Source organism: Oryctolagus cuniculus, chromosome 10 (assembly GCF_964237555.1).
Source record: "Oryctolagus cuniculus chromosome 10, mOryCun1.1, whole genome shotgun sequence".
In the NCBI taxonomy this organism is placed as follows: Eukaryota; Metazoa; Chordata; class Mammalia; order Lagomorpha; family Leporidae; genus Oryctolagus; species Oryctolagus cuniculus.
The window spans coordinates 19,959,147-20,401,387 of record NC_091441.1 but is presented as its reverse complement, the minus strand read 5'-3'; the positions used below and the strand labels follow the sequence as shown (position 1 = coordinate 20,401,387).

Genomic DNA, 442,241 nt, shown 5'->3' with positions numbered 1-442,241 from the left:
CGGCCGGTGCACCATGCTGATTCCGATGGCAGGAGCCCAGGAGCCAGGTGCTTTTCCTGGTCTCCCATGGGGTGCAGGGCCCAAGCACCTGGGCCATCCTCCACTGCACTCCCTGGCCACAGCAGAGAGCTGGCCTGGAAGAGGGGCAACCGGGACAGAATCTGGCGCCCCGACCGGGACTAGAACCCGGTGTGCCGGCGCCACTAGGCGGAGGATTAGCCTAGTGAGCCGTGGCGCCGGCCTAAACTGTTGTTTTTAAGGTGAACAAATCTCCAAATGCATTGCTGAACTGTAAAGATGAATACTCCAGAGAAGAGCATTTCACAAAAGAATTTCTTGCACTCGATAAAGAAATTATGGGATATGTACACCATGGAATACTACACAGCAGTAAAAAATGAAATTCTGTCATTTGCAACAAAATGGATGAAACTGGATATCATACTTAGTGAAATAAGCCAGTCCTCAAAGGACAAACGCCATTTGTTCTCCCTGATCTGTGATAACTAATAGAGCACCCAATAGGTAATCTACAGAAGTGAAATGAACACTTCAGGGATGCAATGACTTTGAACAGCCCTTGTCTCAACTGTTGAGGAACAGTTTTTTTTTTTTTCATACAATTTGTAGAACTTTTTACTTAGTATAGCGTAAACTGTATGTGTATAAAGTTAATTGAAAATAGATCTTAGTAAAAAATAAAAATGAGACTAGGAGAGGGAGGAGAAGAGGGCTGGCAGTGTGGGTGGGAGGGCAGGTACGATGCAAAGAATTGCTATCTTCCTAAAGTTGTATTTATGAAAAAAAAATTGTTATACATTCAAAAAATGTAAAAAAAGGAACTTCTTGCAAGTTTCATTAAGAAAATCAGCGTGGTTGTAAATATTACCTATTGCAGCCTTCCTTATGGAACTCCTTGTTATTCACACGACGAGCCACACATTAAGATTCAGAAGCTAAACAGAGAACACAGCATATGGCTGACAAAAGGCAGTACCCACTGCAAGATTTTTCAGAGCAAGTTTCCAGCAGACACGCTGTCCTGCTAGCAGCTCCAAAAGCCTTAAAATAGCAGGCAGGCTGGGGCCGCCGTTTGGTGCAGTGGTTACAACACTGGTGAGGTCGCCCACATTCCGCATCAGAGTGCCTAGGTAAGCCCCCGGCTCTGCCCCTGAGTCCAGCTTCCTGATAACATGGACCCTGGGAGGGAGCAGATGAGGGTTTAAGTTACTGGATCCTTGCCACCCCCATGGGAGACCTCAATTGAGTTTAGTGCTCCTGGCTTCCTCCTGGCCCAGCTGTTGTGGGCATTTGGGGGGGGGGAGGAGCAGCGAATGAGCAGACTGGGAGAGCTCTTTGTCTGAAGGTGCATCCTTTCTCATTCTCTCTCTGCCTTTTAATAAATAAATAAAGGCATCCTCAGGGCCAGCAAGCCAGTGGGGCAGGTCTTCCCTCTGCCCAGGCTCTGCAGGGTGGGAGGTCGCCAGCCTCTCCCCACTTGGCCGAAGTCTCCATGGGGATAACTCCAGGGCCAGCTGACACTTGTCAAAACGTCACTGATCAGTGCTTAGGAGGAAGAGATTTCCAGCCTTTCTTCTTGGTGGGGGAGTGAATAAATCAGTAAGCGAATCAGCCTGCTGACTATGGGCTAAAAAATCAAGATATTCTGTCTCTCTTCTCCCATTTCTCATTAGATGTTGACATCACGCAAGGGCACGTGAGGGTGTGCATGTACACACACACACACAATGTGTGGCCCTGGGAGAGACTGAGCTGTCAGCTACTTCTCTGCCAGTCACAAACTGTAGAATTCAGAGAACCGCCGGTGCCGCGGCTCAGTAGGCTAATCCTCCGCCTTGCGGCGCCAGCACACTGGGTTCTAGTCCTGGTCAGGGCGCCGGATTCTGTCCCGGTTGCTCCTCTTCCAGGCCAGCTCTCTGCTGTGGCCAGGGAGTGCAGTGGAGGATGGCCCAAGTACTTGGGCCCTGCACCCCATGGGAGACCAGAATAAGTACCTGGCTCCTGCCATCGGATCAGCGCGGTGAGCCGGACGCGGCGGCCATTGGAGGGTGAACCAACGGCAAAAGGAAGACCTTTCTCTCTGTCTCTCTCACTGTCCACTCTGCCTGTCAAAAAAAAAAAAAAAAAAAAAAAAAAAAAAAGAATTGAGAGAACCTCCTTACATAGGAGCCTGGGGTTCCTGCTTTTGTAAAATGAGGGGGTGGAATGAGATGATCGCTGGGGACCCTCCCAGCTCGATTCGCCCACACAGGTTCAAACTCTGCCCACACCTGCATAAAGTGTCTCTAGAGGGGATTTGTCCTGGAACCCACAGCACCCCACTGAGGAATTGTCACCCTCCCGCTGGGGGCCAACTGGCTGTCACTCTTGGGAGTCTCTCTTGGCATATTCATAGCACCTATACCACCTTGTCCAGCGGCCTGTGCTTCATCTCTAAGTGCAGTTAAAGTAATTAGAGCAGTTAGCAGGTGGTCACCAAGGAAGAAGGCATGGGCATTTTCCTGGGGGAATTTTTTGCTGAGAGATTTAAGAGGCTGACACCTGTGAAAGAATGTTCTTGCTGAAATTCCTCAGTCAGGGAACTGACATACTTCCCTAGAGTTTCCCAGAATTCTTACAGATGCCAAAAGGAAACTCACTAAGCAAGGAAGGATGGCTACATCCTTACTGAAATAAAGTGGCTCATGCAAAGGTAGACATCTCCCCACTATTACAGCTATCCATGGCTGCACACACAGCTGAGCCAAGAAGTATCGGCATCCGACAGCAATCATTTTATTACATGTCCCAGCTATGCTGGTCAGGCTAGGTGATCATGCCTTTCCACGCATATTGGGCAAGTAATTTAGCAACCGCTGGATGGACTGGCCTAGAAGGTCCAAGTTGGCTTCTTTTGTGTGTCTCTTGCCTTGTTGGGGTGGCAGTGAGACAGGATAGAAGTTGGACTCATTAAATCAAGTCCCTTCGAAGATAGTTGAAGAAAAAAAGTGGAGAGTATACAATCTCAGGGAAGAGATAGGGGGAAAACTTCAGAGGAAACTCCACACAAATTAGAGGGACAAGCAAGGTGTGCATGCATAGAACTTAGGTCCCTGGCAGCCAAGAGCCTCAGCACCAGCTTTGGAGAGTGAGGTGAGACTGGTCTGCAGCAACCAAGCCACTGGCTATAAATCTGCAGGAAGAGCCTGCTGTGAGTTCAGCTTGGAGCCCAGTGGGAGACAGTGTACATGCCAACCTAGAGCTTAAAAAGAAGAAAATGGGCACATTTCTCCCCCCAACCCAGACACCCGGCACAGGAGTCCTGTAACCAGCTGAGAAGGGGTGGGCACCACTTTGGACATACGTAACAGCCACACCAGCTGTGTCCACGTGCCCAGCAACTAGCTGAGAGGACACACCTGAGTCTAGCCATAAGCACTGACGAGGGGCTTGGTGCTTCTTGGTGGTTCTTGTGGCAGCGCAGGAGAATATTGCAACTACTGGGGCACCTGGGCATTGGTCTCCTTGGAGGAGAAGAGGTGAGCATAAGACTACACTAACAGAGCAGATCAAACCCTCCTCTCTGATAAAAAAAAAAAAAAAAAAAAAAAAAGAGAGAGAGAGAGAGAGAGAGATTTTCCATGCCCAACTTGGGTGTTACCTTGGATATTCCCCTCACCCTAGAGTCTAAAGAGTGCTCCAGGGCCACACCCAGCACACCCCTCTGGATATTTACTGAAAGAGCAGACACTCCACTAAGCCACAGAGGCATGGTCCGAAGATAAAAGCTATCACAGAAAAAAAAAAAAGAATTACCTCCACAAATGCCTAAGAATAAACACAGCAATTTCAGAAACAAGCATAAAGCATAAGGAAGACAACATGATGCCTCCAAAGGAACACAACAACATTTCAATACTAGAATGTGAAGATGAAGAGATTGAAGAAATCCTGGAGACAGAATTCAAAAACTTGATTGTAGGATTACTTATAAGTAATTAGAAGTAAATCCGTGAATTAAAGAAATCCATACATGACATGAATGAAAATTTTTCCCATGAAATTGGGAAAAATTTATACCGCAATGGTATAAAGCTAGAAATCAACAACTCAAAAATCTCTAGAACATATGTAAACACATGGAGACTGAACAATGTGTTCATGAATGAATAATGGGTCATAGAAGAAATCAAAAGAAAAATCAAAAAAATTCTGGAAACAAATGAAGGTGATGATACATCATACCAAAACCTATGAGATACAGCAAAAGCAGTGTGAGGAGGGAAGTTCATAGCAATCAGTGCCTACATGAAGAAACTAGAAAGGCACCAAATAAAGGAACTATCAATGCAGCTCAAAGACCTAGAATATCAACAATAAACCAAACCCAAAACTAGCAGGATGAAAGAAATTATTAAATTAGAGAAGAAATAAATAAAATTTAAACAAAAAAATACATTAAAAATCATTGAAATAAAAAGCTGGTTTATTGAAAAAAAATAAACAAAATTGACACACCATTGGCCCAACTAACCAAGAAAGTAGAGAGAAGAATCAACTTAATAAAATTAGAGATGAAAAAGGAAATGTAACAATAGACACCACAGACATAAAAAGAATCATCAGAAATTACTACAAAGAGCTGAATGCCAACAAACCCGGAAACCTAAAATGGATAGATTCCTGAACACATATAACCCACCTAAATTGAGCCATGGAGACATATAAAACCTAAACAGACCCATAACCAAGACAGAAATTGAGTCAATAATGAAGACCCTCCCAACAAAGGAAAGCCCAGGACTGGATGGATTCACTGCTGAATTCTACCAGACATTTAAAGAACAACTAACTCCACTTCTTCTCAAGCTATTCAAAACAACTGAAAGGGAGGGAATTCTCTCAAATTCTTTATATTAAGCCAGCATCACCTTAATTCCTAAACCTGAAAAAGATGCAACAGAGAAAGCAAATACAGACTAATTTCCCTGATGAATACAGATGCAAAAATCCTCAACAAAATACTGCTAATTGAATCCAACAACACATCAGAAAGATCATTCACCCAGGCGAAAAGTTGGAAGCATTTCCATCAAGACCTAGAACAAAACAAGGATGCCCACTCTCACCATTGCTATTCAATATATTCCTGGAATTTTTAGCCAGAGCCATTAGGCAACAAAAACAAAGGGATACAAATTGGGAAGAAGGACATCATACTATCCCTATTTGCAGATGACGTGATCCTTTATATATGGGATCCAAAAACTCCACTTAGAGACTACAGGAACTTGTAGAAGAGTTTGTTAAAGTAGCAGGATATAAAGTAAACACACAAAATCAACAGCCTTTGTATTCACAGATAATGCCATGGCTGAGAAAGAACTTCTAAGATCAATCCTATCCACAATAGCTCCAAAAAAAAAAGAAAATACCTTGGAATAAATTTAACCAAGGATGCCAAAAATTTCTATGATGAGAATTATAAAACATTAAGAAAGTAGAAGAAGATACAAAAAAAAAAATGGAAAAATATTCCATGTTGATTGATTGGAAGAATCAATATCATCAAAATGTCCATACTACTGAAAGCAATCTACAGATTGAATGCAATACCAATCAAAATACCAAGGAGATTCTTCTTAGATCTAGAAAAAATTATGCTAAAATACATATGAGAACATAAGAGACTCTGAATAGCTAAAGTAATCTTATACAACAAAAACAAAGCCAGAAGCACCACAATACCAGATTTCAAGACATACTATGGGGTGGTTATAATCAAAACATTCTGGTACTGGCAAAATAGATGGATAGACCAATGGAACAGAATAGAAATGCTAGAAATCAACCCATGCACTTATAACCAACTTATATTTGGCAAGGGAGCTAAAATCAATCCCTGGAACAAGGATGGTCTCTTCAACAAATGGTGCTGGGAAAACTGGATCTCCACAGCCAGAAGTATGAAGCAAGACCCCTATCTTACACCTTACACAAAAGTCCACTGAAAATGGATCAAAGACCAAATCTATAACCCAATACCATCAAATTATTAGAAAACATTAGGGAAACCCTGCAAGGCATTGGCATAGGCAAAGAGTTCTTGGAAAATACTCCAGAAGCATAAACAATCAAAGCCAAAATTGACAAATGGGAGTACATCAAGCTGAAAAGCTTCTGCACTACAAAGGAAACACTCAGCAAAGTGAAGAGGCAACCGACAGAATAGGAGAAATTATTTGCAAACTATGCAACCAATAAAGGATTAATAGCCATAATATAGAAAGAACTCAATGGCTGGCGCCGCGGCTTAATAGGGTAATCTTCCACCTGCGGTGCCAGCACCCCAGGTTCTAGTCCCGGTCGGGGTACCAGATTCTGTCCCAGTTGCTTCTCTTCCTGTCCAGCTCTCTGCTCTGGCCTGGGAGTGCAGTGGAGGATGGCCCAAGTCCTTGGGCCCTGCACCCCATGGGAGACCAGAAGCACCTGGCTCCTGGCTTCTGATCAGCACAGTGTGCCAGCTGAAGCGGCCATTGGGGGGTGAACCAGCAGATGGAAGACCTTTCTCTCTGTCTCTCTCTCTCTCTCACTGTCCACTCTGCCTGTAAAAAAAAAAAAAAAAAGAATTCAAGAAACCCAACAGCAACAAAAAACCCAGTTAAGAAATGGGCAAAGTAATTAAACGGGCATTTTTCAAAAGAGGAAATCCAAATGTCCAACAGACACTTGAGAAATGCTCAGGATCACTAGCCATCAGGGAAGTGCAAATCAAAACCACAGTAAGGTTTCTCCTTATTCCAGTTAGAATGGCTTTCATATAGAAATCAACAAACAACAAATGTTTGTGAGGATATGGGGAAAAAGGTACCCTAATCCACTGTTGGTGGGAATATAAACTGGTCCAGCCACTGTGGAAGACAGTATGGAGATACCTCAGAAAGCTCAATATAGACCTACCATCTGACCCAGCCATCCCATTCCTGGGAATTTACTGAAGGGAAATAAAATCAGTGTATGAAGGAGTCATCTATACCCCTATGTTTATTGCAGCTCAATTCACAGTAGCAAAGATATCGAATCAACACAAATGTTATCAGCTGAAGACTGGATAATGAAACTATGGGATATGGATACCATGGAATATTACACATCAGTAAAAAAAAAAGAAAAGAAAAGAAATCCTGCTGATTGCAGCAAAATGAGTGCAACTGGAAAACATTATACTTAGTGAAATAAGCCAGTCTCAAAATGATAAATACCACATATTCTCACTTCTCTGTGTTAACTAACAGAGCACCTAAAACGTAATCTATGGAAATGAAATTGACACTTTCAGATTCGATGACTTTGAACAGCCCTTGTCTCAACTGTTGAGTAATAGGCTTTTTTCATACTATTTGTTGAACTCTTTAATCTCATGTGTATGAAGCTAATTGATAATTGATCTTAGTAAAAAAAAAATAAGGATGGGAATAGGAGGAGGAGGAGGAGGACGACATGTGGGAAGGTGGGTAGGGTGGGAAGAATCACTATGTTCCTAAAGTTGCATTTATGAAATGCATGAAGTATACATATAAATCAAGTCCCTTCTGACCTGACATTATTCATCTTTGACTCCAAACCAAACAGGGACAAGAAGCATTTGGATCTTAATTGCAAAAGACTCCTACTGTCCTGTTCGAGACCTCCCCTACCCGGCCCGCATGAGTGCCCAGAGTAGTCGAGTACAATTGACAGATGACTTTCCTGGGGTGGTGTTAGTGAGAATCACCGCCATATAGAATGTGCTGTGTGTGGGGAGGGCTGGGGGGTAGAGGGAAGCAACTCCACCCATGTATAACCTCAAGGTGGGTGCAAACTGAGCTAGAGACCCGGAGGGCATGGCCATGCCTCCCCACCCTAGGGAAAGCCCCTGATCAGTTCCTGTGGAAGAGCCAGTTGGCAGAACCTCTTCCCACAGTGCTGTCTCCCTGAGTAAGAGAATAAGCCTCCAATAAGCCTCCTCTGGGTTGCATGTTGTTTCCTTGTCAATTTCTATTTACAAATGAGCCAAAGAGCCCTGTGTGTATCTCAGTAGGAAACCTGGGCTTCCTGGAGCCCTTTCTCAGCACCTGACGCAGGACCTCTCTCCCAGGGGAGCCTGGGGGCGGAGCTCAACTTCTTACTCAACTGCTTGGGCTCCCACTGGGAGTACTCCAAGAGGTCAGGTGGAGGGCAAAGCTTCTTATGACCTCACTGAGGAGGTTCCAGAATATCAATGCCTTCAGTGGGTGAGGAAACTCACTAAGGCCACACTAGGTTCAGGGGTGACACTTAGTTTCCATCTCTCGGTGGGAAGACTGCCAGAGACTCAGTCATCTTCGATCTACAACACCCATCCCACCCCTAAAAAGGAAATGGCCCATGTGGAACCCGGGAGGTCTTTAGCTAGGTTTCATTCTGTCAAACCCTGTGGTCCATTTTCTCTTTGCTCCTGGAACCAACCTCTTTCTCCTCATTTTTCATTCTTTTATTAGTAATAAGTAGCATGATGTTTATCCTAGTCCACGTGGGCTGTTACAACAAACATAGTATTCAGTGGGGAGCTGACACAGCAGACATTTGCTCCTCACAGTTCCGGGGCTTGGAAAGTTCAAGATCAAGGTGCTAACAAATCAGGTATCTGGTGAGGGCTTCCTGCCGGGTTGGTGCCCTGCTGTGACTCAGAGAGAGGTCACCTCTCTGCTGTCTCTTCTTCCAGGGCACTAACCCTACCACCAAGAATTCCACCATCGTGACCCTTCCCAGGGCCCTCCCTCCTAACAACGTCACTTTGGAGATTAGGTTTGATCACGAATGCTGTGGAGACACATTCAGTCTACAGAAGGGTTCCTCTAAGTCACAAAGGAACACGCTTTCATTTGGAGAAAACCGAAAAATACAATATACAGAAGAGCATGCCTCATACTGCTCCAATCTGGAGATAACCACAAATAACATAGCTTCCCATTCTTTCTGCCATGTATGCATACTTCAGTTTGTAGTTTATGTTATATTTAGCTCATGACTTACTTTTTAAATCAACAACTCAAATGTATTTTCTTAAGTGGCCAAATACATTTTGAAAACATTATTTTGAATGTCCACATATATTCCATCACATGGAGGGCCATAATTTATTTATTAATCTCCCTGTTGTAGTACATTTATGTAGTTTTTCCAGTTTTGACTTTGATAAGTACTATTCTAAATATTTTTATAAATCAAACTGTCCAGTTTAAAAAAAAACTGTCTACATTTTTTTTGTGTGATTTCTTTAAGGGAGATGCTAATATATGGAATTACTGACATGAACTTCTTACTTTGAAATTCTCCCTTCTATTGACTTTTAGGTCACTTTTCCCTCCAGAACCCCGTTATCTCTTAGATAATTACCTGCTAAGCAGAGCCTATGACTTTTCTTCTGCATATGGCTGGTTAACAAAGCAATGGGACCAAGTAAGAGGGGCTCAGAGAGCTGAAAATTCCAGAAAAAAAAAGCAAAAAGATTGCTTTCAAATAGAAAAAGTGAATTTCTAAGAAACCCAAAAGAAATAAACTCAAAATTTTTTACAGACTACTAAAATGTTCAATAAAATGGCTGGTTATGAGCACCACCTCGCAATTTCTGAGTGAGGCATAAGAAGAAAACATAATAAAAATGAAATGTTCGTCAAAACAGGCAAAAGTATAAAATGCATGTTAGTTCACCTAAAGCAATTGTGGAATAATAAATACCATGTTCTTTGAAGAGAGGAAATGCAGTAAAGGTGATAATGTCCTCAGTTATAAGTCACTTTTATACCATTCTAATTAAAATTCCAGTAGCCTGCTTTACAGAACTTAGTATAATAAACCTAAAATTCACTTGGAAAAGTACAGAGAATACTGATAAAAAGAACAGAGAGAGACAACTAGTTTTCCCTGAAAGTCAATTTCATTATAATGCCACAGTCATTGAAATAGGCAAAATAGTATTTTGGGGATATGCTCTCAAAAATAGGCATAGATCAACACAACAAAAAAGAAATGGAACAGGTGCTAATGTACCACAAGTTAATACATGAGAAACCAAGCAAAACAAATGACCAGACAATAGAGCCATTATTCTTACAATAGTCTTGATGTGGCTGGATATCAGTCGGAAGATTCATTTGAACCCACACTTCGCATTAGAGATAGCAAAGAAGTAGATGCTTTAACTTAAAGACTGAAAAAAATAGAAGATGGAAAAAGATCATTACAAAGAGATTAGTAAGTATTTTCCAAACAGTAAAGTGTTTGCAAAGAAAAGGACATTTTAAAAATTATTTGTTAATTTGGGAGGTAGAGAAAGACAGAGATAGACGCACAGAGAGAAGACTTGTATCTGTTGGGTTACTCTTGAAGTGACCACACTGACCAACTTTGGGCAGTCAAAGCTAGAAGCCAAGAACTCAGTCCAGATCTCCCACTTGGATGGCAGGGGCCCAACTACTTGAGCCATCATTGTTGCTCCCTGGGGTCTCCATTAGCAAGAAGCTAATGTCAGGAGCTCGAACTGGGTACCAGACCCAGGCTGTGTAAAGCGGAATGTAGGTGTCTTAACCTCTAGGCCAAAAGCCCACTCCAAAAAGGACAATTTTAACCTTCTTGGAAGCTCAGGGATATAATAGCCCACTTTTCGTTATTTCAGGAAAATACCTGAGGCAGTCTACTTTATAAAGAAAGGAGGTTTGCTTGGCTCCCAGTTTCGGAGGTTCAAGGGCATAGCCCTGGCATTGGCTCAGCTCTGGTGAGCTCCCTCTTGGCTGCATCACACCACGGCGGGAGCATACATGTCTCTTTCCTTCTGCTTACAGAGCCACAGGATTCAATCATGGGCCTCCATCCTAACGGTCTTAATCTGATCTTCCCAAGGACTTCACCTCTAGACTCAATAATTATATTAATTTTGCACTCTTGATATTTCACTCTGGGAATTAACTGTCAGCATGAAGCCTTGGGAGACACTCAAACTAAGTCCAAACCATAGCAAGAAGAGAAGCCTTGTATATGTCACCTTTAAGCCAAGGAAATTGTTATTTCCTGGCCTGGAAAGATTTGGATGTTGTCACCCCTCTGGGACCCAGGGAGTGTAAGTGCTTCCAGGTGGGTGGGCCATACAAAGAAGGGTGGTGGGGCAACCTGGCCAGTTCAGGAACAAGCACCTGAAACATGTCAGGGACCAGTTTAGTGTTCAAGGCTTTGTGTTTTAAGAAAAATGAGGCTGGCACCACAACTCACTAGGCTAATCCTCTGCCTGCAGCGCCGGCACTCCGGGTTCTAGTCCCGGTTGGGGTGCCGGATTCTGTCCCGGTTGCCCCTCTTCCAGTCCAGCGTGCCGCCGGAGCAGCCACTGGGGGGTGAACCAACGGAAAAGGAAGACCTTTCTCTCTGTCTCTCTCTCTCTCACTGTCCACTCTGCCTGTCAAAAAAAAAAAAAAAAAAAAAAAAAAAAAAAAAAAAAAAAAAAAAAGATAAATGACTACCATCCTGGGAAAGGTAGGGAGGCAAAGAGGTGTGAGAGCAGCCTTTCTCAGGGGGTGGAGAGCAACGGAGGGATCGATCTGCGGGCCAGAGACACAGGGCCTTGGAGGAAAACTGTGCAACTGGATTTCAGGGTTGGAATGTCTGTGCCTATCCTCATAGGAGCTTGAGCTTGCAGGGTTGACCTTGAACCTCAGGATCCACTCTGGTGGGAGCGCTCTGGATGGAAGAGAGCTGACCACCAGGCACCAGGACTGTCAGGGAAGCCACATATTTACTGGTTATCTTCCTGGAGAGTTTGAGGTCTGCTGAGATCCTAGCTGGATAGTCCACAAGCTGATACCAGTAATAATCTTGTGCCTACAATAAGGCAGAACATCAACCTTTACCTCTTTCTTTTCTGGTTTGAAGAGGGAGAGAACAGTGGAGAAATCCACCTTATACCAAATCTCAATAGATATCTTCAAGATACAACAGATTCACTGTATGAGAATGTTCACAATATGAGAACAGCACATAGTTTAGCAGACTCACATTTATGGATCTGACGTCTTCTCTCTTGTAAGATAATTATTTATTTATTGGAAAGGCAGAGTGACAGCGACAGAGAGGGAGAGACAGAAGTGGAGCTTCCCTCTGCTGGCTCACCTCCCAAATGTTCACAGAAGCCAGGGCTGGGCCAGGCCAATGGCAAAAGCTAGGAATTCCAGCCAGGTCTCTTATATGGATGGAAGGAGCCCAAATATTTGGGCCATCATCCACTGCCTCCAAGGTACATTAGCAGGAAGCCGCATTGGAAGCACAGAGTAACCAGGGCTTGAATCAGAACCCTTGATATGGAATGTGGGCGTCCTGAGTGGTGGCTGAACCTGGTGTGCCACAATGCCTGCCCCCAGATATGTTCTTACCACTGTATATGTACAATATGTTTTTATGAGGGCATTTTATTTTAAATACACACAGGAGAACTAGCTATATAGGGCAACCCTGTGGTGAAACCATTTGTTAAGCAAATAGTCACTTCCTGAATAAATTTGTCTCCAAATCTGGATTTTCATCTTCTATAGCAGATTTGCCTGAAGGGAGATCTCTCTACAATTTTGTTCTCTGTTCAAATTAGAATTCATCTGTATCCATGTAACCTTTACAAGATTAATTCCATAACAAGTCAGCATATGTTCCAACAGTCCAGTTCCATCAATAACACTAGCTCATTTTGGTGCCTTTTATCTATACTTAGAAAATATAGACCTCTGTCCTAGGTCAGCTCCACAACAAACTAAGGGTTAACTATTTGAGTTCAAGTCCATCTCTCCTTGCTGTGTCCCGAGCAGCTTCTCCCACCTCTCTGGGTCTTGGTTTTCCAGTCTATATAATGCAGCTAAGAATGGCATCCACCTCCTGAAACTGCTGACAGCTGAAAGCAGAACTGAACCCAGCATCTAGAACAAAATAAAGTGTCTGTGTGCTGCACAGGGCAGTAAGGATACACATCGTGGGTGGAATCTTAGAGTTGAACTCGCTTGAGCTGCTTGTGGTTAGATAATATTTTACCACTTGTAAAAGCATGCCCACAAGCCCGAGCTCATCAGATTCCTAAACAGTGCTGTGAGAACGTGGGCAGACATTAGCATCTCCATTACATGGGCAAGACAACCAGGCTTAGGGTGGCAGCTAGGGTCAAATGCTAGGATATTTCGCAGCTGGAACTTAACACACGTCATTCCACGATTCGCTTACGCAACTTTGAGAGCCCACTCTCTGTTGCCTATCATGCTAATTATAGGGGTAGAAAGATGAGCGAGGCCAGGTTAGTGGGAGAAGTAACAGGTTCCTATGGCAAAGCTACACAAAGGTAAGCCTGACATAATACAAACAGCCTGGTTCTGGAAGCTACCTGTCCTGTGTCTGAATACTGGCTCCAACACCAAGTAGGGTGTAACGTAGGTGAGGCTGCTAATATCCCACCGCTTCAGATGGCAGACCCAAAGTTTACCTGGGGTTTGACCATGTAAAAACAATTTTGTGCCAGCGCTGTGGCTCACTAGGCTAATCTTCCGCCTTGCGGCGCCGGCACACCGGGTTCTAGTCCCGGTCGGGGTGCCGGATTCTGTCCCGGTTGCCCCTCTTCCAGGCCAGCTCTCTGCTGTGGCCTGGGAAGGCAGTGGAGGATGGCCCAAGTGCTTGGGCCCTGCACCCCATGGGAGACCAGGAGAAGTACCTGGCTCCTGCCATCGGATCAGCGCGGTGTGCCAGCCACAGCGCACCAGCTGCAGCGGCCATTGGAGGGTGAACCAACGGCAAAGGAAGACCTTTCTCTCTGTCTCTCTCTCTCTCACTGTCCACTCTGTCAAAAAAAAAAAATTTTTTTTTTTGCTTGATGATATGCAAAAGGACTTTAGGGGAATTCCTTGGTGGATTCTCATGGTCCAGGATGGAGTCGTCAGCACAGCAGGCCTTGATCACTGGTTGTCTCAGTAGTGAGATCCAGTTCTCGAGGATGTCTTAACAATTAGCCACCCCCATGAAGTCTGAGGGTAACTCCCACACTAACTCATGATTAATGCTGAGAAAGGGACACACACCTGAAAATACTCGGGTCATCCTGAACAGTAAGTGGTGCCCCAGGGGCCGACGAACTCAGGCAGTTGAAATGTCTTGGGAATTGAATGCTTAACAGCACTGCAGTAAACACGCGGCTCTCCCCACAGGACAGTTGCTTCCCAGCGGTCCTGACCGTGGCCTTTAACGGAAGCATGCTTTCTTGGGATAATGCTAGATTCAGACCGCCACGGTATCCACACTTTTCTTGATGTTGCTTGCTCTGTGCTCCACATTGGCACGTGTCCCTTCTGATTGACACATTCTTTTAGCTTTGTCACTGTGTTGGCACCACCACTGTGATCTCATCCACTGAGTATTTTATAGATGCAAGAACAAAGACAGCCTCCCACACATTTTTAATTGGAACCACTGCCTCTTCCACAAGGAAGCTCCTCGGGTGTTTGTGAAAATAGGCTGTCTGACCATACATCTTTGCCCATGACCATGCAAAGCAATGGAAACACCAATCCAAATCCATACATGGAGACGGATGGTAGACAAACATGGTCCAAACTCCCACAGCTGGGAGGGGAGGGGGCGGGTTGTGACAGTAGGAACAGAGAGTTTGCAGATACCACTGCTGGGCCAGGGAAGGTGACATGTTAATATGTATTTGAATCTCCTTTCACATATATATGAATCCCTCAACCATAGCATACGGTTGGGATAGAAAAGTGTGATATCTCACTTTACCCATCACAGGGGTCCTAATTGACACTCTTATTTAAAAAAGAAAGAAAGAAAGAAAAGTGAAAAGCAGAACAGGTTTATGTAGGCCAAGTTTTCCATGACATGGGAGTCTTCAGAAATGAAGACACAGCCCCCGAGACCCTGAGAAAACTGTCTGTTGTTATGCTTTTGTTTGGTGAGGAACGAGCCCTGTAGACACGCGATTGGACGGAAGGGAATTCTCTATGGGAAACAGACTGGGCGAGGAACCCAGCAAGGCCTCGCTGTTCAGATTCTCTGAGTCTCTCTTGGAGCGTGGCTTCCTCCCACAGTCAGGGCGGGACTGCTCTGGAGTAAGGGCCACAAAATCTACAACCAGGCAATGGACGTCAGAGAATTTCTTTATGGCCAGCTGATGGGGGAAGGTTAGAGCATATTTCTGGGTTTTATAACCGGCCTGGGGGAGAGAGGCTTTAGTTTCTATGGTTGACTTTGTGGGAGAAGGGGAAGCAGGACAAAGAAGGGTGGGAGGCAGAAAGCGACTTTCCTTCTGAGACCCTTCCGACGCCCCTGGGCCCCGAGTGCTCCGCATGCCGCATGCCGAAGCACCGTGTTTCGAGGCATTGTTTTCTGACCACCAGAGCTATCTGTTAGCTCCCACTGCTCCATGTAGGAAACTGGGTATGCTCAAGACAATATCCAATGTACTGATTAAGAATACCAGCTCCAGTATTTTCCTCCTATTGGAAGTCACTTGTTTTGGGTGTGCAGTTTGGACTCGGGCCTTAGCAGGTACGGTCCTATCCTTACAAGGCTGTGCAAATGGCCTCACCTTCCTCTTCACAGCGAGTTCCCCGGGTGCCTCCTTCTTCCAGGCTTACATGCTGGCCTAGCTCACTGACAAGTCTGAGGAGAGAGACCTCAGGGTTCCTCTCGCTCTCACTTTCAGCAGGGCATTGCATACATACCTTAGCAGCAGACTGGACGAATGCTCCGTTCAAACACGTGCTGAGTGGTTTTAATTTGTGGAAAGAAAATGTTACTTGGAAAACTAAAGTTCTTAATGCTCTGCAGTATTTTTACACTGTGGCGAGGCTCAGAGTGCTGGAGAAAGCACAAGACCAGAAGTCCAGCCCTGTGATTAGTAATTCATTTGCTGGAGTGCATGCGGGAGCTAATGCATTCCCTGGTTCTGCGGTCCAGGTGCTCAGCTCTGCCAGCGATGATTTGGAAGCACTTCTGAGCTGAGCGTCATGTGGGCTGCTACAGGGTGGCAGAGAGGTCACCCTCCCACTGTAGCTGCCCGGGCAGCTGGGATGGTGGCTCCTTCTATCACTTCGTTAAAGCAGATGTTCAAGTGTAGCTGATGACCGGGTGCTCTGTAGTCCAGTCCTGCTGAACGCCTAAGGGAACACTTGAAGAGACCAGTGAGCACTCTCAGTGCACTGCTAATGGCTTGGGAAAGCAGCAGAAGATGACCCAAGTGTTTGGGTCCCTGCCACCCACGTAGGAGGCCCAGATGAAGCTCTTGGCTCCTAGTTTCAGCCTGGCTCAATCCTGGCCATTGCGGCTACCTGAGGAATGAACTTGGAAGATATCTCTCCCTCTTTGTCTTTCTCTCTCTGCATGTGTGTGTGTGTGTGTGTGTGTCCTCTCTCTCTGTAATGCTTTCAAATAAAAATAAAATAAAATAAAACTCAGCTTGTTTAAGCCCCAATCTCATTTTTTTTTTTGACAGGCAGAGTTAGTGAGAGAGAGAGACAGAGAGAAAGGTCTTCTTTCCGTTGGTTCACTCCCCAAATGGCCACCATGGCCGGCGCTGCACTGATTGGAAGCCAGGAGCCAGGTGCCTCCCCCTGGTCTCCCATGCAGGTGCAGGACCCAAGCACTTGGGCCATCCTCCACTGCCTTCCCGGGCCACAGCAGAGAGCTAGACTGGAAGAGGAGCAACCAGGACAGAACCGGCGCCCCAACCGGGACTAGAACCTGGGGTGCCGGTGCCGCAGGCAGAGGATTAGCCCAATGAGCCGCAGCACCGGCCAAGCCCAATCTTATACTATCTAAAGGTCACAGGGGGTCACAGCCATAGCATTGGGCAGAACATAATGACCACTCTTTAAAATGTCTTGTGTGTTCTAGCATATTCTATGCCAGACAACAGAAACAAACCTTCTACAGTGGGAAACACCAACACTTAAGTAAATATACAAGTAGATTAATCAGACAATCTGTCAATCATCAAAATGTATTCAATGTCTCTTCAATTGTCATGCTATTAGACAAGAACAATGCTATAATCTACCTATGTTGGATACATAGGTATACAATGAATACTGTTCATTAATTATAACATAAATTGGTGACTAATCAAAAAATCTATTAATCATTCAATTGGAATTGCATCATATGGTGTCCTCTCATAGTTGAGGTTCCCCTCTTTTTTTTTTTTTTTTTTGACAGGCAGAGTGGACAGTGAGAGAGAGACAGAGAGAGAAAGGTCTTCCTTTGCCGTTGGTTCACCCTCCAATGGCCACCGCTGCAGCTGGCGCACCGCGCTGATCCGATGGCAGGAGCCAGGAGCCAGGTGCTTTTCCTGGTCTCCCATGGGGTGCAGGGCCCAAGCACCTGGGCCATCCTCCACTGCACTCCCTGGCCATAGCAGAGAGCTGGCCTGGAAGAGGGGCAACCGGGACAGAATCCGGCGCCCCAACCGGGACTAGAACCCGGTGTGCCGGCACCGCAAGGTGGAGGATTAGCCTATTGAGCCACGGCGCCGGCCTGAGGTTCCCCTCTTTTAAGTATTTTGCCAAGGTTGGTGCTGAAATGAGCCTTAGAACACATGAGTTAATACTACGGAGAACTAGCAAGATGTCTTGTATGAGAAGACCAACAGAGTTTCAGATTAACCTTTGAACAGCATTTGCTGCAAAGGTGGTTATGACAGTCAGGGTTTGAAACAATGGTCATGTGGATGAGGGTTATGGCAGTGACATTGATGAGGAATGGCCAGACTTAGGATTTACCTTGAGGAGCTGAGAAAAGGGGCCTTGCTGATGGGTTAGATAGAGGATATAGGAGGAAAAGAGAACAAAAGATGATTCTTTTACTGCCTGTGGTACTTGAAAGATGGTTAGGCAAGATGAGAAAGACTCGGAAAGAAATGGTTTGGAGGTAGGTGTGTGGAGCAGAGGGTAGAGGGAGCAAAGGAAAGTTAATTGTCTTGCTCATGGTAAGTTGAGATTTCTTGGTCTTAGTTCCTAGAAACCTATTTTTGAGACACAAGTTTGAATGCAATGATTTATTTGGGAGGTGATTGAAAGGGACACAAGAGGGAGATAAGACAAGGAAGAGAAAGTAGCCAATAGGATGGACTTTAGCAAGCAAGTAAGCAGCGTGCAGACCATTGGAGCCTAATACCCCAGGGACCTCTGAAAATGGTTCAGTGTGACCCTCAGAGCGGTTGCTCCAAAGGTGAGAATGTTGGAGTATTTGTCAATGAGCTCATCAGTGCTCCTGGGGTTGCTGATCCCTTGCCACTGTAAACAGGACCACCACAGGTTCCAAACGACAGAGGCAGTGCTCGGGCAGAGAGGCGGGTACTGGCACAGAGAAGTCGCTGGTGGGCACTGAAACGGCAAGGGCTGAGGGGTCTGGGTGGGAGAGAGGAGTTTGAGGGTCAAGGCCTGGTCAGAACACCAGTTAACATCAGGGGAAGCATCAGTAATCAAGGAGACCAATGGCAAGGGTTCAGTCTGGGATCACAGAGCAGCAAGGGAGGCAGCGATTGGATCAAAGCTAACCCCTTAGACAGAGCTTACTGACCCTGACACACAGAAGGCCTGGAGTCAACACTTACAGAGCCTCGCTCCAGTTCCACAATCTCAGGGGACTGATCGGGGTTTAGTGGATCAGCAAAGGATGTCAGAGCTGCTTCTGTGGGGAACTTGGTCTAAAAACTCATCAGGTGTCTTTCCAAGGTTGTCCCAGACGTGGAATCCTGTAAGTGTTCTTCTCAAACAAATGCAGAAACTGAGGTGGGAGAAAGATAGGGGTCTTTAACGGCTTGGTGGCATCCCCTGCGTGAGAACACTGCACGCATAGAAGTTCATGTCAGTAAGTTTTCTACTAAGGGGATTGAATATATTATCAATATTCATGAAAAATGATTTTGAAAGAAATATGAATAACAAAACATCTCAAACCCTAACGGTCATGTTACCCAAAGTTCTTTGCTTCTACATCATGTTAATTCCATGTCATTTTTCCTATGACAGTCCAGCACAAGTTCTCTGGCAATGGTAATTACTCCATTACTTGAGATCCTAATTAATTAGACTCTTCTGTCAAATGTAATCATCTGTTTATTTTAAATAGATTCTCTTCTCTTACTTAAAGCCACAAGTAAAGGGAAGCGTTGGAATTTTCCTCCAAGAATAGAAGAGTTTAACTTCTCAATGTTTCCTTTCCTAACCTCAAGTCATCCTAGCTTCTGAGCCAGTGACTGTTTTCAAGGCATGGGATTTTTTAACCCCACTCTACCTCTCACCAAAAGTTAAAGCTTTGTATGTAAATCTGATCAGAAAATATATACTAAATTATTGTGAATTATAGTAACCTCACCGTGCTATGTAGCACCAGGAACTCAATCCTTCTAATTGTGTGGTGCTTTTTTTTGAAGATTTTATTTATTTATTTGAGAGGTAGAGTTACAGACAGAGAGACAAAGAGAAAGGTCTCCCATCTGCTGGTTCACTCCCTAAATGGTTCCAACGGAGCTAAGCTGATCCGAGGTTAGGAGCCAGGAGCTTCTTCCGGGTCTTCCACATGGGTGCAGGGGCCCAAGTGCCTGGGCAGTCTTCCACTGCTGTCCCAGGCCATAGCAGAGAGCTGGATTGGAAGAGAAGCAGCCAGGACTTGAACCGGCACTCGTAAGGGATGCTGGTGCCACAGGCAGAGGCTTAGCCTACTGCGCCACAGCACTGGCCCCTCTAACTGTATTTTGGTTCCTATCACTCTACCTCTGTCGGTGCTCCCTCCTGCCTCCACATTCCCATCCTCTAGCCATCACAATTCTACATTCAGGTCAATTGTTTTAGCAGTATTTGTCTTTCTGTGTCTGGTTTATCTCACTTAACATAATCCTTCATTTCCAACCATTTTGTGGCAAATGGGAAAATGCAAAAAAAAATTTTTGGCTTAATATTCCATTGTTTATATTGCTTACATTTTCTTCATCCATTCATCTGTTGGTGGACACTTTGGTTAATTCCATATGTTGAGTGTTGTGAACAGTAATGCAATAAACATGGTGTTGCAAGTATATCTTTGTTACAATGATTTCATTTCCTTTGATATATACCCAACAGTGGGATGGCTAGATCATATAGTAGATCTATTTTTAGTTTTCTAAGGAATTTTCATACTGCTTTCCTTCATGGCTATACTAATCACATTGCCATAACAGTATATGAGTTCTCCATTCTAAGTGGGGAGTGGTGATGTCTCATTGTGGTTTTGATTTGCATTTCCCTAAAGGCTAGTGATACTGAGCATTTTTTTCATGTATTTATTGGTTATGCATATTTCTCCTGTTGAGAAGTGTCTATTCGGATCCTTTGCCTGTTTCTTAACTGGATTAGTCATTTTGTTGTTGTTGTTGAGTTTTTTGAATTTCTTCTTTATCCTGGATATGCATCCTTTGTCAGATGAATAGCTTGCAAATGTTTTCTCCCATTTTGTTGATTGTCGTTTCATTCTGTTGATTATTTTTCTCTGCTGTGCAGAAGCTTCTGAGTTTGACGTAACCACATTTGGTTTTCTTTGGTTTTGTTTTTGTTTCAAGTGCTTTTGAGGTCTTATCCAAAAATTGTTTGAAGACACCGATGTCTTGAAGTGTTTCTCCTATGTTTTCTTCTAGCAACTTCAGGCCTGACAGTTATGTCTGTGATCCATCATGAGCTGATTTTTGTATATGGTGAGAAATAGAGCTGTAGCATCATTCTTCTATGTGTGCATATCCAGTTTTGCCAGCATAATGTACTGAAGAGATTGTTCTTTCTCAAATACATGTTCTTGGCCACCTTTGTCAAAAGTCAGTTGGCTCTGTGTAGTAGATTATTTTCTGGGTTCTCTTTTCTATTCCATTGGTATATATTCCTACTGTTAGCACAGTGGGGTGACTATAGTTTACAACCTATTATAAATTTTCTGAGCAAATAGAAGAGAGATGGTCAAAACTCCAATTATAAAATAAGGAGAGAGAAATGTTAATTATCCTTCTTTGAAATTTAAGCAGGATCAGAAATTCTTTTGAAGAGCAAAATTAAGGCAAACAATCATAAACTGTATACATCTATTGAAATGTCACACTGTACCCCATAAATATGTACAACCATAGGCATTAGTCAGAAACCCTTTCAACATTTAAGGAGGTGGAAATGCTAACTAACCTGGCTTGATCTCCACAAATGGAATACATCAATTTAGTTATCACACAGTACCCCATAAATATGTATAACTAAAGTAAAAGAAAAATAATAAATAAATATAAAACACTGATAACCAAACTATGAAGCTAGTTATATGTGGTATGATTTTAAATTCACTAATGTAAGGTTGTAAAACTCATTGGACTTTGAAAGGAACATAAACAGTCTTCAGTCCTGGAGGTATTCTTTGAACACCTCCTTGGCATTTGGATAGCTGCTCTTTCCCTCTCGGCTCCGATTCCCGCTCTTAGCAATCTCCATGGTCCTCCAGGTTGGCTAGGCTTACCTTTGCTCTTTAAAAGCATTTCTGACCCTGCTCAAAAACACTCCATCATTCTGGTTCTCAGTTAATTCCCAGTAAGCTCTAAACCCTGGTCTGTCTGCCACTTCTCAAGGGAATGGGGTAGGCTAGAAACATTTTGCTTTCCTTATCCCCATTTTATAAAATCTTTCACACCAAGAATTTTTCTTTGTTCATTTTCTCTCTCTCCTTTTAAAGTAGCTCTTCAAGCATCAGCCAGGCTGCTCGTTTTGATTGAATCATCCCAAACCAGCTTCCACTAACCATCCTTTTGCTTTTATATCAAATTACCCACACTTAAACTACAATACTGAATAATGAGATAGAAAATCATTACCCTGCCCTCTGATTCTTGGAGTGGTTAATGTTTTTCCTGGAATGGACCTTATTAATATTTAAATTTTGTCCTCATTTCTTTATAAACCAGAATCACAGATTTTGCTCAAATAAAGATCACCCAGTGAGTGAATCATGCTATAGAACAGAATAATTCAGGATACTCAGAAAAGTCAGAAAGGGGACAAAGCTTTGCAGATCACGCCTGTGCCTGTGACTCCCGCTGTTCGGCTCCATGTTTGTGTCCAGCACACCATATGCCACATAGCCAGCTAAAGGGCACAGTGGCACCTGCCCACAAGGGCCACGTGCCAAGAAACGTATCCTAGTCAGTTGTCTGCCTCCTGATTGGGGGAGAGGACAGGATAATCTCAAATTTGTCTTCCAAGCTCTTCTCCTAATCCAGGAAAGAAAGACTGGATGTAGTCGGTATGGGTGTTCAGTTGTTACTGCCTGATCTGGAGATGGGGTTTATACTTGATCAGAGGAACCACGCCAGGAAGTTGGGACATTGTGCCAAAGGCAGGGGAAAGCCACTCAAGGCTTTAAGTAGAAAAGAGCAACGGTCAGATTTGCATTAGAGAAGTCCATAGAGAATATATTAGGGAGGCATAAGCTTTGGAGTCAGAGAAGGCAGTCAGAACTCTGTTTCAGGCTAGAAAAGTGGCGCTCTGTTTTAGATGAGCTGTAGAAGGTTCGGGGAGAGTGAGTCAACCATAAGGATATTTAGGAGATAGGGATTGACTGATTCACCGTGGTAAGAACAGGGCCAAAGAGGATGTGTTTGTTTTTAGATCAGATCAAAGGTAGGTGGGTGTGTCAGTTACTGCGTAGGAAATATAAAGAATGAGCAGTTTACTTGTGGAGAAGAGAGAAGAGGAATTCAGCTTTGAACATAATTGATCTTGAGGTGCTTACAAATGACCCCCAAAAAAGCATCCCATAGACAACTGGAGATAGGAAGCCTGGAGCCCCGGGGCGGGGTGGGGGGGGTCTGGGCTTAGAAACATACACCCATCCCTATCCCTGTGTACACAGTAGCGGAAGCCAGGTGAGTGAGCACCCCCAGGGGTGGGACTGAACCCAAGGAAGTCCAACCTTGAAGACTTGGATGGACAAAGAACAGACTGAAAAGAGGTCATCAGGGGGAGTTCAGGGGCAAAGTAAAAGTGTGTGTTGTTCCCCAGGTGAGTCCCGAGGACAATCTGCTAAGCAAGCAAGCCAAACACAAGAGGGAAAAACACGAGATGATTCGGCTTACAGTCACGTAAAGGTCCGAGAAGTGAAATTCACAGGGACAGAAAGTAGGATGGTGGTTACTGCGGCCCAGGGGAGGCAGATGTGGGACGTGGGGTGCGGTGGGAATAGAATTCAGTTTAGCAAGAGCAAAGAAGGTGGTGATGGCCGCCCAGCGGTGTGCATGTATTTCACGTCGCTGAACCATGCACATAGCATAGCTAAACTAATGCTAAGTTTGGTCTAAAATTGCCTCCCAACATTTTAAGTTTGGCCTAAAAATTTCGGTGAATTGTAACCCTAACTGATATGAAAACAGACTGTGAACTGCTGTTGTAGTGAGGCACTGAGTTGCAGCCAACTGTTTAAACATATTCAGACAGCTGAGAGCCAGAATGGTTCAGGCTGTCTGTACACGCACTTAGGTTTTCTGTACGTCACTTCCTCTTCCTGGGCTGTGAATATAACCTGCTCGTGTAGTGCAGGCGCTTCTGAACCATTTCTGGGCTGGACTGCAGCCTAATTCCAGAATCACAAATAAAGCCAATTAATATATGCAAAACTAGATTTGTTGGAATTTTGTCTTTTGACAATGGAAAATTTTATGCTATGTGTATTTTGCCAATTATTTTTTTAAAGCATGGGTTGTCATGGAAGTCAGGAGATCAGAGCATTTAGGGAGGAAGGGTGTAGTCAACAGGTAAACATGCCAAAACACCAAGCATGATTAGGACTGTGGGATGCTAATTCAGTTTAGCAATAAAGTGACCACTGACATCCTCTGAAGAGGTCGTTTTGGGGGTGTGGTGGGGCAAAAGTCAGATTTCTGTGGGCTACAGTAGAGGGCTGCCAGTCAAGACTGCATTATCAGCTCAAGTATTAAGACTTTCCTCTTTGCTGCAATAGAACACCAACAAATAAGTAATAAGACATATTACAACAGAAAAGCAACTGAAAATAAATAAACAAGTTGCTCGGGGCCAGCATCGTAGAGTAACTGGTAAAGCCCCCACCAGGGATGCTAGCATCCCATATGGATGCTGGCTCAAGTCCCAGCTGCTCCACTTCTGATCTAGCTCCCTGCTAATGGCCTGGGAAAGCAGCAGAAGATGGCCAAAGTGCTTGGGGTCCTGTTGTGCACGTGAGAGACTTGAGAGAAGCTCCTAGCTACTGGCTTTGACCTGGCCCAGCCCTGACCCTTGCAGTCATCTGGGGAATGAACAAGCAGATGGATCTCTCTCGATCTCTTTCTCTCCCCTCCCCCCTTCTCTCTATCTATCCCTCTCCTTCTCTCTGTAACTCTGACTTTCAAATAAAAATATATAAATCTTTAAAAAAAAAAACTGACAGAAACAGCATGAACACTTTTGCTGAAATAAAACCAAGTTACAAAGGACTTGGTGACTACTGATATTCTCAGTAGCATTTGAGGACAGAAATTCCGTGTTGCCAATGAAGACTTGAGTTTGGATTAGGCCAGTGGTGAAGGCAATTGTGAAAATAGGGCGTGGGGACAAATAAGACAGAGACAAAAATTCCAAAGTATCTGGGAAAAAAATTACATAAGCCATCCAACAAAATCAACAGTCAAGACAAATTCATTCCAGCCGATTGTAGTAATAAAGTATATTTCAAAATAAGTATTTTTAGGACCCATGGGGTGATAAGTGAAGAAATTGTGTAACTAATAGAAATAGTAGGAGACAATTACAGGGAATAATGGAGGAAGAATAACCAAGAGGAAATATTTGCAGAAGCAATGGCTAAGAATATTTCCTAACTGCAAATATGTTCTAAGTTCAAAAATATTCTCCCCCTACCGGAAGGTTAAATAAAAATAAAAGCAAGCCGGAAATAACACAATGAAGCAAAATATAAATTCCAGAGAGAAAATCTTAGAAGCTACCAGAGAGAAAAACTAGTCAGCTTACCTAAAAAGGAATAAGAAGCAAACAGCCCCAGACCTCTCATCAGCACTACTAGAAGCTAGAAGACCATGCAGTAACATCTTCCCCACGGCAATGGTTGCATAAAGTGTTGTTCAAGCCATTTTTCAAGAAAATGACGGCAAAATTGAGGTACACGAAACTTACTATCCACTTTGGCAAGGAACAATGTGAACCCAAAAGAACTGTGTGGGATGCAACAAAAAACTCTGAGCACCAAGATCAAAAAAAATAATTCAGAAATATCATTGTTTAAAAATGATCTTTTAGTTTCTAAAAAAGAATTAAAACTCTAGAAACAATTACTGATATGTATGGGAAGATTCATAACAGCTTCATTCACAATGGCCAACAACTGGAAAGAAGGCCAAAGCACTTCAACAGGCAAACAGATAAATGATCGGTGAGAAATGCACATGATGAAATGTCATTTAGCACAAAGAACACAAAGACCTACTGAGACCTGCATGAACACGGATGGACGAATCTCGCAGACATGTTGCGTGAAAAAGCCAGACCCAAATAAGCACGTAAACACTCTATGATTCCATTTGTATGAGGCTCAAGAAGAGGTAGAACTAATTAAGGGTTCAACATAGGTGTCACATTAGGAGGTGACTATATACTGGGACATGGGATAGGCGCTCTGTGGAGGGAGGCACATGCTCTCTATCCTGATCCTTTACAGTTCATTGAGCTGTATGCTTAAGACTGACCCATTTCATTCTATGCAAGTTGTAATTCAGTTAAAAAAAAAAAAGACTTCCCACGTTATAGGGAAGTTACGGAAGGGATAACAGACGCAGTAACTGTCCTGACCTTGATTATTTTGAACACATGATCCCTGAAAACAAAATGGGGAAAACTTACTCTGATAAAAGAGAGACGTAAGGAGTTGAAGACAGCTAACAACAAAAACAAAACCTTTTTTTCTTCAAGAGATAAGAAGGGACACTGAGATGCTAAAAATAAGGAACATTTTGAGAACAAAAAAGAGACCTTGGGAATTTTAAACATAATTTTCAAAAGCTCAATCAAAGGTTTAGGAAAATAAAGGCCACTTCCTGGAAATCGAAACCAAAGGACAAAGAGATGAAAGAAAGGAAGAAAAGGGAAAATTAGAAGACCCATTTAAGAGGTTCAACATCTGAGACAGGTCTTCTTATGCGGCTCCACTGTCTCCCCCACCGGTCTGTGGAGGCCACTTATCTATAAACTGGACAGGGGAAAAGTGCATCTTTATTTTGCCTAAGCTCTAACTGATTGCATTTCCTTCTGTTAAGAACATAAGCAACAAAGCACAGGAATACCCACAAATTTGCCACCACAGAAACCACAGATACCTTTAATCAGATGGCAGTTGTTACAGAAATCTTGGAATTAGTTTGCACTCATCACCACTTGAAAAACGCTAGTTACCAAACTGGCTGCTGGTCTTGTAATTTAGGCACACGTATGAGTATGTGATGAATTTGTTTCATCATATTTTCTCAGTTGTATTCCAGGAGCAGTGTTATCCTTTATAAAGCCATGCATTTTATTTTGTGCATTTGAAAACATTATTGTGAACAGGGATTCATGATACGAAAAGAGAATGCTTGGTCCTCAATGTAGAAGGTCTACAAGGAAAATAAGGCATTAGACAAAAATCAATTAAAGGAATTAAAGTACCAAAGGTCATGAATTTCCACACTAAAAGATGCCACAGGTGTGTTCAGCAAAGAAAACAGAAAGAGCCACATCAATGAAGAATCATTAGCACTTGCGTGTGTCTTGTTTAACTTGAGGCAAAGACTTAGAGACAGGTGCAAAAACACCAGAACTCATTGAGTACGCATTTTGATACCTGTAAGAAGGAGTATTGTGATATCCAAAGACAGTTAAGAGTGACGAGGGTATTGGCAACCATAAAGGTGACTCCAAACCTGAAGAGCTGGTAATGAAAAGGCAGAGGACAGGCGAGGCATTCAGCCTTGGTGGATTATTTTAAAGATTTATTTATGTATGTATTTGAATGAGTTACAGACTAGAGAGGGAGAGACAGAGAGATCTTGATCTGATTTACTTCCCAGATGGCGACAACAGCCATATTAGGAGCTTCTTCCGGGTCTCCCCCATGTGTAACAGGGATCCAAACACTTGGGCCACCTTTCACTGCTGTCCCCAGGCCGTTAGCAGGGAGCTGGGTTGGAAGTGGAGCAGCCAGGACTCAAGCTGGTGTCCTTATGGGCTGCCCGCAAGACAGGCAGCAGGTTTACCTACTACCCCACAGTAGCAGCCCCAGCCTGTTTATTAACACACAGAGGCTAAGACACTTGCCTTCCACATCAGAAGATCTGGATTTGATTCCTGGCTTCAGCTCCTGATTCCAGCTTCTTGCTAATGCAGACCCTGGGAGGTAGTGATGAGGCCTCAAGCAATTGGGTTCCTGCCACCCAGGTGAAAGACCTGGAGTTGCCAGCTCTTGACTTGACTCTGGCCCAGCTAACTGCACATGTGAGTGATAATTAGAGGTAGGGCTTTGGGGAGGTAATCAGGGTTAGATGAAGTCACGAGAGTGAAGGTCCCTTGGTTGCATCGGTGGCCTCATGAGAAGTTAGAGACCCCTAAGCCCTTTGCCATGGCAGGATGCCCTCAGAAGGCCTTTGCCAGGAGCCCTGTGCGTGGACTTCCCACAACTATGAGCCATCTGCGGAATTAAGTAGCCAGTCTTGGGTGTTTAGATTTTACAACAGAAAATGGGCTAAGACAACTACTATGATAAAACGAAAAAAAGTACTCACATGCATCAGTGATAGTCCATCAGAAGATATAACTGGAAAAGTTAACAGTAGCAACTCAAAGTGGAAGACACCTCAGAGTGGGCCTCAAACAAAGATAAGCCAGGCCACAATGGAACAAGGTGTGCTCGTTACTAACAGATCCGAGAAACCCCAAGTGCGTGAAGATGCTCCGTGCTCACACAGGGGAGCACAGACGTTCCTAAAGAAGGAAATTCTTTCTTTTTTTTATCTGACAGGTACAGTTAGACAGTGAGAGAGAGACAGAGAGAAAGGTCTTCCTTTTTCCATTGGTTAACTCCCCAAATGGCTGCTACGGCTGGCGCTGCGCCGATCCGAAGCCAGGAGCCAGGTGCTTCTCCTGGTCTCCCATGCGGGTGCAGGGCCCAAGCACTTGGGCCATCCTCCACTGCCTTCCCGGGCCACAGCAGAAAGGTGGACTGGAAGAGGAGCAACCAGGACAGAATCCGGCGCCCCGACAAGGACTAGAACCCGGTGTGCTGGCGCCACAGGCAGAGGATTAACCAAGTGAGCCACGGCGCCGGCCCCAAGAAAGAAATTCTTGCAAAAATAATTTATACATTATACTGAGTTCCAATAACAATTCCTATGGAATTTTTGCTGGGTTTGACAAGCTGATCTTAAGATCCATAAAGAAGAGAAAGATGCTAGGAGGAAGAGAATAAAGAAATGCCCTGTGGAAGTTGGTCTGTGCCAGCAGAATTACAAATGCTGAGAGTATGGGTGGCCTGTTCAATACACAGCCCTGGGAGAACGAACCAGCCATGTGACAAAGTAAAATGGAACCACTCCCGGCTAATCAAAACCTAAATCTGAAAAACAAAATTATAGGTAAGGATATAGGAAAATAACTTAAGAGGGAAAAACACAAACCATAATGGAAATTGAGAGACTTGTATAAATTCAAACTTAAAATATCTTAGAACCAAGGGCACCATACAAATGTAGAAAGGATGGGGGCTGTGGAAGACATTTGGAATGCTAAAAATGATGGGATTAGGTTTAATGTATTTAAGAGCTTTTGTAAATAAATAAGGATAAACTTAACAGGAAAGAAGGTAAAGGGGGCTGGTGCTATGGCATAGTGGGTAAAGCTGCCACCTTCACTGCTAGCATCCCATATGGACGCCGGTTCTAATCCCAGCAGCTCCACTTCTGACCCAGCTCCCTGCTATGGCCTGAGAAAGCAGTAGAAGATGGCCCAACTCCTTGGGCCCTTGCACCCGTGTGGGGAGACCCAGAGGAAGCTCCTGGCTCCTGGCTTTGGATCGGCACAGCTCTGGCTGTTGCAGCCAAATGGGGAGTGAACCAGAGGTTGGAAGACCTCTCTCTCTCTCTCTGCCTTTCCTTCTCTCTCTGTGTAACTCTGACTTGCAAATAAATAAATAGATCTTTAAAAAAAAAAAAAGGTAAAGAAATAAGCAATGGTCAGCACTCATATGGAATGGTGCTTACCCTCATTCGTCAACAAGGAAAAGAACATGAAAATCCCAGTAGCCCACCATGCGATTCCCACCCAATCCTTGATTTTGTTGTGATTCCATTCCCTGCCCTGCCTCCCAGGTGAATCCAGGTTTAAGGCAATCCCAGCTAACAAGTTATGAGGCAATTGTCTGCTGGGGCCTTCTGGGAAATATTTCTTCCTTCTCAGAGAAGAGATCTAGAGAAGCAACAATTATTATTATTATTGCCTGAGATACTGGGAGCCATGGGAGCCACAGCGAGTGCAAGTGGAGAGAGCTTGAAACGGGCAAGCTGCAGACGACAGGAGAGAGGTAGGGGGAGCCTGCTCCTTCACAACACTGCGGAGCTGTGTGCCGAATTAACCAACCCTGAGACGGCCCAGCCAGAGTCTGTGTAGTGCATGTGTGTGTGTGTGTGTGTGTCAGAGAGAGAGGGAGAGAGAGAGATAGAGAGAGAGGAGAGAAAGAGAGAGGACAAATTAAATTCCCTTATTGCTGACAACTCTTGTTTGAGTTGGGTTCTCCAAGGCTTGCTGTTTAAATCGCCCTGTGTCCTGACTCCTCAGCATAAGGGATACATCTTGTCCCTCCTGATTCCCCGCACTTCACTCAGAGCTAAACAGATGCTAAATAAAGGGGGAACCACTTGCAGGAGAGTACACCTGGGCTGTCTACACAGAGCGTAAAGGAAGTGAATTCACTTCTCTTGGGCCCCTCTTCTCCCCACCCACATACTCCCACCAAGATCTCAAAGCCGCCTCCCCCCAGCTCTTCCCACACAAAATGATGGGGATTAAGGTTTTTCTTCTCTCCATGACCCCCAACACACCCACCTCACTCCCTTCAAAGGCGAATGGTACCGACCAAGTGAACCGAAATTAATTCCTTCATTTAGATTCCTTCTTGGATCACATTTTTACAGCTCCTTTAAAGCCGCTTCACCTCTAAACCCCAGAACAAGCTGTTGGTGGGAAGATGGCGCTGCACTGGGCAAAGCGAGTGGGAGAGACATTGAGGGTGTCGGGATATTTTTCCAGCAGCCATCGTGTAGGCAGCCATGCTTCTGGCTCGGCACCCTCCTGTGGAGCCCACCCCAGCAGAGACTCATGAACCAGGCAAGGACACAGGCACCTCCACTAGAACCCACGTGGAGGAGTGAGTTAGACGGTGTTTATGCCGCACCCAGGGAGTGGACCACCAGTGTGTTTCTTCTCAGGGAGGAGAAGGACGTGAACTTAGTAATCCACTGAGTCTGGGCCAGCACTGTAGCCACGGCTAGTCGCCTACCCAACTCCAACGCCAATCACCAGGAGCTTTATTTATAACCCATGTGGGCACTGGTTTGAGTCTCAGCTGCTCCACTTCCAATCCAGCTCCCTGCCGATGCGCCTGGGAAAGCAGTGGAGGATGGCCCAAGTCCTTGGGTCCCTGAACCCATGTGGAAGACCTGGAGGAAGCTTCTGCCCCGGCTTCAGACCAGCCCAGCTCCTGCAGTTGCAGTCATTTCAGGGTTAAACCAGTGGATAGAGGATTTCTATCTCCTCTCTCTCTCTCTCTGTGCCTTTCAAATAAATCTTAAAAATTTCCGGCTGGCGCCATGGCTCACTTGGCTAATCCTCTGCCTGCAGCACCGGCACCCCAGGTTCTAGTCCCAGTCAGGGCGCCGGATTCTGTCCCGGTTGCCCCTCTTCCAGGCCAGCTCTCTGCTGTGGCCTGGGAAGGCAGTGGAGGATGGCCCAAGTGCTTGGGCCCTGCACCTGCATGGGAGACCAGGAGGAAGCTCCTGGCTTCGGATCAGGGCAGTGTGCCGGCCGCAGCAGCCATTTGGGGGTGAACCAATGGAAAGGAAGACCTTTCTCTCTGTCTCTCTCTCTGTGTCTAAATCTGCCTGTCAAAAAAATAAAAATAACTAAATAAAAATTTCCAGGGGAGCCTATCCCAGTACCCCTGGAGTTACATATGGATGCCCTAACAGATTGCACTCAACAAAAAATTGAGACATACCTGGTAGCGGAGAGTTGATCTCTCTTCACTTGGTGAGTGGGAGAACTCTCCAGAACCTTCCAGGGCAGGCTTTCGCACATCAGTCCTTCTGTGCAGAGACGCTGGAGTGATGGAAGCCAAACCAGTGAAGAGTGGAGACCAGGACCAGGTGACCACCCTCCAAGTCAAGGGTTCTGAGCTTGGCTGCACGCTGGAACCACCTGGGAAGCTCTGAAAACTGCTGATGCCTCTGTGTGGGAGAATCGGTCAGGTGAGGTGGGCCTGTTCATCAGTGACCTTGAAATACCCTCAGGTGAGCCTTGAGTTGCCAATCACTGCCCCAAGTCTGCCTTAGCTGGTACTCCCCACCCCCGCCCCAACCCCCACCCCAAGCCTCTTCCCATATGGGCGCTGGTTCGAGTTCTGGCTGCTCCAGGAATGGTCTCTTCACTGTTGCCTGAATTCCATGTCTTAGGGTCTGTGCTCATTACGTAAGCTATGGAACACTCCGTAAGAAGTCATGGCTGCTTGCCTATTTCTGATAGGAGCAAAGCAGTGCTGAGAGCATGTGTATCTATGTTTGGGGTTTATAAAGTGCTTTTCCTCTTAGGAGGTTACTTCGATGGTTAGAGTGAAAATGCTCTTTCTCCCTTTCCCCTCAGGACGTCGCCAGAAGCTGAAGACTGCCATCGTAAAAGGAAATGACGAGCTCTTGCGTGGATGTTGACAACTTGTGTTCTTCATCACTGAGATGTGTTGCCTTGGGAAGGCGAGAATCATGTTTTGTATGGGACAGCTGAAGTTGTTCATGTTTAGAGCAAGAGAATTGACCAAACTAAGTCTCATAGATTTTTCCAAACCTGCACCTCTAAGAATGCTACACATTGCCCTCCGTATTTCTCTCCAAAACACATTTAGCATGAGGGGACATCAGGAATTCATGGAGGGATTGCCTGCAGCCCCTGTGGGAAGCCTGGCTCCTGTCCTAGGTACTCGTGTCCTAGGTACTCGTGTCCTAGGTACTCCGCACTCCTCATCCAGCTCCCTGCTAACGTACCTGGAAGGCAGCCACGGATGGACCAGGTACCTGGGCTCCTGCCACCCATGCAAGAGATTCAGCTGGAGTTCCTGTCTCCTCGGCTTTGGCCTGGCCCAACCCCAGCTGTTATGGGCATTTGGGGAGTGAACCAGCAGATGTAATATCTGTCTGTGTCTCTCCCCCTCTCTCTGTCATTCTACTTTTCTAATAAATAGGTAAATCTGGGGGGAAAAAGTTCATGGAAAATATGTATAATGAAAAAACTATGCAGAAATTCATGGTTTTATTTATTTATTTATTTTTTGACAGGCAGAGTGGACAGTGAGAGAGAGAGACAGAGAGAAAGGTCTTCCTTTGCCGTTGGTTCACCCTCCAATGGCCGCCGCGGCCAGTGCGCTGCGCTGATCCAATGGCAGGAGCCAGGTACTTATCCTGGTCTCCCATGGGGTGCAGGGCCCAAGGACTTGGGCCATCCTCCACTGCACTCCCAGGCCACAGCAGAGAGCTGGCCTGGAAGAGAGGCAACCGGGACAGAATTTGGCGCCCCAACTGGGACTAGAACCCGGTGTGCCGGTGCCGCAAGGCGGAGGATTAGCCTAGTGAGCCGCGGCGCTGGCTTCATGTTTTTACACCAAAATAAGTTTATCTTTAAATTTTATTGTTCTGATACCTTTTTGAAGTCTCTCTATTTTTCCCAGTGTTTTGACTTTCATCACTGGATGCCAGGCCCTTGCTTCTGAGCAGATTAACAAATGGTGTAAAATATAACTTAATAATGAGCTCATTTATGCATAATAAAGATAATCAGTGAGCAAATTAAGTCTGGTTTGATGAACGTGAAATATCTTAACTTGGTTTGGAGTAATATCAAAGTTGTAAAAAGGAAAATAGCCCAGAGAATATGTGGCCGGTGTACCCTTTACACAGATTCGTCTGCTGTAAACATTTCACCCCTTGCTTCAGCATGTGTGTGCATCTGTGTGTGTGTGTGTACACACATCTCCCTCACTCTGATCACACGCACATTTTTTCTGAGGGGTTGATGAATAAGTGAAATACATCACTGCCTCTTACCATCAGGTGCTTTGAGGCACATTTCCTAACAATAGGGATTTTCTATTATGTAACCATAACACAGTGATCCACTTGACAAATCTGCACGGAGTGATACCCTAACAGCCTTGCTCCATTTGTTTTCAGCGAACTTAGTCATACCTTTCACAGTCCTTCTCCCACCCACGAGCGGGTCCCCTGCAGGGGCAGTTAGTTCATTTAGGTTTGTCTCTTCAGTCTGCTCCAGAGCGTTTCTGCAGCCTTCCTGTGGCGTTCTTTCAAGTTTAATTTTAAAAATTATTATTCTTTAAAAGGCAGAGAGAGAGAGAGAGAGAGGGAGAGAGAGATCCTATCTACTGGTTCACTTCCCAAATACCCACATCGTGGAGGCTGGGCCAAACTGAAACTGAGATCTAGGAACTCAACCCAGGTCTCCTATGTGGGTGCCAGGGACCCGACTATTTGGGCCATCATCTGTTGCCTTCCAGGATCTGAATCAGCAGAAAGCTAGAATCAAGAGCTGGAGCTGGAACCAAAACGCAGGTACTTCTGGACAGGATGCAGGTGTCTCAAACACTAGGCCAGATGCCTGCTCAGCTACCCTTGACTTTATTTTTGTTTGAAAGGCAGAGTTACAGAGAGAGAGGTAGAGACAGAGAGAAAAAGATCTTCTGTCCACTGGCTCATTCCTCAAATGACCACAACAGCCAGGCCGGACCAGATGGAAGCTAGGACCCAGGAGCTTCTTCCAGTCTCCCACGTGGGTGCAGGGGTCCAAGTACCTGGACCATCTTCTTCTTTCCCAGGCCATTAGCAAGGAACTGTATTGGAAATGGAGCAGCCAAGACTCGAACTGGTGCCCTTATGGGATGCCAGCACTGCAGGCAGCAGCTTAATCTGCTATGCCACAATGTCAGCCCCATACTTTTGACCTTTATATGATTAACACCTTTAAAAATAGTTCCCAGGATGGGTCTGTGGTGCAGTAGGCTAAGCCACCACCTGCAGCACCAACATTCCATATGGGCACCAGTTCGTGTTCCTGGATGTTCCTCTTCCCATCCAGCTCTCTGCTATGGCCTGGGGAAGCAGTAGAAGATGGCCCAAGTGCTTGGGCCCCTGCACCCATAGGGGAGGCCCTGAGGAAGCTCCTGGCTCCTGGCTTCAGATTGGTCCAGCTCCTTCTATTGCAGACATCTGGGGAGTGCACCAGTGGATAGAAGACCTTTCTCTTTGTCTCTGTCTCCTCTGTCTCTCTCACTCTGTAACTCTACCTCTCAAATAAATAAATAAAAAAATTTTTTTGCCACTTTAATATTTATTTTTTTCAACTTTTTTTTCATTTTTTTTTAACTTTTATTTAATGAATATAAATTTCCAAAGTACGATTTATGGATTACAATGGCTTCCCCCACATACCGTCCCTCCCACCCACTACCCTCCCCTTTCCCACTCCCTCTCCCCTTCCATTCACATCAAGATTCATTTTCGATTATCTTAATATACAGAAGATCAGCTTAGTATACATTAAGTAAGGATTTCAACAGTTTGCTCCCACACAGAAACATAAAGTGAAAAATAATAGATGATTTTTTTTTTAATGATGATGAAATCAGATCAGACCTATTGTCATGTTTAATCCCAGTGAGAGTCAAGTTGGGAGTTGATAATTTCTTTTCTTTTCTTTTTTTTTTTTTTTTTTTTACAGAGGATCAGTTTAGTGTACATTAAGTAAAGATTTCAACAGTTTGCACCCCCATAGAAACACAAAGTGAAATATATTGTTTGGGTACTCATTATAGCATTAAATCTCAATACACAGCACATTAAGGACAGAGATCCTACATGAGGAGTAAGTGCACAGTGACTCCTGTTGTTGACTTTACCAATTGACACTCCTGTCTATGGCATCAGTAATCTCCCTATGCTCCAGTCATGAGTTTCCAAGGCTATGGAAGCCCTCTGAGTTCTCCGATTCTTATCTTGTTTAGACAAGGTCATAGTCAAAGTGGAGGTTCTCTCCTCCCTTCAGAGAAAGGTACCTCCTTCTTTGAAGACCTGTTCTTTCCATTGGGATCTCACTCGCAGAGATCTTTTGCCAGAGTTTAAATAAAATTTTTTTAAAAAGAATTCCCCACCCTACCTCTGCCTTTAAAAAATAGTCCTATTCTTCATTTTATGTTTGATATTTCTTTGTAATTGCTATGAGGTTATGTGCCTTTGGTCAGAATACTACATAGGTGATGTTGTACCCACCTCAGTGCATTGTGTTAGGGGGACAGATGCTGCATCCCTCATCAGTAACGTTACCTTGGATCCCGCAGTCTGGTCCTGCCTGATTAATACACTGTACGGCGACTGCTTTCTTCCTCCCACGCAGCTAAGATGCCATCCAGGGACAGGCACTTAAAGGACCACACGAGCTCTGGTTCCTCATCGAAACATCCTGGTTCATGGCTCGTAACTCTGGACTGTTCCTGGATGTTTGCACAAGCAGGGTTTTGTCAGCTCCAGTACTCTATCTACATTCATCGGTTGATCTGTAGCCTAGCAAATACAAGAGTCCTCCTTTCTCATTTACCTGTCCATCTGTCTGTCTGTCTGTCTGCTATCTGTATGGGTCATGAATTACTATTTTTGGCTTGTCTCTAGATTGTTCTTGTGCTGAATCATGGGGATGCCAAGATGGTGCCTGACATGACGGGGGGCTCCCCTGCCAGCTGGTTGCCCCGGGAAGCCCTAGGCTTGGTTGGAGCACTCCCTTACCTTCTGGCCCAGAGAAACACTATAGCCCAACACCAGCCATGGACCCAGGCGAGCTCCTGGGCCAGCACCTCAGGAGGCTGTGTCCTCTAAGAGTGTCCTCAGGATTCTCAGCGTCCTCCTCTGGCTCTCAGGACCCACTGGCCAGCAGTTTGGCCTTGGAGGGGTGGCCCTGTTTCTTTTCTCCCCTTCGGAGGCCTTTCCCAGCCTCGTCCTCTCCTCCCCTTATTTCTTTCATGGGGTCACTCAAGACTGGTCCAGCAGAAGGCTACTGATGTCCTTGGAGTGACTCTCATTCATTTGGATGCAGGGTGAATTCAGAGCACTGGGCTGCCTTGGCCCACTGCAGGCCCTTGGGCTTGATCTGTGTGTGTGTGTCTGAGCACTGACGCTCACCATCCATGTCTGATTCACAGCACAAGGACCTTGCCTATCCTTGCAAAAGGCTTTTGAGACCTATAACCTCTTCCTAGAGTTAGCTGAACTGTAAGGTCTGAGGGAACAATCCCACGAGATGTCCTCGCTGTTAACACTAATTGCAAGTTTAGGGGGTTCCCACTCAGTTGTGATAATTCACTAGATGGACTCACCGTACTCACTGAAAGCTATTTTACTCATGGGTGCAAAGATACTTACTATAACCAGCCAAGGGAAGACTTGGGTGTGGGCCAGGGTCTACCAGGGGCCCACATGTGGAGCTCTGGTTGTCTCCCTGTGGAGTCATGGGCAGCATTACCTCCTCCCAGCCATGGTGTGCACAGATACACATAGGATATTCTCACCAGGGAGGCTCACGCTGGGCCTTCAGTGTCCAGAGTTTTTACTGGGGCTTGTTTTACATGACCTGACCGATGCTTAGTCTCCAACCCTCCCCAGGAGTCAGGCTAGTATCTCGTCTCCAGTTCCTCCAGAAGTCAGAACTGAGATGTTGTAGCCCACAGGCCCCATCCTGAATCCAACCCTTTAGACTGCGTGGCCACAGAGTAAACAGAGATAACTCCCATCAGGTGGCAAAGTCCAGGGACCCGGAGATCACTTCCCTGGCACCAAGGGGAAAGGCCAGATCTCAACTTGGGTAAGGCTAATTCTCCACTCCGTAATGCCAGGGAGGCCTTCCATTCAGTGTCATCTCTTGTCCTCTGGGTAAGTAGCACATTGTGATGAGGGAGGGACAGACACTTTTTGCACAAATGGTATTGCTCTTCTCACTCCATCCATGAACGCTCCATTCCTCTCTGCTCTTAGTAACAGGTGCACGAGGCAGGGGATGGCCAACATTGAAAGATGGAAAATCTCAGGAGTACAAAGATTGAGGCCAAAGGAATTCAAGAGAAGCCAAGGCTGGAAGACATGTTAGTCTACATGTAAGCTACAAAATTCAGACAGTGAATTTAGTGCGATTAGAAGATAAATTATAGTCTGTGTTTGCCTGTGTCCTTGAGGCATGGTGCGTAGCATCAGCACAGCATAGGAGCACCATCGAGTTAGGGGATGCCAACACTCATGGGTGGCTCAGGAGCAAACGGCAAGAAGCGCTGGATCATCTCAATACAAGCAGGTTCCGAGAGCCATGGTATAGCGAGTGATAGTGTTGCTACCTTCTCTCCTGTGGGGAGATAGGAATTTTGCCAGGGACAGCACTCCGACAATAGAGAACAGAAAAAGTTGGCACTGGATACTCGGAAGGTCCTTCTTGTGTGCATTAAATAATCAACAAATGGAACAAGCTCCTCTCTATTAGTTTAAATACCTACTGGCACACCGCTAAGCTTTATGTGGTCTAATAAATATGTAATATTTTTGATCAAAGATTTATGTAGATAAGAGAGCTTACAGAAATTATTTGCCCTGTGCCCCCCAAATTTAGGAGCAGCCCTGTTTCTGACCCACTGTGTACCTACCCTTTCCCAGCCCCGCAATTAGTCTCCTCTGTGGAGCTTGGTTCATAGTATTGGAGACCAATTGTTAGGTGTTAGGTGAGTTTGTTGAATACAAAACTTTGAACTTGGGAATCACAATTAATAGCTGTAGCCTTTCATCAGATCACCATTTGGGATGGATAATTCTCATTTTGGGCAGTCCAACATCCAGTTCTTCCTGCCTCCTATCAATGCCCCATCTTCTAGGGTTGTCTTTGCTGTTCTGTATGTGTTGAGAGATAGTGACTGTATCACTATGGAAACGAAAGGCGATGTGATTGGCATCAACCAATCAGAGGCTTCCCCTTGGGGATTTACGTCTTGAGCCAGTGTCACAGAAATTTAAAAGACTGCAGGCGATCCCCGTGGCAGCAACGTGCAGTGGAATTTTTACATCCTGCTTCTCAGCCTCGGCACCACCTTGGTTTCTAACCATTTCCCAAGATGCATTTCACCCTCTCCCCATTGCTTTTCTGAGCTCCCAGTATTATAAATCTCCTTGTTCTCTCTTTCTAGGAGAGAGTCCCTATTGGTTTTGTTTCTTATAACAATGAATCCTGTCTAATTAGCATACTATTTATTCCCAGCTTTGGTTTTTTGGTCTTTTAGAGTTTGTTTTTATTTTTATTTTTTTATTTTTTTGTGGCGGGGTGGGGGTGGTTTGTCATCAGGAAAGTTTCTGTCCGCTCAGTTAAGTTTATGCAAATGATAATAATTTAACACCTTGTCTTGAGATCTCAGGATGCACTTACTTAAAAATCCTCCAGAAGCTTGGGAATAGAGTTATAGGAAACTTCACTTTCAGAGGAAAGCTTGTAGAGTGTCCAGCAATCCTAAGCTGGTGACTGTTCAATTTCTCCCGTGTTCGTGAACAGCTTTCTCAGCCACTTCACATCTCTGCTGCTCATGGGAAACACTTTCTAAATACGCCTTACACCATGATGAAATGTTCGGTGCTGTAAATAAAAAGAAATGCAAAGCTCCCAGTGTCCGTTCCTGGCATGGATTTATGCAACGTTCCAAAACCACCGCATGTATTTTTGTTTGGCAAAATAAACTTTACTGCAAGCACAACAAGCTCCAGACAGAATCAAGGAGTAAGCTAGATTTCCTTCCCTTCGCTCGAGCATCATCTGTGAGACAGCGACAGACACTGAGTTCAGAACACAACAGAGAAGCCTTTGACACTGGCAACACGTTGCTGTCTCCACTCTGCTTAGACGGCGGAGGGTACATGAGTGTGTGTTTTTGCAGGTCTAAAAAAAAAAAAAAAAAAAAAAAACCAGTAAGTCGTGTGAAAAATCAATTTGGGTTTATAGATTTATGGCTTCTATGTGGAAGCCTATAAACCCAAAAAGGTGGGGGCGGGGAAGCTGCTGGAAATCAGAGTGGTGCTAGCAAGACTCTCCCTCTTCTGTTTAATTTTTTAAATTATGCTACTCCAGTCTTGGATCAAGTCCCACGTCCTTACTGGCATCTTCCCTACCGCCAGCCTAAAAGGAGTTTTCTGTCTTGTACGTGCTTGAAGCAAGGGTGTTTCTCCCACGGCAAGAGAGGAGGCAAGAGATGCCCTTCTCTGATTGCTTATCCCTGGGACTTGTGAGGCCCACATCTTCACATGGACGGACCTTGTTCTGACCAATTAAAATACACTGGAAGCTCCTCAAAGGCGCAAGCCAGATTTCGCACAGATATTTGTCACTGGATCAGTATTAAATTTCACTTCTGCCCTTTAGGCCTGTTTTACAAATGTGTCACCTGCCGCCACGTTTCCTGCAGAGAAACTCACTTTCTTAATAAACACATTTATTTTAAAAAGGTGCTTTCCTCGGGTGGAAACCACAAAGTGAAGGTAACCTTAAAATAAATACACAAAGTGGCCACCACCACACGGCTGCTTACTCCAGCCGGCCACCCTTGCCTAAGAAGGAACGTGGATGAGCAAGTGCCAAGAACACCCGCTTAGCTCAGAGGGGTTTGGAAGGAGCATTGCAAAGGGCGATCCTTTTTGGCTCAAGGTGGGATGCCTTGTTTTTCAGTCATCCCGGCAATCTAAGCCCATCGCTGGTGGGGCACGGTGGTCCGTGAGGCAGACACGCACTCCCTGCAGAAGCCTAAGAACATGACTTGCACTCCGGGTTCTCACTTCCTAAGTCTGTGCCACTCGCTTCCCGTGGTCTTCTCCAGTCTGCCCTGCACATCTCGCCATGATCTTGGCCTTCCCATGAAAGAAGAGGAGTTCACCAGGTTGCTCTTCCAGCCCGGACTCCAGCTCTGTGATGATCAGGGCGCGGCACCTGCACGCCTGTCTACAGGTCCGACACCAGTCACCGGGGGCGCTAGGCAGCGCTCCCTCACCTTGCCCCGGAAGGCGGATGACGTCAGCCCCCCCTTCACGCAGGAATCGTGTTGAATACCAGCAGGTTTGAGCACGGCTCCACCTCCAGACTTCCCGTTGTTCTCCCGAGGCCCAGTGACTCCTGACACTATTCATGTTAGCTCTCCACAAACAGAAGGGAATTGCGGACAGGCTAAATGTGCGTCAGTGTGTCGGCCCAGTTTCATTAGCTGGAAAAAAGGAACTGTAAAACCACCTTGAAATCCCCAGAAGTAATTTTTTTAGCTTTATAATTTATTTATTTTCACTTTATTTTGAAGGGGGGAGGGAGGGAGAGAGAGAGAGAGAGAGAGAGAGAGAGAGAGAGAGAGAGAGAGATCCTCCATTCACCATCTTGAATTATTCCCCAAACGCTTGCAAGGCTAAAGCTAGGGACCTGGAACTCCATCCCAGTCTCCGGCATGGGTGGCAGGAGCTCAAGCACTTGTACCATCATCTGCTGCCTCCCAGAGTGCGTCAGCAGGAAGCTGGGTCAGAAAAAGACGCGTAGCGACTTGAACTGGCACTGTGACACAGGCTGTGGGCTTATAAGCAGCAGCTTAACCTGCTGTCCCTTTAAATCTAACTTAAAGGAAGGGCAGATTGGCCATGAGCTGATCAGTGCTGGAGCTGGGATACCTGTGTGCTGTTACTTGCTGACACTGAATAAAACAGCGAAGAGCTTTGGGCAGGCCTTGCAGCACAGCGGTCAGGCCACTGCTTCCGATGCTCGCATCTCACACTGGAGTTTCACCTCTGCTTCCCTTCCAACTCCCTGCTCATGTGCACCCTGGGAGACAGCTCAGGTACTTGGGCCCGACACCCATGTGGGAGACCAGGATGGAGTTATTGGCTCCTGGCTTCTGCCTGGCCCAACCCTGACTGCTGTAGTATCTGGGAGTAAATAGGCAGATGGAAGATTCTCTCTCTCTCTCTCTCTCTCTCTCTCTCTCTCCCTCTCTCTGTCTCTCCCTCCCTCCCTCCCTCCCTCTCTCCCCCTGTCTTTCAAATAAACAAAAAAAATTAAATTAAATAAATGCACTTAAAAAGAGTTTTGGGGTTTTGTTTTGGTTTGGGTTTATTTTTTAATTCCCAAGAGGGCATTTGGGCGAATGGGCAAGGACAGCAAAGTGTGGACATGAGAGGACGCAGGGAGGCCGGGGAAGAGGGACCTGTCAGCCAGGCAGGCCGCCGGCCCCTGCAGCTGCTGCAGTTGGCACTTTTGCCTCCAGAGCAGGCAGGAGGGAAGATAAAGCATCCGCCAGTGCCTGCCCTGAGTTAGGCTCGTGAACTTGGGGTGCCTCTCCTGCACCCCGAGAGGCTCAGCTTGGTTTCTGAGCGCTTCCCAGCATCATCAGGTTCGGTTCCCTTCCCTGCTCTCTCCACGCACGTCTCTACCGAATCTCATCTCAGGGTGCTCTGAGCTCATGACGTTGCTATCAGAAACAATCGTGCTGCTGCTCTCCTCATTTACATTCACATTTCTGACCTTCTCCCCACCGGCTGGTAGTCATCTCTGTAGGGAGGGAGGAGGGGCCGTTCAAACGATGACACAGGGGTTACAACAGGCGTGCAGAGAGAAAGAGAGCGACTTGAGCATCTGGCATTTAAAATAGGATTTTGCCTGAAGGTACAGCATCCAAAGCCAGCAATAGAATTTACATTTCCTTCGTCTCCTCCCGGGGACCCTGTAGAGCCTGGCCTGGCCACCTGCCACTTCTCGGCAAGGCCAGAGAGGAGAGAGGAGAGGCCTGCCCCACCCACCCTATGGAAACTCGGGGCAAGAAAGGAGGAAGGGGAGAGTAGGTGCCAACACCCTCATGGTCTCCCCTGCCCCCTCGAGGAGGAGGCTGGAGGCAGCTCTAGAAATATCCAGCAGGTTGACAGCTGGACAGCAGAGGGGCACCTGCCCTGCCTCCTGGCCGTGGCTTAGCCACAGCACGACAGGGCTCAGCAGATGGAGGGGGGACGTGGCTCCACGTGGCCCCTATGAAGCCAGGAGACTCCACATGTATCTGAGTTTTCGGGGCAGGCAAGGGACAGCTGGCATGGGGGTCAGCGGGCCAGCCCCGGGCCCTGCAGGGCAAGCAGTGAAGGACCCGACCGGCCGAGGCCAGGCAGGGAGTGCAGCACAAACTCTGCCAGATCCGTGGTGCGGGAGAAAGCAGAAGCGAGGCTGGGCTGCGGCACAGCGGTCCAGCACCGAGCCTGGGCCAAGCCAAGGGAACAGATGGTCACTTAGCAGATGGAGCAACCGTGTGGCCGAGACACATCCTGGGAGAGACTCTAGAAGCCGGGGACCCAACACGGGCTGCCCTCCTTTCGTGGATTCCTCAAGGGCTCACGGTCCCAGCAGTGCCCTGGAAAAGGAGGGAGAGGGAGAGGGAGAGGTGAGGGTGAAGGTGAGTGGCCCCTGGCCGGAAAGGCATGGCGCGGGGTGTGTCTGTGCGGATGTTTCCAGAAGACGTTAGCACAGGAGTCCGAGTGGACAAGACTGGAAATCCTGGCCTCAGTGTGGGCGGCACCACCCAAACGGCCGGCTGCAGACTGGGAGAGAACTAAATCAGAAGACAAAGCCCCGCTCCCCGCCACCCCAGAACTGGAGCACGCTCGTCTCCTGCCTGGGACGTCGCAAGTCCAGGCTGCCCCGCCCTGGCCCTCCAGGGTTCACATCAGTGGAACCAGGGGCTTCCCAGGCTCAAAAATCCCCATAGACTTCCCTCGTTCATGGGGCTTGGACTGAGCCAGAGCCATACGATTGTCAACCCAGGGTCCTCAACGGGCAGACGCCCTGTGTTGGGATTTCTCACCCATTGACTTACAAATCCTACTGCTTCTGTCTCTTTGGGGCACCCTGACTCATACTGGAGGGGGAGGGGAGAGAAAGAGGAGGAATAGTTCTGAGGTTCCCACTGTTTTCACATGAAGAAGTCGGGTCAGTTCTTGGCCAAGCGGTGCAGACACCACTCGGGACTCCCGCATTGCATATTAGAGTACCTGGGTTCAAGTCCTGGCTCTGCTCTCCATCCCAGCTTCCTGCTAATGAAACCCTGGCAGGCAGCAGGTGATGGTCCAAGCACTTGGGTCCTGCCACCCACCTGGGAAACCTGGATTCAGTTCTGGGCTCCTGGCTTCAGCCTGGTCCAGGCCTGGTTGTTGCTGGCATTTGGGGAATGAACCAACTAATAGAGGCTCTCTTTCACTTTCTTGCTCTCCTTCTCCTCATCTCTCTGCTCCTCAAATAAATAAAAAAAAATTTTTAAAGATGTATTTATTTTACTTGAAAGTCAGTGTTTCACAGAGAGAGGAGAGGCAGAGAGAGAGAGAGGTCTTCCATCCGATGGCTCACTCCCCAACTGGCCACAACCGCCGGAGCTGTGCTAATCTGAAGCCAGAAGCCAGGAGCTTCTTCCGGGTCTCCCACATGGGTGCAGGGGCCCAAGGACTTGGACCATCTTCTACTGCTTTCCCAGGCCACAGCAGAGAGCTGGACAGGAAGTGGAGCAGCTGGGTCTCGAACTGGCACCCATATGGGATGCTGGCCACAGCGCCGGCCCCAATAAAAAAATCTTTTTTAAAAGTGTTAAAATTATTGCATCATATTTGGATTACCCGATCAGACTGAAGTTCACTGGTTTTATCATGACCGAGGGACTGGAGCTCCTGAGGAACCACCATTTTATCTGAACATTTGAGGGCAGCATCTGCGATTCTGTCGTCCTGCACACAAGTTGTCCTTGAACTTGGCTTCAATTGTTGCCCCTTTCAGAAGCATCATCTTTATCTCTACAACTCAAAGGGATTGCTGTGACCCCTTATGTCACACCCCAGCCCCTCGTGTATGGACAGCCCGCCTGTCCCACTCGTCACCAGGGATGGGACTCCAGGCATCCCTGCTCCACCCCTTCATCATGGAGGGATTTGAACGCTGACCTGATAATGGGCATCTTGGAGCTAACTGCACACACACAGACGAATGCCAGGTGTCGGACCAAATGCTTTGCCTTACAATCACTTTCGGTCCTCCTGCGGACCAAATGAGGGAGGCACCAATTGGATCGACACATCCAAGTAAGAAAACCAAGGCTTAGCAAGCTTAATGACCCTACAGAACAAGCAGTAGAGCCAGACTGAACCCAGGTCATCAGGCTCATGGCTCTTAACCACTGCACAGCTTCCTCTCAGCTACCCCAAGGCCTTGACCTAGGAAGTGGCTGCTCTGTCTTCTTGGACTTGACCCCTGGACAGGGTCAGCTCCTTCCCGCCAGGCTCATCCCCCTGCTGCATTTCCCAGCTGCTTTCTCATCCCCCAGCACCTGTAGCTGAGGTCCCTGCATGGCGTGTACGTGTACCCTTTGTGACATACCTTCACCTCGCAGTCACCACTCAGGTCTTTGATGTCACCTCCTGGGTGGAAGAACCTTCTGGTCCTCCCCAAAGCCATGTGTGTGTTCCTGTGTTGTTGGTCTGTGGCTAGAAATTTCCCTGGGAAACGTCATTATGTATTCACAGAGCCATCACCTGAGCCGGATTGGGAGCTCCTTGCTGGCAGGTTCATACATCTTCACCTGGGAGGAATAGTTCTGAGGTTCCCACTCTTTTCACATGAAGAAGTCGGGCCAGTTCTTGGCCAAGCAGTGCAGACGCCACTCGGTACTCCCGCATTGCATATTAGAGTACCTGGGTTCAAGTCCTGACAGAGGCCAGAAAGCAGAAACAACAGGTGAGGCCAAGTGCTGCTAATTACACCATTCAGGGGAGACGCTGATTCAAGACTGTGTTACAAGGGGCACAGGCAAGGGGCAGGGCATCCATTTGCTGGAGCACATCTTGGTTTTTAGGCTGTAATAGCCATCCCCTCAGCCAGACTCAACTATAGAGCATGCAGTCCATATGCATAAGTAAAGACACAATAAGTACAACCAAACTGCTATCTTAAAGCTTGCCAACAACCTCCGAGGCTCAATTTCCAGCCCCTCCCCCCTTGGCCTGTTAACCATGACTTTCTCATTTGCCTTTTTAAAGAAATCGGGCTTTGCACTGCTTTTGATTTAGAGCCATCAGAAAGTCTGTTAAATTTGCCAATGATTCCAGTTGCTGGAGAGAGAGGTGGGGGAGTAGAGAAAGGCAAGGGAAGCAAAAGTGAGGATTATTGCTGAGCAGGAAAATCAACCAAAGGCCCCTGAATCCTTGAAATCAGCCCACAGAGCGAGGAGTTAAGCTTCCATGCAGTGCTTAGCCTTAACTTTGGCTTCTGCATATTTCCTGTTATGTTTGTCTCCACCTCCAGAATTCTGCGTTGCTATGACATCTGTGATATACCAGCAAGACATAAAGTGCACCAGGATAGCTCCCAGGAGGGTGCCAACAGCCTGCAAGACTTCGTTCCAATCTGCATTCCGCTCCGCCAGGTGACGGTGACCTTCTCTGCAGAGAAGAGAGAGGAGAGAGAGTCCTGGTAGAGGAGAGAGAGGCTCCATAAATTTTTGAAGTTCCAGTGAGTTGGCAACCAAATCCCAGGGAAGTCTGTTGGCACTGCTGCAGCACAGTTTCCACCATGCCCCTTTGAGGAGACTTCTTGGCAGGAGTTGAAGATGGCCACTGCAGTGTGCCCAGGGCCACGAGGCCAAGCCCCGCGACATCCTGTCAGACTCCAGGAGCAGTCAGCTGGGGAGGGGAATCAGAGCCTCCCAAAGCCACAGGAATGCTACACAGTGGAGAGTTTTCGCCGCAAGGGCTTTGGTGCCCCATGATGGGAGGTGGCGTGGAGGATGTTGGAGGAATCTTAGTTGAAGAATCATGAATGACAGAGGCGGGCATTTGGCACAGCCAAGAAAAACCCCATTTGGGACATCAGCATCTTCTATCAGTGTGCCTAGGTTGGAGTCCTCGCTCCTGATGCCAGCTTCCTGCTAATACACACCCTGTGATCAGTTCAAGCACTTCGGCCCCTGCCAGTGCGCTGAGTTCTGGGCTCCTGGCTTCTGCCTTCCCAGCCCAGACTGCTGTGAGCATTTGCGTTGTGGACCAGCAAATGGAAGATGTCTGTCTACCTGCCTCGCTCTCTGCCTTTCAAATAAACAATAATGATGAAATCATGAAGAACAGAAGTGAGTGGTCCTTGGAAGCCATATACCCAAGCACGAGGAATAAATCCTCCGTGTTGAGATGGTGCCAACAGTTTGTTCCCCTCAGGCGGCAGGGAGCCTTCTTGGGTTTGAATATTTGCTTGGAGCTTGCAACACCTTGTTCAGCGGCATTGGAGCAGGCAGCCGCTCAGTGGGTGTTTAAAGATAACAATGCCCCCACGCTTTGTCCTTTCTTTGGTGTTAATGGACGAGAGCAAGCTGCAGCTTCTTAAATAAAACAGCAGCCTTTTGTGACCTCCTTCCTCCCAGTCCTCTCTGGCACCAACTCAGTTATTCACTCGGTGCTGTAAGGAAGGTTTTAGATTTGACTCAAACAGTCATCCCCCGCCCCACCCCCACATACACGATAGAAAAGGAGAAGAATCAAAGACATTTAAATAATCACAATTTCTCAAAGCAGAACAGACGCTTTTTATTTTAGACCTTCAGTGCAAGGGGATTAGCATTTTCCTTAGAAAACACTGATTTTTGAGGATGGAAGTTGAATTCCAGCTTGGCCGCCCGGTATGGAATCGTTTTTGAAGCCTTACCTCTGCGGATTCATGATTCCCCTGCTGTATGTAGCTGTGCGTCTGACCCCAGGTGTTTGTTCCCAGATCACGTAGCTAACGTCCTCGGGAAAGGAGTGGCGTGGGGAGGCTTGGGTGTCTTGATGATCCGTCTCAGAGCCTCCGCTGAGACCACGGCTGCACGTGCGCCATCGTCACCGGCTCTTCCTGTCCTCTGCTTGTGGCTTCCCTCATGCCTGGCCTTGCTCCAAGGTCAGTGCCAAGGACTTTGCCTTCTTTAGGTGCATCTGTGTTTTGAAAGCAGGATTCTTATCCAGAGGAACAAAAGGCAATTGTCCAGAAATGTATTTAACTATAAAATAATGTGTTGGTAGGAAAACCACAGGTCAAGGGCTCAGGGGGAAAGAGAATACCCGCCTCCCTTTCCTCATCCCAGTCCTTCTCCTCTGGGGAGCTCCTTTTGACCATTTTTGTGTTTGTAAATCACAAGGAAGTAGCCCCATAACTAAATAACGCGATACATCTGATTTCTTGGTTTATCTCTTTAGGCAGTAGCTGTTGACTTTTCCCCCATGAAAATGAATTTGGTTCATCTTTTCTCCTCTCCCTTTTTTATTAAATCTATGGGTATTATATTTTTATCTTCTGGTTCTTGTGTGAGTCAGCTCTGGAAATAAACGAAGACTAACCAGATAAGAAAAGCGAAGGCTATGTACCCAGAGCTTGCGACAGCAAGGGAGCCAGCTGCCCACCCTTGCTCGCCTTTGGCAGAGTCTCAGCGTCAGGCAGGAGAGTGAGAGTTTCATGGACAAAAGGGGAGGCTTCAGTTAAGGTCTGGCTGGAGGCTGTAAGCAGAAAGCAGGCTAGAAGCAGAGGGTCCTGGGTGAGAAGCTACAGGTGCGTATGTGGCTGCTTCTGGTTGATCCTGACTTGGATGCTGTCATCCATCAGTCAAGCGCTGGCCATGTAGGACTGCCTGTCACACATACCGGTACTTAGCTTCCTGGGTTGTGGCTGTTGATAGTGATCTGACTTCCTGCAGGTCTGACTTAAGCAGCCTGGCTCTCCGTGTTGCTCATGGAGCTGAAGGCTTGGTTTCCTGGGCAGGTTGATTCAGGTTCTGGGTCGAAGTTCTATCTCTGTATGTGTTCAGGCTGTATCCCCAATCTATCACAGCTTAATACCTTTAAATAATAGAATTGAACTTCTGTTTCCAGAGCTTTCAACTGTAAACTTCGTGTTGTATGTATTTCTTCCCATTCTCTAAGATCCCACCAGCATGACTAGTTTCCCTCCCTCTACCTCTTACTCCTGGCCACCAAACCACTAATTTTACTTGAAGATTTATAATATTACTATCTCTTTTCAGTAAGTACAAATAATCCATGATGTGTCTAAGTCAGTTTTGAGAATCAAAGGCTGATAAACAACATAATTATATAATAGAAATAGAAATTTTTAAATGTAAATATTATTAGTAATTTGAAAAATTATAGGATTCCATCCATAGAGCAGGAACAGTGATTCTATGTCCCAAAAACTAACTCACTGGAAGCATGATATTTTAGGCAATTGATTCTCTTTTATTAAACTCACAATTTTTTTTCCACACAGGCGTGCATGTCAGATAAATGTTCTTAGTCTTGATTATCTGAAAATATCAGTTCTTCATCTCACACTTGATTGGTAGCCTGGCTGGGTATTTGATTCTAATTGTAGACTTGGGACTTTGAGGACATGGCCCTGTTGAAATCTGCTTTGCAGCACTGCGGATAAAATCATCTGATACCAATCTGATGTTCATTCCTTTATATGTAGTTTGCTTTGTTCCTTCTAGGAGGTTTCCGGATTGTCTCTCTGTCTTCGCTGCTCTGTGTTTTCACAGAGATGTGTGCTACGGACTGAGTGTTTGTGTCCTCCCAAGAGGAATGACTTCAGTGTGTCTGCCTTCCCCTCATTCCCAACGCCAGGGTCAATGTCGAGGTCTCATTCACGTTTCTGAGGTCTCCCTGTGGTGACATATATCAGTATTTTTAATTCGTGAATAGTACTTTCTTGTTTGATGATACCACTTTATGTTCATCCACGCACCAGTTGATGGATGTTGTGATTGTGCCAAGTTTTGGGCTATAATGAAGGATGCTGTACGCACATTCATGTGTGAAGTCTTTTCTGTGGACGTATGTGTTCATTTTCTTGGGCAGATTTCTTGGGGTATATTTTCTGGGTATGTTTATGTTTAACCTTTTCAAAGAATATTTATTTATTTATTTGAAAGGCAGAACAACAGAGAGAAATCTTCCATCTACTGATTCACTCCCCAAACAGCTGCAGCAGCCAGGGCTGGCCCAGGCCGAAGCCAGGAGCCAGGAACTCCATCCTGGTCTACCATATGGGTGGCAGAGGTCTACACTCTTGGGCTGCCTTCCATTGCTTTCCTGGGCACATTAGCAAGAAGCTGGATCAGAAGTAAAGTAGTTGGAACGTGATCAGCATTCTTATATGGAATGCAAGGAGCTTAATACACTGCACCACAACACCCAGCACTCATATTTAACTTTTTAGCAAGCTACACTGTTTTCCAAACTAGTTGTCCTATTTTATATTCTCACCAGCCATGCATGAGGGACCTAGGTCCCCTCTAAGTATTTTATACTGTCTTATTTATTATAGCCATCCTTGTGATATGAAGTGGTATCTCAATGTGATTTTAATTTCCATGTTTTTAATGTTTAACAGTATTGAACATCTTTACATGTGTTGCTTGGCCATTTGTGTGTTGTCTTTGATGAAGTCTATATTCAAGCATTTTGGCCATTTTTAAAAAGATTTATTGATTTTATTTGAAAAACAGAGTTATATATATAGAGAGAAGAAGAGACAAGGAGAGTGGCAGAGTTAGCTTCCATCCACTGTTCACTCCCCAAGTAGCCCCAATGGCCAGGACTGAGCCAAGCCAAAGCTAGGAGGCTGGAACTCCATCTAGGTCTTCCATACATAGGTGCAAGGAACCCAAGTACTTGGGTCATCCTCTACTGCTTTCCCAGGAGCATCAGCAGGGAGCTGGATCAGAAGTGGAAAAGCCAGCACTCATATGGTATGCCAGCATCGCAGACAGAAGCTTAACCAGCTGTGCTACAACACCAGCCCCTATTTTGTGCATTTGTAATTGGATTGTTTGACTTCTTATTGAGTTGTCAGAGTTCTTCTTAGATTCTGGATACAAGTCATCTGTTAGACAGTTGGCATGCATGTCCACAAATACCATAGCAACCTGTTAAGTCCTACAGATCAGAAATGCACCAGTCACCCATGCAAGAAGCTGTGGCACACAGAACAAAGTGCAGCTCCCTGTGCTGGGTGAGGCCCTAGGAGACTTCACCTGGGAGGTAACAGCTGAGAGAGGCCTTGGTTTTCCCCAGATGAGCTGAAGAAGCTCATTCAGGCCAAGGAAGAACATGGGTAGAAGCAGCAAGGCTGGAAAGCCAGAGAGCCAGCGCCTTGCAGAAGTGGCCGGAGCAAAACACAAGGATGGAGGAGCAGAGGTGCAGCCTAGTCTCAGGAAACTGTTAGGCGTGGCTGAAGGTAGGAGGGGTCTTTAGACCACGGGCTTTGCCCCATCCCTGTTCAATCCTAAGAATGTTCTCTTCTGGTAGGGAGGGGGAAGGAGAGGCAACAGCCCACACAAATCTGTGGCTCCCACGGGAGCAGTAAGTAGAAGACACCCTCCCATTGTGAGTCACCAGTCTCATCTCCAGACACAAATGACAAAACATTTTCATTGTTGTTTTTTCCACTGCTCACTTGGAACCTGAAAGGTCTGAGGATTAAGTGACGCCATAATGCTGCCTGGCCACAGCGTGAAATTGACCTCAACACCTGTTCCTGCTTCTGGCTCTGTGCTCTCCCCTTCCTCCTTCTCAAAGGCTGCTGGGTATTTTTTTAAAGATTTATTTTATTTATTTGAAAGAGTTACAGAGAGAGGTAGACATTGGCTGGTTCACTTCCTAGATGGCCACAGTGGCTGGAGCTGAAAGGATCCAATGCCAGGAGCCAGGAGCTTCTTCCGGGTCTCCCACCTGGGTGCAGAGGCCCAAGAATTTGGGCCATCTTCTACTGCTTTCCCAGGCCATAGCAGAGAGCTGGACCAGAAGAGGAGCAGCCAGGACTCGAACCAGTGGCCATATGGGATGCTGGCACTTCAGGGCAGGGCTTTAACCTGCTGCACCACAGTGCCAGCAGCTGGATATTTTTTAAAACTTGCCTTTGACTCTGGCCTCAGAGTCAGCCCTAAAGGCATTCAGATCTGGCTGAAAAGCCCATGAGAGTATTTCAGGCATGGAAAGCCAAGACACTCTGGCAAAAGATCTCTGTGAGTGAGATCTCAGTGGAAAGAACAGGTCTTCAAAGAAGGAGGTACCTTTCTCTGAAGGGAGGAGAGAACCTCCACTTTGACTATGACCTTGTCTAAACAAGATAAGAGTCGGAGAACTCAGAGGGCTTCCATAGCCTTGGAAACTCATGACTGGAGCATAGGGAGATTACTGATGCCATAGACAGGAGTGTCAATTGGTAAAGTCAACAACAGGAGTCACTGTGCACTTACTCCTCATGTAGGATCTCTGTCCTTAATGTGCTGTGCATTGAGATTTAATGCTATAACAAGTACTCAAATAATATATTTCACTTTGTGTTTCTATGGGGGTGCAAACTGTTGAAATCTTTACTTAATGCATACTAAACTGATCCTCTGTAAAAAAAAAAAAAAAAAAAGAAAAAAGAAAAGAAAAGAAACTATCAACTCCCAACTTGACTCTCACTGGGATTAAACATGACAATAGGTCTGATCTGATTTCATCATCATTAAAAAAAAAATCATCTATTATTTTTCACTTTATGTTTCTGTGTGGGAGCAAACTGTTGAAATCCTTACTTAATGTATACTAAGCTGATCTTCTGTATATTAAGATAATCGAAAATGAATCTTGATGTGAATGGAAGGGGAGAGGGAGTGGGAAAGGGGAGGGTTGTGGGTGGGAGGGACGGTATGGGGGGGAAGCCATAGTAATCCATTATTCGTACTTTGGAAACGTATATTCATTAAATAAAAGTTAAAAAAAAAAAAAGATAAAACTTGCCTTTGACTCTGAAGCCTTCCTACCGATGGCCGCTGTGGGCCACGCTGGCCACAGAGGAGATGATCTTTTGTTTTTGGGTAATTTGCACCTGGCTCAAATCCATCTAATATGGAACTGGATTTGTGTCATGTGTGAACCCTTCAGATCACGTCTGCTCGGAAAGGAGGTTGACCCCACTGTGCCTCCATCACAGCAGCCTCCCTGAATGCCACCGGAGTCCTCGTTCTAGATTCTTCCAACAGAGTTCAGCTTCCCAAACAGCAGCCCAAGCATTGGCCTTCACTGGTATCTATTCAGGGTCCCGGAGCAGTGTACAACCTTCACGCTGCTCAGCAAAGCTCCCATGTCTGGGTAGCTCTGGACACACAATGCTGAGATGTGGCCCGAGCGATGGAGGTAAAGAGAGGGGTTAGGGGAATGTCAGGTGCATCCTTCTTCTTTGGCTCTTGTAAAGACTTTGAGTAGAGGCAGAGCAAAGGATTTACTGACTAAAGAGTTTCTTAAGTATTGAGAATGTGGTTAACTGGCCAAGACACACCCATGCCAGCCTCTCTCTTCCTCAGGATCTCCTGGAGAGAAGCTGATGAGCTGAGATCCTCACTGACCCATGCTCCTTTGCAGGTGGAGGCAGCCAGCGCCACAATTCTGTGCCAGTGAGATAGAACAAGGATGGTGGCATTTTGGGCAAAAATGTTTCCTTTACAAATGAAACAAGAGAGGCATTGGAGGAAATGTTCTTGTACTGAGAGTTCTTCTTCCTCTATGGCTTTCCCTTTTGCAATTCTGTTGCAATGCCATTCTGTAATCATGAGACCTCGAGCACAGGGATGGCAAAACAACTCATAGAGGATGACAGAGAAGGAATGGTAGGAAGAACCCAAATCTGGAGCAGGCCACACAGCAGACTCATAGAATGACAAACACTCTAAAAGCACTCCGACCTCAGAATCAGCCCTTAAGGCAATCGGATCTGGCTGAAAAGCCCATGAGAGCATTTCAGGCATGGAAAGCCAAGACACTGTGGCAAAAAATGACCTACATGAAGGATCTCTGTGAGTGAGACCCTGCTGGAAAGAAAGGGCCATAAAAGAGGGAGTACTTTTCTCTGAGGGGAGGAGAGAACTTCCACTTTGATTATGGCCCTGTCTAAATAATGTCGGAGTTTGTGGACTCAAAAGGATTCCATGGCCTTGGCAGCTCATGAAAAGAACCTTGGGTGATCAGTGATGTCATAAATAAGAGTGTCAACTGTTGAATCAACAACAGGAGTTGTTGTGTGCACTTACTCCCCATGTAGGACTTCTGTCCTTAATGAGTTGTACTATGAGAATTAATGGTAAAACTAATCTTCAAACAGTAGTTTATACTTCATGCGTCCATGTGGGTGCAAACTGTTGAAATCTTTACTTAGTATAGAGTTGGTCTTCTGTATATAAAGAGAAGTAAAAATGAATCTTAATGAAAAATGGGTTGGGAGAGGGAGTATGAGGTGGGATAGGAGTGGGGGTGGGAGGGTAGGTATTGGGGGAAAAACCACTATATTCCTAAAGCTGTACCTATGAAACTTGTATTTATTAAATAAAAGCTAAAATAAATAAATAAATAAATAAGAAAAAGAACCCAGATCCTTGAAGCTGAACTGCAAGCCCAGCTCCCGCCTGGATTCTTCCAGACATTGCACGAGGTGAGAGAGCCGGTGCCTTCCTCCTATAAGCCATGCTTGATAGAGATTTTGGACGCCTGTGGCCAAATTCACCCTGGATGGTATGGACCTGACTTCTTCCACTTCCTCCTCACCTCTGCACTTCGCTTTTAATGACATGGAAATATATAGCACTCTGCTGGGCCCTGCCCAGAAAATCAATTAAGCTTAAAAAAAAAAAAGAACTCACAAACCCACAGCTGCACTTCCAGTAAAGTACCCTAGCGGCGGATGATGACATGGGTGACAAGGCTGGGAGAGCAGGGAGAAGGCGGGTGTGGCTCAGGTCCCCACTGTGCAAGCGGCCTTCGCCTGACGCAAGGACCAGTGTCTGGTTGTCCGCTCCCTGCTGAATGGGCTTAACAGTGACTGGGCACAACTACGCCTTGTGCAGAGGTGAGGAAAGGTGCTTCGGGAAGGGAGGGGAGAAGGAAGGAGGGAAGAGGAATGAGGCAGGCGGGAGGGATGGAGGGAGTGAAGGCGGGGTGAGGTCAACACGAAAGTGAAGACTTGGAGGCTGCCGGGATGTGGAAGTGGCGCGGAGCTGCAAACAGCCCCGAGGTGCGGTCAGAAGCTCAGGCCCCCGGGCCCGCTGGGAGGCTTGAAGGCAGCACAGGGAGGAGCAGGAGGTGAAATCTGTCCGTGTCTCAAGAGCTAGCTTACCAGATCTGTGGGGCTAGGCAGGCAGAAGCAGAGAAAACAGACACCCGTGAGAAGCGAGGCAGGTGCAGCCGGAGCCCGGAAGGCACAGCCCTCTGGCGCAGAGCCCCGGCGTCCCCTGGAGCCCCCACCGTTTGACCTCCCCGCCCCCCACGGCTGATTTGGAGAATGAACGGGTAGAAAACCCTGGCGCAGCGTGGATGGTGAGGTGCAAGCTGAGCTGGAAACAATGTGGCCGATGAATCAGAGCTAAGGAGAGGGAATTGAAAGCCACCAGACGGTGGGCATTGTGTCAGCGATAGTCTAGGGGTGGCTTGGGGTCGCAGTAGCTGGAGCCTCTGTCACCGAAGCTGACTGCTGCTGACTTTCATATAAATGCTGCAACCCCGGGGGCATGGCTGGTGGTCCTGGAGCCGCAGCTGCCGGAACAAAATACCAGGCTGGGTGCCATAAACAACAGAAGGGTATTTGCTCACTGTTCAAGGTCGCAAATTCACAAGTTCAAGGTCAAAGGGTCAGCAGCTTGGCTTTCTTCTGAGACCTGTCTCCTTGTGGCTGTGTCCCACCTGGGTGTGTTCTGACCTCTTATTAGGACATGGGTCAGATTAGATTCAGACTCACTGTGACCTCATTTTACCTTGATCCCTTCTAGAAAGGTCCAAATGGAGTCATGATCCGAGGTATCCGGGCTTAGGATTCCCCATGTGAATTTGGGTGGGCACGTTTCAGCCCCTGTCCCTACTAGAACACATTATCACAAGCTTCGTGTCTTAAAGCAACACAAACGTATCCTTTTAGGATTCTAGAAGACAGAAGTCCAAAATAGGCTCCATTGGGCCAAAATCAAGGTGCAGGCAGGGCGGCCTTCCTTCCAGAACCCTCTGGAGAACATTGGCTTCCTATTTTGCTCCAGAAGCAGCCTCATTCCCCAGCCCGTGGACCCTGCCTTCAACTCCTCACCTTGCACGACTGTGACAGACACTCGGATTCTGTAGTTAAGTCTCCCTTGCCCCTCTCATATGCATATAAGGACACTTGTGTTGACATTTAGGGTCCACCCAAAAGCCCCGGATAACCTCCCCACCTCAAAATCCCAATCTTCATCACCCTGCCAAGTCCCTTTTGCCATAAGAGGTAGGTGATGGATCCTGGATTGGGGTGATTAGGACGTGGGCATCCTCGGGGGAGTTCTGTTAGTCAGCCGGTTGCACCGCTTAAACCTGCTCCTGCCCTGACACTTCTACGTCGTATCAGACTTCCCCGAGGCCTGTGCATGCAATGATTCCAGAGTTGCGTCTAGCTGTGAGCCTGGGGACTGGTCTTGAAGAGGAACTTCCAAACATTACACCTACAGACACCACGTAGCAGGGGGCCGGAAGCCCGTGCCTCCCCTCGCCTGAGTCTCCGGCCAGCCAGGCTGCCCAGCTAGCACCTGAAGCGTGAAGGAGACCTCTGCTGCAGACACCGCCCCCTCTCTGGACTTCAGGCACCACCGCTGGCAGGAAAAGGCATGCAGTGGATGGGATACATTTCTGTGACTGCAGGCATCCCTGGCTTTCGTATCCTTGACCATAATGTTATTTGTCGTGGGAACTATCTCACAAACTTCAAAAAAAATAAGGTTTATTTTCTATTAAAAAAAAATGACCCAAGGTTTCATTAAACACCGCTGGGGACTGTGCCGGTACAGCTGGCTCCCTAAACTGGCCGGGTGACAGCACAGCTGGCATTGCTGATGCCTTCTCAGATGTGATGACGTGTGATGTATGCGTGGGGTCTGGTGACTTAGTAAGTACTGTTCCTGCAGGACCTAACCCTTATGAGATCTAAGTGGTGTAGGAAGATCTTTTAAGGGCCCTTATAGATCAGTCACCCTGTAGATCTCCCAGAGACATCCCCGTGATTAAAAAGTAATGCGGAGGCCGGCGCCATGGCTCACTTGGTTAATCCTCCGCCTGCGGCACCGGCATCCCATATGGGCACTGGGTTCTAGTCCCAGCTGCTCCTCTTGCATATGCGAGCTGGTTCTAGTCCCAGCTGCTCCTCTTCCAGTCCAGCTCTCTGCTGTGGCCTGGGAAGGCAGTGGAGGATGGCCCAAGTGCTTGGGTTCCTGCAGCCGCATGGGAGACCAGGAGCTCCTGGCTTTGGATCAGCGTAGCTCGGCTGTAGTGGCCATTTAGGGGGTGAACCAACAGAAGGAAGACCTTTCTCTCTGTCTCTCTCACTGTCTAACTCTGCCTGTCAAAACACACACACACACACAAGTGCTAATGGTTCTTCATTGATGTGGCTCTTTCTGTTTTCTTTGATGAACACACCTGTGGTCCCTTTCAGTGTGGAAATTCATGACCTTCGGTACTTTAATTGATTTTTGTCTAATGCCTTATTTTCCTTGTAGAACTTCTACATTTAGGACCAAGCATTCTCTTTTCGTATCATGAATCCCTGTTCACAATGTTTTCAAATGCACAAAATAAAATGCATGGCTTTATAAAGGATAACACTGCTCCTGGAATACAACTGAGAAAATATTGTGAAATGAATTCATCATATATTCATACATGTGCCTAAATAACAAGACCAGCAGCCAGTTTAGCAACTAGCATTTTTCAAGTGGAGGACGGCCCAAGTACTTGGGCGCCTGCACCCACATGGGAGACCAGGAAGAAGCACCTGGCTCCTGGCTTCCAATCGGCGCAGCACTGGCCATAGCGGCAATTTAGGGAGTGAACCAATGGAAGGAAGACCTTTCTCTCTGTCTCTCTCTCTCACTAACTCTACCTGTCAAATAAATTTAAAAAAAGTAATGCAGAAAAGCAGTACTGGGAGAAGTGTTGCTTGTCCCTACAGGTTCAGTGGCACACTCTAGCAGTCATCCTGGAGCACTGAGAATGTGGCACCCTGCTGACTCAGCATCAGAAGACTTTCCCACTGAGTTGCTCCCCAGACGTCTACAATGGCCAGGGCTGGGCAAGGCCAAAGCCAGGAGCCCAGAACTTAACCCAGGGACCCACATGCCTGAGCCATCACCTGCTGCTTCCCAGGGTGCAGGCAGTGACAGAGGAGCTAGAACTCAAACCAGCTTGCTGCTCGTTGTGGCGGAACACAGCCTCGGATACGTGTGGTCCAACACAAAATCCACTGTGAAGAAAGCGTCCTTTATCTGCAAAACCCAATGATAGCAACCAGCCCCCACGTCGGTATGAAGCACTTGAAATGCAGGTTGTGTGACCGAGGAAGGAAATCTTCAAATTGCAGTTCATTGTAATAAATGTAAATTTAACTAACCACGTGCAGCAAGTAGCTACCTTATTAGACAACCTGGCACTGGTAGCTTTCAGAGAAAGAGCTCAGGAGAAGTCATTTTTGAGCCTTTACATTCCAAGGATATTGTCATTCTATCCTCGCACAACACTGGTAGTTTGGCTGAGAACATAAGGCTGGGTTAGAATAACTTGACCTTAAAATTGTGAAGGCAACCTCCCCATCTCCCCAGCGTCCAGTCCTGATTTTGAGAGCATACGATTCCTCATTTCCTGGTTGTGATCTGCTTCTCCCCTGAACGTTTTAAGGTCTCATCTTTGTTGCGTTTTCCTACTTCCTGTTGCAGTGCCTTTTCTGGGGGGCCTACTTTCATCCACCAGTCTGGTAGCTCAATGAGCTCTTTGATCTGGAAATTCATGGCTTTAAGTTCTGAGACATTTTCTCCAGTATTTCACTGAAAATTTCTTCCCTTTGTTTTTCTCTATCCTATTTCCTAGTATTCCTGTTGTTCAGATAGTAGGCATCCAGTACCAACCTATTTTTCTTAAATTTTTATCTCTCTCTCTCTCTTTTTTTTTTTCATCTTTTTTTTTTTTTTTTTTTTTTTGCTTTGCTTCCTGGGAAATTTTTCAGTGCTGTTTTCTAACCCTTCTGTTGGGTTTTTAACTTATGCCCTCATATTTTAAATTTCTAGACTTTAATTTTTTTTGACAGGCAGATTTAGTGAGAGAGACAGAGAGAAAGGTCTTCCTTCCATTGGTTCACCACCCAAATGGCTGCTATGGCCGCCGCTGTGCCGAACTGAAGCCAGGAGCCAGGTGCTTCCTCCTGGTCTCCCATGCGGGTGCAGGGCCCAAGCACTTGGGCCATCCTCCACTGCCTTCCCGGGCCACAGCAGACAGCTGGGCTGGAAGAGGAGCAACCGGGACAGAATCCAGTGTGCCGACCGGGACTAGAACCTGGAGTACCGGCACTGTGGGTGGAGGATTAGCCTAGTGAGCCATGGCGCTGGCCTAGATTTTAATTTCTAATGCTTGTCCCCCAAGTACTCTTTTTTCATAACATCCTGTTCTTACTTCACAGTTTCAATATCTTTCTTATCTCCCTAGGAATGTTTGCAGATTCGTAAAGGTTTTCTTCTACCCTCATTCTTTCTGTTTCTTCCTATTTGCAGTTTTTGCCCTGATCTCTACCACCTGCGGCTTTCTCTGGCAGCTGGTAGTCCTTGGTTGGCCAGTCAGATGTCAGACCTGGGAACATGAGGATACTGCATGAAGTTCATGGAAGGGAGGAAATGAGAACAGAAGCCAATGAAAACATAGGAAGTCACATTTTGGTGCAAAGCATTTTGAAATCTGTGCATGACTTTTCATAATGCACATTTTTCCATAAACTTAAAAAAAAAAAAAAACCACCCTGGGTAGCATGTTCTTAGAAAGCTCTGGGCTGGCCGGCGTCACGGCTCACTAGGCTAATCCTCCGCCTAGCGGCGCCGGCACACCAGGTTCTAGTCCCGGTTGGGGCACCGGATTCTGTCCCGGTTGCTCCTCTTCCAGGCCAGCCCTCTGCTGTGGCCAGGGAGTGCAGTGGAGGATGGCCCAAGTGCTTGGGCCCTGCACCCCGTGGGAGACCAGGAAAAGCACCTGGCTCCTGGCTTCTGCCATCGGATCAGCGCAGTGCGCCGGCCGCAGCGCGCCGGCCACGGTGGCCATTGGAGGGTGAACCAACGGCAAAGGAAGACCTTTCTCTCTGTCTCTCTCTCTCACTGTCCACTCTGCCTGTCAAAAAAAAAATAAAATAAAATAAAATAAAAAAAAAAAAAGAAAGCTCTGGGCTGTGCCTGGATCTCGTCGGCCATTCATTTCACTGTGGGATGCAGAGGCTGAACCGTGTCGTTAGGGAAGTGCTAGCATTGGATCTTCAGGTGCTCGCTCTTTATCAAGTGAGATGCTTCACAGTGGACTGCCCATCTCCTGCCAGGAGGGGCTGGCCTGGCTGCAGAGAAGAGGCCAGCAGCAGCACCCAGTAAGTGGAACCTGCAGCATTCCCCCAGCCCCCAGCCCCCACCCCCACTGCAGTTCAGTATTTCTCTGCTCAACCCCAAGCCCATCTGCAGAGGAGAGACCTTGAGTCTTCCGTCAAAGTGGGCGCACCGCGGGGAGACCGCGGGTCCCCATTGTCAGACTTTGGGCCAGTCCTCCTTACTCCAGCAGCGTCCTCTTTCCTGGCCTGGGGCTGCCAGTGTGGGCGCCTGTGCCATCCACTCTGTTAGACATCAGGTGGGGCTCTGTCTTCCCCAGAGCCAGCTCTGTGAGGGCCTTTGTAGCTCGGTGAGGACTTTAACCAGCCACCCCCACAACTTCCAAAACCTCTCCCATGTTCCCTGTTCTTATGGCTTTCCGTATTTTTTTAAAATTCCTTTTACTGTCATTTCTGTGTGGTTTCAAGAGACAGAAAAATGAGCTCAATTTGTTCCCCCTCCTTTTTTAATGGCCGGTGGCAAACCAGTTTCCATTTGTCCTAGAAAACGTCCCCCTCAAGCTGGCTGACTGCAAAGCCCAGTGCCTTTAGTGACACATTTATTGCACGGCTGATGTGAGTCTGCACTGTACTCAGTACTGACCAAGTCCACCCAACCCAACAGCCATGCAATACAATATAATATGTGGTGCGCTGCATCGCAGCCACGTGAGCGCTGTGCGGCAGCACGTCGTCACTGACTGCCTGGGGTCTCCTGGCCTCAGAGGCAGCCCTGACTCTTGTTGAATACCCCAGAGTGCCTGCTCCTGGGCTTGTAAGGATCACGCACATTTGACCTAAACCTCATTACCACACTGCTCTGAGCATGCATTCAAATTAAAAAGAATGGACTTCGAATTCTTGCTCACTGAAAATATTTTCCATCAACACCAAATGAAAGAGAAGGGCAGAAGCCAAGTGCATTGAATGTAGGTCTGTTGAGTCACTCTCGTTAGTCACCCTGATTCCTTTTCTGTCCTAACCCCACAGAATAGAACTGGCTTGTGCTTAGCCACGGTAACCCTTATGGTACTAAAGATCCCTCCTGTGTAATTCCTATGAAGTATTGATGATCCACTTGTTTGAGTGGTATATTCAATGTGACCCAATTGGAAATAAACCTGAATCAAAGTGGGGATGGCAGACCATAGGCTACTCTGAGAAAAAAGAGCAGGTTTTTTTTTTGTTTGTTTTTGTTTTTGTTTTGTTTTGTTTTGTTTTTTTGACAGGCAGAGTGGACAGTGAGAGAGAGAGACAGAGAGAAAGGTCTTCCTTTGCTGTTGGTTCACCCTCCAATGGCCGCACCCATGGCCGGCGTGCTGCAACCGGCGCACCGCACTGATCCGATGGCAAGAGCCAGGTACTTCTCCTGGTCTCCCATGGGGTGCAGGGCCCAAATCTTGGGCCATCCTCCACTGCACTCCCTGGCCACAGCAGAGAGCTGGCCTGGAAGAGGGGCAACCGGGACAGAATCTGACGCCTGGACCGGGACTAGAACCTGGTGTGCCGGCGCCGCAAGGCGGAGGATTAGCCTAGTGAGCCGCGGCGCTGGCAAAAGAGCAGTTTTGTCTGAAGTATATTTTTATGTATTTTACTATATGCCAGGTACTGTGGCAAGCACTTTACAGATACTGTATTGCGTGATTTACTCTTGACAGCAGTATGAGAATATGACCGTTATCCTTGTTTTCCACTTAAAGAAACTGGCCCAGAAAGGCTAAGGAACTGCTCAAGGTCGCGCAGTTAGTAAGACTAAGAGCTCAAGGTCACATAATTAGGGAGAGAGACCTTAGCAGCTTGACCTCAGAGCCAAAAAGCGAGGACTCTGGCCTGCATTCCTCTAAGCCAGTGGTTCTCACCAGGGGACAATTTTGCCTTCTCCCCCAGGAGGCATTTCACAATGTCGGAAGGTATTTTTGATTGTCACCACTCAGCAAGTGACACCACTTGCATCTTATGGTAGGTGTTCGAGATGTTGCTAGACATCCTACGGTGTCCAGGCCAGACCTCTCATGTTCAGGCCAGACCTCCCGTGCCGAAGACAAGCTGGCACAAACGTCAGAGGCGCCAGGGATGAGAGCAGGTGCCGGCACGGGCCAGGGTGCTGGCTGTGGCCGCTCTTCCCTCGGGTTTGCGGATTTGCATTTCTTGAAGCTGGTGTGGCCATGCCTTGCTTTGGACAATGCAATGTCACTGGGAGTGACGTGTGTCTCTCCTTGGCCAACACTTTGAAAGCTAGTGCGTGACACTGTGTTTTCTTCTTCTTTTTTTTTTTTTTCCTCCTTGGGCCATCTTGAAAATCCTGGAAACACAGACCTGGAACTTCCCTTGGCCTGGTCCTCAAGTGAGGATCAAGCACACCAAGTCCCATGGAAGTAAAGCAGCAGAGCCAGAAATGCCAGCAGACTCAGAAGGCTTGTGGAGAAATGGAATTGAAGTTTAAGTTTATTTTGAGGCAATAATACACATAACACACCATGATTTTTTGAAGACTACTTTCATGGCTGGATTTTAAAAAATATTTTGCGCCAAAATAAACTTATCTCGTAATTCCATTTTCCACCAGGTTTTTGAAGTACACTTGGGCTGTGTTGTTTTAAGCCACTGAGGTTCAGGGCTGGTTCCACAGCGTTACTCAGACTCCCTGACTGTTGTGAGTCCCTGCGTCCCTGTTGCGTGTCACCTGGCTCAGGTCCTCCTACCCAGTTCCTGGGTTCCTCCCTCTGAGCAATGGTTTCCTGCTGCCATCCAAAGGGGCCTGGGAGTTTCCCTCTGCCTGTGTCAGAAGTTTTGCTTTGTCACTGAGCTAGTCACATCTGGATTCCATGAGATGAACTTGCTTCTCTTTCTGTATCATGGGAAGCCTGACATGAGTTGCATAGTACTCATTGCCATGACAACCACGCAACTCAGTTAACTCTGAGTTAATATATACACTGGCTCCTCTTGTTTTACACCTGCACCAGCTCCGGTTACGTCAGAATGATTAACGTTATAATACCCAGGATTACATGAACCCTAAATCCCAGGAGGTGTGGACAGCCTTTGGTTCTGATATTCACAAGTCGTCTTATTCACAAGTCTTCTCGATGCTTAAGACATGTAGGTGTTCTGACCTGACAATTTGTACACCTTACTGGATAGATTAAGTTAATCTACCTAAAGATAAACTAGAATTCCATGGTGTTTCAACCAGTATGGATTGATACAGAATGAATTTATGGCAACCTAACATTAGAGATTAATTGATAGTCCACATAATAGCTTATTGTTTTAATCAGTGAAATCTTAGGACTCGGTGTAAGCGTGTCTTCATTATAGAAGTGGGGAAAGTAGATAGTAAGCATTTGTGGCATCCAGTAGCCACATAGCAAAGACTGTAAGAAACAGGCTATTGTTTCCGCTTTTCCCTGGGAAAGAGCTTCCGCCAGGAACACCTCCTCAACCTCCTTAAAATGCCTGTCTTCTCCCACTCCCACGCCCACCTCGCTTTGTCTTGCTGTGCTTCTCCTTTGAAATGCCTTCCTGTCTCCACTCCTCTCCCTCAAATCCAGAAAGCGCTCCTCAAAGACAGGTTCAAGTTTCTGCTCTTCTATAATGCCGTCTCTTTCTTTTCGTAGCACTTATAATTGGAGCTGAATATTTTAGTGCTGGACTCCCCATTCTCCAAAGACAAGAGCATAACCATACAAGTAACTCTTCATGCAGAAAAATAACTTATATTCATCGTCCATCCTTTCATTCATTCATTCTTTCCACAGACTGTTTCTATCCTGAGTTGGATCCAGAATTATAGAGGCACTGACCTGGAGGAGAGCACGGCCTGATGGTGCTAATAGGTATGGAAACACAGGCATACGCTGCAATGAATATACAGAGGTGGTTAAGCTGAGTGTCGTACGCCTGTATTTTACCTGTGTCTCAAGCATGGTTCTGTTGGGTCAAGCTGAAACCAAGCAGTAGACAAGGTATTGGGCACACGGGGAGTCTGACAAACCGCATAGCCAATCACCCCAGAATCCAGCAACTTCAAACAGCAGCTTCAGTTCTGCTCATGCATCTGCAATTTGAATGCAGCTCCCTGGGGACAGCTTGTTTCTGCTGTACTCAGCCCAGAGCCTGGAGCAGGTATCATCGCAGGGATCATCGGAGGGCTCACGTCGTGCCTGGCGGCTCACACTGGGAGAACACAGGCAGCTGGGGGCTGGAGAGGCTGTGGCTCCTCCTTGGGCAGTTTCTTTACCACTGCGTGACCTTCCCACGTGACCTCTTTGGCGTAGCATCTCCTGAGTAGCCAGGTGTATTGCATTCCAACTGCTATACAACAAATCACCACAAACTCAGTGGCTTAGGTGACGCACATTAATATCATGGTTCCTGTGGGTCAAGCTTAAGCCACGTGGTTTGTCTGGATCATTTGCTTAGGGTCTCATGAGGCTGTAATTATGTGGGCTGGACTGGACTGTGCCGTCATCTGGAGACCCAGCCTGGAGGACATCCGCGCCTAAGCCTCTTCTGGTGCTTGACAGAATCCACTTCTCTGAGCACTCAGACGGAAAGGTCTGGCTTTAGGTTGGTTGTCAACTGGAGGGCATCTGAGACCTTGATCAGATAAAGAGGCAGCGTCTGGAGCCCAGCTCTCCATGGGAGGAACACACACGATGTCCTAAGAAAAGTTAAGTGGGACTGGGAACCCGTTTTGGAGAAAGACAATCTGCCATTGCCCTCTGACCCCAATAACTCAAAAACATCCACATGCAAAAGCCATTTACTTCTCTCCCCCCAGTCTTCGATTTGCTTCTGGAGATAAGGCGCAAGGGAGTGATGCTGAGTGTTAAGATCCAAATGGGAAAAACTGATGAATGCAATCTGAGAGAGAACATTTGGGGGGAAAAAGGTATTTTCCGCCTGAACTGAATTTTGAAATGGGGAGCGGTTGGCTGCATGTAGGGTTATTAAATGGGTCCAATATCTGAGGGCCATGTTTGTGCGATCTGGTGTTACATTCTGCTTCCTCCCCATCTGTTTTATCTCCCTGATGGGACTGTAGACTTTCAGGAAATGGAGACTACGCCTTTGTGTCTTCTGCCTTCCTAGAGCAGCGCCAATCCCAAAGTTCCTGCTAAATACGCCGATTCCTCCATTCCCCCGAGGCCCTGATGTTTAAATTACCACCAATTCCTGGAAAAGTCTCGCTTTGAAAAGGTATCTGTTTATCAACTCTGCTGCCCCACAGCCAAGAAGCACAGTGCGATCTTGAGACGGTGCCTGGGTGTCCAGCGAGAGCTCATCCTTTCGGGAATCTATTCGTGCAGAGTGGAAGGAGTAGGACAAAGGCATCCAGAAACGCTTGGCTGTGTTCACAGAACGCAGGGGAAGCTTTGGAAAATGTCACCCAGGGCCTCCCTCCCCTGGGGAAGTAATTGCTGGTCCCAGGAGCTGAACTGGGGAGGTGGCTTAAAGAAGAATTCCATGTCCACTGAGTATGGAAACATCTTATAAAGGGGTGCTTTGATTCTGAACTCTCTTTGCATTTGTTTAGATCAAAGTTAACCCTGAGAAGTTCCTTAATAAAAAAAAATCTCCCATGTATTCCTCCTTCCCATTTGTGTAATTTTTTTAGTTACCTCTCCCCAAAACTGTTAGGAAATATCCTCCCATGTTTAATCATAGGTTCTCCTTCTTCCTCTCAATACATGCACTCGGTAGGAAGTAAAGAAATGGAAATTTATTCAGATGAAAGCATCAAGGACTACTAATACTCAAAGCTCAATCCTCAAACTTAAGAGTGCCTTAAAATCACCTTGGTAAAAATCACCTTGGTAAAAAATGCAGGCCCCTAGATCCCTGTGGGAGAATACATACATGAAGGTGCCTAGGAATATACATTGTTTTTCAAAATCTATGTGTTTCTGGGGCGGCGCTGTGGCACAGTGGGTTAACGCCCTGGCCTGAAGCGTCAGCATCCCATATGGGCGCAGGTTCTAGTCCCGGCTGCTCCTCTTCCGATCCAGCTCTCTGCTATGGCCTGGGAAAGCAGTAGAGGATGGCCCAGGTCCTTGGGCCCCTGCACCCATGTGGGAGACCTGGAGGAAGCTCCTGGCTTGTGGCTTCGGATCGGCACCGCTCCGGCCGTTGCAGCCAACTGGGGAGTGAACCATCGGATGGAAGACCTCTCTCTCTCTCTCTCTCTCTCTCTCTGCCTCTCTTCTGGTGTGTAACTCTGACTTTCAAATAAATAAATAAATCTTAAAAAAAAATCTATGTATTTCTGTGTGTATTCATTTATTTGAAAGGCTGAGAGACAGAGAGATCTCCCATCTGCTGGTTCACTCCCCAGATGCCTGCAACATCCAGCCAGGAACCAGGAACTCAGCCTAGTTCTCCTGCAACAGTGGCAGGAACTCAACCTGTTGAGTCATTCCCTGATGCCTCCCAGGGTGCACGTTAGAAGGAAGCTGGAATGGACAGCAGAGTCGAGACTCAGTCCCCAGGTGTTCTGAGGTGGGAGGTGGGGATCTCAAACAGCAGTGTAACTGCTGTGCCAAAAGCCTACCCAGAACAGGTATTCGTACGAAGCGGATCTAAGGTGGTCTTTGTGCCCCGCGGAGGCCAGCCCTAAGTGACAGTGGCTTCCCACACTAACATAGTGAACTGTGTTCTCCCTTTTCCACATAACAACCTTGCCTTTGACAAGAACAGAACACAGAGGGTGGGACTCATTGAGAGAATCCTTCCTGTCTAACGTCTATGATTCTATTAATTATATCTACCCACAATCCCCAGATGTTCATGGCTTCCCTACAAGATTGATTTTTCTCGTGAAACCATGCGAGGGAGCTACATGTGAGTTGTAATTTCACAGGCTCTATTCCCTGTGGAGGCCCTTCTGATTAAACCCAATTCCCAATTCAAATTAGAATTTAGCATTAAGGATTGAAATAGGGGCCAGCACCGTGGCATAGCGGGTAGAGCTGCCACCTGCAGTGCCGGCATCCGGGCATCCTGGCTGCTCCACTTCCAATCCACTGTCCGCTATGGCCTGGGAAAGCAGTGGAGGATGGCCCAAGTGCTTGGGCCCCTGCACCCGCATGGGAGACCTGGAGGAAGCTCCTGGCTCCTGGCTTCCAAAAGGTGCACCTCCAGCCATTGCAGCTAACTGGGAAGTGAACCAGCGGATGGAAGACCTCTCTCTCTCTCTCTCTGCCTCTGCCTGCGCCTCTCTGTAACTATGCCTTTCAAATAAATAAATGAAAACTAAGGAGAATCCCAAATACAATCATTTTCCCTCCTTCTCGGGGTCCTTAGCGCCACTGTAGCTTTACTGATATCTCTCTTTCCTGGCTTATCTTGCATCCAGGGTAATGGGGCCCTTGGAGGTCAGGGCTGGAAATGCCTCTCACCGTCCCCCACCCCCACCCCGGTCAACAGCTTCCGGGCCACCCACTGCAAAACGTGACTATGGCTTCTGGAGAATCTGCAGCAGCACTGACCTCAGCGTGTCTCTTTCCTGTGGCACCCGGGGTAATGATAGCTTCGTGCATGCATGCATTCATTCAAGTATTCAAAGGGAGGTGGAGGGGAGGCTGGAATGAAAGGCTGTCTTTGTTCTTCAGAAGCTTACAGGTGCTCCATCCTTAGGGACAGAGGGTGAGGACCACTCCCTTGACCATGGGTAAAGATGGGAGCCTAAGGGGTAAGGAGAACTAGGTTCAAGGACTTTGCGACTGCTTCCATTTATTATATAGATCACTAGCAACAAAATGAACTTAGAGCGTCAGTTCTATCATTGGGCAGTTGATGAAACTGAGACTCGAAGAATATCTTGTCCAACATCATCCGGCCTAAATGTCTCCTAACCCATGACTACTCCTGCTCTAGCGTCAAGCGAGAGAAGCCAACCATTGCCTTCAATTGCCAGTCACTTTCATTAAGATCTTCCTGGTTATCCAAATGGAAAAAAAAATGGTTTTCTTAGGGGCCAGCATTGTGGCAAAGTGGATAAAGCCTCTGCCTGCAATGCCCGTCTCGCATATGGGCACTGGTTCGAATCCCAGCTGCTCCACTTTCAATCCCGCTCCTTGCTAGTGGCCTGGGAAAAGCAGTGGAGGATGGTCCAAGTATTTGGGCCCCTGCCACCCACATGGGAGACCTGGAAGAAGCTCCCGGTTCCTGGCTTCAGCCTGTCCCAATCCTGGCTGTTGCAGCCATCTGGGGAATACACCAACAGACTGAAGATCCCCCCCCCACCCCATTAACACCAACTCACCAACTTTCAAAATCAATCTTTAAAAAAATTAGTTTTCTGTTTGGTAAAAATTTCTATCACAGTTTTTTTTTAATCAAATATTTATTTATTTATTTATTTGAGATGCAGAGTTACAGAGTGGGGAGAGACAGAGAAAGAGGTCCTCCATCTCCTGGTTCACTCCCTAAATAGCCGCAACGGCTGGAGCTGAGCTGATCCAAAACCAGGAGCCAGGAGCTTCTTCTGGGTCTCCCATGTGAGTGCAGGGGCCCAAGCATTTGAGCCATCCTCCTCAACTTTCCCAGGCCATTAGCAGGCAGCTGGGTCAGAAGGGGAGCTGCCTGGACTCCAACCGGCACCACTTGAACCTATTACGCTACAGCACTGGCCCCACCATTACAGTTTTTAATAGCCAGTCTAGAAGAAGGATGTTCATGATCACCAGCCATGAAACTGTAAGTCTAAGAAGCTTTGAGATCACTTCCCTTCACAGACCTCGAGCTTAAGGCCCAGAGGACCGGAGTGGCGACTCCGTGGGAGAGGCAGAGGGATGAGGAATCCAGGAATCCCGAGTCCTAGTGACAGCCCACGTTCCCTCTGCAGCATTCCTGAAAAAATACACCGCCGTGTGGGCCCAAAGCATATTTAAGAGACTTTGTCAGATTTTTTTCTTTATTTTTAAGTCTTATTTATTTATTTATTTTCACTTTATTTGAAAGGCAGAGAGAGGGAGAGACAAACAGAGCGGGATCTTCCATCTCCTGCTTCACTCTCCAAATGCTTTTAACAGGCAGATGCGGGCTGAGAGGAAGCCAGGCGCCCGGACTCCGTGCAGGTCTCCCACCTGGGTGGCAGGGACTCTGCTGCCTCCCAGGATGCACGTGAGCAGAAGCTGATGGGAAGCAGAGCAGCTGGGTCTCAACCAGGCCCTCTGACACGTGACGCAAGCCTCCCAAGCAGTGACTTTAGCTGCTGTGCCAAGTACCTGCCCCGGCACAGATTTTTCTAACCTTTGTGTCATTTTATCTGCCATGTTTTGGCCCCCAATTCTGGTACATATCTCAGCAGCATCAGGAGTGATACTAAAGCAAAAATGAGCTCAAGATAATTGGGGCAGGCACTAAGGTGCAGTGGGTTAAGTGGGTTCGGGTCCAGGCTGCTCCACTTCTGATGCAGCTTCCTGCTAATGTGCCTGGGAAAGCAGCAGAGGATGGCCCGAGTCCTTGGGCCCCTGCACCCACAAGGGAGATTGGAAGAAGTCTGGGCTCCTGGCTTCTAGCCCTGGCTGTTCTGGCCATTTGGGGAATTAACTAGTGGATGGAAGACCTCTCTCTGTCTGTCTCTCCCTCTCTCCCTCTCTCCCTCTCTCTCTCTCCTGCCCTCTCTCTGCACTCTGCTTTTCAAATAAATAAAATAAATCTTAAAAAAAAGATAGTAAGAATTTCCCTAAGAGGATGTTCTACACATGAATCTCTTTAGCATTATTTCAAGAAAAAAGAACTTGTAGCAGATTTAATACTTCCTATAATGTCACAACTGGTGTAAAATCTATGCACCATGAGATAGAAGAGTATGGCTGATGACAACCTGAGCTGGTAGGAACACTGCAGAGCACACGATCCTTGACGGTTGGTCATGAACCAAACAAGATGGCACCCAAGCAGCTTGCCAGTCTTGCAAGATCTTGGCTGGATCCCAGATCTGCTGAATCACACCTTCATTTTCCCAGACTCCCCAAGGGACTTGCATGCAGGTAACATTTGAGACTTAAAGATCTACAGTATGTCTCCGTTCATGAATAGAGCAATGGGCAGCAGTAAGGGTTACAGAGTGGCGCAGACCGGAGTCTCGCAGCTCGCGTTTTGCTGCTCCTAGCAATTGTACACAATCTTTCTGAGAACCCGTTTCCATACGTATGAACTGAGGCTCTGGGCGGATAGGCTGCCATAATGAGCGGCTGGCAGAGAGCTTTCCTCAGTCCGAGTTGTGTAGGACAGTTTGAGTGACGTGCATACCATGCATTTGGTACGCTCAGTGAATGCTATTAATAAAAATGTGAATCACAAGTGTTACTCCCACGGACTTGCCATGTCTAGGGAGAAAGCGTATGCGTTGCCGAGTTCCCCAGAGTGGCAACTTCGTCTAACTTTCCTTTTCAGAGAATCCTAAGGCTCAGGCCAGTGATGGCTTCACCAGGAGTCCCGACTCGGGTTTTGAGAGCAGAAATGGTTTCCATAAAAAAGTAGCATGTGATGTTTTGTTTCCTCATCACATTGCTTTGGTTCCTCCCTGTCTGAAGCTTCCTTAATCTCCAGGCTTTGGGCTCCACCTTTAAAGTTTTGACTCGTATTATTGATCCCAAAGTAAATACTGACTAGGGTGGTGGCAAAGTCAACATACTCTTTGCAAAGCAATTAATCTCGCTGTTGAATGAAATCAGGTGCCAGCAATATACACTGTGCTGTTACAATTCTATTCTATAGGGCTTAGAAGAATTCCTTTCTGCAGGTAGCAACTACCTCATACCAGTTATTCTGGGTGAGGAATGGCATCTACATTTGGCAGGGCCCAAGGAATATTTCTTCATAAATCAATAACCAGTCTCAAAACTGCTATTGACTTCTGACCCGCAAATCTGACAGCAAGGAGAGATTATGGAAACTATATTGCCAGTAAAATGCAAACCTGTTGGTTAAACATTTGCCGAGAGCCCTGCTAGTGACCTCTGATAAAAAGCGGACCTAATTTGGCCATGTGTCCTTGCCATGCTCTGGGGTGTTGGAGAAAAGCAGCTGCCTGACTCAACACATCTTACCTCTGGGCTGCGAGGGCTGGCAGAGCGCTCCTCAATAGCTCTCTCCATCGCTCCGTCCTAGGAGGTGGGACCTGGGTTAGGAGGTTTTTAAGTGATCGTTTCTGTTGCTAACCCTCTGAAGAGCTCCAAAAATTTCCTTCTCAAGCTTACTGCTGTTCCTACTCAAAGAAAGGCGCAGACATTTTTCATTTACTTATTCCTCCATCCTCCTCAATGCCTGCAGTAGTGTTCTGCGCTTAACAAGCACTTTCAAAATGAAGATTCATCTCATCGTGCTACAACTCAACCTTGCACAATCACCTACCAAGCATTTACCATATTGAATCATGTGCTTTATTTATGGGTCTACCAGGGGACTTCAAAAACTTCATGGAAAAGTAGAATTCAAAGTTAAGTTTATTTTAGCACAAAACAATTTGAAATCCACGCCTACGTTTTACATAACGCACATGTTCTGTGAACATTTTGAAGGGCTTTCTATACACAGTTTCAAAAATTTTGACATCAAATTAAACACAGCTTTTAATTCCATTTTTCTGTGAATGTTTTGAAGTTCCCTCGTAGTTCCCTTTCAGTGGCTCATCTTTTTTAAACAAAAATATGTGCGTCTTATTCACCATTGTTTATCCGTCTCTTGGCACCAATCCAAGGGTTGTAGATTATGCTTCCCCTTTTGTAGTTTCTGGGAAAGTGGAATGACCAGCGAGAGTAAGATAACCCTGTTTACAACGATTTTCATCGTGGATTAAATAAGATCATCTTCCAAATTATAAACACAGTAGGACTTCAGCAAAAAGAATGAGATTCAGAATGTCCCCCCATAAAAGGAAAATTAGGAAGTCAAACACTTGCGGTACCATGGTTAGGGGAGATTTGGAGTCTAAACGTTAAAGTGGTTCTGTGAAAGCCTTTAGCAATATTTTCTGTGTTCACAGAAGGAAAATGAACAGCTGAGAGCATACCAAATAAGAAAATTGCAATGATGCCTTACACATCTTTAATTAGGACTAATGAATGCTATGTAATTAATTCGAGTTACCATCCCGCCTGCAGTAGAAGCGGCTCCCTCCCCTGCAGCCTGCAGATGATGTGAATGGGCCCTGATTGGCTGCAGATATCAAGCTTTCAGCAGCAGTGTGTTGACATGCGAGTGCTGGCTGTCTCCCAGGCTCAGGAGCTGGCCTGGCCCGCTGGGTCTGCATGCAGATGGTTTGAGTGTTTCCAGTGCCTTGGTTTCCTCCAGTTGGCCTTGCTCAGCACACATTTCCCAAGCTCTTTTCCCCGAGACCCGTGGTGATGCAGGGCTAACTCCACCCCTGCCAACATCCAGCCCAGCTGCAGGGACAGCCCACTCCATACCCGATCTCAGCTGCTCCTACCTCCTCACAGCCCAATGGTGAACCCCAACTTCCGCTCTTATTCTGCTTCAGTATAATTAGCACCACAAAAACGTCCTTTCTGCCACTGATCCCTATTCTACAAGTTGTACAAATGATCTCCATTCTAAAGGTCTCTCTTTGGTAATATTTCAAGATAAACTATTAACCAACCATCATCTCTTATTCACTAAAACACATGAAATATAATGTATCAGCTAATGAAATATTTTTTGAAAATATTTATTTATTTGAAAGTCAGAGTTACATAAAGGCAGAAAGAGAGAGAGGTCTTCCATCCACTGGTTCACTTTCCAAGTGGCCGCAATGGCCAGAGCTGGGACTATCTAAAGCCAGGAGCCAGGAGCTTCTTCAGGGTCTCCCACATGGATGTAGGGGCCCAAGGACTTGGGCTATCTTCCACTGCCCTCCCAGGCCACAGGCAGAGAGTGGGATCAGAAGAGGAGCAGCCAGGACAGGAACTGGTGCCCATATGGGATGCTGGCATGGCAGGTGGAGGCTTATCCCACTACGCCACAGCACCGGTCCCGACATTCTCTTTTTTCCCCCAAAGCATTTTCAGAAAAGGTGAGAGAAGAAAGAAACTGACCATGGAGGAAGAGACTTGCAAAACTCTGCATTAGGTGGAAGTGACATCAAGGACCAAAATGGGCTTAATCATCTCACATGACACCGGCAGACAGGGGCCTGGATCCCTTGCTTGTTAGTGGCGTGGCCTTTGGGCTGGAAATGGAAAAGAAACGTCTGGAAATGTGAGCTTGGCCAGAAATGATGAAAAGCTGATCTGATGTTATTTTTCTTTGGAAAAGGCTGTTCTCTACACCATATCCCAAGAGCAACATTTGAAACCCATGATGTCAGGGCCTGGGCTACGACTAGCACTACAGTGTCTCTGTGAGAAGCAGAAAAATCTCCTGTTCCTCCATGCAGATTTGGGGAGTGCCGGCTGCATATCAGCCCAGTCCCCTTGACCAAATGCCCTTGAGCAGTGGGTAAACAGTGTCACCTTATGTGAGAGCCCTGGTCAGTGCTCTGTTTAAATTCCTTTCATGGTTTGTTACTGCTCTCAAGTCAAAACCCAGGTCCCATATAGCAGGCCCAGTCTTGCTCTCCTGTCTTCGGAAGCTTCAATTAAACAAATGTGAGATTGTCCCTGCTGTTGTGTCTCTTAATGTCCTTTTCTATCTTTCACTGCTCTCTATGCTGCATTCTGCATAATTTCTGCAGACCTGTCTTGCAGGTCCTTAATTCTCTCATTGGTCATGCCTAATATAATGTGTAATACATCCATTGAATTTTTACTATTAAACGTTGAATTTTTTATTTCTGTCAGTTCGAATTTTAAGATCTGTTATATCTTTTCTTGTACTGTGTTCTATTCTCAAAAGATATTTGCAAGCACATCTATTTGCTTATTTGTTTTTGATCTAGTAGGCTTAGTCCTTTTAAAAATCATTTCTTTGGATAATTCTAATATCTGAAACTGTGTGGGGCATTTGTACTCTGTTTTTCTTGTCATTCACTCTTACTTGTGGTATCTGGTTGCCTAGAATGCTCATTCATCCATTCATGATTATAATTAAGCTAAGCATTTTCCTTAGGAAATTCTTTGAGGGACTTGTCTAAGGCCCAGAACAAAGTGAGGGTGGGTCTCTGATAGTTACATTTGCTCCTGTCGGCTTCCTGCAAGTGTTCCAGTTTGGGGCAACTTTAAAGTAAGTCCAATACTTGATGTTTTCTGCACTGCCCAAAATTCCTGATGTGAATCGGGTCTGCAAATCCATGGGAAGAGTTGTTTTTCACTCCAGCTTCTCTGGGCTGATAGTTTAATTCCTCCTGATTGGCTCAGTTCCAAAAAGCCTTTTCTGGGGGTAAGGTTATTTCTAGTTCACTGTCAGAAATTAATGGTCTATAGCCCTTTGGGCTCCCAGATGAATAGGTGGAAGAGCTCCTGTGAGATCACCTTGGGATCTCAGAGCAAGCCTTGGGATTTGTCTTGTGTGTCACTTTATCTAAGACGCCTTGACAACTCGAGTTTAAGATCAGGAAGTACCCTCCATAGAAAAGCACTGTCTATGTTCTTATTTTTCTGCGTTTCCACCTCCAAATGGCTCCAATGGCTGAGGCTGGACCAGGGTGAAACCAGGAGCCAGGAGCTTCTTCTGGGTCTTCCAGGTGGGTACAGAGGCCCAAGCACTTGGGCCATCTTCCACTGCTTTCCCAACATGTTAACAGGGAGCTGTATCAGAAGTGGAGCAGCCAGGACTCAAACTAGCACCCACATGTTGCAGAAGTCAACTTAACCCGCTATGCCACAAAACCGGCCCCGAAAAGATTTTTTTAAAGTGTGAGTGTACTTCAGAAAGTTCATGAAGAAAATGGAATTAAAAAATAAGTTTATTTTGGTGCAAAAAAGTTTTAAAATCCAGGCAAAGTTTTTTCATTATATGCATTTCCAGTGAAATTTGGAGACACCTCATATGCATGGATTTCAAAGTTTTTGCAGCAAAATGAACTCAGGCTTTAAGTCCATATTTTCATGAAATTCGTGAAGTACCTTCATGTATATTTTATTCAGGCTACTTCTCATTGTTTTCAGCAGGAGGGCTGCTCTGAGCCTCTAGCTAGCCTTGGTATTGGCATTGAAGACCATGTGACCCTGAGCAAGTGACTGACTTATCTGCCCCTATAAATGGAGATAATACTAAAAGGGTTCAAAGAACTGATGTGAAAATACCTAAAACACGTGGACAGTGCTTGGAATAACACCTAGGCACTGTAGGCACTCGGTGTGGGTTGACCCCTCTCAGCCACCACATACAGCTGTCCTGCCTTCTTACCCCAGGCCCCTTCTCGGCTTTGGCCACAGGTGTCCTTAGGTAGTGATGTCTGTGACTATTACAGAGTACCTGTGTCCCCAGTTACTCTATGATCCCAGGGAGAAAGGATTATGTTTGTCTCATTCAACTGGAAATCCCTTCTTTCGAGTGTATGACAGATGTGTTGAGTACTCACCAAGCATTTAAATGAATGAATATGTTTCTCTGTATTTTTAAGAGAGCCCAGGCAGAATGTGGACTCTCCTGAGCTGGAGAGGGTTTGGTGGGTAATTCCCAAGCACATTGGCTCTGGAATCGGGCCAGTTGCAAAAACACTAGCCTGTTGGGTCCTGATTTCCTTTCTCTGTAAAGTGGGAACAGCAATAGCCCGTGTGTAGGTTCAAGGCTTGATGAGGAGAGACCAATCAGACACTCAGTGCAGCGTCCAGGCTGTGGTAAGAACACACTAAATGCTAGCTGCTGTTATTTCTCCTATCCTTTTTTGGTTATTCACAAAAATGGTCCCTTTAAGAATGCACGGGTGAAAAAAGCCAGGGCCCAGGAATCATCTGGAGAGGTGACGTGCGTCAATGTTTCCGCTTGTTCCTGAGAAAGTGTGTGACACGGTGTTTAGATGAAAAGCAGAAAGGGGCTTCTCGCTGTGCCTGGGCTGTTATTCTCTCCGTCGCACGGGGTGTTGCTGCAGCACTTAACCAGAGACAATATCCACAGGGTTAGAGAAAGAGATTGGGGCTCCCCTGGTCCCATCGGGTTCTGCCGTTTGATTGACATTTAATGAAATCGATTATAAATGTTTATAAAAGCCACCAGGGAAACAAAGAGTCCCGAGGAATGCTAGGAAGAGAATCAATCGCTCAGGTTGGGAATCCACGCACCTGGCGTCTGGGGAAGAAAACCCAAGCCCTCCGGGCGTGGGTTGGAAGCACCAAGCTTGTTTTGCACAACAGCCTAAAGACAAGCGCTGCAAACCTCCAGACCCGGGCTGGAGCTGCTTTTCAGTCACACTGACCTGACTCCTCGTGATGTGGACACCGCCCTCACTCCGTGGTACCCCGCAGCCCATGGCGGCATCTGCATCTCGTTGCCTGGTTCAGGGACCTCACGGATGTGGATTTGGTCCTGCGATGTTTTCAGGCATGCTTTTCCTATTTCATGTATGCAGTCGAAAGGAGAAATCATGTTCTGACCCAGGTAGCCTTTCCGGATACTAAGGCAGCAGAGCAGAAAAGAAGTTGCAAGAAAAACCCTCCGGAGAAACCAAGGCACGTTGTGATCCCACGAGGAATGCCCCCTGCTGCTGCCAGCCCGTCTGAGGCCACAGAGCTGCCACAGAGCTGTCAGCCACAGCTGAAGGCAGAACCGGCTTTCTCCTGTTTACTTAAAGGATCATCATTTTCAAACCAAAGGAGAACCTTAAAGATAACAGAATCAGCTAGGAAATTGGCAGGGGCGTTGACACCCAAGATCCACCCCTGATGCAATGAATCAGGATTCTAGAAGCTCACCCTGGTGAGAATTTTTTTTTCAACTCTCCAAAGGTCATTGCACTAAGAAGCGTTAACCATTGACCTAGCCTCTTGTTATTGTGGAGTAATTCCTAATGGCGCTCAGGCTTGGCAAAGGATTTCCAGCTGATGGTAGGAGAGGCGTTATTATCCCTAATTTACAGATGGGAAAACCAAGGCCCTGAAGTACTTAAAGGTTTATTTGGGGTCTCCGTGAACTACTGTTCTAGTATCAGAGTGCAGTAAGCGCCTTTGAGAGAACGCACCTCCTCAACTTTTCCTTGATCTTTAAGTGAAGGCTCTTTGAATCATAAATGGATACTTTGGCAGTTCAGGGAAACATGGGATGAAAAGACAAGTTTATTTTGGTGCAAAAAAAAAAAAAAACGCTCAAATGCATGCGGATTTGTGCAGTTTTACTAGGGAAGACCTGATCTGACATGCGGCAACAGGGGCTCCAAGAGGAGCTCAGCCCCCACCTTTGCATTCCTGCACTCCCTAGTACCATGTGTGCACTCCACAAACATCTGATAAATCGGGCGAAACGACGTGGCCAAGGGCACACAACGCCCACACCTGGCTCTTGGTCACCAACCCCACTGCTGCACTTCCTGGTGCGGAGGCCGCTGGTCCCTGGGTGGGTACGAGGACCACGCCTCCTACATTGTGTGGCTGATCAAGGTTTGAAATGATCGGCTTCCTTCTTCTTTCCAAAGAACATTTCTTTTATCTCTCAAGCTTGGGGAGTGATTTCTTTTATTCCAAAAATATCGCAGCTGTCTACAGCACAGAAATATCTGTTACTACGTGGGAGTCCAGCTTCCCCTGTCCCTGCTTCTCCCTCCCCTCCCGTTCTCTCTTTATGAAAGTATAGGAAAAGCAAGTGCACGAACAGCCTCCTCTGTGTGCCGGAATTGTCTATTCCTTTTTTTTTTTTTTTTTAAGATTTATTTGTTTATTTGAAGGGCAGAGTTACAGAGAGGCAGAGGCAGGGAAAGAGAGAGGTCTTCCATCCGGTGGTTCACTCCCCAGATGACCGCAATGCTGTGCCAAACCAAAGCCAAGAGTCAGGAGCTTCTTCCAGGTCTCCCACATGGGTGCAGGGGCCCAAGGACTTGGACCATCTGCTGCTGCTTTCCCACAGCAGAGAGCTGGATTGGAAGTAGAGCAGCCAGGACTCGAACCAGTGCCCGTATGGGATGCCGGCACTGCAGGTGGCAGCCTTACCTGCTACGCCACAGCGCTGGCCCCAGGAATTGTCCCTTCACCTGGACCCTGCCTCTGCCCGAGTTACCAACAGCCATAGCCAGCAGTAGCTCCAGGGTTTCCGGGGGAATAAGTCAACTTGTTGGTTTCTTATTTGCTTGTGCTTCTCCGCAGCTTTCCACATTCCATGTGTGTTCTCCCTGCCCCCTCTCTCTCTTGCACCCGCTAGTGGGTTCTGATGCATTCTTAGACTTTCTCCTACCTCTGTCACCACCACAACCCCCTCCCTGCTCACCCCTACCTTATACATCTAGTGGCTATGAGGATGCTGGGCATGTGACTGGACAACAGGGTTGTAGCTGCAGTCAGTTGACAGTTTCTGGTGTGTGGACCAGAGGAAGAGGGAGGAGGTGGGGCAGACAGAGGCCAAAGAGAAGAACAGAGAGATGAGGCTGGATCCTGAGCTGTGAGATACTGTGTGAGGGATGGAGCTGGGACCTGCTCTTGTGTTTACCACTGATGGCAGCAGGTAAGAGGCCGTGGGAGGGTTCCAGGTCTGGACGGCAAAATCACAACGCACTAAGGGAGAGCCAGCCTATCAAGAAAGTCACAGGAAATGGAAGTCGCGTGCTGCAGAGAGCACGGAGTCTGGGAGGATGGGAGACCCTGCACCCTGAGCTGTCGTTTCCAGAACTGCACGCATGCGCTGTTACTTGTCCCCCAGCATGCACTACCTGTGTGAGAATGGGTTGCTGAGAGTGTGTGTCTCAGTGAACCAGCCCCTCTGCTCTCTACCCCAGAAACAGAAACAGTCACCGTGTAGACAGCAGAGAGCCAGCACTGAGTCAGCCTGGCCCAGGTTCTAATCCCACCTCTGTGACCTTGAACTCACTCCTTAATTTCTCTGGACCTCAGCTGGCTCATCTGTAAAATACCATCCACTATATAGGGTTCATATGGCTGCGATGATTTCATATTAAAAATTTCATCAAGTTGCCCATGTAAAAATTGTTGTATTTGTACTGAGATAAAGAAATTCACTAAAAAATGATAGCATGAACTCTCCCTTACTGCGCATTTTATTACAGTGGTTCACCATAGAATGTGAAGATCATGGATACCCCTGAAGTACATTCTGTTTGGTCAGTATAGTGAGTAAGGTACTGGGGCAAGCATCTAGCCTCGTGGTTAAGACCCCTGTTAAGGTACCTGCATCTCATACCATAAGGCCTGGCTTTGTCTCCCAGTCCCAGCTCCTGACTCCAGCTTCCTACTCATACAGATCCCGGCAGGCATAGTGACGGCTCAGGTCATTGGCTTCCGGCCACCCATGTGGGAGACCTGCATTGCGTTCCCAGCCCCCTGCTCCAGCCCAGCCCAGCCCTGTTGTCACCAGCATTTGAGAAACGAACCACCACAATGGAGATCTCTTTCTCTCTCTCACTCACTCTCCCTGACATTCTGCCTTTCAAATGAATGAAGTTTGAAAAATATTTTATTTTTTTGACAGGCAGAGTGGACAGTGAGAGAGAGAGAGAGAGAGAGAGAGAAAGGTCTTCCTTTTCCATTGGTTCACCCCCCACAATGGCCGCTGCGGCTGGCGCACTGCGGCCGGCGCACTGCGCTGATCCGATGGCAGGAGCCAGGTGCTTCTCCTGGTCTCCCATGGGGTGCAGGGCCCAAGCACTTGGGCCATCCTCCACTGCACTCCCTGGCCACAGCAGAGAGCTGGCCTGGAAGAGGGGCAACTGGGACAGAATCCGGCGCCCCGACCGGGACTAGAACCCAGGGTGCTGGCGCCGCAGGTGGAGGATTAGCCTATTGAGCCGCGACGCTGGCCCAAAAAATATTTTAAAAATCAATTAGTCCACAAATTTCATGCACAATTGGGACAAAGTACATTTGATTTTTTTATGAAACTGATACTGACATTATAACATTTTATAATATTTTTCATTTTACTATCTCAAAGAATACTTAGAAGTGTGCACTAATTAATCTTAAAACCAGGGATGGGTATTTGGCCTAATGCTTAAGCTGCTGCTTGGGACATTGGCATCCCACATGGTGGTGCCTGGTCTCAAGTCCTGGCTCACTCCCGGTTCCAGCTTCCTGCTAATGCAGACCCTAGGAGGCGGCAGGTGATGGCTGCTGGACTCTTGGGTCCTTGCCGTCCACTCGGCTCCTCACTCCAGCCTGGCCCCACCCCAGCTGTTGCAGGCATTTGACACATGAACCAGCAGAGGTGAGATTTCTTGGCCTCTCTGTCTCTGCCTCTCTCAGTCTCTCTGCCGTTCAAATAATCATTTTCAAGCGCCCCACCCCTATGTGATGTTACAGTGATGATCTGGACTTCCTGTGGGAATGGAGGATAGCATTATTGAATTATGCATTGCAGTAGGCTCCAAGGGCTTAGCTCTTAGTCCTCAGTGGTAATTATCTGGAACAAGAAATACCGTCAAACAACCTTTTTGACCAATTATTCCTTTCAGAACAGTCTGGTTGCAAAAATAATTCTAGCATTTTTGTTCCTTAATTAAAAAATAAAGTCATCATGGAAATATTTCAGTTCCCTGTGTCCTCCAATTGCCTGCATCGAACAGGTCCTAAACAGGCAGATTAGCTGAGGCTCAGTGAGGTCTTTGATGGTGGAGAAGGGTTAGTGACAGAATGTGTGACAGCCTTGTCGATGTGCGTCTCCCAGGGTGCTCCCCGATAGCCACTCCTTGTTCTCACGGCTTAATCCTCTACCTGCTTCTAACCCACATACATGAAGGCCATCGCTGGCTCTTGTACGGTAGCCTTACTTTGTTTTGATCAATGAGTAAAAATGAAATCCTGGGGGTGTTCGGTGCAGTGTGTGCGATGCAGCTCGGGACACCCGCATCTCGTGTCACAGTGCGTGGTTCCAGGCTCCGCGGCTCTGCTTCTGGCCCAGTGTCCTGCCGGTGTCACCCTGGGAGCAGCAGGTGAGGGCTCGGGTGCTTGGGAGGCTCAGATGAAGCTCCTGATTCCTGACTTCAGCCTGGCTCAGCTCCGGCGGTTGTAGGCAAAATGGAAGATAGATCTCTCTCTCTCTCTCTCTTGCTCTGCCTTTCAAGTAGATGAACAGACACAAATAAGCCTGAAAAAAATGTTCACAGGAAAATATTTTTTAAAAAGAAATGAGCTTCATTTTGAGATTTTTGCAGCCACCCTAGATGTGGGATGACATCCAGGGAGTGAGCTGCAGGAGTAGCCTTCGAGATCCAGCATCTAGGAAGTGTATCCGGCTGCTGCTCCCTCTCGTGTCTTCCTACTTATTTGTGTGGGAAGGGAAGAGACACATAGCTGCAGGCCCACACAGGTGGGCACAGAGCTGAGTTTAGAGGGCCGGGAGCAAAATATGAATGGGATCACATTGATTCTTCAGGAGGAAGACAAGGATAGTTTGTTTACACCTGGAGCATTTATAACTACATGATCATTCATTCATGTGATTCTCTCCATAATTCTGGAGTTGAGGGATGAGAATGAGCTGCTTATCACACTAGGTCACACTGCTGGTGAATCAGGCCAGCGCTCAGGCAGCAGCACGGGCTGGAATGTCACGGGACATCATAATTACCTTTGTGGTGCAAACCTCAGGAGGTCAAAGGTCCTTTAGTGAAATTCCTAACACGTTGCGGCTCTCCTCCTGTTGGCTGCAATAGTAAATGATAAAAGCTCCCTCAAAATCTGTTGCCTGCTCACTTAACTAAACATTTTCCGGAACTTATTTTTATGTTTATGTTTATTCTGGGGCCCTCACCACTTTGCGAGCTAAGTTTCCTAGGTTTCTGTCCATAGGATAACATTTCATATTTTATGAGTTTCAAAGGGAGTTCTCCACCTTGGGTGTGTCCAGCAGTAAGGGGCCTGTCTCTCTCGTGTGTTTATGAAGCTGTAGGCTTTTTCCATTTTAATCAGATCCTTCATTTTTCTAGCCGGAGGCCCATCATTTTCAAGGGTTGGTCTCATGTGAACACCCATCTGTATCAAGCTTGTCCGCAGTGTAGCTGTCACGTGTGGGGGAATGTGGTTGGATGTGTGTTATTAAACACATCCTACAGTCTACTGAGCACTCAGACTCTGTAAACCCAAGCCAGCCTTCAGAAACACCATACTCCATCCACACGACTGCTTTGTGAGGCAGGCAAAGGCGAGCGTCTGTGAACGTCTTCCTCTGCCTTGCAGCAGTGGGCAGTTCTTCCTGGAGGAAGGCTCCACACGGCAGAGGCATGGTTCGCTGCTGCAGGAGTATCTGAGTCCTGAGAGACTGTTCTGTGCCTTGTATCACTTGAGAAAAGGCGTGATGACTTGGAGCATGACAAAGACAGATTCCTCGTCTCGTTTCATGATCTTCAGGCCTGTCTTGTAGCTAAGAGGCCTCCGGAATGCTGTTTTCACCCTGGCATCACAGTTTGCAAGGTGAATCAGAATTTCAGCTTGGCATTTGCCCATATCAGTTGCTCACATACTAACCACTCATTGTTTTTGTTTTGTTTTGTTTTGTTTTTGTTTGTTTGTTTGTTGACAGGAAGAGTTAGTGAGAGAGAGAGAGAGAGAGAGAGAGAGAGAAAGGTCTTCCTTTGCTGTTGGTTCATCCCCCAAATGGCCACTGCGGCCAGTGCGCTGTGGCCGGAGCACCATGCTGATCCGAAGGCAGGAGCCAGGTGCTTCTCCTGGTCTCCCATGTAGGTGCAGGGCCCAAGTACTTGGGCTATCCTCCACTGCACTCCCTGGCCACAGCAGAGAGCTGGCCTGGAAGAGGGGCAACCAGGACAGAATCTGGCGCCCCGACCGAGACTAGAACCCGGTGTGCCAGCGCCGCAAGGTGGAGGATTAGCCTAGTGAGCCGCGGCACCGGCTCAGACCATCTTCTTTAACTGCCTCCTTGCCATCCAATCTATGGAGAGCCTATTCCCTAACAACTCCCCCGCCTCCCCTGGGCAGACCCCAGCAGAGAAGAAGAGGTAGGCTAGCAGGAGATGCTCGGTTTAGGAGTCTGTGATACCACCTGGCTAATGCTGCCCCTCCCACACTCACCTCCAGCTCGGCTCCCTGGCATTTTGCCCCTGGCAATGAAGACCAAGAGCATCTGTGCGAGTCCATAGGACCAGTCCAGAGCGGGCTGTGATGCTGAGAACCGGAGTATGTGGTCAAGGTGGGTGGCTGGGAGCTAGTTATGTTTGTGGGTTTTTTAAGGGCAATTGTGAGGATTGCATTAAGATATGGAGAACTAAGACAGTGTTTATGGAGCAAGGAAGGATATAACAGGTCAAAATCAAGGTCAGGTTTCAGGGAATACAGCAGAAGAATCTAGAAAGGTTCTTTGTTTTCTGTATAATTTTTTAAAAAGATTTATGTATTTATTTATTTATTTATTTTTTTTGGAAATCAGATTTACAAAGAGAGAGGAAGAGACAGAGGGAAACAGAAAAAGGGAGGGGGCATTGTGGAGTAGCAGGTGGAGCTGCCTCCTGCAATACTGGCATCCCATTTGCATCCCAGCTGCTCCACTTCTGATCCAGCACCCTTCTGGTGTGCCTGGGAGGACAGCGGAGGATCACCCAGGTGCTTGGACCCCTGCACCCACATGGGAGACCCAGGGGAGGCTCCTGACTCCTAGATCCAGCCTGGCCCAGCCCCAGGGAAGTGGAGCAGCTGGGATTCAACTGCCCATATGAGATGGCAGCATCACAGGTGACAGCTTTATGCACCATGCCACAAGTCCACCCCACTCTGTACAAGTACTAAGTCATCAAACTGACTCATAAGGAGCCAGGTTTGGGGTCCGAGAAGTGCTTAACTTATTTTAACCATGTTCGCACTCGTATGGAAATTCTAAGTGTTGGTATGTGAGTCTGGGGCTCCTGAGCAACATTTGGGCTGGAGATGGTTCACTGGAGACCTCACACTTCTTAGAACCCCTCACTTCTCAGATACCAGCTGTTTGTGGTTTTTCCTCGGCACTTGTTTTTATTTTTCTTTCATGAGTACATCTTCCAAACCTTGATTTCTTTGTCCTCAAATAATTCAAACTTTCAAACTGCACCAACCGCAGTTAGACCTGTCACCCTCTGTGTCACTCCCAGGCCACCGCTGCAAGCCCCCCTGTTGTCCTTTCATGCGGCCCATCTCAAGCACGGCCACTTCGTCTGCTCCGCTGGCCGATCCAGGAAGCCGGGAGTCGTCCTCCCTCGTCCTTCGCCTCCGTCCCTCTTCCCGCCAGCCGCTCCTCCTGAGCCTGCCTTGCAGCCATCTCTTCCTCTTTCCACTATCACTATCTTGGCTCAAAGTCCTCACCAGGTTACTGCAGTAGCCTGCTTTCCTTGTCTCATTGATTACTCTATGGTCAAAGTCATATTTCTAAACTGCAAATCTGAATTTATCACTTTGATATATTTTTTTTGACAGGCAGAGTTATAGACAGTGAGAGAGAGACAGAGAGAGAGAGAGACAGAGAGAAAGGTCTTCCTTCTGTTGGTTCACCCCCACAAATGGCCACTACGGCCAGTGCTGCGCCGATCCGAGGCCAGGAGTCAGGTGCTTCTCCTGGTCTCCCATGAGAGTGCAGGGCCCAAGCACTCGGGCCATCCTCCACTGTCTTCCCGGGCCACAGCAGAGAGTTGGACTGGAAGAGGGGCAGTTGGGACTAGAACTAGGCACCCATATGGGCTGCCAGCACTGCAGGCAGAGGATTAACCAAGTGAGCCAAGGCGCCAGCCCCTTGATATTGCTTTTTAGTGTAGGTCGTTCCCATACAATGGAGAAGTAATCATACCAGACTTACCAATGCATTGCGTCACTTTAGGGCCCACCCCACATTTCTTCCTACCACTCTTATTTGGCCCAGCCTGACCACCTTCTCATTTTCTTATAGTTTTTGCTGCTATTTTCCTCAATTGAATCTTTAATCAATGTATGCTTTATTTTGGAGCAAGGTGTATTGCTTACGGATTTTTTTTTTTTTTTTTTGACAGGCAGAGTGGACAGTGAGAGAGAGATACAGAGAGAAAAGTCTTCCTTTTTCTTTGGTTTACCCCGCAATGGCCGCTGTGACCAGCGCACCGCGCTGATCCGAAGCCAGGAGCCAGGTGCTTCTCATGGTCTCCCATGTGGGTGCAGGGCCCAAGCACTTGGGCTATCCTCCACTGCACTCCCGGGCCACAGCAGAGAGCTGGAATGGAAGAGGAGCAACCAGGACAGAATCCGGTGCCCCGACCGGGACTAGAACCCGGTGTACCGGTGCCGCAGGCAGAGGATTAGCCTAGTGAGCCGCAGTGCCGGCCTACGGATTTTTAAATGCCTGTTCACTTGCCCTGAACACTTCATGCATAGCGGTAGATTGAAATGCCGTTACATTTGACCTTAGGTTATTAGGTCAATACCTAATCACTCACGGCCCACCCCCTGGTGGAAAGCCAAGCCATTTTAACCATAATTCCAGTAAAAAAAAAAAAGCATTCAACACTCACTGGTCCATTTGTGTCGTGTGCCCATTTCTGACCAGTCACTGAGGCTGGGGCTGGGGCTCTGATGGGACAAGTTGGGGTTAGGTGTCTATCTTAGGGGATGGAGACACTCTCATCCAAATCATATGCATGGAGAACGTAAACACAGAAGGATTTTTGCTTCAGAGGAAGGAGTAATAAAGGGTGGGCAGAAATGGTAGATGTTGCTTAACATATTTTTTAAGATTTATTTATTTTATTTGAAAGGCAGAGTTACAGAGAGAGAGAGACAGAGATCTTCTATCTGCTGGTTCACTCTTCAAATGAGTGCAACGGCTGGAGCTGGGCCAGATCTAAGCCAGAAGCCAGGATCCAGGAGCTTCTTCTGACCCCTCATGTGGGTGCAGGGGCCCAAGCACTCAGGCCATCCTCCGCTGCTTTCCAGATGTATTAACAGGAAGCTGGATTAGAAGTGGAACAGCCGCGACTCAAACCAGTGCCCATATGGGATGCTGGTGCCGCTAGCCTCAAGTTAACATCTTTTTAACATTTCCCAAAATGTTGAGCTTCATAGGCTCACACACTCTCACACACACACACACACACACACACACACACACGTTTGGAGCTCAGAAGAAAGGTCAGGATCAGAGACATGTACTTCAAGATTATAATTAAAGGCAGAGAACAGGAGATCACAGGCAATATAATAAAAGTTAGGAGGAGTTGGCGCTGTGGCATAGTAGGTTAAGCCTCCACCCGCAGCACCAACATCCCATATTGGGGCCAGTTCATGTCCCAGCTGCTCCTCTTCCAATCCAGCTCTCTGATTATGGTCTGGGAAAGCAGTACATGATAGCCCAGGTGCTTGGACCCCTGCACCCACATGAGTAACCTAGAATAAGCTCCTGGCTCCTGGCTTCAGATTGGCCTAGCTCCAGCCATTGTGGCCATCTGGGGAGTGACCCAATGGATGGAAAGCCTTTCTGTTTGTCTCTCCCTCTGTAACTCTACCTCTCAAATAAATAAATTTAAAAAAAAAAAAAAAAGGTAGGAAGAGAAAATGCCTAGGGGCCAGTGTCGTGACACAGTGCCAGCATCCCATTTGTGTACCAGTTCAATTCCCGGCTGCTCCACTTCCAATCCAGCTCCCTGCTAATATACCTGGGAAAGTAGCAAAAGATGGCCCAGGTGCTTGGGCTCCTCCACTGACGTGGGAGACCAGGATGGAATTTCAGGCTCCTGGCTTTGACACGGTCCAGCCCTGGACAGTGTGACCATTTGGAGAGTGTACCAATGGATGGAAGATATTCTCTCTCTCTCTCTCTCTCTCTCTCCAGCTGGCCCTGTAATTCTGCCGTTCAAAAATTTTAAAAAGAAAATAAAAGGCAAGGAAGTTCTAGGAACTCAGTGGGAGGAGGAAAAAGAGCCCTGATGGAAACTGAATAGGAGAAGGAGGAGGGTGGAAGAGAAACCAAGCGAGCATGATGTCAATGCACCCAGGAAATGCACCGGGAAATTTCCAGAGAATGATAGAAGTCTCTGGGGTGGACGTCACTAAGAGAACAAATAAGACTGTGAAGTTTCCGCTGGCTTAAGGAGCATGCATGTCTGGATGGAAGTGAATGAAAGAAATGCCAGTAGATTCTTGAGGGTGAGAATCAGACTGCAGGAGGAAGGGAACAGGTGGTTGTGAGAAACTGCAGACAGACAGCACTCGTGGAAAATGGACTGGGAAGGGAAGACATGAGATAAGGTGGGACTTGCAAGGGGATGTGAGGATGGGGAGGGCTTTTTCTCTATTTCCTCTCTCGGGTTGGAAGAGGATTTTCACGTGGGGTCTGGGTGTCGGGCACACTGGTTAAGACACTGACTGAGATCTTACACCCCTACTGAAGTGCGTGGGTTTGAGTCCCGGCTCTGCACTCTGGGAGGCGGTAGTGGTGGCTCCAGTAAGCTGCGTCCAGCAACCCACGTAGGAGCCCTGGATCGACTTCCTGACTCCCAGCTTCATTGTGATCCAACCCGAGCTGTCACGGGCATTTCATTTTTTTAAAGTATAGTTTAAATTGAAAACTTTAAGGAAGAAAGGATACAAGACAAGATGGCTGGGGGCAGGGGTGGGGGCAGTGGGTCCAGGCTTCCTTGTGAGAAGGGACAGGAGGGAAGGCGAGGGACAGGGCTAGGCTGAGGTTAGGGGAGTGTCTGCAGGCGGGGCTGTGGACGACCTACCTGCTCCTGGTTTTTGTTTTCTCCTGGAAGTAGGAAGCAAAGTCATCCGCCGAGAACGGGGGAGTGGAAGTGTGGTTGGGATACCAGAGCACAGCTGAGGTTGGCCGCTGTGTATTCGCCCTGGGCAGAAAGTGCTGAGCTTTCTCTTTTCTTCAGCGAGTCTCAGCCCCTTGGGCTCAGGCCTGGATAAAGCAGAAACCACAGAGGACGGAGCAGAAACTAGTTTTGGAATAATTGCAGGAGAAGGACCGAAGTGTGGATGGTGGAGTAAGCTAGACGCAGGAGGGGGTGAGATTGAGAGGTAGAGGTCTCGCGCTTAGGGGAACGTGAGGGCATAGTGTTCTTGGCAACAGCAGAGAGAATGGGGGACTCCGGCTGGGTGTGTGAAGGCTCTGATCAGGATGTGTTAATCTCGGCATTTCGAGCTGGAGCAGTTTGGGGAGGGGACAGGGCTAGGATGTAGAGGAGAGGACAAGGTCATTCGGAAGGAGAAGGCCCAGGACCTGGGCAGCCAGAGCACTGGACGAGACCCCTCCCGTGTGCTCACTGTGTCCTGTGTGGACTCTGTCCCGGGAGTGGAGGTGGAGAGAATGGTAACCGAGCCACAGGTGGAAGCTCCCTTACCTGCAATATCTACGACCAGGAGTGTTTTGAATTAGGGATTTTTTTTTTCAGATTTCAGAATATTTGCACATATTTAATGATTCATCTTGGGGATGAAACCCAAGTCTAAACACGAAATTCATGTAATTCATGTGCCTCATTTTCTAGCAGTAGCCTGAGGTCATTTTTCAAAAGAATACATTATTTATATTGCTTTGCTTATTTGAAATGCAGAGAGAGAGAGAGAGAGAGAGAGGATGGTATTTTCCATCTGCTTGGTCACTCCCTAAATGCCTGCACAGCCAGGGCTGGCCCAGGCCAAATCCAGGAGTCCAGAACTCCACCTGGATCTCACATGTGAGTGACAAGGGCTCAAGTATTTGAGCCATCATGTCCTGCCTCCCAGGGTGCACACTGGCAGGAATTTGGAATCAGAAGCGGAGGTGGGACTTGATCCCAGGCACTCTGGTATGGGATGCAGGCGTCCTGAGTGACCCCTTCATCTGCTGTGCCACAGCGCCCACCCCTCAGTGTGAGGGAATTTCATCCAGTGTTTTTGGAGCACCTGTGCTTTGACTGTGACCCATCAAATATGAGGCTGGGTGAATAATTTTCCTCTGTGGCAGCATGGAGGTGCTTAAGGAGTTTCACATTTTGGATTTTCCAAATCTGGATGTTCTACCTGTATCAGACTTCTCTCAGGGTAGGTGTGCAGAAGGATGGGGCATTGTGATGGCATCAGCAGTGACATGGGGCACAGTGACATGGGCCTCCAGGAAGTGCTTTGTAATTTAAACTTTAATGATGAACGTAAAATGGAAGAACGGAAATATGTTTTTAACAATGTTGTGGTTCTAACATAGGGTAATGCTGCAAATAACAGATTTCTGATTTTTTTAAAAAAAGATGGCATTTAGGGGCAGGCACGGTGGCATAGCAGTTAAGTTGCCACCTGCAACATCCCACATGGGTGCCTGTTTGAGTCCCACCTGTTCTACTTCCGATCCAGCTTCCTGTTAATATGCCTGGGAAAATACTGGAAGACAGCCCCTGTGTTTGTGCTGTGTACCCGTGTGAGAGTGTTATGAGGAATACCCGTTATCATCAAGGCATAGGCGATGGTTTGTTTAATGTTAAGCTGTTTTGAGACTTCGCTGAGCAGGTCTTGGGGACCTGCAGAGTAAGTGGCCATTAGCTTGCAGGGCTTCCTGGAATTACCTGTGAGAGGTGACAGGGCCATGTCCCTGGGCTCCGTTCCCACCATGGACGACAGAAGATTTCCTTTAGCCACAGTCCAAAGCTGTCCTTGTAAAAAGCCACAACAGTTGTGGCTCTTAAAAGTTTTCACACCCAAACAGCCAGGAGCCACCCGGGAATCCATTTCTTGGCCAGCCCGGCCTTGCGATGCCCACACATTTTGCTTGCTCTTGGACACTGTTGCCTGTCTTTGGAAATGCTGGCACTGGGCAAGCAGCCTGCACGTACAAAGTTCACTAAAAGCACCTCCATTTGTCCCAAAGTGCTTCTAAGGTCATTCGCTCCTCACACTTCTCCATTTGAGCCACCCCAGGGAATGCCAGAGGCGTCCACACCCGCATGCAAAGGCAAAGCTCTCAGTGGGAAACCGAACACCAGAAGCTGTGTTGTCTCAGCGCAGACACAAGTCCTGATGTTTTTATTCCACCTTTCAGTTCAGAATTCACTTTCTAGACTCTGGTTTCTTTTCCTGGGGTAGCTCTCAGATTCCTTTAAAGATCTGCTAAGTGAAGTGGAAGAGGTAATGAGATGTAGGATGGACATATGGAAAGGCCTAATGTACTATATGAGGATCATAGTGGGTTTTTTTTTAAGATTTTTATTTTATTTCTTTCAAAGACAGAGTTAGAGGGAGAGAGACAGAAAGCAATCTTCTATCTGCTGTTTCACTCCCCAGATGGCTACAACAGCCAGAGGTGAGTCAAGCCAAAGCCAGGAGCCAGGAGTTTTTTCCAGGTCTCCCACATGGGTCAGGGGCCCAAGGACTAGGGCCATCTTCTGCTACTTTCCCAGGAGCATTAGCAAGCTGCTGGACTGGAAGTGGAGCCTCTGGGACTCGAAAGCCACCTATGTGGGATGCCGGCATTGCAGGCGATGGTTAACCCACTGCAGCACAGCGTCAGCCCCAGGGTCAGAGTTTATTGTGATAGTGCTCGGGACTTTGGCTTCACCACCTGCTCTGACTCCCCAAGATGAGAAGACTCAGTGCTGATTATTTCCCATCTTTTGTGTAGAATTCTGATCTGGGCAAACAGAACTCCCTCTTCTCATTGTTCCGCTCTTGGAGGTCTGCGGTGGTGGTGGGCATCCCTCCTCCTTGTGTTCGCTGTTCTCATTTCATCTGGGGACTCCCCATTCCCACTGTGCCAGATGGTCCAGTAGGGCTGCCAACTGCCCTGTCCTGTCCTCTCTCCCCCCTCGCACCACTGGGGTTGTGTTGCAGGTGGGGTCTTCCTTGTTTGATACAAGGACTGAGAAGGACCCCTTCTCCCACTCAGCTTTGTTAAGGTATTGGTGACAAAAACCAGTTCTGTATACGCAAGGAAGACAGGCAGCTTGGGCTGCAAGCAATCTTCCCATTTACTGTATGGACAGAACCAGACTCCAGAGGGCAGCCAAGCAGAAACAAGAGACAGCACTGATGATGTCATCCTATTTCTAGACCCAGGCATGTTTTCCCATCTGCATACAAATGGTCACCCAGGATAAATATGGTTCTGTACTTTGCTCTCTCTCTCTCTCTCTTTTAACTTTATTTATTTATTTTTTTTGACAGGCAGAGTGGACAGTGAGAGAGAGAGGTGTTCCTTTTGCCGTTGGTTCACCCTCCAGTGGCCCCTGCAGCCGGCGCACCGCACTGATCCGAAGCCAGGAGCCAGGTGCTTCTCCTGGTCTCCCATGGGGTGCAGGGCCCAAGCTCTTGGGCCATCCTCCACTGCACTCCCTGGCCACAGCAGAGAGCTGGCCTGGAAGACGGGCAACGGGGACAGAATCCAGCGCCCTGACCGGGCTAGAACCCGGTGTGCTGGCGCCACAAGGCAGAGGATTAGCCTAGTGAGCCACGGCGCTGGCCCTTTTTTTTAAACCTTAATAGATCCTTGAAACTACTTCATATGGAGAGAGCATCCCCATTCATTTCTACAGCTACCAATGGATGCATGCGCCGATAATTGATTCAACCACTTCTGCAGGGATGGCTCTTTGGGATGCTTTCCAAGCTTTTGATATTTCAGATGCACAAGTCACACTGGATTTTGCCAGCATAGGTAGGCTTTGAAGTGCGATTGCTGGGTTAAGGAGTAGATGCCAACATAATTTGCTAGAAGCAGACAAAGTCCTCTCCGTAGGGTTGCTTTGCACTCCTACCAGCAAAAAGTGAAAGTGCCTGCTCCTCACAGTCTAGCCAGCTGACTGTGCTGTCAAACCCTTGGCTGCAGTTCTCACCTGGGTTTTAGTCCCGCCCACTCGGGCTCAGCTCCTGAGAAAGGAAGAGCCGCCACCCACCTCCATCCTTGGCGCTGTCTGTCCTGGAATGACTGCACGGGTTCTGTGCTGAGCTCATGGAGGGATTGTCTGTGTTGGGGACCTCCTTCTGACCTGATTCCTGACACTGGATGCGTGGAAGGGAAGAGGAGGGGTCCAGTGGGGCTCTGTCTGGGATGGGGATGAGAAAACCAGAGAAATGCATGAGATGTTCCCTCCCCCTTACCAGCTTTGGATTACTTCACGGGCTAACTCACAAGCTCGAGTCCTCCCTGGTCATCCAAGAGCCTTCCCAGTAAGTGCAGCCTCTTTCTCCTTTGCAATATTTATCTGTAGACCCTAAGTAGTCCCAACATCACCTCTTCCACGCATCGCTCCCAGCACAGAGGAGAAAGATGTATCCTAATTGTTAGCAATATCCCAGGAACTATTAGTGGAGTCGCTGAATGACTTCGCTTCGGTCTTCTGGCTTTTAATACAAATAATATATGTAGAGAAAAATCACTTAGAAGCACACTTTCATATTTTATTAGCAGGATGGTAAACAGTTTGAAAATGAAAAGATACATTTTTCATCTTTTAAATTACTGAGTTTCTTCAAATTACTAAAGAAATTTTTTTTGCAAAAATAATCAATGAGCTTGTCGAAACTGTTAATTAAAGCAGCTGTTTTAGAATCTTAACCATGGAATTGAAGGATGTAATCTATTTTGCTTCCAGAAAGTTGAAGTGCAAAGGAAGTGGAGAGAAACAAATCATTCCCTTGATCTACCAAAAGCTTGAACTCACATAACTGAGCACATATGGCATCCAGAAAAATTGGCCACCATGCACCTTGTGGTTGACTGACAGATGGACTCCCAAGAAACCCAGGTCTTTATCCCTGGAGCCAGCGGTTTCTGGAAGAGGGAATTTGATTTGTTTATTTGGAGGTAAAGAAAATTTTGACATCTATGCACAATTTTTCATAATATGCATCTTCTTGAACTTTGGAAGAGCCCTCCTATGTAGGAATTTCAATGATGTTTTTCACTAAAATCAACTTACTTTTTCATTACATTTCCTGCAAACTCTGAAATATCTTTGTATATGGTAAAGGAGGTGCGATTAAGTTAAGGATCTTGATACAGAATGGTTATCCTTAGGTAGATCTTAAACACTCCCTCATTAGAGGGAGGAAGGCAGAAGATAGAAGGGGATAGAATGACCTGAGCAGAGGAATTTGAAGATGCCACTGCTTCAAAGATGGAGGGAGGGGCTGTGAACCAAGGAATGCAAGGAATTTGCATCTCAGGAGCTGGAAAAGGCAAGGACTGTCATGACCTCCAGAGGAAGGTGGAGAGCCCTGAGTTAGGCCCAGCGATTCTGAAACAAATTCTGGCCTTCAGCACAGTAAGAGACTGCATTTCTGTTGTTTTAGGGCCATTCAGGTCCTGGTATTTTCTTACAGTAACCACATCAAATGGATAAACACCCTTCCCAGTGTCTGGGAAATAAGAACTTGGCATTGATTGATTTATTTATTTTTTTTTTAAATTTTTTGACAGGCAGAGTGGACAGTGAGAGAGAGAGACAGAGAGAAAGGTCTTCCTTTGCCGTTGGTTCACCCTCCAATGGCCGCCGCGGCCGGCGCACCGCGCTGATCCGATGGCAGGAGCCAGGTGCTTCTCCATGGGGTGCAGGGCCCAAGCACCTGGGCCATCCTCCACTGCACTCCCGGGCCACAGCAGAGAGCTGGCCTGGAAGAGGGGCAACCGGGACAGAATCCGGCGCCCCGACCGGGACTAGAACCCGGTGTGCCGGCGCCGCTAGGCGGAGGATTAGCCTAGTGAGCCGCGGCGCCGGCCTGGCATTGATTTTAAAGTTACAAGCCAGCACTGTGGCGTATTAGGTTGAGCCTCCACCTGCGGTGCTGGCTTCCCATATGGGCACCGGTTCAGGTCCCAGCTGCTCCACTTCTGATCCAGCTCCCTGCTAGTGGCTTGGGAAAGCAGTGGAGGATGGCCTAAGTGCTTGGGCCCTTTCACTCACGTGGCAGACCCAGAAGCTTCTGGCTCCTGGCTTTGGATCCTTCCAGCTCTAGCCTTGTGGCCATTTGGGGAGTGAACCAGTGGGTGGAAGATGTCTCTCCCTCTGTAACTCTGCCTCTCAAATAAATAAATAAACCTTTTAAAAAAAATAGAGTTCATCAAATGAGTTACTAGGGATAAATAAGGTTGTAAAGGTGTTATTTAAGAGAACAAATTTGGTGATCTCTCTTTAAAAAAAAAAACTATTTATTTGAAAGGCAGACATACAGGGCAGATACAGAGAGATGATTGACCTCCTCCACCTGCTAGTTCTGTCCCCAAATGGCTATCCAGGGCTAGGCCAGACCGAAGCCAGCAGGAAATCTACTCAGGTCTCCCACATGGGTGGCAGGGACTCCAGTACATGATCCATTGGCTCCTGCTTCTCAGGCCCATTGGCAGAGAGCTGGGACTCCAATGAGCACCCTAATATGGCATGTGAGTGTCCCATGTGGCAGCTTAACATGCTGTGCCACACCTGTTCAACTGTGTCACATTTAAGCAAAAAAAGCTTGGCTGTGTTAAATGTCATTTCTTCATTTGTAGGGGTCAACAGAGCCTCTTCAGCTGACCTTCTGGTGTTCTGGCTACTCTGAAGGGTCTTCCTGCTGTAAGCCATCCTGACTTTTTATTTTCCTTAAGATTTATTTATTTATTTGAAAGTCATAGTTACACAGAGAGAGGTCTTCCATCCGATGGTTCACTCCCAAATTGGCCACAATGGCTGGAGCTGTGCTGATCCGAAGCCAGGATTTTCGTCCAGGTCTCCCACGTGGGTGCAGGGGCCCAAGGACTTGGGCCATCTTCTACTACTTTCCCAGGCCATAGCAGAGAGCTGGATCAGAAGCAGAGCAGCTGGGTCTCGAACCGGTGCCCATATGGGATGCTGGCGCTTCAGGCCAGGGCATTAACCCACTGCACCACAGCGCCGGCCCCAGCCATCCTGACTTTTTAAACGTACTGCTGGCTTGCCGAAAGAGACATTCATTCCTGAAAATCCCATATGGGAGTCAGCCTTGGCTGCAATAGTGCTATATAGCAAACATCTCAAAATTTCAGTGACGAAAAAAATACTGTTTTTTTTTCCCCTTGGAGTTTGCCTTGTATGTCAGCGGCTCTAAGTTGGGTGACCCCACTCCAGGCTGCACATCAGGTGATATCTGTCTCGTGTCTTTCCTAAGGCTTAAGAAGTGATCCTCACCCTCTGCATTCTAGTGGTGGAGGACAGACGCACAAACGAGGGGGCAGAAATTTGCACAGCGTCTTGTGATCTCTGCTTTGAATTGGCCACATTGCCACTTCTGCTCATATTCCACTGGCCAAAATAAGATCCATGGTGAAGGGCATTCTTTACTGGAAGGTGGGGACATGAATATTTTCTGAACTATACAACAATTGAACATACTTCCACACCCTGAAAAAGTTAGCCCAAACCAAAGAATGATGCAGGAAGTGGTAAATAAATACTGCATCCGCCTGCAGCCGAGGAGAACTAAGCCTTCAACTAGTCGGTGGCTGGGACCAGAGACTTCTTATTGAGTTGAGATTCTTAACCAGGTCTCAAGTGGTCCCAGAGAGTGGTGGGCTCCCCTGGATCTCAGCAGAAGCAAACACAAGCCTACTGTGATCCCACAGACTAAATTAACCAAATAAAATCAAAGCAATCACATGTAGTAAAGTCGCTAATAGTCAACAGAAACAATGGAAGACGCACCCCAGACTTTTAGCTGTTAGGATTAACAGATGATAAACTAGTTATGAATGATCTCATGAAGTAAAGTTAGGAAACGCATAATAAAAAGCTATGAAGCATGATGAGGCTTATTTGCAGCAGAATTAAATAGGACTTTTAGGTATAATTATTGAATAAAAAAATAAATTGCTGATTAAATAGACTAAACTAAGTAGCTATTTGGCAAAGTGGAAGAGAGATTTGAAGAAGTCACTTGGAAAGCAGCACAGACAAGGAGAGAGGGATGTGTGAAGGAGGTTAAGAATCCATGGAACCAATTGAGGAGGTCTAACGTGTAATTAAAGGAGTCCCAGAGAGACTGAACACAGAGAATGGCACGAGGACAATGATTGGAGAGGTAGTAGCTGAGCACTCAGACACGATAAGGGATTTCAATCCACAGATAGACAAAGCGCAAAGTATATTAGGCCTGGCAAAGACCAAGAAAGCCACGGATTATAGAGAGTTTAGAACACCAAGAACCAATAGCTGCTTAACGTTACGAAGCAACAGTAATTAGAGTAGGAGCTGACCATCCATCACCAGCAAGGAAAACCGGCAATCAGGGGGAAGCTGCTTTTTCTTAAGGGCTATCTTGTTCCCCAGCCCCTCCCAAAACACATCGGATTCCAAACCCGAGACTTGAGAGTGCCAGGATCTGGGAAAATGGGTGAATGGGACTGGTCACATTTAGGTATTAATTTTCGCTCCGCCACACTCCACAGTGACTTTTGAGTCTGCTTTTACTAGATAGTACAATTTCACCTGCTGCTGAGGGTAAGGGTAGACACTTGTATAGCTGAACAAAAACTCAGAGCTTATCACCCGTGATGCTTCAACGGAGGAATTTAAAAGGATATCCCTTCAGAAGCAGGAAAATGGTCCCTAGGGGATATCTAAGAAGCAGTGAGAAATCCTTAGAAAAGAAACTGCAAAACATATTTATAAGGTTTCAAGTTGTATAATATCACAATAAGGTCTGACTTGGTCGTTTAAAGAAGTGACACCAGTACCATGTAGAGTTGATTGAAGGTGATGCTTTAAACTTCTTGGATTGTTCGGATGATGGACTAAGTTTAACTTAAAAAAAGATTTACTTATTTATTTGAAAGCAGAGTGACAGAGAAAGAGTGAGGTGTGTGCTCTCACACCCACACCCACACACAGGAAGGGAGGAAGGGAGAGAGGGAGAGAGAGAGAGACAGAGAGAGAAACTGAGAGGTATCTTTCTTCCTTCAGTTCACTCCCCAGATGTCCAAAACAGCCAACCCAGGGCCAGACTGAAGCAAGGAGCCAGGAACTCCATCCTGGTCTTCCATGAAAGTAGCAGGAACTCAAATAGTTGGGCCATCATCCACTGCCCCCGGGTGCATTAGCAGGAAACTGGATTGGAAATGCAAATAGCTGGGACTCACACTGTCACTCCAATATAGGGTGCCTGGTGGTGCAAGTGGTGGCTTAGCCCATTTTGCCACAACGCCTGCCCCAAGTTACTAACATTTGATTTGTTACCTTTAGGCATGCACGTAAAATGTTAAGCGTAGGGACTGGCACTGTGGTATAGTGGGTAAAGCTCCAGACTGCAGAGCCAGCATCCCATATGGGTGCTAGTTTGAGTCCTGGCTGCTCCACCTCCAATCCAGCTCCCTGCTAATGCTCCTGGGAAAGCAACGAAGATGGCTGAAGTCCTTGGGCCCCTGCACCCACGTGGGAGACCTAGAAAAAGCTCCTGGCTCCTGGCTTTGGATCAGTGTAGCTCTGACCATTGTGACCATTTGGGAAGTGAACCAGCAGATGGTTCTTGTTCTCTGTCTTTACCTCTCTCTGTAACTCTAATAAATAAAATGAATCTTTAGAAAAATGTCAAGTGTAATCAGTAAAAGAACAGAGATTCAGTGATGAACAGCCTAACCAGGAGAAGCAAACAAACACAATAAGAAAATAGATAAGGCCAGCGCTGCAGCTCACTAGGCTAATCCTCCGCCTTGCGGCGCCGGCACACCAGATTCTGTCCTGGTTGCCCCTCTTCCAGGCCAGCTCTCTGCTGTGGCCCGGGAGCGCAGCGGAGGATGGCCCAAGTGCTTGGGCCCTGCACCCCATGGGAGACCAGGAGAAGCACCTGGCTCCTGCCATCGGATCAGCGCGGTGTGCCGGCTGCGGCGGCCATTGGAGGGTGAACCAACGGCAAAGGAAGACCTTTCTCTCTGTCTCTCTCTCACTGTCCACTCTGCCTGTCAAAAAAAAAAAAAAAAAAAAAAAAAAATAGACAAGAACACTACTCAATGAAAAGACCCATTAAGAAGAGGAAAAATGTGGAAATAAATCCAGATATTTTGGAAATGATAATGATGGTTTTTAAGTCACTAATATATCCCATTAAAAGGCAGATATTTTGTCAGATTGAAAAACACATGTGGTGCATTGGGTTAAAGTCCTGGCCTACAGGGCTGGCATCCCATATGGGTGCCGGTTTGAGTCCCGGCTGCTCTAATTCCAATCCAGCTCCCTGCTAATGTGCCTGGGAAAGCAGTAGATGTCCCAAGTTCTTGGGCCCCTGCACCCATGTGGGAGACCTGGAAGAAGCTCTTAGCTCCTGCCTTGGATCAGCTCAGTTCCGGCCATTTCGGCCATTTGGGGAGTGAGCCAGCAGATGGAAGACTCTGTCTCTCCCCCGCATCTCTGTAACTCTGTATTTCAAATAAATAAAATAAATCTTAAGAAAATCACGGAAAATATGTTTTTCAGATAATGTTTCATTATTTTGAAAGTGCTAGAATGAATATTAGAACATGTGTTTCTTTAAAAGCTTGGCTATTTCAGGACAAAAAATTAGCCATTTACAAGTCACTCTGACTTACCTGTTTTTTGTAAAAAAAATGAAGCATCGTTTTTGTTTAAAAAATTATTTATTTAATTTGAAAGGCAGAGTTAGAGAGAGAGGGAGAGAGAGAGCTCTTCCATTCACTGGTTCACTCCCCAAATGACTGCAATGACCATGGCTGAGCCAGGAGCTTCATCCAGGTCTCCCACGGGGGTGGCAGGGGCCCAAGTACTTGGGGTATCTTCTGCTGCTTTCCCATGTGCATCAGCAGGGAGCTGGATCAGAAGTAGAGCAGCCAGGACTTGAACTGGTACCCTTATGGTATGCTGACATTGCAGGCTGTGCCTTAATCTGTTATGCCCAAAATGCTGGGCTCTGCATAGTTTATTTTCTTACGTAATCATAAATTTATCAATTTCTCTTATGTGTCAAGGAATGTTGTTAAGTTTCAACATGGCACCAGATTTTGTAAGTGTATCAAAATGCTTAGCAGGCTTTCTTTTTAATGTTTATGGCAGAGCAACAGAGGAAAAAAAATCTTCCATCTGCTTGGTTCACTCCCTAAATGCAGGTGGGGCTGGGACAGGCTGAAGCCAGGAGCCTCTCTCAAGTGGGTCTCTGCAGTGGGCGGCAGAGCCCCAAGGACTTGAGCTGTCGCCTGCTGCCTCCCACGATGCAGTAGCAGGAAGAGGGATCTGAAATGCAGGAGCCAAAGCTGACCGGCACTCTGCTATGGGGCGTGGGCTTCCCAAGAGGCAGCGTAAGCTGCTGCCCCACAATGCCTTCCCCTGAGCCTTCTTTCTGTAGAATACAAATCATCGCCAAACATCAAAGAGAGAATTCTAGTGCTAATTTATAGGAACTTCCATAGCGATGTGACATTTTGTTTTCTTCTGCTTTGGGTTCTTCCCAGATGTGATCAGGCTACACCAAGCTTTGCTAAGACAACTCAATGATCTGTAAAGCCGCTCTACAGTCAAATGTTCCCTACTTGTGATTACCCATTGTACTTTAAGATTGTTCCGGCTAATTTTTCATTCCTGATGATCCAAGTGAAGAGCACTTAGCAAAACACACAGTTCCCAATGTAAAATGTTAACAGCAGTCTCCAAAGAGAACAGAATGGAACAAACGCTGGCGGAGAATCCACAAGGTGTCGTTCTGTGTGATTGCAGGGTAGATGTGAAACTGATTAGAGAAGACTGATTGCCTGGGATGAAACTGCGGACGGCTTACCCTGCCCGAGGCGTTGTCTGCCTCGCCCGGAAGACACTGGATTATGAATCCGCGACTTCAGACAGGGACAGAGCAGGAAACACGAAGGATATCAGCATTAGTACCTGTGTTTACATCCTACTTTATTCCACAAAGGATTTGAGTGTATTTATTATATGTAATTTCTCCTAAGTTGGAAAAAAATTTCAAAATCAGTACCATGGAGAAAATATAAATAGGAATATAAATCTAGGCTAGAGGCCCCTAAACTTTACTCTGTATTAGAAACACCTGGTGAGCTTTAACACTCCTGATGCCCACGGGGCACCCAGTACCAATGAAATCAGAAGGTCCTGGGCTGGGAGGCAGGTGGCAGTAGCCGTAAGGATCCCCAGGTGTTTCTGTGTGTGGCAAAGTTTGGGAACCACTGGCCTACACTGGAGTTTGCATGTTGCTACATATGTGCATCACCTGGGATGCTATTGCAATAACTGATGCCTGTGCTTCTGCCCTGAACCAGTGAAATCAGTCATCTCTGCTACACCTGGACACTTGGTCTGTTTTAATTTGCGACACACACATACAGAGGTTCTGGGGTGCTCCCATCTGCTGGGTCACTCCCCAAATGCCTGCAGCCTGGGCTGGTGCTGGGCATGGAAATCAGAGACCTGATCCGGTGTCCCACATGGGTAACAAGAACTCAGCTCCTTGAGCACCACTGCCCCCTCCCCCCAGCGTCTGCGTTAGCAGGAGAGTGGGCTCAGGAGTCAGGGCCAGGTACTGAATTCAGGTAGCCCTTGTGGGACAAGGGCATCTTAACCATCTTAACTGGTAGGCTGGACTCCTCCTCCAAATCTATTGTAAATATCCCCAGGTGGCTGCACTGCGGCCCTGGGTAGGACCCACCGCCTGGGGGGAAGTTAGTACAGTGTTGCAAAGGGGATTGTTGCTGCTGCTGCTGCTGTTGTTTGATTTTTTATTTTTTTATGGCTTTAAGGCCATAAATTTAACTGAGTTTCCTGGTAGCCAAAATAAATTAAACAAAAGAAAACCACAATTAATTGAAATAATTTTTGTCATCCAGGATGCAAAAACTTAACCAGCTCCTTGGAAGTAGGCAAGAAAACTTTTCTCCCTCCTTGGGAAAACGAATGTCCTGTTTGATTCTTACAGTGGATGTGGAATAGCGTCATAGGCCACAATTTTGTAAACAATCATACATACTAGTAAATGGCATACTGCAAGTTTCATATCCTGGGCTTCTAATAACCGTCCCCCAAGGAGAGCCAAGTAAGTACATGACCCCAGGCTGCAGGTGGCTACAGACATGCGGGGTGAAGGAAGTGGGGTCTGACAGCCCTTCCAGTACCCAGATGATACAGCACCCCCCAACAAAAATTAAGCCTGGAACTCTCACCTCCAGGGTTTCCTGTGCAGTTCCAAATTATAGTTTTCTATTACAATATTTAAGAACTGATAACCTTCCCCGCATGACACCCACTATTCGAATTGAACAAAGGCCTGGCTAGTCCGGAAGCCACGGCTCCCACCCAGGGGTCACCGGTGAGGAGAGAGGGGCATCTTGGAATCTCTGTGTGTGTGGCTGGTTATCAGAAGAGAAGAACCTCCGCATGGAAAGCAGGAAGAGAGCTCCGATTTTCGTCTCAACCAGGTGCCGACTCCCCCGGGCTAGCTCTGCAAAGGAGACCCATTGGACGGCACCTACGTCACGCCACGGTCAGCGCGCAGGGAGGCCAAGGTGGGCTCGAGTGAGGACGGGGTGCGCCCCTACCCTGTCACACGAAGGACCCACAGAGACATTTGCTAAAGCAGCTGGCGGCGCGCAACACCCAGGTAGGCAAGTTCACGTGTCGTCTCCCCAGCACACGGCGCGAGCCCGGCGTGCTCCGTTTTTGAATTACCATCCGAAATGAAGGCAAGGCCTTCCTGAGGATGCCCGGGGACGGGATCCCCAGCCCCCACCCCCGCTCATCTGCAGTCGTCAGTGGCATTCTTGGACCTCCGAGGGAAGAGATGAGCGCGCTGCGGGAAGGCTCTCGCAGCGGCCGACACCGCGTCTCCAGCGTCGGCAACTGCAGCTCCACACGTCCGGCGGCGGCCCGGAGCCGAGCTGCCTCTTCCCGAAGAGCCAGGCGCTCGGGCTCCGAGGGCGCGGCGGAGCGCGCGGGGCGCGGCGCGGGCTCGTCCCCCGCGCGGCGGACACAGGCAATGGCGACCCGCGGCCGCGGCGGGGCAGCCTCTCCCCGGCCGGCACTGCGCTCCGGGGAGCCGACGGCGCAGCCAAGTCCGGCCGGCTGGGGCTGCCAAGGATTTAAAGGGGGCTGGAAACCTCCATCTGCGCCCCCTTAAAACTGAGACGGCGCGCTCAGGGCTCTCGGCCCAAAAACCCCAGTGCGGGAAAGGGCCCACGCTGTTCGCCAAAGCCCTCTCGCCCGCAAAGGCCCAGTCCGCCCCCTCCCCAAAGCGGAGCCAAGCCGGGAGAGGGGGCAGGGTCAGCTCCGCAGGCTGAGCCGGCCCGGGCACGCCCCTGCGGACCCGCCCCGCGGCCCGGGGACCCCCAGAGCGCCGCGCGGGCGGCACGGCGGTGGGGGTGGGCGTGGGGGCCGAACTCCACCACCCCCGCAGCCCGCGGCCCGCCCCCCAGCCCGGCCTGTGATTGGCTTGGGGGGCGCGTGTGCCCGCCCCGGCGCCGGGTGGGAGGAGGCGGAGGAGGGGGCGGGGAGAGCGGGGGCCGGGACCGAGCGAGAGCGGGGGCGGGCGAGCCGGGTGCCCCGGATCGCAGAGCAGCCTCGGAGAGGGGCGGAGAGCGGCGGGCAGGGGAGGCGCGGGGGAGGCGCGGGCCGCACGCAGGGAAAGCCCGGCGGAGCCGCCGCCCGCTGCTCAGCGCGCTCTCGGGAGCCGCCGGCCGGCACGTCCCGCAGCCTTCCGGGAGGAAGCGGCGCGGTCAGCGGCCGGGGCGCGCTCGCTCCGGCACCCTCACCTGCCGGCGCCCGGCCGCTCCCCCGCGAGGGGCGCACAGGCCCGGGTGCGGAACCCGGCGGCCCGCGCCACAGCTCCGCCGCCCGCGAGCGCCTCGGACCCCGCGCGGGGCGCGGGCGGCAGCTCCGGCTCCATGGCGACCGGACTCGGGGAGCCGGTCTATGGACTTTCGGAAGACGAGGTGAGTGGCCCCTTCCCGTCGGGACTCCCCGGGGGAGTTCCTGCCCCGCGCCGGCAGGGGGAGGGGCGCGGGGCTACCCCGGGGTGCGCCTGCAGGGGCGCCCGGGACTCGGGAGCGCTCCGGAGCGGGGTCCCGGGGGGCGGGCCTGGGTCCTTCCGCTCGGCTCGCGGCTGCCGGCGCATTGTTTGTAAATACGGCTGCGCCGTGCCCGGGGAGCCTGGGCTTCGCTCGCGGTCCGAGCCGTGGGGTGGGCGGAAGGCGCGCGCGCCTCTCGCGGCGCGGCCCCCTCCTCGCCAAGCGGCGACTCCCGGGCTGTTGGGCAACTTTGCGCCCCTCGCCCGTGCAGCCGGGAGTCTATGATGCGTGTCACGTCTGGGTCGCGGCCGCACACCCGCTGCTGCCGAGGAGCCCCCCGGGTCGCCCCTGGAACTTTTCTTGTCCCGATCGGGTCCATGGGCGCTGTGCGGTGCGTGTGCCCGGTGCGGTGGCCGTGGCCCTGACCGGTCGGGGTCTTTTCTCTCCTGGCGGCGGGAGGTGGTTAAGGATGGTGGCAGGTGCTGCCTGAAACTTGGAGGGAGCTTGCAAACCTGCCTTTTAAAATTATTATTATTTTTAAAGCCTCCTTCTGAGGATTCAAAGCCTGGCACCACCGGGGTGGGTGGAGAGAGGAACGCTTAATTGATCTCTTTTATTAATCAAACCGACGAAGGAAGCCACGCCCCCAGGCGGCCGGTTCGCCAGGAGAGGGCTTTGTTCCCCCTCCCTCGCCTGCGCGGCTCCCACTCCCCGCTTTGCGACAATCCTGCTAAATCACTGCTCAGCCCTGTCGCTGGCCTCGCGCGCGCTCATTGGTGCGTCGCCCTGCCAAAAAGGGGGGTGGGAGGCCTGCGGCGGGCGCGGCGTGACGGGCGGCTGCAGGGAGCAGGTGGGAGTGGTTTGCCATCTGGCGGGGCGCGCGCCCGGGGCTGGCTCCCCGTGGCAGAGGTGAATTTACGCTCGGCGCAGCATTACTCAGCAGGGAGGTATTTCCGATCCTGGTTGTGCATTTCATGAAAAGTTGATGCCTGGAAATGCGGGCTTGCTCCATCTCTCTGTCTTCCCCTCCCTCTTTTCTTCTCCGAGGTTCCCTCTCTGTCTCTGGTGAGGGGGTGGCGTCCAGAGAGGCTGCTATGCGCCGTGGGCTTCGCCGGCGCCCAGCCGCTCCCTCCTGGCCTGGCGTGGTTGGTGTGTGTGTGTGTGTGTGTGTGGTGCCAGCGTGCCCTGGAAGAGGTATCTGGGGGTGGGTGGGGTGAGTGTGGGGTGTGACTTTAGGCGGTGCTAGCAAGGTGGGTGCTGTGATATTTATTTTTATCGAAGGATGGTCACGCCACCAGTGATGTGTGTTTTGCCGTGCTGTGCTCCTGTAAGCTGATTTGCCTCTTGTGTGTGTGTGGTTACCTGGGGCGGGGTGGGAAGGAGCATTGTCTCACGTCCCTGGGGAATCCGCGCCCTCCTGGGTTCCCCCTCGGTGCCCTGCACTTCTGCGTGGAAGTGGCAGCAGGCCAGGGCTGGTGGGCGCTCTCAGAGATCCCGGCATTCCGAAACAAAGGCGCGGCTTGGGAGTGCGGGTGCCAATCACCTTGGGTTCTTTGTAGATTTGTATTTAATCACACGATTACTTTTAAAAGCTCTCTAAAAAAATCGCAAGAATGTTTTGGGCAATGCAACTGAACCAACGGGTCGGATTCTTGTCACTGTTGTTTGTGCTTCGTTTACATTGGCAGTAGGTGTCAGAATCCACCCAGAGCCATGGGGCCAGGGTGCCTAGGAGGGCCCGTGTGGATCTGAGCTGAGTGTGTTGTTAACAGTGAAAACCAGTGCAAGCACAAGAGGCTGCCTCCTGTGTGTAGCTACAGGGTGTGTGTAACTGCGTGGGGCATGGAGACATCTTTTATTAATTTGTTGCCTCCTGACTGGTTCTGTGGGGTGGCACACACATTGTATCCAGCGAGAAGTCTAGTCCGTCTTCCTTTGGCAGGTTTTTCCTAGCAGGAAAAAAAGCCGGGGATGTTTTTGATGACTGCACATTTCCACGTATTTGCTTTTTCCTGGGAGGTTCCATGCTGTCAGGTCGCCTTTCGGAGAACCAGGGCATGCCTTCATGGAACGCTAACAGCACCTTGTTGAATGCACACCGTTTGTTTTCTCTCCCTGAATTAGTCCACGGAATACAACAGATGGGAGATTTTGACGGGCTCTGAGAGGAGGATGTGTGATGTGCTAAAGACAGGGGCGTTTGCCTGGGCAGTGCCTCCGCAGGAAGAGTCCCTGTGCTCTGTGGACGTCGCTTGCCCAGCCTCTTAGCAAAAGCAGGCACCCACACCTAGCAGACTCTTCACGTTAGATTTGTGTTTTCTCTGAGGTTCATGAAGAGCATTGTACGTGGGGAGCGCAATTAGCCATGTCCCGTCTCGTAAAGACTGTTGAGCCCTGGCTTCTGCTGGTGCTGCCTGTGTCTTGTTAACCACGAAGGTAGTGGGATACCAGGCTGTGCTGCCAACTTTGGGAAGGTATCCTGCTTGGCCTTGTACAGAAATTAACAGCCCTGTTGGTCTAGAAACATGAAACTTAATTTTTCCCCATTTGCACAGGGGGTAATGCACTGTGTTAAATATGTAAGGTCTGATCTATGTGGGTTTGTATTCTCTAAATAATGAAAAAAGACGAGAGAACAGTGGGGCATCAAAGCAGAGGGCGCCGTTTCTGGGACCATCAGCCTCAGGCTGTCCTGTTTGTAGGACGAAGGGGCTGAAGATGGGAGTTTTGGTTGTGTGCATGTACGTGCTGTTTTAATTTGTGTTGTGTGTGTCTGGCAAAGACTCCTCTGGTGGGTTAGCGTTCATATTCACCCCGATTTGAATCCGGTTATTTCAAAGAAACCAAATTTGAAGTCACCATCAGAGGTGAGGGGGTTTGGTGTTGGAGGGAGTAGCAGTCTAACAGAACTTTCATTCATGGCCCCAGATGAGATCTGGTCTGGGATCAAAACAGCCTGGACTAGTTTCTGCATCTGGTGTGGTGTGGGTCCTTGGCCTTTTATTTTTGGTATTTAATTTTGGCAGTCTATAGGCACATTTTGGCATAGTCTATCACGGCTGTTACTGTGAACCTTCTGAAATCTTTTACTACATCTTAGAAAGGTACCTTTTATTGAAAGGATTTTCTGCTGGGTGAAATACTAGGGATGGGCGGCAGCCTTATGTTAGGTTTGGCAGTAAGGGGTATGTGTGTGTGTGTGTGTGTGTTTAGAATGAGGCAGATGGCAGGCTGAGAAAGGGCAGGCTTCCTCTGGCCCACAGGGAGGGAGCTGGCTGATGTGCCGGGTGCCCCCTGTGCACAGGAGCCTTAAGCACGTGCTGCCTCAGTTCATCATGCCAGCCCTGTGAACTGCACTCCGATGGGCAGGTGAGAGGCAGTTACAGGACCAGGTCTGTTGGTTGCCCTCGTTTAAAAAAAGTTTTCTTGTAAAAAAGAAACATTTATTTGAAAGCCAGAGTTATAGAGATAGAGAGGTAGAGGTAGAGAGATTGATTTTTCCATCCACTGGTTCATTCCCCAGAGGGCTGGGATTGGGCCAGGTCAGAGCCAGAAGCCAAGAACTCCATCCAGGTCTCCCACGTGGGTACAGGGGCCCACGCACTTGGTGTATCTTCTGCTGCTTTCCCAGGAGTGTTATTGAGGAGCTGGATCATAAGTGGAGCAGCTGGTACTCGCATCTGCACCCATGTGGGATGCCAGTGTTGCAGGTGGTAGCTTAGCCTGCTGTGCTGCAATGCTGGCCCCAATTGCCCTCTGTTTTTTTTTTTTTTTTCTCAAAGATTTATTTCAAAGGCAGAGTTAGAGAGAGGCAGAGGCAAAGAGAGAAAGCTTCCATCTACTGGTTCACTCCCCAGATGCCTGCATCGGCTGGAGCTGGGCCCATCCGAAGCCAGGAGCCAGTAGCTTTTGGGTTACCCATGCCAATGCAGAGGCCCAAGGACTTGGTCATCTTCTGCTTTCCCAGGTGCATTAGCAGGGAGCTGGATTGAAAGTGGAGCAGCCGGGACTTGAACTGGTACCCGTAAGGGATGCTGGTGCTGCAGGCTGTGGCTTCACCTGCTGTGCCCTCGTTTTTAACGTGTGGAATAATCATCCCTTATTTCCAGGTATCCTGGAAGATCCTCATAGTTCAGTTTTTCAGACTAATGGAAGGTGGAGATAAATGCCATCGACTGCAAAATGGTGACTCCTGGGCCAGATCTTTATGTCTGCTGTTTGAAAGCTTGGAGTTTCTCCTGAAAATGGTAAAAACCTGGCTTCACCGGACCCACCGTCTCACCTGGCAGCCATCAGGGCAGGGGCTGTGCCTCCGGGCCCTGGAGATGTGGCAGTTGGGTGTGGTTGCCCCAGAGTTCAGCGCTCTCTCTCATTTTGGAGGTCTCTTCACTCATTTGTCCATAATTATGCACTTCGTAGCAAATGTTTCTGGTTACCCTTTGGCACAGAAATCCTATTTCTTTCACTTGAATGTGCTTTCAGGCTTAAAACACACCATTATTTTGTGTACCACTAAGAAGCACAGTCAGCCCATGAGACACTGTCACTTGTTGAAGCCTCCTTGGCTCAGAGATGTTGAAGGAGAGCAGATGCTTGATTATTACTTTTTAAAATATTTTTTTGAAAGGCAGAGTTACAGAGAGAGAGAGATCTTCCATATAACTGACTAACTCTCCAAATAGTCGCAACCTTGCGGGGCTGGGCCAGGCTAAAGTCCAGCAGCTGGACTGGAATCGGCACCCAGACAAGATGCCAGTGTTGCAGATGGCAGCTGAACCACTGCACCTCACACGCCAACCCCCACAAGGATGGTTTAGGGTGGCTGAATGACAGGGACTAGAGACCTGGGATGACCCCAGACTGTCAGTCGTTCAACGTTTGGAAGTTAGCAGTCAGATTTCCTGTCTGAGAAAAGGGCTGGAAGGAGAGGAGCGCGGTCGGTGGGCAAGTGCAGAGCAGCCCGAGCCCAGGTGGTAGCGCCTCGCTCTGATGCGGGACAGTGCCTGGGCCCTGCTGTGTGTCGTCTGTGCGAGAGGGCAGAATGCTCCAGGGAGGCTTTCAACAGTCACAGCACAGGCACTGCTGGGATCTGAAGGTGGCCGCTGAGCCGCACATTCCTTGAGGAAGAGCAGGCTTTCTCAGACCATAGCAGAGATCTGAATCAGAAGTGGAGCAGCCGGGACTCGAACTGGCGCCCATATGGTATTGTGGCACCGTGGGTTAGGCTGCTACTTGGGATATGCACATCTTGTGTCAGAATTCAAGTACTGGCATCTCTGCTTCCAATCCAGTTTCCTGCTGATGCACCTGGGAGACAGCAACCAGTGGTCCAAGTTTTTATTTTCTGCCACTCACGTGGGAGACCTGGATGGAGTGAGTTCGTGGCTCCTGGCTTCAGCTGTAGCTGTTTTGGACATCGGGAGAATAAACCAGTTGGCTGAAGATTCATTCTCTCTCTCCTCTCTCTCTCATCTTGCCTTTGAAATAAGTAGTTTTTCTAGTCAACACTTAATAATTGTACTTATTTATGGGGAAGCACGGTTTTGAATAATTGGTGAATATGCATCGTTTGTAGTTCTTCAATTTTATTTTCTTCAAGAATGTGTTGGTAGAATCTGTCAACACTGACAGTTCATAGTAGGCTCTGTTTTGTTGTCACAGTTTATTTGAATTGTTTCATTACTGAGAAGCAGTTCACAACACAGGACTGCTCAGACTCATTCTTTAATCACCGTGGAGCACAGTGGAAAGGAAAGCCATGGTGTGGCCCTGGGCACCCCGACACCAGGGACTCCCTCAGGGAAGTCTGGGGATTCTGGGAGCTGCGGTCTACTTGATATGTATTCAAGGGAAAAATGAGTAACCCCAAGGAAGAAATCCTTGTGAACACATGAAAAGCCATTGAGTTGGATTTTTTAAGTGGGTGAATCGCCTTGTATGTGAGATAAATCTCAGTAAAACTGTTTAAAAATTAAGAATGGTTTTGGAGTGTATCACTATGGTAACAACATGTTTGAATTCCTGCTAAATTGCTTCTGCACTTGTTAATTTAACCATCTTTTTGGCCTTGTGCAGTATTTAAAAATGCATCATAAAAATGCAGCGAAATGTGGTAGAATGGTAACATTAAAATTTTTCTATTTGAAGTTAGAAGATCTATATTAAGAATTTGTTGCTGCCTTTGGATTTTGGGTCCCAGATGAGTAGGAAAAAAATGAAAACGGGATCCTCACTTGATGTTGTAGATGTTGGAGTGAGTAGGTTTGTCTTATCAAAGTCGCTTGTTAATTGGTAATAAAGCAAACTACATTTTGACCATCTGATAGTTCATGTTAAGGAAGATCAAAATAGTTTACAAATAGCTTACAACAGGAAGTGTAAGGGTAGTGGGGTTAATGAAGGATGTGGGAAGTGTAACAAAATGTTACTTTCTGTTTTTATGTTGTTCCTCTTCCTGAGCGCAGTGTAAAGACAGGCATTTCGTTTTCTGACTATAGGTGGCAATGTTCTGTTTACTTTTTAATGTCACTGTTGGCTTGGCTGTTTCTTGTGAGTGGAATATGGAAATGAGAGGGGGATTTAGAGATGGGAATGAAAACATTTTTAAAAGGATCGGTTATTTAACAAAAACACCTGCGGCAGTGTTTCTCGCTGAGGGCAGTGTGGGAGCCTCAGTTTCCCAGGCTTTCAAAGTTTCCCTTCCCCAGGGCATATCCGGTGTTGGAAGAGGGGTGGAAGTTTGGATTTGGGGAAGGAAGTCCCTGCAGCACCGAACCCGTGGAAGAGCTGCCTGTGTCACAGTTCCCGTTCTGCTGCGTGGACCCTGCCACGCCTCACTGCCTAGGAATCGGTTATCCCCGCCCCTGGGTTCGATGGCCAGAGCTGCTCTTGGCTCCTGATGCAAGCCTGTGGCTCAGGTTCTAGCAGAGGGAGCTTGTAGATGCACAGTGTGGTCGCGTCCTTGGTCAGCGCGCAGGAGCTCTTTTTAGTTGGGATGTTCTGCCCCTGAGTGGTCTGGACCTTGGCTGCTTCTGTGGTGCCTTCGAGTGAGCAAAGCCATGTTACGTAAGTGCGTCTGGGGTAGCTAGCTTAAATCTGACACTTCAGTTGACTTTTTGTCCCTGGCTCTGGAGTCCTGTATCTTTGCAGAAATCACCAAGTTTAATGGCAGGGCTCTCAGGTTCCCTGGCTGTCATCAGATTCAGTGTTTGGGACTTCTTGGCAAGTAGGCGTCCACTGTTGTGTTCTTTTTGTACCTCTGCTCACCAAGAGGAAGAGGCCACTCGGAGGGCTGGGCAGTTCATCCTGTGAAGGGGAGGCTTGCAAGGGCTCACGTGCTCCGTGGGGAGGCTGAGCACCGGGTCAGGTGCTGTCCCCTCCTCTGTCCTTCGGATGGGGCCGCACTGGGCCCTGGCTTTCCTGGGATGCCGAAGTGAGCCGTGGGTGGATTGGTTGAGCAGCTCTAGGCCATTCCTTACACACACACACACACACACCCGTACCAGGCAGACCCAGTGGTGCAGTGACAGTGACCTGAGCAGGAGCCAGGAGTCTATGGCCTGGAACTCCATCCGGGTCTCCCATGTGGTGGGTGCCCAAGCACTCTGGCCGTCTTCTGCTGCTGTCCCACGTGCGTTAGCAGGGAGCTGGATGGGAAGTGGAGCTGCCAAGGCTCCATCCACTGTTCGTGTGGGATGCCAGTGTGGCAAGCAGCGGCTTAACCTGCGCCACTGCGCCAGCCCCACTGACGGCTGTTGCATTCTAGTTCCAGTTCCCATTTCCAGGCCCAGGCGAGGCCTGGCTGTGTCTGTCTCCTTGGAGCTTGTCTGGGTTGTGTGTTACGTTGTGTCTTTAAAGCAGGTCGGCCTCCTGACCTGCCCAGTGAACACCTGTGAGGGCGGAATGTTGTAAAATGCAAAGGTGAACAGCTTTTTGTTTGTTTGTTTTAACTGGCCTGCATGGCTTTAGGTTTTGGCAAGGGTTAGGTGTCGCCCTTGGTGGGGTGTGGTGAACATAGGCTTTGGATCAGGGGTAAGGCAGACTTATTTACACATGGAAGAGGTGTTTTGTTTGTTTGTTTTTAAGACTGGATGTCACTTTGGTATGGTGTCTAAGAAAGGAGATGCAAGCCTAACCTACTTAGAGAGCGGCTTTGCTTGGTAAGCGCTCGCTGTTAACTATTGAACAATGAGAGAAACCCGTGTGTCCCGCTGGAATTCCCTGCTCTGCATTCTTGCTCCTGATCGCCCAGCCGCCCTTTGAGCCCGAAGGGGCCAATCTGCAGGCTGCTGGGAGTCTGGCTGCTGCGGGACTGCCTCCCGGCTAGCGACCAGGTGTCTTCAGGGTATCCTGGGAAGGGCAGGGCGCTGAGGCTCAGAGCAGCGCCGAGAAGCCGTGTGTGTGTGTGTGTGTGTGTGTGTGTGTGTGTGTGTCTGTTTATGCTTCCCTCTCGCACTGTGTGTGATGTTTGCGTTCTGCCCTAGTTGCGGGCGGACGGCACGTCAGCCTGGACCAGGGTGCTGCAGAACGTTTGTGGAAAATGGAATTAAGCAGATGCTTACTTTTGGTGTAAAATATTTTGAAAGCTCTGCATAGTTTTCTTGTTTAATAATACCAGTTATGAAAGGCCTTTCCTATATGTGCGTTGCAAAAAGCGTGCGCGCCAAAACTGAAGTCATCCCTTCATTCCGTCTTCTGTGGGCTGCTGGAGGTCCCCTTGTATTTGGTTCTGGTCACGTTCACCCTGGATAGCTGAACCCGCGGCTCCCCCACCCCACCCCACCCCGGGGTTGAGCTCCCCGTGTGGACTTTGCATTCTGGAGTGTGTTTCTGCTGATGCCTGAGAAACTGGCATGTGGCACCGTAGGCCATGCCTGCCTCTGGTGCCAGGATCTTCACCTGCGGCGAATGTTACTGAGGAAAGAGCACTTGAAGGTGGGAGTGCAAGCTTTGAGAAGGGAGGTAGAGAAGGTGTAGGGCAGCCATGGAGGGGTGGGGAGACGCGGAAGAGTATTTAGTGACATGGAACTGTCAGGCATGTAACGTGTAGCAAAAGGAGGTTACAGAACCGTGGGTGAAGTAGAATCCTATTGTTATTAAAGTGATTACACATAAAAAGTTCCCCGGGCATCTGTCTCTTTGAGCAAAGGGATGATAGGTCATTTTTTAAAATTGTCATCATTTTTGTTTACTCGTTTACTTCTATTTCTACAACAGGCATTTTTTTTTTCTATGAGGGGTCTTCAAATAGTTCATGGAAAATGCATATTTTTTAAATGCCATGTGTGGGTTTCAAATGATTTTGCACCTAAACAAACTGAAACTGAATTTTTTCCACCCCATTTCAGAGACAGAGCTCGTGTGAGAGAGACAGGGAGAAGGAGAGCTCCTGGCCACGAGGGCACTCTGTTAGTGCTGGCAGTGACCAGGACCAGGCTGAGGACAGAGCTCGGAGCTGGAAACTCAGTCCTTGGTCTCCCATGTGGGTGACAGAGGCTCCGTTAGCAGGGAACTAGGGTCAGGGTCCAGAGCCAGGCATAGAACCAGGAGTATTAATCGCTGGTTCAAACACCTGTCCCCAAACTTTGCTTTTAATTCCAGTGTTTTTTTGTTTTTTGTTTTTTTTTTTTTTTTTTGAAAGAGTTTCTTTATTTGACAGGTAGAGTTACAGAGACAGAAAAGTCGTCCATCTGGTGGTTCACTCCCCAAATGGCCCCAACAGCCAGAGTTGAGCCAGTCTGAAGCCAGGAGCTTCTTCTGGGTCTTCCTTGCAGGTGCAGGGGCCCAAGAACTTGGGCCGTCTTCCACTGCTTTCCCAAGCCCTAAGCAGACAGCTGGATTGGAAGTGGAGCAGCCAGGACACAAACCGGTGCACATATGGGATGCTGGCACTGCAGGTGGAGGCTTAGCCCACTGTCCACAGCGCCGGCCCCCTTTTAATTCTATTTTCCAAGATGTTGTTGAAGCACTCTCCTGTAGGTATTGAGATCAGTTGGAAGGAGACTCCCCCACCTGCCTGCGCTTCAGGCTTCAGCTAAAAATGAGGGCACCTGCTCCATGCAAAGACTGATACTTTGTGCTCATGGAACCCGGATTTGTGGGGGCCCGCCTTGTGCTTTGTGTCTAGAGATACCCAGGTCATTGCATCGCTGTATTACGAGCTCACTCCTGCATTGGGAGGGAAGGGATAGATAAAAAAATCGAGTACTTTTCCAAAAAAGTGACTGGTAAATTAGTTTTCTTTTTTCACTAGCAGCTTGCAAAACAGGTGTTTTATTTTCTCTACCGTGGACACTTAACATTGGTATTTTCATCCCACTGTGCATGGCAGTTGCAGAAAAGTTTTAATTTTTAATGGTGTTTTGCGTTCTCCGGAATCTTTGTGTGTACTGTGAAAATTGTGGCCTGTGATAAAACTCATCTTTTTTTTTTTTTTTGAGCTTTTCAGTTAGAACCTTATTATTTTATTATTACTAGATTTCAGTGCCAAGTAGTGGGATGTGGCAAAATGATAGCTGTGTGTAGCTGTCGTCACTCATGCAGACATCCGAGGGGCTGTGGCTCTTCATTTTGACTTCCAGCTGGCTTCTGAGGTCCACTGAGGGTTGGGTGGGACCTGGAGTACGTCTCCTCCCAGACTAAAAGGTGGCATCGACGGCACCATCGCCATGCTGCCTCCAGCCTGAGACCAGTCTTGGGTGAGACGAGGCCAGGCCCAGCTCCAGCCTCAAGTATGCATTTGCTGCGCTGAGTTCCCAACACTCTGGCCATCTCCCCCCCATACTGCTCGCCCCCTGCCCCCCACCAAGAGCTCCTGCTTCGGCATCTGAGCACCGCGGAGCTGGAGTCCGCCAGTGGCAGTGTGTGGACCGCGGTGCCCCTTGTGTCACTGTAGATGATGGAGGTCATCACAGCCTGGTTCAGCTTTGATGTGTCAGCCAGGAAGCGTCCACTGAAAGGACAAGGACGCGTGGCAGCTCTGTGATGCCACCATGCAGCCAGCGCTGTCGGTTTCTCTACTCCACCACTTACAGGCGGTCTCTGTCAGGGCCTTGGTTGTCACAGCGTGGTGGCTGTGGGCAGTCCGAGGGCCCCCTTCCCCCCCCCCCCCACTCTGGGATGTGAAGAGGGAGGAGAAAGGCCTCCTGTGGCCTTCTCTCGAGGTTGACGATCTCTCATCCCCAGAGGGCCCCGGGAAGTCTCTCTGGTGTCCTCTTAGCCCGTGCAGGCTTAGATCCGCTCGCTGCTCCCCAGGAGGGTGCTGTTCCCCGAGCGACGGTGCGGTCAGCTAGGGTGTCCCGCTGGTCCACCTCCTGGATAGGTCACTCTCCTGCAGGCGCAGACACCTTCAGAAATGCCCGTGGCTTCCCGAAGCACAGGTGCCCTCCTTCCCTCCTCGGGGAGCCCCGCAGGTGTCCGGCTAAGCTGCTGCTGTCTCTGGGTATACTCTTCTAGCACCGAAAGGAGGTTTTTGTCTCGTGTTTTTTAGTGGCCTGGGGATGTACAGCTAAGTAGGTCAAAGTAGGTTCTATCCCTCAACATGTAGAACCTACAGTGGCACAGAAGGAACAGGGTGACCAAGGTGGACCCTCTGTTGGAGAAGGGGGGGAGACAAGAAGTCTCTCACTGGGTAGCTGACTGAGCCGGGCTGGTAGCTTCTGGTTCTGCAGAGGGTGCCCAGTGTGCCAGTCGCCTTGGGTCGTCGTCCTCTGCCCCGTACCGGGATGGGGGTGGGAACTGGCACAGTTCCCTTTCTTGGGTCCTGCTTGGCCTGGGCTTGGGGCTTTGGGGTTGAATACCCACAGGCTGGAGTCTGCCCAGCTGTGGGTCTCTTTGCAAACCATTGCCATGAAACACTCAGCTTCTGGGTTTGTTTGCTTCCATGGCTGTAGCCATGCTGGTGATGCCATGTAGCCGGAGTCTCAGGTTCTGGGGATTCTGGGTCTGGGCCGCAGCCCCCATACCCAGCTCATCCCCTTTGCTTCTGCCTTGTGGCAGTTGGAGAGCAGCGTAGAGCAAGGAGGCGTGGTTTGGGTTGGACCAGGCGACCTGGGCAGTTTAACCCTGCAGGTTGGGCTCCAGCGTACGAGTAGGGCTGACTTCCCTGGCTTGAGACTGTGGGACTCGTGGTACCCTCCGCCCTGCCTGCCGAGGGAATCGAAGAATTATGGTAAAGTACACATGAAAAGTTAAAGTGTGTGGTTTGGAGGCAGTAAGCACGTTCACAAAGCCATCACCGCCGTCTGCCTCCTGCACTCGTGTTTTAGAAATGTGTACTTTATTTGTAATGAAGGGGGAGAGAGCACGCGTGAGCGAGCGTGCACACTTGCATCTACTGGTTCCCTTCCCAACTGGCTGCATCTGGACCCGTAGAAGCTGGGACCTGGAACTCTGTGTGGGTCTTCCCTGTGGGTGGCTCAGGAACCCAAGTACTTGAAGCATTATTTGCTGCCTTGTAGCGTGCACATTAGCAGGAGGCTGGGATTGGAGTCGGGACTTGAACGCCCAGGCACCCAGGTAAGGGATGCAGGTGTCCCAAGAGGCAAATGCCTGTCCCGTCCACAGAATTCTTTTCATCTTGCAAAACCAATACCTCCCCATTCCCTGTTCTCCCAGTCTTCCTCTTTCTGATACATCACCCGTGCCATGGTTCTTGAGTGTGGGCAACAGCAGCTGATTCTGAAGAATTTGAACAGCAAGGGAACCCCTTGAAGGGACTGTGGGTAGCACAGATGTACCTGCCACAGCAGGGAGCCAGGCCTGGACTGTGGTCGGGGACTTGGGAAGGCCGAGATCCCAGAACTGCAGCTGCTGGCGTGTTGTAGTTTCTTTGTCACTCAGCTCAGAGCTCTGTCTCTCTCTCAGGCAGGGCACCCTGTCCCTCCACCCACCGTCGCACCCCAGGTGCAGCAGCCTCCTGTGCGTTGAGGGCGCCATGGCTCATGTGCCTGTCTCGGGGAGATGAGCCGCTCCATGCAGCGAGGGCCACAGCCCATGGAATCCGCCCTCGTCCCTGGCTCGGGCTCAGGCCCCTGGAGGCTCTGCTCTTCTCCAGCGGAGTTTGCAGATTAAACCATCTCAGGAGATCTGTGGATCAAAAAAAAAAAAAATTGTCTTGAAAAGATCTTTTTGAAATTTGCGGCGTGAATTGCTCTGAAGTGTTCTCCTTCCTGCAGAGTCTAAGTGGAAAGACCCCTCGCTTCTGCCGGCCCGAGAGAGGCGAGTGCCTTCCACAGCCTCACGATCCCCCGACCCCACCCGATTCTTCAAAGAGCAGAGATTCTGGAGACCCCCGCCGCCGATACCAGAGCATCGGCTTTGAGGATTCGCGCTGCCCCTCTCGGCAGGACGGTCTCCTCAGGGACGTGTGGCCCAGTGGTTAGGACACTGAGTGCCTGGGTTCGATGCCCACCGTGGCTTCCTGCTGATGCAGATGCTGGAGGCAGGTGATGGCCCGGTCAAGTAATCGTGCTCCTGCCGCCCACGTGGGACACCTGGATCAAGGTGCTCCTGGGTTCTGTCCAGTCCAGCCCTGGCTGTTACGGTCATTTGAGGAGGGACGAGTAGGTGAGATCTGTCTGTTTCTTTGCCCCTTTGCCTCTTAAATAAATAAGGAAGGGCGGGCAGGCAGGCAGGCTGGGGGGGGGGAGAGACAGACACAGAGGGAAAGAGGGAGGGAGAAGAGAGAAAGGGACGGTATCCGTGTCCCCAGCTGTTAAGTCTCCGGAGCACACCTGGGTGCTGAGAAGCGGCTCCTTCCAGAGCAGCAAGGATGCCACAGCGTTGGGGACCTGCCCACCTGACTCTCAGGCCCCACAGGAGTGCCCGTGTGCTGCGTGCTGCTGTGAGTGCTGACGCTAACTCACCTGTTGTCTGACATGGTGACCGCAGTTCATGACAGCAGATTGTATTGGAAGCTACTGAGAGAAGATTTTTTTTTTTTAAGTTTGATTCAGTTTATTTGAAAGGCAGAGAGAGAGGAGATCTCCCACCCACTGGGGGTGCCTGCAGGAGAAGCCGGGAGCTGGGGCTCAGTTTGCCCAGTCTTGGTTTCCGCCCGGAGGACAGGTACTAAACTCCTTGAGCTGTCACCTGCGGCCTCACAGGATGCCCGTTAGGAGGTGGGAGGTGCTCCTGGCATGGGGTGGGTGGACATGGGACAGCCGAGCAGCTTAGAAGACCCCCACAGCCATGAGCTGGCCCTAAAATGTCACCAGGGCTGAGACTGGGAACCCTGCTCTGGGACGTCAGGGGTCTTCAGGCAATTCGTGGGACATACGTATCCTGAAAACATCGCCTAGGTCTTAGAGATGTCTTGCACCAAAATAAACAATCTTTTACTAGCATTTTACTGTGTACTTCTTGAGGTGTCCTCGTGGTCTCGGTCATGTGAGGTCACAACCCTTTCTCTGGTTTATCAGGTGAGAAGAGGGAGGTCAGGAGGAAGGGGTCGCTTGGCCAAAGCTGGCTGCTGGTGGCCAGAGCAGAGTGGAAGTGCGGGTTTTCCACGTGTCACTGTCCAGACACAGCCTCCTGCCCGCTGCGTCCTTCCTCGTGGCCACGTGCAGGGGGGCACACGTGGGGAGGCAGGATGCTTTCTGCCCAAGGGCGGCTCCAGGCAGGCAGGCAGGTGGCTGAAGGAACAGCTTTGAGGGGAAGGCTTTCCTCCCCGCAGGTGGAGTGTGGGAACCTCACCATCTCTTCCTTTTCAAGCACTGTGGCATACTGTAGGATACAAATACAGAAACTCAGGCAGGTGTTGTGACGCTGCAGGTATGAACACTGGTTCGAGTCCCAGCTGCTCCACTTCTGATCCAGCTTCCTGCTGATGCGCCTGGGAAACCTGAAGATGGCTCAGGACTTGGGCCCCTGCACCCAGTGGGAGACCTAGATGAAGTTCCTGGCTTCAGCCCAGCCCAGCCCTGGCCACTGCAGCCATTTGGGGGAGTGAACCATTGAATGGAAGATCTCTCTGTCTCCCTTATCACACTCTGTAATCCTACCTTTCAAATAAACAAAATCTCTAAAAAAAAAAAAGTGAAGACAAGATCTTAAGTTCAAACCCCATTTATTTTCCATGCATGTGAACTCATCCAGGCTTCTCATATTAACGATCCTTTGGGAAGGGGTAGGAGGAAAAGGAATTTGGAAGGTCAGGATGAGGGAGTGGAACCCCCGAACATCTTCTGGCTTGCCAGAGTTCACCTGAGTGTGCTGGAGTGGATCTGGTCGCTGTGGCAGGTGTGTGGGCTTCTGGTTCCGTAGTCCTGTCTGAGCGGTTGTTACCCAGTGTCTGGGAGGACTTTTGCTTATGCCACTGCCTGCCTTCGTGACCTGTGACGTCACCAGCATTAGGCGTGAAGTTCTCACAGCAGAACTCTTCATCAGATCGTGTTGTTGGGGTCTGCACAGTTACGCAGGTGTGTTAAGATAGTCTCTGGGTAGGGCTCTGAGTGAGGCTCTCTGCTGAGATTCAGGTAGGTGCTTTCTCCGTGTGATTGCTGCAGTGACAGTCTTTATGTTGGTCCCATTTTTTTTTTTTCCTGCCTGGCCACACAGCGACCTGGTGCACTGGGCTGCTGGGACCGTTTGGTGAGTGCGAGGCTTCTGCACCTCTCCCCGAGGGCCTGTTCCTGCACAGCCGGGCAGGACTTAGGGGAGGCAGGCGTGTGCTGCACCTTGTGGTCTGCTAGGAAGCAGAGGCTCAGAAGAGCTTTTTGGGTGGGCACTCGTGGACCAGGGCAAGCAGACAGGGCCTCAGGCTTAATGGTAGGAGAGACCAGTGCTGGGTTCATGTTTTAATGATGAATACAAAATCAAGGGAAAACGGGGAAAAAGGGGCACCTACAACCTTGTTTACTTCATTGCTGCCCTGAGTTATAGCACGGCATTGAAGGCCAGCATGGCTGCTTCTTTTCAGACTCCGTGTTGTTTAGAGTCCCAGGTATAACAGGACTGTGGTGACAGGGAAGTGTGGCTGAGAAATTTGAAGGATCAGTGACAGTCAAGGAACACTTCTGTATTGAGCTCAGTTTTGGGCGAGTAATCTTATTACTCTCTAAGGTTTGATCTGTTATATTCATGCTAATCAGTGCTAAGCTGATTGTGCTTATGTTTTTTTTTTAACTTTTATTTAATGAATATAAATTTCCAAAGGTGCTTATGTTTTATTCCATTCTGAAATTTCCCGTGGAGGAATACCTTCTTCTAATGTTGCTTTCCTGGGAAGGACAGTGGGTCATGTGTTTCCTCTTATGTTGTGGGAAGACAGCAGGCAACATGATACAGTAGTTTTCTAAGGCTTGAATAAGGTGGAGGGATCCCTTAGAGAAGTCAGCCCAGTGCTGCCTTGTTTTTATTGTAATGTTTTTTTTTTCTTAAGATTTTTACTTATTTATTTGACAGAGAGAGAGAGAGAAAGAGAGAAAGAGAAAGAGAAAGAGAAAGGTCTTCCTTCTGTTGGTTCACTCCCCAAGTGGCCGCAGATCTGAAGCCAGGAGCCAGGTGCTTCTTTCTGGTCTCCCGTGCAGATGCAGGGCCCAAGCACTTGGGCCATCCTCCAGTGCCCTCCCAGGCCACAGTATAGAGCTGGACTGGAAGAGGAGCAACCGGGACTAGAACCGGCGTCCATATGGGACGCTGGCGCCGTGGCATAACCCTCAGCCTGCGGCACCGGCCCTTGTAACATTTCTTAAAATGGGAGGGGTCTTAGTCATGGGCATTGTGTATTAGGAAAACACCATGCTTGGATATCATGCATGTTCTGCACCAAATAAACTTTGCAAAATTGGCATTTTGATGAAGTGGGTTAAGTGGCTGCTTGCAATACCAGCAGCCTGTATCAGAGCACTGGTTTGAATCTTGGCTGCTCCACTTCCAGTCCAGCTCCCTGCTAATGGGCCTGGGAAGGCAGCGGCATACTTGGGCCCAGAAGGAAGACCTGAAGTTCCAGGCTCCTGGCTTTGGCCTGGACCAGGCCCAGCTGTTGTGACCATTTGAGGAGTGAACCAGTGGATGGAAGATCTGTCTCTCCCTCTCTGTCTCTGTCACTCTTTCAAATAAATAAATATTTTAAAAACCTTACCTTTTTTTAAAGAAAACTTTTATTTAATGAATACAAATTTCATAGCTACAACTTTAGGAATATAGTGTTCTTCCCCCCATAGCCACCCTCCCACCCCCCACTCCCGTCCCATCGTCTACTCCCTCTCCCATTCCATTCTTCCTTAGGATTCATTTTTAATTATATGAAGAAGACCAACTCTGTACTAAGTAAATATTTCCACAATTTACACCCACACACACACAAAGTATAAAGTACTGTTTGAAAACAAGTTTTACAGTTAATTCTCATAGTATAGCATATTAAGGACAAAAGTCTTACATGGGGAGTAAGTGCACAGTGGCTCCTGTTGTTGCTTTAACAATTGACACCCTGATTTAGGATGTCAGTGATCACCCGAGGCTTTTGTCATGAGCTGCCAAGGCTATGGAAACCGCTTGAGTTCACAGACTGTCAGTATTTAGACAGGACCATAGCAAAGTGGAAGCTCTCTCCTCCCTTCAGAGAAAATTACATCTTTTTTGATGGCCCCTTCTTTCCACCGGGGTCTCACAGAGATCCTTCATGTAGATAATTTTTTCTGCCACAGTGTCTTGGCTTAAGTGCCTGAAATGTTCTCATGGGCTTTTTAGCCAGATCCGAATGCCTTAAGAGCTGATTCTGAGGTCAGAGTGCTGGAAAAAACCTTACCTTTTCACGCCATTTTCCATGAACTCTTTGGTTTCCTTATCCACCCAAATATAAAAGGAATAGACATATTTTCCGGTGCTGTGTCACCATAGCTATCACAACAACATCATAGCCAATATGCAGATGCATTATGAAAATTGACAAGTGAATGCCGCTGCGATGTGGTGCTGTGAACATGTGGTGCTGTTCTGTTGAAACTACATCTGTCGTCTGTGCTCAGGAAGCCCTGGCCGTTAGGACAGGTTTTCCTTTCCTGACTGGTTCCTCGTCCAGTGGGTACTCTTTCTCTCACTTCCTGAATTCCGACTTCTGTTGTACTGTGACTGGAGCTTGAGTGCCTCACTGACCTACAGGCTTACAGAGAGATGCAGGAGAGTAGGGCCACTTGAAGCCTGTCGCTCCCCCACTCACAGAGGAACGACACCAGACCCTGCGCTGTTCTTTTTGCCTGGCCCTTCGGGTTAGCTGCCGTTCATTCCCTCACTCGTGGAAGAACGATGCCTTCCCGGGTTAGCTGCCGGCCCCTCCACCTCTGTGGAGGGGCGGCACCCCCCCCCCCCCCCCCCCCCCCCCGCTTTCACCGCTTCCGCAGAGGAGCCGCATACCGCCGGCCGGCTCTCTCAGGGGCTTCTCAGATGTTCCTGGTGCATGTTGTCTCTCTTTTCCTTTATAGTCCTCTTCCACCAATCCCAACTCTGCTACCCACACACCGAGCACGAGCACGCTGCTCTCCTCCAATCAGGAGCAGGATCAGCTCCTGCAGGTTATTGGTTGAACTGAAGGCAGCTGTGTAGAAGTTGTTTGGTCTCTCTCAGCGCCATATTGTGGGAGAGCAGATGCATAGAATAAGTCTTAATTCCAGTAACTTAGTCTAGTCTCAGTTGCTCCCCACAGAAGCCCAGGAATCCTGATCTAGAATGGGCTTGTACAGATGCTCCCCACCTTATTTAACTTTTTATTTATTTATTTCCACCTTTTAATTTGAAGGAGAGAGAGAGATACTGATGGATTTTCCATCTAGTGGTTCACTTCCCAAAGGCCTAAAATAGCCAGGGATGTGCCAGGTTGAAGCCAGGAGTCTGGCATTCAGTGCAGGTCTCCCCTGTGGGTTGTAGGGACCCAGGTTCCTGAGCTCTCACCTGCTGCCTCCCAGGGTGACATTAGGAGGATGCCGGATCAGAAATGGACTAGCTGGGCTTGAACCCAGGCACTCCGATGTGGAGCTGTGGCAGCCCAGATGGCGACTCAGCTGTGCCAGACATCCAAGCCATGTCTCTGACTTATGATGTTTCAATGTTAATGATCTCTTGATTGGACTGTGGTATGAAAGTATACCCACACTTTTTGACTTCCAGTACAGTATTCAACAAACAATGCTAGATCCTCAACACTTTTTTTTTTTTTTTTTTTTTCAAATAGAACGGGATTTGGTCAGATGATTTTGTCCCATCTGTAGGCTAATGTTAAATGTTCAGAACATTTTAAAGTAGATGAGGCTATGGCTTCAAGTCTCAGCTCTGCTTTTTTTTTTTTTTTTTTTTTTTTTTTTTTTTTTTTTGACAGGCAGAGTGGATAGTGTGAGAGAGAGACAGGGAGAAAGGTCTTCCTTTGCCGTTGCTTCACCCTCCAATGGCTGCCACAGCTGGCGCGTTGCGGCCGGCACACCGCGCTGATCCGAAGGCAGGAGCCAGGTACTTATCCTGGTCTCCCATGGGGTGCAGGGCCCAAGCACTTGGGCCATCCTCCACTGCCCTCCCGGGCCACAGCAGAGAGCTGGCCTGGAAGAGGGGCAACCGGACAGAATCCGGTGCCCCGACTGGGACTAGAACCCGGTGTGCCTGCGCCGCTAGGTGGAGGATTAGCCTAGTGAGCCGCGGCGCTGGCTCAGCTCTGCTTTTGAGTCTAGCTTCCCACTAGGATGCACCCTGGGAGGCAGTGAGTGACGGCTCAAGGCTTGGGTCCCTGCCACCCATATGGTACACCAGAACTGAGTTCTAGCCTCTTGTCTTTGGCCTGGCCCAGCCTTGGCTGTTGTGGGCGATTACAAAGTGAACCAGTTGGTGGAAGATTTCTTTCTGTCTCTCTGCCTTTCAAATTAAAGAAAATTAAGGAGGCTAAACTATACTTTGATGTTCAGTAGATTAGATTGCAGCATGCAATTTTGAGTTTGGTTGTTTCAAGTTACTGTAGGCTTCCCAGGGTATAGCCTGTTTGGAAGTCAAGCAGCATCTGTACTAATGGGTTATTGTTACCTGAGACTTCCTGTGCCAGGTGTGGTCCTGGCTGTCCAAGAAGTCATCTGCATCCGGGAGGGAGGGAGGGTGTCCTCGTGGGTGGTGGACCCTCTCTGATGGCCAGCGTGCCTGTTCATCGTCTCTGCCTTTACACAGCAGTGACTTGTCAGAATCTGTGCGACCGTCAGCTGGTCCCAGCAGTGGGCCTACAGTGGAGACTGTCAGATGAGAAACATTTCGTTCCTTTGGTGCTATTTGATCCTGCCTGCACTTTTAAAGAGTTTGGTACTGAATATTCCCCTGGTAACACCAGTCATTGAGTCGCTCATCTTTCTACTCCTTAGCAACTCCTTTTCCATTGTCACCGTCAGATGACCTTGCTGATTTTCAAAGTGGAAATGCTTTTGTTGCATTTTTTTCGAGGCCAACAAAAATCCATTATTGGCTCTGGAGTGCCTGGCTCAGATCTCTGTGCCGCGGCTGTGAGCGGGCGCCTCGGCCCCTGCGCTTGCTGCTAACTGTACTAGTTTCCCGTCTGACTCGGGTATTTTTGCTTGAATGGTTCCCTTTTGCTTTGGTTTCTCTTTGCCGTGGCTGACAGCAGAACGTGGACTGGCCTGTTTATTTTTTTCAGAGATAGGCTGGACATTGCCCCTGCCAATGAGCATTAATATTTCAAGGTTGTTGCTTGGGAGGCGCTGCGTTTGCCTTTAAAGGGGTCACCATGGGTCAGTGCACTTCTTGGTAATCCTTGCTCTGTCAGAACTGCCTGTTTAGCTGGGTTACTAGCCACGCTCATCTCGTTACCTTACCGTAGCACCTCATTAAAACAGTCTTGCCCTGAACACTCATCTCTGTCATTGTGGTCGGGTTTAAAGCTGTTTCTAGAAGGGAAATTCATCCCGTGGGAAAGCACACCTGCCCGCTACTCTGCCTCTCCTTCTCTGTGTGTAACTCTCGACTTTCAAAAAAATAAATATTTAAAAAAGTTTTACTTATTAGAGAGAGAGAGAGAGAGAGAAAGAAAGAGAGGTCTTCCGTCCTCTGGTTCACTCCCCAAGTGCCTGCAATGGCCAGAGCTGGGCTGACCCAAAAGCAGTAGCCAGGAGTTTCATCTGGTCTCCCATGTGGGTGCAGCGGCCCGAGCACTTAGGCCATCCTCCGCTGTTTCCTCAGGCCATTAGCAGGGAGCTGGATTGGAGGTGTAGCAGCGAGTACTCAAACCAGCACCCATCTGGGATGCCAGTACCACAAGAGGCTTAGCCTACTCCTCCACAGTGCCAGCCCCCTGGGCTTGGCTTTTGACATTGGTTTCTGGGTACTGGGAAATGAAACAAGAGGCCGAGAGAGAGGTTTCTCAGTGAACGCTATAGCTCGTGTGGAGGTCGGCTTTATCTGTGTGATGTGTCTCAACTCAGGTTCCTTCACACACATGCGCGGCGTAATGCAGAATTTGTCATCTCTTAATGTTTTAAGAGCCTGCCTCTTCAGGTGAACTTAAATGTGTTTTGATTTTTGTCAAGAAAGAACAACAGCACAAAGCAGAAGCGTCAGGAGCTCATAAACCTGTGTCCATAAACAAAGTGTACAGAAGGAAATGGATGTGGGAAGTGGTCTTTTGGTTTAGGGTCTGATGGGTTAAACTGTGCAGTCACAGTTTAAAATGGGTGTGGATAAAGCAGGTGTCTCAATCCGATTCTGGGGATGTGTCTATGTTCCATCTGATAGCTTGGTGATCTCAGGCTTGGAGGAGTGAACACACAAGGAAGTGATGTTGTCTTGTACCCCTGCTCAGCGCTCTGGTAAACTCTCCTTCTCTTCCTACTTGAGAGGGTCGTCGGGAGTGAGATCTGATTTGACATTTTCCAGTTACAGCAATGGCTGGGATAAGGTGAGCCACGGCAGGTCTTCAAGGGTGTACCTGGATTACCTGGTTGGCACACCTGGCTGGGAGCCTGGGAGGTTACACCTGGTGCACTGATGGTTCTCATGGAACTGGCCCCCCAGTTAGGAAGTGGGGTTTGAGTGCTGTCACAGCTCTCCCCGAACACTGGTCTTGCTGATGTTTGGCGCGTGTCCCCTGGAGCCCAGGAGTGGGAGCTGGAGAAAGGAGTGCAGTACTGTGTTACGCAGGTGGGCGATGAGGTGAGGTGACCCGGGAAGCTGGCACGTCCCTGTTGGCCTGGGAATGCAAGGATCTTAGGTAGCAGCTGTTGGCTGCAGCAGGGAGTGGGGTCTGTGTCAAGGTACTCTGGGTTGTGGAGCTTCCTGAAGGCACAACGGGACTGCACTGTGTCACAACAAGGCGACAACACTTTTTTTTTTTTTTTTGTAAAGATTTATTTATTTGAGAGGCAGAGTTTGAGAGAGAAGTCTTCCATTCACTGGTTTACTCTCCAAATGGCCACAACAGCCAGATCTGGGCCTATCTGAAGCCAGGAACCTGAAGCTGTTTCTTCCGGGTCTCCCATTCAGGTGCAGGGGCCCATGAACTTGGGCCATCTTCCACTACTTTCCTAGGCCATCAGCAGGGAGCTGGATTGGAGGAGGAGCAGCTGGGACATGAATCGGTGCCAATATGGGATGCTGGTGCCACAGGCAGAGGCTTAACCTGTGCCACAGTGCTGGCCCCGACGAGTCTTGAACACAAAGAACAGAAACACGGGTCCCTGTTCTTAGAGATGAGGTTTGCATGTAGTATTGGCAGATGGAAAAATGATTGCGCCTTGCAAAGAAAGAGCTAGATGAGGAAAGAATGAATTTGATTCTGCACCACCCAGAGATAAAAGTGAGCAAACTGTCGTAACTGTCTTCTGTTAGGGGTTACCACTGATGCAGACTTGTTCTGCAGGAGGTGTCAGGGAGGTGGGTGGCCATGGCCCAACCTTGCTCCTGCATTGATGGGAATGTTCTGGGCCTCTGGGTCTTTCATTCTGCCTTTGGAAGGCTGTGCTCCCCTGTGGCTCTGCTCCAGAGTAGTTTATCAAAAGGTGTGACAGCACCTTGTGCCTTCCTCAGCAAGTGTCAACAGCGCGATGAGTACTGTTGGGGAAGCCTTCATTTTCAAGCGACCAAACACCAGCAGGGTTAGAATTGAAATTGAGGTCATCTCGCCGGGAGGCAGCTTTCAGATGCTGAAGTCAGTATAAATTTAGTAATGGGGAAGACGTTACTCCTGAAAACACTCCTGCCCCTCGCCTTCTCTTTGTTGTCTCAGTCATAGGATCGGTCCTGGGGATTGTGCTCGAGGCAAAGTCGACTGCACGAGGGCAGTGGTTGTGCATTTTCCAAATCTTTCTTGGACTGGATGTTGTTTAAAACAAAAGGCAGAAGTCTCTTGGGCCACAACCAACTAGGAAATGTTAATGCTGTTACGTTGGGTGACCCCTACTGCTAAATGTAAAGTAGTGGTAAGTAGCCCACTGAAACTGCACGCAGGGCCCTGCCATTCCGATGGCTGAGTAAGGACCTCTCAAAGTCTTCACTATAAATTGGGAACGTTGGCAAAACTCATCAGTAGCAATTCCAAGGAATTACTGTTCAGGGAAAACATGGGAGCGCCATGGAGTGGGGAGTTCTGTGGTGGTTGAACCTGCCCCTATCCCATTCCCCCGCCCCACCGTGGTAGCTGTGAAAACCAGCAGTGTAGCAGGCACTGCCCAGAGCAGAACAGAGCTGGAGCTCCTGCAAGGATCATCCCCAAAGAAGTGGCACAGTCCCGCTGGTCTGGCAGCTTGCTGGGAAGCCCTTCTGGGGTGCTTGTGTTTATTTGACCTGATTCAGCTCGCTTTGTGCAAACAGCTCTCCCCGCCGAGCGTTTGTTGAAAACAATCAGTGGTAATAGTTTAATCTCAGCTGCCTGAGTTTGTGCTGCTGTTTGAGCCCAACTTCAAAGTGGCTGACTTTAAAAAAAAGTGGGGAGGAAGTGTCATTGGGAGCTCTGAAAGGCACCCACGTATTTCTGGGGCTCTGCAGGGCTCTGTGCCTGCCCAGGAAGGACCCGAGAAAGCACCATGTTCTCGCCTGTGGCTGACCTTGAAGCCCTGTGCGAGCAGGAAGTGAGCTCTACTGAGGTCGAGTTATAAACCATCTGGCCGAGCATTGAAGGCACACCCTGACACGCACACACATGGACAGTCTGTTGGTAAAGGCTGAAAATATCTTAGTTCAAAGTGTTTAAGAAAATTTCCATTCAGATTTTCTAAACATTAGTGAACCAAAAAAATTAAGCAGAGACTCAGTGGCCTTATGGGACCAAAAAAAAAAAAAAAAGTGTAGACGTCACAGAATGAGTTCAGAAAATTCACTGAATAAGCAGTAGCAAGATAAGCTGGAGTGGGAGGAGTCTGTTGTCTGGAATTGACAAGTTTTCTTATTTAAAATGTCCAGTTTTGGCAGAAAATGAGAAGATTCCCAAAGAAACAGGGCTGGTTCATGTACAGCTGAAGGGGAATGGACACTCTTGGAGGAAGCTCAGGTGTCGGGCACCCCACACCGGACTTGGAAGCAGTGTGGTAGAGACGCCCAGAGAGCCGTAGTCCACCGTGTCTGAAGGACTGATGCCACCAGAGAAGGGACATGACCGAGCAGGCAGGAGTTATCAACAGCAGCCAGGTAGACGTCAGAGCTGGTACGTCCACTAACTGCGAGAAGAACTCACTCGACAGGAGGTTTGAACCAGCAGAAGAAATAATCAGTGAGCTAGGCCGGCGCCGCGGCTCACTAGGCTAATCCTCCGCCTAGCGGCGCCGGCACACCGGGTTCTAGTCCCGGTCGGGGCGCCGGATTCTGTCCCGGTTGCCCCTCTTCCAGGCCAGCCCTCTGCTGTGGCCAGGGAGTGCAGTGGAGGATGGCCCAGGTGCTTGGGCCCTGCACCCCATGGGAGACCAGGAAAAGCACCTGGCTCCTGGCTCCTGCCATCGGATCAGCGCGGTGCGCCGGCCGCAGCGCGCCGGCCGCGGCGGCCATTGGAGGGTGAACCAACGGCAAAGGAAGACCTTTCTCTCTGTCTCTCTCTCTCACTGTCCACTCTGCCTGTCAAAAAAAAAATTAAAAAAAAAAAAAAAAAAAATCAGTGAGCTACCTGAAGACAGGAGGATTGGGGAGCTCTCGTCTGAGACACAGAGAGAACAGAAGAATGAACAGAACCTTGGAGACCTGTGTGACATCATCAGGCGTACTCCTGCTGGGAGCCCCAGAACAAGAGGAAAGATAGAGGGGCAAAGGGGAAGGATGCTGTTCACGGTTGTGTGCCCAGAAGTGAGATAACCTGGTTGACATGGACAAGTTCATGCAGTTGGAAATTACTTTAACTGAGAATTAAGAAATCCATATAGACCAGTAACAAGTAGAGAAATGGAGTTAGTAACCAGAAAACTTCTCACGAAGAAAACACCGGGCTCACATGGCGTACCAGAAAAATCCTACCACGTGTTGTTTTAAATTCTGTAAGAATAGGAGACAACATTTTCCCATTCATTCTGTGAAGCCAGTATTAACGTGATACCAAAGCCAGATAAAGACTTTGCAGGAAAACTATAGGGCAGTATCCCTTATGCATATAAATGCAAAAATCGTACAGGTAATACTAGCAAAGTGAGTCCATCAGCATATAAAAAGGATTATACAATGCAACAAAGTGAGATTGATCCCAGTAATGAAAAAAAAATCAATGTAAGTACTGTATTAATAGAACTGAAGATAGAAACCACACAGCCTCTCCTGTAGATGCAGAAAAAGCATTTGATAAAATTCAACACCTGTTCGTGATGAAAGCTGTCAGCTGGGAATAGAAGGGTACTTCTGAACTTGATAAAGACCGTCTCTAAGAAGCCCAGGTTAACATGGGACTCATGGTATAAGCTGGATGCTTTCCTGTAACACTGGACGTGAGACAAGGGTGGTGGTCATTCTTCCCGCTTCTATTGCACCTTGCAGTGGAGACTCTAGCCAGGCCAGTTAGTCAAGGCAAAAAAAAAAAAAAAAAAGGCATTGGGAAGGAAGAAATCAGGTTTCAGATACAGTTAAAATGATTTTGTACACAGACGATCTTAGGGTCTACACAGAGAATGAGACCCCCAACAAAACAACTGAGCTGGTAGATTCAGGAGTGGCCTTTTGGTCTGGTGGTTTTGATGCTGCTTGGGATGCTTGCGTCCCGTATCAGAGCGCCTGGACTTGAGTGCCAGCTCTGCTCCTGATTCCAGGTTCCTGCTAATGCGAATGCCAGGAGGCAGCAGGCGATGGCTCAAGTGCGTGGATCCCTGCCACCCATGTAGGAGACCAAGATGGAGTTTCTGCCTCCTGGTTTTAGCCTGGCCCAGCCCTGGCTGTTGCAGGCATTTGGGAAGTGAACTAGCAGCTTGCTTGCATTCTCCAACCCCCCCCCCCCACCTCTGTCTCCCTCCCCCTCCCTCCCTCTCTCCCTCTCTCCTTCTCTCCCTCTCTCCTCCTCTCTTCTCTCTTTCTTCTCTCTTCATTGTGTTAGGGTGGCAGTAAATTGAGTACAGTACCCACAGAATTCCAGCTGAGTGTTTTGTAGAAATTGACAAACTCTTCTTAAAACTCACAGGGAAATGAAGGGGATCCAGATCAAAACAATATCTTAAAGAACAAAGTCGGAGGACTCACTCTTGGGTCTGAAATATTCAAACTTCAAGGGCCGGCATTGTGGTGCCATGCGTTAAGCTGCTGTCTGTAACACAGAATCCTATATGAGTGGGAGTTTGAGGCCTGGCTGCTTTGCTTCCAATCCAGCTCCCTGCTAATGCACCTGGGAAAGCAGCAGAGGATGGCCCAAGGTCTTGGGCGGCTGCCACCCATGTGGGAAGCCTGGAAGGAGTTCCAGGCTCCTGGCTTCATCCTGGCCTAGCCCTAGACATGTGGCCATTTAGGGAGTGAACCAGTGGATGTAAGATCTGCTTCTCCCTTCCTCCCCTCCATAACGCTGCCTTTCAAATCTTCTAAAAAATATATAAAACATACCACAAAGTGACAGTTATTCAGCATGTTACTACTGTAAGGCTCTCCATGGAAATCAGTGGAAGAGAATCGAGAGTTCAGACATAAACCTTTATATGGCTCGTTTTTTTGACAGGGCTGGGGGTGCTAGGATTGGGTCAACAAGCTGTGGTTTGTCCAGTGGAACATTATTCGGCCATTAATGAATGACATTCAGATAAAGGCTGTAGCATGGGCGAGCCTTGGGAAGGTCACGGTAGGTGGAAGAAGGCGGACGTGAGAGGCTGCACACCCATCTGAGATGTTTGGGACAGCAACTTCGTAATTCCGGAAGGTCCATCAGTGCTAGTGTTGGCTGGAAGGTTGTGGGAAGGGTGGGTGTGCGACTGTGGTAGATATGGAGTTCTTCTTGGAGAACTGAAAATTTTCTGGAATTACCTGATTGTGTTAGATGCACAGCTTTGTGAAGACGTTAAAAATCGATGCATTTCACCCTTTAAAAGGGCAGCCTCTACAGTGCGTGAATGAAATCTCGGCAAAACTTATTTAAAAATAAAACAGCAAGAAGAGCACACTGAGATGTAACTAAGTTGTTATCAGAACAGAAATAGCTGACTGTGCCAACCGAGGCGTTTTGTTCAAGTTCACCTCGGCTTTTCCCTGTCCACTGGCTGCTGCTGGCGTGGCTGGCTTTGCTTCCCTGGACCTGAGGGGCAGTGGTAGGAGCCTCCGTTCTTGAGATGCGGCCACGGCTGGGGGAGAGGGCTGCAGGAGCCAGGCGTGCTCCCCTGGCTGATGCGTGAGCTTTGACTTGCTGTCCGCGCTGCACATGGCGAGTGCTTTCCTCTCGCCCACCCTCTCCTCCACGCCCCCCGTCCTTTTGCTCTGATTTTCCGAAACGCCTGAGGAAAGCGCATTTGGAAGTGACACTGCGAGCACAGAGCGCTGGCACTGATCCCGGGCAGTCGGAGGCTGTGAGCGGTGTGTGCCTGATGGTTGCTGCCAGACACCCACGGTGAGCCTGTGGTCCCATAGCATGCAGGGGCCGTCTGTTTCGAAGAATAAAACAAGCTCTTGTCTCTGCTGGTTAACTAGAGGGAAAGAAGCGGTGCTGTATCCCAAGACAAGGAGACGACACCCAACTAGCCGGGCAGTGGCAGTGAGGACACCAACACCCAGGCCCAGTGTTGGCTGCAGAAGCTTTGCCAGGGTGGGGGTGATTTGTGGCTCAGAGTTGGGTGGAAATGTGAGAGGCATAAGGAGAGGATGGAGTGGAGGGAGACTTTTCTGGGGGTGCAGTTACTGGGACAAAACAACAGACTTGGGATGAGGGTACTCCCAAGAGTTCATGGAATCTCAGGATGAGTTTATTTTGGTGGGAAGGTATTCTGAAGTTCATGGCTCGTTTTTTCCATAGTGCACATTTTCCAGGAGCTTCTTGGAGACCCCGTGTCTCTCTCAGACTCTTGTCTGGTGGATTTGTCTCACCCACCGTTCTCCAAGGAGGGAGCGTGCTTTGCACAGACGCGTTTATGATCACGATTTGGGACCAGAGTAGTAGGGGCTTCCCGTGCTAGAGAACAAACGGAAGTGCAAGTCCAAGATGCAGGAAGTGGTTCTAAGAACTTCTTTTCCTGTGATCTCTAGGCACCCTGTATTTTGTTGCTAATCTTCCGCTGGTTTTATGGCAGACAGTAACCATCAGAACCGCCAGGTGGACAGGAAGCACCTTGGAAAGTCACCATTGCAGCATCAAGAGAAATGATTATGCGATGATGATGAGATTTGATAACACAGAGGGAACTGGATTACTGCAGAGTGTTCCCCCTCATTGCTTGAATGGGAACTCAGTGAAGATGTTAGCTGTCAGGTTTTTAAATTTTAAAAAAATTTTAAATTTTATTTTTGATCAGGATATTTTGATAAATTGAGAAGCCCACAAATATGCAAGCTGAAGGTGTTGTATTTTGGGGTGAAGCCAGACTGTGGCAGGGTTGCATAAGCTGTAGTGTACAGAGGCAGAGGTGGTGGCCAGTGTCAAATGAAGAGCAAACACTTACCTTTTTTTTTTCCCCTCTTTTTAAAGGTAGAGTTATAGACAGAAAAGTCTTCCTTCCATTGGTTCACTCCCCAAATGGCCATCATGGCCGGTGCTGCGCCTATCCGAAGCCAGGAGCCAGGTGCTTCTCCTGGTCTCCCATGGAGTGCAGGGCCCAAGCGCTTGGGCCATCCTCCACTGTACTCCCTGGCCACAGCAGAGGGCTGGCCTGGAAGAGGAGCAACCAGGACAGAACCGGCGCCCCGACCGGGACTAGAACCCGGTGTGCCGGTGCTGCAGGTGGAGGATTAGCCTAGTGAGCCGCGGCCCCGGCCACAAACGCTTACCTTTCTTCTCACATCCTCCACGGACACCTTCCTTCCCAAGATGGGTTACAGCAAAGGATGCAGAAGCTTTAGTAGCCTGTGAAGAACTCTTCCTCAGGCTGGGGACTGTTAACCTGAAAGATTAAAACAGCAGTAGTGTGGTGAGTTTGATTTTTTTTAAAGATTTATTTATTTATTTGAAAATTGGAGTTAGAGAAGGAGAGGCAGATAGAGAGAGGTCTTCATCCGCTGGTTCACTCCCCAGTTGACCACAATGGCTGGATCTGTGCCAATCTGAAGCCAGGAGCCTCCTCTGGGTCTCCCACACGGGTGCAAGGACCCAAGGGCTTGGGCCATCTTCCACTGCTTTCCCAGGCCACAGCAGAGAGCTGGATCGGAAGTGGAGCAGCCAGGACTTGAACCGGCACCCACATGGGATGCCGGCACTGCAGGCAGTGGCTTTACCCACTACTCCACAGTGCTGACCTCAGTAAGTTTGATTTTGTTTTAAGGGAATATTAGGGTATGGGGTGGGGGTTAGGGGTGGGCCAGAGATTGAAGGACCAGCATCTGTTTCAAAAGTCTTGTTGGAGTTTGAGACCCATTTTCTTTAATTTGTTTTTTCCTTTATAATATCTTTTATAAACTCTTTCTACAGTTTTCTTTTTATAGATTCATTTGAGAGGCAGAGTTACAGAGAGAGGGAGAGACAGAGAGAGGTCTTCATCCAAAGGTTCACTCCCTAAATGGCCATAACGGCTGGAGTTTGGCTGATCCAAAGCCAGGAGCTTCTTCCGGGTCTCCCATGTGGGTGCAGGAGCCCAAGGCCTTGGGCCATCTTCTACTGCTTTCCCAGGCCATAGCAGAGAGCTGGATTGGAAGAGGAGCAGCTGGGACTCGAACTGGCACCCATATGGGATGCTGCTGGCGCAGGCAGAGGCTTAAACTATGCCACAGTGTGACCCCTTCTTGAATTTGGGTTACCATTGGGAACCACATCATAGCTGAGTGAGAGGTGGGATGAGCCTGTGTTCTTCACTCAAGGAAGGGAGGAGGTGGAACCACTCTGCCTGCGTGGGTTTCCAGTCTCGCCAGTCATCAGAAGTGCTCCAGCCACCTGCTCCCCAGCCCATGCTTTGTTATGAAAAACTGGAAGCCAACAGAAAAGTTGAAGGGATGCACAGTGAACGCCCTGTGCTCCGCGTTGGAATTCCGCAGGGAGCGCTTTGCTGTCTTTGCAGTGTCACATCCTGATCCCTTCCCTCCGCGGCACTCCCCATCCTGGACGCATCTCAGTGTGCGCCCGAGACTGTGCACACCAGTGAACTGCAGCTCAGATTCCGTGAGGGAGATCTTCCAAGCCTTTGTCTTCACTGTGAAACTCCCTGCTCAGAGGGGCGGGGGCAGACCCAGGAACCTGGGCTTTGCAGAGCTCCACGGAGCTTCTTAGGATGAGACCCAGGCTTGGGATCCTGTGCCCCAGGAAGTGCCTCTGGGTTCCTTCTGGGCCAGCCAGCCCTCACCGGAAACACGCAGTTGGGATCTGTGCCCTCGTTCTGATCTTGGAACCCTGTTTTCTGTGCAATCTTTAGCTTAAAATGTTGGCTCCTAACCTTGGGCGTTGTTGCAGGATCATTCAGTTTTCACGCCCGGAGTGAGGAGTGCGCTCTTGCGAACTGAGGCCAGGAATGCTGCTAATTATGCTGTAGCAAGAGTGGGTTTCACAGTTTGTAGAAAATGGATGAGAAGATAGGTTTGTGTTGGTGCCAAAAGATTTTTGGAGTCGATGCATATAAGGGGTCTTAAAATGCTTGTGAGAAATCATATTGGGAAAACTATGCATGGATTTGAAAAATTTTTTGGCACCCAAATACATTTTTTAAGCAAAGCTGCTGCTGCTGCTGCCTCTTTAGAAATTATTTGAAGAGCAAAGTGACAGAGAGAATGAATGAATGAATGAATGAATGAATTGGTCTTCCATCTGTTTAGTCACTGCCCAAATGCCCACTGCAGCCAGGGCTGAGCCAGGCTGGAGGCCAGGACCCAGGAACTCTGAGCAGATCTCCCGAGTGGGCGGCAGGGACCCAAGTACTTGAGCCACTGCTCACTGCCTGCAGGGTGTGCATTTGCAGGAAACAGTGGGAAGCAGGTGGGTCTTGACCTCAGGCACTCTGATAGGGGATGCAGGTGGCTTAACCCGCTGTGCCACAACACCTGCCCTTCCCCCAGATGAACGTCTCTTAATCCCATTTTCTGAAAACTTTGTGAAATACCTTCCTATACTGGTTAGCCCCCTACATGAGAAGTTACCCAAGCAAGGAAAAAAAAAAAGTCCATCGTGTCAATGCTGAGAAACTTTTTTGCCTGCAAGAAATTGGCTAAGAGAAAATCACAACATGAAATGGGTTTTTGAGAGCTGATTGACTCTCTGACAGTCACCTTGCTAATACCTGCCTCGTTTCCACCAAATACACGGACTCATGCGCTGGGAAGTGCTCACGTGACATGAACTGATTTCTAGAAGTGCGTGTGCGTTAGGAGCTCAGTGGCACAGACCAGGAGCGACTTCACCTGCAAGAGTGGTGTTGCGTGTGCTCTGCCGTTGAGTGCATCTTAAAATATTGTGCTTTAAAATACCGTGTCACAGTGGATGGCGGAGAGCAGTGCTTTGGCGGGGGGATCACAATGGGGGACTTCACAGCTGTGTGTCTCTGTGTCCCTAGTCCCCGTCCCGAGGGCAGCAGGGGTGGTTCCATGTGGACTGTCCCAGTGATCCTGGGTGGGGCTGGGGTGGGGGTGGGGGGCAGAATCCGTGCTCCACAGAGTCAGAGCTGACTCTGTCACAAGCAGCTTTCCTGTCTGTTGGTGCGTTTCTAGCAGTGCTTCGACCGCTGGCCTTAGGAACGCAAAATGTAAAATGCAAAAAAAAGGAAGCTGTTGTCTTGAGTGAGATGGGGGAGCCAGGGCGAGGAGGGAGGAAGATGAAGGAAAAGGCGGTGGGATCGGGTTGTCCTGTGTTTGCTTGGTGCTCGGGCCGGCGTGACGGGGAGGGCAGACCGTGCGCTAGGCTGGCCGGGACTGGGCTTGGTCTCTGGATGGCTCGGCACCTCCCGGCTGCTGTTGAGAAACTACTTTGTGTGTCTGTTAGGTGATGAAATGAGACTTTGAAGGGGGCTGTGTGGATGTCCTGACTCAGTGCTAATGTTAGAAGGGGTTCTTGCCGGGTGGGTGGAGGACACACCTGGGGCTGGAGAGGCCGCTGTGCCCGCAGGGTGTGTGTGAGGACTGGGGCGGCCAGCCCCTGCTGGGTGAGCACTGCGCATGGGGCCATCTCCAGGGGCGTCCTGGCCCCCCGCCCTGCTCCTGGCTTTCATTACAGTGCATGCTGGGGCATGTGACTTACTGGGCCTGATTTTATTGTCCCTCATTTCTTCGTATCTAAAATGAAAGAGGAACTCGGACGATCCTGAGGGATCGTTTGTCATTCTCTACTTCTGGTGATGAACTTTCGGGGAGAAAGGCTCCTGGACCCCAAGGGGCAGCAGTGAGGGCCATGGTCAGAGATGGCAGTGGGCAGCCGCTTTCCAGTGATTTTGTTACCAAACACAGAGCAGTACTGTGCCAGGCTCTGTCCGTGGATTCACATAGAACTCATTGAGACACAGCAGGTTAAGCTGCTGCTTGGAACGCTGCATCCCACATCCATGTGCCTGGTTCAAGTCCTGGCTCCTCCACTTCCAACCCGGCTTCCTCCTAATTCACGTTCTTGAAGCAGCAAGATGATGGCCCAAGTATGTGGGTTCCTACCATCCTGGCCCAGTCCCTGCTGTTGTGGGCATTTGGGATGTGAACCAGCAGGTGGAAAATCCACCTCTGCCCCCTCCCTCTGCCCCCTCCCCCTGCCCTCTCCTGCCTTCTCCCTCTCAAATACATTTCCCATTTTTATTTAGTTTCCTCAACATCTTAGAACAGCTGTTCTACCCATTATGCAGATGGAAACACTGGGGCACCGAGGTGTCTGTGACTTGCCCCAGGTCATGGCTAGGCGGGGTGAGGCAGGCCGGCTCCGGACTCTTAACCGTTTGGCTGCATCCCAGACTCGGATCCTGAGGAGCTCGTGGTGCCCCTGGGACGTAGACTTAGAGTTGCCGCTTGTGGGCTTCCCGGTTCTGAGCTGAGGAGCAGAGTGTGAGGAGCTGGAGCAGCCGTTTTGCCGTGAATGAGGCCACAGAAGTGCTTGTCTGTTCCCTTTCTGTTTCTAGTTTGTCTGCTGATTTTTGCATTGATGAGCCAGTGGGTGGTGTCCGTACCTGGCTGCAAGGGGTGCGTGGTTGTTGCAGGAGAGCAACAGGTTTTCCCCCAGGTGTCAGCGTTCTAGTTAAGCTAGAAGCGTGTGGCTGTGCCCTGGGCTTGCCACGGGTGGTCAGGGCCGATTCTTTCCATTCAGTCTCCTTATTCCCTGGAAGGAGGCCTGGCCTGGGCCGGAGAGCAGCTTGAGCGGTTTTCTCGTGGGCCGTGTTGGCCTGCGATGGCCGAGGTAGCTCTGCCATGCAGAACAGAGGCGATGAGCCAGGTCAGGAGAGAGCGCCGTGCCTGCACCTGCTGCTGGGAGGAGCGCGGCCACACCTGGCTGCCCAGGTCACTTTGGCTGGTTTGCTGTCACTTGAAGTATAAGTAAGCCTGGGAAAGAAACGATCATTTAGAAACCCAGTGAGGATGGGAGCCTGGGGCGGTCCCAGATGAAGGGGCATGGCTGAGGTTCGACTGGCAGCTTGGCTTGCCCTGTGGGGGAAAGGGCAGCTGGAGGAGCAGCTCCACTGGGCTGGGGATGGAGCAGCCCGAAGGCGGAGCCCCAGGGTGGGCTGCTGGGTGCCGTGATTGGTACTGTGCAGTAGCGTTCCCGGGGAGTAGAACAGACGGTCCTCCAGCCGCTTTGTGAGTTAGCTGGGCGGTCATGGCCTGGCCTGGAGGCTCACCGGTGTCTGGGAAGATGCGCTCATTCCAGGTGCAGAGGACCCGTGCACTGGTGGAGTTTTGGGAAGAGCCCGTTTGTCAGCAGGATCGTTGTTGGCACAAGTGGAAGGCTGCGCGCTGGTCTCCACTCAAAGGAAGCCCGCGGACTCCCTGCCGCCCCTCCCAGAGACTGAAGCATGGCCTCCGTGGCTCTCCCACGCCAACTTCGGAGCCTTGGTGGGTGCAGGTTGAACCTGGGCCCCGGCCTCCGAGTGCTTAAGTATAACAGAAGAAAATGGAGAGGGGCGGGTGTGGTGGTGTAGTGGGTAAAGCTGCTACCTACGATGCTAGCATCCCATGCGGTTGCTGGTTTACATCCCATTTTGTGTCCTGGTTGTTCCACTGCTGATCCTGCTCCCTCCTGTTAATGACCTGGGAAAAGCCGTGGAAGATGGCCCAAGTGGTTGACCATCCCACGAGGGAGACCCGGATGGAGTTCCTGGCTCTTGGCTTCAGCTTGGCTCATTCTGGCCACTTGGGGAGTGAACAAGGCAGATGGAAGTTCTTGTCTCCCACCCCACCCCCCCAGTCTCTCTGTAACTCTTTTAGATAAATAAATAAATCTTGAAAAAATGAAGAGTTGGCTGGCTGCTGAACCTTCTGATACTTCCAGGCTGTTTTCTCCAAGATCAGTGTGTCTTGCATAGGATTGGAATTGCCTGTTTCTCAAAAATACCTTCCTTAGGGTTGATGGTAACTGTTTAATAACCTCTCTTCATATCTGACAGGGCTCCGTATTAACTTCTGGAATGAAATGATACATTTCTTTCATTTTAGAAAGGAATAGTACAAGAAATGATTATAATCCAGGGGTAAATATACAACTTGAAATCTTTATATTCTAGTTATTTTCTAATGAATATTCTTTGACACAAAACTGAGGTAGTACTGTGTGTGTGGTTTTTTTTATTTACATTGGCTTTTTAATTTATAAAGTTAGTATTTTTTTTAATATATATTTATTTGAAAGAGTTACAAAGAGACGTAGAGACAGAGAGGTCTTCCATCCGCTGGTTCACTTCCCAAATGGCCAGGGCTGGGAAGGGCTGAAGCCAGGAGCCAGGAGCTTCCTCTGGGTCTCCCACGTGGGTGCAGGGGCCCAAGGACTTGGGCCATCCTCCGTTGCTTTCCCAGGCCATTAGCAGGGAGCTGGATCGGAAGTAGAGCAGCTGGGACTTGAACCAGCGCCCCTATGGGATGCCAGGGCTGCAGACTGGGACTTTAACCCGCTGTGCCACAGCATTGGCCCCAGCATTTCTTTTTCTTTTTTTAAAACCTTATACATATTATAAGTGGTTACAGAACATTCCGTTGTGTGGTTTTTCACTTTTCAGATGCCTCTTCTACACTCTTGGGCTGTTTCCAATATTTGAATGTGGTAGGTAAGGCAACAGGAACATTGTTCATCAAAACCTTGCTTTGTAAATGTCAGTTTCTTTTCATGGGTTGTAAGCATGTACATTTGTATCCGGGGCTCACATTCCCAGCAGAAATCTTAGTTACATAGCATGTTAGTTACAAATATACATATGTTACATATATACATTTACATATACACATATATGTTACATATATAGTTACATACAAATCTTAGTTACATAAGGGTGTGGAGACCATGTTAACTGAGTGTCTGGCTCTGGTGGTGCCTTGGTGTAGTGGAGTCTCCTAATTGCTCGTTGGCTGACTGGATGCAAGGCAGAAGATGTTGATCACTGAGTCGTTGGCGGTGTGTCATAGCCATGCAGATGCCAACTGGTGCTCACCGGGTAATAGCGGCACTGCTCTCTGATGTGAATGGATTTTATGTTGTTTCTTGGGGTTTTGGAGGAGGTTTGCCTTACACTGTTTCTTGGGAATAAAAGTCGGGCTCTCCGATTTGATTGGCTCAAGAATGGGAGCAACTGAGACGTCCGTCAGTGATGAGTGGGTAAGTGGAATGCCATCCGTGTACACAGAGGGAGGAGGTACTGGGGCTTGTTTCAGCACGGATGGGTCTGGAAAACCTTGTGGAAGGAACCAGCCACAAAAGGCTGAATGTCGTGTGATCCGCTTCCGTGCGATGACCTGCATAGACGGTGTGTTTGGTCAGCCGGCCTCAGAAGTCAGTCACCCTCAGTCATTCGGCCGGACGCATGCTTACCATCAGTAGCATCCGCGGTGAGAGGCATCTGCGTGGGTTGTGCACGCCATTGGATAACAAGATCTGTGAGAGTGACTTGCCCCTACCCTGGTTGAAGGTGAAGATTGCGTGTGTGCCCTCCGCTTTTAATAATGAATGCGTACTGAGAAGACTGACCTTGACTGTTGAGTTTTTATGGAAAGGCAGCTTGGGGCATTCTTCATTATTCATTGCTGGTTTTGTAGGCAGACGTCCCCTGTCTCCTGGCAGAAGTCACTGTGAAGGAAAGCTTGGTTTTCACTTTGCCCACGAAGAAGCTGCGAATGAAATTTGCAGTTCAATGATGGCGATTATGGGACCCTCTTGCTTGCATGTTTGTATTCTCCTTGACTTGCCCCTGTGCTGTGAGGTGTTCCAGTTGATTCTTGAATTCAGATTTCCTGAGCTCCACGTGCTTGCCAGACACTCTTCCAGAAACCCTGGGTGACAAAGCACAGCAGGAGCGGACAGATGAGGTCCCCACGGCGGCATGGTTTGCAGCCCCAGTGATGAAGATGCCTGAGCCCTTGCCGTGGGGTGCGCACGACCCCAAGGGGAAGCCTAGCTCATAGATGTATCGCCCTCCTGTCCCTTAGGTGTATCTCATAATTCTCTAGTTTGCTCATACAGAGAGGTGGCGGGAGAGAGCATAACAAATCTGGGTTACTGATTTCGGAGAAAATTCTTGGAAGTGATTGACGGGCCTTAATGAAGGTGGCACGGTGGGAGGTTTAACACAACACTTAGGTCTGTACAGGCTGCAGACTCGGTGGGTTTCAGATGCTTCTCGGAAAGGCAGAAGGCGAGTGGGAGACTCCTCAGCCCTCAAGGGCAGGGCTCCGGCCAGGAGCCTGTGGGTCTGCCAGGGCCGCCCTAACGGTGCAGCACGGATGGAGCTTCTGGAACCTTCTGGAACCGTAGATGCAGATTCCCTCAGGGTTCCGGAGGTCAGGGAGAGGCAGGTTGGGCTTCTGCTGGGGCCGCTCCTTGACTTGCAGTTGACTGCGCTGTCTCGTGTGTGTGTTTGTGTGTGTGTGTGTGTGTGTGTGTGTGTGTAATTCCTCTTCTTACAGGGACACCAGTTTCATGGGGTTAGGACCCGTGCAGATGGCCTGGTTTTAATTCCTCTCTTTTAAAGACCCTGTCTGCACCTGTAGCTGCATTCTGAGACACTGGGCTTGGGACTGCAGCCGTATGAATTCTGGGGAGGGGACACAGTTCAGCCCATAACGAGGACTTGCTGGCTTTGTGGATACACCGTGAACATTGTGGTTGTTAGTGATTCAGTTCTCGGGCTGCAGCCCTGTGCAGGAGCCTTGGTCAGCCCTGCCTCTCCCTGTCCTGGCTGGTGCTGTGCTCACGGCTGTTCTCAGGGCAGAGGGGGTGAGATTGTGTGTGACGGGTGCAGGGATCCAGCAGCTTTCGCTCTAAGTGTGAGTTATGGTGGGGTGGGGTGGGGTCTGAAAATCCCCGGGGGCAGGAGGCCTGTTGAGTACAGCTGGCAGAGCCTCCTTGGACTTTATTTGGGGGGGGGGGGTCGTGTTGTGTGAGCTCGTTTGAGCTTGTGTTGGTTCCTTCAATTGTGGTGACGTTATCCTGATCACACTCCTGCTTTCTTTTCCTGTGTTGTAGCTCTTTGACTTTGCTGCATGTTCATTCTCTTTTTAAATTTTTTTTAAAAATTTATTTATTTATTTGAAAAGCAGAGTAACAGAAAGGCAGAGGCAGAGGGAGAGGGAGAGAGAGATCTTCCATCTGCTGGTTCACTCCCAAGATGGTCACAACGGCTGGAGCTGTGCCATCCGAAGCCAGGATCCAGGAGCTTCTTCTGGGTCTCCCACGTGGGTGCAGGGGCCCAAGGACTTGGGCCATCTTCTGCTTTCCCAGGCCATAGCAGAGAGCTGGATCGGAAGTGGAGCAGCCAAGACTCAAACCGGTGCCCAGATGAGATTCGGGCACTGCAGGCAGCGGCTTTACCCACTACGCCACAGCGCCAGCCCTGCGTGTTCTTCCTGTAGAGGTTTCTTGCAGAGGCAGGGGCGTGCCACTGCTAAAGCGCATCACGCAGCACTGGGTGCCTTGCTTGCATGTGACAGGCACGGCGTCTAGGGGACTCCAGGCATGCTGCCTCTCCAGCGAGTGAGTGTCCAGCCCATGCCTCAGTCTCCTGCGCAGCAGGGACTTGACACCTCCTGGGGGCCTTGTTCTGCCTCGGGCTGGTGACGTGTCTGACAAAGTCGCCATCTTGCAAGTTTTACACACCGACCTTCATTCCAGCAGAGGGAGAGCCCGGTGCCCGCACACAGCTCCCCGTCCTTCCCCACAGACCCGTTGGTCTCTTTCTTCCTTGAGGTGTGGTGGCCGGAATTTGACACAGAATCCAGCAAGGTCCTCGAGCCTCCTGGGGTAGCGCAGTGGAGAGCTGGGGCTCTTGATTTTGCGTTCGTTTGCAGTTCCTGGTCCTTGGGCAGTGACTGAACCTTCTTGGAGCTCCATTCCGTCAGTTGTAAAGTGACGGTGCAGCGTGGTGGGGGTCGGATGTGTGAGCTGTCTGGGTGGGGGTGGGGGTGGCTGCACGTGTGCCCAGTGTCTGGTGGCTGCTGGTGGAATGCACCGCTAGTGCCTGCTCCCTGCATGAAGTACTGACCTGTTTCAGGCTTCATGGCGCAGGGCTTTTTGCATTTCATCGTCACCGCAGCCTAGACCAGTGTCTGCTTTATCTCAGTTTTTCGGATGAGCCCTTGCGTCTCTGAGAAGCTGCTTCCCTTGCCTGTGTGTGTGCAGCTGGTGAAAGGAGGAGCCAGCGTTTTCATGCTGGCTTCTAGGCGCCTTCTGGAGTTTGCTGCTCGCCTGCTGACGTGCTGCGTGCTGTGGGAAACACGCCGGTACCAACAGCCATGCAGGAGAGTAGCATTGCTCATAGGGTTCAAGGCTGTACAGTGTCAGCTACATTGTATTGCTGGCTTTTTTTCCTTAAGAGTTATTTATTTAATTTGAAAGGCAGAGTAAGAGAAAGATCCAGATTTTCCTCTGTTGATTCCTTCTCCAAATGACTATAATGGTCGAGACCAAAGCCAGGAGCCTGGAACTCCAGCCGAGCCACCTGCGTGCGTGGCAGGGGCCCAAGCACTCAGGCCATCCTCTGCTGCTTCCTAGGTGCAGTGGTAGGGAGCTGCATCGGAAGTGGAGTGGCTGGGACTCCCAGCTAGCACTCATGTGGGATGCGGGCGTTGTAGGCTGTGGCTTAACCCGCCGCACCACAGTGCTGCCTCCCTACTGCTGGCTTTCAGGAAATTGGAGCCCCAACACGCCCCCGGAAACTGTGTTGCTCCCTGCTCCAGGTCAGAGATGTGAGGTTGATCTGTTAAGTATCATCTCTGGCACTCAGGATTCTCTTCTTCTTCATAGCTTTACGTCGGCTCTGAGCGTGGTAAGCAGCCCTGTAGGAATCGAGCTAAAGGTGGACTGGCGTGGGGCGAAAGTCAGGGCAGCTCAGGACTCGCCACCTGCCTTCTCCTCTCAGATTGGGAGGTCTCTAGCCTGTACTGCCACGGGCCGGCCATAGAGGAGATCAGGATGTGGCCCCCGACTGACCGTCCGGCTCCCTCTCCTGTCTGGCATGTGAGGACCACAGGATGTCAGATTCGGGGCTGCTTGTGTGTCTTGGGGGTGGTGCACACAATGGAGGGAAGATTGTGAGCAGCTGTCATTTGGAACAGGGTGGAGGTGGGGCTGGTGGGCAGTGCAGGTGCCGCTCAGAGACGTGAGGAACAGTGGGCGGGGATTTCTGGCGAGGCTTTGGTACTGGAGGTGTAGAGGTTTCCTGAGGCAGGTTGCTAAACTGCTTAGCGGAAGTGCAGGTGACTAGGATGGCTGTTCGTGTGCTGGCTCCACGGCCGCTGGGCACCGTGCTGCCCTGGGAGGGAAGAGGAGAAGGGGCCTGGGCTGGGGGATTCTCTTCCCAGAGGACAGGGGCTTCAGCAAGCTCCTAAGAGACGTCTGATAGGAAAATACTATCCATGGATTTCAAACCTTTGCACCAAAATAAACACCTTTTAATGCTGCGCCCCCCGTTCTGAGTGTCCTCCTGAAAGCAGTAGTGCTCGAGATGAGGTGCAAATGGCCAAGCTCTCAGCTCATGGGGAATTTCAGATGCTCGGATTTCAAAACAAAACATAAAAAAAAAAATCTTGGTACCAAAGGAAAAAATCCTTGAGGAGTGTGGGGCCATAAAATGTTTTTCTTTTTTAAAAGATTTATTTTATTTATTTGAAAGTCAGAGTTACAGAGAGAGAAGGAGAGACGGAGAGCTTCCATCCACTGCTTCACTCCCCAGATGGCCACAACGGTCAGGGCTGAGCCATTCTGAAGCCAGGAGCCAGGAACTCCATCCAGGTCTCCCACATGGGTGCAGGGGCGCAAGCACTTGGACCATCTTCTGCTTTTCCAGGCACATGAACAGGGAGCTGGATTGGAAGTGGAGCAGCCAGGACTCAAACCAGCGCCCATATGGGATGCCAGCACTGCCAGTGACAGCTTAACCTGCACCAAGGAACAGACTCTTAGGGCATATGGCCAGGGGTTTTACTCTTGAGTGTCGCTTATGCAGAAGGAGTGGAGATGGTTGTAGGTGGCGGTCTTAGGTTGTGAGCTCTTGAGGACATGGATTCTGCCAGCTGTGCTGATGGCCCTTACAGATGTCTGGGTGTCTAGCACAGCGCCGTCCACATAGGCCTGGAGCTCTTCACGCGGGTGGTGTGGTGTCGAGTGAGCCGCTGGGTCGGAAGTGCTCCAGGCAGCTGAACCCCCATCCTTCTCAGCATCCCTGGCTGTCCTAGTTTCTGCACCTGGAATTACAGGTGAGCAGGGTTTCTTGAAGAGCTGGAATAGCCCACTGGGGTCGTGGGGTGGGGGTAAAAAAGCAGCATGTCCCCCCACGCAGAGTGAAGCTGGATCCCCTGATGTCGGTGCACGGCGCCTGTGTTTGCTCTCCGAGATGCGAGGTTCGCGGTGCAGCTGCTGGGCCCTCCTCCTGCCCGGGGTTTGTGTTGTCGGACGGCAGAACGCAGAGGTCGCCTCTCCTCACCTGCACCACTCAGCCCAAGGGTTGTAGTGTAAACCAGAGCTATAGCCGGAACTCAGGCTGTGTGTCCTGCAGCACACTCAGAGCACAGACCGCTGGGGTGACCTTGGTGGTGTGGGGTTTTCTCCCGCTGGGAAGCGAGCTGTCGGTGTGGTCACCAGCTGGGGTCCCTTGGCTCGGTTGTGACGCTGGCTACGTGGAGGTAGAGTCAGATCCTGCAGACTGACCAGCCCTCCCCTGCTTATGCTGCGATACTGGTTCCAGTCCCCAGGGTGTCCTCTCATGCTCTGGTGACCAGTTAGAGAAATCGGGGTTCCCACACCCCTCCTCGGTCTTCAAAGAACTTGCTTGAGCAGTCGCAGAGCTCAAGGAAAGCTCAGATTTGCTGATGGAGTCTCAAGGGCATTGCCAAGGCTGGGGATGAAGAGGTGCCTGGGGGCTGAGCCGGGGGAGGGTGTGGAGCCTGCCTCCCTCTCCAGCCCGCCCTCCAGGGATGCTCAGCAGACCCCGTTCTTCTGGGTTTCCCCGGAGGCTTCCTGTACAGACGTGGACAGCCACACAGTGACGTGGCTGGGTGTAGAGGCCCCGGCTGATGCTCCTAGGCTGATGGGGAGGCCAGCAAGGCCTCCGCGCCTCTTGGCCTCCCGTGTGGCATTCCTTTCTGGTGAGCACGCAGGGCCCGTTCTGGTAGCTCTGGGGGCGGGTCCTTTGACCTGTCAGGCACGGGGGTCAGAGAGCTTCTTTATGGTCAGCAGCTCTGAGGCCACAGACGATTAGCAAAATTCTGGTTTCTGCGGTCTCCCTCGGGGAGAAATAGGAGCGATGGAAAGGAAGGCTCGAGAAGGTGGTGGGGCAGAAACGGATGGACAGACAGACGCTATTTTGTGAGGCCTGCAGGACCTGGCCTTATCCTAATCACTTAGAAAACAACACAGGCTGTGCGAGTAATAGGCCGAGAGTGTCTCCCCTGTCCCAGGCACATGCGGGCAGGCGGCTGGCTGTCTCGGCAGGGTGGTGCTGGCAGGCTGTTGGTGGGTGCAGGCAGGGCCAGGGCAGCGCCACTCTGCGGAAGACACCTGAGCCGCCTCACGCTGCTTGGGTCGCTCTCGTCTGCAGGTGGTACCCTGCTGTGGTGTGCAGAGCACTGCTCTTTGCAGCCCCCGCCCAGCCTTGTCCCTTCTCCTGGGACTGTGGCACCGCGGCCCAGCCGCCTGGCCCTGGGACTGCTGCTCCCGTCCCCTGGCCCTCCTGTGCCCAGTGTGCTCTAGCCGCTTCCTCCCTGGCATCCCCATTCTCGCCGGCTGGGCCTCTGGGGGACGTCCCCTCCTCACAGCCCCTGCTTCCCCGGTTCTGTGACCTGCTCCCCTGCAGAGGCTGGGTACAGTGCCCAGGCGAGGGCTCATGTGGCCGAGGCCGGACCAGAGTGAGGCTGCCCCTTGAGGACCCAGGAAAGCTGGCAGTGAGAGGGCAGGTGCACGGGCAGGTGTGTCTGAGCTTCCCGGAAGCCGTGTGGGCCCGACAGCTTTCCCGCTTCTGCCACCTGCCCGGATGCCTATGGGGAGCACAAGGAAGGGATATCCCTGTTGGTGGTCTGTGGGGACGAGATGCCCGGTGCTGTTTCATTTAGGGGTCCTTGGTGCTTTGCTGGCTGCTGGTGTTGACGTCTGAGAAGCACCTGTGTGCGTCTGTGAGTTTGGATGTGTGCTGATCGCACATTCACATAGACCCTTGCATTTTTCTAGATGTTTATGGATTCTCCTTATTTTCTTCTCCGTGTTCTTTCCTTCTACCCAGCTGACATTGCTCAACTGAGACCTCTGCCCCCAAGTGGGCCAGGTGTCCACTAGCACTGACTGAGCTGCATGAGGCACTTAGCACCCAGGGGCGGGGAGGTGCAGTGACAGCCCAGCCTTGCTGCAGGGGGCGCCAGGCACAGCCATGTGGATGCTGCCTGCCCTGAAGGAGAGCATGCTCACCCACTCGCCCGCCCGTCCTCCCACTCACTCCCTCACCAGTGGTCTTGCTCCTGAGCACACGCAGGCCCACTTCAGTCTCTCTTCACTGGCGCTCTCCCTCTTGGCCACATGAGGTGGTCTGGGACCTGCTGCCCAGGAAGGGAGGGGTCTGTCCTTCCTGGCAGGTCTGAGCTGGCCATGCAGGGTGGCTGGGAATTGAAAGATGAACAGATGTGTGTATGGGGGGAGGCAGGTTTCAGGCAAAGGGAGCAGCATGGCTTGGCTGTAGAAGACAAGAAATTATTGTCCTCCCACCCCCACCCCACCCCACTCCATGGAGAACCATGGGATTTTTGGTGACAGAGGAGGGCCGTGGGAGATAGGTGAGTCCTGGACACGTGGGTGGGACCAGAAGGCTGAGGGCCTCGGGAGGCTCATCGTGGCCTGTGTGGCAGGGAGGAAGGAGGCAGAGCACTGGTGGCTGGGGCAGCCCATGCCCATTTCCCTGGGGCACACGGAGTCCTTACATGCTGGGGTCCTGGGCCTTGACCCACACGGCAGTGCTTGGAATCCTGCAGGTGGGAGCATCCCTGCCAGCTCCCGGTGGTCGTTCCCACGGCTCCTTCTCTTACCGGGAACGTTTGCCTGGGCCAGAGAGCTTTGCCTCCTCGCATGCTCTGCAGTTGTGGGCCTTGGCTCGTGAGGGTGCCGTATTCCCATTTGGGGGCTGCTCCTGCCTTGGCTCTTCCTTCCCTCTGGTGTTGCCGTCACCTCTGCAGGGTAGGTACCCGAGAGCTGGGAGCTGTGCTTCTGAGAACACGGGAGGATTGGTTTTGGGTATTAAATCACCTTTCCAGGTTGGTTTGACGGTTGTCTGGTCATCCTTACCTAAAATGCATCCTCCAGACCTGAGCGGGAGACTGCCGCTTTCCCCCTGTGAGCTGTGTTTTAAGCAGAGAACAGCAGTAAGTTCAGCTTCCTGCTTCCGTTTGCTGTAACGAGTCTCCCCTTTACAGCAGAAACATACAGGCAGTCCGTCCTGCAGGCCCATACGTCATGGAACGCAGCGGGTTGGGATGTGAATTTTTCTTGCCTTGTAAAATCTTTATCATTGTGGAAGAACAGCAGGTGGCAGGGATTTTTCCCCCCTTTTCTGCAGATTTTACTGTAGCCAAGGTTCTGAACTTTGGAGCATTCGGGTTGCTGCTTCGTGCAGTTTCAGACCAAACCACGACACCGCAGGAGGTAACACCACTTGGAATTCTTAAATCACACAAAAAGGTGCATGCGTGAGCGCTGCTTGTTCTCCAGACTTAGGACACAGCCCTCCAGCTCTGCCACTTGTATTCTGATGGCAAAGAAATGAGACCTTTGCAAGTTGCTGTTTGGAGTAAGGTTTCATTGCCAGCCCCTCGTCCAGTGCCGTTGAGAACATGGAGATAGCAATGTCGGGTGTGTTTTTCAGTCCTCGCCCGGGCCACAGTGTGCAGTCTTGCAAGCAGCTGCAGGGGCCACTCCAAGTGGGAGAAGCGATCTATTCCCGGACAAGTAAACGGAGAACCTAAAATAAACACCCTTGAGTTGAACCGGTCCAGCACTGGGCAGGGTATCCCCCGTTGAATTGGTGGAGGACCCCAGGAACAAAAGGCCCAGCCCCACGCAGTGTCCCCAGCTGTTCAGAGCACAGTGGCAGGCATCAGGGCTCTCATGGGAGTGAGACAGAAAGCATGCGATGCCTTAGCTGTTGCTGAAAGCTCACTGAGCCCCAAGGGCCCTCTGAAGAGACACACACTGCAATCAGAGACGCAAGTGGAAGAGGAAGAGATAAGTGGTTTCAGACACTGGCCTGGTATGGTTTCACACTGGGGAGGATGATTGAAAAACTGGTTTTGCAGAGAGTGGCTTTTTTCCCTTCGTTTTTAATCTAAACAGTTGTCAGAATAACAGGGAGGCATGTGGCCAGGAGCAGGGGCAGAGCCATGGGAGGGGAGAGCTCACGTTTAGGGTCAGGACTGAGTGGGGGAGAGCTCAGGAAAGCAACCAGTAACGAACAGCTGTGGGGGTCTCACGCCGTGGCACCAGTGTGCACCTGTGTGTGTGTGTGTTGGGGTGGGGCCTGCAGCTGTGGCCATGCATATGCTGCTTTGAGGACCCCAGCCCACCAGAAGTCACTCTGGTTTCTCCCGTCAGACCCCACATTGCCCAGTGAGGCTCAGACGCCCAGGCCTCTAAGGGCCGAGAAAGTCTTTCTGTCCCCCATCACGTCTGAGTCCTCTGCTGCCTGGGTCAGCTCCAGGCGTTTGGTCATGGAGTGTGGTGAAGAGCAGCGAGGTGTTGCCCTTAGTGGTGAGAAGTGAGGACCTGCAGGGCCAGCTGTCTGGGTTGAGGCCCGGCTCTGCCTCTTGCTAGCTGTGTGACCTCTCTGTTTCCCCATCCCTGCCATTAACATGGCAGGGCAGTCCATGCGTTAAAGGAATTGTGTGCATTTAAGCAAGGCCACAACTCCTGTGGTATTGCTGTCGACGTGCTGAGCAAGAGGCCTGTCTAGTTGGCTATTTGGCATATTGAATGGGTTGGAAAATCTGACCTTGACACTTCAGGGAATAGAAGGGTGGCACTGGGGTGCGGAGTTGGTCCTTCAGGGCCATGGAGTGTCTGGCAGGGACTCCTCCAGTACCCAGAGCTTTTAGTAGCCCACGGGCTGCGTGGAGAACTCTTGAAGGAATGCCAGCTCCAGGAGATAGCCAGTGCTCCATTTCTCTTGCCTCATTTGTGCTCTGCCTGCATTGCAGAACGATGAGCTAACCTATGAAACAGTGCAGGCCCCATAAAATGAAAATGATTAACACAGGCCCAGGAAGGAAGAGACAAAGTGTATTTCGAGGCCTCCTGAGACAGATGGTGGCTGAGTTTCCTGGCAGCCAGGGCAGGGAGGGAGGAGGGAGACTTGTGATGCAATCCCAGGCTCCTTGAGGGAAGCTGGGGCCCACGTGTTGTGGGGGGGGCGGCGGGGGCAATGGGAGTGAGTGCTGGGGTGTCTTCCCTACCTGGAGCCCGGGAGGGTCACATGCTTGGGCTCTGAGTCATCAAGGCCTCGCAGGCTGGTGGCTGGTCCTGAGATGACCCCTGCGAGTTGAGTGCTGTGATGGGAGTCGAAGCCAGTTCTCCCGGAGGCCAGAGCAATGATGACTGAGTGCAATGAAACGTACATTGCACCTGCTCGTGGGAACCACTCAGTGCTGTAGGGACTTCCCCGGGGAGATGAATCGAGGCTTCTGTCAGCAGACCTGAAAGACAGTTCCTTCCAACCTGCCCGTGCCCTCCTGGCCTTGAGTCACTGGGGTGACCTCAACCTCCGGGGACCCTCCGCACCTGGAGCATGTAGCCTGTTCCTGCTTCACTCCAAGCTGCATATTCCAGCTCGCGCTCTCAGGCAGAGTGGGAAAGGCCTCCAGAGCATCTTGTGTTTGAGTGATTGTGGTTGTGGTTGGGAAGGGGAGGGGAAGGCCGGCTTTGCCTGTGAACACTCCCCACCTTGCTGATACAGGAGTTCATGGCAGTGGGTCTTGGAGTATGAGGCTCCTTTCAGGACACAAAAAGGAACAATAGATATGAGATTAAGGAAGTTCAGTTTCAGAAGCTGCCAGCAGGGAGTGTGCGTCTTAAGGGACCTAGGTGACATTTCGATTTTCAAAGTGCTGGAGCCAACCAGAAGGGCAGAGGCTTGGCTAAGTGGCAGCAAGTGCTTCTCGTGTGTGCAGCCCGGCCCAGCTGTGTTGCTGTGAGGGTGAGGTCCTCGTGGGGCCCCTGAATGGCTGGACTCAGAGCAGGGCTCTGGCAATCTGCACCTTCTGAATACGGGTTTTGTTCTGTTGGCGTAATTTGCATTCGGGGTCTGGAGTGCCTGGCCCTGGAAGGAGCCTGTTCTTTGTTTTTGGGAAAGAGGGCCGAAGTTTGCCATCAGTGTTTCCTGGTTCAGTCGGTGTCAAGTGCCGTTTGGGCAGCAGCGCCTGTGACGCTGGGCGCGTTGGTGCAGTGAGCCCTTTGGCACCTTGGGTTTTCGTACGCCCCCACGTGGAGTTGACAGAATGACGTCGTGGGAGGGAAAGTGTTCGCGGGTGGAAGTTGCACGCTGCTCGTGTATGTCTGTGTTCTCTCCCCCACCCCAGATGGCCGGATCTTTCCTTGAGCAGGACTTGCCGGTGCCCCCTGTGAGCCCAGACACGGGGAAGAGCCAGTGCAGAGGCCTTTCCGCCTGTCTCCTCGGGTGCTGCTTGGAGAGTGAGTGGATTGTCGGTGATGAAGCTAATGGGGGTGTTTCTCGAGATCAGGGGAGAAGCGAGTGGTGAGTCGCTCCCAGTGTTGACCTGGCCCCCTGCTTTGGAAGTGTCAGGACCCACAGACGCTGATGTGCTGTGCTCCTTGGTTGGCTGGCTGCTCACCTGATTTAATCCTCTTTCCTGATTACCTATTTCTGCCCCCCCCTCCCCCAGTCTGGTAAGTGGTTCTGCAGTGAAGTCTGGTGTAAGCTTTCCTTTCTTCTCCTCCTCTTCCTCGCCTTTGCCTTCGCCATCACCCGCGCCTTCCCACATCCTGGGAGGTGAGAGCGGCTGCCATGGTCCGCAGAGCCTGGCCCAGGAGCAGCCGTCACCGTGCCGAGCTTTGCTGTTCCAGCTCAGCTCCCTGGAACTCCTTACGTTGTCACTGTACATGTTAAAGGTATCAGAACCGGAAGGTGGACAAAACTGGCCCACGGAAACACGGGGCAGAAATTCTGCCTGGGACACAACGTACTTCTCTTCTAATCAGTGTCTTCTTCAGGCCCTCTTTCAGGACCAAGATTTGAGATCAAATCTTCTTCCTTTTAAAATTACATGAAAGCAATAATGAGGGGCTGGTGCTGTGGCATAGTGGGTAAAGCCGCTGCCTGCAGTGCTGGCATCTCATATGGGCGCCGGTTCGAGTTCTGGCTGCTCCACTTCCAGTCCAGTTCTCTGCTATGGCCTGGGAAAGCAGTAGAAGATGACCCACGTCCTTGGGCCTCTGCACCAATGTGGGAGACCCAGAAGCAGCTCCTGGCTTTGGATCGGTGCAGCTCCGGCTGTTGTGGCTATTTGGGGAGTGAACTAGTAGATGAAAGATCTCTCTCTTTCTCTTTGCCTCTCCTCTCTCTCTGTGTAACTCTGACTTTCAAATAAATAAACTTTAAAAAAAAAAGCACTAATGAGTGTTGCAGACATGGGACCAGGAAAGCTGGGTCCTGAAGCCATTGCTGTCTGCAGGGCTCGACCACCTTCTGTGGGCTCAGATCCAGCTGTGACTCGACCCCCCGGGTCACAGCCGGCGAGGAAGTTGGGGGTGCTGCATCTCGGGGAGACGGCTGTGCTGGCTCCTCTGGGCAGTGACCGGCTCTGTACACAGCGAGCTTCCGCAGTGAGCAGCCAGGGAGGTGTCAGAGGCCACCCTGTGTGTGCTTCTCTGTGCAGCGATGGTGGCACTGATTGTTACAGTGTTGTTTGTCCTCAGACTATTGGGGTGTGTGTGTGTGTAAAATGCGTATGCATGTACGTCTTTATATTACCACATTTGCAGATGATCTGTGCTTTGTACAGTTCTGATATGTGTGCATTTTTCTTCCCTAAATTTAAATAATAACAGCTTTCCAGCAGTGGAATTCAGATTTCAGTGTCTTCTGTTAACTGAGTAATTGCATGAAGTACACCGGCTTCCTACTCCATGTAAATAACCAGTACAGACTGGGATCTGTGCCCAGTCGCAGCTTTTCTTTCAAAGTTTGCAGGTGATTGGTCAGTGCATGGGTTTTTCAGTTCATACCCGGAGAGCAGAGAGTATAGCTGTGGACTCCTTGTCTGCCAGGAATAAACCATCTTTTACAGCTCAAAATTGAGAGAGATTTGGTCAGCAAACGTAAAAGTACAGCAAAGTAAAGTGATAATGCTGGGAGTGAAATCAAAACCTAGGCCGGCGCCGCGGCTCACTAAGCTAATCCTCCGCCTTGCGGCGCCGGCACACCGGGTTCTAGTCCTGGTTGGGGCACCAGATTCTGTCCTGGTTGCCCCCTCTTCCAGGCCAGCTCTCTGCTGTGGCCCTGGAGTGCAGTGGAGGATGGCCCAAGTGCTTGGGCCCTGCACCCCATGGGAGACCAGGAGAAGCACCTGGCTCCTGGCTTCGGATCAGCGCGGTGTGCCGGCCATTGGAGGGTGAACCAACGGCAAAAGGAAGACCTTTCTCTCTGTCTGTCTCTCTCACTGTCCACTCTGCCTGTCAAAAAAAAAAAAAAAAAAAAGAAATCAAACCCTAAATGGGGGTGGGTGTTGGGCACCATGGCTCAGATGCCCACATGCGTGTCAGTGTCCGGGTTCAGGTCCCAGCTCCGCCCCGTTCCGGCTTCCTCCTAACGTGCGTCCTGGGGAGCAGCAGGTGGCGGCTCTGCACTGGGGTCCCTGCCAACCACATGGGAGACCTGGATTGAGTTCCCGGCTTCCAGCATTGGCTTGGCCCAGGCCTGTGGGCATTTGGAGAGTGAACCAGTAGATGAGAGCTTGCTCTCTCTCTCTTTCTGTCTCTCAATCAAATAATGACCTAAATGGAGTTACAGAAACAGCTGACCAGAGGAAGGGCGCTGTCCAGCCCCTGGAGAGATCACATGTGCCGCCCAAGGAGGGTACTCTGAAGGTGAACTTAGCCACGCTAACAGGGCGGGCGGCTGCAAAGGAAAGTTTGCGCATATGCAGAGGAAGTGAAGCTGCAAAGACAAAGAAACATGGCATTCAGGAAACCCAGAGCTTTCCCCAGCGCAGGCAGTGCCAAGGCTTGAGTGCTCCATGCCTGTCCCTACTTGTGGCTCCCGCACTGCCGCCCGCAGCAGTGCCGGGGTGGGACAAGCTGAGCGTCTGCGAGTGGCTGAGTAAACACACAGGTGAATGGACTGCAGGCAGGTAGAGGGTGCTGTCTCCTCCATTCAGTGGATGTTAGTCACGGGGAGGAGTGCAGTGCTGACGCGTGCTGCAGGGTGGGTGAGCCCTCCCAGGATTGTGCTGAACGAAAGGAGCGCGTATCGTAGGAGTCCACCCCCAGAATCAGAGTCCGCAGTGGCAGAATGGAGACTGGTGGGGGCAGGGTGCGGTGGGGGCCCGTGTCCTTGTGGGAGATGAGGACGCTTGGGAGGGCACTGGAGCAGTGGCTGACCAGCACTGTGCACGCGCTCGCTCCGGGTGGCTCCCGGGAAATGGCTGTGGTTACATCATGCGTTGCTTGTCAGTGACAAAAGGAGTGCGACCTTTTGCCAAGGCATGGAAGAGCTGCTGCTTCCTTTGTGTTGTGGCTTTCTAAGTTATATGATAAGAAAAGAAGACAAGTGTTTCCCTTTTTATTTTTTGGGGGAGGGGGGAGGATCACGTGCATGCGTGTATGTGCGTCCACTTGCTGCTGGTTCGCTCCCCTGATGCCTGAGATGGCCAGGACAGCCAGGAGCCCGGAACTCACTCCAGGTCTTCTGTGAGGATGGCAGGAGCCAAATGACTTGAGTCCTCGTTGCTTCCTCCCTGGGTCTGCATCGTGGGGAAGCTGGAGCCAGGAGCCAGAGTTGGGAGTCAGACCCAGGGACTCTGCTGCCGAATGCGATGTCTTAGCTGCTAGGGTGAACACTCACCCTGCAAGCGTTTTAAAGTTACCTTTACATATACGTGTGTGTGTGTGTGAGAGAGAGAGAGAGAGAGAGAGAGAAAACAATTGAGTTTGCAGTGTTTTAAATGGCAGTGGTCACAGTATTTTCCTTTATTTTTCATTTCCCTGTACATTTGTAACTGACAAAATGTTTTAAAGGTCATGGCATAATAGCAGTTCTTTCCGTTGACTGCCAAGATGGCATTGTGTGGCTGTGGCTTGCGTGGCTGTTTTTGTGGCCTGGTACTAGTGGACACGTGCCTGTGCTTGTGTGTGACGGTGGATGCACAAACCCCTTACGGCATTTGGCTAAGGCTGTGCCACTCCCCGTGCCAGAGAAGATTCCGCTTACGCTTGCCACAGTGGAGAAAGGTGCGTGTGGCTTGCCTTGGAAAAGCAGAGGAGCCTGGCTTAGTGGTTCAGTCGGTGGAGCTCAGCTCCTCGGGAGAGAGCAGAGGTTGTCAGTTGCTGGGGACGGTGCAGAGGCTGTGGCCTGCGGGCAGCGGGTGGGGCTGAGTGGCAGAAAGCGTGTGTTTCAAGGAGAGCAGGTTGCAGACCAGGCGCTTTGGGCTGGGAGCAGGCTGCTTCCCCTCCTGGGGCTTCTCTGTGCTCATCTGTAAAATGAGCTCGTGAAGGAGCCGTCTTACGGGGTTGTCATGGACGTGAAATAATTTAGTATGCAAAGGACTGAGAGCAGCCTGGCAGGTAGTAGGGTTTGTTTTTAAAATACTGTTATTATGAAGTACGGCACAGAGATCCCCGGCACAGCGACCCCTCCAAGCAGTCAGGCCCTGTGGGTGGTCGCTGTTTGGCCTTGGGAAGCCCCGGCGCTTGTCAGACATCACCGGGTCCCCAGGACCTTCCCCTGCTTTGCTCCTGGACTCACACAGCAGGGGGAGGAGTGGCGGTGTCAGGCGTTCACTTCTCCAGATCCCGGAAGCTGGGAGTCAAGGCCAAGGTGTTGGCAGGCTTGGTCGCTTCTGAGACCTCTCTCCTTGGCCCGTCCTGGGAGATGGCCGTCCTCTCCCTGTGTCCTCACGTGGGGGTTCTTCGTCCGTCCAGGTCACCACTTCTTGATGAAGGACTCCGGACACACTGTATTAGGGTGCATCCTAATTATCTTGTTTGAATGTAGTCTCTGTCTGTCTGTCTCTCTCTCTGTGTGTGTGTGTGTGTGTGTGTGTTTGAGAGAGTGAAGTTTAGTTGAAAGGCAGAGTGATAGAGATACACACACGGAAATCTTCCACGTCCTGGCCACTCCCCCAATGCCCGCTGAAGCCGGGAGATGGGAACTCCATCCAGGTCTCCAGTGTGGGTAGCAGGGACCCGAGTACTGGGGACATCCTTGGCTGCTTCACAGGTGCCTTAGCAGGAAGCTGGGTCAGAAGCAGAGGGGGGCGCTGAGAGTTGATCCCAGGCTCCCCAGTGTGAGCTGTGCGGTGGCTTCTTCCACTGCACTGCAACACCTGCCCCATTAGTTACCTCCGGAAAGACCTGTCTCCAAATACAGTCACATTCTGAGGACTGACTGGTGCTTATGACCTCAACATAGGAATCTCTCGGGGCACAGCTCAACCCATAGCGAGAAAGGGTTAGTAATGAAAACAGAGGCATTGAGCAGACGCAAAGGAAGGGTTGGCGTGAAGGCAGGATCTGGAAGCACCTGATGGGGGCCAGGTGCCTGGTGCAGGTGAGTCTCGTAAGTGCTTCTGCGTGGCAAGGCCTGTTTCTGTGCTGAGAACCGAGGTTGGCAGACCCACGTGGGATCGGCAGGAGTACCGGCTGAGTTCGAGCCTGGGTGAATTGGCTTACTGGGTGTTAAACATTAGCCTGAGAAATCAGTATTTTATTTTGATAGGCATTTGAGTCACTCATTGAGCAAATAACTCTGGAGCCCCTAATGCCCGGGCCCTGGGTCATGGCACGCTTCTTGCCAGAGGAGAGAGAGGTTGGGTCTCCTGCCAGGTCCCTGAAAGGAGCGTCTGGCTCCAGAACTGTCTTAATCTGGGTTTGGAAGGAAGATTAAGTAAACCTTTTAAACTTAAGTCTGCCTTGGTTTTACACTGTTGCTTTAACGAGCAAAGATTGGATTTAGATTTAAGAATATCTGGGTTTAAATGCTGGCTCTGTAGCTTAGCAGCTTTGTCAGCCTCATCACATGACAGAGAAGGCTGGGACTTCAGGGTTCTCCGCTGCAGAAAGTATGTTGGTTATGCAAGTTTTATAAGCATTAGGTTGCTATCTCGGGAGGTCTTAGCATTGTGCTGTTCCGTGGTGTTTCATGGGAGGCAGAATGACAGAGACAGACTGCTTCCACTCTCTGGTTCGATCTCCAGATGGTCCCAATGGCCAGGGCTGGGCCAGGGGTGTGGGAGAGGCTGAGCATTGCTCATTCTCCTTCCTTAGCTACCGTACCCGTCCATTCTGCACTCCTTTCATCAGTGTAGGCCTGCGCAGGTGGCTGTGTGCGTGTAGGCCAGATAAATACAGCTGGGACCACAGGCGTTTCTTTTGCCACTGTTAAATGTCAAAATGCACATACTTTTGAAAAGCAGCCTCATTGCCAGTGCTGCGGCTCACTAGGCTAATCCTCCGCCTGCGGCGCCAGCACACGGGGTTCTAGTCCCTGTCCGGGCGCCGGATTCTGTCCCGGTTGCCCCTCTTCCAGGCCAGCTCTCTGCTGTGGCCCGGGAGTGCAGTGGAGGATGGCCCAGGTGCTTGGGCCCTGCACCCCATGGGAGACCAGGAAAAGCACCTGGCTCCTGGCTTCAGATTAGCGCAGTGCACTGGCCATGGCAGCCATTTTGGAGGGTGAACCAACGGAAGGAAGACCTTTCTCCCTCCCTCCCTCCCTCCCTCCCTCTCTCTCTCTCTCTCTAACTCTGCCTGTCAAAAACAACAAATAAGGAGAAAAAAAAAAGCAGCCTCATTGAGGTGTAATTCGCATACCATAAAGGCCACTCATTTCAAGTTTCACCTTCGTTCATCGGCTTTTGCTAGTTAGAGTCACGTGATCTCTGACATTTTTGGATTTTATGATGCCTATAGGAACTGCCCCCTACCTCGAAGCCATCAGCCCCCAACGCTGCCTACACCCATATGCCCATCCCTGGGCAGGCTGTGATCTGACCACTTGTTGTTGTGGAGACTTTGTGCACACGGAATTGTACAGTGAGTGGACCTCTGAGATCGGCGTGTGTGAGTTAGTGTGGCATTAGCAGGGGTCGTCCGTGTCGGAGCACGTGTTGGTGCTTCGTTCCTTGTTGCTGGTCAAGTCTTGTGCTGGGTGGAAGGCAGTGTATGCGGCTTCTTCAAAGAGGACGTAGAAAGATGAGATTAAAAGATAGGTTTTCTCTGGTGCGAAGCTTTGCAATCCGTGCATAGTTTTTCCATAGTGCACATTTCCCATGCACTTTCCCCTTGTTGAAAACGGTGTGGTTTCCAGTGGGGAAAGCTGTGCAGACTCCTGTGGAGTTGTGCTTATCCCTTTTTTTTTTCCTCTTGATGGGCATTTGTCTTGGTTCTGCTTCTTTGATTCTGGTGAGAATACCGCGGCTGTGAGCTCTCAGGCGCACTCTTGCACCTGTCTTTGTGTGGGCGTGTTCTCACCTTCCTTGGCGGGTACCCTGGAGTGGAGTGGCTGGGGCCTTTGCTGACTCCGTGTTGAACCATTGGAGGAGCTGCCTGCCTGTCTTCCAAAGCAGCTGCGCCTTTTTCCCACCCTCAGCTGCACGTGAGTGTTCCCATGTCTGTCTCCTTGTGACATGCGGTGTCGTCTCAGGCTGTAGCGTCTTAGTGACTGTCACGGGCCCTTTGATAGCCTGGGACGTGAAACCTACATTGCATTTCTGCTCCACTGACGTTGCTACTTCACCTGCTGCTGGTGCTGTTAACAGCTCATGTGCGGTCACCACTGTCTGGTTGCTTCCTTGGCATTGTCCGTGTTCCTGCATTTCTAGACCCACATTCTCAGTTTAAAATTGGGTAATTGAGTGTTTGATTGTTCATCTCATCAGCTGACCAGACCAGTCCAGTGACTTTTATTTGAGCAGCTTTGCGGTTTAAACTGATGAGTGTTAATCATGGTTTGGTACGAAAATCACATCCTCTTGCTTGTCTTCACCGAAGAATTTAGGTGGTGAGTTATTTTTCAGCCTACTTTGGTTTTTGTCAGAAAAAAACAAATGTACTTTCAGCAGAAAAATATTTGAGTATTCCTTTTGTAAAATTGTGTGGTTTCTTTTTTTTTTTTTTTTTTTTAAGATTTTTATTTATTTGTTTGAAAGGCAGAGTTAGAAGGAGAGAGACAGAGCCTCCATTGGCTGGTTCATTCCCTAAATGGCCACAATGGCTGGGGCTGAGCCAGGTCGAATCCAATATTCGGGAACTCCATCCAGGTCTCCCAGGGGACCCGAGCACATTGGCCATCTTCCACTGCTTTCCCAAGTGCATCAGCAGGGAGCTGGATTGGAAGTGGAGCAGCCGGGACTCAAGCTAGCATTGCAGGATGCGGTTTTCACCCCCGAACTGTATCGTTTCTGCTGTGGACTGAGTGCTGGTGTCCCCAGAAACTCATGTTGGCATCCTGGCCCCCAAGGCAGTGGCACAGGAAGTGGAGCCCTTGAGAGGTGAGTAGGTCAGGGGGCGGAGCCCTCACTGAGGGGCCGGTGCCCCAGTCGGCGCTTCCCTTCCACAATGAGCAGACACAGCAAAGAGCCCCTGTCTGAACCAGAAAGCTGGTGGTGGTCAGGCTGCGGGCACCTTGGCCTTGGCCTTCAGCTTCCAGATAGGTGGGGAGCAAGTTTCTGCTGTGTGCCCGGCGCCCTTGACGATGGGGGTCTGTTAGGGCAGCCCGCACGGCTGAGGCAGTTGCTGAGGCTGGAGGTGTGGTGACTCCCCTGAAAGGTGCGTATTCAGCATGCATTACTGAGCGGTGAGCCCTTGCTTCTGCTTGCTCTGCGTCCAGGGGCGACAGAGCATGATGCCGAACAGCACCCCACACTTAGACATGTTGCTGCGGAACCCCCAACCTGGGGCCGCTCACCCAACGTGCGGAAAGCCGATCCCTGACATCAGGGTGGTGGGAGAAAGTAGGCGTTCACTGTGAAGCCAGAGCAGGGAGCCGGGCAGCGATGGCTTCATTCCCGGGCTCCCGGAGGAAGGCTCTCGCACACTGAGGTCAGTCGGGGCTGCGAGGTGCGTGATCCACTCGTGCCCAGGTTCCTGATTGGTCAGGGGAGCTCGTACCCTCCTTTGGTTGGTCAGTGATGCTGAGCTCTTCAGGGGATTGATGGCGGCCAGGGGGCTCCATTTGGTCTGGGGGTGACGTTCTGCCCAGGCCTGGAGTTCCCCCACACAAACCACCCAGGACAGCACTGGCCATCAAGGTTGTTATCTCTTGGAGAAGCAAATGACTCCTTGAGTCTGGTGACTGGAAGCTTGTAAGGCCAGCTGGGTCACTCCCTCAAGCCAGCGAATTCCTTCTGATAAGGGCGGGCAAGGACACCTTGGCTAAAGGAGACAGACAAGAGCTGGGTCCTGCTTTTACATAATGGGGGATCGGTTTCCAGAAGAGGGGTCCCTGCCCTCCTGGAGTGTCCGGTCTCGGTCTCGTTGGCGGAGGTGGTTACAGACCCAACAAGGGCTGTGGAGGGAAAAGAGTTTCTGAGGGTGAGCGGGGGGCTCCCAGGCTGAGTTTTGCTTCCTTGGTGAGGCTGTGTCAGGCAGGGCCTTTGTGGGACAGGGGAGACCTGCAGCTGGGACCCCAGGAAGGGAGGAGCTAGGCCAGGGCGGTTTCTGAAGCAGGGACCAGCGGGACTAAATGGAAGCCAGTGTGGCTGCGGGCAGGGGCAGAGGAGGCCAGGGCTGGGAGCCTTAGGGACCAGCACTGAACATGGGCGCTCATCAGGGTGCCGTGAGATGGGTGTCGGGTCAGCTTTCAGCAGAGGGAGGCAGCATCAGCCACTTGGCTTGGACCACGTGGGCTATGTGGCCAGCGGGCTGGGACTGGGGAGCCCAAGGAACAGAGAGACGAGTCACAATGCGAGGCAGGAGGCTGACGGATGGGCCTGGCCCGGAACCCCACCGGAGGTCTGGCTGCCGGGGCCCTGGGCTGGCGGCGAGGCCGCTGTGGCGCGCTCCTGCCGGCAGCGGGGCGCTGCTGCTGGCTTGCGCTGCGGAGATGTCTCCTTCAATTACAGACAAAAAGCACCAACACGTCCCGTGGCAAAGACAAGGGCTGTGCTTTGCTAAACAGCAGAGTGACCTTGCTATAATCGAAATGCATCAGCCAGGCGGCAGGCTGTGATCTCCCCGGTTCTGAGTTGGCTGGCAGATTGGTGACTGATAGACGTGGGATGCCGAAGCGTCGCGCCGAGGGGCAGGGTGGCTGTCGGGCGGCATTTGTAGGGTGAGGGTACTTTTGGGAGTGGATTGGGAGGCTTTAAAAGGCTTCCTCTTGTTCTCTCTTGCTTGTTACAGTGTAGTGCAGGGTTTTGGGCAGCACTTGCCGTAGACTAGCAGAAGGCAGCCTGGTGAGAGGGTAGAGCCGTGGACAGCCTGTGGCGTCCGCTGTGGGCTGCATGCGGCCATTGTTGCTGATGACCACAGTGTAGTGGCTGCAGACTACACAAAGGAGCCGTCTCAGGTCTGCAGACACAGGGCTTGGGTCTTGTGGCGCCAGGACTGCGTTCCTCCTCCGGTGCTCGGCAAGAAGCCCCTTGCCTTTGCCAGCGGCAGGAGGGCACCTGCATTCCTTGGAACACGGTCCCTTCCCCAGCTCCAAAGCCAGCACCGTGGCGTCTCATCTCTCCGGCCGCTGTTGCATCGTCATCACAATGCCGCCTCCACCTCCCCCTGTACCTGCTCTTCCCACTTTGGAGAGCCCCTATGATGGTTTTGTGCCCGTGCCAGCGGCTGTTCCTGCATGAGCTTCCTGTTTGAAGGTTAGCTGATGAGCAGCTTCCGTCCCGTGTGCACCCTTAACCCCAGCTCCGTGTAGCCTACCATAGTCCCAGGCTCTGGGATCCCCGTCCTGCCAACCTCAGAGCTAGGCTTAATCTTGGGCATCTAACGCTGGGAGCTTGGCTCGCTGGCCCTTGTCTTCTCGTTGGTTCCCATTGCTGTTTGCGTAAGTCTGCTTTCAGCTGTTCTGGGCACGCAGTAGGTGGTTCTCACAAAATCGCACGGAGCTGACTTACTGTCTGGGAAAGTATGGACGCTTCACCAGAATCTGTGGTAAAGGGTTTTTTCAAAGATTTTATTTATTGGAGAGGCAGAGTTACAGAGAGAGGGAGAGACAGAGGGAAACGTTTTCATCTGCTGGTTCACTCGCCAAATGGCTGCAATGGCTGGAGCTGGGCTGATCTGAAGCCAGGATCCAGGAGCCTCTTCTGGGTCTCCCACCTGGGTGCAGGGGCCCAGGCGCTTAGGCCATCTTCTGCTGCTTTCCCACGCTGTAGCAGAGAGCTGGATCAGAAGAGCAGCAGGCGGGACATGAACCGGCACCCGTATGGGATGCCAGCACCACAGGTGGAGGCTTAGCCCACTATGCCACAGCACCAGCCCCGGTGGTAAAGCTTTTTATTTGTGTCTTTTAAATGTTTATTCATGCATCAGATAAGCAGAAGACAGAGGGAAGAGGGAGAGCTGGGGGGAGAGACCGCGCGCTCCCAGTCCCGGTCTACTTCTCAAGTGTCACGGCGGCCAAGCCCGAGCCAGGAACTGGGAGACTCTATCCGGGTCTCCCACGCGGGGGCAGGAACTCAATTACTTGCGCCCTCACTGTTGCCTTCCAGGGTCTGCATCATGCAGAAACTGGAGCCAGCCGCCGGAGCCGAGCATGAGAGCCAGCACTGATGCGGGACGCGGGTGTCCAGCTGGTAGGCTACGCGCAGGCCCCCCCACCCCAAGGCTTTTACAGCAATTTCAGCGGAGATAAAATTGCTTCCTTAGGAAATGTGGGGGGTTAGCTTGTGTTTTTCTCACTGATGCAGGATATTAAAATACCAAGGACAGCTTGGCATCCCCCCAGATGGATCTCGGCTTTAGTAGAAGATGGCGGGAAATGCAGGCTCCTGATTCTCGTGGCTGCAGGGGGAGAAGGCTGTGAGCACGGTCAGAATCGAGAGGGGGAATTGGGAGGCCAGGAAGGACCCCTGGAAGACTGACGCGCCCGCTCCCTGCTGTGTGAGCACTGCCAGTCCTGGACCTGCTGGACGGCCATGCCGTGGGCATGGGGGCAGGGGTTCATCCCCAAACGGCTGCAACAACCAGAGCTGGGCCAGGCTGAAGCCAGGAGCCTGGAACTCCACCCAGGTTTCCCGCGTGGGTGGCAGGGGCCCAGGTGCTTGTGCCATCTTCTGTTGCTTTCCCAGGCACATTAAGCTGAGAGCTGGACTAGAAGTGGAGCAGCTGCCCAGAGCTGGTGCTCTGACATGGGGTTCTGGTGTTGTAGGCGGCTTGACATGCCTTACCACAACGTCGGCCCCAGGCTTGTTAATAACTGCTGTGTCTTGGGGGCCGGTGCCGTGGCTCACTTGGTTAATCCTCCGCCTGCAGTGCCGGCATCCCACATGGACACCGGGTTCTAGTCCCGGTTGCTCCTCTTCCAGTCCAGCTCTCTGCTGTGGCCTGGGAAGGCAGTGTAGGATGGCCCAAGTGCTTGGGTGCCTGCACCCATGGGGGAGACCAGGAAGAAGCTCCTGGCTTCGGAGTGGTGTAGCTCTGGCTGTAATGGCCATTTGGGGTGTGAACCAACGGAAGGAAGACCTTTCTCTCTGTCTCTCTTCCTCACTGTCTAACTCTACCTGTCAAATAAATAAAAAAGTAACTGCTGTGTCTTGAAACTCAGAGGTACAGAGAGCCATGATCTTCCATATTTTCTCAAAATGTGGTGTGGGTTTCACTGTGTTGGTCCCAGCTGCCAGAAGTGCCGTGTCAGATTTAGGGGTGAGAGTCTCGGAATTTGCATTCTAGAATATTCTCTCCTGGTGAGTCTTAACTCTGTATCTACAGCCACGCCATCGTGTGTCAGCTCTTCTGCACTGTACAGTAGCAGCAGTGGTGCTAGGCGCTGGGGCTTGGGGTTCCCCTAAGTGTGGGTCTCTGAAGCAACAGGAGTTTGCAGAGGGAGAACAGACACGCTTGGCACTGGGGCCTCCGTGGCCTCTGTGGCCTCCGTGGCCAGGCCTGTGGACCTTGTGCAGAAGGACGGGCAATGAGGCGTAGGCATCCTTGAGCTCCCTGTGCCCTGGTGAGCCAGTGGGCCTGCATGGACCCAGCAAGCGCAGCGGCCCTCCTTGGACAGATCTGCACGGGGGGTGGGGTGGTGTGGGATGGGGGGGTTAAGTGTAGCAAGAGGAAGGGGCTTGGCTTGGCACAGCCAGTTGTACCCGCACCCAGGCCCCAGCCCGAGGGCCTTGCCTTGGGCTGCTCCACTTCCGATCCAGCTCTCTGCTATGGCCTGGGAAAGCAGAAGATTGCCCAGGTGCCTGGGCCCCTGCCCCCAAGTGGGAGACCTGGAAGAAACTCGGGGCTCCTGGCTTCAAATCAGTGCAGCTCCAGCCATTGCGGCCATCTGGACAGTGAACCAGCAGATGGAGGACCACTCTCTAACTCTGCCTTTCAAATATATAAATAAATCTTTAAAAAAACAAAAACAGAGACAAATTGATTTTAAAAAAAGGCTTAGACCTGCCCTGCTCCTGCCCTGCTCTTTTCCAGGCCTGTTCATCCTTTGAGGAATGCATCCACCGGTATTTGTTGGGGCCAGCGCTGTGGCATAGTAGCTTAAGCTGCCACCTGCAGTGCTGGCATCTCATGTGGGCGCTGGTTTGCGTCCCAGCTGCTCTTCTTCTGATCCAGCTCTCTGCTTATGGCCTGGGAAAGCAGTGGAAGATGGCCCAAGTACCTGCTGGGTCCCTGTACCCATTGGGAGACCCAGAAGAAGCTCCTGGCTTTGGATCGGCCCAGCCGTTGTGGCCATTTGGGGAGAGAACCAGTGGATGGAAGACCCCGCTCTCTGTCTGTAACTCTGCCTTTCAAATAAATACATCTTTTTTTCAAAAAGGATGTTTGTAGCCGGCACTGCGGCTCACTAGGCTAGTCCTCAGCCTTGTGGTGCCGGCACACCGGGTTCTAGTCCCGGTCAGGGTGCCGGATTCTGTCCCGGTTGCCCCTCTTCCAGGCCAGCTCTCTGCTGTGGCCCGGGAAAGCAGTGGAGGATGGCCCAAGTGCTTGGGCCCTGCACTTGCATGGGAGACCAGGAGAAGCACTTGGCTCCTGGCTTCGGATCAGCGCGGTGCGCTGGCCGCAGCGTGCCAGCCGTGGTGGCCATTGGAGGGTGAACCAACGGCAAAAGGAAGACCTTTCTCTCTGTCTGTCTCTCTCACTGTCCACTCTGCCTGTCAAAAAGAAAAAAGAAAAAAAGGATGTTTGTTTTGGTGAAGAGATCTGTGAATTCATGCACGAGTTTTTTAGAGTACGCATTTTCCGTGAACTTCTTGAGGCCCGTTCATCCACATCAAGCCATAAGCCCTTAGAGCTGAGGGGATGCCTGTGTGAGTTCTTGATTTCCCAGTGGAGGATGTTGCTGCCACTCCACAGAACGCTGTCGCCGGGGATACGCTGCCCCGCCTCTCAGCGGGCCCGGGGCAGGTGGCGCGGGGCTGCCATCACTCTCAGGTGAGTCACTCAGTCCAGATCACCTCTGGCACCGGAAACCGAGCAGGGTTTCTCTTGGAGATCCTGACCTCAGCACATGCCACCTGCTACCACCTGCCTGGGGCTACCCCGCAGCGTTGAGGACCCGGGTCCCCAGCGTGCTGCCTGCGCTGTCTCCATGGAGGCCATCTCTGAGCCTCAGTTCCCCTGAGAGCAATTCCAGTGGTGGTTCTGGCCCCACAGTCCACGCCCCCGTCTCCCTTGGAGACGCCTGTCCCCTGAGCTCTGAAATCCTGCATTCGTCCTGGCTCGCCTTCCTGTCGTCCACAGTGTCCCTTCCGGTCCAGTGCTTCTCCTGGGCCTGGTGTACCAGGAGGACCTGGGGGGACCCATCCACTCCACTTGCCTGCCGGCCCTCCCCAAGTGCCGGAAGACTGAGCGAGGCACGGGGAGGGAAGGTGTGGACACTGGCAGGGCCCCGGGCTGATCTGGTGCCCTCCCAGCTGCCAGCCCTGTGCTCCCTGGATTCTCCCAGGCTGGCGATGGTGCACATCCCTGCATTCGTCAGCTGCAGCCCCAGTGCCTTCGCACCCACGCCTCGTGCTTTTTGCCCTGGATCCACTAACCCCTCTCCTATCCTCGACGGCCCTTCTGTGTTCTGTCTGCTCTTCACTGCAGAAAAATGCAGGCGAGTGTCACCGGTCTAAGTGGCTGCTGGGAGCTTTGGCTGACGACTACTGATGTTGGTTGCACATTGAAGTCGCCTGGGAGAGGGGCTGCCCTGGCGCTGCGGGCCAGAGAGCCTGCGACCGCCGAGCTCAGGCAGGCCTGGCATGGCAGGGGCTGTGGAAAACCACACAGGGGGCTCCAGTAGGCGTCCCGCATTGAGAACGCAGGTCTGCGCGCCCCACTCCCTCCCTGTCTCACCTTCCAGCAGCACATTGCCTGTGTGTCAGGAGCTGGTCACCTGGCAGGCTGCTTTAAAAATGGTTTTGTTTTTTATTTTTTAATTTGAGAGGGAGGTTTCTCCCATCTGCTGGTTCACTCTCCACATGTCTGCAACAGGCCAGGCTGGGCCAGAGCTGCAGCAGGGAGCCCCATGCAGCTCCCTGGCAGTCTTTCTTCTTTTTTTTATTTATTTATTTTTTTTTTTATTTTTTGACTGGTAGAGTGGACAGTGAGAGAGAGAGAGAGAGAGAGAGAGAAAGGTCTTCCTTTGCCGTTGGTTCACCCTCCAATGGCTGCCTCGGCCGGCGCGCTGCGGCCAGCGCACCGCGCTGATCCGAAGGCAGGAGCCAGGTGCTTCTCCTGGTCTCCCATGGGGTGCAGGGCCCAAGCACTTGGGCCATCCTCCACTGCACTCCCGGGCCACAGCAGAGAGCTGGCCTGGAAGAGGGGCAACTGGGACAGAATCCGGCACCCTGACTTGGACTAGAACCCGGTGTGCCGGCGCCGCAAGGCAGAGGATTAGCCTGTTGAGCCGCGGCGCCGGCCACCTGGCAGTCTTTCTTACTGTGTCCTTTGAGACCTTCCCTCCACCTGTGGGTCCATGGAGGAGGACGTCTTCTTGCTGAGGTCCACCTGCCTGACTGCTCTGTCCAGGACCCTGGGCCTGCTTTGGTGTCTGCCAGACTGGACAGCCTAATGCAGACGTTGGAGTCAGGAGTGGGCCTTTGGCCAGCCGTTACGACGCCTGCATCCTGTGTAGAGAGTACCTGGGTTCAGTTCCCAGCTCCAGACTCTGACTCCAGTTTCCTGCTGATGCACGCCGTGAGAGGCAGTGGTGATGGCTCGAGCAGTTGGGCTCCTGCCACCCATTTAAGAGACCTGAGTTGAGTTTGCAGCACTGGCTCCAGCTTGGCCCACTCCTGGCCATGCAGGCATTTGGGGAGTGAACCAGCAAGTGGAGAATCCTTGTCTTTCTGCTTCTCAAATAAATCAGTAATTTTGAAAAACGCTGGGTTCATGCCAAGGTCGAAAAGCAAGGACGGAGAGAGACTGGCGACTCAGATGAGGCTGGCGAAGCGCTGTGCCAGGGACCATGGCCGGAGGTGGTGTGGAGGAGGTGGACCCTGTTGTTCACCGGCCAAACGTGCTTCCCGCCCCATATGATAAGGGCAGGGGTGGTTACCGCTTTGGGTTTGGGGAGGATGGAGTGAGGTATTAGCATAAAATACTCCTATTACATTGCTCAGCCCAGAGCGAATGGTCAGCTAATGTTTACCTTTTAAAAAATGTTCATTGCTGCCTTCTGATTCGGGAAGTCCGACAGGTGTCATGTCCCCCATGATGCTGTCAGGGCGGTTGTTAGCTTGTTCTGCTTGGGCTGCTCTTATGAACTGCACGTAATCGGAAGCCAGGGACTGGGTAGCATTGGAGTGTTGCTGTGTGCTGGTTAGATGATTGTAATGTTTTCTCAAGAGATGAAAACATCCAGGGAAACTTGAGACCAGATGGCACCTAAAGCAGACAGGGCGCGGTTCAGGTGCAGATCTCCTACGCGTCTCCTCCCGCTCTGGGGACAAGGAGTGGGGAAGGAAAGTAGGAGGGGAGCAGAGAGGTGCAATGTTGATGCCTAACTGCTGACAGCCACGTGGTGTCAGGACAAAGAAGGGGTCCCTATGTGCTAGGGTCCTGGTGGGAGCTGGGTGTTACTTTGTTACGTGAGCAAAGGTAGTTGTACTCGGGGACAGCATAGGGAACAATGGAGAATTAGGTGGGATGGATTTTATTTTTATTTATTTTTATTTAAAAGGCAGAGAGATCCCTCTGCTGGTTTACTCCCCAAAAGTCCACAACAGCCAGGGCTGGGCCAGGCAGAAGCCAGGAACCAGGAGCCAGGAACCCATTCTGGGTCTCCCGGGTGGATGGCAGAGACCCAAGTACTTGAGCCATCACCTGCCACCTCCCACGGTGCCCATCAGCAGGAAGTTGGGCCAGAAGCAGAGTGTCCGGGACTCAAACCAGGTACTTTGCAGGGGAGGGCAGGGATCTTAACCACTGCGCCACCTGCCTGCCCCGGGTGGATCCAAGACCCTGCCTCACGTTGCTGCACAGTGTATGTCTGTGTTCCCCTCCGTGAACTTTGTCCCTGTGGAGGCTTTGGTCAGTGGTAGGTTTTCTGTCGATATAGCTCCTGATTTTTTATGTGTTTTACAGTACGTCTGCAGTACATGAACACATGGCATAGCACCTGCTTACCCATGTACCCCTCCCATGTCTTGTCTTTGCTGGGGATGAGCCATTGTTTGCAGTTTGCTGAGAAGCCCTGAGACTTTTCCTGTACACCTTTTATACTATTCTTCTAGTCCTTTTATCCCGGCAACTGAATGACATCTTTGAACTTGAGAAATGTCAACCTGTGGTGCTCCAGTTTACAGCCTTGTTTTAGGAAAACCAGGGCCAGCGACTTAATCAAGTCTCTGGGCTGTGTCGCCCTCTAGTGGTGGCTGGATTTGGCTTAGCGCCGCCATCCTGTGCCCCCTTCTCCCGCAGGATGTGAAAGAAGTGCTGGGTGGATGCCAAGTCTCATCGCTGTCTAGAACACAATCTAGTAAGCTCCAGAGTCGCCCTGCCTTTATACCCCCAGCTTGCCCTTTGTAAGTGGCTTCAAGTTTGTGTAGCTTTGCAAATGAGGCAAGAACAAGAACCGTAGAATTATGGAGGCTGCACCTTGCTGATGTGTGGCCAGAGGGGCCGTGAAGTGCTGATTGTTTGAGTTGGCTACCTTGGTGCCCTTTGGGTCCCCTGTCTGTCATCGGCAGAGTCCTGCATCCTCTGCCTGCCCCGGGATGTTCCCTGACCCCTGTGCTCCCTGAGGAGCTGGCCGGCTATCCCTGTACCCTCCATCCATCCCCTCCAGGGGTCTCTCTCTGTTGCCCTCTCCAGCTCACCTGTCTTCCCCTCTTTGCAAACCTAAGTGCCCTTTGGTTTTTTTAAAAAAAGATTTATTTATTTGAAAGAGTTAGAGATGGAGGGAAAGAAGAGAGGGAGTGAGGGAGAGAGGGAGAGATAGAGAGATAGAGAGAGAGAGAGATCTTCCATTTGCTGGTTCACTCCCCAGATGGCTGCAGTGGCCAGCACCGGGCTAGACAGAAGCCAGGAGCTTCATCCGGGTCTCCTTCATGGGTGGCCGAGACCCAAACACTTAGACCAACTTCTGCTGCTTTTCCCAGTAGTCAGTAGGAAGCTGGATCAGAAGTGGAGCAGCTGGGACACGAATCAGCGCTCCTATGGGATTCCGGTGTCGCAGGAGGGGGCTTCACCACTGCACATCAATGACCCCCCCGCCGTGCCCTTTGAAACCTGTACTGCCAGCATCCTCCCCCTGGGTCCCTATGCTGGCTCCACTCGCTGTTGGGGGACCTCTGTGTGCACAGGGGCACCCCCTCTTGTCCCCTTCCAGCCCCCATCTTGGGCTCCCGCTGCCCCAGGTCGTTTGCAGACCCGTGATTTGCAAAGCGCTCCCTCCATGCTTGCCCAACATCCCTCCATGCTTGTCCATCCCTCCATGCTTGTCCATCGTTGCCCTTCCTACTCGAGGCTCCCTTTGTGTGCCCTCCGAGGGCGGCTCCTGCAGGCTGGACTCCGCAGTCTCCTTTCTTGAACAAGCAGCCAGCCCTGCACTCCCTGGGGGGTCCCCTCCCTGGTAAGACTCTGCCCCGTGTACCCCTGACCCCCATCAAGGCTCGTGTCTTTGCATCATGCATCAGAGGAGACCTTTCAAGCAATTCCACCCATTTAGAGAGAAACGATGTCACAGCTCCTGCCTCATCGGCTCTCTCACACCCCCTCCCCTTCTCCTGGCTGCTGCCCGTTCTCTTTATCTCACGGAGGAAAAGCCACGTTTGGCCAGCAGACACCTGGTGGTCACTGCCGGTTCCATGGCCAGTCCCCATCGTCTCCGGCAGCCCCTCCCTGAGCCACTGCCCTCACCCACTCCCCACTTCTCCTGCAATGGACGTTTATTTCTCTGCAATATTAGTTTCTCCCTTTCTTCTAGAGTCTTCTATATGGCCTAGAAACAGGCCTAGTAACACTTTGTACAAAGTTCCTTAAAACGCCATGTCATGTCCCTCTGTAGCTGAGGGAAGGAGCCCACTTCCTCCCCTGCCCTCTCCCGTGTAACCCCATCTAGACCGTCTCCCACGTCACTTCTGCCAGCGCCAGAGGTGTTTGTCACATGAGACATCGCGGCTGTCCCGGGCAGGTGCACCGTGTCCACTTCTGTCAGACCCCTACGTGGTCCTGCCCTTGTCCCCTTGGCCCTAGGCTGGGTCTGAGACGCCTGGTTCCTCCTTGAGGCCCTCGCTCTCCTCCCCTGCTTCAGAGGGTCTTGTTCTCCTGCCCCTCTGGAAGCACCTCCTTTGCTTCTGCGTTCCTGCAGGTGCAGGCTCAGGGCTGCGCCAGGCCTCTTGCGTTCTGCCCTCCACCCCTGGGATTGCACCCAGCCCAAGGCTTCAGGTGCACTCTGTAAGCCCCTGTAAGTTGGGGTGGCTCCTGCCACCAGGCCCCTTGCCTCCACCTCCACCTTCAGGGAGTCGCATGTCTAGGGGTCAGTCCCCGGGGTGGCCCCTGGGAGTCACACCTGTGCATAGCCAGAGGACGCCTGCGGCCGAGGCATCGTGCACCTGCCCCAGCTCCCAGCCTCACCCATCGAGGCCGCATGGCGGGTGCCACCCCTCCCTGGTTTCTTGATCCCTCCCCCCACCCCCCTGACATTGCTCATCCAGCAATAACCCCACAGTGCAGATGTTGGTGCCTGCTGATGCCAGCCCTGGTCTGAGCCTGTGAATGTGTGCGTTCACCTCTGTGCAGGAGGCTGCCGGCCACCTGTTTTAGGAACGTGAATCTTAGGCACAGAGAGGTTAAGGAACTTGCCCGTGGAGGCGGGTTTCTGTGTTGGAGCTGAGAGTGCAACACCGGCCACGTGGGTAGTGTAACTTGCGGCCCTGGTTCCCTTCAGCATAGACAGCAGGGGAAGGGAGTTTGTGCTTTGGTGGACCCGTGACATCAGCACGGTATTATAGTTGCACACTGAGTTTTCCATTGGGAGCCACGTGTGGTTCAGCCACGTCTCCAGCTGGGTCCCCTGGGCCTTTGCTGTCGCCCTCGGAGGCCTTCCTGACACTTCCCCCCGGGGGGGGGGGGTGTGGAGCCAGCGTGCCTGCAATGGGGGTTCCTCTGTGGGATGTTACAGTGCAGGGGCTCTCTGTGCACCCACAGACGAGTGCAGCCCTCACCGCGGTCGGCTTACGTTTTCAGCACCTCACAAAGAATCCCTGAGCCCTATAACTCTGACCCTGGAGTTCCCCCATTGGCCCAGCCTCAGGTCTGCTTTCTTTGTCCGGTTGCCTGTTCTGAATGTTTCCTATAAATGGAATCGCGCACTTTTTGGCCTTTTTGTGTTTGCAAGGCTCACCCACGCTGCAGCAGGTGTTGGTACTTTTTATGGCTGAGTGATACACCATCTTTTTCTTAAAAAGGAAATCCACCAGTTCTTGGACGTTTGGGTTGCTGGGCTTCTGGGTGCTGTGAGTGGCATTGCTGTGAATGGTTGTGGCTGGGTCGTCCGGCCACGCTTCGCTGGACCCTCTGGGGACCTGCCACGCTGCTCTCCATCTGCACCGATCTAGCATCCACCAGGACTCCTCTTGTCTCCTTCCCTCCACTCTCGCCACCTGTCACAGCCTAACATTACTCTGTGGCTTGTGTGTGAGCCCCCGGGATGCTGGCCCTGTGGTCCTGGCTGCCTCCTCCCTAGCACCTGGGCTGCATTTCAGGTGTTCCGCAGCTGCCCGTGCTGAAAGCTACCATCTGGCGTGGGACGGCGCAGGTGTGCGTCTCTTCCTGCCCCCCACGGTTCTGTTGGGCACACTTGGCCTGTCGTTGGCATGAATGCTCCAAGTGATATCTTTGCTGTGAGGGATGCCCTTCCGTATCCCTCCTGGCTGCTTGTCAGCTTCTCCTAGGAAACCCAGGAGGTAAAAGAAGACTCGATTTGATGTGGTTTTGGTCGGGCTGTGTGCAAGTGTCCATGTCTGGCCGCCCACCTCATGGCCTCTGAGTCAGTAATCCAGGTGTCTTGGCCACTTTGAGGTTTTGAGTCCAAATGTGACGCACGTCTGGTCGCCCCGGATCCCTCTGCATTTGTTCCCTCGGGGCAGCACCCCTTACAAGGATGGGTGCGGGAGACCCTGGCTGGGAGGTTTTGGAGGCAGGTATGGCTGGTACCTGCTGGTCCCCTCCACCGTGCTGGGTCCATAAGCCCTTTCTCTGTCCAGGCACTGTGGCTGAGCAGACCCTGCCTGAAGTGGCCGAGGGCTCCCGCTAGGGCAGTGCTGGCCTTTGCTTTCCCTGAGTGCACTTGGCCTTGGCCATGCTGAGGGCGCTCTCCAAGTAGTGTTAATGATTTGCTGCCTACAGTAACCGGCTGTGCTGAGGACACGAGTACAGTGCGGTTAGTTCCAAGCTAGGAAGCGCCTGTCACGCATGTATAACAGGCTTCTCCGGTCAGAAGAGGGGCCTGGGGGAGGAAGGGGGCAGTTTCTAGCATTTGTTTTCAAAACAGAAATGCAGATGACGTGTATGAGGCTTAAAATAAAACCGCTCTGTGCTTTATCGTTTTATTGAGCGCGGGCGTGTGTGGCCGGTTCAGCCCAGATCACTGATAAAGACGATTCTGGGGAAGTTGCCTGGCCGGCTCGCTGGGGCAGCTCAGCGGCTGAGGCCTTGCCAGTTATCAGTGATGACAGATGGTCTCTTCAGGGGCCTGTGCCATTGGCTTCTGCGTGAGCTGCCCTGAAGTTTGAGTATGGCTCTGTTCCTCGTGTCCTAGGGGCAGATCAAGGAGTGGAAACACAGAGTGAATTCTTCCGGCTTCTGCCTCTCCCTTCTAGAAGCGTAGGCATGCAGATAGAGGCCCTGCCTTTGTGGCCGCGTCCTTTGTGGCCCATCTGAGTTGGGGTTGGGGAGGAATCCGTGCTGGAGCCTGGGAGGCAGGGAGGACCTGCGTGTGATCGGGTGAAGCTGCGCACGCGTGCTTTCTTGCCTTTTCAAGCTTTATCTTATTCGAAAGGCGGAGTTAGACACGGAAAGAGACACCCTTCCGTCTGTTGGTTCACTCCCCAAATGACGTCAACAGCCAGGGGTGGGCCAGGCTTTTATATCCGGGAGCCAGGAACTCCACCCCCGTGGGTGGCAGTGGCCCAAGCACTTGGGCCATCCTCTGCTGCTTTCCCAGGCGCAGTAGCAGGGAGCTGGATTGGAAGTGGAGCAGCTGGGACTCGAGCCAGTGCTCGTATGGGAAGCTGGTGGCGGCTTAACTCACTGTGCCACAACAGCAGCCCCCTCTGTGTGGGTCCTTGATAAACTCCTGAACGATGTGCGTGTGGCAGACAGACCCAGAGCTGGCCCTCAGCACCCCGCCAGCCCATCTGCGGCGCTGTTGTCTTGTGGCAGCTTGAGTGTGAACTCCGTGGCTCCATGTGCCCGGTGCTCCTCACTGCGTTGTGTCCCTGGGACCTATGTGTGGTTATTCATGTGCCATGCCTCCGGGAACCTGGGAAATTGTGGGAGGACCGCTTAGAATTTGGAACCAGCCTTTGTCGGCGAAGTCCATTATGCTGTGTTCTTGTGGAAGCATATTGTGAAAAACAGAGCCCCGTCCTGCTGATTTCTGAAATCACGTGAAGCCGTGACTCAGAGGGGGCCGAAGTGGGGCCCGGCGGGCAGGGATCCCAGAGCTGGGGCTGACTGATGGAGTGCTCAGTCCTGGTTTCCCCTCCCAGGTGCCCCAAAGCCTTTAGTCCCCTCCTGACGCCTGCAGGTGCCTGGGGCGTCCCTGGTCTGAAAGCCCGAAAACTGGAGTGCTCCTGAATCTCAAGTTTTTTGAGCACTGACGTGACGTCACCAGTGGAAAATTCCACACCGTGAGACTGTTTCATGCACCAAATTATTAAAAATGTTATTTAAAGTCTCCTCGAGCCTAAGCGTATAAGGTGTATATAAAACATAAGTGAATTTTGTGCTGAGATCTGCGTCCCAAGATACCATCTGGGCCCAAGATACCATCCATGTAAATATCCCAAAAACAGTCTGAACACTGCTGGTCCCGGGTGCTGCGGAAAAGTGACACTCGGCCCTGCAGCAAATTGTGGGGCTCTGGCAGCAACAGTGGTGGCGCTGCCAGCCGCCGGAGAAGGGGCTAGGAAAGGAAGAACTGTGGGACCCAGTAGTGGGCCCCAGAGGTGTCACCTCTAGCTGATTTCATTATTTTTCTTTTTAAGATTCTTATTAATTAATTAGAGAGGTAGCGATACAGAGAGAGGGAGAGAGAGAGAGAGAGAAAGGTCTTCCACCTGCTGGTTTACTCCCCAAATTGTCTGCGACGGCTGGAGCTAAGCTGATCCGATGAAGCCAGGAGCCAACGAGCTTCTTCCGGGTCTCCCATGTAGGTACAGGGGCCCAAAACACTTGGGCCATCTTCCACTGCTTTCCCAGGCCATAAGAAGAGAGCTGGATTGGAAGAGGAGCAGCTGGGACACGAACCAGTGCCCGTATGGGATGCCGGTGCTGTAGGTGGAGGCTTAGCCCACTACGCCACAGCGCCAGGCCCCCAGTTTCTTTGTGTTTCCTGCAGAGGCGAGTGTGGCCTGACACAAGGTCCTGTAATGGGGCAGCACCAGGTGCTTTAGTCATTCAGTCCATTCTTCTGAGGCCTCTCACCCTCAGAGTGGGGAGTAGTCTCTGGCTGCTCCCAGAGTGCTCTCAGCAAGTGAACTAACCCAGCACGCACGCCTAAGGTGGCGTGAAGGTGGCATGAGGCATAGGACTTGGAGCTGCCGTGCCGTGTGCGGTGTAATGGGTTAGAGAATGAGCACGGTGCTTGTGGCACAGTTGCCAGGGCCAGGTCTGATGCCGTCCTGAGCTTAGAGGGCCTTGGACCTGGCCAGGACTTTGACCTGTTTCTGGTTTTGTTTTGATTGCACTTTTTTTTTTTTGAAAGGGATTGAGGGTGTATGTGATAGATTCAAGCTCATAAAAGCTAAAACTAGGAAAACATGCCTAGATGAAGTTAAAAAAGGCAGTGGATAGCAATGATTTTTCCAGATGTGCTCGCTGGAGGTTCAGGTTGCTTCGTGTGTCAGGAGGTCAGACAAATCCTTAGGAAACCACGAAAGTCCAGTGTCCAGTGGAGTGTTAGTTAACCTCAGACCTCGCGGGTGAACGCTGGCTTTGAGAAGGGTGGTTGGTGCGCATCAGCAGGCCAGATGGCAAGGCCACGTTTCTGGGCAGCTGTCACTCGAGGTGTGGCATGTGCGTCCGCTCCCCGTGTCTGGCACACAGCCACGGGTACACATGTGTCCGGTGAGCACGTGGAAGGAACATGCGTCGCGGCTGGGAACTGGCCCTGTCTCCTGGGTTATTTGTGTTTTGCCGCTCATAGAGTTCTGGCTTTGGATGCTGAAATCGATGTCCCTGTTGCTTAGCTTTTTGAAGCTTTTGCAGGAGGGGAAAAGGAAGAGAATGTGCTCAGGTGTGTGTGTAGGGGGGGGGGGTGGTTCTGTGCCAGCTGTGTGCGCTGCTCTCGCACCTGCACCGGCTCCCGTCTGGGCCCAGGGCTGCCTGTGGCCCCCAGCACGTCTCTTGCCCCGGGGATACCACTTCCCCTCCTCGATGCAGCCGGAGCTCCTGTGCTGGGTTTAGTGGCTGCGACAGGACTTGAGCACCCTGTAGTTTTGCTCTTGGTCACTCAGGCGTTCTCACTAACGATTTTCGGGGGGAAGAGGAGTGGGTAGAGGAGTACATATATTTAACTAAGGAGTAAAATTCCCAAGGTTCAAGTTTTTCTTACTACACTGCTGCTGGCAATGCAGCACGCATATCATTTCCTCCCCGTGCACATGAACACGCTAGTACCGTCACGGGCGTGCTGCTGCTGCTGCTGCTGCTGCTCCATGTTCCAAAGGCTTTGCACGTGGGCCAAGGGGCTCATTCAGCCCTCATCACATCTGTAGTGGGAGGTGTGAGGCTGTGAGCTACAAAGTTTGGTGCTGTGTTCTTGATTTACCTGTCTTTGTCACCTGGATGGATAGAAGCATTCCCGGTCCTGGAATTTGTCATCTAAGCGTGTGCGTGCACGCACACGCACACCCCAGGGTCTCTTTCTTCTCCTTCCTGTTCTTCAGTGTAGCTGCACTTGCCCTGTGCCTTTATATCCTCAAGTCCAGGGTTGTCAGCATTGCCTGCTGCCGTATTTCCAAAAGCCTCGTTGAAGGCAAGGGCTGGGCGCCGTTTTGTCCAGTGCTGGCCCCACTGTGGATCCTGTCCAGGGGAAGCCCAGGTGCCCTGTGTGCTGAAGGAAGTGAGGTGCACCCCAGTTGGGTGGAGGGGAAGGCAGAGAAGGGCAGAGCACCAGGCAGGTCTTCTGATGCCTGCACACGCAGCTTCTCTCCCCCCGAGGGAACCGGCCTCTTCCTCTGCTGTGTGTTGTGAACTTCATTGTGCCTCTGTGGAGAGCCAGGGCCCTGCGGCGTGCGTTGCCCACTTTGTTTGGCTCGCCTCCCTCGCTGGCTGAAATGGACATTGCCGCGCAGCCCGCCTGACCCTGGGCACCAGGTAGAAATCACTTTTTGCCTCTCTGGAAGCCACTGGTGCAGACTGTGAAATTCCAAGTTGTGATCACAGGCGTTCTGCACAAACTGACCTTTGGCACACTTGGCCGCGGCCGGCCTCTTTCTAGTAAATTCTCCCACTGGTTCTTGGCTTTTCTTGTGAAATGAACACATTTACAGCTTTCCTCATTGGTATTCCCAGAGCGTGGCCTGGAATATTCCTCACCCCTTGATTTGTGGGGTTGTTTTGTTTGTCTTTGGCTCCCACTTTAAAGGAGAGGTGAGCCAAGGCCAGACCGTGCGTGGGGAGGACGGAGGCGTGGCCTCCTGCAGGCAGCTCCCTCGCCCACTTTGCCTGAAGGATTTTATGTTGCTCAGTGGTGTCTGTACCCCTGGTGTGGTTGACCGGGAGGCTGAGCGCCTGCTCCGCACTGTGGCTGGATGACGAGGAGTTGTCCTGGCAAACCCTGGCCGGCGAGTGCCTCTGCCGAGGGGAAGAGGAGATTAAGTGTAGATCAGTGTGAGGCCTTGTGTAGCTTGGAGTTCAAGTGAGGAAATAATGGAGACGGCAGCTCGCGCGCTGAGGGTGTCTCCTGGGCTACTGTTGCGGGTGCTCATAACAACCTGGCGCTCTGTGGGAAGCAGTTTCCTACAGTTAACTGGTTGGCAGAGAAAGTTCTACAGGGAAGTTGGTTCCCCCTGAGCAGAGGAGCAGCCTCTCAGGTGAGGCCTGCCAGGGCCCCTGTGCCGTGCTGTCTTCCCACCGGGTTCCCACCGGGTTGAGATGATCTCTTCTGGACTCAGCCACTAAGAAAGGGGTTTTTTAGCGCAGGGTGTGCTCACTGGACCTGTGCAAACACTCGTTTCTTCCTTAAGTGCTCTTCTGCACCCCACCCCCTTCCCCAAGTTGGATTGGGTTTGGCCTGGGACAGAGAGGCTGTCGTGGGGTTTCCCGAGAGGCAGCTTTGTTTGATACACAGGAGACAGGAGAATGGATGCACGTACTTAGGGTGGATGTTCACCAAGGGAAGACAGGCTCCAGGTAGTAAGGGAAAAGTTGATAGTTCTTTCAGGTTTAAGGTCCATAAAAGGCATGGAATAGTGCAGAAGGACCCAGAAATGGCTAGGAAGCCAGGCACTGCCATCTTGGAACTGCAAAGAGAGGCTGTTTCTCACCTTTCTGTCGCGGAACTTTTCCTAGGGCACAATATTGTGTTTCAACAACTTCAGATTAGACAAGGCGAAACCTACCATGCTGTTCCATGGGGGCCCGACCGGTGTTGTGTGCACTGACTACTAGGTTTTCCACTGAAATGCAATATTACCCTGATTTTGTTCATTTGCAGAGTGAGGAAAATCAAGAAACAGGGTTTCTAAAAACAATATTAAAAACATGTCCCCTACATACTTTATCTTAAACTTGTGCTACCCGCTGTTGCGTGTCTACGTTGAATCCAAGGGTCATGTGAAGTGCTCGAGCACAGGCGCTTGGAAGTGATTTTTGGGCAGCACTTAGTGGCTTTCCGAGAGCAGAGTGCAGCCCTCAGCTGCCGCAGGCGTCCACCTTGATGACAACAGCGCTTCCCCAAGGTGGATGCTGCACCGTGGCTGTCCCATCGGGAGAAAGCCATTGCCGTCGGGTGTAATGTATGCACTCATGCACTGTCACAGGGAACTGGGTGACAAGCATGCTGGGGCGCCTGTCTGTGACCTGGAGCCCTTGCAAGCACAGGGGGTTGCTGGAAGGCGGGAGAGGGGTGGGAGTAAGGGCATGAGCTCTGCTAGTAGGGAGGGGTGCCCGGGAGGAGGTGAGCTAGCTGGGAAAGGCCTTCCAGGGGCAGCTGAGGGGTGGCTGGCGGAATAGAGCCCTCGAGTGTGCTTCTGCCCTCTGCTGCTTGGAGCCAGCCGCTTCCTTCTGTCTGGCCGGTTCCTGCAGCTTTTTTCTCTCGGTCTACAAAACCCGATCCTGTTGCTTCTCTCTGAATTTCTAAGCTTGGTTCCCATTTTGGAAGTCAAGGATTAGCTCGCTGGCTCTCTCATCCGTTGAAAAGGATTCTCTTGTAACGTGACTGAAGTTGCTTCTCTGGAGAGAACTTTGAAAGTGCCCGTGGCGCCTGAGTGCGGTAGTGTGGGGGCCGTGGTTCATATCCCTGCCCAGCTTGGCTCTGTCCCTTCTTGAGTTTCATCTGCGGGAGTGGCCATCTCGTCCCTGCGGTGTGCAGCCGTGTCTCTGGGGTCCCCTTGCGTGCATACCCGTTAGGTGCTCTGCCTGCGTTCACAGTAGCTTTTCCTGGGGGCACTCACGAATGGTCTGGCCCGGTGCCTCTCAGTGCCAGTGGCTCTCCTGGGCTCCCCTGCCCCCACCCGGGGGCTCCCTTGATCCGTCACAGACACTGGTATCTCTGTTGGACAGCAATTAGAGAGACGGAAGGGGGCAATCTTTTTCCATGCCCATTGTAAAGGGTCATGGCCAGCTCCCCTCTACCGAAAAAGGAAAGCATCCCAATGTGTTTGATTGCTGCCTGGGAGTCTTCGATGGAAGACGCAAACACACGGGTGAACTTCATGTTCAGTGTGGAAATTCGACTGGGCACAAAGGGTGTGAGCTGAAGGAAACGGATCCAGCAAGGAAACCCAGCAAGGCCTGGCCGTCGGAATTCTTGGGCCCTCACCTGGGGTGCATCTTTCTCCTGTGTATGGGGTGGGGCCTCTATGGGATGAGGGTCTTGATTTCTGTGTGGCCAGCTCCTAGAGAGGTGGGAAAGAGGTGACTGGGGCAGTGTTCTTGGGCTGTGCCACTGGCTTGGAGGACGGGGATTTCGGTGTCCGTGAGCCGCCGTGGGGAAGATGAGTGGACGAGGTGCGGAGGGGAGCAGAGAGAATCCTGGCTCCCGGAGGCCTTTGCTCTGGGGTGTGGTTCTCCGAGCCCCTGCAGCTCCTTCCTCATTTCAGTTTCTGACATGATAGACCGGGTGGTGCTGGCGTGCTGTGCTGTGTCAGTGTCCCCCATCAGGTCGGCAGGCTGGTTCCCCAGCCATGGTCCAGGGCCTTGTGTTCCGAGCCGCTGTGGTGCAGCTGAAACAGGGCACCGCTGGCTAGGTGATCGCAGCAACCAGCGTTCGTTTCTCATAGTTCTGGAAGCTGGGAGATCAAGGTCGGACGGGGCCTGCTTCCCGGTGTGTGGAAGGCAGTCTTCTCATGCATTGTGTACCCACCCCAGGCAGGGGAGGGGAGAGAGACACACACACACTCTGCTGTGTCTTTTGTAAGGGCACTGACTTTATCCGTGGGGGCTCCAGGACCTGATGGCCTGGTCACATCCCCACCTCCCAACACAGGGTTAGGGATGCAGACAGGATGAGGCCCAGCAGTCCTGCAAGGCTTCCGCACTCCCTCCCCGGCTCATTCCATGGGAGGCCACAACCCCTCCCCCCGCCTGGGGATTGAAGCTCTCTGTGACCACAGCTCCACCTTCATTGTGCTGATGCAGCCCTTCAAGGCTAAAATGTTCATCCTTGTCTTCAGCCCTCTAGCACGCCTGGCCATCTAACAGTGCACATTACACTGTTACAGATAGACGGGTTTACCCCTGAAGTGCCCTCAGTGGCTGAGGTTGGGCCAAGGCTGCAGCCAGGAGCACCGCCGAGGTCTCCCGTGTGGATGGCGGGAGCCCCGTCACGTGAGCCACACTTGCTGCCTCCTAGGGTCTTCACTAAGAGGAAGCTGGAGTCAGGAGCCAGAGCTGGGAATTGAACCCAGGCGTTCCAGTGTGGGATGCAGGTGGCTTAAGCACCCTCCCCAACTTGTGTCATTCTGTTCTCTCTATCCGACTGTCGCACCTGTTCTGGGTGTGGACTTGGCAGGAGAGGATTTGACCCTGGTAGGATTCCTTCCTTCCTGTCTGTTCCCACTGCACACGAGACCCTCACACACATTTCTGTTGCGGCTCTCAGCTGTATGTTTTGGAAACCTGATATAGTGAACTGGAAGCTGGCTTTGATGGCCTGGGGAAACCAGGACCAGTCCTACTCAGGATCCTCAGTTATATAAATGGACTAAATCTATTTAATGCACATTCGTAAAACTCATCAAACAAATATGGAAAACAACGAGGTGGAACGCAGGCAACTCCTCACTGTGGTGCTGGTTGGGGTTTTCGCCAGCATTACTCACTTACAGATAATCGTTCCGGTGGAGCCGCGGGGGTCTGAGCCGAGGCAGCCCAGCTCCAGAGCAACTGTGTTCCCACATCTGCCTCCTTGCCAACCTCCGAAAGGGAGGCAGCTTCCGAAACTACGGCAGAACTGCCCTGGAGAGCAGCCACAGGCGGGCTCAGGAGTGGAGAGAGGCGGGATGGGCGGTTCGTGCCGGTGGGTGGGGACCCATAGTGTGGACTTCAGAGTTTCCGCGTGGGGGGGTCACGGGATTCGATTTCTGTGTTGCTTGCATCGCCAGTGAACACTGGCTCATGCTCACTGGACTGCATGAAGGCAGGAGTTAAGGACATGGGAGGCTGTCCAGGTCACCCAGGAGGGAGCTGTCGGCAGCCTGGGCTGAGGTTGGAGCCTGCAGAGGGTCGTCCAGCTGGGGACGGGGCCCGTGGTCTGGCAGCTGCTGTGCGCGTGCAGATGGTGAGCGTTCACCGGGGAGACTGCACGGCAGGGATGAAGGCGCTGCTCGAGGCTGCATCCGTGAAGTTGCTGCTTGAGTACAACCGCAGCCCCCGCGGCTTGCAGGAGCCCCGTTTGCCCCACTGAGGGCCACCAGCAGGAGGAAATGGACAGCGTGTTCCCGCGTGGTGGTGCAGAAACGAGCGGGCCACCTGCTGTCAGCATGCCAACGAGACTGCCTCCCGCGCGCAGTCCTCCGTGGATTCGTCACAGGACTCCTTCCATGGGTGGGGGTGCGGGCTCGGCGTTGGTCTCAGCAGAGGAACATCTTTCTGGTATAATCCGTCCCGTCTGCAGCAGAGGCCCACGGCTGAACGGAGCCTTTGTGCTGGCTGCAGACGCTCGCCTGTCCCCGTAGGACACAAAACGAGCCGTCAGGGGCTCCACCGAGACGGTTGGAGCCCTCGGAGGAAGGGTCGGGACTTCACTGTCCGTGGTTGACTGTCGTATACCGTGGTTCTGGGACAGAACGGTGGGAGAGGAGCGTGTCTCTGTGGGTTGACAGACCTGGGTTTGGAACCCAGCTCCCCGATCCCAGGCTGACCGTGGGCCTGCTGCTTCTCCTCTCCGCGCCTCAGGGGGACGAAGGCAGCGATCGCTTGCCGAAGGGTTTGCTGGGCGGAGCCTCTCGCTGCAGGCAGCTGCACTGGGTACTGTTGATTGGCACGAGGGAGGACTGGCGCAGGGGTGGAGCTGCCCTCTTACAGCAGATGTGGGTTTCCAAAGTAGCATTGGTTGCCATTGAGCAGTGAGCTAAGGGAGAAAGCCATGGGACTTACTCAGCTGGGAGAAAGAGGAGCTGCACAGCCACAGAGAGGCAAGTGTAGATGCAGACAAAGTCGTCTGGAGTTAACAGGGTGGGATAAGGCAGAGTCTAATTTCAGTCTCCGCTCTTCTAATTCGTGTTTCTCATTCTCCTGGTCCATCAGAGTGGGGTGGAAAAGTTGAGTGAGTGACCCGTTCTTGGAAAAGGCAGCTCTGTTTCCCAGCTTTCAAGCGCGCGCTCGCTTCACTTGGCGAAGGTTTCCCCTGATCTGGGGGTCCCTGCTCTGCTTTTGAAAGCGGGTCCCGATTTCCTCCTTGTGTGATTCAGAGCTCCTACGAAGACATTCCCGTCTGCCCCTAGTATTTATATGTCTGTGTTGAGTTAGGCGACTCGTGTGGTGTCATGGATACGTGTGTGTGCATCTCATTTAGTTCAAGGGTAGCAGATATGAATATTTGGAAACTTTCCTTTGTCTCGCTCCAGTTTCTAGATTTCATATCAAAAATGTGAAATCATCTCAGAGCCCATGCCTGCGGTTAGAACCCTGGCTTGGCTCTTGCATTCCGAGCGGCCGTCGGACGTGACTCACAGGGGCCATGAAAGCCAGGTGGGAGGCCGTGGTCAGGGCGAGCTTCAGGCAGATGCAGTGCGGCGCCCCCTTCCACAATTTCTGGTTGGGTTTGAGGCTCCCGTTCAGAAGTCCTGGTTCTGGTTGGATGTCTGGGAGATCGTCTGCAGCTTCAGGAAGCGTCTCTGTGTCTGCCCGGTGCCGGGGGTGTGGGCGGGGACGGGCTGGGGTTGCCAGCGCTTCCTCTGGCTTTTCACAGCCTGGCCAGTGGGGGCAAACCTGTTCCAAACCCCAGCGGACTGCTAAACCCAAGCCATGCGCAGGCAGACTTGGGAGTCTGGCCTCATGCTCCATTTTGTGGAGACAACTGCATCTGATATATTTCTCATTTCTGGCCTAACGACGTGTGCGTGTGTGCGCAGGAAGAGCGAGTGCCAGCTCCACAGGCAGCCTCAGCCCCAGCTCAGAAGACTGCAAATGAGAATTTCAGTTCCTGCCTCCTGGGAGGGTCCCAACAAAAGGAGCTTAAAAACCCCAGTCCCGGCTCTGCCTTCGTCTTTTTTTTTTTTTTTTAAAGATTCATTTTATGTATTTGAAAGGCAGAGTGACAGGAAGAGAAAGAAGAGACAGACAGAGCTTCCCATTTGCTTGTTGACTCCCCAAATAGCCACAATGGCTGGGACTGGGCCAGGCCGAAGCCAGGAGCCAGGAGCTCCATCCGGGTCTCCCATGTGGGTGGCAGGGTTCCAAGGACTTGGGCCATCTTCCGCTGCCTTCCCAGGAGCATTAGCAGGGAGCAGTGGATAGGAAAAAGAGCAGCCAGGACTTGAGCCACTGCTTTGATATGCAGTGCTGTTGTAGCAAGTGGTGGATTAAACTACCATGCCACAGTGCCAGCCCCTGTCTGGCTACTTTTTGTGTGTGTGTGATTTTAAAACTCTTACTTAAGAAGAGTCTGTCACAGGTGTGTTGATTGTCAGGTCCCCTGTGTCTGTCTGGTTCTGGCAGATGGGACCCATTCAGAGGTCAAGAGTGCGGCTGAGGTCCTGGCTGGGAGGGACGTGTGGGCACGTGTTGGCGTCCTCTGTGTGCTGGGCACCGTGGTAGGGGCTGTTAAGAGTTGTTCAACTCCCAGGAACCTTTGCGTATATGAGTGTACTTCAGAAACTTTGTGGAAAATAGAATTAAAAGATGCATTTATTTTGGCTTAAAGAGAATTGAAATTCATAGAAGAGTCGTCAAAAATTCCTGGAAAATGCTTATTCTGAAAGGAGCATGGATTTCAAAAATATCTCGTACCCAGATCAGCTTGTTTAAGTTCCCCCTTAGTGCAGACGTATCAGAGTGCCTGCGTGTGTTACGTCTCCGCTTCCTGAACTGTGGCACAGTGTGCCCAGGGTGACGACCAGTGTGGGACCTGCACGCTCCACCTCACCCTCCTTACGTAGAGCTCATCTGCCTCCTTTCAGGTCTGGGATGCATTCGCTGGCCTCTCTGGAGAGTTCTAGAAAGTTCTGGCACTCTCCTGAGTGTTCGTGAACAGAGGGCTTTGGCGTTTGCCTCCTGTTCAGCCTTACCTGCCGTGATGACAGCAGGCTGTGGGACAGGATTTGAGAGCTCTGTTAATGATGTTGGACAGACCCGGCGCCAGCTGTGAGACGGTGCTGTGTAAAGATAAGTGTGTTCACCCCCGAGGACAGTGGGAGATTTATGTTCTAGAAGCCCCTGGGACCTGCGCCAGCCCCCTCTTCTGCATTCAGGTCCTCAGAAAGGCTGGTGGAGGGGGATGGAGGCCACAGGAGGTGTGATCCATGCTCCTTGCTGGTGGTCCCGGGAAACCAGCTGTGGGGTTGGTGGATGTGTCTGACAGGGCAGAGAGCCTGAGGATTTCCACAGCTCTCCAAGGCAGGGAGGGGAGGGGCCCAAGGCCAACGCCAGAGCGTGGCAGGACTTGGTCCCACTGGGCCACGAGGCTGGAGGTTGTCTCACATCTAAGAAAGAAGGGATTGTTTTTTAATATGATGAAGAAATGGGCATTTTCCCTGGAATCTGAGAATAGATACCCAAAATGTCACTTTCATGTTACTTTCCACTTAGATGGAAACCTCAGGAGCTTTGATTTGAAAAGTGGGTATAGGGGAAAAAAATCCCAAAGCCACACAAAAGGTGAAGAATAAAATAAAAATGACTTCCAGTATCACTACACAGTGCTAAGAGCAGTTCCTGTTTTAGTGAATTTCAATGCCACCAACTTTTTTTTTTTTTTTTTAAAGTTTATTTGAAAGGCAAAGTGAGAGAGAGAGAGACTGACAGAGGTCTTCCACTTGCTGGTTCACTCCCCATATGGTTGTCACGGCTGGGACTGGGCAAGGCCACATCCCAGAGTTTGAATCTGTCCAGGTCTCCCACATGAGTGCCGGGGCCCAAGCACTTGGGCCATCTTCCACTGCTTTGCCATGCACATTAGTAGGGAGCTGGAACTAAAATGGAGCAGCTGGGACTCGAACTGTTGCTCATATGAGATGGGGCATGATGGGTGGTGTCTTAACCTGCTGTGCCGTGACACTGGCCCCATGATTTTAGATTTTATTTACTTGAGAGGCAGAGTTAGGGAGACACAGAAAGAGAGGTCTTCCATCCACTGGTTCACGCCCCAGATAGCTGCAGCGGCCAGAACTGAGCCGATCCAAAGCCAGGAGCCAGGATGAGCTTCTTCCAGGTCTCCCATGTGGATGCAGGAGCCCAAGCACTTGGACCATCTTCTGCTGTTTTCCCAGCCGTCAGCAGGGAGCTGGATTGGAAGAGGAGCAACCAGGACAGGAACCGGTGCCCACATGGGATGCCAGTGCCACAGGCAGATGCTTAACTGTCCCTCTCTGATTTTGGTTTTAGTACAGTGATGAGGGAGGTGGAGTGGGTTTGGGTGTATATAATTGTTCACAATGGGAGCATACGTTTAAAAAATCACGGTAAAGAGCTAAAAGTTGAATTTGTTTTGTGTTAAAAATGTGAATCTCTATGTAGTTCCTTCTATGTAGTTCTGTGAGCTTTTGGATGGCCCCTGAGGGGTTGTGGGCGTGGTCTCCCCTTCCCCCACCCGCCCTTTGTGCATGGTGACCTGTTCTTCCCAGGGTCTGGGATGCCCCTTGGAGCCTGTGGCCTCTCTGTTGTGCTGTTGGTTCTGTGCCAGCAGGTCTTCCCTTTGTCGCAGGCCGTGCTGCTGTGCCCTGGCCCTGTACTGCAGGAGGTGCTGTGCTGGCCAGGGAAGCTGTGTGCCCAGGGAGGACCTGGGCCCGAGGGCCCACCCCTCAGTTCCTCTCTGAGCATCCACCTAAAGACAGCCTGGACTCATGTCCTGGGCTGTGCTCCCCATGAATCCACCGCTCTCTGGAGCCCTGGGACTAACAGGACTCCACATGTGGGGTATCTTAAGCCGCAGACGTTTATTCTGCAGGGGTTTGAAAGCAGCCATCTGAGGACGGGGTGCTCCTGGGCTGTTTGTCCAGCTAGCTGCCCTCTCCCCCGTCCTCCCCTTGTCTCGCTTGTGTGCACACTGGTGGCCCTGGTGTCTGTGTCCAGGTTTCCTCCTCTCAAGTTTCCCAATGGGACTAGACTAGGGCCACCCACTCTGGCCTCCTTTGAACTCTGTCTCCAGATGGTGACACGCTGAGGCACTGGGCATTAGGACATTGTAGGAATTTTGAGGGGACACAGTTCAACCCAAGAAAACCAGCTTACTTTAAGCTTTTATGAAACTAGATCAATGTGCAGTAGATTCCTGAATCTTTCTTAGAAGACAGGTAAGCCCATTTTAAAAAAAAAATCCTTATTATTTATTTACTTGAAAGACAGTTACAGAGCAAGAGCAAAAAAAAAATCTTCCATCTACCAGTTCACCCCCCAAATGGCTGCAACAGCTAAGGCTGGGCCAGGTCAAAGCCAGGAGCCAAGAACTCCATCCTGGTCTCCCGGATATGGGTGTGGGTGGCAGGGACCCAAGGATGTGGGCCGTCTCTGTTGCTTCCCCAGGTGCCTCAGCCGGTAGCCAGATCAGAAGTGAAACAGCCAGGACTCGAACCGGCACTCCTATGAGAGGCCTGAGTTGCAGGCTGCGGCTTAGCTCTCTGTGCCACAGCGCCAGCCCCTGTGTTATGTTCGATGTTTTACAGGTTCATTATTGGATTGCTCCGAGAAGTTGGCTGGGATGTAGGTGTCCCAGGGCCGAGTGATGCACTAGGGACGGCCTCACACACAGAGAGGCTAATTAATGCACTTGTCTTGCCGGAAGAAATGCAGACGCTTCGCTCCCGAGAAGCCGGCAGACGGCAGTGCGGTTGCGCAAGGTGCAGCTGGCAGAGGGGAGCGTTTGCACAGGGAAGGGATGGGCTGCCCCAGGGCTGCGTGAAGACAGGCTGTACCTCCAAGCGTTTACCCAAGGTGGAGGCGCGTCCACAGCCGATGTTATCTCTCCCCGCTTTCTGGGTCTCCTCTGGAACTCGGTGTCGGTGGAAAGTTCCACAGGCGCTTGTGGTTCCACGTGAGCCCATAGCAGAGCGCTGCTTCCCCAGAGCGGAGCAGCGCTGCGTCGGCCTTGCCGGGAGCCTGGTTCACCGTGCACGCTGTGACCGTGTCCCCGGGCAGCGGAGAGCGCAGTGACCACGGCCACGGCCTCCGCGTGCTCTTCAGACCTGGCCTGAGTTCTTGAGTTGGACTTCCAGCGTTGCCTTTGCTGTTGAGCGTGTTCTGAGCCAGACGCCCCGCGTGTGGGAGACGGCTGCTGCCGGGTAAGAGTTCTTGACCTCCCCCGGCAGTGTCGTCTGCTCTGCTTGGTTTTGTGTTACTTCTAGGTTCTTACGCTGTGAAGTCATCTCTGAGCCAGGTCACATCTTTCTGGAAGGGTGTCGAGCTGATCCGGGGCTGTGAAGTTCATTATTCAGGCGCGAGTCTAAGTGGCCCGGGTGCGTTTTCCTAAATGGAAATGAATGGATTTAAAATACATGAATCTTGGGGAAGCTGTGAGTTTTTCTTCCTGAAGGGGAGAACAGGGCTACCTGTGACTGTTTCTCCAGTTGTGTGTGTGTGTGTGTGTGAGAGGAGGATTTCCTGTGCTCAGCTGCCATAGTTCTGTGTAGTTGGAGTTAGGTTGCTGCAGATGTTGGCTGTTGGAGATTGTTAGGTTGTTTTGGGGAGAGATGCGCGTTTTCTCTTTCTTTGATAATGTTTCATTCTTTGCCTATTAAAATAGTTGGATGCGAATTCCAGCGTCATGAGCCTCATAACCCTGCATTCTATGTCCAGGAGAGGGGATGTGCCTCTTAGTTCTAGAATCGGTCTGCCACGCACCTGCTGCCCTTCTCTTTGTGATCAGTTCTAATGACTCATTTGGAACTTTAGTTTCCAGTGCTAAAAAGGGGAATTTTTAAAAAATTATTTATTTATTTGAAAGGCAGAGCAGCAGAGAGAGAGAGAGAGAGAGAGAGAGAGAGAGAAATGTTCTATCTGCTGGTCCACTCCCCAGGTGGCTCCAATGGCCAGCACAGGGCCAGGTGAAACCAGGAGCCAGAAGCTGTGTCTGAGTTTCCTGCAGTGGGTGGCAGGTCCTGAGCACTTGGGTCGTCTTTGGCAGCTTTTCCCAGGCTCGTTAGCAGGGAGCTGGATTGGAAGTGAAGCACTTGGGACAGGAATCGGTGCCCATATGGGATGCCGGTGTTGTAGGGGATGATTTTACCTGCCGCACCACAATGTTGGCTCCAGAAAGGAGAAAATTAAAACAACCCTGTGATCTGGGCTGATGGAGTGCGTGTGAGCTCTTGGCTAGATTGCTTTGCATGTTTGCTGGGGATGGGGACTAGGAAGAGTTCTTTTTTTCTGAGCGGGACCGACTGTGCCTGCAGGTAACTAGCTCCTTTGTGAACTGTGTGGGTTTGTCTCTGCTTCACTTCCCTGGTTGGCTGTCTTTGCCTCTGTGGCTGGGCAGAATCCCATGCCGTGCTGTGCTGCCCGGTGACCCCCTGTCTACCGTGATTTGCCTCAGTTCCCCTCCGGCCCCAGGTGATTGGTGGAAATCCTTGACTCTTGCAGCTGGAGGACTTTGAACTTGGGTGGGCGTTGAGGCACATCTCAGCCAGGTATGGGGTCAGCGAGGAGCCTGTTTTTAGAAGACCTCCACAGGGCATTCTGTAACTTTCCTGTTAGCTTCTGGTGACTGACAACCTTGACATTTTGGAGTCCTTCCTGTTCCAGGCCTGCGTTCCTTGGTGCTCTCCTAAAATGCTTCTTAGGCATCAGCCCCGTGGCAGGTGCTAGGGCTCGGTGGCTCGGCACCTGCGCCGCTTCAGCGGCCTGTGGCCTGGAGGGCAGCAAAGCAGCCCTGCTCTCTGCGTCGCTGGCCAGCCCTGCCGCCGCCTTTGCTCGGTTTCTTCCTCTTCGGTGTTTGCCCGGTCCTCTTTTCTTTGCTAAGTCTCCCCGCTTTAGTCTGCGTTTCCCCAGCTCTCTGGGTGTCCGCTGTGTCCCAGTGAGCTCGAGACTGTCCTGGGTGAGTGGTAGACATTCTGGAATTTAAGTTCCTCCTGCCAGTAGGTGCTCAGTAATGTTGTGAAGGATGAGCGTGGGAATCCAGAAGCAAGTGAGGATGCAGCTGTCCCCACAGCTTGGTGATTCATGGGACTTTTTTAATCTTTGTGAAAGATAAAAGCTGTGTGTTAAGAAGGTTGGTGACTGGGCTCATTGTGGTGTGTGGGAAAGCATGTGGAGGTCACCTGGGAAAGGCTTCCTGATTTTATTTATTTATTTGAAAGGCAGAGTTACAGAGGTGGTAGGGAGAGGGAGGGAGAGAGATCTTCCATCTGCTGATTCCCTCTAAAATGGCCACAACGGCTAGGGCTGGACCAGGCCAAAGCCAGGAGTCTGGAACTCCATCTGAATTTCTCACATGGGTGGCAGGGGTCCAAGCACTTGGCCATCTACCGCTGTTTTCCCAGGCACATAAGCAGGGAGCTGGATCGGAAGTGGAGTAGCTGGACTCAGACCGGCACTCGTATGGGCTGCTGGTGTTGAGACACCAGTTTAACCTGCTGTGCCACAGCAGTAACAACTTGTTTTAAGTGGTGTTGGACGTGTCATGTCAGGTGTTAGTAGTTTAGTTGACTGGTTTCCAGTACTCTGTGGGTCGGAGAGCAAAGATTGATGCTGTGTAGGAGGGTGGAGCAGGGGACGATGCTCAAAGGAAATCTGGACTGATGGTGACCCTGACAGTCCGGGTGACCCTGTGGGCCAGGGTAGGGTCACTGCAGCAGGCGGGGTGATGGCACGAGTTTATCATCTGTATGCACTTGATAAAGCAGGGCAGCAGTGGTACAGGATAGAAAGGCAGGAGGAGTCACGGAGGCCTGGGAAGCATGGGGTCAGATGAAGTGCTCACACTTCATGAAAACCACTTCATTTCTAACGAAAGTGCATCGCCTGTGCTCTGGGAGCAATCGGACAGAAGAGCTCAGATGTCACAGAAGACGGTACCCACAGTGAACACCCCTCTTCAGGGCAGGTGCTTGGTGCCCGGCTGTAAGATGTTCACATCCCGGGTCAGAGTGCTTGGGTTTGAGTCCTGGCTCCGCTTCCAACCCAGCTTCCTGCTAACGCACATTCTTGGCGGTTTCAGGTAACGGCTGAAGTAGTCGGGTCCCTGCTACCCACGTGAGAGACCGGGATTGAGTTTTCTGCTCACGGCTTTGACTTGGCACAGGTTGGGCTGTTGCAGGTATTGGGGGAGTGAATCAGCTAAAGAAAGATCTCTGTCTCTTGTCTCTGTGCCTTTTAAAGAAATAAAATTAATAAGTAACTTGTGAAAGAGAAGATGGAATTGTCCTAGGGACTTTTAAAATGTCACTCTCTGTACGAGCCACAGTAAGGTAGCCTTTGTTACCGTGTAGGTATAGTTTTCACCCAGAGTAATTCTTGGTCCAAATTACAGAGAAGCACCAGGTTTGGAGCAAGGGGAGTGAGAGGACTTGGGTGAGAACCTGTGGACGATGGGTTTGTTTGTTGTTGTTGTTGTAGGTCTGAAGGCTCTGCCTAGCATCCCTGAGGGTCAGAGCATGAATATTTAGGCTGGGATGCTGGGGGGGGGGGGGGCGGGGAATGGGGCTATGGAGCTGGGAGTCATCCCCACTGGGAAATTCTGCTTGCCCTTTTCACACCTTTTCCTCCACATTTTCCCAGGGAAGTGAGCTGTATCCAAAAAAATCCGGTTGCAAATATGAGATTTTTTTTTTTTTTTTGACAGAGTGGACAGTGAGAGAGAGAGAGAGGTCTTCCTTTCCCAATGGTTCACCCCCCAATGGCCACTGCGGCCGGCACACCGCGCTGATCCGAAGGCAGGAGCCAGGTGCCTCCCCTGGTCTCCCAAGTGGGTCCAGGGCCCAAGGACCTGGGCCATCCTCCACTGCCTTCCTGGGCCACAGCAGAGAGCTGGACAGGAAGAGGAGCAAACGGGACAGAATCTGGCGCCCCGACCGGGACTAGAACCCGGGGTGCCGGCGCCGCAGGAAGAGGATTAGCCTATTGAGCCGCGGCGCCGGCCAACAAATATGAGATCTTAGAATCTGAATGCAAATGGCAAATTTGGCTCCACAGTCCTTCCTTGTGCGTGTCAATCATCGTTGTTTCTCCAGTTTTATTGAGCATCAGAATCACCTGGGGCCTTGTAAACACAGATCGCGGGGTCTCTGGCTTGAACATGGAAGTCGGGGGTGGGCTCAGGAATCGGCGTCTCTGCCAAGCTGCAGGTCTGCTGGTGCTGGTAATGGGGGTCCACACTTTGAGAGCAACTGTTGTCTCCATCAAGACTTCCAGAAAACCTGGTTCTCCAAGAACATGCCCCAAGAAGAAGTATGGCTTCCTGGCACGTCTTCTTGCGTAGACTCTTGGATGGAGCCAGTCTGGGGAACCATAGGGTGGGCGTCAGTGTTCTGTGGCCATGGGCATCCCCCTGCAGGGTGACTGATGCTTTTCCTGTGGCTCTGGGGTTGGTGGGGCGGGGCTCAAAGGAGCCAGGCCCAGGTTGTAGGAGGCCCGATCCCTGGTCCCAGGCTGAGTTACCCAGACTTACCAGGGGAGCAGTTCCAATGTGAGCTTTGTGATCCTGTGGACATCGTCGGCTCTTGTCTTTTGAACAGCCTCTGGTTTGATGATTCTGGTGTCAGTGTGATAGGCTCTCTGTGGACAGACTGAAGAACAGCTGGAGCTCTGTGGAAAGCATGTCCCAGGTGTGTGGGTGAAGGGATTCAAGTGGGAAGAGGTGACATGGTGGCTCCTCAGGAAAGAGGAAGGAAAAGTAAGTTGGTCAAATTCGCGAAGCGTGGACGCTGTCAAAACCAAGTGCAAAGTGCTCGGCATTGAAACCAAACATTAATTTCAGTTGGAGAAAGAAGTAGCATTGAGATTGATCAGTGAAGGAAAAGTGAATAAAACATTTGATAGAAGCCTTGCTGCTGCTTTAAGACAAATAACATTCTTGTGTGCTTGCTTTCTCTTCCCCAAACGTGCTGTTGGAAGTAACCCAACCTTTGTCATTGTAGCTTTGGTATTACTTAGTGATACGTCTCTTTTGAAGCCGTGCACACCCACATAGTAATCGAGATGATCTTGTAGCTTGAAAAAGAGCTCGACAAGTTGACACTGATGGTTTTAAGTGAAAAGACGCTCCAAGGTAGGCGTGAGATGGAAATCCTTTAGTCTCATGTGTTTTATGAGCAAAGTGGAAAAAAGAACTTAACCGATTTCTGCCTTTTTTTTTTTAGCACAGGCAAAATGCTGATGAACGGCAGGAAGCTTGTAACTTGTCAGAGCCGTTATCTTGCTGATGCGGTGTGGATATGAGTTACGTGTCTGTCACAAAATGACATTGCTGAGGCCGGCGCCGCGGCTCACTAGGCTAATCCTCCGCCTAGCGGCGCCGGCACACCGGGTTCTAGTCCCAGTCGGGGCGCCAGATTCTGTCCCAGTTGCCCCTCTTCCAGGCCAGCCCTCTGCTGTGGCCAGGGAGTGCAGTGGAGGATGGCCCAGGTGCTTGGGCCCTGCACCCCATGGGAGACCAGGAAAAGCACCTGGCTCCTGGCTCCTGCCATCGGATCAGCGTGGTGCGCCGGCCGCAGTGCGCCGGCCGTGGCGGCCATTGGAGGGTGAACCAACGGCAAAGGAAGACCTTTCTCTCTGTCTCTCTCACTGTCCACTCTGCCTGTCAAAAAAAAAAAAAAATGACATTGCTGAGTGCAAAGCGAGCTGATAGGTTAACGGACATTTCAAGGAAGCGAGGCTGTAGGAGCAGTGACTCTGCCTAACGTGAGGTCCGTTCATGTAGGGTCTCTCCATCTAAACGAGGGGCTGGTGACGGTGGCTCGTGTCCCTGACGTGTGGGTACCTGCTAGGTAAAAGAGAGCCGTTGCTGGTGGATGTGTTGTCAGCTGCTGGCCCTCGGCCACAGACATGAGAGAGGGGAGTGAAGAGTTCGGGGTGGTCCCAGAGTCCGGGTTGTTTTGGGGATCTCCAGCCAGGGGGCGCTGCATACGCACCATTGCCACTGTTGGTCGGCTGCCCTGTGGTTGCAGCCTGCAGCGGCCCCAGGTTTGTGACACTGGGCCTCACAGCCTCTGGATGTTTCTCATGAGACGGCTCCCTTCTCTTGGCAGCTGTGCCCTGGGCCAGGATTGTCCTGATGCGCTCATCCCTCTTTGCATCTGGGGGCTTTGGCTTTTGTGCAGCCTTCAGGGTCATCTTCAGCTGGAGACCACCCCCACTCCTTTTTTTTTTTTTTTTATAATCCTTTTCTTCCCGTTTCTACATTACACATTGTTCAGATAACCAGTCCATTGTAGCACAAGTGTTGGTGGACTGCCCAAGAGCAGCTTCAGACATCTCACGTAGACTGGCTTAGCCACCACAAGTCATTTTGGGAATAAGATCTGGCACTAACGTAACAAAGCACCTTCCCCCAGATGCTGTTGACAGATGCCCTTCGTTCATTTTTGTTGGTTGTTGCATTCCTCCTAATTTGAACCTGGTTGCAAGTAGGACGCAGTCTGATTCGCGAAGTCTTGTGTTTCACTGGGAAGTGAGTGGGGATGCAGTTACTGTTCTGCACTGTTGTAGACACATGACATGTGCGTGTTGAGAGTGTTGGTTGATGCTGCAGCATTCTTCTTACACTGAGGTTTTGGCTCTCAACGGCAAGTCTGAAAATGACGACGTTTCCAAGCGGAAAGGCTGTGCAGGGATCCTCTGGTTCACTTTCCTGCCTCGTTCAATGCTCTGGGAGGCTGCCAGCCCTTGCTGTGGGACCGCTGCCTACCGTCTGGCTCCACACCTCTGCCGGCCACCTGCTCTGTGTTTGACCTGGCCGCTCCTTCCCCTCCATAAAGTACATCTGCTCGCCGGTGCCCCTCACTCGTGGGCTGAGGTTGGCGCTCTGTGGCCTGGAAAGACAAGTCTTTCCTCTCCTGCTACCGCAGCCCCCAGTGGCTTTTCTTTTCAGCTGGGTTCACCATTCTTAAGTCGTTCTTCGTGTGGTTTTTTTAACTCTCTCGGCTACTTTAAACAAATTTTCAGTTGTTTAATACATTTAGATGGCTTTCAGGTCCAAGTACCAAGAAAGCAGTGCAGTGAAAAGTCTTTCTCAGTCAACCCTGGCCCCAGCTGACCAGTTCCTGTGTCCAGAGTCAGCCACTGATTTTAGTTGCTTGTGTCCTTACATGCAGGCAGCTGTTCATGTGTGTAGACTTACACACGTGTACGCATGCATATACACGCACATTCTTGCCTTTTTTATATAGAGGCTAACCTACACTGGAGTGCTCTCTCTAGCTTGTCCATGTGACAGTCTGTCTGAGATTTTCAAACCCACACACAGACCACCGTCGTCGTCTGCTGTAGTTGCTTAGTGTTCTGTTTCATCCTGTTTATTTAAAAACATGGAACACCACCTTTGTCCTGAATCATAGCCCTTGGATTTGAACATAATGTTGGCCCTGAGCAGAGTATGATAACATTCCTTGCTATGGGCTTTTAATAATGCAGATGGTTTACCTGTCATAGTGTGGAATTGCATTGCGTTTGAGATAAAGAATAAAGCGCCAAAGACCCGCTTGTGCCTCCGCCCTTTGCTGCTTTCCCATCCTGTCCCTCCGTCCTGCCCTTTTCGCACTAACTTGGGCAGCCAAGCGCACACGAACTACGAAACTCCATCCTGTGCAGTTTGGCTCATCACCCAGTCTGATGAGATCTTTCTGGATTCTGATTCCATCATCTGACATCTTATCCGGTCGTGTGGATCAGCTGCAAATTGGATTAGTCTGCCGTCGATATCTGCAGCCAGCCTTTTCGTGCCCAGAGTGTGGTGGGAGGCGGGAGAGGGATGGTACAAGTGACATAACCCCTTGGGAACTCCCTGGAATTTTCTGACAATTACATTTTGGGTAGGAGCTTGCAGCAGGCTACAGCTAAGCCCCACTCCCAGCTTTCCAATCAATCTGCCTTCACATGATCTTGTTTACACAGAGATATGTGTGGTGTTAGTGTTGCTAACTGACTGGCCACAGTCTATTTACTTTACATATGCAGTGTATCTTGGAGTCATTCACCTTATCAGAATGGAAATAAATTTGTTTACATAGAGCATACATTGTTCTTTTCTACTAGCTTGGAAACTATTCTGTAGTCCATTTAACAGCTTTGCTTTGGATTGATGCAACTTTTTTCACTCCCCCTGAAATATGTGGGTGCCTGGCTCTTTGTGGTTGAGAGAGGTAGGGGTTTGCTTTGTGGTTCTGTAGCCATGAATGGCTACGCGTGTCCTAGTATCTGTGTCACTTGCTGCCATCTGCTGTCCCACCTCTGCCCTCCTTAGGGCTTCATCTTTTCAGACATGATAACCAATTTAAAAAGCAATAGCAGAAAAAGGCAAGAGGAGAGCTAAAGTACGGTGTAGAACTTCCTGAAGTTAACTTCCTGAACTGAACTAGCGCCCTGGAAAGACTTTGCAGAAAATATAGCGTGTAAGCCGATGTGCAAGGGCTACGCAAAGCGCTCTGAGCGAACGTTAGCAAGGGACTTCTCTTCTCTTCTCTCTCCTCTTCTCTCTCCTCTTCTCTCTCCCCTCCCCTCCCCTCCCCTCCCCTCCCCTCCCCTCCCCTCCCCTCCCCTCCCCTCCCCTCCCCTCCCCTCCCCTCCCCTCCCCTCCCCTCCCCTCCCCTCCCCTCCTCTCCTCTTCTCTTCTCTTCTCTTCTCTTCTCTTCTCTTCTCTTCTCTTCTCTTCTCTTCTCTTCTCTTCTCTTCTCGGCAGAGTGGACAGTGAAAGAGAGAGAGAAAGGTCTTCCTTTTCCGTTGGTTCACCCCCCAATGGCCACTGCGGCTGGCGCACCGCGCTGATCCGAAGCCAGGAGCCAGGTGCCTCCCCTGGTCTCCCAAGTGGGTCCAGGGCACAAGGACTTGGCCCATCCTCCACTGCACTCCCTGGCCACAGCAGAGAGCTGGCCTGGAAGAGGGGCAACCGGGACAGAATCCGGCACCCCGACCGGGACTAGCACCCGGTGTGCCAGTGCCGCAGGCAGAGGATTAGCCTATTGAGCCACAGCGCTGGCCAGCAAGGGAGTTCTTGCAGATGGAGTAACTGCCCTCCAAGTCCAGCGTGTGTAATTTCTAGAGTCCTGATTTCTTGTCTTTCAGAGTTGGCACGTGTGCCCATCTTCTCCCAGAGGATGGTCAGTTGCTCTCCTTGGGAGGGGTTTGGTAGGACCAGTTTCTCCATTCTCTGCATCTTGGTTCTCCTCCTCCTCCTGTTCCAGCTCCCTCTGGGGTGGTCAGTATTAGTACAGGAAGGCTTTTAACTGTGGCTCAGAAGTGGACAGTTATTTAGCATGAATGTCACGCTGCTCAGGAGCTGGTTACCGTGGGAGAACGTAGCTGGTAGAAGATATCGGGAGTTAACCCCGATGTTATCTGTAATTGCTGACAGAAGAGTGTGGGGACACCATGGTTTCTGAGCTGGGGATGCAAGGGGCTGGCTGTGTGTGCACTGGCAGTCGAGCCCCCAGGGACTGGAATACTTGGGCACCAGCAGCAGGCTGGTGGAGACAGGCACAGCCCGTGCTTGAATAAATCCGTCTAATCCACACGTTCCGGGCGCATGCTCACCACGCGTCCTGCCGACGGATGGCGACCTGCCCTCCCAGCCTTCTCGGTGTCCAGCCTACCCCGTGGTGGTTGACTCGGTTTCTTTAAGAGCTTTAGCTCATGGGAGTCATCTCTCAGATGCTGGGAGCTCTTGGCACGTGGACGCGAGTCACACTTCTGACCCTTCTGAGGGAGATCCAGAGAGGCTGCAGAATCCCCCCTGGCCAGCGCTCGCCATGGGAAACCCAGACCTCTTCCAGTTCCTTCTGCGCAGACGTCACCTCCACCAGAAAGCCAGAGTCCACTGTACTGGGAGAGGTCAGAGGTATGTCTGCCATGGAAAATCTAGAATTTCAGATGCTAAGCTACAATGTTTGGCTTTCAACAAAGTGCCATTGTTTATTATGATCATTTTTAGAACTGTAAACACCAGATAATTCCTGGGTTAGTGATCTGGGAGGAATTCAGAACTATTTCCTGTCATATGATTCGAAGTTTGGAACAAAAGCCCATTGATAAATGGATTCTTTGAAGACATTTTACTGGGAGTTTTACCAACTATTCTGGTAAGAAGAGAATTTTTCATTAGGGGAAGAGAGTGACTGTGTCCTTGGAGTCAGAACTCGTGCCAGCTCATTCATTTCATGGCCCTGTGCAGCGGCAGCCTCCTCTCCTGTTCCCCTAATCAATTGCTGTGGACTCTCCAGCATGTGAATATTCAACATTTTAATCAAGAGCCACTCGAAAAGTCCATCCCAGATGGAAGCATTTGCATTCTTCCCGAGACTTAATTTGAGTCGCACGAGATGTGAGGCTTGAGGGGCTGAGCATGTTCATTAGCTTGGTCTCAGCCTGGCCGCTGCCCACTGTCAACTCCTCAACCTCCCGCTCCTCCCTGAGCCCGTCCACGTAGCTGTTTCTTTATAGCGATGTCATTCATGTGTGGGTGGAGGGGGATAGTGATCCGGGCTCCCCAGGTTAACCACCTTGAGTGCTATGACTCCGCTGTGTTCAGAAGTCCCAAACAAAGACTTTGAGTGTTGGCACCAGCAGTTGGAAGGCACAGGTCAAAGCCAGGTTTGGTTACCTTTATGAGTCGGCGCAAGGCCTGTGGAATTGGCACTGGAGTTGGCCCTGGAGTTGACAGAAATCCGAGGGCGCTCCAGTGTGGTGCTGCTGGCATCTCTCTCCTGCCGCGTGATTGCCTTTCTGGGGCAGGTGTGTTTGGCTGTGGCCTGTGGGGCAGGTGTGGTGGGTGAGGGGGCCGCCTTGTTCTCTTCTCCCAGCAGCTCAGCCTCGGGGCCTGGTGGGCTTCACAGCGCCCCCCGTGGCCACTCTGATCCTGAGTTTCAGTTCCTCCTTCTAGCAGTCCTTCCTCTGAATATTTTTCAGAATGTCAGTAGTTAAAGGGACCCAGAGGGGGCTGGCACTGTGGTGGTATAGGGTAAAGCCAACCCGTATGGCGCCACCATCCCATGGGGCACCAGTTCAAGTCCAGGCGACTCCACTTCCAATCCAACTTCCTGCTAAGGCGTCTGAGAAAGCAGCGTATGTTGTGGGAAACCTGCAAGAAGCTCCTGGCTTTGGCGCAGCTCCAGCTGTTGCAGCCATCTGGGGAGTGAACCAGCGGATGGAAGACCTCTCCCTCTGTCTCCCCTCTCCGTAACCCTGCCTCTCAAACAAATAAATAAATCTTAGGAAAAAAAAAAAAGGGACCCAGAGACTTGGTCGGAGTTTCGGGTTTCGCCTCCTCTCTGGCTTCCTGAATATTCTTTCTGTGAACACAGGCAAGATTCCATGACCTTGACAGCGCCTGTGCTGGCCTCATCGCAAGCTCCCGGATCTTTGTCACATTCTTTATTAAGCTGCCTACAGCACCATTCCTGTATTTGTGTGATGATTTTTCAAGTGTCGACCTGCAGGAAGCCCATACTCCCTATAGGTGGCGCGTTGCCGCATTAGACTTTCTGACTGGTGATGTGCAGCATGCCAGTCTGTAACACTGCGAAGGAACGGGACTGCAGAGAACCCACTTCACCAGAGCCGAATTCCACGGAGCGATGCTGCGATGCTAGGTTATTGAAACACTGTCCTAACACACAGGAGAACCTCAGCTTTGCCAAGAGATAAATTAAGTTCTCACTACTGCGTGGGGTTCTCCCATGTGTGTCTGTTGTTATTACTCTCAGACGTAATGAAGCATGGAGGTCTCGCTCTGCCTCCCTGCTTGCCTACGCCTCTGGCTTCCAGAAGAACCCAGAGGCTCTGCACGTGCCCTGTGCTCTTGCCCTGGGTTGGTGCCCTTAGAGCGGTGTGGCCCAGTAGAACTTTCTAGGTTATGGAAATGCCGCTGTCCGGTAGGATGCCCTGGGCACGTGTGGCTGCTGAGCAGTTGAGATCTTTCCCGGTGTGACCAAGAAATGGCATCTTCTGATGGATTGGAACTGAACCGAAACGGCCACACGTGGCACCTGGTGGCTGCTCTCGTCTCCACTTGGTGGAAGACCTCCCTACAGGAAGAACAGGCTGCCCCACTTTCTCACTAAGGTGCCAGACCCAGTGCTCAGTGGGCAGGAGGGCCCGAGGCCTGGGGCCAGGCTGCTGCGTGTTCCCAGTCTCCTGAGCTCTGACTGCTGCCTGTCTGCCTCCCCCTGGGAAGTGGCCTCCAATGTAGGAAGCCCTAGTTCTCCTTGTTCCCCGAGCCCAACACCCCCGCCTCTCCTTTAGTTTTCTGGTGATAGCACCAGGCCCTGCTGACACCCAGACTGCCCACATGAGGGGGTTCTGTCTTTGCGTTGCCCAGCAGGTCTGTCCCTGAGCCATGCTGTCCCCTAGGAGGAGCTCCAGGCCCAGGCCCCTCTCTGCCCTCCCAGAGCCACCAGACTCCTGTGCCAGGCAGTGTCACAGACCCTGGAGTTGGCGTCCCTGGCCCCTCTCTCTGGGTTACCGTCCTTCTCCCCCTGTCACTCACGTGCTCGGTGCACCTGCCCTGTGCCCGGGGAAGGTGACGCAGGTACAGGCCCCTCTGCCGCACTCCCCCAGTGCCAGCCCGTCCCAGCGTGCCGTCGTCCCCTTTCCCTTGTTTGGGAACAGTGCCTGCTACTCCCCTGCGGCTCTCCCCAACTTCTCGGCCACCCCTCGCACGCAGCTTAATTCCTTCCTCCTCTGCGCTCCTCCAGAATAAACTGTCTGTTGCAGTTACAAGGCCTGTGATAGCGTACTGTGACTTCTTACGTGTATGTTGTTCTGATGCTTAGAAAGTAAATTCCTGTGGCCTTGACCTCTGTCTCATTGGCTCATTGTTCCTTGCCCCGTTTCCGGCTCAGAGCAGGCATTTGGGGTTGAGCCGCCACCCCTGGGCCTGAGCAGGCCCTGGGGGATCGTGTGCTGTATGTCTGGGCAGGTGGGACTGGCGGGGAGGGCAGTGAGTCCTGGCGAGGGGCACACTGGGAGCTCCGACAGGACGAGGCCGAGTTGTGTCTCAGCTTCAGTGCCAGGTCGGGAGCTGTGGCTTGGTCCGTGTGTTCACAGGGAGGTCTGGCTGGAGCAGCGCGGAAGGGGATGTCCGGCAGGTTGGACTCGGGCAGCAACAAGCGAGCTGGGATGCAGAGGAGCCGCCTCTCACCCACGGCAGCCACCAGCCTGGCACCCCGTGGGTCAGAGAGGACAGACGAGGCTGAGCTCGCTGGCGTGGGCCTTCCTGCCGCTGGTGGCAGCGTAGGAAGGGCGAGTCTCTGGTTGCTTTAATGACAACCGTGCGGTTCTCAGGTGGTCCCTGTTGCTGCCACCACACTTCCTGATGAGTGATCACATAGCCTCAGTGTTCTGGAGTTGCTTCAGTTTCAAGTGTTGACTGCGCTTACGGAGCATCTGGCCCCATGTTTCTTTAGCAGTAACCCACCACTGCTGTTGCATGGAGCAGGTCGGCGAGTTCTGTGAATTGTGCTTTCTGTGGCACGGCTTTTGCACGAGTGAAGCCACAGGTGGTCGATTGTCTGTACTTCTCACTGGGGTCTTTTTCTTATTCTTGAAACACTGTCCTAACACACAGGAGAACCTCAGCTTTGCCAAGAGATAAACTAAGTTCTCGCTACTGCATGGGGTTCTCCATGTGTGTCTGTTATTATTACTGCACAATAATTGTCCCCGAACTCAGCAGTTCAGGAAGCACCAAACATTGGTCGTCTCAGTGTCCGTGTGTCAGGAAGTGAGAAGTGGCTGAGTGGGGGAGCAGTGGGGCAGGGATGGGGTGTCCTGCTGTGCGCATTCTGCAGTGACAGGCAGGAGGCAGCTGAAGTCTTGACCGGAGCAGCAGGTAGCGTTTCTGGACCGCACGCTGGGCAGGGGCCCCCAGTTCCTTGCAACCTGCACCTTGCAGTGTGGCTCTTGAGAGTCCCCACAACCTGGCTGCAGCCCAGGGAGGGGTCCAAAGGAGAGACAGAGTGGGGAGGGAGCCACCTGTTTACTTTTATTTATTTATTTATTGGAGAGGTAGCAATGCAGAGAGAGAAGAGGAGACACACACTTGAAGAGAGAGAGAGATTGTATTCCATCTGCTGGTTCACTCCCCAATGGTTGCAGTAGCTGCAGCTGGGCCAGGCTGAAGCCAGGAGCCTGGAACTCCATCTGGGTCTCCCATGTGAGTGGCAGGTCCCACACTTCGCCATCCTCTGCTGCTTTCCCAGGCGCGTTAGCAGGGAGCTGGATGAGGAGTGGAGCAGGCAGGCCTGGAGCTGGCACCCATTTGGGATGCTGGCGTCACAGGTGGCAGCTTCACCTGCTGCAGCACATACCTTTTACGACTCATTTCCATGGTCCTGGCTCGTTGGCGCCTGAAGGGGTCCCTGCGTGCAGCCCCAACACAGGGTGGGGTAGGGGTGGGGGCTGAAGCCCCGCTTCCCGAGGAGGAGCAGTGAGGCTGTGCGGGGCTGCGTCACAGAGTGGGTGCTGACGGAATGAAAAGATGACACATTTTCCATGAACTTGTTGAAGACTCTGGGATTTAAAAACCACACAACCTGGGTAGGCGTCATGGCATAGCGGGTGAAGATGCTGCCTGCAGCGCCGGCATCCCATATGGGCACTGGTTCGAGTTCTGGCTGCTGCTGTGAGCCTAACACTGCTCTAAAGAAATGAAGTGTTAAAAAATGTGCGAGAGAGGATCCGGTCTTCGGATTGGGGCAAGAACAGGTGGATTAATGATCTTCCCACTGTGAGGAACCAGGGTCAAAGTTACCTTGTTGAGATAGAATCCTCAGAGAAAAGTGTGAATTCCAGCATCTTGGGTTTTGATTGGGATTTGGAATTTATTTGATCATGGGGCAGTTTTGATCGAGCATCTGCTTCATATGAAGGCCTTGTGGGTAGTGTGGCAAGCTGGTAACACACACACACACACACACACACACACAGCTTGTACGAGCAGGGCTGCCAGCAAGCCTCAGGATGCCACCTGTGTCCAGGGTGCGACACCTGATTTCTTAGTGTGCCGCCGTCATGTGTCTGGGACTCCTTTCCTTGTCCTAGGCCTTGATGAAGAACTGGGAGATGAGTGGAAAAGCAAAGTGCATGTCAAGTATGGGGAGCCACGCCCTTTTCTCAGCACCAATGGAAAACAGTAGATTCACCCCGGGAAGGGTGTACAGTCTGTACAGTCAGTCTATGAATAGTGTTTTCATTGTCTGAGCCAAGCCACCTTAGTTAAATATTTAATTCTACCGGAGCCTTAGCTGGGGATTAGAATATCAGGCATAGATTTTATGGAAGTAATAAAATGCTTCTGAAAGTACAGTTGCTCTGCCGGGGGCCCACCCAGTGCCTCTGATAAGTTGGTCACACACCTCCTCAGGGGTTTCCTTGAGGACGTTGGCTGCTTATCTGTGATTAGGCTAGGCATTTTGAGAAAACAGAGATAAGGCATTTTTGCTGTATATCTAAAAGCCACGTGTAAAACTGTTTTTGTAGAGTCCCACTCCTTCCTTGAACTTGGAAGGGGAGTGAGATTCCGGCAGCAGCTGCTTGTGCTCGCTCAAGGGCCTGCCACTTCACCCCCCAGCTGTTGGCTGCGTGTCCCCCGGGATCCCTTTTCGTGTCTTCCAAGCAGGCAGCTGGGTGCCTTAGCAGGTCAGCCGTGGGAGATGAGCGATGGGTCTGTCATTCTGGTGCCAGAAGTAGGTTTATTCATTTCAGAGCAAGGCTGGATCATGCCATTACCGAGGCTGGCCCCTCTGGTCCTTGACCTCACGGCGCCACTGCCCCTCCCCCACTCCCTGGGCTCTCGCCTCCCTGGGCACGCCCTGCGGTGCCAGACTTGCTGGCTGCCCCTCACTCTGCCCTCTTCTGGTTTCAGCTTAAATGTCTCCTCTCCAAAGAGGCCGTGAATCTGTGCCACCTCTCAGCTTCTTTGATTTAACTGTCAGTGTTGTCCTCGAACCACTGACCAGCATCAGAAATCACCTTGCTTGTGTGTGTCATGTATGCACATTGTTTCTGCCTACTGACTCGAGGGTTCACGTGTCCTGTCACATCTCTGTAGCGTGCCTGGCACATGGGGAGGGTATTTCCTGTGTGCTTGCACAATGAAGAAATGCCATTACGCGTTTGTCACAGATGGTTAGTGACAGCATTGTAGCCCCTTGCACGGAATGAACTGTCAGCTATTGAGTAGCCTTAAGAGATTTTCCGTTTACATAGATGCCTTGGCAATTATCATGTTAGGTATGAAAAGCACACCCCAAAAACCGAGCTATCAGTTTCTATCTTTTTTTTAAAAAAGGGATTTATTTATTTATTTGAAAGGCAGAGTTATAGAGAGGCAGAGGCAGAGGCAGAAAGAGAGGTCTTCTATCCACTGGTTCACTCCCCAAGTGGCTGCAGTGGCCGGAGCTAGGCCAATTTGGAGCCAGAAGCTTCTTCCAGGTCTCCCATGTGGGTGCAGGGGCCCAAGGACTTGGGCCATTTTCTACTGCTTTCCCAGGCCATAGCGGAGAGCTGGATCAGAAGTGGAGCAGCTGGGTCTCGAACTGGTGCCCCTATGGGAGGCTGCAGGCGGTGGCTTTACCAGCTGTGCCACAGTGCCAGCCCCTCAGTCTGTATCATTTTAGGATTGCTTCCTGAAGTTTTGTTCAGCGCGAGGGAGTGTGTTAAAATGTTGAAAGTGTTTGCTGGCATTTGTGTCTGCTCGGCCCTGCCACATGTATCCCGGTGTAGTTAAAAGCCCTGTGTGCTGCGCACTCGGAAGCCCCAGGAGGTGGGCTGGCGGGCGGGGGTTCAGGGGCTTGTCTTCTACGGTGTGGTGTTGTCGCCTTAGATCGTAGCACAGGTGCTCATATTTCTTCAGTGACTAAGTTTATTTCGATTACAAGGTTCTGGTCATCCTTTCATTTAAATTTGTGATCATTTATCCAAGCAAATTCGCCTGATTGTGCCTGCTTTTGGAAAGTGGGCCTGCCTACCTAAGGACATTCACCCAACGTGGAAGTGAGCTAAAGCAAGCCGGCTGCTAGCTGGGCTCATGTGAGGCCTTCAAATCCAGTGAAGTTTGATTTATGCAACGTCCAGGGCTCTATCCGGGGTTTCCCAAGAGGCGGTTTGTCCCCAGCATTCTTTGCTGCAGGACTTGTGTGTGACTGCATGGACTTTGGTTTGCATCCTGGAGACGGTCCCTCCTCGTCTCCCCAGGTGAGTCACTGTGCAGTCGTGCTGTGTCTGAGCTGGTCGTGAGCAGATTCCTCTGGAGGTCACTTGACCCCGCCTGCTCCCTGCGCAGCCCGAGTCTGGCCGGAGCGCCTCACTGTGCTCTAAGAGGGTCCACCCTCTGTGGCTCCCCCTGTCTCCTTCCCCTCGCCCGCCCCGTCATGTTTGGGAGAATTGCCGATTTGAGGTGTTTACCACAGGGTAGGCTGGAAGTGGGGGAAGATGGAAGAACTAGACTTGTTGCCCTCTGCCAGCCCCTTCTCTCTGGATGGTTCCTCGTTGCCTCTCAAAGCAGGTCAGGACGTCTTTTAAATGAGTTTTTTGTGTTGTGGGCCCCAGTGGGCGGCAGCCTCTTCTCAGGTGTGCGAAGAACTCTGTACAGGTGTGGCGCCGCGTTTTGATCCACACGTAAGAAAATCCCCTGAACGGAGCAGGCCTTGGGGTTTGCTGCAGGGTTCAGCTTGCTGTGCCAAGCGGAAAAGAACCTGCATCAAGAAAGAATCCTTGACTTGATGCCCGGCTTGGGCATGTACAGCAGGAGCCAGGTCAGGGCGGTCCCCAGAAGTGACAGGGACCAGGAGGACAGCCCTGTGGCCCGGGTGCATCTGTGAACACTGAGACACTGCGTGCTGCAGCAGGGCTGGGTGCTAGTTCTCCCTCACCCGTCTGATCTTCCTTTGCGCATTTTAATCCTTTCGCGAGCACTGCCGAATGCTTGCACTCTGCCCGGCTCGGACGAGCACAGGCCATGTTTGCAAGGGGATGGGTCCTAAGCATAAAGAAGTCATTGTTAACGTGCGTGCTGCCACCGGGGCTGCACGTGGACGGCCTGTGTCAGGGATACATGGTTGCATGGATGCTTCCTGGAGTCTAAGTTAGCTCATGCGTGTGTTCCAATTGCAAGCGTGTGTGTGGGAGCTGTGTGGCTGATTGACATAGGTGTGTCATCCTGGGTCCCCTGTGTCACATTTTGCCATGACCTAATTTTTTTAAAGATTTGTTTATTGATTTACTCGAAAGTCAGGGTTACAGAGAGAGAGGGAGAGACACAGAGACAGAGGTGTTCCATCCACTGGTTGATTCCCCATGTGGCCTCAGCGGCCAGGGCTGGGCCAGGCCAAAGCCAAGAGTTTCATCAGTGTCTTCCCAAGCACTTGGACCATCTTCTGCTTTCCCAGGCACATTAGCAGGGAGTCAGAACAGGAATGGAGCAGTCGGGACTTGAACCGGCGCCCATATGGGCTGCTGGTGCTGCATATGGGGGCTTAGCCCGCTGCACCAGTGCTCCAGCCCCGTCACTCCACTCCTGCTGCCCAGCAAATGAATGTTCAGGGGCCCATCCCAGCCGTTTCTCCCCTCACTCTTAGATAACTGTCTGTGGACCCTGAGCTATAACCAACAGCTCTCTAACTCAGACCAGATGTTTCTTCCACTTATCTATTTAGCCATCTATTTTTTTTCCATCCAGTTGTTTGAAAGGCATCTTGGACTCAATTCTGTTTCAGTCTATGCTAAACAGTGACTTATATTGGAAACTTGAGACTCATCCTGGACCTCCGCCTACCCCTTCTCCTGAACCATCTGATCAATCCTGCGTGTCTGAAGTCTTGAAATAATTCTCTGGCCCACGCCCTCTGGCCTGGTGCTGGCCCAGGGTCCTGCCGTGTTGGTCCACTTGTCTTCAGCGGACTCAGGAGCATACGCACGGGTTTCACGTTCTGTGCATTGGAGCTGCTTAGGAGGTATTGGAATGAATGCAACAATGGACGAGTGAATGAGTGATCATGGGATAGATTTCTGAGACTTGGGCGATTTCCATTTGGGATGATGCTTTTCATTTCTTTTTGCTGGAACAAAGGGATTCTTTATCCTTGCTGATGCTCACGTTTTGAAAAGCCCAGTAGTTTGGTGGCAATATTTTACTATATTAAATTATTTTCTATACCCAGTCACAAATACAAGTGGTAAACTTTAAGCTGTCTGTTGTATTTATGGTACCTTATTGCTGTTGGCTGTTTGTTTAGGTGGTTTTACGTGAGTGGTGGTGGTCTTGGCAAACCTGGGAAATACTGTCAGGAATGGGGGCAGGCGGTTGGCCCGGGAGTTCAGACGCTCTTGGGGCGCTTGTGTCCCAGATCGGAGTGCTTGGGTTTCAGTTCCAGCTCTGCTTGCTTGCTTTCTTTAAAAAAAAAAAAAAAAGAAAAGAAAAGAAAAAGATTTATTTATTTGATTTATTTTGGGAGGTGGAGTTACAGACAGAGAGGGAGAGACAGAGAAAGGTCTTCCACCCACTGGTTCACTCCCCACATGGCTGCCATGGCCAGAGCTGCGGCTGATTTGGAGTCGGGAGCTTCTTCCGGGACTTCATGCTTGTTCAGGGCCCCAGGCACTTGGGCCATCTTCTGCTGCTTTCCTAGGCCAAAGCAGAGCTGGATCGGAAGAGGAGCAGCCGGGACTTGAACTGGTGCCCAGATGGAATGCAGGTGGCAGCTTTACATGCTACGCCACAGCGCCGGCCCCCATCCAGCTCTGCTTTCAGTTCTAGCTTCCTGCTAATGATGCTCACCCTGGGAGGAAGCAGATGATTTCTCAAGGATCTGGGTCCCTGCTGCCCACTGGGGAGACCTGGATTGAGTTCCCGGCTCCTGGCCTCAGCCTGTCCCAGCCCCAGCTATTGCCGGCATTTGTGGAGTGAACCAAGAAATGGGAGATCCATCAATCTCTCTGCCAAGTAAAGAATGGAAATAAGATTTAAAAACAATTTCAGGAATAATTGCTCTCCATGACCTAGTTTGACTTAAATCTGTGCTTTTTGGACCTGGATGTCTTAACTTTCTAGGATCGTAGGATTTTAGAGGTGGAGCGTTGCTTGTTGAACTTGAGTGTGAGGAGGAGTTGCTGTGCGTGACCTGATCTGTCGTGTGCCCCACTGGTGGACACTACTACTGGGAGGGAGGGAATGTCCCACTGAAGACCAGTGCTGTAACCTGTTTCTCACCTTCTTCCAACAGGGAGAGTCCCGTATCCTCAGAGTCAAAGTCGTTTCTGGAATCGATCTCGCCAAAAAGGACATCTTCGGAGCCAGGTACACGCGCTTGTTTTCTCTGGGTTTCTGAAGAGCGTAGCAAGCCCGTTTCCGACTCAGGTGTGCAGAGTCAGGGCCCCCTGGGGGGTGTCTGAGACAGAAGCCAGGGCCCCACCTGCTGAGCTCCCGGCGTGGGGAGAGCTGGTGCAGCGGTCCAGGGGCCACTGCCTGCACAGGGGAGTGAACGTGCCTGTCTGTCACAGGGGCTGATTTCAAGAGGAAATGAGGTTCTCAGTAGAAAATACAGCGTGGGAATATGGCTGTGTGCATTTTTATACTTTGCAGAAATTCCCAACGTAGGGAAACATGGAAGTGTCCTTCTGTTCCCAGGAGGACCGTGATGTGTCCAGTCTGCATTAGGAGATTTGATGATTTCGGGCAAATCTGGAAGTGTAAGTCACAGAAACGCCAGGAGGGGGCGCCCGCCTCTTCCGGGGGTGCCGGCTTCTTCATTGTCACATTGCACGTGATGTTCACATGTGTGTTCGGGTCAGCCTGTGCACTCTCGGTGATGGGTGCCCTGGCATATTGGGCCGGTCCCAGAGTGAGCAGGAGCCAGATTTTGAGGCACACAGATCCTTGGAACTTTACGCCTGGAAGGAATGTTAGATTTGCTAGGCCAGCTTTCCTGTTTTATGGTTGACAAGCTTAAATGCAGAAAGGTTCAATGACCTGCCCGGGTTGCCTGGGCCAGGGGTGTCAGCAGAGTGACCAGAATGTTCGCTTTCCACTTGCTGGCAAGGAGGCCTGGAGACACGAGGGGTTTCACGCGTGCACAGGGACATGTGGGAGTCCCACTGCCGGGTGCGTGTCACCCAGTCACTGGCCTGGGCCCCTCGGGTCTCTCTGCCTCCCCACCTGCCCTGGAGACTCGGGGGCCCGAGGCCTCTTTGTCTCCCCCTGCCCAGGTCTTCCCCGTGGCCCAGCAGCAGCCCTCTGGTGTCAGCCCTGCCTTGCCCCGGGCACCGTTTAGTTCGTCTGGAAGGGCACCTAGAGAAAGTACCAAAAATGAAATCGATAGAAACATCAGTGAGATTGGAAAGAAGGTCCTGTACTGTGTGCGCTTACCCAGGGCTGGCTGGCAGGGCTGTGTGGCGGGGAGCCTGCTGTCACTGGGCACTGCCACCAATCTCTGCTGCGGGGGGTGGCTGGAGGTGAGAGTGTGTGTAGGGGCAGTGAGTCCCACCTGGAGTGTCTTTCTCACCTGCCTCAAGTTGCACTGAGGGGCTGCTGTGTGCCTGCCCCCTACCGTGTGCCTGTGCACCACCGTGTGCCACCGTGCCCCTGTGTGCCTGCTCCCTACCTTGTGCCACCATGCCCCTGTGTGCCCACCCCCTACCGTGTGCCACTGTGCCCCTGTGTGCCCACATGCCCGCCCTCCACCGTGTGCCTGTGTACGGCCGTGTGCCTGCCCCCTACCGTGTGCCTGTGTACGGCCATGTGCCACTGTGTGCCCACCCCCTGCCGTGTGCCTGTGCACTGCCTTGTGCCACCGTGCCCCTGTGTGCCGACACGCCCACCCTCCACTGTGTGCCTGTGCACTGCCTTGTGCCACCGTGCCCCTGTGTGCCCACCCCCTACCGTGTGCCTGTGCACTGCCTTGTGCCATCCTACCCCTGTGTGCCCGCCCCCTACCGTGTGCCTGTGCACTGCCGTGTGCCACCGTGCCCCTGTGTGCGTGCCCCCTACCGTGTGCCTGTGCACTACCGTGTGCCACCGTGCCCCTGTGTGCCCGCCCCCTACCGTGTGCCTGTGCACTGCCGTGTGCCACCATGCCCGTGTGCCCGCTCCCTACCATGTGCCTGTGCACTGCCGTGTGCCACTGTGTCCCTGTGTGCCCACATGCCCGCCCTCCACCGTGTGCCTGCTCCCTACCATGTGCCTGTGCACTGCCGTGTGCCACCCACCGTGCCGCTGTATGCCCACGCTCATGCAGAACGAGCTGGACGTAAACACCCCATCTTCCCCTCTCTTGCCCTTGACGGCTCCACGTCCAGCTGGTTCTGTGAGCCCAAGTGCCTCTCCCCCACCTGAAGTGGCATTTCCTGGAAGTGACAAATCCAGTACCTATCTAAGGCCACCTCTCTGCCTGTTCCAAGAAGTCTTGCAAGAAAGTTGCATCCAAGTCCCGTTTGAATCTTGAGTTTGTACCCGCCGCTGTGGGCACAGTATCATCACAGCCTTTGCAGATGCACTGTGTCGGGGTTCTGATATTTCTTCTCTCCTTTGTTACCGGATTAGAATTTGCTGGACACAAACATCTTCTCTTTTAGTGTCTATTTCTTTAAGCTTGATTCTGTAGTTTTTTTTTTTTTTTTTTTAAGATTATTTATTTTTGTGAAAGGTGGAGTTACAGAGAGGGAGAGGCAGAGGCAGAGAGAAAGAAGTCTTCCATCCGCTGGTTGACTCATCCGGGTCTCCCACGCAGGTGCAGGGGCCCAAGCACTTGGGCCATCTCCTGCTTTCTCCGGCCATAAGCAGAGAGCTGGATTGGAAGTGGAACAGCCAGGTCTCGAATCGACGCAACTTTACCCACTGCACCACAGTGCCTGGCTCCCTTTTATTATCTTTAACTTAATACTTCTTATACAGAAGACCAAAAATACAAAAGGACCAAAACTTTCTTAATGTAAGCAGTTGCGTGCTGCCTAGGAGGTGTCAGCCTTCCCCGTGGGTCTACTCTGTCCAGTGCAGCCTGTAGCAGGGAGGAAACAGTTGGTCATTTTGCTTTGTTTTGTTTTGTAAAGCTTGACCTGGGTTTTTCTTCTTTTTAAATCCAAGTGCCTTTATGAGAAAATGAAGTGATTCAGATTGTTTCTGAGCCCATTAAGAAAATTTGAGGTTAAAAATTGTGGTGGAATTAAGCTCCAAATCTTATAGGAGCCAAGCAAATGTGAAGTTTGAGTTAAAAATTAAAAAAAAGTCTTTTGTTGATTTTCATTTTGAAAGGCAGGAAAAAATCTTCCATCTGCTGGTTCATTTCCCAGGTGCCCACAATAGCACAGGCTGGGCCAGGCCAAAGCCAGGAGCCTGGAGCTCCGTCCAGGTCTCCTGTGTAGGCGGCAGCAGCCTAAGTACTTAGGGCCATAGTCGGCTGCCTCCCCGGACACACATTAGCAGGAAGCTGGTTTGGAAGTGGAGGAGCCGGGACTTGAAGCAAGCCACAGCTGTGGAGTGTGGGTGTCTCGAGCCGCAACTTAACTGCTGCACAAGACACCTGCCCCGAGCCTAGAATTTTCACTGTTTGTAAGATACAGGGTCATTCCTCACGGCTGGGGTGAGATGGAATTCTGCTTCAAGGTATTCATTCATTAGAGAGGTGAATAGGATTGACTTCATGGACCAAGTGCCCAGAAAATGAGTCAGAAACTGAATCCTCCTTCTGACCTTGCTTCTCTTAGATTAATAAAAGGAAACACACACTCTTGCCCCATCGGCCTGCATCACGCAGCCCTCGGGCTTCTCTGAGTGGCCGCAGATCTCCAGGGCCCGCCCTGTTGGCCACCGCGTGGTTAGAGCACAAGGGGTCGGGACAGGCAGCTGATGATGCACTGGGTCTCGCTCCGAGTGGCCCGGTTCATTGCCTTCCCACTTTGCCTGGTGACCTGCATGGTCCTCCCTACTCCTCTCGCCCCAGGTCACCTAGGGCAGATCCTCTGGGACCACCTGTGTCCTTGCGTCCCTGGCCCACAGTGGCTCAGATGCAGCCACAGCGAGGCAGGCTGTGCAGTGTGTGTTCCTGGCTCTCTCTGGGTCCTTCAGAGCACGGCCACCGTGCCCCTGTCTGCCGTGAGCGTCCCCTCTGTGCGGTGCCTGCGAGCCAGGCTGGGTGGGCACTGATGCCGAGGAGGAGGAGGAGGAGGGGCCGTTTTTGCAGAAATGGAAGTGATGGGAGCTGGGGATTGCAGGTCCCTGGAGCCACTTGCTGTTGTCTCTGGGGGAAGCTGCCTGGGTCCCTTCACCTGTGGTCACCATGAGTAGGGGACATGGGATGGGCAGGGGCTGGGTGCTGGAGTGGGGGAGCCCCTGGTCTCTCCATGGTCATGGCGGAGGGTCCCTGGGGCCCTGAATGGGGGACTACAGTGTGTGGGGCCCTGGCTGCGGAGCTGGCTGACTGTCCCCTGGCAGCCCGTGCCTGCCGCCCCCTCTCCTTTTCGCCTCTTTCTGCACCCACCTAGTGCTCAGGGAGGAGTTGGCCTTCCAGCCCCACCCCCTAGCCAGGACAGACTGTGGTCAAAGAGAGTTTGTCCCCAGGCCGTGTGGTGACTGAGCTGCTGCCCTGCGTGCACTGGGGCGCTTGGCACAGGCCAAGCGCGGTGGTGGCAGGGAGAGGGTTCCCTTCGGCCCGTCCCTTGGGGTCAAACGAGGGCATTCGTATCGTCTGTCAGCCACACTGGGACCCTTTGTCTGCAGCCAGAGCTCAGTGGAATGGAGTCCAAGGCAGGCATGGAGACTGTGGTCATCCTGGGTCCAGGGCCTCCCGTGTATATTACCTACACGGTGAGAATCAGTGCCGAGTGAAAGAACATCGAACCCAGGCGGAGGGGAGGGGCCCGAACAATCGCGCCTGTGTGCTTCTGGTCCCCCCTCATCCCCCCCGAGTGCACCTGGATGTGGGCGGCCCCTTAGGTGGCTCATCCTTGACTGCCCGGCTGGCTGGGTCCCTGGGTCCTCCGATGTCTTGGCGCACTGGGCGTGGTTCCATCAGGGTGCTCCACTTTGCTGTGCCTGGGAGTCTTCCTCTCTCTCCCATGCTGGCGATGGGAATTTTTATCTCCCAGGGCCTAGCACAGCACATAGCACCTGGCAGTACTCAGGAAGTGTTGGCCGCCCGAGGCCCTGGTGGGCCCTGCTCGCCCACTCCTTGCTGCTCGCCTGGCCCCCTCTGCCACCCCCTTCACTGACAGCGCCTTGTTTCCTAAGTGGATGCGTTTGGCCTTTGCTTGTGTTCGGCCCTCTGGTGCTGCTCAGCCCTCTCCCAGCACACCTGCTGAGGCCCCGCCCTCCCCTCCGCCAGCCCAGGAGGACAGAAGCACTGCTGTTCCCTGGACCAGGCGTTCTTCCTGCGGGCAGAGTTGGTGGGATCCCGTGGGCCCGTGGTGGCGGCCCCAGGAACCAAGGCAGGTCAGAACCGGAGAGCAAAGCAGCATTAGAAAACTCAGCCCCAGTTCCAGGGGGGGATCTGCAGACCGCGCTGGGCGTAATCACATGCCTTTCCCCACGTGGAGGGCAGAGAGACACAGCCGCGCGTGTGTGTGGGCGCTCACTGTGCCAGGCGTGGTTTGAGCTCCTTTGATCTCCCCCCTCCCCCCCAGCAGGTACTCTTGTTCTCTTTCCTTCGCAGGTAAGGCAGCCTCAAAAATATTTCGTGAATTGTGACGTGCACTCCACCAGTCAGGTGCAGAGCTGGGGCCCCGGCCAGGCTCAGGGCTCTCACAGAAGTTGTCTACAGGCTGTTGCTTGAGGGCTTGAAGGAACCTAAGGCGATGTCCTCAGATTCGGGCTGAGCTTAGTGGAGGGGAGTTATTACCCACGCCGGGCAGGTGAGGAAGCAGGGGCTCCAGATCAAACAGGGCGTGGGAGCCGTGGACGATGGAGCCCTGATACAGGTGCCCTCCAGTGCCAGGCTGTTACCAGGGGCTGCTGAGCTCCCTCCTTGGAGGACAAGAATTGGGGCATCAGAAGGGTTGCCGGACTAGGTGAAACCCGAGCCTGGGTTATTTGCTGGTTTTTGGTTAGGAGCTTTAAACAACTGGCTGGCTGCTCTGGCAGCTGACCAAGCGTTCTGAAGAGCGAGCGAACGTCTCGTCGACTGTTAGATTTACCATAGTTGGACTTCGCGGAGTAACATCTCAAAGTTTTCCACTTAAGATCGGGCTGTCACTTCAGGTTGCAAGCTGTATTCCTTTCCTGCTAAGCTTGCCTCCCGAGGCGCTAAGCTTTTGTCTTGGACATCCGCCGCCCTCCCTCTCCTTCAAGTGTGATCTGCGTCTTGGTTTGAGGTCACGTAGGATGCGCTTGAGGCCATAAAGCTGCTCCTTAAGATTAGCAGCGCCCGCTGTGAGGGCCCCGCCCTCGAGCTCCGTGTTTTGGTCCTGGAGGCTGCGAGACATGCGCCTCTAGTTGCATCTTGGCTGTGTGGTGAGCCTCTGCATCGAGTTAGACCTGCCTGGGTTGCTATCATTTTTTCTTCTGGCAGCCAGTGATTGGAAATTTAAAACAGACCTGGGCTCGAGGGCTCAAGGGATGTGGCGGGACGTCCGCTGTCTCCTGGTGGCTGAGAGGAGTGGCCACTCCGTGCCGGCACCGTGTGCCCGGGTGCTTGGCCCTCTGGCTAAGCGGAAGTGGCTAATGTTTGCTGTGTTTGCTTCGTGGAGGTCGTCAAAGGTGAGCCATAGGTGTTAACACTGAGCCCTGAGTTCTCCACATCTCAAGAACAAGAGCCTGCCTCTCTAGAGCCATGATGCTGTGGTCACGAAATCAGAACTAGCTGCCGAATGGACGCTGTTAGCTGACCCATTGCCTGCATGTCCCCAGCTGTCCCTAAAGTGCCTTCTGCAGCTGGGATTTTCTCATTTTTTTGACAGACAGTGTGGACAGTGAGAGAGAGAGACAGAGAGAAAGGTCTTCCTTTGCAGTTGGTTCACCCTCCAATGGCCGCCGCGGCCGGCGTGCTGCAGCTAGCGCATCACGCTGATCCGATGGCAGGAGCCAGGTGCTTCTCCTGGTCTCCCATGGGGTGCAGGGCCCAAGGACTTGGGCCATCCTCCACTGCACTCCCGGGCCACAGCAGAGAGCTGGCCTGGAAGAGGGGCAACCGGGACAGAATCTGGAGCCCTGACCGGGACTAGAACTCGGTGTGCCGGCGCCGCAGGCGGAGGATTAGCCTAGTGAGCCACAGCGCTAGCCTGCAGCTGGGCTTTTGAAACCAGAATCCTATTGAGAAGCCTGTGTTGTGTGTAACCGGCAGCTAAGACTCTTACCCGAGAATAGTCCTTCCCCTGCCCCAGCAACTGTGTAGGTGGGATGTCTCACTGAAGCTGAGGCTCCCCAGTCGATGAACTAGTGTGGTCTTCGCCCTGCATTGCTGTGTATTAGACCTCGTATCTCAAGGCATGATCAGATTCACTTAAAACATCAGGGGCTGTGTGCATACCTGGAGGGACACCGTGTCTGGCCGTGCCATTAGCCGTGGGGCTTGAACTTACCCTGCTTTAATAGGGAGGGGTGGGGGCAGCCTGAGCTCCTTATTTGTTTCCCAAAGGATTGCAAATTCTGTTTTGTTCTTGTTTTTTTTCCCATTGCCCTTTCTTGAAAACGTCTTGCCAAGTAAATCTCTCTCTGGTGCGTGGAGAGACCCTAGGAATATTCTGAGAGCCGTTGAAGTCCCCTTGCTCAGCTTGCGGCTCTTCTAGGACAGCGGCGAGGCCAAGTGTGCAGGCGCCTGGCCCCTGTGGATGAGGCCGAATCCACAGATGTGTTCATTTGGCTCACGCAGCACTAAAACAACAACAAAAGAACATCGGGGAGATTCCATATTAAATACCCAGGCTTCTGGAAAATCGTGGCTGTGTAGACACATGGTCTGTGTCCTTGCAGGGCTGCGGAGCTGCGTGTGTGCTGGGCACACCGTGTGGGGGCACTGGGCCCCTTGGCCACCGTGGGTCGTGAGCCTCCTGTTAGCATGCACAGCTGGCTTCCCTCACCGTCATGGCCGCAGCCCCCTTAAGGGGCAGGTGCCTTTGTTCTGTTCCTGGCACTAAGTCTCTGTAGCACTTAGAACTGGCTTTTCCTCCCTTCCTGTGGCAGGGCGGCACCTGGCGCTGTGATGTGACAGCTCTTGGTGAGTCTGCCTTTCTCTCTGGAGACCACTGGAGCCACTTTGGCAGTCTAGGGCAGTGCTGAGAATTGAAGCGTCAACCAACCCGAATGGCCTTAGAGGCAATAAGTGTTTGTCTTAAAAATCCCTGCCCCGAGAAGCTGGCGTAATTATTCATGCGAGACCCCCCCCCCCCGAACCCAACTGCTTGCTGTTGATTCTAATCTCCTCCGCACCCCAGAGAACTGTAAAGGTACCAACCCTCTCCCCGAAACTCAGATTTAAAACGCCATGCCATAGCAACCACACAGCTGTTTGCACTTTTGTTTACCTCCTGGTCTTTACATTTATGTTCAGTATCCTGCACCAAGCCTGTGCGCCAGGCCTCCCAGAGGGACATAGTAGGAGGCAGTGGGGACACGCAGGGGGCTTCTCGCTGGGCTCTGCTGATGTCCTAATAATGGGTCTTTCTAACGACCCCGGTGGCTGAGAAGGGCTGGGCCGTGCTCAGTGTGTGCTAGTGGAGAACACAGGGCCTGTGTGATCTGCTGTGGCGATTCCCACGCTCAGTGCGGCTTTGGGGGGGGGGCAGGTGTCTTTCCAGATGAAGCGGTGAGCTCGCCAGGGCGTGTTTGTGTATCCCCTGCCTTCCGCCCAGTGTCGGGCTTTGGTGAGAGTCCTTGCCTCCTTTGGGGTCTTTGCTCCCTGGCCTTGCCTGGTCCCCGTGGTGACCAGAAGGGCCTGTGTCTCAGCGGGCAGTCTGGCAGGGAGCGCAAGGACAGTCCCCAGACCTGGGGCCCTCGGGGATGTGTCTTTAGGAAGTGAGGCTCCCACTTAACCCACTGCGTCCCGAGGCTTCTATTCTGCAGATGTTTGAACGACAGCAAATCCCTTCCAAGTTGACAACAAGCAGGACGTTGATTGCTCAACCTGGAGTTTTATGGTGTCCTGTGTGCAGGGTGATGGGACGGACTGGGTTCATCGGTGCAGAGTGGAGCCTCGGAAAATTGCTAAACTGAAGAGCAGATGGAGAGCTGGGAGGGGCAGGGCTTCGGCTTAATGACTAAAGGTACCGACCTACCGGCTTAATGACAAAAGGTGCCGAGACTGGCTGGCCAGGCAGGCGTGTGGGACGATTCCCGGGGTGGTGACGCCAGGATCCTGTGCCTGACCTCTGCTCGGCTTCGCCCCCAGCTGCCTGCGTTGCAGGCCGTGCAGGCCCCCTGCTCCGTCCACAGTGGATTGCCTGGCGTCCCTTGCACCGGCGTCTGGGTTCCCCTTCCTGGGGGCGTTGAGTTTGTCAGAAGCTCAAGGAGTGGAATGTGCCGGCTTGAGATGAGTCAGCAGTGGAAGCATTTCTGGATGTGTGCGGCAAGGAGCAAAATATTTATTTTGCAGAAATTGAGCTCACAACCAAGCCTTGCGAACGCAGCCGGAAGGTTCCAACGTGTGTGTGGAGGATTAACTCTGCCCTCGGGTCAGCGGGCCAGGGTTGCCTCCCTGCTACCTGCTCTGTGGTGCAGCCTCTGCAAGGGAGGCCTGAGAATGGTGCACACTGGCCTGTTCCCTCAGACCTAAAGCCATGACTTGGAAGTTGCACATCCAGGCTCCACTCAGCACTGCAGATGTTCCGTCAACACACTCACTGTATGCGCTGTTTTATTTACATGCAGCACAGCGATGCAAATATATTTTGTATGTTGTATCATGTTGTGTTCTAAGAAAATACTGTCGTGGGCCTCATAACATTATGCCAAGATGTTGAAGACTCTTCATAGGGCTGTTAATGTGGCACAGCCGGTTACCCTGCCTCCTGTAGCCCCAGCACCCCATACGAGCTCCCCTTAGTCCCAGCTGCTCTGCCTCCGATCCAGCTCCCAGCTCCCAGCCGCTGCTCCTGGGAAAGCAAGGGAAGATGGCCTTGGTGCCTGGGCCGCTGACACCCACATGGGAAACCTGGGTGGTGGTCTAGGCTCCTGGCTTGTTGCCCCCATTAGGGGAGTGAACCAGCAGATGGAAGGTCCCTCCCCCCGCCCCCTGTCTGTCTTTAAAATAAATAAACCTTTTTGTTTGTTTTGCCAAAAATGACTCTGTGTTCAGGGAGCTCCAGTGCTGACACGGTAGAGGAAGCCTTGCTGGGTGCAATGGGTGTCTGCAGCAGGCCCAGCAAGGCTTTGCTCCCTGTTGAGGTCCGGGTAGTAGATGGTGAGTGAGGCTCTGCAGGACCTAGAGTGTTCGGCACAGCCTAAAAGCAGCCTTGGACGATACACTGGCTTGCGGGGGGGTATCCCACTTCTCCCTTTCTTTTATTTTTATTTTTTGACAGGCAGAGTGGACAGTGAGAGAGAGAGAGAAAGGTCTTCCTTTGCTGTTGGTTCACCCTCCAATGGCCACTGCGGCCAGTGTGCTGTGGCCGGCGCACCACGCTGATCTGATGGCAGGAGCCAGGTGCTTCTCCTGGTCTCCCATGAGGTGCAGGGCCCAAGGACTTGGGCCATCCTCCGCTGCACTCCCGGGCCACAGCAGAGAGCTGGCCTGGAAGAGGGGCAACCGGGACAGAATCCGGCGCCCCGACTGGGACTAGAACCAGGTATGCTGGTGCTGCAAGGCGGAGGATTAGCCTAGTGAGCCTCGGCACCGGCCCACTCCTCCCTTTCAAGATGGGAACTCAGTGGGTTGAAATGAACTGACAGCAGACGGATCAGCAGAAAAAAGCATGCACATGGACTTGATCATCATTTTGTGTGTCCTGGGAGCCTTCAGGTGGAAGATCCGCAGGCCTGAGGGTCAGTGGAACGGGGACAGCTGTGTGGAAATGAGACTGGATGCCCGGGGCAAGCCGGTGGACTCGGGCCCAGCGGGGAACCCAGCTAGGCCTGCCTCTCCACCGGGCCTGGCCTTAAGGCCACAGGTAGTTTTGTTAGAGCTTCCTCTCAGTTGCACCAGCACGCCTCTGTCTCGGAAGAGGACTAGCTCTCTACTGGGCAGTGGTTGTAGACCCTTGGAAAATAACAGATACGAACTCTCTCAAATGAGTGTCTCCATCTCTCTGTGGCCAACTGGGACGCAGAAAGGTGGGGAAGGCCCGAGTCACAGTGGGGGTTGTGGGGGAGGCTGGCAGGGAGAAGCCCATCTCCAGGAAGAGGAATTCCAGTTCCTGTGCAGTGCTTGGGGCGGGGGAGGGCTCAGGGGGGCAGGCTGAGGGCAGCAAGAGTAACCTTGCCCCGAGGCCTTCATTTTTGGAGTATATCGTCCGTTGAGCCCCAGTGCAATGTGCACGTGTGGCTGTGTGTGTGCATACCCCCGAGTGTCTGAGCCCCCGACTTGCTGTGACTTCTATATTTAGACCTCGAAGGGTCCCTGTTTCTGGCTGGCTCCTGGTTCCCAGGCTGGTCAATGACAAATGGTATTTTTGCTGGTGTTGACTTTCTGGGCTGAGGGAGTGGGGTTGTTAGATTGTATCGCTCTTTCTTCCCCCCTTCCTCTTCAAGGGCAAGGCTTCAGATACAGCTTATGAAACTGAGATACACGCGGTGCATTTTAAGGTCTACACATGAGTGCAGCTGTAAAATGCTCTGGTCCTAGAGAAAGCAATTATTTATACTGCTCTGTGCGTGCAGTACATGAGCAGTAAGTGACGCTGGATTCCGATGCATGCTAGCAGCTGCAGATATATAATTTAAATCAGCGTACAGCGATTAAAACGAGGCCTGTTTTCCTTACGGACTATTTCTTAGACTTATGACCTTAGCGCAAGTAATGTTTAATAAGGATCTACAATGTGTAACTCCTCAGTAAATTATTAAAAGCGCTGGCATTCCTACTGTATAATATCAACACGGGTGATGTCAAACCTGGCTGCCTCTCAGTGGGTGCCCGCCGGCATTCCGACAGGCCTCCAGGAAGGGGCAGTGGGTACACCCGATGGGCAGTTGGCATTTCCGTCCCTCAGTGTGACAAGGGCTATTGTGCATCTGTCACTGAAGAACTGATTATTGCTCCTGTTGCTTTTATTTTTCATATTTTTTTTTTGTTTTAAAATACCCATTTATTTGAATGGCAGAGTTACAGTGAGAGACAGAGAAAGCGAGAGCTTCCATCTGCTGGTTCCCTCCCCACATGGCTGGGGCTGGGCCAGGCTGAAGCCAGGAGTCAGGAACTCCATCCGGGTCTCGCGCATGGGTGCCAGGGGCCCAAGCACTTGGGCCGTTTTCTGCTGCTTTCCCAGGCTCAGTCACAGGGGACTGGATCGGAAGTGGGACAGCCAGGACCGAAACGGGTGCTCGTGGGATGCCAGCGTTGTAGGAGGTGGCTTAACGCCCCGAGCAACCATGCTGGCTCCTCTTTTTGTTTTTTTGTGCTGGTTGTGAAGCGATAGTATTGGTTGGTTGTATGAGGGGCAGAGAGTTTGTACAAGATCACGTTATGGAAAAACTACGCTTGGATTTCCTAAGTGTTGTGCACAAGCACAGACTCTCCTTTCAATCCAGGTTCTGCACATACTTTCTGAGGGACTCCCGTGGGTCAGCTCAGAACCCTGGCTCGTGATCACCGGGAGCTCCTTGGGAGTGGTGGCTTCCAGTGGCCGTCGCCGTCGTCCAGGGCCTGGACGGCAGACGAGAGCTCTGGAAATGTCTGCCTTTGGGGCTGGATGATGGATTTCCTTTTTTCCTGTTAGCAAGTGCGCAGCCGGCCATGATGTAGAAGCGCTGTCCGAGCCCCGCCCGGTCCCCTTCCCTCGGCGTCTTTGCTTGTCCTTGCACACTTCCTGGGCCTGGGAGGCTGGCATCCACAAGCCCCTGCTCTCTCTGCCCTGGCCTGGCTCGGCTGCTGGCAGCACCGCCCTGCCAGGTGGCAGGCTGTGAGCCTCCTCCACCAGTTCCTCTCCTCTCCATCCCTGCCTGGGGGTGAGAGTCCTTTGTCTCAGACGTCTGCCTGGGCCACTGCTGCCGCTGGCAAGCCTGTTGGCAATGATGCACGGGAGCTAATGTCGGCACCGCAAGTCCCCCCTGCGCCCCGTGCCCTCACCTTGAGCTCCTCTGCGCAGGCATGCTGCATCCTGTCGATGCCCCGGGAGCCCAGAGCCACCGCCTTGCCACACTGCACAGCTGGCCTCTTCCCATCTTTTCCTGGGGCTGCATCACCGACCCTCCCTGGGATGGAGGCAGGTGTGGCACTCACACTGGTGCTGGAATTTCACTCCAGAGGCCAGGTAGCCGTGCCCTCCACACCCTGCTGTGGCCTCCGTTGGGCCCAGGGGCACCAAGGCGGGCTGGCCACTGCCCAGTCCAGCCTCCCATGTGCTCAGCAGGCCTGTGCTTGCTGGTCTCCCAGCCTGTGGCTCCGTGCGCCCGCCCACCAGACTCCATTTCTTTTTCCTGCCTCTGCTCTCCATGGGCTTTCCCCGTGCCTGTGTGTTCCTTACACTCTCATTCTATTACTTTTGTTCATTTTATTGTTCTGGAGGTATCCTTAAGATGCTCACATTCTTGTTACAAGTTTTAATGTACAAAAACCTTCTATAAACATGCAGTTGTCCTTAGCTCCTCCCCCACGTGAACATTAGCACAGACACCTCTTAGGCGGAAGGAAACCTGTGCCCTGTCCCCTGCTGCCCAGGGCTCCCCAGGAGTGCCTGCACCTGCTCCTCTGACTGTGGTGCACCGGGGAGTGTCAGCGCCCCCTGGTGGCTGGATCATCGGCTGCCTTTCTCTTCTAGGAAATCAAAGTGGTATTCAAAGCTAATAACCCGTGGAGTTCTTTAGAGGACTTTTTGCTAATTCAAATCTTGTTTGTTTTTGCAGCCATTTAAGTCATCCTCAAATAGTGGACACTGATTCAGAGGAAAGAATGATTTTACTTTAAACGATCTGCTTTTTGCATGCTTGTTTTTAAAGTTGACAATGCATAGTATTAAACTTTACCTCTTTCCCCGTTTTTCCCCCCTCTGCCAACTAATTTCCCAAGCTTTGAAACCATCAGAATCAAAAGCCACTTAGTGAAAAGCAGTTACCTGGTCCTGGGAAGAGTCGTCCTTCACCTGAGGGATTCTGTATTGTAATACGGCCCCATAGCGGTGCGTTTCCAGTTCCAGATGTTTCCGGAGCTGACCGTCAGGTCTCTAAGGAAGGGATTGCCCAGCTCCCATCTCTGAGACAGAAAAACCAGTGCTACAGCCAGGAGTTGCCTGCGTCGGTGCTGAGGGTGGTGGACGGGCGTTGTCAGTCACCTCAGTGGTTTTTGGATTGGGATTTGGAATAAAAGTCAGCCCCCTTTGCACGTGCTATCTTGAGGCTGTAGGCATTTGTAGAGCTACAGGGAGGGTAAACAGTCCATGACATGAAAAAGAGACTCACAAGAGGCCACCGAGGTCTCCACTTCCTTTCCTCTGTCATTGCTTCCCTGTAGCTAACTTGGTGGCCGTGTGTGCAGACAGTGTCACTTGTTACGTCGATGGTAGTGACCCTCCAAGGAAACTTTATTTGAAAATCAGAAGGGGGGAGAGAGAAATCTTCCAGCCGCTGGTTTCTTTCTCTAAATGCCTACAACAGACAGGGCTGGGCCAGGCCGAAGCTGGGAGCCAGGAACTCAGTTTGGGTTTCCCTTGGGGGTGGCAGGAACCCAAGTAATTGAGCTGTCATGGCTGCCTTCCAGGGTGCACATCAGCAGGACCCTGGATTAGAAGTGGGCTAGCCTGGACTGGAACCCCGGGATGCCCATTAGCAGGACCCTGGATCAGAAGTGGGCTAGCCTGGACTGGAACCCCGAGATGCTCATTAGCAGGACCCTGGATCAGAAGTGGGCTAGCCTGGACTGGAATCCCGGGGTGCACATTAGCAGGACCCTGGATTGGAAGTGGGCTAGCCTGGACTGGGACCCCGGGGTGCACATTAACAGGACCCTGGATTGGAAGTGGGCTAGCCTGGACTGGAACCCCGGGGTGCACATTAGCAGGACCCTGGATTGGAAGTGGGCTAGCCTGGACTGGAACCCCAGAGTGCACATTAGCAGGACCCTGGATCAGAAGTGGGCTAGCCTGGACTGGAACCCTGCACTCTGAGGTGGCATTGGGCCTTAACCACAGCATTCAAAGCCCACCCCTGGTTTTAGTTGCTCTAAATGTAAGGTTGGCTGACTTCCTCCGTGGGGCTGTGGTGGGTGTTTGGTTTGTTTTGTTGATAACACTCTGTGGGGCTGGGGGGCAGGGGAAGGAGCCCACTTGAGTGTTCCAGGAAGACTTTCCCATTGGGTGGCAGGGCCACCTTCTTCTCCCTTCCCAGGCACATTAGCAGGGAGCTGGATTGAAAGTGGAGCAGCCGGGACTCGAACTGGTGCCTGTATAGGACGCCAGTGTCACAGGTGGCAGGTGAACCTGTAGCCCCCAGCACCGATCCCCAGCTTCTCTGCTTTCGATCCCAGCCTCCTGCTCAGTGTGTATCCTGGGAGGTAGCAGGTGGGCTCGACAGTGAACACCTGAGGCTGGAGCTAGAAGCCCCTCCAGGCCCCCAGCCTGGGCCCTTGTCCTGGTGAGCAGGACTCCCACGACCTGGGTTTTTGCCAGCAACAGGTTGGGGACAGACCAGGGTTCAGGGGTAATGAGCTCACCCCCCACCAGGGCCTGGCTTTGCTGCCCCCTGAGGTCTAAGAGGGAGAGTGTGCCTCTTGGGCCCTTTCTCCTGCCACTGGGGCCTTAGGGGCCCTCCCCTTCCCAGACCCCACTGCCAGGGTCTGGGTCTGGAGAGCAGTGAGACTTTGTCTCTGGTCTTTGCCAGCTCGCCCTCTTGGGGCCTGTCCTCTGATGGCACAAAGCTGGCATCTCAGCTCCCATGTGTGTGGCCAGGGTGGTGTCACTCCGTGCACCTTGGGATCGTCCCCAGGTCGATCACACATGGGTCTGCCATTTAGGGGTGTTTGGAGGCCATCCTGAGATGCCCAAGCCAGCACCTGGCCCGCGGGGGTCGGTGGGAGGAGGCGGCTGCAGCTGGGCACTTGCAGCTTCTGCCTTGGGTTCCAGGATAGTCTGGGGCCCCTCTGATGCTGCACCCATTGAGCACCACCAGGCACCGGAGGGGACTTGAGACAGGATCCCAGCCTGCCTGGAGCTTAGCCTCTGCTCTCACTAGCTCTTCTGGGTGCCGCCGGCTTCCCTCCTGGAACCTGCGCCCAGGCCGCCGCCCGCGCTATGCACTGTTGCCCAGAGGGTGATGCTGCAGCGGCCCCACGAGCCTGTGTCTGACGCCATAGGAGGAGTGCAGGCCCGGCTGCCAGCCGCCAGCGCAGGGCTGCGGGGAGCAAGTCCTAGAAGCTGCAGGGCCCCTGGGCCTGTGGCTGGCATGGCTGGGTGTCCGTGAGATGACTTCATCAGATTGGCTTTGCCGCTGTCTAGCTAGGGTCCTCCTAAGTGTGCAGGGAGGTTGTTGCACCCAAAGGCTGTGGTGGGAACACGGTGAACTTGGAATCATTTTTATTTGGTGTACTTATACCCTCTTCCCTCGTTACAGCCCACTTTAGCTTCTGGTGTCAAACAACTTAATAGGAAAAAATATATATATATACATAAGGATGCAACTCCTCAAGGGAAATGGACTTGTGCTTAGTGACGTGGACAATTTAATATGTTGGTTGGAGGGTTTTGTTTTTTAAAGCTTTATTCATTTGAAAGACAGAGTTAGAGGGAAGTAGGGAGAGAGAACCAGGCCAAAGCCAGGAGCCAGGAGCTTCATCCAGGTCTTCTGCGTGGGTTCAGGGCACACGTGCTTAGATCATGTTTCCCAGGTGCATTTGCAGGGAGCTGGATCACAAGTGGAGCAGCCGGGACTTGAACTAGCGCCCATATGGGATGCCAGCACTACAGGCAGCGGCTTTACCTGCTACGCCACAGTGCTGTGGTTATGTTGACAGGGCCAGACCTGGTGATTTCTTGGGTCTTATCTGGGCCATGGCCAGGCGCTCCTTCCCCTGTGAAAGCATTAACACAGTGCGTTTCAAAAGTGCTAGTTCCCAGAGTCTTGGATTTCAGTACAAAAAGATGTGCTTGTTCTGAGCCTGCTCAGCATGCCAGGGAGAGACCACTGGGCTTTGTTTTGTTTTTGTTTGGCTTTTAACATATTTATTTATTGGGGCCGGCGCTATGGCAAAGCAGATAAAGCCACTGCCTGTTGTGCCAGCATCCCCTATGGGCACCAGTTCGAGTCCCAGCTGCTCTTTTTCAGATCCAGCTCTCTGCTGTGGCCTGGGAAAGCAGCAGAAGATGGCCCAAGTCCTTGGGCCCCTGCACCCATGTGGGAGACCCAGAAGAAGCTCCTAGCTTTGGATCAGTCTAGCTCTGGCCATTGTGGCCATTTGGGGTGTGAACCAATTGATGGAAAACCTCTCTGTCTCTGCCTCTCTCTAACTTTGCCTTTCAGATAAATAAATAAATATTTTAAAAATAAAAAAATATTTATTTATCTGAAAGAGTTATAGACACACACACAGAGATCTTCCATCTGCTGATTCACTCCCCAAATGGATGCAACGGCTTGGGCTGGGCCAGGCTGAAGCCAAGCACTTCTTCCAGGTCTCCAACATGAGAGGCAGGGGACCGGGCACTTGGGCCTCTGCTGCTGCTTTCCCAGGCGCATTAGCAGGGAGCTGGATTGGAAAGGGAGCACTCTAGACACGAAGCAGTGCCAGTATGTGATGCCGGCGTTGCAGGCGGTACCTTTATTCTCTGCACCACAGCGTCAGCCCCTGTTGTTATTTTCTGAAGTTTAAGAACCACAGTTTTTAAAAACTTTTATTTTTGTCTTTTTTTTTTATTTCCATGCTATTTTAAAGGCGGAGAGATAGAGGCTGAGACATCCCACATCCTTTGGTTCACTCCCCAAATGCCTGCAAGAGGCAAGACTGGGCCAGGCTGAAGCCAGGAGCCAGGAACTCCCTCTAGGTCTCCCGGGTGGGTGGCAAGGGCCCAAATACTTGAGCAGTGACCTGCCGCCTCCTAGGGTTGTGCATCAGCAGGAAGCTGGATTGGAAGCTGAGCACTGGGACTTGAGCCAGGGGTTCCAGTGCGGGATGGGGACGTCCCAAGTGGAAATCTAACCGCAGTGCGAAACGCCCACGCCGAGCCTTGCTTGTTTGCAGTGTAGGTAGCACCACCAGGGATATATTAGTCACAGTCCTTGTCCGTGCATCAGTGGCCCGTGCACATGAGCAGGGGGCCCAGGTTCATGCTCACTGTCCTGCAGGCGAGAGGGAGGCCCTGGCTGTGAGGGGCCCGCAGGGTTAGCTGACCCTCCCCTGTGGCCTGAAGGCTCCTGGTAGAGTGCGCCGGCTCAGCGAGCTTGCCGGAGCCAGGCTGTAAGAATGGACAGCTGTCCTGCTCAGACACGTTGCAGCGCCCAGACCTCAAGCGGACAGCGGTTGCAGCTCAGCAGCAGCACAGAGAAGTGATGAATGATGGGCATGTGTTCCACAAGAGGGTGCCTGGCACATACACACCAAGCCACCAGAGAGGGGAGAGAAAACCCACAGAAAACAAGCACCTGTCACACAGCGTAAAAGACGGCCAGCTCCTGTCAGTCCCTGAGGAAGCTGTTTTTCTTAGTATGTAGGATCTACGAATCGGCAGCACGCACTGTGACGTAACTGTTGGGTGACACAAAGAGTTCAGAGCAAAGCGAGTTCCGGGCGCGATTACACACGCCGAGAGAGCCTCGCTGACGACGCCAGGGCGCGCCGTCCTCCGCTGCCCTGCACAGCCACGGCTACTTGAGCAGTGCCGGCTGTTGGCAGACTGGAGGGGGCGCTGAGTGGGCGCCACCGCCAGCAGTCGGGAAATGGTCACCAGCACGGTAAATGCCTGCACCCTTGGACCCAAAAACCATCCAGACCCGCGTGTGTGTGGCGCAGGGCTGGGTGGAGGGGGCGTTACAGCCGCCCCTGGGGGATGCGGTCACTGAGGACCTGTGACAGTGGGAGCCGCCGGCACAGTACGCGTGAGAGCCATGGTGCGGACTGTTCACACTCCAGGCCAGTGTGTGTAGGCCAGCAAGCCACCTGCAGGAAGTTAAGCAGGGGCTGGTGCTCAGTGCCTCTCAGTAGGCAGGACTGGGCGTAGTGCTAGGGGCATGGAGGGTCCCGGGGAGAGCTCATGTCCCTTGTCCCTGGCCCTGCAAGTCTGCGTTGGCACTGCAGGGCCTCAGGATTGCTCTCCTGTCCTGGGCTGTCCCGGCCTGCGGGGGACAGGGAGCAGGCAGCGAAGTCTGGAAGGAAAAGCAGATGAACAAGGGTAGGGCTGGGGAGCATTCGGAAGGGAGAAGTCAAGTCTTGGGGCTCCTGGTTTTCAGAGCAGCAGTAACGAGACAAGGGGAAGCAGTGTGTGGCTGGGATCGAGTTAAGTAAACCTCACGATGTGCGCCCAGCTAGGTTTGACTTAATGCTTCCTCCGGGGCGTGAACGCAGGCAGGTAGGACCACCTGTTTGCCTTCTGCACACGTACTGCCGAGGCTGTTCTGTCCTGTTAAGTAGCTTTTAAGATGATAAAAACCAAATGACTAGACACCTGCACAAATGGACACTACTAATACTCGGAGGTGATTCACTGCTTCCCTTTCTTTTCTCACGGGAAAAGCAGCAGACAGAACCTAGATCCTGAAGGCAAACACAGCAACTGCATTAACAATCAGGATCCTCACCCCACCCCACGTGTGTTTCTGCTGCTCTTTGGTCCGGGTTCAAGGTCAAGAGAACATGTGTATCCTACAGGCTCGGGGAAGCCGCGCGCCGCCATTGCACAGACCTGGGCACTGGGGGAACCTGCGCTGTCTCTCGTGCACATTTTTGTCGTTTTGCTCACATATAATGCAGAGAGTGCTGTGTGGTGGGGGTCCTGAGATGCGGTTTGAGGGCTGAACGGAGGGAGTTCACGGCTAAGCCGGAAGGCTTCCAGCCGCAGACACCCGGGAGCCTGCGAGGGGCTTCCCGGGGGCGTGTGGCTGAGGCCTCTGTGGTTGGCAGTGGGTCCTGTGTGTGCGGTCCCAGCTGCGGCCAGGGACCGTCCTCCAGTGCAGCGGCTGTCTCATCACGCAGTCTTCCCTCACCTGCTAGAAACCAGCGGATGTAAGTGCAGGGGTGCACACGGAGGCCCGGAGCCGGAAGACCTCCCACGATGAGGGGTTCTACAGCTGACTTCTCGCCCCAGCCACACAGGGCCCTTGAAAACACACAGCTGCCAGGGCTCCCTGCAGGGCCTGGAGCAACACCTGGCTAGTCAGGGTCAGGAGCACTGAGCGAGCCCAACTTTACAATGGGGCAACTCGAAGAGAGTGCTTCTGGTTACCCTGGATACAGGGTAGGCCGGACTAGGGCTCCTGGCCGCAGTCCGGCCTCTCCCTGGCTCAGTCTTTGCTCTGGATCTCCCCCGCCGTGGACCTTAGTGAGCAGGACGCCACCCGGCTGCCTGCCTGCTTTCAGCGTGTTTTTCGTGTAGTGGAAGTGAATGTGTTGTTGATGCCTGTGTTATGGAAGAGACAGGCTCTTTTCACAAGCGGTTTGCATTTGTCAGTCTTACAAGTAGGTTAATTCCTTGTCTCTCATAAAAATGGCTGCTCGGCTCAGTGCTCTCCTAGTCTCTCTCCGGATCTGTCTGCAGGGACTCATTTCTTGGCTCCTGTTCAGCCTTGGTCTGCTGAATCAGAAACCAAGCTTCGAGGGGCAGGGGTCGTGTTTATTGCACAGTGCAGAGCAGGGAGCCGGGCAGCGAAGGCTTCATTCCCGGGCTCCCGGAGGAAGGCTCTCGCACACTGAGGTCAGTCGGGGCTGCGAGGTGCGTGATCCACTCGTGCCCAGGTTCCTGGTTGGTCAGGGGAGCTCGTACCCTCCTTTGGTTGGTCAGTGATGCTGAGCTCTTCAGGGGATTGATGGCGGCCAGGGGGCTCTAGTTGGTCTGGGGGTGACGTTCTGCCCAGGCCTGGAGTTCCCCCACACAAACCACCCCAGGACAGCACTGGCCATCAAGGTTGTTAACTCTTGGAGAAGCAAATGACTCCTTGAGTCTGGTGACTGGAAGCTTGTAAGGCCAGCTGGGTCACTCCCTCAAGCCAGCGAATTCCTTCTGATAAGGGCGGGCAAGGACACCTTGGCTAAAGGAGACAGACAAGAGCTGGGTCCTGCTTTTACATAGTGGGGGATCGGTTGAGGAGGCTGCTGACGATGGTCCCTGCTCCCCATACGGGAGACCCGGGTGGAACTCCTGACGCCTGGCCTTGCCTGGCCCAGCCCTGACTGGTGTGGGCAGTTGGGGAATGAACCAGTGGCTGGGAGATCTTAATCTCTGCCGCACCCTCTCTCTGTCACTCTGTTCAAATAAATAAAAGTTCAAAAAGAGAGAAGCTGGCCTTGACCTCCTGCCCCAGGCCCCTTTCTAGTGCAGCAGGGCGGTGAACAGAGCCGTTTGTTTCGCCTGTCCATGTGCCAGGCCAGGCAAAGGAAAGGAAGCTGACCCAGCTGCGGGTCCCCAGCAGCGGGGAAAGCCTTGCTCCGCCTCTGCTGGTTGCTGAGCAGGCGACACCGCCTGGGCATCTTTCAGATCCTCTCTAAAGAACCCACTCTGCCTCCGGGCCTGCTTTTAGCCTCTGTGGCGCCCACGTCAGGACTTGTGTGCTGCCGTTCTCTCTCTGCGCTGTGCCTGCTGTCTCTGGGCCACAGTGTGGTCTGATTGGTCCGCACCGGAACCCCGCAGCCCCGGGATTCTTCAGGGATGGTTCCTCCTCATGCGGACCAGAAAGCCAGCGCCACGGGGAACGACCTTTACGGCAGAGGCATTGGGATCCTGCAACGAGAGCGAGAAGATGATTTCCCAGGGGCGGTCCTGGAGCTGGAGGAAAGCGAGGGCGTGGTCTGGGGTGTCTTCAAGTCTTGATTGGCCCCAGGCATGTTGCACCTGTTGAGCTATAGGCTCTCCAGGTGAGAGCTGGGGGCTCTCCAGGTGGCGTTCAAGTTCAGAGCAGGTGCATCTGACAGTTACTGGCTTAAGGAGTTAGCAGCCATCGAGTTCCTTAACAAAGTGTAAAACAGGACAGAGGTGTAAAGGCGGGGCCTTGTCTGGATCCTGCTCAGGCCGGCAGTTTGGCCTGGGTTGCAGCTGATGGCAGCTGTGAGACTTCGAAGGAGGTGGTGATTCGTCCTGGAGCCCATGGCCGCAGGTGCCGCAGGTGCCACAGGGGAGGGTGGGGGTGGCTGCTGCACTTCCTCTCATCTCCCTTCCCTGCTGCACGCTGGGTCACACCACAGAGGTCAGATACCTTCTGTTCTGTATTTCTGTCGAAATAAATTGGGATTCCTGTTATTAAATTGAAAATCAATGGAATATTTAGTGTAAAATTCTTTTAAAAACTTCAAACTCTGATAAAACCAAACTAATGATTAACATAGACCATTTTTTTTAAAGACTTTATTTATTTATTTGACAGAGTTATAGACAGAGAGACACAGAGAGAAAGGTCTTCCTTCCATTGGTTCATTCCCCAAATGGCCGCAACGGCCAGTGCTATGCCGATCCGAAGCCAGGAGCCAGGTGCTTCCTCCTGGTCTCTCTCGGGGTGCAGGGCCCAAGCACTTGGGCCATCCTCCACTGCCTTCCTGGGCCACAGCAGAGAGCTGGACTGGAAGAGGAGCAACTAGGACTAGAACATGCTGCCCATATGGGATGCCGGCGCCACAGGCGGAGGATTAACCAAGTGAGCCATGGCACTGGCCCAATGGCAAAATTTTTTAGGAAATATGTTTGGGGAAAAATGGTATAGCTTCAAACTGCTGTAAAATCTAGAACTTTCTGAATGCTGACATGAGGCCACAAGTGGAAAATTTTGCATCTAACCTCATGTGATAGACTCAAGGTTAAATTGCAGGTGCACTGAAAATATGGTATTAAATTAAGTCTGGGGCCGGGACTGTGATGTAGTGATTAAAGCTGCTGCCCGCAATGCCGGCATCCCATATGGGCACTGGTTCAAGACCCAACTTCCGATCTAGCTCTCTGCTATGGCCTGGGAAATCAGTAGAAGACTTGGGCCCTTGCACCTGAATGGGAGACCCAGAAAAAGCTCCTGGCTTCAGATTGGCCCAGCTACACCTGTTAAGGCCATTTCGGGAGTGAAGCAGCAGATGGGAGATCTTGCTCTCTCTCTGCCTCTGCCTCTCTGTAACTCCACCTTTCAAATAAATATTTTAAAAATTAACTGCAGACTAGGTAAATAAAATGTATCGGAAACACACATGGATTTCATGTTCAGACTTGGGTCCATTCCCAAGATACCTGATTGTGTGTACACAGCATTTCAAAATTTGAAAAGATACAAAATAAGAAACACTGCTAGTCCCAAGCATTTAGGATAAAGGATGTTCAGCCTGTATACATAATTATAAAATATTAAAAAGAAGCAGAACAGCTGGCCCTGCAGCTCACTAGGCTAATCCTCTGCCTGTGGCGCCAGCACTCCGGGTTCTAGTCCTGGTTGGGGCGCTGGATTCTGTCCTGGTTGCTCCTCTTCCAGTCCAGCTCTACGCTGTGGCCTGGGAAGGCAGTGGAGGGTGGCCCAAGTGCTTGGGCCCCGCACCCGCATGGGAGACCAGGAGGAAGCACCTGGCTCTGGCTTCGGATCGGCGCAGCGCCGGCCGTAGCAGCCATTTGGGGGGTGAACCAACGGAAGGAAGGAAGACCTTTCTGTCTCTCTCACTAACTCTGCCTGTCAATAGAAAAAAAAGCAGAACAAAATACTAATATTAAGGTAGTAGAGGGTATTGGATATTTTTTGCTTTTGTAGTTTCTGTTTTTTTCTTCAGTAAATATGAGGGATCTTCAAAAAGTTCATGGAAAATACCTATTCTGAAAAAAGTGTGCATGGAATTCAATTATTTGCACCGAAGTAAATATCATTTTAATTCCATTTTTCTGTGAACCTATGGAAGTTCCCTCATATGTTGTTTATTGTCATCAATATGTAAGAAGGGGGAAAGTGCAGGCCTGTGGACCTAACACTTAGAAGGAACGCATCCCACTGAGATAGTGAAGAGCGTGTTATATCCTTATATATCCAGGGAATCGGCTGTCCGGATGGAGCAGTGTTTGTCATGATGAAGTAGCTGCAGCAGCCTAAGGCGGCTTCATATAGTGTAATCTCTGAAGTCAAATCGTGTGAAGGTATTCAGACGGTGCTGCAGATCAGAACATAAACCGTGGAAACACGTGTGACTTAGGACTGCAGGTCCGCTCGTGTGACGCCGTAACCGCCGGAGACGCACACGACTCGCGAGCCGGCTGTGGGTGTGCGCCTGGGTTAGCAGCGTGACCTCTGAGTGTCTGTGACCTCACGGTGTCTGTCGGCGGCTTCTCGTCTACTTGAAAGTGCACGCGTACCCGTGCGTGTGATTTTCCCGGGAAGAGTCCGTGTTGCTGGGAAGCTTTATCTTGGCTAAAACGGCTCTTTATTTGGGTGAGAACCTGTGATTGAGACCGCAGCCCTCTGAGGCTCCTGACTTAATCCGCCTCCCGTCTTCAGGTCGATTTCACGGCGAGGAAGGGAGCTTATCGCGGGCTCATTTCCCGACTGGACTCTGGACAGCCGCAGTGGTCGTCAGTGTGAGCGAGTGGTTCTCGCCGTGTCTGGGCACCTCGTGGGAGGAGCGTAGTGCTGCTGGGCACAGCGTGCCGTGGTGCAGAGGCCTGGTTCAGGATTGTCACCCCACGGCGGGGAGCCCCGACACGGGCCTGGCCGGGGTGGCTGCGGGCTCAGCATTGGAGGCCGCTCGGGTTTCCTTGGGTTTTGTGACGGCGTCCTCTGGCTCGCAGATATTGGTAAATTACCTAGAAAACATGGCCCTACTCGGAACAGCTTCAAATTTTTTTGGCAAGCCTGGCTTATTTTATTTTATTTTTTGACAGGCAGAGTTAGAGAGAGAGACAGAGAGAAAGGTCTTCCTTCCGTTGGTTCACCCCACAAATGGCCGCCACAGCCAGCACACTGCGCCAATCCGAAGCCAGGAGCCAGGTGCTTCCTCCTGGTCTCCCATGCGGGTGCAGGGCGCAAGCACTTGGGCCATCCTCCACTGCCCTCCCAGGCCACAACAGAGAGCTGGACTAGAATAGGAGCAACCGGGACTAGAACCCGGGGTGCCGGCACCACAGGCAGAGGATTAGCCTAGTGAGCCGCAGCGCCAGCCGAGCCTGGCTTATTACAGAGCACATCCATCGAGCTGGAGCGTGCTGGCTCACCAGCTGCCGCTGGGTGTTTGGCCACAGTGCTATACCGTGTGTACCAGGGCGGGCTGCTGCAGACTCTAGAAAAGGAAGCTGTTCAGGGGCGACGAGAGCCCCGCCCCGACGAGGCCTTCCATCCGCGGAGGCCCCTGGCCTGCTCCGAGTGAGCGTGGTGCGTGGTAGGCCTTGTGGAGTGCTCTCTGGGGAGGCAGGTAGCATGTGAGTTGGCTTTTCCAACCTGGGCTTCCAGCTACGGGAGCCTGGATCATTGGACCACAAGACGGGCTGTCGCTTTAAGGGTCGAGCATCCTGAAACCACGAGATGAGACGCGTCCATCACAGATGATTCCGGGTCCTCAGGCGCCCTTGTAGGGTGAACCACTCGCTTAATTACAGGAGGAGAAAATGCACGGGAGTCCCTTGTGGCTTTTCTCTTCTGGGCTTGCTGGTTTTGGAAAGGTGAGGGTGCTGAATTGTCTCAAGTGCAGCCAAGAAGGTCCCTCTAAGGCCTTGCAGCATTAGGGCCGTGGACCTCCCAGTTCAGCCCTTTGCATTAACCCTTTGATGGCTCACAGCGCGATGCTTTTAACTAGGCTGTCTTGGCGCGCGTCTCAGTGTCTTCGCGGGTCGTTTGTTTCCTGCCTGATTGAACACAAGCAGCCTGGCTCTCCGCTGGGTTGCTTGGTGGTGACGCAGCCCCAGGGACTTGTCTCTGTGGTTCCCAGGAGCTCAGCGGCCATCTAGTCGTGTCGGAAGAGCCTTTGAAAGGCTGTGTACGGGGAGATGGAGAGCAGCGTTCCAGACCTCCAGGAACTCATCAGCACTTGCTGCTGTGAGCCCATCCTGACCCCTGAACATGGCCGTAGAACACCAGATGCAAAAGACAAAAGAAATGGCTGGGAGCCGGTGCTGTGGCAAAGCAGGTAGAGCCTCCACCTGCAGTGCTGGCATCCCAGATGGGCGCTGGTTCCAGTCCTGGCTGCTCCACTTCTGATCCAGCTCTCTGCTAATGCGCCTGGGAAAGCAGTGGAAGATGGCCCAAGTGCTTGGGCCTCTGCACTCACTTGGGAGACCCAGAAGAAGCTTCTGGCTCCTGACTTTGGATTGGCCTAGCTGCGGCTGCCTATTGCAGCCATTTGGGGCGTGAACCAGTGGATGGAGGAGTTCTCTCTCCGTCTCTCTCTGCCTCTGCCTCTCTGTTATTCTGCCTTTCAAACAAATAAAATACATCTTTTTTATTTACACAAAAAGCTCTTTGAGTCTGGTACTATGGCATAGTGGGCTAGGCTTCCACCTGTGGTGCTGGAATCCCATATGGGCGCCAGTTCGAGTCCCGGCTGCTCCTCTTCCAATCCAGCTCTCTGTTATAGCCTAGGAAAGCAGTATAAAGTGGCCCAAGTACTTGGGTCCCTGTACCTGCATGGGAGACCCCAAAGAAGCTCCTGGCTTCAGGTCCCCTCTCTGTACATTGTGGCCATCTGGGGAGTGAACCAGCGGATGGAAGACCTCTCTGTCGCCCTCTTGTGGCTGTAACTCTGCCTCTCAAGTAAATAAATAAAAATCTTAAAAAAAGGCTCTTGAGGCATGGAGTCGTCTTACTGCCTGCTGGCTTCGTGGATTTGCTTCTGATTGTCTTACACCTTCAGTATCAACTTGGGCATTGTCATCTTTCAGGACGGCTCACAGCCTGTGGCCTGGGTGTGTAAGAAGATTGCGAGTGTTTTTGAACTGAGCGGTTGAGAAGAGAGCAAAGCCAGTGTGCAGCTGGGTAGAAGTCGTGTGTGGACTGTATTTCTTAATACGAGTATTTTTATGTACAGTGTTTCTTTGGGTGACTTCTATATAGGAGGGTGTGCATCCGATTGGAAGACAGAAGTTACCAAAACTTACCTCTTGACTTATTCTTGCGTGCAATTAAATATCAGTTACTTATGTTTGTAATGTTATCAATAATATGCTGGGGGTAATCTGGATAAAAGACAGGGACCTGGAACTCCATCCAGGTCTCCCACGTGGGTGGCAGGGGCCTAAGCACTTGGGCCATCTTCTGCTGGTTTCCTAGGAGCATTAGCAGGGAGCTGGATCAGAAGTGAAAGCCGCTGGATGCAAAACGACGCTCGCTCCTGTCTGGGATGCCAGCGACTGCCTAACAACTTTGCCACAGTGCTGCCCCCTACAGGGCACCGATGATTCTGGAAGAAGCAGCCCCTTCTCCAAACAGTTGCTGCTACGTGTAGGAAGGCGGGCGGCCTGTGGCCCAGCTGCTCTCCAAGCGCACAGCTGCCTGTACAGCCTGCGTGCAGTGCCTTCTCCCTTGCACTTTGTTAGAAATCCCTGGTGTCATTGAAGAGGGCACAGTGAGGCCCCGAGCTGTCTTCACCTTCACCCATTTCCATGCGCTTTGCCCTGGGGCTGGCACCTGCCTTTGGGGGTGGACTGGACCCACTGTATTCAGCAGGGATGGCTGAGGGCTGGGGAGGAGTGGTGGTGAGGGCTGTTTCTTCCACTGCCCCCTGATGGGCGGCTCGTTCTCTCTGACCGGATGTGCAGCACGTCCCTGGAGCGCCCCCCAGCCTGCTTCACCAGCCAGGGCTCAATGCCGAGGCTCACCGTGCTGTTGCCTCGGTCTTCCTGTGGGTGGTGGCGAGGCTGCCTCCTCTCTTCCCTTAGCCTTGGCCGTTGGCTGTTTGCTTCTCTTTACTCTGTGATGGGAGTTCTGTTCTCTGCACCGTTGTCACCAGATGTCGTGGGGACCCAAGGAGGGTAGGGAAGCTGAGCACTTCTCCCCGAGTGTTTGGTGCCCTGATTAGAAGTCTTCTGTGGGAAGATGATCTGGTGGGAAAGAGCAAAGGATGTCATTGATCAGCCAAAGGAGCTGTCAGCAAGACGAAGCCATAGAGCTGGAGCCCCCATGGCTGGCTGCTTTGGAGAGTAAAGATGGTGCGAAGAGTTCCTAACTGCAGTGTGCAAGAGCTACCACCAGATGGCGATGGCAGCTTCTTGGTCCAGTTGGGACTCCGGGCTTCCCCCTCCGGTGGAAGGTCCCTTTCTAAGCCTAGCATTGAACCTGAAGCCCGTGCCCTTGTTTTTATTCCAGAGTGGTCTTGTCATTAAGCCGTGAATTCCCATTTTAAGGAATAATTGCCTTTTAGGAGGCAGCGGTGAGGAAAAAGACCCCCTGGCTTCTAGTAAGAGTCTTGTTTTCTTCCGCACTGTGGGCTCATTAAAATGAGCATTTTTTGCCTTGGGAATTTCCATGGAACTTGGGAGCAGAAGCCACCTCTGCCTGGGGCTGCGGCTTCAAGTCCCTGGTTGGGTTTGGGTTCAGGGGCCACGGGGTCTGCCTGTTGACCGTGGTGTACAGAAATGATTTTAAAGCGGACCTCCCTGAGCTCTTGGAGACCTGGTTAAGGTGAGTAGGAGAAGCCACTCCCGCTGTTGGAGCCATTTGTACGTGGAGGTGAGGAGTGAGTGACAGGGGACAGGGACACACGGTCGTCCGTAGCACCCGTGGGTATCTGGCTTCCCCACAGCAGCCTGGGTGAGCAAGCCACGGGTGCAGTAGGTCAGGAAGCTTGCTCTGTGTCGCCTGCAAGCGATTGGTGGGCCTGGAAGAAAGCCAGCCTTAGCCCACGGGCTCAACCCGTGTCTGTGAGGACAGTGGAGCTGAAGTATCCACGGGGGGTTCCTTAGCCCCATGAAAACTCTCCGTTTACCAAAAGGGGCCGTCCGTGTACCTCCCCACCCCCGGGGGTCCCCAGGGTCACAGGACCAGCCGGGTGTGCACACTTCTTCCTGTCAGTCCACTGCTAGCCTCCGTGAGGTCATTCTGCCTGGTGGGGCTGGGGGGGTGGGGGACAGGGGCTGTGGTTTGAATTGGATTCGCGAGCTGCCTCCCCAGCCTTGGCCTCAGCCGTTTCTGTGAGCTGCTTCCCAGATCCCCGCACTTGAATCTGCTCCGGATGGAGAGAGGCGGGCGTCAGCCGCAGCCTCCAGCCCAGGCAGGCTCCGAGCACAGCTTGAGGGTGCCGGGGGTGGGTGACTGTGGGCAGGGCCCTACCTGGGCGGTGGCTGCTGCAGAGCCCTCCCCTCGAAGCCCCTCCCCTTGAAGCACCGGGCTCCTCCGCCCCAGGCCCCTGATTACCTGTCAGGGAGCTGGCGCGACCAGACCAGCAGTCTCCTCGCTGTTGCTGCTGTTAGGGGAGGCAGACCGGCGGCTGCAGCCAGACCCCACCTGCCTGCTGTTACTCCGGTAAGTGCGGCGGGGGCTCCCGGCCATCCAAAGAAGGTTCTCTGGTCGTGGACCCATCGCTTCTGACCTAAGCGTGCCAGGATTTGGGGGTTATTTAAACTGTTTTCTTTTAAAAATGTCCATTAAACATTTTTGTGTGTGCTTCAGAAATCCAGAGGCAAATGGAGGAGGATGTTCGCTCCTTCCCTGTTGAACCTCTGTTCTCCTTTTGGGAAGCCTTTGTCTTTCCCCTGCCCCCACCCCTGTGTGAATAAATCCCTGCATTTGTCATCCCTGTGTTCCCGAAATGTCAGAAATAGACGCGGTAGAAGGAGCTGTCATGCAGAACCCCGGGTAAGATGAGGACGGATGTTTTTTGTCGGAAGCTTTCTTGTTTTTAGACTTTGTGGTATGGCCAGCTTGCAGCGCGGGCAGTGCAGTCCGCCGGGGCCGCCGTGGACAGGTGCGCTGGGGTCCTCTGGGGTCTGTCCCCCAGGATCTGCACAGCTTCCTCGTTTGTTTTGTCACCTTTACAGACAATGCTTGGGAGCGAGTCACGTGACTCCTAACTTTATGTTTCCCTTGCAGTCACGGAGGGCTCCTCGCCGTGCTCTTAGGTGGAACTTTTCCAAAACGGCAGCCAACGTGGGTGCCGGACAGGTCGTCCTCACTGCTCCCGTGTTCCTCCGCCCCCAAACGTGGAGGCGTGTGTTCCGTCCAAGATAAACCTGGCGCTTAGAATTTTCTTTGCTCTGTTAGAGGGTACCCAGGTTAAGCGCCACTTAAAAGTGTGCGGAAACCAATAGCCCCAAATAAAAAGTGTCTCCCTGTTGGACGTCACTCACAGCAGCGGGGAGACCGTGGTCTGCTTTTCTCCTTTTTCCTTCAGTCACAAATCACGCTCTCTGGCAGATCAGTAACTTGAGAAAAAGTGAATTATGCAACCCCGGGGTGGGAATGCAGGGCTGTCTTGCGGTTTGGGGGCGGCCCTGCGAGCAGGCAGACGCTGGCTGGCTGCTTCAGACAGAGGGGGATGGGAGCCGGATTTTCGGCCCCTGCAGAAGTCGGAGCGTTGGTCAGCGATCTTCCAGACCGCGGCGGTGGGGAATGTGCGGGAATGTGCAGAGCGGCACCTCTGACCCTGTTTGCCGGAGACCGGCGTGGCCTCCACGGAGAGAGCAGGGCACGGGCACAGCCGTCCTTTCTGTGCAGGGCTTGACCTTGTGGGGCCTAAAGCGTGACCTCCACAGGAGCCGCTTCTGGTGAGAAGCTGGACACGAGGCCCACCTGTTTGTGACTCCTCACTGTAAACACGAAACGCCCTGGGGAGCCCGCGCAGCCCTGGGAGCGGGGGCCCTGCCCTCACCCCCACCCCCGCGCCAGCTGGTTCTCTCCTTCCTTCCATCCCCGGCGGCAAGCCCTTCGCCCGGAACGACCCAGACTGTGTGTTGGCCAACAGCCTTGCTCAGCCAGCGACCTCTCACCTCCTGCCCAGGGGCTGGAGCGCCTGGTTAATGATCTCCAGCTCAGTGAGTGCAGAGCTCCTCCCGCTGGGCACCTGCCCTCCGGTGGGCACGGGGCACAGGTGTGTCTTCACGGGCACTCTTTCCGCGGGTGGGATCTGGGCCGAGGCAGATGAAGAGGAGCCGGAGAAACTCAACAGAAGGCGGCATAGGCTGGCGCCGTGGCTCACTAGGCTAATCCTCCGCCTTGCGGCGCCGGCACACCGGGTTCTAGTCCCAGTCGGGGCGCCAGATTCTGTCCCAGTTGCCCCTCTTCCAGGCCAGCTCTCTGCTGTGGCCCGGGAGTGCAGTGGAGGATGGCCCAAGTGCTTGGGCCCTGCACCCCATGGGAGACCAGGAGAAGCACCTGGCTCCTGCCATCAGATCAGCGCGGTGCGCCGGCCGCAGCGCACTGGCCGCGGCGGCCATTGGAGGGTGAACCAACGGCAAAGGAAGACCTTTCTCTCTCTCTCTCTCTCTCTCTCTCTCATTGTCCACTCTGCCTGTCAAAAATAAATAAATAAAAAAAAATTAAAAAAAAAAACAAAAAAAACAGAAGGCGGCATCGGCCGAGCGGCCTGCGTGGCGTGGGACTTGTGGGGGTTGCTGGGCCTTGGGGTGAGCCCCCCCACTGAGCACTTCTGGGCAGCCGGCTCGGGGTGCAGGTGGTGACTGTGCCTTTCTGCCCAGCTCCCCTCCATCGAGGACAGAGCTGTGTGGGTGGCCTTGTGGCGGGTGGGGGAGGTGGAGTGTGCCGTTTGCCCCTGCCCTCACCGTGTGCTGGTGGTGGGGATTTCTGTGTGTTCACGGTGACGCCTGAGACGAGCTGGGAAGTGAGCTCCCACAGCCACGGCCCTGAGAGATGTCCCTGCTGAGTTAGCGGGGTGCTGGGTTAAAGGTTCTCCCACGTCGGGGCTGCCCTGAAGGCCAGTTTGGCTCTGTGCCCTGCCCCCACCCCGACTCTGAGCTGAACACGCTTTGTCTCTGTGTGAGCTACACGGGCTGTGGAAGTCGGTGGCAGCCACAGAGAGTGAGCTGAGATAGTTCCTCTTATGATGTTTAAGGGACAGATTTTAGAATCAGTTTTGTTGTTAATTTCTTAAGTACTTATTTCTTAAGTGCCTTTTTTTTTTTTTAGATTTATATATTTATTTGAAAGGCACAGTGACAGAGACAGATCTTCTATCTACTGGTTCGCTCTCCTAATGGCCCCAGCGGTCAGGGCTGAGACAGACTGAAGCCAGGAGCCTCTTCCGAGTCTCCCGTGTGGGTGCAGGGGCCCAAGCACTTGGGGGCCATCTTCCACTGCCTTCCCTGGTCGTTAGCAGGGAGCCGGATCAGAAGCGGGGCAGATGGGACATGGCGGGTGCCGGAGTCTCAGGCGGAGGTTTAACCTGCTGCTGCCACAACGCTGGCCTTGAAAAGTCCCAAGGAACCAGCCTGCCGGCCTTCAGGGGTCCCTGGAGAGCAGCCTCACCTGTTGAGCCGCTGGCTCCAGGGAGCCCCTCTCCGCGCAGGCCACCTGGGGCCATCACCCCAGCCCAGCTCTTCCTGACCTGGATTTTCTTAAGGACCGGGGCCTCTTTGGCTTGTGGATGGCAGAGGGTTGAAGGCTGGTGGGCAGGGTGGCAGTAGGGGTGACGAGTTGTCTGTTCTGCCCACTTCTCAGATCAGGGTCTGCCTCCAGCCTGGCTGGTGCGGCTACCGGCGCAGAGTCTGATGTCATCTTAGAATCCTGGGGTGCGGGGAGTTAGGGCTGATGGCTGACTGGAATCCCTTGTTTCCAGGGAGTTACTCGCTGTGCATATTATATTCGTAGGAGTGGTGGGGGAAAAACGCTCAGATTTGGCTTGCTTGGTCTTCCATGGTGATTCTCTTTCAGAGACAAAGACCAGTTTCTGTGGGCCGATGAAGATAGTTCAGTGTAATCGCGTTGGCATTGAAATCACGCCGCTGGTCCATGGGGCCACACTTCTTGTGTTTACAGACACCGTGGCTTGCTGAAAGGCCGTGGCTCTTAGAGATGTTTCTTCCCCTTCCCCACAGGGAGACGTGTGGCACAATCTGGAGGTGCAGGGGTCTGGCAGGTGCACAGGTGTGGGGGCGGGGAGGTTTGTGTTTCTGCAGAAGTGCCCGGTGGAGCCCGGCTGCATACAGAGCCTGGTGGAGTGTGTGAAGGAGACAGCCTGGCTTTAAGGTTACAGAGTGGATTTTCAGGCACATAATTGACAGAGCCTTGTTGGAACACAGCAAAGTGGACAATGACATGCTGGAAGTGACTGGACAGCTGGCTGGCACCGACCTCCTGCAGAGTGGCATCTGTCCTTGCCAGTGTGGGGTGCCGGGGGGTGGGGGCTGTCTCAAGGCTGCGGACAGGGCCAGGGCCAGGGCCACGGCCATCTCCTCACCTCTGCGACAGGGGCAGGCGAGGGCCACCTCTGCTGCTCCTGGGGCCGTGCTGTGGGAGCCTGGAACCAGGAAGCGCCGTGGAGTTTGGGAAGCAGAAGGGCGCCTCGGAGTTGGAGTTGATGGCTTCTCTTTGGAGTGAAGGCAGCCAGCCCGAAAGGTTGCCTTTCCCACCCACTGTGACGGAGCCCTCCCTCGTCTCAGACTGGGGCACTTGTTGCCTGTTTAATTAACTCACTGGCCAGGTGTGCTCACTCCTGCTGCCTTTTATTGTCAGCAGCTTTGCTCTTGGAGCTTGGAAACCTTCAAGGTTAGCTTTTGTGTGCCTTGCTGACACGGTCACCAGATCACACTAACCCTGGGAATGGCCTCGTGGCTCAGGTGGCTTTGAGTTTCAGAGCCAGGAAAGGCATTTGTTGGTCTGATTCCAGTGACGTGACAGAGTTGGTGTGAGAATTAAAACCCCTGTCCAGGAGGGTGGTCTTCTTGCCCCCGCTCGCTGCCCGCCCACGCCCGACAGCAGGTGCATCCTTGGACGTGCCCTTTCTCTAAGGCTGCGCTCCTGCGGCTGTGGCCTGGCTGGGCCTGTTGGTTCCTGTGGAAGAGCCGACCCCACCTGCTACCGCATCCAACACTTGCTGCCTTCCACGGCTTAGGATGCCTGGCCAAGCGTGATTGCGTTCTGATAGGCCTGCATTTGTTACGTGCACTGAAATAATAGCCTTTCTGTGTTTGAGTTTTAAATGGAAAGAAAACCCAAATTGCACCTTGGAACAGGAGGAAGCACGCATTAGGGAAAGACGGAGGAGGTCTGAATACAGAACCGATTTGTGAGCAGTCAACCTTGGTTCATGAACTATGACAAATGGACAACTCACATGGATGTTCGGAATAGGGGAGACTCGGTGTAGGGGCGCGGGGCCCCTCGGTGCTGTGCACCGGGTGCTTCTGTGCACACACAAGCTAAGTCACTGCCGTCCATGTAGCGGACATGGCACTGTCCGTCATCTGTTGGAAAGCAGTCTGTGCCGTGTCCCTGGCTTGCCCATCCCAGCCCTTTGCCCAGGAGAGCCGCAGAGCACGCCTCTGCACAATGTGCCCGAATAATCCGGAACAGCAGCAAACCCTATGATGGGATGTTGATTTACGAGCCGTTGCCCACCTGATGGCTAGCGGCTGCATCCACAGGAAGTGTGTTTGTGGGTGCCAGCTGAAATCCCGTCAGCTGGGCGTGCTACCGGCAGTGTGCTAGTGGGACAGACGGACGCGGCCTGTTTTTCTCACCGGGCCTCGAGGGCATCTGGGTGACAGGGGCAGCGTGCTGTCATTCTACATCTGCAGACAAGAACATGGACTTGTGGCTCCTGAGGCCCTGAGGCCACACAGTGCCCCTTGAGTCTTTATTTGCTCATAACTTACTCATGATACTGTTTCTGTTTCCAAACAAACACGGGTATGTTTTGGTGTAAAACAGAAAACGGGTAGGAGGCCTTGGAATACTACCTGAGATTGCTGGCCCCGCCCCCTGCTCTGTTGGAGTCGGTACAGGGGGTGGTATGAAAAGCCCCGCACTTGGAGGTAAAGGAACTTGACTTTGAGTCAGTTTGAGTCAGTTACCTCAGCTATCCATGGGCATAGCAGTCACCCTGCAGTTTTGTTGTGGAAACAGTGAGCTAATATAAACGTATCCGAACACCGGGAGATTTGTCCAGATACTGAGTTTTTTTCCTGGGCTGTAAGCGGCAGGTGTACCCCAACTACTCCCCCACGGCCTGTGTGCTAGGGATGGCCTTGATGCCCGCCTCTGCTGTGTTGTGTTCTTGCTCAGATCGTGCAGGTGTGTGTGTGAACATCAGATCAAGAAGATTCCTTGGAAGGCTAGCTTTTAAATTATGCAGACACATAGAACCAACAGCATGCTAGCAGGCAGCAGGAGGGGCACCTCCCTGCCCAGCTGTCAGCAGGTGCTTTGTTGACTGCCTTCATTGCTGCTGAATGCTGTTTAGTCTTTGCATAAATACCATCAGGGATGACCATAAAAGATGTTTGCAAGCCAGGTGAAGTAAAACACTTTTGTGTATACATTTGACACCAGCTTGATACATTGCTTTGTGTTTGTTTTTCTTAACATATTTTTCTTTTTTAAATTAAAGCACTGACCAGGCCATACCTACAGTATGAGGTATGTTAAGGCTAACTTCCATCCCTGCGCCCCTGTAGGAAACGAGGTGACCTTCCTTGTCCTTTTTGGAAACAGTGTCTTGCTTATATATAATACTTGTTTTATTTCTTACTCATAGAGCAGCAGAAGACACAAACTGTTCTGGACGCTGCTTTTTTCCTGAGCCCCATGTCCTGGAGCGCCCTCAGTAACAACGTATATCCCTGGCCTCTGGGCTGACTCCCCTGCACTCCCGTGGGAGTTCATTGCTCCCTGGCCTCCCCTGCACTCCCGTGGGAGTTCATTCCGTTAATCCCTGCTGCTGGACACTTGGGTTATTCCTGGGCTCTGTCTTGTTCTGTGGCACAGCCGTGGCCTCTGCTGGCCTCTGCCATTCTGTGTTTGTGTCTGGCATTCCCACAGAGATAAGTAAGTTCTTCCCCTTTTGTCTGGTCCACTGGAGCTCCTCTGTGACCTTTTCTTCCCTCCAGCTCTGTCTTTCCCTTTAATCCCCGATTTAAGAAGTGAAGGCTTCAGGCCATCAACGTTCCTCCCTGCCCTGAGATCTCAAAGCTGGGGAAGAACCTCAGAGCAGGGCTTACCCTCCGCCTTTGCAGACAAAGGACCCGAGGCCCGGAGGTGATGAGAGTCTGCGCCCCGGGGTCTCCGCTTGCCCACCCGCAGGGGTGTGCTTTCTGATAAACCCCCCTCTGACGGCCCTTGGCAAGCGACATCACCTGGGAGCCTGCTGGAAATGTGGCTGCAGACACTGACATCCATATCCAGGGGCTGGCTCAGTTCGCTTGCTTGCCTTTTTTTTTTTTTTTTTTTTAAAGATGTGTTTGTTTATTTGAAAGGGGGAGTTAGAGGAAGACCTTCCCCGCTCTGGTTCACTCCTCACATGGCCACAACAGCCAGACTGGACCAGGAACTCCATCCGGGCCTCCCGCTTGGGTGGTGGGGACCCACGGACTTGCACCATCTACTGTTGTTTTCCCAGGAGCATTAGCAGAGGCGCTGGATCACACGTGGAGCAGCCGGGGTTCAAACTGACAGTGCGACAGGATGCTGGCGTCACAGGTGGTGGCTTAATCTGCTGCTCCTCAGTCCGCTTTCTGACCCGGCTCCCTGCTGATGCACCCAGGAGAGCTGCATATGATGGCCCAAGCCCTTGGGCCCCTGTCGCCCACGCGGGTGAACCAGCAGATAGAAGTGCTCTCTCTCTTTCTCTGCCACTCTGCTTTTCAAATTAAAAAAAAAAAAAAAAAAAAAAGGAATGCAGGTGTTAGGCCCTTGCCTGGATGTGCCACATGGGGGGTCTGCTATGCAGCTGGCTCCCGTGCTGGTTGGCCTGCAGTGCCTTCAGGAGAGGGTGCAGCCGTGTGGTGGTGCATCCTCCTGACGCTGCACGCAGTCGGCCCGGCCCGGGTCCCCCGACCTCCCCTTGGAGGGGCTCAGCGTGGGTCTCCTTGGAGCTGGGGTCACTGCTGGGTAGCACTGCCTCCCGTTCCTGCTCCAAACGTTCCATGCAGCTTCTTCCTTGTGGATTGATCGGTGAAGTGTCATGTGCCTCTCGTTTGGCAGGTGCCCTTGCTCTGTTTATTGCATGACTCAGTTCCTGCTAATTAGTGCATTCCTCGTGGATTTCGTTGGATGGAGCATGTTCTTAGCAGAGAATGGCCTCTAGCAGATGTGCCACCATATCAGGGTTCTCTGTTCTATTTCTTCACGGCCGATGTGAGTCCCGTGTGTGTGTGTGTGTGTGTGTGTGTGTGTGTGTGTAGGATTATGTGGCACTGGGTCTGAATGCATTCGGCTGCCGTGAGGCCCGCGCGCGTGTGTGTGTGTGTGCTCACACGCGCGCACACACACACGTGTAGGAATATGTGGCGCTGGGCCTGAACGCATACGTAAAAGCTTAATTGCAAATTACCCCTTAAGTTAACCACAGACTAATATGGCAGCTGAAGCGACTGCAAGTGCTGAAATCCTTGTGATAATAAAAATGAAATGCTTCATTGTTGGGTTTATTATTTCCAGTCTCTTAGATTTCAGTTTTGGAAGGGGCAGTAATAACCTGAGTACACACAGATGCAGTGATGAGGTATAATATTCCATAGCAAAAGTTTTAGGACAGTAATATATTTTGTTGGTAAATGTACAAGATGGGAGGATTTTTTAAAGACACAATTAAACATTTTTTTTTTTTAAAAAGATTGGTCCTTTTTTTTTTTTTTTTTTGAAAGGCAGTTTCAGAGAGCGAGAGTGAGAGCAAGAGCGAGAGCCTTTCCATTCACTGGTTCACTCCCCAAATGGCCATAACAGCCAGGCCTGGGCCCAGCCGGAACCAAGAACAAGGAGCTTCAACTGGGTCTCCCATATAGGTGGTAGGGGCCCAGGCACTTGGGCCATTTTCCACTGCTTTCCTAGGCACATGAGCAGGGAGCTAGACCAGAAGTAGAGCAGCCCCGGACTTGAATTGGCGCTGACGTGGGATGTCAACATCGCAGTGGCAGAACCCGCTAATCTGCAACACTGACCCCAGCACATCTTCCTTATACTGGTTCATTCCTCAAATGCCCACTATAGTGAAGCCTGGAGCTCAGTCCGGGTCTGGCACCTGCGTGGCAGGGATCCAAGTACTGGAGCCATCACTGGATGCCTCCCAGGAGGTGCGTTAGCAGGAAGCTGGCTCAGAAGCGGAGGAGCCGGGACTTGAACCAGGCACTGCAGTGTGGGATGCGGACATCCAAGCAGCGTCTTCACTGCCATGCTAAAGAGCCACCCCCAAAGATGGCTTTTATGCTAAGAAACAGATGAGTCTTTTCTCCTAAGCTGTGGTAGCGGCACCCAAATTAGTAAATGTTAAAATAACCGTGACTTGTAAAAAACATTCTGTGAATTCTTTTTATATAATCCAATGAAATTCTCCATGTGGTCATTGATGTCTGAGATAAATTAAATCCTGCCAGGCTGTCGGAGATGAGTGAATCAGACCCTAAAAACTTGGAGCATTTGAAACACACAACCGTGTACTGAAATTTATAATGCACAATTAACTAGAGAAACGTTTCCATTTTAAGGTGTATACTGGTTAATCTTAACCAGCCTGGTCTAGGGGAATCCAGTTCAAACCGGCTGCTGTGTAAAAGCTATTGCTGCTAGCCACAGAAAGTAATTAGTTTTATAGAACGACTTACAATAGAAATCCAACCTCTGTTGAATTCAGAAGCCAAGCTGACTTTATTGTTGGGTTGTCCTGGTATCCAGTGCTGCTTCACTTGGTTGGCGCTTAGACATTGACTCGACAGTGAGTGGTGACTCGCTCATTCCCAGTCGGCATTTGCTTTGTTTTTGCTCTACCTGGGAAGATGCTCATGTGGAACATAAAAAGCACTGCAGGCCCGCGCTGCGGCTCACTAGGCTAATCCTCCGCCTTGCGGCGCCGGCACACCGGGTTCTAGTCCCGGTCGGGGCGCCGGATTCTGTCCCGGTTGCCCCTCTTCCAGGCCAGCTCTCTGCTATGGCCCAGGAGTGCAGTGGAGGATGGCCCAAGTCCTTGGGCCCTGCACCCGCATGGGAGACCAGGAGAAGCACCTGGCTCCTGGCTTTGGATCAGCGCGGTGCGCCGGCTGTGGCGGCCATTGGAGGGTGAACCAACGGCAAAAGGAAGACCTTTCTCTCTATCTCTCTCTCTCACCATCCACTCTGCCTGTCAAAAAATAAATAAATAAAAATAAAAAAAATAAAAAGCACTGCAGGAAGTTCCTTGACTTCGATGCTCTCGGTCCAATAGAAACCGTGACGTTTTCACTGGACAGTTTTTGTGGGATTGCTCCTCTCAAGTGAAGGAGCAGATGCCCGGACAGATGTCACGTTGTAGATACTTGTCACTGTGCTGTTTGGTGAGAAGCCCTGATGTTACAGGGATCACCCATGTTTCAGAAATTTAGTTGGTCTTGCTAAACTGGAGTTAGAATTTCCGTAATTTCCATCGCATTAGGTGCTTCCTACGTGAAACATTTTGTAACTTTTGTACATCTTTCTGAGGGTCGCATTTGTAAATGGCTGAAAAGGAGGTGGAAGTTACTGTAATTTGGTGCACTAGGGGAGAGGTGTAATGATTGGCCAAACAAAATGAAACCCTCCAACTCTCACATCTGACAGGAAACAATGAAGAGAAAAAAAAAATTAGATTAAAAACCAAAGGTAGGAAGGAGAAGAACTCAGCATCGTACCAGTGATGAAGTAGAGTGTGTGTCAGGTGCAGATAACCCGGAGGCCACCAGCAAGTATCTTTATGATTCTTGGATAGAGTGTGAAACTCAGGGAATAAATTCTACTTTATCAGTAACCACAAAGCGTTAGGAGATCCACCAAGGATGGTAAATAGCATAGAATCTGTTAAGGAGTCCTCCTCATTATGGTGTCGTTGTGGTCCCTACTATGGAGAGCATTACTTCCTTTGAAGTGTTAATTGCCATATTTTCACATACTTTGTTTTTATTTGAAAGGCAGCCAGTGACAGAGTTCCCTGGTTCACTTCTCAGATGCCTACAACACCCAGAGCTGGACCAGGCCAAAGTGAGGAGCTCAGAACTCAATCTGGGTCTCCCGTACAGGTGGCAGGGACTCAAGTACTTGAGCCACTGGCCGCCTTCCAGGGTGTGCATTAGGAGGAGGAGCCAGCACCCAGGCCCGACACTCTGTTAGGGGGTGTGCGTATCCCCAGGGGTAACGTAACTGCTGCACCGATGCCTGCCCCACCCTTAGTTCTTTTAATGAATTCCTCTGGGAGTCATGTGGTACTTCTGGTCACCAGCTCCCAGCTAGTCCTTTTCCCGTGGTGAGTCAGTAGGTGTGTGAGCGGTGAGGCCCTGAGCTAGCGTCCCTGCTGGTCTGTGGTTCACGAGCCCGGAGGAACAGGGGTTAATTAACAGTGGGTCTTGTCAGTTGAACAAAAATATTTGCCCTTTCTCAAAATCATGCAAGTTATATTTAGGAGACATGTTTCTGGTGTAAATATTTGAACGTTTGTTATGTCATCATAAGTAGTGTAGGCTGTTTGGACCACAGGGGGTATGTGTGTGTGTGTGTGTGCACGCGCTCGCCTGCCTGGCCATCTCTTCATTGCATGCATTTGGGGAGGGTGGCAGTGGAGGTGGGGGAGAAAGGAGAACAAGAAGCTGCTGATAGGGACTTGGGCTGTGTCATCGGGGAGAGGGAGCTGACAATGATCAAGTTAATTGGTATCAAGTAAGAATAGAAAACACGTAGGAAGTAGAACCTTGAAATTTCAAGGTCCTCCCTTAGTCATTAGTTGAGCACTGAGAAATGGTGGAAACCAGCGATTAAGAGGAAATCGTCATGTGGAAGTGTCCCAAATCCTGGTGTTCAGGTGGAGCACGGCTCCGGTCCACTCCCCCACTTTGCTGCAGCCAAGATGAACTGCCAGTGCCCACACTGCTTTGCTCTGTGCGTGCGTCCGAGTCTGGCTGACCCTGTTCCCATACCACCCTCCCTGTCAAGGCTTCCTTAATGCCTCCCATTCCTCATACTTGAAAAAGGGCTGCTGGTTCTCAGAGGAGTGACAGAAGCTCCCCTCTGCACTGGGTCCAGGATTCATTGAAACTTGCATTGCAGGTGTATGGCATGGTTCCACTTAGCGCAGTCAGGGTGAAGACGGCACTGAGGGTTTTGGTCCAATGTAGCCAGCTTGGCACATTTGTGGAGCTGTGTTTGCATTGGGTCACCACCTTCTGTCCTCAGATATAAACCCCCAAGAGGCCTGCACACTCCCTAAGGTGCTGACACTAAGGTCACCAAGAAAAGGCAAGGGAACAGGTGTGCCACAGCAGTGGCAGGGAGCAGAGTGGCTGGCGGAGGTTGGAGGTGGTGGTGTGGGGATGTTTACAGGAAGTGGGGTGATCTCCTCCTTGAGCCCGTTTGGGCAGATACTGCAGGGCCAGTATGCAGGCAGGAACCCACCACCGCCCCACCTGGGCACCACCAGGGGCCCCGTGGCCCCACCCACTGCCTTGAGCCAGAATGTGGGGTGCTCTTACCTGCCCTGCCTCCTAACGGGCCGCCCCCTCTGCTTGCTCTCTGCATTGGGAAGGTTTTTCACTCCAGTTCAGCTGTCTACTCCCTGCTCTGTAAGCTTTATTGTGCATTTTTTTTCTTTTACTAAGAATGGAAACGGTTAGAAATATTTCCTCCAGGAAGGGAGATTTAAGTGCCTCCAAGGATAACACGAGAATACCTGGAAATTCTGACTTACATACCCGGATTGTTCCCTAACCGTGACAAGTGACAAATAACTGACTGCGTCGAGCTTTGGAAAACAGAAACAATTCCAGTTAATTTTCTTAGAGAAAATCAAAAGTACCTTGTGCAAGGGGAAAAGCGTCAGCCAAATAGCCCATTGTGGACAGTTTCTCTGGGGCGCTGGAGACGATACTTTTTCATAACCGATGCGGGACCTTGAACCTGCCTTTCCGTGGAGGACCGTTTTCTTCTCTACCGCAGGTAGGGTTGTAGGGATGTGAGGGGAACATCAGAGTGTTTGTGGGGAAACATTGGTGCAAAAGTACATGAGGTGGATTCAGGCAGTCCATGGAAAATGCACGTTAAGGAAAACCATGCATTGAATTCAGAATTTCAATTTTGGGGGGAGGGGTGCCGCAATAAACTTTTCCACAAACTTTTGGAAGTATCCTGGTTTAAACAAGGGGTGTGTGTGTGTGTGTGTGTGTGTGTGGAGGGGGTTGCGTTGTTGGAGTTGTTGCTTCTACAATAGCAGGAATATCCCGAGATGTATTAGGAATCTGGGGCTACTGGTCTTAGGCAGAATGAGCCCGAGGGACTTGATAAGGCAGGGCCCCTGAGCCCCACGCCCCCCCACCCCGTGGCGAGCATCTCAGTGACGTGGGGGCTGCAGCCCCCAGGCCCACCCCCAGTGGCGCTCCCTGTCTGAGGGCCGGCCACTGGCCACCGGGAGCTGCCGTTTGGTCGGGTGCCACATTGCAGGGACGGACGCGAAGGGCAGGGAGGTGCTGGTTCCTCGCTGGTTCCGGAGACTCTTGGCCATGGGAGCGTCCCTGTGTGAAGGCGTTGGTGCCAGCGTTTGTTTCTCGGCTTCTCTGGGGGCCGTCCTCGGCTTGCAGTGGAAGAGTTCGACACGGAGCTTGTTAGGTGTTTCTCGCTGGTTCTGGTTCTTAGAGGGCCTGCAGGGAGCAATCCAAACAGAGGTATTCAGTTTAACCAACAGATAAACTATTAGCACGGTTAGCTTGGTTGTTTACCCATGAGTCAGAGCTTCTGAAATGTGTTGCCATAAGTAGGTTGAGCCTCCTCCTCAGCCTGTTGTCATAGGGTCTAAAAATGGAAACGTGAGTCCGGACTCTTTGCAGATCATAAAAATAATTCTGAATTAGTAGAGCGTAAATGAACACGATTTTATTCCCAGTGTCATCTTGCAGTTCCTCAGGCCAGGTTGAGACCTTTTAAGTTTTCTCCGTCCCCCTGGGGTGAGGATTGAGGAAAGAGCAGCCGTGCCCTGTGGCCCCAGACAGGTTTTTCTGCAGCATGATTGGCCCGTCCTGGAGGGCTGCTGTGGGAAGCCGGCATGCAGATGAGGCGGCTTCTTAGGAGGGACATTGCTGACCTTGGGAAAGCGTGGTTGTCTCCGCTGATGGCAGAGTGGGGGCTCTGCCGCGTGTCAGGCTCCCTTCCTGCACCTGTAGCAGGCTGCGCCGCAGGCCTGGGGGTGCTTCTCCACTGATTGCAGACCCCGGGAGCCTTGGCTTTGGAGCACTGTCTTGATGATAGATGGCAGTTTTCAAGCCAGGCTCAGTGCCCCTGATGGCAGGATTTAAGCGGGGACTGCTTTTCCGCCCTGTGTTTGCTTTTGAAGCTGGTAGCTGAACCCGGTGTGAGAGGCGAGGTGAAGCCCAGCCACGAAGGAGGAGAGTTCTGTTTAGGCCTGGCCTGTGCTCAGGGAGTGGAGAGGACGCTCCTGCTTCCTGCTGCCTCATGGCCCCTGCGCTGCCTCCCTCGCCTACCTGCACTGTGGCTCCGAAGTTCAGCGTCTTGGGTATTCTTCTGTCTGTCATCGTTACAGATTACAGGAGGAGGTTTTCAAGGAATTCATGAAAAGTGCATTATGGAAAGACTATGCATGGATTTTAAATTGGGGGGGGGAAGTAATCTTAATTCCCCTTTTCCTTGAGTTTTTGGAATACCTTCATATGGAAATGAGATTACTGAATCAAGGAATACGCGATTTAAATGCTCTGGCTACCTGTTTCCAAGCTGCTTTCCCATCAGCAGGAAGACCCACCGTGCAGACGGAAGAGGGATCAGGGGTGGAGGGGGGAGAAAGGAGTGTGGGGAGTGAGGGTGAGGGACAGGCAGGAGCCAGGGCCGTGAGGATGTGGCAGTGTGTGCTCGGAGCACAGCAGAGCAGCCCGGAGGCCAGGGGGGAGGCTGCTGCCGTGCCCAGGAGAGGGGTGACGTCGGGATGGGGAGGCGGAGGTCCATCTTGGATGTGGAGTTCTTGGGACTTGCAGAGAACAGAGCAGAAGTGAAGACATTTCATCTTGCACAGGTGGCTGGCTGGTGGGCGCTGGGACAGAAGGGCCCTCTGGGGACCAGTGTGGGGGCAGAATCCAAGCTCCTGGTGGCTCCGAGGTGCCTCTCGGCTCCAGCCAGGAATGTGCATACAATAGTGGTAAATGAGAGGGACCTCTAAGAAGAGGCCAGGGCTCAGGAGGCCTTGCAGGGTATGAGTACAGGCGAGCAGTTTCTTCCAAGTGGAAATGTGTTCAGGATCCTGGGTAATTACCCTGAAAAAAAGCAAGCACTAGAAACAACCATTTCATAAATGTAAGTATTTTGCAGATGCAAATCTTTGTAGATTTCAAGCCTGAGTCTCAGATTTACCATCTACGGTTTAGTCACTTCATTGAACAGGGTTTTGTATTTTATTTTAAGATTTACTTATTTATTTGAAAGGCAAAGTTAGAGAGAGGGATCTTCATCTGCTGGTTCCCTCTCCAAACGGCCTCAATAGCCAGGGCTGGCCCAGACCGAAGCCAGAAGCCGGGAACTCCATCCAGGTCTTGGACGTGTTGCAGGTGCCCGAGCACTTGGGCCATCTTTTCGCTGCTTTCCCTTGCGCATTAACAGGGAGCAGGATTGAAAGTGTAGCAGCCGGGACTCTGGTACACACTCTGCCTGCTGAGCCACAAGGCTGGCCCTGAACAGGTGTTTTCCATCCACTTCCTGTCACCCTCCCTAAGAAATGAGCTTTGCTGAGCCCAAGTCCTCATTCAGTGCCGTCTCTCGCGCTGCGAGCAGAGGAGGAACAAGACAGCGCGTCTCCCGAGTGACGCGTGCGCGTTATGCAGACCCTTCCCCCTTCTCCATACAAGTTTTCTCTGCAGGTGCACTGATCAAGTCCCTGGGGACGTGACGGATTAGCCTTCAGAGCGTGTCTCACTCACGCTGTCCTGCTCAGTGAAGCATTGCGAGAGAAGCTCACCCAGCTTGGGAGGATTTGTCCCCAGACCTTGTGAGAAAACCCAGCCTCCGTGTTCTGACCACCCCGTCTTGCCTGTGTTATGTAAAAATCTTCGCCTGTGTCGGTTCATCCCCGTGTCATTACTCAATGTATTCCTCCCCCGCCAAGTGTCCTACTTCCTCTTCACTGTAGCTGGTTTTGAACAGAACAGAGAAACTTAATGTCCCCCACCCCAGCTTTTGGTTTCTGTTCCTTGGGTTACTCAGTCATTTTAAATAAGCAGTGGCAGATTCATAACAAATTTTCAATTTTTTTCTGAGTATAACAGGTTTAGACATTGGACAGATAAAATATAAAGCATCCATCTATCATCCATCTGAACAGTCAGGGAGATGGAATTGGTTAACGTTTTTGTTTTATTTCCTTCCGGTCCTTTGGCTCTGTTTATGTGTATGAAAATAGTTTATGAATTTGAAACAGTACTGCCATATCACTTCACCTGCTTTTAAACCAAGTTTTCATAATACATACTTATGGTAATGTGTAATATTTTAAAACTTGATTTAAATTTTTTTTTAATTTTCATTTATTTGAAAGGAAGAGGGGCACACAGATGGAGACAGAGAGAGATTCTGTTTACTGATTGACTCCCCAGATGCTCACAACTGTCGAGCCTGGGCCAGGCGCAGCCAGGAGGAGGACATGCAGTCCAGGTCTCCCCTGTGGGTGGCAGGAGCCCAACCACCTGGGCTCTCACCTGCTGCCTCCTGGGTTCTGCATTTGCAGGGAGCTGTGCTCAGGTTAGGAGCCCACACTCAAACCCAGGCGCTGTGATATCAAACATGGGTTTTTTTCCTTTTTTAATTTGAAAGGCAGTGTGACAGAGTGGGGCAGAGGTCTTCTATTCGCTGGTGCTGTCTAATGTACACAACAGCTAGGTCTGGATCTGCCCAAAGCTAGGAGCTGGGACCTCCATCTGGGCTCCCATGTGGGTGGCAACAACCCCAGTACCTGGGTCAGCACCTGCCGCCTCCCAGGGTGAGCACTGGCAGGAAGCTGGATCAGAAGCAGAGGCGAATTCTATCCCAGGCACTTCCACAACCGTGGCTGACAGCTGTGTCACAGTGCCTGCCTCTAAAACATGATTTTCTTTTTAAAGATTTATTTGTTTATTTGAAAGGCAGAAGTAGAGAGTAGAGAGAGAGAGAGAGAGAGAGAGAGAGAAATCTTCCATCCTCTGGTTCACTCCCCAAATGGTTGCAAAAGTGGGGCTGCACTGGGCTGAAGCCAGGATCCAGGAACTTCTTCCAGGTCTCCTACATGGGTGCAGGGGCCCAGGAACTTGGGCCATCCTCTGCTGCTTTCCCAGGTGCATTAGCAGGGAGCTGGATCAGAAGTGGAGCAGCTGGGACTTGAACCGGTGCCCATATGGGATGCTGGCACTGCAGGCAGAGACTTAACCTTCAATGCCACAGCGCCAGCCCCTAAAACATGAATTTTGAAGGCTACAGAGTATAGGTTAAGTCCATAGTAGCTTTTGAGGAAAACAAACAAACCAAACCAAACCAAACCAAAACAAAACCTCAAGATGATCTCACTAATTTACAGATCCTTTTAAGATTAAAAACTTACTAAGAAAATAATGAGCAGAGCCTTCTTTTGGAGTCTACTGTGAAATTCAGATTTTCTGTCCTTAGTATGATCTTCTTTTGAGTACAATCGGTTTTCACACTTTGCTTACTTGTTTTGGATATGGGTTCCTAGAACTTGGCTACCTCTCTGTGCAGCTTCCTCTGCTTGACACTGGAGTGTATTGAGCCCATGTGACCCCTTGTGGTGGACCCCAACAGCCCACCCTAACGCCCCGCCGGTCTCCTCCGTCGCAGTACCCAGGGACACTTGCAGTAATATGTCAGACGTGCTGAGAGCCATTCAGAGATCTTCAGTCAGAGAATTAAAGGAATGCCATGACTTTGTGACATGACCTTGAAGTTGGCATTTAGGAAGCCGGAGTCCTGGGGGTAGGCCTGGCCGGACCCTCCCAGGGCCCCCTCGCCCGTCTCCTCCCCCACCCCCAGCCGGGGCGGGGCTGCTGCCCCCTCCCCACTCCCTTTGCTAACTGCAGTGCGCCTCTGCTTCCCGTGCTTCCAAGCCAGGGGCTCCTTCCCCAGCAGACGCCCCCTTGGTCTTGATGAGACCTGACCCTGAGCTTCCCAGGCTCCCTGCTCTAAGACCCTGTTCACATTTCCCTGTGATCTTGTTTTTACCTCAGACATGGGGATTAAGAGTCACTGTGAAAATGTGGACACGATGGGGCCGGCACTGTGGCACAGTAGGTTAATTCTCCGCCTGCGGTGCTGGCATCCCATATGGGCGCTGGTTCAAGTTCCAGCTGCTCCTCTTCCAGTCCAGCCTCTGATGTGGCCTGGGAAAGCAGTAGAAGGTGGCGCAAGTGCCTGGGCCCCTGCACCCACGTGGGGGACCAGGAAGAAGCTCCTGGCTCCTGGCTTTGGATCGGCGCAGCTCTGGCTGTTGCGGCCATTTGGGGAGTGAACTAATGGACCGAAGACCTTTCTCTCTGTCTCTCCCTCTCACTGTCTGTAACTCTACCTCTCAAATAAATCTTTTAAAAAAAGAAAATGTGTTCACGTAGGCACCTACATTTGCCCTTTAAATACTGGGGGGTCACGCACAGTTTTATAGCTCACGCTTCTTTACTTCACGTTCTGTTGTGCTTTCCAGGTTGTAAGGTGTTCCTGGAGGATTGTAATCCGTCTTCCCTGTGCGCGAACGTCCTTTACCGTCCTGTGGTTTTGCCTGGTCCGGGGTGCGTGACTTGTTGTGCTTACTTTCCTGGGACAGCTTGGAATTAAGAAGTTGAAGGGGATGAGCGTCTTGAACCTGTGCTTTGTACTGTAGTCTCTCTGTCTGCCTCCCCTCGACGCGCCCTCCTGTGGCTTCAGTCTATCCCTTGGACTCCCAGCAAGCTGCCTGGTTTCTCTCCCTTGCTCTGGATTTCCCTGCGCCACTGCCAACCACAGTGACCTTGGAAACCGCAGCACATGCGTGACGTCCTTGTGCACACACACCGTCGTGGCCCCTGATCTCATGTGGACGCCCAGGTCCTCCGACTGCGGGGGGCCATGCTCTCCTTCCCCGGAGCCTGATTGACATCTGTTGCCTGAGCCCAGCTCTGCTCCCTTTTGCACGCTGATTCTTCCTTGCAGACGTGGTGTGTCTGACACTGCTGTAACCCCATTACTCCCAGCCTCTGGATTTTTCTTCCACATCTTTGGGGAAAACAGCACAGCACCCAACAGCAGCCCTCAGCTGGAGACGCCGTGAGTCTCCCGTCCCTGAACCTGTGCCTGGCCTGTCTGCAGCGTGTTTCTCCTTCCTCCTGCAGTTTGCTCACAAGCTGCCATCCCCTCTCCTCCACGGCCTCCGGCTCCTTTTGTGTCTGCACTGTGTCCTGTCCCACAGAACCAGCAGCTCTCAGCTGGGCACAGTTTGGCCTCCCATGGCCCGCTTGGCTGCTTCTGGAGAGGCTTTCAGCTGTCAGAGCTGCTCAGCAGTGGACAGACGCCCGGGTGCTGACAGTCACCCTGCAGTGCCCAGCATGGACCCCTGAGGTGCACCCAGGGTCAGTTACCCAGTCCCAGATGTTAGCGGTGCCTTGGTTGAGACTGAGCCTCAGGCCCTGGGCCTGGGGGAGCTCCATCGGTTGTCTGGTCTGCATCCCTGTCTGTTTACACTGTGTTCTGAGTAGGGGGATCCGAGAGTGATCTGGACGGTGACAGGCTGTCCTCAGTGGGGTGGTAGGGACGGGGTGGCACCGTCAGATTGGTACTAGGTGTTGGGGTGGAGTCTACCCTGGCATCTGTTTATAGATGGTGTGCTGCCTTGGGTAGGCCCGCTTTGCTTATTCCCAGAAGAGGCCTAGACTAGGACTTGGGACATTCCCTCCACGGTTGCCGTCTGTAGTCTCGTCCTGAACCTGTCACTGCTGAGTCGCAGTCAGACTTCCGTGTGGACTTGGCAGAAGCTAACTTCACTGCGTTAGGCAGGATGATGTAGATGACAGGAAGTGATAAAAACCCCTGGTTACGTAAGTTCGTCTCACATGGAGGTGGCAGTGTGGGAGCTGGAAAGGTCAAGGGTAGCCTTTTCTCTTTTTCTCGCAGAATGAAGTTTCTCTGGATTTTTCAAGGCAGAGTCCTGCTATATGTGATTATGGGAGTACTGATGCTAATCAGAAATCTGAATTGTCTTCCGCCTGAATGAGACAGTCATTTAATTAGTGTATCAGTCACCTGGGGCAGCCATAATCAAGTGCCACAGGCCAGGTGGCTTCAGTGCCACGGATTCTCTTCCTCATGGTTATGGGGGTCTGGAGACTGCGGTGAGGTGGTCTGCAGGTGTGGTTCCATCTGAGGCCTCGCCCGCTCCCTTGGTGCCCATCTGTGTTGTTCTCGCCTATCCGTAAGGGCTCAGTTCCACTGGATTGGGAACCACCAGTAAGCACTTCTTTTAATTTAATCACCTCTTCACAGAGAGCACCTGTGGGTCTAAACGACACACGACTTTCGGGAGAATGCACTTCAGCCCGTCGCAGGTGACATCTGATGGGGCTGGCACGTTGTTAATGAACTTATTCTTGTAGCATATTGTGGTATTTGTTTGTTTGTTTGTTTTGAACGATAGAGTTACAAAGAGACTGATCTTCCATCTGCTGGTTCACTCCCCAAATGGCCACAGCAACCACAGCTAAGACTGGTTGGGACTAAGGGTGAGGTCGTAGCCAGAAGCCTGGAACTCCCTCTGGGTCTCCCACATGGGTGGCAGGGGCCCAAGCGTTTGGGCCATCTGCTGCTGCTCTCCCACAGGGAGCTGGATCGGAAGTGGAGCACCCGAGACACGCACCAGCACCTGTATGGGATGCTGGTGTCACAGGCTGTGGCTTAACCTGCGCTGGCCCTGTTACTATTTTAACCTTCCATCCAACATGTGAATCTGACGCGTTGCAGCTTAATTTTATGATTCTAGATAGAATCAAAGAAAGTGGAGTTCTTGCTCCTCGGTTTCTGCTGCTGAACCCTGGTGTGTCTTCACCTGCTGAAGGAAAGCAAACAGCATCTCCCTCCTGTGGCTTGGACACCGAGGTTGGTTGACAGCCCAGCCTTTCTGGGGGGGTGCAGGTGCCCACCTCCTCCCCTGAGCCTTCAGCGATGCTCCCAGACACGTGGCATCACCCCCCCCCATCTGTTTGTCTTTTCACCCCCTCTGGGAATTCCAGCATTTGACACTTACAGGAACTGGAAGGCCTGCTCGAGGGGATTTCTCAGCGGTCACACACAGGAATGCTTCCTGAGCGAGCTGAGCTGAGCACGCCACCAAGTTCCAATCACAGTAGAAAGTTAGCGTTTTGCTGCGACTGGGGGCACTTCCCGCTTCAGCCTCATCTGCTGGGGTGGGGGTGGGGCGATGCGAGGGTTGAACAGCAGGTGTGACTGCTTCAAGCCAGGGCAAAGAGGAGTAGCAGAAGGGCAGAGACAGGGCACTCTGACTTGCCCGGGGAGATTAGGAAGGGCAGCCGGGCTGCCAGCCCGCACCCTTCCAGTAAGGACGCAGTGCCAGGGCGGTGCTCCATGTCCTCTCCCGGTACCCTTGATCCACGCCCCAAGGTCACACAGCTGGGAGCCTGAAGCCTGGAGCTGCACACTAGGAGTGTGGAGTTCCAGGAGGGAGTCTGTCTCTCCCAGGACACAAGTCCTCCCCTACTAATTCTGTTTCGTGTAGTTATTCTTGTTCTGCCTCGCACCCCACCCCGCCCACCCCGCTGCAAGACTTTCAGTTCTTCCAAAGTCAAGAAGTAGTGACCTGCAGCCCGCCTGGTGGTGGGGCCTCCTGTGCGGGTAGAAGCTGAGTTGGCTGTGAAGGGTGTAACACAGACCTCTACTGCCTGTTTGCCTCTGCAGATGGAGGCAGTGTGTTTGTTTATTTGAAAGGCAGAGAGAGAGGGGGCGGGGTGTCCCATCCTCTTGGAGTTTCACTCCCAAATGGCTGCAATGGCAGGGCCAGGGCCAGGCCAGAGCCAGGAGCCAGGAGCTCCATCCAGGTGACAGGGGCCCAAGCGCTTGGTTTTGTCATCCAGTGCATTCCCAGGCGCGTTAGCAGGGAGCTGGATCAGAAGCAGAGCTGCCGGGACTCAAACTTGAGCTCATATGGGATGCTGGTGCTGCAGGTGGTAGCTTAACCCGCTATGCCACAATGCCAGCCCTGGGTACAGCTTTAACTAAGCAAAACAGCCCAGCCAGACTGCCAGACTTAACAGTTGTTCCCAGAGCCACGTGACCTGTGGTCGGTGCCCATCTGTGTGATAAGCCCTGGGTGTGTCTTCCCACCCCTGCAGGATTGTCCTTTGCAGAATGAGCGCAGGTAACAACGTTATGGCACCGCGTGATGATTTAAGCTGATTGCTGAGCTGGGCGGGGTTACTTAATCCTTACGATGGGGGTGGAGCTTGACCCAACTCCCTTTTTCCACCAACAAGCAATTCTTCCTAGCTGTCATTGAAGTGAATCATCAGTATAAGTAGCAAGCTCGCTGCATTCCTGCTCAGTTGTGTTCAAACTTGCTGGTGCTCCCCGTGGATCAGGAGAGGTGCGGGCGGACGTCGCTCTAAAGCCGGGGAGGGAGAAGACAGGGCAGGGAGCCCAAGGGTCTCGGAGCTAGAATCCCAGCAGCACTGGGACTCTTCCACGGGGCGGATGCCTGGTTTCTCGTGAGCCTGGAGGGAGATCAGGTAAGAACGGGACGCCATGGTGTGTGTACACGATGGACCTTGGACCAACGGCTGTGGGCGCAGGATCAGACCGTGGCGTCGGGCTGTTTTCATTTAAGGGGCATTGTCCCAGCTCACACTGAGGCTCTCTGCCGTAAATGCTGTCTGGGGCTCAGGGTTAGCTTGAGTCCTGTACAGAGAGTGGGGTAGACAAAGGCAGAATCTGCTCATGTCTGGTCCTCGCTTCTCCCGTGTGCCTGCGGTGTTTAGAACTGTGTACAGTGTGCATTCACCAAATGACAGCAGAGTGGCCCCTTCTGTTTCGTTTTTGAAAGTAGTGGAAAATGTCAGCCACTCGGTTCTGTGCATGTTACTTGCTGGTTCTGACAGCACTGGTTTGAGAGGAAAGGGTTGTGTTTTTCTCCCTGTTCTGTTTTGGGTCTCCGTTCTCTCCGAGTGCTGCCCTGGAGGAGGGGGTGCACCAGCCGTGCTGGCTTCCAGTGAAATACTTCTTAGGGCATGACGTGGTTTGCATAGAGGACGACTTATGCTTCAGACTTGAGTTTGGGGTTGATACTGCTAGAAGTCTTCTGCTTGGTGTTGGACTAACATGATTTATGCTAAATGTGTTTATGATATTTTTGTTGTTAAGAGAACAAAAATCAAAGCCTAGCATGTATTCGGCTGAATTTTTCCTTTAGGTTTTGCTGTCATCCTCCCAGCCTTACAACTCATGCAAATCCTCTTTCTAATTAGCACGTGATCTGTGTTTCTTCCATGTCTCATTGGAGGGTGAGTCACAGACTGTTAGTTAACTCCTTGATGTACCTGTGTGTCGCTGAAGTCTGAAATACATCTGATTGGGAGCCACACCTTTGCAGTAACAAGCCAGGTTACTTTCAACAAAGCATTCCTAATATTAATTCTAGAACAGGAACAGTGTGAAAGAGGCAGGCCTACAGTTAAGTCTAGATAATTTTGTGACAAAATGCTTTACTGCACCTGTTTGGGTTAGATTCTGCCACCCAGACAACTATATTAATATTAAGAGGGAGTTTAAAGTACTTTTTAAAAAATGGCTGTGAGGAGGACAAGGTGAGCTTTAAATCTGCAGGAATCTGAATAGGATGACAGTGGAATCAAGATGCCGGGACCAAGAAATCCTTCTTATGTAATTAGGCGAGGATGGAAACGCTCACCCGTGACAGATGCCGTGTCGCGCCAAAGATTTGCACTGCTGCTGTTCTCAGGAAAATTTGCTTTAATTTTAAGAAGATGGCTTGGGGGCTGTGTACTGCACATAAATTTTATTTTTTTTAAAGATTTAGTTTATTTATTTGAAAGGTAAAGTTAGAGACACAGAGAGATCTTCCCTCTGCTGGTTCACTCCCAAAATGGCCGTGACACTGGGGCTCAGTCAGGGCCAAGGCCAAGATCCAGGAGCTCCATTCAGGTCTCCCACGTGTATGGTGGGCCCCAAGCAATTGGACTGCCTTCTGCTGCTTTCCCAGGTGCATTGGTAGGGAGTTGGATCAGAAGCAGAGCAGCTGGGACTCGAACCGGTGCCACTAGGGGATGCCAGCATCCCAGGCAGTGGTTTTACCCGCTACACTGGCCCCTAAAGGTTAATATTTCGAATAGCTGATTCAGGATATTGTCTTGCCATCGTAGAATATGACAAAAAGGTACACCATGAAGTCAGGAGTGGAATTACGTGGATTTCTCTACTTGGACGTGAACATTGTCTTCCCGGTGTGGCTTCAGTGGGGGCCGTGGCGAGCCCTGCGCCCTGTCGGGTAATGCTGGTTGCGGTGGAATGGGCGGGCGGCTTGGGTTGTTGACACTTCTTTCCCTGCTCAGTGTGTGCTGCGTAGGGCTTGTCCACATCGGTTCTCAGGTGAGGCCACGTGCAGCCGTCTTCCTCTCCTGGGGGTTGCCTTAATGGCGACACACTGGACTGGTCAGTACAGGGCCTCCCTCGTGCAGGTGAGCTTGGAGCGAGCCTGTAGTCCGGCTTTCTGAGCTCATTCACCTGCAGGGTGATGGCAGAGGCACGTGTTCCTCTGTTGTTTTCAGAAGCTCTCTGGACCACGTCCCCAGTGGCTCAGAATTCCAGAGGGCACTTGGCATTCCCTCACCCACGGTAAATATTTGTGCTTCCTCTTCACCTGGCCAGGTTCTCGGCACCCAGGAGCACAGGTGGGCAGTGGGCTGTGTGGGCAGCTCCAGGTGGCATTCCACCACCAGGCGGGACGTGTGGGTCCGGACTGAAGGTGACCGCCAGCTCGCCTCCTGGAATCTGACTCTGCTGAGAGGCCGTGGTCTAGATCGTACTGGTCCTGCCTCCTGCCGGATCAGCCAGAGCAGTCACGGCTCCTTGTCAGCGACCCGTGAGCTGTCCTGGCCGCCGGGGCATGAGCCAGCTGTTGATTCATCCCGGAGGAGTTACTGGGAGAAAGGTCAAAGGTCCAGGCCTGGTTGACATCATCCCTGGAAAGAAGGGCTTGGCTTTCCTCTCCTGGAGAGCGGAAGAGCCAGTAGACGTTCCTGGGTGTGCGGTCGCCCCCAGAGGCAGTTGACAGGGGGCCTCAGCCCAGGTGGAGACACAGGTGGGACCGAGTCAGGGGAGTGAGTGGGGCTCCGTGGAGACAAGTCAGAGAGCACACAGTCGGTGATGTCAGCTGCCTCGCTCGCTGCTCTGTTGCTCATGTGGCCCATGGCAGGCAAGAGGGTCACATGCCATTAGAAACAGCCTGGGCTGACCAAGGCCGGTGATGAGAGCCCGTCACCCGCGGGAGGGCTTTTGTGGCCGGGGATCCCTGGGCAGAGGCTGGGCGGCCTGGGGGTGTGACCTGTGGGAACCCTTGTCAGTGCAGGGGTGTGAACATTTCAGTTCCATTAACAGGGCCCAGCAGTCTCCTTTGGCCGAGATGTACCAGGCTCACTATACACAGACAGACTTGGGACTGGAAGGAGGTCTGCTGCTTCATTCACAGCGATGGTGTGCTTGGTATTTTTTAAAAAATCGATTAATTTATTTAAAAGTCAGAGTTACCCAGAGAAGGAGAGGCAGAGCATTCTTCCATTGGCTGGCTCACTCCCGAGATGGCCGCAACCGCCAGAGCTGCGCCGATCCAAGGCCAGGAGCCAGGAGCTTCTTCTGGGTCTCCCATGTGGGTGCAGGGACCCAAGCACCTGGGCCATCCGCCACTGCTTTCTCAGGCCATATGAGAGAGCTGGATTGGAAGTGGAGCAGCCAGGACTTGAACTGGCGCCCATATGGGATGCCAGCACTGCAGGCGGCAGCTTTACCTGCTCTGCCACAGCACCAGCCCCTTGCTTGGCATTTTGATATATTCTTTTTCTGTCTTACCTGATTCTGTTGGGGTTGTTAGGGGCACAGCTGGGTCTGAGGTTGATCCGCAAGTGGTTTTTCCACTGTGGTTTAAATGTTTGTGTGCTGTCCTGTCTGGGGTTGCATTTGTGCAACTGTGATAGTTCATTGAAAAAACTGTGTTAAGTCACTTGCCTTATTCATCTCTGGAAAATAGTTTGTATTCTCACTGTTCTTTTTTTTTTTTTTTTTTTCAAGATTTATTTATTTACTAGAGAGGTAGAGTTATGGACAGAAAGAGGGAGAGACAGAAAAGTCTTCCATCTTTTGGTTCACTCCACAAATGGCCACAACGGTGGGAGCTGAGGCAGTTCAAAGCCAGGGGCTTCCTCCAGGTCGCCCACACAGGTGCAGGGGCCCAAACACTTGGGCTGTCTTCTGCTGCTTTCCCAGGACATAAGCAGAGAGGCGGATTGGAAGAGCAGCAGCTGGAACATGAACCAGCGCCCATGTGGGATGCTGGCGCCGCAGGCAGAGACCTAGCCCGCTATGCCACAGCACCTGCCCCCTCACTGCTCTTTTAATCACAGTAAATATCTGGTGACTGTCTCTTGTGCTGGACACTGAGGAGTGCTGCTTTTTCAGTTGACCTAATTTTTTTTAAGGATTTATTTATTTCTTTGAAAGGCAGAGTTATATAGAGAGAGAGACAGAATCTTCCATCCACTGATTCGTATCCCAAATGGTCTCAACAGCCAGGGCTGGGACAGGTCAAAGCCAGGAGCTTCTTCTGGGTCTCCTACATCGGTGCAGGGGCCCAAATACTTGGGCCATCTTCTGCTTTCCAGGGTGCATCAGTAGGGAGCTGGATCAGAAGTGGAGCAGCTGGGACTCTAACTGGCCCCCATAGGGGAGGCCAGCATCACAAGTGGTGGCTTCGCCCGCTGTGCCACACCACAAACCTCTATACGTTTTTTTAAGTTTGATTTTTTTTCTCCCTTCTCATTGTCATTTTCACTTGGTTTGTTTACTTTTTAAAAAATACATTAACAGTATTGAAGCATTTGATACTGATCAGGGACAAAGCTTAATTGATTTGCAGGATTAATGAGACTGGAAACGTAGCTTCTCTCATTTTGTTAGCTGGTTTAAGAAAACTTCTCTTTTTCTCATTCACGCAGTCCAGGTCTCTCCAAGGGTGGCAGGAGCCCCATTCCTGGAGCCATCACAGCTGCCTGCCAGGGTCTGGCTTGGCAGGAGGCTGCAGTCGGGGGCTGGGATATGAACCCAGGGACTACAAGGAGAGACGCTAGTGTTTTCTCTGCCAGGCTGAGTGCCTGCTCTCCTAACAGACATTCTCAGTAAGAGTCTGGGGGCAAGCCCCGCACCCTCGGGGGAGTGCTTTTCCTGTGTGGGTACCAGGGAAATTCTCTGCTTCTGGAGAAGAGAGAGCATTCACAGCACCTAGAAGGATGGTGAGAGCTGAGAGGTGTGCATGTCAGAAGGGTGGGGCAAGGGCTGGGAAGACAGAAGACACACAGCAGGGTGCTGTCACCCGCAGGGAGCGGCCGGCCAGCAGCCCCAGTCTCCCGAGCTGTCCGCAGCCACCTGCGGTCGTTCTAATCCTGGGCCTTACCCGCGTCAGCGTGAGGTCACCTTGTCGTTGTGCTTATGCACACATCTACTTTGGCTTCGCTTCCTTTTTTAGAGAAGCGGAAGAGCGCACGTGGGCAGAGAACAAAGCAGAAAATAATTCGCAAGCTCCCACAGCATTGTAGATCTTGAGGCAGAACAAAGAGCAGAGATACAGCTCCCCTCATCCCAGGTGCTGGAGGACTGTCTCCTCCAGGCAGGGTTGGAAGCCCGGGACGTCCACAGGGCTGGGAAAGCCTCGCACTGAGGGAGGCTCCCTGCCCTCTGGGAAGTGCCAGTTTATATGGAGAAGCTGGGGGCTGACCTCGCAGCTTTCCCACTGACAGCCCCAGGACCCTGCCTCTCCCAGTTCCGTCATTTGCCGGACAGAGTTGTATATGCATAAATGAGCCCCGGAACCAGAGCGCTCATTTTCTGCCCAGCCTCCAGCCTCGATTTGTTATGAACCAACCTGGCATGTTTGTTACTGTTCCGCAGCTGTGGGACAAGTACTGACGGGGAGGGGCAGCCCACGCAGGAGATACTCCATCACCTCCTGGGCTTCTCACTGCAGTGTCCCTGAGAATAAAGCGTGGCTTCTGTTTTGCGTGAGACCAAGGGCATGAGTTCCTGTACCGTGCTCAAGGGACAGGGGAAGCCCTTGGTACTTAGCGTGGCTTGAATCGAGGCAGTACTGACAGTAATGGCCCTTGCGTGGTGCTGGCCGTGTGCTGGAGGAGAGGGCGTGGGGCGCCTCTGTCGCCCAGCTCGTGGCCACCTCGACGCCACTTGCTGAGTGAGGTTAGCTGACCGAGACCTCTGATTGCTTTGAGTTGTGTGTGGCAGAGCTAGAAAACAAACTTGGGTGTGTCTTCCTGCAGTGTGCATGCCCTCAATTATGTCGTAATGATGCCTTCCATCAAGGAAACCAGCGCAGGCATTAACGCTGTGAGGAGGGCGGCCCCTCTGCCACCCCAGGGAGCGATACCTTATCTCCCTGGAGTCACTGCTCAGAATCACAGGCTGCCCAGGATCAGAAAAGCTCCCAAGCAGCCCCTGCCAGCAGCCCGCAGTGTCTGCCCTGCTGGGTCAGCTGCTCCTCTCCTAAGCATGTTCCCCGCGGGCACTCTGTGCACTTGACCGGCGAGTTGTGTGCTGTTGGCTCCTTGTGTGCCCTCGGTGCAGTGGAAGCTCCTCACAGGCTGGGCGTTCTGTCTCTGTGCCTCCCTGGTGTTTCGCAGGTGCCTGGAGCAGCGCCTGTCAGCAGCAGTGTGCGTGGACTGGCGGAGGGGAGCCTGGCAGAGCTCGGGGAGGCCTCCCCGGGGCGCTCTTCCTGCAGGTGCCTGCAAGGGCTCCCTGGCCCTGACTCCGGCCAGGGGAGGCTGTGGCTGCTTCGCTGGCCAGTGCGGGTGCTTGGAGGAGCGCTGTCTGCATGTGGCCTCGTCCACCTGCACGCCCTGGTGGCATGGAGGCGGCGGGGTGGTGCTGCTCACCACTTCAAGGTCAGAGTTTAATTGCCGGACTTTCTTACACGCTTTTTCAAAGGGCTGCGCTTTGGCCTGCTTGCGTCTGAGAGAGGGGAGAGAGAGAGAGAGAACAAACAAGAGCTGTCCGTGGGGGAATAGCTTCGTGGAGCTCCTTACAGCTGTTCACTGGCAGAGGGAACGTCTCACCCGCTGTGGCTTTCTCCTACCTAATTGGCCATTCTGGTTTTCAGCAGCCAGTGTGCTGCCGTGTTCCGCTGTGGTTTTACTTAGCCTTAATCCTTTATTAATTGCCTCTTGTTCAAACTCCCTAAGAGTGGCTTAGCCTTCACCTTCTTCAGCTTCAGCTCCACTGCTCTTGGATTTCTTTGTTTTAGTTGTGACGTCAGGAAAATAAACAAGAAATGGCGAATGCGGCTGTTGTGTTTGTGTCCTGGCGAGTGCCGCTTTAAGCGGTGCTCCACCTTAAAATCACAGAGATGGCTGCTGCCTCGTCAGCGACGTCTGTGTGGTTGACGACATAGGCCGTGATGTTTTCCTGCATCCCACCTCACACCCGTGCCCCTGAGACCCCCAGAACCATCGGACCTGCCGTGTGACTGGAATGTGGCACACCTGTGACCAAGACATGGCCCCGTTCGCCAGAAGCGAATAGTAGATCGATAGCAGAAATGGACACAGACACCAGCAGGTGCCAGATTTCTAGGCTTCTGCCAACGGCAGTGGGGCTGGGGGGCTGGGAAGGCTTTTCAGAGGTGGTCGAGCGTTTTTATTTCTTGAGATCGTGTGCAGGCCAGGTGGAGGCAGAGGGAGCAGCGTGGTATGCTCTGAGAACTGGAAGTCAGTCTCGCTCCATCTGGATGAAGGTCGAAGGCACGTGGCAGGCGGCACTGGAGGGGAGGCAGGGGTGGAGCAGGGTGGACTGTGCATGCCCTGGGGTGGGGAGTGGGGGTGAGCCCAGCCAGGGAGGGAGAGTGAAAAGGGTGCCCATGAAGACTTGGGGAGCACCACGTGTGGCTGAGGGCTGGGCCAGTCTGAGTCCTGCAGCTCCTCCCCAAGGGAGCTGTGTTCAGGTTTGCTTTGGAGCCTTACTGTGTCCATCATCGGTATTGGCATCTCCCAGGAGCGGGTTGCAAATGTACATTCTGGAGTGGGAGTTTGGACCAGTGGTTAAGTCGCCTCTTGGGACACCCCCACACACATCATAGTGCTTGGTTCACGTCCCCTGCTTCTCTGTTTCCCATCCAGCTTCCTGCTCCGGCTCCCTTGGGAGGCAGCAGGGGACGGCTCAAGTACTTGAGTCCCTGACATCCACATGGGAGACCAGGTTGAGTTCCAAACCCTGGCTTAGCCTGTTCCAGCCCTGGCTGTTAGCGTTCAGGGAGTGAACAGCCGTTGGGAGATATCTCACTTGTTTTCTTTCTATCTCAACCTTTCAAATAAAATGAAAATAAAAAATTAGTTACTTTAACAATTAACATAATAAAATTATATATAACATAACATATAGCAAAATTTAAAAAACTGCATGTTCTTGGAGGTTAGCTTGTACCCAATCAGAATCTGCATTTTAACCAGATCCCAGGTGACAGATGCGCACGGACATCAGTCCAGTCCAGGGAATGCTTCTCTGGTTTTGTGATCTCTGTAGGACTTGGTTACTTTCTGGAGTTTCCTCGGCATGATGGACTCTAGCACATACAGTATGCAAATCTCGTCCTTGGTCCTCGGCTGCACTCCACAGTCCTGCCCGCGCCGACACCCTCCCAGGCAGCAGTTGGCAAGTGCCTGGTTAGTGCTCGGTGCTCACTTCTCAGGGGACGAGTTGCAAGCAGACCCACAGTGTAGCTCCCCTGTGTCAGTCCTGCCGAACGAGGAGGCCCACGTGCGCGCTCTCGGTGCTTGTGGGAACCCAGCACTGCTGCACTCACCCAGGAGGTGGCGAGCTGCCATGTCCCACAGTAAGTCCACAAGTGGCACATGTTCCATGCAACTGTCACCGCTGTGTGATAGTCTGATTCCACGTCAGCTGCACAGAAGCCCGAGGTTCCGTGCAGTGAATGCTTTTCAGTCGTTGGCCTTTGCTAAGAGCTGGTCCAGAGTTCCTTGGAGGTGTGAACATTTGAATCGAGGTTGAAGCTTACGGATCTTTATTTTGAAAGGGAACCTTTTTAGGATTGGGGGGAAGAATCAGCATTAGATCACCTAAGTGACACTGAGAACCTCAAGTAGAACAAAAATGAATACTGGACACAGCAAGCCTGGAATCCAGCTTAGGAAGTGAACCCTGTTTCTGGTTCATCAGTAATCATTGTCATTCGCATTAAGGTTTCCGGAATTAACTACCTTATTATTTTCTCCCTATATAATCCTCACATGTTAATATTGCTTGTATCTTTTAGATTTGAGTATTTTTGTTTTTCCACACATGCGTATTCTGAAATGTTAAATGTTCATGCTGTTAGTTCATCATAGTGGCTCCTGGTTTTTGTTTTTGGTATCAGGAATATTATTGCTGAAATGAGGTTCACCTTGAAATTTTGGGGAGGGGACATTTTGTTGCTTTGAGTCTGAGCTTATAACCTGTGACACTCGGGGACATTTCCCACATTGAAGAAAAGGAGGTTCAAGAAGCCAGAATGTGTGTGAAATTAGAGTCTGCACCTGGCTGTCCATCAGCAAGTGTGAGAATTCCTCATTCTGGCAACTTAGCCAAGACAATATTTCGAAATGCAGAACCCTGGGAAGAAGTGAACCTGTTGAGATGATCAGTAGGAAGTCAAGCAACCAAGAAATACTTACTGAGGGCCAGGTGTGTGGGTTCCTTGGCTAGGATAGAGAGGTGGCTGTGAGTGATTTGCGTCTCTTTATGAGAAGTAGCACCTGATTCAGTGGAAGGGAGTGGCTGAGGGAATAGTTACAGGAATGCAGAGAGCAGAGAATCAGGTGAGGGGGGGTTTGTTCTGCCAAGAGGATGAGGAATGGGAGAGAACAGGAAGGCATGTGTGCCAGTGAGGAAGGTGATGCCAGGCCAAGCCGGGCTGCAAGCACTGAGCACAGCAGGTTGATGGATGGGGAGCCCCAGATGTGGCAGGGTGACAGGTGTTCTCCACTGGTTTCTCCACTTACCGCCCGATAGAAATCCCAAAGCTAGGGCAGAAGCAGAAGGACCGTGCCGTCTGCTTTTCCAGTGTCATGGAGGTCGGAGCCCTACAGCTCTTGCAGGAGAGGTGCATTCTGGTCCGTGTGAAAACCCTCCGTCTGACCTGTGTGCCTTCACGGAGTGGTGTTGTAACAGCCTCTTCTTCAGCTCACAGAGACAGGGAGAAACATGTAGGAGAGGAGAGAGTAAGTGTGGAAAGCGGAAGTAAAAGATAAGTTTATCTTGGTGCAAAACTGTTTTGAAATCCATGCATAGTTTTTTCAGAGTGTACATTTTTCATGAACTTTTTGAAGTCCCCTCATATGCGTGGATTTCAAAGCATTTTTGCACCAAAACACACACTTCATTCAAGTAACTACCATGAAAACCAAGAGTGTAAAATATCTCGTTGCTAAGTTTAACCTCAGTGGTAGATTATATGTTGAGTAGCTGGGTTAAATGAAACATACTACTAAAAGGTTAAAAATTGCACCAAAATGAACTTTGTCATTTAATTCCATTTTCCACGAGCTTTTCTTGAAGCAGCCTCAGTTAGCTATAAAACAAAGTGATCTTGGCCAGTGCCGTGGCTCACTAGGCTAATCCTCCACCTAGCGCCGCCAGCACACTGGGTTCTAGTCCCGGTCGTGTCGCTGGATTCTGTCCCGGTTGCGCCTCTTCCAGGCCAGCTCTCTGCTGTGGCCAGGGAGTGCAGTGGAGGATGGCCCAAGTGCTTGGGTCCTGCACCCCATGGGAGACCAGGAGAAGCACCTGGCTCCTGCCTTCGGATCAGTGCGGTGCTCCGGCCTCAGCGCGCCAGCCGTGGCGGCCATTGGAGGGTGAACCAACGGCAAAGGAAGACCTTTCTCTCTGTCTCTCTCTCTCACTATCCACTCTGCCTGTCAAAAAAAAAAAAAAAAGTGATCTCGTGGTATACCTTTGTAATGCTCATGCATGCTTCTGGTAGTGGGATGGGGGTGGGGTGGCCTGTGCAGCAGCCAGCCTGTTCGTGACCCCGAAGCCCGCCCAGGGCTCCTTGGCAGGCCCCTCAGCACCCAGGCTCACCTGACATGGGACTTTAAGGAAGGGCTTTAAAAAATTTCAGATTCCTTCCAGATTGAACCAGGCTGAAACCACTGATGCCAAGTGGAAATCCAGTTTTGATGAGTCACACGGGTAAAAAGCCCCGTGGTGCAAAACTAGCCTTGGGGACCTGTCATTCATGGGGGGGGGGGGGGCAAGGCAACCAAGATTCGTTTTTAAACAGAGAGAAAGAGATCTTCTATCAGCTGATTTACTCCTCAAAGGGCTGCAACAGCCAGGACTGGGGCAGGCTAAAGCCAAGAGCCAGGAATTCCATCCAGGCCTCCCACGTGGGTGCCAGGGACCCAAGCACGTGGGCCATCTTCTGCTGCCTTGCCAGGCGTATCAGTGGGGAGCTGGATTGGAACCAGCACTCTGATATTGGATGCAGGGGTTTGCTTCTCCCCACCCCAGCTCCTCCACCTCCCCACTCCCCTCAACCTCTACCACAATTTGGGCCCTCAACTGTGATTTGTAATGTTGATGAGAGCCTCATTTTTCCCCATAATGTCCTTTCTTCTTCATAATATGTGAGCCCAGGGGTGCCAGTTGTGAATTCCTGCCGTATGTTTATGTGCACAACACCCTGGGACTCTTCCCTCCAGCCTTGGAGGTGGGGCATTCTAACCCAGCAGCCTCCATTCTGTTGGTGGCTTAATCTTCCTGCGATAATACAAGGACACTTCCAAAAATTCAAGCAGGGGCCGAAGCTGTGGCACAGCAGGTTAAGCCGCTACCTGCAGTGCTGGCATCCCTTATGGGCACTGGTTCGAGTCCTGGCTGTTGCACTTCCAATCCAGCTCCCTGCTAATGCACCTGGGAAAGCAGTGGAAGATGCCTCAAGTGCTTGGGCCCCTGCACCCATGTAGGAGACTCAGACGAAGCTCCTGGCTTTGACCTGGCCCTGCCCTGGCCTTAGTGGCCATTTGGGGAGTGAATCAACAGATAGAAGTTCTTTCTCTCCCTCTGCTTCCCCCTCTCTCTGTAATTCTGCCTGTCAAATAAATAACCTTTTAAAAAAATTCATGGAAAAGTGTAATCAAGGGCCAGGCGTTTGTTGGGGGACCACTAGGGTCCACTTGGCGGCCCCACATCAGAATGCCTGGGTTTGAGTCACAGCTGCATTTCCGTGTTTCAGCTTGCTGCTGTTGTGTGCCCTGGAAGGCAGCGGTGTTAGCTCAAATGCTTGGGTCACTGCCACCCATGTGGGAGACTGGCGTTCCAGGCTCCCGGTTCTGGGACTGGCCAAGCCCCAGTTATTGCAGACATTTGGAGGGTGAACCAGCGGTGGGAGATTTCTTTCCTTCCTTCCTTCCTTCCTTCCTTCCTTCCTTCCTTCCTTCCTTCTCTCTCTCTCTCTCTCTCTCTCATAAAAACAAAGTTTTTTTTTTTTTTAAAGAATGAAATTTGTTCATAACGTGCCTTTTCCATGGTCTTTCTGAAGGCGCCTCCTACAGAGAAATGTGACTGTTGTCTCTTTAAATCCCGGGTGGGGAAGGCTTGGTGTGGGTGGCACTGTGCAGCAAGCAGAGTCAGGGAGCAGTCGGTGTCTGAGGATTTACTGGCAGGCTGCAAGTTATTTTTCAGAAAGTTAAGGGGATACTGTTGTCCTGGGTGTTCCGGGGCTGACCTGTGGATTGGTAGGAGGCTGAGTGAATGTGGTAGGCAGGTTGGCATGAGGGCTACACAGGTTTTAAGTGTTCCTTTGAACTCACTGCGGGTCCGCAGTCCCTTATCTGCAGTTTGAAAAGCCAGAAAGCCCTGGAAACTGTAATCGTCTGTCTGGGGTTGTAGCGAAACCTGTCGGGAACGGACTGGAGAGTGCTTCCGGCCTCTGCGGCACCTGCTTTCACTCTGCCTGTGCATCACTGCACAACGTGAGCATCTGGTCAGGATGCTGGGGGTCCTGGCCCACTGGACGGAGCCTGTTAGCGGGGTTATGTAATAGCAGAATACTCGCTGAGTCATCTTTCTGCAATGAGGGGAAAGCATGTAGCACCTTTGGCCCTGAGGGTATCTGATATCTGATAAAGGCGGGCTTCAGCCGGTGTTAGCTTCCCTGGGCACAGGCAGGTGGCTCCGGACAGAAGCCGATGGTCTGGTTGTCTGACAGTCCAGGAGGCCACAAGTGTGGCGTCCGAGCGTGAGCAGGGCCGTGCATGCCCGGGCTTCTGGGGAGAATTCCTCCCTGCTCTCCCAGCCTCTGGCGTTGCTTGGCTCGCACGTAGGGTCTTCACGAGGTTCATGGGAAAGGCGTAGCATGAAAACCTCTGCATGGATTTCGGGATTTCTTTGCACTCAAGTCATAGATGCATCACTACAGCTGCAGGGCTGTCTTCCCTTGAGGGTGTGTGCACGCGTGTGTGTTTCTGCATCAGATTTTCTCCTTTCCGTGCCCAGACAGATTAGATTAGAGGCCACCTAATGACCTTATTTTCGCTTGATTACTTCTTGGAAGACCCAGTTTTCCAAATAAGCCACATTCCGAAGTCCCGGGGTTAGGATTTCCCCATATCTTTCGGGTCAGCCCATGACGCAGGGAAGGATTGAAGACCAGCTGTTCTGTTCCTGTTTGTCAGGCCGGTGCCAAGTTCAGGACCATTGTCTGTTGGCTCTGGTGGTGCCTCTTGGAATGTGTGTTTACTGACTGGGTGTCTCCCTCCCCACCCCAGCCCACACTGCCACACCTCCTGTTAGCTCCCTGGGAGGGAGCCTCCCTGCCTCCTAGATCTTACCTGTGAGAAGAAAGGCAGATGCTTAGGGTGAGAACTGAGCTGGGCGTGGGGTCAGTTCCTTGAGTTCCTCCAGTCCCTGTAGCTCTGTTGTCACTGCCCTTGCTGAAAGGTCTAGAATATTCCTAGGTATGTTGAAGGGTTGTACAAGGGGCTTAGGGTGGTGTTTGGCTTCTAGAAATACACAGGCGTGCAGCAGTTGCTGTGTACGTGTGTGGGAGTTGTTGATCACCGCATAGCCGTGAACCACTGAACTCTGCCATTGCCCCGGGAGGTCCACCGCGGGCCTTGCACTCGTCGCGTGTTTTGTGGTGGTGTTCCTGATCTCAAAGGGGTCTCCCTCTGCTCGGCCTTTGTTCTTGACCACTCGGCACACACGGCTGCCCGGCAGTGCCCATCAAACAGTGACAAGGGGCACTTGTGCCCCTGCTGCCCGGCTTCCGTCCTCGCATCCCCTGAGCCGGCGGTGACAGTGGAAGTCCAGGGCACAGCACGCTCTGGGGACGGCTGACTTCCAGAGTTAATTAAAAGCATCCCTTTCACTGTGTAGTTAACACAGGCTGAAGTCCCCGAGTAGCTCTTTAATTTCCAACTTGCCCTTTTTCCTGGTTAGCCACGGCTCAGGGTTGGCGCCACCTTGGCTCCAAGTTCAAAGTTCTTCTGCTCCACAGTGCTATTTCCCTTTGTTTCGTAAGGACATGGGTGAGATTAGCCAACAAGTAGGCTTTCTGGGTCACAGGCCACTAACTCCTTTGGGAGTCTGCTCCCGTGCTTCCTTCCAATGCAGTTTGGAACATCTATGTGTGTTTTTTATCGGCTGGTTACTTTATAAATAGGGAATGAAGAGGAGCCAACTTATAGAAATACAATTAAACAGTTAGGAAGGTATCTTTGCACTTGGGTTTCATGAAATGCTAGTTAGCCTGGCTTTGTTTTTCTAACCAAGAGGGAAGTGGATAAGCAGGTCTGGTAGGTCAGTCCCCCATCAGGCTCACTCAGGAGTAAATAGACCGGCTGCCGTGAGAATGTCTCGGAATTCTTCTCTTTACCTGTTTCCTTTGGGACTGAATTCCTGCCAGGCTCTTATTGCTACAGGGAGCTTGTAACTGTTTCTGCCTGTTAGACAAATACTCCATGTATTTTTAGCTAAGCAAGACTTGACCTGCCTTTACTCTGCTCACTCTCCGGCCACCTCCTCCCCACTGCAGTCAACAGAGTGGTACCAGCTGCAAAGTTGTAATTCCAGGTAGGAATTACATGACCTTCATGTGACCCTGATAAGTATGTGCTGTGCCCTGTGGTGCCCAGAGAAGCCCGCCAAGACAGGCAAACCAGGGGCTGAAAGTCCTCCTGGATTTGCTTGCTGCGGGGATCAGAATTTGTGAATACCAGGGCACCTCAAAAAAAAACCTGCAGAAAATGGAATTGAAATCCGTGCATGGTTTTTTCATGCTACACATTTTCCATGAACTCTGGCAAGACTCCTAGTAGATATGAATCTCAATTTTTTTTTCTTGCTAAAAACAAACTGGGGGGTGGGGGGGTTGCTGTGGCTTAATGGGCTAAGCCTCCACCTTCGGTGCCAGCATCCCATATGGGCACTGGGTCATGTCCCAGCTGCTCCTCTTCTGATCCAGCTCTCTGCTTGTGGCCTGGGAAAGCAGTGGAAGATGGCTCAAGGGCTTAGGCCCCTGCACCCACACGGGAGGCCCCGAAGAAGCTCCTGGCTCTTGGCTTCAGATCGGCCCAGCTCCAGCCATTGCGCAATTTGGGCAGTGAACCAGCAGATGAAACACTTTTCTCTCTCTCTCTCCCTTGCTCTGCCTCTCAAATAAATAAATAAATCTTATTTTTTAAAAAATTTAAAAACCACACACAACATCTTGAGATTCCATTTTTCTGCACACTTTTCAGGAAGTGCCTTCAGACATGGTACCAAGCACGATGCCGGGCAACCGGAGGTGCTGGACCATCGAACCTGAAGTCACTGCCACTGCGCGTTGGGTTGACTTAGAACAGTCATCATTTCTGAGCTCCGTAGGTATTTTTCGGAGCAGCCAGCTCTCAGAAAGACCAAGCATGCATGAGACACTCTTGTCTCACTCGGGTTTCTCTGGAGGAGAGCTGGAGGGCCTCTGTGTCCATCTCCCTCCTCCTTCCCTGCCCTGGTGTCCCCCACTGACTCGGTGCCGCGTGGACACCCAGCGACGCCGAGGAACCTGTTTCCCAGAGAGAGCGCTGTGTGTGCCCCTTCCCTTCTGCCCTCTGGTCTCCCTGTTGAAAGTACTGAGTGTGAAAGAAACAGCTGTTATCTCACCCTCTACTCGTTGCACTCAGAAGCACACGGGGAAATACGTAATGGAGCCCGCTGGGGATCCAGCCAGTCACGGACGACCATTTTCTTTGGCAGCTGCTGTATGGATAGTTTAGTAATTTATTTGTGAAATTTTCTGGCTTAGTGACTTGTAGTGGACAATATTTAGACCACCAGAAGCATAAGAGAACATTGGTCTCGACTGAGCACATTTTGTTTTGAAACCAGCTCTCAGATTAAAATACTCCAAGAGCCACCTCACATCCAAATGGTGCTGTGTGAGTACCCGAGTGTGTCACAGATTGGCGGACGGTGCACGTGCAGTGGACCCCTGCTCTCGGGAGTCTCTGCGACCCCAGGTTGGGACCCCAGGTGACTGGTGGTAAATGGCCAGGAGATACAGGGAGGAAGGGAGGCGGTCCTGATTAGAGATTGCAAGACTTAATGACTGGTAAGGTTTTAGGATACAGGTGGATCACTAGTTGTTCCGTACTGCAAAACCATCATACCTGCAGTATCTAAAAATGTAGTTTTTAAACCGTTTCACAGATTAATGCTTTTTTTTTTTTACCTGCTTAGGACCAACTTGTGAATTGCTTTTGATAGCATAAGAGTGAGAGCAGTCTAACCCATTGCTCTTTCGCATTTGCTGAAAAATCTTAACAAGTTTAAGTAAGTGGCTTATTGTCAGTATTGGTGACAAGTGATGTGTTTCAAAGTATATGTCGTGCCTTTTGGTGAATCTTGAGGGCTGTAATGTGTGTGTTTATTCTTTCGAAAATCTTCAGTGTCATCTATTTAAGGCAGTTTTCTGAGTAGGAAAAATATTTGAAGCTCTTGTGTGTTTGTGATTGAGGTATGAACTGGCCATGAAACAGGGTTTAGTGCCTGATTGAAGAGCACAGCATAGTTGTATACTGTGTGTGTAACTGTTAGTGCTAGTATCATAACTTCTTAAATCATAAAAGTAGTTCAAAATTCAGAAAAATTAAATTCTATAAAGAAAATAAACTTAATTCACTAGCTTATCATCTAGAGAATGTTACTTTTTAAAAAGATTTATTTCTTTATTTATTATTTGAAAGAGTTGTAGAAAGAGAGAGAGATCTTCCATCTGCTGGCTCACTCCCCAGATAGCTACAATGGCCAGCCCTTGGCCGGGTCAAAGTCTGGAGCCAGGAGCTTCCACTGGGATAATAGGGGCCCAAGTACTGTGGCCATCTTCCACTGCTTTTCCCAAGCCATGAACAGGGAGCTGGCTAGGAAATGGAGCAGCAGGCAAAAGAACCGGCCCCTATATGGAACGCATGTGGCGGCTTTACCCACTATGCCACAATGTCTGCCCAACTGTTAACCTTGAAAACTGCATTTTTGGGGCTGGCGCTGTGGCTCACTTGGTTAATCCTCCACCTGTGGCGCTGGCATCCCATATAGGTGCCAGGTTCTAGTCCCGGTTGCTCCTCTTCCAGTCCAGCTCTCTGCTGTGGCCCAGGAAGGCAGTGGAGGATGGCCCAAGTGCTTGGGCCCCTGCGCTTCGGATCGGTGTAGCACCGGCCAAAGCAGCCATTTGGGGGGTGAACCAACGGAAGGAAGACCTTTCTGTCTCTCACTGTCTGTAACTCTACCTGTCAAATAAATTAAAAAAAAAAAAAAAACCTGCTTTTTCCTGTTACTTTCATATATATATTTTTTACAAAATATATATATGAAAAGATCCTGTTTATTCCTGTTACACCATGATTATTTTCTCTCATTTAAAAATATTCTTTGGAAATATGATTTTCATGGTTTGCAATGTTCTAGTACATGATTATACCATAATGTATTTAATCACTTCCTTATTGAACTGGAAGATTCTGTATAATTTGTTCTTGCCACATGTGTTCCTGTAATGATACCTTTCACAGATACACATATACCTCCTTCTCATTATTTTGGGGGAAGTAATCCCTAGAAATGCATTTGCTAGATAAAGCGACATCAACTCTGAATATTCTTGCCACTTGAACCATAATATTTCCCAGCAAACAACTTGCAGTAATTTGGCTTTCCAGGACTAGAGTATGAGAATGCCTGCCTTTCTTTAGAAAGTGTTAATTTAACATTTTTTCAGGCTTCAACAATTTGTTAGATGAAAACTTCAGTTTCTACATTACTGCAGGTGTTGTGTTCCTCTTTGCTTACACTTTCTAGGTATTTTTTCTTGTTACGTGGAAGTGTTTTTAAGTGTCACTTCCTTATTGAGGGTACGTCTAAGTGATTTTGTAACACTGACGGAAATGGGAAAAGTGGGAGATAGTTGTCCTGTCGGAAGCGGGTTCTGCCATGGAACTTCGGGTCAGCGAGGTTTAGCGGGTCGGTGGCAGCGTAGCTGTGATCTCTTGCACTCTTCGCTGTTAGGAAGCAGACACACAGTCTGTTCACAGACCGCCCGTGACCTGTAAGCACCAGATCCAGTCGGTGAATGGTGACTGCTTAGGGTCCTGGTGGTGACCCTCGCTTGGAAACGGGGCCTTCCTCATCATTCCTTTGAATCCAGCCACCTTGGAAAGACACTTCTCTGGCGCACAGACACGGCCACACTCAGAAGTCATTGGAACACTTTGCCACTGGGGCCAATTTCCGCCCTCCTTCCCCCTCCACTCCTCCCTGCCCTACCTGTGGCTCTCAGCAAAGCCTTTATCCTGGGTGTGTGTGTGTGTGTGTGTGTGTGTATGTGTGTGTGTGTAGGGGGGTAAATTATAGTTCTGCAAGAACACAGAACCGGGCAGGGGGTCAGGTGGAGATGATGAAGGGTCAGCCCATTGCTGACTGTCCTGGTCGTGTGTCCCAGGAGGCTGAGCAGTGGGGAAACCCAGGAAGTGTCCCTTGCAGCTCCTGAGAAGTGACCCCAGCCGCTTGTCTTTTGCCTGACAGCAGTGAAGGCGGAATGTGACGCCTGAACAAGACCGTGCTGTCTCCCTCTCTCTCCAGCTCTTGCAGGCCTGGGCTGCAGATTGGAGGTGACTGAAGCAAAGGCTGCCTGAGGGCGAGTGGTTTTCAGGACCGGGGCTCCATACTGAGGATTAAAGAGACAGCAGTCGGGAAGCTCTTCTCTTGGGAACTTTGTAAAGTCTGAGTGGACTCTTGGCCAAGATTTCTCATGAGAGTGCAGGTTCTTGGGGAATTTTGTGCCGAGTCTCCTGGCATTCGGTGGCTGCTGGCTGATTTGCTTCAGCTAAGGGGCTCTGTCTTCTGCCAGCGACTTCACACACACTCTGTGTCTCCTGTGTCTGAGATCAGGTGAGGTCACCCTTCTGGCTCTGGCTTGAGGTGTAATCTTTTGTGTACAGGCGAGCGTCTTGCTTGTCAGGGAATGGCTGGAATCTCCCAAGTAGTTTTTCCTTAGGACACGAGTAGTTGGAGAAAAGTTCCGAGGAAGCTGAGACCCTTTCCCAGTCCACCTTGGGTTCTGCCCACGCAGGACATGTGGCTTGGGAGCCCGGGCTGAATTTTCAGGTTTCTAGGTGCAGCAGAGCTAACTCGTTAGTGGAGCGCTCAGGCCTCCACTGCTGGAGAGGCCCCTGCAGACTGACTGACTGACTGACTTACTTTTTTTAAAAAGATTTATTTATTTGAAAGACAGAGTTACAGAGAGAGGTAGAGACACAGAGAGGTCTTTAATCTGCTGGTTCACTCCCCAGGTGGCTGCAAAGGCCGGAGCTGCACCAATCCGAAGCCGGGAGCCAGGAACTTCTTCCCAGTCTCCCACATGAGGGCAGGGGCTAAAGCACTTAGGCCATCTTCTACTGCTTTCCCAGGCTATAGTAGAGAGCTGGATCGGAAGAGAAGCAGCCAGGGCTCGAACCAGCGCCCATGTGGGCTGCCGGCGCTTCAGGCCAGAGCTTTAACCTGCTGTGCCACAGCGTCAGCCCCAGACTTACTTTCAAACGCTCATCTTGAACATGGAGCAGAGTGAGGCTCTCTGGGGCCATGACCCAGCTTGCCGAGAGGCCTAGCATCCCGAGGTTGCGTGGACGCCCTCCTCCACGCTGCCTCCCTTCCTCATCGCCCTGGGCCGCCTCTCTCCTCTGCGTCTGCTTTTGGGTTGGCTCTCAAGTCCTCCTTGTGGACCCTCAAACTTCTCTGTCAAGACCGGTCTCATTCTTTGGTGCAGAAGCCCCCCAGCAGGATCCACCACCTGCAGTCACCTCCTTGTGTTGAATCTGACTTCGGACCTTCTGAACTCCAACAACCCTGCTGACGGTTACTGAGCGCTCACCATACGCCAAGCACTACTGAATTTTAAGCTTTCCAATTGCGCCTCCTTAGGATGGAAGCACTGCTGTTAACTCCAGGACATAGATGGCAAAGGGGAGGCCAGGAGAGGCTTACAGGCACACAGCTCTGAGCAGGCGAAGTCAGAATTTGAGCCAGAACAGGACTGACTGGCTCCTTGCAGTTTGAGCCCAGGCTGCCTTTCCCCGTGAGCCCTCCAGACTGCAGCCTGCCAGCGTTGTCCTGCTCAGAACCCAGCCCCCAGGCCATCGCTACACTCTGTCTGCACTCCTTCTGCCCGGAAAGCCTTCACCTGTTCGTGGCCCGTGCCTTGCCTCCTGGCCCGTGTGTGCTGCCAGGCCCGTCTCTGGCAGTGCTCCCGGGGTGGGTCCATGCGTGGAAATCACCTGGACACCTGGTCAGTGCACATGGCCAGATCCCGGCCGTGGGCGTCTGTGCCCACAGGTCACGGACGGCTGCTGACTGTTGTGCTCCTGGGTGCTGGACGTCCTCTGTCACTGTCATCGTTTGGTTTCGCTGTGCTTGCTTGCAGCGGGGCAGGGCCAGTGTCACTGTGTGCTGCTGCTTGTGGGCAGCGCTTGGGGTGTCAGAGGTTTGAATCCTTGGAGCAGGAGAGGCGGAAAAGAACAATGTGGTGCTTTCACAGCTTCCCTGAGCAGAGGCAAGAAAAGGTTTGCAGATAGAATTCCCTTCATTGTAGGCCACGTGCTGTGCAAAGCGCTGGCTTTCTCAGAGGATCTGTAATGGTAGCCCTGAGTCCGACTGGGCTGGTAAGTGGGTGCCAAGAGTGGATATGGCTGGCTTTGGTGTGCACACGATGGCCAGGAGGAGCCCCTGCCCCGATCCCCATGGAGCTCCCACGTGGCGTGAGCAAGGAGGAATCGTGGGATCCTCAACGTGCCGGCGTCCAGTCTGTAGCCGAGGGAATTGGTGTCCAGTCAAACCAAGTAACCAGAGCAGCAGGAGCCTCGGGCAGAGTCCAGTGCGAGAGGCAGCCAGAGAAGGACCGCTGCGGGGGCTTTCACTGTGGGCACCTGTGCCGTGTGTTTGGCGCTGTGCTGAGTGCTGGTATTGCCACGCACTTTTCTCTGATCCTTGCGATAACAGTGCAGAATGGTCAATGTCGCTTCATTCAGGATCACGCTGAAGAGTGGTCGCATGCCAGCAACAAGGGCGGACGAGGCCCAGAGATCGGGACAAGACTTTTCTCGCCCCCTGAAGCCCCCGCCCCATGTCCTTCACCTGGCTCTGGCCCCGGCTCCTGGGCCCTGGCCAGGGCCTCAGAGTAAGAGCTGCCGGCTGAGCGTGCGCTGTTCTCTGTATGGGGGGCTGCACGTGGCTCTGGACACACCCCTCCCGGCACACGGGCGCTTGCGCTAGAGGTGACAGGGAAAATCAGGCCGTGAGCGTCTTTTAACCAGTAGCTTGGTGGCTGGAAATGGAAAACTGAGTTTTTGTAGCTAAGAGGTGCTCTTTTCAGATAGCACCCAGAAAGTGGTGAGGGTGGTTCCTGGATCAAGAAATCCTGCATCAGATCCTGCGGCCTCACCCCAGACCCACGGGATTCAGCCCCAGCGCATGTCTTCCCGCTGCCCCTCTCTTACGGGGGATTTTCATAGGCTGAAGTCTGAGCGCTCTTCGGAAGTGACTGCATTCGGCTCCACAGAGTTCCCATTAGGAAGGCGCTCGTGGGACCCCAGACTTGGACCAGGAGCTGGCCCTTGGTTGACCTTTCCTGAGTCTGAAAGTGTCCCGATGAGAGTATATGCGTCTGGTGAGATAATCTAACTAAATCAAGCTTTGCCGTTTATGAACAAGAGACTAGATGCACGGAGACAGACAGCAAACCCTGGTGCTGTTTATGTAAGAATATGTTTTGTAGCTTCCATTCCAGTGCATTTCATGGGCAATAAATATTATCTGTGTACTGAAAATATTTCCACTGACCTTTGATTTTTGTTTCTTGGATATTGATTACAGTCCTGTTACTACCTATATTCTATAAAGGTATTTATGGCATATTTATTATCTCAGCTATCAGATAATATAGTCTTAGCATTTTATCTGTGGAAACAGTCTGGAAGTTTACAAAATAAGGGTTCATAGCCACATATAGCTTGTTAAAGGATCGTTTTCAAGTTGCCGTGAATTGAACACAGCAGCTTGGTAGCACTAAATCATGGGCTATAAGATATCAGATGAGTAAAAATTGGGGGATTGAATGCGTGAGAGTCCTTTTTGTGATTTTCCCAGATTTCAGGTGTGATCAAAAGAAGTTCTTCCAAATTCTTAACAAAGTGAATTTGGCTAGATTTGAGGTTTCCCAGGATGAGTGATCCCAGACAGCATGAGTGGACCTAATCTGTCCCTAGAGAGCCCACAGTACAAATCTTTCCAACGTATGTCTTACCAGTAGTTTTCAGTCTCCCAAAGGATTAATGATTAAAGATGTTGTGTTATATACAAGGAATTTTGGGACTTGTCATCAGGAGACCTGAAATTTCTTCTAGACTTTTCTCAAAAGGCTGCATGATCTCTCTTGACTTTGTGAAGTCTAGTTTTTATAGTTTTGGTGTGTTTGCTTCATTTTTTAATCTGTAAGTTGGTAGGTGTTGGTTTAGGTAAACTATGGCTGTGTTATCTCCACTAAAAGAAAAATAATCTTGACCTGCACAGTAGGAATATGAACATAAAATATAAACTAGGAACCAGCCCTGTGGCATAGCAGGTAAAGCCGTTGCCTGCAGTGCCAGCACCACATAATGGGCGTAGGGTCAAGTCCTGGCTGCTCCACTTCTGATCCAGCTCTCTGCTATGGCCTGGGAAAGCAGAAGATGGCCCAAGTCCTTGGGCCCCTGCACCCACGTGGGAGACCCAGAAGTTCCTGGCTCCTGCCTTTGGATTGGCTCAGCTCCGGCCATTGCAGCCATTTGGGGAGTAACCCAGCAGATGGAAGATTTCTTTCTCTGTAACTCTGCCTTTCAAACAAATAAATAAATCTTTAAAAAAATGTGTATGTCTTTTAATATTTTTTCTTAAAGCTTTTCAGAATCTGTGTTTAGAAAAAAGAATTATGGCAGACTAGTTTGAATAAATTTCAATGAATAGAGAAGATTATCTGTAAAGTTAAATTCAGGGTTTATTTTTTTAATTATAGATATTATTGACTCTTAATTGAAACTTACTTTCAGCGTGTATGGATTTAGTAGGCGTAATAAAATATTACTGCTTTGTTTTCTGAAATTAGCCAGAATTTTAACTGATACTTGTGTTTTCACTGAGGTTTGGCTGTTTTCTTTTTGTAATATTCTTGAAATAAAAAGTATAACTCTATTAAATCTGCAATATTTTCTTGCAGCGATCCATATGTGAAACTTTCCTTGTACGTAGCAGATGAGAATAGAGAACTTGCTTTGGTACAGACAAAAACAATTAAAAAGGTAGGTGGCCTTCCTTAACTTGACTTTGTTTAAGTCCTGATTTATTCTTCCAGTATTAAATCTGAAAATTCTCCATAGACCAGAGCTTTTCTATATTAACCCAAGATTCTGGTTTTTACTTAAGTGACTGTAAAAAAAAATAACAGTATTCTCAAGATAATTCTTAATACAAATGGTAATTTTTGTCTTGCAAAGAATGCAGCAAAACTAGCCTTTGTTCTTGTTTTTTTTTTTTCCACTTAAAATAACAACATACGTTGATTAAAATGGAATGGTCTATGCAATTGGTAGGCAAGAAATGGTTCATCTCTTAGCAAAGGAAGCCGAAGCAGAATGCTGCATAGCTATGTGCAAACACATAGCAGATTGATAACAAAGAAGCATATGTGGATGTGTGTACATATATACAGGTTTTATTTTCCTAAGTCTTATGTACATTGATTTCATTTAAAAAAATTGTTTCAGTAATTCTAATTACATCTTAATTTACCCATCTGCATGTTTTTGTCGATATCAGGGAAATGCACACGAATGTTGGCTTGGCTTGCTTGTCGGGGACTTTATAGACAGTGCAGGTGCTGTGTCATCAGCACTGGTTCCCTCTCTGCTTTGGCAGTATTGTGGGGTGTTTTGCCTCACGCCTTCCTGCGGGGAGTGGTCAGATGGTCTAAGGCTTTGATCAATGAAGGGGTCCTCCCAGCAGCCTGGGGCTTTAAAAACGGTTCTCATGCCACTGGCTGGCAGGCGCTGCAGGGCTGTGAGGAGCAGCGACTGCAGCGTGTCCTCCGCCTGGCGTTGGGGCTGGCACTGAAGATCCGTTCTGTAAACGGGAGCCAGTGTTCTGAGCAGAGGGAGATGCCGGTGGAGGACGGAGGCCATTGTTCCCCGTGTTAGGCGCTGTCACTTGTTCCCGGGGAGAGGGAGCGGGGCGCCTTGCTGAGAAGGCAGCTGGGGGCCTGGTTGCCTGCTGGACCCGGAGCCAAGGACCCAAGCAGGGCACCCAGGAGCCATCGAGCGGGGACATTGCAGTAGACTGCTGCCTTCCGAGGGCAGGTCCTCTCCCTCCCTCGCTGTCCACGGTGGAGGGGCTCCCTCCCTTCTCTCCGCAGCCAGCCTCCGGTTAGTATGTATGCCTGTGCGCTCGCATCCTCACCCCCTCCTCGCTGTCACCGTGCTGTCTGCTTCTCTCGCCTGTCATTCCATGCTCCCCCACCCCACCCGACCCCCGGTGCCAAGGGAGCTTGGCGGCCGCTCCCCCCTGACCTGGCTCCTCTCTCCCGCCCTTTCTCTCCTCACCATCCCACTCCATTCATATCCCAGCCTGTGAGACCCCTTTCTTTAGGATTGGATTCACTGGGGAGTTGTGGGTGGGGAAAGTGCGGATTTTTTTAAATGCCAGTATGAGTTCTGTGTTTTGCATTTGTATGGTGCACAGTGCTGATTTTTTTTCCTTCTCCCTGTATTTGTATGTTAAAGGAAGTAGGTGGATAAAGGTGAATAAGATTTTGGCTTAAAAAACAAGAATCTGTAGCTATTGATTAGGTGGTGATTGTTCAGTGTCGGATTTTTACACCTGAATGTGAACAGGCATGTTTTACTCGTGGGTCCTGTGCGTGTACACACACACGCGCACGCGCACACACACACGCGCGCACACACACACGCACACACGTGTGTTCCTTTTTGGAATCTGCTCCCTCTTGAGTTTGAAGGAAGTCAGACAGATCCTCTTTTTTCCGTGTTGAAGACAAAAGGGTCCTTGCTCTATTCTTAGCAAGTGTGTATCTCAGAGTGGTAGCAAAATGGATAGGTAGATAAATGGAGAGGACAATTGATGGATAAGTTGATATTTTTTTTTGCCAGTTATTTTAGAAAAAAAAATGTAATTCCCTTTTGGTTATACTCAGCAGGTTTATTTTTTCTCATTACAAAACCTTATCATCAGTAATGTTCCTTACATGAATTCTGAAATGTGAAGAACTTATCAGTAATCACTTCGAGCCTTCTCCTGCCTACTTAACTGGTCTCCCAAACAGATTTTTGTAGCAGGTGGCGGGAAGTCAACACGGTTCATTTCCTTCTTAATGGAATAATGACACCAATGCTAATGTCCTAAAGGGAGTTTGTTTTTTTGTTTTTTTTTTTTTGTAAGCATTATTATTTATTTCAAATGCAGAATTAGAGCAAGAGAGGGAAAGACATAGAGATCCTCCATCCACTGGTTCACTCCCCCATTTGGCCATAATGCCCAGGGCTGGGCTGGGCTGGGCTGGGCTGGGCTGAAGCCAGGAGCTTCTTCTGGGTCTCCCACATAGGTGCAGGGGCCAGGCACTTGGGCCATCTTTCTACTGCTTTCCCAGACACATTATCAGGGAGCTGGACCAGAAGTGGAGCAGCATCCCATATGAGTGGCTTAATGGGCTGTGCCACAGTGCCAACCCCTTGAAGGGAGTTTTTGTATTTACTCTTTGAAGGTCCCTGGTGTGAGTCCTGTGCTGACAGCAGGTGATTTATGGCTTCCTGTTTCTGAGCCCGCTGTTTCATAAATGTCCTCTCTCCCCATCTCCGTTGCTTTGTGGAATACTCCCAAGTAGTAAGCTGAATGCTGTTCTTATTGGCATTCCAACAATCTCAGTTATTATTTATCAAGAAGAATGTTTAAGCAAGTGGGTAGCTAGTATTATACTAATACCTGTAGCGTTTCCCAGACTGTTAAAGACACTCTGTGATAATTTCTCTTCCAGACGCTGAACCCAAAGTGGAATGAAGAATTTTATTTCAGAGTAAGTTTTCCGTTTTGTGGTAATAAGTGTTATTATTCTGGGTTGATATATTATCATGATAGATTTCTATTGAGGGAAAATTGCTAAATTTTTAATGAGAAATTCCTTTCAAGATGAGAAGGTAGGGTAAGTTCCTGATGGGCCTTGGAATCTAAATGACAGTGGCAGTCACAAATTCTGGACTTGTTTCAGTTGGGATGTTTGGAGCAAGTAAAAAGTGATCCAAATGCCATGTTTTCTCTTTTCAAATCAAACCTTTCTTTGAAAAATTAGATACGATATAATTTAAAACCACAGATTTATTTCCATGAGACATAAATTAGAAATTATTTTAGAGGTAGAGTGACAGTAGTCGCAACATGATTAGAACCAACTGTGATTTGGTTAGGGAAGAAAATTTTTATAATTCAAATATTTAGTGTGTAGGTAGGCACATAGTCTAAAATTACTTCTGGAATGTAGTGCCACCAAATGAGGTGAAATTTCACCCACCTTTGATATTTACAATCTAGAACAGCTGTATACAGAAACGCATGAATTTTGTGAATCAACTGAAATTTCTGCTTTGTGAGCTTTTGGGGTTGTTGTTTGTTGCCACGATTGTGAAAGTGCTAAACTCATCAGCTGTGACACTGAGAGAGTTTTGGAGAGATCCTATGTCTGGCCTCCTTTTAAATGACCCCGGGAGTGACAACAAAGCTGTTGGGGGCTGATAGGAGTTACTGGACGTTAGCTAAGTCTGACATACGGGCTTCCGCTCATGAAACTCCAACTTACCTGATCCTTTCTGGAGAACACTTTGGCCACATTTATGAAAATTGTAGTTCATTCAAAAGTTTTCTCAACCAATCTTGGCTGTGGATATCCTTTCTTTTCCTGAGTGTGTGCCTTTATTCATTCCACACATCTTTGTTGTGCGAGCTCCTGCTGCAGCCTGCAGGTGCATTGGTCAGCAGCTCGGCCCTTCACCAGGCTCAGGAGCAGACAAGAAGCCCACTGTCCACCTGCTGGCTCGGTCAGTGGACTGCGGAAAGGTCAAGGGGCCAGAGCAGAAAGCCGAGCCTTCTGCACACGTGTGGTCAAATGTGAAGCAGTTCCGTTCTCTCTCTGAGGCAGCCGGGGCCTTGGAAGGCGTCCTGCCTGGGTCACAGCTCTGGCTTTACCATTTCCTGCCTTTGTGACCCTGGAAACATCACCCAAAGGCTCTAAGTACTCAGATGGGAGAGGATGGTTTCCAGGTTTACGTGTGATGATGTAAATCAGAACAGCAGCACCATGTCTCGTGGGTGCTCGCTGTTACTAAATGACGCCGAGTGTGCGTGAGCACCAAGACCATTTGGGTTAGGTTTTGGTAAAGAACAAGAAAGAAGCAAAAATGACACTGCAGGTGCAGTAGCTTTGACCTTGGCCACAGGTTGCTGAGCGGAGAAGCATCCCTTATTCCCAGCTCTCTCTGCAGGTTGCCACCTGGGTCCTGGAGACAGCAGGCCAGACTTGCGTGGGGCCTGGCCACCCACCACGCTAGCTTTGACTGGGATAGCCTGCTTGACCCTCATGGATTCAGCCCCTCGTTTGTCAAATTGGGATGCTAAACACTGTGGGGTTGCCGTGAGGATTAAATCACATATTGTAAGTGTTTAACCAGGAGAGAGTGCCTACAAATAAATGCAAATAAGTGAGAGGAGCATTCTCTTCATTGCATAATTTTTATCATTACCATTGCTATAATTAGGCCAGGACGATTCCTGCAGGCAGGGGTCTTGGTGAAGATGTGGTCTGCAGGTGTGGGAATGCCTTTTGTAGAGATTAGGAACTCTTGAAAGGTGTTTAGAATTGTCCTTTCTTATTTCAGAAAAATAGCCAAGAGCCTTTTCTTCTTCTAACAGGCCTGAGTATCGGGGGTAGAATAATGCAGAAACTGATAATATCAGTGTTCCGGAATTTCCAGAAGAGCATGCTAATTGTTGATGTTGCACAGCTCAGTTCAGTGCATTCTAAGGCATTATTCTTTCAATGAATTCTTGCTCATTTTTGAAGTACTGTGTGCATCCCTTGCAGGTAAACCCATCTAATCACAGACTCCTGTTTGAAGTTTTCGACGAAAATAGACTGGTAAGTAGGTCTCCACTTTTAAGTTTTGGAGCAGCATCGTTCAAATGTTGTATTTGTGTAGAGCTTAGAACACTATGCACAACCCAAGGGAAGACCATTTTTATTTTACTGCCGGTAAAGATTCTGTTTTTGTGTTGTTAGGGCAGTGGAGTTATGGGATGTGTGTATTTTCATCACAGTGAGTATCAGTGGCAGTCACTGGTGATGGTTTCAGTCTGTATGCTTAACACAGTGGTGCTGGGAATATGTACCGGATGTGGGCAGATTTGTAAAGGGGCCATCAGGCGTGTAAGCCAGCCTTGTGGGGTTTTAAAAGTGGAAGCCAGACTACAACATTGTGATGCCATTAATAGTAAATCTATGGTGATTCTAGGAAAACAAAAATTAATTAACAGTATGTAACATAATGTGAATCTATACTTAGCAGGTGAAATGAAGTTGTATTTTTAAAGTGGTACTTTCCTAAGAGAGAACCTTAGTACTTTTAAAAAACCAAAGATATGCCCGAGGCATATAAATGGTATAAGTGAACATTTTATATATAGATTGGTGTGTGTGCATATTACGTTCATGTGTATGAAATCTGCGATTTCATTTTAGAAGCAAAACCTGGCTGAAGCAGCTTGCTTGCTTAACTAACCAGAACGTATCCCTCAAGTTACCTGGGAACCACGTGTTCCCTCTGTGACAGTGAACACCATCACGTAAGGCCTTCCAGTACCCTCTGTTACAACCCAGCGCACTTGGCTGGATTGAAACCTACCTTTCCGGAAGCTTACGTATGTTGATTGATGAAAAGGAACGTTCTTATGGACCCCTCTTTCTCCAGAATTCAACTGGCACTCCAGATTACGGAATACATCAGTCAGAGCAAGTGCCAGGTCCAACTTTCTGGGCTCCTAGGTCTCAGCCCCGTGGTGCAACAGCCAGCTAACTGACCCTTGCTAAAGACTTTGGGAGGATGCTTGATCCCATATGCTTGGGAGTATTTTCCAGAAGACCGTGGTCAGGTTAGGGTTAGCAGTAGTCAGGTAGCAGCAGGTCCCTGCACTCTGGGAGACGCCCATGGCTAATCCTCACCTTCCTGAGTGTGATGGCTTTTCATTATTTTTCTTGTGTTACGAAAAATCCACTGTTTAAAAGTTAAGTTTCCATTTCCATGGTCTACCATAATGCCTGTGGTGGAGCCAGCCTTGCCATGGGTGGGAAACTGCGTTGCCAGTCTTCAGAATGGGCTTCGAATGGGCAGATTTGCGGAGATCCTGAGTGACGACCCCAGGCTTTATTTGAAAGGTTGTGTCTTACTAATTCCCACCTCTGCCCCCAAGGCCATCTGTAGTGTTGCTGATGTTTTTTCCTTTGTTGGCTATAAATGCAACAAAGATAATCCATGTCTGTAGCAGCACTTGGAAGTCTCAGCCTTAAACAAATGAGTTCCCATTTCTCTCAGGTCATTTTGGGCATGTAAGACCCATGCTTTGAGAACACACTTGGGGTGTGTGTGTAAACACAGGGTTAAGCCTCCACACCCTGGGCTCCAGAGCTGTTGACAAAGTCATGCTTTGCAGATTTTAAAATAAACTTTTTGTCACTCTTCACAGCTTGGCATTTTTCCCTCCTAATTTTTTTTTTACCCCCTCCTAAATAAACCTTTGTTAAATAACTGATGTTTCTGGGTCATAGAAAAGTTAAGTTTAAAGCGCTCAGAATATTTCCCAGCGAACTGCAAATCTGATGACAGCTTTTTGAATGTGCACTTTTATTTCTTAGGTCCCGTCTGGCTCCTTGCACACATATCAGGATTCCATGTTGTAGCCCAACTGTGGCAATGTTGCCGACTTTTTACTGGAAAACAGCTCCCCTAAAAGCATTTCTTCTGGATGGTGTTTAAATTACCGCAGAAACCCCATGCACACCACGGCTTGATTTTTCCTTCTTTTTTTTTTTTTCCCCCAATCCTACCTGGCATGTGTAAGCAAATATTTTCACCAGCTGAGTTCCTGTCCTTTGCTGCTTCCCCGTCTGATAATCATAATATAAATGAGGGGAACACACACATGCACACACACAGGCCTTTTAATTGAAAACTGTCCTAACAGCAGGCGGATGGGGCCGGCAAATGGCCGTAGAGCGAGTTGTGCCCCTCTGTCTCTCCACGGAGCTATTTTGTTCCTTGGAGATCACGGTCTAATTATTTCTCAGGAGGGGGACCCTGATTCGGTGGGGGCGTGTAATCGTATTTATAGTACGTTTTACGAGTTTGCATTCCGGCATCGTAGGGTAGTGATATCATAAATAACAGAAACACAGCGCGCACCGCCTGGGGAAGGGGTTCCCCCCTCGCGCAGCCCCCGCCGCGTTTCCCTGTCGCTGCCTGGGGTGGTGGGAGCTGGGAAGCCCCGTGGGCGCTCTGTACGCAGTGCAGGGCCCCCGGCGCCCTCCGGACAGTCCCAGGGCTCCGCTCCGCTCCGCTGGGAGAGAAGCGTCCTGCCAGCGCAGTGCTGGGAGATTTACAGCCCAGGGTCCCGGTGCTTGCTGCCCTAGGCAGCTGCGAGAGCTCCCTGCTGGGGCCACTCCTTGCTGATGGAAAAGCAACAGCTGGGAAGGTGCTGTTTCAGGCCCTCGCTGTTTAAAAAAAAAAAAAAATGAGGAGGAGAAGGGGGAAACCGCACTAAGTCCACAAGCTGGCATTGGAGGGGGAGCGCGCGGTCATGTGCTCCTGGCCACCCTACCCTCGGCCCAGCGCGGATGAGAGCTCCTTGCTCTTATCCAATCATGCCTGGAATGCCGCTTGCCACTTGGGTTATTTCTGCTATCTGTCGCTCCCGGTGCCGCAGTGCTAACGGTTTGGCAGATGGGACACTTTTTCTTGGAGTTTCCGCCCTCGGTCCCTGACTTCTGGAAGCGCCGGGCTCGTTGTTGCCGCTCGCCTAGCGCGTCCCGGCCCCCCGGATCACCATGGCCCATCGGCTTCGGTTTCATTTTGGCTCTGGGCGCAGCCACACAGCCCCCGAATCCGAGATCCTAGACCAGGAGAGAGAAGAGGACTTTTTCATGGCATTCCACACGCTGCCGCGGAGGAGCAGCCCGCACCCCTGCGCCCCGCACGGCACCGCGCCCGGTGGCGGCGGCCTGCAGGACAGCGTGGGCGCTCTCAAGCGCAGCTCGTCCATGTTCATCCCTCAGCTGCTCACCGGCCTCGACGCCCGGCCCACGCGCAGCTCGTCCGTGCAGATCTCCCTGCAGCGCAAGGCCGCCGATGGGGCCACCGACGGGTGCGGGCCGCCCGAGGGCCCCGAAGGCCACAGCGAGGACGGGGACCAGGCCGCGGCCGCCAGGGCCCTGGCCCCGAGTGGAGCCCCGGAGCCCGCCCAGAGGGACGTGTCTGGGGGCTCCCCACCGGGAGCCGCCCGGGACCCAGGCCCGCTGGTCAACGGCACTTGCGGCCGCCTAGTGCGGGGCCCCGGCCGCGGCGAGGGCTCGGAGGAATCCGTGCCCGGCCTGCGCATCCAGCACCGCGCATCCAGCGCGGACGTGCGCCAGGTGCGGCTGCTGCCCCTGGGCCCCGATGGCGCCGCCGAGCCCAGGCGCTGGTCCTTGCAGCACGTCCCGGATGCTGCTGGGAGCTCCGGGAAGCGCTGCTTCGTGTTCCAGCTGCAGCAGCCCCCAGTGGGCAGCCCGGGGCTGGGCGGCGACTTCAACTTCGGCTTCACGGGCACGAAGGGCGACAGGCTGGTGCGCTATCCCCGCATCCGGCTGGAGAGGAGCACCTCGTACCCTACGCAGCCGCGGGCCGGGCGAGGGAGCCCCACGGAAGACCGGGCCGCACCGGAGGCACCGCCGCGGGCCGGCAGGATGGCCCCGGAGATCCGCAGGACGAACTCGGCCGAGAGGGCTGCACAGGGCCAGGGTTGCATGTTTAAGATCAGGCAGGAGCCAAACGTTGGGCAGCAGCATTTCCGGATTCTGGTCACCCGGGAGCCCGAGGAGGCGCCGGCCACTGCCACGGAGGACCCCGCTGAAAGCCCTGGTCCCGCCGGGGCCGTGGTAAGTGCGCGGCCAGGGCTCGAGTTCTGGCAGGCCGGGACCATGACATTCGGCCCAGTGTGCGGGAGAGGCCCGCAAGGCTAGTGAGCGGTCCAGAAAGTGGCCTGTCTCTAGGCCCTCAGAGTTGGAGAAACCTGTTTTGGAAATTCAAGCAAAGCATACTATTTTTTTTTCTTCCCTCTCGCTTCTGTATAGAATAATTTTGAAAATTTATTACTTGAAATTAATCTGCCAAAAAAACAGGTCGGTGGCCCGGCATGTCTCGGTGCGGCCTGGCACAGCCCTCTGGGGTAAGGAGCAGGCGGCGCCGCAGAGGGCTCGAGGCGGAAGGCGGGTCTCCCTTGCAGCGCCTGGTGGGAAGGGGGCGGCCCTGGGGTCCTTCATCGCCTTGGGTTTTGTCCTGTGAGCACTGAGCAGGAGCAGGGTGGGCCAGGAGGAGATGGCGTTGTTGAAGCAGACAGGCTCCTGGGCCGAGGCTGGGGGTCCCTAGGGGGACCTCGCCGCCTTCCAAGCTGGGAGGGCCCCTGCTCCGGCTGTGGCCATGTCCACCCTGGAGCGGCTGTGGCCTGTGGGTGACATGGAGCAGAGAGAGAGTTGCCGGCCTGCTGGCGAGGGTGACGCTGCGGCTTTTCCTGCTGGGAGCGGGATGCGGGCGCAGTCCTCGGCTAGTGGCTGCTGGCTCGCAGGCGCTGCCCGGAAGAACCAGCTCCCTGCGTTTCAAATTGGATTCCTCCCTCCCCACCACCACCGAATTTCATGTGATTGCGAGTTTGAGGATGTGATTATGAAATGCCTGGGGGATTTTTTGGTTTGGGTTTCACTTGCGAGTTATCTTCAGAGTGAGTGGTTGAGTATTAACTAGAATTGTGTTGCCTTTTGTTCGGAAATATTTCTGTCATTCAAGTGAGCTTTATCCCTGTTCTATCACTGGTTCTCACTGTTTGGAAGGTGCCGTCCAAAGCTAGGTACAAATGTATTTCTCTTTTTTTTTTTTTTTTCTTCCCTCTTCCATTAGGATTTTATAATCTTAAGCTTACTTATTCGGAAATAGCTTCATCCTTTGTCTTGGTCCAGATCCATGCCGGTTTTTACACAGTGGTACAGATTTCTGTGGCGATTAGGTATAAGAGTGGCTTTCAGACCCCCCACCCCCACCCGGGGGGTGACCGTCGGGACAGTTGGAAGCTGTTATTTGGCAGCACAGGTCCTTCCATGCTGAACTTGACCACCGACCCTTGAAGATGGTCAGAAGCCACTCCTGAGGGTTCCCCAAGGGTTCAGTTGTGTTACAGAAGCATAGACCACGTTGCACCTCGCTCGTCAGGTGCAGGGATTGTTCGCAATCCAAGTCTCATTTGGCTCGAAATTTCTAATACCACTGGAAAATAGAAGAAGCTGAAAATCGTGTGTCTGTTATAAGGCCGGTGCCAGTTTGCAGTCCCCGTGGTGGAACACAGAGTCCGGCAATTAGGAGACGTAAATTCTGGACTACAGAGCTTTCCTAGTAAATGGTTGTTCTCATGTTTACACTTACATAAATCGTTTCACGGTCGGGACGTTGGTTTGCTTTTGAGCAAATGCGTTTTCCTTTAAAAAACAAAAACAGAGCCCGTGGCCCCGCAGACCCGCGCGCTCCATTCAGCAGCACTGCGAGCGTTTCCTGTGGACGGGGAGCTGAGCGCAGGCAGCAGCTGCCGCGGCCGGCCGCATTTATCTTGAAGGCAAACATTCGCTTGGGCGTCTACAGTCTGGCTGCCACCGGGGCGCTTTGGCGTTTCAGATATCTGCCGCTTCAGTCAGGAGGGCGTTGCGTGATGAGGTTTACATGAGAAATGAACTGAAGTCGATTACAGCCTGGTTTTGGGATCGTGGGGAAGATCCTTCTCAACTGGAGAATCCGAGGCAGGGTTCCCGTTTCTAAGCGGGCCTCAGCCCTTCCCGCGAGGTCAGGCTCACAAACAGGCCGCAGTGGCTGAATCTGAAATGCACCATGACTCCAAAAATGTTAGCCAGCCTGATTCGTAGGAAAAAATACAGCAGGGAACTCCTGATGATGATAGATTCTTTTCATCCTGTCACCATTAGTTAATAAAGTCGGTTCTTATACTCTTCGAGTTATCATCAGTTTAAATGCTTCAGGGGTCTTAGGTCTTACCAGTTCAGTCTGTGGTCTGATTTAGCAGTCATTTAGTGACTGCCTGAATTGTTTGATTCGGTTAGTTTTTGGTTGATTTGGTTCGGTTTGGTTTCGTTGTGAGCCCCTTGACTACTCTGGGCTTGGAGAAAATTGGGTCAGCATTGCCCAGCTTCGTGGGCCCCGTGAATGCCACCTTGTGCGTGATGACTGCTGAAGTGCACCTGGCACAAGCCGAAGAGCCGGCTTGCCCATCCCATCCGTGTCGTGGGCCGTTTCAGATCTGTGTCGATAGCACCACCCCGGCGACTTGGAAGGTTTAGGGACTGTCTGTTTCTCCAGGGCACCGAAGTCTGCCATGTCAACAGCGAGGGAGGAGGGCCAGAGACAGGAATTCTCCCTCTCTCCCTCCTCACACCCCAGGCCCGCACTCTGCCGTGTGTGCCTTGATACACATTCACTTCACAGAAGTAGTGTGCGCATCTTTCATGGCTAAGCATTCAGTTTACTGGACAGCAGAGAGATACCCACATTTTTTTTGTATGGGGGAGAGATTTTTAGTTTGTCTCTTTTAGAGGAGACATTTTTATTGTTCAGAAAATTGTTGATGTTACTACTAACTGGTTGCTCCTTTTTACCCGGAAAAAAACACACACACACACACACACACACAAACCAAAGTTCCGTGAACATCAAGTGTATGATCCACCCTTTTATTTAAAACTAGCAACAGCGTCATCGTAATGGACCAGAAGAAAATGTAGGTTCCTTTCATTGACTCGGTTTCTGAAGGAGTTCTTTATTTCCCTCTCGCCGATGGAGCAGTCCCCTCTCTTAGTGTGTCGTGTATGAGAATAGCCCAGTGTTACAGTTTTCAAGTGTTCGCAAGGATGTTTTAAAAAGTGATGTAGGCGGTGCCCGGGGTTGACCCTGGTACGTGTTTGTAAACACAGAGATAGCACTCGCGGGACGGCTCATGTTTCTACAGCACTCTATCATTTCAAGAACGCTTCTGCTTATTTCCCTCGCTACCTGTGCCCATCCCTTTGTGGGAGCATCGTCTCTGTCTCCCTGGGCCTCGCTCACTGTTGCGTGAAATGGTGTGTTGTCACTCTTTCACATGAAGAGGGCCTATAGTGTCATCAGCAATAACATTGTGTATATACCACGAGATACTGTGGTGGCATCACGTAGATGTAATACAAAAGTGTGTGTGTGTGTGTATCTACACAGTTGAAAAGCATGTGTTAAACCAAAATGCTGTTTAGTGCTTCCTGTGATGTTGTATTTTTGCTGAACAGTTCATGGATGGTAACGCTCTGGGGCCTGTAGACAGAGGAAGAGCTGTGGGGCGGGGGGCCCAGGAGTCAGTCTGCAGCTCACTGGCTTTTGGTGTTGGGATAAGGATTAGATCCCCTCTCTGAGCCTGCTCCCTTGTCAGCAGAAATGAGCATAAAAATGTTCCGGCTCCTAGACTCACAGTCTGGTTTGAGTGATGCGGCACCTGTGGAAGTGGTTGGCTCGTGAGCCAGGTCTCTGTAATACATGCGCCTCTCCCTGAGGACATTACCTGCTTCTCATCAGCATGTGCCAAACACAAGGGCAAGGTGCATTTCTGGCATCCCAGGTGGGTCGGCTTTAGTAGCTAGTGTTGATGTCCTTCCTGCCGGCATCTCATCCTTCCTAAGTATTCGGCCCTAACGCTGCCTGTGATGGTGCAGATCATTATTTGTGAGCCTTGAACTGGAGAAAAGGACCTTTAGTTACATTTGCTCTCTTGGCTGCTGTTCCAGTCGTTGGTTGAGTATAAATCTCTATAGGCTGAGACTTTTGAGATGCAGGATGATGCCGTCTTACAGGGTTTCTGCACTGGGTGACTTAAAAATGAGGGAGTGGGGCCAGCAGTGTCGCTCAGTGGGTTGAACCTGCCACCTGTGACGCATGCATCCCATTTGGGCACCAGTTCAGGTCCTGGCTGCTCCACTTCAGACCCAGCTCCCCGCACATGTGCCAGGGAAAGCAACAGAAGGTGCTCCACGTACCTGTGCTCCTGCCATGTGTGTGGGAGTCTCTGATAGAGTGCCTGGCCCAGCCCTAGCCCTTGTAGCCATTTGGAGAGTGAACCAGCAGACAGAATAAACGTATCTACACCTCTTCCCCAACTCCTGCCATCTGTCTCACCCTGTTACTGTGTAATTCTGCCTTTCAAATAAATAAAAAAGAAATTTTTTATTTAAAAACTATTGGGAAGGAAGGGAGGTATGTGGGACTCTTCCCCATCTATATTGCCTTTAAGAGGGTTTTTGTAGGTGCGCCCGCTACTTCTCATGGCTAAGCCTGAAGGCAGAGTGGCTGGCCATTGAAGTGAACCTCCAATTTTATTGTACATATTCATATAAAATGTATTATCCCTACTTAAAAGTTCACAGTACCAGAAGAGAATTTAGTCATGAAAGAATTACCTTAAAATGCAGTAAGTGTTGAATATTTCTGTATGTTGGGGCCTATTCGGATGGTAATGCTACTTGCATAACTGGAAGTGATCACACACGTAATTAACAGCATGGTATTACTGCCAAGATTAGTTAGCATGATCAAAAACCCTTTAACTCTTGTTCTTCCAAGATATTTGAATAATGGGGGAAGGCAGGAAATTCATAGATGATTTACCTGTTGATTCAGTGCACAGGTATCAGAATATCTTAAGTTTCCTATATAAATGGTGAAAGGCGCTTGGGGAACCCGATCCAGAATTGGCTGGTGACCATGCAGAAGTTTTTTAAAAATCCTGTCTGCAGTCTTTTAGCTCCTTTCATTCACACCCAGTAGCGTAACATGCTACATCCTGTGGGAGAGACGGCATCAAAGCAGAGTGCACCTGCTGTATGTACCCCACTCCAGAGTAGACTAAAAAAGCCAAAAGGGAAGGAATGTGGAAAATGCTAGCTGAAGGACATCGTGCAGAATGTCTGTGAATTTCTGGGCAAGTAGATTATCAGAAGGTTTTAGAAATTCACTTACATATAATATTGTCTGTGGAGTTCCTGTTTGGCATCTGTTGGTCACCCTGCCGTGGTTTACTTGGGCCAGCCAGGGTCCAGAGTGAGACTTGCGTAAGCCAGCGAGACAGGAGGCCTCATGGGAGTAGGCCTGGGGGTCAGTGCTTGATGGGCTGGTGGGGTTTGTGCACAGTCTCTGCATTCCACACTCTCACAGGAAGATGCCTTTTCAGGATGGAGGACGGAGTAGGTTGGGTTGAAGGAACCTGCTTTCTGCTTGCTGATGATTTTCGAAACAGAAAGCTCCGATGCTTTGAGGAAATCACTACACTCTCTCCTGAAGGGACAGGTCATGAAAAAATAATAATAGTATCAGAAATGGTGTGGGAGGGGCCCTCTTCCCCTGGTTTGAGGGTTCTTGCCACACTCTGGTTCGTGCTCGCATACTTGGCATCAGTCCCCTTCAGTGACTGCCCAGTTTACTTAGTCTCTGAAACCTTCCCGAGCTTGTGCTAAGAGGATGTCACACACAGGAAGCAGAACAAGGGAGGAACCACCCGGCACCCAGGCCGCCCACAGGTGCCTGCAGTTGGCGCAGCTTCCTTTCGCGGTGCAATTTCTATAGATCCCAGTGAGAGGACTGTGCTTCCAGCCCCGTCATCGTCACCTTCGTCACCTTCCCTCTTTCGGGGAGACTGGGCCGGGCGTGTTACTAAGCATGCTGAGTACTCAATTAATCAGAGTTGATGATAGATGGAGTTTCTTTCTGCCCGAAGGTCAGTGGAGAGCTTGGTAGGCTTTTTTTTTTTTTAAACTAAAGTTTTTTTGGTTTTTTTGTTTGTTTGTTTTTGTTTTTTGTTTTTTGTTTTTTTTTTTTTTTTGACAGGCAGAGTGGACAGTGAGAGAGGGAGACAGAGAGAAAGGTCTTCCTTTGCCGTTGGTTCACCCTCCAATGGCCGCCACGGCCGGCGCACCGCGCTGATCCGATGGCAGGAGCCAGGTGCTTCTCCTGGTCTCCCATGGGGTGCAGGGCCCAAGCACTTGGGCCATCCTCCACTGCACTCCCGGGCCACAGCAGAGAGCTGGCCTGGAAGAGGGGCAACCGGGACAGAATCCGGCGCCCCGACCGGGACTAGAACCCGGTGTGCCGGCGCCGCAAGGTGGAGGATTAGCCTAGTGAGCCGCGGCGCCGGCCGCTTGGTAGGCTTTTACAGTGGATCTGATGACCTGCATATGTCGTGGCCCATCCACTCACTTAAGACAGTTTTAAAGCTTCTTATAAATTGTTGCTTCTTTAGAGAGTTTCTTCTCATATTCTTTTCTTTTTAAGATATATTTATTTGTGTGTGTGAGAGAGAGAAAGAGTGAGGAAGCTTCACCTGCTGGTTCACTCCGCAGATGCCGCAGAGGCCAGGGCTGGGTAAAGCAGGAGCCAGGAGCTTCATCCGGGTCTCCAGGTGGGTGGCAGGGGCACAGGCACTTGGGCCAGCTGCCCAACTTCCGATCGTATTCTTTTTAAATTCACAGCTAGGTGTTGACTTCTTGAAGGAAAACACTGCCTTGGTCCAGGTTTTTTTATTCAGAGCTGCAGAGAAAAGTGGCTGTGGAGGAGAAGTGCTGAAATGTGTGTGTCGGGCTCCAGCCTTATTTAAAAGCAGACTTCGGCCTCGGAGTTGCAGGGCCCGAGTACCGGGTCTCTGCCCTTCTTCAGGGCTCCGCACCTGCTGGAGGCTGCTCTTGGATTACCTACCCTGGCCAGCTTGGGAAAACTCGAGTGTAGACTCTGCTCCGTGTGGCCACATTGCCTGTGTTTTCCACTTGAACAAAGAGATACCACATTACAGCTGCAAACTTGGGATACTGAAGTTGGCACCTTTAGCCTGTGCCTTTTAGAAGTCCGGCTGCTGTGCTGTGTGTCACAGCGGGCATCATGAGGGCACACGGAGGCCACAGTGGAGGTGCCCAAGGCCTGCCTGCAGCCTGGGTTGGATTTAGATTCGCAAGGGCTGTCCCTGCAGCTCCCGGACATTCAGCGGGCGTTTCCGGTTCCTGCATGCCACCACCAGTGTTTAATCTCGGATGTGTAGACTTGCAGGGCTGCGAGTGGCTTTAAAGATATGGAAGCTAGTTTCTTAAAAGATGAGGAAATTGAGATCTGTGGTTTAAAAAATTATCAAAGAAAATTTATGGGGCCAGTGATGTGGCACAATAGGCTAAGCCTCTGCCTGCTGTGCCGGCATCCCCTATGGGCACCAGTTTGTGTCCTAGCTGCTGCTCTTCCAATCCAGCTCTCTGCTTTATGGCCTGGGAAAGCAGCAGGAGGATGGCCGAAGTGCTCGGGCCCCTGCACCTGCGTAGGAGACTTAGACGAAGCTCCTGGCTTCAGATTGACTCAGCTCCGGCCGTTGCGGCCATCTGGGGAGTAAACCAGCAGATGGAAGACCTTTCTCTATGTCTCTGCCTCTCTCTGTCTGTAACTCTGCTTCTCAAATAAATAAAAACCTTTTTTAAAAAAATTTATTAGTGTTCCCATTCCTGGTTCACGGTCCAAGCACCTCCCTGATGCCTGGGCAGTGAGGGGATTGGTGAGCTGGTGTCGGGAGCCAGAGCAAAGACTCAGATCCAGGCCCTCTGCTGCGGGGAGCTGGCAGCTTAACCATAGACCTGGCGCCTACCGCTGAGAGCTTCACTTGTCCATTGGAAGTGAATGGTGTTTTGTTTAATTTGGGAGGCGGAGTGAGACGGAAAGCTCTGCCTGCTGGGCTCACTCTTCAGGCACTCTCAGTGGCCGGGCCAAGCGGGACTCATCTGGGTCTCCCACACGGGCGGCAGTCTCAGCTCCCCGAGAGGTCGGCACTGCACCGAAGGGTCCACATGCGCAGGAAGCTGGAGTCGGAAGCCAGGATTCTGATAGAGAATGCAGGTCTCCTAACCTGGAGCCTCAGCCTCTAGGCCCAGCGTCCACACCGAGAGGCCTGCTGCTGGTGGGGGAGAGGAGTTCATTCCTCAAGTGTGAGGTCTTTCCTTTCGAGTGATGCCGCGTGAGAGGCGCTGCCCTGCTCTGTGCTGGAATGCCTGTGTGTGGGCAGCCAGGTTGTGAGAGCTCCCAGGCCTGCACACAGCTGGAGCAGCCGGGCGGAGGCCTGCGCAGCCCCAGCCTGTCTCCTGGGAGCAGGCACCGGTGCCACAGTGCGGGGAGCCAGTGCCCAGGCCTGGAGAGGCAGGACCAGAGCTGGGTGCTGAAAGATGGCCGTGTTCATGTCATAGGTCGGTTGGAGGGGAGCTCAAGTAGAAGTGCCTCCCCCCAAGGATCTGGTGGCTGTGTATTCCCATGAACTGCCTTAGTCATGATTAGCAAGTTTCAACAGATTGTTGTTGTTGTTGTTTAAAGTCAAATGGGTTGCTGAGGAATTCGGGAGTGTGGTCGTGGACTCCAACAGTCCCCTTTCTCTTCCAAAAGTATGGAGTTTGGGTTCCTTCTTTGCTGGACTGCCTCCCACAGAGCTGCTGTCTGCACATCTACCTGGGCCGGGACAGCAAGGAAGACCTGCCACTGACTGCCAGTGACAGAGACCCAGGATGGAGACGGCCACCTGTCACCCTTGTCGTCATCTTACATCGTAGGATCACAGCTTCGGCAGAGACGAGTAAGGTTTCTTTGTAGATCCTGACTGTATTCACTGATTATATATGTGGAGTTGAAAATTTATCTTGAAGAACTAAAAAAAAAATGAGTATTCAAAACATGTCTTTGCATAACTTCTCATTTTAAATGACATATATGCATAGGAAAATGATAAGCCTTAGTCTGTGTTATGGCATGGAAAATGTGTCCCTAATTAGATATATTCTATGCACTTGCATATTACATGCATTTTCACTAGACCTAATAAAGGAAAAATAACTCATACCTGTCATAAAATAAATCATGTTCGGTTAAATGCAGCTGTAACCATCAGGAAAAATTCCAGCTGTAGACGAAATCTACGGCCAAGTGAATGTCACATAAAACCTTTCACATCACAGAGTAAGGAAGAGTTAAATTTGCGTATCAGATCTGTGAAGGAGAAGAGATTACTGACCTCGGGAGCAGGCCAGGAGTCACCGTGGAAAGCTGTACGGAGAAACCGTGTTTTAAAGTATGAAATTTCTGAACCGTGAAAGAAAGACTGAAATAAGGAAAACAGCAGCTGTTTTTCCTTGTGATCAGCAGAGGTTTCTCAGGTGGCCTTGTCTTTTTCTGGGTCTGCGTTTCTGTGCACATGTTGTCGCCCCTGGGTGCGTCCTGTGTAGTAGAAGTTCCAGCCAGTAGGCAGTAGACGGGTCCCCTCCTGCAGCGGGAGGCAGATGGGTGTGGGGTCAGCACACAAACACAGGAGCAATCACACACACACACACACACACACACACACACACCGCCGGCTGCATGCCTTTGTCTCTTTTATGTTGCAATGGAAAATAACCCTAATACCTACCACTGGAGAATTTGTGGTTACAAGTAGTGTGTTGAAAATTGTTGTGCATGGAATTTATGGATAAGACTTCAGAAAGATTTTAAACATGAGTTTTTAAGAATGATAAGGACAGTGTGCTGTGAATTATCAAATAAGGTCCAAGTTAAATGGCAGTCTGGATTCAGGAGGCTAGTCCTTCATAGAGCTGGAAATGCAAGAGGACTTAACTGTAACTTCAGTGAGCATGTTGTGGCGACAACAGAGTTTGCGTAAGTTAATCACACAGAAGTATCAGTTGGCCTATTCCATATGTGTGTGTATGTGTGTATGTAAATATATTGAAATGAAAATTTCACATTACAAAATTCTGGGCAAAAACACTGAAGGAGAGATTTAAAACACATTTGTTTTCTCAAAGTTCTGTCAGCTTAGACCTTCAGTATCACCAAATTATTTTACTGGGAGCCAGCAGTCCTTTTTCTTAAGACTGACTTATTTAATTGAAAGGCAGAGTTACAGAGAGGCAGAAGCAGAGAGAGAAAGAGAATCTTCCATCTGCTGGTTCACTCCCCACATGGCCGCAACAGCCGGAACTGTGCTGATTCAAACCAGGAGCTTCTTCCGGGTTTCCCACGTGGGTGCAGGACCCAAGGACTTGAGCCATCTTCTACTGCTTTCCCAGGCTATACCAGAGAGCTGGATTGGAAGTGGAGCAGCTGGGACTCGAACCGGCGTCCATATGGGATGCCAGCACTGCAGACGACTTCTTTACTCGGCCACACCATAGTGCCAGCCCCCGGCCAGTAGTCTTAGAAACATTTCCATCCATCTATTCTTGCTAAGTTTATGGAAAGCAAACCTACTTTAAGAGCAGGGAGTGAGAGTCTCTTCATCATGGCTCCACTTAGATTTGTAACCTCATCAACATTGCAAGCGTCCTGGGCACCTGTCGTTGACCGAGGAACTGCACACAGATGAGAGCTGGGTTTTGAGTTACAGCAGGGGGCCCAGTCCCTTTGCAAGATTACTGCTCTCCAAGAGTTCTTGATCCAACCCAGTAGCACTGAAAACCGCTGGAAGACCACAGTGTTGGGCTTCCGGACGGAGCCCTGAAAGGGACAGCCGGGCCCCCGTGCGTGGGCCACACGCATAGTCACTGAGGGACCGTGACACGGCCGCAAGCCTGTGAACGTCTTCCTGTGTGTCTGTCGAAGCCAAAGGTAGACATGACAGCTTCTGGAAGGGGACTTCTGGGGAGAAACAAGCTCATCTTGGCAAGGAGAGTCCCTGACTGCTTATGGGAAACACCGTCATCGGGGGCGGGAGACGTTCAGTGCTTTTGAGCCAAGTATGGACCGGGGATTTTTTGAAGGAAGCTTGCGTGTGTTGTGTGGTGTTTCTGCAGGTGAGGGACAAATCTGTTGTCGTCCCCTCTCCTGGCTCGCTGTTGCCTTTAGATCGCAAAAACAAGCCCTAGTTTGAAGAGCTCAGGCAACCAAGTAAAAATAGAGTTCCACACCCACTGTCTATACCCTGGTGTTAGAACCAAGAAAAAATGGATGGTTCTGAGGGTTGGTCTCCGCGCCAGTGCCTCGTTTTGTTGGCGTATTCTGCAAAGCACAGATGTCAGGGTGAAGGAGCCGGTCGTGGGGCGCTGAGTCATGCCATTTTCATTGTGCACCTTTTCTGAAACCTCCTCACTTCTCACATGTGGCGCTCGCGTGTGCTGCTCGGGTGATGGCGTGGGACTCCCCAGTTGGGTCCTTGGAGCCCCATGAGCAACTTGGTGATGTTGCTAGGAGACACACAGCTGTTAAGTCAGCGGTGCCCCCTGCTTGCCAGGCACCCTCCTGAGTGCCGAGTACCCAGCCCTGTGCAAAAAAAAAAAAACAAACCAAACCTCTGTCCTGGTGCAGCCGATGTCCTGGTACCAGGAAGACAGGTGGATGGAATAAAGGTATAAAAATTGGGTCAGGTGATGGGTGGGTTATGGAGAAGAGGAGGGACAGGGTGCGGCAGGGTGGGGTGTGACCAGTGCAGGGTTTACATGGAGTGGACAACGGAAACTTCCTGGAGATGATGATAAGCAAGCCGTGGGGATGGCCGGGAGGAGCAGGTGCAGAGGCCGTGAGCACCAAATGTACCTAGAGAGGGAGGGCGCCTGCAGGGAGGTGACATGACCAAAAGTGGTTATGCAGGTGTGGGATGTGGGGTTGGTCCGATCAGAACGGTGGGGGACAGGCAGCCCAGGAGGACCACGGGCAGGGCTGAACACAGGAGTGATGTGGCCCCATTCCCGTCTCTGCAGGCCACAGTGGCTGCTGTGTGGTGGAGGCCGGGGAACCAGCTGGGGAGGGCGTCGCGGTCACAGAAGGCAGCAGAGCCCAGTCCCTGGCCCATGCTGCTGCCTCCGTCTGCCCGCCACACCCACCCAGCACCCACACACATTTATTCCTGCAGGTGCCGGGGGTGCCCAGAGTTCTCAGCAGGTCATCTCACCTTAGCATCAGCCTGCGCCCTTCACTTTGCAGTGCCTGGGAAATGGGGCTAGGAGTGTTATTTCAAGATGCTTTCTGCTGCCTGTGTCATGCCAGCACGTGGGTGGATGTATTTTTGCAGCTTTGCACCAGAGAGCTGGCTTCTGATTTGCAGGCTGCATTTCTGATAAGGCAGATTGTCCATTGATGAATAATACGTGGGCTACAGAGCAGAGCCACAGCTTTTAAAATAGCTCATTTCTTTCCTGCACGCTTCACCCCCCACGGAGAGAGAGCGGCTCTTCCACAGACTTGTCCAGGGGCAGGGGCTTCACATCTGCTTCCCTCCCTCTCCCCCGGTTCATCACAGGTTCCCCTGATGGGCAGAGACCCCAGTCTCCGTGCGTTTGGAGAAGAATGAGCAGAGACGGCCAGAGAAATTTTAGGTCCCTGCCAAGGAGGTAGATGCTCCTTTGTCCCAGTTACAGAAAGCATTCCTTAAAACATGGCTTTAAACAAAGGGAGAGCCGGGCCTGGTGCTCTGTGTTGATGCCCCCCGGGTATTCCGATGTGGCTGCGGCCAGTTACCCTTGCATTTCTTCGGGCTGAGCAGATGAGGCTGTGCCTAGGCTCTGCGTTTGGTGGGGAGCAAAGTGCACCTTCTGGAAGGATGAGGAGCCTGCATGAGAGAGCGCGCCCCCGTGAGCAGCCTGCAGTCTCCCTGCCAGGTCATGGCCAGGCTGCAGCACTAAGAGGATTCAAGGGCTCTTGCCTTACAGGAACCTGGCCGGGGATTGTTTGTCCTTTGCGCAGGCTTCTTGTTCTGCCTAGTGTGTCGCAATCTTCTCCGTGGCCAGGTGACATCTGTCGGAATGCTGGTGTGGGGTGCCAAGCAAAACAGATGCAGGAAGATCTGCCTGTTGTGGGGGAAGTGGGGAGGGAGGAAAACAGGGACAGAGTGGGAGGTTGAGTCTGTCCGGGGGCTGAGGCGTTTGGGATTCATCCATGGAGAATGGAAGGCTTCATAGTCCTGGCTTTAAAACTCAGAAAAGCATTCTAGCTCTTGTCGCTTCCTGCAGGTGCTGCCCCGGCTCCAGGGGCTCCTCTCCCCCTGCCCCTGTGCGTTCAGAATGGCGTAGACCTGGTTCAGAGCCGTGGAAAGGATTAGTACTGACCTTTGGCCCAGTGCAAGCTACTGGTCTTTAGATTGTTAGCCCCTATTAATGTAGCGATATTCATACTAATTAACAGGTCAAACTCTTAATGGAAAGAATCTGCCACGCATAATGCAGGCTGGATGAAAGTGTCTCACTGATTCTGATCATCTGGCACGTTAAAGGGAGCTGTGATGAGAAGGTGATTTGCGGAGGCAGGGGAGCAGGCAGGGTTGAGCCCCCAGCTGGTACTCCAGGCGATTCTGACGTGCACTTGGGGCTGAGTGCACCTCATTTCACAAGTTGGTACTGCCCACGACTGGACCCTGGTGTGGATGACACCCCTCGGTTCTCTCTTCTTCCCCCCGAGGTCTGCATTTTGCTGCTGTGGTACCCCTTGCTGGAGGGAGGGGCGATTCGATAGTCTAAGGTGAAGTGCAGCACGTGTGTGTTAAGAGCTACAGAATGGGGCTGGTGCCGCGGCTCACCAGGCCAGTCCTCTGCCTGCGGCGCCAGCACCCCGGGTTCTAGTCCCAGTTGTGGCACTGGATTCTGTCCCGGTTGCTCCTTTTCCAGTCCAGCTCTCTGCTGTGGCCCGGGAAGGCAGTGGAGGATGGCCCAAGTGCTTGGACCCTGCACTCGCATGGGAGACCAGGAGGAAGCACCTGGCTCCTGGCTTTGGATCGGCACAGCCATTTGGGGAGTGAACCACTGGAAGAAAGACCTTTCTCTCTCTCTCTCTCTCTAACTCTGCCTGTAAAAAAAAAAAAAAAAAAAAAAAACAAACAAAAAAAAAACTGTAGAATGTTAGCCAAGTGCGTATGAAAGAGCTTAGCTCCCAAGGTAGCTTAGAAGAATGTTCTCCTCTGTTTCCGACTGCAAGGTGTGAAGTGAGAGTGGGACTGCAGCCCTGCGCCGTGCAGGAGCTGTCTGGCCAGGAGCACCTGCTGCGGGAATGCCTTTCCATCCTGCTGTACATGGCAGCCGAGCTGGCTTTCGTGGCTTTGGGAGACGCTGGCTCTTGAAAGAGCTGGCCGGTTGCCACATTGTCGTGACCATTGGAGAAGTGGTGTGGTGCTTCCTTGCTGTGACAGCGTTGAAGACAGACAGGACAGTACCCCTACCTGGGCCAGCCTCTCCTTTCCAAGCAGGAAAGGTGCAGTGGTGCATCCTCGCACTCACTGGGAGGTGGAAGCGGAGCTTGGACCTCGGGGCTGATGCCCAGGCCGCTGCTGCTCCTGCCCCCGCCAGCAGAGCGGCCCCCCTGCAGCTCCGTCCACGGCCTGTGCAGTCTTCTGCAGATGTACTGCCCGGTGAGAGTGCGGCTTTGCACGCTGGCCCGTGGGCATTGCTGTCTTTCCTGCCTTCTGCGCTACCGCGTCGTAAGCCCATGCCAGCAGCCTTTCTCCTCGCCGTCACCCACGTGGCCATGGAGTGTTGGGTGATCTCATTGCTCTCTGTGTAAATAAACACTCGCGCTTTAGCGGTGCTGTCAGGGCCCACCGAGGTGCATGAGGGTGCTTCAGAAAGTTCATGGAAAGTGGAGCTAAAGGATAACTATTGTGGTGCAAAAAAAATTGAACTCCATGTGTGGTTTTTTCATGATAGAGATTTTCCAGAAAGTAACCTTTCCCAGGACTCCCTCCCACTTGCACTTTGCTTATGGTTCTCAGAACGCCGTGTTCTTTGCTGTGTGTCGGCCCACTTCTCCTGGCTCCTGGCTGTCCGTCTGGTAGCCCACCTCCACCCCCTCTTTCCCAGCCTGCTAAGAACTTGTGAGGTGTTTAATGAAACTCTTCCGCAGTGTACATACAGAGGGACCTGGTAGACTGAGAGTAGGGTCTTGAGTCGTTCCCTTGTTGGGTAAAGTGTGTGGTGGCCTCCTTGTCTTTCTCTGCCTATCTCCAGGCTGACTTTACTGCCCCTTGTCCCCGTGCAGCACTCCTGGAGCCGGGCTGTCGTCAGAGTTCCAGGGATAATGCAAACCAGCTATCGAGCACGGCATGGCAGAGTGGAGCTGAATCAGTCAGCTGTTTTCCTCTCTCTGGAGGAGCAGGTGTAAATTCTTTCCCAATGTTTAGGGACAGGGTCCGCAGTAAACCCCTCTGCTGCACTGGTATCAGCAAACACCTTTTTGGCAAATCTTAACCTTTTAGTGCCGTCTGGATTCTGTCTATACCCTTTTAGGGCTAATGAATTTTCTACTGAACTGTTACAGAAGAACCGTGAAAAAAATCAATAAAAAGATTCTTTAAAAAGATTCTATGATTCACTTGACTACCAGACATCAGCACTTTTATTTTTAAGACTCCAACTTAAAAGGACTCGGAGGCTTTGGCGATTTAATCTCTCTTCCTTTTTAAAGACAAAACCAAGATTTTTTTTTTTGTAATGGCCACCTTTCCTCTGAATGTATTTCTAAAAAAGAGTTTTTTTCTGACTCTTGTTAAACCCAAATAGTTGTTATGGTTGGAAACTTACCCTTTAGAGAGTAGTATTGGCAAGGAAGAAAAAAAAAAGTAAGGGTTATTTTAAATAACTCATGGCTTTTGAGCTTTTCCGAGAAGCTTTAGAAATCCAAAAACTATGAAAACCAAACTGTAAGCCACGGTGCATGGTCGATGGTGGATCAGTTTTATCCGCAGTTTTGTTTACTGCACATACCAGGTGAGTATTTTTGCTATTGGATAGGATAAATGTTTAGGAATCAAGTAGTTTCCCTCATTGGTGGTGACAACAATGACATTCAGATACATCTTTTACTTTTCATTTTGTGTATTTTCTCAACTTAACATTGCATGTGCTTTGCTCTAATCTAATCTCTGAATTTCAGGAGTCTATTAATAAAGTAAGTGTAAAGAATTAGTTGCTAATTTTGGATGTGCTTGAAATGAGATTGTCAGCAAATTACAACTTCAGGCTTACAGCTGCATCTGTTACAGACTGGACATCATCCCTGGTACGGAAGATAAATTCAAGATTTATGAAAAAAACAGGAAAAAGCTTCTAAAAGTGTTATATAAGATCATGGAAAGTTTGTCTTCCCATATTTAGTTTCTGTAAAGATTGCACAATATTAAAAGCATTCGATAGTATAGACTAGAAAATGGATCTTTACTGATGATGAATTTTTCTCACAAAGCAGTGAATAAAAGTGTTTATTTCTAAGCCCACACGGGTGGGTAATAGCTGTCCAATGGTATTGCTGTAAAGAAATTAAGATTGTTTAATTCAGCCTCCACCCTTTTAAGTTGAGTCCACTGAGGCTGGTGATTTGCCTGGTGTTGCCTTCTTTGTCAGCATAAGAGTGAGGCCGCTGACCCTCGATTTCTTTATATGCTCAGGGACGTGCAGGGTTCCTGAGGTGCGAGTAGGGAACGCGGCGCACGTGGCCGCTGCACCTGCGGGGCCGACAGACTTGCATTGTTCTGAATGATCAGAGGTCCTAACAAACAGCCCTGTGCATGTGTTTATCAGCGTGCCAAGGGGAGTAAACAGGAAGCTGAGCTGAGAACTCACAGGGCGGCTCAGGCCCGGGAAGGCCACACGAGCTCATCCCTCCGGGGAGCTGCCTGAGCCGGGGCCTGATGGGTGACAGGCGGCAGGCGCTGGCTGCAGGGAGAGGCGTGGGTGACAGCATTGGAGAGCTGCGAGGGATTCTGGAGTGAGTGAGGGGAGGGACAGTGGGCGGGAGGAGTGGGAGCCCTTCACGTCTCTGAGTGCGTCAGCTTGTCTGACGGTAAGTGATGCGGAGGCTCCCAGACAGAAGGAAACTATAGGCCACGTAGGGCGCGTGGTTGATGTACTCACCCCAGCCGTGGGCGCTGTGTGAGGGACCACAGTTAGAGGCTGCGCTGGCGTAGCCTTCGGGCGGTTGGGGTGGCAGGGCGGCAGTGGCTGCAGGTTTGCATGATCCTACCCCCACTGAGAGGCAGAGTTCATTTCCCCTGCCCAGGAGCCCGGCCTGGCCCTCCGGTCCATGGGAGTGGCGCTGGGCTGGTGCTGTGTGCCCTGGGCATTGAGGGACCGGCAGCTCACTGGCCTTTTCTAAGTATCTGTTCCGGGGACGCAGCTACTGGGTGAAGAAGCTGGACTTCACTCATGGAATTCTAGCCTGCCAGCCCTTCCCCGCAGAGGCGCACACAGGCGACGGAAGCAGCCTGCTGGGACGTTCTACCCCCGGTCACCACTTGACCTGCCCCTCAGTGCACACACTCGGGAGAGACAGCACGTGGCCGCCATGGGTCTCGGTCCCTAAGCTGGTAATGGTGGGGAGCTTGTGAGCGATGACCGGGGGAAGTGTGGCACTCTCCTACCACTGTCCTGGACCACCTCCGCCTGGCTCGCTGTGGGCCATGGGGAGCTGGGACAGCTGTTTGTCCGGAAGCCGGAGGAGGGGAGCCATGCACAGGATGGCAGAGCTCATAGCTCAGGGGTGCACTTGGCCGAGACAGCTGACAAACAGCTGCCGTGGCCCGAGCGAGTGGACGGAGTGGGTGTTTTGGGAGCAGGAATAGAATTCTTCAGCTCAAAGCAGTACGAAATGCGCTTTTCATCAGGCCTTGCCGGGGAGGAGTTGGCGGCCTGGGCCTGCACAGAGACCCGGCTCTTTGTGGCTCTGATTTATCGATGGGTGGTGATAGAGAGTGGTTCCCTCTGAAATGCAGGCTGGTTTCAGGTCAGACACCGTGGCCTGTAGGCCCTCACGGCCACAGTACTTGGGAGGGGGTTTTATACATTGGATTGGATTTAGTTTCTATAATTCAATTCATGTTGCATATGATTTAAGTTTGCTATAAAGCAGGATTATATATTTTGTGTGTGTATGAAACACAAAGCAGGATCAGTCACAAATCACACCTGCAAACTTTAATGGCTTTGCCCCCCACGTCTTGTGATTAACCACCTGCACACATCTAGGCCAGAAAGATTGATGGTGATGATAGTGGTGATGGTGGTGGACAAAGAGTTCCGTGTCTTGAGTAAGCTGTGAAGACAGCACCATGGTCAGGTGTTGTGTCCCAGGGGTGAAGGCGGAGGAAGCCCCAGGCAGTTTGACTCTGGATCTGCCCACAGGGAACCAGGCCTGGCACCTGTGTCAGCCTCCCCCCCCCCCCAAGTTGTGACCTCACTTCCTGCTCACAAGCAGCCTGGACAACCTGGGGCCTCGCTCCTCACCTGTGACCTCACTGAGCCTTGGAGGTTGGAGGTATTTCATGTGGGGATGAATGGAGTTGGAAGGGGCAGAAAAGCATTAAAAAGCAGCGACTGTGGAAGCCGGCTGCACGGTAGCATTGGCAGCAGGCACTTAGCGCGCACAGTGGGGCGTAGCGTTCCTGTGCAGCTCTGCAGGAATCAGCTGGCATGCAGTCCTCCTGGGGACATGTGTGTGCGTGTGCATGCGTGTGTACTCACACCACTACCAGCAGGAACAGCTGTTTGGTGGTTCTCCTAATACCTTAGTACTAGCATTTTATTAGAGATTCAGTTTTAAGTTCATAGAAAAAAATTATTTGAGGTTTTAAATTCATTCTGCTGGACAGTGGTGACCAACTAAAAGATTGCATGTAATGTCCACTTCTTGCCATTAATAATAGGTTCTGTGACACACTGGTCACTTTGCTGAGTCGCTTCCTTGCCTGTCAGGTTGCGGCACTTGCAGCAGGAGTAAGGCAAGGAATTTGTTCTGTAGGGAATAAATGAGGTAAGCTGTAAGATCTGTGTCTGTGCTAACGCGGTTGGTTGTAGTGTTAGCCCTGGACTGGGGACTGCTGCGAGCTGATCGACAGTCTTGTTCCGAGGACCTGAGACGGTGTATAAATGTAGTCGAGGCATCCCCGTGTTGTGAAGAAATTGGAGCTGCACCTGCTGCTGGGTCCTGGGCATGTCCTTGTTGGAGTGTTGGGTGTCTGAGGTTAGCAGCTTTGATGCATTTCTGTGGTGGGCACCATGACCTGCTGTGGGTTGAGCATTGCTGTGTGGCAAGACTTGGTTTTCCCCCCAGGTCGGGGGTGGGGGGTGGGGGGAATGGAAGGGCTGAGCTTCCCGTTGAGGTCCGAGCCAGGTGAGAAGGGGAGTTTTGGGGCAGGGCTCGGTGAGAGTGCCTGATACGGGGAAGCCAAGGACTCGGCTGGCCGGGGCGCTCTTGGCGCCCATGGCTTCTCTGAGCCAGCCCTGCTCTGGGAGCTTTGATTTGAACTTTGTATCATGTAGGTTCTGTCCTTAAGAATAGAAAAGGAAAAACCTCTGATGAAAATCTATACAGCAATAAAGTACAGGACAGTCATCCTAGGGTAATCCCTGGGGCAGTAGAGAAAGGCAGGCACTTGCCTGGAGGTCAGGAGCTGGGTTCCTGGGCAGAGGTTGGGAGGGCTGTGTAGGTGGATGGAATGTCCCAGACGGTCAGTTGGTAGGGAGCAGACCCTGCGGCCGTGGATAGGAAGGCTGTTGCCCTGGCGTCTGATGGGGTGGGAGATCTTGTCGTTGTGACAGTGCGTCTCCCGCGCCTGTGGTGCTGCGTGCTAAGTGCTGACTGGTACCTTGCTTACCGCTTGTGCTGTGACTTTTATAGCAGGCATAAACTGAGTAATTAAAACCTGCGACTTCGGACCTTGTCCCCTAGGCCACTTCTGTTTTTGCAGACATTGACCTGAATCTCATTTTTACTTGGCAGGTAGTACTAATTTAGTGTAAGTAAAGTATGATAAGGTAGACTCTGTGTTTTATTTATTTATACACACACACACACATATATATTTGAGAATTTTTATGTGCTATTTGAGAAACCTGCTATTTTCTGCTACTGTTTTAATCTGCTTCTGAATAGTTGCAGTATCTTTGCTGGGTGGCCTGGCTGGCTGTGGTCAGGCCTTCGATTTTGTAAGCACCCTGAGTAATTGCAGTACAAGTGGTCTTTGGTCCACTGTGAAAAACCTCAGCCTCATAGGTTCTGATCGATGCCTCCCAAAACTGGCAGCCTCAGGAATCTGTCCTCTGTGCCTTAGTTATTTTTACCTCCCGTGTCATTGTGTGAGAAATTACAAAGAGTCCTTCTGTTCTGATCTTTTTTCAAAATCCTAATTCCTGTCTGGTTCTTGGAACCTGCATGAAAAGATCCGCACAAGACGGTGTGGACCAGGTGATGCCGTGAGCGCGTGAATAGGAGGACCACAGGTGTGAGCCTCAGAGGGGACGGAGCCCGGCAGACCCCACTGCACACCTGACCTGTGTGTTGCACACTGGCTGTGCATAACGCAGTCTGTTCTGGAGTATGGGGTCTGACCCCTCTACCCCTCTGCACTGCACACCTGTGTGTTGCACACTCGCTGTGCATAACGCAGTCTGTTCTGGAATACGGGGTCTGACCGCTCAGTACAGCGAAGCCATCTGAAGATCACCAACTCCTGTTCGTGTCTCCTGCCTGCCCATCTGCCTCTTGCCCACTGCCAGGCCGTGGCCCACCTCTGATGAGTGCCAGGATTTCCTAACCGACTCAGCTCCTCTCCCCTCCTGAGGGACCCCCTGTGATAAAGGTGTGACTTCCTGGACTGCAGACCGGATCGGCTCCCCCTCTCTGCTGGACTCCGGCCCCACAGTGGTCCTCTTTTACCAGATGCTGAAGTCTTCTCCTGTTTCCCTGCCTTCTGTGGCCTGGGCACTGGCTCTGCCTTGTGCCCGGACCCCAGGTTAGGACGCCCTCCCCACCCTCCCTGCCAGCCCCTTCCTCACAGGCCGCCTTGTGCACCCTCCCTTTGCCCTGTCCTGACTCCATCATACTAGGAAAGGTCTTCAAACAGTTCATGAGAAAGTGAAAGTCAACAATGATGTGTGTCTTCTACAGACTTTTCTGAAGCTCCTGGACCTCTGTAGGTTGCGGATCTGTCTCTCTCAAACTGGGTTCCAGATGTTTTGAAGATGGAGGTTTTCCTTTTTAGAGTAATTTATTTTGTCTTATTATAAGGAGAACAGAATTTGTGTATTTTATAGATAGAATTCTAAGACTATAAGGATACTTCCCTATCCCTCCCTCCCTCCTTTTTTTCTTTTAATTTTGCGGCAATATACTTTCAATTTCCTTAATAATCACAAGCATAATTGTCAACCAACTAAAGATTTAGTTCAACGAGTGAAAAAGAGAGATAGCACCATTCAGCAGGAACACAGATGAGGGCTATAAATAGTCACATCCAAGGTGTCGATATCATTCATTGTCTTTTTCCTTTTTTTTTGTACACTAGATTAGCTACCACAAATTAGAGAAAACATGGCATTTATCTTTTGGGGTCTGGCTTGTTTCAGTAAGCATAATGTCCTCCATTTGCATCCATTTTGTTGGAAAGGACAGGGTGTCCTTTTTTACAGCTGAGTAGTATTCCATCACACACACACACACACAGAGCACACTTTCTTTAGTCATCAGTTGATGAATATCTGAGTTCCTTCCGTATCTTAGCTATTGTGAGTTGAGCTGCAATAAATATGGAGGTGCAAATAGCTCTTTCATATGTTGATTTCATTTCATTTCCGTTGGGTAAATTCCCAGGAGTGGAATGGCAGGGTCAGGTGACATATCTATTTTTAGATTTCTGAGGAATCTCCATACTGCCTTCCATAATGGTTGTACGAGTTTACATTCCCACCAACAGTGGATTAGGGTACGTTTTTCTCCACATCATTGCCAGCATTTTGTTAATTTTTGATTTTTGGAAGCTAGCATTCTAACTAGGGTAGGATGAAACCTCATAGTGCATTTGCATTTCCCTGATGCCTAGTGGTCTGGAGCGGAGCATCCTTGCGTGTGTCTGTTGGCGTCTGCATTTCATCCTTTGCTCATTCTTTATATGGATTGTTTATATCGCTGACTTTCTTGAGCTCCTTATATGTTCTGGGCATTAATCTTTTATCAGATACATAGTTTGCAGATAAGCTGCTGTTCACACGGGCTGGCAGTGTGGTGTGATGCCAGCATCCCATATTGGAGCACAGTTGGAGACTGAGCTGCTCTGCTTCCCATCTAAGTCCCTCTACTTAGGGACTTAGGGCAGCAGCTGATGGTCCAAGTAGTTGGGTTTCTGCCACCCACATGGAGACCTGGATGGAGTTCATGTCCCCTGGTTTCAGCCTGCTCCAGCCTTTGCCATTGGGGTCATTTTGGGAGTGAACCAATAGTGGATTTCTTTTCTGTGTGTGTGTGTGTGTGTGTGTCCGTCCCCCGTCACTCTGTCCTTCAAATACATAAATCTTTTTTTTTTTTTAAGTTTTAATGATTATTTGCTTCCTTACTTTTACTTTTAAGATGCATTGGTTACGTTGAGGGAGTTCACATGACCCTTGCCCTCAGCTTACAGTCTAGGACAAGGGGCAGGTATAGAAGTGGGTGAGAAACAATGTGGATAGGTTATACAGTGAACATTCACCCAGAGGGAAGACAGAAATAAATAAAAGCTACAGATTCTCACAGCTGGGGTGCCTGGGAGCTGCTTATGCAGAGAAGGTGTTCCCACAGGAAGGCGTCCCGGAGGAGCAGAGCCGCCGGCCGACCGGAGCAGAGCACCCCTGGGAAGCTGGTGAAAGCAGGTGGATCCGGTTGTTCACGGGCGCAGGTGTCAGGGAGAGTCTGGGGGAAGCTCACATTCCATTAGGAAGCCGTTTGTGGGCTAGGATTCTGCACAGATCACCTCTTTGTCGTGCGTGTTCCGTGACACAGTTGACACCGCTTGGTTTGACAAGAATTGGCTTCACGCTCTGAGTCAACAGTGAGCAAGCATCTTCTGATGAGGGCCCGAGAGTAAACATAGGAAGCCTTCAGAGAGTCTGTTTAGAGTAGACTGTGTCTCACACTTAGTTGTAAAATACACAGATTCTAAGTGGAGAGAGAGGCTCTCCCAGTTTCTTGTCTCTGCTCTCAGCCAGGATGGGTGTCCTTGGCAGGACTCCCACACCCTCCCTCCCTGAGGCTCGCTCAGCCAACCATCCAAGTCCCTTGCTCAGTGCACAGGTCGGGGCTGTGGGCATCAGTTTTGAGGTTAGACAGTGCCTCCACCTGGTGGGGTCTGTGTTTGCAGTGGGATTGCCACCTGCTTCCTGTGTTGTGAAGGGGGTTGCTGGGGACCAGAGCTGGCTGGGTGCTTCCTGGGTGGGGGCGGAGGAGAGCAGAGTTTGAGCTGGGGTCCTAGGTGATGGGTTTGATTTGAGTAAAGAAAGAAGAGCTGGTGGGTGTTCTAGGGGAGCCCAGGCAAGGCAGATCTGGCAGGCACTGATAGACCTGGGTCTCCATGGCTTGCTCCCGTTTCGTGGTCTCAGGTACACAGGCTGGTCCAGGAGCCTTTCCCGGCAGCTGCATTGAGGTGCATCTCGGGTCTCCCGCCTGGAAGTTAGAGCAGCAGTGGTGCAAGGAATGAGCGGTTAGGACTCCAGCAGTTAGGCTCCAAATGAGACATACTCTTCAGAGAAGGTCTTCAGTGCATTGTTCATTGCATCCAACCGTAGTGCTCATTGTAGAAAAAATAAGAAAACCGGGTCTGCTCACATTCCCACCATCTGGAAGTAATCCCGGTTCAATTTCAGCCGCCAGTGTAAGAAGTGTCTCAGAGTCGAACCATGGAACTTGGTGAAAAGTTCATCCAAACAGGACTTAGTGTGTAATTAACGACCTTGCACTCACGCGACACACCCTGCTCTGCTGAGTGTCCAAATCTAGAGAGGACAGCCCCGATGGAAGTGGCAGTACTTTGAGTAAAACACATTCGCTCAGCTCTGCTGTGCGGAACTTAAAAACCTACAGAAGTAGCTTTAGTTTCCTATTCTGTGGCCTTCCGCCCATTCTGGCACGGTTTTCATGTTTTCTCTCAACCTCTGCCTCGCGAGTAATTATTCCTCTCCCAACTCTGCCTGTTTATGCAACAGTGTTGGGGACAGCAAGGCGCAGACAGTGTGCCAGCAACAACGGCCCCTTACCTTTGCAGAGTGGTTTTGGAAGGGGAAAAAAAACACCTGCCTTTTTTTCCCTCGATGCACTACAGCCCTTGGACCTGTTGGAGCAGTGGTAAAACTAAACAGGTGAAGAGGCGTAACTGTAGTCATCAGAGGCCTCGGTGCTGCAGGTCCATCAAGATACCCAAGTGAGAGGGGCGGTCTCTGCCTTCCTTCTTTCCATTTCTTCGTTGGGTAGCTGGCAGCCAGGAGCGTTTGTTACTCTGGGTAAAATTTTGTCCTTAGCTGTAAATCCAGTTCTGCCGCTCAGAGGAGGGCGGGAGCTTCTTCTAACAGGAGGAGTGGTACCACCCTCCCCGCCCCCATCTGCTCAGTCCTCGTGACTTATCTGCATGATTTGCAGACACCACTGAAACTCATGCTCCAAGAAATTGAAGTGAATGCAGCAATTGGAGGGGAAAAAAAAAGGTTTACAGAAAACCATAGGTTGGACTAAAGGGTATATCAGTACATTTGTGGATCAATCCAGATGGTCTAAAATTTTAAAAAAAAAACAGCAAATGATTGAACAAGTGAGCAGTGAGTTCTTCGTGCAGCTGACCTCAGTGACGAGCTGGTCTGACTGGGACTTGACCTCTGCAGCTTTCTTAACATTTGGATTCCTCAGTTGAGTTTGAGTGTTGCCAGTGGGCAGGGCAAAGTGGCTGAAGCTGATTTTAAAAAATGTTCTAGTTAACATTTTTATTTTAGAACCAATTATTTACTCTCTTCCCCCTTTTTTGAAGGAATTAGTACCTTAGAATCTTGGGGTCACACCAAAAGCATCATAATTCCTGCAACACAGTTCTCATCTATTCTCATGTTAATGCCGTACTCACACAAAGAACAGATTTCAGTGTAGTTCACAGGTGAATTTGGAGAATGTAACGATACTTCCATGTTTCCCTCCCTCCCCCTCCCCGTCCTTATTTTTTGAAGTGACATTTTTAATTTACATCATAGTTAAAGGCTTAATGCTTCACTAAATTAAGAGCTCAGCAAGTGCAAAGTACAAAGACCATGTCATGAAATGGACATGCCTTAATTAATAATGTATTAAAAAGAGAGCACGACTTGCCAGTGGGAGATTGCTGTGGTTTCAGCGCAGGGTGGACTGTGCTGCACTCGGAGAAACAAACTCTGGGTGCGCTACGCACACTCGGGAGGCTTCTGTCCCTGCCCATGATTCCTGTACACCATGTGTTCATCGAGAGCCCCCTGGATGACCCACAGCACATCACGACATCTCAGCAGCAGGGGAAAGGAACATGGTGCCTCGCACACTGCCCTTCAAGACTTCTGCCCCCGAACTGAACACCTTGCTGCTCACATTTGATTGGACAGCACAGGTCACCTGACTGTTGCTGCTCACATTTGATTGGACAGTGCAGGTCACCTGACCATTGCTGCTCCACATTTGATTGGACAGTGCAGGTCACCTGACCATTGCTTCTTGCATTAGATTGGTCAGTGCAGGTCACCTGACTTGTTGCTCACATTTGATTGGTCATTGCAAGGCACATGACCACCCCGCCTTCAGTGGGTGGAGTCCATTTCTTCTGTTGCCCAGAAGAGGAGCTAGGGCATATTTGAGAAGAGCTCTGAAGATCTCAACACCAGCCCTCTGTGCACCTTAGTGACCATGAGACCATCAAAAGTCCCCCTGTGGAAGAGGTCCCACGGGCCTCTGCTGATGCCATGCTCCGTGCTGTGCCTTGGAGGATCCCTTTGGCGATAGTGTGTCTGGCCCCCTCACTGTGAACCCCTGGTGTGGGCAGAGTGTGACCCTGTTTGGAAGCGGAGTCTTTGCAGTGAAATTCTCTCCGAGTCATCTTGACTGTTTTATTCCCTGAGAGGTGACACTTAGCTAGTGTGTTTCGAGGGACAACCCTGGAAGTGAAGAGTGAAGATGTGTGGTGAAAACTTGGTGAGAAGAGAGAGAAGGGGCAATGCCGGTGGTGTAAATAATCCGCCTTTATTCTGCAGGTGCAGGTGGTTGTCGTGAGAGATGTTTTCATGGGATAAAAAGGTTTGTGGGCAGGAGTTGCTTTTGTCGGAGGTAGGCGGGGAGAATGATAGGAGAAATAGTGCTGGTTCCTCCAGCATTGCATTGGCATGTGGCAGTATCTAGTCTTAGAGTCAGCCTGATTTTATATCCAGGAGTTTTTTTTATGTATTATTTTTATTTATTTGAAAGGCCGCGCGGGAGAATCTCTCATCCCTTGGTAAACTCCCCCCAATGCCAGCAACAGCCAGGACTGGGCCAGGCCAAAGCCAGGAACCAGGAATTCCATCCTAGTCTCCCACACGGGTGGCGGGACCCAAGTATATGAGCCACCATGTGCTGCCTCCCAGGGTGCCCGATAGTAGGAAGCTTGATTAGAAGCAGAGGCGGGGCTTGGTCCCAACACTCCTATATGGGCTGTGGGCATCCCACATGGCAGGTTAACTTGCTGTGTGCCACAGTGCCCACTCCATGTCCAGGTTTTCTTTTAATTAAAGGTAGTTTATCAAATTAAGGGTAGCTTATCAAAGAATTTTCTTGGAAAGGTCTTTATGTAATTGAGTGTGCAAGCTATTTTGTTCAGTTGTAAACCTATCTTCACACTACTGCCATGGAGGGTATAGCTACAGACGTGATGTCACTGGCCCTGCAAGGCTGTATGGGAAGTAGGTGATTGCCGCCTCTGTACAGGTGCACCCAGACGTGGAGGCGCACGGCAGGCCAGCTCCTGTGCCTTTCCTTGTAAGGGTTCTCGTGGGGCACTTGTGTGCTTGCTCTCCCCTCTGTGCACACATCACACACAGACTCTCCGTACACGTGCTAATATAGTTCAAGTTTAAGAACAACATCATTTTTCAAAACCTAAACAGATACTTTGAGCAAAGGATTTTCTTACTTGATCCCTGCTAGAGAATGAGGTGCTAAATGTTTGCCAAGCTGCCTGCCGCAAATGAAACCCGTTCTATTGCTTGCCAACCCCAGCTTTGGAGTGTCTGTCCATCACATGCCTCTGATGCTGCAGCCCTAAGGACCAGTGAGTGTGTGAACCCAGTGAACAAGCCCATTGTAAGTCTCCAAGAAGCTGCCAGTGCGGTGATGCACACAGGTGTGGTTTGAAGCATGTGAAACCCATGTGAGTTGAGTGTGTTCCTTGATGGCCTCCTGCCATCCCTGGGTTGGGCTGTGATGTGAAATTGAACGTTATCAAGTTGTAGAATTTCTGCTCAAATCCACGCATTTTCTAATGGTGCCTTGGCTTTTTTGGTAAGCATCTGTGTTTATTTATGGAATTCTTGGCTCTTTTTATATTAATTAATTCATTTGAGAGAAAGAAGCAGAATGAGATTCCATCCCCTCATTCCCTCTCCAAGTGCCCCCAGCGGCCCTGGCCCAGGACTGAAGCTGGGAGCAAGCGTTCAGTCCCTACCTCCCGCTTGGTGGCAGGAAGCCTTCCACTTGAGCCATCACTTTCAAACAAATGAATCTTTTCTTAAAAAAAAAAAGGTATTTTTATTATTTTATTAGTGAATACTGGTCTTTATTGTGAGCACATAAGCTGCTCTGAAAGCCTGTGCGGCCCAAAATTGTCTGAGTTGACTTAACTTTTTTATAACAACCTGAGAATTGAATACGGTTGGCTGTGTCTGTAGGTTTTGTATCTGCATATGCATCCAACCACAGATTGAAAATACCGTTTTACATTGCACCTGTAGGAACCTGTGCAGACGTTTTGCTAATCATTAATCCCTAAACAATATTTACTTAATAAACTTACTTACAACTCTTAATATTTACATTGTATGAGGTATTGTAAGGGATCTAGAGATGATTTCAATGTACAGGAAGATTGCATAGGTTAGCTGCAAAGACTGTGCCTTTCTGTATAATGGACTTGGGCGTCTGCGTTTGTGTATCTGAACCAGGCCTCTGCGGGTACCAAGAGATGACTGCATATGGCCAGAGTACTCTTTGGAAATATTTTCAGATTCAGGAGTCAAATGAACGGTACACATGGTCTATCTTGCCAATGGATGGAACGAACAGGAATTGAATTCTTTGACAGAGAGGCTGTAGGCAAACACAGGTATCCTGCCTTTGAAACTTAATTGCAAAGCATCTCTGAGTTGATGTCACAGAACTCACTGTAAAAGGTTCAGTTTGAGATGTGAAGTGGCAAAATGAGAGCTGAAAGAATCGGCTTTTTGGTTTGTTTTTGTAATTGAGAATCGTCTTTTATTGTTGCTCTTTATAGCTAAAATGAACATTGATCTGCAGATTGGCCATGGCCAGGTGGTTTTCAACACAGACGCTCAGCAGCAGGACCCCTGGGTCCTTTCTCATTCTGTGTACCACTGACTCCATCAGGCAAGCTGTCAATGGGGGTCAGGGAGGGTGAGAGACGAAATATGAATCGGGGATTCACACATCGAGTCTGCCTTGAGTGGTAAAGAACTTGCCGTTCCTGCCCCGTTGCAGCACTTAGGATCTTACAGTGCTGCTTGGGGTGTAATACATGTTCACAGGCGTGTTCATTACTGGCCCTGCACAGTCATCCTGGTGGCCAGGGTCGGGGGTGGGGAGTGGGCACAGGGACTCAGGCCCTGCTCTGTTTGCACAGTCCCCTGGAAGGCTCCCAGGGAGCTCTGTGCTCTTCTTGAACTAGAGGACTCCTTGGCGGCAGTGCGGACTTGTGTTTCTGCTGCTTCTTTGTTCCCATCATCTAACAGGCCATGCACTTGGTCTCCGGGGACTTTGCTGTCCCAAGGGCGTGCCCTGTGCATACTCGGAGAGGGTCGTGTGGCTGCCCTGTAGCGTTGGAGCCAGGGGGTCTGGCCACTCTTGGGTATCCACACCGAGAGACGTGAAGTGGACTCCTGAAGTGTTTCTTTCCATATCAAGTTGCAGTCCACTCTGATTTTTGAAGAAATATTGTAAATTGAGTAAGAGTGTAACAAGGAAAGCAAAGCAGAAGACTGAGGCCATTGGAAAGAAAGAAAGACTTCGAGGACACAGTTGGATCCCAGCTTTGAATGACACACTATGTTCCTCACATAGAAAATGTCTCTCACGGTGTCTGAAAGATCCTTCCGTGTGCCTGGTTCTGCCCGTGTATGTGATAGGGGAATTTAGATTGGAAACAGTTGCCCTTGCACTCACGAAATGTACTTGCTGTTTGAAAAGATAAGTACGTCTGTTTTTGGAATTCGACCAAAATCAAGAGTGTGTGCGTACAGGCTGTTCGGTTGTAAAACAGCACGTGGCACCGTATCCTGCAGATGTCTTGCCTTCAGGATGACAGTGAATGTCACCCTCAGATGTGTCAACCAACTTGCTTAAACATGACAAAAAAGAAGCATACATGACAAAAAAATATGACAAAAAGAGCTGTACTACAGGTCTATATGTAGGTTTATATGTAGTTGTCTTGGCAGCTATAAATTGGGGTTTTTGAGTTTGTGCTTTTTTTTTAATCATCGACTACCCCCTTTAGGTCTGTGAATGTTCTCTTAGGATCCCGTGACAGCCAAGTTCACACACAGCCGTGTCTGAGGCTCTGATGTCCTTGGGTGATTGTCCTTTTGATGCAGGACATCTCCATGGGTAGCTTTCCTCGGATTAACACGTTGCTCCTATAAAGAAGTCCTGGAAACGTTGTAAGGGGACGGTTATTTGGGGCTCCGTGGGTTAGTTGCTAGGTCACTGAATTTTGCACTAACTTCACTTCTCCTTGGATGTCTTCAGGCTTAGCGACCCTAGCAGTGCATCTTGGTTTTGCCCGTCCTGTTCAGTGCCTCTGTAAGTCCCTGTACTCCTGCAGTGGTCACATGGCTGTTGTAAGACATGGCAGCAGAGCTGTTTGGATGAATTTCAGCTTCCTGTCTTCTGGCTAGAAACGTGACTTTATTTTCACACTCCACCCTACATCCACAAGAAGTCTGTAAATGGGCAGGGTATTTGCAAAGATAGATATCTAGCAATTTTCTGGGTTATATGTTTGTTCTTTCTTGTATTATATTTGCCCCTGTTTGCACTCATTGGTTCAGAATCAGGTCACTTGCCACCTAGTATCATGCATTGGCTGAATGAATGCATCAAATAAGCTCCAAGGTAGTTAGGAAGAAAATCCAGCCCTTCTGTGGCAGTTCCAGGAAAGTGCCCTTGGGTGTTTGAAGTTTTTCTGTGACGGCCTAAATGTTGCTGTCTTATAGGAATTAATATAGGGTGTTCCTGTCATGTCATTTTGCCTTCAGGAAGGTCGGATGTTGGTGTGCCTTCTTGTCTCAGTAGGGTTCACTATGCGAAGTTTTCTGTTAGGACCGTTTGAAAACACACACAGATCTGAAAGATTGATATCGTTTCTGTTCCAGATTTTCCTCTGTTAGATTACTCCCCATTCTGTCAGTCACTCATTTTCCTGAGACAGGGCCTCAGCACACTCTGCAGACAGACAGAAGGGGGAAGTAGAGGTCGTCCGTGAAGCACACAGGATGAGCCGTGAGCCCCGTTCACACTGGGAGTTTCTCACTTTTGTCCAGGAGAAGTCTGAGATGAGGCTGGTCAGTGAAGCAGAGAGTCTGAGCTTGCTCCTGAGACCCGCTTGGAATCAGACCGTTTTATGGAAGTAGAATGTTAGAATTAAGGACATTTAGATGAAGTGCATTTCTAGCCATCGTTCCTCATTTTTCAACCCTGTAACCTGTAACTCTTATTTAAACAACACGTTCACTAGGCTGTTAGCTTTCTTACACAATAAATAGAACATTGTGTATTAAGGTGTGGTCTGCTCACCTGTGGAAAGAATTTCACCCCTGTTCTAAATAGCTGTGCAGAGTTCCCATTCCTTAAAGTCTTACTTACTTGCACACATTTCAGTAGAACTGGATCGTTTTGCCTTTTTGATACGTGTTCCTACCCAGACGATGCCAGTGTTTATAAACAGTCACGTGGGTGCATGTCCGTCTAGGACAGTGAAGAACATCAGTGCTACTCTTGAAACCTGAACAGAACCCACTCTGAGTCATGCGGGCCAGTCTAAGTGTCAAAGAAGCGCTGCAGACATAGAATAGAAGTGGATGCTCCTCCAGTTTCCACAAGGTCATCAGCACCACGTAGGGTGCCAGGTGAAGAAGCTAACTTGAAGATCTGTAAAAAGTTGCAGGCCTTTTCTGAAAGACGGGTTTTATGTTAGGTTTTTTTGTCTTGTTTTGTTTTTGGAAAGGCAGAGTGGACAGTGAGAGAGAGAGACAGAGAGAAAGGTCTTCCTTTGCCATTGGTTCACCCTCCAATGGCCACCATGGCCAGCGCACCGCGCTGATCCGAAGCCAGGAGCCAGGTGCTTTTCCTGGTCTCCCATGCAAGTGCAGGGCCCAAGCACTTGGGCCATCCTCCACTGCACTCCCGGGCCACAGCAGAGAGCTGGCCTGGAAGAGGGGCAACCGGGACAGAATCCGGCGCCCCGACCGGGACTAGAACCCGGTGTGCCGGCGCCGCAGGTGGAGGATTAGCCTGTTGAGCTGCGGCGCTGGCCTTATGTTAGTATTTTTAAAAATACTTTATAGAAAATTCCATATTCCTTCCGATCCTGGTAACTTGTCTGCTTTTCATTTCTGTCTGTGGCTGCTGTCCTAAGGGTGAAGGAGTCCTGTGAAAGATGAGTTATCCTTATCTGGTCTCCACCCTGGATCATGTTGATAAAGTGACCCTTACCAGAAAACTGTTCCAGGGTTAAGTCCCCGGAGGCCGAGGGCTGCACCGCGTTGATAATCCTGGCAGCTTGGAAGTCTGCATTGACGGCTGATCCACAGCACACAGCAGAGCCTTTGAGACAGTCAGTTTGGATGAGCAGCCACGGGGTCAGTCACTGTGAGGCGCTGTGAGGCGGGGTCAGGCACTGTGAGGATGTTGGGACTGTAGTGGTGACCTTGGCACTCCCCCGCCCCGAGGCACCCCTCATGCACATGCTCATGCCCTGCGTTTGGAGAGTTTCTTGATTTGAGGATCGTGTGTGGTAGCCAGCAGAGATTTTCCCAGAAGCTCAGAGATGCATGGGAACATTGGATTGTTCTGACCCTAACAGTGTAAGCTTTTTACGTGCCCCGAGGGGACAACCGCAGGCTGATATTTACTCGAGAGGCATTCCGTGTGCTTCGCCTTGCCGGTAATATTTGAGAAACCCCGAGAGCTATTTTAAAACTGTTCTCTTTTTTTTTTTTTTTCCCTAGGCTCTTACAGTTTGACATTGTTTAAGTTTAACTTTGTCCTCACTTTACCGTGTACAAATGCTAAGGCACTGAATTAAAGGTCTATATGATAAAACAAACAAACAAAAGGAGCTCTCAACACAGCATGAAATTCCGGTCCCATTTATTTCTCTTTGCCCACTGCCAAAGAATTCAGACATCTGCATGCTTGACTTAGAGACAAACAGAGGGCCAAAATGTTGTTCAGGCGCTGTGTTTGAAGTATGGAGCTCAAGTGCATTGATGCAGAACAAATCCTCGAGAACAAAGGTAGAGACCTGTGCTGTTTTACTGCTGCTGGACGGGTGGACATGTGCTTCCTGCCCATGGAAACTGTCGCGTGGAACCATGGGCAGTGTCCTAGGTGACGCCAGTGACATTGGCCGTCACTTCATATGTTTCTCTGCTACAAGACGTTTCTAAGCACCATGGAATTACACAAATGAGAGTGATCAAGCCCGGACTTTACACAGCGGAATCTGAATCCCTGTTCGTACTGCCTCTCTGGCGCTCAGGCCGTCTGAAAATCTTTCCTTATGTAAATGCTTTTGGCAGTGTGGAAGGTTTTGCAGTGCGAGTTTCTGTTTGCTTCCTTCCTCATGCATCATCTGTTTCGTCAGAAAGAAAGTACCAAAGCTGATAGACAGTGGTGTTGGGGTCTTACCTCACGTCGCCACCCTTCTGTGAGTTGTGTGTGTGCACCTGCCTGTGTGTTTGCCTTAGAGGAGCAATGGGTAAGCCAGGAGCAGAACTCCTCTGTTCCAACTCTGGGGCTGGGCTGCATTCTTGCAGAACAATTAAAAGAAACTAAGGAAAAAGCAATAATGGTCATCCTGTGCATAGTTCGTATTCCAGACGCATTTACAGCTGGGCGTAATCTCAGACATTACAAGGAAATAAGCTTCAAAATCAAATTACAGGAGAACTTTGCTAACTCATGCCTGACTAATCTGCCCACCCAGTAGTTCTCACTGAAATCTTGCTGTTCCTCTACTAACTTTGAGAAAAATTCCATAGTGGGCTGTGGAGAAAGCTCATGTTACTACTTACTTCAAGGTTCACTGGGGAAAAATGTCCTGAAATACCTTAAGGCATGATAAGTGAGTGTTCATAGCTTTATCTAGCAGACCATTAAAGAGAGGGAAAAATATTTGTTAAAAGGCTGGGTTGTATTTTTTTTTCCTTATTTTCAATTATGGAATTTTTTTTAAATGCATCAAATGGAAATGTGACTGGTTATGAGTAGTCTGGTAGTTTAAGAAAACCTATAAAATTTCTTGCCACACAGTAAAATTGTAAAAGGCCTATGCTGTGGAAATTAGAACCATTTTATGTGAAAATGAACAGGAAGTGGGGTAACGAGGCCACTAGTCTTATGGCAGAATTTTGTTCTGTGTGGAAAGGGAAGTGAGGCATTTAGCCCTGCTTTATGGGTTCATGTTGTGTTCTGCGAAGTGCTTTGGCTTGCCGTTTGCAAAGTGAAAAAGAAATGTTCGGTGACAGCGACTTCCTTTATGGACTCGTGCGAGAGCTGCTGACCAAGACTGGTGTTCAGAGGGGGCCACAGAGGCTCTGTTCCCTCTTTCTGTCTGTCTGTCTTGAGATCCCAGTGAAAAGGTGTTTTGAACCTTTCTCTGCTGTGCGCAGAGCTCGGACGCTTGCTTCCAAAACACTGAAAAATTCAGGTAACGGGCGGTTTGTGTCTCAGCCTGTTAGAAGACAGGAGGACCAGAGACACACGCTGGTACAGTTATATCGCGTTCTCAGTGTGGATTGTAGAGCAACACTGACAGCGCACAGAGAGGCGAATATATACAGCATACAGACAAAGAGAAGGCCCTGGTCTAAGTGCGGCTGAGTAGAGTTCATTACAGTTAAGTGCAATCCACTACATGCTTGGTATTTTACCCTGAGAAGGTGAACATTTCTGCGCAGGACCATGGAGTTAATCTGCATATTCTGTTAACCAGATCATTCGCAGAAATGAGTGAATGACCTGCTGTTGGTACAGTGACAAGAAGGCTGGATTCGGCTGCTCGCCTTTGCAAGTGGTGTCTATGCTTTGTGCGTCAGTTAGCTCAGAGCCATGGTTTCTACTCTAGCAGTTTAATTCTCAGTTGCATTGCCACAGGCATCGTGGAGTGAGAGAGGCTGAGGGGCAGGTGGCAGGTGAGGGGCGGTAAAGAGCTCTCTGTCTCGGAATTGCCCACCGCCCTGACTGCTGGCTGGGTGGCATCCCCCGGGGGTGCGTGGCCTATAACGATGTCATCTGTTTTGAATAAAATGAAAAAAGGAACAAGTTGGAGCGCACATGCATGCTGCCTGCTGACCTCTGGATCTTCCAGTGCTAGAATGTGCTTCGGAGCGGAGATCACAAGCAGTCCTGTGTTTTGCACACAGCCTGGGAAGCACGTGCGGACGCCCAGTCCCCCAGCCGGAGAGCAGCTGAAGCAAGAGAAGAAGCCTTTAGTAATTAGGGGGAGGAAGCCTCCACTTGACACCTCATTGCCACCAAGTATTTATTGCGAGTCTTTAGAGAACAAGGCAGGAGACCGTCTTCTGTGGATTCTGCACATTTAGGGTTGTCAGAGGTATAAAATCCCTGGAATCTGTGTGTGCCAAGTAGGAATATCTGTGCCGCTCTTTACAAATGTTCCAATTCCGAGTTTCACGAATGAATTAAGGTCTTAACCCAGCCAAGAGTACTCATGGCTTCCTTACTAAAAGTAATTGGGTTGACTTAATTCTTACCCATCAGGTTCCCAGGTAATAATTTAAAGCAACAAATTTAACATCTGATTTTGCTGTTTTTTTTTTTTTTTTAAACATAGCTACCGAGTGTCCATTCAGAAGACATATTTTATTCTGTTAGTAGCATTGTTGTTACACAGCCATGGATTGGGGTCACACTGCCTGCTCAGCCTGTTCCATGCTTTCCACAAAGCAGGCACAAAATTATCTGTTGAGTGAGTGAGGGAACGTAAGAAAAGAAGCAAAGTAGTGACTAATGCACCAACTATTTATTGTGATTTGGCAATCAGGAAGTTCAATAGAAAAGCACAATGACCAGATTTCTTTTGCTAATCCTATTAGAGCAAAGTATTTGCTGTAAAAATAGACCCACATTCATTGTTTGATAGGGCAATCTAAAATAGATCCACACCCATTGTTTGACTAGACTTCTTAAGTGAGAGATAAAATCAATTATACTTCCCGTTCCCTGCTTGAGGTGTGTCTGTGGATGTGGAAGTCCCCCTCTTGGCAAACATTAAGCAGTTAGCATCATGAAGGCTTGGAGGTTACTCCAAATGTATATAAACAAACAGCAGTGGCCAAGCTCAGAACTGGGAGAGCATCTAAAAATAGCGAAGTGACCCCTTATCTTGTTGCATATGAAATAGTGTTTACATGTGGTAATGTTCTCAGAAAAGACTCTGTACAGTGTCTGCTACAAGTTAGAATGAGACAGTATATGATCCCAATATGACTTTGAAGCAAAGGATTATTATTGCTGGAATATGGACGCAAACTGCCATCTCTGTCTTTGGAGAAAAGGAACCGTGCAGACGCAGAGCGTCTGTCCTGCAGCTTCTTGTCCTTGGCCCACAAAGTTAGCATTCCCATATCCCTCTGGATATCCACTGGGAGGGCTGCGGCCAATGGGTCATTGAAAAAGAGGTATACCAGGGTACCCCGAAATGGTGATGGCGTAACACAGCGAAGGTTCATCCCTCACACTCGGTACCCGTCAGCGTGGGTCAGCAGGTGTGGGAAGTCACGTGGTCACGCAAGTTTCTCGCAGCCTCACCTTGGAGGCAATTGAAGTGCTGTTCTCAGGGCGCAAGGGCCACAGCTGGAAGTATCGCCCTGCACACGGCAAGGAGGCCGGAAGGTGTAGCCTTCTCAGTGCCAAGGAAGGGGAAGAGAACTGAAAATTGGGAAATAGTAGTTTTGTACTAAAAAAAAAAGGCTTCAATGTAGTGCAGTGGATCCAGCATCATAGGTTCAGTTTTTATTATTTTACTTTTTTTTTTTTTTTTTTTTTTTTTTTTTAAGATTTACTTGAAAGGCAGAGTTACAGAAAGAGAGGGAGATGGGAACTTTCCATCGCTGGTCCACCCGACAAATGGCTGCAGCAGCCAGGGCTGGGCCAGGACAGGAGCCAGGAGCTTCATCCGGGTCTCCCACGTGGGTGGCAGGGGCCCAAGGACTTGGGCCATCTTCTGCCTTCCCAGGTATGTTCACAGGGAGCTGGATCAGAAGTGAAACAGCCAGGACTTGAACCGGCGCAGCACCAGCCCCATGAGTTCAGTTTTAAGTGACCTCATCTGAGTTGTCTAAGTCCATGTCAGCTGGCCATTTTCTGAACCTTGGGAATGAGTCGGGCTAACTCCTGCACTGCACCAGCTTTCTGACATACAGTAAATGGATTTGGTCCATGGCATAGCCTTTGCCTAGGAAAGATGGCCGGCCCTCGTTTTTGTATTTCATATTTCCTGGTAAGCTGATTGGATGCATTTTTAATGTGTACTGTTTTTTCATTTTCCTTGTTTTTAAGTTTGATTTGTTTGAAAGGCAGAGTGGCAAAGAGGGACAGACAGCGCTTCTGTATGTTGGTTCACTCCCCTAAACGGCCACAATGGCCAGGACTGGGCCATGCTGAAACCAGGAGCCTGAAACTCCATCCTGACCTCTTGGGGGTCTGGCAGGGGCCCAAGGACTTGGGCCATCTTCTCTTTTCCCAGGTGTATTAGCAGGGAGCTGAACTGGAAGTGGAACAGCAGGGACTCAAACCGGTGCTTATGTGGGATGCTGGCGCCTCAGGTGATCACTGATGTCATAAATAGTGTTGATTGAATCAACAACAGGAATCACTGTGCACTTGCTCCCCATGTAGGACCTCTGTCCTTAAATGAGTTGTACTATGAGAATTAATGGTAAAACGTGTATTCAAACGGTACTTTATACTTTGTGTGTTTGATTATTGAAATCTTTACTTAGTATAAAGTTGGTCTTCTGTATATAAAGATAATTAAAAATGAATCTTAATGAAGAATGGGATGGGAGAGGGAGTAGGAGGTGGGATGGGAGTAGGGGTGGAGGGCTAGTATGGGGGAAAGAACCGCTATATTCCTAAAACTACCTATGAAATTTATATTTATTAAATAAAAGCTTTTAAAAAACATATGTGATACTGGCATTCACGGGCAGTGACTTACTCCACTGTGCCCAATACCGGCCTAATGTATTTTTAAAACTGAAGTTTAGGGGCCAGCACTGTGGCGTAGTGGTAAAGCCGCCTCCAGCAGTGCCAGCATCCCATATGGGCGCCTGTTCAAGTCCCAGCTGCTCCACTTCCAATCCAGCTCTCTGCTGTGGCCTGGGAAAGCAGTAGAAGATGGCCCAAGTCCTTGGTCCCCTATACTCGCATGGAAGAAGCCCTTGGATCCTGGATCCTCCTGGCTTTGGATCGGTCCAGCTCTGGCTTTTATGGCCATTTGGGGAGTGAACCAGTGGATGGAAGACCTGTCTGTCTCTCTTTCTGCCTTTGCCTCTCTGTAATTCTGCCTTTCAAATAAATAAATAAATCTTAAAAAAAAAAAAAATACACACAGTGTTGAGGCACTGCTGGGTAAAACCAGAGACAGAGGTGCCATCGCTGGTGGTTGTCAGGAAGTGGAACTGGAATTTACCGAGTTTTTCTTTTTCTCGTGGATGCAGTGAACACTTGGCAGCAGCAGCTGGTAGTAACCAAGATGAAATCTGTCCAGTTCTCCCTTTCTCTTCCCTCCGCCCGGCCATGCCTCCCCCTGCACACGTACACACACACTCTTCAGTTTATTTCAGAAGAAGCAGACCAAGTGGTCAGGTCGTGCCTGGGTTCTAACCGATTGCAGACAGCAGGTCTGTCAGTGTCATGATGACCACTCATGCCTGTAACCCTGTAAGTGGGAGGAACGAGAGCGAGCCCGCTCCTGCGTCCACAGGAGGTCCTCTGTGGTCGCCCTGAAAGGACCAAGTGAGAATGTGGCCACCCAGCTGTTGGCGCCTGTCTCGGCTGCCGGGAGGGGACAGTTGGTACCCGGGTACCTGGCCCCCGGGAGGAGCCTGGCGCACTGGAGCGTGTGTGCTCAGCGGCCGGCGGTGCCAGGGCTGTTCCTGTGAGCCGTCTTCCTGAACCTCAGCCTCCCTTCTTGTGGCAGCTCCGTGGCTTCCCTGGAAGCGCTCCGGGCCCCTGTGCCCAGGCGGCCCTGTGCGAGGCTGCCATTTTCCCTCCTGCCCTCCCGGGCGTTCGCCCCTGCACAGCACTTTCTGCTGGCTGGGCCCGGGAGAGGGCCTGGGCCTCCCCGGCCCCACCCAGGCCGGGCCTCCTCCCCTCTGCTCTCCCACATGCTTTATTTTTACCTTGCTAGTGGCTCATGTTACTCTCTCCTGTATTTATAGATATTTCTATATATGTCTCCTTTTACATCCTTTCCTCTAAGCTCCTGTGAGGCCCGGGATTAGTTTATGCATTTTCTCATCCCCATGTGGTCTGGTATAATGTTTTATATGTGATTAATTTCTCTTTAAATGTTGAATAAGTGTGTTTATTATATCTTTTTTAGTGCAGATAAGAATATAGAATGTAAACTCCCTAACACTGATACTCTTTGAATACTGAGGTTACATACAAGGTCCTTAGGGAATGACTGCCATTAGATGGAACTCATCTGGAAGGTGCCATCTTTGGATCCATAAAATATCTATCTTCAAAACACGTGGACGGACAGCCGTGTACTCTTCCGTCCTCTGTTGTGAGTTTAGCTTACTGAGAGCCCAAATTTAACCTGTTTGGGGTTGCAAAGTACCCAAAGTAGTATTTTTCCTCTCAAATTATTTTTCTGTACTGATCATGTCCACTGTGTAATAGCCAGGAATTTGGAGGCTTGGGGATCCAATAAACCTGTCTGAGAGTTCAAGAAAAATTACTCAGAGCAAGGTGCATCAGAAGTGCCTCCCGTGTGCCGGGCATCGGTTTGTTTTTGCAGTTGGGAAAATATTTGGCATCTTGGGACTCCTCATTAACCGTCAGATCACGTTTCTTAATAAAATTATGTTTTGAAACTAAGATGAGGAATGACTTGTGTTCTTGGCAGAATGAATGCCAGTGTAGTTGATGCACCGCTCCAGCTGGTTTTTAATTTAAAAAACAACTTGTCTTTTTAAAATAGTAATAAATTCCCCTTGGGAATAACAGGAAGACATCAAGTGTTGTGTATGGGATAATTACCATTTGCTTCCGTGTCGTTAAAAGGCACAGCAGTTTTAACAACACGGGTTGTTTCCCGTCACTCTTGCTAAAGAGTCTATCAGCTAGGCGCTGTGATGGGGTGGTAATAATCTGCTTTTTACTACTGGTGTTGTTTAAATTTGTGTTTCAGTCAACACAACCTAGGCTTTGCAAAACAGCTTATTACCTTTGACTCGTTCATTTTCTGGTCTAAAATAACAGGTTGTCATGATTTGTTTATTTTATGAGCTCTATTTGCTCTGAGTAAGAAAATTTTGATATTAGGCTGCTTTTCATACAATTGTGTTCTGTGCGATGAACACCCATTTTCTCTGACTTTTATACCAGCCTTTCATGTCAACGCATGAGAAATCGGATAAGGAATCTGTACCCTGAAAATGCTCTTTCTCCTTGCTGTTTTCTCCCGAAATAAACTTAAGGGCTCCCCTTCTCTCCACCTCCTGGCGGTGTTTTCTCAGTTAATTTAGATAATTGAGATGGACGAGAAGGTTTGCATAATCCGTGGTGGGATTTCTTACCAAGTCTTCTTACCAAGACTGTTGAACTGAGCCACATTTTTTAGAATGAGTTGCATCCGGATCGTGGGGGACACTTTTCACCAAATGGCCTCAGATGCGATATCTTAATTTTTTTTCACAAGCAGCTGTTCACACAGATTTCTTCTTAGGAAGTTGCCTAAATTAAAATATGGTCGTTCTGAAATGAGCAAAATGACTGCTCTTTCAAAAATCAACAGCTGCAAATATGAGATTCCTCGTGCCAGAGGTGCTTATGTCGATGGGATGTTCTCCTTACGCGTCCAATTAAGCCTGCAGACCAGGTTGGTCTTTGCAGCCCTGCCTGCGCTCACCCTGTGAGCCTGTCCTCTCCTCTCCTCTAGCCCCCACACCCACCCCGACCTCTTCTAAGGCCACTTGCAGCTGCACACAGGGCCCACCCCAGTGGTCCAGGGAGGATGAGCCCCACAGCGCGACATCCTTCATTGAATCACCCCCTAAAGGCTTTTCCTTATAAGGTCACATTTACAGGTTCGACACTAGGACTTGGGATTGGAATCGCATTTAATATTTTTAGTTGAGAGACAGAAAGCTGCCATCAGCTGGTTCACTCCTAAAGTGGCCTCAGTAACCAGTGCTGAGCTTCAGACGTACTCCAGCTTTTTAGAAATTTGTTTCTGTATCTGAAAGAGAAAACAGGCAGATGCTCAGAATGCCCAGTGCTGGGGCTGACATCTCTGTGGGCCGTCGCTCAGCCTTCTGTACCCCGTTTTCAGCACCTGTGGGGGCGTCATCCAGAGGAGAGGCCCAGGGAGTCCAGGTTCTGCTGTGTGCAGTGGTGACCGAGAGCACCCTAGGCGTCGGCACCGCTGCCCAGCTGTGGGAGATGCAGACGTAAAAGCTGCCTGCCCAAGAAGGAGGTCCTGGTCCATCCCAAGAGCCAGAAAGTGGCACCAGTGGTGTTGGAGCCCCGAACCTAGTCTCTGTGTTGGGGGGGAGGGGCAGCCGGCAAGAGAGATGAAGGAGGTGATCCCTGGGTCTTTGTCCAGGGCCCCTCCCACAGGTGCACCTCCATGTCTGTCTCACTGTCCTGGTTTGCTTGCATGAGGCCACCGTCTGTTTACCTTCTCCAGTGCAGCGCTGTTCAGAACCCTGAAGGCAGACAATTCAAAGCGAACCCCTTTCTGTTAGCAAGTCTGATGAGAGTCGCCCAAATCCTTGAGCCAGCATGAGAAGAAAACCCAGCCGATCTACCCACAGGAGCTCTGTTTAAATACTGGGTTCTGGCATTTGGGGTAATGTGATTTTTTTTTTTTTTTTTTTTTTTTTTTTTTTTTTGACAGGCAAAGTTAGAGAGACAGAGAGAAAGGTCTTCCTTCCATTGGTTCGCCCCCCAAATGGCAGCTAAGGCCGGCGCACTGTGCTGATTCGAAGCCAGGAGCCAGGTGCTTCTCCTGGTCTCCCATGCAAGTGCAGGGCCCAAGCACTTGGGCCATCCTCCACTGCCTTCCCGGGCCACAGCAGAGAGCTGGACTGGGAGAGGGGCAACCGGGACAGAATCCGGCGTCCCAACTGGGACTAGAACCCAGTGTGCCGGCGCCGCAAGGCGGAGGATTAGCCTAGTGAGCCGCGGCGCCGGCTGGTATTGTGAATTTATGCCAGCTCAGACTGTTTGCATGAATGTCACATATTGTAATGTAGAGTATGGAACTGTTCCTTTAAAGAAAAAAAAAAAAAAGATTACTTTCCCTGTATGTGCTTGAAAAGAATCTGAAAATCTCTGACTTACAATGACAGCAGTCCAGGAGTGGAGTCTCATGTTGAGTTGCTCTCTGGGACCCTGGTGATTTTCATTGAATCTTCAGGGACAGTGCAGAAAGACAAGACGAGCCTGAGGCTAAATTCTAGATCTCTCCCAACGTGGTCAGCCCTCCTCGCTGTTGGTCTGGGGCCAGCAACTTGTCTTCTCTGAGCACACTTGCGCTGCTCAGTGTAGGGCCCCCAATGGCATCCACCTAAGGTGTTGGGGACCTTGCCTTGAAGTCTCTCTCTCCTTCCCTCCGTCTCCCCATTTTTCCTTTGCAAAGCCAACATTGCTGTATTTATGGGGCCTCCTTCTTGAGCGGCCCCTACGTAATGAAACACTGTTGTGTCTGGGCCCGAGGAGCACATGGTGACAAATGAGCCATTTCTTGGGATACCATTTCACCTTGGATGGAGAGCAAGCTCCTAAATTACGTTTTATATGATAACCCCGCCCTGTATTTTTATCCCCTTGACTCCTTGAATTGCAGCGTAGCATGTTTCTTCCAGTAAAAAGATAAATAAATAAACGATTAGGTTGCGGACCGTGGCTAGTAACGGTTTGTAACATGACTGAGGATTACTGAGCACTGCTACGCTGGGCTGATGACAGTTGTCCTCTGAGCGTTTGGGTGCACCCGTGCTTCTCTGCTGTCACATGGACGTCTCCACACACGCGTGCACACCTTTGTATGTGATGAGGTCAGGAAAGCCTGTGGTTGAACAGAGTTTGGTCTCATTTGAACAGTATTGGCCCTGCGGTCTGTGATTCTATCTTCCAAAAATTCTCTCTTGAATTTCAAGGGGAAAACATCCGATTCCTCCTGCACAAAGCCGCTGACTGTTCACACGCTGTGCATCCTGCACGCTGAGCGACGCAGGGCGCGGCATCAGTGCCTTTGTCCAGGTCTCCTCTTTCGTCTTCAGCCCCCTTTGCAGGGAGCGAGGTGTGACGTCTGAGCTTGACTGATGTGCGTGGCTGTGATACATTTCTTGACTTCTAGACACCAAGACTGGTTTTCTCTGATTGATGCCTCAAGTGAAAAACACAGTATGTACCTGTGAGTCCAAAACGTGCTCAGTGCCTTTGTGTGTATTGAGCATGCATTTCCGTTTCAATATGAAAACTGGACTCTGGAGCGCTGACCATCACTGTGGTTTTTGTCAGTGCCTTAAATGATCGTGTTCCGATGGGTAGAGTTCATTTAGCTGCACGGTGACAGCTTCTGCAGATGGGGCCTCACCCAGACAACATGTTTGGGTCTGCCTCACCCTGATGTGTGCAAGAGGAACTGAGGTAGGGACACTGGAGAATTTAGAAAAGGCTTTCTGGTGTTTATAAGAGTCTCACTGTTAACTATTTGCTGTGTTCCTCAAGACAGCATCCAAAACGAGGCTCAGCGGCGTTATTTGTCCCGGCCAGCGCTGTGGCTCACTTGGTTAATCCTCCGCCTGTGGCGCCGGCATCCCATATGGGCACCGGGTTCTAGTCCCAGTTGCTCCTCTTCCAGTCCAGCTCTCTGCTGTGGCCTGGGAGGGCAGTGGAGGATGGTCCAAGTGCTTGGGCCCTGCACCTGCATGGGAGACCAGGAGGAGGCGCCTGGCTCTTGGCTTTGGATCGGTGCAGTGCCAGCCGTAGCGGCCATTTGGGGAGTGAACCAATGAAAGGCAGACCTTTCTCTCTCACACACTGTCTATAGCTCTACCTGTCAAATTAAAAAAAAAAAATTGTAGTTTGTCCTTCAAATGTACATACATGGCCTGTTCACCGTGCACCGGCCACCCCAGCGACTAGTTCCCCAGGAACGGTGGGCGACGTGCTGGCACTGCTGGGGTCTCCGTGGCTCTGGAGGCTGGGCGTGCTGTCACCGTGGGTCACAGCTTCTCCTGGCTCTGCTGCTTACTGTCTCTGAGACCCTGGACAGCCTCCTCAACCTTTCTGTGCCTTAGCTTGCTCTCTCTGTCACAGGCATGGTACCCACCCTGTAAGCTGTCGTGAGGATGATGGGAGGTGAGCTGTCTGTGCAGACTGAGAACATCCTGTAAGCCGACTGTTGTTGATTAATGGCTGACAGCTGCATCTCGGGAGTGCTAAGGGCTGCTACCTCCAGCTCCAGTGGAAGGTTGTCATGCGCTTTGCACCCTTGGGAAATGAATTCAGGATGAATACCACTTCCCACCCAGCACCCTGATCTCTCCCAGGGCCCTTCCTCAAGGTGTCACTCATCCTCCTAACCACGTCACGATGTTGTCATTCCACTGAGCACGAAACAGGATCTCCGGGAAGCCGGGTAACTGCGTCATGCCACCGTGCAACAAGGTGCGGGCTGAGCGTAGAACTGATGTCAGACTGCAGAGTTAGGCTTGGTGCTGGCTTCAGCTGTGTTCAGGCCTCAGAATCGGCCAGGAAGGAGAACAGACGTTCTGTCTGTGGAGGATGCACTGGCAAGTTTTAGGACGCGGCGGGCAGACCCCACTCAGATCTGTGTAGTGCCCCGGAATTCTGGTGTGTGCTGGCTGTGTCAGGTGCCAGGGTGCTGCCATGCATGGCGCCCTGAGCAGCTCTGTGGACTTCACCAGGCTTGCTCCCGTGGGTTTTAAACAGAGGGTTAGATGCACATTGTATGTGGCTTACAGGTTATTAGGTTAATATTTTGTTGAAAGTTGGCACAAAGGGTAAGTGGAATCTATGTCACAGCAGTAAGTTGTAAGTGCTGAGAACTCTACGGAGAGAAAAAACCTTAGAACCACAGAGTCTTACCCCCCCAATTTTATGATGGAAAAAAATACATTGCGGACGTGTCTCCAAACTGCTCGGTTCTCTTTCCTTTGAACAATGGAAAGAGGCCCCAGAGGAAAAAAGAGAAAAGAGGGCAGCAGTTTAAACCTCATGTTCATCTTCGTTACACCCGTTGAACCCCCCAGGCCCTGCCCCCAGCGACTGCCCCTCCTGCTCAGTGACCAGCGTTCAGCCCGTGAGCGTGGTCACAGAGGTTTAATTTTGATGAAGTTGGGTGCTTTGATAAAAGGAAGTATGCAGATGGTGTGGAAATCATCCTTATAGTTTAAGGGCTGCGAAAACATTTACAACGGGGCCAGCTCCTGGCATAGTGGACTAAGCCTCCACGTGCAGCGTGGGTATCTCATGTGGGTGCCAATTCCTGTCCTGGCTGCTCCTCTTCTGATCCAGCTCCTTGCTATGGCCTGGGAAAGCAGTGGAAGATTACCTAAGTGCTTGGGCCCCTACTCCCACATGGGAGACCCGGAAGAAGCTCCTGGCTTTGGCCTGACCAAGCCCTGGCCATTGCAGCAATTTGGGGAATGCACCAGCAGGTAGAAGATCTCCCTCCCTCCCTCCCTCTCCCTCCCTCCCTCCCTCCCTCTCCCTCCCTCCCTCTCTCTCTCTCTCTCTCTCTCTCTAACTAACTGCTCAACAGGCTAATCCTCCGCCTAGCAGCACCGGCACACCGGGTTCTAGTCCCAGTCGGGGTGCCGGATTCTGTCCCAGTTGCCCCTCTTCTAGGCCAGCTCTCTGCTGTGGCCAGGGAGTGCAGTGGAGGATGGCCCAAGTGCTTGGGCCCTGCACCCGCACGGGAGACCAGGATAAGCACCTGGCTCCTGGCTTAGGATCAGCGCAGTGAGCCGGCCACAGTGGCCATTGGAGGGTGAACCAATGGCGAAGGAAGACCTTTCTCTCTGTCTCTCTCTCACTGTCCACTCTGCCTGTCAAAAAAAAAAAAAAAAAAATGTGGACAGCTCACAAGGACAGTGAATCTTTTCCCTAATGAGAAACTCTGTAGAATGGCAGTTTGGGTGAGCACAGAACTGGTTTTGTGCACAGTTCTCATAATAACGCTTCATATCACAGGCTCATTCCCAGGCGCTTACTGCCCCTCCGGTTAGGAAGCTTGCCCAGGGTCACAGTCAGCGCCTGAACCGTTCCGCCCACTCCCTCATTGTTGGGGCAGCTCTGTGCCTCCCACTCTGGTGTCTGCGAAGTCGCACCATAAAAACACAGTATGTTTTCCCTGAAGCCTTAGTTCTACGCAAAGATGTTTGTGAGGGAAGTTGTAACTCCTGTGTTAACTAAAAATAAGTCCTTGACATGGCGTGGAGTTGACTGCAGGATTCTCGTTAATATTTAGGATGACCCGGGAACTCTGGCCTGGCCCCGACCCCACTCCAGCTGTCGGTCATTTTCCTGTTCCCTGCGGTTCTGAGCTTGCAGGTGACCTACAGAAGTGCCCACCGGTGTGCACCTGGCAGGGTGATGGGGGTTTGGGGTTTCCACTGAGAACCTCAGCATGTGTTTGAAGCCCCCTGGCTGAGGGCTGCCGGGACCCCAGTCACCCTGTGGATTCCATAGCCTGCGATGGCGTGTGTGGTACCGTCTTCTTCACGATGACAGGTGCAATGTTCCAGCCCACCGGCACGTACATGACAGACCCCTGAGCAGCGACTGTTCCTTAGTTGGTGACTTGCCCAACACCAGGTCATCTTGTGAAGAAAAAACCGGGAGGCTTGTCTCAGAATCCCAAGAAAGCCTCCCCATGTTCGGTGTCGGCCAAGCCTTTCGGTTCTGACGTTTCCCTGCTTCCTGGATAATTGACTTTATCACGTTCTGTTCTGCTTCTTAGAGCTCTCCGTGTGCGCTGCCCTCGGAGCACAGGGCAGGCTGCTCCAGCTGAGCGTGCCGAGCCCCTGGCAATGCAGGGAGGTTCTCTGAGTGGAGACCTGGCTGACGGAACCGCCGCCTTTCTGAAAACAGCTGCCTGCCTTCCAGTTGGCCTGTCTTGGCAGGCGCCCTCTGCGCCTCCTGCTTCTCCACGGGTACTTTAAAAGATTTCCCAGAAGCAGCTTGCACAGGCCCCCGGGGTGCAACAGCTGACCAAACAGGAAGAGCAAGTTGTCTTCGCCCCATTTTGCAGACATGGAGTCAGGTCCAGGGAGGACTTGGTGTGCACCAGGCTGTGCGTGCATCACAGTCCTGTGACCTGTGAGGGCTCTCTCCCCATGCCTGTGATTTCCATCAAACGCACGCGCCTCGAGCAGGTGCTGCTATGGGACAGTCCTCAGCAGGCACACGGCACAGCAAGTGTGGGTTTCAGGCCAGGACTACACTGAGGAATAAGGGTACAGAGTTGTCCGTTGTGGGCAGCGCTTCTCTTGGGCCTCACGTGTCTGCTTGCCGGGTCTTCCACGTGGCATGGACGTGTGTCCACATCTTGCACACATGGGCATTGGGAGTGTAGCCCGAGATTCTTGGTGAAAGTCACAGGGATTAATTAATTGTACTAGTCTCTCTCCCAGGCTTATCCTGTCTTGAGACATTGAAAGTTTGATGCTTGGTATGCAAGTTTTCATTGTCTTTGGTGGTTTGATTGTTGAAGGCTTTTGAAATGATATTGAAAGGTGTTTTGGGTGCATTTTCTCCTTGAGACTTAACTTTTCTTCAAGATTTATTTATTTATTTATTTATTTATTTATTTATTTGAAAGGCAGCGTTAGAGAGGTCTTCCATCCACTGGCTCACTCCCCAGATGGCTGCAACAACCAAGACTGGAATGGGCTGAAGTCAGGAGCTTCTTCCAGGTCTCCCACATGGGTTCAGGCATTTCATCCTCTGCTGCTTTCCCAGGCCATTAGCAGGGAGCTGGGTTGGAAGTGGCACATCGGGGAATCCAGCCAGCATCACAGGTGAGGGCCCAGCCCACTCTGCCACAACAATGGCCCTGTGACTGTTCTTCAGAGTTCACTCATGTTCCCTTCGCCTGTGTTCCTTGGGCCTTCGCGGCTTTGATGGCAGGCTCACGGAGTGCTCCCAGGAGCACGACGAACAGCGTGGTGCCCTGCTGTGGGCACTGCAGCTTCTGCTGTAATTTTTTTTTTTTTTTTGACAGGTACAGTTAGGGAGACAGAATGGTCTTCCTTCCATTGATTCAACCCCCCAAATGGCTGTTACAGCCGACACACTGCACCAATCTGAAGCCAGGAGCCAGGTGCTTCCTCCTGGTCTCCCATGCGGGTGCAGGGCCCAAGTCCTTGGGCTATCCTCCACTGCCTTCCTGGGCCACAGCAGAGAGCTGGACTGGAAGAGGAGCAACCAGGACAGAATCCGGCGCCCCGACCAGGACTAGAATCCGGTGTGCCAGTGCGCAGGTGGAGGATTAGCCTAGTGAGCCGCGGCGCCAGCCACTTTGGTAAATTTTAAGCCCAGTTTAGTCAAGCAAGGAGCTCAGTTTCAGTCTCAGCTTCTCAAGGAGTTCCTGGCGGCCCTGAAGTCACCTGTGCATGGAGCTCCCCTTGCAGATTCCTTCCACCCCCGCCCCCCCCCCCCTTATAAGTTCTCTGAGAGCTGCGGGAGAACCAGCTGGGGCGTGAGGAAATAACTTTCTAATAACTACTTAAGGCCTCCTGTCCCAGGGTGGGGAGCTTGGCCCCCAACAAATGACAGAGTAGAAACAAATGAAACTCCAGTGCCTGTGGGACAGAAACTGGTTCAAATCCCTGAAACTCCCATTGCTCTTCCTTCCTCCCTGGTGCTCCAAGAGAATGGAGTTAAAGAACTCTCAAGGGGCTGGCATGGTGGCATAGCAGGTTAAGCCTCCACTGTGACACCAGCATCCCATATGAGCACCGGTTTGAGACCCAGCTGCTCCACTTCCAATCCAGCTCCCTGCTAATGGCCTGGAAAAGTACCAGAAGACAGCCCAAGTGCTTGGTCCTCTCCTCCAACATGGGAGACCTGGAAGAAGCTCCTGGCTCTGGCCTGGCCCAGCCCCAGCTGTTGCAGCCATCTGGGGAGTAAACCAGCAGATAAAAGATCTCTCTCTCCTCCTCTCTCTGTAACTCTGCCTTTCAAATAAATAAAAAACAAATCTTAAAAAAAGAAAAAACAGTCCACCCCAGTTCACTGGGATGTTCTTACAGAGTAGCCCAAAGCTGGACTGACAACCCGTGTTCCCCCGGATGGTGGTCCTCAGCTAAGAGCAGTTTCTTCCTCCCTGTCCCCTGGTGGGGACATTGGCCAACATCAGGACACATGGTTGGTCATCATAACGGGAGGACACGGGCTGCTCCCGAATCCACTGGGCAGAGGCCGGAGATGCTTCCAGACGTCTTAGAAAGCATAGGATGTATACTCGCTCTGCTCCACGACGTCCGAGCCCCCCCACCCCACCCAGGAACCCCTCTCTCCAGTTCTTTTTCAAAATGGAGTTCCCCGCAGGCAGACGTCCCTTGGCCACAACCACCCAGCGAAATCCCTGTGCTTTGTGCACCTGTGAGTCCCACTCCTATTAATATCCCAGCTCTCCGAGGCCAGAGGGCTAGGGTTCCACACAGGGGTAGCTAGAAATGCACCCCTCCCCCATGTCACCCACATTCCGGGCTATTTTTACCCACCCCTGTGAATGGGCCGCCCCTCTGTGGACAGCAGCAGAGACACTGGGGAGGGGACTGGGCGAGAGGCAGCCCTTCTGGGCTGTGGGAGACGGCAGTGTTCTCATGCGTGGCGTCAGTGAGAGGTAAACCCACTGGCCGCCAGCCCTGGCCATGCATTCTCAGTACACCCAGCTCTGCACTGCTGCCACTGAGGGCCGTGCACCATTGGTGCTAGAACTTTGCTGCCGGTTCTAAGGGCCAACCTGGCCGAGAGCCCGGGTTCTGACTGCCCTGCAGCCCTGCCCAGTCCGCCTGGACACCCATCCACTGACGTCGAGACTGGAAGAAGGAGGGGAAGGGGGCAGGGGGAGGAGGGGGCAAGGGGAGGAGGAGGAGGCCCCCTTCCCCAGCGGCTCCTCAGGAGACTGTGGGAAGTAGACAGCAGCCCTGTCTACCCAGCCAGCGCAAGTTCCCCCAGACCCTTGGAAATCCGTGTTTTGAGTGGCGCACAGTCAAGGTGGGATCGTTTGCTGAGCTTTTCACAAAGCGTGGATGCTTTTTACTCACCCCCTGGAATATGCAGAAAGGAATCTTTCTTTCCTGCTGCTGCCGTTGGGAAATTCAGTATCCTGCAGGGAGGGAGTGTCCAGCACTTACGGAGTCTGGAAAAAACTTTTTTTTAGATTTTATTTCTTCTTAAGATTTTTTAAGATCTATTTTGGAGAGAGGGAGAAAGAGAGAGCTTCCATCCACTGGTTCATTCCCCAGATGGCTACAACGGCTGGCACTGGGCCAGGATGAAGCCAGGATCTGGGAGCTTCCTGCAGGTCTCTCATGTACATGGGCGTCAGGGCCCAAACACTCTGATTTTCTGCTGCTTTTCCCAGGCCATCAGCAGGGAGCTAGTTGGGAAGTGGAGCAACCAGCACTTCAACCGTGGCCCAAATGGGATGCCGATGGCGGCTTTGCCCACTACACCACAATGCCGGCTCCAAGGGAAACTTTTTGTTAACAACTCCATTAATGGCCTGACTTTATGAAAGATTTTATGCTTTTAAATGATTTTTGCAAACGAGACCTCTCAAACATTGTTGAAAAACCTCTCCTCGCGCACTTTCTAAAAAGACGGATTCTTTGATAGCTAAATTCAGAGAGAAAGTGCGGCATCTTGCATTCCTTCCACCCCCCCACCCCCTTTTGTGTGCTTAATCCATTATTAAAATTGCTTGCAGGAAATTTTGTGGTAAACTCCTCCAGAGAAGAAATGAGACACTTAACCCTGAGACAATTGTCCTAAAGTCTTAAGAAATTAAACAAAATGTGCCATAAAACCAGAAGCACTAAATTAAACAATGTTGCGTCATTAAATGAACCCAGTGACATTTTCCTTTTAAATTAACTTTTAAGGTTCAGTCTCAGGGCGCTTGGCTTTGTGGGAAGTAGGATAGATGTGAATGTTTGTTTTTAGCAGGTGTAGTACGTTTTTCAAGTTTACTCTGCAAAATGTAGCGTTCCTTTCACAAGGAGGCCCCGGAAGGTTGACAGAATTACAGTCGTGCCGAAGGTTGCTGTGCCTTGGCACGTTCCACAAAGACAAAGTGGCCTTACAAGACGCGCCAGTGGCATTTCCCTGGGCGCGTTGGCCCACTGGGCAGCTCCAAGCAGTCATCGTGCCGGGCACCTGGGGCGCCCGGCCAGGCCCCCGCACCTGCCAGGGACAGGCCGCAGCTGCTTCCTTCCCCTGAACAGAGAGGATTGGGAGCGCACAGTCCCTGTGGCCTGTCTTTGTGGGAGGGAAGGTGAGGTGCTGGACCTCTGCCCTGCTCGGGAAACCACGCCTCTCCTCTCTGTCCCTGGCGAGGCTGTCTCGCAGGTTTCCAGGGGGCACCTGCTGGGCCCTTGGCAGCCCTCACCTTACTCCCCAGCACACAGAGAACTGATGCCCGCTGGCTGCCACTCTTCTAGGTGGTCCTGGAGCCTTCCTTTGCCCAAGGGCTGAGCTGCTCCCCTCCCCTCAGCACCCGGGCCCTCCATAGAGCCCTTCCCCCAGGCGGCTGTCCTTGCGTGTCTACTGGGCACAGGGGGCTAGAGACCCGGCCCTGCCTCACTTGCCCTGCTGGGCAGGCCCTCAGTGACACTGGCTTCGGGCCACCCCCCGCCCCTGCCCTCCCCACCCAGGAAGACTGTAAAGCTCTATGTCCCTGACCTTGACCTCTGGTGGAATCCGCCACTTCCTTCCCCCTGGTGTCGTGCACCGGAGCTGTGAGCCCACACGGAGCACCTGTGGGTCACCCAGGTGGGACACACTCTGAGAGGGAAAGGATCTGTGCGTGGCTGACCCCTGCCTGAAGGAGCTCATGTGGGAAGATGCTAAGCCCAGCAGCTCTGCTCACGGTGTGTGTCCGGTCACCAGAGTTCTTTCCCAGCATTCGCACCCCTGAAGTTTCCTGGGTCCTAGATTCCCGATATCCACTTATCCCACTGGGAATGTTGCAGTTCCTGTGAGTCTGTCGTTCCCACGTCTGCATTAGGCTTTCATATGCAGCGAGGGAGAAGACGGGAGAGAACCTGAGCCACCTCCATCCACCGGGGGCAGGAGGCAGGCGGCAACATCAGGCAGCCGCTGCCCCTGGCGTCCTGTCCGGGTAGCTGGAGCAGCACGCAGGCTGGAGAGGTGTCTGCTCCCACCCGGTTTGCATGGATCAGTGCAAGGCCGCTGAGTCCTTCCCAGCACCGTGCTCCTTGGCTCTGTCTGCCTCTCCACGCCTCTGCTTTGGGTTTCTGTATTTCAGGAAAAGCATCCCTCAAAATAGTCATTCCTAATCACAGAGACGGCCGGCGGGTTTTACTTCTGCCTGCCGTCCCTGTGTGGTTTAACTGAGATGTGGACAAGTCCTGAGCCTGTTGTGGCATTGTGTTGGCATGGAGGTCTCGCTTGCTGTTATAAATAAGGACCAGTGACGGACACACCTCACTGTACACAGGTTTTGTGCCTGTGAGTTTAATTTGGGTAGGAGCAGGTGTATTCGGAGAGTGTGCCATCCTTGCAACTGTTTCTTTATTTTTGATAGAATGCCGGTGACTGTACTGGATTCTGGTGACCTCGGTGACGTATGTTGAAGCCATTGACCTTGAAATCCAGCCCGGCACCCAAAGAGGTGAACCGTTGTGTTATACAACGCATGGAGTGGGCGAAGGCTGACCTCCGTTCCTCCATGGTGGAGGCTGATGTGCCTGACAGGTGGAAGGAGAAGCGAGAACGCTCCTCCCTCCTGTCTGTGATGACAAGGCCAGTGTGGTGCTGAACGCGTCCCGACTTGCAGGTGTGACAGCTGACAGTACACTGTCAGCAGTCGCTGTTTTGTTAACGTTAGATCTAAAAGCTGCTGTTAACGTTACGCATGCCGTTCGTCATTCAGATGATCCAAAATGCATGCCTCCAAAATCAGCCTAAAAATACAAGTGTCCTTCCGACTGTGGGGTGGCAGGAAGTGGCCGGTGGAGAAGCTGTCCTGCGTCGTGTGGTGGGCGGGCGAGCTGGCTGCCTAGGCTCTGTGGCAGGGTGCGTTGTGATGGTGACCCTGGTTCTCGTCACTCTGCGCATCACACAACTTCTTGCTCCAGCTTCTGTTGTAGGTTCTGGATGCTTCTCTAGCACCAGTCTCTAGCCACCCTGAAGGTGATTGTCTTGGAAGTGGTGTCTGTGATACCAGGCAAGTGGTAGTACCCGGTGATATTCATTTTCAGTAGTTAAATCTCTAATTTTGAACTCTTTGGGTAGTGACACAAACATAGAAGTTAATCTCAGGTCATAACTTAATGCACACATTCATCTATGTATGGAACGGAAATGAAGGCTTCTCAAGACATGAGACACTGATGCTTTCTCTCCTCTTAAATTTAATTTTAAAAAAAGGGATTGCACGAAAATGAATCTTGATGTGAATGGAAGGGGAGAGGGAGTGGGAAAGGGGAGGGTTGTGGGTGGGAGGGACGGTATGGGGGGGAAGCCATTGTAATCCATGGAAATTTATATTCATTAAATAAAAGATAAAAAAAAAAGGGATTGCCGCTCATGGCGTACAAAGGCTTGGGGTGTAGCTGCCGCATGCCACGTGGGTGGTCTGCAGCACCTTTCCTGGTGGCCCTCCTGACCCCAGCATGACCTGCGGGCACCCCTCCCTCGCCTCTGGTGCTTTTCTCCCCACACAGTCCCCTCCCACCCTTGCAGCTTCAGTGGGAAGTTCTCATCGCACCTGGCCTGTCGGTCACCCTCGCCTCCATCTGGAAAGGAGCCGGGGTGTAGCTGTGGGGTGCAAGGAGGTACGGATCCCATCGGTCAGATACAACTCTAACCTCAAGGTCAAGAGTAGGGGTGGCCATTGAGTGCGGGGGTTGGGATGCCCTCATGCCATCTCAGGGTCCCTGGGTTCAAGTCTCAGCTCCCTGCTGAGATGCACCCCAAGCAGTGTCTGGTGACGGCTTCAATAGTTGGGTCCTGGAGACCCATACTGAGCTCAAGGTTCTTGGCTTTGGCCTGACCCAGCTTCGGTTCTTGTGAGCACTTGGGAACTAAACCAGCAGGTGGAAGGTCTCTCTATGCCTTTCAAATAAAAATATACATATATATTAGGATAATGTATTTGTGAATGAGCCTGTTTGGGTTTTGGCGTGGGTGTGTTCTGTGAGAAGCGGAGTCGCCTGTGCTTTGTGATGGCCAGTGAAGCCCGGCATCCTGACCCGGGCCCCCAGGGAGCGGGGGAAGTGCCCAGGGGCCAGGGAAGGTTGCACTGGTGCTATTGCAATGGTCCCCGGGCTTCAGGTCACGATGGCGTTGGCACATGGTGGCAGCATACCCCTGTATGAACACGGTGCACTCTCTCGTCCCCTTTTTTCTTTATTTAAAAAAGAATTGTTATTTTTAACAGAGGGACGCGGGCGGTAGTTGAACGGTGTCTGGTGAGCAAGCTCTGGGAGAGACAGTGTCGGATCTGTGTGTTCATTTCACTTTTCCAATAAAGGAATAAGAATTTTTGTCTCACCCAATACGACACATGTCAGGGGCCATTCCACATTGTCGTTTCGTTAGAAAAGTGTCTGTTGGCTTGTCAGAGGGTGGATTTATGTCATTACTTACCTGCACATCTCCAGCCTGGAGAACAGCGTGGCAGGTGATGGAGATGGAAATTGACAGCATTTGACAACTTAAAAATAGCCACAAGAAATGCCGATATGCACAGTGTGAGTTGGAATTAATTCAGTTTTCACAGGCTCTTGTAGTTAACACACTGTTTAATGGAAATAGTTTGGTAATGGAAATCACTAAACCTTGGTTTGATTAACGTGTGTTTATACCTTGGTGTAAGAAGCCACTCTGGGCAGTGACAGGCTCCAGATACTGTGACGGCAAATCGCCGTTTCTCTAGGGCCCCATGTGGGGCCCCTTCCTGGCCGTCGCACAGAGGTGTCCCTGCGAACTCCTCTCCTGCTCCTCCTCTCGACAGGGGGCACCAGGAGAGCTGGGATGTTTGCAACCAGCCTCATCTTCCCTAGAGGAGTGAGGTGCAAGTGTACACAGGTCGCTTGGGCCCATAGCTGGGGGAGCTGTGTGCCTGATTCCTGTTGTGAGGAATGATCCTGTTTCCATCTCGATGGAAACCAGTAAAATCCTGCTGTTCCTCCACGGGTGAGGTTGCTTAGTCTCTGGCTGTTGAAGAGAGTTAGGGTGTGTGTGTGTGTGTGTGTGTGTGTGTGTGTGTGTGTGTATGTGTATGTGTGTATGAGAGAGAGAGAGAGGTTAGTCTTAGGCTGTTGCAGAGATTAGGGTGTGTGTTCGTGTGTGTGTAATCAGGAACCTTCATACAAGTGAAGTGTTCCCAGGACACTGTTTTGTTTGAGAGGGGCAGTTGGGGCAGAAGGTGGGGTTGAAGGTGACAAATCAAACGAGCGTTTGACCAGAACCTTCCAAGTCTGCCTGACTGTGTCACTATCAGAAGCCCTCCCCCTTTGCACCATCGAGAGCCCAGGAAAGCTCGGAGCTGGCACCCAGCCCACCTCCCTGCCAGTTGCTGAGATGCAGTCCAAAGTCTGGGGTGAGAGCAGGCTCTGGCCCAGCCAGCAGCCTTGCACAGGGCACACCGTGCCCAGGTTGCCCACCAGTGAGAGGGGCGGAATAATTGCACCTGCTGTTACAGCGACGCTTGCTGTGAGGTCTGCCTGCACCCTGGCACAGCCTGAGCGGGGTGAGCCCCGGGGGAGGGAGGCCTCGCCACCAATAGTGTCGGGCGCCTGTCTGCTAGGGTCGGGGCAAAGCTTAACCCTTCTTGTTGGCTTTGAACGCCCAATCTCCCCAGCCACACAGCACAGACACACGGGCTTTGCAGATTGTTGCTAAAATGCCCCTGGGTTAGTGACGCATGAGTAGCCTTTCAGAGAGTGCGGGCTGTGAAACAGCTTTGAGTGAGGTTGTCTCCTCCAGGTGGCATCCTGTGCCCTTTCCCCTCCAGAGGAGGAGCGAGGGCGTGGGGTGGTGAAATCTGCTCGCATTAGGGAGACACACGATCTGTGGTCAGTATTCGGCAAAATTGCATTTTGGGGGATGGTACAGTTAGTTGACCTTCGCACTTGCTTAAAAAGTCTCAGGAAACGCAGCAGCTGGAGAATGAGCAGGCTCACCACGACTTCCTTGCGTGGCTGTCGCAGGTGTGAGTCCTGGGGAATGGGCCAGCTCTCAGCCAGTCGAGGGAGCTGCCCACAGGGACACAGAGAGCTTATGGGCACCTGCCTTTGACAGCCTCGTGCTAGGGCAGGTGTCTCCAGGTTGGGTGGCAGCAGCGATAGCCGAGCAGATGAAAGAACTGCGCCACCCGCTGGAGGGACCGGGCCTGGTGTCCTCTCGGACGCACTCGGCCAGCGGTGACGCACCGCTCTCCAGTCAATCAAATCGTTACCTAAAGGGACACTTCTCAGCCTGAACCAATCACGCCAGTCCTGTTCCTGTTCGGCGGCTGCTCCTCTGTACGTGGGAGAAGAGACAGATTTTCAGATACATTTGGAAAGTCGTGTTTGTGCATTAGGAAACTTCCCAGGAAAGCAGCAGAGACCAGGGTTCCCACTGAGCAGACGCTGGAACTCACGTTTTGGCTTTTCCTTAGCTAACCGTGGGACACGTCTGAGCACACCGAGGGCTTTCCAGCTGTTAGGGGCTTGCAGTGTGGTGGAAGCAGCTGCATATACCGTATGAGGGCGGCAAGGGTCGTTCTGATTGGCAGCTGGGGGCATGCAAGCCTCAGAGGCCAGGCCACAAGCACTGGGTGAGCAGGACATGGTGTGAACAAGGCCTGGCGGACACCCCGGGGGCCAGGCCAGTGCCCTGAGTCACGGCTTCCCAGGTGACTCCCCAGGGGCCAGGCCAGTGCCCTGGGTCACGGCTTCCCAGGTGACTACCAAATCTAAGAAGGGACTTGTGCGTGTCTCCAAGTGAGTTCCATGTGGGTCCTCGTAAAGCCAGGAAAACGGGAGCTGGGGCGTGGGGATAGGGGGTGGGCCCGGGGTGTCCAGGGATTGCAGGACCCAGGCCCAGGGGGAGGGCACTGCAGCAGTGTGTTCGTCGGATGGACGAGGCTTTGTTTAACGTGTACGCTGATAGCCGGCCCGGTCACCTTCCTTGAACTGGCCGCCCTCAGGGACTCCGGTCACCTTCCTTGGACTGGCCGCCCTCAGGGACTCGTGAGCTTACAGCACTGTGTCAGTACGTCCCTGTGAGACGTTCCAGCAGTCTGTACCGTCTCTTCTTTACGCGGGCCAGCTCTGCCTCCAGCCCTCAGTGGCCCTGCATGTGTGTCCCCTGGCTGGGCACACACCCTCAACTCCAGATGACTCCTTGCCACTCTGTGCGGGAGTGGAAGTCAGCCAGGGTCTCAGACAGCAGAGGACCCTATGCATGAGCCCTACACCTCGCCTGGGCCTCCTGCCTTCCACCCTCCCCAGTGCCACCAGGCTCAGCCCCTGGGCCTTTGTCTGTTTGGAACGGAACATCGATAAGAGATGCTGGCCGTTCAAGAGTAGTGGAGGCATTAACTCTCTCTGTTCTCTTCTCAACAGACGCGAGACGACTTCCTGGGCCAGGTGGACGTGCCCCTCAGCCACCTTCCGGTAAGGACAGCTTCGTGCTGAGGTGCCTGCTGTGGGCGCCTGCACAGTGCAGAGGCGGAAATGGAGATTGCATACTCTGGCCCTGCCTCCTTTCTAGAAAGTTCTCTCAAGGGGTAGCGGGTGACTTTCATCAGGGGCCTCTGGATCCTCTGAGCATTGTGTCATGGTCACCAGCCCTGCCCTTCCACTCTTCAGCTGCTCGACCTCTGAGCACCTCGCCTTACAAAGCGCCCGTGTATCCTGTGGGCCCCTCTTGCTGTCTGCACACCTGTGCCTCGAGTTCACCGTGCAGCCTAACTAGGTGTGGGCTGCCCTCAGGTGTGCGAGCCCATGCAGCTCTGTGTGAGCTAGTGCACCCCAGGCTTTGGTTTCTGGCTGTGTCGCTCCCAGTGGAGACAGGAGGGGCACGGTTGTTCTGAGGGAGCTTTTCGGGCTGCACGCGCCACCCTGGCCTCAGCCAGCCAGCGTGTGAGGGTGCCACATTTGCTCCGCCAAGGCTGTTGACTGCTCACTGAGGCTAGCCTGAGACACAAGGCAGCATGGAGAGGTGAGCCTCAGGAGGTTGCCTGCTGGGGCTTCTCCCTGTCCTTCCAGGCCTTCCGTCTCGGCTGGGTCCTCTGGTGGTACTCTTCCAGTCATGGCCCTGATCCTCTGGTTGGCCCCTTCTTTAAGGAATGGCCGCAGCCTCCCTTTTCCCTAACAGAGAAACCACATCTTGGCCAAGGGAAGTCGCTGCACGCTCTAAGAGGCTGGAGTGAATGTTTAAACAACTTGCTCCAAGAAGCCCTTGTTTGTTTGCGTGATTTAGTGCTCGTGGTTTTCGGAGGCTGGACAGGGCATACAGAGGCATACAGAGAAAGGAAGAACGCTCTTTTTTTTTTTTTTTTTAAAGATTTATTTTATTTATTTGAAAGACTGAGTTACAGAGAGAGAGGTCTTCCATCCGCTGCTTTCCCAGATGGCCGCAATGGCCAGAGCTGTGCCAATCTGAAGCCAGGAGCCAGGAGGAGCCAAGAGCTTCTTCCAGGTCTCCCATGTGGGTGCAGGGACCCAAGGACTTGGGCCATCTTGCACTACTTTCCCAGGCCATAGCAGAGAGCTGGGTTGGAAGAGGAGCAGCTGGGACTAGAACCAGCACCCATATAGGATGCCAGTGCTTCAGGCCAGGGTGTTAATGCACTGCACCACAGCCCGGCCCCAAAGAATGCTCTTCTTCAGAGACCAAGTCAGTAGCACCAATAGTCCAGCTTGGGATTCCGGGTGGAGGCACTGATGAGCTTTCAGGGAAGGAAGTGAGGGTGCTGAGGCTTGGGTCTGCCCTGGAGAGCAGCAGATTCAAGAGGGAGGGACAGTGGACGCCTGGAGAGGGACCAGGTTCTTTACCGTGAGCTGACTCAGCCCTGCAGCTGCCAAGAGAGTAGTTTGCCTTGGAGCACCATAGTCCCATGCTTCAAATGGCCTTTAAATAAATAAACTTTTAAAGGAGTTAGAAATGAGGAGACAAGAGAGAGAGCCATTTGCTGGTTCGCTTCCCAGATGGCTGCAACAGCCAGCCCTGGGCCAGGCCAGAGCCAGGAGCTTCATCCGATCTCCCTTGTGGGTGGCAGGGTCCCCAACATCTGGGGCATCTTCTGCTTTTCCCAGGCCCTTAGCAGGGAGCTGGATGGGAGTAGAGCGGCCGGGACACAAACTGGTGCCTCCATGGGGTGTCGGCCTCACAGGCTCCTGAGCCAGCTCCCTGCCGATGCACCTGGGAACGTACCAGAAGATGGCCCAAGTGCTTGGGAGATGCAGATGGAGCGCCAGGCCTAGCCCAGACCGGGCCCAGCCATTGTAGCCATTGGAGAGTGAACCAGTGGTGGGAAGATGTTTTTCTGTTTCTCTCTCTCTCTAAAACACTCTTTCAAATAAATAAATCTTCACAAGATACACATATGTTAAAGACTATACAAAGACTGTTTATGTAATAGGAAATGGCTCTGAAATTTGGAATCCTCGAACTCAGGCTGCAAAGATGTAATCTGTCACTACATTTCTGACCTGTGTTGGTATTAGCAAAACAATTGCCTTTCTCTCCATGGTGACATAAACCAGGACTGAGGCATTATCTTATTGCTCAAGATATTATGAACCTTTATTCTTTAAACAAACAAACAAAATATCCCTGCCTCCACTGTGGTCTGCAGGAGTTGCCACATTGAACTTAGCGTCAACTCCCATGGGTGCTGGGAAATGATTTTAGTAATACTGTGTGGTTTTCACATGTGTGTGTATATGTATGTATGTTTGGGAAGAAAACATTATGGCCCTCGTAATGGATGTTTGCAGAAGAACCTTCATCTGTTGAAGTCCTGTGGACTCTCCGTGGCCCCCTGCCAAGAGCTGGGCACCTGGATTCATCAGGCGCCCTTCTGGCCGTGTGGGTCATTGTGCGTTGAGTCCACATTGGTCCCCTGCCAGGGAGGCCGGCGAAGGAGGCCCTGGGCACAGAGAGGCAGGACGGAAGGGGCGTTGGGAGCCAGGCGTTCCGCATGGTAGAAAGTCCCCACCTCAGTCGCCGACCGCAGTGGCCGGGCAGGCAGGTGCCAGCTGCACCCTCGTCCCCTGGGCAGGCGAGAGGGAAGGCGTGGTGAGGGGGAAAGGATCTCCTCCCCCGGCTGTGATCGGGGACTCCGTGCACCGCGTTCAGCAGTGCTTCGGGGGAAAGGAGCGTCCTCTTAGAATTCTGATCCGCTTGCATTCCCAGCGCCGACATGGTCCTCCCGCGTCATCTGGGGAGGTTAAAGGGATATGTAGGACCTAGGGAGTCTCAGAATGGTGGGCCTGCATCTCTGCCCCTGTTCCCACGGGGCTGCCCCCCTCTGCTCTTTCTCTTCCATTTCAGTTCTGGAAAGCAGACTGAGTAGGAGGAGGATGGACCAGGGGAGTGCACATCAGGTTCAGGATGGGTCAGAGAATTAAGAAAACACAATTTGTGCTCCCAGAAGTCTCAGCGGGGCAGGCTTTAGGCCTGGCGGTTAAGATGCCATCAGAGAGCCTGGGTTCAATACCCAGCTCGGCTCTGATTCCAGCTTCCTGCTGATACAGACCCCGGGAGGGTGCAGCGATGAGTCCGCAGCAGGTGGCTCCCTGCCACCCACGTTGGAGACCAGGTCGGGTTCCAGGCTCCGGACTTCAGCCACCCAGGTGTGGCAGGCGCTGGGGGTGTAAACCAGGGGTGGGAGCCCTGTCTCTGTATCTCTAAGTTCTTAAGAAATCGATTAAAAAAAGAAAATGTATAAAAAATAAAAAAGAAAATCTCAGCTCCTTCCATTAAAAAAGAAGAAGTAGTTGTCTGAGAAGATGAAACCTTCTCAGGAGTTGTTGGCGTCCATCTAGGAGATGGGAGAGCTGGCGGGTAACCCTAATCGAGTTAGTCTTCCTTCCTGTGTTCTCCCTGTAAAAGGAGCGTGTCCATGTAGACGGGAACCAGGTTTCCATCCGGCTCTGCCATGTGAGATCCCGCTGGTTCCATCCACAGTGTTCACTGGGACCCCCGCCCCGGGGCAGGGGGGCTGTGGCGGGATGAGGCCGTGGGGGTCTGTGACACAAGAGGCTCGCTGGGCCCCTCCAGCTTCCTCCTCTGCTGCTTCTGTCTCATCACCACGAGCAGACCCAATTGTAACTGCACTGGCTGATTTTTTTTAAGATTTATTTATTTGAAAGAGCTACGGGGGGGTGGGGGGTCTTCCATCTGCTGGTTCACTCCCCAGTTGGCCACAATGGCCAGAGCTGCACCAATCCGAAGTCAGGAGCTTCTTCCAGGTCTCCCACGTGGGTGCAGGGGCCCAAGGACTTGGGCCTTCTTCCACTGCTTTCCCAGGCCATAGCAGAGAGCTGGATTGGAAGTGGAGCAGCCAGGACTCAAACTGGCGCCCACATGGGATGCTGCCCCTTCAGACCAGGGTTTTAACCTGCTGCGCCACAGTGCCAGCCCCAGCACTGGTTGATTTTTAAATCGCCATTTTCTCATTTGTTAAATTCAGTGCATTGTTCTGCAGTGTTTGGTGATTTCTGTCCACCGATCGTTTAGACTTTGACTTGTCTGAACAAAACAAATGCAATTCCTGGCAGGTGTTTGCCTAGGACGCCTCCGAAGGTAGTCTCACCTCTTCCTTGGTCTTCCTCTCCCCTGCCCGGTGCTCCACCCCTGCCCACCTACAGAGTCTGCATCGGTGGCTGGTACCCTGCAGTAGAGAGCCATTTTGGTGACATTAATGTCTTCGATTGCAGGCCAGTGCTACTTAAGACAATCATGGCTAGATTCTGAATCTCCGTTTACCCAGAGTGAGGCATTCGCAGCGTGATGGTGCTGGGTGCCTTAACGGTACTGGAAGACAATTCCAGGAGGCCAGCAGCTTTATTTCACTCTGTTGTGTTGGTGGCCGGAGGCAGGGTCATAGCTCCTCCTCTGTGTGCAGAATTCAGCATCAGGGAGCTTGGAGGGACATTGGAGACCTTTGTCCACCCCTGGCATTATCCAGGGAGGGGAGGAGTCCGGAGTTCAGGGAGAAAGTGACTGCCCAGCATTTAGCCGGACTCAGCCCTGTGTCCCGGCATCCGTGTGTGCCTTGTACGGTCAGCTGTGTGGGGGACACTGAGCCTGGACTTTGGGTGCAGCCAGGTGTTGGGTTTGGGGAGTCTGAGAAGCCCTCCCCTTCTGTTTGCTCACAGAATCGTTGATCTCAGTCCTTGTCCTGGTGACCGCCCTCTCTTGAGTTGAATGCTGTGTATCCAAAAGATTTGCTTTGGAATGCTCGTTTTGGCCGGCAGTTTGCTTGAGCTGAAATCCCACCAGGAACCCCTCCTGTGCCATTCTGGGAGCCTCCACCTGGCTCTTCTTCAGAGAAATGACCATGTTGAAGTTGGGTAAAGGCCAAGAAGGATCTCGTGTTAGCCCCAAGGCCATTGCCCTGTTCGGGCTCGAGTGCCGCGCAGGACTGGTGTCATGCGTAATGCCCTGCCATTTATCACGTGCCACTGAGTCGGCAACGGTAACCACGAGAGACGAGCAAGTGTGGGCCTGGCCGAAGATGGTAATGGGCGCTGGGTCTCTGCAATCCCGAGGACCCTTTAGGCCTTGTCCCCGCTGTTCCCTTCCCTGCAGTTGTCCACCTGCAAGACCTCCTGGTCATCCTGTGTGGGACCACATATCCGGAAACAGCGTGAACCCCCCAGGTCAGAGGCAGTGTCTCCCCACCCCAGGTCTCCCACATGTGACCTCCGTATGTCGCTGCACTTGCCTGCTGTGATGCTAGTGGTCCCTCCCACGCAGCCACAGGTATTTCACATGATGTTGCTTTTACTAAACCTATTTGTTGGCCGAATTTTTAAAAAAGAAATAATAGCAGTAGTGTTCATCATTGATAAAATTTCCATTATGATGCATTTTTAAATCAAAGCTATGTCCCGACTGTTTACTTCGTCGCCATGGTGAGAGCAGTCTGGTGTGTTTTCAGGGCCTTGAGGTTTACTGTAGATTGCACTGGTCAGTCAGCTGCCCAGGAGAGCCTGCTCTAGCGCCAGGCAGTGTCATTGGCACCAGCAATACATTGGGGAATGGATTAGACTCTGACCTCGTGGGCGTACGTTCTGGAAGTACAGGGTAAGAGGACTCGTCAGTGAGTACGTGAACAAGACAATGTCAGAGGGCGATAAAGAGGAGATAGAGCAGGGTGGTGAGGGTGATAAGTGGGCCTAGCGGTAGCCACTTAGGACAGCAGCTCGGCACATATGGCCCGGGATCACAGACCTCAGTGGCGAAGTGGCGCCCACTGTGGTCCAGTCTGGGGGCACCTGCCAGAGCCTGGGCCTGGACCTTGCAGCACGGTTACATGTGTAACATGTGTGTTACATGCTACATATGAGGCGGAGGTCAGAGAACAGAGACTGGTTCATATAATGATGTCAAAAAAGTCGGATCATATTTGACTTTGTAGGGCACAGGAAAGAATTTTCATTTTATTCCAAGAGCAGGAAGCCGTTGGGAATTTAGGAATGACAAAGCCAGGTAGCATACATGTGTATATACCCACCTGATCAGTAAATTGCCATAACAGTATTTTATTGTATTGCGGTTTATCTCTCTTGCCACAGAAGTAAATACTTTAAATTGTATTTAATTGAAGGGTCTAGTTGCTGGAGGTCTTACAATATCAAGTACTTAAAATTAATAGGAACACTTACTTTCCCAGTTTCGCTTTGTTAGGCCAACCAGCTTTGCATAATGAAGCATGAATACCGATTTCTTTTCACGTGGGCGAATATCCCGGTTACGCTCCCAGCTTTGTGACTAAGCCGCGTTTGAAGGCTGAGGGTGGCACTTTCTGGGGCGGTCTCTGCAGGCGATCGGCTTTCCACTGTGTTCCCGTGGTGGCCTGGTGCTCTGGTGGGGAAAGTGTCCTCCTCACAGGTGCGATGCTGTTAGCTGCACGTCGGGTTCCTTGAGCCATGAGATAACAGGGCGCCAGTGATCACTGATTCCAAAGCTAATCAGCTCTGTGAGACCCAGGCTGCACCCTGCAGTTAGAAATTACCCTTGGCAGTGGCCACTGTAATTTTGTCATTTGTCCTCCGCTGGGGTTGGCTCCTAACCCCGATGGGGACAGTGACACCTAGTGGATCTTACGTAGGCAAGGCCCCACCGAGGCACCAGCTCACGTTTTCACCCTTGCCGGGGCCTAAGATGTGAAAACGGGGACCGCTGTTACAGTGCAGCAGGTTAAGCTGTGCCGGCCCTGCCAGCTTCCCACAGGAGCTCTGGGTCAAGTTCCAGCTGCTCCACTTCCAATCCAGCTTCCTGCTAACATGCCTGGGAAAGCAGTGGAGGGGGGCCTGAGTACTTAGGCTGCCCGCCCACCCTCGTGGGAGACCCAGATGGACTTCAGGCTCAGCCGTTTGCGTACAGAAGAGGTCCTCTGTCCCGCCTTCTCTCTCTGTAACTCTGCCTTTCAAATAAATAACATAAATCTTTAAAAAGATGCAAAAATGTATTCCCTGCCATCCCATCAGGTGTATCTAAAATATGAAGTTACCAGGAGCACTGAAACTTGACTGAATTTTTCTTCCTGCAGACAGAAGACCCAACCATGGAGCGACCCTACACGTTTAAGGACTTTCTGCTCAGGCCGAGGAGGTGAGACATGGCGGGTGTGGGAGGCCCGGAGCGCGGCGCCAGCGGTCACGTTACACACAGAGCAGGAAGCCACGTTGTTTGCTCTCTGACCACTTCTCTCCCACTGTGCAGCCACAAATCCCGTGTGAAGGGGTTCCTGCGGCTCAAAATGGCTTACATGCCCAAAAACGGGGCCCAAGACGAGGAGAACAGCGAGCCCAGGGATGACATGGAGGTACGTGGGCGCGGGGCCCCTGTTCCCGTGGCCGTGGGTGAAGTTTCAGCGTTGAACAGTCGGGGCCCCTGCCTGGGAGTGTGGCCCTGAGAACCCGTTCTGAGTCTGTCCTGGTAGAAAAGGTGAAGCTTGTGTTGTCCCCTAGAACCCAAGTGTCCGGGGAGGCCCGTGTGCACAGAGCAGTGGGCGTGGCCCGCGGAGCTCCTTCTAGAACTTGGAGCTGCTTCAGCTCGGATGACGCGATGTTGAGTCTCCCAGGTCTCTTACTCAGGTGGCCAACAGGGGGCGGCAGGCGTCGGAAAGTCCTGTAGAAAGGCCGTCTTGGAATGAGCTGTCCAGAGGGCGTTCCTGTTCTTGCTCCCGTACCACCTTCTTGGCACCCACCCCACGGGTGCTGGTGGGGCAGCCACATCCTCACGTGGTTCTGCCAGTGTCCTTACCTGGGGTATATTCAGATGGGGCACGTGAAGTCATTGCTCGTATACAGTGGAGCCGGGTGGAGGGATACCCGCCCCACGCCGTGCCTGTCCTTTGCTCACGGCTCAGGAAGCACCGTCCTCAACTCCGTGTGACTTTCTCCCACAGCATGGGTGGGAAGTGGTCGACTCCAACGACTCGGCCTCTCAGCACCAGGAGGAGCTGCCGCCCCCGCCTCTGCCCCCCGGGTGGGAGGAAAAAGTGGACAACTTAGGCCGAACGTACTACGTCAACCACAACAACCGCACCACGCAGTGGCACCGACCAAGCTTGATGTGAGTATCCCGGGCCGTCAGGGCTGCGCCAGTGGGCTCCGCAGGGGAGGCTCGCCCGGGCCACTCCCGGGACGGGGCTGGGAGAGGAGCGTGCCCTCGGTGAGAGCTGGTGGTGGCATTGTGCACAAGGTCTCTGCCTCCTTGAAAAGTGTGACGGCAGACCAGTCGTCCTGTGTGGAGGGCGGCTGGAGGGCTCTTGCCCCTGCTTGGGTGCTGCCGTGTTCAGCGTGAGCTCCTGCACTCCGTGTGTGCCTTGATCTTGAGTGTTCCTGATGCAGAAAAGCAGAGGGCTTTCCCCTTGATCTCATGTTGTGCGGCCTCATTGCCTCCCTCCTCTTCCACCTCCTCTCCCGACTGACCCACAATGGAAAACAGCAAGCAAACTGGCTTTGCCCTTCTGTGTTTTCTTTTAAATTCTTGGATTTTTAAACTTCTTTTAATTATTTAAATTGGAAACCCTCTGAAAAACTCTTCTGGGGAAATTTAGACATTACCCCCGGGATTTAAGTAGAAACACATGGGAGGGCTGCACAGTCAGGATCAGTAATTACTGTTGATTTTGATTCCTCAACAGCCTCAGAGATGCAGCAAACCAATTACTGTTTTGTTCCCTCTGCAATTTTGCGTTTGATGACAGTAAATAAACACTAGTTAAACCTCAGCTTACAAGAAGCAGCTTGTGAAATGATGTACGCGAAGGCCGAAAGCTGTTGACCTACAGCAAAGGACAGCAACCACGAATTAGGGTCAAAGGAACGTTGTTCCAGACGTTCTGGGCGCCCTCGCAGTTCGCAGTGAATTCTGCAGTTTTCAGTGTGTTGTGACAGTGCATGTGAGGCGACGAGATGGGTCTTCACCTGAGACTCTGAAGGAAATTGGCTAGTGATGCTCTTTTATTTTGGAGACAGAGAGAGAGAACACTGACATGGACTGTTCACTCCCCAAATGTCCACGGCAATCAGGGCTGGGCGGGGCCAAGGATGGAAGCCAGGAACACAGTCCAGGTCTCCCCCATGTGTGGTTGGGACCCAATTGCTTGAGCCATCATCTGCTGCCTCTCGGGGTGCACACATTAGTGGGGAGCTGGACTGGAAACAGGAGAGCCAGAACTCAAACCAGGCAGCCTTATGGAGGGTCAGGTGCCCCACGCAATGGCTTAACCTCTGTGCCACACACCAAAACCTAGTGATGCTTTTTAAAAAGTGGTATTTGGAGGTGAGCATTTGGCCTGGCAGTCAAGACACCTGCATCCCCAGTGGAGAGCCTGCATTGGAATACCTGGGTTCAAGCCTTGGCTGCATCTCCTGTTCCAGTTTCCCACCAGCGTGCGCCCTGGGAGGCAGCAGGTAATGGTGCACATAGCTGGGTCCCTGCTCCCTGTGTGGGAGATCTGAACTGAGTTCCTGACTCCCAGCTTTAGCCTGCGCCAGCCCCAGCTGTTGTGGGCATGTGAGGAGTGAACCAGTGGGTGGAAGGTCTGTCTCTGACTCAAATAATAAAAATATAAAATGAAATGCGAAGTGCTATGAGTTAAGTAGCATGTTTGGTATTCTTAAACGCCTCCCCCTTTTTCTAAGATGTGACAGAGATGTTCTGCATGTGACTGTGGCTGGGCAGAGTGGTGAGTCGGCTGGTCTAGGTTTAGAGAGGGAAAGCTTGCAGAATTGGGAGCAACAAATGGCCCATCCTCCAGAGGCCCTTAGTGGGTTCTCTTTTTTTCTTTTAATTAATTAATTTATTTGAAAGGCAGAGTTACACAGAGACAAAGGCAGAAAGAGAGAGAGGTCTTCCATCCACTGGTTCACTCCCCAAATGGCAGCAATAGCCAGAGCCAGGAGCCAGGAGCTTCTTCTGTGTCTCCCATGCGGGTGCAGGGGCCCAAAGACCTGGGCCACTTTCCACTGCTTTCCCAGGCCATAGCAGAGAGCTAGATCAGAAGTGGAGCAGCTGGGACTTGAACTGGCACCCATATGGGATGCCAGCACTGCAGGCAGCGGCTTTTCCCGCGACACCACAGCACTGGCCCCACGTGGCTTCTCTGGACTATCACCTGTCCTCCATCAGCTTTTGGCTGCCCAGCAGGGGAGAGCAGAAATACCAGAACGTGTGTGTGTGACACTGAGCTCTTCTTGGTAATCATTTTTTTCTCTGAGAAGTGTGAGTGACAAATAGTTTAGCTGGTTCAATGTGTTTGCTTACTTACTTGTACTGTTTCGCTTAGATCAGTGACCACAACTACTAAAACTGGCACGAGCTGTCCAATGGTGCAGCTGATCTGTAGAAGTGACTTTGGACCCACCTTGGGCTTGGTTGGGTGAAGTGATCTGAGGAGTCTTGGCAGCAGGGCCCTAGCAGAGCACCATTGTCTGCCTCGGCTGGATAGCATCGGAAAGGGGCAGTAGCGCTCGGTGGTGACCACAGTCCATTGTGACCCCTGTAGAAAACTGACCAGAGCGGCTCATGAATAAGCCACACTCATGTACCTGGGAAAATGTTCAGCCTCATTAATAGGTGCTATGTGAGTTGCAGTTTGCATGTTTGGCATAACTGGGGGTAATTGCTACTTTGTCTCCCAGAGTTGAGGGAACCCTTGAGACAATGTAGACACTTCACGTGTGTCTCTAAACATAGCATCTTTATGACCGCTTGGTGAGCGTGTGCTTATCGCCAGACACATCAGGATGTACCTGTTGCATAACTACAGGTTCTTGTCTGTCAATTATATCTCAACAACATAGTTTTTAAAAACTCCGTCCTTGGTGTCAGTGTCTCAGAACCAAACACAACAACAGATGCTGTTCGCGTAACGCTGGCTCGTGAGCAGGTCAGAAGCAACAGGGAAAATGCAGGTCTTCATCCAGGTTCGGGCTCACACGTAGCTTAGGAAGAAGCCAGTGGTGTGAGTGTCCTCACTGGTGCGGGAGGGGGCAGCACCAGAGGGGGAGGCTGAGCCAGGGAAGGTGACCCCAGAGCTCTGGGGAGAACGCAAGGAGAGGCTCCTTTGCACCAGCCTTGACTCCTAGAAAGCAAGAGGGAAGTCAGGTAGGCGAGTCTGGTTTCACAGCAGCCTCTGTATCCGCTCTGAACGTTTTGGGGTTCCTTCCCCCGAGCTGTGTCTGCCTTGGACCCTCCACAATTATGCTCAGGAGCGGTTTTGATTCAACAAGAATTTTTTTCTTGATTGGTTTTCCCAAAATGCTGCAACACCCTTCCAAGGAAAACTGATGTTGTTAGGAAGTATCTCTATTACAGGTGTCTTTGAGGAAACAAAGAGTGCTTACCATGTGCTAAGCACAGAATTAGGATAGCCTTGGTGATTCTGCCCTCTGCCTGGTGTGCTGCAGACTTGCCTCAGGCTTCAGCCCCCGCCGCCAAAAAAAAAAAAAAAAACAGAGGGTGGCGCTGCCAGTAACTTGGAACATTCTTAAAAGATCTGACTCGCCCCACTGCTCTCTGCACACAGCTCACGCAGTGGCCTGGCCATGCCCAGCTGCTTCCTGCGGACTTTGTCTGTCCCTAGGTCCTGTGCATGTTGGTACATGTTAGAACCAGGTGCCTGGAGCCTGCCCCTTCCCTGGGCTCCCCAGAAGCTGTGTGTGTCCCCTGTCCTCCACCAGCTTTGGGCTGCCCAGAAGAGACATGAGCTGGTTGGTCCTGGGACAGCAGAAATATTAGAACATGGGGGAACAACAAACTCTTCTTGGTAGTCATTTTCACCCTGAGGCCCAGAGGACATAATATTACGGTGGCCTGGGTGGGAGGGGCTGTGTTTTCTTATTCACACGTCTCCTCCTCACACCCCCCACCCCATACCTGGCACACAGTAGGGCTCAGAGAGACACATTATTTTTTAAATGATTTTATTTTTTATTTATTTATTTGAGAGAGAGAGACAGAAAGGTCTTCCATCTTCTGGTTCACTCCCCAAATGGCTGATCAGAAACCAGGAGCCAGGAGCTTCTTCCAGGTCTCCCATGCGGGTGCAGGGGTCCGAGCACTTGGGCCATCCTCCACTGCATTCCCAGGCCATCTAGCCCATCCATCAGAGAGCTGGATCAGAGGAGGAGCAGCTGGGACACCAGCCAGCACCCATGTGGGATGCCGGCGCTGCAGGTGGAGGCCTAGCCTACTGCCCCACAGCACCGCCCTCGAGAGGCACATTTGCGGTAGGTGGAGGACCGCACTGTGCCAGTTTCCCAGGCTCTAGGCACATGGTGTAGCGCCCTGTCTAGCCCAGTTTTAGGTCTTGACTTAGGAGTTTGGAACAGAAGGTGACCATAGGAGCTCACCAGTCTTCCCTGCCTGGTGGTGACTTTTTTTTAAGATTCATTTTTTTATTTATTTGAATGACAGAGTTAGAGAGAGAGAGAAATCTTCCATCTGCTGGTTCACTCCTAAGGTGGCCGCAATGGCCGGAGCTGTGCCGGTCCAAAGCCAGGAGCCAGGAGCTTCTTCAGGGTCTCCCATGTGGGTGCAGGGGCCCAAGGACTTGGGCCATCTTCTACTGCTTTCCCAGGCCATAGCAGAGAGTTGGATTGGAAGAGGAGCAGCCGGGGCTTGAACCAGTGCCCATATGGGATGCTGGCGCTTCAGGCCAGGGCTTTAACCTGCTGTGCTACAGCACCAGCCCCTGATGGTGACTTTTAAAACACCCTTAATTTTTAGATTTGTTCTTGTATATAGATATAAACTATAAACCTTTTACTGGAAAAAAAAAACTCACGTTTTTAAAAACGTGGTGCAGAGATGACCTGGTGGCATTCTGTAAATGAAGGTGAATGCGTCGTCAGACACTGCTGGCACCCTTGTTGGCACTGCTGGCACTCCGCACATCCTCTCCCGGCTCGGTGCCGGTTTGCTCAGGCCATCAGGACGGTCTCTCCAGGGTTGCGACTGCGAGTGCCCTCACGCACTGACCTGGCTTCAAGTCTCATTGATCGATGGCTGGCCTGTCATTTGGGTAACTGACCACGAAAGTCAAGTGAAGAGCAAGCAGGCAGGATCAGCGGCTGAGGGACAGTTAGAGAAGCCGTTGCTGGTTTCCCTGCCGAGGCCAAGCCACTCTCCCGTTGTGTTGGCTCAGGCGCATTTTTAAGTGGCCAGCTCCCGACTAGGGATCACTTAGAGTCCTAGTCAGGTCCCACAGCCCTGTCACTCACACTGCCTCCCTGTGTGGACATCCTGGGCTGTCACTGAAGCCCAGGAAAGCCCCTGCTTGGCGTTTCAGGGAGAGAGTTGCCTTGTTCCTTAGGCTGCTCGGTTGTTTCCGCTTCCCACTGATCACTAAGCGTCAGTGCGTGGTGGAGAAGGAACAAGGACAGAATCGAGCCTAAAGACACCAGCCTCCCTCCCCGCCCGCCCCAGCTTTCCCAGTCCATCGCTCTGGGGTGGTGGACTCCTATGTCCTTCAGAAGTGTACTCGAGGCAGACGTAGTGGGATTGAAACCGTGTTCCTCCTCCGCCTTTCCAAGCCCTCGTAACAGTTCAGGTGCTGTTGCGAGTCAGGCACGTGGTGGGCATTCAGACAGTGCCGGCTGAGCGAGAGTGAATGTTTAGGAAACTCTTGGGTGGAAAACGTTGGCAGGCGCAGTGGTTGGGCCGCTGCTTGGGGTGCCTCCATCCCCTGCAGGAGTTCCGAGCTCTGAGTCCTGGCTTCACTCCCAGTTTCGGGATTCTGCTCATGCATACCTTGAGAGACAGCAGGCGATGGCTTAGGTGGTAGTGTCCCTGGCTCCTGGCTTCAGCCTGGCCTACCCCTAGCTGTTACGGAACATGGGGAGTAGGCCAGCAGATGGGAGATTGGTGTGCGTGTTCTCTCTCTCTCTCTCTCTCTCTCTCTCTCTGCTTTTCAAGTAAATAAAACAAATTTTTAGCATGTTTTCAGGTGAGGCTGATCATCATAAAGCAAAGTTGTTTTCATCCTTAACAGAGTGAAGGAGAGAGCTGTGCAACTTGGGCTGTTTCCATACTGACGTGGTTCACGTGCTTCCTAGCGTGTCCCTGGTTGTTTGTTTTTTTTGTTTTTGTGTTTGTTTTTTTTTTGGTTGGTTGGGTGTTTTTGGTTTTTTTTTTTTGGTTCTAAGTTAACTTAACTTGCAAGCTTATAATTACTGTGTGGTTAGGAGTTGAATGTCATGTAAAACTGACCACAGCAGCATAAAATCACAGATGCGGTGTTGGGTTTTCAGACATGTCCAACAGAGCATCATCCCTTCTCGTTTTGCTTAGTGGTTTCAGAAGTCTTACAAGTGCAGTTTTTCTCTATTATAATTATCCAGGTTTTCTGAAGGTACCTCTACGTGGTGTATTGTTCTGGTCATTATATTCAATGTAACTAAGAAATATGCAGAATGTATTTTTTTTTAAGATTTCTATATCTCATTTGAAAGGCAGAGTTAGAGAAGGGAGAGAGAGATTGACATTGAGATTGACCTTCAGCTGATGGTTCACTCCCCAAAAGGCTACAACAGCCAGGGCTGGGCCAGGGCGAAGCCAGGAGCCCAGAACTCCAGCCAGGCCTCTCACGTGAGTGGCAGGGGTCGTCAGATCTCCAGTGGAGTTCGGAGGTCAGGTCCTGAAGTCACGGAAGCTGATCCTGAGATTCTGTCCAAACGAGATAGGAAGCCGCCCAGGTGCCTGGCGTGGAGTCGGGAGCGCTGCTCCCCTGACTGCCGCCTAGAACGTGCACCGCGTGTGGTCCTCGCCGGTGGCCGATGAGCAGGAGCAGCTGCTTTGGCGTTGCTGGGTCGCCGCATACGTGAGCTTGCCTGTCCTCTGCCTCCTGATGCCCGGCTTGCCTCTGTGGCGAGCAGGTGGGAGACTTCATTTCCTCTCCTTGGAGTGCATTTGGAAGCACGTGGCCTGACACAGGCTCTGGATATCATGCGTGCTGCTTTAAAATGAGCATTGGCTGCACTGAAATGCACTTGCGCTGCTCTGGTGGCAGGATTCTGTTTGGAGAGCAGCTGAGGGCCGGTGCTGGACCCTGGGTCTGAGCGCCAGGCTGCCTGTTCTCAATACCTCTTCTCCTCCCCCGGCACCCCTCTCCCACGCCTCAGGGACGTGTCCTCCGAGTCGGACAGCAACATCCGGCAGATCAACCAGGAGGCAGCACACCGGCGCTTCCGCTCCCGCAGGCACATCAGCGAGGACCTGGAGCCGGAGCCGTCCGAGGGCGGAGAGGCCCCCGAGGTAGGCTGTCCCGGGGCGGGCGTCCCACAGGCTCTGGGCTGATCTCATGCCTCGGTGGCCTGTCTCAGTGGGACTTCTCTGGCAGGTAGTGACTGTGGTCATGTAGCTGGTCAGTTGCCCGGCTGGGTGTTAATTCGGAAACTGCTTATAAAGACCACATTTGACCAACACATGTGGCCACATACCATTACAAAAGGGAATGCCATTTCTAGCCTGAAAATCTTCAGATATTTTTGCTTAATTTATTCCTCCCCAGGGTCGAACCACCTCTCACTAAGTGACTGTGCTTATGCTACTTGAGTAGTTCAGTGACACTGTAACTTGTTCGAACATCACACGTTTAACTGAGTCGTTTTAGTATCTGGAGAGCGATTCATTCCCAAGGAAATGCAAATCTGTGTTATTACAGATGTTTATAATTTTCCTTTTGAAAGTTCATAGAACATTTCTGGAAAAAGTACGAGTTAAACAAGTTAGCAGGGAGCTGAACTCCCATGCTGTCTGCACACCTTTGGTTCTTCCAGAAGTTCAACCTTGTTAGACCTGCTGTCGGGAAGGTCGTTCACAAAGTCATCTTACAGTGATTGAAACTGAAAAGGCAGAGTTAGCGACCCCGTGGTAAATTCACGGAAAGCTGCTGCCTAGCGGTGTGTGACCACAGCTGGCAGGGTCTTGCCTCTTCATCCAGTGCCGTGAGCAGCAGAAAATCCGACGGGAACCATTTGCAAACTTCCCGGCAGTCTTATTGGTGCCCAACCATTTGCAAACTCCCCGGCAGTCTTATTGGTGCCCGTGTGTAGTAACAGGTGCTGGAAACACGTCCCTGCCACCAGTGATGGTGTGATGGCGCTTCGAGAACACAGTCCCTGGCCTCAGGGCTCCCAGGGTCTGTGTCATGGCCCTGCCACGCACTGGCCCTCCTGCCTTGGGCAGGTTGCGCGCTCTGCCTCAGTTTTCTCACCTGTTAACTGGGTGGTTCCTCACTCAGGTATGTTCCTCCTGAGTGTCGAGGGCGTGTGCATCACAGTTAATTACAGTTGCTCTAAGGGTTGTCTCAAAGTAAATAAATAAGAGTTGTCCTTGTTAGGTGTTTTGGCTGGGAGTCGGGGGGGAGGATCCTGGTACCCGGCACTCACCCCACTGTCTTGTTCCTTGAAAGCCCTGGGAGACTATTTCAGAAGAAGTGAATCTGGCTGGTGACTCCCTGGGGCTGGCCGTGCCCCCGCCACCCGCCTCCCCTGTGTCCCGGACCAGCCCCCAGGAGCTGACAGAGGAGCTGAGCAGGCGGCTTCAGGTCACTCCGGACGCCAACGGGGAGCAGTTCAGTTCCCTCATTGTAAGTAGGGGGTCTTTGAAAGGAAAGCCCAGCGATATTTTGTCATTCATTGTTGTAGGAGAATCTGGTATGCAAATAAGGACCAGGGGTCTTCCAGCTGCCAGTCAACTCTGATGTTTCCCAAAGCCCTCCTACCCCGGGGGGAGCAGAGCTGCACTAAAATTAGCCCGAGCAGGTGCGAGTCTTTCTCGCCGTGGACGGCAGCTGTGCGGTACCACCGACGTTCTCCCTTGATTTGTGAAACAGTGCAGGGGAACGGGATTTTCCACGACTTGTGTAATTATTAGCTTTAACCTTGTTGGGTTTCTTTCTGAGCCAAGAGGCTCGTGGTAGCAGTACCTTCACCCCAAGGACGGCATTTCACAGTGGGAATTAGGAGCCCTCGGCCCTCCAGCCAGTCCTATGGGGCGGGGCGTCCTGTCCCTGATTTGCACTCCCTTCTCGTAGGCATGACCACTCAGTGGCTTCTGCAAGGCCTGGATTTGAATGGGAGAAGGCAGCCTCTGAGTCCCAGAGTAGGACTCTTTGAGAAAGATCGTAGAACTGACTTGTTTTCCCAGTTGGAGAAATACTTTCCAGAATCTTCAGCTGGCACTGAGTCCCAGTGGGAAGCAGCAGAATCAAGTCCTGAGAACTGGTACTTGCGTTTGACAGTACATGGGCAGAAAGGGCCCATGGAAAATTCCTAGGAGTAAATGCAGTCCTGGCGTTTCTCAGGAAGCTAATAAAGGTAGTCACTGCGCTAAGAATGGTATCCTAGGAAAACTAATGGCATCGAATGTCAGTGATAGGAAGACTGCAGAAACCGGAAACCCAGCAGGCACTTGGAAATCATTGCTGCTTCGATTATAGTGTTTTGATTTTGAAAGGCAGCCCTGGGCCTATGGGTCACAGTGATCGCTCCGTTAATGGTGGCTTCACATTAAAATTCTGTGGATGTTCTTCACAAAGAGAAATATCGCTGAGATGTAAATGCAGTGCTAAATGGACAGGATAAAAGAGATTGCCTATATGCGATGTTTGAGTTGGTGAAACTGTTGCTATGGAAACAATGTAAGCAGTAAGGCCAGACATTTAAAACCTGTAAGAGAAAGGAAGTCCCACACAAACTGTAACGATTACACCCCATTAGTCACCTAAGTGAATGATAATTTTATTCAGCATTGATATTTAGCATCCCCAGTTATTTCTATAGGGAGCCACTGCATTCAGTTTTTCTAGATGCACAAAATATCCTTCAGACCAGGACGCAAGCCGGTGTTATTTTCAGACTGTGTTCTTTGAGTCTGCCAAATGAGAGAGGTACGCATGTCGGGGCCTCCCTGGATTCTCGGACTGTAGGACAACCTTGCACTGATGAGTGAGGGGAGATATGGATGGTTCCCGTCCCCTCCAGAGTCCTCCTTACACCTCCTCCCACCTCCCTTGTCAGTGCAAAGTGTTGAAAGTCAGGAAATGCTGCAGGCTGTGCCATGGATCCGCCTGCGGATAAGGAGACCCCTGGCAGTGATCCTCGTTATGGTCTCGGGGGTGTGTGACCTCACGGGCTGGACCAGGCAAGGAAGAGGCGCATCCCGTGGGACACGCTAGCTTGTTTGCCGACGCGCCTGCTTGGTTCCCCTCGAGCCACGTGTGCACTGCTTGAACTCCACTCAGAAGCTAAAATTATACATCCCTGCTCATTTACAAGTAGGACAGGAAGGTGTCCGGGTTCCCCCGGACCCAGAACCCTGCGTAGTCTGTGTGAGCGGTGATAAATGTTGAAAAGCTGTGCACACCTCGTGTGTCCTTTAACCGAAAGGCTTGGGACCGGAAGTGTTTCTGATCTCTGATGTTTTCACATTGGGGGATATTTGCATACACACGATGAAATACCTTGGGACCCAAGTCTCTGTACAGAATCCACTCGTTCGGTTTTATGTACCTTACACCGTACATACCTCAGCCGGTGTACGTACCTTATACACAGAGCCTGAAGGTGATTTTCTGCAGCATTATTAATGCACCTGCATTTTGGCTGCAAAACATCACACGAGGTCAGAGGTGGAATGTAGAGAGGTTCAGGATTTTTGAGCATTTCGGGGTTCAGATATCCAGTTAGGGACGCTGCACCTGTATCACCGTCTTTCCCTCTCGTTCCTCTGTCTTGTCAGCTGAGAATATACCAGAGGTTGCATCGTAGGGCAGGGTACAAGACTGCAGCACTGGAGTGTGGCAGGGGCCCCCGGAGCCTCCTGGGTTGGCCGCTAATTCCAAGGGCCGGTCAGAACCCCATGCTGCCTTCTCGTTGCCAAAAAGGTGTTTGGTTCAACAGGACCCCTTGTTTCTCAGAACACGCCTCTTGACGCCGCCTGTCTTTGCCTCCCCTCCAGCAGAGAGAGCCCTCCTCCAGGCTGCGTTCCTGCAGTGTCACCGACGCCGTCGCCGAGCAGGCCCATCTGCCACCGGTAACCCACGCTCATTTCCAGTCTTTGGCTGGCTTTTTTGGCTTTGATTTACAATCACCTGGGCTGCTGAGAAAGAGGGCTTCCTATGCAAATCTGTTCACCCCATAAAAATGGGATGTCTTTAATTTCCTAGCAAATCGCCCACGGGAGAGTGGATTTCCCACAGAAAAGAATCGTCACTGCCATCAAAGTGGCTTTGCTGAAGCCTTGATTGCTCTCGCTTTCACTCCCATTGCCACCGACTCTGATGTGCTTACTTGACTCAAAGTACTCGGTACCTGAGTAGTTCCCTTTTGCTGCATACGTGCAAGGCACAGGGATTCCTCAAAACAGGAAGAACGCTCATGCGTGGGGCCAGGCGTTCCAGTCCGTTTCTGGTGGCCTCAGCCCTGGACCCCAGAGCCAGGCACCCTCTTTTTAAAGACACTTCTATTGACGAGGGACTAATCCTTATATGGTTCTCAGCCTCTCGCAGACTGCAGAAGTGTAGGGGGTTAATAACATACGGTGAAGTAAAAATAAGTCATTCATTTTGGAAGGCAAAGCAGCACTGTCTTGGGAGATGTTTGGTTCACCCATGAAGACTAAGAACTCTTATGTAAACTGGTTTCTTCTTTTGGAGGTAGAAAAAAAAAAGTGACTAACATAACGTGGCTTTAACGTAGCGTGGCTCCGTTTGACGTGTGGCCCTACCCAGCTTTGCCTCTTTTTGTTGCAATCCTGGATTGTTTCTCTGGCCCCCACTTCGTGATGTGTGCATTTTGGGGACAGCCAAGTGCATTTACAGGTTTTGAAATCACAGAGCCTTCCCCAGCTCATGCATTTTTGTCTGACTTCAGAGGGTATCTTGGCCTGGGGTTTTTTGTTGTTGCTTTTGTTTTTGTTTTTCCTGTTGATGAAGCGGATGAACAGTGTACTAGTCAAGTAAGCAGTCCGAGGAATCGATTGCATTGTGCCCTACACCGGGTCGATCAGTTAAACTAAGCTCACAGGAGCGTCTTCTGGGACGGCTTCAGTACGCCCCTCCCCCCCGCCCCCAGAGCCCGTCACTGGACCATGAGGAGCTGCTGGGGCCTGCTCAGCCCGCTGATTCCCCGCCATAGATGAGTGGCGCTTCCTGTGCTCAGAATCAAGGGCATTTGTGTTTGCTGGGAACTCACGATTGCCCTCGCTCCCCTCCTGTGCATGGTGCTGGCCCTCACTGATGACCGGGGCCTCTGAGCCAAGTTCTGATTTGGCAGATTTCAGAGTCTGTGCATTCTTTGATCATGAGGACAAAAGCAGACCGGCTCTCGGGTTTGTGCCCTCAGAAAACATGCCGCTTTGTTGAGGTTGTCAGTGGGCGGAGGGTGGCACAGGGGTCAGGGTCCCTGGTGCTCCTGGTCATCAGTGACGTCAGCCCCGTGTGGACAGGGTGGACCGCAGGGACTCTGGACTCTGATCTCCCGTCCCTGCCTTGGTGGTGCGGCCACAGCAGTGATTCCAGCTTCACTAAGCAATTGGGGTCCTCCCCCAACAAGTGCAATTCACTGATGTAAATTATCATTTAACAGCCCAGTACCCCAGCTAGGAGAGCGCGTTCGTCCACTGTCTCGGGTGGTGAGGAGCCAACGGTAATGACACCCTTTATCCGACATTCCGGCACAGTCCGCGGGGCGGTTCACTTTCGTGTAGCAGAGGATACAGCACACTCTGTCTGTATAGAAAAGCAGTAAGATCAGCTGCTTTGTGCTGCAGAGACGCGTAGGGTTCTTACTGTAAACTGGGTTCTGGATTGTGCAAAGGCACCGCGTAAAATGGGATGATTTTTGGTTTCCTGTAGTTGTTAATGGAAGCACTGTCCAGCTCTGGCCGAGTGTGCTTGGCAGTGTCGGGTGGATTTCTTGTCTTTTGCTGTTCTCTCTCCTGGGGAGCTCTCCCTTCTTGTTTAGGATTCTTGTTCAAAGTTGCGTGTCTGGAAGATGGCGGAGTTGGGTGGGATTCCCGGCCATGCTGGGCTCTGCCCTCTCTGACGTCTCCCACACCGTCTTTGCAACGCGGGTTCGGTCATCCTGTGGGGACCTGATAACCTTTCTCTGCCACCTGGGGCTCCACTCACAAATGTGCATGCAGTTCCAGGAGAGGAGCAGTTGAGATTTGTAAATGATCTAGAACAATCCGTGTTTACGTAAGCCAGATTTCTGTTGTTCTTGTTATTTATCTTGGCTGCTTCGTCACACCCATGTGGGCATCACTTAGATTTGACTGTATTTCAGCCGTGGCTTTTCTCTTTGATGCCTGGGGTCAGGCGGGTCCATGTACTGCGCTGCTGTCGGAGTTCTGTTGTTTCACCTTTGCTATGCTTGCTGGACCTGCACATGGCTTGCGAATAACCTTGCGCGTGCGGGAGCCGGTTTTCCAGAGGATGTTGGTGACCTAAGTCCAGCAGCAGTTGAGTTACATGGGTGGACTCCGTGTCTTGCCTTGCACAAAGGAAGATCTAGCTGGCCACCGGTACAGTAACAGGACAGTTGCAGGTGTGGAGCATGCAGTGGTCAGTGTAGAAGTCAGATGCCGGTGGGCCGGGCCCCGGGTCGGATTCGGGGAGCTCTAAACGAGCAGCTGACTTCCTGCGGAGCAGTGGTGATCCCAGAGCTGTGGAGGAGCAGAAGAGACGAGGTGCCTGTGCGCCGAGGAGCCCAGCGTCTTTCCCAGGTGTCAGCCGCTCCTGCGTCTCATGGGTTAGCAGCCTGCCTTCAGCTGCTTTAGCCTGGGAGTGTTGTGACGCTGCAACAGGGACGCTCTCGGTCACTGCTGTCCTGGGCTGCACGGTTACGAGGCTGCGGGAAGCACAGGGTGGTCCTCCTGGCTGCCTCTTGCTTGTGTCCCCTCCTCCCCCGTCAATGGGTTGCAGTGTGGGTTGGGCTGGGACTTGGGAATTTAAAACTTGGCCACCGCGGTTCCAGGGTGTCGCACCTCCTCTCCTGCTTTGCCTTCTCTGTGCCCAGATGGCTTAGAAAGAGTCACACTTGTTTCTCTGCCGTCCTCGTCTGTCCCTGGTTGTGAACGTCTTCGATTTCCTCTTTCGTGATTCGTTCTCCTAGCTCGAGTTCTCCTCCTCCTCTCACACTCCACCCGACACGGCTCCAGGCCGGGGCTGCCCTAGGCGGGTCATCTCCCTCCTGCCTCTCTGTTCTCCCAGACTCACGTGTGCACGTGCAGATGCAGCGTGCCACTCCAGCAGCCTGTGTGTGTGTATGATGGTCGTCTGTCGGGGACGTGGTAACCATTACATAATACGCAGTGATGCGAGTGCACCTGTTTGTGCCATTTACCCCCACTGAAGCCCGCCCCCACTCCTCCCTGCCGCCCTGTGCACCCTGCGTGCATCTTTCTGTGCCTTGATTCTGGGGGTGCAAGGGACAGGCCCTGCCTCTCACCGGAGGACCCATAGGGTGACTCGGTGCACACTGGCTCCCCCTGCTGGCAGCTGCATGAGAGCCCTGTCTGGGGCCTGGGGAGGGCTGCTGGTCTGCGTGGACTCTGACAACGCAGGAGGTGCCAACACAGCAGGGTTTCGGTGGGTCCCGGAGAACCTGTGCTGGTCAGCATCCGTGTGGTTGTTTTTAAAGGCGTATTGAAACACCCATCACTTAAACGTAAACAACTTCTTCATTTTAGTGAAACGCGGTAGGGTGTTGGGTCTACAGGCAGAAAGCTGTGGAGTGTTAGTTAAGCCAGTCAGCAGTCCCTGGCATGCTGCTTGGTTCCCTGATTGTTTCTTGAGGCAGGCAGGGTGCACACGTGCCAGGCTCCGTCTGCAGAGCCGAGGCCTGTCCCGCCCCGCCCCCTCGCCGTGGGAGGCAGTGTTGGGAGTCCCTGTCAGCACGGGTTGTTCTGCGTGGTCATTGGCGAGAACCCTGTAAAGACACACTGTTAATAACACGACCTCGCGTAAACTCCGCTAAATCTCCCGCGCCAGTTCAAGCTTCAGTGGGAGGGACAGTGAGCATTGCAGTCTGACTGAGTGTTCTCCACACATTGCTCATTCTCCATAAGCGGGATAGCCCAGCTGACTGTGGGCCTGGGAGGTGGTGTGAGCTGGTTTCTCAGTCGCCTGCCGCCTGTCCTCAGTCGTGCTGTGACCGGAGACGCATCCTTACGGCTTCAGAACCGCGTGTCTGCAGAGCAGGCTGGATTGCCTGTCTCCAGGAAATGATAGGGCAGGGGGCAAAGTCATAAATTCCATTTAGAGTTGCATTTACCAAAGCGCTAACTGTTACACACACAGTGGTAGGCCCACACGTCGTAAGCACGTATTTTGCCAAAGCTATACGAAGGGTCTTCAGAAAGTTCATGGACAGTGTGTATCGTGAAGAAACTTCCTGCATGGTCTTTGAACGGTTTTGCTCTGCCCGATGCAGGCGCTGGGTAGGGTGCCGCGGGTCCCTGTCGCAGTGCCTGCCTCCAGCTACACTGGTCTCAGAGGCAGCGGTGCTGGCTCGAGTGGCCGGGTCCCCAGGTTGAGTCCCCAGCTCTCAGCTTTGGCCTGGCCCGGTGCTGGCCATCTTGCTGGGAACGAACAGGTGGCGTCCTCGCGCTCTCTGCTTCCCTCCTCCGCGCCTCTCTCCTGCCACGCCCCATCTTTCCTTCTCTTTCTCACAAATAAATGGTCTGAAAGGAATTTGTGCTGAAAGTAAACGTTTGTCTTTTACTTCCATTTCCACGAACTCTTGGAAGTGCCCTCGTGCTAACTGACCACTCGCTCCCGTCACGACGGAGGCTGCCAACTTGGTCCCTCCGAGTATGCCCGGATCCAAGGAGCCCGGAGATGGCTCCTCTGTGTCAGGGTCCCCGTGAGGGAAGGAGGGGAGGGCTGTGGGCTGACTGCCCGGATGTTCATAGGAGAGGTGAAACCCACGCCTCCGTGCGGCTGCTGTCTTTCGAATCCCCTCACCCTGCCCAGACTGCTGGGTGCACAGAGACTTGGAACTGTCTTTATGGAGCCTGAGGACTTTATCTGGGAAAATAAGGGAAGGGTGGTTGCACTTTCGGGAGAAAGGTGGAATTTTTTTTTTTTTTTTTTAATTGAATAAGCTCACGTTGCCCGATTAAATGTGTTTTGGAAATAACCAGTCAGGGGCTGCTTGCTGAATTCTTTGTTTTAAAAAATTCACTTATTGGCCGGCACCGCGGCTCACTAGGCTAATCCTCCGCCTAGTGGCGCTGGCACACCGGGTTCTAGTCCCGGTCGGGGTGCCGGATTCTGTCCCGGTTGCCCCTCTTCCAGGCCAGCCCTCTGCTGTGGCCAGGGAGTGCAGTGGAGGATGGCCCAGGTGCTTGGGCCCTGCACCCCATGGGAGACCAGGAAAAGCACCTGGCTCCTGGCTCCTGCCATCGGATCAGAGCGGTGCGCCGGCCGCAACGTGCCGGCCGCGGCGGCCATTGGAGGGTGAACCAACGGCAAAGGAAGACCTTTCTCTCTGTCTCTCTCTCTCACTGTCCACTCTGCCTGTCAAAAAATAAAAAAAAAATAAATAAATAAATAAATAAAATAAAAAAATTCACTTATTTATCTGAAAGAATTAGAGATGAGTCTTCCATTTGCTAATTCACTTTCCAGATGGCCGCAACAGCCAGGGCTGGACAAGGCCGGAGCCAGGAGCTCCATCCGGGTCTCTCACGTGGGTGGCAGAGGCTCAAGCACTTGGGCCATCTTCTGCTGCTTTCCCAGGCACATTAGCAGGGAGCTGGATCAGAAGTAGAGCAGCAGGGACTCGACCCGATGTCCGTATAGGATGCCGGCGCAGCGGCGCCACAAGCCGTAGCTTTTGCCCACTGCACCACAAGGCCTGCCCCCTTTGTAATTAATTCTGAAGTTGGTTTTTCTCTGCCCTGCGCTGTCACGCACATGCAGTAGAATGGGCAGCCCGTTGTTGGTGCTTTCTCTTGCTCGAGGTGCCCTGCAGGGCTGTGGCTGCGGCCTCCTCCCCGAGGCACGCCGGCAGTAAACAGAGGCAGTGGGGCAGGCGCAGGCAGAAGCTGGGTGCAGAGCAGCCTAGTACCAAGCAAACTGCACCTGCTGAGATACCACGAGGGACCAGAAAGGCCTTACAGACGAGGTTCCTCCTGATGGTTAGGCTCTCAGCTAACGTTCTCCCAGGGTGCCATCTTGTCTCCGCGCCCCTCTGCTTAGAGCACGGGCTCCCATTCCTCACATGCAGCATCCAGATCTCTCAGGACAGCACGGGGCTCCCCCGCCCCGTCGCCTCCATAAGTGATTGGCACATCCGTGCTTATCCCACCATGGCTCCAGCCAGACTACGTGTTGCTGCCGCCCCCTCAGGCAGACGTGTCTCAGTAGATGTTTCTGTGGCTTCTGCACCCTATGTCGCTCCACTCTGGCTGAGACTCGAGAGCCGGGCTTCCTTTAAGGAGACAGCCTATCAGTGGGCTGCATACGCAGCTTCAGGTTGCCAGGAGACGCCCTGAGCTGGGGCACGCGGGTGTCCTGGGTGCTGGTCAGGACTCTGTGCCACTGCGTGAGTGTCCCAGAGGAGCCTCTGCGGGTTAGGTGTCCGTGTGCCCTGCAGGCTGTGGCGTAGGGCACCCGAGCTGACGGCGTGGCAGCCGGCGGGAGGAGGAAGCCTGCAGAGCATCCCTGTAAGCACTGGACGCTCCCCGTGGTTGGCAGGAAGCGTAGCAGCTGGGACGGATCTTGGTGTCTCGTTCTCTCTTCCTGCGGTCCCCTTAGCCGTGACCTTTGTGTTGAAGGCCATAGGGTGTGAGAAGCAAGCCCTGTAAGAGTTTGGACCCCATGGCCATATGGGGTTCATCTCACTGGAGACTTGAAGTGACCAGAAACATCTTGCTGTTTTGTTGAGGTGTTTTCTGTACAAACGAAACAAACTCAACCTTGTGTAGGAAAACGTAGATTATCTGAGTATGCGTTGCTTTGTGAAACTAATCAGAAAACCAATGCCAGTTATTAAACAATGATGATTTCTTGCACAAACAGCCGTCAGTGGCCTATGTACACACCACGCCGGGCCTTCCTTCAGGCTGGGAAGAAAGGAAAGATGCTAAGGGACGCACATACTATGTCAATCATAACAATCGAACCACAACTTGGACTCGGCCCATCATGCAGGTATGAAGAGCGCCAGCCAGCTTCGAGTCACAGGCTGCGGACGCCTCCCTCCCGTCCCTGGTGTTAACATCCTGTTCTCCAGGACCCCTGTGCGAAAAAATATATATATACATTTAAACAAAAAACAAATACGTGACTTAGTGTTTGCCCGAGGAAGAATCTGGTCCTTACGCCAAGTCGGTCCCAGGGTGCGTTTTTCAAATCCGAGCCCGTTGCCACGTGCACCTGCCCTTCGGCCCCCTGGGTTACTTGGAGGCTGGTTTTTACGCTGGGCCAGTGCCCCATCCTTGTTCCCCCTGTGTTTCCTGTCCTTACCCCACCCACCCCCTTATTCTCTTGAATGGATTCCTCCATGCTGTACACAGACCTGGCCTCTTACTACTGCCGTGGGCTCACGCTGCCCACCACAGCCTCGGGGAGGGCCTGGAGCGAAGCTAACTTGTTTTTGCCTCCAAACCAGCTTGCAGAAGACGGCGCCGCCTCCGGATCGGCCACAAACAGTAGCAACCACCTAATCGAGCCTCAGATCCGCCGGCCTCGTAGCCTCAGCTCGCCAACAGTAACTTTATCTGCCCCGCTGGAGGTGAGAAGGCGCCCTCATCCACCTGGGCTCGCTCTGTCCTGTGCCCGCTCACTCTCCTCTCTCGCAACTCTGACCTGAGTCTCGCGGCCACCGTGCTCTCATCCGTGTGTTGGTGGTGGTGGTGCAGGCGCAGGGTGTGCTGGGACAGCCTCACGTGCTTCTCTGTCTCGCCCAGTCAGCGTCCTGGACTCCTTTGCCTCTCATTCTCATTGGGCTGAGACCGTGGGAACTGGTGCTGGGTGTGGGAATCCTCTCTGTTCAGAACTTTGGCCATTCCTGCTGTGTTTCGCTCCTGACTGCCTGTTCTACGTCATTAGACTCGCATAGCAGCTCTCTTCGGTGACAGTGCTCATACTGAGTCTCCAAACATAGCTTTGGTCATTTTTTTTTTTTCCTTTCAACTGCAAGGTCTCTCATTGTATGGGTTCTGTGTGTTTCCAAAGCCTCTTTGCATCTCCAATCATGGCTGGGCACCCGCTTGTGTTTCCTCTCTCCTGTCCGTGCTGTGGTAATACCATCCTGTGATACCACAAATGTCAGAGAGTGGGAGAAGCCACAAGTAAATGTTGGAGCTGTGGACTTGACCTTGTCTCGGAGCTAGCTGGATGCTTCTCCATTCTCAGTGTCGAGACACCGTTGGGTGGGAACAGGTGATCCCTCCCCTGCATTCTCGGAGAAACGTCACGGGCCACAGCTCTGCAGTCGTAGGTGGTCGCCGCCATCGCCTTAGGGACTTCTTTTTTCACGTTTCGCAGGCTGCCAATCTGTTCTTCATTAGACTGTGAGCTCATTAAGAGCAGGGGCACGTTCCTCTCAGCTCCGTAAAACCTCCATGCGTAGTGCTTAACGTAGGGCAGGGTTTGTGGTGTGGATCTGGTGGCCACCGAGGGAAGCTGGTGAGAAGCGCTGAACGCTGTGTGCCGAGCCAGCAGAGAGACCTGAGGTCAGACTGGCTTAAAGAAGATGAGACACAGGTGTTTTAGCAGCCTCCCCCTTTGTCCGACTCCAGAGAGGAGCGTTCGGCCATCACCAGGTGCAGGGCCACGCGACACAGAGTTCTAACACTCCTTGTTATTCCTTAGGGTGCCAAGGACTCCCCCGTGCGTCGGGCTGTGAAAGACACCCTTTCCAACCCACAGTCCCCACAGCCGTCCCCCTACAACTCCCCCAAACCTCAGCACAGAGTCACCCAGAGCTTCCTGCCGCCCGGCTGGGAGATGAGGATCGCGCCCAACGGCCGGCCCTTCTTCATTGACCACAACACAAAGACGACGACGTGGGTAAGGCTGCTGCTGTCACCTGGCTCCGTGTTCCCGGCCGGGTCCGCCAGTAACCCCTGGGCCTCCTCGCGGAGGAATCGCCTTGACTGAGAAGTGCGACCCCCACCAGTGGGGAGGCCCAGCTGCCATGGGCTGTGGGCGTGGGTGGGTGTGGGCCCAGGCCCACGGGCATCTTTGGGGTGCTGTTTGTCATGGCGCTCCCAGAGAGCTGCAGTGCTGACGGTTCACCCTGGCCGAGGAAGCAAAGGAGCACTCGGTGTTGCCGGGATCCTCGTGCCATTGCACTCTTACCGGGACTTGTGTCTTTCTTGAAATGTGTCTCCTTCCTCGGCTTCTTCTCGTGTGTCCATGGACGTGACTCCCTTCCGTTTGGTTTGTCACCGTCTGTGTTCTCTTTCCACTGACCGTGGCTCAGGACTGTGGCTGTGGGTTGGAGAGCTCTTTGCTGTGAGCGCTTTGTCAGAACTGACTTTGCCTACACCCTGCTCTTTTCCTGGGCCCCCACTTCATGTGTGAGGAGCAGCCTGCGTGTTGTCCTAACTCAGGCGAAATGAGTCACAGGTGCACACGCGTGTGCTCGTACTGCCTCTCTGCAGCCGAAGCAGCAGTGGCATTGCCAGGTAGCAGCAAGCTCCTCCAGAGTCAGTGGTCGCCACACCCTCCCTGGCCCCATGGTTGCACTGAAGTTGCTTCTGTTGCTCGCTGGTTCTGGTGTTACAGACCGTGTGCTTTTCCTCCCCGTGCTGGGTTGTCTGGGTAGAGTTAACTCAGGATGTAGCCTAGTCCTCCTGTCCCTGTGCTGCTTGCTTGAGAGCCCGTTGGGTTTGGAGATTGCCACTGGGCCTGCTCTTGGTCTTGCTTCAACAGTGAGCACTTTTTTTTTTTTTTTTTAAGATTTATTTATTTATGTAAAAGGCTGAGTTACACAGAGAGAGAAGGAGAGGCAGAGAGAGAGGGAGAGAGGTCTTACCTTTGCTGTTTACTCTCTGGTTGGCCACAGTGGCCAGAACTGCATCAATCCAAAGCCAGGAGCATCTTCCAGGTCTCCCACGTGGGTGCAGGGACCCAAGGACTTGGGCCATCTTCCACTGCTTTCCCAGGCCATAGCTGAGAGCTGGATTGGAAGTGGAGCAGCCGGAACTCAAACCGGTGCCCATATGGGATGCCAGCACTGCAGGTGGTGGCTTTACTCGCTGATCCACAGTGCTGGCCCCATAAGCATGCGCTTTCAAGTGGGTCCAGTTGATGGAACAGCAGGAAAAGTGCCCGGCGAGGACAACCTGGATGGGTCACTCCACACGCTGCCCATGGGTGATGGTAGTTCTGTGCCTTGAGAATGGATTAGAGGGTGCTGTCCCTGCAGTCCTGTGGGTGGTGGCACAGTGCATCCCCAGGAGGGCACTCTTGGCACTTGGTGCAGGACTGGATATCCCAGGTTCCTGCCACAGAGTGCAAGTAGCTGCCACCAGCCCCAACCCCAACGTAGTGATGGCCAAAAATCCTCCCACACACTTCCAAACACCCCATGGTGCAGGATTTGCCCACCTGCCGAGGGAATTCAGCGTTGGGATTTGGTGACCATCATTTGGCAAACTGGTGGCTGCTTCAACCCCCTTTGAGTCCGAAGATACCGTTACCAGTTTGTGGGTAAGACGAGAGTTGGAGGCAGGCAGCTCTGTGGACACACAAGAATAGACTTTGGTTTTCGGGCCCTTTTTTTTTTTTCTCATTGACATTGACCCCATGGGTGACTGGCTTGGGGTCCCATTTCCTGTAGCGCTGCTGTAATCTCAGATCCGCACTCAGAAACTGGAGCTCCAGAAAGGCGGCGGGGTGGGGTGGGGTGGTTAAACATTGTAAAAGTAGATGGATTAGTGTATGGAGCCAGTGTGGCTTGCCAGCGCAAGCTACGATTTTAGTCACTTGAACTAGCTTAGTCATCAGATCCCTAACCTTCTCGAAGCCTCTCACGCCGCAACTGTGGTGTAACTGCAGCCGGGCAGCTCTCGTTCTAAATAGCCCGAGCTTCCTGTATCGTCCACATTGCTGCCGAGCGAGACCCAGTTCTATTTTCCAGTTGTCGCTCTTTACCTCGGCGCTTGTTGTGGACTGATTTGAAATTTTAATTTGCTAAAACCACACCAGGCTGCTGGCGCTGCCGTTGAAAATCCTTAAGGAAACAACTGGAAATTCCGCAAGTTCCCGCCCGCGTGTGCGCAGACGTGCTGACAGCGCGCGGCCGGCCCTCCCCGGACAAGGGTCCGTGCCAAGGCCAAGTCCTCCCCTCGCCCGCGCGTCCTGAAGGTCGACGGATGGGTAGAGGCAATCGCGAAGATAGTTTGTGGCCTCAAATCTGTCTGGAGTCGCTTTGAGGGTTGCTCTGTTTTTTGGGAGACCACATGGAGGCCTGCTCTTAGATTTGAGTGTTGTGATGGACAAAGGGGAACCGACCTGTAGGACAGGGTGAGAACAGTGAAAACCAGACCGCTTCCCCCATGAGGCAGGGCGCTGCTGATTCCTGCAGTAACCAGAGGCATCCAAAGATGGAGGCCAACGTGTCCCCCTGCGCACTTCGCCAAGAGTGCAGTTCCCTGTGACAGGTATCTGTGAGACACAGCTTTCACGGGTACAGGTAATGAAGGCGGTGTCCCCGAAGGAATGCAGTCTTACCACATAACCAGGGAAAGGATGGCCTTGTCCCCATGGGGGTCAGGCCTGCAACAGGTGCACCCCGGGAGCCACCAGGTGGCTGGAGAGGACCCTGACCGGGAGGCTTTGCCAGGGGAGCAGCCCAAGGCCTGTGTGCAGTGGCAGCACCGTGCCGTCCACCTGCCTTGTTTGTGTAGCAAGTGCCGTAACCAAGCTTTGATGTTTGTCTTCTACCAAAGTTGAAACTCGTAAAACTCACTGTGGCCTGGCCATGCTGGATAGACTCTTCCGTGGTGGGAGGCCAGCATTCCCACATTTCACGTGGTGGAAAATTGGGAAACACTTTTTTTTTTTTTTTTTTTTTTTTTTTGGGATATTGATTAAAGTCACTTTCGGCTGGACTGAGGGAAGCAGTAAATTACTCCCCAAAGAGAGTCCCCTTGCTGTGCCAGGAAGGGGAGAAACCCCCGAACGTGTTTGGGTGTTTGATTCATTTCTGCCTGTACCGTTTGAGACCACATTAGTATTCCCGCTGATCCCCAGCCCGCGGCTGAGTGGCAGGTGCCCTTTACCTGCTCGGTTGCTATGGAGAAGCCTCGCCACTCAGGTTACTCAGGGCTTCGGCGGCCGTGGCTTCTTCGGTAGCAGCTGGTACGCTTGGTTAGTCCTCAGAGCGGTATTCATGGCAGCTGCTGCTATGATTCTGAGTGTTGTTGGGGTAATAAGATAATATGACCCCTCAGGCCACTGGCTGGCCCCTTCGGAGAAGTCTGGGTTTCCAGGAAAGCCCGTGTTGCAGACCTGTGAGGCTGAGTTTATTGTGTGCGTCTCGCTCTGTGTGGCTTCCTGCCCCCAGCACCTCAGTTTCAGCTTTCTGTAAATCACTGCTTTTTAACAAAAGGGCTAATTGTCTCTTGAAATAGACAGCGGGTGGTTCTTGGGTGCAGCAGCCAGAAGCCTTGCCTCTTTCCTGCAGGACCCATATCCCAGGCTTTCTCTGAACGTGACCTGGTCGTGGGCTGCGTAGGACTCAGGGGCCCCTGATGGATGGGACATGACCTGGTCCCTGAGAGTTAGCGTTGAGTGAGTAGATTTGGCTGAGTTTGGTGCTTTGAGCGGATGACCAGCTTCCTGGTCCTTCTGAGTCCTCAGTATGCTTAGCATATCTGTTTACACTGTTTATGTCACAGTATACTACAGAGTACTGGACCTATTTTGTGCCCCTGCTTATCTTTGCTAAGAAATACATTAGACCAGGGTCAATATTAATCACAAGTGGACTGCTCACGGGGTTTCTTTCTTTGATTAAAAGTTTATAGCAAGCAGCACACAAAGGTTAATTTGTCTTTAAAGATTTATTTATTTGTTTGAAAGAATTAGAGGGAGAGACAGACTGAAAGATCTTCCATCCATTGGTCTATGCCCCAAATGGCCACAGTGGCCAGGGCTGGGTCAGACCAAAGCCAGAGCTTCATCCAGGTCTCCCATGTGCGTGGCAGGGCCTAACCACTTGGGCCAACTGCTGCTGCTTTCCCAGGGGCCTTAGCTGGGAGACGGATTGGAAGTGGAGCAGCTGAGGGGAGAACCAGCACCCATATGAGATGTCTGCATTGCAAGTGGCGGCTTAACCCACTGTGCTGATGCCGGCCCCTGATTGTGGTGGTTTTTTTGTGATCTCTTTTGCATCTTGCCGGTTCCCCACATCTGCTGCTTTGCTATGACCCAGTGATACCTGGCCTGTGCTGTTGACTTGGAAAATGTTGAAGCAGAAAACCTTTCAATAATTGGACAGAGCAGAGGCTTTCGGGTCATTGAATGAAGCTGATGTCAAGTGTCTGAAAGCTTGTCTCTGAATCGTAGGCTGACAGGGTTTTTGAATCTGGGGAGCTCAGTCTGCAGTTTCATCGGGTCTGCGTCGGTGAGGGGTAGCTGCAGAGCCTTCCGGCCAGTTCTTCCCTCCCAGACCCCTTGCGTGCCCTCAGCTGGAGGGGGCAGGTCGTGAGCCCAGCCTCCTGCCAGGGAGCATCGCAAGGTCACACTGTGGCTGTCGTAGAGCATGAGCTGAGATACAGCGGCACACGCTTCTCTCTCCTGGCAGTTTTCTGGAATCTCATGAAGCGTAGCCTCTAAGATAAGTTCCTTGTCGACTCTTAAACATGACAGCAGACGCGAGACCCTCATCGTAGAACTTGCTGAGGCTTCCCCACTTGGCTGTAGCGTGGGGCTGCGGCTGTAGACGACGCAGCAGCCTTGGGACCTCCCAGGCAGACCCAATTCCGAATCTCTAGTTGGCTCAGGAAGGCGTGGAGGAGAGAGAGCAGCCGCAGGCAGACACAGGTGCAGCTGGAGTGGCCTCTCCTGGCGTGTTCACCTGGGCGCCCTCACCAGGAACCCGGGAGCCTGTTGAGCCCTGTCTTGGGAGCCATCACCCACACTGTCCTCTCTGGAGTCCCTGGCAACATGATTGCTGGAGGCTTGGGGGAGCTTAACCTCCCACGCGGACACTCATACTCTCTTCCTTTCTCCAAGCCTTTCCGTCTTAGCCGTGGTCAGCCAGGCGTCCTGTACATGTAGAAGGGTGGGCTCCTTCCCAGGCTCCGCGTGCAGCCAGCCTCATCGCCTGGAAGCACACAGCTTGCAAAGGGAATTAGCCAGTGACTGTGCACCGGTGCCCCCTCCTAACATCTCCTGCCTTGTCCATTTCTCTTGCAGGAAGATCCACGCCTGAAGTTCCCAGTTCATATGCGGTCAAAGGCATCTTTAAACCCCAATGACCTCGGCCCTCTCCCGGTGAGTATCCTGGAGGCACAGGGAGTAGTCTGAAGGCGCGTGTCCGCTGGTCCGCCCAGGGGTGATAGAGAGAGCCTGTGGGCCTTCTCCCCAGTCCCTAGGCTCCCCTGGTCTGTGTTTCTCAGTAGCACTGGGTGTTGCACACAGCATCCATCATACAGAAAAGTCTCCATGGTCCTCAGGAGTCATGAGGCCATGAGTGGAAGGTAGACTTTGTCCCTAGGGTGTGCGGGGCACATCTCTGCGGGCGACGTTGAAGCCGCGTGCACCTGCTGTGTAGCCTCGCGTTCCCGGAGTCTGTCTATATTGCTGAATTAGTCATCAGGACAAAAATAATGAAAGCAGTGTGGGAGGGAAAGGCCTAAGTTATCTCAGAAAGTTTCTTTAGGTCTTCGAGCCTGCAGATAGTTCTTTCCTCCCTGTCGATGACTGTTTATAAGTCAACTTTTTTTTTTTTTAACCAGTTTGCCTACTTTGGGGACCTCTGTGGGAGTTGAGCTGTTCAGTCCAGGTTAGATTCTGAATAAAGCCATCCTGTGTGCCATGCGCAATGCCCATCCACAGCTGCAAGGCAAGGAAGGCTTTGTGGAGAAGCACCAGGGGCTGCACTCTGAGACTGTGATAATTGGGAGTCCCCATGTTCTCCAAGAACAGGAGCCTCCCTCTGCCTTCTCGGTCGTGTAGTGTGGCAGAATTTGAGGCTTCAGGGGCCACGGTCCAGCCTCCCTCCCTCACCAGATCTGCTTGGTTCCTGGTTTCACACAGAAGGAGCCCAGGGAGTGAGTGTAGCTAGTGAGACAAAGCATGTTGTCTGAACCTGTTAGATTCCTGAGCTGCACAGAGCAGGTGGTGACAGCTAACGAGGGCAGACCTGAGCCCTTCCTTGAAAACATTCATATCCGTTTAGTTCCTGAGTTTGCATAGCAAGAATTCAGAGAAAAGGGTTATCAGTTTGGAAGCACTTTAAAATGGAAGTAAATGATAAGTTTATTTTGGTGTGAAAAATGTTGGAATCCATTGATAGGTTTCCAAAATAGATTTTCCATGACCTTTGTAAGACCCATCCTATGTTTTGGCCTGCTGATAACGTGAATGAATATACTGTGTCCCATGGGTGTGTGTGTGTGTATAAAGATTTATTTATCTGCTTGAAAGGTAGAGTTAAAGGCACAGAGAGGGAGAAGCCTAGAGAAAGGTCATCCCTCCGCTGGTTCACTCCCTAAGTGGCTGCAACAGCCAGAGCTGGGCCAATCCAGAGCCAGGAGCTTCCTTTTTTTTTTTTTTTTTTTTTTTGACAGGCAGAGTGGACAGTGAGAGAGACAGAGAGAAAGGTCTTCCTTTGCCATTGGTTCACCCTCCAATGGCCGGCACGCTGCAGCCGGCGCACCGCGCTGATCCGATGGCAGGAGCCAGGAGCCAGGTGCTTTTCCTGGTCTCCCATGGGGTGCAGGGCCCAAGCACCTGGGCCATCCTCCACTGCACTCCCTGGCCACAGCAGAGAGCTGGCCTGGAAGAGGGGCAACCGGGACAGAATCCGGTGCCCCGACCGGGACTAGAACCCGGTGTGCCGGCGCCGCTAGGCGGAGGATTAGCCTGGTGAGCCGCGGCGCTGGCTTGAGCCAGGAGCTTCCTCTGGGTCTCCCACTAGGGTGCAGGGGCCCAAGCACTTGGGCCATCCTCTGCTGCTTTCCCAGGCCATAGCAGAGAGTTGGATTGAAGAAGAGCAGCCAGGTTGCAAACCAGCGCCCATAAGGGATGCCGGCGCCACAGCAGGGGCTCAGCCTACTGCACCACAGCTCCGGCCCCAATCCCATGTCTTCCATCAGCCTCCCTCCTGCCTCCCTGTAGTACTCCATACCTCGTTAAATTGGTGTGGGCTGCAGCCTCGGCCTCACCTGTTGGTGCTGTGCCCTGGGTGGGAAGCTGGTGAGATCGCAGCCCCGTCTCCGGTACTTCAGGCAGGGACTGTATCTGAGGCCGCTGAGCACACGATAACGCCGGAGCTCGTCACGCGTTCACTGGAAATGTTCGCGATGAGCTGGTTCTCACTGTGAGCCTGTGCGCTCAGACAAGAGGGAGAGAGGTTGTGGACGCTGCCTTTGACCGTGCGTTGCTAACCCAGGTTTGTGTCTCCCCCTCTCGCGCCCTGCCTCGCATCCTAGCCTGGCTGGGAAGAAAGGATTCACTTGGACGGCCGGACGTTCTACATCGATCACAGTAAGTAGCCGCTGCCGCGGCCACGCGGGTGTTGCCGGGAAAGGCGGGGAGGTGGGAATTCAGATATGATAGTGAAAGCTGTGTCGTTTCGCTCTCCGTCCAGGCAGCCAGGTGTTATGTGGAGAGAGTGACCCCGGGGAGTCAGTGCCCGCCTACGGTACTGTGCATTCACCCCAAGTTTGCTTTTAAAGCAGCCGTGAAGCTTCCCCCCCATTTGATCTTGTGACCTATTAACTTTTAATTTTTTAAAACTTTTTTTTTGGTTGATGGTCCCTTGACTTTTGCGCTTTTAATAAATACACTCGTAATAGAAAATAAGATTAGAAGTGACGACCTCGTTACAAACAAACCGTCTGTGTGTGAACAGCGCGAGAAGCCCTCGGCCCTGCCGGCAGCGTGCCTGTTCTGACCTTATTTTCTATTCGTACCATGTGTCCCCGCACCCAACACACTAATGCGTGTAGTTCTCGTCCTGAAACTGTAGTACACTTGCTCCAGTGCCTCTCAATAATGTGTGGCTTCTCATCTCAACTAAAAGTTACACTAACGCTGCGTTTAGCCAGGGGGCTTTTCACTTGCGTGTTTTGTTTGTTGGTTTTTGGTCATCCTCGCGCGAGGTGACGTGTTCATCGTGGGACTGTGTAAACATAGCCCTGGAATTCCTGAAGAAGTATGCTCAAAAAAATAAAAAACACTTGAAGTAGATGTCAGACGCAAAGCCTGCATTGGATATGGTCGTGCGTGGGTCTTTGTTTTCATCTGGGTCCTAGACAGGAAGTCCGTGCTGGGTTTCCCCACATTTTCATGATTAAACAAAAGCGCCCAGGGGAGCCTCTTGCTGGGAAGTCTGGCCACGAAGACTCCTCACACCAGCAGCGTAGGATTTGTCAGGATCTCTGACGCCCGGTGCCTCATCCAGACGGCGCTCGGGGCTGAGTGCAGTGTCGGTAGGAGTGCCTGCAGGTGGGATTCAATGTGGTCCAGCAGCTCAGCGTTAAAAATCAAGGAGAAGCCCTGGATGTATTGGACCGGGCGGTAGTGCTTCCCACCTTTTGGACTAAATTAGGTATTTTAGTGTGCATAGGCAGTTTTTGTCTTTGATCCATCAAAATAGCAATCTCTCTACTCGGCAGAATTTTTCAGGGAGCATAAAATTATTGCCATCAGTGCTACAAGGTGCACACATGTACCCCACAGTTCTCCTTAATATGCTACACATCTGCAGTTCTAGGCTTAAGACTACGTGCTGAAGTGGGAGAGGTGTCACACTCCATTTCCCCAGTTTTTTTTTTTTTTTTTTAAGCATTCCAGTTTCAGTGTTTTTCATTTTTTTTTTTTTTTTAACAGGCAGAGTGGACAGTGAGAAAGAGAGACAGAGAGAAAGGTCTTACTTTTACCGTTGGTTCACCCTCTAATGGCCGCTGCGGCTGGCGCGCTGCGGCCGGCACACCACGCTGATCCGAAGCCAGGAGCCAGGTGCTTCTCCTGTTCTCCCATGCAGGTGCAGGGCCCAAGCACTTGGGCCATCCTCCACTGCACTCCCTGGCCACAGCAGAGAGCTGGACTGGAAGAGGGGCAACCGGGACAGAATCCAGCGCCCTGACCGGGACTAGAACCTGGTGTGCCGGCGCTGGCCCCAGTTTCAGTTTTTAAAGACAAGTGTGACTAGTGAGGGCTGTGTTAAAGTAAGGCTTTCACTGGTAGCACAGCCTTGGTCTGCTACACGCAGGTGTCACACTGTCTTATGCTGGTGTCCTGGCTGGTAGTGATCCAGTGCTTAGGTCAACCTGATAAGAACTTCAGGTGCCAAAAAGAAAAGCAAAAGAAAAAAAAACCACTAGTGCCTACTATAAAGGGCTTCCCTGGTGTACATTAGAAATCCTAACAGTGATGGGCTAGGGGCACGCGTAGGCTTGAGATTTGGCTTGGAGTTCACTGGGGGTTGGTGGTGAGGGTCTCAGGAAGTTGTCGTCCTTGGCCAGACCGTAGGGGTGGCTCCTGGAGCGGCGGTGGCAGCAGCCCTGCAGCCCTGCAGCCCAGGGGCCGGCCCCGTTCCTGCTCACCAGGAGGTGGAAGAGGGCAGCTGCCTGCCACGAGCCTGGGCTGCTCCTCACGGCGGAACAGCCTCTCCTCTCGAGCAGTCCCAGTTCGTCTGACAGCTCCACGCTCCCAGGAATCGAGCAGTGCGGCAGAGACGGTGTGCAGGGCCAGGCTGGCCTGTACTGATGAGAGAAGGTCACCCGCTTAGAAATTAAACTGAAAGGAAAAGATCTGCTTCCGTGAACTCCGTTAGCTCTTTATGCTGTTTCTGCGCATTTTCCGTGATCTGTCACGGCTGAGTGAGTGGACAGCGGCAAGGAGCACGTAGCAGCACAATAGTCCAGTTCGCCTCCCCTTCACCGAAGTGCAGTTCGTGTAAAGTGCAGAATACCTGTCTTTTTAAGAGGCTTTATCAGCCTGACAGCTACCCTCCAGAGGGGTTCAGTTACCTTGGCGACAACATTTAGGGGGCCCAGAGGGAAACCGCTCCTTTTAAACAACTTTCTGCCAAAATTCAGCACCCAGTAATCAGGGTAGTGGATGGTTTTCAGCTCGTGAATTCGTCTTGAAGATTAATGGTCTTCAGGCTGGCGCCGCAGCTCACTAGGCTAATCCTCCGCCTAGCAGCGCCAGCACGCCGGGTTCTGGACCCGGTCGGGGCACCAGATTCTGTCCCGGTTGCCCCTCTTCCAGGCCAGCTCTCTGCTGTGGCCCGGGAGTGCAGTGGAGGATGGCCCAGGTGCTTGGGCCCTGCACCCCATGGGAGACCAGGAGAAGCACCTGGCTCCTGGCTTCGGATCAGCGCGGTGCGCCGGCTGCAGTGCACTGCGGCGGCCATTGGAGGGTGAACCAACAGCAAAGGAAGACCTTTCTCTTTGTCTCTCTCTCTCACTGTCTACTCTGCCTGTTTAAAAAAAAAGAAGAAGATTAATGGTCTTCAGCCATCTTAAAGAGTCCATTTCAGAAGCAGGGAACACTCAGTGCCTGCTTCTCTTCGGAGCTCTTGATTCCTGGGCTTGATGTTTATGGAGGAGCGCCTGTCTCGGGCGGGCCTGCTGTGAAAGGTTACGGAAGGTCTGCAGCTGACTCTCCGGCTGTACCAGCAGTGACGTCATTCTTCTTAAAGGCCTCGTATGCCCGGCAGCTGAGTAGCTGGCCCCAGCTATCTGACACACAGAGAGCAGAAAGCAAACCCCAGCGAGTCTATAAAGGATAAATACAGAGTTTCCCCTCCTCATTCTTCCTTCTAGACCTTCTATTTGAAATGCTGTGTGTGGAAGGAAGCAAGTGTAGACTGAAAAGTTGAAGCAAGTATGTAGCTGGCCACCATCCACTCAGCATCAACAGTACTTCACTGCCGGATTGGTCTTTCCTGTAGCCACACGGAAGCGTGGACGGTTCTAAAAGCTCAGACTGTTTTAAAGCGACTTTGTTTTCACCATCGACTTCATTCAGTCGTTCCACGCTAGGACCTCTTTAAGGGTGCAGGTTGCAGAATCACAAACACAACCCCTGTCTTCAGGGGCCTTTCGTCTAGTGGGGGTAGCCAGGAGGTATTCCAGGAGTGCCCAGTTGGAAAGACTGCACCTGCTTGGGGAGTGGTTGGGGGCAGGGCTTGGGGAGATTGCGAGAAGATCTCATGGACTGGGAGCCTTTGAGGGGATCTCCCCAGCATGGAGTGCACTTGAGCCGGGCGAGCACCGTGACAAGCAGTGCTCAGGCGGGGAGAGAAGTGCGGGTGCGCGACTACACAGCTGTTTCCCGTTGCTGGTGTGCCGTGAGGCACCCTCAGGGTGTCTGTGGCTGTGGGAGACTCGGGCGCATTCTGCAGGCAGGTCCAGAGAGGGCGGCAGTGGTCAGTTTGTGCCTCAGCAGGACTGTTCCGGCAGAGCTGCAGGGAAGAGGGCGCGTACGGCCAGGAGAGCCCAGAGAGCAGGCTGACGGAGAAGCACTTCAGCAAGGGGCTTTCCGGGAGAGAAACGGGGCAGTTCAGGAGGGTTCCCTGCTGCTCGTGTCGGGATCACATGGACCCTCGTGGTGAGGGTGACCAGGGGTTCGCTGTGGGTAGAGCTCACCTGGGCCAGCTTTAGGAACCCCGGGTGCAGGTGGCAGGGACAGCGCTCAAAGCTCAGATCTGGTCTGAGGGCTCGGGAGCCTGCGAGTCGCGAGTCGCTGGTCAGTATGGTTGCAGCCCCAGTTCTTTTGTAAGGCGCAGTTGGTGCTCCGCTGTATTCTGTCTCCTTTCCTTGGTTTTCTTTTGTTTTCCATCACAAGTTAAAGTTTCCATCCAGCAACTTGAACTTTCCAAAGTCTTCTGTTTCCAAGATGTAAGGGACCCAAAAGTGCCTTTTGCTTCCACCAAGATACTCTATAAACACAGTTCAGGCTTTCCATGTAAATTTTTTGCCAGCATGAAAACAAAGTCAGGATCCTGGAACCATCCTGAGCTTTGGTAGTAGCTTTTTTTTTTTTAAAAGATTTATTTATTTATTTATTTGAAAGGCAGATTCACAGAGAGACAGAGGCAGAGAGAGAGAGACAGAGACAGACAGAGAGGTCTTCCATCTGCTGGTTCACTCCCCCAGTGGCCACAACAGCCAGAACTGAGCCAACCCGAAGCCAGGAGCCAGGAGCTTCTTGTGGGTCTCCCCAATGGGTGCAGGGGCCCAAGGTCTCTGACCATCTTCTATTGCTTTCCCAGGCCATAGCAGAGAGATAGATCAGAAGTGGAGCAGCCGGGACTCAAACCGGCACCCATATAGGATGCGGTACTGCAGGTGGCCTCCCCACCCACTACACCGTGCTTTAAAAAAAAAAAAACTCTGCTTTCATTAAAATAATAATGAGACTTTAAATTCCTGGTATGATCCTTAAAACAGAATTCATCAGTTGTTCATCGGCTCACTTAAAGAGTATACAGGAAATAAACAGAATTGAGATCCTTTACTTTTAAAACAGATAATCTCCTTTTGTTATTATCATGAGCCCACTTAGAGTTCCTGAAACTCCACTCTCCCGCAGCCTGCACTCATGATATCATTTCTGCAAGTGCACCCTGTGCCGCCCCAGTGTTTTCAGGAATCCGCCGCCTTTTTAGTTCTGCACAGCCACAGACCCCAGACAGTGCAGACCGCAGTTCTGTGCCTCCCCGAGTAGTGGTGTAGCTAGCACTAAGCAGCCTTGTTCACGTCCACTCATTTGGAAGGAAGAAACCCAGCTCGCAGCAAGCTGGCCAGAAGGGAGACTTTTCTCTGGACTCCTCGATTACATCTAATTCTCACGTTTTGGGCTGCCTTAGCTGCTTTGATTCTTTGTATTTGAGTGACGCATGTCTGAATATTTATTTCTTCTCTATAGGATTCTTATTTGAAAGTATTGTTTCTTGACACCATAAGCAAATAATAAAACATTTGAAATTACGAGGGAAAAATCATGTTTTCAACCTTCTGGCGACCTAAGACTTCTTAATGCCTTTTTTGAAATTAAATTATTATCAAGACCAAGTTATAAATCCTTGTATGAACAGGGATTTATAGTCAAAATTTCAGCAGATAGCTTGCCAAAAACAGTGTGCGTGGATGGTTTTCCTGTAGACACGCGTTTTTGATGACACAGGCTGTGGAGAGAGGGTTACCGTGCATAGCACAGTTCCCGTCTAACCCGCGAATGCTCAGCTTCTGTTTTGGGGGCTGAGTGGGGATCTGGACAACTTGGGAAGAATCCAGAAACGCTTCTTTCTGAAACGCTCTTCGCACAGACTGGATTTGAACTCATGTGCTGATTTTCATTTCCTTTGACATTTTCAGACAGCAAAATCACCCAGTGGGAAGACCCAAGACTGCAGAACCCAGCCATCACCGGTCCGGTCAGTATTCTGGCGTTCTGACTTAGCCCGGGACTCGGGGGCGGGGGGGGGACGCACGCGTCTCTCATGTGCTGGCTCCGTGACGACAGGGGACGTGCATAACTGAGTGGCTCCATGTTGCTCTCGTCCCTTCTTCGTGGGAGACTCCGGGCCAGGTTCGGCTGCCTGCGCTTTCCTTACGAAGGAAAAGGACATGGTTTGATGATGGCAGCAGAACAGCACACTTTCTCGTATTCTCCCTAACAGGGTGGGTTAAAACTATTCAGAATTTCTTCTGTTTTCGTGTGAAGCAAAGCCACGCCCTGTGTTCGGAGAGTTCCGTCGTTTCTTTAGGCCAAAGGTAGTCAGTGCAGGCTAACAACCTTAGATGTCTTCCAGCCTTAACAAACATCTGTAGCAGTGGCAGCGCTGCTGTGGCTCACGTCAGGAGCTGAGTTAGGGTCTGTGAGACTCTGCTGACCCCCTTTCTCATCCTGCGCCTCCCCTGTGCTGAGTAAAAAAGGTGTCAGTTCTGACCGCTTGAAGCCCTGCAGCACACAGCTTCTAGAAGGGGAAGGGGGAGGAGGGAGAATCCCACTGTCACTCAGTGACGGGAGACGCTGGTATTGAACCCCCGCGGGTCAGTCTGTAGGAAGGCAAGGAGATGATGCAGGAAACCCAGTCGGGTCAGCGGAGCGCGCCCCCTGCGGTTCTTGTGAAAGAGGCCGGAGGGACAGAAGGAACTGACCAGAGGGCAGCAGGTAAATTAGAGAATGCTGACCGCATGGCTTTACTCTGCCTGTTCCAGTCGTGTTTTCACTTTTTAACGTAAGAGGCAGAGAGATGGACAGACAGAGCTCCCATCGACTGGTTCACTCCCCAGATGGCCCCAACGGCCCCCCGCGGGGACCACAGCCAGCCCCGTGACATGAGGGGCAGGCACCCAACTCACGGCCTGAGCCGTGGCCACCACTGCCTTCCGGGCCGTGACGCAGCGGCAGCAAGCTAGGCTCAGGAGCTGGGGCGGGGCAGCAAGCCCAGTGCTCTGATGTGGGGTATGGTGTCGTTACCTCTGGACCAGACGCCTCCCCCTCAAAACAGGAGAACTTAGAGGTTACTGCGAAGCGAATGGGCTTTGGTAGCTGGCGCTCCTTTTAGCTGTGTGCTGGATTTGCTTGCTGAATGTGGTGAGCTTCTCAGGTAGTGCTTCCTACGCGGAGCGCCAAATGAGGCCTGGACTAAGACAGTCAGCCACGTTTTCCTCTTCACAGCTGAAAATCCACTGCCTCCCGCCGGCGGCTTCCTTTGCACTTATTTAGCCACAGTTGGTTATTGGAATAATCTTTCCCCTTCCGCTGCGTTAGAAACAAGGCAGAGCTGAGACACTGCTGGTTTTAGGTGGCAGAAGTCTATTCATAGGATGATTTGAGACTTTTTCAAATACTCCCATCACCAGTCATCTGCCTTCACTTGGACATGGCGGATGCTTACTGATCCTTAGTGAAAATCGTGTAGCACCCTAGATTTGTCCCCAAGACAGATTTTTATTTGTTTTCTATCCATTGTTTACTCTTGAGTTACTATTCATGCTGTCGCTTTCACCGAGGGTGTGTCTTTTCTGTCGCGGGCAACGTGATGTAGACATTTGACCTTTGTTGTCCATCTTTTCTGAGTACTTGGCCATTTCCAAGTGATTTTTCTTCTTAACTTACAAGTTAGTTAGAATAGCTTTTTAGCTTCTTTTTTCTTTTAAAAAATTTTATTTATTTATTTGAAAGGCAGTCACAGAGAGAGAAGGAGATCTTCCGTCTGCTTCTTCATTCCTCCCAAATGGCTGCAACAGCCAGGGCCGGGCCAGGCTGAAGCCAGGAGCCCAGGATTCTATCTGGGCCTCCCACGTGGGTGCAGGGCCCCAAGCACTTGAGCCATCCTCTGCTGCCTTCCCAGGTGCATTGGCAGGGAGCCGGATGGGAAGTGGAGCTGCCGGGACTCAAACTGGTGGCTGTGTGGGAGGCCAGCACTGCAGGCAGCTTGCCCAGTGCCGCTGTGCCAGCCCCAGACTTTGCGGTTCTGAGTATGGGAGGCTTTTCTCTGTGTTTTCTCATTTATAAGGATAGTGAAAAACATGGAATTAAACACTTTAGTTTTCAATCCTTGCGTGATTTCTCATGACTTGCATTTTCCATGAGCTTTTTGAAATGCCCCCATTTTTCTTGTTTTACTGCATTGTGGTGTCAGAACAAGGCCCTCAGGTATTTGTTGGAGTGTATTTGAAACTTCCCTGGAGGCCTGGCATATTTTATGAATGTCCTCCTTTGTGTTTCAAAGGAGCATGCATTGTGTCTTCTGTTGGGGTAGGGTTCTTTGTGTCCATGTGGCCAAGCCCCTGGTGTGGAATTGGCCGTTTTTGTGTTGCCTTTTTTTGTGCCAGTTTCACCTAATCCAGGTAGTTGTGTTAGAATCCGCATGCTGAGTGCTGCTCTGTCACTTTTGTTTGGGATTTATACCATTGCACTTGCTTTCTCTCATCCCACGCAGTTTGCCTCTTCCGTCTTCTATCTCCCTTACCTCTGGGAGTTCTCTGACTTCTTGCCCCGTGTGAGGTGCATAGAGTAGTCTGTATCTTCTACATGCCTGCAGTTGTACTCTCTGTCTCTTTGGTTTAGTGCTCACCTGAGCATTGTTTTTTAAATTTGACAGGCAGAGTTAGACTGAGAGAGAGAGAGAGACAGAGAGAAAGGTCTTCCTTCCATTGGTTCACCCCCTAAATGGCCACTACATCCGGCACCCTGCGCTGATCCGAAGCCAGGAGCCAGGTGCTTCCTCCTGGTCTCCCATGCGGGTGTAGGGCCCAAGGACCTGGGCCTCCTCCACTGCACTCCCGGGCCACAGCAGAGAGCTAGAACCCGGTGCCCATATGGGCTGCCGGCCCCACCTGAGCATTTTTAACCCACATACCTGAGAGTAAAATGGGCCCCTCCACTCTCCCCCGGGTGGTGTCAGGACTCGACTGCCATTCTTCCCCCTCCGCTTTCCGCGTCACTGCTGGGTAGAATTCTGCAACTGCCTTGTCTGGAAACTGCAGTCGTGCCCGTTTCGCCCTTCTTCCCCAGCCTGTTGTTTTGAGGTCATTTTGCCTCCAGTGAGCAACTTGCTTTGCCCTCTGTTGGCACCTGCACGTGCCCTGTGTTTCCCAGGCCGTCTTCCTAGTGAACGGGCGGCGGTGCCAGCTCTGAGTGTGTGCTCGGCATCAGCACCGCTGGCACCTGCTGAGTGTGCAGCGCTGAGCCTCTCTGTGCTGCCAGAAGCCCTCCCAACGGTTCCCTGCCCTCTCACCCAAGCGCCTCTGCCCGGGGACCTCTCTCCGAGACTGTCTCTTGGTGTTTGCCCTCACTGTTAAATGTTACATCGGCTGGTTGTAGAATCCTTGGTTACCTTATTTTCTTTCCATGCATCGGCGATCCTCCTGTGTGTGCTCCATGACTGGTGACGGAGAGGCTCCCGTCGGTCTGATCACCATTTCCGGGAGCAAGCGGCTCCTTTCTCTGGTGGTGCTGCGTGTTCTCTGTGTCTTTGACGTTCTGCCTTCTCACTGTCGCGTACCCGAGGGTGGGTTTCTCCTTGTGTGTTCTGCTTGGAGCGCAGGGTTCTTCCACGTGAGGCTCGTGCCCTTGCTGCGTTCTGGGGGAATGTCAGCCGGGCGTGCTGCGTTCTTCCTGCTGTCTCTCTTTCTCCGCTCCCGCAGCTCCTGTTGGGAGCCGGGTTCACTTTCAAGCCGCCTTTCCCAGTGTTCCGTCTCGCGTTGCTGGATGGTGAGTTACCACCCTGCTCTTGCAGTCAGTTCTTCCTTAAACTTCTTTGTACTCTACCCCTGTGAGCTCCTTGCGCCTCTTATTGCGGTGGCTGTTTAATTGCCGAAGGTCATTTGGTTTTCTAAGGTCTGCTTTATCTGTAATTATTCTGCCTGTTCTTCTGTTTGTTTCTTTCATCTCCTTTATCATCTTTATGACACTTCCTGCGTAGCTCTCTTCCAGGTGCTGGAGCCCTCGGCCCTCCCCCTTGTTCTGTCTGTAGACTCTCAGTGATAGTTTATTGCCTGGTTAGGTTATAATCTGTGTGTGAGAGAGAACGAATAAACAAGCTCATCATCTTTTTTCCCCCGTGGGCTTTTTAAGTCCTGACCTATTTTTCCTCTTAGCCGCTCCGCCTGGGCTCACGCACCACAGCGTGTGTGACTGTGGACCTCCTCTGCGCTCTGGTGCAGGCGTGGAGTATGGATTTATTACCGGCCTGTTTGCTCTTCATTTCTCTCCCATTTATGGTCCTGGACGGGAGCTGAAGAAGCGTTCTTGCAGCTTCCCCGAGCGGGGGAGCCGTGTTGTCTTGGTCCGCTTTCCGGCATTGGCCGTGGGCCCCCTGGTGCGTGCAGGCTGTCAGCCAGGTTCTGTCTCCCTGTGGAAGGGTTCACATCTCCACACTGTGCATTGGTCCCGCCCACTCTCGCCCCTGACGCTGAATCTCTCTGCTTATCTACTCCCTGGGGTTCCCGTTTCTCCCAGGTTTTAAAGAAGGCATTGTGAATCAGGCCAGTGCTTCTGTCTTTTCTGGAAGGGCCCTGTCTGTGACAGCGAGCCCGCAGCCTCACGTCGGTCAGTGTGCCGGCGTGACTGCATGCGGCATCTGCCCGGGCTGTCCACACAGGCACCGCCTCACTGCAGGGTCGCAGCACACACTTCCCCAGGAACCCTCAGTCAGCTGATCCGAAGCAGCGGTGTTCTCTGAAGGGCGGGCTCATGGTGCTTCCCCCAGCCTCTCAGGAACTCAGCGTGGACCACGCTGCCACCAGCCGGCCGTGTGAGTGGCAGTCAGGATGGAACCCGAGGTGTCCACGTCTCTGCAAGGAGTGCCGTGTCACCCCGACACTGTGTCACCCCAACTCCGTGTCACCCCTTTCAGTCGTGTAGAACCGACTCGGGCACCTCGGGTTCCAGTCTGCGTGGGAAAGAAGTCATGTTTAGTGAAGAGCAAAGGGGATCATTCGTGTTTCCCAAAGGGGCGTTATGCACATTTCATGGGCCTGTTATAAAAGTTACACTGTACGTGAGCAAATGAGATGCAGGGGTTTGAGACAGTCGGTCAGCTCATTGCTAACAACAAGCAGGTAATTCTCTTTGGAAGCTGCACTGGGCCAGTGTCTTTGGGGTCCTTGTTGGACTCTTTTATGGAAGACAGTACAGAAAAAAAATCACATTTTTTCTTTTTAATGTAAGATGTATTTTTTCTATTTGAAAGGCAGAGTTACGGAAAGAGAGGGTGAGATAGTGAAAGAGATACCTTGCATCTGCTGGCTCACTCCCCAAATGGCCGCAACAGCCAGGGCTGGGCCAGGCCCAATGCAGGAACCAAGAGCTTCTTCCGGGTCTCCCATGTGGGTACAGGGGCCCAAGCACTTGGACCGTCCTCCACTGCTTTCCCAGGCACATTTGCAGGGAGCTGCATGGGACGTGGAGCAGATGGGACTCGAACTGGCCCCAAATCATGCTGCAGATTCCACACAAGAACAGCTTCTAGCGAGAGAAGCGAGCCAGTGTTGGAGGGGCAGGATGATCTCCAGGTCTGCCTTGTCCCCTGGGCGCGGGGCGCCCTCTTCCCAGCCACGCCTCCCCAGCACCTGCCTGGCTGCGGCTGTCACAGGCTGGGCAGTGTCCTGTTGGCTGTCGTGTAAGGCAACTGACCTTCTGCACTCAGGGATGAACGTTGAAGTCCTCTTTCAGCATTGAGTGGGGGGTGGAACAAAAGCAAAGTCATACTAATTGCTGGGCTGGCAGAGTGTGGGACATGGAAGAGCCGGGCACGCCGTCAGCTCCTCCTGCCTCACTGTGACAAAATCCCTGGGACTAGAAGATGCGGCCCAGAGCCGGCGGGGGGCGGGGGTGGCCTGGAAGTCACACTTCACAGCGCTGGCCTGAGAGGAAGAAAGGAGATCATTTTCTCGGTTTCGCCTTCCTCGACCCCAGCCAGTCATAGCTAAAGATGTCAGCAAACCCTGCCCCCCTCAGGACCTGGGGCTCAGCGCTCTCCTGGGAGCCCCAGGCGCTGCGCATGCGTCCCTCTGCCCTCACCTGGAACATTCCAGAACATTCCTTCCTTCCTCACTGCTGCTGAGCCCCTGCTTTGTGCATCGTTTCCTGGGCACTTAAAACGCCTTGCACAAGGCGGGTGCTCCAGGAGTCTGCTGAGCAAATCAGCCGGTGCAGCCCCCACCCAGAGCTGCTACACAGATCGACTGGGGGGGGGGGGGGGGCGGTAGAGTGAGTTGGTGGAGCCCCAGACGTGATGCAGCCCCTGACGCGACCGACCTTGCAGCCTCTGCCTTGTCGCGGTGATTGTCCAGACACCAACAAAACCACCACCGCACCGCAAATCAGAATTCCTACCTGGCTTCATCAGACTGAACGTTGCCTGAGACAGAGCGGACGGTTCAGTCCAGTGTTCGGTGGAAAATCGAACGAGGACCAATTCTTTTTAGAAACTACAGCCATAGGCAGTGCAAGTTGGCTTGAGAACTTCTCGATGACGGAGCGGCACACGTGTGATGGTAGTCAGGAAGAAGGTGGTTTCGGGGGGGGGGGGGGTAGCGATGATTTGTGGACTCGTTCCTGGAGGAGAGAAGCCTTTGTGCGTCTCTTCCTGGTCAGCGGTGACCAGGAGGGGAGGTGTGGACTCTGGGTCCTGCAGACGTTCCCCCGTGGTCTCGATGTTTTACTGCCTTGCCCCAAGGTGATAGCAGCACCAGGAGCCTCTGCTGAGGCCCAGGCAGGTGCCTGAGGCCGCCATGGTCCGGCTTGTGCAGCCATAACAGCCATCCCCCGGTGCTCAGCAAAAACGCGCAAACCAGTAGTGGAGCCGGGACTCCATGAAGGTGCCGTGACCTGCACGGCAAAGATGAGGCTGGAAATGACTGCGTGAAAATGCTCCTGCTTTGCCTGCCGAGCTGGGAGGGCTTCGGGGTAATCGGAATCCACCCAGCCTGTGAGCCCGTCCCCGCAGTTCCGGCGCTCTGGGGGGTGGGAGAAGTACTTACCCGAGACCACCACACAGTAGGGGCAGATCTTCTGACCCCTGACTTGACTTCCTGGGATGTGGTCCGCCCGGTGGTGGGCTCCGGACCCAGGTGCCCATTCGCTGCCTTTCTGCTCGTGGCTGTCCCTGCGGGTTCCTACGGCGTGACTGGACTCTCGCGATGCCTGGCAGGTCCCCTGGGCCCTGCGTGTGAGCGCATCACAGCTGCTGACTCCGAGCCGCAGGGGGAGGTGCATACGTGAGGGCGGCGTGAAGCAGTTCACGGAGGATGGAATTAGAGGATAAATTCACCTTAGTGGGGAGAAAAATGCTTGAAGTCCTTGCAAAGGTGTTTTCCTGAACTTTGGAAGATGGCTCTGGCGTGTGGCTTTCACATACGACAGCAGCTGCATGGAGGGTGTGTTCAGCCTGGGCAGTGCCTCCCTCCTGACCCCCTCAGTGTCCGCAGAGTCGGCCCCACGAGTGACAGCCGCCCTCAGCGCTCACTGGCCCTTGCCAGTTCCACGAGTTCCCATATGCTGTGCAGACGTGTGACTCTTCCATGGGTACTGTGGACAGTGGGCTGTTGAGGCTTGTGGGTCAGTATATCCTCTAAATGTGGGCTCATAGGCACAAAACTCCCAGTGTGTCGTTCGCATTATCTAATTGTAAATTTCTCTTTCCAGGCTGTCCCTTATTCCAGAGAATTTAAGCAGAAATACGACTACTTCAGGAAGAAGCTGAAGAAGCCGGTGAGTAGTGAAGTCTCCCGGAAACGCTGAGCTCAGCCGTGTCTGAGTTCCCAGAGCGACCCCGGCACAGAAACCTGTGCTGGCCCCCGCGCGAGCCCCACCCCTGCCTGCGCCCGGCCTCCGTCTGGGCTTTCTTTCTAACAGAAACAGTAAAACGGAGAACAGCTCAGTATCACGTAGCAAGTCACCTGGATCGGTGATTTGTTCTGCAACACCTAACAGAGATGGAGGTGACTTTTATGGGCTATAAAATATCGGAACTCTGATCAGAAGATCTGGGGCAGCCCATGCAGTTACATATGAGTCTCTCATTTAATAAACCAAGAGCCACGTTAAAAAAAAAAAAACCACCCCGGTCCTTTTTCAGTTCAGAAGTGTAATTTTAATTAGCATTTGGAATACAAAGCTGGCAGCGTTTAATGGTAACACCATTAATCTGAGGTCCGGGAATGGTTTTCTTTTTCTTTTTTCTTTTTTCTTTTTTTTTTTTTTTTTTTGACAGGCAGAATGGACAGTGAGAGAGACAGAGAGAAAGGTTTTCCTTTGCCGTTGGTTCACCCTCCAATGGCCGCCGCGGCCGGCGCACCGCGCTGATCCAATGGCAGGAGCCAGGTGCTTCTCCTAGTCTCCCATGGGGTGCAGGGCCCAAGTACTTGGGCCATCCTCCACTGCACTCCCTGGCCACAGCAGAGAGCTGGCCTGGAAGAGGGGCAACCGGGACAGAATCCGGCGCCCCGACCGGGACTAGAACCCGGTGTGCCGGAGCCGCAAGGCGGAGGATTAGCCTAGTGAGCCGCGGCGCCCGCCGGGAATCGTTTTCTAATCACATGATCACGGGCAGTGGAAAACTGTGAAACCCTGTAGGAGCTCCAGGCAGCATGCTCCCTGGCGGCTCTGTGTCTCCCGGGTTACTCTCTGGTCCCCTCCATGCTCTGGGCATTCCCAGTTCTCTTCCCAGTTCTCTTGCGTGGTCACTGCCGTCACTGTTGCACTGCTGGGGACGGGTGGCCGAGCCTCCACTCCGCTCGCCCCGTTTTCCCGCTCTCCACCCACCTGCCCTGGCTCAGGTCAGGCTCAGGCTCTGCTCTCTTTTCCAAAGTCCTGATTTTAGCTCTTCAGGAGCTGTTTGGGAAAGGACTCTGGCCATCAGCGCTGACGGATGAGCTGGTGTTGCCTTGTGAGCCGTCTGCTTGTAACTGGCAGTGGCTTTGCGGGTGTCGCTGTTTCACCCTGGCTCCTGCACCGTGTGTGTGCAGCCTGCATCCTCTCGTAGAGCAAGGCCACCCTGGACCTCCTCCTCCCAGCAGGCAGTGTCCACAGCCTGTCAGGTGCCTTCCTCTTGTCCATCAGCTGTGGACTTAGGAAGCTTTCCCCAAACCCGGCGTGATCAGCAGCCCATCCCCACGGCAGCTAACGGGGAAGCATTGTGGATCCTGTCTGTCCCCGAGGGTCCCGTCCTGGCCATGTTTTGATGACTTGGGCTGAAGGCTCTTAGCTCGACTGAAATAAGAGGCAGAGTCGGCAGCACTGCCATTTCAGGTGCCGGTGGGTGGATCGGTGCCATGGGGTGAGGTGGTTTTCTGCTGCTTGCCAGACCCTCCGTGTGTCCCTCCATCATGCCTGTGGCCCTCTGTGTGCGCAAGGAAAAACCCAGAAAGGGGAGGATCTAGCTGGGCCCTCGTCGCTGTGTCCGTTTACGATACGGTGACTGCTCTCTGTCTCCTGTGCAGGCTGATATTCCGAACAGATTTGAAATGAAGCTCCACAGGAACAACATATTCGAAGAATCCTACCGGAGGATCATGTCGGTGAAAAGACCAGATGTCCTGAAAGCCAGACTCTGGATAGAATTCGAGTCGGAGAAAGGCCTGGACTATGGGGGCGTGGCCAGAGAATGGTTCTTCCTACTGTCCAAAGAGATGTTCAACCCTTACTATGGTCTCTTTGAGTACTCTGCCACGTAAGTACACAGAATCCCTTCAGAATGAATTTCAACCTCATGGAAGAGTAAGCGGCCCGTTGGAGACGAAGTTGGGCCTAGAACAGGTTCCGACCCCAGCGTACACTGCAAACACCCAGAACCGATTCTTCCCTTGTCTGTCGGGGTCAGGAAGTTAAAATGTGCCTGCGTGTTGCGATCGTGCTAAGAAACGAGGCAGTTTTTGCTTGAAATGTCACAAGTATCCAGGAGGGGAATCTGCCCGAGTCAGAATTCAGAAGAGACCTGTTATGAACCAGAGCTGTCTCTGCAGCCACACTCCTGAAAGGGCTTTGAGGACCCGGGTCTGAGCACACAAAGAACCACACCTTAGTCCCCTAAGGGGCAAACCAAGGTCCTCGTTGCCAGGTGTGGAAATGGATTCCGGTGCTTTCCGCACTTGGCCAGTGCAAGGCCAGATGTTTCTTCTCCACGCTGTGGAGCCCGCAAGGCTTAGGGCTGGACCTGAGCTCCCAGCAGAGCAGGTGCACACATAGCAATGCTGCATCCCTGGGCTCTGAGGGGACGTGGGTCCCCCGTCTTCCACCTGGTGCCCTTCTCCCGATGGCTCATCTGGAAGGCAGCCCCTGTAGCTAAGAATTGCCCAGTACGGTGGTGCTGGCTACTGAGCTCCCACTATGAGAAAGCTACTACGTAAAATTGATCGTTGAAGTGGGGGTAACGTGGGAGGCAAGATCCATAGCTCACACTCGCCTTCCCAAAGCCGCCCCTGCAGGAATCTGTCCACGGAGCCTCATGAGCACGAGACCACTGTGTGTGGGCAGGCATTCTGAGGTTTGCATCGTGGCCAGCCATATCCTGCTCCCCATGCCCCTGGGGACTTTGCCAGGCAGCGCAGTGGTCAGAGACCAAGAGTTGGAGTCCCAGGTACCAGAGCAGTTACCCTCATCATCCCAGAGCCAGCCTTTATCATGTGGGTTTCTCGTCGGCCCAAGGTACGTGGGTGAAGTGTTAGAAACTGACACGCTTGTCGATCCTAAGGCGTTAAGACGGGGGTTTCCGAAGACCCAGCTATTCTGTAGGGCGTACAGGCGTGGTCACAGAGAGGAGCTGGCTGGATGAGGCACCCGCTCCAGCTCCCACCTTTTCCCGGGAAGTGCAGAATGTTTGCAAGTGGCGAAGAAACGTCAAATTCTGGAATTTGTCTTTAAAAAGTAACTGTCGGGCTTTTCTTCTTTCTCCTTCTCCCAAAGAGACAACTACACACTTCAAATCAACCCCAATTCAGGCCTCTGTAATGAAGACCACTTGTCCTATTTCACGTTTATCGGGAGAGTCGCTGGTCTGGCCGTATTTCATGGGAAGCTCTTGGATGGTAAGTTGTTGGGGCTTCAGGGAACATACACAGGCCAGTGCGGTGTGTGGCTCTGCGTTAGACATTTTGTCTTGCACCTCACGGGTTTTTAAAAAGTGTCTATCTGGTTCTCTTTAATGCAATAAAGTACTTTTCTATTTGGCCCAGAACAGAGATATTTTTCCCTGGCAACATCTTAACTGGGGGCACTGGAGACACGGTGTCTACATAGTTAGGAAATTTATTTTGAAACCATGAGTGTGGAGCACAAAGCATTCTGTATCTGTGCAGTTTGTGTGGTTTCTGGGATAAATTGTGAGAACTGGATTTGGTGACAGATGGAAAAGCTAATTGAGAAGTTAATTTAAAATGATCGAATCCCTCCATCTTCTGCCACTGTCCTGTTTGTCCCCCAAAGTACTATTTTTTTAACGTGAAGAGATTAAGCAGTTTCTAAGTAATGTTGTTGTAAGACCTTAACCCTAGACCCTCTACTGAGACAGATGATGGCCCTGTTTGTACTTAGAGCATACAAAGAACGGACAGATTTCAGGGTGCCGGGGAAGTCAGTCAGAGCCGCCGTGGCTGTGTGCACGTGACAGCCCGGGGGGATTCCCGTGGACTTAGCCAGGTGGGAAGCAGTACCCGCCAGAGGACACTGCGGAAAGCAGCAGTGAGGAAGAGCACTCAGAGACGTTAGGGACTCAGGGCGGGAGACAGTAAGATGTCAGATCCATGCTGCAGCTTGGAAAGCGGTTCCACGAGAATTAGCTGACGGCATTCATGGAGCTTCGCCGCTCTGGTACGTAACCGGTGCGTGCACTCTGCTCTCCCTCGACGTATGCCTGCCACTCATTGCTGGCCGAACCGGGTGCTCCAGCTTCAGGATTTCATTTTTGGTTGCGGGGAGAAATAAACACTTTGTTCAGACTGGGAGGAAACGACATTACCTCCTTCTCTGTAGTGAGAATCTGTGTGCGGTATGAATCCATGTGTATGTAGTATGAATCTTTGTGTAGTGTGACTCTGTGTGTGTACTGTGAATCTGCGTGTAGTGTGCATCTTTGCGTGTGTGTGCTGTGGATGCACTTTAATGTGCAGGCGCACACCCTGTGTTACTTCCTCCTGTTAGATTCACTTGCTCCTCCTTAGAAGCAGATCCCCAGTGGGGAGACACTGTTGGCTGCCGCGGGTGATTGTGGGGGAGTGTGAAGCTCCTGCCCTCCGTGCACTTTGCGTTTCAGTAGGAAAGAGAAAATCAGCGACAGGGTCAGGGCAGAAGGGCGCAGGCGATGCGGGGCGTGGCTGAGCACCAAGGCCCCGTGGAGGGACATGAGTCCAGTGGAGGATGTGGGAGCCTGCTGCTGTGGGCCCCACGAGAGGGGTCATAGTGCACGTCAGGAACTGCAGGACGGAGCCCACGGGGTCTGCGGTGTCTGACACTTGTGTCCACCGCTCTCAGTGGCGGCCGCCTCCCCCTGCCTCCCCAGATGCTGAAGTGTGTCAGGGTCTGCAGCTGAGCAGGGCGAGTCAGGCTGCACTACAGGGACCTGGGGCTTAGGGCCTCGGAGCAGGGGCACAAGGCCCAGACTCTAGGTCTGCCCATGCTGGTACGCCAGTGAGAGAGTGTGATGCCACCTTGACCATGGACCAGAGGGAGAGAAGGCCCCTGCAGGCCGGAGCACTGCACAGGCCGGCCTGGGATCCGCCACCCCTCCTGCCCTCCCTCGCTGTCACTCCCCAGCCCTGCCCAGGCAGGGATGCATGCGGGACGCAGCTGGGGTGCTCACCAGGCCACCCAGCAGCCCTCACTGCCCTCAGGGAGCAGCCCCCACGCTCTGCCCTGCTCCCCTCGTGCAGGGGCGCCCTGTCGTCCCGGGGACACCCAGTCCTGGTGCCCTGGCCAGCCACCTCCGCCCAGCGCCCTGTCCCCTTCGTCCCTGAGCCTCATCTGCACCCCAGACTCCTGCCTGGCCGTAAGGTCTTTTCCAGCCGTAAGGCCTTTTCCAGCCCTGTCTGCTGCTGCCTTCCTCCCGCCCAGCCCTTCCCGGGCCCTTGTCTGTTTGGGCATGGATCTTTCTAGATGGTCCCGCTTTAATCCGCACTACTGTCCCGTTCAGTCAGAAGGCAGGTTTTTCTTTGTCTTTGGTTCCATGCTCTGCCCCGTATCGGTACCAGAGGTTTGACACTCAAGCCAGTTTTTGCCTTGTAGGTTTCTTCATCCGCCCGTTTTATAAAATGATGCTGGGGAAGCAGATAACCCTGAACGACATGGAGTCCGTGGTAAGTAGCTGCAGTCCTCGTCCTGGGCAGCGTCTGCCCCCTGGGGTTGGTGGCTGTCTCCTGTCCGTCACCTGATGTGGGGCCTGTGTACCCCGGGCAGTGCCGGGCGCCCCCGCTGTATGTCCTGCAGTGGCGGGATTCTGAGCTCTGTCCATTGTACCAGGCAGCGCTGACCGGGGCTTTCAGTCCTCGGTGCCCGGGTGGAAGAAGCAGAGACCCGTGGTGTTCTCAGCCCCGCTGCTGGCTGCTCGGCCATGGCCAGGCTGATGTCCCAGAGGATGGTGAGAGGTCTGAGGAAAAACGGAATTGGGGGATGACCGCATTTTAGTGTGCGCAGTGTTAAAAGTCCACGCGGACTTTCTAGCAGTACACTGCAGAGAACTTTTCAAAGACCGCTGTGTGCATGAACTTCAGGTGGTTTTTTTTATGTCCCAGAAATAAAGTTAGCCTTGAACTCCATTTCCACAAACCTGTGAAGACACTCGTCCATGTGCAGGGGAGAGAGAGAGAGAGAGAGAGCGAGAGCAAGAGAGGGAGAGAGGGAGAGAGGTGTCTTCCGTTCACTGGTTCACTTCCCAAATATCCTACAACCACCAGTGCTGGGACAGGCCAAAGTCAGGAGCCAGGAGCCTCATCTGGGTCTCCCATGTGGGTGGAGGGGCTCAAGTGGTTGGGCCGTCCTCTGCTGCTTTCCCAGGCTCACTGGCAGGGAGCTTTATTGGAAGTGGAGAAACTAGGATTCGAACTGGCGCCCATATGAGATGCCGGCTTCACAGGTGGTGGCTTAACCCTCGACGCCACAATGCCAGCCCCCAGATCAGTGTGTTAGGTGCAGTGTGTGTGGGATCTTTGGCCTTTCCAGGGCTTGTCAGCTCCCCAGCCATGAAGACATGAGGCCTGACCAGCAAGAGGAGTGCAGAGGGCCCTTGTGTCACCTACTCTGGATTGCAGAATCAGAGCAGCCTCCAAGCTAAATGGCAGGAGGCTGATGCTGGGCACAGTAGTTAAGACTTGGGACACCTGCGTCCCTCATTCGGGTACCTGGGTCTGAGTCTTCCCTTTACTTCAGATTCCAGCTTCCTGCAGGTGCACACCTCGGGAAGTAGCAAATGATGGATCAAGTACTTGGGTCCCTGCCACCAAGGGAAAGACCTAGATTGGGTCCCGGGCTTCTGGCTTCAGCCTGTCCCTGTCCCATCTGTTGTGGGCATTTGGGAAGTGAACCAGCAGATGGAAGGTCGATCTCTCCCATTCAATCTCAGAGGCTTTTTCTCTCTGCCTTTCAAATAAAATGAAAACACGAAAATATAAACTTTTAAAATTAGAGTAACACGGCCGGCACCGTGGCTCACTAGGCTAATCCTCCACCTTGCGGCGCCGGCACACCGGGTTCTAGTCCCGGTCGGGGCGCCGGATTCTGTCCCGGTTGCCCCTCTTCCAGGCCAGCTCTCTGCTGTGGCCAGGGAGTGCAGTGGAGGATGGCCCAGGTGCTTGGGCCCTGCACCCCATGGGAGACCAGGAAAAGCACCTGGATCCTGGCTCCTGCCATCGGATCAGCGCGGTGCGCCGGCTGCAGCAGCGGCCATTGGAGGGTGAACCAACGGCAAAGGAAGACCTTTCTCTCTGTCTCTCTCTCTCACTGTCCACTCTGCCTGTCAAAAATAAAAAAAAATAAAAAAATAATAATTTAAAAAAAAAATTAGAGTAACACAAGCACAGAAAAGGGTGTGCATTCAAACCATCGTGATTTGCCTAGAATGTTCACTGTCCTTCCCTTGGTCCTGTGACCACGTCGTCCATTGCTGCTCGGCGGTGGGAAGCAGGTGGGTCTCTGCGTGTCGGCTTCTGGACCCGGAGGTTTGTGGCTTCCGTTGTGTGTCACAGAGCACAGGTGCCAGCCCACACCCCGTCCCTGCAGGGACTGTGTGTGTGCGCTTGTTCGTATTCTAAACTGCAGAGGACGGGTTGGTGGGGTGGAGCAGGACGGGCCACGCATGTCCGTGAGCGGTGCAGTTTCTGAGCGTTCTGCACACGATCGCACTCGAAGGTCTTAACTGTTGAAAGAAGTCAGTCGCGTTGGTGTTCTGGGAAAAATTAAAATTAAGAAAAAAAAACTCGGTTTTAATTTCTGTGTTGTGCTTCTAGGACAGTGAATACTACAACTCTTTGAAGTGGATCTTAGAAAATGACCCCACCGAACTGGACCTCATGTTCTGCATAGATGAGGAGAACTTCGGGCAGGTGCGTGCGGGAGGCCCCGGGAGCCCTGCTCTGCAGGCCGGGCCCCAGCCTTGCTGGGCAGTTAAAACCAAGCAGCAGGCGCTTAGGGCTCATCAGCGCCTCATTGTTGTATGGGAATCCAAGTCCAGGCTCAACCAGCTGGCTCCCCCCGCCCCCAGGGCGTTCCCAGGGACTGTTTCCCGGGCACCTGGGTGTTGGAATTCAGGTACCTGGAGAAGCAGTGTGACGGTCGCTTGGCAGTGTGAATGCGTGGCTGTGACTTTGAGGGGCCTGGGTCTTTTCTCTGGTTCTGTGTCTGGGTTCCCGGTAGAAGTCAAAAATGCGTTTCAGGATGAAGTGGCCTGCCTGGGGTCGCGTTGTCCTCCCGAAGACCCCAGGAGTGACGATGCCTCCGTGGGAGGTGTCCCCAGAGCGGCATCTGACCCGCGGTGTCCCACCTCTCAGAGCGTGCTTCTGTGGCCTTGGAGCGAGGGAGGTCACGGAGCCCACTTTAAAGGGTTGCCACATGGAAGACGCATGTGCCCCGCGCTGCTCGGAGGTGACGACAAGTTCGTCCCACTAGCACAGCTGCGTTTGCGGGTCTCTTCCCCTCAGAGTTCTGTGGGTGACGTTACGAATCGGCCCCTTCCCCTCCTGGCTTCCTGGAAATCTCAGGAACAAAAGTTGCTGAGCGGGTGGGTAGCAAGGAGTCAGTGACAACCGGGAGGTGAAATTGTTGAAAAAGAAAATGACTTGCTCCTGCATATCACGTACTGGAGGTGGGTCCTGCATGACGGGTGTGGGCCCTGGGAGGGGTGGAGCCTGGCGGCTCCGTAGCATCCTCCCCCCTGGGTTGGGTGAAGTTTGTAGACAAGTTTTGGGCTCTAGGGACAGGGACCACGAAGCTCCCCTCTGTCCACCACCCCTCCCCGTGGGTGCTGCCTACACGGCTGGGGGTGCTGCCCAGGACCCAGTGCGCTGCCTGCGTCTCCTCCTGTGGGCTCCCTCCTCCCACCACGGGCTGTGTCACTACCCTGGAGAGGCCTGGAATCACACAGCTTACCCCCTTCCTTCCTCACCTCTCTCCCTGGTTGATTCCGGCTCCTTGAAGGGTGGGCTTCCTCCGCTGGCCCGGCAGACGCAGCCGACCCTCTGGCCGCAGTACTCTCTGGGCTGTTCCTCTTTGCACCTGCTCAGTGCAGGCCAGCTGCTGTCCACACTGCCTGGCTCCCGCTGCCTCTGAAAGGCCCAGGGCTCTCCTCACTGAAGCCGTGCTCTCCCCCCGAGACCCCACGCCTGTTCTGCTCTAATTAGTTCCCCCACCCGCCCGCTCCCTCCCAGAACGTGGGCATCATGGTGGAACCTCCCCTCCCGCTCACTGCGCTCGGGCTCCCCGTGCCCGGCAGGGACCAGGTCCTGTGGACTCTGGCTCTGTTGCTTCTCCTGTCTGCCCTTTGCACTGGTCCCTGCCCTGCTTGTTTCCTGGCCGTGTGGTGGCAGCAGCCACCTGTCGCTGTCCCTAGTGCCGGTTCTGCTCGCCTTCCCCATCCACCCCTCGAAACAGCGAAGGAGTGACGCGTGCCGTGGTTTTCAGCTTGCCTTCACAGAAGCTTTGCCACATCAGTCCATCGTTCTGATGATGACGCTGAGTCTCCTTTGCAGACGTGGCGCGTGTTCTGAGCCAGGCCCTGTTGGCCAGCGCCGAGGGTGTTTGCGTAGTCACTGTAAACACACGGTTCTGCGTAATAGTCCCGGAATAGTCACGTACAACAGAGACCGCACTCCTGCAGCGCGCATCCTGCTTGCTTGACTGATTCTCCTCCCTCTGGTAGAAATTCGGAAAGAGATTTTGAAAAGGGATATGCACATCAAAGTGTGGGTGCCTTTTTTGCCACATACCTTCAAAAAGCCGGCACCAGCTTGTCTCCCTCCCCGGGGCAGGCGGGGCCTGGCCCTCTGCGCTCTGCAGCCCTGGTTCCTTTTTCCCGTGCCACCGCCCTCCCTGTCTTGTCTGGTTCAGCAGCTCTGGATCACGACTCCAGACAACACCTGGGAAGCCGTGGGAGCCAGGGAAGTGGAGGGGGAACGGGAAAGGATCACAGAGTGGATTACAGAGACTCTGGGCATCCTGTAGACCCTCAGAGCTGGGGCAGAGGCCAGGAGAAGCCGTCTGTCTTGGTACAGCTGAGCACCATTGTCATTGCTAACTTGTCACTGTGGGGTGGATGGAGAATTTTATTACCACTTGGAACAGCAAGGCAGTCCCGGAGGGGGGGGGTACATGCAGAGAAGAAAAATCCAGGCTGGAGCTTACTAGAAACCTCTACGAAGCTTGGGCACAACCCACCACCCTGCAGAGGATTGGCAGCGCATTCCCGTGGGAAACGTCCCCAGACTGCTGCAGGAAACAGCTGGCGCTGTCCTCCACCGAGGGGAGGCGTGCGGAAGGGCTCCAGGCAAACGGGCAGTGCAGGACCCAAGGTCGACCCGGTCGGGGACAGGCCAGAGCGACACCGACCGTGAAAGCAGAGTTTGGTCATGTGAGGGAGAAGCACGCGGTGGCGTCCCCAGGCCCAGGAGGAGGCAGAGGGAGGAAGCCAGTGGGGGAGGGGGGGTCGGGGGGGGGTCCCTAAGCTTGGATGAGAAGAGCCGTCCAGCTGTGATTCTTCAGTGTGGGCTCCGTGTTCCCCCACGCTGAGGGCTCCCTGCTGCCACTGGAGCACAGATTTCATCACAGGTTGACAGCTGTGTCCCTCGGTGTGGCTGTGGCGCCCTCTCCCCGGACTGGGCGCTCTGAGCATAGAGATGAGACTCCAGGGGCTCTCCCAGAGCTTTCCTCTGGCATCTTTCAGTGGGAGAATGGCGGGGGATGGGGCGAGTTGGTTCCAGTTCCCCCGTGGGTATCAAACTCTGCAGACACTTAAGTCTGTTAAATAAAATGGCAGCGTGTAATCTCCACCAGCTTCCGTGTGCTAAGATCACAGCTGTGGGTGATCTGGAACACCTACAGTGAGAGTGCTACCGCAGTAGTTACACTGCACCGACTGATGAGAAATGTCGGGACGGGAAGGGTGTGCGGGTTCAGTACAGGCTCAGACGTTTGTCCAGAGCATGTGCTGCCTGCAGTAGGCGGAACCCGTGGGTGTAGAACCCGTCGGCACCGAGGACCGAGTATTTTCTCCCCTAAATTTCTACGATGAGAAGCATTTTATTTGAAATGGTAGGCGTCGGCCTCGTGGCCCTAGTGCTGGTTATGACTCTGTGCGTGGTGACATCAAGGGGAAGGTGGTGCCTGGATTTGCACAGCTTTCCAGGCTGGTGTCCATGGGTGGGTCCCAGAGGGACGGCAGAGCAGGGTGCGGGTGTCCCAGACAGATAAGCGCCTCCCTGCCCAGCCTGGCCTCTTCAGCTCCTTTTTTAAGTCCCCATGTTTTTGGCCTCTTCCAAAGAAATCCCGTGCCTCCCTTCTGATAACTATAAAATTTAATTTTCAGAAGCAAGATGCATCAGAACTTGGGTCTCTAGTCCTGACGGATGTGTCCGGCTCTTTGCTCCGCTAAACATAATCTCTTGATGGGTGAACTTGAGATGGAAGCAAGGTCGCCCTTTCCCACTGGTGCTGCCACATGAAGAGTAATCAGTCATAAGCAGCCATGAAATCGCTGGCCTTTGGTGATGGCATCATGAAATGTGTCCATCTTAACAATCCAGGGCCTCATTAGGTTTTCTCTCTCATATGCAGAACCCATTTCCTGAGAAATCTGAACAAATTGTGCTTGTCATCCTTCTGATAGTAGGATGTTACTGCTCCCTATGCAGAGTGACTTCGTGGTGGTGACTGTGGCTTGATCTTTGTCGTTGCAGACATACCAAGTGGACCTGAAGCCCAATGGCTCAGAGATAATGGTGACGAATGAAAACAAAAGGGAATATATCGAGTACGTATGCACACGTGTAGGCCTCTCCTTGTGCCAGGTGGAATGCTCCGTGGGCGGGTGGTGACTGGCCAGTTTCCACAGGCCAAGTTCCTCTCGGGGTGCACTGTGGGAGGTTCGTGGCAGGGTGGAAAGCTGGCCCTGCAGCATGGCGGCCGTGAGCTGCCGTGGGAAGGGATCGGGGAGAAGTTGCACGCCTCCTTGAGTAACACAGCAGGCACTCTTGGACAATGGGCATCTCATCTGAAGTTCGGTGTCAGTGCCCAGCAGGGCGAAACTGGGGGCCGCCCAAGGTGAGATGTTTTCTCTCCGTCCCTACTTCACTTCCATAGTAAATAGAGAGGAAAATAGTTAAAACGGGCAGGAAGAACGCGTGTGCGAGGGTAATGAGCTATTCTGTAGCTGTACTTTCCTAACCCCGTCTCAGCCTCGGCTGGGAAATCAGACTGTTGAGTCCTTTTGGGGCTCTGCTGTGGGGTAATCCGAGGACGTTGGCACCAGCAGAAGGTCTTTATCTGACCGCCTCACGTTTTCCTCCTTGGGAACTGCATGAGGGATATTCCAAAAGTGCATGGTCATGGACAATGCATATTATGAAAAATCCAGACATGGGTTTCAAAAAATTTGGCACCTGAATAAACGTGATGTTTCATTCCACTTTCCACGACCGTGGTTCAGACACGCGGTCCTGGGCCGTCCTAGGGCTTGCCAGGCTGCAGGGTGGGAAGTACAGCAGCGCTGAGCCCTGCACCGGGCGGCTCAGAGCCTGAGTGCCTGTCTGCATCCCGGGCTCCAGTCCAGCCAGCCAGGTTCCCCCCGGACTCCCCTCTGAAACTGCCCAGAGCCCTTCTGTCCAGGGGATGGGCTGGGGGTTGGCTCAGCGTCACCTGGCGTGAGCTGCAGAGAAAAACCCTGTCCTGCCGAATTAGGAAGAAAGGGAGAGCGTCGAGGCTCCTCTCGGAGACCCCGGCAGGGCGAGCCCATGACATAGCCGCCTGTTGCGCTGACGACTGGAGGTGAGACCTGCAGTCCTTACCTGTCCATGCTCATTGCCACACTTGCCTGAACTTGGACGGTCTCGCATGTGACACCCTGGGAGACGGCACTGTCTGCAGAATGTGCAGGCCGGGAATAGATTTTTAAAATTGCTGCAGCCACAGGTGACCAGGAGTTAAGTCTGAGGAATCCCACGTGTGTTGGGCACCGCGCTTCGCGGTTAATTGTTTTTGGGCTGTAACGTGAGGGCCAGGCAGGGTTTCAGCGCACTTCCCTGAGAGTAGTGGTTCGACAGGCCGCCTGACACCTGCCATCCCGCGGCCCTGGGTGGGGGAGGCCTGCACTCCTGCCAGTCAAAGCCTCCTACGGTTGAGCCAGGGTCACACTGCCGGCTGCTGCTCGGGGCTGTGGTCATGGCGCCACCACAGCAGGGAGAGCCCTTTGTAACAGTGGTGCACCCGAAGTGGAACCCAGAGTGGACGCGTGTGCAGCAGATGATGCTGTGTAGACAGTATTGTCACAGAGAGACTGTTAAAGAGGGCTCAACACTCGCCTGCCGAAGTGGATACTAAAGTAGCAGCGTGCAGCTGTATCACCGGGAAGACTTGGAGTGTAGGGACTGCAGCTACTCGAAAGAAACCTCAGGAGCAGAATACATGGTGCTGGGTTTCCCCTTTACACACGAGAGTGTGTGTGTGTGTGTGTGTGTGTGTGCGCGCGCACCTGTGTATTTGAACGTGCCTGTGGCTGTGTGTGCTTTGACACATCCCTGTCTACTCAGCCAGGGGCCTTTCTCTCCTCCACGTGGTCACGTCCGTGAAGCAGCTAGGACCAGCTGCGCCTTGGTGGGCTAGGGAGGCAGGGGGTCAGTTATGCTTTGACCGTTTCCATGAGACTTTGAGATGTCTCGCAGATGCTCCGGCGATCTCAGACTGCACGGTGGGGTCCCAGCTGTCGACCCTCCCTTCGGCTGCGTTCCTGGGGCGGGGGGGGGGGGGTCTCTCTCCCTCCCTGTCCCGTGTAGCAGTTGCAGCTGAGGAGGAAGGAGGGGGTGGCGGCAGTGTCCATGGCTGAACCTGCCCTGTTCTCCCCTGCAGCTTGGTCATCCAGTGGAGGTTCGTGAACCGGGTCCAGAAGCAGATGAACGCCTTCCTAGAGGTGAGCTGTGCAGGAGACGTGGGGAAACCGAGGCAGGGTGGGAGTGGGGCAATGCAGGGAGGCTGGGACGTCACAGCTCACGCTGGCCAGCTGCCGGGCCAGAGGGCTCGGCTGTTTTACCACCACCTTTTTTTAAAATTTTTTTCATGTTAAAGGCTCTCATCTTTGGCTTCTCTCATTTTTTAACTTAATAAAGAGGGCTTTTTACAGAGCTGATGCGGAGCTGTTGACTTGGCACTCCAGGGTGGCCCCCAGGAGAGGGCTGCCCATGGCGACAGGTCTTAGGGAGAGCAGGGTCCCGACGAGCTGTCCCTCCCTGTCCCTTCCTTGCTGTCTGAATTCCTCAGATTCTCTCCTGTAACAGCTGCATGAAAAGCAGTTTCTCAACTCGAGGTTTTATTTCGAATCCAGCCGCCTCGTGTGGGAGAGAAGCCAGCACTTCCCAGGTCCAAGTGTTTGAAGTCAGGGCTGCCCCCGGCCCTGCCTGGAGGCCCCCAGCATGGGGCGATGGACTTGTCATTTCTGGGTGTTCTCGCTTTGGCCGAGAGTGAGATTGCTTCATCAGGGAGGATGGCACGGGGGACGCCCCGCCCCCGTGTGCCCAGCCCCCGCTGCCTGCGCAGAGCTCCCATTGGGTGCACTTCAGGCACTCTCCCGCGATGAAGGAACCTCTTGCCCAGGGGGTTCTCAGAAAGCTTCCGGGTCGTGCTGTGTGAGCACAGATGTCAGGGTCACAGGTGTCATACTCCGTTTAGGTTCAAGACCCCAGGAGGCAGGTGCCTGGGCCCCGCCCACCCCCAGGTTAGTTAGTTGGGGACCACCTGGGGACCGAGCCTGGTCCCTGTCCTCCCAGCCTCTGCCACCCCGGGTCGCACAGCCTCCTCTGCGTTCCTCCGCCGTGTCTGCCGTGCACCTGCGGCCTGTGTGTCTCAGGCCTGTGTGACTCGGCAGCATCTCAGCTGGCCTTTGGAATCCACCTGCCTGCAGTACCCTGCGTCTTCCTAGGATTCCAGCGACTCCTCAGGACCCAAACTTCCTAGAGTCTGTAATTTTCAGAGCTTCCGTTGTGACTGTGCTGTTACTGGAACTGTGGTTGCTTTGCTGCTGTCAGTCATCAGTAAATACTCGCTTTTCCTGTAAGTTCTGTTTCTCAAGGAAAAACGTGTTTACGGTGTTTTTCGCTTGTTTCTTCCAGGGATTCACAGAACTCCTTCCCATTGACCTGATTAAAATTTTTGATGAAAATGAGCTGGAGGTTTGTATCATCAGCAGTTCACGTGGCTGCTTCCAGTACCTATCACCGCCTTACAAATGACGCTGAAAAGCCCTCGGATCCCAGTGTCCTAGGGAATAGTTTAGGTGACTTCTGACCCCGAGCTTCCTCGGGGGTGTTTGCCGATTGGGGCATAAGGAATAGAAGAGCAGTAGACGGTACATTTCCTGTTTGTGGCACTGGGGCTGGAGAGCAGACCGAGTAGCACAGGCCCTCCAGGCTGTGTGGGGTTCCCGGCCCTGTGCCCCCGCTGTGCTGGCCAGGCCACAGCTCCTGCGCTGCCTCCCCAGTGCCCCCAGGGCTAGATGCATCCGCTAGGGGCTACGGGACAGGGCTCACGGAACTTGAGTGGTTTGTGGCAGGACAGCAGAGAGCAGAAGGCCGGTTAAGGACCGGCTGTCCCAGCTTTGTGGTGTTGATGAGAAATTGCACCCAAAAAGCGCTCGGCTCTACCCCTGGGTGCATGGAGAGAAACAGGAGCAGGAGAGCCTGGACCGTGGAGAAGCACTGACCGGTTGTCCAAGCCACAGCCGGCAAAGCCTTTCTCCGGTGCTAGAAACCTCAGGATAGATGATGTAACAGAAACTGTGTACTATAGGCCCTTGGTTTGACAGGGAGGGAAACTGAGGCAGGGAGGAGGCCGTAACTTCACAGGTCTGCCCAGCAAAGTCTGGGTCAGGCCTGTGAACCCGGCTCCGAGTCTGCCTCGTTCAGTTCTCTCTGCCCTCCGCCGCAGTCCCGCTGTGGGCATCTCACGTCCGTTTGTCCCTGCTGGAGAGCTGCACAGGAAGAGCAGACCTCCGACCAGATGCCAAGTCAGAGAACCAGTGATCCCCGGCCCGTCTGCCTCTGGATAGAGGACGTGGCCGGCAGCACCTGCGTAGGCCAGGCGGGGAGAGACGAGTGCGTGCTGTCACCGGGCTGCGGTTTTCAGTAGTAAGACAGATAAACACTCAGGAGAGGACACAGCCCAGGTGGCGTGCAGAGAGAACCAGAGACGTGAGGAAGGTGACGGAGGAGGACTTTAGTGCCAGTGTGCCTTGTCCAGGCCTCGCACAAGGGCTGGGGTTGGGTTACCCCTGTACCTGTGCTACGTCCATGATGTGTGGCAGGGAGAGTGAGGTGCACCTGCGCGCCTGCTGTCCGTGGGTTGTGTGCATTGCCAACCAGCCAGCCAGCCTGCCTGCGTCACTCACATCTGGTCACTGTCCCCCACAGTTGCTGATGTGTGGTCTCGGGGATGTGGACGTGAACGACTGGAGACAGCATTCTATCTACAAGAACGGCTACTGCCCAAACCACCCGGTCATCCAGTGGTTCTGGAAGGTAACCCGGGCCCCGGCCTGCCCCTGTGCCCTCTCCCCCGGCAGCATGGAGGGCTGCCTGGCACCTGAGGACCGGTGCTGGAGACGGGGTCTCTTAGTGCTTAGAGTGCGGGGGAGGAAGAGCAGACGGTGAGGCAGGGGTGAGGCTGGCCTGGCGCCATGTGCTGTCCTTCCCTGGCCCCCGGCTAAGGCGATGCTCACGGGGCAGACAGCTCCGATAAGGACTGCACTGGTTCCAGGAGCCCCAGGACAAATCCTCATGGCGTGAGCAGCCCCTGGAACGTCTGAATACGAACGTGCTGTGGCCCTGGCTTCCCAGGGGCTGTTGTCTGTTTAAAAATCATCATCTCCATTTTTGTATATCATTCTCTGTTTAAAATCGTCTTTTCCATTATTTTGTATCGATTACAACATTTTGGTTGTAATCAACCAAATGATTCCAACCAGAGATGGAAATGAAACCTCATTTTGCGGCTGAGGGCCAGTGTTCACGTCCTGGGTAGCTGAGGAAGGAAGTGAAATAGGATTTGGGTTGGCCAAGAGACAGATGGCACACCAACTCTGAACAAAGTCACACTCCCCCTCCTCCCCAAATGATTCAGTTACGGGGAATAAAAAAACCTTTAAGTGGCCGGTGCCGTGGCTCAATAAGCTAATCCTCCATCTAGCGGCGTCGGCACACCGGGTTCTAGTCCCGGTCGGGGCGCCGGATTCTGTCCTGGTTGCCCCTCTTTTAAGCCAGCTCTCTGCTGTGGCCCGGGAGTGCAGTGGAGGATGGCCCAAGTGCTTGGGCCCTGCACCCCATGGGAGACCAGGAGAAGCACCTGGCTCCTGCCTTCGGATCAGCGCGGTGCGCCGGCCGCAGCGCACCAGCCGTGGCAGCCATTAGAGGGTGAACCAACGGCAAAAGGAAGACCTTTCTCTCTATCTCTCTCTCTCACTGTCCACTCTGCCTGTCCAAAAAAAAAAAACAAACAAACAAACAAAAAAAACCTTTTAAGTGGTTTCGATTTCTAAGTGTGTACTGATACCTCACGCACCAGCAGAGGCAGAGAGCAAAAAGCAGAGCCTGCAAGTCCTCACCGAGTCTCCCTCAGCTTGGGTCTGAATTCCGTAAGGCGGTCGAACGGACATTACCAGTAGCCCCTGCAGCCGTTCAGACCCGGGCGGTGCCTGGCCTTGCCTCTGCTTTCTGTTCTGTTTACCAAGTGTCGTCTTTGGAGAATGTACCTGCAGCCAGAGTTCCTGTCTCACCCCCCAGTACCCCGCGTGTGGGCACCTCGGACACACCCAGCGTTTACCGTGGGCTCTAAAGGAACCTGCAAGCCCAGAGCACAGAACCGCAACCTTGACGCCATCAGAGTTTGCTTTTCACGTCCTTGACTTTGGCCTGGAGAGAGACAACGATCGCCCCTCGCTGGGACTGGGGAGGCCGGGGTTGCCATGGACTGGAGTGCGCCCAGTATGCCTGGCACCTGAGGGGTACCTGGGTTTCTAGAGTCGGCCGCAGGGAGCTAACGACGCCTGCCTCCGTTCACAGGCTGTGCTTCTGATGGACGCCGAGAAGCGCATCCGGTTACTGCAGTTTGTCACGGGCACGTCCCGGGTACCTATGAATGGATTTGCCGAACTTTATGGTGAGCGGCTCTGGGCCCGTGGGCTTCCAGCCAGGCGACAGCTGTGGCCGAGAACACTGGCTCGCAGGTCGCTGCACCAGGCTGGACAGGAAGTGCTCTGTAGAGAGGTCCCGGTGCTCCTGCCCCGAGGGAGGGAGCTGCCCATGGCGAGAACCCTGACGGTGGTCTTGCCCTCGCTTTCTAGTTGGGATTTTTGGTGTCTCAACCCTGGGCTTTGCAGACTCAAGCGTGTGGTTATAAGCCGATTGTTTCAAGGCCCCTCACCTCCCAGGAGGCGGGATTCCTCAGTACCTACTGTGGAATCTCAGGAAGTCACTGCCTGCTCTGCGTATTAGAGGTTTTGTCTCCAGAAGTAGTTTGAAGTTTGTCTTCCCAGGTTCAGTCGAGAGGCGCCAGCGTCTGCACCTGCATGTGCCCTGGCGTCTTAGCAGGCTTGGCGGGATGCAGGGCAGCAGGGCGTCTATGGCGGGAGCGTGGGCTGCTCTCCCGCATCCGCCAGCAGAGCTGTGTGGGGACGGAGCAGGGGTGGGGCAGGGCAGACCCGCGTCCCCTCCTCCCCTGTCCTCCCTTGCCGTTCACCTTGCTTGTCCTCTTCTCGTTTAGGTTCCAATGGTCCTCAGCTGTTTACAATAGAGCAATGGGGAAGTCCTGAAAAGCTGCCCAGAGCTCACACATGGTGAGTGAGGAGAAGCGCGTGGCGGCCGAGCAGTAGTGCGGGCTCTGCGCTCCAGGTCCCTCTGCCTGCGGGCTGGGGAACACTGCCCTTCCCCCCCAGGGCGGGCTCGGGCCAGGAGCTGACAGGGACGCACAAGGCACTGAGTGGATTTCAGCCAGGACTTGAACGCACCCAGCACGCCTGGCACGTGAAGGGTGTTTATAAGCTCGCCGTGCTGTGGGAACCTCTGCAAACCCTGCGGCCACCCAGTTCTTGGCGGTGTCTGGGATCAGACCTCTGCTCACCGTCTGTGTATGGCGGCTCCCAGCTTCCAAACCGGGTGTTTTACTCCAGTGTTGAATTGATTGTTCAGGGGGTAAGCATTTGGCTCGGCAGTGAGGATACTGACTGTTGGGCATGCCCACCTCCCTTATCAGAGTGCCTGGGTTCGAGTCCTGCCTCTGCCGCTCATCCAGCCTCCTGCTTGCACACTCCGGGAGGCAGCAGGTGAAGGCTCAAGTACTTGGGTCCCTGCCAGCCGCCTGGAAAACCCTGATGGATTCCAGGCTCCTGGCTTCAGCCTGGCCCAGATGCAGCTGTTGCAGGCATTTGGGGAGTGCACCCCGCAGTCTCAGTGGCTCTGTCTTTCTGCCCTTCAAACAAAGTATAAAGAAAGAAAAGGAAGGAAGAAAGGAAAGAAACAGAAATGGGGAGAGGGGTGAATAAACTTTGGTCATCTAGAGCTTAGGGTAGCACTTCCTGCAGGAAGAACACACCAGGCATGTAGCCGTGCCCCTGGACGTCCTGTGTGGACACCCAGCAGCGCTGGGGGCGATCTGGCGAGCACGAGGCACGTGCCACTTCTGATTGGAGCCTCCCAGCACCCCTGCGAGTGTTCCCCCACCCCCCGTGTCTCAGCAGGCAGCTTCAGAGAGGTGACCTTGGTGACTCGCCCAAGGTCACGCAGCTGGCAGGTGGCAGTCAGGACAAGAACACGGTCCCAGAACCAAGCAGGAGCGGCATCCTGTAGTAGTGGACCGAGCAGTGGCCTTGGAGATGGCCACGCCCCTGGCTCACCCCACTCGGCAGCCGAGCTCCTGTGTGTCCCCAGGGTGTGCATGCCTGCGTGTGGGCTGCTTGCCCTCACCACATCCGCGTGCGGTCACGGCAGAGGCTTCCTGGAGTTGGCGCCTGCCCCCTGTAGGTGACGTGGCCTCTCTGGGGCTGAGCGTGATGGCTCCGAGCTGGAGCCCGCTTTGGGGCCTCAGACCCGGGGAAGGCCACTTCCCTCTCTCTCACCAGGAGCGCCATGGTGGCCAAGCGTGGTAACGGCAGCGCTCTGCCTGCCCTTTCTGCTCCTCTTGCAGCTTTAATCGCCTCGACTTACCTCCGTACGAAACCTTCGAAGATTTACGGGAGAAACTGCTCATGGCCGTGGAGAACGCCCAGGGCTTCGAAGGGGTGGATTAAGCCGCCCCCGCCGGCCGCGGCCCGTCGGGCAAGTTCCGCTTGCACTTTCGCGTTGGCCTAACGGACTTTGCAGAGACGGTGGCAGAGCAGCAGCCGCGCGGCCGGGCTCCCGGAGCCGAGCCTTCGCCCAGGCCCTCGCCCGAGCCCCGCCGTGGGGACCCAGTCCCGGCTCGAGTTCCTGCCTCTTCCGCCACACTTGATGTGTACGCTAATTACATTTCAGGAGGACTGACTCTATTTATGTTGTGCCTCTGCAGGCAAAACCCTTAATAAATATTTTGCATACTTTCTAATGACAATGAATGGAATTAATCACTCGACAGGTATAGTATTACAACTCATGTTTACTTTTTCAGATGATTTAGACCGATTCTCAGATTTTATTTCACTACGATTAAAGGTGTCTCATGTACTTGGAAAAGCAAGCATACTTTTTTTTTGTATTTGAATTTCATACCAGGCTGAATTGTCAGTGACAGTTTTATTTTTTAAGTACGTCAACGCCCCGCTCTCGCCTTTATTAGAACTGGAAGACTTTGTCCAGAAAGCGTCTGCACATGAGTACTTTGGGAGAATTTCAAGTTCAGCAGTAGGCATCATGATCACTTTCTTCCACACTGAGGATAAAAACAAACCGGATGTTGCATCGTGGTCGTACATGCGTAGGTCCTAGCTGCGGGCTGACAGGATTGTCACGTAGCGTGATGAGTTGCGTGTGACCCCGGAAGGACAAGGACGCGTGCCAGGACCCCTTGGAGACAGGGCTGGACTGTGGTTTCTCGCGACAGAAACCGCCTCACCCTTTGCAACACTGCACAGCCTTGCTCTCACCAATCTTTCCTCTGCACTGTTGGCCGTTGGGACATTTGACTGCAACGTGGCCCCGCTGGATTTGACACCGTGGAACCCAGGCCTTGCTAGTGTCTTCCCTGGGCGTGGTTGCTAACGGTAGCTGCACGGCCAGGTCCTGCTCTACCCGCTCCGATGCAGAGGCACTTTATGTACCACGTGGAGGTCGTGTGGGGGTGGGGAGGGCGTTGTTGTCGGTTTGTATCCTGCACATTCGATGTGATGATGTTTCTCCTCCCTACACACGCCTTTGTGGTGCACTGTCCACCCGACCGATCCTGGCTACCGATGTGTGAACCCCCGTGTATAGCTGAGCCCACGGACCTGTCCACTCCAATTCTTTGCTGATTTCCGCTCCACGACAGAGACTCCCCTAGTAGGCTGTAGATCTAAGCAAGCTTTGTCAACTGTGACCTGTTGCATGCTTCGGCACCGTGTCCCGCCCGAGCTGTGTGTGTCGTGTGCTGTAGTTGAAGTACGGAGAAGACTGGATTTGAGCCCCAGAGGCCCGAGGGTCCCTGCACACTTGGAGTCTCTCCCCTTCACGAGGGCCCCTGACAGCTGTGTCGTGTTGTGGGAAGATGTCCAGGACAGCCTGGGAGTCCAGGATCCTGGCCCTCCCGCCCTCCCAAGCTCATGCTGTTCCACACTCTGTCGTAACAGCCAGGGGACACGGGAGAGAGAAGACTGTGCTTTCAATGGCTGTCAGGGCGTCATAAATGTGACCCAGCTGCAGGGACGAAGGGGCGGAATACCTTCTGTTTGCTCAGAGGCCGGGACACCTGGCGGGGGAGTGGAGGTCACAGCACCTGTGACAGGTGTCCCCATGGCACAGCCCCCCCCCCCCCCCCGGGAGCCCTCTCCGTGCGGTGTCCGTCTGCTCTTGAGTCGTGCCAAAGCCCACAGTGTGTGCAGTGTGCCTGGGTGATTCTTGGGAGTGAGTGATCGTATAATTGTGGGAGGAGAAGTCCTGTCCCATCTGATGACTGGGATTCTTCTGTTACTCTGTGTAAACTGTACTGTTGGGAAGTGCTGAATATTTGCTCACTGCACATAAGGCCGAATATTGAAAATGTGAAAGAAAACCCACTCTGATGACTTGGAAGCCAGGGCCAGGTAAGGATTGTTGCAATATGAGTACTTGTGGGTCAATCATCACAAAGGATGCTTCAGTTTATCCCTCCCTCCCCCCGCCATGATACCTGATGTTAAAGACGACAAAATATCACTGGATGTGGAGGGGTTTTTTGTTTGTTTGTTTTTAAGAAATAAGATTCACTAGCCCTCAAAGACTGGTGAAGCTTCACTGTTGCCTCTGACCCCTGATGCTTGCTCTGTCGCTTTCGTGACGTCACTGCAGAGAAAATGCATTGTGAAGATGTGCCGAGAGCAGGTGGCGGGGTCAGCCTCCCACGGGGCGGGGTTGAGGCTGCCTGGCCCTGCGGTGCCCGTGGCCACACGGCTCTGTACCCGGAGCCTCTGCAGCCATTGGGATCACCTGCACAGTGGCAGCTTCAGGTCATTTCTCGTGGGGCCAGGTGGAGAGGCCTTTGCCGTGAGCCACCACAGCGCCCGTGGCTCTTGGCTACTTCCGTGGGATTCACATGGTGCGGTGCGTCCGCCCGCCACCTGCTGCCCCTGGAAAGATGTGTGTGAGGCCTTCGCCGCTCTTACTGTGCACACGGCTTCAGCGCTCTTTGCATTTTGCCAAAACCTTTGCCACCACTTGCTTCTGTGTAGCCAGTCCTCTGATAAAATGTGAGAACCAACAATACGTGATCTATAGCTGTTAGGTGACACTGGGTATTCCCTGTGTTCAGGTGGCGCATAATACAGAGCCACTTGGCCATGGCATGACGTGCTGGCGGATTCGGAGACGTGGTTTGCGAGCTCCCGGAACCACTGTCCTCCTGGACCGCGCTGCATGGACAGCGTGGACCTTTGCTGTCGGATCTGGCCAGGTGTAACTGGCTCTCAAGCCACCAGCATGTGCAGCAGCTTTGTAACAGCCGTTAAGAGCTGAGTCTTGTAGCTTCCTAGTAGTCCTGTGTGCCACCTCTGAAATTCTACACACTCTGAAGTGAGCCTGGGTTAATGAGCTCTCCAGCCCTTCCCCCACTGTGCTAGCTCCCCTCTTTCTTTCTCCTCTCTCCTCCTCACCCCTGACTGCACCCCTGCACTGGGCGGGACAAGTAGGAGGGTGCAGGGGATGCTGTCTGGTGTTGTTTTCTGCCTTGCCAGTAGGGAGCGCTGTGCAGGGTGCCTGCCTGCCTGCCCGCCCTGCTCCCTCCTGACCCTGGAAGACCATGCACTACCTCTGTCTCATTCAGGCATTGGAGTACACCCTGAGAAGTCACTTCAAAACTGCCAATTTCAGGACTGAGATGTGTTTGAAAAAAACATACTTCTAGCCTCCACTTTGTACTTTAGATTTTAAAACCGGGAAGAAAATGTGATACACTTTGGACCACTTTTTTAATTTCTGTAAGCCTTAAAGAGCAGTGGGCACACACTTGTGTACGCCCGCCCCAGCCCCCCCGGAGTGCGTGCACGTGTCGGAGCCTACGCTGAGGCACAGGGACGCGAGCTCATTGTTTGGTGTCTTCCGAGAAGGGCCGAGCTTTCCGTTGGCGTGGGAATTCCCAGGTGAGCCTCTTTCTCGACACCGGTCTGCGTGCGCGTTAACAGCAGCGCGTTTTTTTCTGTTGCAACGATGGGACTGTAGCAGCTTCACCCTGGCTCCCACTGCTAGCGTCTTGCATCCTCAACCCTGTGTCGCACATGGCATCGGGAGCCTTTCTCGTGACAGTGACCCACGTCGCGGGACGTCTGTGTCCTGCCACCCTGTAGGCCGGTTTGCCCCTTGTGTGCCGCGGCTCGTGCCTGCGTGGTCAGTTTGCTTCATGTTGACTTTGCGTGACTTTGTTCTCCCTCTACCACTATGTATGTAACGCATACCAACATGACGTGCGTGCAAGTGCTGTCCAGAACACATGTATATATTTGTATAGCGTCGTGACACCTGTGTGAGTTACCTGGTTTCCAAGGAAAGCAAGCACTCGGTCTTGCTCGGTTTGCTCCAAGCTGTGTCCTGAGATTTGCTGTCACTTCTTAATTCAGGATCAATTTTCAAAACTGGGGGTGGGGGGGAGCGGAGGAACAGTGGCTTGTAAGGTAAAAAAAAGTTTCAAGCATTCCAAATGAATTCTCAGTGTTTCGTAACTTTTTATCATGAACCCCTTCCTTACAGGAACCAAGTACTATTTGATACCGTGGTACAAACCAAACTACCTTGACCTTTTTTTAAAGACAACGGATAGCGCTCATTTTCACAATCGGAACAGCTTTAAAATGTGGTTGAATTTGATAACACACAGGAAAAAAAAAAAAAAGTTGTGTTTCAGAAGAAGTCCTTTCTGCTTTGCTTTTCTCCCGAGAGAGCTAATGAGATTGGGGCTTGTTTTCCTGCCGGCCGGAGTAATGTGACAAAAGGGAGTTGTTGTAAAGAAATAATGCCACTTGTCAAATATTTAATAAAGGATTATGGAAGCTGGAGCCTTTTCTACATCAACTATTGTGGTTGTCTGATTTCAGGCCGCAAGCTGCTGCAGGAAGATACAGCATTGTAGTTTGCAGATGGAGAGTGAATTCACGTCCTGCCTCCCCCACCCCCAAAAACCATCCATGCAAAGCACGTGGCTGAAGCTTAGTGAGACGATGCACGTTCACTCATTCTTACCCACCTCCCGTTTTACCTGTTTGCCTACTTCCTGGTGATCCGAGCCTACCAAGGCGGATGGATCTCACCTCTGGTTTTTATCCAACCAGCCCTCAACTTCCGGGAGAGCTGGTGAGCCTCAGAGTGCAGCCAGGGTGGTTGTCCAAACAATACCACCCGCTCCAGAACTGCAGGAGGTGATGTCCAAGCAGGGTAGTGCAGTCAGCCCTTGGAGCCTTGTGACTGTCTCAGTGGTGAGTGGCTTCCAGCCAGCCATCCGTGCACTGCACCCAGAGCCTGCACCCGAGGACACGTGAGGGAGGTGTGTGGGGCCATGCTGAGCCACAGCATGGTGAGGGAGGTGCGGGTGCACTGGGCCACGCTGAGCCACGATAGACACAGGTGATGGAGTTGGGTTGGTTTTGTCACTCACGCAGGAGCTGGGGAGATGAGCTCCGCACCCTCCCTGCAGTCCAGGAGTGACCCAGGCGCTGGTGCAGCGTTCAGGCCCCCAGGGAACATGGTGGTGGCGTGGGGCGGCTCTCCCTGCCTTGGCTCTGAGGAACACCTTCAGCAGGCTCTCGGCTGGGAAGCAGAAGCCGCTCTGCATCCTCCCCACTGCTCCCTCAGGTGGGAGAGGATGTGCACCCACCTCAAGACCCTGGGACACGGGCGGCAGGTGTCCGGTAGGTATTCACAGGACACGCATCGGGCAGGGGACACTCAAGGCGTACGTTGACTTAAGACGCCATGCAGACTCCTCTGTGAGTGGGCACTGGCCCCGGCTGTGACTGGTGGGGACTTGGAATGGCTGGCTGACTTCAGTCCGTACCGAGCCCAGCTCAGGCTGTCCGTGCCCGGCTCCTATGCAGCGCCCCACCCTGGAGTGCCGCTCCTCGCCCTGCCAATGCCCCACGCTGCTGCTGTCTGCCTTCGGCTTCCCCTACAGCTCCCAGGTTGGCCCTGGCGCCCTCCCCAGTGGCCTGCAAACCCCAGGCGAGGGAGGGGAAGCCACATCCCCACAGCCTCCAGGCAGAGTAGAGTTGCCTCCCAGGCCTTGTGGGCACAACCCAAACTTGGCAGCTGTGCAAGGCTGTGAACCCGCCCTGCTCCTGGGTAGAATCTGGAGCGGGGCTGACGTGGAGGGCAGCGGGAGGAGGTCCCGTGTGTTCCCCTAGGCTCTTGAGCGCTCACCACGCCTTGGTGCTGGGCAAAGCCTCTGTCTCCCGCGAGGGGAGGGCCAGCTTGCACACCAGTTGGTCTGGGAGGCATGTGTGTTACTACAAGGAAGTGCACAACCAAATCGAGCAGACTTCAAGGAGATCCGAGACAAGCTCATGCTCTAGGATTAAAGGCAAATTTGGGGCCGGCGCCACGGCTCACTAGGCTAATCCTCCGCCTGAGGCGCCGGCACACCGGGTTCTAGTCCCGGTCGGGCCGCCTGATTCTGTCCCGGTCTCTCCTCTTCCAGTCCAGCTCTCTGCTGTGGCCCGGGAGTGCAGTGGAGGATCCCGCATGGGAGACCAGGAGGAAGCACCTGGCTCCTGGCTTCAGATCAGCACAGCGTGCCAGCTGTAGCGGCCACTTTGTGGGGGTGAACCAACGGAAAAAGGAAGACCTTTCTCTCTCAACTATGCCTGTCAAAAAAAAAAAAAAAAAAAAGCAAGGCAAATTTGGGGGCAGTTGGGAAGCCAAGTTGGGGGTTTCCAAATCGGGAAGCTGTCCATCCTGTCTGGCCTTGTCCAGACTGAGAACCCAAGGGAGCAGCCTCCGTGCCGCCTGCCAGGGCTCACCTCACTTAAATGTCCCGTGGACTGGGTGAGCCAGAGGGGCCGCCTCAGCTGTGGCTGGTCCAGTGCCCTCCTTTTCAGGGGGACCTCAGGGTTCGTGCCCTTGACCTATTCGTACGGGATCAGTACTGTGGCCCAGGAGGGCCGGGTTTTCATCTGGAGTCCAGGGACCAGGATTTGTTCTGAGTTGTGTCCCCGAGGACTGGTGGGACCTCCCTTCCCTGTGCAGACACAGAAAAAAACACGTGGACGTTGCTCATAACTGGAAACCACAGTCGTCCAGGGCCCCTGGCGTCCTCCCTCTGTGGCTCACAGTGGCACCAGAATGGCGTGTCCTGCACCCGGCAGGTGGAGAGGATGGGGGAGCTTGGGAAGGGGGAAGGCTTGGGGGCCACTTCCCCTGGCAGGAAGTCAGCCGCGTGGCACCTAGCAGCAGGGGGGGCTGAGCAGGATCCCGTGGCACTCAGACGAGAGGGAGTTCGGAGCCAAGCCAAAGTCTGCCATAGAGAGTTTGTTTTCGACCCTCACACCACATTGCAGAGTGGGTTTCCCCGTGCTGCTGCTGGCCAAGATCATGGATCCTCAGTTTTCTCTCTTCAGATCATACTCTTGCTTCTCGTAAGTCCCCCCAGCAGCCCCAGTTTGCTCTGTATCAACCCAGTGATGTAGAGACCCGCAGCCCCAGTTTGCATGCAAGCTAGCAGACAGGGAGCTAAAGAGACTTGCACAGTGGTGCTCTCAACCCAGACTGTCGGGCACAAAGGCACTGTTCGTTCGCCTCTGACTGCTGCCCGTCCACCGTCCCCTCCAGCAAACCTCTCTGAGGAAGAGCCCATGTGCGCATCCATGCTAAGATGTGAATGACTTGCCGGCGCAGTGGCTCACTAGGCTAATCCTCCGCCTTGCGGCGCCGGCACACCGGGTTCTAGTCCCAGTCGGGGCGCTGGATTCTGTCCCGGTTGCCCCTCTTCCAGGCCAGCTCTCTGCTGTGGCCTGGGAGTGCAGTGGAGGATGGCCCAAGTGCTTGGGCCCTGCACCCCATGGGAGACCAGGAAAAGCACCTGGCTCCTGCCATCGGATCAGCACAGTGCACCAGCCGCATCGCGCTGGTCGCAGGGGCCATTGGAGGGTGAACCAACGGCAAAAGGAAGACCTTTCTCTCTGTCTCCCTCTCTCACTGTCCACTCTGCCTGTCAAAAAAAGAAAAAAAAAAAAGATGTGAATGACTGATAGGCTAAGCACATGACCCCTTCCAGAAGCGTTTTTATTTTAATCAATGCCAGCGGTGATGCTTGACTTAAGTCAACAGGAATAAAGGTCAAAATCCTGGCATTTGGGTATTGGGGTGTTGAATAGGAGAGATGTTCGAGGGGAAGGGGGGGCCTTCTTCAAGCTGCAAAATAGTTTGTGAAGGTGGGACAATGGCTCAGTGTAAAAAGACAGACTGTTCTCAGAGACAGCCTGCCTCAGCATGCCCAGGGAGCTGTACTGTCCCGGCTGCCTCAGGAGAGAGCCCTCCCCTCCCCCACGGCAGCCTTGCCCCACAGAGCTGACGCACCCGGGAACAGCTCAAACCCGGCTCGGTCCAACAGTGTTGAAGGACCGAAGAGACCAGAGGCTGAGGGCTGGGCCTCCCACTCCTAGGAACTCATGAACCCTGCAATGTCAAAGTTTTAGAAGTCTCCTTTCCATAAAGGAACTAGATACCAGTCTATAACCATGGCAGGAGGTTTGAGTTTAGGATTCGTCTTCTGCATTCTAGTCATTGCACTCTCATTGGTGTAAGACCTCGGCCACCCTCCCGACCCCATGTGCCTTCCTGAGTCCCTGTGGAATTAGACGATCCTTGCTGGCTCATCAGATGAGTCAATCACAAGGACGTGCCCTTCCCAACGCAATGCGTGTTCAAACAACAGTGAGGCCTTCGAACCCGGGACCCCAGTTAAAAAGTAACAGGCTGGACCCTGGATCGATTGGAGGGGCAAACAGCAGCTGCAGAAGCCAAGAGGCAGCATTGGGAAATCAAGCAGTGGTCATGCTCCGCGGGGGTCCAGGAATCCCCCGGGGCCCCTGTGACCTTGAGCCATTGTTAAACATCGATGCCAACCCTTAAGCTGGCTTCTAGAGCTGCCTCTGGCTGGCCCTCTGCAAGGTCCTGCTACAGTGTCCCTTTCTCTCCCGCTCCCACCATCTCAGCCTTGTTAGCTAATGGTGCGCTCGCTGCCTGCTGGACAATCCTCCTTCGCCCCCTGTGGCACTGCTGCCTGGAGCTGGGGGCCGTTGGGGCTGGTTGGGCAGTTGGCCAGCAGCTCTCTGGGTGCAGGCATCTAGTGGCCATTTTCCCAACCTCCTCCTCCCCTTTGCTAGGTGGAGTTCAGTGTCAGCGACCCAGGCTTCTCCCCTGGAGCTCCGTCTTGAGGTTCCAGGACAGCTCACTCTCCTGGCTATCTCATTCCCAAAATGCTCCCTTATTCTCCCCTGGGTGTAGACGATTCCCATAATCTGCCCTTGGGGAGCTCACTCTCCCTCACCTCTTTCTCCTGCAGTTCTCTGCCAAGGTCATTACCTCCAGATGGAGAGTTACCAGCTCTACCTCTGGCCCTGACCTGGCTCCAGACCCTCGGCTCCACTGCCTGGCGGCCATCACCACAGCACATTCCCCAAGTCACTGCAGCGCCGGTGGCCCCAGCTGGACTCTCCTTTCCAACCTCACCTCCTCGACGCTAACTAATTTCTGGGACTTGAACCCTGCTGTCTTCCAGGAGTCCACGTTGGAATTCCATCTTTGACCTTTGATGAGGCTTCGCTCCCCTCTTCCGAGTGAGAATAGTGACAAGTGCAGTTTTCTGCTCATTCATTCATTCATTCATTCCACACACAGGCATTGGGAGCCTGCCACAGGCCACACACTTGCAGGGGCTAGGAATCCCGGCAATGCAAGCAAAGCAGAAACTGTCATTCTTGCCAGAATGAAATCCTTGCTCTTCTGACGGCAAACAAATCATCAGCATAAATGACCACAGTGTATGATGTGTGAAACCTTGATGAAGCCTGGGAGAGAAAGGGGTCGGGTAGTACAGGAGGTGCAGCTGCAGACAGGGCAAGCGGGAGCAGAGCTCCAGCAGGAGAGAGTGAGCCAAGAGGCGGCCTGGGGAGAGGGTTCGGGCACTGGGCAGGAGTGGGGAGGGTGGCGACATGAGTCGTCATCTCCACGTGCGAGGGAAGGAGACGAGGAGAGAATGGAACACAGAGGGCCAGGGCCGGGCTGGGGAGCGTGAGTGCCAGCGGTGGTGGACGGTCCTGAAAGCGGTGAGCTTGAGGCAGAGGAACCCAGGAAGGCCAAGGTGAGAGGCAGCCCGGAAAAGAGGCATGGCCTGAGAGGTGGGCGGGGGGGAACAGGAGAGAATGGGGTTCCAGGGAGGTGGGGGGAGTTATTTATGAAGGAGGAGCCCCCCAGGGTGGCAGTCACTGCTGGTGGGTCAGCAAGATGGGGCTGGCCGAGGGGTAGGGGGTGGGCAGCATCGGCGACCTCCACAGGCCAGGTCTGGGTGGGATTCATAAACATAGAACAGGCTCACGGGAGAAGGGGAGGAGGAACAGCTTGGGCACCTGCCTTCTCATGTCCCTGTCCACTGCCCCTCCACCTGTTTGCCTCTTACAACAGCCTTCTGACTATACAGTACATCCCAAGGTCCTGGGGCCCCCACCTGTATACATCAGGAGCTCAAACTGTCATAACCCTGTGTCTGAGGCTTCCCACCCCCCTGCCTCTAATAACTCATCTGGGGTGGGGGCTGCCTCAGGGTCTTTCCCAGGTTCCTGCCCTGGAGTCTTTGCCTTTGTCAAGCTGGGAGCAGTGGGTGTGGCCGGGCACATGGTCCCGGTGCAGCTTGACCGTAAGTAAGGGGAAGAAAAAGACCTGGAGATGAACTCTTCAGCTTATTCCTCAATCCCAGAAACAATTCTTTTTCAAAACCTCGCTTAAACAGGGCAGGGTGGGGGTGGGGGTGGGAGCAGGGGTGCAAGAGTCTAGGTGTTCACAACATTGTCTTCCTACACCTGCTCCCCAGCCTGGGGACAGCCCGCTCAACTTGCAGGACTGCTCCCAAGGGAGAGGAATGAAAGGACCACGTGAAAAGATTTGTACAAATCCTACCACAGATGTCACAGACCGAGGGGGAATGTGACAGCAAAAAAGATAGGAGCAGGCCAGCGCCGCGGCTCACTAGGCTAATCCTCCGCCTTGCGGCGCCGGCACACCGGGTTCTAGTCCCGGTCGGGGCGCTGGATTCTGTCCCGCTTGCCCCTCTTCCAGGCCAGCTCTCTGCTGTGGCCAGGGAGTGCAGTGGAGGATGGCCCAAGTGCTTGGGCCCTGCACCCCATGGGAGACCAGGTTAAGTACCTGGCTCCTGCCATTGGATCAGCATGGTGCGCCGGCTGCAGTGCGCCGGCCGCGGCGGCCATTGGAGGGTGAACCAACGGCAAAGGAAGACCTTTGTCTCTGTCTCTCTCTCTCACTGTCCACTCTGCCTGTCAAAAAAAAAAAAAAAGACAGGAGCAGTGTCCTCCACGCGGAAGCATTCATTGAGTCAAAAATAGTAATCGATCCTCCTTTATGCCGAACGTTGTGCTAAATCCCTGATCTTTGCTCTTAGGATTGTCATGTCCAGATGTCTTGGGGGGTCCAGGTGTGTTACGGAGTGCCGAGGGCTTGGGCTTGGTTTGGTCTGCATTTTAGGAAAGTAGTTCCTTGTATACACCACTCTGTAACACCCCGGGCAGCCTGGGGCATCACTTTGTCAGCAAACTCACTCATATTTCTACAGCAAACACGAGACCTCACACTAAGGGGAACACAGACCATAAAGAGCCTCGTGTCAGGTGAGGCCAGGGTTTGTGGCCCTCAATCAGATTGCTGCACGAGGACCAAAGGTGAATTCTGGAATCGCAGGTAAGGGCACATACCCCTGCCCGGAACTCCCAGGTCCAGCGAAGGCTCCCTGGAGGAGACGAGGCTGGAGCCCACAGCTGCCCTCCACTGCGCAAGAAGCTGGAGAGCTCTTTGCAGACAAAAGTCTGCAAGGACTGAAGCACCCCAGAGGGCAGCTGGTGCCCACCCTGAGGGAAGCAGGGTCCTGCCGCCCAGGGTGGGAGCCACCCAGGCACTGCAGTGAGCAGGCGGCACTGACCGCTTGCACCCACATCCCAGCTCCTAGGCCCACACAAACAGAGCCCTGCCCTGTGCATTGAGACAAAGTCTCCAGCAGATTCTTACCCATGCTGAGCTTTGAGAGCCACCATTTATTGGACGCATCCAATGTGCCATGCTTTGTTCTAACACTTCATCCTTCTAACTTCTTGACCAAGAGGGCACGTTACTCCCATTTTCAGATGGGAAAAATCAAGGTCCAGAGAGGACTTAGAAAATGCATTCAAGGTCACAAAGCTTGGAAGAGCTAGAGCAGGTGGGCTGGCTTCATAATTGGTGCTTTGTACTCCGCAGCCTCTTTGGCATTGGTATGGGAGAGCGTCCCTCCACCTGCAGCCACAGCTAAGCGGGGGGCTCCCTTCCTGAAGGCGCAGGTCACTCCCTGTGTCCCCATGCACAGGACAAGGACTCCTCCCCCAGCAGCTGTCAGGAGAGGGAGCTCTGAGGGCAGGGAACCAATGACCAGTTGGTGATAAGCCTACTACCCCCACGCTTGGAGCCCAGATGCTCTCTTTATCTGTCCTGTCTCCCTGTTCCAATAGTGTCTGTTTGAGGAGGCCAGTCCAGGGGTTGGAGTCTGCTGACCGAATGGTCAGGCCTGGTGTGCAGGCTGCCCCCTTCTTGTGTCAATTCCAAAAGGCAGGGTTTGGCAATAAAGTCAACAGACAGCCCCTCTTCATCTCCTCGCAAACACCTGTGCAGCACTGTTTGGAGACAGTTGGGCAATGCTGGGTGGAGCTGAGTCAGAGGAAAAGTCCACTTTGACTTGTAAGTCTCCATGCTGGCTTCCATTTACAAGTTTCCATCCACTCGCCCACAGGTAACTTCCAAGCCAGAATGAACCAGGTTTACATGCATTCCCCCACCTCATCTGCCCACTGTGGAATCACCACAGGCATCAGAGAATGTTCTGGAACATTCCATTTACTCCTCTCCCACAAGGTGCATACACCATGGGGTCTTCCCACATCAGCACCCAGCAATCTCTTTTTTTAAAATTATTTTTCCCAATGAAGCCTTTTGTTTAATGAATATAAATTTCATAAGTACAACTTTAGGAACATAGTGATTCTTCCCACCATACCAGCCCTCCCACCCACACTCCCACCTGTCGCTCCCCCTCTTCGTGGAGGAACGACACAGGACCCTGCGCTGTTCTTTCTGTCTGCTCGGCCCTCCCCGGGTTTGCTGCTGGTTCTTCCCGGGTTGGCTACTATCCCTTCCACCTCCGTGGAAGGGCAGTTCCCCCTGGCCGCATTCCCCACTTCCGCAGGGGAGCGGCACACCGCCGGCCGGCTCTTCTCGGGGGCTGCACAGGTTCCCTTAGATGTTCCCCATAGATGTTCCTGGTGCATGCCGTCTCTCTCCTCCTTTATAGTCCTCCTCCGCCAATCCCAACTCGGCTGCCCACACGCCGAGTACGCTGCTCTCCAATCAGGAGCAGGTCCTACAGTTTATTGGTTGAACTGGAGGCAGCTGTGCGGAAGCTGTTTACTTCTCTCCCAGCGCCATATTGTGGGAGAGCAGATGCATAGAATAAGTCTTAATTCGAGTAACTTAGTCTAGTCCGGATTGCTCCCCACACCCACCCCTCTGCCTCCTCCCTCTCCCCTCACCAATCTCATTCTCCATCAAGATTCATATTCAATTAACTTTGTACACAGAAGACCAGCTCTATAGTAAGTAAAGATTTCAACAATTTGCACACACACACACACACACACAAAACCTGAGAACAAGCTTTACGGTTAACTATCATAATACAACAAATTAAGGACAGAAGTCCTACATGGGGAGTTACTGCACAGTGACTATTGTTGTTAACAATTAACATTTCTATATATGGCATTAGTTATCACCTGAGGCTCTTGACATAAGCTTCCTAGGCTATGGAAGACTTTTGAATCCACAAACTCCATCAGTATTTAGACAGGGCCATAGGCAAAATGGAAGTTCTCTCCTCCCTTTAGAGAAAAGTGCCTCCTTCTTTGTAGGCCACTTCATTCCACTGGGATCTCACAGAGGTCCTTCATGTAGAGCATTTTTTGCCACAGTGTCTTGGCTTTCCATGCCTGAAATGCTCTCGTGGGCTTTTCAGCCAGACCAGGAATCCTTAAAGGCTGATTCTGAGGTCAGAGTGCTACTTAAAGTGATTGTCATTCTATGAGTCTGCTGTGTGGACTGCTTCCCATGTTGGAACATACTCTCTATTTTAATTCTATCTGTTATTATTACCAGACACTTGATCCTATTTATATGATCACTTTAACACTTAATCCTATCTATGTGCCAGCAACCTCTTTTTGATGGCCATGGAGTTCCTGCCCAGAGACAACTGTTGTCCAGTGCAGCCAACACAGAGAACACCGGGATCCAGTGTGTGGTGAGAAAAGTGGCCCAGAGCCAGTGGGAATAGCAGCTGTCAGCTCGCAGAGTGTAAATGGAGAGGGAGTGTTACAGATTTGCTGAAAACCCCTGGTTTTACAGACGAGGAAACCAAGACTCAGAGAGGGAGGTGTCTTGCTCCCACTGCCCAGGTAGCCAGTGGTGTGGGTAGGGGGAAGTAAATCCATGCCACCTACCATGCTTGGGTGGGTTTTCCCCACCAAATGCCTTGGCTTCTTTGTGAATTATCTTCACACTTTCCCAGTTCACTTTCCCAATCTTCAACTGTCCATTCATCCATTCTGGACGTGAGCCTCAGTGAACTGCTGGTGCAGGCTAGCCTCTGTCCCAGAGGCTCCCTCCCAACACTTCGTGGTCATCTTCCTCCCTGCCCTTGCCCCCACCTGCTCCCTCCAGCACCTCTCTACTGGCTGCAGAGAGAAGGAAGCGCCACACCTGAGCACTGCACTGGGGCAGAAGGGTGGCCCCTGAGGGTTCCCAGCCTGTGGAGACAGAAGCCACTGAAATTTTAAAAACTGATTTCCCCTCTAACAGAGTGGAAACAAATGGGTTGGGCAAGTTCCAGAATTTGGAGGGGGCACAGACTAGAACAGGCCCAGCTCACAAGGGGCCCAGTGGCAGCACTAGAGGGAGAGAATGCCCAGTGTCACTGATCTGGGGACCATGTAAGATGCTGTCCCAAAGCGTGGGGCAGTTTCATGCAGCACCACTGAGATGCTTCCTGCGAGACAAAGACACGGAATCAGTCAGGAGAGAAATGATGTTCGGGTAAGTCCTTCACCGACCAGAAAGACAGAAACTCTATGAGCACGACACGAGCATCTGTGAAGCAGTCGTTTTGTGCTATGCAGCTGGAGACTGGGTTTTCTGAGGATTTTCGTGGATTCATTTACAGTAGCAGGAATGGAGACAGGGTGGGGAGTGTCCGGTGGTGGCCACTGCCCTCAACCTGCACCAGAGGGCTAGTCCCAGTTCTGGAAAGCAGCTGATCCAACTGATTTTTTTAAAGATTTATTTGTTTATTTGAGAGGCAGAGTTACAGACAGAGAGAGAGAGAAAGAGGTCTTCCGTCTGCTGGTTCACTCCCCAAATGGCCACAATGGCCAAAGATGAACTGATACGAAGCCAGGAGCCAGGAGCTTTTTCCAGGTCTCCCACACTGGTGCAAGGGCCCAAGCACTTGGGCCATCCTCCACTGCTTTCCCAGGGCATTGCAGAGAGCTACACTGTAAGGAGAGCAGCTGGAACTCGAACCTGTGCCCATATGGGATGCCAGCACCCCAGGCAGCGGCTTTACCCACTATGCCACAGTGCCAGCCCCAATTCGGCAGGTGTTGCTTCTAGATGCTCGAGGTGTAGCAAGTTTTGTGTGGCATCACCGAAGACAACTCAAATGAATTCAGAGCCCTTCATTCTGCACATCTAACTTATTCCTTACCTTGGCCCATTTTGCAAGCAGGAGGTGGGCCACAGCCGGCCAGCACACTCTGTGGCTTGAGCTACTAAACAGCATGGGTCAGAGGTGCCAGAACTTGGCCTGAAAGGGATTGAACAGGAGGGTTCTGCCCCCAAATGGTGGGTGGGGGAGGAAGGGGAGGCCTTGGAAAGAGCCAGACAACTGAAAGAAAGATCCCATTCACGGGACTCTGCCTTTCTCAGCCACCTGGACAGAGCTCAAGGGACAGCCCCCAGGGTTGGGTGGGCATGCCCGTGGCCTACACTGACATGGCCAGGCTCAGGTCCCCAACAACAAAGGGGAGTCGGCTACTGAGCTCAGACCCAAAAGACTTGAAGTTGGGACCACGGTCTCTCAGAGATGGAGCCGTGTTCAGACCGTGAGCATCTGGAGATGTACCCTGAAGAATCGGCCTGCAGACCTGAGGCTGGAGCGCAGCAAGAAGCTGCATCACAGCCGGCTTTGACCTTGTGAAAGACTGAGGGAGTCCCAGGAACAGCTTAAGCAAACCACCATCCATTCTCACCACAGAGCCCCGTGACGCTGGAGGGCGTGGATCAGGAAGCGTCCATCCTTGGAGAGTAAATCCAAAATTCTGCCCACCCCAAACGCCCGACACCCACCTGCTTGTGCACAGACTCCCTGCATTGTTTTTCAATGCAGCTGAAGCAGCTCCCGCAGCTTCTGTCGCTGGATCGTGTCCAGTTCTCTTAGAACCCCCGCCTCTTTCATGACTCACCCCTTCCCCAGTGGCTCAGTCCTGGACTCTCTCCTCCCCCGACGCCTGATACTGGGGACAGGGCAGGGGAGGGGACGAACTCTCAAATTCGCTGGTGTCACGCCAGAGGCAGGGCCTGGTGTCCAGCACGGAGGGCTCTGTGGGGTGCTGGGGGTCTCTAAGTAGGTGGTTTTCCTGGGTCTGGCCTCTGGTTCACTCAGGTCCCTCTGGCACTGGGTACCCATCAGAGAAGGAGCCTTGTCCCCTTGGGGCCCATTCTGGGGTTCACATCCCTGAGCCCCTCTCAAAGTATTCCATGGCCCTGCACCTCCTTCACCTCCCCTCTGCCCTTCCATGGAATTCAGGGAAAGCTCAGGTGTGTCCTCTCGGTACCCACTGAGGCCCTGGGGAATGTCCCAGGAACCCAGCAGGTGCAAGCTGCTAAGAGACACATGGAGCTGTCTCAAGTCTCTCACCACCCTTCTTCCTTGGTGCAGCCTCATGTGGGGCCTCAATTCTAGCACTTGGCAGGCCCAGGCACCGTCCCCCTTCCAGCCCAGCTCCATGTGTGACTTACTGTGAGTACTTCCTCATCCACCACCATGGCAGGAAGAAGTTGGGGAGGACAGGAAGTGGCTTGTCCCTGGCACATGCGTCCCCACCACCTTACTCGCTGCCTTCTGCCAGCTTGGGGCCTTGGCTGCCATTCCCAGACAGTAGGAAAGCTCCATCTATCCTGTTATTCAGCCAGGAGGAGAGGATGGAAGAACCCATGTGCGCTGACACACATGACCTTCCCAACACACACCGACTCTCCACGGCCTTGGCTGCAGTCAGAAATACTCGAAAAAATGGCATGATGGTAATGAATGTGGGTGGTGGAATGATGGCCACTGGCAACGGAGCCTGTCTGGCAACAGGATGTGATTGGTTAGGGCATAGACCACCCCTTGACCAGATTGGCTGTCTTGGCTATATAAGCTGCTATACCAACTGAAATAAATGAGTCTGCAGGCTGCTTTCCTCTAGCTTGCTTTCACCTGGCTCCCAGGGTCTGTGTGGTGACTCTGCCTCTTGCCTCCACTGCACTCCTCCTCTCAGAACGAATCCACAGCAACACATGTGTACAAGCCTTTCTTCTCGCCACTGCTCTCTAAATGACCCTGTGTACCAGCTGTCCACACAGCATTCGCATTGTATTAGGTATTCCCAGCCATTTAGATGTGACTTTAAGTACACAAGAGGGTGTACATGACAGGAAAACATGGCAGCATTGGGTATAAGGGTCCTGGGCATTCTCAGATGTTGGCACGAGAGGTATCTGTATAGTGAAATTAGAAAGCAAGATTTAGAACACTCTGCGTTATGGCCCTGATGTGTACAGCAGAATGCTACAGCTTTGGTAAATTACACACAATGGGAGTCCATGCGGCTCATGATTCTGGAGCTGGGAAATCTAAGGTCAAGAGGTCCCAGCTGGTCAGGACCCTCTTGCTGCATCATAGCGTGGTGGGAGAGGCCTCATAGTGAGACAGCATGGCGGGGGGGGGGAGGGGTGACCTCTCCCACCCACCCATTATACCCAACCCACTCACCTGCCAACAGCTTTCCTGCTTTGCACAAGAGCGAAGCCCTCGCCACTGGGTCACCTGTAAAGGCTGCCCCTCCATAGTGATATGGCTGCAGACACATTTCAAAGTGTGTGGTGGAGGGGCATGCAAACCACAGCTAGCAGGGAGGACGCAATGCGCACATATGAGTCTGGGTCTGCGGTCCATTCCTGTGAAGGGACAAGAAGTTACAGAGGTTGCTGTGGGGAATGGGGCCTGGGTCCCAGCTCTCACGCTGGGTCTCTCTCTATGCATGGTTGGGAGCAGACACCCAGTGAGATAACAACCTCAGAAGGGAGGGAGATTAAACCAATCAGAGGGGCATTTCCATCCATAGTTCAAAGGCAACAGTGAATGTCAGAGAGGGTGACTGCCCCACGTGTGTGCACCAAGGATAAGGGGCCTGTGGCCAGCAAAGGGGAACTAGACGAGTTAGTGTTATAAAAATGCATTTACAAGGCAGGTGGTGAGAAACCAGGCACTCTCTTGTTCTGATTCCACGTGCGCTTTTTCTTTCTTCCACCCACCTTTGAGAAGCTGAGCACCCTGAAGAGAGTGGGAGCAGCCCCATCAACAGCTGGCACTCGTCCATGCTGCTGGATGCCATGTGCGATGTCTCCATGGATCCGCTCACCACCTGTTCCTGGACCTCCTGGTACCCTCGTTTGACAGAAGGGAGAACAACTGCAGGGGTGCTGGGTGACTCGGGTGGAGTCACAGTTTGAGGGTGGCAGAGTGACAATTTGGCCCCGGGTTCTTCATCTCCAGCTCGCTGCCCGCAGGGAGACGGCACAGTGGTGTGACCGTTGACCCACCTCTTCTCTCTGAACGTTCTGACTTCTAATGCTGCAGGCTCAAATTTTAAAGGAAGAATTTGAGTTTAAAATATGGTATGTCTGATAGAGACACACAAAATTCAAAATTCAAATACAAAATTTACTTCTAAAGGCAATCCGAAAATCTTAAAATGTAGCGTGGGCAAGAAGTAGGCTCCCTAGAATATTCTCTTTTAGAGTTTTCCTTCCCAGCCACAAAGGCTAGTCCTGCATATTGATCAAATCTTGGAATAGACTGTAGGCTCCTTGAGACAGGAGTTTATGTTCTTCATCTGTACTTCTCCAGGGACCAGGACAGGGCCAGGCAAACAGGGGCTTCAAACATGTTGAATGCACGGAGAAGCTGCTTTGGGGGATGGGATCTGGGTCCCAGCCCTCACTCTAGGCATCTATGGATGGTTCAGAGCAGACTGCCGGAGAGTGCTTGGATGGATGGATGGATGGATGGATGGATGGATGGATAGATGGATGGATGGATGAGTTGATGGATGAATGGATGGATGGATGGATGGATGAGTTGATGGATGAATGGATGGATGGATGGATGAGTGGGTACATAGGTGAAATATGTATGCAGGGATGCATGGATGGGTAGAATAGTGAATAATTTCTCCTCTAAGCCTGTTTCTATATAAGCTCTCTGGAAAAATTGGTGTCAAGCCCCCTGAGCACCCTTGGTACCCATTAAAAAGCTTTGACATTTTTCCCTCCACTGTGTCTTCAGGTAATTTCCAGGTTTAAAAAAATCTGCATGGCGCACTAGGTTAATCCTCTGCCTATGGCGCCAGCATCCCATATGGGCACCGGTTCTAGTCCTGGTTGCTCTTCTTCCAGTCCAGCTCTCTGCTGTGGCCTGGGAAAGCAGTGGAGGATGGCCCAAGTGCTTGGGCCCCTGCACCTGCATGGGAGACCAGGAAGAAGCACCTGGCTCCTGGCTTTGGATTGGCACAGCTCCGGCCATTGCATCCATTTGGGGAGTGAACCAACAGAATGAAGACCTTTCTCTCTGTCTATCTCCCTCACTGTCTGTAACTCTACCTGTCAAATAAATAAATAAAATCTTTTTTAAAAATCCAGTTACAAAAAGGTAAGTACAAATTCCTCCAGCTTCTCTTTTCCTTAAAATTGACCACCTCTTTTTGGCCAGTGACCCCTGGTCTATGTCCCTGCAGGGATCCTGTCTATCTGGCTTCCTGGACCTAGCAGGTGACTGGAATGCAGGAGACATCCAATCCACATGGACTGAGTAAGTGGATGAACTCAAGTCCCTCTCCCCACTGAGACCCAAATATGTGCACTTACTGATAAGTTATATCGATGTTTGAACATACCTGAAAATTACATGTAAGGTACAGGTACTACAAAGGAGGAAATGAACACTTATAGAGGTTCTAAGATTTTCTTCCAGCATCTCAGAAGACCGCTCTGTACTCCCCCAAGGGTGCTGGAGCCCACATGGAGCCCACCGCCCACGGCGTCAGGAGCACCACTCACTCAGTTCTATGTGGGATCTCTTGTGCCCACAGAAGGCCATGAAGATGGGGCCAGCACTGTGGTATAGCGGGCGGCAGCAGAGGCCAGCACTGTGGCATAGCATCCCATATGGGTGTTGGTTTGTACCCCGGCTGCTCTACTACTTATCCAGCTAATGTGCTTGGGAAAGCAGCAGAAGATGGCTCAAGTGATTGGGCTCTTGCCACCCAAGTGACCCAGATGAAGCTTCTGGCTCCTGGCTTCAGCCTGACCCAACACTGGCCATTGCAGCCGGCTGGGGAGTGAACCAAAGGATGGAAGATTCTCTTTCTCTCTCTCTGTAACTCTGCCTTTCAAATAAATAAATACATTTATTTATTTTTTTAAAAAATAATATATTTTTTTAAAAGCAGCAATGAAGATAACAACAATAAAAGCAACACGAAAAGCAGTTGTTTTTTAAGTACTTTTTTGCCAGCCAGGCACTGGGACAAGTGTTCTATGCTAATTACTCTCACGGGTATTTCATACCGTGGCTGACATATCAGTAGGACCCGGCAAAAGAGCAGCATTTGTGAATCCTTGTTATGACATTTTTACCACTGACGTGGTATTTTCACTCTGAGCTTTCTCCACTGAGGAAATCTGCCTACACTTTTCTGCTTGCTCATACTAGGAGACAGGGGACAGAACTGGCACTGAAGCTGTGGATCTGAATCCCAGTCCAGCCCCTCAGGAGCTGAGAAACCCCGGTGGACACGTTCAGTGTTGCTGATGTCACTCTTTTCACCCTTACAACGGGAAGCCTTGTAGGCATTTTGCAAGGGGGCCATGAGGATTCTGGGACTGCTTTCTCCACTGTCAGCTGCAGCTCACTGGGGTCCTTCACAGGGATGTCTTTGTGGGCCACCCTCAGTCCTCGGTCCCCTCCTGGAACTGGGGCTCAGAGAAGAGGTGCAGCGTCCTCTGTGTAGAGCACCGCATTGTGTTTGCCACTGCTCATGCCTAACGGAGCAGCAGTCCCACGTGGATGACGTCAGCTGACTTTGTGGCCCCAGAAAACACCCAGAGGTTGCAGCAACAGCATCAGACTCCATCTTTCTTTTTGAAAAAAAAAAAATTATTTGTTATAGTCCAGAGGTTTTTTGTTTTATTTTTTTTTCCTTTTACATTTATTATATCGTGAATTCATAGGGAATAGGTTCCAGTAGCTCAGGCTCCTTTCCACTGGTTCTGACAAAGTAGGTGAAGAAATCTTCCTTGCCCAACCTGGCTGGAAATGCACACCCCCCACCCCCAAGTGCTTCTTGTGCAGTGTGGCTTAGGAGGGGAGTGGAGAAAGGGAAGCTGTGAGGCAGAGGACAGGAGACTAAATAGACTCACCTCAGTGTCACTGAACCCCAAAGCTCCCGATGCCAGAGCTGTAAGATGGTTACACCAGCCACTCTTAATTGTACTTGAGAGTGCCGATGCTAGCAGGTGAAGGAATCCATCACAGAGCAAAGTGCCAGCCATCCAGAGCCAATCTTCACCAGCAGCTCGGGATGAGTCTGGACAGAGTTCAGAGACATTGACCTTTCTGCCTTCTGCTGAACAGGGGAGACGTTTTCCTGCACCTTCCAGCTCGCTCCGACACCAACCCCGCTGGTGCAGATGGGCCCTGCAGGTTTACTGGCAGCCTGGAAGGTTCTTCTCCTTCCCTGGTCTGCTCAAACTTGGCCACACCCAGCTGAGCTGCCTCCTGCCGGAACGTGTGCTTGGAACATAGGTCCCTAACGTGAAAACCATTAACAGCGAAATACACTTCAGGAGGCTGGTGTTGCGGTACTGTGTTAAGACTCTGCTTGGGGACACCCACAGCCAGCACTGAAGAGCTTGAGTTGAAGTTCCACCGCTGATGCCCATCCAGCCTCCTGTTACCATGCAGATGGATGATGGCTCAAGTACTTGGGTCCCTGCCACCCACAGGGGAGACCTGGGTGGAGTTTCAGGCTTTGGCTTCAAGCCTGGTTTGGTTCTAGCTGTTGCAGGCATTTGGGGAACGAGTCAGCAGATGGAAGGTCAGTACCTCCATCTCTGTCTCTGTGTCAACCACACGGTCTTTTCGCATTTCTCTTCTTCTCCCTCCTGTCTGGCCCATTTGGCCACTAACGCTGGAGGGGCGGTGGCCTGAGACACTCACCCCTCCAGCACTGCCTCCACCAGGGGCCGCATCACCGACTTCCAGCAGTGGCTCTTCTCCGTGTGCCATCTCTTCCCTGTCAGCTGACTCCCAAGCACTTTTTCATTGTTTTTGTTTTGTTTTGTTTTGTTTTGTTTGTTTGTTTGTTTTGTATTTTGCCTTCTATTTGCCTGAAGTTGTCTTCTGGGGGGAGATAGTCCAACTTCTTCATTGATAACAGAGATAATTGCTATTTGTCATACCTGAGTCTGTCTTAGTTCGCTGAGGTGTGGTACTTTTTTTTTTTTTTTTCCGTACAGACATTCCTAAATATTCCAGGAATGGGTACAGGAAGGAAAATCATACATTCCTATTGAATTCCTTTCTAAGAAACAAATTTCCAACAGTGGAATTTCAGGCAGTAGTTTAGGGCCAGGAGAGGAGGAAAGAAGGAAGGATGATTCTTGGGTTTTTCAAGTTGCTCTCTTTCCTTGAGGTCAAACAGCAGGAAGCTTGCATCAAGAGACTGGAGGGCCACCGAAGGCCCACGGTCACCACGACAATTGCCTGTCCCATTGGCACAGCTGCCACAGTTCTCTTGCTTCTTCCTCTACCCAAAGGGTGACAGAGCCACTTCTGCCAGTCTCCACCCCTGCTACCAACTGCCCACCTCCTGGCCCGTGTCAACGTCGAAAGAAACCCTTGCAGAGAAAGGAGCAGACTGGTTCAGTTAGTAACCAATGTCCAGACTAGGTGCCTTCAAAAGCCACTGTCCAACACAAGCCAGTCACCAGGACCTAGAGGGACCAGCCAAGGCCATTGGGGAGGGCTCCGTTCTGCCCTGAAGCCTGTGGCCAAGATGAATCCTCCACAGGGCCCAGGGAGGTGAGGGGCACACCGGCCTGTGACTGTGGAGTGGCTGGATCCCAGTGGGAAGCAGCTGCTTAAGGCCCTTCGCTCTGGGGTGTGGGAGTCCCTGCTGTGTCTGGTGAAGGCGGGCCTTCCGTGGAACCCGCAGGCTGGGGATCTGCCGAGTCAGAGACTCTAGTTCAGGTCTGGGTTTGAGCTTAAACCAGGGCTTTGAGCAAGTGATCTCTCTACTTCCCCCAAAGGTAAAATGGGAAAACTAATGAAGCCTATTTAATGGTATTATGCAGATTTAATTGGGCACCTAGGGCTCATAATGAGGCACACAATAAACACCATTATCACTGCGTTGAGGGTAGGGGTCAGATGGAGCGAGCTGTTGCAGCTGAACAGGCCGGCAGATAGGGATGCAGGTTTTACTCGCCATCTCCCCAGGTTCCTGCCAATGCCTGGCGCACAGCCTGAAGCAGCTGATAACTCTGCAAAATGTTTTTTGGAGTGAGGATCTGTGCCCCCTCTCTTA

The 442,241-nt window shown here is 51.8% G+C and overlaps 1 protein-coding gene and 1 long non-coding RNA gene across 21 annotated transcripts; one reads left to right on the top strand and one right to left on the bottom strand.

The window, feature by feature from the left end:
• The first annotated feature begins 102,427 nt into the window (after positions 1-102,427).
• NEDD4L (NEDD4 like E3 ubiquitin protein ligase) lies at positions 102,428-423,045 on the top strand. 20 transcript variants are annotated; one of them, XM_051851903.2, is made up of 31 exons: positions 102,432-102,806; positions 207,237-207,310; positions 282,333-282,414; positions 285,159-285,197; positions 287,256-287,309; positions 348,870-348,920; positions 356,033-356,094; positions 356,206-356,308; positions 356,894-357,060; positions 364,119-364,251; positions 365,411-365,587; positions 367,960-368,034; positions 369,588-369,647; positions 375,032-375,163; positions 375,624-375,746; positions 376,829-377,026; positions 382,388-382,465; positions 384,628-384,682; positions 390,529-390,587; positions 398,315-398,380; positions 400,111-400,340; positions 401,573-401,694; positions 403,886-403,956; positions 406,102-406,197; positions 410,041-410,114; positions 412,205-412,265; positions 413,461-413,520; positions 414,757-414,864; positions 416,404-416,500; positions 417,104-417,176; positions 418,523-423,045. In XM_051851903.2, the coding sequence occupies exons 1-31, from the start codon at positions 102,759-102,761 to the stop codon at positions 418,623-418,625; spliced, it is 2,931 nt and encodes a 976-aa protein (XP_051707863.1). In that variant the 5' UTR covers positions 102,432-102,758; the 3' UTR covers positions 418,626-423,045. The 20 variants fall into 20 exon arrangements, with proteins under 20 accessions (XP_069906220.1, XP_051707863.1, XP_051707864.1 ...); XM_070050119.1 differs by lacking the exons at positions 417,104-417,176; positions 418,523-423,045 and adding an exon at positions 384,786-384,839 and having other exon boundaries at positions 102,428-102,806; positions 416,404-417,092; XM_051851904.2 differs by lacking the exon at positions 369,588-369,647 and having other exon boundaries at positions 102,433-102,806.
• LOC138844018 (uncharacterized) lies at positions 349,783-356,482 on the bottom strand. Its single transcript, XR_011379315.1, has 2 exons — positions 355,994-356,482; positions 349,783-355,401 (listed from the first exon to the last, which is right to left on the bottom strand). It is a non-coding gene; the product is annotated as an uncharacterized lncRNA (long non-coding RNA).
• Positions 423,046-442,241: the final 19,196 nt, after the last annotated feature.

Coding starts and splice junctions, on each gene's coding strand:
- NEDD4L (XM_070050112.1), top strand. CDS start 290,268: ATGGCCCATCGGCTTCGGTTTCATTTTGGCTCTGGGCGCAGCCACACA. Junction 369,648..375,031: donor CGGGTGGTGAGGAGCCAACG/GTAATGACACCC, acceptor TTGCACAAACAG/CCGTCAGTGGCCTATGTACA. Junction 412,266..413,460: donor AGATGAACGCCTTCCTAGAG/GTGAGCTGTGCA, acceptor TGTTTCTTCCAG/GGATTCACAGAACTCCTTCC.